Raw genomic sequence first — 575,880 nt, 5'->3', positions numbered from 1 at the left:
GAAAGTGCAGGCACCGCTGTATCTTCTCCTATTGGTAAGGAAGATGGCTCTCGGTATCAAAGTTAACGTGATCTGTTTCGTGGGTCAGAAGGCATGCACGCGCGCAATTAAGTTTCTTTGTGTTGCTTCACTCCGCACTGGTGTCAGTTGCCTCCGCCATTGAGCTGTCTTGTAGCTTTTGTAAGCCACCTCTGTGCCTTCACTGCTAGTAGGGTAGTAGATACAGACAACCTCAAATCTAAGACCAGCATGTGATGTCAGTGAGTTGAAAGCATGAGCGTGTTCAGCCATTCATTATCATTAATTTGTTTGTGGTTGTTGTTGTTGTCGTTATCATGTTCGTGGAACCGTTATTGTAAACGTCTTTCGATCTACTAGGACTTTTCCTTATAATTCTTGGTACAGAATGCACCTATGTCCTCTTCTCACGACGTTTGACATTTCTTTTGATAGTACCTTCGCACACGTCAATCGTGGTACAGGTCCCGACAAAAGTTTACGGAACACTGGAGTGATGTATATAGTCATCTGAGCGACAGGGTTGCCGCAAACAGGATCACATAGACTTACAAACAGGTGACCGGGTACTCGAAGCACCTCTCAGCAGGGGCGGATTTAAGGGCCTGTCATGGGGGGGGGGGGCGGTCTTAAGGAAATTTCGTGCTTTGCGGCGCAGCATCGTCCAGGAGATAGGTTTTATACATAGGGAACACGACTGTATGGGGGGGGGGCGACAGCCCCCCCTTAAATCCGCCCCTGCCTCTCAGTAAGTGTGTCCACTCCCGTTCGCAGCCAGGGTGTCGCTGAGATCAAGAAATACGTCGCGCTGGTGTTCCGTAAGCTTTTGTTGGGATCTGTACAAGTCGTCAATTACATCATATCGCTATCTATGACGAACGAGTATAATTATTATTACAATATAATTCAATGTTATGTGCGAAGAGAGGTAATTGAAGCGCGCCAGTAAGATACACAATGTTCATCTTTACATGTCAGCCTATTGCTTCCGTGGCGCTCCCTTTCTAAGCTCGCTCTTAGCGTCCCCTCCAACATCAACTCCACGTGGTACGACAGCAAATCCCAACATTGTCTCCAAATTCTTGCCATTCTCAATATAACGACATCCCGGAAATTCCTGCAACCCAGTTCCAAATTATGCAGCGATACATTGATTCAAATGCAACATATGCATAGGCTTGCACTCGTACTGTTAAAACGCCGCACTGAACTGTAAGGACCAGCTCCCGTGGCATAGCGGTTAAGATTATCGCTTTCCACGCCGAGACTGGGAGGTGACACGGATTCGAATCCTGTCACCGGTTGTGCTGTCTGAGGTTTTCCCTGGGTTTTCCGAAGACTTTCCAGACGAATGTCGGCAGAGTTCCCCCTGAAGTCGGCCCAGGACGCATACTAACCCCCCTGTCCCCCATTCCTTCCTGCTGTTCTCTCTCCATCTGTCCACGTCTGTACGCCGCTCATAGCCACAGTTGCTTCGCGGCGCTAACACGGAACCAAAAATAAAGAACTAAGGGCAAGAGAGAAGATTGCACACTCTTTTTATTTTAACCGAGGCTGCTGTAAAGCGTACTTTCCCTCATTAAGGGGACGTACTGCTGCGAAGCCAAGCTCGTTTAGACTGTGCTTCGGTGAACATGAGCGTTCTTGCCGTCTGCCTGGAAGTCATGACATAACTTTGGTCCTGCTCGTCTCCTACGAACTCTATAGCCTCCGGGAATGTCATTCACGCTCTCGATAGTCTTGGGGCAGGACAAACTAGGCTTTGCGAGGATATGCGAGTACTCATAAAGAATGCCGTTGTCTCGTTCAAACCGTCCTAACGGGGGTCAGCTTCCGAACTTCGGGTCCGGGAGCGCATGCGAGATGTTGCCGGGTCGGTTCTTCAGTGAAAGATTTATGAGTGTCTTCCCTCGCTTGACTTGTGTGACGTTAATTAGTGCGGGGCACGACGTCCCATACCAACCTAGGAAAGGTTTAAATACTACAGAATAGAGCACTGCGTAATGTGCTAAATCTGCCTCACAGGAGCCACGTTTCATCTATTTATTCTAATTGTAAGGCCATAATGTGTACTGAACTCTACAGGTACTGTTTACTTCGGTTTTACGTCCACGACAAGAAAGTTGGTAACTCAATAGTGGAAGGATTTTTTTTTATCTTTTCCCGTTTGCAAGACCGATGCAACGCCTATGCTTTTAGAACAATATATCCTTGGTCTCTACCCAAGTGTATAGGACAAACTTCAGGTTTTCACTGCCTCTCACATCAACTCCCAAAATTACCGAATGAAATGGCACAAAGCACCGTAAATATTAATGACGTAAGCTCATCCAGAGTCAAAGAACTATTTTTGTGTTAATACACGTAGGCTTATGTTGGTTACTTCGTCAGTTTTTACAGAGTGTTGCTGCATCGATTTTTGACTCTATCGTTCGCTGCTTGCTGTATACGTATATTGTTGTGTATGTTTATGGGGGCTGAAGCCTTGTCAAACTACTGACGTTTTGCCTCATGCCTTCCCCACACTCACAGTGCAAATAAAATTGCAATATATACGTACATAAACTCAGCCACGCCGAAGCCCGCCGAAGCCACGCATAAATCATGCGGAGCACATTGCTCAAACATATCCCCAACGTCACTGGCATTATGCGAAATTGAATGGGCAAGGCATATGAATCCTTCATTGTGGAAAGCAACGGTTCTGAGGCTGGAACACACAAACAGACAAACAAAACACAAGCTAGAATGCCTCAGGACATGAACAGTAGAAATATGGCAATCGTCGAAAAATCCTACTGCTGTCTCGGTTTTTGTCTTTTTTTTTTTTTTCACGACTGCCATATTTCTACAATCCTTCATTTACTCATTTTCTATGGTCACGGAGCACAAGATAAAAAAAGAAAAAGATGGAAGCATGAATCATGCACTTGAAAAACACCGTACTGTCACGATTTCAGTTGATGTTCTGAGGCTGAAACACATAGAAAGGACAAATACATACAAAGCCTCATGTGCCTCGGAAATTAGCGATGAATGAAGGAAGTCACCGAAAAGCTGTCCTACAGCTATCTTACAGCTGGCTAAAAAGTCCTACAGCTGGCTAACCTTTTCAGTGACTTCCTTCTTTCACCGTAATGTCAGTTACTTAGTAAACCGCACGTTCATTAATCCAGTTAAAGCTTTCAGGTTTTCGTTTCATTCATTCACGAGTGTAAACGTTATTTCATTGCTTGTCGAAATATCATCAACTTGGACTTGTTGCTCGATTCGTTGAACGCACTTTTACTTTATAATCGTAGAAGCTAAAGTACAACATTGACGCTAAGTTCATGCACATGTTGCATCCTTTCCCCAAAAAATGTGCGCAGCAATGCAGGAATTCGCGACTTTCATCGTTGACGTGTTGCGAAACGGAGAGGCGGCTACTCCGTGCTCCGTTGAGTACTGTCACCAAGAAGCCATTCAACCTGGCTGCAACTAGAGACTTTCGTCAGAAGCTTGTCCAACACCTTCGGTTGTCTTCAAATGTTTATGAAGCTTCCGGTGACTACCCGTTTACTCCAGAAGCTCTAATGTCATGCTCTATTGTTTTTCAGTGGCCCTTGGTATTTCTTTCCGTGTTTTGAATCAGCCCATGTCATAGGCACGATTTATTTATTGTTGTTTCGGTATTTTCCTTTTTTGTTTTTGTTTATTGCATTCTCGTTTTTTTGGCCGGCATAGCATCCCAATCAGGACACATCAATTGTTCCGTCATCGACCCTGCGCCTAGCTCATTTCACTTCATCCTGCTTCCCACCGGTGAAAAACCCCACGTCATATAGTCATCATTTATCTGTTGTTGTTGTATTAGAAGCCCCCCTCCCCCACTTCGGTGTACGCCCGTGTTGCCTCTAGGCTGTATGCAGACACACCTGAATCCATCTTGAAGTACAGCGTTTGATTATAAATGATACGTCCTCATGCGATACATTAGCCTTCGTCACGCAGGGTCTCTCACTCTCTTGCGATAGCTTACACACTGTCCGACGCTCTCATTTGTGGCCTGATTGATGACTAGTATGGATCGTGTATCGATTGTGCCACACAGAGGGAGTCTGCTATTAACTATGGACATGATGTGCACAGCCTTCCCATATTGATGTGTGACAGTCACCTCCTAGTTAGAAGGTAATATAGTCCGCACTGAAAATAAAAGCAAGCAAACAAACAAAAACCACGTGCTTTTCACGATGTAATTTCCACTTTTCGCAGGTACATAATGTACGCCACCATATTCTCATTTCCACCAAATGAACGGACGGAATAGGAAATTAGGCTATCTCGCTAAACGACCAATCCTGCATATGTTACACATCTCTTATCATTCAGTCACCAGTTGGCATGCATCGCACCACAATACCCGTGGCGGTCAAAGTTCGGAATGTGAGCGCCAAACTGTTCAGTCAGCCTCATCGCCATTGTCATAAGCAAGCAGTGGCGCCGCTATAGTCTATAAGCTCGCGCCACGTGCTGATGTACGTTCATACAGGGTGTTCAAAATTAAGCTTTCACGAGCGCTACGTATACGCTACGCAAACACAGCGATGACAGGAAACCGGAAGATAACTTTACGCTACTTGTGTAAGAAACAGGTGCTGCCAATTATGTAGCGCCTGTTTCTTACTCAAGGAACAGAAAAAGTAGCACCAGTTTTCTTTTGTTCGCCTATTTATAAAGTGCTAGTGAAAGCTTAATTTTGAACGCCCTGCATATTCTTCATCTAAATTAACGTCGTCGCCTATGGACGTTCGATCCTGGTATTAGCTGATTCGGCCTTTCAACACCCAAATTGTTAGGTAATAGTTGCTTTATCATTTCATTCAATGTATGTATCATCCTATATTCTTCAAAAAAGGGTGTACGGTAACTCCTTTTTGGGGAGTGCACCCTTGGCACTCTTCAAAATGAGTCTCCTCACTCCCTTCAGTGACTGAGGAAACTCATTTTTGAGAGTAATTGTACTCTCCAAAAGGGAGTGATATACGTGTTTATTACTTGAAAGAAATAGTCTTGCAACACGTGGACATTTGAGATGGGGTAAACGATGGAGTGCTAATTTTAGACAGCTGTGCCCCTACAGTACACGTGTTTTTCTGTTTTGTTTTTTTATGAAAGAGTGTTGAGTGTTGAGTAAACCGTCTGTGTGTTTTCCAAATGCCGTACTCTTCAATCTCTTGAGTTAGGCAGATAGCCAGGGGTATGGGATCCGTCATCGACGCTACCTCCACCTCCTTCGGTCTACCTTGCCTCACAGGAAATGAACGATTACCTCAAAGTCAGTGTATGCCACTTTGTTAAGATCACGTCTTCGATCCAACCACGCACAGTGGAAGCAATGTCGTACCGATGATAAACAAGCGAGCGTAATGATCATCCTGCTCCGACCACGATTACCGCGTGATTTTGTTTCCTGCTGTTTGGCGCATGCTTCGAGAGCCCCGAAGAAATTTAGGGTGAATTATCGCGCGCGTTCTTTCCGTAGAGTCATAAAAGAAGCCACTAAACCCTCCCCCCGCGCCGGTCTATTAGCTCCAGACCCCGTAGGCATGTAATGAGATGGTTGCCGTCACAATTCTTCTTCCGCACAACAGGAGAGTAAAGTATGGCGCCTCCCCTCCGCTCTGGAATTCATTTAGCGAGCTTAGACGTTAACACCTCGACGTGCTGCTTGGTAGCAAGGTCTCATTGACCTTTCTCCCCCCACATCCTCCCTTTCACTCCTGAGTTTAACCATCGTGATTGGCCCCTCCACATCCGTGACCTGCATTTTCTTTTCTTTTTATTTATTTATGGGTTACTCTTTCTTTTTTTTTCTTTTTTTGCTTCAGAAAGGAAGGCCTTCATGTGAATCCCAACTGTCTGAGGTATCGTCGTCTTGTTTTATGGGTTAGCAGTTTCTAATCAGCAGCAACAATATATATTTGTCGTTGTTGATTATATTTATGATGTTTATGATGATGATGATTATTATTATTATGATGATGATAAACTGTAGACACACGCCACCGAGTTGATTGTATATCAAGTGGTTGCTGGTGGCGTACACACTACAGAACCCCATGAAACATAACTTCACTGCAACACTGCAACTAAAACACACACACACACACAGCAGAAGAAGAAACAGAAAAGGGAGTGCTACACTTTGAGCGTGTCATCTTTCCGTAAAGCTCACCCACTCTAATCAATGTAAAGCGTACCATTTCGCTTTCGCGAAAAGCGTGCCTTATGGATATCCCAACTCCGGAAGATGTCTCTCCCGGGACGTGAGGTGTCTTTCCTGTTGTTCGTGTTGACGGCCAGGATAACGGAGAAAGTTCCATAAATATAGAAGCAGCGGTGAGGATTGCATTAAGCCTTTAATGGAGCATGGACAGGGTGATTGTGGAAGGATCTGTCTGATATAGTACTTCGCAGAAAGCAATAAAGGCTGTGCTTTTCGTGCGCAGACATTGAGCGTACTTTAGTGCAGCTCAAAACCTCGCACATGGTTTGGCTAGGTTTGGGTTCGTAGAAGATAAAATAAATGTTTGTGGCGTACCATGTTGCACTTTTGTCGAGCCCAACAGCCAGAATAACACTGGAATCCTAAAAGAGCTGTAATGACAGCATGAGCGGTGATAAGGCATAGAAATTCATATTGTGGAATGAAACGTTTTGAAGCGGTGTGACAGTTTCAAAGAAATTGCGATATAGAGTATGTATATGCCTCAGTACGTCATTTGCGTGTAGGATATATGTGCATGGTGATTTGAAATGCCATCATCGAAGTAAAGAGAAAGTACGTCTAGATAGACGGTAATTATGAGCTCGCTTGCCTTTGTGTTTTTCTACCTTTTTTTTTCCACTAGCAACAATGGTACGAGGTATTAAAAATGTATGTGTTAATTAAGAATTTTTGGCTTCGAAATGTGGTAGGATGTAATAATAGATAAGGCGTATATAATATTCAAATTAGATCCCGGAACTGTGGACGTCGTGTACATTGTCTGAAATACAAAAGAGACATTTGTGAATGAAGTCTGACGAAAGCAAAGACGTTGATTAAAGCTTTTATTACTTAGGCACGTGTGCATATGTTTAATCAGAGTAATCGGGCAAAATTATACGACACATCTGTGCATGACTGTGATGCATGCATGCGTTGCGTGTCGGATAACCTTTTAGTATTGTGCTTGAGTAGCAGAGGATAATGACGGGTACACATTTTTCGTTTTCTTCTCTCTGGAATAGCCCCTCGGATATAGCTATTTCTTCTTTACCGCATAGCACGCTACTAGACAACCATAATCCCGATTGGTATCGTCCCCTCCCCTTGATTTGTTGAAAATACGATGCACACGTCTCTTTGTGGCACTTATGCAAGTACATTAACTGTCACAAAAAAGGCATACTCCCCGCGATGTCCACGAATCAGAAGTGATAGTGGCCTCATTCTCTGCAGTGGTCAGCATTTAGCTTGTTGTGTGGCAAAGTCCCCTTTTAGGAATGTGGTTCCACCCTCTCAGTATCCTAAGAGTCGTCCAGCAAAGTACCTCGATTGCCTCAGTAACAAACCGCAGAGAACATTCAAACGTTGAAACTGCACGTGATCTCGAGATATCGGCGTTGATCAGCCACGCTCGTTTCATTGTATCGGACTCTATAAAAACGGACCTTCACCGTGCAATACCAACGCCACCCATACCCAGGAGGCCTGCTTATTGCCTCGTCTCCCTCCTCCGCTACGTGGACATATAAAGTCAGAATTCGTCTGCTGCTGCGATTCGCCGTTCTACGAATTCAAGAACTCGCAAATGATTGCAGCTAACTTGGAACCTGTAAACACGAATCTGTATATAAAAAGTGCAACACGCTTTCTAGAAAATCAGTCTCGAGAAAGATGTGGGACCGGTTTGCGCTTTATTTTAAAGATTTCTCATTTAATACGCGGGGACATTGAATCACTACTCGCAGACGACGGTGACTCGTGTCCATGGCTACGACCGCTAAACGCACGTTCGTGATTGGTTACCGCCGCTGAAAACACGATCCTGATTGGCTGACTCTTAGTTGTTACGTCACGTCAACGAGTAAGCAGGTTTTCTCGATCTAGGTGGTGTTGGCCATACGCTCCTATAGCCGGCAATCGTCCCGAATAAAATAATGTTATCTCTTCTGATTTCATTCGCCCATTTGTGGCACTTTAGTTTTGTGTTAATTATTAGTTTATCACCAAAAGCTACACGCTCTGTACTAATAGGAGTAGGTGATAGCGTATCATCATGTCAAATGGTTTATTACGTGAAGTTCTGTGGCGAAGTTTTTAGTGTGCAGATGTGTCGAAATCGCGCAACGTTGGAAAAAGCAATAAATCCAGCGTATAGTACTGTTCTGTCGCGGTGCAGATTTTGAGAATTTTTTATAACCGCCTTCGGATCCGAAAAAAAAAAAAGGAAATAAAAGAGGGCGTCGAGTGTCTTTAGTGCCACTTAATCTTTTATTGGGCGCCAAAGCTATTTCAACTTCCGTAAAGCGTTGCGGCGGTGCACACGCGCGACTGACCTTGACCTTGTTGTTTCCTTCTGTCTGTGCTTATTTGTTTGCTTTCCTTTCGTCTTTAGACGCCGCTGCACCGCTATATGCCCTCTTAAAACAGTGGGGGTGGCGATGTTGCAAGCACGTTGCCCTCACAGCTGTGGACATCGTCACGGCTATAGCTGACATGTGAAACGATGGTGATAAAAGAAGATGAGGGTGCGAAGTAAGCAGGGTCGAAACAAAAAGAGTTGAAATAAAACAAAAACAAATAAAATGAAAACAATACGAACACACACGAAAAAAAAAAACTTTGCCCGTTTTCAACAAATCAGGGGAGAGAGCTATGTTATTTGATACTAATAATTTGTTGGGAGCGCGTTATGCGACGAAGTTCTTCTTTAAAGAAGCGTGGAAGTGACTCCCAAAATATTTTTGTTTGTTTTTCGTTGCGGCGTGTTCTGCAACGAATAAAATGAGCTCCTGCGAAAGAACGGTGAGCGCAGGTGACCCACAGAGCACGTGCAAGGCTCTGTTCCCTCTCCTCGTGCAAAGAGCGCGTCGCCGAACGAGAGAGGACGTCGTGATGTATTGTGGGCCCCGGGGCTGTTTTTGGAAATTCGATGGCGCAGTGACGATACACCTCACAGCGAAAATATTTAGCATTGTGACTCCTGGTGGATAGCTTCACGGGTGAGGCAGTATTTCGACCCATGTTAAATGTCACCTCCATGCTCCTTTAATGTGCGGTATAAAAAGTATGCCATGTTGTAGCATTTTCGAAATGGTCTGCAAAATTTTTCGCTATACAACAACACATTTTACGAACATCAGTCTCTACCAACGTGCCTGCAATAATGATACATGTAAGGTCCGACGATAAATACTGATGATGTGCACTGTATTCTATACTTCGGGACAATGCCAACTCCGCCAACAGATCTAAAGACCAGGGGTTGAAGACGAGGTAATTGGAACGTAACCATAGTTAGCAAGCAGCCAACATAAACAAAGACAAAAAGGAAACCTACAGAAGGCTGTGATTGGCTTAGGTCGGCGCAGGACACCTCCGAGTCAGAACGTAGTGCGCCCGCATGCTTTAAACTTGCTTCTATACTAATCATGCTAACGCTCCTCATAGTCAACGAACTTAGAGTACATCAGCGGAAAACACGTAAAATATATGAGCTAACATAACATGTAAATCGAGCTCCCCGTCCGCCATCCGTCCGCATTCTCCTCGTATGGCCCGATGTTCGGACTACATTCTCCGCCTGCGGAGGGATACATCTGTGATATTAGCCCTTATGTTGTCTCAGAGTATAGCAATGACGCCATCCTGATACATAATCCCGCAAGCCCTTCCCAGCGGACCGAAACAAAACTTCCAACTAATGCATCGCTGATTTATTCGGAACTCAGAATCGGTTTCGGATTTTGGCCTCGTAGTGCCCAGGCCGCATGACATCCAGTCAACGTATTGCACCTGCTCCACGTTGTTACTCGGATCTCGCCCAAACAAGCGCAAGCCCATGTATCAACATTATCGAAATGCCGAGATTGATAGTCCGTGAATTGATCTGAGCTTGAGATAAAACAGTGCCTCCTACGTGCCTCGGCGAATTTAAGTTCGCACAAATCAATTTTGGGACACATCCGCGGTAAATCGCAGATATGAAAGTTTCTGTAGCAAACATATTCCTCTCGACAGCTTTTTTGTTATTCCGTGTTAGCGCCGCGAAGCAACTGTGGCGTACAGACGTGGACAGATGGAGAGGGGACAGCAGGAAGGAGTAGGGGATAGGGTATAGTGTGCGTCTTGGGCCGACTTCAGTGGGAACTGTGCCGACATTCGTCTGGGACATTCTGCCGGAAAACGCAGGAAAAACCTCAGACACCATAGCTGGTATTAGGATTCGAACCTACCACCTCCCGGTGTTCAGTGGGACCTTGGCTACCATCAACGAGTGGGCCATGCCGCTGGTACCTTCGACGGCTATCTCCTATTCTGAGTGATTAGGTATTAACTATTCCCAGTACAATTTTTAAAAGACTGACAATATACGCTAGCCAGTTGCAGTAGTTGATCTTAAGGTCAAGGAGACCCTGCCCACACGAAAGGTCGTGCGTGCAGTTGCTACACTCCGAGCTCAGCGAATAAACGGGATTCGAACTGCCTGCCACGATCCGTTGTTATTGTAGCAGGTACATCGAAACGCGCGATCCAACCATGCAGGAAAGCGCGTGCATCAGTCTCCGCTGCGATGTCGGCGATTAGGATTGCTCCAGGCCATCTTGAAAAACGGTCGACGCAGGTGAGGACATAGGAATGTCCGCGCGACGGAGGAAGCGGTCCCACGAGGTCAATATGGACATGTGAAAAGCGTATGTCCGACAGGGCCCCGACATACTTCCCGAACAGTACTCTCCGCATGCCTCAACGAGCTAGACTCCCGCCCCCTCTCTCTCACAAAATTGCTTGGTCCCTGGCCACATCCAGCCCACCAACGCTCTGCCCTCAATGCTCTCTTTATCTTTCTGGACACCACAGGACTTCGATCCTTATTGTGAAGGGGCTCATTATTTCCTTCCCCGCATCACCACCAGCAATGGGGTAGAGTATCGCCCCCTGGCGATGAAACTCCCCAGCCATCATCCTGTAATAAAGTTGTTGTTGTTGTTGTTGTTGTTGTAAGAACATGAGAAGCCGGTCGCCTTATTCGTTCGAAGTGGCTGACATCACGCGGCTGATTTTTTGTTTGCCATGTTGATTGATTGATTTGTAAAAGAAAACGATAAGACATGTTCCTTTATCGTATCGTTTTCGCAGCATGTTACCGATCTACTAGGAATCTGTATTAGCACGCTGCGCGGCGCACGTGGCGAATGAAACCGTGGGCGCCCGCCACGTGGAGTGTTTTTCAGCGTCGCTGTCTCCTTTGAAGAGGAGACAAGGCTCAACACACCCTAGGAAGAGTCATGACGCGTACATATTCATACATGCGTAATGCATACATATAAAATGAATCCTGTCGTCTCCTATACGAAAGGATATCAAAATACTTTAGATGGAAACTCTCGTGCTTTTCTTTGCTTTTCAGTCATGTTAAACAATTCCATTTTCCCGTGCCCTTGACAGTAGTAAACAGACCCGTCTGTATTTGTATCTCTTACTTATGCAAAATACGTCGCGGCTGACAAGGTTACTTTTCCATATTCTTTGCTACCGAGCTTTGCATCATGCAAATAAGCTCGTACGCGGCGCGCCATGATTTTACTCCTCCGAGTAACAACACTTTCTTTTGCTGCAAAGCAGTCACCAAAAGCAGCATTCAGCCGTAACTTGCGTCTGGTTTTCACACTGCGCGGACGAAAATAAGCAGCGTCGTCGTGACACTCGCAGGATAAAGGGATTTACACTGTAGTTCCTGCTCGGCGCGGAGAAATGCAGGCGCTTTCGGTGTACGATTCTGATCCGCATTGAAGTGATCGGGGCTTGTCGGTTAACATTGACCATGCCCCGTCTGAACCTGGGTAACGTCGTGAAATATTTCGTACGGTTCGTATCGAACTTAATCAGTGGAGTAAGGCTTGGGGAGCGTAACGGATAACGAAGCAGTATAATGAGAAACGAGAAAGAAGGCGCGATGTCTGGAACGTGTCAAAGTTGGGTAAACATGAAATATGCTTTCCTGCCAGCGAGAAAGTATATTGCGCTTTGTATTGTACGATTTAGTGTGCTGCTGTGTTGTTGCATCAGTGGAATTGCTGCGCTCGATCGTATGCTCTGGTTTTTCCCTCTCACAATACAACCTGACAGGTGCTATGTTGTTTCTATTGTAGAGTTTGTATGGTACTGTAGCACGAGTCTTTCATTTTTGTTGTCACGAATGTCCAGTGTTGCTTACATGTTGCGACATCTTCCGTTGTTTATGCGGCGTCACAAGTGAGGTAGAGAGTTTCTTTCATCCTCGCGCCCTTAGATCTCGGTCTCATTAGGAGCTACGTCTCTTCTCTCGTGAAGCCCCTCGTGATGCAGAGCGGGTGGAGCCATTTAGTTGGACGTTCTTGCGTCGGGGTGAAATCGCCAAACATGAATGGCAAGCCGTGTAAGTGGAATGTTTTTGACTTGCTTGGTCAATGCATCGGCTCTCTCATTTTCAGATATGCCCTTCTGTGATGGTACCCACTGCTATTTCCTATGCTACTGATGCTAACTGGTAGTGTAAGCTTCCGCATGAAGAATTTTTAAAAAATCGTGGCAACTGCACGCACTGTACTACACCAGCAGGGCAAACGAGCTAAAGTTGCAGGTGGAGGACGAGCTACTCATATCACTCCTTACAAGGAACAATGAATAGATCATACGAGGCCTTTACAGTCGCCATGAAGATGCAGGATCTAGACTGTATGGTCGATGTGGGCTTAAAGAAAAAGAAATCCACATTGCCTTCCTAAAGCAGAATGAAACTACGGGGCAGGCGTCCGTCCCGAAGAATAGCAGTCTGCTTCCGGCGCGCGACCCAGAAGACGGATCTCTTTTTTATTTTTTTTTTATTTTTCATTTTAATTTTTTGGTGAATCAGTCAAGATGTGTCATGCGTATCGGCAGGTTGTGTCGAGTTGTTTAAAGGTTTCGCCACGAACCAGGCAGACCAATCACTCGATGTCTTTTGTGAATTTGCCTTCTGCCTAGATGACGTTGCAGTGAAGTGTGCGTTTGTGGAATGCGACATCAAGACGATCAGAAGTGTTATGTTAAATTTCGACCAAAATACGCTTCCTTTCTCGGAGCGGGAGAGCATCTGCGAGAAGGTATAATCTTCAGTTGGAAGTAGCCTAACCTCCTACGCACGTCTACAACACACGGGTCATCCTCGTGAAGAAATTGGATTTTGCTAGTGGACTATATAGCGAATAAACTTATTAATTGTACGGATAAGAATCGATTGATTAGTATTTGAATATTATCGATAATATTAATCACTGTTAATTATTCATAATTATCGACTAATTAAAATAATTCGACGAAATTATTCCTCCGATATATCGAAATAATAAATACATTGTGGATGCACGAATGACGCCATTGTGTCGGAGTATGAACGCAGTACTCCAACAGACATTGGTCTTCCAAATATTAGGCTAAACGTTCCTAATATTAGGCTAAATGTTCCTAAACGTTCCTTTAACGCAGAGTGAATTCTATGAATTGTAAGTGAAGCCAGACAAAGCCCATATAGTTCAGTCTCTCGGTGGAGGTTTCCTGTAAAGCGTGCTTTGCCTGCAGTATGGATGTGTATGTAGGAGAAGCAACCAAGCAATATGTCCCTCTTCAGTTCTCTTGACGAGCAGCCGTAATGTTTATGGGCAGTTGCAATGGAATTCGGTTAGCAGGACCTTTCGGGTTTGTTGGTGTTCACACTTCGGGAAGGGAATAATCATTGCAATTCGCGACGAAGAAGCCAGAACATGCAGGGACGGAACATCTCTTACTTTAGTAATCACAAGCTCTCTCTCTGCACCATCAGCTCCAACACATCCGGATTTGATACAGCTGACACGTATTTCAAGGAGCCATCCCGTGGTGGTATCTCTTACCTCTTCTCAGTCGCAAGACTAGTTTGCCATCCAACCCACGCAGAGGAACGTTAGCTAGAGTGTGCAAAAATAAAGTAATTTAATTCCATGCCCATTGGCTTTGTCTTTCACAATCGAATCGGATGTTTAGCACGGTTGAATGCAGTCTGCATACGCCGATTTCGCCGCGATTACCGAAATACCCTGCATTTGCTTTGTGCATTTGTATGTGTTGTTGTGTGTGTTCCTAATGCGCGATAGGGCAGTGTACCGCCTCAACCTACCGCGGTGAATCGTCCACCTCATCATCATCCAATGTATGTGTATGTGTGCGTTTTATGTGTTGGACTGTGGAAAGGTCTACGGGCAAGTTCACGTGGACAGAAACTTCGGAAGGTGAGAGCATCTCAACGGGTGTAGTTGACCTCCAATTGAAGTTCATTATTCGGCGCCAGAAGTGTTCTGTCTGATGCGTTCGTTATTCGTCTAGCTGAGTCATTTTCGTCATTACTCCGATAATATCTGTGTGCAAGCTTTCCTCATCCGCCATGATATTTCTACACAAAACGCACTTTGTCAGAGCCAGATTGACTAGAACGATGTTCGAAGTGTTTTAGGTATATTAGATTAGATTGGAGGAGGAATTAATGGTTTCGAATAAGCCTCCTTTGACATCAAAAGGGTGTGACAGTGACAGAGGCGCCCGATAGCATTCGAGATGCTCCCCTACATGAAGCGAAAGCTCATGCTTAATCGTCGTAAAGCAAGTCTGAATCGTATCCATGGAATCCGCGATCGGAATGGATAGCCGAGGTTCACCATTATTGTCGGACAAGTCTTCTGCGCTGCGGGCGCCGAATCAAAAAAGAAGAAGAAGAAAAAGTGACGTCCTTGGTTTGTCAGTACGTCCATTATTGATGATGATGGTGACGGGAAGAAGAAAAAAATGGGGACGTCATGATTACTGAGGAAAATTTCATGATTCCGTCCTTCTTGGCGTCATTCCAAAGACTCGGTACCTTGTCCCGAAACCAATTTGCCTTCCAATGAGGCGTGCAACGCAAAACACCCTCTCTCTTTCGCCACTACGAGCTACACACTGATTCGGCTGTCCTTACTTAGCCGTGACAGCGAGAGGCAGCGCATGGATGGCTCTGCCCACAACATGCTTCGTTGATTCCGAGTGGCGTCACTGTATCATTGCTCGGCTTCACGTCTCATCTTGGATGGCGGATCAAAGTTTCTTTTTTTTCGCCAGAATTGTGCTGTTTTTCCTAACGTTTCAGTGTTCGCACGTACTGAAAATGACGTCAGAATTGATGTTTTACGTCTATGTAACCCATGCAGCAACGTACGATAGGATGAGGTAAAGGGGTAGCAGAGGCAGTCGGATGTACTTTGCCGCAGTGTGGTGCAGCGGGTAATGACGCCGAAAGGAGCATGTTCGACTGACCATGCGAATTTCGCTTCCATGCAGTCAGTCATGCACCGTCAAGGTATTGGAGGAATATGCCGTCGTGTTGCACTTGTAAGAAAGTTCCGTGCGAGCGTCAGCTGGGCCGAGAGTTCCCTCTAGGGTTGAGGAGGCGAAGGCGCATTTGTTTCGCTGTTGTTTGCCTGCTCGCGGAAGCCGGCGCTCGCCGTTAAAGTTTCCCTTGGTCGTGCTTGATCCGCTGCCAATTTATCTAGGCGTCAGGCTGTGTGGCGAAGACCGAAGATTCGTAAAGGGAGCAAATTCGTTGCCCTTTTGTTGCCCTTTTCGCCTCGCAGTTCGTCTGCGACAACACTAGTAACTGTGCATGAAACATTGTTTTGAAACTCATAACAAATGCGGATGGTCATCGATCATGATGTGAGGCAACTGAAATAAACGAGTAATGGGATCGTGGAAGCCGTTGGAGATCGTACACCATATACATACATATATTTTTTTTTGTTCGGTGGAAGAAAAATAAAAATAAGAAATAAAGAAAACGATAAATAATAACATTAAAGAAAACTAAGCCTTTTATCTAGTGGTACGGGATATATTTTTGTACAGTTTTTTGCATTTCAGTTTATCTATTCTCTTATTTGAGTAACTGCATAATTAAGATCTTTCCTTAAGGGCGCCATAGACTAAGGTGCTTCATCATTACCTTGTGTTCAGATGTAAAAAGGAAAAAGTCGCTTCAAAGCACAGACGACTCAAAAATCACGTTGAAGGCAGAACATCTCGGAGCGGTTCATTTATCCTTACTTGTGATTGCTCCGATGTCGATCCTAACATTTCCCAACAACTACAACAACAACAAATAAATCGTGACTATGACTTGGGGCGATTCACCACTGGAGAGCAGTACACTACCCCATTACGCACAAAACATTAGGTGCGAGATATGAGAATTAAGCTAAAGTTATGTGCAGGTACAACAAAGGAAGGTGAAGAAAAAGAAAACGCACATGAAAGAAGCACCAATGGTCATGGCGATACGGAGTAGGACTCTACAGCGTCTGGAGCAAACCGGTAGACAAGAGGGGCTCCAAGAACATCAGAAGCCATCGACGGTGTAACATTTGCAAAGGTATCGCACAACCTCAGAGAATACGTAGAACAGGTACAAAATCCCAGCTAACACGTGCACCCTGTCGTATTCGCCACCACTGCACTCGTTTTCGCCACCACCCGATGCAAGGCGATCGCCTTCTTGCGGAATTCTTGCGCTCCACGCTGTCATGCCGAAGAAAATATAGAACTTAGAACTCTCTTAAGGTGCTCCTCCATCCATTATCATCCCCTCATCAGTTCCCAATGTGCAATATGGCAGTGTACCACCGCAGTAGCGGTGAATCGTCCACCCCATCATCATCCAATGTATGTGTGTAGATGGGTAGAAATCCAGCGAACCCGTAGAATGTAGGAAGGAAGTTGCCTCAGGACAGAAGCCGCCGATATTTCGAACAGAGACTGTTCTTCTTCTGGGCACCGTCCTCATCATTGGCATGGTATTTAAAGGGTTAGGTGTGACGTGTTTAAAGGTTCATGCGAATTGTGGGTCAACAGCCCGGAGGGAAGAAAGGTTCCGTACGGGCTTTTACGGCCGGAGTGAATGGCTGCTTTGTTAGAGTGTGGAGGGGATTATGTGAACGTAGTGATCTAGGCTACAGACCGGTTACAGAAAAATGGAAGGTTCACGAACACGTGGACGAAACGGGACAACAGGCAAGAATTGGCAAGCATAGCGAAAGATAAGGGGGTTAGTGGTTACGTGGGGAAAATTCCAGAACCAGCAAAGTTTTTATTTTTTATTTTTTTTAAATATTTGTAATGCAAAGTTGTGGCATGCAATAAAGAAAGTAGAAAGCAGTGGCCATGCAGAACATAACAGATGATAATGGAGGTAGAAGGGAAAAGCATATTTTATTTGTGAAGTGTAAGTGTAAGTGTGAAGTTTTGTATGTTTTCGCCACAATAATATCGCCGCATTCCATAATTCGCCGGCTCTTTGGCTGGAGGAGCCCACGAGAGTCAACACCTTCTTGGGTTCATTGATCCAATGATGAACTAAGGAGGGAAGAATGTGCCCTCTTTTCATCTTTTTATATTTCTTTTTCCTGTCTGTGGGGTTCATCCATTTAGAGGTTCTTGGAGTAGCAGAATTCTGGGAGTAGCAGAATTTGTCGCGTGACGAATTCAATTTCTTCTTTTTTTTTTAAATTCAAACTCGACTCAAACTCAATCTGCCCTTCATGGGTTGCCCCTTAAGGTTGCGCGTAGCCATCACATTCGTTTAAAACGCGCCAGCTTGACGCTCAAATCTGCTACTGCTTGCAATGTTGAAGCTGCCATACTGCGCTTCCTCATCAACTATAACTGGTACGTCTCAAAATAACGTCTACCAAAATAGTGGTGTGGCAGCAACGTTTCTGAACTTCATAAATCACACAAGTCTCAACCTGTGAGTACTTACGTGGCCAGTCAACAGCAAGCGTACAGTGACCAACAGCACATCTACTTTCTTCATACAGGAATACATACATTTCTTCGTACATGAAGGAATAGCAAGCCGACCGTAGTCTCGCTAATCTTTCATATCAAAGAACATATTCCCTTCTTCCCTCCGACTTTCCCTCTTTCTCTTCTTCTTTAATCCATCTCATCCTTCCTTCGCCGTTTCTTAGTTTATCCTTTTCCTAAATCTTTTCTTTTCTTTCTTTTTTCATTTTACTCTCCTTTCGTTTATTTTTCTTTTTTCTTTGCGGAATAGCATGCCGACGTCCCGTTTGGCTGACCTTTCCTCCCTTTCTTTTTTCTTTGTTCTAAAAATATATCCCCTCCCCCTCCTTCGACTGCGAACATTACGTAAACGAGAAACAAAAATCGCGAAAAGAAACAGGAAAACATGAGCAGTTGCAGATGACGGCATTCTGTAGATTCGTGAGTCGCCATTAAAAGGAAATCATAATCCTATAAATAAATAAACCGCTGGGTCTTCTCTCATTTCCGGAGCGTTGTGACCAACCGTTCTTCGCGTGGCTGGGAGGCAAGGTACATTGTAACATATATTTTTAGAAACATTGTAGAAGCTGCGTTTTCGCAGGCGGCCCTATATCGACCGGAGCAATGCAGTCGTATCGCACACCTGGAAGTTTAATGGGAGAAACTCTCTCTTCTTTTCGGTTCCCCTCCGCGTGCCTTCTTCAACGCGCTAAGGAGACGCCGGGAAGCGGCGCAGGAGCATAATAAAACTGAATAAAGAAGTAGGTCTGGTCGTGTTTATCGTACGGCGTGTTGCAATCAGGATATTGCACGGTTAGATACAGTAGAAAGTTGAAGTTGCAGCAAATAGCGGAATAGGGAACTGCGGGCCTAACAAAGTGTGGACTATTATCAAAAGTCAAATCTGCCGCCTTCGGCGCTGAAACAATACTGCCTGTCCATGTTAGAGAACAACCAACCAAGAATTGCTATGTTCACCGATGGCTCCACGACGAAATCCGGATCTGCAGCGGCATACGTGGTGCTGCAGCACTCCAAGGAGGGCATAGTTCGGTTATCCCATAGGGCCTGTTCCACGACAGCGGAACTGGTAGCTATACACCTTGCCGTGAGATACATAGCCATGCACGCGCGACCTGCGCACTGGATTGTTTACAGCGACTCAAAAGCTGGTCTGGAGGCCATGTTGGCTTTCTTGGGGAACAGTTGGACAGCTTCAACGGTGAAGGAGATCCTAACGGAATACAAGAGATGTACGGACCTGGGACATGACGTTATCTTCCAATGGATCCTGGGGCACATTGGCATCCGCGGTAACGAAACTGAAGACGAGATAGCTGGAATTGCACACCTGGCTTCCACCAAGTACGTCGTGATGTATACAGGGTCGGACATCAAACTTCTACTAAGGTCCATGACAGGCGACATGTGCAAACGCAAATGGCTACAAGGTGATGGTGGGTCATCTCTTCTCAGAAGAATAGACCCGGAACTAAAATTCAGCATCCCTCCCTCGACTGCCAGAAGTATCGAAACATTTCTACATTGTGTGCGCTTGAACGTCCCGTATGGGCGGCATTTCCTGCATATGGTGGGCAAGGCGGATTCCCCGGACTGCCCAGTGTGTGGGATGGAAGAAAATACTGAACATATTTTTATAGAGTGCAAAAGACATCAGTCCCAACGCAAGACATTGCTGGCCGCACTAACTCGTCTGGACAACAGAGCTTTCTCCATAGAGAAGGTCTTGGGGACTTGGGACGACAACCAGAGAGACGCCGCACTCAAGGCTCTCGTAGGCTTCATCTCAAGTCGTTCTCTTGATGCTGAGTACTAATTCATCTGTACGTGACGCCCTGGGTCCTGTGTGCCGCGATCCTCTGACGGGCATGTGCCCGTGAACAGTGCGCCGTACAGCCTAGCCTAGTCACCTCTCTTTCCTTGTTGTTGTTTTTCATTGCTTTTTCTCAAGGTAGCAGAACTTGTCAGGTGACAAGTTCAACCTCTCCGTATTATTTCTAGTCCGTCCAACTCCAACTCCAAAGTGTGGACTGAGACTGTGTAACAAATCTTAATCGCGATGTTCGCCGTTATTTAAACGAGCCATAGTGTTGTACTCTATTGCCCACAAGTCAAGTGTGCTATCACTTTAAAAACAGAACTTCACCGCATAGCACGCACATCACGAATTTAGCCTGATGCATTTACATACGAACGGTAGATTGTACATATATCTAGCAGTTTGTACATACTTGTAACGGTAGTTTGCTCTGTAGATTTTCCTGGATTTTCTGCAAGACACCGGTCTCCTTTATGTTTTTTAATCCTGATGTGCGTCCATGCTACCGTCTCTCCCCCTTCGTCCCCTCATTGTCATTTTTCATCTCATGCAGACCCGTTGGCATTGGGGTAGTGGGCCACAAACCAGGTGACGAATTTCCCCATTCATGATCACCACTGTATTTGTTGTTGTTGTTGCCCGTAGGGGGGGGGGGATATGTTTAATGCTGATAGAAAAAGAAAGACGGAAAAATAAGAAGGGGCCCGTAGGACATTTACGTTGTTATAGTGTTAGTGAAAACAAAGTTTAATTGGGTCAGTTACTTGAGTAATTAGATAATTATGTTAATAAAATATTCCGAGAAGCACGCTCAGGGCGATCCCTCATTTATGAATTATATCTTTCGCTTTTCCGGTTTATTGAAAATGGGAGAAGTACACACTTTTGTGGCAATTTGCCTACAAGAAGGCGTACACCGCGTTCTCTCGAAAAGTCAGAAGCGATAATATCTCCATATCTCAGTCAATCAATCAGAAGCGATAACTGCACGATGTGGTATCAAAATGTTCTGGGACCAGCACTGTATAAAACGTTTTGCGTACTTTAGGTAAGTGTGACCACTATCTCCCTCAAAGAAGAACCCTTCTGCAGCGACACACCGCTCCCAGCGCTTTTTCCAATTTCGGAAAGCTCCATGGAAGTCCCGTTCTCCAAGCGTGCCTAGCCCCTTCTGATATTCTCGTTAGCTGTCGTCTACTGTCTCAAGACGGTGGCCCTTCAGCTTGACTTTCTGTCTTATGTCGACTCCATCATGTCCTTTGGGATGCTTCAAGAATGAGGCCACAGGGTCATTCTTGCCAAAAACCACAACATCCCACCCAAGCAACAAAGAGCAGCTATTACTGAGAGTAAAATGCATACAGAGCTTCGACTTATATGATGATGCGGGCCATCTGTCTCATTGCCTTTTCGAAGGTACAAAACACATGGCAAACCGAAACGGGTGTCCCAGCTAAAACATTTTTTTTACATATATTATCGAATTTTCAGAGTCATGCCGTCATCACTCATGATTTCTGCCGGAAGCGCGGTACGTAGACTTTTTGTTATGCAACAAAAAGTCTTGTACAGTTAACGTAACTGCATATAAGTCCCCCACGCACATAAAGAGACGATGATGAGATGGGGCTGATGCTGCCCCAGTGCCATTTGTAGATAGTGAGAGATGATGATGGAGATGAGGACTCAGGTAATCAAAGCAGGGTGAAGAGGCCTGTTGATGACAGGAAATCCCAAAGGTGACGGAGACCCAGAAAGGCGTATAACCTCCCGCTTTCAACAAATCAGGAGAAAGGACGATCTCGTTCGAAATGAGGAATGACCACGAGCGTGCTATGCGGTGAAGATGTGTTTTAGGGGTGCACTGTGCCTAATGACAGCAGTGCGGATCCAGTGCAAAATCGTGCCAGTTTCACGGTCGCACGTCGATACCACAGTTCTTAAATTGACCATGCCACGACCAAGGAGTTAATGCCTTCTCTGTTAATTGTTTGTGATCATTATTATTTCTTGCCAACCGCAATTCAATTGCGATACATATGCGACGACAACAGCGATTACATTTCCTCTCCTTGCAGCGGTACACACACACACACGCACGCGCGCGCACACACACACACACACACACACGCACGCACATCCATCCATACACACACATACGTACGTACGTACGTACATACATACATACATACGACTGCATACATCTATAAATACACACACACACATACATAATCAACAGAAGACACACAGAATTTGTTGTGCAAAACTTGACGTCTCCATCAGCCCATACATTTCGACCTATCCAGCCAACTTTTCCCTTTGCTTCGTTTGGCTTGAAATCCACGAGCAACCTGACGTGTGCAGATATGAGAAAGCTCACTCGACAGGATGTTTTTGTCACACACAAGACACACTGTCCTAATTCTCTTTTGTGGCAACTCTTATCAGCTTCCTTCACTACGTAGACGACGAGAGTCTTACGAGGCGGCAGTATAAATGGCGCGGTACATCCTAAGAGGGAAAAGTAAAAGGTCAACTCTCACGCCCACATATTGCCTGTCACAGCATCACACTCAATCACCATTGAAGTGAGCGTCTCCTCTAATGCAGTCTGTTTAATAATATGTTCACTATTCATCAACCCTTCCATTCCAGCGAATGCGCTATATTCGCGTCCTATTCGCAGTCTGCTGCCTATAGTCCTCTCTTCTGAAAGAGATAGAACACTCTTCACGTCAAAGTACCGGAACATTTCTCACATCTTCTTCCTCATACCTCCTCCCGGCGAATCAGATTAATTCGCCTGTGAAGTACACAGCACAGCGGGGGACAGAATCCTGTAACCGAAACAACAAAAGAAATAAAAGGTTCTGGGAACGCATTTTTTCCCCAACTCCTAAGAAAGATTGTGTTGTAGATTTTGACGCTGATGTATGCTCGCATAATTGAGTTTTCTAAGGCGGCAGTTCTGGAGGAAGAAAAGCAAATAAGAACCAAAATGTTTTGAGGCCTTCAGAAATATTTAATATATTTCCTAGGGATTTCCTAAGCGTGGTATTTGTTTGTGATATTTGGAGCTTTGTGTTGTTATGAGAATGGGCGCGATATACATGTAGCGACGATGTATGTGAAGGAATTTGAGAGCGAAAATGATGAAGACAAAAACAAGGCTTGCCAGTTTCTAGATTTCTTCCGCGGATCTGCGGATATCGAGAGCCATGCATGGCCATTGTGCGATGCTTGAATGAAGATGCTTTCAGAGGCTGCTTTGAACGTGCACGCACAATCGGTGTCTTATGCGAAAAATAATTACTTTTAGTTGATCGGGGGCAACACAACAAAAAGCGAACGACAAAGGAAGCTGTCACATCCACGCTGAGGATCGCGATGTCAGCCGCATCAAAAGGACTCTCGCGATTGGCTTATTGCATATTCGAAAACCAGCTCCCGTGACGTAGCAATGTGATGTAATGTGATGCAGTGTGATGTAACGTGATGTGATGTGATGTGATGTCATGTCACGTCATGTGAGAAGCTCTAAATATTGCGTATTCTCCGCATCACTACATATCACATATGATCATTGCATTAAAGTTTGTTGAAAAAAAAAGCATCCATGGCATAGCGATTAGGATGATCGCTTTCCACGCCGAGACTGCGAGGTGAAGCGGGTTCGAATCCCGGACGAATGTCGGCACAGTTCCTCCTGAAGTCGGCCCAGGACGCATACTAATCCCCTGTCCCCAACTCCTTCCTGTGTCCTCTCTGCATCTATCCACATCTGTACGCTCATAGCCGTATTTGCTTCGCGCCGCTAACACGAAATTAAAAAAAAATCGAAAATTTTATCGTGAATGTCTTTGGATGCGCTGAGACATGTTTCGTTTCGAGGTAATCAGTGATAAGCGATTAAGAATTGATTGATTGAAAATTAATTGAAGAATTGTTGTGTAATTGCTGTTTGTGTTTCGTGCACATCTGTACTGTAAGGTGAGGCTAGGATGAGGAATTAATCTGCATCCGAACACCAATTTCATATAAGCACTTCTATTTTTAAACAAATGCCATAGGAGCGTTCTAGGGGCGTTCTTCAGGCCGGTAAATATGATAGGAGGAGACTAAGTCTAACACAAAACTATACCGAGAAATTATACTGTCACAATCGTCTCGTCTTGCGACAACCTGAAAAAATGACCCGTATCAGTTCGTCCTTGCAATGGAAGCAAGCTAAGTGAAATTCAGGATCCCCATGGAGTGAAATCTTGATGAAGCCATTCTCCTCGTGCGGTGCACTGGTCCTTTGCAAACAAGACACTGCCAGTATGTGGTGACGCAAGTGGCTCGGTTTTCTTGGCGTTTTTGCTTTGCTTCGTCCTCAGACATCGCCTTGCAAAACTTGTTTGTTTCTCGTATGTCCTGAACAGTAAGCGAAAACGAACTAGCTCTGGAGCAAGCATAAAGCTACTTAATGGTTGACTTACGGCATTCCGAATGAAATACTGTCGCGTTATGCCCCGTGTATCTCTTTACCTAATAAAATAAAAATGAAAAACTCATAAACAGCAAATCCGGAGAGCCTCTATTTTGTATAAATATTTCTAGGTATATTAACAAATAGAATGCAAACTTACTTTGACATAGAACTACAGGAATTCGCGCCTCTTTGACGAGTCTTCACCTTCACCTGTCTTCTCTTCGCTCTCACCATTTATTCTCCCCCCCAAATATTAATCTCTTTGAAGTGGGGCAGGGTTCTGTGGCAATCACGGGAAAACATCCCATGTCATCATCACTTTTCTCATTTATTGTTGTTGTTCGCCTTCTAGGCATGAAGATACAATTTTTTTTTTCATTCAACGCATGCGTTAATGTTTCATTACTTCAACGCATACCAGTGCACGCCAGTTCCCAAGTCAAATAAAGTGGAAACGTAGACGCATCTGTCAGTAAAGTGTGAAGCTCATCATGCAGTACCTCCGTGAGACAGATGGCACCAAACAAAAATTGCTGTGTTTTGCCCAGTGACCAACTTGCCCTACTTTACTCCATCTTCACATAAACATATTATTCAAAGCTTCGCTCAGGATGCATGTCGCGGAAATATATCTTAATATCTATAAAATATCTTAATAATTTCTGTGTTTGTGGACGGAGAAGTGGCGAGGATGGTTTGAGGAGGCAAACCTGACCATCTGTAAATGTACTTTGTGAACTGCGGTTTTATCGTCGAATTCAAACGAAGTACTTATACTGTATGTGTGCTATCTCGCGATCAGTAATTCTGCCATTGCGATATCAGATTTCTCCGGTTAATTTAGCCAGTAGCTGTTGTGTTGGCCTGTATAGCCCACGCAACGCACTAGAGAGATAAGGCTGCCGGAACGGAGCGTGTCGCTCTAAGGTATATAAGACCTCTTGAGTTCTATATTCGGCGTCTTGCTAAAACTACTACTGTTAAGTAACACCCTTAACGAACTCTGCGGGCAGGATGCAACATTAGAGTAGTTAATAATCTACAGCCGTTGTACATTCCACCTACCTTCCTCATAATCTCCTCCTGAAACAACCTCCCGACAATCTCCGACGTTGCTTCCCCGCATATATTTATAGCCGGATACGACCTTCCCCCCTCCCTCCCCCTTCCTTCTACCAAAACGAGACAAAAACTCAACCCTGTGATATTTTTAACCACCGGCGCAGCATATTTTATTAGCTACCTCCTGCCGCGATCTTACACCATAACGATTCTTTCAAATTAGTTGCCTGATTACCAAGACCCTGAAGTTGTCAGTCGCAGCTGGCGGAACCGGCATTAAAAATGCTCTGCGAATACCCGATATCGCGTGTGTACCGTGCTACCTTTTACGACTCCCGTGGTAATTAAGGCCCTGTGCTGTTCACTTCTTGTACTTTGCCTTCGAAGGACAAAGGCTAATGTGTCCCACGGTGTCGTAAACAGCATTTGGGCCCAGATACTTATTGCAGCCTTTGAAGTGAGATTTTTGAGCCTGCCTTGAAGATAGGGGAGCGAGTATATTATTATTATTATTATTATTATTATTATTATTATTATTATTATTATTATTATTATTATTATTATTATTATTATTATTATTATTATTATTATTATTATTATTATTATTATTATTATTATTATTATTATTATTATTATTATTATTATTATTATTATTATTATTATTATTATTATTATTATTATTATTATTATTATTATTATTATTATTATTATTATTATTATTATTATTATTATTATTATTATTATTATTATTATTATTATTATTATTATTATTATTATTATTATTATTATTATTATTATTATTATTATTATTATTATTATTATTATTATTATTATTATTATTATTATTATTATTATTATTATTATTATTTTTTTTTTTCTTTCGTTTCTGAGTGGCAGATGCTGTATCGTAAAGGTGCACGGTGCCTTTTCTTCTCCTTACTTTCCTCCTTCAGGTGTTCCTCAAGGCTCAATTTTGGGGCCGCTTCTTTTCAATGTCTTTATTAATGACTTAGCTGGGCATATTCGTCATTCTCATGTTCTTCAGTACGCCGATGACGTGAAAATATTTAAAGTTATCCACGACCCAAATGACGTTCATAAGCTACAAACTGACGTTTCCTCTGTGGTTGAATGGTGCTCTAAAAATGGGATGACTATTAATCCATTGAAGACGAAACATGTGACTTACTCAAGAAAAACTAACATAATATGCAATACATACATGTGTTCTGATGCCATCAAGCGTGTCGATGTACTGAAGGATTTGGGGGTCGTTTTCGACTCCCAGCTGCGTTTTCATGATCATGTCTCTTACGTTCGGTCTTCAGCTCTCAAAATTCTTGGCTTGCTCACATATACATGCAAAATCTTTTCCACACACTCTGTATTTCTTCACCTGTATCGTTCCTTAATTTTACCGCGACTAGAATACGCGTCTTCAGTGTGGAACTCTCTTTCCTGCACTGACTCGTCACGGATTGAATCTGTCCAGAAGAAATTTCTACACATTGTACATAGCGTATTCTTAAGAAAAAGCCCTCACTTTAGAATGTATGTGTATACTGAGATAATGTCATTTCTTAACCTCCAACCACTCTCAACGCGACGCCGTTTTCATGATATTATGCTCTGTTATAAGATCTTACACAGTTTTCTCGATACACCATCTCTATTACATCAGCTTCATATCGCCGTACCTGTCAATGTAACCCGACACACGAATATATTGTACTTATCCCATCATCTGCCTGCAAATCCGATCGTACGTATTCAACAAATGACAAACGTAATTCACCCCTCCGTTGATATCTTTACCTCCCATTCAAACGTTTTTAAAACTCTCCTCTTGCGTTCACTCACTAACACATGAAGTTGTACAGTTTTTTCCCCTTTTAGTACTATGTACTGTATATCTCCATGTCTGTATTATATGTATCACTGTGAATGTCTTCCCGTTGCGCTCCTCTTCCTGAATATGTTATGTTATGTTTCGCCTAATCTGTATATGTATGTATATATATATGTGTGTATATATTTGTAATTACTACATTGTCTGCGTGCGCCAACACCAAGGCTTCGGCTGTTCTTGGGCACATTAATAAAGTTATTATTATTATTATTATTATTATTATTATTATTATTATTATTATTATTATTATTATTATTATTATTATTATTATTATTATTATTATTATTATTATTATTATTATTTATTTCCACGATATTCTGTAGAATGCTAAAAATGGCGTTGTTCCTGAAGGGGTATTAGAATATAGCTGGTATCCAGACAAAATCTATTTTATCTCAAATTTCGTCAGTCGGCCCAGGACGCAAACTAAACCCTTGTCCCCCACTCCTTCCTGCTGTCCTCTCTCCATCTGGCCACGTCTGTACGCCTCTCATAGCCACAGTTGCTTCGCGGCGCTAACACGAAATGAAAGAATCAAAGAAAGATCAATGTTTGTCCGCCGGCGTCAACTAAATGTCCCTTCATAGATGGCGCCTCACTAGAATTCTTGTGTGACGCTTGCATTAATTTGTATCTTATTGAATCTTGCTTTATTGTTTGTTCACAAGCTGAGCTTCGAGGGTGATTCAAGTGAAACTCGTATGAATAAATATCGAAGGCTCAACAGAGCGGCATGGTAGCGTGGTACGATGACCCATGAAGTGTTGTGCAGCTAGAGCCACCTAGTAGATCTGGAAGATTACACACTTGGAAGATTACACGCTTGTCATTTCGAAACCATCAGTTCACAGTAACGGGGTAACAGGACTCCATCGCCTTAGCGCGCGAAGAAAGATGAGATACGTAAATACGACGCCTTCGGAAATTGACTAGTAACGAGCAGCGAACGGTATTTGCGAAGAAACTAGAAGAAAATGAAAGGCCCTGACTTCCCAGATAACATGTGCTTCGTGCATTACGGCGCAATGCACTCGATTTGTTGGGCGATCGATACGTCTGTTCCTTCCGGCATGTCATGGTCGAGTGCTACTCCTTGCACTCAGACTGAAAGGGACTCGTTCAGGTTGCAATTTGAAGCGAAATCGCTTGTTCCCAAATCGCTTTCGAATCGGAGGAAAATAAAGTAGTATGTGAAGTCTGTGGTGGCTCTAACATCTCAACGAAAGGAAGAAGAGAAATCGGGGGGTGGCAGTGGCGCGGGTGTGCTCGAGGTCAGATACTTGGAGAAGGCGGCTCTTCTCAGGGACAGCAGTGGAACAGTCGTATCGACTCAAGCTTGCCTCCTTCAACGCTCTCCCCTCCTCTGGATCGTAGTCATGGCACTGGGTCCAGCACCAACAGACTTCGCGTTTGGCAGTACCGTTCAAGGACCCGGTTGCAACCCACTGCAGCAGCCCAGAGGAGCTGTCCGGCTATTGGGTTTCATCCAGCGGAGCCCACTGTACCTGAGGGACAACAACGCGGCCACCGCAGGAGACGCCGACCGGCGGAATGGCCGAGAGGGTTAAGGCGTCTCGCTCGTTGGTGGTAGCCAAGGTCGTGCTGAACACTGGGAGGTGGTGGGTTCGAATCCTACCACCGGCTGTGCTGTCTGAGGTTTTCCCTGGGTTTTCCCAAGACTTTCCCGACGAATGTCGGCACAGTTCCCCCTGAAGTCGGCCCAGGACGCATACTAACCTCCGTGGCCCCCACTCCTTCCTGCTGTACTCTCTCGATCTGTCCACATCTGTACGCACTCATAGCCACAGTTGCTTCGCGGCGCTAACACGGAATTAAAAAAGCAAGGGACGCCATTAAAACGTATGGTTTCACTTTCCGTTCTGTACGTTTCATGCCCACTTCTTGTAGCCTCACACGCCGGTACATCACAAAGACAAACTATAGTGCGGAAGTCAGTACAGGTACCGACGAAATAGAAGGGCTGACAGATATATCTGGCGTTCTCGTCATCTCTTTGCAAAGAATACACTCCATATGGTGCTTCAAAGTTCCAAGGATACTTTACCAGGCACTTTTTATGCGCAATTTTATTTATGTTTGAGATGCTTTATAGAGTTCATAAGACGATGATAACTTCAAGGTCACGCTGAAGAAAATGACGTGGTTGGTCTGAATGGCTGCCGTCGGCTGTGCTGTCTGACGTTTTGACCAGCTCCCGTGGCTCAGTGGTTAGCGTGCTGGCCATGTCACGTCGAGACTGGGAGGTACCCGGGTTCGAATCCCGGTGCCGGCTGTGTTGTCTGGGGTTTTTCCAGGGTTTTCCTCAGACGCTTTCAGACATATGTCGGCACAGTTCCCTTAGAAGTCGGCCCAGGACGCACATTCCCCAGGGCGTCAGTCGTGACGTTGCCCACCTCTGTGAGGCCGACAACGGCGAGCCCTTTCATCACCACCACCTGACGTTTTCCCTCTTTCCCGTCAGAATTTCATGACTGATGTCGCCACTGTGCCCCCTGAAGTTGTCCTGGAGCAAGTCCTAACGCCCATGTCCTCTCACGTCGGCGCACTGGTCATGGCCACAAATGACGCGAACACAAGAATATATGAAATAATTTTGAAGTATTTTGAACCATACAATAGTGGTCAAACCACCCTGTGATCGTGTAGCTATTGTGTTGCGAGCCGTCTTCTTAGCAAGACATTTTGGGCTCCCTGAAAAAGTCAGCTGTAACACTAGAGCCTGGTAACGGCTTGCTTGGCCAAGCACTCATTGAGTGCATTGAGTGCATCGTCATCATGTATTTCTCTCTCTCTCTCTCTCATTGAGTGCATACCTTCAAGTGACCTACAACTGCCTGAATCGCAGTGAAAGTTTGCCGATGATTTTAAGTGAAAAAAGCATATTCTACGTATGTGAATCTTATGAGCATTGATCAAAGATCTGTTTGTGTGTTTCAGCCTCAGAACACCTACTTTCCATCAAGGAATCTTAGTCAGCTCTCAAAGCCATCGCCACAGCGCGGAGGGCTGGATTGATATAGCTCTGCCTTTAGAGCGTTGCATTAGAAGGGAAACAGTATCATTCTTGCAGAAGTCATGAGAATAGGAGTACGGTTAAACTTGCCTAGATTGGAATTGGTCTGTCTCCGCAACGTTATTTGCATTGCGTTCTTTCTTGCCCTTCCACCTCCCTGCCTGATGCAATTCAAGTCATGTTATTCGTATACCGCATGCGTTTAATCTAACTTTCCCTGAGAGCAGTGTTGACATTTTTCAGTCCTTGCATAAGGTTAAGTGGGGTTTGGGGAGGTTTCTGGTTGAACAGGCTGATGGTGGGCGTAGCATTATATCATCATCGTGTAACATTTCAGTTTATGTTGCGTCATGCGTGTCTATTGTTATTGTCTTATTTAATGTTGTTAGTGTACCGGCGAGAAGGGTATCTTTGTTGGTGTGCACTTTCAAATAGGTAAATAAATAAACTGTTCTTTTGGGGAAAATTTTGCTTTTTAAAAGTTGCCAACTTGCCATACTAGTCTAATAAGGAAGCCGCATCCTAAAATGAACCCTAACGTTCCTAAATTAAAGGTCTACAGAAAAGCCCGTTTTTTCTTTCTTTCTTCTTTTCTTTCTTTTTTTCTCACCAGGTCCACGCTTCATTAGTCCTCGGCACCTTAAGGTACAGCCTACCAGTGTTAGGCGGTTATTGTATCCAGCACCTGCTTGTCAGTGGTAGCTCCAAAGTCGTGCTGAAGACTGGGAAGTGGTGGGTTCGAACCCTATACCACCGACTGCGTTGTCTGAGGTTCCCTCTGGGTTTTCCGGCAGATTTTCCAGATGGATGTCGGCACAGTTCTCACACTAACCCTCCTTCCCCCACTCCTTCCAGCTGTCCTCTCCCCACCTGTACGCCGCTCATGGCCACTGTTGCTTCGCGGCGCTAACACTGAATCGAAAAAAGGAAATCATTATTGCGCGTTGCTTTGCTCGCCGAAAAAAAAAAAAAAGAACGCGCAATTTCTTGTCGTTTAGCGCGGAATTCGATTATTTCTACCTCCGAGGTCTAGGAACCGTGGTTATCATTCTTGGTCCATCGGAAGGTTGAGGAGATTGATATTGATTGTTGATCGCACTTACTGTTACGACTCGAACGGAATGGGAGAGCTGTCGGCTAAGCTATGTCGGAAAGGTATGTGGTGTGAAAGCCATGTCGGCTATAAGGAAAGTCGGATATCTTAGGTTTCGTCGTTGTCAACACGTGAACTGTAGCCGCTCAGGAATTTTTGGGCGCACAAATCATGCACTTGTTAAACGTTTCCCACACTCTCATTTCTTTAGGCGCGAGACAGACGATGTCTAGTGTGAACATCTCTGTGAACACAAACACAGTGCCTCCAAATGTCCAAGGATAGCCAAAGTGCAGTAATTCATAAAAATCCCTTTTTGGTATTAGCATACTTCAATGTATTGGTATTTTCCGAAAGCCGAGGCGAATAATTGCGTATTCGATTCGAATTCCGAAATGAATAGAAACCTCTACATGTTTTTTTTTATCATTTACGGATTTAATTTAAAAAAAAACTGTGAGAGCAGCACTGATGTCATTTTTGTAGGCGGTTTTGCGGCAGGCGGACATCCTGTGAGAAAGCGCATGCAACTACTGGACGACTAATTCCATAAAATTTATTAACTTTTTGATTAGATAAGATAATTTCGGGAAAATGCGAAGCAGCAGATTCGCATATTATTTGAATCTATCCTCTTATTGAAAAAAGAAAACGAAAAACCTGAAAGGAACATGCACTTTGAGATATTCGCAGCTCCAACTACCTGTAGAGGCGCTCGCGTCGTCTTCAAGATGGCGGATAATAATGCTAGCGTGATGGTTTGTCTGCGCAGTGTGGCGACATGTTGCACGTGCCGCAGGGTAGGACTGCAGATAACTTGGACCACCTGGGGTTCTTTTGACGTGCACCGGAAATCGCCGACACACGGTGCTGGAAGCAATGTTAAGATTATGTGATGTGATGTTGAAGTTGAATGAAGGGCTATGGTGTGATGTGATGTTGAGGTTGAATGAAGGGCTATGATGTGATGTGTGTGTGTTTCTTTTTCTTTCTTTTTTTTTTTTTTTTGCCGGATTGCCGTTCAAGGATTGCCGGATTCAAGGATTGCCGTTGAATGAATGTACAAATAACGGCACTGGCTTCGTTGTTTTCGTTCACGCCGCTCCTGGGGTAGTATCTTTTTCTCCTCTTCTTCTCGGCATTGAATGTTCTTCTCCGCAGTATTTATGCACAGCGGAACCGAGCAGTGCTTGTTGCTGTTTGAATTCTCTAAGCCGGGAAACTCCATCGCATACGATGGGAAGTCGCGGCATAGTCTCGGGTACCCGCGAAACATATCTGCCGGTTGTTGTCACCATCATTCATTGAGTGCTTCTACTGGGGTCCGCTAGGTGGCGAGCAGCCAGTTGCAGCGGCGAATAAACCGTCGTATTTCGGTGCAAACAAGACAAAACCTGAACTACGCACTTCTCGAGAGCAGAAACGACATGACCTCCGGCTTATCCGGGCCGGAAAACAGTGGTGACTGCTGCTGCTGCTGCTGGTACTGAAAGAGCTCCCCGTTGTCGGCCCCAGTGAGGTGGGCAACGTCACGACTAAAGCCCTGGGACAATGTGCGTCCTGGGCCGACTTCTAAGGGAACTCGGCCTCACTCACGTCTCATCTCGGATTCACGTATCTCTCACCATCAGATCAGCGCCTACTCCAATCGGCTCCCTCCCTACCAAACACGTGGCCCTCCGATGCGAACGCCCTTCTTTTTGCGCTCGAGAAGTGCGTGGTTTCGGTTTCGGCCCATTTGCATAGCAAAATTTAGCGATTTATATCACAAAGTACGTGCCCGTTTTAGGATATTTGAAAAAGAGGATGGATTTAAATAATGACTGGCTCCAATTCTGCCATTTTGGCATTTAACCAAAAGCATCTTACTAATAAGTTAATTAATGAATTTTAAGCAATCAGTCGTCCAGTTGTTACATATGCTTTCCGACAGGGTGACCGCCTACGCATACCCCCCCCCCCCCCCACACACACACACACACTCCCTTTGTGAAAACCTCATCTAGGTAACTCTCATAGGTGTATTATAAAAATTCTGTAAAGGATTTAAAAAAAAAAAACGCCTTGTATATTCCAGTTACGAATCGAATCGCATGTCTCTTTCGAACCGGATATATTCGCATATAGTGCAGAATGTGCACGCGTAGGACCGAAAACGACACGAGTAGTGCTTGGGATTCCCGACCTTTTTGTTTTCTTATTTATTTTTTGTTTATTTGTTTATTTCCGGAATTTGGGAATTTTTGCTAACGAATCCCGGAATCCCTGACGAGGCTCGTGATTCAGATACAACAGAGACAGCGCGCTTACACAGCCATCAAATCAATATAATAACAACAACAACAATAAATGAAGAAGTGATGATGACATGGGATGTTTCCCCGTGGTAGCCACAGGACACTACCCCATTTCACAGTGGTTAATGTGAGAGGATGAATTATGGTGAGAATGAGGCAACGACAGGTCGGAGTTCTGTTTAGAGCTCTTCAAGGAGTCCAGTGGCCTGCATGAAAACAAAAAGGGAGCGAAGAGCCCGGCACTGATGTTCAGGGGAGCTCCATGGGCCAAGTACTTTGGACAAGCTGAATGGTCTATGGTCGAGGAGTTCAAGTTGGCGTCGAAGTACCCGGCGTTCACACGTGTACCGCTCACAGTCCTCCATGATATGGGGGATCGTAGCTGGGGTGCGGCAAGCGAGGCACAGCGCCGTGTTACTGTAACCCAGCTTAGCACGGAACACAGGGGTGAAGGCGACGTTGAGTCGTAGACGCCGCAGGAGTGTCGTAAAGCTGCGAGGGAAGCCACCTGGCATCCTAAATGATAATGACGGGTCCACTGCATGGAGGAGCGACCATTGAGTGATGTCATGCAGCCATTACTGGCGGGCCAAGGGTGACACCAACGCAGACAAGTAGGAGCGCCTATCCCCGTTGGAGAGGATAATGGGCAGGGCTCTGGAGATACGGTGGGCCGCAGCAGTAAAGCAGTCAATATAATAATTTATACAGGGTGTCCCAGAAAACGTGTCATTGAATTATAATAAAAAAACTACGCCACCTAGAATCACGCGGTCAACAGCATTTGTTCTTATTAGGTTTTTGCCACCTCCTAATGTGAATGTCATGTACTCCAAGTTTAATTATGTAAGTACTTGCGAACTGAACTCGGAAATTTGCCAAGTAAAGGTCACGTTTTTACCCCACCAATATGAAGAGCGTGCCGAGTTCACTCAAATTCATGATAATTCGCAGTGATATTCACGAGCTATCCCATCGGAAAAAATAGCCGAATATCATGCTTTGCGGAGCACCGAACCATAGCGCGCGATGACTTTTTGAGCGCAACCGCTCTCAGTGCGACGAAAGGAGGTTCCGAAGCCAGCCCACAGAGTGATAGTAGAAAAAGTAACAGTTCCTAAAATTGGGAGAGGGAAAGCATTATCTCAGCGAAAGTCGGACGTGATAAGCCGTTCCTGTTTTATCTCTTTCCGCGATGTCGGGGAGGGCTGGGTTTCCAACCTACTTTCGTCGGACTGACAAAGATTGCGCTGAAAAATTCACCGTGCGCTATTCTGTGCGACCTCCGTAGAGCATGATGTTCGGCTATTTTTTCCGATGGGATAGCTCCTGAATATCCCTGTCAATTATCATTAATTTGAGTAAATTAGACACGCTCTTCACATTGGTGGGGTAAAAAAGTGACCTTTACTAGGTAAATTTCCGACTTAAGCCCGCAAAAATTTACTTAATTAAACTTACGTTACACGACAGTCACATAAGGAGGTGGCAAAAACCCAGTAAGAACAAATACCATTGACCGCATAACTCTAGGTGGTGTAGTTTTTTTATTATAATTCAATGACACGTTTTCTGGGACGCTATAACGCCAGAGGCGCTGTATATATATATATATATATATATATATATATATACACGTGGGTGCTTACTGCTGAAGGGCTGTATATATATTATATATATACAGCCCTTCAGCAGAAACTCTGGCGTTTCCAGCATGCGTTTTCCGTGTGTATCCTCAGCGCTCCGTCTCTATACGCCAATCGGAACATTCGTCATAACTTAATCCTTGCATTCTGCTTTAACATGCGACACTTTTTACAGAGAAACAGATAATGCCATTTTTATGTCCGCCTTAAATAAGAGACTTTGCTTTATTCGAAGTCGGCGCGTGTAGCGCCCATCGATTTGTTTCATACTGGCACCAAGGACAAAGCCGTGCTTACAACAACTCGACTTTAAAAAATGGATCATTACCTTTGCAGCAAACGGAAGTGAATGTCCCTGCTGCTTAATATTGAAGAAAAGACTGGCTTTCGAATCTCCAGATGGTTTATTTATCGAGCGAGTTGTTCGTGTTCAGTTGAAGCAGGTTTGTGTGGAGACACTTCTAGAGGCTCCAAGAGTTTTCGGTGTTTCGCCACATGTTCGGTACGCAAGGACTAAAACCACAGGCTGGTTCGATCGCCTGATTTCTGCGAGGAGTCGCTAAACGTCGCTTGTCCGCTCATCGTAGAAATTCAAATGAGTCCAATTAAGCATTTTTTAAAAATTATTGTTGCGTTGTTGTTCATGAGCACGGCACCACAAAGTCCGTTCGACGCCGCCGACACCGCTCGAAAGAGTAGAGCCGCGCACGGAGCGCCAGCACGTGTGCAGTACACAGCACAAACCGAAGCTTGTTCACCGGCACCGCGCCAGGAAGCAAGTAGGCGTACAATGTAGCAGTTGTAGATCATTCACACGAGTGCTGGAACTTAGACAACATCTAATTATATAACACAAGCCTTTCGTTGCGGCTATGCCAACAGTGGGTTCTCAGCATTCCCCTCCGGTCTAGAAATCCCATGATTCTTTCGGTAAAAAATTTCGGTATTTGAAGAAATGAGAAAAAGCCGGGATTCCGGGATACGGTATATGTCCCAAATGTATCCCAACACTAGACACAAGAGAAGCCCATGATAGGCAAGCCAGGACGATGGGCAAGAAGCAACACAACACGAAGGCTCAAACAACAATGGCTCAAACAACAAGGCTCATTTGAGCCTTCGTGTTGTGTTGTTTACGTGTTCTTGCCCATCGCTCAGGCTTGCCTATCGCAGAGTTTATCCACCACGTAGCCTGCACCTACGCCATTCTATCTACGCAAGAGAAGGTACCAAGGGCGTACCGAGATGGGGGACAAGGGAGGTCGTGACCCATCTGGCGCTTCAAGGTCACTTGTGGTCAAGGTCATCTCTGTGTACTATTTATTCATAGTCCTTCATGATCTTTATCAGATGTCATAATAATATAAATATCTGAACCTCTGGACACCAGCACAATCCGCAACGTCCGGCTCCAGGAAAAGAAGTGAGGAGGGTGTACGCTTTGCCCTCCCCCAGGAAGTAACTTGCCCCCCCTCCCTCTAGAAAAAAAAAAAAAGAAATCCTGAGAACGCCCATGGAAGGTACACAACAAACTGAGCGCTGCTTCAAATGAAGATCCACATCACACGTCATACACCCATCTACGACACCTTGCACCGGTCGCAGCACAGTGAATCTCTCTCGCTGGGCGAGTCTTCCTTTAAACGTTGCAACGAGGACGCGTTTCCTTCACTCTGCGAGAGAACGCTCTGTGTTTCACGTGTTTTGTGGCTCATTCGTTTTCTGGTCTCACGTCTCGCGCAGCAGTTGTACTAGAGTGCAGTGAATGTTCTCTGCGGAGCTATGCAAGAAACCATCCGTGCCGTTTCTGCCAGATGCGGTAGCAAGCCTTGCGAATTCTTTCGACGAAGCGATGGCGTTTCCAAGTGTATTGAGTGCGGTAGTACTTTTAAAGGGGGCTAAAGTGCAAGAGTTTCTCCTCGCGAAATGAAAGGCGCCGTTACCTTAACACGAACACAAAAGGAACGGGATTCATTCGTTACGTATGAGAAAAAAAAGCCTGCAATTGATGCTTTCCCTCTCCTTCTTAAGAAGGCCGACAATGCGGAGAGTGCGCTCATTGGTCTCCGCAAACTATTTGTCGAATCATCGCAGGAGATCATTCGAGGAGTGGTGCTCTTTTAAGACGCTGTCGAATGCCACCACTACACTTCTGAATCACCTGAAGAGGCATTTGGCCACTGTTCGCTTTCGCTGCTCCTGCACCTGTATTCAGTTCGACTACATGACTATTCGCTTCGATAGCATATTCGATTCGTGTTTCAGTTCTAAAGTGGCTATTCGCACAGCCGCGCTACGCACACACACAGAACAAATGACATTATCGTCAAATGCCATTCGGGTCCCAAATGGCATTATCCACGAAGGTCGTGCGTGCCACATGTAATGAGTAGGGCCAGGATTTTTAGGCATTTGCCTAAAAATACCTATAAATGCCTAAATTGAACATTTTCATGGATAAATGCCTTTTCCAAGTTTCGTGCCTAGAATTGCCTATTCGAGGCAATTTGGGTCCGGAACTTCTTACTTCCATGTTATATATCACGGCAGAACGGGAGGTTTTGGCCCCTTCCAACACACATTAATTCTCGTCGCAACCTTGACGACTATATAGGGCAACCATCGCGTCACAAGGCCTGAAAAATACGTTGACCCCTCCGATCCTACAACGTGTCCGCTCTGCGCTCCAAAACCTGGAAGAGAAAGGCTCCAGAGCCACCACGAAGATGGAGGCACTCATTCAAAAGAATCGGGCCCTTTCCACACTGCTGAAGATTGGAGAGATCCTAAATGGCGGGGACACACCTATACCACATCAAGACCTCATCCCGTACGAGATTTCATGTTTCAAGTTTGCACCTGTGACGTCATGTGACGTGGACAGAAGCTTCTCCCGCTATAAGGCCCTATTTAGAGCAAACACATCAAGTTTCAAGAACTTGAGAACGACTTTCATTGTGCCATGCTACGAGAATAGTGGAGAAATGAGTCAATAGAAGCTTACAATGTTATTGTGCCTATATTTGCCTATTTCGCTGTTTTTAGGGCCTAAATGCCTGCCTATTTCGCACTTTTTTAGTGCCTAAAAATCCTGGCCCTAGTAATGAGCTAGAGGGCGGACTAACAGGGGGCGCTCTTGACTGCATAGCACGCTGTATGCCAATGAGCATCGCAGGTGATATGGCTCTGTCTCTCGATAAGCTTAGACAGGGGGGCCCAAACCATTTGTGTACCAACTTTCCTTGCAATCAGAAGATAAAGTGATATTATTCTGAAATTTGGTTGGCCTAGGGAGTTTTATGCGATAAGGAGCGTTCCTTGTTAGTGCTGAAAATCCGCTCTCTAGTAATGACATTAAAGATTAAGCCCCATGATGCCAATGCCGCTCTCTTAGTAGTCAACTAAAATTTATGCTCGCTTAAAAACTTAAAGGTCACCGAACATGTCGCAAGAGAATGTAATAACCTGATATTTAATAATACGTAGTAACTTTACATGCGGATAAGCTGTAATATGCCTTACTAACATGATCACGTAAAAACTATTTGCCTACTGGCACTCGCACTCAATTCAAAACAAACAATATGGTATCTGTTGCATCGAGCCTATCGTCAGTATACTCGCCAAAGAATGCTCGTTTAATGTTATAGTTGACGAGGCAATTAAACATAGAAGGACTAAACGCAACACAAGCGTCAACTGCTGTCATTCAGTTTGAGTTGAGTTGATAAGAAAAGAAAGAAAAAAAACGGAGAAAGAGGCACTCACTACGAGAGCCGGCTACTCCAGATCACTTAGAAAAACAAAAATGGCTAACTACAATAAGAACAATGAGTCATTCAATTTCTTTTCTTTAATTGCCATCATTCAATATACGAGGGGTGTTCAAGTCAAACCGGGACTTTGTCTCCTGAGTGTACAAATGGCTCGCGATACTTCTTTTTCATCATTTTCACACGCGACAGGCCTCCGCGTTCACCATGTGGTGGTCCAAAGTATGTGCAAAACAGAAGGCACGTGCTGGACAAGATGGTCGACAACGAGGTGAGCGCGCACACCGAACAGCGAATTGTCATGAAGTTTCCCGTGAATGAAGGCGTAAAGTCATCTGAAATTCACAGAAGACTCCAGGCTCAGTATGACCACGATACACTTAGCCGCAGCAAAGCGTTTGAGTGGTGCAAACGGTTCCGAGACGGCCGTACATCAGTGCAGGACGATCCCGGCCGGAGCGGCTCAGAGCCCAGTGTCAGAGTTCCTGAGAACATCCAACTTGTGGAGCGCCTGATCCCCAAGGACCGACGAATAGCATGTCTTGAACTGGCTCGAAAGACGGACCTTTCTGTGGGAACGTTGTACACTATCATTCATGAACACCTTTAGTTTCGGAAAGTTGGTGCCCGTTCGGTCCCGAGGCAGCTCTCCGTGTTTGACCAGCAGAGAAGACTGGAAATATCCCAAGAGCTAAGGTACCGTTTCGACACTGAAGGACAGCCGTTCTTTGATCGGATCATCACGTGCGATGAAACGTGGGTGCACAATTTCACTCCTGAGTCTAAACGCGCACCAAAACAGTGGAAGCATCCGGGCTCGCCAGCTCCCAAGAAGTTCCGAAGCACCCCGTCTGCGGGTAAGGTCATGGCCACGGTTTTCTGGGACAAGGCTGGGGTTGTTAATGTTGATTTTCTGTCCAGTGGTACCACCATCAATAGTGCATATTACTGCCAGGTTCTCAGGGATGTGCATAAGGCGCTGAAATAAAAGCGGCCGGGCCTCATCACCAAAGGAGTCCTCCTCCTACAGGACAATGCACGCCCGCACACCGCGCAGCTCACGACACGCACCTTACAGGAACTTGGCTGGGAGTTGCTGCCACATCCCCCTTACAATCCAGACCTCTCCCCCAGCGATTTCCACCTCTTCGGGCCACTGAAGGCGTTCCTTGGGTCCGCCACTTCAGCTGCGACGACGAGGTTAAAAATGCAGTCCGATCATGGCTGCTACGCGCCGGTAAAGATTTCTACGCTGCTGGCATCCAAGCCTTCGTGAAACGCTGGGACAAGTGCATTATTGTAGCTGGAGATTACGTTGAAAAATAAAACGAATTTCTTGCCTGTAAGTTCATTTTACTTTTGCGAAAAATGAAAAGTCCCGGTTTGACTTGAACATCCCTCGCACTCGTGTAACCACGAAGTACGAAACAATCGTGTGCCCCACGGTACAAAGTTTTTAATTTTATTTTATTTATTTATTTATGGATACTATTAGCCCCCTCCAGGAGGCTCAAGTAGGAGTAGTACAAAAAGAGAAAAAGCAAAGGAATCGTGCGAACAACAAGCATATACGTCACAAATGGACTACAAGTGGCTCTGAATTATTTTTAGTGAATCTGAATCATTCTGAATCATTCTGATTTTTTTAAATCATAAGTAGGTTTACGGAATCCACGAACACATAATCACCTCTGGTAAACATTCTAATCATCGATCGTACGCGGAAAGTAAGATAATCTGTAAGAATCATTTTTGCATACATAAGGTTTAATGCAGAACCTATGGGTTATAGATTCATAGTATTTATAGCATTATTAAACTTTTTTAGTTTTATTAGTAGTAAGTAGTTTTATGCAAGAATAAAACTTACTCTGCGCAGACCATGGGAGCGAGATTATGCATTTCATCGGCTAATGAGTTGTGGCGATCTCATTAAGCAGAAACTGTCGTTCGGACATGTCATTTTTCGTGTCCCTGAGGAAGGGGTATAACTTGTCGATTGCATGGAGTTTGTGTTCAGAAATTTTCAGAGTTTTCATATGCAGGGACTTGCACCACACATTTAATATATTATCCGGTCTCTGTACCGTATTAGGGGAAACCCTATACTGAAGCAGACGGCCTCAAAGTGCGCAAAGCACATAGAGACAGAGCATTTCGCGAAACGTCATTCCTGTGGCTTCCACTATGCATTTCACGTGCTTCCAAGTAGTTTTAACGTTACATTTGGCCCGATAGGTCTTATTGGAGCAAAATATCTACGATTCTATAAATAGAATACCTTGACGCAATTTTGTCGAAAGGTGATTGCCTGGAATGATATCGTAGGAAATGTTTACTGACTCGAGGCGTAGTCTTAACAAGACACTTCTGCTTACCAAAATACAGGGTATACGAAACCTATTCCCTCCAACATAAGCTTCTCCTGCTCGGTTACAGCGTTACGAGAGTTCTTGGGAACGCTTTAAACTTCACCGCGAACGTGACCGAAAGTTTACGTATGGAAATGTATGGCTGCGTTTACATGGATGCGACAGAAGCGTATCGTATCGCCTTATCGCAACAAATGCTTTCGGACAGTACCATATCAAGTTATCAACCAATCCAGTGGTCTGGATGGGTGCCAGGAGATGCGATAACCCGATACGATGCGCTTCTCTCGCATTCATGTAACTGCGGCTACTCGATGCGAGATCGACCTATAGGGGGTGACGCCGTCACCTTTCTAGCATCGACAACACGCCGGCCGATGTTCGGAGTTGATGGTTCTTTTCCGTAATTCTAGTGTATATTCCCCCGGAAGATCACCTGTTCAGCGATGGTACGATACTGTTCGGTTCCCCAATGCTCCACCTACTGCACTGAACGCGTAATAAACGTGTAAAAGCAGACAACGCGAGGAAGCTATCCACACTACGGTAGTTCATTGTTTCTCCGCGGCGCGCCGACACCGTTCGATCTCGGAGCGGATGGACCAGACGCATGAAAGAGATATAAGCGTCCTCATGAGGACCCTGTAAGACTGTAATATATTTATGTAATCTTCGCACCAGTTCCTGAGGCGGCAATGAGGCAAAGGACAGCATTGATGGCTGACAACAGTCCCACATCATCGTCATCATTTTTCTACCTGTTTGTGCGTGTGTGAGGCACGCAAAAATCATTATCGATCAAATGCGTTTTCCCCATACAGGTGCACCTCGTTGTAACCAGACATGTGCACAGTTACGTTTTTGTAATTATGTGCTGCACCGCGAAGCAGCTATGGCTATGGGGGGGGCGCACAGACATAAATAGATGAAAAGAGGACAGCAGCAAGGAGTGCGAGGCTGTGTGTGTGGGGGGGGGGGGTAGGGTGCGCCCTGCGCCGACTTTTATTTTTAATTTTTAATTTAATTAATTATTTTATTCCCTGTTACGCCGCGAAGCAACTGTGGCTATGAGCTGCGCACAGAGAGGACAGCGGGAAGAAGTGGGTGACAGGGGGGTATAGTATGCGTCCTGGGCCGACTTTAGGGGGAACTGTGCCGGCATTCGTCTGGAGAATCTGCCGGAGAACCGATGGAAAATCCCAGACAGCACAGCCCGTGCGGGGATTCGAACACGCGTTGCCTCCCAGTCTCGGCGTCAAAAACGGCCGTCCTAACCACTATGCCACGGGAGCTGATGCCCACTTCAAGGGGAAGTGTGCCGATATCCGTCTGGAAACTGTGTCCGAAAACCCAGAGAAGACGTCAGACAGCACGATGTGCGGAAGAACTCGAACCCACCACCTCCCCGTCGTCAGCACGACCTTGGAGCTACCACCAACCAGCGAGTGCTGTATCCACAGGGCCATAAAGCTGGTGCTTTCTTAATTTCCACAACATTCTCGTTTAATGAACACAACAACTACATGAATGCTGAGGTGTTCCACCGCAGCAATTGCGATACCATAGCTCAGTGCACGTGGGTTAATATATGAATGGGGTGGCGATGAAAAAGATTAAACATACACACAAGGGCGCACACACACATGACAGAACACATAGCAAATGAGAAACTATACATATAAGGGGACGTCGTAACTGTCGATGTTAACAGTTCATGCAGTTGGTCACATGTGATGTATAGTGCGATGACGTCAAAGGAGATCAAGCAGGCTGGTAGACGTCAAAAAGTTATAAAATAGTAATGTAGCAGCAGCGTCATAATCATCACCAGCACCGCCATCGGTTACGCGCAGCACTGCGCGTGACCCGAGCTTTCGTTTTCGGTTCATCGCCATTAACCGTCATTAAACCCATCAACCTCAGTAGAGCCTGGTCGCCTCATTTCTCGCTCTACAACTGGTGACCCGGACGTGATGTCTTAGCGTTCCACCATCATGAACGGTGACCAGCACTCCACCAGCTCTTCGCCTCCCAGCCGGCCACCGCCACCGCTTGAGGCTTCTGTGGCACCGCTCCGCCTGCCGCCTTTCTCCATCTCCGACCCTCAGCTGTGGTCCTTTGCTGGCCTTCCATCTCCAGGAGCCGTTGCCGCCCTGGCCCCCCGCACCTCCCCTCCACCGGTGGACGTTGCAATCAATGCCATCAGCACGTCGCTCCAGCAACTCCAGACTACGGTGGCGGCCCTGGTGAACCGGGTGGACGCCATTCCCCCGCAGCGACCACGTTCCCCTCGGCGCCCGTTTTGCCGTCGCTGCTCGCCATCCCGTCACCGGTCTCCTTCGCCCTCTCAGCACCACTTCTGCTGGTATCATCGAAAATTCGGCGATGCCGCAAGGAACTGCCAGGCCCCTTGCTCGTGGCCGGGAAACGCTCCCCCCAACCATTAACGGCTGGCATGGCTGGGGGCGACAACAGCCGGCTCTTCCTGATCACGGACCGCGTGTCCGGCTGTCGCTTCCTGGTGGATACCGGGGCTGACGTGAGCGTCGTTCCACCAACCCCCGCAGAAAAACGACACCGACAACCAGACTTGGCTTTGCAGGCCGTCAACAAGTCCACCATCTCAACTTACGGTCAACGCTCCGTCACCCTTGACCTCGGCCTGCGCAGAGTATTTCGTTGGGTTTTTACCATCGCCGACCTCCCCTTCGCAATCCTTGGCGCCGACTTCCTCCACCATTTCGACCTTCTTGTGGATATTAGACGCCAGCGCCTCGTCGACAACACTACTTCTTTGCACGTTTATGGAGCCCCAGCGCATATAGCCGCCATTAGTCCCACCATTCGGCTACCGTTGCCCACTGCTTTCGCCGACATTGTCACGGAGTTCCCCGCTGTCCTGCGCCAATCGCACGCCTCTTGCCCACCTCGCCACAGCGTCACTCACCACATCGTGACACGGGGCCCCCCTGTCTTCGCTCGCCCCAGACGGCTGGCTCCGGAGCGCCTCGTCATTGCCAAGAGGGAATTTGAGCACATGCTCGAACTGGGGATCATTCGGCCTTCCTCCAGCCCGTGGTCTTCCGCTCTCCACATGGTGCCCAAAGCAACACCTGGTGATTGGCGCCCATGTGGGGACTACCGTGCACTCAACATCGTCACGGTACCGGACAGATACCCGCTTCCCCATATTCAGGACTTCACCGCGAATCTTGACGGAGCGACCATCTTCTCCAAGATAGACCTCATCAAAGCCTATCACCAAATTCCCGTCCATCCCCCTGACATCCCGAAGACTGCTATAACCACCCCTTTTGGCCTCTTTGAATACGTGCGGATGCCCTTTGGCCTGCGTAATGCTGCGCAGACATTCCAACGATTCATCAACGAAGTGCTCCGCGGCCTGGACTTCGCATTCGCATACATGGATGACATCCTCGTCGCAAGTCCATCTCCGGAGGCTCATCGCGCCCATCTGCGCGCCCTGTTCTCGCGCCTGGAGGACTACGGAGTCTCCATCAATGCCGCGAAGTGCGAGTTTGGCGTTACCACCCTTACCTTCCTGGGACACACCATCACCCCGCAAGGCATCCGGCCACTCGCATCCAAGGTCCAGGCCATCCGAGACTTTCCTGCCCCCACTTCTCGCAAAGGACTTCGTTCATTCCTTGGCCTCGTGACTTTCTACCGACGTTTTGTGCCTCGCTGTGCTGCCTTGCTCCAGCCTCTCTACGCAGCTCTCGGCGCTGACCATCCGAAAGAGGCCCGTGCTGCCCCTCTGGAGTGGACACCGGCAGCAGAAGACGCGTTCGAAGAGGTCAAGCAGACCCTGGCAGATGCTGTGCTGCTCCACCATCCTCGTCCTGACGCCGAGACAGCGTTGTTCGTCGACGCCTCCACCGCTGCTGTCGGCGCAGTCTTGCAGCAGCGTCAGGATGGCCACTGGAAACCTCTCGGTTTCTTTTCCCAACGCCTCTCGCCAGCAGAAACACGCTACAGCACCTTCGGGCGTGAGCTCCTCGCCGCCTACCTGGCATGCAGACACTACCGCCATTTTCTCGAGGGCCGCCCGTTTGTGCTGTACACCGACCACAAGCCTCTCATGTTCGCCCTGCGATCGGCCTCCCTCAACCACTCGCCTCGTGAAACCCGCCACATGTGCTACCTCTTGGAGTTCACGACCGATGTGCGACACGTCGCAGGCGAAGACAATGCCGCTGCCGACGCACTCTCGCGGCCGGACGTCAATGCTCTCCATCCGCCCCCCGCGGTCGATTTGGACGGCATCGCCCAGGCGCAACAGGCTGATCAAGAGCTCGCCGCCCTTCGTTCATCCCCCGCCTCATCCACCACTTTTCGGGAGATCTCGCTCCCCGGTTCGACGGCAAGTCTATTGTGCGACACCTCTACTGGTACCCCGCGCCCTTTCGTTCCCCTGGCCTTCCGCCGGCATGTTTTCAACGCCCTCCACTCGCTGTCCCACCCTGGCGTGCGCGGCACGCAAAAGATCGTCGCAGAGCGCTACATATGGCCTCGCATGAATGCCGATGTCCGTGACTGGGCGCGGGCCTGCATGGCCTGCCAGCGGTCCAAAATCTACCGCCACACCATCTCGCCTCCATCGCGGTTCCTTCCGCCAGATGCACGTTTCGACCAGGTCCACATCGACTTGGTCGGCCCGCTTCCTCCGGCCAAAGGCTACCGCTACCTGCTCTCGTGCATCGACCGCTTTACCCGCTGGCCGGAGGTAACGCCGATCCCTGACATCACGGCAGAGACGGTGGCCCACGCATTCCTCTTCTCCTGGGTTTCCCGATTCGGCGTCCCGTCCACTGTAACCACGGACAGAGGACGCCAGTTTGAATCGGCCCTCTTCCGTCACCTGTGCAGCGCCCTCGGAACCCATCACATCCGATCCACGGCCTACCATCCGGCTGCCAACGGCCTGGTCGAGCGCCTTCATCGGCAGCTCAAGGCGTCCCTCCGCGCCACTGACCACGGCGACACAACCTGGCCCGAGCGTCTACCCTTCGTCCTGCTTGGCCTTCGCGCCGCGATCCGCCAGGATGACTGCAGCGCGGCCCACATGGTCTACGGCTGCCCGCTCCGCCTTCCCGGAGCATTCTTCACCCCATCGGCCCCGCTCGTGCACGACCCTTCCTCCTACATCGACCGTCTCCGCCAGCTCTTCCGGGACCTCAAGCCCACGCCTACCCGCTCCGCTCCCGCAACACGCGTGTTCGTGAGCCCCGACCTTAATCAAGCCACCCACGTCTTCGTCCGCCGGGACTCTGTGCGCTCCAGCTTGCAGCCTCCCTATGACGGCCCCTACAGGGTCATCTCGCGAGCCGCGAAGTTTTTCCGCCTCGACCTTCCACGGGGACCTGACACTGTGGCCATCGACAGGCTTAAGCCCGCATTCCTGGAGTCGGCACCTCTGGTATCGCCCGACCCGCCCTCCCTACGCCCGTGCTCAGCTCCTGTCTCCAGCATTCCTCCCCCTCCACGTCGAGTGCATTGGGCGCCGCAGCTCGCACACTACGAGCCGCCCACCGCCTCGGGTCCGGCTCCTGCACTCCTTGGCCTCGGCGCCCGACCTTTCCGCCAACCTCGGCCCTCCTCGCCAGCTTTGTCATCCGCCACGGGGGGGAGCCCTGTAGCAGCAGCGTCATAATCATCACCAGCACCGCCATCGGTTACGCGCAGCACTGCGCGTGACCCGAGCTTTCGTTTTCGGTTCATCGCCATTAACCGTCATTAAACCCATCAACCTCAGTAGAGCCTGGTCGCCTCATTTCTCGCTCTACAGTAATATAAGAGTAAATAATAATTGTAAAAATGATAATATAATAAGACTTATATAATAGTATAAAATAAGAGTAAGCATTGACGGTGCTGCATCGGGTTAGAGCATGGGCCCAAGATTGCGGCAAGGTTGAACGGCCTGCTGTGGATGCAAGTCAGTTGGGATTGAAACATAGCTCTCCGAACTGTATAGGTGACAGTCGATGAGGACGCGCTGAAGATTTGCCACCACGCCGCAGTTGGAACAGCAACTGGTTGAGGCGTTATACCCTTATCGATGTCTGAATTGATTGAACACAACGATCAGTACGAAAAGCCAATTACAAATGCTGATTTGAGCAGTGATGAACTGCAGTGTACATTACATCTTTCACATACAAACAAATATGTCGGCGATGGTTAAATATATTCAGTGCTTACGACGAGCAAGGTTCCGTATCACCACGCTCACAATGTGTACTACAAACAGTCATACTATAACTAATAATATGCAGCAACTATGGTTTCTACACATTATGCATTCCGTTTATCATGACTGGTACTCAGCCTAGTGAAATAGTACGTAACACAGTCTAGCCACAACAACAACCACATGAATTACGGTGTGATGAGGTGTTCCACCGCAACAATTGCGATACCATACCTCGGTGCATGTGGGTTGATATAGGAGTGGGATGGCGGTGAAAAACATGAGATATACACACACGCACGCACACACATGACAGAACACATAGCAAATGAGATACTCCACATGCGGGGCGGGGGCCGTCGATGATACGCGCTTTGCAGAAATATTACAACATTGAATCACAACAACGACAACCTTATTGCGAGATGATGAATGGGGAGTTTAATCGCCAGGGGCGATACTCTTTTCACATGTGCTCTTTCACACTTTCTAATCACAATAATTATTTTGTTCCGTATGCTCTCTTCCATTCTATATGTTGTCTTTTTAATATCTTCCATTCCTCGACGGCCATGAGTTTTGCGCACTACGTCGTTGTGACAAAAATATGGTAAGTTAGTGCGGCGAACGCCGTCTCCTTCAGATCACAAGTCATATTCCTCGACAGACACGAAGAGCTGTGCACATACAGAAAGAAGCAGGGGCATCGAGAAACGAGCAAGAATACTTCACTGTGAGACAAGTTTACGACCACTGCCTACGCTATATGGCTCGCCAAACGCGGCATTCACGGCGCAGCTATCAAATGGAAGAAGATTTACGTATCTGGAACTCAGCGTGCATATCCCAGCACGCTTTATAACCGCAATTATTGGCTCGTACTGCTTCTGCCCCGTGCTTGTGATGTCCTCGACCTTGATGAAGCAATCGCACTTGGGCTGCCGACTCAGCTCACATCCAATATGGCGCGGTATTGGAGAGGCTGTCGACTTGTTGTTTGATGATCGTTGCGCTGCCTGGTGGCTGTTGATGACGAAGCGTTATCCCAGCGTTCATAATTCCTTAGTTGGCGCCCGCAAGGCAAAAGTAAGCAATATATACCGCGCGCTAATATGAGATAATGAAAGTTCCGCCCGTCAGCAGATTATGGAATAGACGAACGCTCTGGAGGCCCTTCAGACAGGATTGATATTTGTTATGCGATAATAGGCGTTTTATCGTTGTACGACGCTTTGTGATTTATTTCGCACACTTTTGCGCATCCACGTATATATAGTGCGGATAAAATTAGTCTTGGTAATTGAGCGCTTAGATTCATCCATCCACTTTCATCCTTTGCGCAGAAAGAAACGGGGCAGTGCGCGGCCATAGCGGCGGTGAATGGCATTACATGAATGGCGGTGAATGAATCACATTAGGAAGTTTTAGTATAGCGTACGCTATTGCCTTTGCGTACGTAAGGAGAAGCATTCATGGATCAGAAAGAGAGCTTCGCGCAGTGCGCAGAACCACCAACGCTTTATTTTACGTACGCTAAGGTAATAGCGTACGATATACTAAAACTGTCTATTATCATCCCATGTACACAGGACGTTATTTTTTATCCTTCACTGAATGTTTATAATAAAACTATGTGAGCTACCTAGATGTGGCTTTCGCAGATGGGTTATGCGGCCTATAGCGGACGTCCTGTCGAAAAGTGCATGTAACTACTGGACGACCAATTACCTAAAATTCATTAATTAACTTATTAATTAGATGTGTTCGATTAAATGAGATAGCACCATTGGAGCCAGTTATTATTTAAATCCACCCTCTTTATTTTAAATCTTTATAATAATAGATGTAAATCGCTAAATTCTGCTATGCAAATTCAGGCTCAGGTGGGTTTTTTTTTTCTACTTTTTAAGAGGATGGACTCAAATGAAGATTGCCTCCAATTGTGCTGTCTCGCATTTTCCCTTCCCAAAGTTAGTTAACGGATTTCAAGTAACTAGTCGTAGGTTTACGCCAGTTGTTAGCGTACCACATACCGGTGCTTCACAACCTCCCTTTTTACGACTGAGCAAGCCCTACAAACCATTCTTGCAATGTATGTATTTTAAAAATCAAATCAATCTATCAATGTATAATAAGCTATGTCTTGGCGTTCCTCGAGCAACTTCCAACACGGCAGCCATGGCAGAGGCACGGGAACCACCTATACCTGTCCTCAGGATGCAAGAGTCGTTTCCCCACTTCTCTCGACTGGCAAAACGTCATCATCGCCATCCTCTGCTTCGAGCCTTGTTGCGGCGCTCCAGCTCTGCGTTCACTCAGGCTATCCAGGCACAACGGTTGATTCTCCCTAAGCACAAGCAGCACATGTACCCAGCTGTTCCAACGTGCAACCACCTGAAGTGAGGGTCAATATCGCGGGTCTACCACGCCGGAAAGATGTATCGACTCAAGTCCTCCGGCAACTTAGTCTAGGTCTAATGGAGAGGTCGGGTGGTAAAGTTCAACTTTTCACCGATGCATCTACAACGACATCTGGCTCGTCATGTGCGTTTGTCATTCCTGAGATGGGTGTCGAAGATCATCAGCACGGCTGTCACACGCCACCTCGTCTTCAGCAACTGAGCTCCAAGGGATCCATCTGGCACTAAGCTTCGTCGTTTCTCAACCCACGTGCTCTCAGTTGTCTGTGCTACAGTGGCTCAAGATGTGGCCTAGAATCATTGGTCTCTATGCTTATCACAGGGTCTCTGGCCCTAATTGTTCATGATGTGCTGCACCTATATGATGCCTCAGTATCACAGGGACATGATATCATATTACAGTGGATTCCTGGTCGCTGCGGCATAGCGGGTAACGAGACTGCGGATGCTGCTGCGCGACGAGCACTTCAACACGGTCACGTACAAACAAAGGTAATATTTCACCATAGGGGACGCAAAGAGAATGATGCGTGAACTGAGACAACAAATGTGCAACTCTTCTTGGCTGACAGGATCTGTCGATCTTCGCTGTTGTACAGGGTCGACCCCCGGCTACTCTTCCAGGTATCTCCTTCGTTTCCTCGGCAAGCAGCGTGTCTCCTGCACAGACTCCGGCTGAATGTCCCGTACAGCGGTCGGTTGCTCTACAAACTGGCCAAGTCCCCATCTCCAAACTGCAGTGAGTGCGGTTTTTGTCGAGGACACAGAGCACATCCTCCTCAGCTGCACCACGTATGCCGACAGTCGCAGGACACTAGAAATAAGTCTGGCCCGCCTGGACGCCCGGCCATTTGGCCTTGTAAAGCTCCTGGGTCCTCATCCATTCAATCACCAAGCGGCTGCATTGAAAGCGCTCCTACGTTTCCTTGAAGAACCGCATCTGATTGACATTTTGTGAGACTTTCTGGTCCCTCGTTTGTGACAAGTGTTCCCACTTGTTCGGGGTGTTTGTCTCCCGGCCCCAACTACTGGGTTTTCACCTTCTTTTTATTTATTTCGACTAACTGCGGCTGTCTGCTAAAGTGGTCTGGGGTAGCCAGTCTGACTTTGTCGTGACTTAAATCCCCATTTTCTCTTTTTCTATCACATCACATCACAGTCGTAGGTATAGTAATTAGATAATAGCATAACAGGTAATAGATTTTACTTTTACTTTTCTTCTTTTCCCCCACTCTCCTTTCCCTTCATTTGTTTTACCTTTTGTTTTCCCTCCATTGATCAGCATTTATCTTGGCAAAGACACGTTGACCCCTTATGTAAAAGCATATACTCATCTTGCCCTGTTCTGTTCCTAGTGACCCACTCTACCACTTTACTGTTTCTTCGTTTTTCTCTTTTTTTCTGGCTCTATTGTTCCACCAACGAACGCGTTTTAGAGTAGCCAGTCCTGACTGGGTCGGGACTAACATCTCCATATTTTTCTTTTATTTCCAAGTGCTATTCCAATTCTGTTTCGAGTACGCAATATACTTCCACTGTAAACATTGCTGATCATATATCATTCATTTATTCATTCACGAATATCATAGTGTGCTATTGTATATGGGATAACATATCAAACGTCACTAAACCCGCTTCAGGCTGTACAAGACACTTGCATCCGTACTGTGCTCTTCATGAAACATATATATACCCCCTTCTGAATATCCTACCAGTCAGAAAATACATAATTGCATAGACTCGAACTCATTCTCAAAAACTCCTTGAAATTCCCAGGTGTTGAACCAACTACTGTGTATTCCAGTTCTCCCACTTCTCAAGCACAAACTGGAATTCATTACCACTTCACATGAGAAACGGAAAAAAATCGCTCATTTCCTTCAAAATCGCCCTTATTCATTGCATGTAATTCGCTACATCGTTAACTAACTGTTGATCCCCGTTTGCTTCCTGTTTTTGTTCATCTTTAGCGTGATAACTTGTAAATACATTCATGTAAAATCATGTAAGTGCTCTCAACTGCTTATTTGCCAATAATCTCATACTGAGTTGCCTTGGAGTATACTTTCTCTCTGGTCAACAAGTTGAGGCACCCCCACCACACTAGTTTTTGAGTGGCCGTAAGCAGGCCCCAAGCATTTCACAAATAATGGTACCCCATTATACATTCATTCGGCTCGTGCCAGCTCAGTGACACATATAAATGCTTTCAAAGATGAGTAACCAGCGCGCCTCTCTCCACCACGCATACGTCACATGTCTACGTAGCCTTTTACCGTCCAGTCGGGGGCCCGAGCTCCGAACATGACGTTTCAAATTACCAGCCAATAAACAGGCTCCATTATCAGCTGTGAGGCAGAGTGCTCAGTGCGTTTGTGGGGAACTACATTTTGCGCTCCGTGGTTCCGAAACTGAGCGTCATGACATCTCCAACATCTTCGGCTGGCGCAATCGGACTGCTATCATACGACGCGATTCGAACCCGGGTACCTCCCAGTCACGACGTGACATGGCCAGCACACTAACCACTGTGCCACGCGAGCAGGTGAAGCGATGCCGCGTGGCTCGAACCAAAGTACCGCAGCCCAGTCGTCGGAACCATTCGGATGACGAAGATGGCTCATCGCGGAACTGTAGCGCCGGATATTCATTCGCAGTGTGCTGCGTGCTACTGCGCGGAAAACGTAGTGCGCGTGTGGCATGACATGTGTGGCTTTCCAATTCAATCAATAAGATCCTTGAAACCTTGATGCATGAAAGACGTCTCGAAACTGTTGATGATACTGCGCTCAGTGTGAGCTTGTTGAGGAAGAAGAAAGGGTTTAAGCAGGTTGCCTAGCTGTGCTCGCCCACTACGCGTTACAATTAAACGAAAGGTTTATTAGTTTCTCAAAGCTATGAAACAGCCTGGCTCGCAAATCACGGTAAATGATGTGAAGAAATAGGACGTACCCTTGTCACGAATTGGACGAGTTGGACCCGCGTAGCTGCTCGCTTTTTTGTTGCTGATTTTTCCACGGAACACGGTAAAATTTTGCCCAACATGTGTTTCTGTCAATCACGTTGCACTTAACTATGTAGTAGTTGACGTTTTTGGTATTTAGCAGTTTGCACAACGAGCACAATGCAAAAAAATAAAAAATAATAATAACGCGAACGCCAATGTGTTAGACGTGATCCGCTCTCCTACCACCGCCGACGAGCGCCCCGCAAGGTGGCACTTCGTTGAAAGAGAAACACGTTGGCTGGGTCCATTATGCTGTGTCCTGGGCGTCGTCGTCACTATTACAAGCGCTATGGTGGCTCACTATGGTGGTTCATCGTACAAGTATGGTGAGCTAGAAGCTCTAGCTCACCATAATACAAGCGAAATGCTAACATTGTTCTCGTCGTCGTCGTCGTCGTCGTCGTCGTCGTCACGAATACTGTGTTCGCTTTTCGTCATTCTGCGGACGACGCCGACGACGCGATCTCGGGAAACAAAGCACTAACAGTAACCCATCTAGTAACTGCTGTCACTGTAAAAAGAAACGAGTAGATCGATTTGTGTTTTTTGTGTTTTTTTTTTGTTTTTTCGCGTAGACGTGGTGGTGGTGGTGGTGGTGGTGGTGAAAGGGCTTGCCGTCATGGCCAAAACACCGACATACGGGCATACGAATGAAAAGGCTCGATTCTCGAATGCGCTCGAGGCTGAATGCTGTCTACGCCAACATTTGCGTGTGCTGCTGCAATACATTGTCTTTCAGAATCGATAGTTCTCATTACAGTTCTGCGTTCCACGCAAAATGCTATTTCTCCGTTGCAACGGGAAAGACACTGCATCAAAAGTGAACCCTTGATGTACTAAATAATGGCAGACTAGCCTTACTGACCTGTTTTCGAAAATATATATCCGCTAATATGGGTCGTTCTCCAATATATTAGTGCTTATCAAATGTTCCTTATTATGTTTATTTTATACGGAATATATTTACCGCAAGCCATTCGACGCAAAGAGAATGCTGCTTAAAGCGGTAAATCTAAAAAAAGAAAAAAAATCGATATTACGTCATTCGATATTTGTAGGGCTGTGCGAGTATTCGATTTTTTTTTCTTTTTTTCGAATACCGGAGCGAAAAATTATGCGTTTGATTCGAATGTCGAATCGAATATGAATATCCCCCAATATGTATATAACCCCAATGTGAGAGGGTGAAAGAGCACACTATCGCGTCTTGCGTCCTCGAAAAAGATCAAAAGAAAACAGAAAATGCAACCCAAGGTAAGGGCAGTTCCGATAGAGTCACTCGATACATTTGTTTTTGTTTTGTTTCCACAAGTTAAAGCTCACCTTCGACGCATGAGACGGCACTGTACTCCTTCACTCTCTGACATTGGTTGTGAAGGAAAGACGCGCCTCCGAAGATGCGCACTGAACAAAAAAAAAAAGGTGTTCCTTCACGAATTTTTTGCGGAGGATCTATCGAACGGATTTTTTGTTCTGAAAACGGCTCTGGTATCAGGTGACCGAATGTACCAGATGTTCTCATTGGGACAACTTCGTAGCTTTTATAATTAAAAAGTTAATTATTGAAAATTAATTAAGACATTGCCTTAGGAGTTTGCTATTACCCTCCTCAGGACTGCCGTTCAGCATATGCTATATTGCAATTGATTTCATCTCGGAATATATATATATAATTTTAAAGAATGTGTTCGCATTTAGCTGGGACACCCTGTATATCTGTGTGCACATGCTCTGTATCTAAATATATACCTCCATTTTGTGCTGTAGATGTGTTTGGTTCGCTTGGCGTACTCGCCTCGGTTTTAAACGTCACATAATATTTTATTCACTGTTAAGTATTACACCTTTCATGTGTAGCCCAACTCTATGGGGCTTCTCGGCGTCGGCCACACCGGTCAGTAAGCTGAAAGAGACTGGAAAACATTCTTGTTAAAAAAAAAAAAAAAAAAGAAACACTATTGCTGTACAAGAATAAAAATACACAGGCCTAGTCCAGTAACACACGACGGTAGGACGATTTTCGGACTGAACCAATGAGCGGTCTCAAAGCACTTCGCACAGTTCATGACACAAGTTGAAGTAGTACCCAACTCAGCTGTTGCAAAAGGGTGCTGCAAAAGCCTGCAGTGCTTCTTTAGGCACATGGTGGGAACGACGCAGCTGACTCAGAAGCGCTCCATGCGCAGCAAATGCAGTCTCGCACAAAAGATATATATTCCACGGGAGCAGATTCGAATCGTACGCTTTCAAGAGCGGTGGCGCTGACATGGCTGCTTCACGTAATCGGCCCTAATCCTTCATGCAGGTTACCGCGACGGATGCGCAGACCACTGCAAGAACTACTTCACCGGTTACGACGGAATGTTCCATTCGCCAATGCGTCTGCGTTTGCTCGTCTGATTGCTTCTGCAACGCCGCAATTGTGATCAGTCGGTGGGGTGAGAGATGATTCGCAGCGCATTTTGATAGAATGCGACCGCTTTCGCTCGAGCCGCCTAGCGCTCCGAAGATCTCAAGCTGGGCAGAAAGCACTTGGATGTCGTGAAAGTGTTGGTTGATTGGTGGTTCTGCTCCGTTCTCTATCGACAGACTGCACACCGTTCACTTGCACGTTTTCTTGAGGACATAGAGGAGGAGACATCATTTTCGCACCTTACCAGCCATGTACTTTTACACAACCGTTCTGCAGTAGCTGATCCCACGCTAAGCGGACTCTGCATTTCTATATTTTTCTCTATGCCCTGGCCTGCGGGAACCCGTAGTAAATTGACGTCGACACACCCTTAAGCGGTAACCGCATACGACGATTTCTCGACGGGAAACCGGCAAACGTTCTCTCCGGCACGACAACTCGACGGAGAAACGGCGACTCTAAATAAGAAAAGAGAAGAAAACACAATTTCAGCGCAAAGCACGCTTTTAGCAAATGAGCGTTCCGAATTACACAGCATGATTTTTTTTTCATTCGTTACATGTTTTTTTTATAAAGAAGCTGTAAGAGTAGCAAAGATACCATGCTTTCACACATCAAGCGACTAATTAGCTAAAATTCATTTAGCTTATTAATTATATGTTTTCTAGGAAATGCGAGACAGCAGAATTTGAGCAAGTCGTCATTCAAATGCGGCGCTCTCGTTGAGCACCCTGAGAAGCGGACGTACCCTGACATATAAATTGGCAAATTTTGCTATGCAAATGAGCCGAAACCAGAACTATACGCACTCCTCGAGCGCAGAAAAAAGCGACAGGCATTCCACGTGACAGCGCCACGTGCTTTGAAGCCATGGAGCTAATTGGAGTAGGCGCTAAGTTGTTGGCCAGATAGATCGCTCTCTGGCCCAGATAAGGTGAATGTTGTATAATTTCTGCGCTCGAGAAGTGCGTAGTCCTGATTTCGGCTCATTTGCATAGCGAAATTTGGCAATTTATACCTCAATGTACGTTCGCTTCTCAGGGCGTTTAATAAGGTCGATGGATTTGAATAATGACTCGCTCCAATTCTGCCATCTCATATTTCCCAGAAAACATCCAATTAATTAGTTAAATAATAAATTTATCTAATTAGTCAACCAGTACTTGCATAGGTTGCATACGCTATATCCTATCGGATGTCCGCATCCGCCTGCCAGAGCAATCAGCGCTGCTCTCACAGCATTTTTAATCAAAAGTCTGGCGTCTGTAGCGAATAAAGAAATCACCCTTGTATACATCTCCTTCCTGGATATATTATATTGCGATTATTATGCATAACTATAAGATAAATACAGGAAAAAATTACAGGTTCGGATTCACAAGCCCTTTTGTGACACTTTTCCATTTATGTCGTTAGTGAAACGAAGGTGCACGCGTATATACGGTCCGCCGTATGGGGGGGGGGAGGGGGGTTGGCTGGTGAAGTTCTGTTTTTAGTTAGGTACGCGAACACAAATTGAATTGAATTGCATAGACGATTTTACAAAGATGCGCGCGCCACCAAGCGTGCGGCGCAAAGCAGCATGGGAATTTTGAGCGACACTGTGCTCCGTCGTCTGCTTCGATTATGGTTTACACCAGGTTGCATGCTGCTGCGCACACCGGGAATGTTGTTGTTCTTCTTCTACCTCCGCCTTTGATCGTCTCGTAATGCTCGAAGGTGCTATAAGTTCCCATGAGCCCTTGCATGCCATAGCTTGCACTTCTAGAAAGAAGCTTCCACTTCAGTGAGTAAGTATGAATGAAATTATGTTTCCCGAGCATTTGAAAGGTTTCCAGGGGAGGGAATTGGTAAGATATGCGGGGTGGTTTAAATGTGAAGCACAGTGGTGTTGGCACTCCTCGAGAGTATACGATGGGATGCTGCACTTCAGTGCGATAGCAATGTGGCAATGTTTTAGAACTTGTCTCAGTTGTTGACTCAAGGGTAGAAATAGGCAAGATACGAATAACAAGTGGGGTAACAAGCGGGATAAATTGTTAGGGAAAGTTTAGGAAGATGAGTACACAATCTTCTGTGGCTCATCTCATAGAGTCAACAATACAAAGCTCGTGAAATGAAGCTGGCATGAATGCCCCCGTAATGTGTTAGGCTTTTCGCCCCCTCAAAGCTTGGACTAGCATGGATTCGAAGTGTCGCTGCCCGTGTAGGCCTTTTGGTCGTCACAATACAGAATATTCACCACACCAGTGGGATTCTGCACTGCCTTCGGGGCTACTGCGAGGAACATATGAAGAGGAACAACATCAAATACATGAAGCGTCGAACGAAAGAAATTCGCCACTGAAGTTGTGGCTCACTACCGCGGAGCATCACTGATCGAGAGGAAGCGAATAATGTCACGTCGCGAATTGTAGCTCGACGTCTACCTTTCTGAAGCGGTGACGTCAAAAAAAGAAAAAAACTAATCACGCGGAGTTCCTAAGCTTCTTACGAGAAGGGCCCTTCTCATTTTACGGGTCTGAACTCGTCATGCCGTGCTTTTCGGGAAGCACACCTACGACAGCACAAGAAAAAGAAGTTAAGAGAAACAGGACACCTCCATCAACGTGCCCTGTTCGAATCCGAATAGTTCCCGAACATAGTACGCCACGTGACTTCCGTACGAAAAGCTTTCATTGTGCCCATCCTGAAATACAGCGCTAACAGAAGTGCGTTGACACTGAAGTGAACTCTGATACGGATACTGTGCATATCTGTGTGCACTCAAGTAGAATGTTACGCGCGGGAAAATTAAGTCGCTGGAGTCGGTGACGTGCAGACTGTGCGCAAATATCCTAGCAAAGTATAGAAAGATAGCAGACAGACAAATGATCAAACAGTCGTGGAGCTGACAGTCGGAGTTTATGCGGTGTGTACGATGACAAGAGACTGTGATTGCGTGCGTGGTCTGTGTGAGTTCGGGCAGGCATAATGCACTCCAGTGTCTTCGACGCTTTTCTGTATGTTATTGTATGTTATTCTGCCGTTCCCCGTCTTTAGCTGAGGTATTAGACAGACAGAAAATTTTCCACATAAGTACAATGTGACTAGAAAAGGTGGGGAAACACGGAAACACGGGGCTCTGGTGCTGCGGTATTAGTTAGAAAAGGCGGTCGATTCTCGGTGTTACCATCTTTTGACTGTGAAAGTCTTTCGTGCAGGCTTTTCACTGCGGGAGGAACCTTGTTCATATGTGTTCTTTGTAGGCTTTCCGGTGCTGAACTTGTACTATTATAGACGTTGTCTCATTTTATGAATCTACATGTTGCGAAAAACCACAGGATAATTTTATGTGGGGATTTTAATTTAGGTGTTATTGATTGATTTCTCCATTCATTATCATTAATTTATTTGTTGTTGTTGTTGTTGTGATTGATTGGAACAGTTTCAGCTGTCGATTATCTACAGTAAGTTCTAGTGCTGAATTATTATTCGATATGATGTATTGGTTTAATCCAAGACATGTACACTCTAAATCGTTTCACACCTTTAAAGGTGTAAAATAGGTGTATTAACAACGATCACCACCCCTCTCACACCCTACAACTTTGTTTTGGAAGTTCCTGAGGGTGTAACAATGGTGTACTACGCCTTCAGATGAAATATGGTGATAAGTGTGTCGCCTGGCTGTATAAAGAGAGTATGTTTATTTTCGTTCATTTGAACAAAAGTAAATATATACAACAACAGGGAACGGGAAGTTACATTACAAAAGTGCATGGTGTGGATTTACAACACGTCTACCATCTGATAATGTATGCAGATTTAGAAGATCTGTTGAGATAATGCTTAAATTTCTTAAAACACGTTGCTCCTCATTGCAAGACAGAACAAATACATGATAGTGCTCATCATACTCAACTGCAGTTAATGTTTGTATGAGAAAAATGGTATCAGTGTTAATAACATACAGGGTGTTTCAAAAAACGTGTCATTCGGACTTCATAAAAAAAGGGGGCGACGGAAAAATACGGCGTAAACGGCATTTGTGTGGCAACGGAATTTGCCATCTTGCAAAAATATTTTCAGTTGATTTTAATTAAAATAAATTGAATTTCTTTAATTGAACTCCAAAATTTCCCAAGTCAACCTAGCGTTTTCTTTTCTACAGAATTAGAGAGGCCGTAGCGAACTTAGTCAGATACACCAAGAAATCCGCTCGATATTGCAAATGGCACTGCCCGAAAAAATCCCCAATTTGAGGCTTCAGAGTTTCGGGTATTCAACGGCGCACCAAATCAGTCGCAAAGATGCGCAGAGAGCAGCACATGCTCCTGCCCCCATGAAAGATAGAAGGTCGAAAAAAAGAGGGCGGGAAAAAAGAGGCGGAATCACTTTTGTTTGCCGCTTATCAACGTATGGTGCAATGTCAACCGCCTTGTTATCGGCACGTCTTGTGCTGCACGACGGTTCGCGATAAATTGTACTAGCTTCGTGAGGGCAGGAGCATGTCAGGCTCTCCGCGCGTCTTTGCGACTGATTTTGTGCGCCGTTGAATACCCGAAACTCTGAAGCCTCAATTTCGGGACTTTTTTGGGGCAGTGCCATTTGCAATATCGAGCGAATTTCTTGGTGGATCTGAGTAAGTTCGCTACGCGCTCTCTAATTCCGAAAAAAAAAACAAAAAAAAAACGCTAGGTTGACGTGGGAAATTTTGGAGTTCAATTAAAGAAATTCAATTTCTTTTAATTAAAATCAAATGAAAATATTTTTGAAAGGTGGCAAATTCAGTTGCCATACAAATGCCGTTTACCCCGTATTTTTCCGTCGCCCCGTTTTTTTTTATGAAGTCCGAATGACACGTTTTTTGAAACACCCTGTATATGCCTGCAATTTCAACGAACACGGGTAAGTCCTCCTCGGAAAGTTCTTTTGCAACAATACAGCCAACAGCAAATGTGTTATCATTATCAACTGCATTTTTCACATAGACTATAGATTCTGCGTGAATATCACGGTCATGAATGTAACTGAATTGCTTCTGGGGCATGTTGAAGTAGTATCTCCTTGGAACCATCAGTAGATGTGGCATTTCTGATGAAGGGCTGCGACCACACATACATTTGATCAAATTGATGTCTTCTTGCTAATGAAAGGGTTATGTTCTAAAAATTTCGAGTGTTTCTAGCAACATCTTTAAAACGCTAGTGTTTCCCTTCGAAACGCGTACACCATAGAGCTAGGAGAGGACCAAGCATCCTGATGAGTCGCTGATAATGAACAATGTAATGGATTTTACAGGGGTTAGATATTTGTGGGTACCACATTGCAAAGCCTTGAAGAAACGAATAAATGCAACGTTCTAAGTAGTGAACATGCATATAGGGGAGGTGCCTGCTCATGAGAAGGTCTACAATTCCACGAAAAGCTATATACAGCTGCCATGCTTCATTGCCATTCACAGCTGCCATGCCATACATTATTGTCTGTTTGTCGTCTGTGCATGTTTACACACATATTGAATCACCTTGGTGTGCATACATATATGGACCTCAATGTGATTATATGCAATATGCTGGTAATTGTGAATACACAGTTATCAGCATATTGCCACGAACCCAGCAGTTTTATTCAGCGTGACACCCTTTACACCCCAATTGGCATGAGGGTGTTAAAATACACCTTAAAAGGTGTGCGCCATGAACATTTTGATTTACACCCTTTAAGGTGTAAAACGATTTAGAGTGTAGTTAACGAGCCTAGTAGAGTAACTACTGAGAAGAAATGATGATGATATGGGGCTGATGCCGGCCAGCAGGCTGGGCGCTGCCCCAGTGCCAATTGTAGATAATGAAGGATGATGGTGGAGATGGCAATTCACGTGACCAAAGCATGGTGGAGAGGCCGGTTGATGAAAGAAACTTCCTAAAGCGACGGAGACTTTGATACATATGAGCAGGGGGGGGGGGGGATATGTTTAATAGTGAAAAGGAGAACGGAAATGTCAGCCAGGCTATTGCCAGCTTGCTATTCCGAGAGAGAAAAGAACTGCGAATAAACAAAAGAAATAAAAGAAAGGAAAAGATGACAGAAAAACTGGCACGCAGTGCAGTGCAGCACAGGCACGAAGGAAAGTTCGAAGAACGTCCAGTCAGAGGGCAGACGCAAGGCCAGAGTCATTTAAGAAGCGGAGCAGGGCTGTGGTGATGGCCCACTGAGTAGGCCGAGGGACGGGACCGAGGAGGGTGGCCATGGACAGTGTGTTGTAGCCCAGCTGTATGAGCAGGGCTGGACAAGGTGCCCAGCATCTTGCCGAGGGCAAAAGGGCAGTGGTCGATTGCATGCATCCTGTGCTGCAAGACCTCGCGTTCCCGCTGGTAGACGGGGTAGTCCATAAGTAGATGGCGTAGATCAGCGCGCACAGTGCATGTGGTACAAAGGTATGACGGCGCGCGGCCAAGGCGCTGCCTCATAACTGGGGTAAACGCAACGTTCAGCCACATGCGGTGAAGAAGGGATGCGTAGTGTCGCGGAAGGCCAGGAGGAAGTGCCAGCGAGAGGGACGGTTCCATGGCGTGGAGCAGAGAGTAGGATGTCACTACTACTGGCAAATTATCGCTGCTTGACTTGGTATTTGTAAGTCATCAGTTATCTGCTGTTAAATGCACTGTAACCGATGGTATTTCGGATCACACTGTTGTGCCAATTACTTGTGAAATGCAGATAAACCATCATTATGAAAGATAACTTATTATCAGTTTTTATTTTGCTAATATTGATGATGTTAGTATTTAGATAATCTGTCTTATGAATATGACCGTCTCCGTGTAATTCTTGTCAATTGATAGTAATACACTGTCGATGGCATTTACTGATATAGTGAATTTCTGCATGCCGGTGTACGTTCCGACAAAGGAAGCTACATAATTCAGAGCAAGTTATTCAACTTCGTAAGCAATTGAGGGGAAAATACGCATGAACCGTATCTCGTTTTATAACCAGTCGTTAAAAACATTCGTGGAATCGCCACGTCAATTTTGGCGTCGCTTTCACTGCCTAAGAAGGGAATCCATACGGCAGATGATTTCAATACCTTTTTTTTTTTTCTTCTGTGTTCTCTCATGATGATGGTGCAGTAAATTCTTTTCGTAGCTACGAATATATACCTCCCATTACTAACATCACATTTACTTCTGATGGTTCCCTTTCCTTATTGCTTGAACATGACCCAAACCTTTCACTTGTAGTCCAAGACGTCAGCGCCGCGCACACCGAAGCTCTTGACAAAGGTCACGACATCCGGCTGCAGTGGATACCGGGTCACGTGGGCGTCTGCGGCAACGAAGTAGCCGACCGTCCTGCACTGAACGCTCACCAGCGCGCGCTCACACATAAGGTCTATTTCACACTCTCCGACGCGCAACGTACTCTTCTGCGAACCCGACTGGTAAAACGTGATTGGTTGAACTTAAGGGTACCGACGTCACTGCTCCACAGGATTGATCCTCACCTCACATATCGAATACCCTAAAGGACGTCCAGACCACTGGAATCCTTACTCCACCGATTTCGGATGAACATTCCCCATGGCCGCGCGTTTCTACACCGTATCGGGATAGCTCCGTCACCAGACTGCATCCAATGCATAGTGCCAGAGGACACTGAACACATATACTGCTCAGCTGCGAGCGATTCGCAGCAAGTCGTGAAGCTCACAGAGATACCTTGGTCAGACACGACAACGACCCTCTTGACCTCAAGAAGGCACTCGGTGACTGGCCGGCAGCACATCGACATCGTAGATTGAGAAGTTACCCGTCAAAAAGAACTCGTTACAAGTTACCGTGTGCAAAATGTAACTAAGTTAATAACGAAGTTCTTCAGCCTGAAATGTAACTGGCAGTTACTGAGTTACTTGAAAAAAAGAACGAGTTACTTCCAAGTTACTTCGGACACAAAATAGCATTACACAGGTGCAGCGCGCGTGAGCAGTTGAGTTAGACCTTGAGTTGGCCGCGGAGGAGTGCAACACGCTTAGATCGTTTTCGTTTATGTCCAACAACAGACCTCTCCCTGTTTGTAAACAACTGACGTCATAGTGTTCGACAGCGCCACAAATTTGGTAGAATTGAACTATACTCGAAGCTAGAGGTGAAGGTCGCGCCCGAAAGTCACGGTCTTGAGGGGATTACGATATGGCTCCTTAAAAGGACGCGACCATCGGTCCTGCTTTTCTTTCAATGGGAGGCAGCGAACAAGTGCCTGTTCGTGGAACCCAGCCCTCTCCTTCCTATTTGTTTCGGTTTCAGTCTGTCTACCAATGTCATGATGACGTTTCTCTGGTAGAGGTCTATTCGAACTCTTTGCATCTTACTCCCTGTGGGCACACAATGGCTTCATTTCAATCGTAGCGGTTCATACTTCCTGAATAAAATACTGTCATTGATTGAATATCACGTTTTATGGCAAAAAAAAATGCCATGAAGGAACCGGAGAGAAAGCAAGAAAATATGTGGACGTGAGTGAAAAGGGAGTTAAAAGTAACTTGGAACTTAAGTTACTTTGGCAAAGTTACCTGAAAAAGGAACGAGTTCCCCTTAAAGTTACCACGGCGCAAAAGTACCGAGTTAAGTTACAAGTTACCAAAAAAAGGAACTTAGTTACAGTAACCAGTTACTTGTAACGAGTTACCTCGAACTCTGATCGACATGTTTCCCACTCTGCGATCTCCTGATCTCCTTCTTTAGGACTTTTGTGGAACAAACATCCTTTTAGACTCCTTGGTAGCCAGACCTCGCTACCATAAGCGTACTGGAGCATTTCTCAATTCGGTGCTCCATTCACTGCTGCAAGGAGCTTCTGCTTTCGTTTCCCCGTTTCTCAAACACTCTGTCGTGACTGTGCTACCGTTACCGCGGGCTCCCTTCGCACCGAGGGCGCAAATGATAACGACTTCACCGGAAGCCCACGCACTTGCACTTCCGTCGTAAGGATTTCATTTCATTTCATTTAGTTTATTTATTTCGTTCATACGTAACATGAACGCCGAGTGTCCGGCAAAAAGCAGCCTAGCTACTTGACTAAGGCCGGGCACCCGGTTGCAGTGCAGCAGTTGCAATAAACTAAGAAAGAAAAACATATAAGGAACAGAATGTTGTACACATCAGGTCATCCATAATACATTGGCGTCAACAACTTCAAAAACAGAGACTAAACGAAACAGGTCATGAAGGGCAACAAGTAACAACCAGTAACGATCGACTTGAGCGTGCCATTGATTTATACATTGGGTTCAGGGGTATCCTTCCAGAGAAAATGGTTTATTAGTTGCTTACGAGTTATGTGTTGTGTAAACAGATCCATGCCAGCATCCAAGAAGTCGTTTAACAAACGCGGGAGCGTCACTGTGAGCGACTGTAGGCCATATGATGTGCGAGAAAAAGGTACCATCCATTTGTTTGGGTCACGGAAAGGGTAGGCGTGCCTCCTTTCATTCAAATTTGCGAGACCCAGGAAGTATGTATTATTGTACTTAACAGCTTTTAAAAAAGATTTACTAAGTAGGAACAAATGTAACTCTTTGATTGGGATCATGGCATACCGCCTGAAAAGTTCTCTAGTATGAGCATCAAAGCTAACGTTTGCGATCATTCGAACTGCTTTTTTCTGCAGCCTGGATAAGGAGTGGATGTTTGTTTCTGTGGTGTTACCCCAAACTAAATGGCAATAGGTGACATGAGACATGACAATGGAGTTATAAATGTAAATCTTTGCGGATGTTGGAAGTAGGTAGCGATATTTTGTTAAAATACCTATACCTCTCGACATTTTATTCTGGATGTGTGTAATATGTTCGTTCCGCGTTAATGTGTCACAAAATGTTACTCCTAGAATTTTTGTGGATTTTGACAAACCTATAATGTCATTATTTATTCGTAAGTCCAGCGCTACACTGCAGCTGGGAACCTTATTTTTGGGTCGAAACAAAACCGCCCTTGTCTTATTTGTGTTTATAATCATGCCGTTATTCTTGGACCATAGTGCAAGTGCAGAGAGAACATTATTTGCTAGAGTGTTGAGTTGGGCAATGTCTTGGTGTGTGAGCAAAAGACTGACATCGTCTGCGTATATTATGTATTGAATATGTGGAGTTATGTCAACAATGTCGTTGATATATGTGCAGAAAAGCATAGGCCCCAAGATGCTTCCCTGTGGAACTCCCACTTTCAGTCCGCACATCTCTGATGGACAATTGTTAATAACAACAAATTGCTTACGGTTGGTTAAGTATGATTCTAATAGGAGGTTAGCTTGCCCTCTAATGCCATAGTGTTCCAATTTGCTAAGAAGTATTAAGTGATTGACGAGGTCAAAGGCTTTAGAATAATCTACGAATATTCCCAATGAGTATAACCTCATTTCGAAGTTTCGTATCAGGCTTTCTTTTAGTGTCAATAATGCAGTTTCGGCTGATCAGTTTTCTCGGAATCCATGTTGCGATTCCACTATGCATGAATGCTTATTTAAGAACGATGTGATTCTTTTGCGCATGATATGTTCAAGCGGCTTAGAAAAAACTGGTAGTATGGATACTGGCCTATAGTTGGATAATTGATTACTGTCACCCTTCTTGTAGATTACAGTGACCTTAGCGATTTTCATGCGCTCGGGAAATGTCCCAGTGGTTAAGGCCAAATTATATATATGCGCTAGCAATGGAGCGATAATATCAATAACACATTTTATCGGTTTAACCTGTAAACCATCGCAATCGAGAGATTTGCTATTCCTCAAGTTTAAGACGATCGTGGCTATCTCCTTGTCGACTGCGGGTGTGAGGAATATCGATTCCGTGACATTGTCACGAGAGAGGTAATATGGAGGTGGTAGGTCAGTAGCATCAGACGATGCAAGATTGCAGAAAAAGTTATTGAACTGATTTGGAAGGTCATCGTCTGAGATGCCACTGACACTAACATTATCCGTCACAACAGTCGGATTTAAAATGCGCCGTAACTTTTTCCATACAGTGGCCGCGTCGCAACTCCTCGAGAAAAGGTCCCGATAGTAGCTTGCCTTTGCTTGTTTAGTGGCACGGTTGACACTATTGCGGAACCTTTTATAGATATCAAAGACTTCAGAGTCTTTTGTTTCGATAAATTTTTTGTAGAGTCTGTTTTTCTTTCGCAACATACGTAGTAGTGCAGGCGTAATCCAAGGTTTACGTGCACGTGACGGATGTTTGACACGGTGCATCGGGAAGCTACTAACATAGATAGGATGAAGAAGAGCCATAAAGTTGTTATACGCCTCGTTTGCAGATGTTGAGGTGAGTACGGCGTGCCAGTCAGTATTACTCAGTTGCGACCTGAACTCGTTTATTTCCTCATCGCCCATCTTTTGGACTGTATGATACCGCAATTTCCTTTGTAGGTGTGTACTTTGCTTGACTAACATGAATGTCGGCATGTGATCACTTGCATCACTAGAGATAACACCGGCAGTGATTGCCTCACAGGGTCGATTTGTTATCATCAAATCAAGGAGCGTTGACGAAGTATCAGTGACGCGTGTAGGATGTGTGATAACATTGTAACATCCATACGATTGCAGTAAATTCGTGAAATCGCATGCTTGATTGTTATTGTTAAGCATATCGAGGTTGAAGTCACCACATACATAGATATTGTACATATTTTCGGTACACGTCCTTAAAATTTTTTCCATGGCAGTGAATAGCAACGTAATACCGGTAGTCGGGGGTCGGTAGACCACTACAAAAATATCATTTTGGCATTTGACTGCGAGCATTTCAATGTCATTACAAGAGCTGAGCTCACAAAGCGTTTCACACGTCAGCGTATCTCTGACCAATAATGCCACACCACCACCTCTCCTGTTAGTACGATTTTTAAAGAAGTGTTTATAACCAACAGGAATAAACATATTAATGTCATCGTTATCTGTGTACCACGTCTCAGTTAACATAACAATATCAAAAGCATGTTGAAGGCTATTAAACAAAGTATGTAAGTCGTCAATTTTAGACCTGGCACTTTGCGTATTCAGATGAAGAATCGACATTTTGTCGTGTTTTACGATATTGTTACAAAACTCTTCTGGTGTGTAGAGCATTGCAAGTCCAGAACAGCAACATGTGGAGCCTAGCATATTTGTGCCAAGTCAGTTTCGGAAGACAAACGAAGCACTGGCTGTCCATCTTCTTTTTTCGCAAACACTTTACCATTCTTAACTCAAACGTATTTGTAGTTATGTTCTCTTGCAAGCGTTCGTGCTCTCCAAAACAACTGCCTATTTGCCGCTGTTAAGTTCTCGTTAAGAAAAACAGTTCGCGGGATTCTGCCTTCGGTCTTAGCTACGTTTAGAGCACTTTTATTGGACAGCCATATTTCCTTTGTCCTCCGGTTTATAAAACGCACAATTATTACAGGCAACGCTTCCCTACGGGCAAGCAGGCGGTGTGGCGGATTGGCGTCGCGCAAGCTGAACAATGCGCAATCCGGAGGTCAGTGACCGCAACGACCATTGCTTCTATGGCAATGGAAGGCATGGCAATGGAAGGGATTAATTTGCGTATCTTCTCGTTGCTTCATCGTTAGTATATCCCCTATGGTGCAGGATAGACGACGGCCCCCGTCTTCACACTATCATGTACACGTGTAATCTGTGTACTACAAAAGACGATGTATTTTTAGTCTGTCTGTGTCTCTATCCTAAGCCTAATTTACGTTGTCTGAGATGAGTGGACGCACGAAAGAAGCTTATAACGGTACACGTATCGTTAGTGCGCGAGGACGCATGCGCACTCCACGTGGACTAATGAGAGAGGATGTGTAAACCCGGTTACGCCTGCGCTTATTGAGCTTAGCAGTAATGGCTCTCTATTCTTCGTGGGCGTCTCTGGTGTCCGCTAACGAATACCCAAGGGTTCCGTAATTAGGCACAGCGCTGAACAATCGATATTAAGGCAGATGTGTGTTAGCTTGCTCGTCCGAAACAGTTAACCCATCATCCCAAGTGGCATCAGTTTGCAGAAACGTGTAACATTTCTCTTGTTTAACTCATTCAGCACTGTTTACGTCTGAGGGGAGATGCGTAAATGGCATGGGTGGAACACTCTGGTGTGAGCGAACACGGGTGGTTGCGAAAGTACGTTTTCAATATTTGCACAATAATCTAAATCTTCCAGGTTTTGATTTGACGTCTTGCAATCCCCTACCGGTATTTTAATTTACCAAATCCCATATCACATACCTACTACATAGTACAGTCATAGTTATCACAATCATTATCATGCCTATTATACATATATACCGTTTACTATACTGCACCTGACCCTATTACTGGATGATCTGTTTCTTGTACCCTTCGAGAAGGTATGCAAGTTTTTGTTGAAGTTAGTGAGTGTCTATAAGTATTATATAATTTTAATTCTCTTGATTCAATTATTATCCCATGTTTATTTTGCTCATTCACGTTTTGCCTGCTTTAAATCATCGAAGCCAGTGTAGCTGTTGTGCCATTACACACCAAATCATTATCATCACCAGGAGAAGCAACAACAGTATCGTCATCATCATCATCTTTCCTTACTACTTGCTTTCTTCTCTGCGTCATCACAGCAAAGTGTGGTCCTGCCCTTCCAGAACCAACATCATCCTTTTATAACGATTACCTTGATGATAATGGTTCTGAATAACGATTATGGTGTATCTTCGTCAGACTTCTGCCATGACTTCGAGCACTATGATCAGTTTTCAGTCATGAGAATTTTTTTCTGAACTGAATTTGTTCGCGTTTGTTATCATGTTGCTTAATCAACACGCTCTACATCTTCTCGCGCTTCCGTCGCAAAATGTCGGCCACCTTGAGTTCTTCGTCAAGTACATAATGAGCACAAAATGGGCTCCGCCTCCCGTTTCCAACAAATCAGGGACGAGAACGTTGTCATTCGGGATGGTGGTTGCCCAGGAGCGTGCTATGAGGTGGAACTCATTTTTAAGAGTGTAATGCAAGCAACCTGCACTCTTAAAAATGAACTCCACCGCATAGCACGCTCCTAGCCAAACATAATCTCGAATGATATCTTTATCTGTTGTATTTGTTGAAAACGGGAGGTGTACGCCTTTTTGGTGACAATTGTGAACAGCATAAGTGTCACAAAAGGGGCGTACGCCCCCCGTTTTCAACAAATCAAGGCAGATAACGATATCATTCGAGATGATGGTTGGCTAGGAGCGTGCTATGCGGCGGAGTTCATTTCTAAGAGTGTGGAAGACAACGGCGACTGACCTGCCCCCTTCAGTTTCCTTCGCCCTGCTTCGTCTGATAACAGCAAGGTCCACAATGCCACAGTTCTCTCAAACAATACTGATCAGGCGGGTCATCGTTTTCTTCCGTCACTTCCGGAAAACCACTTCCGTCACTTCCGGAGAACCGAGAGCGATCAACAGTTTGCGCACGTCGAAACCATGTTTCTCATTAATAATAATTGGGTGTTTACGTCGCGAGACAACTGAGCCATGTTTCTCAACTAGTACCATTGTGGTTAGGCAATGCATTTTGCAATAGAATATCTGTGTGTGTCGGCGGGGGGGGGGGGGGGGTAAATCCAACGTGCGCTTTTTGTTTCTGTCGAAAAAACGTTTCGTTGACTTTTCGTAACTCGGATTTCAATTCAGGAAGCTCAGTTTTATGAGAGTGAAAATTGATGAAAGTCCTTATAAGTCGGTAAAAGGTTCCTACAATATCAAGGCCATTCACCGCCTAATTTGACCTACAGGCTTCTTTCCTTTGCCAGAATTATGGGCAACTGGAACACCACCACACCGCAAAAAGAAGCATTCCAAGCACTGTGCAACTTGTTCAAGTACACAAGGATTGCACAGCAATACTGAACGTGTGCACTAATCGACAAACCACACACGCACATACCCTTTTTTTTTCTTTATCACATCACCATCACGACATCTGCTATTCCTCTACCTCCTCGACCTCTACTACGGCCTCCCACGATGTCTACCCCTCAACATCTAAATCCAATGTCCACAGCATATACCTGTAACCAGAGAACTCTCTCCATGAGTGCCAACCACTTTTTTTTTCTCCTCTCTATCTCCCTTTTCCCTTCAGGCTTCTACCCTATACTAAAAAAAATTCAGCCCCAGACCCCTTCTGCGTGTCGCAGAGCTCCATGAGCTCACTTCATCTCTATACTATCTATCTTCATACAAGTAGATTTTCAAATATATTTGTGTGACGGGTTAGGCGAGAGACCCTGTATACAGTATACTGCAAAAATCAAAAAGCTCAAACCACTCAGAGGTGCACGACGTAGCGAATTCAGCTGGTCGCTGTACCGCAGAAAACATTGCACTGCCTCCAGTGTGTATGTCAGACGTCCGCCTCAATCCAACGCGCGTCTCGTTTCGTTGGTCCTTGTGTTCCCTCTTCGTTCGTTTCTATAGGCTGAACCCACACTGATACACTACACCGCGCTGGCGCAGCCCGAAAACGACCAGCTGAATTCACTATAAATTTTACCCTTTCCTTCGTCCTTTCCCCCCATTTTCTCTTCCTTCATTCCTTCTTTCTTCCTGCAACTCGCTGTCGCGCGTCGCACTCTCGTCGCTTCCCGCCCATATCTACTCCCATCCTTTTATTTATCTCTTAACCTTGCGCGACATCAATTTCGTTTCCGCCTTTATCAACTTTAACCCTTGATTTCCTTCTTGGCCTTCTATCCAACGAACACGCGAAGGGCCCATCGCGTGGCTTCGCCAGCCAAGTGCTGTTCCACGTCGCTGTTCTTGCCGCGTAGCTCATTCGGCATTCACGGCGTGGCGTGTCCAATTTTAAGACGCCGGTTACCTCAGCCACTCGCATAAAAAGCGCCCTTCCTTTCTCTCGAAATATTCGGCACTGTGGCTACTTTGCAATCACCCCTGGAGAATCACCACGTTTCTACTAAACTTTGCTTTGTGCTCAGGGAGGGACGTGGAGGAGAAGACGTGTTCTTTGTGTGCCCTTTGTTCATTTTTCGTTTTATCGCGTTGTAACCGTACCACGAATCCAATTTCGTAGAAACACTGTTCGAGGCGGTTTCGGGGCTTTATCGTTTGGAAGGAATATTAGATGCAGTGTGTGGGAGGTCAGAAGCCACTTCTTTGCGTTGAAGCAGCGTAGTCCTTAGACTTAAACGTTGATCGCATTTATATTATACAATATAAAGCAAAATGAAAAATGAGTAGTATCGATTATCAGTAGAATATGACGAAGGAAGTTCAGACGACCACAAAGTAATATAAGACAATGAATAAGTGAGTCTGAGCCGGACGTTTGCAGGAAAGTGAAACGGTAGTGATTTATTACGAGGGGAATACTTAATTAAGTGTCTTTAAGGGTACAATATGTTTAAAATGACAATGAAGTGGGAGGAAGCTCCTCCTCTTTCGTGTGGACTAAAAGTAATGGTTCTCAAATCGTAGTTTTTATTGCTTCTGCGTATCACGTCATAATCGAGTAAGGGTAAGGGCAAGGGCCCGTAACCTAGCGGATGTGGTAAATGCGTTCTGGTAAATTCCGAAAGTATTCAGTATACGTATTCTACGCATGTGCATTATAAGAATTACATAAGAATGCCGTAATAAATCTTATATATCCATATTTTGTTTGTCTGTTATCATAATGTTCATCGAGAACACTGGTATATGAATCGTAGACAAATATTGATACAGATAAAATGGTTAAAAAGCAAGCGATCTGGTGGCTAAGATCCATGACGAAAACCCGAGACTGGGAAAAAGACGAAAAACAGACGACACAACACAAAGTCTCAAAGTGTGAGACTTTGTGTTGTGTCGTCTGTTTTTCGTCTTTTTCCCAGTCTCGGGTTTTCGTCATGGAAATATTGATACCAGTAAAAAATTTATCAAGCTGTCGTATCTCATATTTTTAGGTACACGTCAGGAACTGGTTATCTGCCGTGATCTCTGTGAAAGCCCCCTCACATTCTGGTGAGTAATTCTTTAAATCCGTCTACATATATTCCCCGTGGCAGTGTATTCTCTCCTAACAACAACAACTATACGACGACAACAATAAATGAGTGAAGGAAAAGTGACGCTCTGCAACGAGAAACGAAAACACTTTACGGCGACAATTTACGAAGTATATTGCACTAGGCTGACGCGAGGCAAAGATGTCGTTAATGAATCCTATGTTTTGAGCTGCCCTCCTAGCGTTTGCATGAGGACACGCAGTGCCCTTGATGCTACGCGCCTTGAATCGGGGGCCGCATTGTCATGGCTCATTACTGGAGCGCGGATTTCCATGCAAATACATGTTTTTGTTTTCTCGATATGATTTCGTATCTGGACGAGGGAAAACACTTTTGGTCGTGCGTTGGGATCGAGTAGAAGGGTTCTATGGTGCATATCAATTCATGTTTGTTTTATGGCACATACCGTTGTTCCGTATAGTGCATATTTTTGCATATTTCCAGATATCCAGGTGCGAGAGCTTTTAACATAGGTTTTGGTAACATCTGGAAGGTTTTGGGTCCTCCTCCGTGACAATTTCGGCCAGAATAGAATACTTTCGGTGTTTCGGTGTGCTGTGGTGTGGTGTTCACTCCTCGCCCTGGCTGCTCCACTGCGCGAAGTACTACCCGCAAATGTTCGTGACGTTTTCTTACGGGGGCGCTCAAGGCTTGCGCCTTCGCGGATGACATCTGAGTGAATTCACTTATGCTGTTCAACACTTATGCTGTGCATAATTGTCACAGAATAGGCGTACGCCTCCCGTTTTCAACAAATCAGGGCAGATAACGATATCATTAAAGACGATGGTTGGCCACGAGCGTGCTATGCGGTGAAGTTCATTGTTAAGAGTGCATATTTCGAAGATTTTTTGGTGCATAGCTGCATGCATATTTGGGGTGTTTTTAGTGCATATTTATCCGCGCTCTTCTCATTAGGTGTCGGAGTACCCAATGCGGGAGTAAATGAAGTCACGTCTGAGCACTTCGTGCGTTACATCTCCGTTAAGTGAAACGTTAAACTCGTTGATTGATCACAGTATTTTAGTATAATATTCAATAATATTATAAAATTCATATTAAAAAGTATAAGAATATTTCAGATTGATCTCAGTATAAATGTCCTAGTGTGGCTCGAATTCGCGCTATGCACTCTAAGAAAAAAGGGGTGTGAAAAGGTGGTAACTTCTATAGTTACCACCTAGGTCAACATAGCGTCTGATAAAGGGTGTAAAAGGGTGGTAAACGCAAATATCATTTATCCACATTGCCACAAAGAGGTGTACGCGGTTGGCGGACAACGTGCTATGCGGTGAAGTTCTGTTTTAAGAGTGAGGTAGCAGGTAGAACTTTGCAACCTTTTAGGCACAATATATGCGACAACTACTACCTCTTAACCTACCTACCTACTACCTACTACTACCTACTACTACCTATTTCTCCTTTTTTTTTTTTTCTAATCAACTCAACTCAACTCCTAAAAGGTGTAACTGCTCCACCCTTTTTTCTAAAAGTGTTGGTCGCAATGGCTCTCTGTTGAAACTAGTCCTTGATCACAGTGTTCTCGCGACGTAAAGCGACGAATAGTTTAACCGTTAGTTTAATAGTTTAATAACCGAGTACTTTTTAACCCAATAGTTTAACCTCTCATTATATCTGTGCTACGCGGTTTCTAAACCCATTAGGGTGACACAGCGACAACGCAATAATAAAGTAGAATGTTGTCATGATGGATTACTTGTTAGAAAGGAAATATTGATGCAGTTATATATAATTGTATCTACTAATGAGGGATATGACCTGCTATGCCGATGTCATTATACAAGCAGTTATTGGTTACTTATTTCTTGTTACTTCTACTCTCAAGTGTAGTTATTCGCTGTCCCCTGAAGATGTAGTGTACGCACGTGCATGTAAGACTACGTGCTGTTCAAGTGATACTTTATACAAGGGCCGGTATACCGCGGTATTAAGTATAAAATAAATAAAACCACATGAGAGGAAATAATATGAAAGAGGACCTGGTTATTCAGTTTACCAGCCTCATAATTCGTAAGCGTTCGCTCAGCTCCGTACACTCTCAAAACATAATTTCAGCACATAGTACGCTCAGAACTAAGCTGAGGGAGAAGAACGAAAGGACACACCCGGCGGGATTAATATTAAGTCCGCCGCTAAATCGCTTAATGCGTTTTTAATAGAAGACCCTCAGTGAGGAGAATTTAATTTTAAAGAACGTAACTGGGTTATTCCTTAGTATTTCCCAGTTTTATTCATTTAGGCGCCATTACCAAACACAGGACTGATTACCAGTTATGATTAGCCCCCTGTACATGGAAAAGGAAAAGAAAAACATGACGCGGCAGCCTGTTGGCCCTATACGGAGACACCATCAAGTTTATAGCAGCATAAAAATGTGACGTTGTGTTTGCACCAAGAAACTGAGATGAATAGAGGAACTGCTGAAGAGCATGAACATTGGGCAATTTCTTGTTCGTGCCGGTAATACTCAAGCGAGCTGCTCGCTAGGTTGAATTCTGCACGCCGCTCGTTTAACGAGCCTGACTGCATGTGGGGGGTGACGTTCAATAATTGAAACAAAAAGAAATGAGGTCTGCCTGCTCAGCCAAGGCAGCAAGTTTCGCTCCTAAAGACAAAAACAAAACGAAAGAAAAAGAGACCCAAACCCAAACAGACAAACCAAAACCTCATAGCTGTATGGATGTTGGAACGATACGCAAACTTGAGAAAATAGTCAATGCAGTGTTTTTGCCATTCATGTTGAATGAAGAAAGCATAGAGAGAGAGAGAGAGAAATACATGCTGACGATGATATGGGGATGACTTCCGCTCATTGAGCAGAATGCTACCCCATTGCTACTGGGGGAAAATGAGAGGATGGTGATGAGGATGATGCTGACGACGCTGACAGGGTTTTAGAGAGAGTCGATCAGGCCGGTAGTTTGCAGGAATTTGATGAAGGGTCGTAAGACGGACATCTGCTTTCGTGTGTCCCATGGTCCCAAAATGAGCCTGAGGTCAAGGGGTCGGCTGTCAATCCGCGCAAGGTCGTTTGCCAACAAGTGACGCTCCCTCCTATAAGTGGCACATGCGATGATTACATGGTCCGCGGTCGCTGGCACACCACACTCTGGGCACAAGGGACTACTGGCACACCCTATCTGGTAACGGTAGTACGGTGAAAAGGCAACATTCAGCCGTAAGCGATGTAGGAGGGACTTAATCACGCGCGGTAGAGATGTCGGTAAGCGACACGAGAATGTTGGGTCTACAATTCCCAGTATGGTACTGGCCGGGACGTCCCGACGCCATTTTCGACGGATGAGGAGGCAGCCCAGTCACGAAGAAGGGACCGTCTGTCCCCCCTTGGGAGAACAATCGGGACACACTTGCACTGGTGGTGAGCGGCCGCTGCGGCAGCGTCGGCAACGTGATTGCCAGAGATTCCGCAATGACCCGGAATCCATTGAAAAGCGATGGTGTGGCCGTGGGCAGTTATGGACTTCAGTAGGCGTAGAATGTTTATCACAAGTGTGGCCAGTGAGCCGCGGAGACCTGAGGTTTTCAGGCATCGAAGAGCTGACTTGGAGTCCGTACAGACTACCCATCGCCGTGGATCGCAGGTGGCCGCATATTGTAAAAACAGCAGGATTCCGTACAGCTCGGAAAGCATAGAGATGTATGTGCTACTGCCTTTTTTTGTGTGTGCCTTCTGGGAAAATGCATAAATTATACACGGTGCATGCCCTTCACATCAAATATACGAGCAATTAATAGAAAGCAGAAAAATACATAGAAACTGCAATTACTTATGCTACAAAGCAGGGCGCAACGTTTAAACTAGGATTTACACAGTTCGGCTTCTTAATTCAGAGACCAAAATGTTAACTAATATTCTGTGCTGAACAACAACAACGCGAAAAAGAGACGTGCTCTCACGCCCACGCACGCATTCCCCAGAAATATACAACAGCGTATGTCCATCCTTTTGTCCCGTTTCCCTAAACAACGCAGCGCTGCGTAGGTCAGCGCTGCACGCACTATGAACCTCGTTGTCCCCTCAGGTCAGTAACATGAAGCTTTTCCGCCGCCAACAAGATCTCCGAGAGAATCGGAAATCGGGAGCGCACTTTACGCGTAATCTCCGTATAAGGGCTCGGGATAGACTTCTTCTCCTTTCTACTTCAGAAGATTCCCGAAACGTCACTTAAGATGCGCATTCGCTGTTAGGGCCCTCAGGTAGACGTTGAAGACAGCGGGGTTATCGCCCGCACAGACAAAGAGGAAAACGGGAACGCATGCTCGTAGTCGTCCTTTTTGGGCTACGCATATACATACAGGGTGTCCCAGAAAACGTGTCATTGTATTATAATAAAAAAACTACGCCACCTAGAATCATGCGGTCCACAGCATTTGTTCTTATTAGGTTTTTGCCACCCCCTAATGTGTGTGTCATGTACTCCAAGTTTAATTATGTAAATATTTGCGAACTGAACTCGGAAATTTGCCAAGTAAAGGTCACTTTTTTACCCCACCAATATGAAGAGCGTGCCGAATTCACTCAAATTCATTATAATTGATAGTGATATTCACGAGCTATCCCATCGGAAAAAATAGCTGAATATCATGCTTTTCGGGGCACCGGACCATAACGCGCGATTACTTTTTGAGCGCAATCGCTCTCAGTGCGACGAAAGGAGGTTCCGAGGCCAGCCCACAGAGTGATAGTAGAAAAAGAAACAGTTCCTAAAATTGAGAGAGGGGTAGCATTATCCCAGCGAAAGTCGGACGTGATAAGCCGTGCCTGTTTTATCTCTTTCTGCGATGTCGGGGAGGGCTGGGTTTCCAACCTCCTTTCGTCGGACTGACAAAGATTGCGCTGAAAAATTCATCGTGCGCTATTCTGTGCGACCTCCGTAGAGCATGATGTTCGGCTCTTTTTCCGATGGGATAGCTCCTGAATATCCCTGTCAATTATCATTAATTTGACTAAATTAGACACGCTCTTCACATTGGTGGGGTAAAAGAGTGACCTTTACTTGGCAAATTTCCGACTTAAGGTCGCAAAAATTTACATAATTAAACTTGCGTTACACGACATTCACATGAGGAGGTGGCAAAAACCCAGTAAGAACAAATGCCATTGACCGCATGACCCTAGGTGGTGTAGTGTTTTTATTATAATTCAATGACTCGTTTTCTGGGACACCCTGTATATTCAAAGGAAATGTCTTTACGTGTACCACAATAAGAGCGGTTTCTGCTTACACGGCAGGAAGTGGCACGGGTGACTTGCACACTAAACCGGCGATCTAACAATATATATTCTCACAGGCTGACAGTGCAAGGCAACGCTACTGTTGTAAACAACATCCTTTAAAGGGACGCTGTCGCATCCGTTCCAGTCGATTTCGAAACCATAGTGTCACTGTATTCCTCCTGGACCATTGACCAAGGTATCGAAAATCAGATACGAAATAGCGGCACTAGTTGTTGTTTGGTACAGTGCAGACATTTATCTTATAGCGGCTGAGGAAAACCCCCAGGACCAGGGAAAGCCCAGGGAAAACACCCAGACAGCACAGCCGGCGCCTTGATTCGAACCCGGATCACCTCCCAGTCTCAGCGTGGAACATGCGAGAAGATGGCTGAAGGCACGTGGACGCGGAATAGCAAATCAGCTCAAGTACTTCATCTCCGGCTCCATCTCATGGAAACATGATCAGTGTAGGTACAAGGGTCGTTCAAGGGTGACCGAGAGTTTTATTTCTTTAAATAGAACGCAAAATTCGGGAAGCACCAAACTACGTCAATTTTTCAAAGTATTCAAGAAAGTGTAAGCTTCTATGTGAAAAACGGGAGTTTCGATAGACAATGAAATGTGAGTAGTGAGAATAAATAGCCGGATATTGACCTTTACAGCGAATAACGCAGGTCTAGATATTTCCCAAAGGAACGCTATACCCTCAAATACAACATGTTGCTTTCATGACACACCTTTTAGCTCTTTCGCGGAGACTACTACGGACATACGTACGTTCAAATGCAACCTCTCAGACAAACCATACATGGACGCTATATGCATCATCCTTTTGCGTTTTCATCATCTCATCATCAGATTGAACTTTCTGTATTAAGTGTACTGGGGTAGCCAGTTTGACTTCGTCGAAACTTACATCCCCATTTTTTTCTTTATTCACATCACATCACATCACATCACATGAGCACGCGGAAGAGCTTGTTGAGGCGTGCCAGTTTATCAGCTCCGATAGGATTGCGAAATGCTAAAAGAGGCCGAGACGAAGTGCTGTGAACATCACACACCGCGATGGCGGGCCAGTGGCGGGTGGGATGCGGTGCCGGCTGTTGTGCAGTGAGCGACCAAGGCTCACAGAAGTACTTACTTCGACGGAAAGTACCAGAAAATCTACTTCACGTAAAGTAGAAAGCATTATTCAGCAGAATTACTCGGAAGCAAAGTTAAAGTACCCAAAGAAGTACTTCAAGTTCTGCCCATCACCGGTAGTTGAATATCTTGCCCAGCCGTTTCGCTCCCTGATGACTCTGTCAGAACCTTCTGGTTTGTGTCCTGCCGAACACGGAAGCCACAGAGTATAGACAAAACTTCCTGATTGCGTTTTATCGTATCTCCAAATTCTCCATGGCCATCATCTCTATCTCGCTGACACTCCCTTGTGACGTATGCCTTACGTCACTGTAACACAGAAACCAGTCGTGAACGTGTGGTTGGTTTTTCTTGTTTATACTACATTGATAAGAAACGACATTCTGTTGAACGAAATTTTGCGTATCGCACCTCCACATATCTCATTGTGGAATACAAGGCTACTCTCGAAACCAGTCAACGGCTCTATGTAGACTGCCCCGCTATGCATTGTTGAACGTTCGCCGAGACTGGGAGGTGACACGGGTTCGAACCCTGTCACCGGCTGTGCTGTCTGAGGTTTTCCCTGGGTTTTCCGAAGACGTTCCAGACGAATGTCGGCACGGTTCCCCCTGAAGTCGGCCCAGGACGCATACTAACCCATCTGTCGCCCACTCCTTCCTGCTGTCGTCTCTCCATCTGTCCACACCTGTACGCCACTCATAGCCAGAGTTGCTTCCCGGCGCTAACATGAAATTTAAAAAAAAATGTTGAACATTTGGATCTTACTTTGCTAGAATACATTTCGCTGAGTTTGGCTACGATCAAATACAATGTACGCCTAATACCAGCGGTTGTCATACGTCAAACCACGCACGCATCGTCCTAAAGCAGATAAGTACTGCTTTGGAGTTAGACCGGTAAGACTCTACACCAGCATATTCACCTACAACCCACGCGCAGATGCCAAAATGTACGAGAATGCACACGTATTACGAAGTTGTAAAATATATAATTTATCGGTATACGCAATCTGTTTTTGAATCGTAAAACATGGCATGTCGAAGGTTCCCCACCTGTAGCGTAACATTAACTGCACTCTTTGAATGTCATGCAAGTCTGAACTTGTGACGGATCACTTCGGGTTCAGGCAAGTTGTTACACGCGAAGGCAACGTTATTTTGATATTAGGTTGTTCCTCCTCGGGTTATTTTGATCCCCCTCGGCGTGGATTATGACAGATTAGTGCGGAACTTGACGTTGTGACATGAGTAGCGACGCTATTAGAGCCGCGTGGGTTGCTATAAGGGTAACGCGGGTCGGGTTGCATATAGAAGGCTTTAAGAAAAGATGGAGAAGTAAGATATTATTATTATATTATATCATCCATAGCTTCTCATCCATAGCTTATCTTACTTCCTATATTCCTTACAAATATTTAAGGAATATAGGAAGTAAGATAAGCTGTGGTTGAGAAGTAGCGGAGGCATTGCTGAATGATGAGTTCGTAGGGGAGAAAATAATGTTATGCAACCGAGAAATGCAGCAACAAAATGCCCAGCAAGCGAAGAACATAAGATGGTAACTGATTATTATCGTTGGGCATTGACAGTTACCTTGCACTCTTAAAAATGAGGGGGGGGGGGGGGTAATGGCAGGATCAGCTCGCCGTTGTTGGCCACACAGAAGTGGGCAACGTCACGACTGACGCCCTGGGTGAATGTGCGTCCTGGGCCGACTTCTAAGGGAACTCTTACAAATTAACTTCGTCGCATAGCACGCTCCAAGCCAACCATCATCTCGAATGACGTCGTTCTTTCCCCTGATTTGTCGGCAACTGGAGGCGTACGCCTTTTTTGTGACGCTTATGCAGTTCATGACTGTCACAAAAATGGCGCACGCATCCCGCTTTCAACAGCTCATGGTTTTCTCACTCTAAAAATTGAACTTCACCGCATAGCACGCTCTGCGCCAACCATTGCCACGTATGATAGGGTTTTCGCTCCTGATTCGAAGACAGAGGGGGGCGTACGCCTTTTTGTGTCAATTTGGATATATGATAATTGACACAAAAAGGCGTACGCCTCCCTCTCTCATCGAATCAGAGGCGAGAATCCTATCATTCGTCGCAATGGTTGGCGCAGGGCGTGCTATGCGGTGAAGTTCAGTTTTTAGAGTGCAGGGGACACAACGATGTCATTCGGGATGATGGTTGGCTAGGAGCGTGCTATGCGGTGAAGTTCTGTTGTAAGAGTGTGCTTGTGCGTTGTTGGCTACCCGGGAAGAACCGTCGTCTGAAAAGAGGGCTACACCACCTAACACGGTCAAGGCCGTTCATTACGGAGATTACGGAATGAAAGGAGCGTACACCCCTTTTGCGACAATTAACGTAACTGCATAAGTGTCACAAGGTGACACAAAAAGGCGTACGCCACCCGTTTTCAACAAATCAGGGGAGACAGCGATGTCATCCGGAATGATGGTTGGCTAAGAGAGAGTATATTGTGAAGTTACTCTCTAAGAGTGTTATACCAGGTGGCTCAGTTAAATCCCCGGGCTAAATAATTCGGGAACGGGTGCACCAATCGAATAAGTTTTTTTTTTTTTTTACAAGTATCTGTCCAATACCACCTACAAGCGACACACGTGAATGAGTGGGAGGCGCTCATTATTTAAATAAAAATTCATTGCGTGAAAAACATAACTTCTAAAGCAGGGCACCGTTGGCATTAAAATGGGCACTACCCCTTCTGGGACCTTCAATAGACATCTTTTAGAGAAAACTCCGCCAGCGAAGCGGGTCATTGGTTGCACTAATTAATTGGTTTCGGTTTACATATTGTGTTCGCGGCTGGTCGTGGTGAAGCGCGAAATGACGCTCCTCCACTCCCTTATCCACCAATGAATTACGTGTTCTTGAACTTACTTCGCAACGGAGAGTTCTGAAGAAAAAGTAGCAGCGCCAAACGGGTTTCGCCAGTCCCCCACCCCGTTTATCTGAGTGATATGCGCCCTTTCTCTGTTATGATCGCACGGACGAGTTAATCACGCACAGTCAATCACATCGTACCTTGATATCACATGCTTTTGATGTTTTCTTCAGCTCTCCCCTTTGCGAAGTGAGCTCATGAACACGTAATTAGCTGGTGGATAAGGGAGTGGAAGAGCGTTATTTCGCGCTTCACCAGTACGAGCCGCGACAACAACATGTAAACCGAAACCAATTAATTACTGCAACCAATGACCCGCTTCGCCGGCGGAGTTTTCTCTAAAAGGTGTCCACTGAAGGTCCCAAAAGGGGTAGTGCCCGTTTTAATGCCAACGGTGCCCTGCTTTAGAAGTTATGTTTTTCACGAAACTCATTTGAATTTTTATTTAAATAATGGGCGCCTCCCGCTCATTCACACAGTGCGTCGCTTGGAGGTGGTATTGGACAGATACTAAATGAACACTCATTGAAAAAAAAAAGAAAGTAACGTAAAAAAGAAAGTTCTTCGATTGGTGCACCCGTTCCCGAATTATTTAGCCCGGGGATTCAACTGAGACACCCTAACCCTCACCGGTGCACCTTATAGCTGTAAGGTACTCGGACGCTAATTGATTTTTACTGTTTCTTTAATGCTATTTATTTCATGTGTTTGATTATTTCTGTTTGTGCTTCCCGTGACATCCCGGCTCCCGCAAGAAACGGTTCCATTTTTATCAGTTTGCAACTTCCTGTCAAAATGACGTAAGGGAAGTTGCAATGTCACGTGGATTTACGCTTCCGGTCCGAAGTTCTGCTGGAGTCTTATAGAGTAAGTGCGATTTTCAACCTAAAAATAAGCTAAGGTTCCGGGCGTAAATGCACTAATTCTGCGGAAAAGGGACATATAATGTATCGCGTACCCCTGGATCCCTCGCCTTTGGAAAAATGTTGTCAACGTAAACGAAAATTGAACTAAAGGGTGTAGGCATTTGTCACCAAATGCCGTGCTGTGTACTTATCACGTTGAATTGTGCATGGCTGTGATAAGATTATCAACTCATAATATGAATAGAATATTACTAAAGCCACAGCTTCTTCCCAGACTAAAAGAAAACGATTACATGCGTACTATCGTCAGAGTGCCGAAGATTGCAGCGTAAAATACTGCCTGCACATTTTGTTGTGCCATATCTGAAATGTTGTCTGTTATCTTTGTTATTTGAAGCGTCAAATTGACCGCATTGTAAGAGAACATTTCCCGCAGCAAAAGATTGCGATTTTGAAGCGCACGCCGAACGAAACCGAAACATGCACGATGTGTTACGAAATATTATGTTTGTCGCAAGAAACGTACGTGCGAAGTATTTGTTACAGTATCTTACTTCTTTGGGGTGCAGGCATTCCCAGGAAAACTCATCTTGGTTGTCTTTTAAGCCAGATGGTATAAGTTTTGCTTTGCTCCAATTGAGCGCAATTTCGGACCAGAAGTTCGAAGACCCAGCATGCGTAGCGCCACTTCTCAACTTGAAAACCACCCATTGCAATCGCTCGCGATCGTTACTCCAGTGCCGAGTAGCAGTGTGGTCTTGCTAAAACTTCAGGTTCGAGAATGAGAGAAGTGGAAGGAGAAGGGAAGGTCGTATGACCTCCTTCGCGAGGCGAGGCGAATTTGAACACGCGTAAACATAGGAAAAGACGTGTCGTGTCATTCACTATATAAGCCACCTAGTGGTGATGGCCGGAAGACTGGAAAAGAAAAAAAAAAAAAGAGAGAAGAAGAAGAAGAAAAGGCAGAGCTTCATTACATAACATAGTCCCAGTGTTCCATCCTTCATATCATAATATTGGCTTACGCGGTATTGTGACACGATGTAACTCTACGTCAGCGCCTACGGTGGTACATCCCGCTCTCGCTACAGGTCTCTATCATCTCTATATAACCGTATCATTCTGTGCACTTGTTGGAGTTATGTTTTTTATCATGAGGATGTTATCTCTATGGGGTTTTCGAGTTTCCGTACCTTCCGGGGAATGCCGAAAAACACTCACCGGATGTGTTTTTGCATATTCGGCATATTAAAAAAAAACTAATGCGTACCCTTAAGTTGTGAACTGTATTCCGAATGCATGCCCTTAGCTTTCGAACTCTATGCCGAACAGTATCGGTACTGCTGGAAAGTGTCGTGGACAGGTTTGGTTCCCTGTCTAAAAGGGCAGAAAAGGGCAACGCCAATTTATCGTTTCTTGTGGGTAAAGGATAACCCATCTGAAAACAGACAGACAGAGAGACTGTGTGTTTCGTCTTCCAAACGATTGGCTACGTAGCTCCAATCAGAGGCCCCTTTGCGTTCCATTCTAGTTATGCCCTTTTCTTCCTAATTAACCCATATTCACTGTTCCGACTGACTGGTCAGTTCCCTGATTTGACATGTTGGATGGTTCAGCACAAGACGAGCGATTCGATATGGCTGACAAGTGCCTGAATAACAACAACAACAACAGCAACAATAAATGAAGGAGAAGTGATGATGACATGGGATGTTTTCCCGTGGTAGCCACAGGACCCTAAAAGACGCTGAAGACTAATATAGAAAGGTAGAAAACCACACGGTTAGGAAATGTTTAGGGAAGAGCCTCAGAATGACTAATTAGGAAGACTAATATAGCATGCTGCACGGTACTCATTTACTTATGAAAATACCTCAAAGACTCGTGCAGGCGTTACCATTTCTTGTTGCCGTGTTTCTGTGATGCAGTATAAGCATAAGTTCTCGATAGCTAAGCTAATGGCTCTAAGCTATTAAGCCTGATAGCTGTAAGCTAATATGTATAACATCCGGATTCAGGCATTTATGTTTGAGTATAAATATCACCGCCTAAAAATCCGCTTTTTCCGGATGGCATAGTTGCCGATAAACACCCGATGTTTCGAAAAACTAAATGCCCCAAAACCAGAAACACAAGAGATATCAGTCATGCCTACACAACTCGCTAAACGCGATTAAACACTGACTATACACTATATACACTATAATACACACTGACTATAACACTACTATACTATAAATCTTATAACATGGTCACTCTGTTCATACATGTTGCGATTGCAAATCGAACATGTTATCGTCTACGTCAAAGAGGTAGTGACACCGCATGTTAACAACCTGATTATAAAAACCTATTCATTTCATCGCCGTGAACAAATTGTGATTAATGCCAAATTAATGAGTTCAGGATAGCATTCCCCGGTACCTACGCACGAGGATGCAACCTCAGGGCTTCATCAGTGCGACGTGTGTTAAATTTACATATCATCAGAATATATATTCGCCCGGCAGGATTACCACGGATTGGAGGCCCGTTTATGAAGCGCTCTGTGTAGATTCTGCGGGGTATTTATTATTCTGCAGGAAAGAGACAAAACGTGCGAGTGGCACCGTTTAGGATCTGCGTGGTAAGCACATGCAGGATAGAGTGTGAGCGGAAGGCGTAGATGCATAAAATACTGTTCGGCAAACAACAACAATCACAACAAAAACTAAATAAAAGCGCGTGTTGCCGTCAATAAATTTTCGTGTAACAAAAAAGTCTTCCGTGGGGGATGTGTTTATTAAAAAAGAAAAGGAAAGGTCAGACAGGCAAAGAGGGACATTCCAAAGAAAAACAGAGACAGAAAAAGAAAAACGGAAAAGAAGAAAGAAAAAGGGGAAGAGTGAAATAAAAAGAGACCCCATAACAACGGAAAAGAAAAAAAAGTACGTGACAAAGTCACATAATAACGCTATAACAACGTGACAAAGTCATGAGACAATCGATGTTCTGAGGCTGGAACACACAGAAAGGACAAATACATACAAAGCCTGAAGCCTTGAGGCTTTGTCAGAGCAGCCTCAGCCTCAGAACATGAATTGTCTCATGCTCAACTGATGCCGCTCGCGTTGATCCCGTCGTATGAATGTGTGTATGAGTGAGAAAAATGTAAGAGTGAAAGGGGGATGAGTGAGAGAGAGTGATTGGTTTGTCTCTTCACATGACGCACCATTGGAAGTCGCTGGGGAGGTGTGTTAGGTTAGCTCAACTGGTAGAGCCCTGGACCGGTAATCCAGAAGATGTGGGTTCGAGTCTTACAGCTGGCTAACCTTTTGAGTGACTTCCATCTTTCACGTTTCATCGTGACAAAGTCATGTGCAGTTCATGAGTCCTGAGGCTTGAGGAAACGGAGGAGAGCGGTAGTGACAGCCCACTGGTTGGGCTTCAGGACGGGGTCAAGGAGATGGGTCATACGATGAGACGTGACATACTTTCCGGAATCCATCCAAGTGGTACATGGCAGCCTTGCTCGTTTTCCTGTACCCAAGTTTGTTTACTTTGGCCGTCGACCCTCTCCTGTGGGTCATCGACACGGACGCTCATAATTATGGAATGCCCCTTCCAATATCCGGAACATAGAAGGTTTCTGCTTACGCAGATGACATCATGGTCCTACTGCGTGATTCTGGCATGAAGTGATGTGGAGGTCCCCATGGAACATTCAACCCACGCGGGATCGCCTTCAGACGTGGAACAGCACCTCGACGGACAGATGCCCGTACTGAGCTTATGTAGTGCAAGGAGATGGGTAGAGTGCTGTTTAGTAATAGTTCATACATCATGAGATTATGTAGAGACGAGCTGCCACGTGCATTTTGGATGTCAGATTTCACGAATTTTGTGGCAACTAGTTTGGCACTCGGCAATATACGAACATCGTCTGCCCTGCGGCCTTCCATTGTCGAAATTCGTGCCGCCGCATCAGTGTACTTGTAACGGCGCGTGGGGCACAAATTCTAGGGGCAGCACGCTTCAAAGCTGTGTCACAGTGCCAACTCAACATCCATTTGTCGTTACTGATACGTAGACTGCGGGTGAGCGAGATTTATACCCCTGTCACACGGACAGTCTTCAATGATCATTGAAGCCAATGGCCATTGAACGTACGCGTAGCGCCACCTAACGTGTAATGTGTCAACCTAACAGGGAGCATTGGATGTAATGCTCTTTTGAGAAGTTGACAGGTTAGACGCTTGGTGGCGCTACGCGTATGTTCAATGGCCATTGGCTTCAATGATCATTGAAGACTGCCCGTATCTAGATCACACTTGTTTTAAGGTTACCGGCGACGGTGACACGACCACCCTTCCATTAACATTCACGGTGTACATATATTAGCATCGCTGGTGGGCCTCCATAAATGTGTATATATATATATATATAACATCCACCATGTGTACACAGCCATAGTCATGCACCTTGCTTGAGGATGTGTAGGTAGTATCTTGCGAATTTTCTCATCGCGACAAGTAATGCCCAAAATGAATTGTAAGTAGTGTTGATGGACATTTAATAAATTCCCTAAAACAAAAGGCGTACCCTTGATATTTTCAACACAACCGAAAGCCTATCCGAAAGACGCAGGATTAATAGACTCAAATTGTTTTTTTACTGTATACAACAATTGCCTAACACTGGAGAAAGAGAAATATTCTCCATTTCCCCCATTTCCACATTATTTCCCGATTTTTTCCTTTATCACATCACCATCACCATGAAAAACATCGCAAACCGACTGGTCATGTTCTATCAGGTTAAAGCTGTGACTTAACCTGAGCACTGTCCACTTAACCTAAGCACTGCCCTGTTCCGTCGATGCCTTCAAGTATTCCTTCGTCCCTCGTGGAACAGACTACCCAACTCAATCGTGCCATTGGAGTGCGCAAACCAATTTGTGGAACAATTACCCGATCTTAAACCTTGTTAAAATACATGTTATTGTTCCACAGGGACCTGTATAGGTTCGCAGTATTGTAAATATAAAGAAAAATGAGGAGAGAGAACAATATCGTTCTGGGGGGGGAATGACTGTTGGTTCTGAACGTGTTATGAGGTGAAGTTCTCTTTTTAGACTGTACATTGCGTTAGCATATGTCACGTTACGTCACTTTCACATTCCCTCTTTTCGTGAAACAGGTGGAAGGGCAGTTAACAGGTGCAAGCAGTGATTATGGAATTTGTTATTTTTTAATTTTTTGTGGTTCCTGAACGCCCGATATAAATGTGACCTACGCGGATTTCAATATTCCTTTACCCTCACATTTTTTGTAATTTTATTTTTTAGATGAGAGCTTGATGACAGACTGTCATAAGTATCATACAAGCGAACTTTGAAGTTGTGAGCTAACTTCATGTAGTTTTTCTCAGCTGCATTAGCACCCATGAAGCAGCGCTATTCCTGGAAGACGGATATGACCGGATGATATAAATGTTAACATTTTATAGGGGGGAGGGGGAAACTGACTGGCATTGTATCAGATGTATACCGTAAAGATACTACCCTCTGAAAAATAAGCAGGAGATTTGAAGGGTCTCTTCCTGGTTCGCGTACGTAGTAACGTAGTGCGTACGTAGTAACAAAATCTCCAATCACAGCAACTACAGACTGATAACCCCTTCTGCTTTCATTGTTCCTGTAACAACTTTCGCAGCACTTAAAGCTTTTATCGGAACACTTTGTCGGCTTCCATTGTTCGCTTCAAATTGCGCAAGAAAGACGTCTTTTGTGTTAAGAGGTTCGTTGCGCTTGTACACACGTTACTAGCATAGTAAGTATCCTCTTACGAAAACTTCTGAGAGAACAGAAAGCAGAGTTACAAGGACACTGCTTAATTGCTTGTCGTTTGCGACGTAATTTTTCGCGGTCTCAACTGCAGCCTCGACGAACAAACAAGGAAGTTAATGCTACGTAGCATGAACGCTATAATACGATCGCTTTGTCAACAATCCTTACAGCTGTCACACAATTTGTGAAATTAATTAGAATGTGTCAGATGAATATTCAAACTTGGCAAAAACAACATAAAAGTACTTCAGGTCAGATAAATACAATCAGATAAAAACACCCGGAAAAGTGCACGACTTCGAACGCTTCCGATTTCATCCCTAGGCTTAAATACGAGCCTGGAAGAAGTGCAAACACGAACGGTAATCCGTGGAACTTAAATAGTCATCGAAGCTTAGAGGGTCGTACAAGCGACGCATTACATCATGAACAAAAGTTTGGCAGGACTGAACGCGCAATCCAAATTGAGATTTATTTTTTAAACGCACACATTCTCGCTAGTGTACAGATCACTAATTGAATCATATATTACCTATGCGAACAGCTTTTACGAAAACGTTGAATTACGAGACCTTCTCTCTATCCCTTTTTCATAAAAGTGTCGTGTATTTTTCTTTATCACATCACCATCACCATCTCTCACGACGACGACGACTAGTTCAATTTTTCCTCTCTTTCTTTTCTTACAAACAAGCTCTCTCGATTTTTTTTTTGTAGTCTGTAAACTTACTGAAATCACACTTTGCGTCCTTATATTCAATATCTTTTGCGGTTATCTATATACATATACGCGATTTGCACATTTTTCAATATTCCTCCCCCATGTATTTTACGGAGAGACCAATGTGCGTTGCAAGTTTCCGTTCCGGGGACGAGCTATGCATTGACGTAGGCACTTGAGCGATGAAGGCAAAAATGTACATAGTCCAGTCTGGTAGTAGTGAAAACACAATAAGTCCAGGAAATGAAGCACTCTGTGGAATTAAACTTTCACAAGCTTTCGTGCAGAACCTGCACTTCATCAGGTGAAAACACAAACCTGATGAAGTGCAGATCCTGCACGACAGCTTGTGATTATAGAAGTTTTAATTCCATGGATTGCTTCATTCCCTGGACTTAATGTGTTTTCATTGACGAAGACACTCAAACGTGCGGTTAATATATGTTGCTGCGATAAATATATGTCGCGCCTGTTAAATAGACTAAAGTATTTCTTAACATCACGACAACGCCCGTATTTAAAACACCTACAAGTAGTAACCACACACATTGTTGGTTCCCGTTTTTTGTGACTCACGTGACTCGCAATCGTATCTTAATGTTAGGGGATATTGTGCACTTAGCCACAAACTTCATAAGGTTGGCTTCTCCACGCTTTGGGGTTTTAATCAGTGAAGCACCCTTTACAGGATAGGAAGTTATGCAGCCATTGTCCGTCACGCAAGAGTGTTAGAAAATCATGTTTGTGGAATGTAAAAATATAAAGTACACCGCATAACAGCACTCAACTCTGTTGAACTTTGTTTAAAACACGTAGTCGTTCGTGGGACATGTCTCAGGCTCTCAGTGCCTCTCAACATTAGAGGTGATGTCGTTTTGGTATTGATAAGAGAAAGTAATAGATAAACATTGCCAAAGTTTGGCAAGATACATTTTGATATGTAATTGGATAATAGAGGTTCAATATGTACTTGGAGAATTTACAACGATTTCATATCGAAATTCTTGCGTCGTGACACACCCCTTAGCTGCCATAAAAAATAACGAGTACTCATGCAAACATAAATGAGTCTAACACTGACAACATGGACCAAGTGACACCTTTCCAAGACTCGCATAGAAACTTCTTGGGCTCCTGAAACAGACTGTCAACTACAGCATAACATCGCGACTGACAAATTATAGCCAAAATTTCCAGGTGAACTGTACTCACCATTTTGAAGGGTGCTCTTCAGTAACAGAGTGTCCCTTTCCACTTCAAAACAATGGCACGCGGTTACGAATATTCATCGAGAAAGACACCAGTCCCATGCTGGCGCTTGGGCCGTTGCCAGCGCTCGACTGAACCCGAGCCCTCGTAGTCACAAACTCATCTCGCGCGCGGTCATTGCGCACCGCGTGGGCGCGCTGCAGTCGGGCTTACCATTTCTTTTTTCATTCTTCCTGCGTCTGTTTTGAAGGTACGTTGCCGTGCGACATATTCGGAGGTCGTTTTGGGGCGAAAGGTCTTTTGTGTAAGGGATGGCCAGGAAGCGCGTGGGCGACTATTCCTTTTAGGCTTCTGCTTCTTTTTCTTTCCGTTAACGTTTGTTGTTCTCACCGCATGCAATATAAAGTTAGACATAATTAAATTTCCGGCTCTGTTACGGTCATTGGGATAAGCTTTATCGACCAAAATAGTCGCGTGATCGTTGTAACTTTCGGCTTGTGTCTGAATGTAAAAAAGAATCGGAGGCACTTTGAAACGGCTCATACTGAAGCATTCCTAAAATGTGTCTAACCTAACCTAAAAAGTTTGTCCTTCGATAATGGTAATTAATACCTGGAAATGATACGTGTAGTTTTCAGCCAGACACAGCGCAGAAATACATCATCTGTCACAGTGCATGTCTCAAGGCAAGGCTGCTGGACAGGAATGCTTGTGCATAAAGCAACGACGCACCGACGATGTAGCACGCCGTTATTCTTGTTGCTGCGACGGTTGCGCGTTAACCTTGTCAACTTCCTGCAGCGCGACTTGTTTGCGTTGGCACAGGTCACCTTCGAACGGCTGTGGTATTCACATTCTTCTGTTCGTGTCGTTGATGGACGTGTCATCTTGGCAGGCGCTCCTCCCTGACTGTACGTGTTGTACCTCATGAAGTGTTTTGTTGGAAAATCACCGAATGTTTTGCTGACTGCGTGACTTTATTGTACGTACTGTACCTTTCTGTTGCTATTTTGTTGAACATGCTTGGGTGGATGTCCTGCTGTTGTACATACTGTACCTTCCTGCCGTTGTTTTTATTCTAAACACTTGTCTGAAAGTTTCGCTGTTATATTTTTGCTGGCGGAGAGGTTGCATGTCCTGAACTGTATAGTCTGATTCGTACTTGTTTTGTGTTCTCTTTGTCACCCGTGTGTGCATGTTAATACCACGTCAATTTTCCTCAAACACTGTAACGTTGTAGTGGATGAATAAATGCAACACAAGTCTCGCAAAGCCCAGCTACATACTTCAATCGAATGGGGGCAGTTGAAGAAAATGCACCAGGAGTTGGTTTCACTCCGTGGGATTCGAACCGTATTCCTAGCGTTACTTGGCACGAATTGAAGAGAGGGTTCCTAGCATTGTGTAATTGGTAGCAACTCTGACTCAGAGGGTGTGGGTTCGAATCCCACTGCTGATGCCTTTCTTCCAACTGCCATCCTTCCTGCAATTGAAGGAATGAAGGAATTGAGCAAAGTAGAAGGACGAACCCAAACCAGCAAAATGAAACGTTAATTCCGCAAGAAGCACTGCAGGTATGGCCAAGGAGAATCATAACAGAAGGCGCGAGACTGACCGACGGCTAGTATAATACAGCTTTAATAGCCAGCCGTCGGTCAATCTGGCGCCTTCTCTAGTGAATCTCCTTCCCTTTACCTAGAGTGCTTCTCCCTCTCAAGCAAGGGGGATAGGGTTCCGCCTCAGCTGCGAAACATCCCACTACATCATTACTTATTTGTTCTGTTGTTGTGGAATAAACGTTTAATTTTGCGGGTTTCAGTTCCTCCCTTCGTGTCTCCTGTGTTCGTGTCTCCACCTCATCCTCGAGGAAATATTACCTACAAGTTCATTACGCCAGCTCGCTTGCTTCTTACTCTTTTGCTCAACGAATAAAGTAGCCCCGAATTATTGATTATCTGGGTTGGGTTTATCAGACGCAGCCTCAAACCACTTCCCTTCCGTTTAAATCGTTTAACGCATTTTTTTTTTTTCGTTGCGCAACGTAGCCTAAAATAGAAATCGCTTCCACTAAATGGGATCCCGTACAGAGGTATCTTTCAGAAGTTTTCGAGGTTATCCGGAACAGAGCAGTCCGATGCACATCAGACGATTATTCATTTTGCGCTTCTGCAGCACCGTCGTTGCATTGTATTTCTATATCCGAAGTCGTGTTTTCACGTATTGATCATCATAGAAATGTCACGCGCTCTTTCATAATACTAACTTGTTTCCTGAACCTTCTTTTACTTCTCTCTCTGCCACCGATTGCAATGGTCTTCCGACTGGCTTTGCAACCATTAATCATCAAGTTCACTTTGAAAGCAGTTGATAGTATCTTAGCTGTGTTGTTACTTTCTTTTTGTAGTTTCGACTTTGGTACGGCTTGTTATTATCACTCGTACATGTATGTATGATCTTTTATAGATGTTTGCAGTTGGCGTACTGACAGCTGCACTTTGTGATAATTGCAGTCCCGCCCCCCACTCAGACTGACTCTTGGGGAGTTGGATGGGGAGGGGGGGTATCGTTTATCGAAATAAAGGGTATTGTGAAATAAAAAGGAAATTGTGACTGTCGGCCTTAGAAAGAGAGATGCGTCGCAGGTTCCATTCTGCAATATCAGTGTCACAGAATCAGCGCTGTGGGTGCTCTTACAAAATGCATTTGGTGCATTCACTTGGGTACAAGATTCTTAGTCTGCTAAGCGATCACGTCTTTGGTTACTCTGCCTCAATTATGCAATATTCAAACATTTAGATTTGACTCAAAAACACACAACACTGCGCGCTCATGGTTTACAGGAAAGCTATTTGTCTGATAGCTCATGAAGGAGATGCATCGAGCACAGAGATACACACCTTGCATATGTCATAGAACGAGATCCCCATTCATTATCATTAATTTATCTGTTGTTGTTCTCGAAGGAGATTATATGCGGTACATGGGATTTGCTGTCTCACGTAGTTGCTCTCACGCCTGCCACTATAATAGACAGGAGAAAATGTGGTCACACGTAAGAGCAAGATATGCGTCAGTCTTTTACGCAAAATTTCCATTGAAGATGCTACAGGTCTAGAGAAGAAATAATGTCTTATCTTAACGGGTCCTACTATCGTTTATTATGGGCTTTTTTCTTTCTTTCTCTCTCTCTTTTTTTTTTTAGGGTACTGCAATCTTCAGTTCACAATCAGAGATACACCCTGTTTTATTCTAGTATCGACGTGCGATACCTATAGTCTACTCGCTTCCTCGCTATTTTCTTCAAAGTTTTCTGCCGTTTGCATGCGCGCGCCTTCAGGGGCTCCTAACCTAGATGTTTGACGTGATCAGAGTGTCGTTTATTATTCATTGATGTTCTTACGGCGCATTCCTTATGCTGCAGTGTCACAACTTCGCCGGCTGGCGCTCGCTTGTGCCTCTATCTGACCAGCGAAATTTACCGCCCTTGAACTGGAACGCGTCGCCCGCAGAGAGGGTGAAATATTAAGGCTTAAATGTTACCCCTTTCTGTTTGCGAGCCGCAGGTAACCTTTCCCTTTGTGTTCCGCTTAAAATATGCAGAACGGTTTCCTTTCCATTACTGTCTCGCTGCCAGCGTTCTTTCTTGATATATGCAAGGACATGAATAAAATGGAAAGACGCCGGGTAGTATATCCACATCCGTAACAACAATGATTAAAACAAAGAGAGCAAAGAAGCCTCTTTCTTTCTTTACCTTGTTTTCCCGCAAGCTTTTCCTATTTCTTCCATGCAGTATTGAAAGGAACGAGGAAGTTACATTCGACACGGCTCGAAACCTTGTTTCGTTCATCGAGCAATTCATCAGGACGCTGTGCACAGTGCGCTGCGAATGCAACTAGGTCACCTGTCTGCGCAACTCCACGATTTCCCTCTTTCCCCTATTTCCCATAAAGCGACCTCATTGGTTCCTCTCCCAAATAAGGGCGAGGCACACCCGGTTTCTTCTGTGAACCCATGCCGGTCTACGAGTATACCCTTATTGCTGTCCTGTGAGTGGACAGACACTTTGTCACGTGGTTTCACCACACATTGCCCTTTCCCCTACGCAGAGACAATCGTCGTAGCTTCGCACAATCTCCTAGAGTGATGTCACCAGATCTGCGAGTGAGAGTAAGCCGCTTCGGGCACGTCACGAGTCACCTGACGGACCTTCCCTCAGGATTGCAAACAGTCGTGAAGTGACTTCCTTGTTTACTTACGCGTTCCGTGGAGAGCAGTGTGCACTCTTAAAAATTAACTTCACCACATAGCACTCTCCTAGCCAACCATCATTCCGAATGACAACATTCTCGCCCTAGATTTCTTGAAAACAGGAGGCGGAGCGTATTTGGTGCCATTATGCACGACACAGAATAGGCTCCGCCTCCCGTTTTCAACAAATCAGGGGCGAGAACGTTGTCATTCGGGATGATGGTTGGCTAGGAGCGTGCTATGTGGTGAAGTTCATGTTTCGCTGCGCTCGAAGCAGCTCGAGTCACTGGCCGCCTTCTAGGATACCTATGTGACTTTCTGTCCAACAGAACGTTTGACGACTCCGTCCGCGGGTGTATCAGCTCTGTGAGGAAGTTTGAGCGAGGGGTCCCACAGGGCAGTGTTCTATCACCTATACTGTTCAACCTGATCATGGCAGGGATTCACCGAGGAATTCGCCCTACACCGTACGCCCTTCATCTCACCATCTACGCGGACGACATCTGCCTCCGCATTGCTGATACACACACTCTTAAAAATGAACTTCACCGCATAGCACGCTCTTAGCCAACCATTATCTCTAATGATATCGCTATGTGCCCTGATTTGTTCAAAGCGGTAGGCGTACGCCTTTTCTGTGACACTTATGCGGTTCATAATTGTCACAAAAATGGCGTACGCCTCCCGTTTTCAACAAATCGGGGCAGATAACGATATCATTCGAGATTATGGTTGGCTAAGAGCGTGCTATGCGGTGAAGTTCATTTTTAAGAGTGCAGCTGATATTGCCTTGAACGGGCTCAGTGCAGCGCTGCTTGCGAGAGGGCTGGAAGCATCACCAGAGAAGTCAAAATGCATGGTCTGCATTCCCCGTGGAAAGTACGTGGGCAAAGACTTCCCCAGCCTCAGCATTAACAACACTCCCATCCCAAGATGCGCGTCATGTAAATATCTTGGTGTCACCATCGATAGCACATTACGCTGGTCTAAGCAAGTAAACGAGACTATCTGCAAGGGGAAGAAAACGCTCAACCTGCTACGCAGAATCAGCGGTAAATCATGGGGCTGCAATGCGCGGTCATTGCTCACCCTTCACAAAGCCCTGATCTTGTCACGCATTCTCTACGTGGCGCCATACGTAGACCTCGCGCCTACACAATGGCAGGCCCTTGAGCGCCTTCATCGCGCTGGCATAAGAACTGCGCTTGGTCTCCCATCGTTCTCTGGCGTCACCCAAACGTACCTGGAAGCTAAGGAAAAGCCTGTTAGTGTCCACTCTGAGCTCAAAGGACTCCAGTTTCTGGATGATGCATCAACATCCATCAGCAAACATTCCCTCTTCACCGACCTCGAACAGAGGACACACACATCCCTAGGACGCCTGGCTAGTGCCACCAGCTCTCTAGCCAACAAGGGCGCTCTTCCTCGGCTCCCAGCTAGTCCACCTACGCCGCCGTGGCGGGAGTTCGTGCCCGTAACAACGCTTCACATCCCGTGTCTACGGAAGAAGAGCGAGTCCAGCCCCCTAGTGGCCAGGATGGCGGCTGAGAACCTGATCAGCGACGTTTATCACACACATACTCTGGTGTTCACGGATGGCTCCATTGACCACCGTTCCCAAAGTGCTACCAGTGCGTACTACATCCCGTCAATAAACAAGGCCTGGCAAGGGAAATGAGTTCGCTACCCAATCTCATCTACGACGGCCGAGCTCCTGGCCTTGCTACACGCAGCTGCTGCGGTTCAAGTCACCGGAATACCTAAGGCCGTCTTGCTTACGGACTCCAGAAGTGCCCTCAACAACGTGATAAACCCCATGTGTGGTAGCATTCTGGCCCGATGTATAAGGAGATCGTGTGCCCAGCATAAGCTAACCGGAGGTGAGCTTACGCTCCAATGGATCCCATCTCATGTCGGCATCAGAGGCAACGAACGAGCGGACCAGCTAGCTTCCTCAGCACAGAACAGCTGCAGCCCATCCTTAGCAGTCCCGGCCGACACTGACAGGCTCATGGTCGTCAAACAGCTAGTTGAGGTGCGTCACCCTGGCATACAGGACATCATGCAGAATCACCGACCCTCTCTTCCCACGAAAGATCTTCCCCGTGGTATGCAGACAATGCTCCATCGATTACGCACAGGATCTGCGTTCACGAACTCGCAACTGTGCAAGATCGGCTCCAGGGAGGACTCCAGTTGCGGACACTGTAATCATCCGGAGACAATTGCGCATATCCTGACAGAATGCCGTGCATACCATGCCATGCGGGAAACCCATCTTCCCCACGCCAGGCCTGGTATACTGACGGACGTCCTCTTCCCCGAAGGTTCTTGTGCGGAACGACTTTCAAAAACTCGCGGCCTCGTGCGCTTTCTCCAAGCAACGGGCCTAGCGGAGAGACCACTCTAGTGCACCTCTCACCTACAGTGTGCTTCCGTCCCATCAGTACCGGTCATCCTGCTTCTACATCACTTTGAAGTCCTCAACTCCCCTTTCTCCCACCTTCTTTTCCTTTTTTTGGCTATAGTCGTGACGATGCCCACTTGAGTGCGGCCAACAACGGCAAGCTACCTCGACCCCCCCCCCCCCTCATTTCTAAGAGTGTATAGGGTTTCTCCAGGGTGTGCAGATCACAGCCCTGTCGCGCGCGAGCCTGCACTCTTAAAAATGAATTTCACCACATAGCACGCTACTAGCCAACCATCACCCCGAATGACAACGTTCTCGCCCCTGATTTGTTGAAAACGGGAGGAGCAGCCTATTTTGTTCCGTGCATAATGTGCACAAAATAGGCTCCTCCTCCCGTTTTCAACAAATCTAGGGCGAGAACGTTGTCATTCGGGGTGATGGTTTTATAAACTACAATCATCAATTACAAGGTACAGTCACTACAAGACGCAATTGTCGAGATGATGGAGGTACTCACTCAGAGCCCCCCGAAAGACTCTCAAAACAGAGCTTCGATGTATAACACGCCAAAGGTGCACCGAATGTGTGATTCTCTTCCCTCATTTGAGAAGGGTATTGAAAGAAGAACCACTAACATCAACACAAAACGTCACAAAGTGGCGTACGCTTCTGATTTTGAACAGTTCACCAGAAACAGCGGTATCAATCAAAATGATCCCACTCGGGAGCACGTTTGCGCATGTAATGTTGGTGTGACATACCTTTTCGACGTGCTCAATTTGAGGAGCGACAGAGGATCCAAATGACATTCTGAGTGTGATCGTCTGCAGACAAGGCGGTAGACGCTGCGAAGAGCCCTGAACATTATAGACAACAGACCGTTTGGCGTATAGTGAAGGGTGAGTATTTGAGCCATCATAGCAGCGTAAGACGCAGGCTGCACGTCGAGTGCTTGCAGCCTTCTTGCGTTAACTTCCACGTGGCCGTACAGGCCTCTGAGTCCCTGAACGCGTACCGCTGACTTTACAAAGGGTAAATTACGTATCTTTCATAGAAGATCTAGTATGAAGCTGTCGTCGGTAATCCTGTAACAGCAGACGCTGCGATTCCGGTCAAGGGAAGCCGCAGATAATGAAATTTATGGGAGACACTAAGATGTAGGATTGTCGATAGTCATCAATTTAAACTACTCCCGAAACGATGACCAAGTTTCCTTCAAATTGAGCTATATCTTGAGGACTGGGAGCTTTGGACCCTTTGGTTCCGATTCCGAACGCCTGCTCGTGACGTTTGCGTTCTGGTCCAAAGCTTGCGGTGTCCCAGTGTCAATCACAGCTCGCATTCCGTCATAATGCGCTTGCAAACCCGATATCATCCGAACTCTGAACTAGCTTGATCCTGTGAAATGAACTCTTCGTTCTGTGCGTCGATTCTATCAAGTTCTATATTACCCCTCTTCTCGAGTCGATCCTTGAGGGACTTGACAGGCTCCACAGTAATGTTCCGAGTCTCTAAAAGCGAAACTTGCCTCTCGAATCATCTTCGTATTCTGGACTCTTCTTGGCGCTCGCTGCGCCTTTGGTTTTTTTTTTTTTTTTTTTATTCCTCTATCCTGATCAAGATGAAAGCATTTTAAAGTAGTATGCCTCCTTCGACGATAAATCGATAAAGCCCTCACTTGTAGTTGCCGGGTTTCGGTATCATTAAATTGTTAAGAATTAGGAAACCCTCGAGGATAGATGCAACATAAACGTTCACTGGAATGAAAATGCGTGAACGTGAGGTCCATACTGAGATTAGCGCCGCGAAGCAACTCTGGCCATGTGCGGCGTACAGACGCGGACAGATGGAGACAGGACAGGCAGGAAGGAGTGGGGGACAGGAGGGTTAGTATGCGTCCTGGGCCGACCTGAGGGGGAGCTGTGCTGACATTCATCTGGAAAGTCTTCGGAAACCTCAGGGAAAACCATAGGCAGGGGTAGGATTCGAAACCGCTACATCCCAGTTTTCAACACGACCTTGTCTGCCACCTGGTGGAGGTATGTCCAACAAAGGTGTCGGAAGGACGGCCTGCATTCCATCGACAAACGCCTCAACGTGAACTCATATTATTTCTTACCATCCTAGACGAGGATACCTTAATTTAGGATTTTTAGTCGTAGAGGAATCGCTTTGGAGTCCTACGCTACGTTGGGTCTGCATCTCCGTTTTTATTTTTATCGTATTTTTTTTACAGTCATCATCATCATCCTCTTGTTCATCACGGTGTCTGGCAAGAAGCGTTTTGTGTGGTGACGTTGCGTTTCCTACACTCTTAGCAATGAACTTCGCCGCATAGCAAGCTCTTGGCCAACCATCATGTCGAATGATACCGTTATCTGCCCTGATTTGTTGAAAACGGAAGGCATACGTGTTTTTTGTGTCAATTATGAACAGCATAAGTGTCACAAAAAAGACATACTACTCCCGTTTTCAACAAATCAGGGCAGATAACGATATCATTCGAGATGATGGTTGGCTAAGAGCGTGCTCTGCGGTGAAGTTCATTTTTTAGAATGAAGAGTGTAGCGATACCTCTAATGCCCTACAACGCGATATTCTGTGCAAAAACTATGGACGCTAACTATAGCGATGATTATTGTCTACTCTCTTATTTGTTCTATCTTTATCTCAACAGCAGTCCTCCATAGTTTCATCAATTCATTTCTTCCAGCTCTAGAACCACCAGCAAATGAGCAAATGCGTAGCGTTCGTCATTTGAATAGATAGTGGTTTTTGTCACAACGCGCGATGTGGGGTTGTATACACTACGATCCCTACCCTGTTCCTGTCACGCCCGCTTTCTGCAATCTGCGTCAGCATATACATCAATAGTGGAAGCGCTCGTTAGAAAGATATAAGAGCAAAGGCGGTGCTGCATCAGAATAAGACAACATCTGCTCAGCCTCCCACGTTTTTCTCGACAACACTTTTGGTAAGAGTGTTCGCTTTCTCTGACAACGTATTTGCTGGCAATGAAATATAGGAGCATGAGCGCGATACCGAAACCTTTCACAGCTTGTATCCCACTGCAGTGTATCCCACTCTTTGTACATTCTCACCAACTGTGATTCTTTAATCGAAATATGCATCTGTCTCTGATTACTTACTGCAAGAGAAAAGAGAGCTCCGCCTATTCACGTACGCGGAATAATAATAAAACGCGGAATAAATAATAAACCGAATATGCAGTTTACTATACAGGGTGTCTCAGTTAAATCCCCGGGCTAAATAATTCGCGAACGGGTGCACCAATCGAAGAACGTTCTTTTTTACAAGTATCTGTCGGATACCACCTACAGGCTGCGCACCGTGTGAATGAGTGGGAGGCGCTCATTATTAAAATAAAAATGCAAATGAGTTTCGTAAAAAAGCGTAACTTCTGAAGCAGGGCGCTGTCGGCATTAAAATGGGTACTACCCCTTTTGAGACCTTCAATGGACACCTTTTAGAGAAAAATCTGCCACCGAAGCGGGTCATTTGTTGCAGTAATTAATTGGTTTCGGTTTACGTATTTTTGTTGCGGCTGGTCGCGGCGCAGCGCAAAAGGACGCTCTTTCACTCCCTTATCCATCAATAAATTACGTCCTTACATTAATGAATTCCACCAATGAATTACACCTATGAAATACGCCCTTTTGCGCTTCGCCGCGACCAGCCGCGACAAAATTACGTAAACCGAAACCAATTAATTACTGCAACAAATGACCCGCTTCGGTGGCAGATTTTTCTCTAAAAGGTGTCCACTGAAGGTCCCAAAAGGGATAGTACCCATTTTAATGCCGACAGCGCCCTGCTTTAGAAGATACGCTTTTTGACGAAACTGATTTGCATTTTTATTTTAATAATGAGCGCCTCCCACTCATTCACACGGTGTGCAGCTTGTGGGTGGTATCGGACAGATACTTGTAAAAAAGAAAGTTCGTGGATTGGTGCACCCGTTCGCGAATTATTTAGCCCGGGGATTTAACTGAAACACCCGGTATACTGAACATTGTCAAACAAGCAGTGTCGGTGCATGGGCTCAATCACTGGGGCGCGGACTGTTGCTCCCCACGGAACCACTGAAGCCGGACAATTGTTCACCACCTTTCCACCTATATCGCGATTTTATTTCGCATTTTTATGTGATGTGATTTTATTTTGCCTTTATGGCGCCCATATACTTGCCTTTTTTTTTTTCGAACGTCGTTTGCTCGAAAGCCGTTTGATCGAACGCGGGACATTTGGTCGAACACCATTTGATCGAAACGGCAGCGGTCGTTTGATCGATTATTTTATTGGTTCGCTTGGAGCGTTGATGAAACATAAAAGAAAAAGAAAACAGCAAAAGAAAGCTTCAGTTCTAAATGCTGTTATCCTAAGGAACATTTCACTCTGTGTAATCCGCTTGCTTATAAACACATTCGTCACCCTAATTCACTTTTTCGCATCCAGAAGGCGATCCGATGGCCTGGGTTGTTCACCCTGTCCCATTCGACAGCTAGATAGGTTCTTGCTATCTGACAGATAGTGACTCAATATGGAATACATGCCTTTCACCCCTAGTCCCCCAACACTTTGTCAAATAATAACTGATGTCACTTGTCAAATAATCAACATGTTTTGGCAAATAAATAAATAAATAAATGATATTTTGAATGATTTATTCGCGTCGAACGTGGACAAATTTTAAAAATGTATTATTAATGTTTGTAGTTAACTGACCATTGGTTTCGAGAAAGAACAGTTTTAGTTTATTTACTACATCACCATTACTTATTTGTTGTGGTTTAGTTTATTTACTTTGCGCCTGCGTGCAAGTGAATCTAAATTTGGCTCTTCCAACATACATGTAATTGAAGAAGTCCTTAGAAACCGAGACAATATAAGCCGGGGAGCAGATCTTTGTACTTTGTCTTTTTCTTTTTTTTTTTTTCATGGCGTGGATGTGTAGGTATCTCAGACTGCAGATGCATACTCTAAACAAGGTTGAAGCAGGGTTTTATATGGCTTTTAATATAATAGCTTTATTTTATACCATGGCGAAATTTCCTTCTTAGCATTCCCAGACTTTGAGTGCCCTTTCGCGTACATATCACTGTCCCATTTCGGATCGTTCCCTTTAAATTTGTCGCCAGCAATAAAAAGAGTGCCCAGAAGAAGCACAGACTATTGGCTCCTCCCAACTTGAGGCCATTTTCTTCAATATGTGTCCTACTGGTTCCCGGGATACTTCCTCATTGTTCTATTCAATTCAATTCGATTCAATTCAATAGTATTTTCCTTTCGGATGGGAGAGAGTAAAAAGCCAGAAGGCTGTGCTGTTCGTGGATGTCAAAGGTCTGCAAATAACCAGTGGTCTCCCCTCTTTAGCTGAAAAAAAAAGCAAGAAACAAACAAAAAGCAGAGGACACTGATTGCCTGCTCCGTATGCTCGACTCACAAGTTACAGAAAAAGTGTGATGCCCCAGCGGGAGCCCGTAACCCATTCCATAGGATTTCACACCACTTCACCTTGGATAACCCAAATGTTACGTAAACTTCAAACTGACATATTAAGTGGCCTTGGTAGCCGCCATTCTTTCCCCCTCTCTCACCCTAAGTCCTTCTTCCAAATGCGGAAGAGGAGGACCCGGCCCTTGTGGTCGCCCGCCTTTCGGTGCATATGAGCATTCGGGTGTTCTGGACGTTTGGTGTTTATGAGCAGGTTCTCCCCTCCTGCTCATTTGCACCAAACGCTCAAAACCACCAACTTTTTTTCGGTGCTTATGAGCGTTTGGAGGTTTTGAGCGCTTGGAGGTTATGAGCATTTGGTGCATATGAGGCACAACCATTTTACAAGTACTTAAGGGCATCAGACAATGTTTCTAACCAATCTGGCAGCTCTAAACATCGCATAAGGCACAGCTTAAGTTGAGATATTTCTATCTTAAAGTATTTCATAGGAGGCATTAACGGTTCTTCGTTCTTGCCAGCCATACGAAGTCCTGTCAGCCTCGGCCATGCGGCTGGCGGAGGTATATCCAACAAGGGTGTTGGGAGGACGGCCTGCATTCCAGCGGCAAACACCTCAACGTGAACTCATATTATTTCTTAACATCCTAGACAAGGATAGGAAGGAGTTGCCTCAGGACAGAAGCCGCCGATATTTCGAACAGAGACTGTTCTTCTTCTGGGCACCGTCCTCATCATTGGCATGGTATTTAAAGGGTTAGGTGTGACGTGTTTAAAGGTTCATGCGAATTGTGGGTCAACAGCCCGGAGGGAAGAAAGGTTCCGTTCGGGGTTTTACGGCCGGAGTGAATGGCTGCTTTGTTAGACTGTGGAGGGGATTATGTGAACATAGTGATCTAGGCTACAGACCGGTTACAGAAAAATGGAAGGTTCACGAACACGTGGACGAAACGGGACAACAGGCAAGAATTGGCAAGCATAGCGAAAGATAAGGGGGTTAGTGATTACGTGGGGAAAAATTCCAGAACCAGCAACGTTTTTTTAATATATATATATATATATATATATATATATATATATATATTTGTAACGCAAAGTTGTGGCATGCAATAAAGAAAGTAGAAAGCAGTGGCCATGCAGAACATAACAGATGATAATGAAGGTAGAAGGGAAAAGCATATTTTATTTGTGAAGTGTTTCTAGGGTGCCTTGTGATTTGTTGATACCGAACGGGTGAAGAGCGTTGAACTTGTATATGAGATAAGACTCCCTATCACGTCTGTCACGTGTGGATCTAAACCCGGTTTCTAGAATATATAGTTTAATGTTGTCAAAATTGTGACCAGGAATGTTAAAGTGTTCGGCGACTGCTTTGGGGAGTTTGTTGGACGTGTCGGTTCTGTGTCCGGTAAGGCGGTTGTTCATTTGTTGGCCGGTTTCACCAATGTATTGCATAGAGCAGTCGCCGCATTCAATGCAGTATATGACATTGGAGCTTGTGCATGTGAATGCGTGGTTAACGGTGTGGGTGTAATTGCTCGCAGTGCTTTTGATGGAGTTAGCGTGTTGAACGTGCTTGCATGTTTTGCAGCGCGGGAGGTTGCAGGGTCGTGTTCCCGTGTACGGGGTGCTTGTTTTGCTGATTTTGGCATTGACCAAGGAGTCTGCCAGGTTTTTTGCGCGTCGGTATGTCACCTGTATGGGATTTGTGAATATATTGCTAAGTCGGTCACTGCTTTGGAGGAGGGGCTCGTGCTTCTGTAGAATGGCTTTGATGTTTGGAAGTGCGTTGGAATATCTTGTGATGAAGCTTATTTGGCACGCGTCAGGATTTTTTCGGTTTTCCAGAACCTCGTCTCGATCGAGTGTGAGTGCCTTGCGACGGAATTCGGTTAGGAGGGAGTCTGGATAGTCCCTTTGGGCAAGTGTACTGCAGAGTTCGTCAAGCTTCTCAGCGTAGTCTGTGTCGTTTGAACAAACTCTGCGTAGTCTTACACTCTGCCCATTAGGAATTCCAACCTTACAGTGACGCGGGTGGTGACTCTTGAAGTGAAGGTATTGTTGTTTGTCAGTTGGCTTTTTGTACAGGGTTGTGATGAGGTTGCCGTTGTCTAGTGATATTGTGGTGTCGAGGAAGTTAATTAAGTGAGTTGACTGTTGTGATGTGAACTTTCTGTTGCTATGCGCGGTGTTCAGTAGATCTATGAACTTTTGAAGTTCATGTTCCCCGTGTTCCCATATTATCAGTATATCATCGATGTATCGAAGGTACACCGTGGGTTTCAATGAGAGGGCGCTGAGAACTTTGTTTTCTAAGAACCCCATGAAGATATTTGCGTATGTGGGTGCAACAGGTGTGCCCATACTTGTACCGTGTACTTGTAGGTAGTGTTCGCCATTGAACTCGAAGTAGTTCAGTTTAAGGACCAAGTCCATTAGAGCGAGTATGGTTTCCGTGTCTTTTCTGGTGTTTGTTGTAGAAAGGGTATTGCAGAGGGCTGTGATTCCGTCGTTGTGTGGGATGTTAGTATACAGTGATGTCACATCCAGCGTGGCTAGTATTGTGTCCCTACCAAATGTACGAGTGTTGTTTATATCTCTGATTATTCTGAGGAGGTGGGGTGTGTCTTGTACATGCGATGGCAGTGTTGTCGGAATATGGTTTAAATAGTGGTCCAGGAATTTCGAGAGTCTTTCTGTTGGTGTGTTGTTATTAGATACAATTGGTCTGCCGGGGATGTCAGCCGTATAGAGCTCGTTGGCGTGTACCTTGTGGATTTTGGGCAGTAAATAGAAACGACCTGCGCCTGTGTTTGATGGGGTGAGATATCTGAGGTCATCACGTGTGATGAGCTTTCGTTCGTGGAGGTCCTGTATGGTATGGGTTATTAGCGCCGTGTACTCCTTTGTTGGGTCATGGTCCAGTTTGAGGTAGTGTTGCGTATTGTTGAGTTGCCTATGAGCTTCAGAAATATATTTATCTGTGGGCCAGATGACGATACTCCCACCCTTATCTGCGGGCTTGATAATGATATCATCTCTGTCAGCTAGCGCTTTGATGATGTCACGCTGTGTTTTAGTGAGGTTGTGACCACGCGAGCTTTGGGAAATACCGCGAAGGATGTCGTTGCTTACTTGTTTAATGTACAGGTCTAATGCGGGTTCTCGGCCGTGATTTGGTGTCCAGGTTGATGGTAGTCGGAGGTCGTTGTTGTTTTCTTGTGTTGTATGAGCGAAGAATTCTCTAAGGCGTAGCCGTCTCGCAAAGTCTGATATGTCTTTGTGGATTTCGTATTCGTTAACAGAATTGAGTGTAGGGCAGAATGTTAACCCCCTAGAGAGGACTTGTAGTTCGTCGCTGGTTAGTGAGCGTGATATATCTATTACGGTGCTTGCGTCAGCGTTTTCTCGGGGTGACTCAGCGATGTTGCGGAGAGTTGTGGTTGTGGTGCTGGAAAATATTTGTTCGGCTGCTGCGTGTGTCGTGTTAGTGGGTCCGGTATCCGTGTCGTTGTTGGAATTAGGTTTTCCGAGTTTTGAGTGTTCCTTGTTAGCTAGCTCGCGGTTGAGTTGTTGAATGTGTAGTTCGAGAGTGTTTGCCTCCGCGTCGGTGAGACTGATATTGTTCATATGGGCCTGGATCGTAGCGAGTTGCGCCTGGCACTGTTTCTTTAATATTTCTAGAAACGTACGGGCTGTGTTGTTAAGGGCTGATGCCCACTCTAGCTCTAGTTCAGGTGTCAGTTTTCCTAATGCAGGAACTGTTTTAGGGGTGAGGCCTTTAGGTACTCTGTTGTGAGCCAGGTGGTGGGTGTAGATCCGTAGATGATGTAGGTATCGGCTACGTTTCTCCATGAGTTTTCGCATTCGTAGAAAGTTCGTTGACTGCATGGTAGGCTGGTGATTAGATAGTCAACGGTGTTTTCTGCGTGATGTGCGCGTGCGTCGTGTCTGTGGGGTCGGTGGCTGTGGGGTCAGTGGCTGTGGAGACTCGCTGTGTTCCTCGATGTCATCTGTCTGTGTTTGCGTGCTTGTGGTTTTCCGTGTCACAGTTTGCGTGAACTTTGTGTGTGTGCGGGTTGTGTTCGGAGTGTTGTCGTTTGCCGCGTGTGTATGCGTGGGTGCAGTGGTCGTTGTGGTCCCCTTTGATGCCATCGTGTGTTCTGGCGTGTTTGCGGTGCTGGCACTTAAAGTGTAAGCTGGTTGAGGATGTTGTGTTTGAGCGTTTGTCAGTGCAGGACAAGGATAGGACGCGCAAGGACGACGCAAGGACGACGCACGCACGCACTATAGACATCTAAGGCGAACTTGCTGCTGACAACCACGATTCATTTCAACCGACAAGTCCGTTAGAGGTACCTCTCCCCCGAGCCCCCGACAGAAACGCTGTTTGTTCTATTGGTTTCTTTCAAGGCTTGATTCCAAGCAAAGTACAATACGAGATAGGAAAGCGCAAGGACTTGCAAGCTGTGCTAGTGTACTTAGTGTGTGTCTGCTAACCTGTACTAAGTGTAATCTGCGTACCAGGAACAACCTCAGTCGCATCCCTGCAAAAACCGCACGAAACAAGGAATACAGTGGGTTAATGAGCTATGCAGCACATTATTATTTGTTATTTACAGAAAAAGATAAAAGGTGAAGGTCAGCCATGCAGCACACCAGCTTCCATTCGCTAAAAAATAAAAAAAGGAGATAAGAAAGGAAAACAGAACATAAACAAAAATAAAAATTAATAAATAACAATAAATAAATAAATAAAAAAGAAACCCAGCTCACAGGGAGCCTAGGAGACCCGTATCCCGCAGAAAGCGTAGCACCGTCTTTGTGATACTCCACTGGCTAGCTCGCTGCACGGGGCAAATGAGTGTTGCGATTATAGGCTATTCCACTGTCCTTCGGAGCTTAGAAAATAATCATTATTGCACTAATGTATTTGCACGTTGTACGCTCTCTAAGTGCGTAAATTTGTCAGCGTAAGCGGCTTTCGAAACGGAAAGCGGTATTCCCCGCACATACTCTCCTTATGAGGCAGAGCACGCTTTACAGAATCAATTAGGCAACTTTTCGGTCGGATTGTACGTGCGCATGTTCCATTTGTCGACAATATTTTCCCTGATCTTACTTCGTACTATTTCTTCCTGCCCATGTTGTACCTTTAACAATTGCATTCTAATTCCATCAAATCATTCACCAGATTTTGGTCTTGTTTCCATTGGAACTGTGCGAAAAATCGAGCTCTCAATAGGATTTTACATAGCAACTTAAGCGATTAAATGCCCCATCCAATCGTTAATTATATATTTATCGTTGTCATTGATGTTACACAGTCACGCTTAAGGCAAAAAGAATGGCCTCGTGCCAAATGAACGGTCCGAGAAGAGAGTGGAAAAGACACTTATGTCAATTGCCAGAGAAGATTAGGATTCATACGGAACTTCGTAGCCGAAGGCTTGGGCTATTGTAATGATTTCCAGGAGGGCAAGAAAGGCGTTGCCATAAATAGTGATTTATACCCGACACCGAACATCTGAGCAGAATATAGATACAGAGTGGTCGTAGGCATTAAATGATTCGTGAGATGTCCTGCCTTCGAGATTGGGGGAAAATACAGGCCCAACCAAAGGTGCGCCGTGAGTCTTTCCTAATGAAGAAACAGGACGGACTAGACACACGGAGATGCTGACATGCAGATACACTCTCAAGATGCGTCAAATAGCTTTGGCTTGTGTGGCCCTACGTTAAAAAAAAAAAAAAGAAAGAAGGAAGGAAAGAAAAAAGCGATTACGTTCATCTAAATGTCACCCGAAACTGTTCATGCCATTTTTAGCCCTTCTTTCAGAGAAAGTTCCGCAACTTCAATTTGCACCTGCGGTAATATGTTTTATTGTCACGCGTAATGTCGATGAATCGGGAAGAGTTGGTACTAGAGTATGTCGTTTGTGAGAGTGATTAGGCTGCCATGTTTTTTTGCTCATTTATGTTTTCTTTATTTTTTAATTTTTTTCTTCTTTTTTCATCCCGGTATGTTTGCCGAAGTTAGAGAGCCTCACGATACTTGAGAGACTCCTAATATGTAGCAGTAAAGGCAGTCCTTCTTTTCGCAATCAACGTTCATGTTACGAATTATTCCTTTGCTGTGTTTGAGGTAATTAGAGCACAACAGCGCGGCGGGATAAATAGCTCAACTACATTTTCTCCTTTCAGCATAATGTAAGGAAATCGATACGCGAAGTCACATCGCGAGAGACGAGGGAACTTTTCTGATGTCTTCCGTGCGAGTCATCAATATATTTTACATCGGCGTTAAGAGAACTCTTATTTACTAACACGTAGCTTAAAAAGGCAGCAATAAGTACGAAAATTGTAGCCTATAATGCTTGCTTACAGTCTGAGATTGAATGTGCAGCAGCAGCAGCAGTAGGTTAGAGCAGCCGATGAGCTCTGACGACTATGTTAGCGTACCATCGTATCCACTGTGACAATGGACATGCTTCAGGGCAGGGCATAAATTGCACGTATGTGTCACACATGCGGGTTAGGCAAACACCGTTCCTGCTACTGTGGAGTCTTCCATTCATGACACACCAGATAGCGGCTTTTCAGAAGGCTCACATGCGACTTTTCAGTCACACCAAGAGGATGGTCACTTGATCATGACTTTTTTCATGCAGTGAGTGTTCTTCTTAAACTACTAGATAGTAGATACCCATTCATAACACTTTGACCTGCCGACATATGCACGAAAACACAAAGCATTTTGATAGACTCTTCTCCGGGTAAATAATATTTTAATGTAACTGCTAACGCTGCCTTGCTTCTGGGGGATGCGAACATATTTTCTGAAATCTCTCTCAGTCGATGTTGACCGTGTTCCGATTTCACACAGTTCTTGATTACGGTGCACGACTCAAAATGAGAAAATTTGTCTGTTTGAGTCTATTTTGGCGAATCCAATTCATGCTCTGCAGTTATTATACGAGAAGTTGGTATCTAATTAGGGTACAAATGTTACACATCCCTCTTAATCCTCTCATTTTTGTCGGAGAAACTCATTTCTCTACCTTGTCCTTCGGATTTTCCTCCCACGCAGCAACGCAATATATTTTTCCGCCTACGCTCTGGCTACCCACATCCCAAGCCGCTCAGAATACAAAATGGCACCAGCTGGAAAAATACATTAATACAAGAGACAGCACATAGGCTCGACTTATTTGCGGCACGGATAAGGAGGCATATTAATGCGCACCTTGTCATCTGTTTTCTTCGAGCTGCACAAATTGACGTCACAGAATAAAATGTCTACGCTTATTGCGGCATGTAGCTGCGGAAAGCAACAGTATAATCTGGGAATCAGTGAATCCAGGAAGATAGCGGAAGAGCGAGTCAATGAAGCTGACGATTGGCAAATGCATGGTTTCATTCTGGCATGACAGCTTCCCACGTGCTAAATGAAAGAGAAGGGGTATATATTTGTTATTAAAAAAATAAGGGAAAGGTTAGCCTGCGCTACGGCAGTTTTCAATTCCCAGCAAAGAAAGAAAAAAAAAGAGAGAGAGAAGCTCACAGCCATAGCCTCCTATATACTGATCATGCCTGCCCGCTGACCGCGAAACGGTCGTTCACCGCACTACGTGGGGGCGCCAGTTTCTCAGGATACACGGGCTCCTTCATAAAGCAGAGCTGCGACAACTTCGTCGGTAACTCAGACGTGACACGTTGCCGTTGATCGCACTCTCCCAGTTCCCTCCGTCGCCAACCTGGTCAACTTGACGCTTTGCGCATCGCTTCTACCGCGGAAGAGCAGCCGCGCAAGTGTGGTTTAGAGGCCTTTCTGGGCCGCCACAGCTGCGCTGTGCTTTCAAGCGTATTTGCAGTTCCCTTTTAAGCGTGTAGGCCAGGTTTGACATAAATGTTTCGAGGTTTTGGACTGCCACTCAGCTGTAGCATGTCAAAGCCATTAAATTATTTCGCTCCTGGTGTATGATAATTCAGCAATCACTTATCAGAAATTGCAGCTTACTGCACATTCGGGTGTGGAGAATTCTCTACGGCTTTCCACCAAGGCGGTTGAAGCTATGTGAACTCTGAAACAGACCGCCAACGCAGTTGCGCTCTGGCTTTTTTTTTTTTTCGTCTTTTGAATTGTTTATATTGCTTCATGAAACTTTTCCAACTCTCCCTTCCAACTGTTTATTTTTGTGGCTTGTACAGACATGTAAGTATATATATGGGACGCTGGGAAAACCATGACTTGGGTGTTCCACCCAGGGTCACCCGTACGCACCCTGTCTGGGCTGTCAGCACAGCCAGAGCGAAGGAAACTCCTGCAACTATGGCATTGCTTCCAACGTCTTGACGTGTGACAGTAGCTGGGCCCTTCGCCTACTTTGTGGCAGTATCCATCGTGCCAACTGCTCATGTCTCAAGTGCATTGGCGCGTTATTCCACGTCCGTGCGCGTTAATCCGCGGAACGGACAGGGCGTAGCCTCACGGCACAGTGCTTGTAAGCATTTACAGTGCGTGCTGTGCTTTGCGCAGAGACGACTGCCCCTCACGCGAAACTCTGCGCCAAAAGCAAAAACGATGGAGAGATAAAGAGAGAGATTAGATGTGAGGCAGTAGTCGAACACCCGAAAAAGGTCCGTCATCTGCATATGGAAGCGAAGGTAGATTAAGATGACATACGAGGCAGGCGAGATGGTGGTCGGACTCCACACAAACAGACAAACAAGCCTTAATTTGGGCACATCAGAAATCATCGAGTTCAAGCAAAACCCGCATTCTTTCCCAATTTCCCGAATTCAAGCTCGATTTTAATTCTTGTTGTTGTCGTCGAATACTTTAGTTGAGTTGGAAGGAACGTTGGTTGAATTGCGGCCGTTTTCTTGTTGTACGCGCTTAAGTTGAAACCCCTAGTCATTGTATTGCAATCATCCTAGAGATCGTACTGTAGTTATCCCCATCCCACCCCATCTCCCACGTCCTTAAGTCCATCATATCAATTTCATGTTTACTTCACATGTTGTCGTAGCACACTTTACTTTAAAATAAAAGTTTGTTTGTGCAAGCCGTGTCCCCGTTACGTCTGCTTTGCCACGAGTGGTCACCGGCCATCCCAAACGTTTTCGGGTGTCTCTAGGACTGGGAGAAGCACACAAATGTAATGAGAATAGCACGGGAGGTTACAGACATAATTGAACGTGTGGCAGGCAATCCCATGTATCAGAAACCCGTATCTAATGAGACTGCGTGAGAGAACTGATGTTCTGAGGCTGGAACAACATAGAAAGGACAAATATATACAACGCCTCAAATTGCTCAGTGACTTTCATCTTTCATCGTTAATGAGCGTACCTTTAGACATTCTTGCGCGGTTACCTAAAAACAACGGTTTTTAGGCGCGAGACACACGTGGCGCACATTTAAACGCAGAGTAGCAGACGACAAAGCGCTCACGCATTACATCACATAACAGCAAGCGCCGTTCTCCAGGGAGCACACAAATCGGTATGACTAAATATGAAAGTCAATGAAAAGGTTAGCCAGCTGTAGGACTCGAACCCACATCTTTTGGATTACCGGTAATCCAGAAGATGTGGGTTCGAGTCCTACAGCTGGCTAACCTTTTCAGTGACTTTCATATTTCATCGTTAATTTCTTAGGCAACTTGAGGCCTTGTATGTGATTGTCCCTTCTATGTTGTTCCAGCCTCAGAACATAAGTTCTCTCACATCGGTATGACCATCACGATCCTTGGAAACTGGTGCCACCAAAGTGAACGGCCCCTCCGCATGCGTTTCGCGCTCAGCGGGCAGGCATAATCAGTATATAGGAGGCTATGTCACAGCATAAGGTGATGCGTACCAGGGTTAGGGCAAAAATAAACACCAGCTCGCATGGCTCAGTGGTTGGCGTGCTGGCCATGTCACGTCGAGACTGAAAGGTACCCGGGTTCGAATCCTAGGTTTTCCTCTCCAATTCCAAATTCTTCTTCACTCTAGATGACCAGTGCTATCTAGATGGCATAACCGTGGATGAACCCCAATGGCAGTGGTATAAACTCCAAGTGCCAAGTGCGGTGAAGGTCGGTGTTGACGATAATTCCCAGCGGTTACCAGAAGCAGGGGGCTGAAGATGTCAATGTCACTTCTCCCAGAGGGCTGCAAGGCTGGTTGGCATCCTGGCCAGTGCAGTACTTACTATGAGATATGTCGACACACCTGTTGGAAGACTTCAACGTGGTTGTGCATCAGTGGCGGAGTGCAAGCGACCAGTTTGCACGTGAAACCCTTGTAACCTAAATACCCAACGACCATGGAAAGTGGTGGAATATTTGAGAGTTTTGAGCCAGCAGGAGGAAATGTCACCTGTGATAACGGCCAGTAATTTTGGTATGGCCCAAATCTCAGCAAGTATTCTTTTTTTTTTTTTTTCAGTCAGGAAGTTGTTGCGTTCTTCATGGAAGCTGGGACCTGCACGGAGATGAGAACGAACTTCAGGTAAGGGAACCACGGAAGGAACTGCACAGGCGGCGTCCAGGCACATTTTGGTATCGTCTGCTAGAAGTGGTCTTGATAGGTCTGCGCTAACGACAAAGCAAGCCACGCGTAAAAAGACGAAAGTAACATCAGGGGCCGGTCACTGGTGTTCTTAAGTGTCAGAAAGTCTTCAACGACTTTGTCTTTGCAGAGATCCTGTGATATGTCGCCCAGAGAAACCGTGCGACCCACTGTCCGTGAACGACTGTTCTTGCTGTTACGCTGGAGGCCCGCTGTAGCAGTCGAGTCGAGTCGAGTCAGTGAGTGAGAGTGAGTGAGTTCATAATGTAAAGAAGTTGTAGTTCTCCTATTACTCCATATTCACTATCCTACAACTGGTGACCCTATACAATGTGCAGAATGACAAGTAGTACTGCCTGGAACAAAGAAGGGGGGGGGGTAATGACAGAACTGCCTGAACAAAGGCTGGGGTACAAGTTATTGGCGAACCTCCGTCTGCATAGCACCAGCGGCGTTTTGTCCATGAAGCGGCATTTTGGCTAGGGATCGACCAGAACAGATGTTCGCGGTAAGATGTGGGGAGCCGAGGTGAATGTCGACGACTAGACATGAAGCAGACATGACTAGACATGAAGCAGAAGAAAGCACCAGCTTGTTCGTGGCACCAACAGAAACATGAATGAATACGTTTCGGGAGTGCGTGCTAAATCTCTCAATAAGTTTTGTTTCTTTCTCACAATATTCCGAGTCGATATGTGGCAGAGATTTATGGTCCTCTATTGTAGCAGTACTGCAGTCTAGTCTAGATGCCACGCAATCGAAACGCCCATGTTTGTCCCGTACATTTGTCTCAGAACTCATTTATTCCAACACCGTGGCCGCACGCAATGGTACCGACTGTTTCACACACTCAAAATCGATTGTCCGTCCGCAAGTCAGGCGAGACGAAATGACCCCAGGTTGTCATACGGCGCCTTTCCTGGGCTACATCATTATATTTTTATAGAAAGGAAGAGAGCAGATTAAGCTTGCATGGATAATACCAGAGTCATCGTATGAGGGAAGGTGTAAAGCACATATTAATGCATGCACGTCATGCAGGGTATCGTATTGGACCCAGAGAGAGAGAAAGAGCCCGTTCCACTTGGTTGATTCGAGTTCCAGCAGAGATGGGCCCGTGCATAAACGTATCGTTCCTATCAATGCTTTCAATTAACAGCCACATCTCTGGCCCATGTCACCGGATGCATCCGTCCGCAACAATCTGTCCAGACCGCACTCCATCCACGTTGGGCGTTGTGAACTTGTAACCAACGAACACGGTAAAGTTTCCTTCACAGAATAACCCGATAAGCGATTGCCCGCGTTTGCTTGCGTGTACGAAATTCGTGAACTCATCAATGGCACTTCTCGTCGTCTTTTTTTTTTTTTTTTTTTGCTTTCCTCTTTCCTCTTATCTGCACATGTCTGTCCGACATTCGATCTCGCTTGTCTCTCTCCCTCTCTCGGTCTCGATCCCCAACGTCTTTGTTTCTGTTTGCACTAGGAACTCCGTCACAGCTCAAATAACGCACTCGCCGACCCTCTAGTCCGAAGGGTCAACGACCACAAAAGACTTTCTGGAGACTGTGAACTGCACTCTTCTTGTAACGTCTAATTTAAAATAAGATTGATGCTGGCGCAATTTCACTCTCCGCCCTATTCAAACTGCTGAAATAATGTGCTCGCAGATACTATCGAGCGCGGCACTGGTAGATTCATCATTTATTACCCTATAGACCAGTTTGACAAAGCAGCAAGACAGTTCGTCCTGTTATCTAGTATGGCCTCGAAAAGAATTTGAGCGTTCTATCGGCATATCAAAATGGATGAATGACATAAAATCGTCGTACGGATCGGTTAATTTGCGCTGCGTGCGTCTCATGGATCATAAATCTTCAATAATTAATCACATACTCACAGTAAAGCTTACGTAAGCGTGAATTGAGAAACCGGAAACTGAACGACACCTCTTTATGCTCCTCTGCCTGATTAAGTTTTGTGGTCTGCTGAGCTTATTTATTATCCATTATGAAATAAAATCGTGCTACCTTCTACGTCATTTTCAGATTCCCCCCCCCCCCTACTACTCATCTCACGCTAATCTGGGGCAATGTTTATACTATGTTACCTGTTCATAAAAACAAATGAAATATCGCGTTTGTACAAAAAATCATCATCCAATGTATGTGTGTGTGTGTGTGTGTACAAAAAATGTTAATGACGTAAAAGTTTTTCTCAAACATCAATCTATTCATTCACCGCCTGAACGCTGTCAGGCGTGTTCACCTGTATAGGGCTTGAAAAAATATGTGATAAAAGGTGTTTGTTAGAAATAAAGTGAATTGTAGTAGCCGGCTTTCTCACGTACGAGATAACGTACCCGCTCTATATTTCTTCTCCGCTATTCTGAACTACAGCGGATCAATGTTAACAAGACCACTTAGTATTGAAGGTAAGCGGCGTTAATCTTATTTCTTTGAGTTTTATCTACAAAGCGATCTCTATTGTAGGATAATTCAACAATTCGTAGCTTTACGTTGCGAGACAACAATCATAATCATGAGAGATCCATTATACAAGGCGCTCCAAACAGTTTTCAGTTAGTACAATATTTCTGTCACATCAACAAGTCTATCAAAAACAAACAGACGAATAAACGGAAAGCATTTCGTTCATGGTAAAGCACTATTTACTATTTATTATTTTTGCGTAATTACCTTTCCTTAGCATGCAGCAAGCAGCAATTTTTTTTTCAGGGGACATCCCTTTTCTCGCCAGTGCAACGGAGTAGCCGGAATCTGCATGTTTCTTTTTCGTGTTTCTTTTTTTTTTTTTTTGTAGTTGAGTTGAGTTTGAATGTGAAAAAAGGGGAAGAAATTGAATTCGTCACCTGACGAATTCTGCTACTCCCATAAAGAGCCCCTAAATGGATGAATCCCAGAGAAAGGAAAAAGAAGAATGAAAAGATAAAAAGATAAAAACATTACCCCTCCCGGTCACCGAACCGTATGTGCACATGCGTAGCTGCATCCCCCAGAAGTGAAAGGAATTGCGAGAAACTATAACAGGAACGAGGAACTCGACGACACATGCCTAGAACATGGCCCCAAAATACAGATTCGATATCACTGCTCACTATGAAGTTGACAAGTGATGATAACGCTGCATCTCTCTTCTTGGGTTCCCATACACCGAGCACTTTGACTAAATCGAAGCTTCTTCTGTCCAAGCAGTCTAGAGCAGACTTCAATGTAGCTCTTTGGGATGCATACCTTGTGCAGTGCACAAGATGTGCTCCGTATTTTCCACAGATACACACACTGGACAGTTTGCTGAACTAGCCCTGCCGATTTTATGGAGAAACTGTTGACCATACGGAAGGTTAAGGCGAAACCGATGCAAAAGTGTTTGTTTAGGTCGCGGTATGCTGGACGTAATACAGAATTTCAGCTCCGGGTCTATCTGGTGAAGCAAGGATGAACATCTGTCGACTTGTAACCATTGCCTTCTGCACATGTCGTCTGTCAGCAATTTTAAAAGATGTTTCACATCTGACCTGTAATATGTCGCCGGGTGTTCCGTTGACGATAGGTGCGCTATATCTGCTATCTCATCTGCAGCTTCATTACCCCGTATGCCAATATGTCCAGGAATCCACTGAATCAGTATGTCGTGGCCAGCATCTACTGCTTTCTTGTGTTCGATGAGAATGTCCTGTACTATTGGCGCCATACAGCCACTTCCCAAGAATGATGTTATGACTTGGAGACCGGCCTTTGAGTCCCAATATATGGCCCATCGCTCAGGCACCTGGCGTCCGGCCACATACTGCGTTGCCAGCTGCATGGCTACCAACTCAGCTGTTGTCGACGATGTTCTGTGGGACAGCCTTGCCATTCCTTCTCTGCTGTGCTGTGGTACAAGAAATGCCGATGCAGACCCAGACGTTGACGTCGACCCATCCGTGGAAATTGCGACCCTAGCACGATGGCTCTCCATCATAGACAGACAGTACTGTCTCAGCACTGGAGATGGTAGTACAGCCTTTTGGTGATACACACCAGGAACAGTCAATGCAATACGAGTTCTAATGTCTCTAACTTCTAGTGTTTGGCTTCCACGTTAGTGGTGCCAATTTTTCTCCATATTTTTCTCCATTTTTGTCATTCACTCACTCACTCTAGTGTCCACGGAGCATAGACCGCAGTTAGTGTCAACTGTGCTTTTAGTAAAGCACTACGATATGGAGCGATCTCTCTTTTATCAATTTCGAATTTCGACGTGCCGCCTTCCTTGCACGGGGGAATATGTTTATTAAGAAAAAAAGAAAGGAAACGGGGGTGTTTGTGATGCCGCGTGCATAGACTGTTGATTGTCGTCGTCTTCGTTGTAAAATCTCAAAGAAATAGAAGAAGCTCGCATCATCATTCATAACTTAATTGCTGTTGTTGCTGTAGAACCGCTATTCGTTTACGGATAAAGTTAAGCAAAGAGCGAAAAGCAATGTTCCCCAGTCGGGAATTCGAATTTTGCGGTACCTATATATCCGTCAAACGACTCACTTCGCACGGTGTATTTTGATAGGCAGGTGAACTGCTTGGTTTATCAAAAACCGTTTTAAAAGAGTGTGTGCTTATTTTCAGTTACATTCTTTGAGACTCTATCCCATTTCCTCGCCTTATAAAGCATTATCGATTGTTGTATAGCGGCGAATAAAGAACGTGAACCCATATCATGTCGAGCCACGCGTAGCATATCAAAAAGGATCTCTCACATCATGAAGAGTCTTCAGCGCCGTCCGGATGTTCAGAATGCGAATACACGTTCACGCAGCCTACTTCCTCATCGTGCGCTCTGTCCTCCTATACTATTCTGCGGCCCCGTATTTGGAGAGGTATACTATGCAAAAACCATGCTTATGGTGTTCGTGCAGTGAGCATTGAGAAGGGCTCGGCCAAGCGTAAAAGGCATTTTCTTCCCGCATAAAGAAGATTTAGTTGTGTTATGGTGAATGTATGCAGAGATGGGTGTGTGTGTGTATGAATTGTGTGTGGGAGAGCGACCGCGTGCAGGTCAGAGAGTTTTGAAAGTATGGATCCGGGGGTTAGAAAGTTATGCACGAGGTCGGAAGTGCATATCCCTATTCTTTGTGCGGTGTCTAAGATTGGTAGCTGGAGGTCCGGAGGTGCTGCAGGCAGGTCTGAGAAAGGACATACCCGGGAAAAACTACGAACGAAACGAAGGATCGATACCGGACAAAACGGGTGTTTTACCAAGACATACGGCGCTATGAAACCGTGCAGACCTATAGATATAGTCAATCTAGATCGCCTGCGTCGGCACGTATTCAATATTGGTCCGGTTTGAAAAAGACGCAAAATATGGCCAGGAGCGAAATTCTACGCACTACTCGAACACACTTGTGGAGCGGAGGGTCTCGCTGCATAACCAGGTATGGTTATACTAATAGCAATATGAAGAACCCAAAGCAGTGCGACACAACAAGCATGTGATTTCTCGATCACGATTTCAATTGCAAAGTCACTACGTTGTTACAGGAAATAGGTACGCATCATTACGCCCGTTGACATCATAAGTTACTTTATTTAGGTGCACTTGTACTTTGTGAGGTGTCTATAAAACAATTCATCTACTTGATTCGATGACAACGATAATGTCCTCCATCTCTGTTTCCTTTCTCCTGTGACTTACTCCAGCAACAAGGCGTTAGGAGAAAAAAGAGGCTCCTTTATTTCCAATCTCAGCCGCAACGAAAGACGTCGGAGATAATTCTGACCAGAAATAGCCGAAACCCAACTCTCCTCCACGTGCCTGCGCAGCCAACAAGAAAGATATCTAAATGACTTGGTCAGAAAGCGCCTTAGGGAGAATACAACAGCCTACTCATTTTCTCGTTAGTCGTCAACGTTTTCTTTTTCTCCGAAGACCGCGTTTCCCAGGTTCTTTCAATGGTCTTGGTTCTGTGATTGTGATTCGTAGAATAACTGAACATTGTACGATTTTTTTCCCTCTCTTTCTCTCAATTGGCAGAAACTGCTGTACTGCAATTCCGAACTGACATGAGGTTGTTTGTGCTTCTTGCCTGTAGGAAAACATCGCGTTGATATCTTTTTATGTAGGTTTCGAAATAAGTAAGGTTCAACATTACCTTGAGCACATGAAGGTGAAACTCTTCATAAAACCCTCCATCGTCATCATCTATTTGTTGTTATTGTTGAACACATAAGAGTCCGGTACTTGTGTAAGCAATGGTGATCTCAGCAACATGGTGTGAATGACCTCGAGGGCGTTTACGTATCGGTACTTCAAGCGTTGTTATTCAATAAAACTTCATTAAAAATGAAGTGAGTGTCAGCACTGCATGTACGCAAAAGTATATCGTTCACTTACAAAGGAAGAGGAGAATAACAACAAAGAGTGGGCACACGCTTTTATGGCGTTTTCCGTTGTTGTTGTTTTTCTTTGTATGTGTTAGCGCCGCGAAGAAACTGTGAACGCCGTGCAGATATGGGCATATGAAGAGAGGACAACACGAAGGAGTGGGGTACAGGAGTGTGGGGGTTAGTATGCGTCTTGGGCCGACTTCACGGGGAACTGTGCCGACATTCGTCTGGGAAGTCTTCGGAAAACCAGGGAACCTTCGGAAAACCAAACTCTGTACTTCCTCGTCATCATCCAAAGTATGTGTATATGTGTGTGTACTCTGTACCTGAAAATCTGGGCCATCTGAAACAACGAGAACACACAATTTTCGCATCTGGCCATCTTAGCATACGACGTCAAGTCAAAGGCAATAATCTCCTTATGACACTTTTATTGCCTGTTTGTTCAAATAATAATAGCGATGAGAAGTCTCTTAGCTGTATCGCGTGCTTCCCAATAAGTCGACAATCAATCCATCGAAATATTTTATTTAATGTAATGAACACACAAAGTCAAATGTGGGACTGCGAGGGCAGGCCTGTGATGCAGTCCCAAATAAATACAGAAGGTTTCAAAACAGGGATAACATAAAATAGCACGTCTCGTGGGGATAATTTAACAACTACCTCTGTGTCAAAAAGGCAGAAGAGTAAAAGGGGAAGAAGTCTGCCCAGGACGCATATTAACACTCCCTGTTTCCCACTCCTCCCTGCTGTCCTCTCTCCAGCTGTCCACGTCTGTACGCCACCCATAGCCGCAGTTGCTTCGTGGCAGTTACACTGAATCAAAACAGTAGAAGAGAATGAAGAAAAGCTAAATACCAAACCTAGGCTCATTTATACCAAGGAACTCAAGCAAATGAGTGAAGAAGAAAAAATGAAAACACTCAGCAACACTACAAGCGTGACATACAAAAGAATTTCAATTGCTTTCTGAATAAGAACGTGTTATTCAGCTTCCCCGTTTCCACCGGCAACCAATTTCATATCTGAGATCCAATAAAAGCTAAGCTCCTGTTTACCATAGTTTGTGCGCGGCAACGATGTCCTAAAATACATATAGTCTCTTCTAAGGGAATATGTGGAACTAAAGTGGATAAAATGAGGAACATTTAAATTATACACGACACGATGGACAAAGAGGCTGACCTTGTACGAAGTTAGAGTAAATACGTCCATAGTAGCGAGATAGTAGATAGACGATAGAGATAGTAGATAGACGTAGATAGTAGCGAAAATCTAATGGGCTTGCTCTCGCAGTCCTCTTGAAACCATGTATCTTGTACTTTCTTCCAAAATTAAACAAACTGAAACTGAAACTAATATGTGACGTATCTGGTTGAATATTTAGTACTGTATGTTTGAGCTCTGCACGGGCCCGGACCTTCCTGTTTTTATGCGGCCCGGCCCGGCCCGGGGATTCAGCGAAGTGAGCCCAGCCTAGCATTCCAGCCGTGACTTGCGCGTTTCTAGCTCTTATCAAACAAATTTATAAGTAAATTTATATGAAGAGAAGACAAGGCCACAAACATACAAGAACTGGCGGTTTAACACCTTAACAGCACGAGACCAAATTAAATCCAGAACGTACGCGGGTAAGCGCGTTATCGTTACACTACTTTTTTTCTTTTTTTTTTTTTTTGTGGAGGTAGAGGATGTTGTCAACAAACTCCTTCTCCTAATCCCTACCCCTCTCACCAAGCCCTGCGAACGTGATTGTGAAACATGTGAGGAGTCAGGAGCAGTGTGAAGTGGCTTTGATAACGTTCTAGAGGGTTGAATCATACGCATAATGCAGTGTCCTTTGCTTGTTTTTGCAAATATATGCACAGGAATGACGCAAGCACGTGATGATATGAACTGATTGTCCTCCACTATGTGGAATTAGCTGCGTGACCCGGCCGAGTCAGTCTCTCCGAAACATGTTTGTCGGCCGTGCCCGTGCAGGACTCTACTGTGCGTTGAGCGCGCTTTTGTAGGATTAAAAGCGGATAAGAGTAGTACGGTAGGTGTGCGCATACACCTCCAGACCATCGCTGATATGTGAATGTATCAGTGCATAGTACAGCTTAAGAAGGGAATTGGTCGGAAGAAGGCGTTTTGTTTTAGCCAGGGCATGCAGCCCAGGTAGTAACTCGAAGTAGCCAACTGAAGTGTTCATCCAACGTAACACTTAAGAATTTTATAGATGAAATGATGCAAACCAAACAGTTAAGTGACTTATATTTAAAGATTGTTGACAAGGGTGAAACACAACATAGTTTGATGTAGTATAATTTGAAACTAACCTATTCTGCGACAGCCAGAGCGATAGTTTGCTGAGGACAAGGTTAGCTTCATGGAAGAACAACCAGCTCCCGTGGCATAGTGGTTAAGATGATCGCTTTCCACGCCGAGACTGGGAGGTGACATGGGTTCGAATCCTGTCGCCTGTGGTGAGGTTTTCCCTGGGTTTTCCGAAGACTTTCCAGAATGTCGGCACAGTTCTCCTTGAAGTCGGCCCCGGACGCATACTGTCCCCTACTCCTTCATGCTGTCCTCTCTCCATCTGTCCACATCTGTACGCCGCTCATAGCCACAGTTGCTTCGCGGTGCTAACATGGAATTAGAAGAACATGGAACAAGCTGAGAAAGGCTTGTTATTCACAATGACATCATTTTGTGCTGCCTCAAACACACTTCTCCTCCGGGCTTTGGTATGCGCGGATTTAGCGACAGAGTACGGTGGGAACTTGACTCTATAAAAAAATAAAACAATAAAAGTTATACAAACTTCCTTTCGACGAAATAAAGCTAGAACGGCGACAGGAAGCCTTTCGACGTCGTCTAGACGCGCAGCGTGGCAGACCACGGGAAGCATGGAAATCCTCTCTCCATACTTTGAAAGGCTCACCTCTCCCAAATAGGGGTTGAATTTGCTTCCGCATGGCAACTACGTTTTCATGTCTTGAATGTCGTTGTTGTTGTTTGAGTGCACCTTTTTAGTGACAAGGTTCTTGATGAACAAAGGCAACATAGCGCGCGTGCTGGTGTATAGGACACATTTTACACGGGTTGATGAAGGAATGGTACAGACGAGACTCGAGAGTACCAGATCTCAAAACTGTCGTCTGCTATGTTTTGTCTTTCCTCTTCCGTCGTCAGACGCAGTCATGCGTCAGAGTTGTTGACAATATACTTCTCCCAAGATATCCTATTCCGCGGGCGGAAGGCATAACCGTTAGGAAAATAACATTCCCTATTTTCAAACGCTCAAGCTAACTCCCTTCGTACGCTTATCACGGCTTCCTAAAACACTTTAGACTTGGTTTGTGGGTCGTTTCGTTAAGCCTTTAGTTAAGCTCTCTTATCTCTGTCAAGGCAAGTGCTGCATAATGCATATGCTGAGCTACTTTCCTGACGCACCTCTAGATTTAGTTGCAAAGAATATAAAATGAAGGCTTTGGCTTCATGTCGAGAAATCAAGTTCACTTACGATACGAAAACAGAAAGGAGCTCAAAGTAATTAGGACGCGGGTTTTATATGCCCTCTCCAGCCCTATTTCTTCAACCACGCACAAAAGAGGGATTGACTTACAGCCTGCCATGTTACACCTTGTACAGCTTCAATCTGGAATAGTAGCGGGTCTTTCCGGATAGCCACCTCAAAAATACATATATCATGTAGAAGATATATTCTTTGCGATTAGAATTATCGTTTCAGAGGCGTGGCCCACCACATCATCATCCCATTTATGTGTGTGTGTCAGAGGCATCTCTATGCTGTGTGAGATCACGAAGGTGAACGAGGCATGAAATGCGATTTTTTATCATCTTCCCCGTAGGAAAGTTTCTAAGGCTCACGTCGAACACATATAGCCTCATTAAGCACTAGAAAGCAGCAGCCGGTCAGTATATATTTCAGGTAAATTGATCAATTCCTCGCAACGCTATACAATTTGAACAATAGGTTGGGAATATACAGCACACCGAATCGAGGTCGCGGTACGTCCGTCAAAATTGAACCTTTTGAAGGTTTTGTAAGCGGGTGTATAACCTGGAGTCTACTGGATTACACACCAGTGTTGTGGTGTATTCCTTGTATATGGATTCTCGTAATATAACACTTGGATATACACTCCTCGTATACACTATGAGACTGTTGAATTTTGGAAACTGACTGTTCTGACGCCGAAACACACACATTGACAAACACAACTCAAGATGCCTAGGAACATGTTACATCGCTATATGGCAGTTGTCGGGAACGCCAAACGGTAAACAGTTACGGCACTGTTTACCATATGGCTGTTTATTGTTGATTGTTTAACATGTATTTTGCACCTGGTGTCGTCCCACATGTGTTAAATCCTCCTCTCTCCCGGGCTTTTCCGACGACAGCGATATTTCGATCTTTCATGGTCAGTTTTGTTTCGTTCGTTGTTCATATTAATAATATTATGCACGCGTGGGTGTACATGACCGTGTATTTACATATAGGATCAGCTGATCCCAGTTCCCCTCTCATTTTTCTCTTACCTTTCAATCCAAAGACAGCAACTGCAACATCGAACGTGACATCAGCACCTCATCTCTGTTTGTTACTCATTTCGATCTCACTAATGACCCTGCGAACGGAAAAAACAAATGTCAAAATCTGAAAGCAGCCAATGCCGGAATCATGCTCAGGCTAGACAACTCTGTTCTGCTGGATGACCCGTGCTGCATGCCGACAACACTGGGTGTGAAATCGAGCGAGGAAACTAGGTCTGTACTTGCGAGTGCGACTACTATGCTGCTCTCGGTAGAAGGTAAACGTGCTCGGAATACTTCCGGAGTGCTCACTAAATTTTTCACAGCCTTACGCTCCGCGAAAGCAATCGACTTTTCATGCTGCTCCGGCCTCTTGATTTTCGCTCAATTCCTAAGGGGAGAAGTTTCCAGAAGATAAGTAAGTAAGGGTCAGTATTGAATGTGTGAGTCTCAGGCTTGATTCCTTGAGGACGAAGGTCGAAGATAGGTTGGAAAAGGAGAGAGATGGAGAGAGGGAGAGATAGGAGAAGTGAAAGCAAGTGTAGAAAAGGGGTGGTGCAATGATCGACACGAAATATAAGCATGTCCGCAAGTAAGATGAGCTATCGATCTATTCAGCGTTTCGACGACGTGGGTGTTGCCCCCCGTATAGTCGTCGTGGAATTTTCGGAGAAAACGTATGATCTGCAGAGATTATCGACGTTCGAATGAATCGAGAAAAGCCCGTAATTTGACGTGTTTTCCGCGAGCGAACATGCAAGCGGCTTTCTTCGAAGGACAGAGAGGAACGGCGAGAGAGAGAGTTATAGGCTTGAGTGGGTTGTGGGTCGCGGTATGGGGGTGGGGGCGTATAAACGAAATTCTTCGTTGTTGCTGTCGGTTCTCATGTTCATGCACTAGCAGAAAGTACAGAGGAAGGCACTTTTCATACCTTGCTTTGTCCCCGTCTGAGACTTCTACTGCGGCAGTAGGCTTTTGAGAGGCGAAAAGTTCTTACAGTAACCGTGCATTCACATGACCGTGATATCACCACGGAATATTCTAGTGGGGGAAAGAGCAAAATAGCTGCTCACGTGGTACAAGACGTTCAGCCACGTGTTATGTTGAGCATTTGCACGGTGCCTGAACATCAGGACCGAGTGCTGAACTGCCCGCTTAGCAGACAACACGGTCTGCGTCTTTCTCTGTCGTCTGCTACAGAATGTCTGATGGCAGCGATGCAGGGTTAGGAGTGGAACCAGGGAAGGATAACGGACGTATTTTGGTTGCCGTTTCCATTTTCGTTACTGCTATATTTTCGTTTCCGTTATCCGTTTGTGATACCGGCCTTTCAATTTCGTTTCCGTTACGTTTCCGTTACTGTTTCCGGTAATGGAACGGTTACAGAGCTGCGGGAGGACGGCCCTTCCGGCTCTCTCAGCACCCTGTTTTGCCCAAGTGCTGCTTCGATGTCACGCGTACACACTACACAAGTAATTTTACGTCGTTGGGATGCGCACATCTTGCAAGATAAAAAAAGAATGTAGGAACATGTCTTCAGCCTTCAGTCACTCGGAGTCCAGCAACTCCAGATGGGCGTAACCTTCATCCAATGTCGCATTTATAAGTGGACGCTCTCGGTAGTAAATAATACTGCCATGGCCACGGTGAAATGAAAAAAAAAAAAGTACAAAATCAGTAACTAAAAATCGTAGGCTGTCACCCTCGTGCTATAGTGGAGTATAGTCATGTGTTGATGTCATGAAGTTATGAGGACTGGGACGAGGTAAGCGACGGATGCACCCTCGTGATCCAATATTGCGCTTTCTTTCCATGCTCTCGTGTAGTATTTAGAGCATTACACGGAATGGAGTCATCAAAATACAAAAACAAAATATGAAAAGTCACTCAAATATCATCGCACAACAGGAATAGCCATTACCCGAATTCAATACCGGACTACAAATTCGTTTCCGTTTCTGTTTCCGGTAATGGAGGACCATGGTATGTGTTTCCGTTTCTGTTATAGTTACCATCTCCAATTTCGGTAATATACCGTTTCTGTTTCCGTTACCGTTACCGTTACTCTTTCCTGGCTGCAAACGCCACCTACAAACGTAAGGCTTGCTTAATGCCTCCTCTCACTCCTTCACCACGTGGACATACAAGTTCGGGATCCAGCCAATCACCGCAGACGATTTCAAACACAGGCTTTCTGTGGCTACAAGTGGATGCAGATGCGGCTCGCGGCGGCTCGTCTGCATAGCTACTGCCGCCGAAGCACAGTCGTGATTGGCGTTGGAGAATTCCGGGGAAGTCTGGGGAGGTTCGGGAAGTAACTGACAAAGGAACTTTCTGAGAAAGATTTCCGTCTTATGTCATCATCAGACCAAGTCTCTTCGAACATGATTTGACTTAAAAGAGTTTTGCTGCCCCGATTTTCTACTGCACTTTATCTCTCACTATAACTGCCACCACTTGCGATTGCCACAATTTTCAGAGGAAGACACCACTCTATAGTACGCCGACGTTAAAAGTTTCCCTGGAGAGGCCCATTGCGAATGATACGCCACGTTTCGCTAAAAGCAGACGCATGACCCCAGGAGTACTTTACCTGACAAGCAGATCTCAAAAAGCGAGTTAAAAGCATCTAAATATATCTCCTACGGTTGCATCACTGCCTCAGAGAGAGTCCACGAATATTGGCATGCAACATGAAAGCGTTGATGCGCATGAAAGCCAGACGGAAATATATACTCGTCTCTATACCAAATGCTGTACGGTGGTTTCTCAATAGTCGGCTTTAGCTTACAGTTTTCTGCGCTTTCAGAAACTGATGCAACATGCTAAGGTGTCATGAAAGTTGTAACGAACGTAGCTGTTGCTGAACAGTTTCGGCATCGCTATACTATAAAAGCTCGCCAGTAGGGAAGCTGTCAAACTACATACAGCTGTCTATGAGAGGTGAAAGTTGTCTCGTAGGCGTTCTGATGTAAATGAGGATTGTGGGAGCAAGAATTCGGTGGCGTTATAGCGGTAAATGCGAGAGAAATGCGTTAGCATTAAGCGCCTTTTCCGATCCATACTTGACTTCCGGGTATCTACTTCCAGTCTAAACCAAACTTCCATTTATCCACTTCTGGTCTAAACCCGACTTCCGGTTGTCCACTTCCCGTCTATACTTGACATCTGGTATCCACTTCCGGTACAACTCGACTTCCGGTTCTCCACTTCCGGTCTAACCTTACTTCCGGTTGTCCACATCGTCTATACTTGACTTCCTGTTCGATATCTTGAGTTAGTATATGTAAGCCCATTCAATTAACCTTTAATTAGCCTCAGTTACTTTCAGCTACGTGGGTTACATGAGGTAATCTAGAATTTCATTTAATTCCCTTTAATTACATTTACTTGCTTCAATTATTCTCTTGTTGTCGATGTGCCAAAAGGAACCCGGATCTCATCATCTCAATTACTCTCAATTCCCCTTTAACTGTCGTTAATTACCTTCAGTTACGTTTAATTACCTCCGGTACCGTGCGGTAATCTTTATTTTCTTTTAATATTTCTCTTAATTACATCTACATCTTAACTCATTGCCTTTAAACTCAAGTTACTTGCCTTTAATTACCTCTATTTACCTTCAATCACTCTTACCTCTTACTCTTAATTATTTCGACTACTTCAATTTCAAATCATTTACCTCCATTTACATTTACCCTCTTATATCCCCTTTACATGTCTACTTACTCATACAGGGACACACACACACATACATACAGCTTTTTCCATTTTGACACTACTAATGCTAACGTATTAAAAGTAACTACTGGAACATGCAGATCTCCTATCGCCGCGCTTTTCATGAAAACAGTCAGTCAAGTATTTTTCTGAGGGATTACAAGTGGTTGATTGGTTCGTATGGAGATGTTGGCCTAACTCTACACTGGGCCGGCTACTCCAACAGATTCTAGAACAGATTCAAGAAGACCACAGAGTGGCACGCATGTCGATATGCAGCCGGCCAGTCACCTAGTACTTTCTTCAAGTCAAGAGGGCTGTTGTCGTGTCTGCCCAATACATCCCGGAGAACGTCACCACTTGTTGCGAACCGCTCGTAGCTGAGCAGTATGTGCTCAGTGTCCTCTGCCTCCGCATTGAATACATTCTCTATTACAGGTAAGGATACTGGGGTTTCGCTGTGTCCAGAACATTGATAACTCCGAACAAAAATAAAATAAAATATTTGTCTCGTTCTCTTGAGCATCCATATCATTTAAGCTCGCACATAAAGAAAATTCAAATTGCGTTCACAGTTGATTAGAAACCGAAACTTGTTTGCTAATTTGAACAGTGTATCACGAATGATGATGATGGTGGTGGTGGTGATAATGGTAGCGTAAAAGAAAAGAATGGCGGTGGCGGTTGTGGTGGTGAAAGGACTCGCCGTTGTCGGCCTCACACAGGTGGGCAACATCACGACTAACGCCCTTGGGGAATGTGCGTCCTGGGCCGACTTTAAAGAGAATTGTGCCGACATATATCTGAAAAGCCGACTGAGGAAAACCCAGGAAAGCCCCAGACAGCACAACGGGCATCGGGATTCGAACCCGGGTACCTCCCAGGTTCGAATCCCAGTGCCGACTGTGCTGTCTGTTTTTTTTTTTTTTTTTTTTTTCGGCTGTGCTGTCTGAGAAAAGAATGGCCGTGTCCCTCGCGTCAGTTCCAATACCCGATGTTCCAATGTCCTACAGACTTTATTCTCCGCCGTCCTACCCCGCGGCCCGTGCAGCACGTCGTCACACATATATATAGGCTGACTCACCTTACGTGTAAATCTACTGCAATTATTATCTCTCTCACACGCTTCGTCTCTTTTCCGAATGCGAGGCCACTGCCACTTTTCTAAGGCTGCGACATAAGTGTATGCTGTTTTTGCCCCCGACTTTCGCGCTTCGTCCTGTCTTTTTTAGGTTCAACGCTGTGAAGAGAAAAAAAGCAGAGTCGGGATTGGCAGAAGGTACAGCTTATGAATAAAATTAGGCAAGAACGAAATACGCGCAGAATGTCATTCTGCTTTGTGAAGCCTACTATTCCTGGAACACATGGATGGATGATAAATGAGAGAAAGCAAACAGAAGCGCGAGATTTTTAATGAGGTGTGAGAGAGAAGAGGAAAGGGGAGAAAAGAAGAAAAAAAGTAGAGACGTGCGTACTAGGAAGATGACGGACTAATCCAGTTTTCTTGATCAAAGACTATGAGGTCCAAAAATAGCTACTTAATCTTCAGAGAGCACCTCTGTGTGCACATCTTGGATTGTCTTTCCCCTCCTTGACTGCTATTGTTGCTTCCCCAGCTAAAGTCGACATTCTATAAGAAAAATTACGTGAAGTACGCAGCAGCGTCATGGTTAAGCCGTCAGAAGAGAGTAAGCAAGTTTAGATCACATCGAACTACATAAATTCAAAGGGATTGCGACACTTCCCACCCGACTTATCTTGCCTCAATGAGAAAGAGGGCTGTTTACGCCTAAGCGAATGCCTTCTGCGTTAACAACGTTCGAATGCCGAAAGCTTTGCATTTTACCTTTTTCTTACTCCAATTTTTTGAAGTGGCGACCAAAGTCTGTGAGAAAGGCAATTCGATAGAGCAGAGTGCAACATCACACTAAGAAGCTGGGAATGTACTTTTTGAGGTACGACACAATATGGTTTTTTTTTTTTATTCTTATTTTTTCTGGTCAGCGCTATTGGCACTGGTGGTCAGACGCATGGCCGACCAATAAAGCAAGCAAGGACAGCCAGAGGGAACTGTGCATGTGTCCGTTAACAAAATACGTCCGTCCACATGTCACATAACACGTTCGACATGTCAAGGTACATTCGAGTGCAAAAACTTCTCCTCGCGAAATGAAAGGTGCCGTTACCTTGAGACCAACACAAAAAGAACGGGACTCCTTCGGGTGATTTATGAGGCGAAAAAAACCGGAATGCACACTTTCCCTCTCCTTGTCACGAGGCTGGACAATGCGGAGAGGGCTCGGATTGGCCGCGTCAAACGATATCCCGCGACGATTGGAAAAATCGTTTGAGGAGACCAGTGAGTTGCGTCCACTTTTTGTTTTTCTATATCATCATCTTTAGTACGTTGTCGGAAATCCTTTCTCATCCCGTCGTTATGCATGCAGCTGTTGTTGTTGTTTCTACTAAGAAGGGGAGGTAGCAACATGCAAGTGCTGAATTAATATAGCTTTACCGAGAACTGCATACCCACTGTGGCGGCTTATTTGGTCCTGCCACGTACGACGACAACGAAGACGTGCCTCTGCTGCAGCGCGCCACTGCGCACACCAGCCAAACTGGTTGGCATGCGCAGTGGCGCGCAGCAGCACCGTCGTAGCGTGAGGACACGAACATCTGCCCGCAAAGGCATTCCATCATCGCCCGTCAAGACTCGTATAGAGGAACACCATCTCCTCTACATTTGGTGACCCAAACCAACGCCTCAGGAGGCGTTGCCCAAACCAACAAGAACACGCCACCTGACGCCGTCGAGACCGTTCCAGCGCTCCGGCATTCTCCTTCCGTTCCATCCTGTGCGGTCTGCTCCACAACATCATCTCGTCAGCAAAGACCATCGACAAGAACAGAAATACCATCGGTGCACAGTGCCCTGGCAGCATCCTTCCAGTTGCTGAACGAAGTGAGCCACCACGCAAGTTCTCTCCACCGAGGTCCTACACTGCGACGTTCGCCGTTCCCTGGTGTTCTTCCCCTGCCAGCGGCGGCACTAGAGCGTCTACGCTCTCGTCGTCACGTAACGTCTCGGCATTTGGGCCAGGCAACAGCCCCTCACCCCCACCCCCGTGCAGGCCCGACGAACACGGCCACACTCATCACCAAGCGACGTGCATCGCCATCTTCACTGCACCCGCTTCCTTGAGCCGGCGGACACCGCCACCCTCCTCAGAACTCCTCACAGCACGCTTGCGCACCCTGCCAGCCTCACCCCTATCCCCATGAAGAATGTCAGCGGCAACAGCAACAGACGTCATGAGCCCGAACTTCCCTATGCAACGCGACTTCAGTCAACCTCCCTCCATCTGCAAAGTCATCAACAGCCCCAGACGCTCTTGCACTGATGTCGCTGTGTCCAGGCAGGGGAGCGGCGTCCTAGTGTGCGGCGGCCTATACCTTCTCCTGCCACAGACGACGACGATGAAGACGTGTCTCTGCTACAGCGCGCCACTGCGTCTGCCAGCCAGTTCTACCGGCATCGTCCTACCGTAAGGTCATGAACATCTGCCCGCTAGAATCGCCGGTCAGGACCCATTTAGGGGAACACCATTTCCTCTTCACCACCATAGACCACCATAAGCACACAACCATAAACCAGTCACACCTCAACCATAAATACACAAATTTATTCAGAGCTCAACGTGGCTTTCTTGTACAATCCAGATACCACAGACATGTCTTACATGTCTGACATCCTTCTTGGAGTGTAACCTCACGGGGAATGTCGAAACATTGAGCCAAGTACGGTCGAAGCAAGTGATAAGAAGAATAAAACGCTGAAACTACTGTTTATTACCGTACAATCTTCCATGCAGTGGACTGCATTTCGTTATGTACAAACAAATACGAAAACGATAATGCGGTTCCCGGTGGGGCACGTCTCCTCAGGCACTACTCAGCATTCACCGATCTCTTCACAACCCCGCGGTAGCTCATCGCATTCCCCAGCTTCATAACCTCCCTGTTGCCACAGAGAAAGTGTTAGATCCCATCCAAGCAAAGGGCATTAAACACTGTCTTGGCCTTGCTCGAGCGATGTCAAACGCTTTAGTCATTGCAGAAGCACTGGAACCACAACTCTCGGGATGCAAGAACGATCGGCCACCACGTGCGGTTGGCAATGCGCCACCATCGCCATCATCAGCTTCGAGCCATTGAGACGTCACCACTCTTTTTTTACACGAGCTACCCACACACAACGTGGTCTTATTCCGAAGCACAAGCCACATGCATGCCTCTACAGCCTCCTGACGTAAGAATTAATGTGCCTGGACTTCCGGGAAAGGAGGATATACCAACGCATGTTCTTCGCCAGTTCACTAAATAGCACCTCAAGCAGAATACAGATTTTCATGGATGCATCTACGACGTCATCCGGCTCCTCGTGTGCGTTTGTTATCCCGGAAGCGAATATCGAAAGAGCGGTGCGGCTGTCTCACGTCACCTCTGCTTCGGCCGCTGAACTTCAAGGAGTCCTCTTGGCGCTAAGTTTTACCCACTCGCGATCTTCAGTTGCTCGCTGGATCATCTATAGCGACTCAAAATGTGAGATACAGACTCTGGCTTCCATGTTGTAGATCTCTGGTACCAGCAGCCCAAGATGTCTTGCACACATACCATGCGGCAGTTTTAAAAGGTCATGACATCCAAATGTTGTGGATCTCCAGTCACTGTGGCATTGCAGGCAACGAGGCTGTTGACGCGCCTGCACTCCGGGCTCTTCAACTCAGGCACGTCCAACGGATGTCCATATATTTCACCAAGGGTGACGCGGGGTGAATGCTGAATGAGCTAACAACGTGCAGCACCTCCTAGCTAACAGGATCTGCTCGGGATTCGCTTCTGTACCAGGTCGATTCAGAGTTACGCTTTCGAGTACCGCCTTCCTTCACGCGACATACGACGAGTGTCCTACATAGGCTACGGCTCAATGTACTGTACAGCGCACATCTTCTCTTCGAACTGGGAAAGCGAGACTCTCCGAACTGTAGTGAGTGGTGCGTTGTAGAGGACATAGAACACATCCTTCTCAGTTATCGAAAATCCGTTGTTGCTCGAAGGGTATTATAGAGGAGAGCCTCTCTCGTGGACTTTCGAGCCTTCGACATCGCGAAACTGATAGGTCCTCCGTCCTCCGATATGAAGCTGAGGGCACTTGAAGATTTTATACATACAACTGGGATTATAGACATTCTATGACTCGCTGAATGTGTGCTGTGTGTGCCCCCAGCGATTCCGACATTTTACACTCACTTGGTCGAAACTTTCGGACTACATGTCGAACTCTATCATAATCTCTGTTCATCTCGGTTCATCATCTCTCATCTGTTTGTACTTTCTGTGTGTAAGCGACCTGGTGTAGCCAGTTCGACTTCATCGAAACTCACATCACCATTTTTTTTCCTTATCACATCATTATCACCATCACCACTGCATGAAAGCTTGTGCGCTAATAAACAGTAGTTTCAGTGTCTTTATCTCTTATCACTAGTGTAACCTCACCTAAGATCAACAACACCCCCTTTATTGTAAGATGATGAATGGGTAGTTTCATCGCAGGGGCGGTACTCTACCCCACTGCTGGTGGTGATGTGGGGAATGAAATAATGAGCCCCTTCACAATGAGGATCGAAGTCCCATGGTGTCCAAAAATGTCAAAAGAGCTTTGAGGGCAGAGCGTTGGTGGGCTGGATTTGACCAGGGACCAAGCAATTTTGAGAGAGAGAGAGAGAGAGAGAGGTGGGGCAATAGTTTAGCTGATTAAGAGACCCATAGAGTGCTGTTCGGGAAGCTTAGTAGTGTGGGCAATTAAGAAGAATGTGCACACCTAAGATCGGCATCTGAAGTGATATCCAAACAGTGCATCCAACATCTCTCGACAATTTATTACCTCGCGCGAACGCCTTATTCGCGGCAGTTACATCGAAATATCAGTTATATCCAGTTATCAATATCCAGTTATATCGAAAATATTTAAAAACAAAACACAAAACATACTTTCACAGCCATGGGAGGCATTACACATACAATACAATGAATAGCAAGAGTCATTCCGAAGCAGATGCTGTCAGCTTCCACATATGCTGTCGAGCATTCTGTTAGTCTCCATGTCGTCTAAGCTCCCATTTGTATATCTATATCCTGCGCTCGTTCTCCGCTGGGCTTACAGAGCGTTTAGTAGAGGAATATTGCACAAGTAATCGCTCTATCCAAAGCTATTGAAAGTATCGATTGATTAGCCTAGACATTACGGCATTTTTACAGACACGGGTAACTGCTAGAAGCATCCATCACTGCTTTCTTCTGCCTGGACACGAATATCCTTCCATGAGATCCTGGATGCGGTGGTATTGCAGGAAATGAGGCGGCGGACGCTGCTACTGCCGCTGGCCACGGTAATGATTTATGTGGCGGTTCCCCAATTACTCATACTGACGCGAAGTTGCACTTACGGTGGCAGACAAATTGTCTAGGCAGATAAATTGTTGCCATAGACCCCGCAAGGCAGTTTTTAAATCACCCCTCGTGGTGTGAGCAGGTCATGAGCATTTTTATTCCACCGTACTAAACGTTACTAATACCTTGCGGACACAGAGAAGGTGATAGTCCACCCACTACGCTGCCCTACGGTACCGCTAGCGTTTCTCCATTTGCAAGGTTACAGCAAGTCTTCTATGTTTGACAGAGCTACTTGGTCCTTGGGTGAGCTTATCATTACAGCATTTGACCATAGAAAAACTCCTGGACATTTCCTCTTGAATATACAGAAATGACCTCTCGCCCATAACCATGCCATATCATGTCAATGCTAGTGGGGTGTATTTGGTTGTAGAACACATGGCTGGAGGCACGCGCTTTCGCTTTGGAAGCGCCTGGCTCACAACCTATGAATACGCCAGGTCCTAATTTCTTGTGACCAACCTCTTTGCATAATCCTTTTCAGGTGTCTTCCCCTTTCCACGGGGACCTCATTGATTTCGATTGCATTTTCCGAGCCTCATTATTGCTAGTACAGCATTTCAAAAACACACGACGTATGTGAGGAATTTATCTACTTTCGCCGAAGTGGAAAGTTATGCGTGGCATTTCATATTTCGCCTTTCAGTCGCGCACTCTGCATTCTTCCTCCCGGACAATAGCGTCGCGAAAAAGAATTAGCAATTTTCATTTCGATCTATTTATGTTCCATATAGGCAAAATGTCACCCACTGCGCTTGCGCTTCTTTATTTCTCTCCTTTGTTTCGTGATGTCTCTCTCTTTTTTTTTTTTTTTTTTGTACGGCACGCTTAGAGCTGTTGCTGCCGCCCATATGTTTTCCTTTCTTTGGGCCAGCTTCATTACAGTCTGTAATCAAGCTCCTTGGTGCAAGTGGCACTCATCGGAGATACCTTCACGAACCTATTTTGGAAAGGACATTCCTGCGAGGCCGTTCGGCTCTTTTGACCTAACCAGTATACCCGACCGGAAATCGTTGGAAGGGAAGGGGGCAGGAAGGATTGAATGTTGGCAAGTTTTAGTACGAAGAATGCATTTCCCCGAGTTTGGGGAGCAGAAGCACTCTCGTTAGAGTTTTAGTACAGCTTGAAACAAAAGTTTACGGAGCACGGCATTGGCGTATTTCTTCATCGGAGCGGGTTCCTGCGAGCTATGAAGAGATCAAATAAGAAACGGGTGACCAGCTGTCCTATCCATCTCTCAGTATATGTATGCCCGCTCCTCTTTGCTGCTAGTGTGGCGCTCCGATGGAAAAATGCGACGCCCCGGTGTTCCGTGAACTTTTGACCCAAGCTGTACATTGGAAACACACTACGAAAACAATACAATAAAGGAAGTTATTGGGGATGTGCCAATCTAATCCGCGAATCCTCGACAGGGATCCGAGATTCGGGAATCCGAATCCCAGTGCCCAAAACGGCGAATCAAATCTTTCGAATCCACCAACCACGTTTGTTTGTTTCTTTTAAAAATTGGCGCCTCCGGAGTCCGCCGAAAGCCTCGTTGACCACACGGGTGTTTTCTTGTTTGTTTGTTTGTTTACATTGCTCTAGACGGAAAGAGTTCAGGCAGCAACTGTTACATTACAAGTTTAAAAGTGAATATTCTTTTTTTTTTTTTAATGGTTGCTTAGTTTTATGGAAATAATGCAGACGCGAGAACTTGTGTATTTCTTGTAGTCGTTGAACAACATGTTAAATAAGTTACGTTTCAGAAGAATTATACGGGTATATTTTCTCCTGAAACTGCACTATGATTTAATTTGTTTTTCATTCAACAAATGTATCATATTCTGCCTCAAAACACTTTTCAGTAGAAGTTTTTTTTTTTCAGCCTTTTAAAACTCTTTTTAAAGAAAGGATTCGAAAGATTCGAGATTGGTAAGATTCGTGGATTCGGATCCGGATTCGTAAAATTCTGGATTCGTCCCATCTCTAGAAGTTACCAAATCCAAGTTTAGCAGTGTGATGCCAACAGGCTCAAAGAAGCAGGACGATTAGCTTATCATAGCTTATCATGTTTTCGGAACCGTTATCACGAAGACCTTCCGATGTACTAAAACTGACTACTGACAGCCTGAAACTGACGATTTCTCTCCGAGTCCGTGCACTCTTCTTGCTCAATCACAGTTGCCAATAGACCTCTCCCTGTTTGTAAACAAATGACGTCATAGTGTTCGACAGCGCCACTAATTTGGTAGAGTTGAACTACGCTCGAAGCTAGGGGGCGAACAACGCTGCGCCCGGAAGCCACAGTCTTGAGGGGATTACGATGGTCCCTGAAAGGGGGCGCGACCCGTGGAACCCAGCCCTCTCCTTCATCGGTCTCAGTCTGTCTACCAACGTTATGATGACGTTACTCGGGTAGAGGTCTATTTACAATAGAAGTTAGTAAACCTTTATTTTCGCATTGCATCAACAATTGTAGTTAGGATTCCCTCAAACGGGTGGTGGTAGTTGTGGTGGAATGGTGGTCAGGTGCAGCCGCAAGTCCGTCGCGGAGTCGCAAGAAGACAGGCTTGGCCGCCCATGCGTGGAGACTATACACGATCTTTATATGATAGCACTCTCAATCCAAAGACCGCTCAACCAATATGGCAGTTCCCTATGTACATGTTCATCTTCCCACTTGGACCACTTGGAGGGCACTGGCCAGCCGTGCCGTGCTTCTATGTGCGTTAGAAACGCTGTTTAGTCTTGTGCGGCTTCTCCATACAGTTGGACTCGCAGAACGCATCAGTGCTCAGGTCCGGGGCCGAACGAGCACCAAGCAACAGTAGTTGCGTGGCTTCGAAGCTTCACTTTGTTACACCCCCGTCACTCCGGTGGTGGTGGTGGTGGTGGTGGTGGTGGTGGTGGTGGTGGTGGTGGTGGTGGTGGTGGTGAAAGGGCTTGCCGTTGTTGGCCTCACAGAGGTGGGCAACGTCACGACTAACATCCTTGGGGAATGTGCGTCCTGGGCCGACTTCTAAGGAGTTCTGTACCGTGTCACGTGGTTTGATGAGCCAGGGATCTCCCAACGCGCCGACGACACCGGGGAAGAGCTGTGTTGTCACCCGACCAATGAGCAGACCAAGTCACACAATCGTTTTTGGAAACACACACATTTACGCATAAGCAATTAACAAAGAAACAATCAGCTATAGACAGTTACTTTAACCACTAGTTGAACACGAGAGAGGAGGTTGTCTGACAGTACTATAGTTCGCATTACATAAGGGCGACATACAAAGAATAAGAACAAAGCAAACTTGCGGTCAAAAAATGTCCAATCGCCGGTAAGTGAGGTCCCTCGTAGAGATGAGATGCGCAGTAGGGAAGAAGAATCTTGAAGAAAAGTCTGATTGTACTTGATGAGGATGGAGATGGAGCTTGAGCCAGGAGAACACTATTGCACAGATTGATTGAAGAATACACCAGCCCAATACTGGTGGCACAGCATCGAGGCGCCCGATACTCCACGTGAAAAGAGTGCGACTTCTTCGTGAGCTAGCCCGATACCAACAAAGCGCATTATTCTGTCCCGCTTCGGGACTAGAACACCCCCCTCCATAAATCTGCCGTCAGTGTCAAACACTAGCAAGCGCACAACATTCCCGAGTATCACTGCGTGTCCAGTTACGGAGGCCCGAAGTGTGGACCAGACACCATATAGGGGAATAGTTATTGGAATCACATGTGTGCGAATGGCTGCTAACAGAGCGCCAGCCATTCGCGCAGTTTCTTGCCCGTGTTACTGTGCCGGACAGATGTTTTTTAAGCAACAGGGAAACAGAACTGCAATATACTCGTGTGGGGTGCTGCTTTTGTTCGAGGACTGTGACAAACCGACATGCCGACATGCTAAGGCAACTGGGCCAACTCTCTGAAAGCGTTTGAGGAAAACCCAGGAAAACCCCCAGACACCACAGCCGGACCCGGAATTTGAACCTGGATACCTCCCAGTCTCGACGTGACATGGCCAGCACGCTAACCACTGAGCCACGCGAGCTGTCACTCGAGCACCTCAAAGGCCTTCGAACACACTGTTTTTCGGTTTAACTGCCAATTCCATGCTGCCACGCGGCGTTCCACAATGGCCGTCAGAACTCTGCCAGTAGAGTGAATGGAGTAGCGCGGAGCTGGCTTCGAGGCTCTCCGGAAGTGTTGTACGTAATGCCGTTACAGTAATCGATACTTTTTTCGGTATCGGAGTGCGGATCGCGGTACTTTTTTAAATCGGTATCGGAAAAGTATTTCCGTTACAAATTTATAATAATGTGATCTCCGTATCGTTACCGATACCGATACGTTTTTAGTGCCCCATCCTTTCTTCACCGACCATATTTCTTAATATTATGCATTGTCACAGGTCTGCCTAGTGCTCGACAAGGAGCCCGTGGACACGCCTACGTGCTCCGTAACGGGAATTATACCAAATAGAGGTCAAGTCCTTGATAGTGCGCTCTGGATTCCACTGCTAAGCTGCCGTGTAGTACTGAGTCACCGGACTTTGAGAACCAGCTATTGGTAAAAGTCAAGCGAAGTGTCCGAGCTACATAATAAATAAGCTGTCTTTTTACTGCAAAGCTTTATTCTCCCCATTTGCTATTATTCAAATTGCGTGTTCACGTAAGCGAGATTTCCATGTTGCGTGATCTTCGTAGTTCCAACGAAAGTATCGGGCAAAGTATCGCGGTCACTTTTTTTACTAACGGTAGCTGTACCCCGTTACTTGAAAAAAGAAGTATCGATATCGGTATTTCGATACTTTTTACTCGAGTAAAGAGTATCGGTATCGCGATACCGCATATCGGTATTTTTCGTATTTTGCTCTCAGGGACCCTCGAAATGCGTAGACGAACACTTTCAGGCACTGCGTCTTCCTACCATGCGATGTAAACAAGAGGTCATCTAATATTACGCTTTTTAAATCATACACTGTACAAACTAAAATACATTTATACTGCGTTACATAAACTTTTATAATGCTGACTGTTTTTGTTGTTTTGTTACTTTCACGTCCGCTGCACCCTTGCATCAAAGAGAGCAAAAGAGAGGCGAGATGACATGCAATGGCCATCGTACAGTGCTGGACAAAAGTTTGCAGAACATGCTCCGTCGCATTTCTTCCTCAGAGTGATTCGCTAGCTGCCCATGGAACCGTACGGACTTACAGACATGTGCGTGGCCTGTTTACAAAGCTGTACGGTAAGCCTGTTCAGTAAACTTTTGTCCAGCACTGTACATTTGGGTATGTCCACAGAATCATCAGGTATCCTCCTTTGTGTGCCGTCATGGTAAACAGGTCAGGTTTCTCACCGTTTTGCTTTCTGTTGTCCCGGCAATCACATCCCCGCACGGAAGTCGGACCAAACTCAGGCTATACTGTCCAACACAGACCAACAAAAAAAAAGGAAAAAGAAAAACAGAAACGCGTTGGCGTACGTCGCTCCACCAACTTCCTTCCTGCCCTTTGTCCTGCCAAGATGTGCGAACTGGAGAAGCTCCAGCTTTATTTACGTAAGTAAGAGCTGCTGGGCGGTGCGGCTGGTCTGCACTCAGGGAGTCATGTTACTGTCTGACTGATGTTCCACAAAATATTGCGTGCTCCATCGTGGAGGTGACGTATTTTCTTTCAGAACGAAAGCAAAAGAGGAAGGGAAGTCAAATATCGATAATAATATCGATACCGCAGACTGTCGCCAACCTGGGTCAAAACGGAAGTAAGAAGACCAGAAAAGCAGATGGCACGCGCGCCTCCACCATTTTGCAACTCTTTTCACGTTGCCCTCCAGTTGAGAGATATGAATGCGGTTCACGATTGGCTTTGAGGCCATGGTGCCACCGAATTTTTTTTTTTAATTTGTAGCATTTTTTTTTAATTAGTGGCATCTTTGTCAGTGTAGTACATACATATACAGGGTGTTTCACCTAAGGTGATAAAAAATTCTAACTGGTGACGTACTCGCCGGAGGATTGTCGGACTTTCGGCATTTACTTTCTGGAAACTTTTGCCACCATTGAGGAAGGCTTTGGACAATTTTTGATTGCGGGAAATTTATTTTTTTCAATTGAACTTTGAAAATTGCCGAGCGAACCTCACTTTTTTTTTTTACAGAAATATGAAGTCCTCCACGGATAACCGCAGACCCAACAAAAAACTATGCACAGTATCGCAACAGAAATAGTCTAAAAAAATTAGTAAAAAGTCCGGTTTAGCCCCGGTTTAGTCCGGTTTAGCCCCGCCTGCTTGATTGTCACAAAGAAGAGCGCACGGAAGATGCGGGGAGAGGAGGAAGCGTTCCCGCCTGTTGTTCTACCTTTCTTTCCCCCGCTTTGAACTTGATGCTGGTGAAGACCGTCTTATCACAAAGAAAACAAAATAACCGTCTTCACAAAGAAGGCAAAAAAAAAAAAAACGAAGGGTTTTGAGCTCAATAACCACAAAGTACTGTTTTTTCCTCACAGAACAGTTACAATGGTGTTACCATTCTAGAGAAGACGTTTGTTACAGAATGCCGACAACAGCATGTCAACAACAACAACAGCAACAACTAAATCATGACTATGGCCTGGGGTGATTCACCGCTTGAGAGCAGTACCCTACCCCATTACACAAGAAGCATGAGATGTGAAATATGAAAATCAAGTTATGTGCAAGTCCAACTCGAACTCCCGTCGTCTGGTTGCGCAACGCTATACGTCGCACAAAAGGAAGAAGCACATGAAAGAAGCGCCAATGGTCCTTGAGATGCAGGGGTGGATCCTACAGCGTCTGGAGCAAGCTGGTAGCCAAGAGGAACTCCAAGAACATCAGAAGTTCTCGACGGTGTGGGACATGGCTCTGACATGGGCCAATAATTGCATGTCAACAGCATGTCAAGATGCAAGCAATTCAAGCGAACACCACTTTTCAGACGAATTTTTCTCTTTTCAACGGTGAAGACCCTCCTCTTCTCCTACTCCGCTGCGACCTTTGACCGCTTGGTAAATGCCGGTAGATGACCCCGCATATATATCCTCTCTATTCTTGTAGAAGCCAGACGGTCCTTTAACGGAGCTCATAAGGTGCACAACCCTTTTATTCATCTTGATGTCTTTGCTTCCTTCCGCGTGTTTTCGTTATTTCGGCGGTGGCGGTGTTATCATCTAACACACCAGTTCAACGACTTGCAGCCTTAGCTTTACACCCGTTGCCATCGAGAAGCCGCTATTATCTTGCTTTTGCGGGCCTATACTTTTGAGCCCCCCCTTTCACGAGGCATAGATATTTTACGTGCTTCTTCGGGTAAACTCTAAAGCCCTTCCGTTAAATTTATGGCGTCCCTGTGGTCTATTTCCTGCTATGGCTTGTATGCTTCTAATTTTTCTTCGCCCTCCCTTCCTGCCATAAGGCACCAAATATCCTTCGACAAAGGCTGCCATTGGTCGAGCTTAAGACCGCGGAAAGCACGATGCTCGTCCCGATAAATTGCAATGCCGACGAGTGGGTGGTTCAGAATAGAAACCCCAAGAACAGTGCTTTGGACGGCTTGTTGCTCTGGCCGTCTGTTGCTCTCAAGTAGTAATTCTTGTTTTGCAATGTCATATCTGGAGGGATGGGGTAGCATAAGGGAAGATTAAACCAAAATTTATGTAGCAGCTTAGGACGGTGCGTTAGGTTTCATCATTCCCTCTGTAATGGGATCTCAAAAAGAATAATATCTTTCTCTCTTGTGTTGATAAGAACGCTATCCCTTTTTCAATTACACATCGGCTCACTCGTCTTGTTTTATTTTGATAATCAATATTTGGAATTGCTGTCGGTGATTTGTTTTTGTTTTTTGTTTTTTTTTTGTTTTTTGTACATACTACGAGTACGAGGCCCGAAATACAGGAGATTCCCGAACGCCTGCAGATGAATGAGGTTGGAAAGCATCACTGCTAATAAAATTTCACGTCATACAGGGTCTACCTATTGATTTATCTAGAAGTCATTCCCTTGCCTCAGGGGTTTTGCGTCTTGAATTGATGCTACCGAAATCGGATGAATCGTAAAGATGCTACTATACATGATGCCGGGAACTGCGACGCATAACCGAAATACAGATGCGCAAGGTATGGGGCACTGAGGCTCGTGGAAGCTTATGGAGGTGTACCACAGAAAGTATCGTTTCGCATTTCGGAATATTGACAAACGGGTATTCTTTCTGTTGCGTTGGTTTCGTTATACGCCAAAAGTCGGGTGGTCTTTTTCTGTGTAGGTAGAGCCAAAACCTTTTCTGCAAGCTCTCCTATGTCTGCGATTTCCTGAGGTTCTCATGCATATCACACGGTTCAGTGTGTTAGTGTAGCGTATGCTGCAGAAGGTCGCATTATGCAAGTAGGATGTCGCAATATCTGAAAGCGCTTGGGACATGTGAAGCCCATACGTCTCAATAGTGTGTATCTTCGCATGAAAGGAGACAAATAGAAGAGTCTTCACGTGACTGCCCGAGTAAGGAACTCGTGAAACATAGGGTCGTTGTTTGGGTATACAACTGCTTAGTCTCTTTTTTTCTTCTTCTTATTTTGAGTTCAACCAAATAGGGCACGGTCTTCACAAACGGAGAAAGGAGGAAGATAGAGGAATGCGCAGTCCCTTCACCTACTTGCATAGCATATTGTTGTAGGGGGGGGGGATATGTTTATTATATAAAAAATAGGAGGGAAAGGTTAGCCTGTGCTACGGCGGCTTGCTATTCCCAGGAAAGAAAGGAAAAAGAAAGATGTTCTCTCACACACACACACACACACAAATAGAGATACGATGATGAGATGGGGCTGATGCCGGCCAGCAGGCTGGGCGCTGCCCCAGTGCCGCTTGTACGTGATGAGAGATGATGATGGATATGATAAGGGGTCCGGTAGTCAAAGCAGGGTGGAGAGGCCTGTTGATGACAAGAAGTCCCAGAGGTGACGCAGACCTTGGCGTGTATGAGCTGGACTGGACCATGGGGGGGGGGATATGTTTATTAAGAAAAAAAGAAAGGAAAGGTCCAGGACCATGGGCCCAGCACCTTGCCTATGGTAAAGGGGCGATGATCGATCGCATGCAGTTCATGCTGCAAGATCGCACGCTCCCGCTGGTAGTCCGGGCAGTCCATAAGTAGGTGGTGCAGGTCTGCACGCACACTGCATGCTGCACAAAGGTCCGAGGGCGCACGGCCAAGACGCTGAAGATGTTCTCAAAGGGGCAGTCCTCTAGTGCATTTTCGGTATTAGAAAAAGGCTGGCAAATAAGAATAGCCTCATCGACCTGATGAGATATCGCAAATCAATTTCGAGCACATCTGACAGGTCGCTCTCAGTACGGCAGAGTCCGGAGTTCGCTCAGAGTGGATGATAAAAAACGGGCTGTCCAAAATTGCTCGACAGCTCATGGTGCAATCGCCTACAAGAGTGACTGGCTGGACACACTGTTTCAGACGACAAAAGTACTGTAAATGAGATTACTCATCCTTATCGAGTCTGAACTAGAAGGAATGCAAGAGAGCCTCCTGTCAGTCACCAGCATGCAGGCCCAAAAGGCAGTTTTGATCAAGCTCCAGTAACTTCTGGCCCTGAGGTCACTCTCTTTGGGAGAATTCGGAGTTAATAAGGAATAGAAAGGGCCTTGTTTGTACACACACACACACATAAAGATGATGAGATGGGGCTGATGCCGGCCAGCAGGCTGGGCGCTGCCCCAGTGCCAATTGTAGATAGTGAGAGATGATGATGGAGATGAGAGTCACTCAGAGTCCTAATTTCTTGGAAGTCGGTACATGACAAGTTCAAAACGCCGCAGCCACAAACACAGACAAAAGGCACACACAAGGCAGGACAAACTGCAACTCATGACTAACTTTATTCTTCTATCCACACACTCTTAAATACCAGAGCAGCTACACGTCCCCAACCCGTCCGACCTGGAGATGAGGATTCATCTGAGGCCTGTTGTTGATGACAGGAAATCCCAAGGGTGACGGAGACCTTGATGCATATGAAGGCTACTGGACCATGGGCACAGCACCTTGCCTATGGTAAAAGGGCGGTGGTCGATTGCATGCATTAATTCCGTGCTGCAAGATCTCGCCCATCTCTCTGTACCCAAAGGTCTGCGGCATACAAGAAAAATTAATGATAACGTTCACCGGTGACGCTCCTTAGGTCAGAGTTACGACCTCTGAGTAAGTATTACACCGTTTCTAGAGTAATTGAGGTATGTAGTCTTGAATGTGTCTTGACCTTCGCTCGCATCCCTGATGCTTCCACTGGGGAAGTTGTGCTTTCGTTTCTGGTTCCAGAGTGTGCGTGCTTTTTCTATCCCTCTGTTTTTGCATTTTAGGTTCTCCTCGCCTCTTTTTGCACGTGACCACTTCGTATGTTCTATACAGATGTCAGCTCGTTATCACTTTTGTACCTGGCGAAATGCAGACTACTGAAAGAACGCTTGTGCGTTAATAAGCAATAGTTTCAATGTCTTTATATCACCTTCTAGAGTTCTATTTATAATACATAAAAATGTATTATAGTAGTAGAATACAAAATTTTACTATTACTGCACACCCCTGGTAAGGTGTAATACCCACTTCCTTGCTATAATGCCTTACCGCGCTGCAGGGTACTGGAAATAAATAAACAAACTCCGAACTCCAAATCTCTGTCGCTTCCGTTTAGCCGCACCAATTACGGTATGCAAGCTACTTCGTATTTGCTTTCAGATTTTCTAAATTCCTGCAGATATCTGTTCGAACCACTCTCATCATTTCACTTCTATAAAAAGACCTTAATGAAACTGCTACTCACTACCGATTGACTCTGATACTGTTGTTTTCTTTTTTGTTTCTTGTCTATCTACATTGTCATGTTGTCGGTTACTTGTTTTCTGCACGTTGTTATTGTATTTACCGACTTGACTGTCGTATCGGGTCAGGCACCTCGTCAGGGACTCTTCCCTTTTGTGCCTGACCTCCATTTGGAGGAGAAATGAAATAAATAAATACAAATAGAAAATGCAAATACTCATGAGCATGGCGAAGACTAGGGACTGCTAGTAAACCGTCGACAGCGTGGCCTTCGAAGTGCCGCATCCACCGCGTCCAATCGACTGATTGTATGCTGCGATTGGTTCCCTACAGGTACGATGCCCTCGCGATGACGCTGTCGCGTTGCCCCAGGGCGTCAGATGTGACGTTGCCATCATCTGTGAGGCCGACAACGCCGAACCCTTTCTCCACCACCACCACGTTGACGCTGTCGCGTTGTCTATGGTTTTTTCCTGGGTTTTCCTCAGACGCTTTCAGACATTCGGCACAGTTCCCTTAGAAGTCGTCCCAGGACGCAAATTTCCCTCAGAACTTCGGTCGTGACGTTGTGCACCTCTGTGATGCCGACAACGGAGGCCATCACCACCATGTTGACGCTACCAGCGGTCCACTCATCAGTCGTAACGTAATCAAACGTCTTGCGAGAAGTACCATCGTGTTCCTCAACTGCAATATCTAACTAGATATAAGCAAAGACGAAGATGACTTGGCTCAAAAACGTCGAAGAAGGAATTATTCAGATGAGCCACATATCAAAGAAGAAGAAGTACTTGGATCTGACCTGGCCTTAGTCCCTACCATTACTGCACAGGCATAGACATAGACAAACATCTTTCGTCCCTTCTGTCCTGGCCAATCTCCCTTAGTGGCTCACGGCCATCATCTCATTGGTAGAAGAAGAAGAAGTAGTAGTAGTACTGTGAGCGCGCTCGAATGTAAACGACGTGGAATGTTGTCTCGGGTGCCCCGTCCATGGAAAAGGCCTAGGCAACCTAAACCAGGCTTTCTTCTTTCTGTTAGCCTCGAGAGTAGACAACAGCACGGTAAACGTTTCCTTGGAGGTTGAAGTGCATGCCTATCCAACGGAAACTCGTGGGACTCTGCGCCCCACGCAAGACTACTGAGGTCAAAGGCCCGTATTATCCCGTTGAAGATCAAAGAAGTACGCATGACAGGTGGTGCATACTTGACGTCGGGTGTGTATACCTGAGTTCTGGGTATGGACCACCTTGCAGGCCGAGAGAAACAAGACAAGACTTCTCTCGTTTTGCCTCACGTCTTTGTATTTCTTTTTTTTTTTTTTTTGCTTCCTGCTCTGTTCTCTTATCCTGTGGAAATGCTGTGCGGATCGATCCTTTTTTTCGTGACACCTTCTCCGCAACCAACATCTTCATCCATGACACCACTTTCTTCAGGAACACAACACACGGGCCTCATTCGTTCGAAACAGTGTCGACAACCGAATTACTTCCCCCGATGGCTACAGCCCATACTATCTACACCATTCCCTGATGCGCTGTCCCAATGCTCCATTACGGCACTCGTGTAAGGACCTGAACGAAACCAGCAGAAGAGAAAAGGAACAAGCTGAGGACCCCAGGGTCTTGTGGCGAACGGAAACAGCATGAACAGTGGCCATCATCAACAGTTATCCCTTCGGCATCGTTTTACGTTTTGTGTCGCCAGTGCATGGGCACAAAAGGACGAGACGGATACGAAGAGCACTGAACTCACAAACAAAATTTTAATCCGCAAGGCGCACGCTTATGTACAACACTGCTGGCACGACCCGATCGCTTTTAAAATGGACGACCAAAGAGCCCGGCTTTTATCGCCTTTTAAGAAACAAAGAGCGTCACAGACCTTCAACCAAGACTGTTCGAAGAAATCTATCTTCGCTTACGACGAGGGATGACGGCACCGTCGGAAAATTGTTTTATTTGTTTTTGCGCCAGTCTGCAGAACACGCTAGCAAACGAAAAAAACGTTATTTTCATGCGCACGGATCTGGAAAAATGCAATACATTTGTTGAACTTGTTGATTGTAATCCATTCCGAAACTGTTACTGTAGGGGATGACGAAATTTTTGCCCAGATATCGCGACCGTGCGTGCCGAGAGATGGGGTATTGTTGCATCGCCCATAGACTTCCACGTATTGGAAACTTGACGAACTTTAATTCGCCAAAAATCAGTGGATCGCTGCAGGTCTTCAAAAATGTATCATTCCCTAGATATTCGCTAATGTATCATTCGCTAGAATGGCATGGGGTGAACGAAACAAAGACAGACAAATGCATCTAACAACAACCGTCTGCTTTTATGCACTTCCCCTCCAAACAATCTCGCCCTTACCAAATTCGGTTGTCTTGTTGCCATGTAACTGACTGCGCAGAAAACCAATCTGAGAGGTGCGCCGATGGCGAACTATCACGCTTGTTCATATAGAGTGAACCCTCGTTAATATGACCAGCGCCATTCCCGTGGATTTTGGTCATGGATTGAATTGTCATACTAACCAGAAACATACCCTCTGGACAGACCGCTACGTAGAACAAAATAATAAGAATAGTATTTATCTTTACCAAGGGTTTTGCGGGAGGTAAAACCAAAAAGCTACGACACTGTAGCTTGGCGGGGTCTGACCCCCTCAAAGTTCACATGCAGCGAAGGATTATGTTCAGTTATAATACATCAACGGGATTACAAATGAAAAATTTAGCACACTTAAATTTGTCCCGAACAATAGCGTACACTAAGATAACAGTAACTAATTGACTTTAACATGACACTAAAATATAAGACAAATGAAACAGTAATAAACACATAAATGTTTAATGTACATAACGAAATACATACATACCCCAGTCAACGTAAAATGATCTTATTAACCTGTGTGAAAGTGATTCAATAAAAATGTTATTTTGTAAATGTGTATAAACAAGAAGTGGTACTTTGTGTGAAAGCAGCTGTAGACCATAGTTGGTTCTTGAACGCGGAATATTTGTAAAGTTCGTTCCTACGAAGAGAATACGAAATCGGCCTGGCTGTGAGTTGGGCTAAATTTAGAAAAAATATTGTTGTTTTGTTTAATTGATGCACTGTAAGTAACTCTAAAACGATAATTGTACAAGTTAGTTATTTTGTTCGAAACCTTGACGGGCGGTCAATTCAAGCTCTTCTTCATGTGTATAATACGTCTTGACAACAAGGATTTTTACCACATACATGGAAGGAGGCATTGGTTGTTCCCATCCTGAAACCAGGCAAGCCCCCAAATGCCCTATCCTCCTTTCGCCCTGTGAGCCTGACAAGCTGTATGGGGAAACTGATGGAGAGAATGGTTTTGCATCGCCTCGACTGGTGGCTCGAAAACCAACGTCCGTTCCCTCACGAAATGGCTGGATTTCGTCGCCACCGAAGCTCCATGGATCTAGTTCTCGACCTAGTCTCTACAGTTCAACATGCTCGTGCCCATCGACGGATCGTCCGATCGGTTTTCCTCTACATCAAGCGCGCATACGATACCGTCTCGCACATTTGTGTGCTGCACGCCTTGCGCTCGTTTGGAGTATCTGGTCGGCTCTTCATCTGGCTCCAAGACTTCCTTACGGACTGAACTGTCGCTGTCCGTACGTCCCAAGGCCAAAGCCCCCAGCATCCTGTTCCTCAAGGAGTCACCCAAGGAAGCATTCTCAGCCCGACACTCTTTAACGTTGTGATGGCCGGCCTACAATCAGTAATTCCTCGCAAAGTGTCGTTTTCCGTGTATGCAGATGACGTCGCCCTTTGGACAGTAGGAAAATCACGCCCAGCTCTCCTGCGCCGCCTGCAGCTCGCTTTAAACAATATCCATACGTACCTCAAGCACCTTCGGATGGACCTTTCACCCGAAAAGTGTGCCGAGCTCCCTTTCACGCGTAAAGCTATGGCCAATTTCCCTCTCATGCTTGGTACAAAGAAGCTTGAACCGGTACGCCTTCACCGCTTCCTCGGCGTGGTAATCGACTCGGACTTGCGCTGGGCTCGGCACATTAAACACCTTGAAACTGAAGTGCAACGATGGCTCCCCACAATTCAACATCTTTCTGGCTCAGGATGGGGCTGTGATCAGCGTTCCCTGCTCGCGGTTCACGCGGCATTGGTGAGGGCGACTGTGCTTTACAGCCTTCCTATTCTGCACAGGATATCAACAACTTCATTAAATACACTTCTGTCCCTGTTTGCTTGAAGCCTTCGTCGATGCCTCGGAGTTCCAGAATGGCTGAAACACGGCAAGTACTGGCTGAAGCTGGTGAGCTCCCGATTGAGGTTCTCCGTGAACGGGAAACGGCTCGGCACTACCTCCATTTGCGTGCTCACATTCCCCGCCACCCGCTCCTCAGGAAAATTTGATACCACCCTGAAAGCGACTTCTATCGAGTAGCGCAGAGGACACGCCAGACTCTCACTGGCTTCATAACTAAGGACACTATACCGCCGGAAGCTCCCTGGTCTCTACCGGTACCGCCCACTTTTGTACGCCTCCCAAACCTTCTGGAAAGAAGATATCATGTCCCCCCTCAAGTCCTCCGAGCCCATTTTCATGCTCTGGTAGACGCGAAGTTTTCTATGTTTACGGCAGCATATACTGATGGCGCATCCCGAAACAACAAGTCCGCCTCAGCATTCGCCATACCATCCGAAGGCGTAGTGCACGGAACACGCCTTTCACATCCAACAACCTCCAGAGCTGCGGAACTCTATGCCATCCTTTTCTTTCTACAACACATCGCTGATTTTACACCCCTGGAATGGGCAGCAATTGAAAATTCCGGCATACGAGGCCCATCACACAGATGTGTTAATGGTTTACCACACTATCTACGCAGCAAGCCACAAGCTAGTTCTCCAGTGGGTTCCAGCCCATTGTGGTGTCGTGGGGAACGAGCAGGCCGACAGCGCCGCAGAAGCAGCACTCTCGTATCGGAAACGGACCAGTATTGTTCTGCTGAGAGGAGACCGCCGTTCAATTCTGCGACGCCTAGTGACACCCCTGGCTTCCCGCCAACGGACAATCGACATTCTTCCACCCTCTATGTTGAGCAGAGTTTATACAACGCTCGCTTTCCGCATGCCACGAAACACCTCTCGTCAAGATGCTGCATTAATCCACCGAATGCGCCTCGATGTGGCCTTTACACCTCAGTGGCGTTACCGCTTGAGACAAGTTGACTCTCCCACCTGCTGCCACTGTGGTGCTCTTGAGGATCTGGAGCATATTCTTCTTCATTGCCCTCACTACCAACCTTCCCGAACCAGACTCTCCGAGTCTCTTCGTCGGCTGGACTCTCGTCCTTTCTCCCTGTCGAAATTGCTTGGTCCCTGGCCCAATCCAGCCCAGCAACGCTCTGCGCTCAAAGCTCTTCTGACATTTCTGGACACCATCGGACTTCGATCGTTATTGTGAAGGGGCTCGTTATTTTATTCCCCCCATTCCCACCAGCAATGGGGTAAAGTATCGCCTGTGCCGATGAAGCTCCCCACTCTCCAAGGTCAAAAATAAAGTCGTTGTTGTTGACCACCTTCACGGAACAAGTCTATATATGAGCAAATGGGATTTGTGATCCAAAACGACGTCACCCACCCAACGACGCGCAACGGCACCTGCATAGATTTCATGATGACCAGACCGAACATGGTCTCGGTTCACCACATCAACATCATCAGCAATCATTACTCAGACTCTAAAGCCATCATAGCTACTGTGCAAATAGAGTGGTGCCGGTGTATCGTACACATCTCGTAGGCATTTGAGGCGGTTTGTCCTCCCTTCTTACAATGAGGATCGTACGCACTGCCGTGCAAGAAGTAGAGAAACCAGTTTGAAACGTGCCGAAAAATGTACACAGTGTCTTTAATAACCTTTTCGTAAACATATCACAGACATTTTGCAAACGAATTTGCAGACCGTCACGGAATGCGTTGCGACATCTAGCGGCAATTTCAAGCGTTTCGGCAGCGTCAGCAGAAGTCACAACAGCTGCCGCGGAAAATCGCAACACCTTCGTCGCAAAATTTTTCTCGGTGGCATTTTCTCAATTCTCCGTTGCAATGTAACGGTCGTTGCGAACACTCGCTGGTCAGAGAGCGAAAAATACTGGTCTAAGAAATTGTTCTTCCGAGTAAGAAGTTTCTCGGCGCGCTCTGCGACAATACGCGTTTCTCCTTCAATTGATTCTTCAAATGCGCCACCGAAACTTTCACTCTGAGGAAACCACTTTCGACTTCTGCTTCTCCTTCTGCATCTTTTCCTCGTATGCGTTTGTCTCCGACTTGTCACCTTCAAACTGTGCACTAAGAGCACTTTGCAAACCCCACGGGTCTCCGCTACTTATTTCTTCACCCATCAGACGTAACCTCCGTTTTCTATTCCTTTTTTTTTTTTTAGCGCAATCCGGGTCACTTTACTACGAGTAACTTGTTACAGTTTTGTTTTCTTACACTTTGTCCGCACTAATATATACAAGATTTAAAATTTGGATAGATTTACACAGAGTCAGAGATTTAGTCAGTCGACCTATGCGGTAGGAGAGCGGATAATTTCGACCAACTATGGTGCTTAATATCAAACGTATTCAGTTACATTTACAGAGTGATGGCCATATATTTTTGGGTACCTGAACGTGTCATCGAACGTCGTTTAATCGCATCGTTTCCTATTTGGTCAGGAGCATTTAATTCGTTATACAGATGACTCCAGTTATCTCATAAAAACTTAAATCAAACGGCTGGGTTAGGTCAGATACATCAATAAATATGTAAGGGATACTTGAAGATACAGACACAAATGCTATATTTACCGTCACCCGCACGGAACATATTATTGCGATGGCGCATCTTGAACTAATGCAAAGGTGACCCGGCACTTAGAACTATGCTCCTATACTCTAGAAGGTGAAATTCTGAGTAACGCCCATTACATTTTTGTGCTTAATTAGTAAAAGGCGCACAACGCTGCAGTAACTGTGAATAATACAGGTGCATGGCGCCAATATGAAGCTTCTCTAACTATTGCTACTACATTACGCTCGTTTATATAAGCCACACCGAGCCCGTCCCGCACGTCACGTCTTTTAAAGCTGCATCGTATCTCTTTGCTATGCAGTTGTTATCAAGCGGTACAAGCCTTTTGCTTTTCTCTGTGACAGCCAACGGTGGGCCAAGGCCCTCACGATTTTTGCCATCACCTGAGTTTTCGTCTCAGATGTTTTTTCTCACCTCAACCTCATTTTTTCTCTCAAGATTCTTTCCTTACATCACCTCAACATTTTCCAGAGCAATTTTAATGCGTCAGCGTTAGAGTCCTCGCTACGCAAGACTCCCGGCGTGGCCTGTCTGTAGCCACGGCGCGTCGCGCATGCGCGTTCAGTGAAGAGGGAAGGAGGAAAGGTGAGAGCGCGACGCGACGCCGGCGCGTTGCGCTCTCACCTTCCCTCCTTCCCTCTTCGCCTCGCGACGCCGGCAGTCCTCCTCAGGTGACCGAGGATGCGGCTGTAGAGTATGTACCACTACGCCAATCTACAACGTTGCAAGCTGATTGGGCCTAGACTGTGTGCGCGCTCCGATTGGTCGACAATGTTTTGAAATCGCATTTTCTACGCGCGCATGTGCGTGCAGCGTCCCGGCGGCCGTTTCAACAGTTTCCGCATAGTTTCGAAATAGCTCGCATCGGCCGGCACGGCGTCCGTCGTCTTGTGTTCCATGTTTCGGAGATATCAATCGGCAGAACAGTTTGTGATTCTACGCGTGTTGTGCTGTTCCTGGACACGACTATTATCCCACGTACAGTCTATCAACTACGGAACTGGAATGCTTCGTGGGTTGGAGCGGTTGGAGAATGAAGAACGCGTTCGGGCGCCGTTGGATTTTGAGGACTGACAACAAAGACAGGATTACGATTACGTGCCACACAAGTGCCTTCCGCTCTACAAGCAACGAAAGAAGATGCTCATCATAAAATCGGCCGGCACGGCGTCCTCTTGTGTTCCGTGTTTCAATGATGTCAATCGGCAGAACAGTTTGTAGAAGTGTTCGCTGCTTTATTCATTCGTCGATGTGATTCAACGTGTGTTGTGCTGTTCCTGGACACGACTACTATCCCACGAACAGTCTATCAACTCCGGAACTGGAATGCTTCGTGAGTTGGAGCGGTTGGAGGGTGAAGAACACGCTCGGGCCGTGTCGGATTTCGAGGGCTGTGTTCGTTTTGCTTCAAGTTCGAACTTAGTTACAGTGCGTCAACAACGCAGTGGACTTTGTATTCACAGTCCACCCATGTATCAGATCTTTGAATCAGTGCTTTGTGTCAAATAAATATTTCTTTTAGCCAAAAGAAGCCTCAGTTATTTTGAATATCGGGTAACGGCGGTAGGCGTGAAATCCGGTAGAAGTCGATGGTAGCCAGAACCGGCCGAAAGCTCAGTCAAAGTTAAAACTCCTGATTGGCCGACAGGCATTGCATAATTTCTACAACGTTGCACTCTCATTGGTCGTGTGCCTAGTGTTGTGTGCATTATCTCAAACTATGGGCTCTATGGGGAGCTGTTGGAGCCTGACGCCGGCGCGTTGGCAGTGCAGCTGTGGTGGTGGACAGGTTCAGACGTGTCTGTGTGGGGGCGACATGGGTTCTGAAAGCTGTGCGAAGAAGCGGCTGCGAGACGGCGCCGCCAAGCTCAATCGGAGAGAGCCCGAAAGGCTCGTTTTGCTGCGGATGCTGTCTTGCGTTAGGGATGCGTAGGGTCGTGTGAAGGGTCATTGAATGCTTTTGTAGCGTTGTGAAGGGAGTTCCCAAAGGGTTTTCAAGTTTTAATGCTAACGCATTCAACGCGAATCCACCAATGGATCGACCATGAAGTTTCCTTGCCTCACCTCATTTTCTCTTCGGAAAACTTTCCTCACCTCACCTCAACCTTTCTAAAATATATTCACCTAATCTCATTTCAACCTATTTTATTTTATTTTTTATTTATTAGTTTCACGTGCCCGCCAACAGCGTGAGCCTACATAGAGGTGCACTATCTGTCTGATAATTCTTAGCCATATTTAATAGCCAGGCATACATTCTGATGTTGCCCTTAATTTCTTCTCCAATAATTCTTGCACTATGAGTAATTGTGTGAAATTGTAGCCTACAGCCTAATGACAAGATGACAATAACCTTACACTTTTCGCAATGCAAACGAGATACATGTGCCCTGCATGACGATCCGGCGCCGACTGAGTCGTCGTTTTGACTTTTGACTTCCAAACTTGTCTGGGCGTCGAACGCTGCCGCACCCCTTAACCTTGTATTCTCCGAGTGGCAGTGTTCGAGTCGCTTGGATTTCCAGGACACCACCAACAACAACAACTTTATTAGGAGATGATGGATTGGGAGTTTCATCGCCGGGGGCAATACTCTACCCCATTGCTTGTGGTGATGCGGGGAATAAAATGATAAGCCCCTTCACAATGAGGATCGAAGTCCTATGGCATCCAGAAAGGTGACGCATTTTCTGTGGCCATACGGCATGAAAACAATTGCGATATTTCTATAATTTTGGCGACGGCACGCGTAGACTGCAGGAGTCGTCAGAGGCTGAACCCGTAACTTTAAACAGACGCTTAGGGACAACTATTATGCGATGACAGCTAAAACATTTGTTTTAGTGGTTTTCCCCAAGCAATGAATCAATATGAATTTTTATAACAAAATCCACGAGGGTCGAGCGTCACCTCTGGGACGTTTCGCATGGAATGACCCCCCTGGTTTTCTGCTGCGGCAAATTCAAAGATCTGTTGCACTGACTCGTAAATTCCGCGATTTTCCGCGGCAAGCAGTCAACGGCTGCTTGAAATGGGAAGCATATTCTTGGATAATGTGGGGACAAAAACATTTTATGAAATTACAGATTGAAAGCAGTGTTGTGGCTCAGCATTACATACATGATATCTTGATTTCTCCTCTGACAAGGACAAATGTCTGTCACCTGCAATAATTTTATACCTGCTGAAAGATCTTTCAGCATCTACAGAGTTCATAGGAACTTTATAGAAACATTACATGAAGGAGCTTACAATATATGCCCGGTGGAAGTTACGGGACACCCTCTTTGTTTCTGGGCTGTAGGCATTATTTAAGAGTGTTTAATAGTCTCCCAGACATCAAATCAAAATCCCCCGCTGCCACAGCTAAACTGTACACGGGAAGGACGCCGCCCCTTCCTCAGTCGAAGTATGCACAACAAACTTGGGCTAACGTTGTCTGAAGCTAACCTACAATCTGTCTGTGCTGGTGTGCAGCAGGGGCAGCTTCGTAAAGCAGGCTTCACCTCATGCACGGAAGCTTCAGGTGAAGCCCACTTTCGAGAGGTGTCGTTCGTATTCGGCGAATAGTCGGACATTCGGAAATCCGAATATTGGGTATTCGATTCGCGAGTGAAACCTTTCGAGTGGCTGATATTTGGTTCGAATTCGATAAGTCGAATATCCGGACACCCCTAAAAATAAGGGATTTCGTGAAATTCCGTGCCACAGAAAGGATTCCGCGATGAATTCCGAGCGGAATCGCGGAAAACCCGGGGCCTTACCTATCACACACCAAAAACGTCTAAAGTATCCACTCATGTAGAATCAGTGAGCTTCTAGACTATGGGCATTGCATAATGAAAAGCAAAAGAATCACAACAGTACACCTTGCCTTGTCATCATAATTTTATTCTCTGTTTTTGAACTCAGTGACAGCATAAGGCAAGATAGATAACTAATTTGAACTATGTCCAATCCACAGACTAGCTGTGTCTCAATCACAACTTCAAATGACTAGGAGGCGTTTAGCTGCAGCTAGGATATGGTTTGCACGGTGCAGAACTATTTTGCATATGTACAATTATTTACAACTTCTATAAAAGCATGTAAGATAAATGGAACAACATTTGTTCAACGTATGCATATTCTAAGGTGGTCTACAGAACATTGTAGGTTGTCACAGATCTGACAGCTGTCTCACATTTCTGCACAAATGTATATACAGTAGAATCTGATGATTTTCACGCTTCCATGTTTACTGAAATGCTACCAGCTAGGCTACATCAGCGTGAATCCTGGTGCAATGAGAGTAACACATTACAACAATGGCTGCCTACAGCACACACATGTCCACGAGTCCGTTTTTGTAAGATTAAAAATACTAGCGTGTCCTGCCATGGCTAGCGCACTAGAATAAATCGATATTTCCTGGTTAATGTCGTAAAACGTTGAAACAGCGTTTATTCAGCATGCAAAAACTGGGGGCAACAGTGGCTACGTCTAAATATATGTCTTGCGTCATTGTAATTGAGCTACTTGACTGCACCATGTAATATTGAATGCACAGCTAGTGTAACATTAATCTAGCAGGTGGGAAAAGAAGATGCCCAGTTAATAAGAGGCAAAGTTCACATTGGAGATGCATCGATATTATGAACAGAAGACTGTTCTTCTGCTGGGTGCAGCAGATGAACAGGCTTCCGTTGAAACCATCGGCAGATCTCGACCTCCGGTATCCCTTCTCCGTAGATCAAACTTAACGTTGGCTATGGGGCTTGACATTCTAATACATATAAGTATGTATTTTTAAAATGAGGGTAAAGACAATATACTCTACAGTTGCAGACTGTTCTGTACATACTTTGCATCTTGGCTGCACAAGTTGCTCACTAAAAAATTTGCTATATACAAGAAATGCATTGTGGCCTACCTTGCAGTGCCTACATACCGATTTAAAAAAAAAAAAAAACGCGTTGAAATCTACAATATTTGGCAACAGGTGCTCAGGATTGCCACTCAAAAAACAAAACTTAGATCCAGATTCTTGGTGGCAAAGCAGAGCCCTGACATTAGCAGAAAACTATGTGCATACCTCTCACTGAAAGGCAGCAAGGCTAGAGTATGATAGTATTATATTGCAATGAAATCCAGGCATCACACACACAAAAAACAAAAACAATGAGAGATGAAAAGGAAAAGAAAATTTGGTTGCTTGTGAGGCTGTCTAGATATGCTGTTTCCTTTGTTTCTAAAAGCACATGGTTGTGCTAGGTTTCGAGCAACCACAGAATGCAAAACACGGTGACGGGCAGAAATAACACGACGAAGTGCAATTAAAACCTGGAACCACATTTACTTTGGCCGAATCCCTTCCTAATATTTTAAAAACAACCTCAATGGAGAGAGAAAATGAAACATGTAAGCCTGCACTCCTCTGCAACAAAAATTCACTCACAACCTTTGAGGGAATAACTCCAAAAAATCAATTCATTCCAACAAACCATGATTTGATAAGCTCACTAACTTCCCTATCTGCGCAGGCATCCTTCGAGAATACTGAAGAGTCACTCAGTCCTCCGAGTTTGGTGCGACATGCCCGCGTAGATAGACATCGTCGTAGAGGTGCCCAAAAAGTTCATCATCCTGGCGACGTATCGCCTGTCGGACGTTGCGGATGAATTCTCGCTTAGACATTTTGTTCTTGATGTGTGGACTGCTGAGGTCCACGGAAAGCATGATAAGGGAGAAGCACAGAATGTAGACCATATCTGAAAGGGAAGATTTCTCAATGGCTATGTGTAACGCAGACAGGGTGTGAAATGCAGACACGAAAATGCATTGTTTTTGTCGCATGTATTAGAGACCGACACGGGCCACTATTTCTCGGCAGGGCCTGACCCAGTCCGGTCCCAGTGAGTGAGAGAATGACCAGGCCTGTCCATGGCACACCCGCTAGGAGGCGCCGAAAAAAAACACTATGGAATATCCAGGGACACCGTCCAAGCGTACGCAGCCCAATACGCAATAACCTTTATTGGTTGTTTAAAGATTATTGCGCAGGAAGAGGATGTCATTTACACTTTTCAATATTCGCAGCGCTGAAAATGGTCCATACTCCAGAGGTGGACTTTAGTTATTCCAAAAACAAGGGGCACACCAGCACCCCAGCAAATAAAAATCGTTAAAACGTTTAAAATATTGTTACGCTCTGGACTGCTACGCCCATCACTTTAACAAATAACAAACAACTGATTGTCAAGCTTTTTCATTCCTAATGATGGGTCCCTTACATTTCCCAAAACGTTGTGTTTTTTAACTGTTTCTAAACTGTTTTATTTGTTGTGCTGCTGGTAATAAAGAATATTCACAATACATAAAACAATCCAGGCCTGGAGCAGGCTGAACAGGCCATGGGTGGCCACAACCCGGCCCGCGGGTCTCGGGCTAGCTAGGACAGTGTGAATCTCTAACATGTATGACGCTGTCGATAGAACAACAATTAAAAAAAGCAGGAAAAAAAAAGAGAGGAAGACCAAGTTATCATTTTTGAAGAAGTCAGCATTAATATATACATGCTTGTGTTTTAGGATTAAACCATGGGGTAAACCCAGCAAAACCCGTTTAAAACTTCCAGATAATTCTAGCTGACATACAGGTCCCATCAAGGTCCGAAGTTTCTCAGAAGTAGCGCCAACTTTCCAAGTGCTTGCAAAGACTTTCGAAACACAAGAGAAAGGCAAAAACGTGGTGCAGAGAAATTGTCAGGATGAGTTGCGGGTTGAGCCATCCAATGAAGACGACAGCTGCTGGGGCTCTGCTCTTTACGATGAGTGTGAGCCCCGGCAACACAGTCCTGTGATCGCAATGGGGGCGATCAAATGTCCGGGACGGTCCAATACCAAGGCTGTCCGAGGGTGGGCCTTTGCAGACGGTCAAGTTTCACTCGCGGGTGCTAAACAGCATCCCGTTTGCACAACCTCACGACAAGGTTTGCGGAACCGCGGTTGAGAAACACTGATCTATACCAACCAGCCCTAATGTTGCTTCGTCCATTCAAACGAGATCGCCCAGCCGCAGCCGACCGTGCTTGAGCACGGAAGCCATCATGCTGCTGGTGCACCACAGACAACTTTACTTAAAATCAGCGTTATGAAGCCTAGTTATTACTTATCAGTAGAGCAGTGTGAATAGCAAAATTTTGAATTCCAACAAAAATACGAATATCTGACTGACACTGGGAATCGAATTCAAATTGTTTGTTCTACCTTCAAATCTAATTCGAATATTACCAAAAAGCACATTTCGAATATTTTCAATACGCATCTCACTTCGGAAAAAATTTTTAACTTTGTGCCCGTTGGGGAACTGCTGCTCTGGATGGGGGAGCTTACAGCTTTTCTGCTCGGAATAAAATATCATAATAAGAATGTGTGTATCTCAGCTACACACACTACCTTGCTGGGTGTGCATCCTTTGGTTTAATTCTTTGCATTTGTACTTTCTGTATTTTTTACAAACTTCAGATAGTATCCCTCTGTTACTGTATGCAACTCCGTAAGTAGTGAATGTACATTTATTGGCACCTATAGTACCCAAGCAGCACAACATCTTGACCCAATATTGGACCAATATTGGGCCGAGATCGGGCTGCTTGGGTACGCACTGTACAGTGGGACCTGCAATGATTGAATGCTAACGTAAGCACAGAAAACCTTCCAGTCACTCGTGAGAGTGTGTTTCGTGTGGACCACTATATGAACATATTGTGACCACAACTACAAGTTGTCACGCTAAAAAAGCTAGTCCCTGTACGTGTCGGCTGATTGAAGCTCTCTGCGAACGAACAGTGTTTGCAGACACGAAGTAGAGCTGACCACTCGACTACGATGTGGCTAACGCATGTCCGATGTGAAAGGGAGGCTTTCCATGCCTTCAAAAACCTTCTGTAGCTCTTCTTGTAGTTTCTTCCTTCACTTCGATATAGTAATGAATATGCATATCGATGAGTAATCACGCGTGAATACTGTTCAGATGGCATAAACTACCATATTTACTTGCTCATAGAACACACCACTAACCTGAGTGCGCACTTCTTCCCCCCGCATATAGAACGCTCATAGGCTTTAGTGGCATGGCCGGCCCGTATTGCACAAATGAGGCAACGTAGCAAGCGCCTGCACGACAGGACTGAAGTAGAGAATGAGGAGGCGTAGAGGAGAAGCAAAGCCACAGTTGATCACAATCAGGTGGACACACTGAATATGAGGAGGAGAGGGAGAGCGATCTGTGGCTGCGCGATTGAATTTTGTCCACCAACGTGCTCGGAGTTGTCAGTTCTGGTTTCAACCAGCGATGGTCGGACCGGTGAGACATGAGAGCTACACGTGCAGGTTAAAAGCTCTATGTAAATCAGCCATGCCAAGCAACATGGAAATCGTGACACTGCCCGGCGTTTTTCAGTGAAAGAAGCACAGGTGCGCTACTGGAGCAAACAGAACGAGTGCCTTGTGTCTGCAACGAAGACCCGCTGGCGTTCCAGGGGCCGAAGTGCGGAATGTTTCCGAAAATCTGGAGCGCTGTTCTGATCTATGTGCACGAGCTTAGACAGAGGGCCCTGGCAGTGTTGTGTGAAATGGCATTGGGGCATGATATAAGTCCTGAGAATATCACGAAGAGTCTCAACGTGACTGGAATCTCGTCCGCTCTTAATGGTAGCACAGGCTAGAGCTCTGCGAATACGTATTCGAAATTTCGAATATGAATCAGATATCTGATGCTATTCGAATGCTATTCGCAACCTAATTTCAGTATTCGAAATTTCCGAATATTTTTTCGAATAGTACAGGTCTCGACAAAAGTTTACGGAACACTGGAGTGGTGCATATGGTCATCTGAGCGACACGGTTGCGGCAAACAGGATCAGATAGACTTACAAACAGGTGATTGGGTACTCGACGCACCTCTCAGTAGGTGTGTCCACTCCCGTTCGCCGCTAGGGTGTCGCTGAGATCATGAAATACGTCGCTCTGGTGTTCCGTAAACTTTTGTCGGGATCTGTACTGATAGCAGAATCTCAGTGAAATAGGGGAAGTCAAGTCCGCTATGAAATGTGGTGAAATAGTACTGAAGCGGGGTATCGCCATCACCATTCTGCAAGTGGACTTCGCCTCATTGCATCAAAGAGTTAGGTGAAGCCCGCTTCACGTTACCGCTATCATTTTTTTTTGGCACCGTTCTGCAAGTCGGCTTCATATCATTACACTCGAGTGTTAGGTGAAGCCCGTTTTACACTGCTTACAGTATGCTGGCACTAAAGTCTACAACTTCTGTGACCACACGGTCGACACGGTACTCTGGATACTGCATGTTCCAGTAAATGTACTCCCAACTTTCAGAGTTTTGTTTAGTAACAGCTTGTCTCACGAAAACAGCTTGCCAATGCATCAAGCCCTCATTCAGAGTGACTCCCTTTGGTTCGAACTCCACTTTATTTGAACAAATCTTCAGTCCCTCCGAGTTCGAATGCACCGTACTAAGCTACCAGAAGGTCCTCTGAAGCCATACTAACAAATTGCAGGTTCCATTGAACGGGATAAATTGAGCACCACTCTTATAACTAGAGCCTGAAGTTTTAGGGTTTTACCCGATTCTTCCTGAATTTGCACCCCAAATTGAAGGCTCACTCTTTAGGGCGAAACCCGATTTTAACCCGGCAAATTCCCCTCACTGGGATGTCTGTAGGAATGCACTCACTTACTTGTTTGGCAGCAAATGCAGTTACATCACCATTTGTACCAAACCACTAGAGTTAGTTTGAGTAACTGAGCCCGATTTCTCCCCAAATTTAGCATACTGGAAGTTTTTCCGCCTGAATTCGCATGAATTTAGTGCACATGTTTATTTACCCGATTTTTACCCCCCGAATTTAGAAAAAAATATTTCCCGAAAACTTCAGGCTCTACTCATAACCCATCATCGCACATCATCACATGATAGCCACGTTGCCACATCATGGTCGCTCAATGTGAACATCACGAGCTTGTCTCTGTCGTCTGCTGTTTTTTTGTGCTCATCCCATTTTGAAAAATCGACCCGTACCAACACGCCCGTCTTTCAATTCTCAGTCGTGAGACCATAGCTCATCATGGGTGATTTTGCCAACCTATAACGTGCAATCCCGTTAATTGAAAATCTCTTAATTCGAACTGACACTCGGGTCCGGGCAAAGCCATGTGTATTTCATTTGTATGTTTGTTTGTATTTGTATGTTTGTATGTTGTGTTTCAAGCCATTTGTATTTGGGAAAACGCGCAGTAATTCAAACATATGAACATGCGCAATGGTTTATTTAAACAAGATTGCCCAGCAGCGCCCGACTACGTATCAGCTTGAAAGTGCTGGCCATGCGAAAGCTGGCGCGCTGCACGCGTGCCACGGGACACCTTTACTTATTAAATGTTAAGTTTGCCTATTACTTATAAGTAGAGCCTGAAGTTTCCAGGAAAAATTTTTCTTCTTCTAAATTTGGGGGAGGGGGGTAAAAATCGGGTAAATAAACATACGATCTAAATTCATGCAAAGTCGGGTGGCAAAAAACTTTCAGTATGCTAAATTCGGGAAGAAATCGGGCTCAGTTACTCAAACTAACTGTACTGGGTTGGTACACATGGTGATGCAACTGCCTTTGCTGCCAAACCAGTTTGTGTGGAATCCCACAGACGTCTCAGTGAGGGCAATTTGCCGGGTAAACGTCGGGCTTCACCCTAAAGGAGAAACCTTCGATTCGGGGTGCAAACTCGGGGAAGAATCGGGTCGAGCCCCAAAACTTCAGGCTCTACTTATTAGTCCACTTCTCATAAAACTGATACTTCTGCCAGATGAAAGAGGAGCAAGGAATGCATCCCTGTAACGGTGTGCGCAAACGTGACTGGCACAGAACGATGCCGCTTGCTCGTCGTCTGCAAAGCAAGCAAGCAAACCTCGCTGTTTTGAGAAGACCAAGACCCCTCCTCTGTTGACTACACAGCCAAGAAAAAGTAAGAAAAAGAAAGAGGTTCTTGAATTAAGTTGGCGATATTCATGTTTGCAGTTTTCGCGGTTGGGTTGGACGACGTTTATAAAGTCGCAGCTAAACTAAATGAACGCAAGCTCGTGGAAGATTATTTTTTGCCCCGAGCTGTTTTGATACTAACCTGAAATAGATATTCTGGAAAGAATAAGTCACCCGCATTTCCATTACACATAACCGCGAACGTGAGGCAAGGCCTAGCGAGCCGCGACGATGCGCTGCCAAAAGCATCAACCCCCCATTCAGAGGGGGCTCACTTTAGTTCAAAGTCTGCTCTATCCGAATAAGTTTTCAGTCCCTTTCGAGTTCGAATTAATGGGATTGCACTGTAGTTTGCTTTCCTGCGCAACATTTTTATTTATTTATTTTTACTTCCAACACCGTTAGTCCCAAGGAACTGACCTCTTGTGTGATTCAAAATAAAATGGCATGTACGTTGCTCAACTGCTTGTGATACGTTTGAATGTCTTGACGAATATGTCATAGCCACAATAAGGAATGAATACCTGAGTTGAGCCCCAAGTGCGGATTGCAGTTGCAAAAACGTAACGAAAATTTCTCCAAGAGAGCTCTGAGGTAGTTGTTCTGCGTGTTCGGTGCCTGCAGGCTCCTGAAGAATCGCCGCAACGCTTGGGGCAGGAACTGGTTCTCATAGTTCTGCAACTCAATCAGATGGTCGAGCACTTGGCGCCTCCGAGGATCACTGGAACAATTAGAATTAGAATGGTCACAACATATACATAGGCCCTCGTGATTTCATGTTTTATGTTTTTCTCTTCTTTTCTAAATCGGGAGGGTAAAAATCGGGTATTATTTCGGGAACTGTAAAACGGGGCAAAATCGGATGGAAAGCAGAAAAAAAAAAGCGCTTCCCACATTTCAGATTTCCGAGCAGATGTGTTGAGTGCGCAGCACTCGGTGCTCTACAGGGCCTGTATTGTCAGCTGTATTTGCACTTTGGCAAATTTGTTTTTAGGACTCGTCGGGCCTCGCCGTAAGTGACAGCAATGCAAATCCGGGCGGGGGTGATCCGAGACGAAAGCACGGTGCTATAGTCACATAAATTTTGAAAATTTTGAAATAAAAAGCGGCTGGCAGACTTTTAAATGATAATGATGAGTTATTGCTCCTCTTTTTTTAGAAGGATGGAAGGACTAAAAAAAAAAACATATGTCGGGAGTAGAAACTAGGACTGGAAGCCCCGTGATGTAGTCCAGCCCGTTTATTACGATCTTCGATAGAACGATAACTCCGATATTGCGATCGAATTATTGGTTCCCGTCAGCTCTCCCATTGAACTACAAGTAAACAAAACATCGATATAACGATCGCCGCGAAAGCGCTTGATCGCATATAGCGATCGGAATTCTCCCGGCGGACGGTAAAACGCGTAAAAATTAGAAAGCAAGATTGCACCATTTCCCTGAAAACAAATTACATTGGCATGTTCAAGAGCCTTCGCCTCCGTGCCCGCTAAAGTGAGAACGCAGTGCGTTTATCCGCGCATGACTGCCGGGGATTAGATGCGTGCGTTGCAAGGCACGCGACTTCGAAAGAGCTCGCGAGAAGTAGAGGAGGTTGTTCCCTCTCCACATCGTTCTCTGTCTTCAAGCTTTTTCTCTTCTTTTGCTGCGTGCTTTCTACGGCGCCCGCGGTTCGGAGAGGCTTTTTGATGAGGAATGACGCGTGGCTCGACAGTTACATGCGCTCTACGGGTTTCGTACTGGTGCAAAACCGCGTTGTGAAGTACCGCGGCTTCGAAAACGTGTATTGGCAGACAGTTGCGTGTCACCACCCAAATACGGATTATCCGTGGCGAAGGCGCATTCTGATGGACCTCGCAGTCCCGATCGTGAGAATGATGATGGCTACGGCATTGGCTGACGAGCAATGGATGAGGTCGTCGATCTCAAAAGGTGCGGCGCCTCACACGATATCGGCGGTTATGTTATCAAAAGCTTCCGACGCACAGCTGCGTCAATTTAAAGCTAGATAAAATGCTTCTGTGCTCCTAACAAACGCGCATGTTCAGCGGCGATCTACTTCGTTTACGCGAACCCGAGCGGCAATTTCTCGAAAGCTCGTTTCTAACGATACTCTGATATAACAATCAGATTTCGCGTTCCCGTCAATATCGTTATAAACGGGCTCGACTGTATATTCACACAAAAAGTATGGCACCAGCACACAATCCTGGTGCACAAGACAGCTCTCAATCTTGTGGATCAGAAAACTTGTTCACTAGACTGCCAGTTGGTGTGTCAAGTCAGGCACCCAATGGTGGGGCACAAAGCCTTCTTTTAACTTTCTTTCTTTGTGCAGCTGCAATCTGCGCCGTCTGTCCTGCGTCTCGACTGGTCGTCTTCACTAGCAGATGATTCTCAGCAGCCAAAAAGTAGTGCTGACTAACTACATGTCACCATACAGCAAGAGTAGCATGGATGAGAACACTGCCGCTGCGCGCATTCTTGTAACCATTTTTTCTCGGGAAATTCGCACTTCGCAAATGAAATATTTTGCGTGATGGTTCCTGAAGGTAGTATGTTCATATCACACGGTACAAAAATACAGTCAACCTCCTTTATAATCAAGTTCAGGGGACCACAGAAAAAATTTGTTCTAAAGGTAAATTCATTAAAGAAGATGCGCATCTTACTGGAGCAGTACAAGGTCGCAGCATTATGAAATGACTACACCAGTTAGCAAAAGCATTCTAAAAAGCACTGTTGAAAGAACCTTGTTTGTCCCCAAACGTGAAATTCACCTACGTTACGACCTGTAATTTCTACGTAAGCGCAACTGTTCTCTGCAGAGTTACCTCACAATTTCATGTCTTTCGACTTTCAAAGGTATTTGTACTTTTAATAAAGATCATTAGTTACGTTTCCTCGACATTTTCTCTGTAAATGTTATGACAGTCACGGTGAGTCAGGCGTACGCTGCCGTACTTGGCAAGCACATTTATTTCGGCATGAAAAAAATCTGTCAGCTTTCTTTGAATAAGTGACATTCAGTGACAGCAATTTGCTGGGTAAAAATCACCCTAATTTCACCCTAATGAGGCAACCCTCAATTTGGGGTGCAAATTAGGGGAAGAATCGGGTTACAACCTAAAAAGTTGGGCCCTACTCGTCAATGCACGTTGCTCTGCCTTTTGTACAGAATGTACGTGACGTTATATTAGGTGCGGCCAGCACTGGCAAAAAGTGGGTTTTACAGGTCGCTCTTTGTGGTTGGGTCAATGCACCCTGAACAACAGGGTCGCGCGTTCGCTGCTTCCGATTGGAACACGTGCACGTTGACCCCGAGAAGGGGAAATCTTATCAGATCCAGCTTTCTAGAAGGGTGGGGCACAGCGTGGGGTGCGTCATGCAGTACCGCAAGAAGGCGTTAGTGGTTCCACCGTGCGGCATCGTTCAAAGGGTTCATAACATGATGGAGGGGGAAAAAAAATCGCTTCGCTATTCCATTATATTCGTTCAAAAGGAATGCGGTGTAAATGTAAAAAAAAAAAAAATACATTGACTCAATGCCTGTTTGGACAGGATCGTGGAAAAACTTCGTTGTAGTGGTATTTTCGTTAGAGAGGCATTCAGTGTAAAGGAGTTAGACTGTATACGTTCCAAGCGCCTGCCATGCTACTTTAAATTCTATTCACGTTGTTTCAACATGACACTTCACCGTGATGACTGATATTAGACTTGCTGCTGTCTGTGTGGGTACTACTAATCAACAAATCACACTACTGGGCTACAAATCACAACTGCCTGCTGAGGAAAGCATTGCATGCACAAAAGTTGCAATCAAGTCTTCACCTTTTCTCTAAGTATATCCGCATTTGGCGAGAATTGAGGAGGTTGGTGTGATGAAGAAACCTTGCAATTTCAGTGGAGACATCCTTTACAAGGCCTTGCTTGATGAAATATTGCATTCCCTGTATTGCAACAACCAACATGGAAAACTATGAGTGAGCATAAATACGGTCATTGTATCATTCTGTTTTGTTTTTCTCTTTTTAAACTAATTTCTCAACTTTGTGTTGAAAGTGGTCTGTATTGTGTGTATGACAACAGGGGACACAGTTTTGTTCTTTATCTTTGTTTTACGTGTGAAATTAATTCCAACATTTAATAAAAAAACAAGAGCTAATCAAAAGTGTGGCTGATGCTAAGCACCACAACAGTGTTCTAAAGGTGTTCCTGAAAGTATTCTGCATTGTTTGTGCGACAACAGGAGACACCGTTTCACATTTTATCTATGTTTTGCACGTGAAATTAGTCATGACAGTTAATAAAAAAATGCTCCTTCAGACTGATCAAACGTGGGGCTGAAACTTTACACAACTAAGGTGATGGACTGGATACACAAAGGGGATATACATTTTCATCTAAACTGTGTGACCTCATTCCTTTTTCTGTGTGATGGATTCCCTGTACGCTGATATGTAGCACACATCAATCGAACTGTCAACGGGTACACATACTACACACACACACCGTAATTAGAATTGTACACTGGGACTGTTCAGACGCCCTTTACCTCCCATCCTGAGAGTTCACAAAAGAACTCACCAGCTCTGCATCAGCATTAAATGTCACTGTGCCCTCATCCAGCTGGAGGTACAAACGCCTGTATGAGAAACCAGGTACCTTTGGTTCTTTGTAGATGCTAGTGTAGCGCCACTGATTGACACACAGACTGAAATCATTCAAAGTTTTACAATTATTGTGCTGCCAAATGATACATAACAGAGTATGTGTGCATGAGTGAAAGGCAATATTGCATAACGAGATCTAACATTGTCTAATGAGATCTTCATATAATATTCTATCTTTGAGAGTGTTAAGATTCCATTGGATGAGCATGCTCAACATTCTAGATATGGATGCAGCATTGTAAGAGCAATTTCTTCGTAGGAATGCATACGTCCACAGAGAACTTGTGTTACCTGTGCCATAATACTTCATCTTGGGCTAGCCCCGACCAAACACAGGATGCAAGACACAGATCAGTTGCATTTAAATGAGAAAGCACTGCCAGGCTCAGCTCTGGCGGCCAACTCGCAAGGTCTGGAAACCCTGCAAGGAAGTGAACTCGAGTCAAATTAAAAGATTCGATGACTAAAAGAAATATAAACAGCTCATATAATTGCAATACGTTTCAAAATCATGTTCAAAGTCTCCACACAAGGTATACTGAAAGGAATTACCTTCAGGGTGCCCATCTTCGTTCCTCTCTGCATTTTCCGATATCTTTTTGAGCACCTGTCCCATCTACGATGAGTATTACCTAAAATGTTCGTGCACTTTGTATAAATCTCGACGACTTGCAATTCATATTCATGCCAACTGCACCGAAATCATCTGCTCCCTTTATTTTACAGATTTTACATCCACGAAATCAGGTAGACACTCGTTGATTTAAACAACGTTGCATGGTTTTGGGAAGATCGGAATAAAACTAGGTTTGTGCTGCGCAAGCTGCAGCTTCATCAGCAAAATACTGTTCTAATCTGGTCCAAAACACACGCACTAACTGTAGCTCTAGCAGTAAAATACATGCTGTAATTCTAACTGGTGCATTCTCTTACCGATTTTCACGCGAACAGCGATGTTCCAGGTGAATTTCTCATTTGCATGTCGTTTCTGTGGCTGCAAATATGAAGAAATACAATTCTATCTCCACTTCTCGCTGACAATTTTGAAACCCATCGCAGTTTCTTCAGCTTGCACACGAGATGCCGCTGCCATCAGCCGCATGGATTGTGTTCCTTGTAAGTATTCCCAGCTGTTACTTTTATTTTTGACAATATTTGTTCAAGAAGTAAGTAATATGAATTTGCAGCATTGTACGGCCGGCACCAAACATATGACGTCACATCGACGTCAGTGCGGGCATTTTAAAGGGCAGCTGAGGCCTCTGAGACGCTTCATATTTCACCCACGCGGGTTGTTTATATTAGCGGTTACTGCGCTAATCGTGGAACCAACGATCCATGGCTACCGGTGACATAAGGAACAACCTCAAAATACTCAGCGCTGAAATCAGGAGTGTCAAAACGCCGCCAAACATCGTTAATCTCGATGGGTAAGCTGATAGTAGGCGTCGGCAGTGCACATATGATACTACGATAGCGTTCATTTTTGTTGCCAGCCGTTCATTTTAAAACTAAGCATATGGGTTACTGTTGTTCGCCTTCAACTGAAGACTGAACGTCAACATATTCTATTTAAAATACACCCAGTATGGACCCAGTATGGAATCTCAAACTGTTGTGCTGTGGTGTTATTTTGGGAACATGGAGCTCGACGGTGAGTCGACGCCGGGAAGTGATTGTTACGTCGTTTGTGCAATGCTTCTCAGAAAGCAGAGAAGTAAGACAGAACTAGTAGACTTAAGTTTGTGTCGTTAAGGCACATACATTTATGTCTGTGTTCTCGCAAGTTGTCAGTGGTGTTTCATGTTTGCGCCTTTTTGCAGAATGCTTACTGGAGGTGTGGACACCTACCTTCCGATATACGACTACGTTTTCCAATGGTACAGCTCGAAAATTGCGTCGGAGATTTTACAGAAAGACCTAAAGTTGCCCCCATATGACCACGACAAGGCAAAGTTTATAGAAACAATGTACAGAATTCTGAGGGAGCTTTTCCAGTGGAGGCCACCGTTAAGCAGCACACAGTTTTTAAGCACAGGCTTTGCAGAGAAGAAAGTGAGTTGTCCCTTTATATTGAACTGCAGTTAAAACTCACTTGGTTTAATTCTCCATTTTGTTATTCTGTAGATAATAATGTGTGCAGACATCATCAAATTAGTTAAGGAATACAATGCAGCTCTCCAAAAGGGATCTGGTCATGCTTGCTCTGCCAAGCCCAAGGTGGCAAGACCATCGGTAAGTAATCTCCTCCGAGGTTGTGTGCTTTTCTTGAATTTTTTGCATTATAAATGTGTTGGTGAAAGGCTTTTCATTGTATGTTGAGTAGCATACAGTATGACTTGCTGCTCTTTCAATCAAAGCATGTGCATGTGTTGTGACAATTTGCAGCCAAAGCCGGCACAGACCCGTCCTCCACACGTACGGCAGGTTTCGGAGAACAGTCGGGACAAAACTTCAACTTGTACGTAATGTATAAATTTTGAACATTATATATTAGCCATGTGGGTGAGATACGTTATTTTTGGGAAACGCACTACAACAACACATTTGTTTTTGCTCAGCGGCTGTTGCCCCGTCTTCCAAAGCTGCTCTCAGTGGAAAGGTGAGGACAATGTGTCGCATCATAAATTTTGTACCCATCAAATTTAATTAGTATTTCTATATGGATACATAAGTATATAGAGTGCTGTTGTCATCCCCTTGCTCTGGCTCAATAAGACCTTCTTTCTTTCAATGCCTAACTGAAGAGCCGGCTCAATGTGAGCAGCTACTTTTTGCTATCAAAGGGCAATGGGAAATGTAATGTTATGCCTGCGCTTAACTCTTTGCAGCTGCACGCTTGAGAATTTCTTGACAGTTTTTGTCCAGGACTCACCCTCAAATTGTAAAGTTTTTGCCATTGATTACAAAATCTTTAGATTATAGTTACACTCATAAAATGTGAAGCTTTGCAGAGTCAGTTTACGAGATGTTTTTTACAAGGTGCATCCAAAACGTATGTTCCATTTGGAAATATTGGTGTTGTCCATATATTTCCATATATTTCTTCATATTTAAAATATTTAAGGCACTGGAGTGGCCCACAACCTCTGTTAGTTACTGCTGTGAGAGTTCTCGTAATGTTTGTGAGAAGAGATGACAAAACTGTTTCCATTGTGGCCGTTGTCTTATATACAATGAAAAAGGAGACGAAAACTAGGAAGGCTATGTGAAGGAGGGGATGATATGCCCACCATATTTTAGTTTTGTAATGGGCATCGTCATTCTACAACGAGGGAATACAAAAATTGGTCCGCCGCTATGATAAGTGTTTCGGTAATGGTGGCATCTGCATCGAAATGTAATTTAAGACGTGTGAGGTGAAAATTACACACTTTGAAATCAAGATTTTGTGTTTCTTTAATAGCCAATCAGAGCTTACTTTCTGGATAACCCTGGTATGTGCAGGCTGTACTGCTGTAAAGTTCCATTTAGTAAGAAACTACCAATAAAGTAAATTGTTTAAGTACAAGTGTTCCCTTTGCAGATTGATGCTCTGCTGCTTCACCTGACAGAGGTTCAGAACAGTGTTAAGGCACTGAAGGAGCAGATGCTGATTGTCATGAATCAGACAGAATCCATGTTAGACAAGGTGCTACCCGTGGTTACTGAGATTGTTGATGAGCTCAACAGGAGGGAGGAAGGAGAAAGACAGAGAGCTCTCGCTGAATTGCAAGACAAGGAGTGCCCTAATGATGGAAACTCTGAGACCACACCACCTCAGAAAGAAGGTTGGCTCAGCTTCATTAATCCTTCCATTTGTATTGGAGCAACAGTGCCTCGTATATGCTGATGCTTTTATGTACAGGGTGTCCCACAAAACGTGTCGCTGAATTATAATTAAACTACACCACCTAGAGTCATGCGGTCAACGGGATTTGTTCTTACTAGATTTTTGCTCCCTCCTGATGTGAATGTCGTGTAAGTTTAATTACGTAAATTTTTGCGAGCTTAAGTCGGAAATTTGCCAACTAAATGTCAGTTTTTTACCCCACCAATGTGAAGAACGTGTCTAATTTGCTCAAATTAATGATAATTGACAGGGATATTCAGGAGCTATCTCATCGGAAAAAAATAGCCGAACATCATGCTTTACGGAGCTCCCACAGGATAGCGTGCCATGAATTTTTCAGCGCAAGCTTTGTCAGTCCGACGAAAGGAGGTTCGAAACCCAACCCGCCCCGGCATTGCAGAAAGAGATAACGCAGGCATGGCTTATCGCGTACGACTTTCGCCGGGATAATGCTTTCCCTCTCCCAATTTCAGGAACTCTTACTTTTTCTACTATCACTCTCTGGGCTGACTTTGGAACCTCCTTTGATCGGACTGAGAGCGATTGCACTCAAAAAGTCATCACGCGTTATGGTCCAGTGCTCCGAAATGCACAATGTTCAGCTGTTTTTTCCAGTGGGATAGCTCGTGAATATCACTGTCAGTTACCATGACTTTAAGTAGATTCGGCAGGCTCTTCATATTGGTAAGGTAAAAAAGTGACCTTTACTTGGCAAATTTCTGAGTTCAGATTGCAAATATTTACGTAATTAAACTTACGATACATGACACTCACATCAGGAAGTGGCAAAAACGTACTAAGAACAAATGCCATTGACCGCATGATTCTAGGTGGCATAGTTTTTTTTATTATATTCAATTACACGCTTTCTGGGACACCCTGTATATGACTGTACTTTATAAATGTAGTGCTCTGTGCAAGGAACTTCTCTAATCACCATTCATGCTGTTCTAATCTACACATTTCAGAAACCGACCAAGTACATTAACACAAGTCATCATTCTAGCCTGAGGTTTTAGGGTTTAACCCGATTCTTCCCCCGAATTTGCACCCTGAATTGAAGATTTCCTCTTTAGGGTGAAACCCAATTTTAACCCAGCAAATTGCCCTCTCTGAGATATCTGTAGGAATGCACACTAACTTGTTTGGCAGCAAATGCAGTTACATCACTGTTTGTACCGAAGCAGTACAGTTAGTTTGAGGAAATGCACCAGATTTCTCCCCGAATTTAGCATAATGCAAGTTTTTTCACCCGAATTCGCATGAATTTAGAGCACATGTTTGCTTACCTGATTTTTACCCCCCGAAGTTTAGAAAAAAAATGTTTCCCAAAAATTTCAGGAACTAGTCATCATGTGTTGTGTCTGTCCACCCCACCTTAAGCTCAGGTACATGAACTTGCATAGGTGTTATGCTTGCCTTTTACTTTGTTAAGGCAATATAATTAAATAATAATAAGGCAATAATTTTACCAATTTTAAATGATGCAGTCTTTTTGCTAAAACTCAATATCAGCATAGATAAAACACTTTTATTGTATAGAACAAAAACGTGTGTGGAATTTGGATTGAACATACGTTTGAAAGTTGCATTGCTTTGACATACCGTAACCTTTTCAGAAACACAAACTAGGGAACTTGAGCAAGCTGTGACGAAGGAACTCGTCCTTGAAAGCTGAACTGCCCTCCAGTCTGCTCTTCCTAGGTCCAGTGCTATCTTGGAATGTGCCTCTCCTTATCTTTACAACTGTTTGAAATGTGTTTGCAGAGTATGTGACAAGATATATATATTTCATGCGCCAACCAAATATTTCTGCATGCTCAGTTTTACGTCCTGCACTGCATTTATGTCCACGTTGCAGTGTATACCTCATTAACCGTGTTTTTAATGTATACAAGACTATTTACGATGTTGTGCACCGTTGCAGGCATTAAAAAGTGTGTGGTTTCATCCCGCCGCTGTGTTTGCATCACAAGGATTTTTCCAGGAGAACGCTGTGCTCCTGGCAAAGCTGTCTAACATCATAGCGTCACCTCGTCAGATCACTACGCTCTGGCCTTTTTTTCTGTTTTAAATAGTCACAGCAACAGGTATGCTTCACAGTTTCTGATGACACAGAAAAGTGGGACAAAGCTGACAAGTGAACAGGGAAAAAACAGCTCGAAAAACTGGACGGAGGGAAGGCATACATACATACACACAATGAGCGCTGCATGAAAGTGTGAGGCACAGGAGCGAAAAGATCATTAGAGCCTGAAGTTTTCGGGAAATATTTTTTTCTAAATTTGGGGGTAAAAATCTGGTAAATAAACATGTGCACTAAATTCATGCGAATTCAGGTGGAAAAACTTCCAGTATGCTAAATTCGGGGAGAAATCGGACTTAGTTACTCAAACTAACTGTAGTGGTTTGGTACAAATGGTGATGTAATTGCATTTGCTGCCAAACAAGTAAGTTAGTGCATTCCTGCAGACATCCCAGTGAGGGGAATCGGGTATTCGGAAAATCGGGTTTCGCCCTAAAGAGTGAGCCTTCAATTCGGGGAAGAATCGGGTAAAACCCTAAAACTTCAGGCTCTAAAGATCATCAGTCTCCTCACAGTGATAGTGTGAGGAGAGTAGGAGTGATAGGAGAGGAGTGTGAGGTACAGTTTTGCTTTTTGCAATGTACATTGTCTCGGTGGACCTTTGAGTGGTTCCCCAACACTTCTAGAGGTGGGGAGCTGTAGTGAACCTTCTAGTGTATACTATGAAGGTACACTTAGTTTGCTGCCTCTAGCATTCCTAGGTACCATGAGCAATGTTCTGATGTAGCTCCATTGCTGCATAATATTCATGGTCTCTCAGAAATGTATTATGTGGAAGTAGGACATGTTAAAGGAGTTGCTCAAACCCCAAATTCTAAGATATATTGTTTGAACCATCAATAATTTTAGTCATGATCATCCACTGGTCCATCCAGAGCGGCTTCTGGACGTAGTCTGGCAAGTCCAGGATACGTCTGTGGTGGGCCGAGTCTAAGACAGCATGCTACGTACACCGCCTAATCGATTGGAGCATGTGATGATGACAGAAATTGAGGGAGTGTCAAGCCATCTGGATCCCTCCCCCAGATATGTCGTTGCCCGTAGTACATGTGCTATACCTAAGACCCCTTGTTTTCCACGATTCCACAAAATTTCACAGAATTTTGAGTCTATTGTTCAACATGAAATTTCGAGGAATCCCTTATTTTGCTCGAAATTTTGCAGCGAGTTGCACAGAATTTCACAGAAATTCGATTGGGTCGAAGGCTTTTGTTTGATTTGCGCACACTTTTGGATGATGGTCCGCTGACGTGATGGACGATACTGTCACTCCAACTACACAAGGAGGAAAGAAACGCTGGACAAACCTTGCAGCATAACATGACAAAGTTGGTGAACATAGCGTGGTTTCGGTTCTCAAGTGCGACTAGCAGTGTCTTCCGGCAGTGTCTCAACGTATTTCACTGGTATATGAGCAGTAGTGGGTTGACATTTTGCTGGTTGCGCAGTATTTGGGTGCTTCTTTTGAGCTTGGGTAATGCAGTGATAATGTCAATATCGGCTCTACCGAGAGCCTGTATGACCGGCATACAAAAATTTTGAAATTTTTTTGTCGTCTGAATATTCTAACGAACTACCCCCAACTTATCCGACTTTTTTTAGGAAGAAAAAGTGCGCAAATTATGCGAGTAAATAGGGTAATTGTGTTTTGTGACGGAATGAGGGTGCTTGCTCTGAATTTAGCGTCTATTGCGATCAAGTATTTGTCAATTCCTACGAACTTTGCAGATGCTGAAAGATCTTTCAGCAGGTACAAAAGGATTGTAGACGACAGACGGCATTCGCTGTCAGAGAACACAAGATATCATGTAATGCTGAGTTGTTCCCACATTATCCAAGAAAATAGTGTTTCCTGCTTCAAGCAGCCATTGACTCCTTGGCGCAGAAGATCGCGGAATTTACAAGTCGGTGCCGCCGAATTTTGAATTTGCTGCAGCAGAAAACCAGGAGGCCTTAACTTGAGGCTACGTTTCGCAGACATGTTGCCAGCCCATAGGTTTTTATGGAGGAATCTGTGTACACTTCCCCCAAAGCAAGGAACCACTGGAGCTCCCAACTTAACCTGCCTCATTACACCAGAGGCTGGAAGTGCATGCACACTTGGATAGAACCACACTAGGTGGGGACAGTCTTCTTACTCTTACTTTCTGATGTGGTGACATTACAGTTCATTCAGATATTTCTGTCACTTCATGGCTGTGCTGTCTGGTGTTTTCCCGCAGACTTTCTAGACGAACGTTGGCCCAGTTCCACCTGAAGTCGGCCCAGGATGCGTACTAACCCCCATCCTGTTCCCCACTCCTTCCCACTGTCCTCTCTCTATCTGTCCACGTCAGCACGCTGCTCGTAGCCACGCTTCGTGGTGCTAACACAGAATTTTAAGAGAGACCTGGTTGGAGCACAGTATCAATGCATAGAGTTGACAAACTCGCCAAGAGGTTTTAAAACTTTACTGGCACCTGGGCATAAAGCAACAGGTTTCGATATATCTCGAAACCTCTTTATTCCTTCCAGAAGAACATGTTACTTCCTGCCTGCCCAGATGACATTCCTGTGTCAACAGGCACATAGTATTGGATACAAATCAAGGCATGGCTGTGGTGAGGTATTTTCAGCATAAAGTCCATGCACCCCATGCACAAAGATGTGTCGTCAAAATCACACCACCACCATCACATATCCAGAGAAGTGAGCAATTGTCCTGCACACACATGTGCACTCACAACATTCACTGAGTATGAAGCCACTGTGGCACCCCAAAGTATATCTTGGAACACTGGGTTTCAGCCCAGGACTTACGCTGCACTTCGCCGTGCAATGTTTTTGATGTTTGACAACTTCTCGCAGATCTTGTTGTAGAATGGAACTGATTCCACGAGCCTTCCATTTTTTTCATAGACGTTCGGGGTGTAGATAAGATAGTCCGTAACGTCTCCAAAGATGGTCGGCATAACTGTGAGAAGGTACATGCAGACCCACATGGTATAGCCAATGCACTTGTATGATGCCTGAGGATGCTTGATGCATGTCGCTGTTTCCATGGTATCGACGACTTCAGATACGTTGTCACGTGCGAACGTGTCGAACACGAATCTGGACCTTTCAGCCATGGCGTACATGTAAGACTTGCCATAGTCCTTGGTGATGTCTTCAGGAATTTGTTCACACTTTTTGATTATGTCAGCAGGCGTTGGTATGATTGGAGTCCTGGAAATTAATTCAGTACAGTTAAGCACACCTGTTTCCGACTCCGAAAATAAGCCACAGCGACATTGAAAAATTGGAAGCAAGTGTTACTATGGCCTTGAACAGTCTGGTCAAAGCCTCAGACGGTTTAGGTAGTCGTATGGTACCCTCGCACATTAGCCAGTGCATAGGGGCAAGGGACCGACCTTTCATATTGCGTAGAACGGTGCGCAATTTATCAAACAATCGCGCAAAACATTTTTGCAGAGCGAACTATCATGGCGCACTTTTTTCTATGACAGCGCTACAAGTATCGAGCGTAGCGAAAGGCTCAAATCAGGGACAGAGATAGAGGGGGCACTGTGAAGTCTGAAGGGGTGAAGAAGAATGAGCATGTCACCTTGTGATGTCAGCTGTGTACTAAGTTTCGCACGCGTGGACTTCGAACGTCTGCTGCGCACGTGCCTGATGCACTGGGATCGTACTACCCTTGCGGATGGGTCACATTCCGGCGCCCTCCTCACGGCACGGCTACACAGTCCAAGTATTTTTCTTTGTATGATTACGACAGGCCTTGGGGCCCCGCGTGCCCCTCAAGTGGTCCGGGCTCCGGGGCGCCATCCCCGGCTGTCCCACCCTCTCGCCGGCTCTGCTTGTAGGGAACCACCAAGGGTCTGCAAAGAACTGGGTCTGTCCCACCATTGTGCCACTATAAACAAATTTGTTTTGTGTATTCTCTGGCGGCCGCATGTGAACTGAGATTTAGGTGGATGTTGTTTTCAGTTGCCCGCTTCAGTCTCCTGTGTTCCGGCGTGGATCTTTGCCAAATAATGAAACCACAACACTGCTGCTGATAAGCGCAGTACCCGATAGTGTTCACTAGCATCTTTTGATGGGCCAGGGATCAAGGCAGAACGTTTAGAGCAGTCGGTCGCTTACGCAAAAATTAAAAATGTAAAAATTTGAGAATACACCAGCAAGAAAGACTATTCGAAGCGTGTGCCTTGCCGAGTACAACTTACTTGTGGTAAGTAGGTTCCACCATCGACACTGTGACATCCCATTTGGCCAGTTCCCTTCTGAGTCCATCTCCTAGCGAAATCACTGCGTGCTTTGTCATGCTGTAAGCGTTGATCCACGTTGACGTACCCCTTCCTACATAGCAAAACCACAGCCGTCATGCAGACATGTCGTGTGGTGCAGCCACATATATAGCCTTTGGTCAAAGGGACGGTTCGCTGATCAGTTTGTAATTCCTTGATTTACCGAATCGCTGCTTCATTTTTCGCCGACTTAGGATATAGTTATGAATGTATTCTCGTATTACAATGCATTGGAGTCCACACGGTTCAAAATTTCCGAGGAGAGAGATGTATACGCCACGTCAGCGTGACCACATTGTGACGACACGAAGGCGTTCCCTTATCACCAGGCTTCGGGAGCTCCTGGTGCCTGCTGCGGAAAATGATTTGCGAGGAAGAGGTGCGGGAAAGTACACTGACACGTGATCATCCTGGCGATGACGTCACGGACAGGTAACGTGAGCTAATGAGATTACCCTGCTTGCCCCTTCCCGCAGGATCTGGGTACGTATAACCCTGGAAGTACGTCGGTTTCGAGCGAAGAAGGGCGGGAGTTGCTTGCTCCTGCCAGACATATCTAGTATTTCAATTACGTTAGAGAGCGAACTTTCCCTTTAACGTTCGTCTTTGTCAGCTCCTCACCTGCGTAACTGGCCATAAGGACCACTCTTCCCTTAGACTCCCTCAATAGAGGCAAGAATGTCTGAACGGTGCGCACACAGCCGAAGACATTCACTTCGAACAGCTTTCTGATGTCCTTCATGGGCATCCACTCCAGTTCCATGGACAGGAATATGCCGGCGTTTGCCACAACAGCCCACAGTCCTGATCGACAAGAAGAGAGAAAGCACAAATGAGACGCAGAGAAAAGAGAGCGGACAGTCGCAAATTATCACTTGAGGATGATAACGTACTATAAGGAGCTTCGTAGATGGGTAGAAATCCAGCGAACCGGTAGAATGTAGGAAGGGAGTTGCCTCAGGACAGAAGGCTTCTGTCCTGAGGCAACTCCCTTCCTATAAGGAGCTTCGTTGTACATCGGATATGCTCATGGTTCCGAAAACACAGTCACTCGCGTGATTCATTTCAACAACACTGGTGGCGTCTCCGCCAGTGAAACGACGCGGGAGAGGTCACGTGCTTACGTGAACCAATGGTGACGGCAGTAGCTCTCGTTCCTCAGACGTCATAGCTTGGTGCGTGACAGTGGATCTCTATCTCAGCATGATACGTAGAAAAGAAATTCTTTTTTTTCCTCGATAGGGTTGCCAGATGGCAAAAGCTATACCTAACGAATATTGTACCCCACGTAACCAAATGGAGCCAACTATAAGCAAGGCTCTCTAGCCAAAAGGTATGCAACACTTCACAATGAGCGTTTCCTCACCTCCCCTTCAACAACAGCTTTACTTACCAATATCTTTTTTTTTTTTTTTTTTTACGAACATTAGTGTGCACAAGGACCAAGTTGTCAAGGATAACGATACGTAACTGCGAGAAAAAATAGCAGTGATACACAGACCGTACAACACGTCACCGGAAAAGTTGTGTTATCCCGTACTGTTCGTCTGTGTGTTGCGCCCATTCGTCTCTCCAAAACTCAGGGATACGTTGACAACGTCACGAAAAATAAAGCGTTGAATATGTTAAAGGACAGAACTACCATGTTGAATAAAATGTAAATACGTACTGTTGTCTCCCAGGTTCTTCTTCACATAAGCAAGCGTGCTTTCGAAATGCTCCTCCTTGGTCACATCCAGTGTGACTACGTGCAACCTACTGGAACAATTCCTCCTGAGACTCTTGGCACCTTCCCCATCGGGAAACAGGCATCCAGCAAAGACCTGGAACCCTTGCTTGTCGAGCCGAACGCTCAAGTCGTGGCCAAATCCCGTATCACAGCCAGTAATCAGGACGGCGCGACCCTCGGGCTGCACACGCGCGTTCGGTAACCTGGCGCTGATGAAACGTCCCATGATTGTGGCAAGCAGTGCCAGACCTAAGGCACCGGTGACGTAAGAAAGAAGTCCCCATAAGGCGGGAAGGAAGTAGATGATGCTGCCTAGGATAAGCCAGGGCCCTGCAGTGTAGGCTGCGAGCTCCCATCCCATTGAGTGCTGAAACGAAGAAGGGTTTTCGTATCTGAGTGATGAGGGTGGCGATGAGTAACGTGTCATATCACATCGCCGTCACATCACTTTCATGATATGGCACTCAATATTAGTAGAAATAAAGTGCAAAAATTTCTCCCCGAGGAATGAAAGGTACAGTTACGTTGACACCATCACAAAAGGAACAGAATTCATTGGCTGCGTCGTTCGTGGTTTATGAGGGCGAGAGAGAAACTTATGCTTTCCCTCTTCCTTCCCTTTAGGGGGGTTAGATCACTTAGCACGAAGCTGTGAAGGATAAATGTAAAAAAGGGTTACGTTCATCGATATGAACCTGAGTTCCAAGTTTTACAGCAGTGAGGTCACTAGACTCGTAGTAAATATCCAAGGCGAATACGGAAGCTCATCCACCTCTCGCATCGCGGAAGGCACAATAAAGCGAGGCGACCGCGGGCGAGGTCACGTGCTTTCGAGAACCAGTGGGAAAGGCCGAAAACTCGCCAACTACGAGACGTAGAAGAATAATTCATTTCTTTTTGTTTCTCAAAACTGTGGCGTGTGGCACAACGCGTAAATGTGATGAACAACAACAATCAAAGTATCTGTATTACATCACTGATTACGCTATCTCATTGTATTTCCGCAAGAAGCAGAAGAACTATACGGACAGCGGACCCTTCCCTCAACTTTGTCTTCACGCTTCGCGTCTCATGTTTGCGGAAAGTCTCTCAGACGTCCCGCTCTCAGTGGCTTACTTGATTTCTTTTGGCGTCGAAAACGTTTCGAGTAGATGTGTCCAGATAGGAAAAAAAAAAGAAAAGAAAAGAAAACAATTGGCTACGCTACTTGATATAGCAGGAAATTTATACGCGAACTCCCTCTCCCGGAACGCACTTCCTCCTCACGAAACAGATGGTCCTTCTTGTGTGCCACAGCAGGAATGACAAATCACGCTGCGCTAACAGATAGTCGGAGAAAATAACGTCCTCTGTGTTTGTGTTTTCCTGTTTTCGAAATGCTGCGTTTGGTTTTGTCATGCAACGCAGTCCATACGAACGAGCACATTCCAATGATCATTGCAGCTAACGGCCATTGAACATCTCGAGCACCATTGACAATACGCCGCCGCCTGCCACAACCACACTATAGTCAGTGACAACATATGTCATACACTTGACCCCGCCCCCACAGAAGAATCGCTCCGCGCGCTCGAATGTAGTGCGGCGCGGCCAAGTGGGGACTAGGGGGAGAGAGAGAGCCGGCACTACATCGCGAAGCGGAGGCGTCGTGCAAAGGCTGGTAGCCAATCGTAGGAGTCTTCCACGTGTGAGTGGGCGGTCCCAACTGTAGGACTTAGGTTGTCATTGACTATAGTCAATGGGAATTGAAATGGCCGTGTATTGTGGCCGTGTAGCAGCATCCAATCACAGTCATTTCAATAGGCTTCTCCCTGTTTGTAAACAAGTGACGTCATAGTGTTCGACAGCGCCACCAATTTGGTGGTAGAGTTGAACTACGCTCGAAGCTAGAGGCGAACAAGGTCGCGCCCGAAAGCCACGGTCTTGAGGGGATTACGATGGTCCCTGACAGGGACGCGACCTTCGGTCCTATACTTTTCTTTCAATAGGAGGCGCCGAACAAGTGCCCATTCGTGGAACCCAGCACTCCACTTCCGATTTGTTTCGGTTTCAGTCTTGTCTACCAGCGCCATGATGATGCTTCTCTGGTAAAGGACTATTACTGTCTGTTTGAATGCCCGTGTGACAGTATGTGATTAGTATTCTAGTTGTCCATGTGACGCTCGTGACAGAGTGACGCAGGTGCCAACTATAAAAACCAAATAGCTCCAGACACCACACAGTTATGAAGAAGAAAAAAAAGAAATTGTCCATGAGGACCTCCTGTACGAGCGACCTCACGGCGATCAGGTCGCGAACACTTGTGTGCCGACCTCGAACAGAACCAGCTGGAACACTAGAGACATCATCGTGTACATATACCATGGCGCCTGTGTAAACAGTAGCCTGTGAGCGGCTTTCCATGCAGGAAGAAGGGCAACTCGTGGGGGACTGCGAGAGCAATGGAAGAAGCACATTCAGTGTTCATTTTCACTCTCTCCCTCTCTCTTTTTTCTATTGTGCTAACGCAGAGGAAGTGCCTTCCTGAAGTAACATGCGTTACTTAGAAAATAAAGCTTTATATTAGTGGCAAGCGTACGGTATACTTGTCGATATCGATTAATTCATTTTATTATTGGTTGCGCGCACGAATTCGTAGTTTATTCTTCCTCTAAGAGTGTAGGGACTACGGTAACTGATTATGTAGCCATACTTTTTTCCAGGGCTTTCCACGAACAGGGAAAACAAGAAAAGACCGTACCGGTTTGTTGGTTTAAAGAAAAAAAAAATGTATGGAGATGGAGGTCCCTACTATACTAGCCTGTATTGCAGTAGTCAGTGCAGCGTGTCAATGACAGAATGAAGCTTCATTAATGTTATCACATTCGCTCCGTTTTCTAATGGAACTCAGCTCAGTAAAACTTCATCGTATACTGCAAAGAAAACTTTGCAAAGCTACTGACGTTCCAGGACATTGACTGCTGTTAAATGACGCGTTTTTAATTGAGTTAAACTTCATTCCCATTTAGTAGAAACGCTGTAGGGTCTCTTCTCTGTTTTTGTTTTTTTGCGCCTTTTTCTTGTTCTTCTTGGCTGACATGCACGCCTAAGTGCCGAGTCCTTTAAGCGCCGGCCGCGGACCAGCCGGACTCAAGTTTACATTGACATGTCTGTCGTTACATGTGTCTCAGAAGCTTTGCTTCAAAGTCCTGAGGAGCGAAAATTATGAGTGTGGTTCAGTAGTTCGCCCTGATTTGCGCAGCTCCTTCGTGGTCAGTTGCGGATTGGGCAAAGTGCCACGTGTCACATCTATTGGGAATACGCGGCGCAATTTGGCATATGCGCAACACGATATTACTATCCCTTATTCAATAATTATAGCGTTGCGCGGTTAGAAAAAGAAACACCCGAAGAACTACTCATTGTTGGCTCAATAACAAAAACATGAACGCAGTCACGGTCAAGAGGGCCCGACATCTTTAAGGGTAAGTCGCAGATTCAATTGATGATTTCCCACAAGCTTCGCGCTGGTGGAGTGTCAAGGTTGCGCATTGTGTCTGTAATGTTTGGCATAAGTTTTATGGCCTCACTGGGTTGCGATATTCGTGTTCCTAAACGAATGCTACGCGGCATCGCCGCAGGCAGGAACGTATCGAGTCTACTGGACTGCATCGCTGGCGAGACCATAAATCGTCGAGACGAAAAGGTAAACTTCGCTCAGGTTTACGTAAGAGGTCCATAAAAACTAAGGTGTAAACAACACGGCTATTATAATAAGACGACCGCATTGTTAGCTGCGAGAGCTGAAGGTAATTGTCTTCTGGATTAACCGGCTGTGGCTATATACGACTATAAATATACATGCATATAGGCATAGACGAAATGTTATGGTCGTAGTGGTGGTGTTGTTGTTCCCGATCTGTTTCAAGCTTAGTACAGTGACATGCTCCTCGGAGGGGGGGGGGGGGGATCGTGCGTCCTGGGGCAACCTCATAGGTAATTGCAGACATCGGGAGCTGTATCTTGGGGCAGTCCATGGGAGACCCAGAGAAAACACTCTGGTAGCACAATTGGTGCCGGTTCCGCTGTCTGTATTTCTTCCCTTTATTGTCCGTCTCCCATCTACAAGATGGCGGTGGCTCCAGGAAAAAAGCTACATTTCTGTAGCTTGAGAACACCTGAGGTCTGCGATATCACATGGCAGTGATGGCGAGAAACACATGTTTTACAGCAATGTGGTATATCAAAGAGGACAAAAAAGGAAAGGCACTTTTTAACACAGCTAGATTTTGCTAATTTGCTAGACTCCCCCCCCCCCCCCCCCCCAGCGCGATATCTCACGGTGGTAAATGAGTGTTGCTTCGTCCCTTCGACCCCTCTCTTACCTCCCCCTCCTCCTCTAACGCTCTTTTATACCATTGCTCTGTCTGCACATGCTGTGGACATGTTCTAAGAGTAAAACATTCGCTGTGCTGTCTTCAAAAGAACGCCCGACTAACTCTGCATATTGGACCCGTCGATCACAGGATCAAGACTTGAGACTCCTCTTCTTCAATATTATACACGTGGATATCAACGAAAGAGTTTCCACCCACATGATACAAGCTACCATGGGTAAGTTTACCTTGGGCAGGTACGTTTTGGTAATTGAGTATCGCCTCGCATGGATTGCAGAGCAGTCAAGTTCGAGAGCAGAGGAATCCTGGTTCCCACAATTTAGGTATATATTTCACGCCAGAAGCAGATATAGTCGGCAAAAAGGTTTTGCCTGCAATATTGGTATTCTCGAAATTTCACTTAGGGAACGATCGATTAATACTTATGATGATGATGGGTTGTGCCGACGCCATACCTAGAGTAAACAAAGCCCTGACGTAGTCATTAAAGTAGCACAGAAGTCATTTCTAACACCCTCTTTTCTTTCTATAAAACTGTTAAGCAGGCCAGTAAAACGTACCATGAGAAGTAAGTCATAATTATCGCAGAAACTGAATATATAGTACGTCGCAAAAAGCGACTGTGGGCAACCGTGGTGGAGAGCAGTACCAGCTATAGAGTCACTAAATAAGCTTCGCTTCAGAGTATCGACACTGAGGTCCAAGAGAGAGCAAAAGCGCCATCTTGTTTCCGCAAGACACCCATCCCATTTGAGGATCAAAGACGGCTAACATAATGCTCACTGTGGGATAGAGAAGCGTGTATGATTGTTGTGCTATGATCCGTGTATTGTGAACCAGAGCGTTCCGAGGATGTCAAGGTGAGCTCAAGGCCGTCAACTGCTGCTTGCAAACGAAAATAGCATTTCAACCGCGCACGATAGATGGCACCGTGCGCTAAAGTGCGCATGCGTGTGGGCAGCGTGGCGCGGAAACAAGATGGCGCATGCTCGCTCTTGGAACTCAGTGTCGATACTCTGAAGCGTAGCTTATTTAATGACTCTAGTACCGGTCTGTGACCCTGCGCTGACGCTCTACCGTCCGGGCTTGCTGGTTCAGAGTGGAGTCACTAAATAGGGAGCAGAGTAACGACACTGAGCCACGCCGGCGAGCGAGGCTTCCATCTTGGGTCCAGCGCGGTTGCGTCGCCTAGCCATGGGACGCCAATCTCCCCCTTCTCCGCCGGAGAACAGCGTGGACTTGAGCCAGCTCGCAATAGAGGAATCCGGTTCTGAATGGAGGAGACTCAACGTGGACGGCGCGATCTTGGAAGGGGAGACCACGTGACACGATCGGGCCAATGGAGGACACCGAACGGCGGCTCCGGCACGGAAAAGGAATGCGATACTCTGTACCCCTATTTAGTGACTCTAGTTCGGAGTATCGTCTGCTAGTCAGCTGTTCAGGGCTCTGAAGAAGTATTAGCGCAGGGAAACTCACGCGGGACAATGAAATATTCCATGCCCACGGTCACCCTTTCAATTCCTAACCCTCCCTCCGAGGTAAATGGTTTACCGAGTACAAAATCAGAAAGACATGAGGCAAAAAAAAAAAAAGACAGGCGCTGACCTCGACTGACCGCGCAGACGTTATAACATATATGTCGTCCCTCTCCTCATTGTTACACCCCGGGGTGGGGGTGGGGTGGAGCGAGTCGAGAGTGAATAAGCGCGGCTGTGTTTGTGTTCGTTTTTTTTTGTTCCTCTGAAAAAAATATGAACTGCATGTATCAAACCCTTTTGTGCTGTCCAGCAAATTGACGCGTATACTTTCATCAGATGTCTTAAACTGAAAATATTTTGGATGACCCTCTGTGCTCCTTTAATGGTTCACCGGTCATGATTGTGCTTCAGCAGCCGCATAGACAGCCACTGACAGTCACGAGAAGCCTGTGTTTGAGACCGTCTCCGGTGTTTGGCCGAAGCAGACGACATCCTGGCTTTATATGTCCACGTGACGGAGGAGTGAGAGGAGACATCAAGCAGGCCTTCTGTGTATAGGTGGCGTTGGTTGTACGTCAGATGGTATTGATGACGTCGATTGGTCACTGCACTCATGTGACGTGGTAAATTGAGAGTATCCGAAGTCGAATTCTGGTTGCGTGGCCAACCACGGAGAGCAGTTTTTCATCTTCACCACCACCAGCACCACCGAATTCTGGAACCAGCTCCGATACTATTTGGATGTTTTCTTTGGCCCTTCTTCAGGGCCTCTAAGGCACACGCCTGCAGAGTTCCCCATGATCCACAGTTCCCTCGGCGAGTTCACATACGAAACTTTCGCCAAATCGTAGTGTAACTACGGTAATTCAGTCCTCGTTCAGAGCATAGGTGACCCTGTAAATTCATATTACATACGAGTTTGTTCCCTTCAATTGACTTCCGCCTCGTCTATTCAGTACTTGGCGTCCTCGACCAACGATGATCTGTAACCTTGTTCTGAAACAATATTATGTCTGCATAACGACCTTGTGCTTGATGACATGTCCAAAGACTTCAATCATCCCCTCTTATGTACGAACGTTCGAGTGTGTACAGAGCAGTGGAAATCTTAGTGTCGTCGCAAATAATTATTGATTGATTAGACGGCAGTATGAGGGTGTTAGCAATGTATATGTATTAGAATATCATGAAAGCAAAATTGCGTTCCGGCCTACAAGCCTCGTTAACACTTTCATGCGTGAGACGTAATTATATACTTGTCAGCCAGCGAAGAGCGGTGGCACAAAACATGTCACTGGCAAAGACATGCCTGTGTAAACGTTGTAATGTACATGTACCTTTCGCCACAAATGTAACACAGCAGCTGCCAATCGCACATCAACAAATGACAATATATATAGTGTGATTAGGTTTAGAGGGCCTACGGAAAGTGTACGTAATCTGTCGTCCATTCAGCACGTTACACAGGTTTTGGGTAGATCGCTTTGGGAAAAGGTGGAATGAGTGTTAGCTTGGACAGCGACGCAGGGATATTCGAAGTAGAAAAACATAGGTCCGGTGAACGTACAGTGGATTGAAGCAAACGTGTCAGGCTTGGAGCCACCCATATTACGAACCGAGACTGTTCAGGTCGGGAGCTGCCTAGGGGTCTTGCCTCACTTGCTGTCTTTTAGTTATACTTGGCATTATCTTACGCTACATTTGCACGCGCTATATTACTTTCGCTCGAACCGTGAAATTAAAGTGCAGAAATTGTTCCCAATTTGCGATTTTTACAGTATGGTGACTGCGTCGCTTCGACTAACAAGGAGTACACGGAGAAACGGAAACTTAAATCCTTCTCTGAAGCAACAAGGTCGCACAAGATAGATGTCTTGCAGGACCGAAGATCCAGTTGAAAGGTTGCAGAATGCTTATTATTTCGTCTCAATATACCACGTAAACATTACTGGTTTCCGCACGCGCAGAAGGTGGCTGCACCGTGCAATCCATGTCTCAGCACCGTAAAAGAGAGCCTCAATGGTGGCCTGGAACTGTTTATTTAACGTACTTTCTTCTGAAATAGCAAATGTTCAGCGGCGTTTCGTTTCTCTTTATTACAGTCACTATTTAGTATTTAGGGTGTATAGTATACTTGTCCTACGTACATACTATACACGAAGATATATTGCGCAAACTATAGATTCCAACTGTGACATTTCGTAGAGACAGGAGAGGTTGTCCCTTTTTGTATGAGGTCATTCGTGCCATTTTTGAATGTTCAGTTTTACTATATATATCGTCCATCAATTGCCACGTATTGCAGAGTATCGCCCCCTGCGATCCCATTATCCTGAAATAAAGTTGTTGTTGTTGTTGCCACGTACCAGCTCCCGTGGCGTAGTGTGGTTAAGATTTCCACCCCTTCCTGCTGTCCTCTCTCCATCTATCCACGTCTGTACGCCGCTCACAGCCGCAAACACGGGACTAAAAAAAAACTTGACATGTACCCTCGCGTACTTTGAAATGTTTCTCTTGAACAAGAGAGAAACTGATGTTCTGAGGCTGGAACACATAGAAGGGACAGATACAAACAAAGCCTCAAATTGCCTAAGAAATCAACGATGAAAGATCCAGAAGATGTGGGTTCGATCCCTACAGCTGGCTAACCTTTTCAGTGACTTTCATCTTTCATCATGTTTCTCTTGTTCCTTATGTTCATTCTGCTCACCAGCTGTGCCCAATGAATCGATCACTGTTAACGATGAATACTCTCTCGCAGAACTGCGATGTTGACATTTTCGCATCTTTCTTGGATTTCTCAAAACGTCTTTTCCAGTTTCCTTTCATTAGCTTTGTCAACATGTGAGTAGTTTGACAGTATCATGTCTTGTAGTGTTCTAGCTGTGTATTCTATGGTTTTTTTTACTAACATTTGTGTTCATCTACGGGTGCACTATTCAGTAGACTACACTTCGTTGTTTATAGGCACCAACGCAAAAACAAACAAACAAAGGAAACAGAAAGAAAAAAAAAATGTCCTGGAGGTTGAAGTGAATGGAATTGCCTCGTTTGCCTCGAGATTAGCACACTTAAGGAGCACACGCTGTGATCAGCCTTGATTCCATTCAGTGTGAAGATACTTATCGGCTCCAGGTAAATATCTGTCTGTACATGCTTTCACACCAAGGTTGTCTCTCTTGTATTCCTTACCACGGAACGCTTTAAGCACTCTTCGCGTTCCATTGGGATGTCTAGGTCCCAAAATGGCGTAATGTTGTAATCGTTAAATAAACATTTCTTTGTCGCGACCAGCTTTACACTTTGTTTTTGAAGACTTCTGTCGCCACGAACAAAAAAGCAACGGGGAACCAGGTATGCTCTGTTATCCGTGTATTCGCACGAGCGACATCCTCACGGAATATTCTAGTGGAAGAGAAAGCGAAAACACTCCTTACAGAGCCGAAGTTCCGTCCCGTGTTATGTTGAGCATTCACACGGTGAGAATATCGGGAGTGGCGTTCTGCGCTCTTAGCAGACGACGCTTCGCAGACGACACCGTCAGCGTGTTTTCATGTCGTCTGCTACGGAATATCTTGTGGCTGTGTAGCAGGATATATTCCCCACGGTTAGCAGCATACGTGAAGACACGACGTTGAGCGCTCGCGCTCACGTGACAGCATAAAGACATGGCACTTTTCGCATCTTCCGCTTCTGGAGGGATGTCGCTCGTGTGAATACACTGTATATTTCTTTACGGAACCACTGTTCATACGCTGTCGCCTTGAATAATCTGTTGGAGCCAGCTCCAGAAACATAATCTCACACAACTAAAGCATATATCATGTAACTCAAATGACTGGCACTAGTGTACGTAATTCTTTTGTGTTACATACGTATTATGAAGCTTTTCACCTGTGGCACACTGCAATTGCACGGGTGCTGGAGCATGTTCAATTACCTACGGTTGTGTTTATGGGCTTGCTATCGATCGAGCAAACGCAAAAATGGAAACGTGTGTACCGATTGTACCGTAGTCGTTGTAGAGCTACATGAAATAAAGAGGATGCTTGAGAATCGCTACACGAGCCATATTCAAGAAGTTCAGTTCTGGTTCCGCCTGACTATCCCGCAAATATATCGATCAGTATTTGACGAACGAATAATATTTAATATAGAATATAAATGCACATCCTTGGTACATCCTTGGCACATCGTTGGTACAGAACTCACATAGAGAGTCTGCAGACATACCCAGTAGCGCACACAAGACCCCGCTTCCGCGACTAACGCAATCGCGGCTTTTTCTTCGAGATGCAGCACGCAAACACTTACCAGTCTTCTATTCATGGTTTATCCGCTAGCGCTTCCGGCGTCAGGCGGGCAGAATGTCGGGGACCGCTTCCCAGAGGAAAGTAGAACAAGAGCCGCACTGATTTGAGCAGTCTTCCCACTACGATCGGTGGCAGCGGATTGAAAAGCTGCGCGTGGCGTGGCTGGCTGCACTTTCACTGCTTTCACTCTCGTTCCCTCTCACATATAAGCTGCTCCAAGGGCGGTTTGCGTAGCCACGTTGCCCCGAAGGCTTCCTCAAGGCAGGGAGTACGTCTTGTTTCCCGTTCTTACAGCAGGATTGGTCAAATAACTTGTTACTTCACCGTTTCTTTACTCTTCTTTGTTGACGGTGTTGTGTTGTGTGTAGCTTTTTGCTCAATGATGATTCTGTAATGTATCTGTTAAGTGGTGTAGAGGAGATGGCGTCCCTCCGCATGCTCTCCTGATCGGCGATGATCCAATGTCACCGTGGGTCGGATGTGCTGCGGTGCCTCTCATGCCGCGCCCTAACTCCAGGACTTCCAGTAGATAGAATTGAAGCTTCTTCAAATGGCGCGTGTTCGTAAGGGGATCGGGGTTCTTATTTAATGCGCCTACATCCATCTGTTCTGCTGATGTCAAGGATTGGTGTCTCGAGCTAATTCTGTTTCCACCTACACGCATTTGAACACCACCATTCCGCCGGTGAGGATAATCTTTCGCGTGCCTTTAGGCAACACGGTGCTACTTTTATCGCTCACGGACACACATAATTGATCGCCTCCCAGGACACGCTGTAGATGCGGCCCTGTATGCAAGGATTTATGCAACACCATTTGCATGTGGGCCATATAGGTCTCGGTTACCCATGTCGTGCTCAGATATTGGAGCGTTTGAGAACGGGTACCCAAGGCGCTTTGAAGGACCCCGAAGAGACAAGGAGTCGGCATTGGGGTGGGGGGCGGGGGACAAACATCGTTTAGCATGTCGGCATGCTCATGACGCCGCTTGGGTAAGCTGCCCTAAAACTCTATTTTTCTCATTCACACGAACACCCTGGCTGTGTAGATGTCTTCATAATGGAACGCTATGAGTTTTTTTTAAAGTTTCGTATTAGCGCCGCGAAGCAACTGTGGCAGTGAGCGGCGTACAGGCGTGGACAGATAGGGAGACAGGACAGCATGGAGGAGTGAGGGGGCATGGGGGGTTAGAATATGTCCTGGACCGACTTCATGGGGAACTGTGCCAACATTCGTCCGAAAAGTATGCCCGAAAGTCCGGGGAAAACCTCAGACAGCACGTCCAGTACGGGGATTCGAACCCACCTCCCAGTCTCAGTCTCGTCGTGGTATATGTTTAATAGAAAGAAAGGTGGAAATGTCAGCCAGGCTGATGCGTGGCCAGGCGTGCAAAGCGATCATGCTAACCTCTATGCGACGGGAGCTGGTGGACCGCTATGAAGAGGTTCGGACTGACAACGGATATCGTATAGGAAACGTTGTCTTGTATGCTTCCGATCTACTAACATTTAGTTATCTTAAGGACGGCACAGGGTACAAACAACGATAACAGGCCAAAGTCATCCCCACGATATCTATATTGAGAATCGGTGCTACTCATTGCGTATACATTCATGCTTGTGAAAATTCCTTTCTCCATACCAAATACATACAAATAATAATAATAATAATAATAATAGTTCTTGAAGGTTAGGTTTGCATATGGTTTGCACAGGTCACTTCTTTTGCTTGTTCAATGCAAGATGCTATCAAGCAGCTGGGCTGTTTTATCTAAGGCAATCGACAAGGTCAGTAAGAGATGGGAAAGATAAAAGCGGGAGAAAACCGTTCTGTACTTCTCCCCGGCGAGGGTGCAGCGATGTTGACTGTTTTATGGCAGATATGCAGGTGATCAACAATTATGTTTTTCCTGGACTTTTCTTGCCTCGCTCCAGAAACCACACAGCGGGCACAAAGTGGAGCGAATATCACTGAAAATCTCGCCTTGGAACAGGAGCAGTGAACAAGACCGTGAGTCATATATCTTTGTGTAAAAATGTTCGATAGGGTTTGCTTTGCTTCAGGAATAACGCAGACATTTCCCTACAGAGAGGAAATCAAGTATAAACGCACATCAATATTCTCCTGAACAATACATCGACAGCTGGGAGTGGGTGTAGGAAAAGTTTTTCCGGACATTGTTGGAAATTCGTTTCCTCCTTCCAATTGCACAACGAAGGCTGTGCTGAAGACCGGGAGGTGGTGGGTTCGAAACCCACCATCGGCTGTGCTGTCTGAAGTTTTCCCTGAGTGTTCCGAAAACTTTCTAGACGAATGTCGGCACAGTTCCCCCTGAAGTCGGCCCAGGACGCATACTACTCCCCCTGTCCCCCACTCCTTTCTGCTGTCCTCTCTCCATCTGTCCACATATGTACCTCGCTCATAGCCACAGTTGCTTCGCGGTGGTAACACGGAATAAAAAAGAATTCCACACAACTGACACGTGACGTGTTTCTCGTTGTGTCCGCTAGGAGGTTCCTGATGCCGTTGCGTTCTAGAGGAAGCAGGAGGTAGAATACGGGCTGCGACATCACCAAACTCGTCCAGTGAACTTCGATGAGTATTTCTGTCAGTGTGTAATCATTGTGATGTGATGGTTACATAATGTGAGAGGCGCTGTTTTAAGCAAAGTTTTCCCTCTCTTCTTTCCGCAGATATACAGGGTATTTTTTAAATCATCTACAGTCCTTTTTTATAAAAAAAAACCTATAAGAGCAGCATAGATGTCGTTTTTGTAGTTTGTAGGCTTTAGGCGGGCATTCTTTCGAATAGAGTATGTAACTGCAAGATGACTAATTATATAATATTCATTAATTAACTCTTTATTTATTTGTACACTCAAGGCATTATACATAGGCGAGGGGAAGTCAGTAGACGTGATAGTACATGCACAAAATAAAAGTAGGAACAACAACAACAACAACAAAATCCCTTTGTTACATGATAGTCACAAAATTTTTATTATTGTTATTATTTTTTTTGAAATCGTGATGGATGTGTAATAGATCTAATAGAACCGCAGGGGTGATTCCATTCGAGTGATGTTTTAGTTCAAAGTGATGTTCCTGTGTGTTAGTCGTACAAAAAGGAACTTGTGCGGGATCTTTGGCCTTGAAGAAATGTACTGCGGTCCGGAAATTAGAGAGTTGCGGATGATGATGTTATGGTAATTGTCACAGTCCTCGAACAAAGGCAGCACCCCACACGAGTATATTGCAGTTCTGTTTCCCCGGTTGCTTAAAAAAAACATCTGTCCTGCACAGCAACACGGGCAAGAAACTGCGCGAATGGCCTGCGCTCTGTTAGCAGCCATTCGCACACGTGGGATTCCAAGAACTATTCCCCTATATGGTGTCTGGTCCACACTTCGGGCCTCTGTAACTGGACCCGCAGTGTTGCACGGGAATGTTGTGCGCTTCCTTAGTGTTTGACACCCTGTTATACCCTGTTATACCCTGTTTAAACCATGTGTAAGGTACAGATCACTGATTCTACACGGCAGCTGAGGGTATAAAAAAGTACTTCTATGTTACGTTTATACCTTCAGCGTTTTGTATACCTTTTCTTCCGCAATATCTGGGATCACATTAATTTGTGACGGCGACTATATCATCTCAGTTAAACAATAAGTTAATTTAAAAACATAGTCAGTAATACAGTAGCATTCTAATTATATTGGGTAGTGACATCTGGAAGCCAATTATTTGACCCCAAAATAAATAAACTTACACGCCCTCACTTCTTAAGTTGCTTCTCGCGCGAAGGATGGTCTCCACCATGTGTAGCCGCGGTGTACTATACTATATGTATCTGTTCTCCAGCAAATGCCAACTGCTCCTGGAAATATTGTTCCTAATATTTGTTGGTGCTGCTTCTTGGTTTCCAATTTAATGCTAATTGTTACTTAATTTCTTTCCTCTCCGATTGACATCCATGCTTTGTGAGTTTGTGCGCGAGTGTCTCCAGGTATTTTCTTTTTTGTTATCGTTTCTTTGGTCCTGTTTTTTTTTCTTTTCAATATTTGTGGAAAGCTGCGCTGGGAAGCCGTCACTCGGATATGACGCTGAAACAAATAGAATATTACCGCTTTCTTCAATTATACCACAAAGCCCTTAAAAATATAGCCTCTAGGAGGTATATCTTTATACCTTGAGGTGCAAATAATATGCCTTCAGGGAGGTATAAAGATAGTATACCTTGAGGAAGGTATAGCGTTTATACCTCAAAAGGTACACGCCCTGGGACAAGCCGTTTTTCTAAGACATTTTTCTAACAGTGTAGTGGACGACAGGAAGTCCATGAAGAGGTGAAGAACCGGACGATGGAGCACAGGATCTTCATAGGAGCCAATGAGTGCAGCTAAGTTGGGTGGTCTCTTGCTGATACGAGCAGGCTCATCACACCCGCCTTTGCGGGCCGTATAGAGTGCACTGACAATATGGCGTATACGCAGGCCAGCTGGTGGATGAACTCCATAATGTAAAAGCATGAGTCTGGGCCCAGGCTCAGGCTTTTACATTATGGAGGCCGTATAGAGTGCACATTCCATAAGAATGTGGTGGGTGTTCGCCAAGACACCGCAGGTGGAGCAGAGGCCTGTGTCATCACAGCATCCGATCACTACGAAAAAGCGAGAGATGGGAGAGGTTGAGAATGGATTTGGTCGAGATGACACTGCTGTACGGGCGCTGCTGCCGAGGATGAAGCGTGCTGAAAGAAAGAAGTCACCGAAAAAATTACGCAGCTATAGGACTCGAACCCAGATCTTCTGGATTGCCGGTCAAGGTCACTACCAGACATGTACAAGATACTCAACAATGTATTCAAGATAAGATAATATATACTGAGGTTAGAATGTAATTAAGATAGAGTATAGATACATTAAAATTAAAGTAATTAAGATAGAGTACAAAATACTTCAAGAAGTATTTGAAATACAATTAAGATACTCGAGTACATCTCGCAAATAAGACAGTCTTGCGTTTTAAGCGTACACTTTATTTGCCCGCAGTAGCAATTGCATTTCAAAATCGTCGTCTGACACCCTTGCCCTCTTTCCCTGCAAAACATTGCCTGCAATATTGAACAGACGTTCCACAGGTGCACTGGACGGCACTGTTTATCCTTGAACGCAAAAAGTCATCGGTCACTGGTCTATGCGGCAGGTCGCCGCTATGTGACATGAATCACCTAAACCCCGTGAACTACGCAAGCCGCTGCTGGGCGATAGGAGTCATCTAAACACAAGTCCCAAACAGATGACAAAGTGATACCACATAATTCCACTAAGTATATGTGACCCAGAAAAAAAGCAAGCTTCTAGCAGGTCCCTGCTCGGCGAGGTCAGAATTCAGTCAGAATTCGAGTCACCGCGTCAGGGCACACATAATGAAACCCTCACTCGCCAAGGATTAGTACACACCGGGCACGATCTCTAAATGGAGACTTCGAAGAAGGGCCAATGTCCGGGTCAAGTCCAAGAGACTCAGGAAATTTCCACTGAACAAGCAAGCCAATGGAAAGACGAGACACAGAAAGTTTGAGAGGGAGATCCAAAATATGTAATTAGAGTATTGAGTAGAAAGTACCATAAAATGCATTTTAAATAGTGTACAATCACAAGACAAGAAGTACTGAGTAGAGTACCAAAATACCGCAAATTGTATTTAAAATACAGTATTTTAATTACAATACTCCAAATACGTACAAGTCTGGTCTCTACCAATTGAGCCAATTGAACCGATTGAGATTGTGTGTTGCGTTTCCCTTCCTTCTGTGTTCCAGCCTCAGAACACCAATTTCCATCATGAAGCGAGGTGAACGGTTTCGTTAGGCCTCAACCTGAGCAATGAGTGACTCCTGTCCCGACTCCCACACTGCAACATACCCTAGTTTGGGACACACTATATGGTGTGCTGTACAACGTTAGTGTCAGAGCTGGAGGAGCAAATCCGAAATTACGTTTTATGTACGCTATAGTGCATGAAGCTGTGCTAGTAATGTATTCAGTGTGCGGTATCCAGGAAATATTATATGCTGTCTTACATGTTATATGTACCGTATTTTCCTGTGTATAACGCGCACCCCTAAAAACGGGCCGAATTTGAAAAATGTTCGATGTACAACGCGCACCGGTCCATAACGCGCACCGCAATGGTGCTACAAGCTTCTGTACTGCCACAAGTATACACAATAAACCAAAGCGGTGTGTCATATATGCATATGCTATATTTGAAGCACATTTAGTCAAATCCGTTAAACGCCGATGCAGCATCGTCGGTGTCATTCTATACTTCATTCTCCTCTCTGCTTTCCGTTTCGCATCCTTTCTCAATTACGCCATTCTCCTGAAATGAAATCAAGATTATTGGCCGCTGAATAGTATCCTTAGGGAGCATCATTAACGTTTTTGAAGTCCAGTGCCCTTTAGCCGGTTTTGTCAACTGACCCTAAGAGATATGAAAGAAAACCACAGCATACTCTGGAAGAGGCTAGAATTTGTACGTCACCGACCTGAAGAGGAACTCTGCAGGAAAATATTTCCGCGTATACCGCGCACCGTTAGATAACGCGCGCAGAACGCCGTCAGAACGCTTTTTCACTGTATAACGCGCGCGTTACACGCCGGAAAATACGGTATGTTGTTATCAAGACTAATATGTTGTGACACCTTAAGTTTAGTGTTAGTGTATGAGGGACATACATATGTCGTTTCTGCGGCGTGATTGTCGTTAAAAGCCCTGAAACGAGTGCGTGCCGTGAAACATCCATCGCCGGACTTCGCTATGCAGATGAGCCGAAACCATAACCGCGCATCAGCTCGCGTGGAGTAGTGGTTATCCTCTTCCACGCCGAGACACGGAGGCGCCGCGAGTTCGCATCCTCGCACCGGCAGTGCTGTCTGGGGTTTTCCCTGGGTTTTCCGGCAGGCTTTCCAGACGAATGTCAGCACAGTTCACCCAGAAGTCGGCCCAGGACGCAAATTAACCCCCTCTCCTCCACTCGTTCCTGCTGTCCTCTCCGCATCTGTCCACGTCTGTACGCCACTGATAGTCATAGTTGCTTCGCCGCGAACTAAAAAAGAAGAAAAAGAAAAAAAAGCTCAAGAGCGCCTGACCTTCGCCGACAGAAGCGTATCTGGGCCTCAAAGCGGCCTTATTCCTTAATTTTCTTCCTTTATTTATTTCTTATTCCTTCCTATTACTTACTTTCTTTAATTATTTTGTATTTATTGATTTCTGATTTATTAATTTTATTTATTTATTTATTTCCGGAATAGCAAGCCGAAGTCCCGTTTGGCTGACCTTCCCCCTTTTTTTTTCCTTTTCGTCTAATAAATAATTCCCTCTCCCCTCAAAGCAGTTGATCTGGCGAGGAGCAGATCAGCACCTATTCCGATCATATCCATCGTTCCAATGTATGTGTCTCTCTGACGTGGAATGACCGCTGCCCTCGCTCCGTTCCCGATCGGTACGGTTTCGGTTTCGGCCTATTCGCATAGCAAAATAGACCTCTACACGAGAAACGTCATCATGCTATCCATATTGTGAAGGGGCTCATTATTTTATTCCCCGCCTCACCACCAGCAATGGAGTACAGTATCGCCCCTGGCGACGAAACTCCCCATTCATCATCTCTCAATAAAGTTGTTGTTGTTGTTGTCATCATGACGTTGGTAAACAGACTGAAATAATAATTTCACCACACAGACTGAAACCGAAACAAAGTGGAAGGGGAGGGCTGGGTTCCACGAATGCGCACTTGTTCGCTGCCTCTTATTGAAACACCAGCTCCGGTGGCGCAGCGGTAACGCGCGCGCTTGGAGACTGGGAGGTCCGCGGTTCGAATCCGCGGGCCGGCTGTGCCGTCTGGGGTTTTTCCTGGGTTTCCCTCAGATGTGTAATAGGCGTATGCCGGCACAGTTCCCCTGAAGTCGGCCCATGGACGCAGCTATCCTCCCCCCGAGCGGATTCCGCTCGGTCTTCCACTTCACCCTTTCCTCTCCTCCTCTCCACCACCTTTCCCTTCCCGAGAAACATGCCGCCTAATCAGGCAGGCAACCCTCTCGGGTTCCTCCCAACGACACTCCTCCTCCTCCTCTTATTGAAAGAAAAGTAGGACCGAAGGTAGTTCGACTCTACCAAATTGGTGGTGCTGTCGAACACTATGACGTCATTTGTTTACAAACAGAAAGAGGCTAGAGTCACTAAATAATCTTCGCTTCAGAGTATCGACACTGAGGTCCAATGGAGAGCAGGAGGGCATCTTGCTTCCGCACCTCACTGGTATCGACCCCATTTGAGGATCAAAGACTGCTAACATAATGCTCCCTGTATGATAGAGAACCGTGTATGATTGTTGTGCGATAATCCGTGTATTGTCAACCAGAGCGTCCCGAGGTTGTCACGGTGAGCTCAAGGCCGAAAACTGCTGCTTGCAAACGAAAGGAACATTTCACCCGCGCACGATAGATAGCATCGTGCGCTAAAGTGCGCAGTGCGCGTGCGCGTGGGTAGCGTGGCGCGGAAACAAGATGGCGTATGCTCGCTCTTGGAACTCAGTGTCGATACTCTGAAGCGTAGCTTATTTAGTGACTCTAGGAGAGGCCTATTCGACGATGGACATTCCAACGGACGTGCACGCTTCAGGGTAAAAATAAATAACTAAAAATAATAAAAAACTAATGGAATGGCTTTCAACGAGGATTATCTCCCGTTCGGCTATCTCGCTGTTGCCCGAAATTTCCTAATTAAAGACTCTATTAAAGTTGATTAATTTTAAGCAATTGGGTATCCACTAGGCTGTACGGGAAGGGATGTCTGCCTTGCCGTATAACTGAACTTGGGGTGGGGGTGTGGGGAGGTGTGCTTATTGAAAAGAGAAGGAGAGGAGAAGTTAGTCAGGCACAGGCAGACTTGCTATTCCGTACAAAAAAGAAAAAAACAAGAGGAAAGAAAGAAAGAGAGAGAGAGAGAGGCTGAACTTAAAAAACCAAAAATAAATAAATAAAGTGACCCTAGAGGTCCACCTTCAAGAGATGGAGGCATGAAGGAAGCGCAAGAGGGTAGTCGTAACCTCACCCCTGTTGTGCAGTACTGGGTCGAGCGGAGTAGCCAAAGAGAAAGAAGTTGGGGTAATCAAGTTGTCGTAAGAGACATTGGAGGACGAGTCGTTGAGGAAGATATCGATTGCAAGATAAAAGAGAGTGCTGAATGTTGGCTTTCACGCAACAAGTTGTGCAGTTGTGGGAGTGGCACATTTTATATAGGAGTGAGGGTGTGCGTGCAACATCCATTCGAAGGCGACGGAGAAGTGTTTCTTATGCTGGTCAGGCAATAATATAGTTCTGCAGGTGGTGAGTGAGTCGTAAGAATGGGTCATACGAGTTAGTGTCCGTTCGGAACTGTCGGCTATTACGGACACAATACGGAATACGGACACAGCGCCAACGGCGGATGTGCAGCGGACAGGCAGAGGTCGTTAGGGCTCTCCACAGATGTCTATGCACAGAGGACAACGCTTAAAAATCCTCACGTCGAAACGCAGTTCTTCTCGTATACCGCCCATGACGCACTTACCAGAAGACATTGTTGGGCATTGAACCACAATGAGTTACATCTACAGTAGTGATAACACACATTTGCCATCAATCCGCACTTTAGGAATTTCTTACACATCATCCGGCTTTTCCTTCAGGAGCTACTTTAGTGTAATCAACGCTTTCTCGAATCCTCCAATGTCCCTGTCCTGGAACATCTTTCTCTTGTCTCTCCCTTGTTTATTTTTCACCGGCATCGCGTTAGTCCCGGACGTACACTGTCACCTGGAGCTCGTCAATCAAATTCCATTCATCCATCAATAAGACTGACAAGTGTGAAGGCTGTTCGGTACGCTTTCACTCTGTGGGTTCCTCAACCCTCATCCTTCAGCTACTCCCCAGCGCGAGACGAGGTTTGTTTACTGTTATCTACAGCTTAATCTGCGAGGTGGAAAAGAAAAGAGAATTTCCTGACCTAACAAGCAGTACTCTTGTTCGTAGTGTCCTCAGGACAGCGTTGATTTGCACGTTTGATCAGGAAGAGGGAGCGTACAGAATCTTGGGCAGTGATCTCGATTTATCTCCAGTGCCATTGATTTGCGTAAAAGATAATGCACTTTGATATCGTGTGCGTCTACGTTATTTACTTCCTGTCTGATTGAACTTGTTTACGCCAGCCTGTGCACTATGTAGCTTTCATGGGTGCCGTTACCAAAGATGACCTGGCTGTTGCTGCCACTGTCTTCAAGCCTTGCATCGCATGCACCAGTGATGGGGAAGTACGAAGCACCCAGTTCTTTGACCTCAGGGTCGTTGCAAGCAACGACATTACACGGGAGATAGGCATGCTTGGCAATAGAAACATGCTGGTACAAGTCACATTACAAAGTTTCAATTCAGAAAGGAACAAAAATGTATATGCGCACTTATGCGTACACATGTATTTTTCAACATTGAAAATAAACATCAGCGGCATGGCCGAGTGCATAAAAACGACCGCTCCGTGTAGCCGTGGTCGTACTGAAGACTTGGAAGTTGTCGGTTCGAATCCTAGCACCGGCTGTGCTGTCTGAGGTTTTCCCTGGGTTTTCTGGCAGATTTTCTCCAGACGAATATCGGCACAGTACTCACACTGTCCCCAACTCCTTCCTGCTATCCTCTCTCCATCTGTCCACATCTGTACACTCCTCATAGCCACAGCGACTTCGCGCCGCTAAACATAATTTTTAAAAATTCAGAGGTTTTTTAAATTGCACGGTCAAGTATCGTGGTAATGTCTACGGAATGTAGGGTACAAAATTCTGTGCAATTCTGAGGCCTTGTACTTTGGTTGAAGTGCATTTCAAGTTCCGTGCCCTGTACTGTTTGTTTAAGTCCTTTATTTTTGGTACTTTCTCGTCATGTACTCGAGGAAACAACTTGTAATATGCGAAAGGCTTGTCTTCTCCTAGCATTCCCAGAGTAGATATTGTATTTTCATTGCCGTGGTCGGACGCTGCCCACCAGATGCAAGGTCTTCGTCTTCTTGCGGAGTTCTTGCGTTCCACCGGCCTGGCAACGGATCTCTGAAAGTGCTCCCCCCATCATCATCATCCCCTCAACCATTCCCAATGTGCAATAGGGCAGTGTACCGCCACAGCGGAGTTGAATCGCCCACCTCATCATCATCTAATGTGTGTGTGCGTGTGTTCATTGCCTTAAATAAATGATTGATTGACTGATTGGAAGAAAGGACGTGAAACACTAAGGCATTTGTGCTTTGTTTAGAAAGCAATTTACTCGTAAGCCTATTAATAGTAAAAATATTGTGTTTGGAAAAGCGAAAACAAAAAGGATCGGTTAAGTCACTGACTGGTAGTGAGAACTGTAGCTTTGGGAATGCGAAAATACACATATGTACAGTGGCAAGGATGTGCAGTGACGTGTGTTTGCATCTTTTCGTGCTCAGAACAGATAGATTTCATCCTTTCGCATATTTTCCCAGCCTTGGCGGCTGCCATGTACGACGATTATCCTATATATTTTGCAGCGTAGAATTTGAAGTTAATTACGACGACACGAACGACAACTGGGAAAGAGAACGCAAAGCGGAAAGTAGAGGATTGTGTGGAACAACTGCTTTATTTTGATGATGATGTAGTTCGAGTGTTTCATCGCTGCAGGAGATACTCGATCTACTCCTTACCTGTGCACTCTTACGCTTTAGGTATTTTACATTCTTACGTAAGAACGCTGTTGCAAACAACAAAGACACAGAAAGAAACGTTTTCTTCCTGTTTTTTTTTTCTTTCTTGTATAGCTCCTTCTTTTAGGATCCGTGTTGCGTGCGAGAAGGCGGTATAGGAAATGCCTCAAAATGTAGGCACCATTAAGTTATCTCTCTTGGCCCTGAAAGCAGTCTTCCTGGTGTATATTGTAACAAGAGATCAGAGTCAGAATACTGCGGGTTGGGCAGATGTAGTCATGAATCAGGAACGTCTTGCATTAGCGCAGCTGACTACCAGTCGTGTTCAACCAAAGAATCGCATTGCCCATGCATCTTTTTATCCCTACGTTAAGCCACCAAAAGACAATATAATTGTACTTGAAACGTTTTCTTATAATTTTTGCTGCCGATATTTACGTCCCACAATAACAATGTTCAGTATAATAAGAATACCGGATAATAATGGTACTTGGTCAGTTCAGTGCTGGGCTGTTGAACCAGGATGGTGCCTTTAAACTCGTCCCTCTATGGAGGCCACGTGTTCAAATCAAGGACGGCGCGCATGGTTCCTTGCAGATGCACCTTCAAATGGTCCTTAAATTAATTACAGTACACACGTGACACTCTGTTAGAGCAAGTCTGACATGAACATTTGCTATTTATTGTACTTGGCAGCAAGCTGTTTATACTTGACAATAGGACAAGATGGCTTCGAGCGTCTGCACGTGATACACGCATCCATCTCTTTGTGTCCAAAATGGACGAGTCATGATCGCGGGAGTACTACCCTATAGCTGTACATATGGTTCCTTTCCGGTTAGCTGGTTTGTGGTTAGCTTTCTATAGCTGTGGTTCCAACTTCCTTGGTATAGGTATGGTTCCAACTTCCTACCTGCATAACATTATGAGTTACAACCTTTCTTTCATTTGGCATCCAGAAGCTGGACGAAGGGATTTGAAGTGGGACAGAAAGAATAATTTGGAATCAACACATCGGTGGTTTCAAAAGGCGAGACAATATTTAACAGTTGCCGTGTCAAACACTACGCACTGGTTGAGTAGAGGCACTGGTTGGTTGTGGAGGCGGCTCGTTGAGGCGATCCGGCCGTAGACGGCGAAGAGTAGCCAGTGCGGCTTCGAGCGATTGTGTGTCGCGTTGTCTCGTGTTTTCCTGTGCCACCTGGTGCCGGTGTAGATCACCCTTGAAGTAACTATGCGGCGGTGCCGCACCTGGTACCCCTCACGTCACTCTATTTCCGGGGACTCGTCCAGCGTGTCGTCGGCTTCCGTGTGCTCTACCTCCCGACATTCGGTAGCCACGTGGACGGTTGTCGACACACCGTCTGGTCAACCAGTCTTGTGGACGTCACGGGCACCTTCAACGAGACAACACGTCCTTTGCGCGGCGGCGACCCGGCGAGGATCCCACCGCGGTTCCAGTTCAGAACCCATGAGGTGCGGCACCCGGCGAACCTTCCAGTGCCACTTTCAGAAGAGGAGGGGTGTCTCCTTATCCCCACCTGCCAGGTCCCGGGAATCCACCGCACCACCCACCTCAAGGGTGCGCTACACCGGCTCAGGGTGACCGAGGAAAGCACGAGACAACGCGACGCACAGTCGCTCGAAACCACACTGGCTACGCTTCGCCGTCTATGGCCGGATCTCCTCGAGGAGCCGCCTCCACAGGTCGCAGATCCCGGCGATTTCGTCATCGACATGCCGGACGATTTTTGAGAGTGGGGGAATATGTGGCAACGAGCAGCAAAACGTCGAGGACGACGACGAGGCTCGGGCGCGAGCGGAAAACGAAAAAGGAGGATGGCTCAGGGCCATCGCCTCCTCCTCTGAAGAAGAAGAATGGTTCGCTAGGCCGAGGTCTTTTCAGCACAAGGAAGCATGGGAAGAAGATCTTGGGGTTGCTCACCATAGTTGCTGTAACCTACTTGGTGGACTTATTTGGTGGCTTACTTTGGAGAAGTGATAAAGTTCTGGTTGTTACGTTTCTCCGATTCATGTTTCTCTTCTTTATGATCATGACTCATGAGCAAAGACTTGGGAAATCGTAAGTGGGAGGTTTTCCCCACAACTTTGATAAACAGCCGAATACATCCTGATGGTCTAAGGAGAAATTGACTTTTCGAACATGGATGTGGTCGACAGTACTGCCTCCGGCTTCGTTGTGCAGTCGTCGGAATTAGGACCGAGAAACACAGGCCTGTCTTGTCTTATGGAGCATATATCTCGTTCAGCATGACCATTTGTGTTGCCTGGTCTTTCTCAGTTGGTCTATCTCTACTGAGCTGTCTTTGGATACGATGGGAGGTCGCAGTAACCTCGTCGTTGTGATTCTAATTTTCTCCGTGAGAGGAAGTGAAATATATCTACAACTGGTCTGTTTCCTCTCTCGTTTGGTCCAATATGCAAATGAAATATGCAGATGACCTCGTCGTTGCAAATCAGCTCTATATCACGTTGTAACGACCGCCATACCCAGCGTCATCGTTACCTCAAGCACTGCCAGCACTACCTGTATGGTCATCATCGAGGCACGAGGGGCTCGGCAACAAAACCGATCTGCTCGCGACACGGACGTTATTTCTCGTCTTGCATCACTGGACTCTTGAGTCCTGGCCTGTGGCCTTCGGCCGTTGCCTCGTGCCGTATTCTATCTTCACTAACGTTTTTGACACTTGCAGTCTCTTGCATACTCATGACCAACCGGAACCAGGGGTGCAACAATGTTCAGTGCATATATCACACAATTAGTCAAATTTTATACACATTATTAGCGTGTTCTATTTTACAGTACACTCTCAGGAAAAAGGGTTCCCAGCAATTGTTTTTGAACCATTTTCCCCCTTGGAAACGACGTTGCACGTTTTCATGACAGAAAGGGTGCTTCGGTAGGTTCAATAACCGGTTAACTTAAAAGGGGTGCTGCATGCCAATAAGTAATCCTCACGCAATAGAGAGGGTTGCGAAACGAATCACCCAGACCCAAAATGGTACTTCTTGTTAGAGGGTTCCACATATTGCCCCTCAAAATGGCGGTTCGCGTACCGCTCACAGGCGACTAGCCACCGACTTTATACACTCACGTAATGCTTTCGCAAGCGAAGCTTCGATTTTAGAATTTTTGATTGAGCGAAATAGAAAGGGAAACGTTTCAAATCGAAAAATCGAACTACTCTCTAACAACTACTCTACTATAGTTGATAGCGGCGCAAACGGCAGGACAGCTACAACAACTACAACAGAGTTATATAACGTTACTTTACTTAACTTATAATGGTCGTCCGACTACAGGTTAAACCAGAGACAAAACTTTTAAATATCAATATCTGAAACGGAATATCAACATAGGTTGATTCAAATATCGCTTAAAATATCGGTACTTGCGAGTAGTTACTACCGAGCGGTTACTACCGAGTAGTCTGCGACTAACATCTCCATCTTTTCGTTTGCCAACCAACCAGTCATCGCTATTCCTGTATAACCGATTAACAACAACAACAACTTTGTTTTATGATCATGATTGGGGAGTTTCTTCGCCGTGGGCAATACTCTACTCCAGAGCCGTCACGAGACGAGTTTGCGCCCAGTGCAGGGTAAACGTGAAGCACCCCCTCTCTTTCTCACTGCCGTCAGAAGCTCTGTAAACAAAGAAAACAATACGCTTATTTGCTCTGCTGAGATCGTAAATTCAAATTTTCTTCATTCCCGCTTCATACTGTCCAACCAATCTGCCAGGGCGTGCAATTCGGCGCCCTCTCTGGCGAGGGCACCCGGGGCGGCTGCTCCTCTCGCCCCCCCCCCCCCCCCCCACTCATCGCTACTGCTCTGCTCTACCCCATTGCTGGTGAAATGCCTCACAGTCGCCTCACAGTGATCCCACGTTGTCCCAGTCCCACGTTGTCCAAAAAGGTCGTAAGTGCTTTGAGGGCAGAGCGTTGATGGTCTGGATTTGGACATGGACCAAGCACTTTTGACAAAGAGAGGGGATGATAGTCCCGATGATTAAGAGACCAGGAGAGTGCCGTTAGAGAAGGTAGATAGTGTGGGCAATGAAGGAAGATGTGCTCGAGATCTTCCAGATCACCGCAGTGAAGGCATCTGGGAGAGTCCAAATTGTCTTAAGGGGTAACGCCACTGACCTGTAAAAGCCACATTGAGTCGCATCCGATGGATCAATGACTTGACGAGAGGTGTTTCGTGGCATCCGGAAAGCGAGCGTGAGGTCAATTCTTGCAAGCACAGATGGGGGGAGAAAGTCATTTGTCCATTGGTGGGGTGCCAGTAGACGTCGAAAAATGAAAGGACGATCTCTTCTCAGCAGTGCTATGCTCGTCCGTCTCCGCAAGTCATCCGGCCGCATCTTACGCAAGTCATGTTTGAGCTGTACCCTGAAATACAACTTCACTGCATAACACAATCAGAACCAACTGTCATTCAATACGATATCGTTCTCTTTCCCGATTGGTTGAAAATTGAAAGCGCACGCCTTCGTATATCAGTCGACACATACTTATCCAAATTAGTACAATAAAGGTTTACACTTCCTACTTTCAAAAAATCATGTAAGAGAGCCATATCATTGTGATTGACGATTTGATCTGAGGTTGTTACGCGGTGAAGTTATTTTTTTTAGAGATTGGGACTTCCCCAGGTTCGAATCCCGGTGCCAGCTGTGCCGTTTGGGGTTTTTCCTGAGTTTTCCTCAAACACTTTCAGACGTATGTCGGCACAGTTCCCTTAGAAGTCGGCCCAGGACGCACATTCCCCAAGGGCGTTAATCATGACGTTGCCCACCCCTGTGCGGCTGACAACGTCGGACCCCTTCACCACGACCATCACCACCACCACCACCTGTTTTTAGAGTGTGCGATAACGTTTATATATAACAACAAGGAAGTTCCATGAATGTGTGGTCGTTATTTCGTGACCTCTTCCCCTGTTGCTCACTGAATTGCCGGGCCCTTTCGCCAACACCAGCAGACATTCAAGTTCGCTTCTCCTATTGCGTAACACCGTGTCAGGAACAGGAAGTTTCCTCCTTTGTGTAACAGCTTCGATTATTGGGAGTGACAACAGATGAAGGAAAAGATGGCGGGGAGCTAAAAGCGGCGAAACATGATTTATCGATGGGACTAAAATTGTTCTCTTATTATAATACTGTTCATTAACTATCGCCGTATCCGTTTCTTGATGCCTTTGATCTACACGATGTAAAGTGTGCTAGTGCCTTAACTAATCTGATATCCAATTTCCCACTACGTAGCATTTTACCCTTCAGTACAGCGGAATACTGCTAAAGTCGCTATCAGAGATACAGTTTTTTTTTTTTATCACGTTTGCTTTCACATACAACGCTTTAGATGCTAATCGCACGCCATTTTGTCCTCCAATGTCTAACAGCGATAAGACGTCCACGCACAGTCGTGAGGGTCAGCAACCGTTTCACCGTATGTGGCCTTCAATCCACCATAGTTTATTTTGCTATTTCTGAATAATTTCGAACAAAAAAAAGTTCAGATGTTATCTGGTCGCGTTTGTGACGCGACAAATGGCGGTGGATGTAACGGTCGGTGTAGACGTGATTGGAAATAATCGGTCTTTAAAGGTTTCATTCATTGGCGCTAATACTACAAACGCGTTTATGAATTCGGTATTTCAGAACGCAAGAAATAAGCTGCTGATGTAACTGGGACTTCCGCATTTTTGCGAAAGTTTTCTGCCCTTTATGTTTATTGAAGAGCAAACGGCTTAAACGTGTTCTTCTATAGTACAGGATGCCCTCACTATAAGTTGTCTAGCCGACGTAATATGATAAGGTTTCGATAATTCCGTAAGCAACGACAATATTGTACGACAGTTAAAGGATGACTTGCAAGAGCGACACACGGAGAAGGATAACATTTGAATTAGAAGTGCGTGGTTTTTGTGACAATTTAAGGCTTAATAGAGGATCAAAAATAACAAAAATAACAAAGACGGTTAAGAGCATCAACTGTTTACTATATACATTAAAAACAAAACTTTCGTGCAGTAGGCTGCACTTCTTCGGGTTTGAGGACCTGTTACAAGTGGTGAAGCATATATCAAAAAACCAAATCACATGGTACAAGAGAAAAGGGTAAGGGTAAAGAGAACTACAAACGCAATACAAATATCAACAAAAATGAAAAACAAAACGCAGTCAGTAGGAGGTGGCTGGACAAGGTCAGACAGACATACAGACGAGTCGGAGTTGTACGTGGAGGAAACATCAATGAATAGGCTTTTCTCTTGTACCATGTGACTTGGTTTTTTTTATATATGTTTCACCACTTGTAACAGGTCCTCAAACCTGAAGAAGTGCAGCCTATTGCACGAAAGTTTTGTTTTTAATTTATATATAGTAAACAGTTGATGCTCTTAACCGTCTTTGTTATTTTTGATTCTGCATCTCCGGAAACTTGTACATTGTTTTTCTTCACGTTCTACGATGCTTAATAAAGGCGTAGACACGACCGAATGGGATGGAATAGTGTGAGTGGATAAAAGAATGTATGGAGATTGTGGTTCCACTCAAATGTGAACATGAATATGACACGTACCATCGCTAACATCAAGCCATGCAGAGCTACGCGGAGCGTTTAGAGGAACGCTGATACTATCGCTCTCACTTAGTCTTACTTGTTGAATTATTCATAAGAGATCTAAGAATGTATAGCGAAAAGCACGCGAAGCGCATATTAGAAAGCAGAGCTAGACGAAGAAATTACAGCAACATACACATGTTTACTATAACGAATCATCTCGTAAATTATGCCATCATGCCAACGCATTTAAATGGGGTAGCCTTATAGGGCCATCTCTATAGTGAACGATTTTTGGCAAGTCTCGTATTAACGTGTTATTGGATTTTTATGGAATGCGTTTTGATGTGAACTTCTTTATGCATTGCTGCGGTCACAGGTGCAGCTCAGCGTGCTGCAAACAGAAAAACTGACTATAGCGCACTATCAAACTGACGATCACGTTTTTTATGTCTGTGTGTGTGTTTGCCTGTGCCGAGGATCACGTGGTGTCACGTGGCCCTATCAAGCTATCGCTTATCGCTTTAAAAAATACACGTTCGGTGCCATAGTTTTTATTCACATCCTTTCCTGTTTTGTGCGGAGAAGAGAGAAAGCAGAAAACAAAATCTCCACTGTACTACCCGCAGCCTTCCTGCAGTACTCTCAACTTAAACGCAGCACCACTTCGTGTATTCTTTTTTTTTCTTTTTTTTAAATGTCTTCAACCTGATACGAGTCGCGCTACGAAACTTGCAGAAACACAGAGACAAATACGGACAGTGAAAATAATAAAAGAGAAGCACAGACAATGCACTTCGTCCAGACGCTATTATTAGACATCTACCAAAATGGGTATTGCGGTTCTGCGGTTACGAGGAAATGAATGCCGTACGGAAAGTTTCCTTCAGTGAAGCTTATATGGGAGCTCCGAGTGGTTTCCTATCCGTGCACCCGGAAACGGCGAAAACCGTCTTTTAGATGCGGTTTTCGTCACACGGCATCCAAGTGGAGCTGTTATTAACTATTCCTTTTTTTTTTATCTATCTTTTTTTGTGTGGCTGTTTATTCGGGTTCGCAAGGCATAATGATTCGTTCGTACTAGTCTGAAGATAGGCATGATCGGTGTGTAGGAGGCGTATATAGTAATTCAAGCGCCGTGGCTATAACTTCCTGCGAAATGGTTTGACGGAAGAGCGGTTGCTCAGCACATGCACGTTATTCTTCACATTGTTTTTCTGTATTTTTAAGAAAAATCTGGTGTGCATGTTTGACTAGAGGATGTGCGAGAGTTTATGTATTTCTACCACGACCTACTAGATTATAGCGACCATGTCATAATTGTCAAACTGAATGAGGAGCCCGTCAGCACGATCCGGCCCGCGAGATCTGCATCAGGACTGGACGATGGAAATTTGAATTTTAAACGCGCAGGAACGGACGCACGAATAGAGCCCTGCACGGGCCCGACCCGGGCTTGTTATTGGCTGTGTGCCCCGGGCCGGGCCGAGCTGGGCCGACGAAATACGCCGGCACCGGGGGCCGGGCCGGGCGCGGGTCGTTAAAATAGGCCACCACTGCGAGCCGGCCCGGGCCGACAAACAGGTTTCCGAGTGTCAGGCTCGGCTGGGTTACGCAGCTAATTCCACACAATGGAGGTCTGTTAGTTCATATCATCACGCACTTGCGTCATTCCTGTGCATATCTTTGCAAAGATAAGCAAATGACACTGCATTATGCGTATGATTGGACCCTCTAGAACATTCTCAAAGCCACTTCACATTGCTCCTCACGCATTTCACAATCACGTTGAAATCACGTGAAAGGTGTCATTCTGTGGAATGGTTGGCGTCCAGCGTGCTATGTGGTGGAGCTTTGTTAATAAGAGCGTGGGGTAGAGTATCACCTCTGGCGATGAAACTCCCCATTCATCATCTTAACATAAAGTTGTTGTTATTCCACAACGATGCCGACATTACAATGTTTCCGGTATTTCGTGCCCGGATACGGTTATCGAACTCAAAATATATAAAAGAGCACTTCTAATGAAACTGGGACCATTCCGACGTTTCCTCTATACGTGTAAAGACAAATGACAATCCGTAGCTTTACGTTGCCAGGGAACTACATGATCGCCAGAGACGCCGCAGTGGTTGCTCTGGGAATTAATTTTGCCCACCTGAGGGTTCTCTCGCGTGCGCCGAAAGCTCAGCAGACGTCATTTAACGTCACTCGCGGAAGACGGGCGGGAGCTTTCGGGCTATGTGAGCTCCAGGTAAGTGGAACGTGGCTGTACTTTGCCTGTTCTGTTACATGCGGAAAGCTAGTTCCCAAGGCTGTTGGAGCAGCTTGACGAGGGACAGTGAATCCAGCTACAACAATGCAGCAGCGACGTTGTCCCTCTGCCTCAGGAGCCTCTATGGTCACAGGTCTACACATCTCGACATACATTGCTTGCTAACGGGGGTGACGCTGATATAGGAACTTGAAAAGTAAAACGTTGAAAAATGCATCTCTTAAAAATCCGTCCTCTCTGATTGGTGGACGGCCGAAGCTTTCAAAGTCCGCGTCGCAGAATAGCACGCTTTTCGCGTGGATCAGTGGTTAGCGTGCTGGCCATGTCACGTAGCGACCGCGAGGTACCCGGGTTCGAATCCCGGCTGTGTTATCTGGGGTTTTTCCTGGGTTTTCCTCAGACGCTTTCAGACGTAGTTTCAGTCCCCCTAGAAGTCGGCCCAAGACGCACATCCCCGACGGCGTCAGTCGTGATGTTGCCGACCTCTGTGAAGCCGAAAACGGCGAGTCCTTTCACCACCACCACCACCCTCTTCCCCCCTCGGAATGAGCATTCATCTGAGAACGGGAAGTACGTCAGTACGCTATACCGGAAGTACGTTTGTCGGCACATTATATCTATTCTTCGTATGTTATATTTCTATTCTAAAGAAGAAAAGTAACGAAGTGGACTAGGGTGCCTCAACTAGCCTCTAGAACCGATCTTCTCGTGACGTAACGTGACTGCAAACAGAGGGTCGTCTATAGACGTCCCTCTTCTCGCCCGCCACAGCAAAATATAACCTCGAACCGGTCTTCTCGTGACTTTACGTGTTTGTAAACAGAGGGCCGTCTATTCACAGCACAACGCTCGACACAGGAACGTGCGTGTTATTCATGTATTCATATCGCGTGCCCTCTGTGGCACACGGTACGAGCAGATACTAAAATAATCTGAGAAGGAAGTCGTTAGACGCAGACACGTGTAGTTCTTTACTTTCTTTCTTCTATCCTCTTCGAAAACAGAAGCAGGTAAGACTGACATTGAGGAGTACTTTGAAAACGTGCTCTTATATGTACGTCCTGAAAGTTGGCAGACACCCAACAGGTTATACGCGGTTTGCAAATGTGCTGGACGACAGTGAGTGCGGATTGCATTATCTATCTCTTGAGTATTATCTGACCTTCAAAAATCAATGGTACAGACGAATTTGGATACTGCCGGCATCACTGCCTGGACTGTTATGCAAAACACTGGAGTGCACTTTCATACTTCGGATCAATATGTAGATATCACCCATGTCGTAGTCATTTACAACAACAACAAATATATCGTGACTATGACATGAGGTGATTCACCGCTGGAGAGCTGTACACTACCCCATTACACGCAAAACATTGGATGTGGGATGTGAGAATGAAGTTATGTGGTGGTGGTGGTGCTGGTGACGAAAACCGGCTTGCCGTTGTTTAAGTTATGTACAAGCACAACAACTGAGCTGTCCTCCACTGGCTGCGCTACGCCAATGTTGGCATACAGGGTGTGTAGTTTAGCTGCACCAAATTTTCAAAAAAAGAAGAATTGCACTGGGATACTTTTTTCTCATTAGCTTACCCGACTTGGCGGCCATTAGGAATAAGGTTGCTTGTGCAGTGAGGTGGCTAATAAACAGATTTTAATGGAAGTCTTAATTATATGCTTTCAGGGAAATGTGAGATAGCAGAATTGGAGGCAGTCATTATTTAAAAGGACTCCGTTTCTTTAAAGTGATGAAACGCGCCGACACATTGAGATATCCATTGGCAAATGTTGCTATGCAAATGAGCCGAAACCGAAACGAAGCGCGTCTCAGCCGCGAGGAAAGTAGTGTTCATTTCACATCGGGGGGCCACGTGCTCTGGAGAGACGAAGCTGATTGGAGTAGGCGCTTATAGGGCCCGGATGAGCTCCCGGAGGTGAAACCAGCTCGCGCGGCTCAGTGGTTAGCGTGCTGGCCGGCCTTGTCACGTCGAGACTGGGGGGTAGCCGGGTTCGAATCCCGGTGCCGGCTGTGCTGTCTGGGGTTTTCCCTGGGTTTTCCTCAGACGCTTTCAGACATATGTCGGCACAGTTCCGTTAGAAGTCAGCCCAAGACACACATATTCCCCAGGGCGCCAGCCGTGACGTTGCCCACCTCTGTGAGGCCGACAACGGCGAGCCATTTCACCACCACCACCACCACGCGGAGACGAAGTTCGAGTATTGTCACGCACTCCTGACGTGCGTGATATCGGTTACGCCTCATTTGCATACCAAAACTTGGTAATACGTATCTCTAGCGTGCGTGCGCGTTTCAAGATTTTAAGGAGACAGAGTGGCTTTAAATAATGACTGCCTCCAATCCTGTTTTCTCACATTTCCACGAATGCAATTCATTTTTTTTTTAATTTGGTGTAGCTATAAAAAACAAAAAAAAACAGAAAATACACCCTGTATACCTGCATGCAGAGGTTGGGCGGTGGCGTTCCTGTAAAGTACCGCCTCGATGGATCACTTCGTAGCGTGTCCGCCTACTGATCCCAAGGTGGTGGATTCGACTCCAGTCGAGGACCCCAGCAACTTGGTGGCCTGGTACAAGTTGCTTAGACACGCCATTACCATTATGCCCCTACAGTATTTAACACCTTACCTGCTGATTTCGCTGATGTATCATCTATTACTTCGCCTCAGCGGCGGTGAATCGCTCACCCCATCATCATCCAATGTACGTGTGTGTGCGTGTGTGTGTGTGTGTCTGTATACTTCGTTAGAACAGACTCTTAATTCAATGTTGTATGAGTGATGTTCTTATAACACTTTGGCTCTTGCTTGCTCTCTGTTACTTAATATTAACGCCTACTTAATATTGATGCCTAACTGCTATGATTGACGTTTAATTCAGAGTTCAGTAATGATACTCTCCACATCTGCTCCAGGCACTCTCGAATTGTTATGTCTGTTTATACAGAATTTTTGCATTTGTGTTTCAGCTAATCATCAGTAATCTGCACCAGTGCCTCAATAGTGTTAGCATTGTAATTGATGTACTTCTTGCTTGTTCGTGTAAATATTTCCGCCTCGTGTACTCTCCGCCTCCACCAACGAGCTCGACTCTCGTCCCCTCTCCCTCACCAAATTGCTTGGCCCCTTGCCGCATCCAGCTCACCAACGCTCTGTCCTCAAGGGTCTCTTCGCCTTTTTGGACGCCACAGGACTTCGATCCTCATTCTAACGGGACCCATTCCTTCATTCCCTACTTCACCTCCAGCAATGGGGTAGAGTATCGCCCCCGGCGATGAAACTCCCCACCCATTATCCTGAAATAAAGTTGTTGTTGTTGTTTCTTTCCCATAGACTGCCGTGGGGGGGGGGGGAATTTATTGGCAGAAACAGAAAAGAAAAGGCAAAGGAAAGATAAAAGTGGAAAGGTCAGCCAGGCAGCACGCCGGCTTGCTATTGCGTAGCAAAATTAAAAAAAAAATTAAAAACTAAAAACCGGCTCACAGGGAGCCCAGGTGGCCGGAATCACGCAGAAAGCGGTGCACCGCCTTTGTGACACTCCACTGGCTAGCTCGCTGCACGGGACCAAGGAGTGTTCCGAGGGAAACGTCCGTGCAGCCAAGCTCTGAGAGGCGTTGCCAGAGCACGGCCCGATGATGATGAAGGTGACGCCGACAGTGGAGGAGGTGATGGGGGATGTCGTCTTCTACGGCGCAGCAGTGGCAAGTGGAAGATGGGACGCGGCCCATTTTGAACAGGAGTGAGCGGGTGAGGGCAACGGGGGTGTGACTGCCAGGCTCTGCTCACAATCTTACCAGCTTAGGCGGGCCACTACTTTTGTGTTATGTGCTTGTTGAAATAAAAATATTTTTTAAAATGTTTTTATTCGTGTAAAGTGGGTCATGAAAATGTCTACCTGGACGCCTACTGTTGGGTCAGCACTTTGGCCCCTGCCTCGAGCTAAACTCTAGACTTCCACGAAATTTTCTTTGTAAAAAAATCATAATTAGGCGTGATAAATGAAAGTAACGAAAATTTAACATAGAAACACGGAATAAGAATAAGGACTAATGGTCCAGGTTTAAAGAAATAACGGTAAGGAACAATCATAGCAAAATAACATAAAGGAATTGTAGAAACAGCCGTTCCTTGCTGGATTTGTTTCCAGGTTTTGAAGACAGATCGTGTCTCAAGCTTCCCACTTTCCATAAACATACTGCAATTCCTAGGTTAGTGTACATACTAGCCCCGTCCTCGGCTGCCCTGTTTTAGTTCTTTGATCCTAGGTCCTGGGGCTGTTCTATTTTACATACATACATACATACATACATACATACATACATACATACATACATACATACATACATACATACATACATACATACATACATACATACATACATACATACATACATACATACATACATACATACATACATACATACATACATACATACATGATGATGATGATGATGATGAGATGGGGCTGATGCCGGCGAGCAGGCTGGGCGCTGCCCCAGTCCCAGTTGTAGAGAATGACAGATGATGGTGGAGATGGCAGTTCTGGTGATCAAAGCATGGTGGAGAGGCCGGTTGATGACAGAAACTCCCAAAAGTGACGGAGACCTTGACACATATGAGCGGGACTGGACCAGGGGCCCACAGCCTTGCCGAGGGTAAAAGGGCGGTGGTCGACTACATGCATCCTGTGTTGCAAGAGCTCGCGTTCCCGCTACTAGACGGGGCAGTCCATAAGTAGATAGTATATATAGGTCAGCGCGCACAGCGTACGTGGCACAAAGGTCTGACGGCGCGCGGCCAAGGCCAAGGATCTGCTTTCTGCACGACACTTGCCGTTTCCTATAGTTATAACTTATGTTGGCATAAGAACCACCATGTAAAATATAATGCCCATCCCTCTATCGGATGCTTATTATGTGCAACTTGTGTGTTGTTGGAGCGTCTTTTTGATGTGATATGGCGGAATGAAGAGACTGTTAGGTTGAGCTTCTGCTTGCCATTACTTATTTCTCGCTAACATCGCTGTTATCAGCCGCGGTCGTCAAGCATGGTCGTCAGAAACATGCCCCGAACGATGAAAAATAATTTGTTCTTCAGCAGGTTAAAGCCTTATATCACATCGTCGTTTCTTTGTTCGTTAGTGATCGTGATGCTACACTGAAAGAAGTGGACGGTCTTAAAAATCAAGCTTTCAAAATAAACAAGTAAAGATGTATCTTGTAGATATCCACGACATCAACAGTAGGAAAAATGAACTTCACGAAGTCTACACTGCGAAATATATCTTGCAGTCCATCCTTTCTGATTGGTGGGCAGCCGAAGCTTTCAACATCCGCGTCGGAAAATAGTACGCACTTTACTCTTGAAATGAGCATTCATATGAGAATGAGAATTTCGCTGTACCGGAAGTAGGTTGTCACCTGGTCCGGACTTGGTCACCTATGCTGCGCTCCGTAACCTGAATGACACCTGCCTTCTGGTCCTCTTAGAGATCTACAATAAATCATGGAGGGATGGACAAGTCCCTGCTCAGTGGAAGGAGGCCCTAGTGGTTCCCATACTGAAACCTGGAAAACACCCCTTGGACCTGGCGTCTTTTCGGCCTGTCAGCCTTACCAGCTGCCTAGGGAAAGTTCTGGAGCGCATGGTGCTGCACAGGCTCGAGTGGTGGCTTGAGAGGAGATGTGTTTTCCCCCAGGAAATGTCAGGCTTCCGTAGGCATCGTAGTTCAATGGATTCGGTGATGGATTTGGTCTCTACTGTTGAGGAAGCGAAAGCCCGGAGGCAAATCGTGATGGCTGTCTTCCTGGACGTCAAGCGGGCGTATGACACCGTAAGTCACCCCGGTGTTCTGCATGCGTTACTTCGGTCGCAAGTGCCTGGGAAAGCGCTTGCATGGCTTTCCGACTTCCTGAGCCAAAGGCAAATTTTTGTCAGAACAGGCGAGGGTGACACAGAAAAGACTGCTGTTCCGCAGGGTGTCCCGCAAGGAAGTGTCCTAAGCCCGTTACTATTCAATATCGTCATGGTTGATCTCAAAGAATGTCTACCAAGGAAAGTAAATCTCTCCATATATGCGGACGATGTGTGTATCTGGACTGTTGGAAAATCCCGGCCGGCAATTCAACATCGGTTGCAAAGAGCACTGGATGCCATCAACAACTTCTTCTTGAACGCTGGGATGGATATCTCCACCGAAAAAAGCGCTGTCCTTCCGTTTACTCGAAGAGAGATGCGGAGGTTGCAACTGCGGATTGGGGATTGCCCCCTCATACAAGTCAAGTTTCACAGGTTCCTGGGTGTTATCCTGGACCGCAACCTGTCGTGGCGAAGGCACATTGACTTCATCATCTCAAAGGCTCAGCGCTGGGGGAATGTGATTCGCCACTTTGCCGGCGTGCGCTGGGGCTGCACTGAGCGGGATCTTCTTGTGCTCCACAAAACTCTGGTTCGCGGCTCCCTGCTATACAGCTTGCCCGTATTGCACGGTATATCAGCCACGTCTGAGCACAAGCTTCGGTGTACACTGGCACGCAGCCTGCGGACGTGCCTTGGTGTCCCGCGCAGCGCTGAGACACGGATGGTGATCGCCGACGCCGGGGAAATACCCATCGATGTCCTCCGCCGAAGAGAAACCATCCGACACTACCTACGGTTGCTCGCTCACCACCGGCGTCATCCTCTGGTTCAAAAGCTACGTAGGCGGAAGAACAGTAAACTCTCGCTATGTGTTGCAGCAACATCTGGAAACATCCCTGACTTCACTGTTGCCCCGACCGCCCCTTCAGTGGCACCATGGACACTGCCGAGCCCATCCCTCTCGACACACATCCCTGGCCTCCTGGGGCCGAAGAGCCAGATCCCCGTTTCGGTTCTCAAGCAGTCTACTTTGGAAACGATGGATACAAACTACAGAGGCCGCACGGCTGTGTTCACAGATGGTTCGTCTACGTCGGATAGCTCCTCCGCTGCCTTTGTCATACCGGAGGAGTCACTATCATGTGGGTTCCGCCTGTCACATCGCACTTCGTCGACCTCTGCGGAGCTGTATGCCATCTTGTTATCTCTAAAGTCTGTCTCAAAGTACCCTCCCCGTTCCTGGGTGATATACACCGACTCAAAATCAGCCCTGCAATGTGTAGGAACCATGGGCATCCGCGGCTCGTTGGCCCCGGTGGTTGTTAGTATCCTGACGGCGCTCAGGGTTCTCGGCGAACAGGGACACCGGGTGACCCTACAGTGGGTCCCCGGTCACACCGGCATTCAGGGCAACGAAGAGGCAGATTTGGCGGCTGCTGCGGCCCACCGTATCTCCAGAGCCCTGCCCATTATCCTCTCCAACGGGGATAGGCGCTCCTACTTGTCTGCGTTGGTGTCACCCTTGGCCCGCCAGCAATGGCTGCATGACATCACTCAATGGTCGCTCCTCCATGCAGTGGACCCGTCATTATCATTTAGGATGCCAGGTGGCTTCCCTCGCAGCTTTACGACACTCCTGCGGCGTCTACGACTCAACGTCGCCTTCACCCCTGCGTTCCGTGCTAAGCTGGGTTACACTAACACGGCGCTGTGCCTAGCTTGCCGCACCCCAGCTACGATCCCCCATATCATCGAGGACTGTGAGCGGTACACGTGTGAACGCCAGGTACTTCGACGCCAACTTGAACTCCTCGACCATAGACCATTCAGCTTGTCCAAAGTACTTGGCCCATGGAGCTCCCCTGAACATCAGTGCCGGGCTCTTCGCTCCCTTTTCGTTTTCATGCAGACCACTGGACTCCTTGAAGAGCTCTAAACAGAACTCCGACCTGTCGTTGCTTCATTCTCACCATAATTCATCCTCTCATATTAACCACTGTGAAATGGGGTAGTGTCCTGTGGCTACCACGGGGAAACATCCCATGTCATCATCACTTCTTCATTTATTGTTGTTGTTGTTGTCTGCATATTCTCTGTAAGTGCGTGCTTCGTATGTTTATATGTCTACTCCGAAGAAGAAAAGTAAATAAGTGGACGGATTCGAAGAGCCAGCTATAGCTTGAACAGCCACATGGCCGTCTATGCATCCACCGCTTCTACGTTCGCTCAGGGGTGTGCGGTCCGCACCGAGTGACGCGACGGAAGGGGGTGGAGAGGGGGAAGGGGGTGACGCTCTGCACCAGTACCGCCGCTTCATCCCTTTCTCTACGGTGCGATGACGTTCATAAACAACGTGATGAGCCCTCTGCGAGCACCTGAATTTTTTTGCCCGTGGTGTAATATTGTTATTTATCGTGTATCGCCTAGTACGGAGAGGGATCCATTAATTCGGGGGGGGGGGGGGGGGGGTGTAAAGAGCTTCCGCACCGTGTGACGCGCATCCCGCGCTACGTATTGCGTCTGCTACGTACTAGCCATGGCCAATGCCATGACTACGTTCTCAGAAAGTACTTCTTGTATATATAGGAACAGCCTTGTTCACAGCTCAACGCAGGCACGTGCGCGTCATTCCTTTATTCATATGCGTCGTCTTGTGCACTTTCAAACCGGATCCAAATTCAAGCAGGAACGTTTTCAAACAGGCGCCTTGTACCTTTGTCGTGCCCGACCTTGCTTCCATTCAATAGTCATGCAGAACCACGGTCAGGTACCTCGTTATTGTGTCCGAACCACGTTAGCGAACACAAACGACAAGATCCTGCTTACAGCACTAGGGAACTACTTGCAAATGATTGCGTCGAGTGCTGACGGAAGTCGCGTGATATTTTGATTACGGGAGAGAAGAACCTTTCTTATGTCCACTATGCTCACATTACTATGGGGCAGTTGCCATTGTTTTAGCTACATCAGCAGGACCTGAGTACAGTGCTGGACAAAGGTTTACGGGACATGCTCGGGCGCATTCCTTCCTCAGGGTGACAGGCTAGCAGTGAATGGGACAGCACGGACTTACAGACGTGTGCCTAAGTGACACAGTCACCTGTTTGCAAGTCCTTACAGTACCATTCCCTGCTAGCGTGCCACTCCGAGGAAGGAATGCACAAGAGCATGTTCCGTAAGCTTTTGTCCAGCACTCTGCAACTGGATCTGGGTAGGGCTTTCAACGAGAATAGACCTCTCAAATCTTAAAGAGCGTTTATCAAAAGATATGCAGTTGCACTATGAGAAAACAAGGGAAGTCTAAGAAAGACCTGCAAGACAGCCCTAGCGCGAGAGTGGTCCAAAGAACCTCAGGTGGTCGAAACAATCCACGACCCTACGCTGTGACACGTGAAGCATGTCGCCACGGTAGGCTGGCACACCTTACGTGTAAATCTACTCCAATTACTTATTTACGACTGTGGTCCGCATGGATAGAGCGCTCCGCGACTGCACTCGAATATGCAACCACCGCCGCACTACAATCCCGTCACTACGTGTGTCGGTTACCCTATGCTCACGAGAAGCCATTATGCACTGGATTTTCCTCACACTCTGGAACCAGCGGCAATGACAGAGCCGGATGTCTAGCAAATGCAGCGCCCGATGCAGTCCCTTAACTCACTGTCACTCAGCTGTAGTCCCGCCTTACCAGCTCCTTACAACAACAAGACATGTAATCGAATATACGTTATGATGTGCTCCACAGCTACCGATGTGCATTTCAACCAGTTATGAAACAGTTTCCTTGTTGCTTTCCGAGGAGTGCTCTTTGACTTATGGGACGCATACATGTACCTACACACGCTGGATTTTTTTTCTATTGTTAGCGCCGCGAAGCAACTGTGGCTATGAACGTACTGGTGTGGACAGATTGAGAGAGGACAGCAGGAAGAAGAGGGTAACAGGGGAGTTAGTATGCGTTCTGGACCGACTTCAGGGTGAGCTCTGCCGACATTCGTCCGGGAAGTCTTCGGAAAGCCCAGGGAAAACATCAGACAGCAGAGCCGGTGGATGGATTCGAACCCACCACCTCCCAGTCTTCAGCACGACCTTGGCTACCAGCAACGAGCGGGACGCCTTATAACCCGCTCGTGCATGAGCTGTTAAATGTTCTTATGCGAAGTTCTCTGTTTACGCGTACTACGTAAGTGTTGTTCACGAATTCCCTGCTTTTGTCCAAGCCGTGACATAATACACTAATCTAAAAAATCAATTAAAAAAATCTATAATAGCATATATGCCGGCTTAAATTAATGTTTGACATTCACAGTGGTGACACTGGCCTCCATGCAATTATGTTTCTTCGTTCACCTGTTTTCATGTAATCGAGGGTTGATCACTCCAAAAAGATAGAGCCGTACCGGTTTGACACATCTGTCTTTAAACAGTCCTTCTTCTGTGAGACAATCCCACTATGGAATTTACTCCCGCGTGAAGTTGTGTCTGCCAAAACGGCTCTGTCTTTTTATCTAAATTGAGATCCATGCGGGATTAGTGTGTTCTCTTCATTCTGTCCACGATTTCTGTATTCCTTTTTTTTTTCGTCCCCATTCCCCTGCTCTAATGCCCCCCGGCGCTGCAGGGTATTTTGCAATAAATAAATAAACAGACAAATATATAAAAACAGTAGTGCGCGCTCGTACATGGACATCTTAGTGCAAAAGAAAAAAAAAAAGAAAAGAAAAACAGAAGGCGGAAGGGAGAACAAAGCAGAAAAGAGAAGAACGATGAAAGTTTGCGCGTTGCGACAAGCCCTAAATTGCTCCTAAATTGCTCTCTTGCAGACTTGCGTCTAACTAACTGTGAACCACGAAACGCGATGATGTTAGGATCGATGAAGATGTGACGTGGGGTATGGTCACTAGCAAAGCACTTCGGCAAAAGAAGGCTTTCACGATCATCGGTTGCCCGTTTGCTCGCATAGCACCGATCTCAAGGCCGCAGGTTGACTTCGTCGGCCGATGACTCAAGCCGTCTTCGTTCAGATGCATCACGCACGCAGTGCATAGGTTTAACGACTTCCCGTTGAGTGGTTAACGGTTCCACGGGGAGGTGTTCGAGGAAGATGAGACTTTGGAAAGGGCCTTATACTTGACAGAATGGCGTAAACATCTTGCTGGTTTGAGCCTTCGCGTTTGTGTTTGTTTACGTGTCTTGCCCATCGCTCAGGCTTGCCTATCATGGCCTTATACTTCCGTATCAATATAGTTCCCACCAACTAAGCATTCTTCAACATTAACAACAAAGAAGAAAATTTCGTGGTCTGATAAGGTATTGTAAAATTGTAAAATAGCATAGTCTGAACAGCCGCTCCTATGCCCGAGCAAGTATGTCATTTGCCTAAGAACCTGTCCGAGTTGTACTGCAATTATGCAAATTCCTCTGAGGTGCCCTAATTGCATATAAATAAGAGCAAGAACAGCAGGGAGTTATACTGACAAGGCTTTATAACGTTGTTTACGATTGTGATTTCCGTGTCGCAGTCCTTATTGTCCGACTATTTTCTTCCTACCGACGTCAGTTATCGTTTTTAATTTTTTAATTCTTCTGCTACTTATGCCGGCCAATGTTACTATGTGCGTTAAGCATTCGCTGAATATCAACAGGTCATGCGATGTGTTGAATCATGCCCCTTTGAAAGTGTCATAGCACCTTACGCAGATATCTGTACGCTTGTCACGCGTCCTAACCAATCTCTTACCTTATCAAGTTGAGCGCTAAGCTAGCACTTTATCGGCTCCACCACAACGTACGCCCAAAGCCACCGGAAGTGGGCGAAACCTTTTCAAAGGGCGTCGGTTGATTTGCTGTTGTTCTTGGGAACGGTCGGACGTCCAGTAGTTGCGTGGGAGGCCGCAGGTATTTAACTATTTCTTTTGAGTGGTTTCTAACCTTGACTGCAGTTGGGAGCCTTCGACTATCCTCTGGTGCGGCTGGTGGTGTGGGAACCACTACAAATTCGGATAAGTTACATATTGTAATAAGTTGCGGATGCTGCGTGTGTAGAGGGGGGCGTTCGGAAAATTGCCGTAAAAATGCCTCTATAGCCTGATTCAGCTGTACACTGAGCAACCAAAGGTATCACGTAAGTAAAGCACACATGGCACCGTACTACAAATAATACTCAAATATGGTTACGGCCAAGCCGATTGTAGTGGCAGCCACGGTAGCGGGAAATATACTCAACTTCTGTGAAGCAGTATTACATTGCGCCGGCATTTCAGGTCAGTTTCGTGGTCACACAGTAAATTTTTTTACATCTTTCACCTAAACACCAACGTCTATTCTGCAGGCTCAACTGACAGGTATAATAACAGTGTTGAACCAGGTGTTTGCAAAATAACCACTTTTAAAATACGGTTTGAAATGGAATATTGCGTGCAGAAATTGTTTTTTTTTAATAATGTGCCCTTATTTGCAGTGCTGTTTGTTCTAGAATCCACTATTCACACTAACACCACAAGGTGTGTGCCAGAAACGGTCATTTAAAGACGAAAGGTGTAAAATGTTAGTTTGTGCAGTTCAGAAGGAAAACAAAAGGGCCACTTACATAGGCCAGTGGCACAGCCGGAGTATTATAATACATTTCCGGAGGTGCTCTATGGTTACTTTACATGGGGGAAGGGGATCTAACCCACGTGTCCCTCTCCCAAATGCACTACCAAAGGTGCGAATTCGGGGGGAAGGTGTTGAACCCCCTCAGGCTGCGCCACTCACATAGGCTAACTCACCCTACGTGCGTATCTGCTCCAAATTATGACTAAGAGTTTCCTTACGGATACACATGTGTGCCTCTCTCTGCCAGATCTTGTACATCTGTATGATCGAAATATACATAATAAGTAGTTGCTACTTTCGCGCAGTTTCATCACCACCACCACCACCACAACCGCTACTTTCGCGCGGCGTGTGGCTCGTCAGTGGGTGACATGACTCTGAAAAAAGGCAATAGAATGATGGCGGCGGCTATGCTCGGGGTCACAGCCATTGGGTTTTAACTATACGGACATGCTACCCGTCATGGTTGAAGTCATTTGACTCGTTTGTACGTCGATGACCTTGGTGATGTAATGTCCTTGTTAGCACGAACTGTCTTCTTTTTCTTTCGCTGTCTATAGCTGCGTTTAAATGAAGGCGTCTATAAACTGATCTAAATTCACTTAGAGGAGCAATGAGGTGACGTCTAACATGGCTCGTAACACTGTCTCATTCCTCAAGCTGTCCACCAGCAAAATACTGCAGATCATCATCATCATCAAATTGTCAGCTGTTCATCGTCAAATCATCAACAGGCAAAATATTTTTGCTCAGCGGTGTATCACAACTTCGCAATCAAATTGCGACCGCGGACGATCGACACGATCCTCGCGTGACGTAGGGAAGTCCCCGTGCCTTTTTTCCTTTGTTTCTTTCATACCAGCCGGCGCGCCGCTTATACGGCAGTTTCCTGGAGAGCAGCCAACTTGCTTGACGTCACCCGATCGCCATTACATCAGTGTGGGGGTGTCATAGCCGCGCCCACTGATATGCGCCGAAACCAACGTATAGACGACCTGAGCTCCTACGTCATTGATTACGTAACCCCGCCGCGCAAAGCATGCTGGTGGGCACAATCAGCTTTATCAGCCTATCAGGCGACGCATTTCTCCCGCTTCTTGCCCACCACAGCAAATTATAACCTCGGACCGGTCTTGTCGTGGCGTCACATGTTTTTGTAAACAGAGAGTCGTCTATACGTGCTTGAGCTGTGCCGCTCTACGTCACTAGTCACGTGCCCGGGGACCACGTTACGTCACGGCGTCTTGTTCTCCGATATGGTCCTTTCACAAGCGGAAGATTTTTTAAAGGTGTGCCGAACAGAAGGTGTCACGCGTGCTCTGTAGGTCACCAGCACTCGCCGTTCTTTCGCAGGAGCTCATTTTATTAGTTGCAGAACACGCCACAGCAAAAATAAAAAATAAATAAACGAGTCACCTCAGTGCTCCTTTAAAAGATAAGTCTACACAGTACATACAAGTCGCTCGGATTGGGTAGTTGAGACGACAAATGTCGACTGAGCTCCGCCATGTAAACCGCGTCAGTCGACATATTAAGTCACTTCCCGTACGTCACTGCCGATGCATAGCCCTCCCTCGCCTGAGAACAGAATAGGTGGACGATGGCCAGAGACGGCGGACGAAGAAGAAGAAGAAGAATTGATTATGAAAAGAATGGCGTGGCGGTTGGGGGGGGGGGTCTATTTATTTTGACAGGAGAAGTTAGCCAGAAAGGACGGCTTGCTATTCCGTGTTAAATAATTCCTTAGTGGCGTGGCGGAAGGCTGCAAAAGTACTTGAGAAGTAAAAGAATCCACGCGATGACAACGTTGTGTGTAACGAATCTAAATTTCAAAGTTATAATTCAAAGACGAGGGTGACACTTCAGTCGAGGATCTGTCGACGGAATCCTGCAGAGCTCTATGGCGCCTTAGTCGACAGTCGTGTAAACCGAGTCGACTGGGCGGGCCTTCAGTCGACATATCCGTCCATGTAACCGCAGTCTATATAAAGTCCAGAACGTTCTGCATCTTTGAGTGGCCCCATTTTACTTTCCTTAGACTCTGCAATTTTCCGTAGGACACGTTTTGTTCCATTTTGATCGTATTTTCGTCTCATGTATACCGACATTGTCAGAAAATTCCCACTTCAGTAAAATACGGGTTTTCTGGATGACTTTCAAACGCGAAATTTTTCCAACTGTGGTATAAACGTACGGTTAGAGCTCATCTGGACGAATCTCTTGACAAGGCATCTGTTTTGCTGCTAGACGCGGTACGTGTACTCGCGCGGTGATTGTTGGACGACTGACGACCCCCCCCCCCCCCATACACACACACACACACACACCATTGTTGATGATGCGTACACCATCACATGAAACTGTTGATCACAATCAACAATTTTTATACACACATTGTATACACAAATACACAGGCCTGCCAGACCTGCCTAAATCTGTTACCTAAACAACGCCGGCTGACTCATTGCGATGCCTTGAATAGGAGCTTTTTAAATTTCTTCCGATTTGGTGACGCGACTCCATCGGTCATGATACCCCATACGTACCGCAAAGAAAGACTTATCGTTTTACGTCGACAGCACAGTTCATTTAGGCACGCACAACAGAACAAATCTGACTTTCAGCAAGATAGTACGACAATTCGACATGCGTGATGGTCAGCTACGCCGGAATAAACGAAACGAGTTATCCCCCATCAACAGTAGAAATAAGCAATCAAGAAACAACCCGAAGCCAAGACTTTCAGCGCTTCCTTCTGCCTCGTAAATAGTATACTATCAGTCTTATATCAGTTAGCTTCTTTGCTTGCCCACGTAACCGTTGTGCCGTGACATGAGCTGCCTTTATGATGTGCTGCGGTACTTCACGCTTCGTAAAGCCGTTGCGTATTCAACAAACGGCATCGTGCATGCGATATTTGGGGCGTTCGCATGTTTGCTTGGGTTGTGGTATTCTTGTTTGTTGTTTGTTGTCAGCCGTGATGATTTAGCATCGTCTTTCACGGTTGCTTAAGTTTATGATGATATACGGCGTAGTATCGGTTTACATAATTCGCGGATTAGAAACCCTTGCGCGTGCTCCTGCTGAGCATGGAATACGTTTTCCTCGTAATCGTTTCTTCCTCTCTTCCTTCGGTATCGCGTGTGTAGTGCGCATATATAGATAACGACGAGGGACCATTGCATGTTTGCAACGTGGACTGCATAGTAAACAGAATTGTTTCCTCACAATGCACCCTGCGAGTCCCACAAGGAAAATCATGTTCGATTGAAAAGAGAAACGATATATTAAAGAGCCAATGAAAACGATTCTTTTCTTTTTCTTTTTGTTGTTGTTAGCGGCAAATTTGTACAGGGTTTTCATGCTTACTCGCATGAAACACGCTATCCTTAGGATATCCCCCGAAACGTTCACACTTGAGTGGCAACTACGCAGATTCTCGGAGTCGGCATGGCCCTCCACCGGGCAGAGTTCCGAGAGGGCCCAAGCCCCCCAAGCCCCTACGCAATCGGTGACTATGTAACAATACCAACTTTTCCTTACCGACCTTCACGATCTAAAAAGCGCGAGCTTAGGAGAGAACAATTATTGAGGGCGTGTAACTGGAACTTCGAAACTGAAACCATCCAGTCGAGTGAAACGATGATCGTTACTAAGCGCGTTCTTTTTTGGGTCAAACACTACTCAGGGTCTCCGTATCAACTGAAGGTCCCTGACACGTTCTGTTTGGCACTCGCTGGCCTTGGTGCATACTCAACCGATGTATATCGACTGCTAGACTAAAAGCAAAGATAATGCGGTATTCTTTTGAAGCGTCAGTATATGGTAAGCAGTTTCTCTATATGCTGATCAAACAGTGCATATCGAACGTAGTTATATCATTCAAGTATAAATGCATTCCGTAAATGCAAACATATGCACGTGTCTAGGCTGCAGCAAGATGTCAGCCATTGCTACAGCATTAACCACATCCAGCTCCAGTCCGTATAACCACATACAAATATTTAGGAGTGTTACTAACGGCTGACCTTTCTTGGAAATCCCACATTGAATATGTTTCTAACAACGCCCACCTCACCCTCGGATATACTAGAAGAAAATTTTCCATGGCTCCTGTAGATCTAAAGTTAACACTATATAAGACTCTAGTTCGTCCCAAACTTGAATATGCATCATCTGTCGGGGACCCAACTCACTCCACATTAGTCCTTCAACTTGAGAGCATTCAAAACCGCGCGGCTCGTTTTATCCTAACTTCAACAGAACAGCGAGTGTTACATCTATGAACGCTTCATTATCACTTGAACCTCTATCACTACGTCGGAAACGGTGGCGCCTCACTCTTTTTCGCGCCATTTATTTTCACAATACAATACTATGAGAACATTTGCTCACTACATGCTGATTTATCTAATCGCGTATCGATCATCAACGTAAGGTGGGAACACCGCTCTGCATATTTATTATCTAACTTTTTTGTACCCCGAACAAGTTTGGACTGGAACCACCTTCCGTCTTCAGCGATACCTATTAATCCAACCAATTTTAAACTGTGTATAGCTAATTTTATATAACCACTCCCCTCTGTAGTGCTTGGCCCTAAGGGTATAAATAAATAAAGTGACAGCATGAACCAATACTCGCAAAACCGTGAATATGGCTCACGAGGACTTGTTAGGTGTCTGCTGTACCGCCCTTGAAATTGCCTGGCTGCACGTTTACCTTCTGGGAGGCTGCATAGCGATGATCGCGAAAGTCCCGTCAAAAACGGTGAAATCTGGCGCCAATTCAATAGGAAACTGCGTCGCGTTGAAGGTATGTATACCTCTAACAAAATATGACAGCATTCGTACACGTTTTTCTTGATTATAATAATAATACAAATACATAATGCTTATCGGCGGTCGACATAATGCGTATAATGTACTTACATGTACTGACGCTGCTGGCTATTTTGTTCTCGTAACTTTCGTAATTCCTATTTATTTTTTAATTCGAAAAACTGGTTTTGCACATCGCACTACAAGAGGTAGCCCGTTTTAACAATCCTCTCTGTCTCTCTTCATTGAACTGATATTTCCGTGCATAATAAATTCAAATTGTGCAATCCAGGCTTGGGGTGTATAATGACGTTTATCTGCTTTTCCTTGATCACAAGTCGATTTTGCGTTGCACAAGCAATAAAAAATTATCCAAAGTTAACTGATAAAAAACGCGTATCTCTGCGATGTAACTCTTCTGTGCTCTCCATTGCTGATGAACGCTCCGAATCGCTCAGCAAGTATGATAAGTCGACGAACGCAACGTAAGAGACGTAAGAGAAACGTAAGAGACGTTGAGTTGAACTTCATTTCATTTTTAAAAAAAATTTAATTTTATTTTATTCTATGTTAGCGCCGCGAAGCAGCTGTGGCTATGAGCGGCGTACAGACGTGGACAGATGGAGAGAGGACAGCAGGAAGGAGTGGGGGACAGGGGGTGGTGGCGAAATTAATTGTGAGCAAACGGAAAAGTAAAGGGTGATATCAGTGAACCATGTAACAGACATGGGTGCAACAGACATGTAACAGATATGGTTCACTAATGTCACCCCTCACCTTCTCCTTGATGCATAAGGCATGCCGCACATACGGTTAAGTGACAGCACTACGTTGAGATCATCCACCTCTAGATAAAAAACACACACACATACAGATAATTTAAGATCGTCAATTCGTCGTCAAAGATGATGTCAGCCTGGTCTTACATCAATATGCGGATATCTTTGAGCATTATATCTTGGAGTTTAATATTGCCAGACACGGCAACAACAACAGTAGCAGCAAACACGAAAATTTTCGAGAAAGAATTCAATATCTCTTCCCCCCCTTTTTTAATATTCAAATTCAAACTGAACTTTCCAGAAGGAAAATCCAGCAGCCCGGTGACGTAGACGCAAAAGCTTGGAGTTGGGAACCGTGAGTATGCCGAACAGAAAACGGTGTATTTGGGCTGTGTCCTGGCTAATTGGGATACATGAACAGTACACCGTTGCTCGACATATGTTGGGCAATGAGAGAACACAGTAGCGGAAAAATATTTGCTTTACTTTTATTTGGTTCATGTTGCAACGCTAGTATCGCTCTACTTTTGAATGCAGTAGCGGTATTCCATTATTTAGGTCTCGCAGCCATTACAACTCTGTGGACTACACATTGTTTTTGAAACTCTTTCAACTTAATCTTTCGCCTCCACAGCAATCTCGTTCTAACCGACGTCAAGCGTGCCAAACAATGATGCAGAAATATTGCTGTTGAACTTTGTTGAACCATTTTGCATCTGTACTTATAGGTTTCCACCGTAAGGGTGACGAGCATCTTTTCATACGTGCTATTGCGTGTACTATTAACCCTGATTACTGTGACTGGCTACTGTGATCTTTCACTCACTTTGGACGTGGCCCACCAAAAACCAAAGACTCATCATTCCTGCGCACAATGACCCAGGTGAGTTCGAAAAAATATCACTCTCTTTTGATGACCGAAGACGTCTTCTCGTCTAATGGCCGAATGAATGTAATCAATTTGCCAACCCTGTTTAGTGCTTCGACTTCGTCGCTTCCGGAGCTATGTACAGCTCCCGTCAACCTTAATAATAACAATGAAAACAGAAAATCTAATTTCCGAGCGCGATAACAGCAAACCTGGGGGCACTGGAGGAATGCTAAGTTAACAAAATCCTTGCGTTAAACGAACAGAATAATTTTGTTGAATTAAGATTTCCTCATGTCCCCAAGGGTTGCTGTAATCGCGCTCGGGAACAAGACCATATTTTTTTCCCAGCGTTATTATTAAGGTTGACGTGAACTGTACTAAAGAACTTTATTTCAGAATGGGTGATACAATTGAGGAGTCGTTCGCTTGTCAATAGAGTATTAGGAAAACATAGAAGTGTCACGATAACGTTTCCGAACAGATGATAAGCCAGTTGCGTGGAGTCGGTGACATCCCGTTGCTGATATCTGGTTGACTGATAGGATAATGAGTCGGAATCGGAGGGCGCTTCCGATATCCCAAAACTCCCTACTGATACATGAACGATCACGATAAAGAATTTACGTGGAATGGCATAACTTGTATGTGTGTGTGTGTGTGTGGCATGAAGGCGACTTATTAAAAAGATGACTTGATAGCAACAGATATTACAATGCTCATATAATAGCATCAGACGCGTAAATTAAACTGTGATCCTAAAGGCGAACAGTGCGATCACTGCTTATAACGTTTCATAATGTACTTGAAGGTCCTCACAGCACGTGCTTCCACACGTTGTTTTTCTCCTACCCCGTAAGCCACGAATAAACCTTGAGTTGCTGAAAATCCCCCGAAACGGTATTTTTTCTTCGAATGTCCTAAAAAGTTAGGATTCAATGATTCGGGGGAGTATAAGCAGTTTAAAAGAGAAACTCATCTTTACGTAAGGTAAAGCCAGACTTGTACGTAACGCGTTACCCTTACTAGTAATCAGTGAGCAAGTATCAGTTGCATCACAAGCATCATTTGTGAGCAAGTAATGTTTCAAGTAGTTTGATTACGATTTTGAGTAATCGATTACTTTTCGACTAAGGCTCCATTTAGAGACAAAGCCAATCCTCGGGCTCCATACCCGTCCTTTCTTATCTCCTCTTCTGTTAGGCGGAAGTCATTGTAATATCATTCCGCACCAGGCATTTTCGGTGCCAGGGGACGCCCTTTAGTCTCCTCCTACCGCGACCTACTGTACGGAAATTCCAAGTTGGAATGGAGCGCGGCTGATCCCTTCTATTATTAAGGCATTGGGGGTCAACGCTTTGGAAGAGATGCGCAGAGAGTCAGGATAAAAGGAAAGCATAAGCATGGGCCACGTAGAAGGGACGAAATACAACGGTTCTAACGTAGTGGTCCGCGCCTAGGCTTCCGTGGATTCCGTCCACCGGCTCGCCTAAGTTTATGCAGGTTGTTCACAACAGGTAACATTTCATTACGTCCAAAGTCTCACTACGATCGAAGTTTCATTGCGCCCAATAATCCTTTAAGACCTCATGTGTCCCATTTCAACGAACATCTCAGTTCGGCCAAAAGTGTCTCATTACGACCAAAAAGAAAGAAGTATCCGCCATATTAGCAACAGAGCACAACTCTCAGACAGAGAGGTCACAGAATACAGTTTGCGTAGTTGCTAATGTCCTTCTTGTTTGACACTGTCATGTCGACGAGTTCTCCTGATTTATCAGCATGACCCCGGCTTTCGGAGATTTTCATGGTGATGGGAGAGAAAATACCAATTTATTGCCTAATGATGCGTGTTCTAATTCTGTTCAAAGGCAGCGAACTCTAATAAAAAAAAATTAAAAACATTACGCACTCAGTAGCTCAGTCGGTAACGTGCTGGCCTGATAAGCTCAAGATGGCGGGTTCGAGCCCAGCCGCGGACGATAGCAATATGGGGGAGGTAAACACCGTGTGTCGGTGATCTCCGGCGCATATCAAAAGAGTCCCAGCTAGTGAAAATTATCTGGAATCCCAGCATGCCGCCACACAAATGGGTTGACACACACCTTTACGTGTAAATCTACTCCAATTACCTCAGAAAACACCTCAAGGCATATGCAGTGTGATGGTATATTGGCAAACGACCTATTAATGTCAGAAGGAACGGTCAGCGCAACGCGTGGCTTTTATTTTTGCTGTTAATTCCTTTTTAGTCGTACAAGTTGTGACGCAAAAAGAAAAAGAAAATTGCCGCAAGAGTAATAGTAACGGTAATCAATTCCTATTTTCGAGTAGCGTGTACAACTCTGGGTCAAGGTTTTACCAGGAATAAAACTCGCACCCCCTGGCTGCCATTTCCTATTATTATCATTTTTCATTTTCCGTCACAGAGCAAATATATGAGCACATGGATATTAAATTAAGCATGTACACTGGCGCTGCGATCTTCTTCGACTGCGAAATTCCACATAAGTCATTCGTCTTCATTTTAACTCGAACGCAAATTTAACTCGTCGCAGTGGCGCAAAATGTCCCAACCCGTGGTCCCAACAAATAGGGAGAAATAACGATGACGATTGCGTTTGTCGCATAATGAGCGTGGGTACAACAGAAAGACCCGCTCCAGCAATGTAATTCTGGTTCACGTTCGACTGTTTCTTGCGCACGATAGCGCCTCGTTGCCGAAGATCGAACTATAGCAGATGGAAATCATGAGACTTGGACAGGTCCTGCCATCTGTGAACAATCGCTAGAGTTTTGATGTAGAGCGTGCTTTTCTGCTTTTCGCTTTTGTAGCTCGGAGCATGTTTTTCGTTTTTCTTTTTCTTCTTTTTCTTTCTTCTGTCGTAAACGTTCCCGATTTTACATAACCGACGAGAGTGCTGGTTCCGCAAAATGACACGTAGCCGCAAAGGAGCAGGGAAATGACACTCAACGCGGCTCGAAATTGTAGTGTTTCATTCATCAAGCAGACCACCACGCACAATGTTTTCGATATGCGCTGCATTATCGCCGCTGCGCAATCAAACTTACAAAAGTACTCTGAGGCAGAAGCTACGGGACGGCCCGATCTCCTTCCGTGACGTCATCATACCCTGCGTGACATCAGGTGTGCCAGTGGAACAGCCGTAAGCTCTCATTGGCCACCGAATTCGTGCACTGCTGTTATTGCTATGGCGCTTCGGCTGTCCCGGGCTACGTGACATGACCTAATTGGCGCTCCCATCGTGACTGCGAACGTCATGAGCGATGGTGGTGGTGCTGGTGCTGGTGAAAAGGCTCGCCGTTGTCGGCCTCATGAAGCGACATCGCCTCCTCTCTTTCACTTACATACTCTTTGCAGGACTGGAGGGTATTTATCAGAGTTCGAGGTAACTCGTTACAAGTAACTCGTTACTGTAACTAAGTTCCTTTTTTTGGTAACTTGTAACTTAACTCGGTTCTTTTGCGCTGTGGTAACCTTCAGAGGAACTCGATCCTTTTTCAGGTAGCTTTAGTGTAGCCATCAAATTACTGTGTGCTGAGGACCGCTCGTGTATTTCGTTCATAATAAATTTTCCCTTAACAAACAAACTAACTTTGCTAAAGTCACTTAAGTGAAGTTCCAGTTACTTTTAATCGCTTTTCACTCGCGTCCACATATTTTCTTGCTTTCTCTCCGGTTCCTTCAGGGAATTTTTTGACATAAAACGTGATATTCAATCAGTGACAGTATTTTATTCAGGAAGTAAGAACCGCTGCCACTGGAATGAAGCTGAACCATTGTGCGCCACGCAGGGAGTAAGATGCAAAGCGTTCGAATAGACCTCTACCAGAGAAACGTCATCATGACATTGGTAGACAGACTGAAACCGAAACAAATCGGAAGGAGAGGGCTGGGTTCCACGAACGGGCACTTGTTCGCTGCCTCCCATTGAATGAAAAGCAGGACCGAGGGTCGCGTCCCTTTAAGGGACCATATCTTAATCCCCTCAAGACCGCGGCTTTCGGGCGCGACCATCTTCACCTCTAGCTTCGAGCTTAGTTCAACTATACCAAATTTGTGCCACTGTCGAACACTATGACGTCATTTGTTTACAAACAGGGAGACGTCTATTGTTGGACATAAACGAAAACGATCTAAGCGTGTTGCACTCCTCCGCAGGCAACTCAAGGTCTAACTCAACTGCTCACGCGCGCTGCACCTGCGTAATGCTATTTTGTGTCGGAAGCAACTTGGAAGTAACTGGTTCTTTTTTTTTAAGTAACTCAGTAACTGCGAGTTACATTTCAGGCTGAAGAACTTCAATATTAACTTAGTTACATTTTGAACACTGTAACTTAACTTGTAACGAGTTCTTCTTGACAGGTAACTTCTCAATCTATGATATTTATAGAGTGTTCAGATAAGATACCTTCCCTTGCACGCTACAGGTCAGTTGGGCTCAGGACACGTTCTCAAAAACTCATGTTTTTGTTGCACAACACTGGGAAGCAAAAAAAGAAAAAATAGGAAGCGAGAGAGAGATAGAGAGCGAAACAAAACAAAAACAAAAATGTGCATGGTAATTTCACTGGGCATTTACTACCATCGAAGCCGACGGACCGCTGTCTGCAGATTTTCTGCTCCTTCCTTTTTATTGTGATAGCATTATTAGGCTACCTCCTCGGAAATTTTTGTGGTCTGCGCCGAAAACTCAGCTCGGACAATAGATGGCGCCACGGGAACCGTGGGTGCAGAAGCGTTTATCGAAGTGCATTCGAGGTGACTCCTCCCCTTCTTCCGTGCAGAGGGTCGTTTGAGAACCCGCTTGCGGCTGCTTGCCGGCACCCCATATAGTTTGCGACCGTGAGACGAGGAGTGCCTACCAAAGCATAGCACCGGGCGTGTTCGCAAAAGGTGAGGCTATCACGAGGCAGCTGCGGGCGTTGGAACGCTACGTTTTATTACATCTTGCAAGCGAAACTGCCAAGGTGGGAAAGCGACGTCTTGCTTCGTCGTGGCGTGGGCCTGCCGACATGAACAAACTCGCTCTCGGACCATGTTCATCGCCGTTCTGTATGCGTTGCAGTAAATCCGGTTAGGACTGCCGTCATCTCCACATGTTTCATGTTGAAGTTTCAGATCATTAAAATCAATGGTCCTCGAAATCACGGCAAAGAATTTAGTTTGATTTTACGCATTATTCACTCAAGATGCCTGCCACCGACAACGGCGCGACAACCGACATTAAGATCCTTTGTTAACTTGACACGCTGAAATGTACTGATTCTGTTTGCAGGGGGACTGAACACGCTTACTGCATGGATTATATATACATAAGCCATCACTATACACATATGCTAAGCCTGCGCAACGAACAAACAAGATCGGCTTGAATAAAAAGTTATCCTCTAATTCAGGTCAGCGGGTTTTCTTTCTTTCCTCATTTAATCCAGAGTAATCAATTTTACACATGTTTTGAGTAAATTGCCTGTCCCATGGTGCACTTCTTGTTTTACACCACAATGCTGAGTGTTTCCAAAACGCCCTGTGTTTTCTAGAGAAAACTCTCTTACGACTGGTGCTTTTCTTAAAAAAAAAAAACTCTTCCAATGGATGTATTCTATTTAAAACACCCTTTTGGAATGGGGTGCTTCGCAACCAAAGAAACTCCCAGAAATATAGTGCAATGCTAGCTCCCGCAGCAGCATGCTGAGCCATGCAGCACCAACGTTCTTGCGTCTATGGCAGCCTCCACCCACCCTGACAAAGGCATGCCGTGGGTGAAGAAGCCATGTTTTATATTTTGTTTGCTTATTATTCCGAGGGCTACATACGATATTAATGTATAAAAGAGTATGGTGCAAGAGTAATAGCGCATCATTGTAAGTTTGTTGTGGCGCACATGAGTGTGTTCGTGTCAAAAGGTTTACGCTGTCTACAGATGCGCTTGTCTCTTTTGCTGCTTACTGCACATCAGTTTGAGAAGTATGTAGAAATGGTCAATTCTGTCCACTGACACTACATAAAGGTGCGTACTTTCATCAAGTGATACTTTTTATCAGTGATGGCCACTAACTACTTCTACAGTAGTTTAACTATAACTAGTAACTACTTCGCGATGGAGTAGTTTAACTAGTAGTTCAACTACTTTTCAGGGGAGTAGTTAAAACTACTTCTTCAACTACTGCAATGTAGTTGAACTACATCTGTAACTACTTAACGTTGTCCATCAACACCAATCCCTTGTAGTGTTCTTGGACACCTAAATATGAATCACACGGAATGATAAACTTTGGTTCAAGCCACCGCTACGACAGTCAAATACAAAGCTTGCAACGGGATTCTTTCTGTGCCTAAGTTGCAGAATTATTTCACAGCAAATGAGGCTTCAGGAGACAAGCATTAAAAGTGAAGATTTAGTACACATGCATGACACAATTGCTCTGCACCTCCCTTCTCATCAAACAAGTAGCTCAAGGTAAAAGTCGGAAGCACAATCGTACCGTAAAGCTTGCGGCAAAATCGGAAGTAGTTTGCGCCTTCAGTAACCTAACTACTGTAGTTAACTACTTAAAATAGTAGCTTAACTAGTAGTTGCCACTACATTTCTGCAAGTAGTTGATAACTACTTTTTAACTACAATCTGGTAGTTTAACTAGTAGTTTAACTACATGTAGTTAACTACTGGCCATCACTGCTTTTTATTTTCCTCACATATCCCCAATTACAGAATATCCTACAGTCCCATTTCTTCCATGTTTACTTTAGTTTTGGATTGCTAATAATAATAATAATAATAATAATAATAATAATAAAGATATTTCCAGTTTAAATGTGGTGTAGAACGGTGCACAAGACGTGAACACCCTTTTCAGCACCTCGCTATACACCGACAGTGGAGTAAGATGTGTTGTATTTTGATCGCACATTTAGTAACGTTGTCTTTAACCTTTTGCTTCAGAACGAGGGTGGAAAGGCGAGGTAATTGGTAACGGTACACATTGAAAAAGGAATTGCAGCGAGGGACAAGCACGTGAACCACACGAACCAACTGCCGATTTCAACTAGCAGAATTCTACTTGGCACACAGGCTTAAATACAAACAAGATGGTAAAGAAAAATGAGATACAAGGAAAGCGAAAAGAAGAAGAAGAAGAAAAAAAAAACGTATCGCAAAGGAAGAGGGCAACAGAATCTACAATCTACAGGGTGAATTTAGCAAAAGTTGCACATTTTGATCGCGTCGTAAAAATAACTACAAAATGACGTTTCTGGCGCTTCAAACTTCGCAGACTGATAGTCATTCGCCTGAAGTTTCATCCTTTTTTTTTTAAATGCTCTTACTTTGTAGAAAAAAAGTCAGAAGCAAAGCAAATTCTCATGCATTTCCTTCGGTCCGTACCGCCAGCAAACCGCCATTTTTTCCTGTGTCTGCTTCACGTTCACATCACCACGTATAGGTGGCGCTGCCTCGAAGCCCTGCATTTGGTCCATCTGGTTGTTGTTCCATAGTTTTTGCTTTGTCTCCAGGCAGCGCCACCTATAAGTGGTGACTTGAACGTGAAGCATACAGAAGAAAAAAAAAAAAAAAAAAAGGCGGCTTGCGGGCAGTATAGGCTATAGGAAATGCATGGGGTGAGAATTTGCTTTGCTTCGAACTTTTTATTCTACAAAGTCATAGCATTTGCAAAAAATAACTTTAGGCGAATGACTATCAGTCTGCAAAGTTTGAAACGCCGGAAACGTCATTTTCTATTTTTACGACGCGATCAAAATGTGTAACCTTTGCTAAATCCACCCTGTAGATACTCAACACAAGCTAGTTGTGATCGCGGCACGTCCCAAGATACTCCGTTTCGACAGATAACAGAGCCAAAGAAAGTGCCAACAACGAGCCAAAAAGAAGCCAACAACATCAAAAGCTCACTGTGTGAGCACACCTTCTTTGGCTCTCTTATCTACCGGAACGCAGTATCTTGGGACGTGTCCGGATTACAACGAGCTTGTGTTGCGTATCTAGATTCTGTTGCCCTCTTCCTTTGTGATAAGATTGTTTTTCCTTTTCGCTTTCCTAGTATCTAGCTTTTGCTTACCAGCTTGTTTGTATTTAAGCCTGTACGCCAAGTAACCTTCTGCTAGTTGAGAGTCAGCAGTTAGTTCGTGTGGTTCCTGTCCCTTGCTGCTATTCCTTTTTCAATATGTACTTTTACTTCAGCTTACGGAATAACAAGAAAGCGTGTTTCTATAAAAAAAACACACTTTTTGTAGAGGTTGAAGGTGTAATTTTTTCTACTGTGTTGCGTAATAACTGATTGCAGTTCTGCTTGTACCTTTCACCCATATCTGCAAACCATTACCTATGGGCACCTACCTATGGGCGTCGGTCATTATTTTATGGGCACCTAATCAAAAATAAATTATTATTATTATTACTTTAAGATTATTTCCGCATTTCCTTAGCAGTTCAACGATTGCTATAGCTTATTTACTCCTTGTTGCATCAATAGGGAAACCGCTACTTTTTTGTACATTGTCCCTATTTCCTGTTCTTTAGCTGGAACTGTGACGTGGAACAGCTGGTCGCACCCGCGTGACCTACGTTTCAATATTTTTCTTCATCCGTCCGTCCGCCCGGCTCTGAGCGCAGGGGTCACCCTTTGTATGTATTACGTAAAGTCTTCCACATCAGAACGTACGCTCCAAACATATCGGGACCTTATGGGAAATATACCAGTCAGTGCCTGTTTCAAGACATTAGCCTTTGGTACTGTCTGTGCAACAATTGATCGAGAGGATAGATAAGGTCCATTAAGCATTGTCTGTTCAACCTAAGGCCGGACTCACACGACCTCTTCACACGACCGTTCGTCGTGCGTGTGTTTCAAAAACGGAACCTAAGGGCATATTCGATCCCCATTCGTTCCAATGGGTCCGTTTTGCCTCCGTTAAAAACACGGACGCGAAAAACGTTCGTGTGAATCCGGCCTTAACATAAAGAACAACAGCCGCCATCAACAAAACTTTTAATGATAGCAACAACGATAAATCCGCAATGATTAAAAAAAAGATCTTTATCTCGATGATTATAGTCCCTACGACTCCTTTTTGCCGTACGTTTGCTTGCTGAAGAAGTCGCAGAATCGCTTTTCGACAGTCAATATATCCATGAGATGTCTTCGGGACCAAGTATGGAACTCTTCGGGAAGCCAAGAAACTAACTTGGCCGCAATTATGTTTCCCACTCGGTCGCAAGCGTACCTGTCGCGAGGGTACCGCGAACGAATAGCGTGCTCGAAGCACGCTACCACGGGACTCAGGTCTTCCACGCACATGTACGTGAAGTTGCGAACCAGCTCCGCTGCTTCTTCTATTGATGCCCTTCCGTAGGCTTCCTTGGTGTCCTCTGGAAGATTTTGCCAGATGCTTTCGATCTCTGTGGTTGTCCTCGGTGGCATGTTTGTCCTGGAATTCGAAAAGGAAGAAGGACACCGTTTTAAAGTGGTACTGCTTCCTGCTAACACTTGCACGAGAAAAATGTTACGTTGAAAAGTTTCTCAGGAACATTATGTCGTCCATAGTTGTCCAAGCAAAAATAGCGGTTGAAGGCACAACAATGCAAGGAATGGCACACTTCGACGCCATTTTGTATTCGCTTCGCGCTCTCGGTTATGGCTCCCCCTTGGGAACACCGGCAGAAACACTAATGCAGAGGCGAGCCGTTTTAGACGCATTCTATCCGCGCGTATTTGAAGACATTAACAAGGATGCCGCGCGGATCCGCGAGGATACCATAACGCCGTAGTCTTAGGAAAATGGTTGCTTCAGAGTTCAAAGGAGCACACACGTTGAGTTTGAAGCGCGTTTCTACGCTGCCTTTTGAATGACACTGCAAGGTTTTCCTTTCTGTTATTTCCAGTAATCGCGTTCCGACTTATGACCAGGAGTGACCCCCATAACTAGGTCACTTCAGGGAACGAAAATCCCCTACTTCACCCATCTTTCATCACTCCTGTCACTTGTGCACTCTGGTTTGTCACCAAAACGCTCGACTGAACTATCTAAACAGAGCAAGAACTTCTCCACGATTGATATTCAAAGCAAGTGCTTTCTGTGGAACTGTTCAATAATGTCCATAACCCGATAACTTCCTAAGCCATAAGTCCTGGGTTCTTTTTGGGGGTGGGGTGGGTGGGGGGCATTTCCGTCCGAAAACGGAAACATTGAAACCTGCACATGATATCTGTCCTTTGCAAGGCTGTTACACATAAATAACGTATTTTGCGTCAGTAGTTTTGCCTCTGTCGAATAAAGCCTCTGGCGACAGACTACACGAAAGCATAACTAATCGTGTGACGAATTCAAACCCCCCTTTTTTTTTCTGTAGCACTCAAACTCAACTCCAACCTGGTAAGAATCTGAAATCAGTCTAAAGCAATCACTCGTCTGCGTACAAATTGTTCTGCTCTATAAGTTCCCTCGAAATTGAATCGTGGTGATGTAATGCGATCACCTCCACATAATCCAACTGTTGATCCTTTTAGACGCTGCAGAAGCGGTTACGAGGATTTCAGTCAAATATAGGAAGAAAAAAAATCTTTCCGGGAACAGCACCGTAAATATATAGGATGTCACGTTATTTCTGGCGAGACATGTTTCACAAACTTCTTTCGGCGCACATCCAAATAAAACGTGTCTAAAAAACGTTGTAGGATGAACGTCAAACACAGTAATATCGCCCTGGGACAATTCTTCTTAGTATCGATTATGTTCATTCATTGCGCGCGCACTTTTGGCTGTTTTTCCAGAGATAGTCGAGTTGAGTTGATAAGAAGAGAGAGAGAGAGAGAGAAAAAAAGCAGAAATAGGCACTCATAACGAGAGGCGGCTGCTCCAGATCACTTAGGAAAACAAAAATAGCAAACTACAATAAAACCAATGAGTGACACAAACACTGAGTCAGTCATTCATTCACATACACTGTCAGTAACACTGTGTCCACCAACTTGAAGTATGCGCAAAATCGCAACAAATGCCTGCATGACGTGGAACTGATGGTTGGGTGTGGTGGTGGTGGTGATGAAAGGGCTCACCGTTGTCGGCCTGACATAGTGGGGCAACGTCACGACTGACGACCTGGGGAATATGCGTCCTGGACCGACTTCTAAGGGAACTGTGCCGACATATGTCTGAAAGCGTCTGGGTTGGGTTCCAATGGCCCAGACGCGTCTGCCATCCAGCTGAGCTAAATAAGCTTGTAGAGATAGCCTGTGCTGCTGATACCGTGGACAGGAAATTGTATCGAACTTGTACTACAAAAGTTTACTTGGTCATATTAAATATGACCATAAGATATGTTCAGTTTCCTCGACAGTCCTACAGGTGCCACAGTTAGGTGAATCTGCCTTTCCAAGATTGAGAAGAAGACGTCGGCTGTTGGGCATGTTGATGCGGAGCCGGTGGTAAAGTGACGCAAACTGCCTAGGGGACGATGTCGGGAAAGTAGAAGCAAGCTCCGGCTCAACGCGGTTAGCGGCGAGGCGCGAGCCCCGCCAGAGAGACATATGCTTGAGAGTCAACCTTTATCGTTGCACAAATATTGTTCACGGGGCAACGTGGATTCATTTCTCTACGGGATCTCGTTGTACAAACATGTGTTTCATAACTACCAAGACGTCTTCAATCGGCGGTGCTTCTTATGTCAGCTCCTATTTGCATAATGGTGTTCCACTGGGAACACTCTTTTCAACTAATTTAGATGTAGCGTCTTCGTTTGTGCCTTCCTACTCTAAAACAAAAAATATGTAAATTGCTGAGAAGTTACGTACCTAGACTGCTATTACTCCCCATATTAGTCCCCAGGCCCTGAAATTTACCCTCAACAGCTCTGCATATAGTTCCCAAGCGTCTCATAACGTACCGTGCACTTATCCGCTCTCGGGACTAATAGCGGTGGTTATGCGTCTAGTTCACAAAACCGCTAAAATTAATCAATTTTCTCTTACAGACTAGTTGTTATCTCTTCTGTGATTATGGTTAACACTGGTTTTCTACCTCGTACAGACTTTCTTTTCTCTGCGTCTTTTTTTTTCTTTTTTCGACTCCCCTTGGAGTTGGAGATGGAATTAATGTCACTAAAGCAGCTGTCGCACGCTGTCTAAGATCCCTCGGCCATTCTCAGAGGAGCCCATCTCGACTCCCCTTGTTGTTGTGCGGGCCCTTTGTCCTTCGTAATGTTCCGCTACCTTACTTCTGCCTCGTTCACTGGGAACAAATTATCAGCCTTTCCCCTCCCCGCTTCCTTTATCGCTGTCGTCCTGACAGGCGGTGTCGCTGTCGTCCTGTCTGTAGACCTTGTCCATCTGCAATGCTTCCCGCGCATCATATGACAATCACTTAGTGCTTTAATTGCGTCTTTATTTGGACCCTCAATCTGACTGTCACGGTAGCGATGAGACCCAACATAGGCAAATAATAAGTAAGAATGGAGCAAAGGCGCTTCGGCAGTGTGTCTCTCCCACGTTCCTACAAGCGTTTACGGATGGCATACCGGCCTCGGTAGGTCATCCATTAAACAGCACTAAGGTGACCGCCCAATTTTTTTTTTTCATTTTTCGGTGCAGGGTGTTTTCTAACAAATAAAATGGGTTCCCTCGGAAGAACGATAAGGGCAGGTGACATACAGAGCGAGCGCGAGGGCTCTGTTCTGCACACCTTTGAAAAATCCTTCTCCTCGTGAACAGAGCGCATTGCCAAACGAGAGGATGTCGTGACGTATGCTATTCCCCTCACGTGACGAGTGACGTACAGCGGCACAGCGGCACAGCTCAAGCATGTATAAGCAGCGCGTGAGCTGAGAAGAAGTCCTGAGCAAAAAAGGCTCGGGGCATTCTCCCCGTCACTCGAGGATCGTGCTGTCCGTCCGCGGCTGCTTTCTCCGACCGTTTTTTGTAAATTCGATTGCGCGGCTATAATACATCTGACAGCGAAAATATTTTGCATGGTGACTCCTGGTGGACAGCTTGACAGTCGAGGCAGGATTTCGAGCGATGTTAAACATCACCTCATTGCTCCTTTAACAACGAAACAGGACTCCCTGCAACGAAACTGAAAAAAAAAAAGAAGAAGAAGAAGAAAGAAAAGAACGTGCTGGACGTGTGCATTAGACAATGAACACCTCCCCGTCAATCCCTTTCTTTCGAATTCGACATATTTCCCGAGATTTCAGTATTTCCCTGTGGCTATGGGCTGCGCTGCCGAGTGCCAGGGGAGGAGCATATTACGGGATGGGGCCGTCGGCTCGCGTTCCATTTCGTGACGGTTCGGCTCAATCCCGGAAAACTGCGGAAAACGGACCGCCCTCTTCACGTCACATTTTCCCATGCATTTTCCCTACTTGCGTGGATCTCGTTGTTTTCAGATGCCTGCAATAAATCATGCCGCTCGAGCTTCGGGAAACTATAACGCGCAAACCTTGATAAAGTTCGAAATACACTACCGTTTGCAATAGGAATCAACGAATCGATGCTTGTACAGTGAACTATCGCTTTAAATATGTAGGACAACTATGACGCCTGATGAGTGCATTTCAGCGGACATGTATAAAGAAAAAAACAAAACAAAAGAAACAATCGTGCTGAACAGTTTGGGTTATTTTGAACTACTATATGTTACAAGACCCTTCCGCTGGCACGCGTCCTAGATGCCATGCTGACAGTGTATCGCAGTTGCCACTTCATACAGATCTTCTATGACTTGCTATTCAGTACCTTGCGATTGCACCAAGCAACAACAACAACAAAAAAAAAAAAAAAGAAAGAAAGAAAGAAAATAATTAGCGACAAAACGAAGACGGGTGTCTCGTGGAATGCCGTAGGAATTTTGTGACCTCGAATGTGTATCGCGACAAATTATATCTAGCACACAAATCGTCACTGTGGACACTTGAGTTGTAACTGTGAGACGCGCATGACAGGATACTTGAAATTCTCATTAACTTCCACACGTATTCATCGTGGGAGCCCCACCTTGACTGTACACAGTGTACATAGTGTACGTCGTATAATTTTCTCTTTGTACTTTCACACTGTGACATGGTATAGCCTACAGACTATATAACTGATGAAATTTAGATGTATATAGTGTGCATAGTTGTATAGTAGTTATATAGTTGCATAGTGTGCACATATTGCCTGTATTTTGCGTGCCGATAGTCCTTTAGTGTAGCCATCAAATTACTGTGTGCTGAGGACCGCTTGTGTATTTTGTTCATAATAAATTTTCCCTTAACAACAACAACTTCTACGAGTGCTTGATTAAAATGTAAGGCGAATGAACGTTCGTGTTTGGAATGCTGACACGGCCTAAAACTGCGGAGTCGTAGGCCGCCATAATGACTTCTGAATGTACCAGCTTCTAGGGTGTTTGGGCCCAGATGGTCATTTTTCCCACTCTCGAAAATCATCCGCGGCGAGCGACTGATGCGTTATGCGCGTGAGGGCTATTAAGTGGCGTCTCTGTCGCAGCATACTCAGGGCCGCTAAACGCCGCCGTGTTTTTCTGAAAGAGACAAAGGATGCTCGGCCAGGAGCCCTTCCTTCTTTGATTAATTACATGGACGTGCATCCCCTCACCTGCCCCACTATCCGCATTCGCATTAATAACCGCGCTGCTTGAAATACTCGCACATATGCGCGAATATCCAGTACGTCCGCACCTTCGTGGTCATTGCATTCGAAGGAAAAGACTCGCTTGATGCAAATGTTACTCGATAAACGCTATTTCGTCCGAGTATATACAGTTCGTTTGGGGTATTATGTCATCTCATGCATAGTTGCCCAATAATTGCAGTTTACGCAACGGATGACGTACTTCGGCACGACATTTTTAATTCACTACGTACTCGCAGTTACGGCTGCATCTAGGGAACTCGGCACCATCACTGGGGTAGAGTATCGCCCCTGGCGATGAAACTTCCCGCTCATCGTCTCAGAATAAAGTCGTTGTTGCCGTGGAATTCTGGCAGAGACACTATTCGCTGCGTGATCGACCTATAGGGGGTGACCGTGTCAGCTTTCTAGTGTGGATAACACGTGGGCCGATGTTCGGAGTTGATGGTTCTTTTCCGCAATTCTTGTGCATATTGCCCGGAAGATCACTTGTGCCGTGATGGTACGATACTGTTCGGTTCACCAATGCTCCACCTACTACACTGAATGCGGAATAAGCGTGTAAAAGCTGACGACGCGTCCGCACTACGGTAGTTCTCCGTTCTCCGCAGCGCGCCGACACCGTTCGATCTCGGAGCGATATTCGCTTCCGCTTGCCGATATAGTGACAGTCGTAGAGCGGATGGTCGCTTGCTCCGCGTGCGCGTCATGTTCTACCCTAATTTTATCCGCGTGAATTTCGAAACGTTCGATTTCCCTCCGTAGGTCTAGATGGCGGGCGTTCAGACTTTCTAGACGAATGTCAGCACAGTTCCCCCTGAAGTCGGCCCAGGACGCATACTAAACCCCTGTCCCTCAATCCTTCCTGCTGGTTTCTCCGCATCTGTCCACGTCTGTATGTCACTCATAGCCACATTTGCTTCGCGGCGCTAACACACATTCGCTCGTATTCATGGACTCTCCCTTCCTCGTTCCGGAGAATGGAAGGTAGCTGCCTATGCAGACGACGTGACTGTCTTTTTCCGGGATGCCAGTTCTGTCGCCGAGGTGCTACGTGCCTACGAATCTTACGCAGCGCTATCTGGTGGGCAATTAAACTATCAAAAGTCTAAGCTCATGCTTCTTGGGAGCTCAGTACCATACGTGTCCTTCCCTCTACAACGAACTACAATACTGAATATTTTTGGGGTATTATTTGACAGGCGTGGCCCTGCAGCTCAGACAGAACTGGACCAGTACTCTTGACGAACTAACGGCGAAATGTGAAAACGCAATGTGCTATGATCTTTCATATCGTGAGAGAACATATCTTGTCCATAGTATACTGTCCGGCCGCTTGTAGCATCTCAGCCACGATTGCATTGCTCCCCATGCAGTTGGGACCAGCATACACATATGCATCTTGTCCTCCTTTTAGGAGAAACTGAGAGGACAGATTTCCCGCGCAGTACACTCCTTGCCCGACTCTGCAGGCAGGTTTAACCTGCCGGATTTTGGACTCAATGCCACCTTGTGGTTGCGAGGAAGACACTCCTGCGAAAGCGTTACTGCAATATTGGGCAGGGCCGCTTGCAGGACGTTCTTGCTATAGCTCCCATCCGTCGGTCACCGCGTCCACGGTCCGTCCGTCGGTCCGTCCGTCGGTGTCGCCAGCAGCGCCCTACCGTTTCCAAGCAACTGTTCATGCGTATCATTGGAAGCTGACAGCTGTCGTTCCCGCCTCGACCCACACGTCCTGTTCTCCTTTTGTGATGGCAAAATTAATTTTGTAGAGTGCAACGAGAGACAGCTACCGAAGGCGGGTTAACCAGGCGTCGGACACCTTCTTGCGTGTGGCTGGGACACTCCGTGACGTTCTGTGGTCCTTTGCTTGGGCCATACAGCCTACACGTGATCGCCAATGTTTATGGGGCATCACCTCAACCGACACGTGGCCCTACTACAACCAGCGCGAGTCTAACAGGAATGTTGATGTTGACGTTAACAATAAATAAATAAATAAATAAATAAATAATAGGGGGAGATTGAATTCGTCACACGACCAATTCGGCTACTCCCAGTGGCTACTACAGTGCACGAGGATGTGCTCAGTGTCGTCCACGGTTGCACAAAGTGCATAGGCATGTCTAACAGGCATGTCTTATTCGACTGCCATGTGGCTCGTACGTTTGGGAATCTGTTCAGGCGTTTTACACACATATGTTGCCCAGCGCAGTTTAATCAACGACTGCCACACCGTCTCACTGTTCTACTGACGGCATGCGGCGCGGAAGTGCCGTGGGCGGCTCGTTGCAGAGCTGTGACACGGCGTCAGCGGAGCACACCTCTTTTTCTTTTGGTGAGAAACGTGCGCGTCCTTCTCATCAACGAACTCCAACACGAGGTGTTTGTCTTCGGAGAGGACGAGTTCCTGCACAGGTGGCGATTTCATCATTTCCTTGTTGTGAACATTGGAACTGTATAAGCATCATCGGTTCGCCTCCATGAATTTCATCCCGTTCATTACCATCTCATCTTCCATATCTAAATGTTCCCCGGAATGACTGCAGTAGATTGCACATAATATGTGTGTGTGTGGGGGGGCGCATATACGAGTGCCTGTCGTATAAGTAAGTGTCGTCATGATGATTAGTAAATTATCCTACAACAAACACACACAAAAAGATCCATGATGTCACACGCATTGACCTCTACCCGAGAAACGTCATCGTGACGTTGGTAGACAGACTGAAATCGGAACGGGACGGCTGGCTTCCACGAATGGGCACTTGTTCGCCTCTTATTCAAAGAAAAGTGGGAACGAAGGCCGCGCCCCTTTCAGGGGCCGTCGTAATCCCCTCAAAGCAATGGCTTTCGGGCGCTACCTTGTTCGCCCCTAGCTTCGAACGTAGTTCAACTCTACCAAATTGGTGGCGCTGTAGAACACTATGACGTCATTTGTTTACAAACAGGGAGAGGTCTATACCACGCGGATATGCGCACGTTTCTATAGCGACACAATCTCGATTTGCCCTTTGGCATGCGCTGCGCCATGTTATGGGCGCTACGATCTATCATATTAGCGTGCTTCAAGTTGTCTTTTTTTTTTTTTTTATAGCTGGTCAAGCAGCTCTATTCTCACGCATTCGACGCAACGCTGCCTCGTTATAGGCATACGTAGAATGAGGCACTGTACCTGTACATGTTCGGTTCTATGGAAACCACGTGAACACCAAAACGATCCAGCTCTGCGCGTAGCCCTTCCACCAGAGATACAACGGCAGCCTTGGTCATAGAGTATGGCACAAGAAATGGCGTCGATACTCTTCCTGTAAATAAACGAAAGTGCTTTATTACTATGCAATCCAGTATCACATCTCTTAATATCTCTTAATATGTTGCCGTGGCGTCCTAGATTTTGAAATGTTTTTGTTTTCTCATTGTGCGATTTCAAGCAGAGACATATAGACTTTCAAGAGCGGTAACTCTTTCACCTACAGAGACGTTTAAACAAGCAAATCCAAGGGGGGCAGAGATGGAAAACTCAGTGTCCTGGCAATGCCCTTTAAAAACAGAACGTTACCGCTCAGCGCGGTCTGCGCCAACCATGCAGTCATTGCCTATTTGTGACAACTAACGAATATCTAGACTGTCACAGAAAGGCGTACGATTCCCATTTTCAACAAATCAGGAAAGAGGACGATATCATTCTGAAATGTGGTTGGTTCTGAGCATGTCATGCGGTGGTAGAATGTAATGTATAATGTTGCGAACAGCTGTTAGAAACTAAGTCCACATTAAAAAAAAAAAAAAAAGAAATCTATCGAACAGGAACAATCAGCGTGATCCAGACACACAACAACAACAACAATTATATTTTGACGATGAAGTGGGGAGGCACAGACATACAAGATTGTTTATTGCTATAGTAATTTTACACGTGTGATATAGCTGAAGCTGCCCATGCGCCATTAAACCCCAACTCTCTCCCTCTCGCTCTGACGGTTGTTTATCGAGCTCTAAAATCGCGGCACTCGACACACTATTTAACGTGTGCGCAATACCTCACTGCAATTTTTACGATGCCAGCAGAGCAGAGGCAAACTTGGCAGGCAGTAAAACCTGAAACCTGATCAGTTTGCGGCCCTTTGCCGCCGTTCCGTGATGCTGGTGCATCTTCCTAACTCGAAATAACTGAACAGAACTACTACAAGATGCGCAAAGTACTTGTTGTTACAGACGGTGCGACGAAGAAACAAATTTTATGGCTTTATAATGCATGGAAATAATAATATAACAAAAAGAAAGAAACGGCAGAAGGACACCGAAACCGCTAATCGAAAACAGAACTGCGCATCGCAGTTTGCTTCTGCTGCAATGAGTTGGAGATATCGCATGCAAAGTTCCCGTTCTTCACGACCTTTCGAATCCTCGGTTGGTATACCATGACATGTAATTGCATGGAGTTCGCTCTCGCCCCCCCCTCTCTCTCTCCCTTTCTCTCTCAAAATTGCCTTGTCCCTGGCCAAATCCAACCCACCAACGCTCTGACCTCAAAACTTTTTTTGACCTTTTTGGACACCATAGGACTACGATGAAGGGGCTCATTATTTCATTCCCCACATCACCACCAGCAATGGGGTAGAGTATCGCCCCTGGCGATGAAACTCCCCATTCATCATCTCACAATAAAGTTGTTGTTGTTTGTCCTTGTTGATAGTTGGCCACATTTAAGAAAAGCCTTAGTGAGTGCATGTGTTATGCTCCTCAAAATGTTGTGTCACTATAATGTAATGTAAACGCTACTACGGTGAAGCCTGTCACACATTGCAGTTGAAGTTTGCACTACCGGACAGGGCCTACTTTTTGAACTACTCGGTGTACTCGGGCCATGGCACTACGAAGTCAGGCATCGGGCGACCGGCTCCGGTTCGGTTTTGATCCAGGTCCAGTTTTTCTTTTTTTCTTTTTTTGCATATGGCTGTATACCTTAGCTAACTGAGCAATTTTCCACACACACAGAGTAAGAGACAGTTAGTGCTTCTTTCTTCGCAAATTGTGCCCTATGTATGCCGCAAGGTTTCATATCCCTCGATATATCACGGTTGATGGTCTGATTCAAAGTGTTTCCATGCATGTACACGAATTATGTACCTGGCATCCTTAGAACAGAGCGTGAAATGCAGTCTCCACTCTGTGACATTCATTTACTCCCGAAAAGGACTATTTTTGTTGCAATGCATTTATTCACCAAAAGGAGCAAAATTACTCCTCTTTTTTTTAGAGTGTAGCGATGACCCATCAACCATGAACCGTTTTCTTCGTTTCATAACCATATTTGACTTCTACACTTCTTTATGCTGCCATCGCATCATCATCCCCAGTTCCCCACCAACCCCTGGTGATGTGCGCTATTAAGCACCTTTTAGCGGTCCAAGTGAAGCTGAGCTCCACAAATTCCATATTATTTTTAACCCAATCCACTCCTCTTTCCTCCACTCTTGGAGTTGGACGGACTAAAAATAATACGGAGACTGGATTGGAGGACTGGACCGGCAATCCTCCACTCTTCTTTAGACGCTGCCAACGAATTTTCCTCCTCCATGAGTGCCGCTACTGCAACCTGCGTGACGTCGCAATCGTGTTTATCTTGCATAACTGCAATCGATGTTGTGAAAAAACATCTGTTGGTCCAGGTTCCTCGAAGTCCTTCGTTCTCCCACGTTTTCGTTATTTTTCCTTCTTTTTTCTTTTTCGTGATGTTCTTAGGAGTAGTTCGTGCTGGCGTTTTGCTTTCGTTTCCACTCCGACTTGCTGTTTCTGACGCGCTAACCTTTCTATGTTTATGTTCGGGATTAGTCTCCGAACGCTTCAGTTTGCTCCTGCTGTCAAGAGCTAGCTCCGCCTTTAGTCTTGGCGTGCCTTTCCACCGGATGAAGCCACTAAAAGAGGGCCACGAAACGGACGACGAGAATGAAAAAGAGTCAATTACGAAAGCATGTAATGGGAATGGTTTGTCGTTGGAATTCCGGAAGGCGGTCTGATACTGGCGTGCGTTGTGGCAAGGCTGTTCAAATTACTGGGCTGTGTAATGCTGCTCGTGTCATTTGACATCATAATAGTTTGTCGCCAAATGATGTTTTGCACGAAAAGAGTGCTTTGTGGCCAGTGTTGCATTATGTTGCCCAATTTAGTTTCGCTATACATCATTGTGCAAAACACACGTCATATCCACTCGTGTTTCCAGGTTATCAAGAGGGATGCCGCCTTTTGTCATGAGATATAGGAGCCAGATCGGGCCACGGAGCCAGGCCAGAAAACGCTATCGGGAAGCGGAGGAAGAATAGCATGTGAAGCCACCTTTAATCTCAAAAGTAGAAAAGAGAGAGGCAGGATTCTGTGATAACCTTCACATTGCGTAGGAAGATTGATTGTTTTCTCATTTCTATTTTTGACGAAAGATGGCGCCACATCTGTCGTAGTGGTTTCTTTCTCCGGTTCCCGAAAGCGCTTTCTGGCCCGACTCCGACCGGCTCCCTGCCACCCAGTGCCGCATCCGGGAAGGGGGGGGGGGGGCTGTTGGGCTCTTAGTCACGACCCCCAAGACGTAAGTTTATACATTGGATTTCCCTCTCTCCCCTCCCCCACTGCGAGCTTCGACAAAAAAAAAAAAAAAAAAAAAACACTGGACCAAGGGTCTGAATCCGCCCCTTCTGCCACCCCACCACGCCACAGCCGACCGATCGACCGTATGCAGCGCGCCGGTTCCCGGAAACACCCTGGTGTTTGTTTGGTTAGGATCGTTCGTGTTGCTGTACACAGGTACAAGACATGGAAGCAAGAGAAAGTTCTACCACTGCCAAATTCGTTCCAAATTCCTTCGATTGAACTTGGGAAAAGTTCTTCATGAAATTCATTCTATGATAAAATACCTGCAAAATGTCGCCATTACTGCCGATCATCTGGTAGCCGGCACGAGAAACAAATCACTGGTCATGCCGTCGATATCCTCACGGCGGTTCTTGCTTTCAACGAGTCTCAGAGGATGCTATTGTCCTTATATGTTTCCGAAGCCAGGTGCGCCCAACAGCGCCAGATAGCCTTTGATAGTGTTCTACATCAGTTCGTCGACAGGCAGCGGAAGCCCCTCGCTTTTTTAGCTCTCTTCCACACGGACACGGTACAGTGTTTTCATCCGCGAGCTTCTGGCAGCTTATCCTCCGTACGCCATTTTTGCTACTTTCACTACTTTTTAGAAGGACGAGTCCTTCAGAGAACCCAGACAACTCGCATTCATAAGCGAATTTACAGTCGACATGCGCAACGTGAAGGGTGCCGAAAACCCAGTTTGCCGAGGCACATTCAAGAATGGAAGTCAGCGCTCCTTTCTAAAGCCCAAACATTAAGTATATGTTAAAATTGTTGGGGTGCAGAACTCAGACGAAGAGCTGCGTCAACTTCGACGTTCTTCCACCGTGCTTTCCTTTGGCGAGTTACCACTGTCAGGATCCTGCCTCAAGTTAATCTATGACACCTAAACAGGGTGACGAAGACCTTTCTTTTCAGCGCAAATCAGATGGCTCGTTTTCGAAAGCCTTCCGGACTTCCGGGAAAGCTTGTCACGTCACGGTCCCTATAGCCTTCCATGAAAGATGATGTGACGGCATGGATCTACAGTCGTCTCGTTTTTGTCTCGTCTGCCAACGTGTTGAAGTGCAACGGCACACTATAGAAGGCACCCTTAGCTGCCTTTCGGCTGCGGGATGTCTGATTCTCTCTTGTTCATGTCGTCCACTACCTGCTTTACGTGGTCGTTGACACAACTTGCGTCGAACGGTTCTCAGGATGGCGCGAAGTATGCAGTACATATAGTTCACATCACAGCGGAGACTGGTGTGAGACTGTCTCTTCATGAATGGGTAGCCTGCTTCGGCGTTTCTGCCAAAAGTACAGATCGTGACAGGCAGTTTGAATTTGATTTGTTCACGGACATTTTCTTGCTACTTGGAGCTCACCGAAGCCGACAACACAACAACAACAATAAATGATGACGATGAGATGGCACCGAAGCCGAACTACGAGGGGTGTTCAAGTCAAACCGGGACTTTCTGTCTCCTGAGTGTACAAATGGCTCGCGCTACTTCTTTTTCGTCATTTTCACACGCGACAGGCCTCCGCGTTCACCACGTGGTGGTCCAAAGTTTGTGCAAAACAGAAGACACGTGCTGGACAAGATTGCCGACAACGAGGTGAGCGCGCACGTCGAACAGCGAATTGTCATGAAGTTTCTCGTGAATGAAGGTGTAAAGTCATCTGCAATTCACAGAAGACTTCAGGCACAGTATGGCCACGATACACTTAGCCGCAGCAAAGTGTTTTAGTGCTGCAAACGGTTCCGAGACGGCCATACATCAGTGCAGGACGATTGGAAGCATCCGGGCTTGCCAGCTCCCAAGAAGTTCCGAAGCACCCCGTCTGCGGGTAAGGTCATGGCCACGGTTTTCGGGGACAAGGCTGGCGTTGTTCACGTTGATTTTCTACCCAGTGGTACCACCATCAATAGTGCATATTACTGCCAGGTTCTCAGGGATGTGCATAAGGCGCTGCAGCAAAAGCGGTGTTGCCTTACCACCAAAGGAGTCCTCCTCCTACAGGACAATGCACGCCCGCATACCGCGCATCTCACGACACACACCTTACAGGAACTTGGCTGGGAGTTGCTGCCACATCCCCCCTACAGGCCAGACCTCGCCCCCAGCGATTTCCATCTCTTCGGGCCACTGAAGGCGTTCCTTGGGGGCCGCCACTTCAGCTGCGACGACGAGGTCAAGCATGCGGTCCGCTCATAGCTGCTACGCGCCGGTAAGGATTTCTACGCTGCTCGCATCCAAGCCATCGTGAAACGCTGGGACAAGTGCATTAGTGCAGCTGGAGATTACGTTGAAAAATAAACCTAATTTCTCGCCTGTAAGTTCATCTTACTTTTGCGAGAAATGAGAAGTCCCGGTTTGACTTGAACACCCCTCGTACATTACCATCCGCAAGGAAATTGATTTGAGCGCTTCCATTGTCACCTGAATACTGCTCTTTGCTCAGGACCACACGTCATGGTCTGAAGCAGGGGCGGATCCAGGATTTTTCTGAGGTTGGGGTCCAGCCATGAACAGCACACGAGATACGCGATCTAGGGTCAATTAAACACTGCATTCATGCAAGATCTCCATACATCATGCGCACTGGTTTAGGGTACATGACTACCGCTGTCGTATGACTTCCTCTCGCTCGTAGCTCCCCATGACTTGACACACCCACCTATCCTACTCACAACCTCTGTGCGACAGTATCACATGTACGTCCAGCACAAGCTGGAGGACAGCCTCCACACTGTTAGAAGAAAAGGTATATAAAAGGTATAAAAAAGGTATAAATAAGATCTAGAGTACGACATTTACACCTCATCACCATTGTCTATACCCTGTTTAAACCTTGTGTAAGGTATAGATGTCTGATTCCATACCTTCCGCGGCAGCTGAGGGTATAAAAAAGTACTTCTATGTTACGATTATACCTTCAGCGTTTTGTATACCTTTTCTTCCGCAACATCTGGGATCACATTAATTTGTGACGGCGACTATATCATCTCAGTTAAACAATAAGTTGATTTAAAAACATAGTAAGTAATACAGTAGCATTCTAATTATATTGGGTAGTGACATCTGGAATCCAATTGTTTGATCCCAAAATAAATAAATTTAAACGCCCTCACTTCTTAAGTTGCTTCCCGGGCGAAGGATGGTCTCCACCATGTGTAGCCGCGTTGTGTTGTACATATGTATCTGTTCTCCAGCAAATGCTAACTGCTCCTGGAAATATTTTTCCTAATATTTGTTGGTGTTGCTTCTTGGTTTCCAATTTAATGCTAATTGTTACTTAATTTCTTTCCTCTCCGATTCACATCCATGCTTTGTGAGTTTGTGCGCGAGAGTCTCCAGGTATTTTTTTTTTTTTTTGTTATCGTTCCTTTCGTCCTTTTTTTTTTTCAATATTTGTGGAAAGCTGCGCTGGGAAGCCGCTACTCGGATATGACGCTGAAACACATGGAATATCACCGTTTTCTTCAATTATACCCAAAAGGTCTTCAACATATACCCTCAAGGAGGTATATCTTTATACCCTGAGGTGCAAATAATATACTTTCAGGGAGGTATAAAGATAGTATACCTTGAGGGAGGTATAGCGTTTATACCTCAAAAGGTATGCGCCCTAGGACAAGCCGTTTATACCCCAAAAGGTATAAACACACCACCTTCAGCTCCGGATCCACGCATACTTTTAATCCCTGGGATTCCGTGAGGAAGCCACCGTGACCCCCACTTTTGATGGTCCATACCATATCATTACACGCCACCAAAAATGGTACAGACTGTGCGTACCGAACTTGAAGATCTTGTTGGCAAGATACCTTGTGAGCCCACTGTATAAGTCAACTATACTAGAGTGTATTCGAGGACAGATTACCTGCAAAGCTTGTAGTAACGACCACTCTTCCCTTGCTTTCCCGCACGAGTGGCGTGAAGACTTGAACGGTACGTATAACACCAAAAACGTTGACGTCAAATACTCTTTGGACGTCCGTCAACGGTGACCATTCTAGATATCCGTGAACAGCAATCCCAGCATTGGCAACCACGGCCCATAACTCTGTAAAAGAAAGCAAAGAGCGCGTCGAATACTTTTCTTCGCGTGTACTGGCTTGCAAATATGGATGCAAGCTCAAATTAGTGCCTTCAAAGGAGGCTGCCTTCTAGAGGAACTCACATGTCAAGTGAAGCCCTGCATGACTGAGTTCACGTTTCGGGGTTACAGAGTCAATACAAAGACTACACAATGTGTATTCGCTTGCCTTATACAAAGGCTTTCTCAGGGCTGCATTTTTCACGCCACAATTATCAAAGAGATACGTTTAGATTTCTGGAACAGTTCTCTATGCTAGCGGCTTCGCTGGCGCTTAGCAAAAATCGCATTCAGACAAATGGCAGGTATGGATATGTATATATATCGATTGGTTGTATATAAAAGGAGCCTTTATGTTTCGAATCCTTTTATATTTCGACATTACCCCCCCCCCCCTTTCTATATTTCTCCGTATGTGTGTTGTGCGTGCATATTAGCGACAGGAGATTATTATGTAGTGGATGGAGGAACATATTGATATTGACCAGGCTCGCACGGGGGCTACAGAGGCGACACTTTCCGTCGTATTCTCGCTCCGCGCTCAGGAACACTAGAGCCACGTGCATTTCAAGGGCTCCTCTCAATGGCTTTGGCAGGCACGCTCTCAGTGCACGTGCAGGTATAGCCGCCATAGGCTACTGAGAAGCGCACCAGGCTTTACGGATCCCTGAGGGTGGAGCTGGAATACGGTGGGTTGTTTCTACCATCAAGCGGTCCTTCCTTGCAGAACTTTCGTATTGTCCTAGCTACACGTCATAAACATTTTGAGGGTACACGACGTCACGTATATTGGTGCTGGTCACCCGTCCACTACTAGAAACAACCTGCCTAATGAACGTAGCGTTTGCGGGAGTGGGAGGTGATGCGGGTTCGAATCCCCGCACCGGGTGTGCTGTCTGGGGCTTTCGCTGGGTTTTCCGGTAGGCTTTCCAGACGAATGTCCTTCAGTTCCCCCTGAAGTCGGCCCGGGACGCATGCTAACCCCTCCTAATAATACTAATACTCCTTCCTGCTGTCCCCTCTCCATCTGTCCACATCTGTAAAGCCGCTCATAGCCACAGTTGCTTCGCGGCGCTAACACGACATTAAAAAAAACGTTAACCTATAAATAATAATATAAATATAATAGTAGTAGTAGCGCTATGAGGTGCAAGAAACAAAAAAAATTTCGTCATTTTTTTCCGTCAATTCATTCATTACATTATTTCCGTCAATTAACTATATAACAATTTCAATTCTGTGCGAGTTCTACTCACTGTGTTCCCCTAGTGTGGACTCGACGCTTTGCCGAGCGTTTTTGATGCTCTCGATGTCGGTGACGTCCAGACCAATAACGTGGATGTTGTTCGAGGCGGAGCTCCGTAATTTTTGGGCTCCTGGGCCGTCGGGGAACTGACAGCAGGCGTAGACCTTGTGACCCAGTGTGTCGAGGCGTTTTGCGAGGGCGTGACCAAAACCGCTGTCGCACCCTACCAGGAGAACAAATTGATGAACAAACGTTCATTTGTCTGACCTCCAGACTCGGGGATATGCTGCCAGCGTCATATTAATGCGATTTAACAGAGGTATGCGATAGAAGGTTGAGAAAACAAAGCGAAAAGAGGAGTAAAAGGTTGGTTTGGATGAGAAAATAAACTAAAAAATGGAAAGGTGGATTTCCTCATTCTACGAGTTCAGCTACTCCCATGCTAGTACTCCCCCCTGTGCAGAAAAAGTTGGTCAAAGAAGTTAGCTTTGCGATGTACCCCCACAACTACATCTCACCGCGACCACGAGAATGCAATAAAAAAATTAGAAAGCAGAGCCTTGCACACACACAGAAAAAGGTGCAACGATGCCAATGTTAATAATTGGTGCGGTTGTTTATTCGTGCAAATACTGTAGTTCCACCTCGCAACTCCTCACAAGACCGTTGGATGGCTTCAATGGCTGACGAATGTTTCTGAATAAAAACGGTATGGTTTTCATTTTTGTGTCCTTTGATATCTACACAGAACAGATAAATAAGAGATATAAAAGTGGCACCAAGCAGAGGCTAAGTAACATATTTATGCTTCATGATACCCGTCTGCAACCCATGTAGCCCTCATGTAAGGTGTACAACACTGAGGGCTATACCTCTGCGGCGGCAGTGGGCATAACAAGGAACTTGCTCGTGAACAATGTATTTCACCAGGCCGTCGTAGGTACGTTAGACAAATAACCCTAAACGAAAATGACTGTCATTGAACGTGAACAGGAAGACAATATCTGTATAGTCGCGAAAGCCGGTACCAGTGCAACGTGCATACCTGTGATAAGGACAGCTTGGCGATCCGCCGATGGAGTCGTAGGATCGCTCAGAAATTTCAGCAGCAACGTCTTGCAGAGGAAAGTCAGAAACCACGAGATGGGTAACATCCATAGCCACCGAGGAAGACATGCCGACAACAACTCTGGTGCTGGCAACACTGCGGTGAGCAGTACTGTGACTCCAAACACAGCTGTGGTTACCTTCAAGGCACGGTCTGTGTAACTCATCGTAACCTGCATGAAGAAGTGACAAGAGTATAGAGCATGTATGTTTCGCAAAAGCTCATTATGGGGAGATACGCGCGCGCGCACACACACACAGACAGACAGACAGGCACAGGCACAGACAGACAGACGACGAAGAAAAGGAAAAAGAAGAAAGAGAAATGGAAGGGAAAGGGGAAGAGAATGGGTTCTCATGGTTGTAAGTTCCCATGTACTGGCATAATCGGAAGTCCGTTGTATATTTTTGTTACGTAAATTTACGTGTTTCCGATCGTTTACGTGCAAATTGTGTATGGCATGGAATAGTCCTTTTCCACATACGCGTCGTATCCAAGCGGCTCTCCAGTGAACCACGCTTGCCACGCGCCAAAACAAATCCCCGTGGGTAGCACAAAGGGCCAAAACCGGTCCGGAGTGAGACTGGCGAGCTCGCGCCGTTCGTGCGGTCTCCCCACTGATGGTCCCAACTTCTGTCGTCTCCATACTGTGCCCTCTCGTGAAGACGGAGATAACCCTGTCCGGCGCCTCAAGGTCAGGCGCATGCGCTTAGGTCGTTGTGAAAAAGGTCCATTGAGAACGGAGCATAGCGTGTCCGAGAGCATATAGAGCCAGAAAATCTGCAGAGCAACCTTCGGCGTCTACGGCTCCTGCACTAATTTCGTCCGAAACGTTCTCAAACACACTTGATCGCCAAGCAAAGACATGTCAGCGTCGTCTGGCAGAGGTTCTTCAGCTGCTTCAGAACTGTGAACTAGTGCTGTAGCTGTTCAGAATACTTTATTGACAAAATTCCTTATTACCTAAATAAGTAATTGGCCTCTACACTTTGCTTTTCACTAACAACATAACAATGAAAATAACTATCGTTACAAGTATGTATAAACTACTAAAGATATGTACAATCTACCACTCTGAAGAGGGGGGGGGTACGCATGTCCACTGAAAATTAGGTTCTGATTGATTTACACTATTTACATAGTCTGCATTCCTTGTTAGAAAATGAGGTTCCTCAGAGCAACGCGCCCATACTTCACACATATGTACCGATTGGGCCACTCTCGCAGGAACTCCGGCTCCCCTACCGAAAAGAGACGGTGCTCCAGATAGTCACAGAGCAAACACATAACACGAGTACTGTAAAACCCTTTAATTTCGCGACACGTACTTTTCGCGAATCGGGTGCGGGGCACAAATTCTAAATGCTGCACAAATGCTAAAGTTCGAGACCGAGCTGAGTTTGAGACCGTGTTTGTGTTTGTCTGTCATCGTCCTCTACCTCGTCTCGGGTTCTCAAGTCATGGATCGTCACCACCAGCTCACTTGCTACCTAACTTTCCTTTGGTTCCCTCACTTTGCTATACGCCTTAAATTTCCTTTACTATGTTTAATTAAGGGTGTAGTGCGTACACTTGTGCTGTAATGCTGCTCCAATAAAGGTTCAGGCTATATCACTGTTCCGGAAGTGTCAACTTTCGCTCCAAATCTGCGCATGCCCTTAAATTTCGTGATTTGTTCAATTCGCGAAATTTGTGAGGCGCGCGAACAATAAGTGTTACAGTAAATCTCGGATGCGTTGCCCGAATACGGCGATTTCGAGCTACAGCCCTACACTGGAACTTCCAGAGTACATGTGACGCAATTATTATAATTACATGGTCAAAATTACTACGGGTGCTCACTGACACGTTACGCCATACAGCTAAGCGGCGGCGTACTAAAGTCCTACAGTTTGCCTGACAAAGCTTAAGCTGCAGCTTATAAGTCCAAGTCATCAACTCGTTAACACAATTAAGGTAACGACAGTTACCGAAGTAAATCCTACGCCCAAAACCACGCGGACAGTGATGTCCCAGCAGAAGTCGCCAGGGGGGGGAGGGGGGGTACCGAGCTTCCAAAAAAAGGGGAGGGGGTTATATGTATAACGCATGTTTCTGGGTACGAACGTTGGTGGCCGAGCTGTATTGGGCAATCTCAGAAATTTCAGGAGGGGGTGTTGCAAAAAATCAAGGAGGATGTACACCCCCTTGGGAGGGTTTAGGGATGCGGATCCCTCCAGCGTAGAGAACCCCACCGCTCCCCCAAGTTTTAGCATCTCGTGAAATAGTGATATCATTTACGTGGACAACTGCAAGAACAACAACAGATATATGGGTGACAATACTATACAGGGTGTTTGCTCTAACGTGGCCAGGACCGACCGCTGCGGCGTCGCTCATGATCTCAGTTGTCTCGCGACATAAACCCCCAATTATTATTATTATTATTATTATCAATTATTATCTAACGTGTCCAGAAATTTCATTTAAAGCGAGTGACATAGAAGAGAAACAAACGCTACTTTTCAGCTACGTGACTAAGAAACAGGTGCTACTAGTGAAGCAGTACCTGTTTCTTACTCAAGTAGCAGAAAAGTACCACTTGCTTTTCTTTTATCGCTCGCTTTAAATATAATTTCTGGACACGTTAGAGCAAACACCCTGTATAAGAGTGCTACCTACGACGGTAAATAGAGATTACGTCACTCCCTAAACGCGCTACTATTTCAGTTTCATGTCGGTAGGCAGCGATATGTGCTAGATGCCTTTGCGAGCATCACAAGCAGCGTAGCATCGCTATCTGTTAATTAATCGGCGAAAATTTGTTTTGCTAGGGTTGCATATTGTACAATGGCATCGCACAATACAGGGAGTTTTACGTGACTTCAACGAGGCTTAAAAGAGAGGCGGATGACGAAACCAACTTTTACGAGACCAAAGATTGCATTTAGTGCCACAAAAACATGTATCGACCAGCTGGAGGACTGCATCAAAATGACGCCCAGAACCGATAATGGGGTTCTGGACGGATTCCGCCTCGACTCAGGCTTTTAGGGTGTAGCAACAATGACTCTGAAGTCAAAAACAGTCAAAACTCCACCGACGAGGAGGCAAAAGATTACAGAATGGCCAAACTCGCGCTATAAACAACTCCGGGTTATGCCGGAGCCCTGGATTATGTAGACCCCGGATAGACCCCGCTATGGACATACCTGCGAATAATACAGTGGAAGGGCACCAGCTGCTTTCTCTCAAAGAGACGTAAGCAAACGATAGCAGTCAGAAAGAAGCGTGTGCTACAAAGCATGTCGGAAATGAAACAAGAGATCGTGCACAATGCGAAAGCAAACAACATACATTGGCTGACCGTTACGGCTTAGGCAACTGGCCAGACTAAGCCCGGTATTGTGCGACTGCCCGTACCAAGGTTAGAGGCGCGAGCGTCATGCCGATCAGAAAAACGATAACCTTATCATTAGATGATTGTCAGGAATAATGGTGGAGGTGACCTTAGGGATATTATGATTATGAACATAGATATACTATGAGGATGTTTTGTAGAGACACGTGGCTTGGAAGCAGTGTTGTACTCGCTACCGAAACGAAGTAACGGAATCCTGCTATAGCTACAAAAAAAGAAAAAGAAGTGGCGCAAATTAATGTGAAAAAATAGCGTGATACTGCTACCAAATAAAAATAACGTACATACTATGTCGCTTCTTTTCCGCAACCGTCCAAGCAACAATTTACCGTAGGCATCCCCCCGTTGTACGCATCTCGTTGCCGAATCTGTCTAAAGACGGTGCAATATTTATGTTCTCCCACATAGCCAGCATGCAGCAAAAAGGATATCACTACTTACAGGCAAGGTATATTATTGCACATTGATCTTGACCTTGAGATGATGCGCATTTAAGACAGAATTTAATGCACAAAGCCCATATGTGCATTTAATAATTTTCCCGTGAGAATGTTTCGAACACAAGACTGATTTTCTACAACAACAACAACATAGATGAATGGATGATGATGATGATGTTCACATGAAAGGATGACGAGGGAAGGAAATCCCTAGAGTTCTTGATGATTTTCTGCAATAACAATATTTTATCCGCGATATCCGCGAGTCCCAACTTCCAACTTTTTCTTCTGCTTACTGACGACGGATTGATCAGTTTTCGTTGTGGTCAAATGGCGCAACTGCCATCATAAATGACCACTCATCGAGTCATCACCAGCTCGCGTTGCTCAGTGGTTAGCGTGCTGGCCATGTCACCTCGAGACTGGGAGGTACCCGTGTTCGAATCCCGGTGCTGTCTGTGCTGTCTGGGGTTTTTCCTGGGTTTTCCCGAGATGATTTCGGACATATGTCGGCACAGTTCCCTTAGAAGTCAGCCCAGGACGCACATTCCCCCAGGGCGTCAGTCGTGACGTTGCCCACCTCTGTGAGGCCAACAACGGCGAGCCCTTCACCAGCACCACCAGCACCATCGAGTCATCACTAACTAAGCAGCAACAAGGAGGTATAAAGTTGAAACGGAAGGCGTAATGTTTGCTCATGCTTCATTACTCTTGTTGCCTGCCCCTCCATTCTTCCAGCAACACGGGGGCGTCCTATACAAAGCGTTGATTGTACGGCAATACACACACGCAGGCACATTAGATGGTGATGATGAGGTTGGTGATTAACCGCCGTTGTGGCGGTACACTGCCCCGTTGCTCTTCGGGAACGGATGAGGGGATGATGATGGGAGGAGTACATTTAAGCATCCGTCGCCAGACCAGTGGAGCGCAAGAATTCCGCAAGAACACGAAGGCCTTGTATCTGGTGTGCAGCGTTTGCTTGACCACGGTCCGATAATCTTGGCAAGGTTGAACGGCCGTTGGTCAATGCGTTGCATACTAATTCCCGTGAGTGCACGTTCTTGGTTGTGTGGCCCACAAGTCAGGATGACGTGGCAGAGGTCGCGTTCACTCCACAGGTGGGGCAGAAGGAAGAAGAGGTGAAGGCGAGACGGTGTTTAAAGACGGTGGAAGAATGCAGTAAAAGGGCGCTGTAGTAGCGGAGGAACTTCAAGAGAAAGCGAGGGTTTTACAGCAGAGAGAAGGGAGTGGGCTCCTTCGTGTTGCCATTGGGACTGCATGTTGGGACCGGTGAGGGTCGAAAGGAGGAACGTATCTGCGGTCGCCAGAAGACAGCAGTATCGGGAAAAGAGCTGCGTGGGCGCTCACAGCGTCTCTGTTTGCTTCCTCATTGTCGCTGATGCCGACATAGCCGGGGACCAACAGCATCGCGACAGCGTGCCCTGCAGCTGTCGCTTTCTTGTAAAGTTGCAGGACCTCAAAGACGACAGGACTTGAGGGAGCCGCGTATCCCCAAGTTGGCCACACACTAAAGCTCGGGTCTTGAGTCTGCAAAGACGACCCAGGACTGACCAGGGCTAGCTGGTATGTTTGCATAGCGGAGAGCATGGCGTAGAGCTCGGAACACATAGTGATGTCCTGTGCGAAAGATGGTAACCACAGGAGACTGACTGAGGGAATGACAAAGGCTGAGGACGAACCCTCCCGAATAGATAACCTGTCAGTGAAAACCGATCGTGTACCTATCAGTCATCATGCCCAAGTAAGCTGCTTGGCGATGCACGGGGCTACATCCCGTTTTCTTCCGTGCAGACCAGTGACGGATAGGCTGATGACCAGGAGGCTTTGGAGTGGAGGGACCAAGGAGCGGAGAAAGAGTCCGCCGCTACCCATATTGGTAGGGGAAGTACTTATTCCGTTACCAAATTAAAATGTAGCGGGATCGCTGCCCCGCTAGCGAAAAGAGTGTCGGTAGCGCCGCTATGTACAGCTCTCGTCAACCTTAAAAATAACACTGAAAAAAAAATATGGTCTCGTTTCCAAGCGCGATTACAGAAACCCTTGGAGCCACAAGGAAATGTTGATAGAACAAAATTATTGTGTTAGTTTAAGGCAATGATTTTGTTCACTTAATATTCCCTCCAGTGCCCCCAGGGTGGCTGCTATAGCGCTCAGAAATGATACTGAATTTTTTCGAGTGTTATTATTAAGGTTGACGGGAGCTGTACAACACTGCTCGTAAGTCTGCAGCTTCGGATGTTAATCGAGCACGAATTCTTCTGCTGGATTCTACATGCGTTATTAGGGCGACAGTACGGGGGGGGGGGGGGGGCTATTTATGTTGGCAGAAAAGGTTAACCAGAAAGGACAGCTTGCTATTCCTCAGTAAATAATTCCTTGACGGCTGGCTATCCATAGGTGAGTTTTAGTGCATCGTACGCTGTAGCCTTTGCGTGCGTAAGGCATAGCGTTGGTGGTCCAGCGCACGCGCAAAACAGAGAGAGCTTCGCGCAGTGCTCTGACCCACCACGCTAACCCTTACGTACACAAAGACAATAGCGCACGATACCCTAAAACTCACCATTACGTGAGCCTTAACCAACTTGTAACCAACCAGCTACACTGAACACACTCACTTTCAAACAACTCTGTGCTGCCTGAGGATTAGGGGGGTTGTAGAGTAATGCATATAAACAGCCACACAATGTGGTGAACTTGGCGGTAGTGGCGCAAGACATACTGTAGTAGAAGGGCTGAGCACTGATAAGATCGGTTGTAGGAACACGGGAACGGCTGTACGGCTACGACTTGGCTACGACTTGTATTTTCTGTGTGTAAGCGTCCTTGGGTAACCAGGTCGACTTCGTCGAGACTCACGTCCCCATTTTTTCCTTTATCACATCGTCATCACGGCTCACGTGTTATGATGCAGGCGCGCTCGAAACTATCATAGAGCGCGTATACGTATAGGCGTAGACATAGCAAACATATGTATTATGTATTAAAAAAGTGCAAATTGACAGAAGGAAGTGCTCCCTTTCATTGCGCCTTTAGTGCATTTCATGTGCGATATCTTATCACGTGGACCACTCTCTTACGGGAGTAAGCAAGGCGCATTATTATTCGTGCGGACCTCTCTTACTGAATTGAAAACCGCGAACTCCCTCGAGAAGAACAATTATGTCTTTGGTCTTTGGTAATCTTTATTTAGTCTATGTTGCAAAAATGTACACCAAGCGGGACTGTGAGGGCAAGCCCTGTAGCAGACATGTACAAGATACTCAAAAATGTATTTAAGATAAGATAATAAATACTGACGTTAGAATGTAATTAAGATAGAGTATAAATACATGAAAATTAAAGTAATTAAGATAAAGTACAAAATACTTCAAAAAGTATTTGAAATACAATTAAGATACTGTTTATCCATGTGACATGAATCACCTAAACCCCGCGTACTATGCAAGCCGTCCCTGTGTGATAGGAGTCATCTCCCAAGTCCCAAAAAGGTGACAAAGAGATGCCCCATAACTCCACTAAGTATATGTGACCCAGAACAAAGCAAACTTCTAGCAGGTCCCCGCTCGGCGAGGTCAGAATTCGGCGTCACGGCGTCAGGGCACACATAATAGAACCCTCACTCGACAAGGAGTAGTACACACGGGGCAACATCTCTAAATGGAGACCTCCAAGAAGGGCCAATGTCCGGGTCAAGTCCGAGGGACTCAGGAAATTTCCACTGAACAAGCAAGATAATGGAAAGACAAGACACAGAAAGTTTGAGAGGGAGATCCAAAATATGTAATCAGAGTATTGAGTAGAAAATACCATAAAATGTATTTTAAATAGAGTACAAATACACAAAACAAAAAGCACTGAGTAGAGTACCAAAATACCGCAAACTGTATTTAAAATACAGTATTTTAAATACAATACTCCAAATACGTACAAGTCTGCCCTGTAGTACAGTCCCAACACAGTTCAAGAACAGCTAAAAGATACAGTTTAGTTGTGATTAAGATAGTGTTAAATCGATATGCGATTTTTAAAAAAAAGTAAAAAAAAGTACATGGGGAGTTTTTACCCGACAACTAACACACTGATAAGTTACTGAAGAACCAAGGAACACACGGGGAGTTACCGGACAATAAACATACTGGTAAGTAAGTTATTGAGCAGCCTTATCGACCATAGAAGCCTTATACAGTTGTTGAGAAAACAATTTTAACCAAAACATCATATGTTATCATTTAATTCATCACATGGTTACATCTACAGTGATGATGGGGCATTATGCTGGGATTGTAAGAAACTGCGTAACTGATACTTAAAGTAGGGAAAAGATGTTAGGGACCGTATATGAGACGGCAATGAATTCCAGACATTGGATCCGAAATAACTCATTGAATAAATCCCGTAATTCGTTCGAGGTTGAGATACATGTAGCATACCAGGTTCGCACCGCAGCGAATAAGGTTTTTGTAGATGTGTGATTGAAATAAGATGATCTGAGATCATGCCGTTGCATAATCTGTAGATTAGGATGGCAACTTTGTATTTCAGTAAATTGTATATGCTCTGGGGGCTTAATCGCTTTATCCTCGTTACGGTCGATATAAACTAACGAGTGGCGGTAAATTCAAAAAGGCGGGTGGGAAATTCAAAAAGGTGGGCACGTGACACATTGCGCATGACGTGTACCACGGCCTTCACGTATCGCTCAAAGAGCGCCGTGCACGTGTTTTATCACGTGCCCACCTTTTTAAATTTCCCGCCCGCCTTTTTGAATTTCCCGCCACTTGTTAGCTTGTAACGACCGTAACGACGATGAAGCGATTAAGCGCCCAGAGCATATACAATTTACTGAAATACAAAGTTGCCATCCTAATCTACAGATTATGCAACGGCAGACAGACATTGGAATGCAAATGAGATACTATTGCGGGGAAGGGATGTGCGAGCATCATTATGCGCATTGCTCATTTCTGAGCGTGGAGTAGAGGAAGCAGGCTGGATGAATAAGTGAGCCCATAAACTTCCAGGGCATAAGAAATATGCGATTGGACTAGAGCATGAAAAACCATTAGGAGACAAGTGACTGGGATCAGGTATCGAATTCTTGAAAGAGCATAGAGCCCGCTGGTGACCTTGGAACGCAAAAACTGGATATGGTTAGTCCACGATAAATGTTCATCCAAGATACCCCCAAGAATTTCATGGATGTCGTTCTTGACACGGAACGCCCACAAAAATGCAATGTGTATTGGCTTAGGTAAAGTAATTTTTGGCGTGGGCGAAAGATTACATATGAAGTCTTATCGATGTTAGGAACGAGTTTGTTAGCTGTCAACTATGCGGAAAACTTAGTTAAAACGTTATCAGCCTTCACGAACAGCCCTGCAATAGTGGGGTCTTCAACAAAAATATTGGTGTCGTCGGCATATAAGAAACACTTCTCAGACAGACAGAGATGAAGGTCGTTGATATACATAAGAAAAAGGAAGGGACCCAAAATTGACCCCTGAGGAACGCCAGTTGATAAAGCCTTAATAGAAGAATCGTGGCCCGAGACATGAACATACTGCATTCTATTTTGCAAGTAGCTCTCAAGCAAAGTGAGCGGAAGCCCTCGAATTCCATACCTGTATGCCTTTTGTAGAAGTATTAGAACTATTAGAAGTATTATTATTTTGAAGAAGTAAGCCGAACTGGAGCGGATGTATTTTCTTAAAGAATCTTTCTAGTGGGTTAAGTATTAAGTTTTCAAACACCTTGCTGATCGCAGGAACTATCGATATGGGACGATAATTTCCTACATCCACTCTGGTTCCTTTTTTATGGACAGGTACAACCTTCGCCAGTTTAAGTTCGTCAGGGAATTCCATGTTCCATATGGTTGACGCAGGATGTTATTTACTGATTAATTATTATTATATTATTTATGTATTTTTGTGAGGCGTGTGACGTCCTTTATCTCGCATCACTCTAGTTGTAGACACTGTGCATATTTTAGAGGACAGCTCTTAGGCGTCCGTTCCTGCGTTGAGCGGCGTCGGCGTTGTAACCGGCGGAGCGAACGAGGAGCGAAGCGAAGAGTGAAAGTACGAGGAGAGCATGAGGAGGAAAGCAGCCGCGAAGCGTACGGCGAGAGTGAAGAGGGCGCGAGGAGGAAAGCGAAGAAGGAGGGCACGCTTGGGAAGCCGGAACGGGCATCTGGTTGCTGTTCGGTGAGCTTGGCTCCTGGAATCGCTCCCGGAAACTTGCGACTGGAATCGTGGCGGCCGCTAGATCGCACGCATGCAGAAGTCGTATACTCCTATGCCAAGTTTCATCCGCAAAAGTCGGTATACGTGGCCCTGTGTCGCGCTACAGACATAACCGGGCTGTACATCACCAACGTGTACAACGACTTCTCAATGACTTCACGAACTGGGATACGAGTGTTGCCTGAAGAAAGTACTATGTGTAGAAAATAAAAACAGTGATGTCTAACTGAACCTCAACAGCGCGCACTAAAGTTTCGCATTACCGATTATCGTAATCGTCCAGTGAGTTTTTTTTTTTTTCCTTTAAATTCGGATGAGATGTGAAAGCTTCATTTTGCTGTGTGATTTCTCCGATCCACCCCTCTCGAACAACAACAACAACAACCTTATTGCGAGATGATGAATGGGGAGCACCCCTCTCGAATGACATATCCCGCTAGCTCGAGAAACTTTGTTTTTAGCTTTCTGGGCGGGAAAGACGCAGTGCGTAGTGCAAAATTAGGCAGAAACTACTAACTGCACAGGTGGGCGTGTAGTTCCGGTTTCCTGATAGAATTCACAGCTAAGGACATTCTAGCGTAGTGAAAAGCTCTGACAAAAGCTACGTGAAGGGAAGTGCCTCATGACGAGAGCCGCCGATATTTCACCCTAAGGCACTTTCTTCCTGAGGCACTTCCCTTCACATGCATTTCCTTACGGGTTCACCGGATTTTCTGCCTTTCTCTGACAAAAGCTATACGTGAAGGGAAGTTTCTCAGGACGAGAGCCGCCGGTATTTCGCCCTGAGGCACTTTCGTCCTGAGGCACTCAGGTAGTCCTGAGGCATTTCCCCTCACATGCATTTCCTTACGGGTTCGCCGGATTTTCTACCCTTCTCTGACGAAAGCTAGGTCGCTAGTGAACAGATCACACGAGCCGTATTCAGTAGGGAGGAGTCCAATATCGTTGAATATGGCCTTAGCGTCCCGCATTTCCAACATCCCACATAGGACAGTACAAGGGACGAACGTATGATGAAACAGTAAAGAATTACTATGCATTGATAGGTATCGTTAATCACTTTGACGAGGAGAAATAAAAAGAACTAGACTTTTTTCAGATTTCTGTTATTGTAGGCAAACATCGAAATAAGTCTGGAGCGAAGTGCAATTACTTACAAATCAGTCTCTCAGCCTTCTCTCTACCGTTGTTTTTCTCAATCAAGTGTATTAGGTCTGCCACACGGATGTCACATGGTTAATAGACAGTTCGACATCGCTAAGCTGGTACGCGTTTGGGAACTGAAAGCGAAGGACACGGCAACGGCAGTAAAAGGTAAATACGTATTGTGTTGCATTACGGCAGCGTGGTAGTCGTCCAATTTTTAACTGAGGAGGAAACGACATGTAGGATAGCGCGCGAAACACGGTAAATTCAATTTACCAAAGCCACAATGAAAATCAGCAATGCGCCACGCAGTGAAACTTCCGAATCATATCTCGATCCTGATGCCGTGGCGCCGGAGGAAGATGGCTTCTCATCTGCCACGAAAAATTCGCCTGAAACACCCCAATTTAGAGTACTACTGCTAAGCACCGGGGGGTGAAAAGGAATACGAAAATGGGAAACGGGTATGGTACAGCTATGAAGGCCGCTGCGAGGGGTTCTACAATGCCTGATCACCAAAGGCCTCTGAGACACGCCATCTGCAGGTGATCGGAGCCGATTGTTGCTGTGTTAGAATGCACAATATATCGCACAACGCGGTGCTACCAAAAAATAAATAAAAATAAAGGAAAGAAAAAGAGAGGACACTTGCAGAGTTCGACATCGATGCACACTTGCGTTGAACAGCTTGTAAACACACTACTCTTAGCTAATCTTTGTTATTATAGCAAGCTTTGACAAGTCGTTTTCGCTTACACGAAACGACTGATTCGAGTGTCGCGCACGCGTATTACGAATCGGTGAGCGAGTCACAGAGCGCGGTTTTGTACGAACGATCCACTCGCGCTGAGTCGTTTCGTTGTATTCGGCCAGCACGACCTATTGACATCGCGAAGCAAGATGGCGTCTGTTTGCAGCATGGGGTCGGACTCGGTCGAGGGAACGTTACCAAAAATCAGCTGCCATCCGTTGGTCATGGAAGGCGTTGCCTTCTGTTGCCTGCCTCATTCTGCTAAACTTGACTTGCTCGTTTTCCTAAATTCGTCGCTTGTTATCTAAATTCCGCATACTAAGTGCGTATCTCATATATGTTTGTTAAACAAATAAGCAGTGAATATTTTCCATTACATCACTTGCTTGTGTGCTGTCGTTCGTACGTCACTTTATTGTTACAGAAACACGACAGACGAGAGCATGGAATGGCGGGTGGTTTCGGTTTTGCATATTTCCGGCTCCCGTTGGTTCGCAGGGCAGCGTGAAGATGACTGTGAACTGTGTGTCCTGTGTCTATTAATCTTTGGATTACTGTTTTCCTTGGAAATGTCATGCCTATACTCCTTACGATTTATTTATTTCGCTCGCACAGCACACTCGTAGAAAAGCTGCTTGAACACGTCATAGGCAGTAAACATGTTCATCCGGATGAAAGCAAAAGGTTGCTGGTGGCGTGGACGATCTCACAGATAGATATGATTCGCCTTCGATATAATAACGTTTACGCTATGATACCGGTAGCACTACTCAATCCTACACGCACCCAAAAGGGTCGTACGTACGTATGCAACGCAATTACACAGCGTGCCTCGCTTCCTTCGCTGGACGTCGTTTCCTCCATCGGCCCGTTTCGCCGCTCCGTTATCCCACATGAGTCATGTGACATGACTGCACAGTAGGGATGGAGCGATATTCTTATCAATATTTTATGTATGTGAGATTATCGATACTTTTACAATAAGGAAATATATCAATAAAAATGGCGATATTCCCATCGATATAAATATCGATATTACATCGATATATAGCTATCGATACACATGCTGAAATATCCGTAATTTGGTGGCTTCTGCGCTGCCTCTTGATTTGATTTTGCTTTGGCGGTAAAGTAGGTTGCGATTGGGGAGACGGTTATAGAACAGGATCCCGATGTTTCATGTAAAGATGTGCTGCACGTTAGAGGCATATTAGTGTTGTTGTTGCAGAATTTTTGAACCCTGTCGAGTTCGAGTTGAAGGCAGTAACCACCAAGGTCTGGTATATTAGACACGTGCTCTTTTCTTCTCTTTTTTTCTTTTTGCGTTTGATTAGGTACGTTCAGTCATTTTCGAACGACTGTGTCTGGTATGTCGAGGGAAATATAAGATAGATTTAGCCAGGTAGCCAAGGCGAAAAAAAAAAAGACACAAATCTGACTCGGCAGCACTGTCATATCTGTGACTCCAGCGACCCTGAGTGCTGGCAGTAGATCGCACGATCGTAAACAGAAATATTTACGGCGTGCGCATGGTTTTTGTGTGTACTAATAGTTTGCTCATGTTTTCAATATAGGAAAGACTATCTGTTGCCTCACTCGTACACATACACGAAATCATCTACTTCCGTATCCTGCTCCCCTGCGCATGTGTAACAGTACGCTTGTTTATCCGTGCATCCCTGTATCCGTGTCGTGTGTCAGTGCATTGCAATACGGAGTTCGTACACCTTTTGGGTTAAACAGGAAGCGACGTTCACATTTCGGAACTGTAGACCAAGATTAACACGTGTGAACAGACGAATGCAATCCCCTGTTGCCGGCCCCGCGAAAAAAAGCTTTCGTCATGGCGAGATCGGCCATGATGGCGTGAAGGTCAGAAGGAATCAGCTGTGCACCAACGATGTCATGCTTTTTGCAACGGACCCATTATGGCCACTCATTGAAGAAATACAAACGGCTAATCACTACATTTACCTCTAGGCGTCATCGCGATACCCTTCCCTTTGTAGTTGTCAAAACCTGTGATAACTGTATGTATTTCTAATTTATATATGTCATTAAACCTGATATAATTTATTTTTCCCTGTTCTCGTCTGGTATTGTTGCCCGGGGGGGGGGGGATATGTTTATTAAGAAAAAAGAAAGGAAAGGTCAGCCAGACGGAGGTCGGCTTGCTATTAAAAAAAAATGGAAATGGTGATTAGTATGGTTCGGTCAAGGGAATAAAACGCAAACAAAGTGCGCGAATGTAAACCCGCCATGGCTAATTATGCACTGCTTATTATTCATACTATTGACGTCATATCTGACGTCATTTATTTACAATCTTAGCAGTCCGCGCAACGGATGGATGGCGCTGACGGTCTCTATCGTGGCGTCATTCTGAAGACGCAGGGGACTATGGGAGTTTCGCTGGCTGTCTACATATACCTTGGGAAATACTTTAGATAACGCTTTATAGAAACAAAACCAATTGTTTATTCTTAAGTCGTCTCTCAGGAATCCGGCCTGTTGGCATTCCTTTGAGCCGACCGGTGTTGCGATCGATAATTTCAAGGCCAGTTAGTACAGATAAATTGTTTAAAATGAAAATGTAAAGGTGCGGCGAAGTGAAACTTGTAGAGAGGCAAAATGGCGTAGATGCAGGTGGATATGCTATAGCTGGTGGATGTGTGGGAAACTATCCCAACTAGAGATAAAAGACACGTCCGGCCAATGAGCCCAAAAACAAAAATGTTTTATTCTGCACGGCCTCGCGCTGAGGCGCGATGCGTGGGCGGCGCCAGCTGACCGGCTTCCTCGTCGGCAGTCACCACAGCTGCCCCCCCTCTCCGTGTGCTGACGGTACGGGAAGGTTAGCATCGCTTCAGATGAGAGGGCGCATGGGGTACGTAGTCATTCCAGGTGATGTGCTTCACCTGTACGGGCGTAGGAGGTGCTGGAAAGGCTTGTCCGGAGAGGGAGGAAACGGGAGGAGCGTTGTCAATGAAGGCAGGCTTTAGCCTGTCGATGGAGACTGATTGAGGCTGGCCGTGGACATCGATGACAAAAGTCTTGGGGGAACGGCGCAAAACCTTGCAAGGCTCGGAATACGGAATCTCGAGTGCGCGACGAAGGTGATCCGTCCGGAAGAAGACGTGGGACTTTGAGGACAATTCCGACGGGACGAAGGGAGGTGATGATGGTACCGCTCGTGTCGGAGTAGACTGAAGCGTAGCAAAAGCTTGTGTGAGGCGGGCGAGGTAAGCAGGCTGGTCCGTGCAGGGGACGGATGAAGGTACAAAGACGTCGACGGGCAGGCGGAGCGGGGTTCCATATACCAGCTCCGCCGGGACGGGAGGTGATCCGACCAGCTCGCACGGTCACCGTGGGCCATTATGGCTTGCTTGACGTGACGATGGAAACGCTTCACCAGGCCGTTGCACGCCGGGTGGTAGGCGGAAGTGCGAATGCGCTCGGGAGGCGCAGGAAAGCTGCGAAGAGGTGGCTCTCAAACTGTGGTCCCCTGTCTGTGACGACTTCCTCTGGGACGCCGAAGAGCGAAATCCAGGTGGACAGGAACGTGTGCGCAAAGGTCTCGGCGGACGAGTAGTTCATGGGAGAGGCTTCTTGCCAACGCCTGTATCTGTCGACGCAGGTCAATAGGTAACACCCTGTGATGAGAGTAGAGGCCGGCAATGTCAAGATGGACCGTGTTGAACCTGGCGCTGGGAGGCAGAAAGGTGGCGAGAGGAGACACGGTGTGCCTATGGCGTTTGCTGAGCTGGCAAGGAATGCAAGTGCGCACCTAACGACGGATGTCCTTGCGCGCTCCGGACAAAAGCAGCCTTCCGCAAGGCAGCGGGAATTACTGGATGAGGCTCGGCATTGGTAGGGTCGCACAGAACGAACCTCGTGCAGCCAGGCAAGGGCAAATGCTGAAGCTTGAGGCTGGTTGAATGACCATTACGAAAGTGAGCGACTCGGAGTCTTCAGATTGTGCTTGAGCGATGGCGTCGGCGCTGAGGACTGTCGCTCCGGTCACAGCGTGAACACGACTCAAAGCGTCCGCTACAGCAATGCTGGGCTCTTTAACATGGCGGATGTCAGGGGTGAATTCAGAAATATAAGCGAGGGCTGTACTTTGTGCTAGCGGATGAGAAAGCGCCGACGAGTGGCTTACGGTCGGTGAAAATGGTGAAGCTTCTACCCACCAAGAAATGACAGAAGTGACACACTGCAGTGTACCTCGCGAGGAGTTCCTTCCCGAAGGCACTATACTTTGAATCCGTGGGACTGAGCTCGCGTGAGAAGAACGCGAGCGGTACATGGACACCGTCGGTCTGTTGCTGTAGAGCCGCGCCAATGGCGTTATCCGAAGCGTCAGCAACGAGGGGCGTGGGAGCGTCGTGCCGTGGATGACTAAGCATTGTAGCCGAAGCTAAGGTGTCTTTGCCGGAGTTGAAGGCAGCTCGCAGGTCGTCGTTCCAGGGCAAAGGTGCCGTGGGAGAGGAAGCTCGTTTGGTCTTCAGCAATTCTTCGAGGGGTCGAAGTAGTACCGCGCAGCACTGGACGAAACGTCTATAAAAGTTGACCAGCCCAAGGAAACGACGTAGCTGGCGGACAGAGGTTGGCAGAGGAAACTCCTCGATAGCTCGCACATTTTGGGGAAGGGGGAATATTCCGTCGGCGGAGATCTGATGCCCGAGGAACTCCACCGAAAGCTTGCCGAATTCGCACTTCTGGGCGTGGATGACGATGCCGTGCTGTTGTAATCGTGCGAAAACCTGGCGGAGGTGTTGGGCGTGCTCCTCCTCGGTTCCACTGGCCACGATGATATCGTCCAGGTAGGCAAAAGCAAACGGCAAACCTCGCTAGATGGAGTCGACGAATCTTTGGAACGTCTGCGCGGCATTGTTCAAGCCGAAAGGCATCCTGAGAAATTCGAACAGCCCGAAAGGCGTCGTTATGGCAGTCTTGGGAACGCCTTCGGCAGTCATCGGAATTTGGTGGTCGACTTTACTGAAGAGCCGGGCACCAGCCAAATTCTTGGTGAAATCCTGACTATTGAGTAAGGGATATCGATCCGGCTTGGTGAGCACATTGAGTGCCCTGTAGTCCCCACAAGGTCTCCAATCACCAGTTTTCTTAGGGACCATGTGCAAAGGGGAGGCCCAGTCACTTTGAGAAGGTCTCGCAACACCAATAGCAAGCGTGTGTTGGAACTCAGCTTGGGCGATGTTGAATTTTTCAGGCGCAAGCCGACGTGGTCGAAAGTGTACGGGGGGACCGGCTGTTTGAATGTTGTGAACCACATCGTGATTTACTGGCTGGATCCAATCCGGAGGCTTCGTCAAAGACTGGAATTCGTTGAGGACAGCGGCAAAAGGCGACTGGAGCGAGGAGATGGTGACGGCTGGAGGAGACTGACGGACAATAGAGGGATGTCCAGGAGTACGCAAGGTTGTCTTTGGGTTCACGATGGCTTTGCGGCAGGGATCGACGACCAAACCAAAGTGGTGGAGAAAAGAAGGAGTAAAGAAGGCAGCTACCGCTGCTGCAGGTTCATGGGGATGCGCGTGCCGCCGTTAGCAATCTCCGGGGCGGTTTCCCGGCCAGGCGCAAGGTGATTGGCACCCTCGAGCTCTTGCGCCGAATTGCCAGTGGAACCAACAGAACTGCGTCGGGTTCTCTTCAGGCGCCGGCGAGGAACGACGGGCTCCGCGGGGGGGTTCTTGCCTGACGACGGCGACGCGCGACGCTCGGCTGCACATGTGGCAAAACGGATGCCAGCAGGGACGTTACGTTCCGCACGTCGTCCTGCAGCTCTTGAATGGCGGTACGACGGCCGCTGTTGATCGTCCGCTGGTGCAGAGGGGAGTGGGCGTGGGGCAGGGCCGGCGGACGGCGTGTGAGCTTCGGGAAGCTGGACCGTTGAGATAGCCGGAACTGCCACCTCCATGATCTTATCGGCATGTTCCGCAAGTTGGGAAGGGTGCTGACTGTTGCGAGTAGCATCTGCACAGCTGGTGGGAGTCGCTGCAAGAGGAGCTCCTTGAGCAAGGGTTCATCGAAGCTGGCGGCACGCTCGCCGAGAAGGCGCTGCATGTGACGCAAGAATTGTGATGGGCGCCTATCCCCAAGGTCCTCTGCGGATAAGAGTTGCTGAAGCCGTTTGCGTTCTGAGGCGGTAGTTCGTTCTGTGATGGCCGCCTTCAGCGTATCGTACGGCATATGAGGGGTTGTCCCACAGAGGATGTCAGCGACTTCTGTAGTAATGTCTGGGGGTAGCACCGAGACGACATGAGAGTACCTCGTAGCTTGTGAAGTTATACCAGCCAGATGGATTTGGAACTCTGCTTGTGAAAACCAAACGTTTGGGTTGGCATTCCAGAAGGGCGGGAGCCGTACTGCTATGTGTCCAACGCTGGGGCGAGAGGCAGGGTCGTTGCGGTCTCCCGTATCGTTGTGGGCCCCAGCCGGAGGCACAGCGTGTTCCATTGTCCACCAGTGTGGGAAACTATCCCTAGCTAGAGATAAAAGAGACACGTCCGGCCAGCGAGCCCAAAAACGAAAGAATGATTTATTCTGCACGGCCTCGCGCTGAGGCGCGATGCGTGGGCGGCGCCAGCTGACCGGTTTCGTCGTCGGCAGTCACCACAGATGAACTCCACAATGTAAAAGTCTGAGTCTGGTGACACAGAGTGACGCTGAGTCGTGTGCTGTGCGTCGTCCCTCTGTGTGCCCAGACTCAGGCTTCTAGATCAAAGGGGGTATTGTAGAGAGGCTGCGGTTTTCAAGTAAGATAAAACCCTCGAACATATTTTACCTGATAGCGTCTTCATCAAGTGCCTCAGCGGTAATACGCATGGAAGATGATAAAACAAGGACAACTTTTTTTCAGTTCAAGTAATGGCGTGATAGCTTTTCAAATATCGACATTTCTTTCAAACTTCCGATATATTCATATATATATAAGGGAAAAAAATAGCAGGAGCTCTTTGGCTGCACGTATAGCATATGTTTGTAATTCAAACGTCGTCGTGCCAGTACTGGACAGCTGTTTCGGCCTTGTTGGGCCATCATCAGCAGTACGCAGGCAGGCAACGTTTGAGCGGATGGCGTCAGACTTAGGACACCCTGACGGGAGGCATCACGTGCCACGTGACCTTCTGGCGCCATCCGCTCAAACGTTGCCTGCCTGCGTACTGCTGATGATGGCCCAACAAGGCCGAAACAGCTGTCCAGTATTGGCACGGCGACGTTTGAATTACAAACATATGCTATACGTGCAGCCAAAGAGCTCCTGCTATTTCTTTCCCTTATACACTTGACTGGCTTTGCACTGGGCTTTCAGAGGTGTCTTAGGACACCCTGACGGGAGGCATCACGTGCCACGTGACCTTCTGACGACATCCGCTCAAACGTTGCCTGCCTGCGTACTGCTGATGATGGCCCAACAAGGCCGAAACAGCTGTCCAGTACTGGCACGGCTACGTTTGAAATACAAACATATGCTATACGTGCAGCCAAAGAGCTCCTGCTATTTTTTTCCCTTATACACTTGACTGGCTTTGCACTGGCCTTTCAGAGGTGTCTTAGGACACCCTGACGGGAGGCATAACGTGCCACGTGACCTTCTGACGCCATCCGCTCAAACGCTGCCTGCCTGCGGACTGCTGATGATGGCCCAACAAGGCCGAAACAGCTCTCCAGTACTGGCACGGCGACGTTTGAATTACAAACATATATATATATATCTATATATATATCGATATAAATATCGATATTTTAATCGATTGTATCGATTTTTTTTACGATGTTGATATTTATCGATATCGAAAGTTTCGATATTATTGCATCACTACTGTGCACCGTGTTCGTATTAAACAGAGTAGCTCCGCTGTAGTTAGTGAGTAGAAATTTGTCCACTAACACTGTCCATGACCAACGGATGGCTGCGCCGTGGCGGTCACACTCAGGAATAGGAGGACATAGGGCGCGCCAAGTCCGTTCTCAATAGAGTCCTCCTGTATTAACTCTATGGTTTGCAGTAGCGGAGTGGCAGTGGGAACTGCCAGATGTTAACTGCTGCCGACGATGTACGTCCTCTGCGGTAAGTTGTTGGACTTGACGACGTATTCATTAGAGCATTTCACGTGCGTCAGCGACCAGCTGTAGCGCCAGGACATTTGAGAAAGTTTGTGTGTATATTGCCACGAATCATCATCGAGAAACCTCCAGGGGCAGGCACGACACGGTACATCTCATCCCGGCGCATGCTGAAGAACAAGCAAGAAGCTTCCAGACACATCGCCTGCTCTCTGGCAAACGCACGTGCTGTTTCTAGACTTTTCGGCGCGACGCCTAAATTCCTGTGCGCTCCAAGCTGGAGCATTCATTCTTTGGACTCAGTTGTGTTCAGAGAGCTATCACTCTTGTGTTTTTGCTACCAAGTAGTCTAATAAACCGTTCGCTGTTTATTCGACGACTCGCCGGCCCATTTCGCTTCGTGACAATATGCAAGGCACATTAGAGCTCCTGATTCATCAGCGTGACGCCGCGTCTCCTGTGCCGGCGTCTGCTTGACAGCACGTTGACAACACGGCCCAACCACTCCACTACAGGCTCCACTACAGCCTTCCGCAAAGGGATAGTCTGAAAACGAAAGTCTGTGATACATCACATTTACGGCAAGAAAATATGTTGAATGATCCACCACGATCCGGTTTCTGCTCAAACCCATCTCGGACACCTTTGAGGATGAACGATTCTTCCGATTTGCTAAAGGTCTCTGTAGTTCGCTTCCCATTAGCTTTTCCAATCAGTAGGATCGGTTGTTTCGTTCCGGCACAAACGATTCGCTAGAACTCCCTATTGTTTATTGTACCACACCACTGATTATGGTCATCAGACTGCTTCACCTCGTGAACACTGATACATACGGCGAGATGTTTGCGAACCACGATGTAAAAAGACACGCTCTCGCAACCTTTTGTCTGCTGACAACCGAATGAAGCACCGCGGAACTCAATTTCCTCGCTCGACAAGCTCGTTCCTTTGCTTCCCAACACGAAACTCGAAAGAATCCCCTGCTCCGAAATAAAATTCTGTTCCCCGGATCAATAGCTTCAACGGAAGAGGCCCTCGCGCGTTGCCTTCGCTGGCTAATAAGAAAGTTCGACGCTCGAAGAGGCGACGGATGCTTCCGACCAACATGACAGTTGCTGCCCAAAATTATTTGATTATTTGTATCGGGTTGCAAGTGATTGTTCCAAGTGTAGCCCGGATCGCAATATGTCGAGAATGAGATGCGTTGCAAAAACGAAAGCGAGACAAAAAGACACTGGAAGACGGGCACAAAAAAAAAAAAGAAAAGAAAAAAGAAAATAAAAAGGGTCCTTGTCATCTCGGTCCTTCCGTTCTTGAAGTAAACTTCAGGAGAACTGTGAAAACTTTGGTGAAGATAGTGATGCTGAGAAAAACAATTTGCTGGTCTGTCTGTTTGGTTCTTTAGCTTTTGTGTTTAGACTCGGACAACCGCGTTTCGCAGCATTTCTTTGGAAAGTCTCTTTTTTGTTAAGCCTTGCAACTGCGTCCTACAAGGGAAATGCACTCCCCGTATTAACTAGAAATGCTGGTATGCCGGGATTATCATTCATGCAACTCAAAACGAAGTAGAGCAAGTGTTCCTAACTTGCAGCATTCATTGCCGGGCAATGCACGATGATGTGATAGATCACGAAGCGGATGTCCCGCCTGGCTAATGAACGTATTTAAGATAAATTCCCCCCTGCAATTTTAGCTACGAACAGCGTTCCTGCTAGTAATTGATTTCTACGTGTTACCGTTGATAACGCATCAACCTGGGGGGGGGGGGGGAGTATCAATCATCAGTCATCATCAGTCGATGTCGGCTAGCGAGTTTTAATAGTTCCGAAAATGTTAACGATAATTATTGTGAAGACACGATAAGTTAGTCACCTTTGAAGCGGCTGAGATTACATCCAGGGTGTGCTGCTGCAACAACGACATAGACAAACAGTTAAGGACCCGACAAGCAGCCACTTCCAACTGATTTACTACACAGCAAAATATACATCTTTATACATCCGCCGACGTCATCACTCCCCCAACAGCACCGAATATCCTCTGGATGTACGAATAATGTCCAAACGTTTCGTACGTCCGATGGATATTCTGAGGATATCCATCGGACGTACGAATCCGTTTGGACATTATTCGTACCTCAAGAGAATATTCCGTGTTGTTGGGGTCCCAAATTGGAACTGATCAGATTAAATTTCTTCCATTTTTTCCCCTTCTACCTGTCTTCATCATCATCCTTTCTTGGTGGTCTAAATTATCCGCAGTCCTACCCTGCGGCACGTGCAACATGTCGCCACACTGCGCAGACAAACCTTACGTGTAACATCACGGTACCATCATTATTGATTAGAACAGATCCACTGAGATTACACTGCTGAGCTTAGATTTGACAGTCTTCTTTATCACATCGTTTTCGTTGAGTGCATCCGCTAACTAAAATCCATATAGTAGACGTTTAGTAGAAGTAAAGGAACTATTCTGTTTCATGTTGCTCCCGACGAGCAAACAAATAAAATAAAATAAAAATAAATCAGAATAGTGAAGCACAAAAATCGAATTTCGTAATAAGTACCTTTTATAAGTACGTTACAGTACCTTTGTAAAGGCAGCCCGCTTATTAAATGCACATTTCAGCATGTCCATCGTGCTTTTATTGTAGATGTGACCCCCTCTCCTTTTGTTAGACATAAACGAAAACGATCTAAGCGCATTGCACTCCTCCGCATGCAACTCAAGGTCTAACTCAACTAGCTGGTCACGCGCGCTGCACCTGCGTAATGCTATTTTATGCCCGAAGTAACCTGGAAGTAACTCGTTCTTTTTTTTTTTTTGAGTAACTCAGTAACTGCGCGTTACATTTCATGCTAAAGAACTTCGTTATTAACTTAGTTACATTTTGCACACGGTAACTGAACTTGTAACGAGTTCTTTTTGACGGGTAACTTCTCAATCTATGCAGAATACCTGATGCTCTATCCCGGCAAATTATGGAGTTTTGTTGTCCTGGAGATTTTTGTGTTGTGAAGATGACGACAGGCGCTGCTTGAGCAGATTCCTCTCATGGGCTGTATGCCACTCAATAATGTAGCACTTTTCCTAATTAATGATGGCGATGATAGATACAGGCTTTCCCTTGACAGTCTATACAATACATAGGGGGGGGGGAGGATTCGGAGGGCTCGGGTGACTGCCCACTGTCTGGAGTGCCGGACAGGTCCCAGCAGCGTCGCCAGGGAAAGTTCCCTGTGGCCTAGGGAAGTGAGATTTGTGGCGAGGACAGCTCGGGGGCCGGCGTACCGCTTGCAGTGCAACAATACATGGCGTATGTCGGCGACTGCAGCACAGCAGGGACACATCGGGGACGTCCGTCTATCCATCTTAGAGAGGAGCAGCGGGGTCAGGGCAACATCGAGGCGTAGGCGATGGAGGATCGACTCCTCCTGTCGCGACAGCCTCTGGGAGAGGGTGAGTTCCATCCTCGGGTCGATGGAGTGGAGGAATGTGTTTGCCGCTACAGCGTTTGAGCTAAACGCGAGGGTGCTGCGAGACGTCTGGCGGCGGATCTGTATCAGGCAGGCCGATGGAGTGAGAGGAATGGTGGTGGTCATTGTGGTGGCAGCTGCCCCGTGCGCGCCTCTCGCCGCAGCGTCAGCGCGGGTATTTCCCGGCAGGCTAGGGGTATGCCCCCTATCATGGATCCGGGACTTCCTCACAGGCCGCTGCCTCTTTGTCCGCACTGCTGACGGAGATACCACCTTGTATCCCGTTCACCGAGGCGTCCCGCAGGGAAGCGTACTCAGCCCCCTCCTGTTCAACATCATTATGGCCTCCCTCCCTGCACAGCTGCCCAGCCACACCCACATCACAATCTATGCAGATGACATTTGTATTTGGACCTCTGCTCTTCGTCGTGATGTGATTCAACGCCGTCTACAACGCTCCTTGAACACAATCTCCAACTATCTTGCCGACCGCGGCCTAGCCATCTCACCCGCCAAAACTGTCGCCATGGCCTTTTCGCGGAGATCGTTCCACAAATACCCACTCTTCATCGACGGTTCGCCCTTAACCTTTGTGAAAACCTGCCGTTATCTGGGCTTCACAATCGACCAAGGCCTCACATGGTCATCTCACGTGAAGGCGCTTGCCACGAAAGCCTCCAGCCAGGTCAATGTCCTCAAACGTATCGCATGTGCGTCCTGGGGCCCGTGTTGCCAGGACCTCCACCGAGTTCATACGGCTCTTGTTTTGGGCACACTGCGATACAGCCTCCCGATCCTTCATGACCTCAGCTGCACACGAGAGCAGGAGCTCCTGAACCTCCAAGCCCGCAGTCTCCGTGTTTGCCTTGGTGTCCCTCGAACAACGGAGACATATTCCGTACTCGCCGAAGCTCATGAGCACCCTATACCCATTCTGCGGGACGCAGCCACCCTTCGCGTCTACGCCCGCTGCCTGACGCAACCCTCTCATCCTCTTCGCCGCATTGCTGTGAGCTGCCCTGCATCCGCTTTTGCCAAAGCAGTTGCCCGCTTACGAGACTGTCTCCCGTCCTCGACACCTGCCACTACCTTTGCGCCAGCAATGTGGACCTTAAAACGGCCTCCCATTCACGCCACTATACCAGACTTTCCCCGAAAACAGGCAATCAGCCCTGTGGTAGCCCAACAACTTGCTTTTGGCCCATCTCACCTCTTCCCATCCCCATTGCCGACAAATCTTCACCGATGCTTCCGTAATGTCTGACGCAGCGGGCGTGGCCTTTTACGTTGCCGATACAGACCATGAACAGGTCTACAAACTGCCCTACCCCATGTCGTCCACCGAGGCTGAACTGTTCGCCATTCTTACTGCCCTAGAATATATAACTGACTTGCCACCTGGGAAATGGGTCGTCCTCACAGACAGCAAGGCGTCTCTCCTCCGCTTGATGTCGGCCCGCTCCAACCTCATACAGGGTATACCCAGCTTGATCATTCAGAGGTATAACGGACTCCGTGCCAATGGTCATGCTTTGTCCCTTCAGTGGGTGCCCGGTCATGTGGGCCTGACCGGTAACACACGCGCAGACGCGGCTGCTAGACGAGCCGCCGCAGCTGTTACCCCTGCCACTGCACGTCCACCACTTACACTTTCGGCTTGCCATTTAGCTATTCGCCGCCGGTGTGCAACCCGTGCCCAAGCATTTAGATCACAAGCCGTCGCCTACAACAGTCACGTGCAGTCCATCGATCCCTCGGTTAGCTTTTTCATTGCGTGTCGCTGCAGTCGTCAGGACGAATCATTGCTGCACCGCCTCCGTCTCAACGTTGCCCGCACCCCATTGCTCCTGTACAAAATGGGCCAATCCAGCTCCCCCTTGTGTTCCAGCTGTGGCGAGGTGGGCGACATTGCTCATTGTCTTCTGCACTGCCAGCAGCACATCCCGCAACGGCAAGCCCTCCATCGCCGTCTAATACAGCTGGGCTACAACACACTGTCCATGGCCACCCTCCTCGGTCCCGTCCCTCGGCCTACTCAGTGGGCCATCACCACAGCCCTGCTCCGCTTCTTAAATGACTCTGGCCTTGCGTCTGCCCTCTGACTGGACGTTCTTCGAACTTTCCTTCGTGCTTGTGCTGCACTGCACTGCGTGCCAGTTTTTCTGTCATCTTTTCCTTTCTTTTATTTCTTTTGTTTCACAGTTCCTTTCTCTTTTCTCTCTCGGAATAGCAAGCTGGCAATGGCCTGGCTGACATTTCCGTTTTCCTTTTCACTATTAAACATATCCCCCCCCCCCCCGGCAGGCTGATGTGGCTGAGGACCCATTGAAGCCACACGCTGTGGCCGGATACGGTGAGACGGCTGTATGTCGCGAGGGCTAGGGAGCAGATATCTGCGACGATCTTGGAGCAAGGAAGCAAGGACAATACATAGGCATTTGTATGCTGATTACCAAGACGATGTATGCTCAAATATGTTACCGGTGTGAAGCATGAAAACCATGGAAAACCTGTAAAAACATGTAATCGCTGGCGGATCCAGGATTTCTTTTCTTTATTGTTATTTTTATTTTTTTAGGTGGGAGGGGGTCCAATGTCGGATGATAACCCAGGAACTTTCCAGGCACCGACCACGTGGTGTGTACATAAGTGCTGTATACTATTTTACGTGGTAATGTCTCCAAACTGTGTTAAAGGTACTGTAAAGGAGTAGACAAGCCTGATATGCCGGTGATGTGACTAGAGACGTTGTTGCTTCTAAATACCATATGCGGAACCGTACGACCGACAACGCTCTATAAATATTTTTAATTTGCCATGAAAGCTGCGGCGTAGTGGAGCGGTGCGACGCCTGGTGTCAAACAACCCCCTGTACAGCGGGCAAAACTGAAAATTGGTATTACACAGTATGACATCGGAACTTCGTTATTTTAGTAACCATATTATCAGTTTTCCTGTTTACCTATGCATTCTGAAATCCCTGTTAACAGTATAACCTGTTAACCCCTGTTTTTGCGAAGTAACCCAGTGCTGGCCGCTGTTCGATGGGGGCTCTCCCTACTTCTCTCCTGCGCCTGGGCGCTCCTTTTGTTCGCGGCCTCTTTCGAACGAACAAACTCTCTCTGTGAACCTCTGTGAACAAACAAGTCCCGACGCTGTCTGGCTTCGTGAACGTCTGACACATTTTTTTCAATGGCTCAGCATTTCATTTCAGTTCGCTTATCCGTTCATCCTCAGATGTGGATCGTTGTGTGGATTGCAGGGGCGGATTTTATGGTGGATTGTGGTGGATCGTTATGTCGGGCCCAGTGTTATACGCATGCAATGTGGTTGCTGCCGTATCTGTCAGAAGTACGGATTAATTTCGAATACCTAGTACAGTTTTGCCCGTAATCTTTAATTGTAATTTTCTAATTAACTGCACCGTCGATTGGAATGAAACTTGCACAGTTTTTGTCCTGATGGCTTGGACTATCGAATAGCCACACTAAATGACATTTGATCGGTGCTGCTTTACAGTACCTTTAAACAGCGTTAAAACGTCAGCTAGTTGGCATGTCATTATTAACTACAATCTTTAAAAACTGGGCTTTTTACCGATTTTCGAGGAAGTTACGCTCAATCTTATGAGTGTATTATGTGTCCTAGCTGAGCAGAAAAGCGGCCTGTAATACCAGGACCCTCGCCATGCAAGGAACTCACGGATATCGCCCGGCACACTGCACTTCCGCTATACGTCCGCAGGGCTTTACGGAGCTTTACGGCCTGCAGTGTATAGAGAGCATGGGTGCGTGAGGTACATTAGCTTCAATTGTCACGGACATCATCAGCGACGTTCAGCGTCTGTGTGACGTACGTAGGTCATGCCATCACTTTTCAGTTGATATCAGGTCACCGTGGACTAAGCGGAAACGTAGAAGCTTACAGAGTGGCTGCTGCTGCCAGACAATGCCAGGCGGCGATACCGAATATGTTGACCCGTGGTGACAGGAGGGCATTCTTGTCGGCTATGATACAACCAATGGCGGCGCAACAATATCTCCGGGACATTACAGACACGTCTTTGTTACATGGGTGACTTTCCCCCTCTGCCTCCTTTGGCCTCTCAAGACGCCCCTCACACAGCAACGATCCCCATCGCCACGCCCACCCCAATAACGATGTCTGAAGCCGTCAGCAGTCAGGCAACTTATACACCGAAAGTCCGCCGAGAGCCTCCGGCCCAAACAACGGCCCACGACTCTGTCGATATGCAGATGGTGGTGGCTAAGCTGCTCTTTGCAGCTCTGAGGGTCATCATCACTGCATGCCCCGAGTGCAAAGCGCTCCCGGAAGTCCGATCGGTCTTGCACTTAGAGAAACTAATTGCCCTCACTCCTGAGCATCCGACACGTGGCCGGAGGCCCGGCCGAATCCAGCTACCGTTCTTTCTCATGCCGCATGGCAGTACAATATCAAACAAACACGATTTTCTAATGGAACGCGAGAAGCCTTCAGACGAAGCTCTCAGAGCTCCGCCAGTTCGCGTGAAGGCATAATTTCTCAGTAATGTGTATTTTCGAATGTGGGATTCGGGACGACTTTCGCCTATCCAACTACATCACCTTCGTGTCGCAGCCCAACAACCCTAGAAGCCGAGCGGCCATTTTCGTCCGATCAGGCATACCGACTGTGAAGAGGTCCCTTATAGAAACAAGTGGAGGGGAGTATGTCTGCTGCTCAGTGCGGATGGGCGCGCTTGACTTCACTGTGATTTCCCTATACTTGCCTCCAGTGACCCCATATGACGTGAATAACCTCAAGAGCATTCTGGACGGCCTGACACCACCGTTTGTGTTGTGCGGGGACTTTAACGCCCACCACGTCAGCTGGGGGAGCGCACGCTCGGACTCACGGGGAGAACGACTCGCTGTGCTCTTCGAGGAGATGGACCTCCACCTCCTCAATGATGGCTCGCCGACATTTGTACAGTCCCCGCTGATATCATCATGCTTGGACCTCACAGCAGTGTCTGGCTCGATTGCACAACGCTTCACCTGGCAGGTCGACGCTGACTCCCTTGGAAGCGATCACCTTCCACTGCTAATCAACGTCCGCGGCGCGCCAGGGGCTCAGCTGACGCGCACGGTCACAAAGACTAACTGGAGCAACTATAGGACTGCCTTCGAGTCTAGTTCCGCTGATCTTAGGGACGCTAGTCACCACGACTTCTGCCGTGCGGTGGTCGGCGCCACTCGCAGTGCCACAAGCGTCTTCCAACTTCCCGTGAAATTTGCCGCCGTCGATATAGAGTACGCTAAGTTGCGTGCGGTACGCCGAAGGGCTGAAAGACGCGCCCGCCGCTCCCGTCTCCCCGCCCACAACCAAGAGGCCAAACGAATACAGAAAGCGGTTCAGAGGCACCTCTACAAACTGGCTAGGGACCATTGGAGGAGCTTCGCTTCGTCCCTATCTCCGCGCACACCGCTATCCCGAGTCTGGACGGTGCTAAAAGGGCTAGCCGAGCCGGTTACCCACCGCAACGCGTTCCGTTCACTGTCTTTGGCCACGGGTCGCTCAGAGATGCAGCTCGTCTAGGAATATTGCGGCAGACTAACATCGTTGCCTACCGACGGTTTAACGTCTGCTCGAGACATACCTGTGGCCGATGTCTCACCGGCGGAACCTTCGCTCGATCATCTGTTCTCGCTTCCTGAGCTGGAATCAGCCTTGAGACATTCATCACTACATACCTCCCCAGGCGCTGACCAGATCACCTACAAGGTCCTACATAATCTTCCCTTGCGCGGACGCCATCTTCTTCTGCAAATCTACAATGCTTCGTGGCGCACAGGGACGGTGCCTCCAGACTGGAAGTCAGCAATGGTTGTCCCTATCCTAAAACCCGGTAAATCGCCTCATGATATTGACTCCTTCAGGCCGATCGCCCTTACCAGCTGTTTGTCGAAGACTATGGAGCGCATGATTCATTCACGGCTAAGCTGTTTTTTTGAAAGCATGCGATACTTCCCGGAGGTCATGGCTGGATTCCGGCAGGGCAGGTCATCCATCGACAGCGTGATCGATATCGTCCCTAGTGTCCAGCAAGCGCGGTCTGAAGGGCAGCTCAGCAGTTTTCTTAGACGTCATGAAAGCATACGATAGCGTCTTCCACAGTGCCGTCGTCGCAACCCTGCAAGGGTCTGGTGCAGGCGCCCGAGCCGTCTCCTGGGTCCGGGACTTCCTATCTGATCGCACCCTCTTTGTGCGCACTGCTCAGGGCGACACAGTTCCCTTCCCTGTAAGCCGCGGGGTGCCGCAGGGCAGTGTGTTGAGTCCATTGCTGTTCAACCTTGTCATCGCCTCACTCCCCGCACACCTACCTGCCAACGCCAAGATCACAATTTACGCCGACGATGTCTGCATTTGGACTTCAGGCAACCGGAAAGACGCGATTCAGCGGCGCCTGCAGCAAGCCCTCGGCGTCATTGAGATATATCTCGCCGACAGAGGCCTACGTGTCTCCTCAAGCAAAACAGTCGCCATGACGTTCACCAATCGCTCATTTAAAAACTACCCACTCTACGTCGCGGGAACGCCACTTGATTTCGTCCCCCGCTACAAATATCTCGGGGTCATCGTAGACAAACGGCTGTCATGGTTCCAGCACATCAAGGCCCTCTCTACCAGGACGAAGAAATTCGTGAACGTGCTACGGCGCATCTCTGGAGCGTCGTGGGGTCCCTTGTGCAACGACCTCCGACACGTCCATAACGCACTTGTGCTGGGGCTGCTACGGTACCACTTCCCAGCGCTCCACGGGATCAGTAGGACGGGTGAGCGGGACCTCCTCAACGCCCAAGCGCGCGGCCTCCGGGTATGCCTTGGACTGCTACGCACGGCTGAAACTTACACCGTACTTGCGGAGGCGCAAGAGACGCCCGTGCATATTCTACGCGACAGAGAGAGCTCCGCATCTTTGCGCACTTCCTCACGCAGCACCCTTGCCACTATCTGCTGTCCATTGAGGATGCCCACCCCGCATCGGCCTTTGGCGGCGCCGTCCGCCGGCTTAAGGCTATCCTCCCGGATCGCTCCTCAGGTGTATCCTACGCCCCTCCTTTATGAGCCCTCGCCAAGCCCCAGGTATTGACAAGCGTCCCTGGCATAGGACGAAAGAGGGAGACGCCGTTAGCCATTGCGCGCCAGCTCGTCCTCGAATACCTATCGGCGCAGCATCAACAGCGTCAAGCGATCTATACTGACGGATCCGTAACACTTGATGGGGCCATTGCAGCCATCTACGTCCCGCAAGGTAACATCGAGCAAGTTTTCAGGCTATCCCATACCACCTCCTCCACCGAAGCCGAGCTCTTTGCAATCCACGCGGCCCTCAGGCACATCACAACATCGCCCCCAGGAACCTGGACGATCCTGTCGGACAGCAAGGCGGCACTGGAGACACTCGACTCACACTGCACCAAAACAACCGACGACCTACACACAATGGCAATGTCCCTAGCCAACACCGCTCTTGCTTCCGGGCACAATATATGTCTGCAGTCGATACCCAGCCACATTGGCCTAGGCGGGAACGATCGAGCAGATGCTGCGGCCAGACGTGCACACAAACAACCCGACGCCGCGGCGCGTATACCGCGCACCCCTTCGGCTTGCCGCATCCAAATCCGCCGCTGGGCCGCTCAAGAGGCGCGGTGCTCCATTCGAGAATCCGCCCGTTTCAACGACTTCCTTCGCTCCATCGACCCGGCGGTGGAGTTCTCCCCACCACGAAGTCTCAAACGGCCACAAGAGACACTCCTCCACCGACTGCGCCTCAACTTGTTATACACGCCACCGGTCCAGCGCATGATGGGGAGGCAGATCTCGGCCGTCTGCGACGTTTGCGAAGTGGTTGCGGACACATCGCACCTCCTGCTGACCTGCCCCAAGTACACCAACCATCGCGCTGCCCTTTTCCGCTGCCTCGAACGTTTCGGGCACAACCAACTGACGCTGGCCACACTTCTTGGCCCTGCGCCTCAGCACCAACTTAAAATTTCTCTGACGCCATGACAGCGGAGACACGTGTTGCCTGTCTGGAACCAGAACATCTTGTGTATATGTATATGCCCTCTTTTTGATCTACAAGTCGGTATATCAAAAACATTCCGCGTAGGAACTGAAACTTTATTTCAACGTGTATCATTGATACTGTTGAAATGTTTGTACTTTATGCTAGACGTCAAGCATCCTTTAGTTCATGGATGCAGTCACTTAGGCTTACAAGACTAACGTCTATATCCATCTGTCGAGATATTCCATGTGCCACTCGTGCCGCGAGCGCGTTCGAACATTCGTAATACATTAACCATTTTATTTACCGCTCAGCGTTCTGAAACACTGGCTTCCATTTGAATAGTGGCTCACGTACTAACATTACCCTGCAATTGTAGATGCTGTTGACATTCACAAAACTCCGGTGGCATTTATACTTGACAAGTGCTGCGTCCGTGTGCAAGACAAGAAGTCGTAGGAACCGCTTGAAGCAATTTCAATATATATATATTTTTTTTGTACAACAATGTTTCATTTAACCTGTTGTTGAGAAGTTTGCTCCCAAGTGAAGAACACAGAACTCGGCTTCACTTGAACGGATTTTTTTATTTTTTTTTTGCAGGCACCGTAAATGCGTTTGCACAGGACTGTGGGACGACGGATCGAAATGTTAAGACGAAAACATGAGTGCCGCAATGTCTTCATGTGATTGCATTATTTTTCCTTTTCGTACAAAACAGCCACGCAGCCACAGCTACGAGCGAAAACAGAATCATTCGCGAGTCTGATCAGGATACGTTTTATACACAGTGGCATATGCAGTGGAACCTATTTATACGGGGTTAGGATATTGCGAAATTCGAAACGGGATTGCGAAATTGGATACCTAGGAGGCAACTATTACACAGGATCGAGTAAGGCGAAATGAATGCATGAAGTGCATGAAACCCTAGTTTAATAAGTTTTCCTGCAGCAGACACATTTGTATCACTCACATCTCAACTCTAAGAAGTGCAAAAAGAAGACTACGTGAGCTCCCTCTTGATGAGGACTGCGATATCCATTTTATTTTTCCATGCACTAAACCAAGCCAAGACTACATAACGAATGCGTACACAGCGAAGACAGAAAGAATTGCGACTGTGCTCATTTGAATCGTTCCTGATTACAACTGTAATTTGTTCTTTTTAGTAACTAATTTGTTAATGGAGATCCGTTGTGCGTTGGTTGGCACGATTCAGGAATCGTGTGTGCGGTTCCCAAAAACTCTTTCGGTATAGTATAGAGTGAACACTTGCTGACTTTTCCTCTTCTTTCTCCTAATAAACATAGACCCCCCCCCCCCCGCTACCTATGCGTGGGTTTCCGCTGAAATTAGGTACACGGGACACAAAAATAGATAAAATGCATATTTTATCCTCACACTGATAAGGTGATAATCTGACTCGGTAGATCTGATGATCTCCACCGTCTATGCTTGGCTCTCCTGATCGCGATCTGTGACGAGCCGTTCTGGAATTTCCCGCGCGTACAAATAACACCTAAAGTGATGTGCGAACCACACCCAGCTAGGCATTCACGCTCTGTCACTCCACACTTCTACTCTAGCTCGCTGAATTGAATGCTCGCAAATGCTACTGGATGTCCAACGCCATCAGCGCGTCATTATCAGCGCATCATCATCAGTGTGTCATCGCAGCGGGGGCGCTGCGCGTAACCACGCAGCGCACCCGGAATGGACGGGATTTCTTATCAGGCTCTGAAAAACAAGGGTGAAGAAGCTAGGACCCGGCTTCTCGGCTACTTAAATGCAATCTGGGAATCCGGTGACATTCCGGACTTATGGAAGCACTCAGTCGTGGTTCGCATCCTTAAACGTGAGAAGCCTAAATTCCAGTTGTCCTCGTACCGTCCGGTACCGCTCACCTGGTATTTCACAAAGCTTATGGAACGGATCGTACAATCTCGGTTACAGTGGTTCCTCGAATCAAACCATGTGTTACTGAGCTGCATGACAGAGGGGAATATGTTTATTAAAGATAAAGAAAGGGGGAAAGGTCAGACAGGCCAAGGTCGACTTGCTTTAGAAAGGGTCTTAGTGCAGCCGACTCTGTCCTCGAGTTTTCATCGGCAGCGGACAGCGCCAAGAAGCGTATGCTCGCAATGCTTGCGGTGTTTGTGGACGTTCGTCAAGCTTTCGATAACGTCACCGGCGCGGTTCCTGCCAACTGTCTCCACGTTACAGGCGTCACTGGAAGGGCCCTCCGCTTTGTGGTCATCTTGTTCACTGGCTGAACTGCACAGGTGCGGATAGGTCAAGTCCTGAGCTCTCCTCGTTCTGTGGGCGGGTTACCACAGGGCAGTGTCTTGAGTCCCACGCTGTTCAACGTCGTACTGGCTGCTCTGCCGATGTCCCTCCCAAAGGCCCGTTCACGGATCTTTCTATCAATGTATGCTGATGATATAGCACTCTGGTGCATGGGCTGTAAGATGGGACAAATGAAAACTCAAATGGAGGCTGCTCTAGAGGCGACAGCGGACTACATCGAAAACGCTGGCCTGTCTATCTCGACGGAGAAATCCAAAGCCATGATCATGAACAGAAGACGCCGCAGGAAAATCGAGATCAAACTTCGCAACCACACCATCCCTCATGTCAAGACGTATCGCTTCTTGGGCGTCACCAGAGGTGGGCGTTTGTCCTCACCTCACCTCACCTCAAAATTTTCTTACAATTTTTCCTCACCTCACCTCACCTCAGTTTTCTATTGAAAAATGTTTTTCACCTCACCTCACCTCAAATTTTTTGAAAAATTTTCCTCACCTCACCCCAATTTGTTCTTGAAATTTTTTCCTCCCCTCACCTCACCTAAAAAATTTTTCCGAAATTTTCCTCACCTCACCTCACCTCAATTTTTTAAAGCTATTTGTGTATTCGATGTGAAGATTGTGTATTCGATGCGCGTTGGGTTTGAGTGACTACCAATGTAAATGCATATACCTCAAGCGTGAGTGCATACAGGGTGCGGCACGAAACGTGTCATTTGTCCATTATAAGAAAACGACTTAACGGAAAAATATGGGTAAACAACTTCCTTCTGGGCATTTAGTTTGTCACCAAATACAAATAGTTTCACCAATTTGCCATTGAAATACATTTTCGAAATTGAACTCATTAAATTGCTTAGTCAATGTAACGTTCTTTTTTTTTTCTTCTTGCTGGAGGATTTGGCCTAGTCAATCACAGAAAATGCTTCGTGGAACGATTGTTATACCGATAAAAGTTGCGCGGAAATTGAGGTTCAATTGCGGGTATGCGAATGGCGCGCAAAGTCGGGCATCGGAAGCGGCGAGAGTGGGGACCCCGCCCAGATGAGAGACAGAAGCTGCGGAAAGAAGGAAAGATGTCCCGTGTACGCGCGGGAAAAGTTTTCATAAAGTGTGCGTTCATAAATTTTTCCTCGCCTCACCTCAAAAAAATTTCCCATAGTTTTCCTCACCTCACCTAAAAAATTGAATATTTCCTCACCTCACCTCAAATTTTTTAAAAAAGATTATCCTCACCTCACCTCACCTCAAAATTTTTTTGAAGATTTTCCTCACCTCACCTCAATTTTTTTTTAAATTTTTCCTCACCTCATCTCACCTCAAACTTCACCAGAAAAATTGGCCCTCACCTCACCTCACCTAAAATATTGTGAGGTGAGGGTGAGGAAACCTTCACCCTCACACGCCCTCGTGAGGGTGCCCACCTCTGGGCGTCACCATTGACGAGAAGCTCAGTTGGAGTCCGCAGCTCACGACAATTCAGTCGACCATCGGAGCCTTCCAAAATGTACTCAAACGACTCCGTAGTACCGACTGGGGATGCTCCTCCAAGGCGTTGTGCACGCTACATAATTATCTTGTCCTTTCCCCCATACGCCTCGCCGCCACCAACAAGGCTAGCTCAGCTCGAGGCAGCTCACCGTATGGGCCTGAGAAACGCTCTGGCTCTCCCGCAGCAATCATCCAGCGAACTTGTCTACGGTGAAGCAGGGTCAATGCCCGTTCGTCTTTTTGCTACTGAACGTTTGTTGCAACAGTATGACAGGCTACACAGGTCACACGCTGGGAAGATCACCCGCAGGATACGCCGCCACCGCGGATCTCGCTTCAGGAAACTGGGGAGGTACACCTACAAGATGGTTGTTGGCCCTAGGCCGAGCTCCAGAGCGGAAGAGCCATCGTTTCTTCGACAGGGACCGCAGTGCTCTTGCTCTCTTCGGGGTCTCAGAAAGAAGTCACATGACCCAAGCATTGCGGCCAAGGCGCTTGTACAAGAAGTCATCCTGGAAAAGAACGAGGGTGCGCTGGAAATCTACACCGACGGGTCCACCAATCCCGTTACCGGAAGTAGTACGGCAGCGTTCTGGTGCCCTGCACTCGAGCACTCGTGGGGCGGTCGCATCGACACTCAAGTGTCTTCCATCTTAGCCGAGCTCGTCGCCATTAAGCAGGCCTTGGAATTTTTACTCAACGTCGCAGAGAAGAGTGCTATTGTGCTTACAGACTCCAAGTGCTCTCTTCAGCGGATATGTAACCGCCGCATCGACGACCCCATAGCACATACCATATGGAAACAACTCAAGAACAACGGTATTGCCGTGGGTTTTCAGTGGGTTCCTTCCCATGCAGGAAAATCCGGCAACGAAACAGCTGACCGGATCGCCAACAGCTACCACATGCTTCCTCCTGAGGTCCCTGCACCTCTGGACCCACAACATAATAGGAAGCAGTTCTCTGCGTACGTCCGACAAATCTGTCTCACTGCTTATCCGGAAGTGCGGCATTTCTCCCAACCATGCCCCGTAAAGGATCTCAACCGGATGCGATCTACCTTTCTCCACAGACTCTGATGCAAGTCCGTTATGACACCCGCCTTTCGTTACAAACTGGGCTTCGCGTCATCGCCACGCTGTGAGACTTGTTTCTGTTTTGGTGACCTGGCGCACATCATCATGGACTGTGCAGAGTCTCAAGGAGCCAGAGACACCTTGATCTTGGATTTCAGTGCCTTATCGCTTCCCTGTGGATCTCTAGACGAGATTTTGTACCCGCAGGTTCCCACCCACATCCGTAGAAACGCGCGAGACGCGGTCCTAGCTTTCGCTTCCTCTGTGGGACTGTCGTGAACGCTTCCCTTCTCTCTCCCTCCCTTCTTACTAATTCCTTTATCTCTATGTTTCTAATTTCTCATTCCTGGGTAGTTTCATTTATAATCGAATGATGCCCGCCGGTCACATTTTTTATTTCTCTCGAAAAAAATATATGTTATCCCACCCACAAAGAGATGCAAAAGGTGCCTGACCGCAGGTCTCTGCGATATTTTCTTCTCCGTCCACGGCGCTTAGAAGCAACCGGCTTGATTTCGCGGCTTAAATTTTTTCCAACTTTGTGGCCTTGTATCTCTTGAACGAGATGTCCCATTTCAACGAACTTTTTTCTTCTGAGAGAGTGGATGGTGCACGTTCCACCGTATGCTATTAAATTTATATTGTCAAGAGAAAAGTATACAAAAAAAATTCCAAAAACGCAACAGAGAACCGTTTTACCGCAGGTTTGGAATGTCATGGTCGCAGCGCTGGATCTCCGACTGTGATGTTCTTCGCATGAGCAGAAATATCATTCTTTGCTCTTTCGTTTGACGTCAAATACATTGCTTTATCTTCAGCCATTATCCCGTAACAACGCCGTGAACACGGAAGGGTAGGGGAAAATTCTCATTTTCGCGGCAGTTTTTACCCAAAAAGGACATCTTGAAATTTTCCAATATTCCCTAATTTCCTAACATAGAGCTATGTTAGTACGAAATATTGGAAAATTTCAAGATGTCCTTTTTGGGTAAAAACTGCCGCGACAATGAGAATTTTCCCCTACCCTTCCGTGTTCACGGCGTTGTTACGGGATAATGGCTGAAGATAAAGCAACGTGTTTGACGTCAAACGAAAGAGCAAAGAATGATATTTCTGCTCATGCGAAGAACATCACAGTCGGAGACCCAGCGCTGCGACCATGACATTCCAAACCTGCGGTAAAACGGTTCTCTGTTGCGTTTTTGGAATTTTTTTTTGTATACTTTTCTCTTGACAATATAAATTTAATAGCACACGGTGGAACGTGCACCATCCACTCTCTCAGAAGAAAAAATTTCGCTGAAATGGGACATCTCGTTCAAGAGATACAAGGTCACAAAGTTGGAAAAAATTTAAGCCGCGAAATCGCGCCGGTTGATTTGAAGCGCTGTGGACGGAGAAGAAAATATCGCAGAGACCTGCGGTCAGGCACCTTTTGCATCTCTTTGTGGGTGGGATAACATATATTTTTTTCGAGAGAAATAAAAAATGTGACCGGCGGGCATCATTCGATTATAAATGAAACTACCCTCCTTTTAATTTCTGACCCTCTATCCTTTCTCTTTTACTCCCCCTTCTCCCCTTCCCCTTTAACAAAGGAGTGAAACTTGCCGCCTTGTCTGAGCAGGCAGACCTCACTCCTCTTCCTTATAACATCACACCACCACCACCACCACCACCACCACCAATGACCTTCTCAAATCGGGGTATCATAATACAGGCGCTTCTGTCAATTTCTTTTTCAGTACGGACAATGCTTCCTACCCACTCTGACGCCCGTCTAAAAATTCGGGGGGGGGGGTATACGTTTATTCACACAAAAGAAGATGTTTTTGCTTGGCCAGGGCTGTAACTGATTTTTGCAACGCCTGAAAAGTCATATTTAAGTGTCGACGAAAATAATAACCTGCAAGTCCCAAGGATTCCCTCATGTGCTTCGCGTTAGTTGGCTTCGGAAAACCTCGCGCAATCTAAAAAAATGTCTGTGTTTACTCCTTTTACAGATACGATGGGCCCGGCTGTAAGAACTTTGGTTTTAGTTGGATCCCCGCGGCGTCTATAAGCGTTCTAAGACAGCCCAAATATCTCCCTGGTAATCTTCGAAATCCTTGCTGCGGAATATGGCATCATCCAAAGGCTATTTTCCCAGCAGTATAGTCAGTATGACATCGGCGGTGTGCTGCCATGCTGGCATAGGCTACCGGAGTGTTCGCAATGCACGTCGGCATTCGCCTCCACCCTATCAATCGCCGTTGCCTAGTTAGGCAACGGCGATTTGGGTTTTGCATTCCCTTTGTATGTGCCCGAATCCCACTGCTTGGTCGATGACAGTGAAGTAACGTGACGACTCGAGCTGCGAAACTGCCTCCTCAATATTTGGTAGCGGACACGGGTAAGATCGTACGATAGAATTCAACTTTTGGTAATCGATTACAAATCTGTAACTTCCATCGTGTTTTTATATTAATAAAGCGCCCCCTTTCCATCTCTTCTCGGAGCCTGTAGGGAACCTTGTTTGAGGAAATTTATTAGACGACTCATACTATATAGAGCACACTACGAGTACTAATACGAACCTTGGAACCTTGTATACGAACAACAATGGTATACTGGTGCATCGATTCCTGTTTCAATGCGGTTTTTTACGATGAAGGAATGCCCCAAATCAAAATTGGAGGCCATAAAGAGATTCGAGTAATCGCGAAGGTCTAACTTATCTGCTTTGGGGGCAAAGGGGGGGGGAGATAATTCGAATTCGATGCTAATTTGCCGTTTGCGTTGTGCCTAGTCACCAAGAAGGGGTGACCGTATCCAGGTAAAATAGTTTGAGGCGAATGTACTGGTACCGACGTTCTTCTTTCAGGGAGTACCAAAGTGTCCTTCAAAGGATTAGCAATGTTGAATGGAACTGTCCGTCAGTTCTGCACGTTTACAAGACGATTACTTCCATTTAAACTGCAGAACAACTCGTTCGCCGTTCGCCCCATTGACGCCGGGACGCCCTTTCGTCTCCAAGTACGATACCAAAGCGGGCGCACTGCGACAGCTGTGGGACTCGGTCCTCTGTCACAAGCCTAACAGCCACACCGGAGAGAGGTACAGGATTTTCATTTAGGTAATTAATGTGCATAAAAAATCGTGTTAAAATAAATCTACTTGTCTGAACAATATGGAGTCACGCTACTTATCTCGGAGGAGCTTTTGCCACTCCGGAACAGACTTTCATCGCTTTTCAACACTTTTCAACAATTTTGAACGCTTTCAGTTTCAGTTCTAAGTCGAGAGAAATTGAATCTTCTGAATTCAGGACTTCGAAATTTGCCACGGCAACTCCACGCTTTCTTGCAGAAACAGAAATCGCATGTCGGACTTATCCCACCCTATTACAAAATACATTCCCTATACTGCAATGGTAATACATGAAAAAAAAAAGCATAAAAACAAAGGAATAACTGTCGTTCCGAGACGCACAAATTGTCGTCCCCGGGCAAATCACGGGGAGCAAAAAGCTCCCCGGAGTTGTCGACCCAGTAATTTCCAGTCAAGCACAGCTTTTCGTACGATTTCTTTACACGTTCGGTGAGGCGCAATGTATAGGGTATCCAACAGGGGAACTCACTCCGCAGTATTCGCTGCTCTCCCATTCTCAACACGTTCTCAGTGAACAACAGGTCGATGCCCTAGCGATCTAAAAAGGTCAGTTCCCATGATCATCCCAAACACTTCATGAGGAAGTGCACTTCTGCCGAAACTAATGTAACTCTGGTGAGGGAAATAATTTTCGCCATGGGCAAGGTACGCGGCTCCCGTAATGCCTATGGAATCCCCTATTACACCAAGAAATCTTTTTGAAGACGGTCCTTTATATACTGAACTGTGCTACCCATCCTCTCCTTGTACATGTAAATTCGAAGACATCCTCAAGCAAAAAAGGGGACCTCGTATTCTATAGTAGGGCAAGACTGATCAAAAATTTAATATTTGGAGGTATCTTAACGTAAGCTTTCCTTACATATACAACGTCGAATTCACTTCCCCAATTAGTGCAAAGAAACTCTCTTTCGTGTTTCTCGGTAAGCTCTTTGTCCTCTTCTGATTCATAATTTCAAATATATATATATATATATATATATATATATATATATATATATATATATACAAAATAAACGAGGCGTGCATAAGAGAAGCAGGAGTATTAAGTGAAAAAAAAAGTATTTATTGTGAATTGAACTAGTTACTTAAAAAGCGCTAAGGGAAATTTACATGTAAATTTCCCTTGGCGTTTTCTAAGTAGCTAGTTTAATTCATAATAAATACCTTCTTTTTTTTTTTTTTTTTCACTTAATACACCTACTTCTCATATCCACGTCTCGGTTGTTTTGTATTTATATCATTTCGTGCCCATCCGACTTTTCATCTCTTATCGTATATATATATATATATCTATTTATATAGATTATAAAAAAGATATAAGAATACAAACTTAAGGCAATATGACAGGCATGATGGTGATGTGGTAAAGAAAAAAATGGCACGAAACAACTTCGCGCTTGAAAGATACGTATACGAAGTACAGAAAAGATCAAACATAAGTATCACTAACTCGAATAAACCGTACTTAATCACGTCAGATACCTGAGTCCGCGTGTAGTTACACACAGCTAACATGTCGGACATGGTTCGCGTATTTTGGCAAATAGATGGCAGAGCGCACTTACCGTTCTGATAAGCAGTAACACGATCGTTGTAAAAACGAGTCACCACCGACGCATCCTCCCTCTGCTCCGTGTGCGATGTGGAGTGATTAAAGCGACGGACCATCTGTGACTTGACCGCGGGAGAGACGGTGCGTCGGCTCTCGCCGTGATAGCCTTCGGAGCACGCCATTAATACTGCCGTTCGTTGAAATCACTCTCATCCAAGGACGCCTTTTACACCCATCTAACGTCCGCGTCAATAACGCGTTGTACCCTGCGGGACACATGCAAATTAGGTTATAAAAATAACTTTCTGGGGATCGGTTTGTTGTTCCCATTCTGAAATATGGCCGAAGGAACGTTACTGCAGGAATGTTACGAAGGCCACACCGTCTTGTCAGCAGTGTTCGCGTAATGGAGCGGTACAGTGGGGTACAGAAAATCGCATCTACTCTGTTGTAGAGGAACTTGGTAGCGGAACAACATAAAGCGAAACGACGGACTGAAAAAGTATTTCGCTTTATTTTCTGTTGTATGGCAGCTTCACTCAGAGACGCAGTACGCAAGATATAAATACAGTGAACAAGCGCGACATAAGTGAACATTAATGAAGTCAGCGAATATTACGCGATTCCGCTAATTTTCGAAAGAACCCGCAAAACTTCATTGTTTCGTATTCTCCAAGACGAAGTGACTTCACTCTGACGTGAGCTCTGGCGTGTGTCTCCTGACAACGCCGCGCGTCGTCTGCTCTCTGCTCTCCTCCATAATTGGAAGAACGCCGGCAGCTGTGATGAGGAGGCGGAAGCCGAACCATCGAGGAGCAATGTTGCAGGAAGCTTGGCAGATTTCGCCACCCTATCATGTAGCACTTCTCACTTTTAAAAATCAATTTTATGATATTTCCGCGCGCGTCACTCAGAGAAACAATATCTTTGGAGAATACAATGTGAGAGTGAGACGCACATATTGCAATGACATAGTCCGTTGTGGTCCGTTGTGGCACTTAATGGCACTAACCGTGTATTCACACGAGCGACATCTTCACGGAAGATTCTAGTGGAAGAAAAAGCGAAAACATTGCTCACGGAGCCGAAGTTCCGTCCCGTGTTATGTTGAGCATTCACACGGTGCTGGAATGTCGGAAGTGGCGTACTGCGCACTTAGCAAACGACATTAGCAGACGACACTTAGCAGACGACACAGTCAGCGTCTTTTCCTGTCGTCTGCTACGGAATATCTTGTGGCTGCGTCGCAGGATATTCCACACGCTTAGCAGTGTACGTGAAGACACACTGTTGAGCGCTCGCGCTCACGAGACAGCAGAAAACTATGATGTTTTTCGCATCTTCCGCTTTAACATTCTGGGTGAGTGTCGCTCGCGTGAATACACGCTAACAGGTGGAAAACGTGAAAGTAACGTCACTAAGCTCAGTCATGTACAGGGTGTGTGCAGAAAAACATGACCCGCATTTTTACATGTAACTCGTTGTCTACTTAGCCGAGGAACTTCCGGTGGCGCACGACGGCGTATTTATGCGTGCGAAAGCTACAAAAAAATCCTGGAAGCCATACTCAATGTAAAAAAATAAACAAAGAGCGAAAACATGGGCTTCCATGCATTAGAATAGGGCGGTCATGACACTGCATGGTAGTGTATTTCGGTCTCATAAGAGTTATGTGCAGGCACCGCTAGGGGCACTGCCGATGAGCATCCATGTGGGACATCGTTTCGATTTATGCACCGATAGCTCCCCTAGCGGTACTTGAACACAACTCTCCTACGTGCACCATGTTGCCCTTTCACATACACCCTGTTGCCCACCATGTTGCCCTATTCTGATGCACGGAAGCCGACGTTTTCGTTGTTCCGTTTATTTTTTTAAGCTGGGTATGTCTTCCACAATTTTTCTACAGATTTCGCACGCATAAATGCGCCATCGTGCGCCACCGGAAGTTCGTTAGTTAGGCAGGCAACAAGCTATGTGCCAAAATGCGGGTCATGTTTTTCTGCACACACCCTGTAGTTATTAAAGGTTAGCTTTCCGAATAGACGCCACTTTCTCAATTTTATAATTCGTAAGCGATAAGAAAAAGAAAGACACGTTAGATCATGATGGGCATTTGCCCATTAGTACTACACAACCTTGGTGGGAAACCGTTGCGCGTTGGCAGAGCTTATTTAATCTCTGCCAACGCGCAACCGTTTCCAACTAAGGTTGTGTAGTACTAATTGGCGGTGTTAAAGGGGCACTAAAATGCGAAAACGAGTTCACTTCAAATTACACTATACGCTATGTTAATTTCGTACTTGTTATCAGAATTCGAAACTTTGCTTCCGTTACGAAGCTACAATCAAAATTATACCGAACTCTTTCTTGCTTCGGCGTCAAGCAGTGAACGACGCTTCACTCGTGCATGGGTGTTTTTAGTCCATGCTGCGCGTGCACGCGCGTGCCACGCCATGGAGCAGTCCCTGTGATGAACATAGTGCGCGTTGCGAAGCGGACAGCCGTCGCTGTCCGAAGGAAGTGAAGATAAATATTATCAGTGGAACATTGGCGATAACTGTTGTGGGCTACAATTCAGTGAATCGGCATTGAAAAATGCAGCACTGCGCATCATGCCGCGCATATACGGAACGCGCATATATCGGACCCGTTCAAAACCCACACGCCCAAAATAGGTATGCGCACACTTCTCCTGCTGTCTCATTGGATGCCGCCAATGTTTGTTTCCTGAGAATCCATTCGTTGCCACCAAAGAAGGTTCTGTTTTCATTGCGTTTTTCTTGTAAACGGTAGCGTTGCGTGAACTAATTTTTTTTAAATTGTACTAATTAAAACACAGACTTTCATTTGAGAGCAAGTTGTTTTTGCATTTTAGTGCCCCTTTAATGCTCGTAAATTTTAAAACCAGCGGCGGCGGATAAAAGCGTCCGGTTGGTTGCCCAAGGTCGTGCTGTAGACTGAGAGGTGGTGGGTTCGGATACCTACCACCGGCTGTGCTGTCTTAGTTTTTTCCCTCAGTTTTCCGGAAATCTTTCCAGATGAATATCAGCAGAGTTCCCCTGAGGTCGGTCCAGGACGCAGTCTAACTAGTGATGCAGAAATGTCGAAACTTTCGATATGGATAAATAGGAACATCGTAAAAAAATAATCGATAGGATCAATTAAAATATCGATATGTATATATATATATCGATATTTTTTCGATATATCGGTACTTTGGAAATAAATATATATATATATATATATATATATATATATATATATTGACATTTGAAAAGCTATCACGCAATTACTTGAACAAGTGGAGAAGGTTGCCCTTGTTTTATCATCTTCCATGCGTATTACCACTGAGGCACGTGATGAGGACGCTATCAGGTAAAGTATGTTCGTGTGTTTTGTCTTAATGCGAAACCGTAGCCTGTCTACAAGTCTTACTTCCACAGTACCTTTACATTTTCATTTCAAATAATTCATTTGTACTATCTGACCTCGAAACTATCGATTGCGACACCGCTGGATTCGAAGGATTGCCAAGGACTGGATTCCTGAGAGACATGTTACGAATTAAACAATTGGTTTGTCGACTTTGTTTCTAGAAACGTCTCTAATACATCAGAGCTTATCGTTTACGATCCTCGACTCAAACTCGACGTGGTTTACAAATTGTGCAACATCAACATATTGATATGCCCCTAACGTGCATCACACCTTTACATGAAATGCCGGCGTCCTGTTGTTCAACCGTCTCCCCATCCCCAACACTTTCACATCACCAAAGCAAAACCAAATCAAGAGGGAGAGAGGAATGAAATCTGTCGTTTGGTTAATAAACTCGTTGACTGACTTCTTTTTTTTTTTTTTTTTTTCACATACTGTTCGCGCGCAGAAGCCGCCAAATTACTATTATTTCGATACGCGTGTCGATATCTACATCGATGTAATATCGATATTTATATCGATACTTATATCAGTGTGAATATCGACATTTTAAAAGCATCGATCAAATTGCATACATAAAATATCGATGATATCGATGAGAATATCGATACCGTTCCATTTCTAACTCTAACCCGCCCTGCCCGCTCCACGGATGATCGCTTTCCACGCCGAGACTGGGAGGTGACACGGGTTCGAATCCTGTCACCGGCTGTACTGTCTGAGGTTTTCCCTGGATTTTCCGAAGACTTTCCAGACGAATGTCAGCATAGTTCCCCTGAAGTCGGCCCAGGACGCATACTAACCCCCTGTACCCCACTCCTTCCTACTGTCCTCTCTCCAGCTGTCCACGTATCTACACCGCTCATAGCAACAGTTGCTTCGCGGCGCAAACACACAATAAAAAAAATCACTGTCGTGTGTCCCTCCTCGCGCCGCCCCCCTTTTTTGCCGCGCGAGTTCAATTTTTTATCATCATGGAGCTTATCTACTAGGTTACCCGCGTTTATGCCGCTTTATGTGACACTAATTAGCGTAAAGGAATGCGATGTTTTACGTTCCGTGTTAAGCGAAGTTTGAGCGTGGGAGGCAAGAACTCTCCCAAAATCAAGGCTCTTGGCATTTTTTTTTTTTTTTTTTTTGTAATCCCTCATCCTTTGTAATGAAAATTATATGAACTTCATCCGAAGTCTATTTCGTTGGAAAAACAGGTTGCATTATTAAGTTATTCGTGCACTAAAAACCAACGTTTTCTTAGTCATGAAATTTCTATGCACATCGTCGGTTTCCATACCAAAAGCTGCTATAGAGCTGGGCCCACTGAAGAGTTGCGCCTGCCTCGTCTCGTACACCCGGAAACGCGTGTATGCGACTGATACGGTAATGTTTGGCACCGCTTCACAATTTACTTGGCCAAATTGCTCTTCCGAGAACAGGGGAGGAACATGTTCAATGATTAGGGGGAAAAAAAGAAGAAAAAACAATATCCACGTTAAATAAACGAGTCATGATTCGCACTGTCTGTGCAGCTAAGGAAGCTTCAGCGATATCAACATCCTGATGACGTAGGCCAGGCACACGAATGGGAGCGCAGCACGCGCGATTGTCTCCGAGTTAGTCTGCCTCGCGTTCGCATCGCTACTTTCTACCGTTGGCAATACAACGGCCTTAGCGTTAACAAAGCGTTAGTCGTGACGTTGGTCACCTCTGTGAGGACGACAGCGACGAGCTGTTTCGTGAGCACCACCACCACCATTTAACGCGTTTTCATCGAGAAAAATGCATGAAGAAGTAAACCTTTTCCACATGTTCACTTAAATAGCTGAAATTGGACATCGAACACGAAGCGAAGAAGGATGCGTTCGTGAAATTCATCTGGCTATTTTCAACTCAACCCTATCTTATTGTGGTCAGATTGATGCGCTAGCTGTTATTACCAGGCCAGTCGTTTTCCCACGCAGACTGTAAGAACAGAACCTGACCGTCGTGACAACGCCCGGAAAACGGCATTCAGGATGACATCGTTTTCAACTCCTCATTCATCCTCTCAAAATACAGTTGTTCAACATCGCTCTTGTTTCTGATTCATTCGCTTTGCAGTTTTGCTGTTTGCCAGTAGAAATTCGATTACGCTGCCGGTCACGGGTAGAATGTGGGTGTACCCGCACGGAGACTGTGGTTTAGCGCGGATACGCCAGCATCACGCACCGCAGGTTGCGGGTTCGTGCGCGAAACTATCTTATCCGGGTCCCTCGCGTATCTCAACAGAGGAAAGAAACAAAACCGAAACTGAAGTTGTCTCGACGTTTGGGTCACTTCGCTAAAGAAGTCATTCTCTACACCGACTTTCGCTAAAGCGAACGCGTCGCCATTTTCCCTAAAACGTTATTCTCTGAGACGTGGCTTTCTAAGAAGAAGCCTCTAAAACGAGGTTCGCTAAACGGATTGGCAGCAACGCCAATACTAGACGACGATTGGAGCAGCACTGCCAATGTCCATGCAAGATTGGGTCAAGATGTTGTACACTGCTTGAGAAGTACATGGTGCCGGTTAAATGCAAAGTACAATTATGGGCAGCACGCTGCAAAGCCCTGGCACAGCGTCGATACAACATCCCTTTGTTCTTGCTGACACGCAGGTTACGGGTGAGCGTCACAAATATTTTGCAGCAAGCCGTATTCACACTAAGAGAAGACGGTTTGCGGCATTGGTGGCGCGACAGTCCTCTCATTCACACTCAGGACACACATGTTGGCATCGCTGGTGTGCCTTCCTAAGTGTATATATAAAACCTCCTTCATATGTACACGGCCATACTCATGCACCTTGCTCAAGTATGCGTACTGTACATAGCATCTTGTGCATATATTCTCATCGCGGTAAATAGTGCCCGCATTCAGTGGTAAATGATGTTGATAGACCAAAAATAAATTTACTCAAACAGCAAATGCAATTATTTGTCATCAATGTGAGCTTTACAAGCTTTGCAATCTCAAGTTTTACAGCAAAAAGAGCAATAGACGAGTAAAAAATCGGGAATACCGAAACTCATCCGGCTCTTACAATTATTGCAGGCGTTTCCGCCAGTGCGGCAGCGCAAGACAGGTCAAGTGCCTATACGACTACTAATGGGATTGGCCTTGATCGTCTGACGTCAGTGCTTTATATCTCGCAAAGCACGACACGTAGCAAAATGATTATTTGTTCTTCGACAACCTGGCGTGCTGTGGAATGCATAAGGTAACGAACGCACCAGCGACCTGTGAGGCCGTGGAAGCCGCGTGTCATCAAGTTAGTCATATAGCATTGAACGCATTGTCGACGGCAACAACGAAGCATTAAAATGCCAACGGAGGATTTCATTCACACAACGCTCAAATACAAGAAGTCATGCTGATAAAAGTTTCACCCGCTGTTTTGGGTTGCTTCGTTATACCACGCAGTTCCAAACCACTTCTTGCCTGTAATACGACATTGAAAGCGGGGCGTAGGCGATGTTCCTGCGATGCCTCGCTGCACAGAGAGAGAGCGGAAATTTCGAGCTTCCCCCTTGTTACAACCTTTCCCTTTATTCACGGCGTCGTACACTTTGAGTTGTGTCTCCAACACAAAAGAAAACTACCGACCACGCAACAACATGAATGAACGGAAGTCTTTTGTTTCACCTCAGTAATGGCTGGCTGTAGGCAGCTGAGTCCGACACAAATTTTGCTATGCGACGAGAGATGATGAGACAGGCTATGAATTGTTTTCCTATAAATCTCCCTCTTAGTAAACATAATTTTGTATCGTTAATTGTTGTTCTTTGTTCTGTGGTATATATCTCTGCCATATTTATGTGTCGCTTGGGCTATCGCGTTTCAAAAGAATTATCTTTGGCTTTTCCCGTTGTCTTCGACGTGCTGCGATGAATAAATAAATGAGGATGCTAATTGGGCTAGTTCTTGCAGGCTAAGACGGCAGTCACTTGCATGCACAAAATGGAGTCCCGCAGACGGCAGACCGCTATAGGGTATGAGGAAAGCCGGAAATAAAGTATTGGAAACAGAGCTTGCAAATCACGCTTACTTGCATGTAATTGCTATAAGGTCCAGGAAGGAAGCACGCGGATGTATGAGTACGGTCGACAGCTCGAACTGCTGTGACCACTGCAGCTCGACATAAGTACCAACGTTGTCACTGCTATCGCTGTTATGAGCTTTTGGAGTACGATTAATGCGTTTATTCTTGTTGTAGGAAAATTTAATACGGCGTGGAACGGTCAGTACATGGTCAGCGCCTCGAGAACAATATTTACAATCTATGAGGCTAGGAGGGGCGATATATGCATTGCTACGCTTCATGAAACAAGAGATGAGTGGGAAGAGGTGGGATATGCACTATTTACACTCGTTGGAGCATGAGACGAGTGATGGGAAATGAAAGAGAGGTACTGTTCATGGAGGGACACGTTGGACAGATACGGAGCCCCCTTGCACCAAAAGCGAAGAGTGGAACCGCCACCGCTGTAGAAATTCGTCGCCGCCGAGTGCAAAGAGCTCTCGTTGTAAGCTATTAGTCACAAGAATGTGCAGTTGTCGAACCAGCAGGAAAATGGGGTGTTCCGCCGCCGTTGAGCGACAGCCTTGCAACGGGCCTTCCACGACACTGCAGCGCCACACGCGCTGACTAGCACACTCAGCCTGTTTTTGCGCCTTTGGTCACACCGCACGGGACAGAGCACATTCGTGCAACGCATAACCAAGGTCCAGAAGATGTGGGAAATGCGGCACTCGAATAACACATCGTAGTTCGTTTCTGCCCGGCCGCATTACGGGCAGGCCTCAGTTGACGGGATGTCCCACGCATGCAGCCGGTCGCGTGTGAGGAGTATCCGCCAGGCAAAGGACCAAATGATGTCACGTAGTTGACCAGGAGGCCACGGGCCGACGAACGATGTCTAAATGACGCCTGAAGCGTAGTCCACCCGCTTTCTAAGGCTCTCAGTGGTTTCGGCAGAGTCCAGCAAAACTAGTTTGGCCATCGCTGAAGGCGAAGTGGATAGCAAACTGGAAGCAGCGGGGAGCAGAGACGAGACCTTCTGATAGTAAGCCCGAACCGCCGCATGAAATCGGTGAGGAGTTGCACGGTGGCCTTGTTGGAGAGCGTCCACCAGAGGCCGAGCAAGACTTTAGTTGGAGTGTCCGCTGCGTCGAGAATTCGCAGTGTGGTGCTGAGCGCAATGCCCCGGTTCATCAGCCAACATCGGGCAGGTTGACTCCGCCAGCAGACTCCGGGAACGAAAGCATGGTGCGTGAAACTGGTCCCCTTCGCTTCTTCCAGAAGAAGGACGAGATGCATGAATGAATGCGTGTCAGCAGCGTGTGGGGCGATCGAAACATGGCTGAGATGCCACACACGCCCGAGCAGAACACTACGCACCAGATAGGACCGCTCGCGATACAATAGTTCATGATGGTTTGCAGACTCACATTTCACTTGCACCTCTTCGAGGGCCGCTGACCAGTTGTCAGCGGTTGGCCCGCGGGTGTTAAACACCACACCAAGGATCTTAAGCGATGAGGCGCACACGAACGGCAATGATATATACTGCGCTGGACTACCGAGTGGCATACACTTCATCTTCTGATAATTCAACGTCCCTCCAGAGACAGCCGCGTTTATTCTACATAGTTCTCTAACCTCGTTTCCACACGTCACGTGCATTGGCAGTGGAGTGTACACTTATGATTGACCACTGATTTAGACTGTTGGCAGGCAAGGCTATATTTGCAACCAGACTTGTACGTATTTTAAGTACTGCATTTAAAATACTGTGTTTTAAATACTTTTTTCCGTATTTAGTACCTTACAAGTTACTTTTTCCGATGAGTATTTTGTAGTCTATCTAAAATACTTTCTCTGTATTTTATAGCTGAGTACTTTAGTTACTCTGTCAATCCGCACCGCTGCTAGCTTCTAGCAGCCTTTCACAGTTTCATCTTTTTTTTTCTTGTTCATTTTGTCTTTGAGTGATATACGAACACCGTCCGATAGGGTTCAGTTAGGTAGTGTGTCTTTCGGGCCGTCTGCATTGTCAGGTTACAACATGGGGCCTACCAAGCAGCGGCCTCTACGTCCTTAAGTACCTTTTGAAGTATATGGCACTCCATTTTAAATACTCTTGTTTTCAAGTATTTTGAGCTGTATTTTAATTACAATCGGCTATCAGTATTTGGTAGGGATGTGCCAACCGAATCCGCGAATCCTCGAATTTTGCGCAGGGATTCGAGATACGGGAATCGGAATCCCAGTGCCCAAATCTGCGAATCGAATCTTTCGAATACACCAACCACGTTTGTTTGTTTCTTTTAAAAATTGGCGCCGCCGGAGTCACCGAAAGCCCGATTGGCAGGTAAATGTTTTCTTGTTTGCTTGTTTACATTGCTCTGGACTGACATTAGAAGTTCAAAAGTAACATGGTTTTGCTTTTGATTTTTCTTAGTTTAGTGGAAAGAATTCATGGCTCGAGAGTTTTGTATGCACTGTAGTCGATGAACAACATGTTAAGTAAATTACATTTAAGAAGCTTTAAGAAGATTTATGGGTATGTTTCCTCCTCAAAGTGAGCAATGATTAAATTTGTCTTTCAATAAACAAAGATATGAAATTCTACTTCAAAACTCTCCTCAGTAGAAGTGCTTTTTCCCCTGGCTCTTTCAACTCTTTAAGGATTCGAAAGATTCGAGATTCGTAAGATTCGTGGTTTCGCAGGACCTTCCTTGGATTCGGATTCGGATTCGGAAAATTGATTCGTCCCATCTCTAGTATTTGGTATCTTATTCTAAATCCCCCTCCCCCATTTGTGCGGTATTTTGTACAATAGCATCTTCATCATGTCATCATCATCTTCATCGCAACTTATATCTCAGTCCTTCGTCTACGAAGGAATGTCGCTCTTATAGAAAGTGTAAACACTGCCCGGCACGAAGGCAGAGAATAAAATCGATAAAAATGACCTGGTCGTGGTGATTCATAACGGATTACTCGAGATCTTGACATATCGCCTTATTGGCTATGCGCACAACAACAGTGAGCCGGAAAACGTAATGATATGTTTACAATTCTATGAAAGGCGGTAGCAGACCAGGAGTGCACGTGGCCCTGCGAGATTACCATAACCGGTCCCAGCCTGAGTGCGCTACCTATACAGTTACTTGTTGTTCGTTGTCTGGATCTGTATTCTATACAAGGGGTGTTCAAGTCAAACCGGGACTTTCAGTCTCCTGAGTCTACGAATGGCTCGCGCTACTTCTTTTTCGTCATTTTCACACGCGACAGGCCTCCGCGTTCACCACGTAGTGGTTCAAAGTTTGTGCAAAATAGAAGACACGTGCTGGACAAGATGGCCGACAACGAGGTGAGCGCGCACATCGAACAGCGAATTGTCATGAAGTTTCTCGTGAATGAAGGCGTAAAGTCACCTGAAATTCACAGAAGACTTCAGGCTCAGTATGGCCACGATACACTTAGCCGCAGCAAAGCGTTTGAGTGGTGCAAACGGTTCCGAGGCGGCCGTACATCAGTGCAGGACGATCCCGGCCGCGGTGGCTCAGAGCCCAGTGTCAGAGTTCCTGAGAACATCTAACTTGTGGAGCGCCTGATCCTGAAGGACCGACGGATAACATATCTCGAACTGGCTCGAAAGACGGACCTTTCTGTGGGAACGTTGAACACTATCACTCATGAACACCTCCAGTTTCGGAAAGTTAGTGCCCGTTGGGTCCCGAGGCAGCTCTCCGTGTTTGACCGGCAGAGAAGACTGGAAATCTCCCAAGAGCTAAGGTACCGTTTCGACACTGAAGGAGCGCCGTTCCTTGATCGGATCATCACGTGCGATGAAACGTGGGTGCACCATTTCACTCCTGAGTCTAAACGCGCATCAAAACAGTGGAAGCATCCGGGCTCGCCAGCTCCCAAGAAGTTCCGAAGCACCCCGTCTGCGGGTAACGTCATGGCCACGGTTTTCTGGGACAAGGCTGGCGTTGTTCATGTAGATTTTCTGCCCAGTGGTACCACCATCAATAGTGCATATTGCTGCCAGGTGCTCATGGATGTGCATAAGGCGCTAAAGCAAAAGCGACCGGGCCTCATCACCAAAGGAGTCCTCCTCCTACAGGACAATGCACGCCCGCATACCGCGCATCTCACGACACGCACCTTACAGGAACTTGTTTGGGAGTTGCTGCCACATCCCCCTTACAGTCCAGACCTCGCCCCCAGCGATTTCCATCTCTTCGGGCCACTGAAGGCTTTCCTTGGGGGCCGCCACTTCAGCTGCGACGACGAGGTCAAGAATGAGGTCCGATCACGGCTGCTACGCGCCAGTAAGGATTTCTACGCTGCTGGCATTCAAGCCCTCGTGAAACGGTGGGACAAGTGCATTAGTGCAGCTGGAGATTACTTGAAATATAACTAATTTCTCGCCTGTAAGTTCATTTTACTTTTGCGAAAAATGAAAAGTCCCGGTTTGACTTGAACACCCCTTGTATTTAGAAAAAGAGAGAAAATATCTTTTCGTTTTAACAGTGGCTCAGTTACTTTTTTCGATAATGTAAAATTTGCATACATACGTTCATGTTCTCTACCGTGTCGGCTGCACGCGTTTGTTCCGACCATCCTCTACACCTCTTCCGTGTTAACGTTCGACGTCCAGGAGGGCTTCGTCGTTTTCGAATTATTCTGTATTTCTTTCTGTGTGACAGATATGTCATATTTGCACTCCCCACAATTGGAGCTGGCACCTTTGGCCATGAAAAATACCGGCCGAGAGGTGAGACCAAGAGGGAGAGGAGGAATGGTAAAGTAATGGGAGAGGGTATTAATGGAAGTAATGGGGAATGGAAGTAATGGGGGAGGGAAGTAATGGGGGAATTATAGAAGAGAGAGATTTATTTTGGTTTATTTACCTAGTTATTTACATACACTCAAGGCCCAAAGGGGAAAGTCGAGGTGAGTGGCGGTGTTACAGGCAAAATAAAAAATAAATAAATAAAAATCAAGATAAATGGGTAGTGGGCGCTACAATTGTAGTGCAAATCATGATACTTAAACATCAAACATAATCAAACAGTAACCGATAAAAAGCATAAATTGTGATGTGATGTGATAGAAAAAGAAAAAAAAATGGCAAAAAAAGCATAACTTATAAACATCGTGGTCATAGGTTGTAAGCATAGTATGATGGTTACAGGGCACAAGCATGAACAAGAAGTACGAGAGGGTCGAGGATCAAAAGGAAAACAATGAGAGAGATGCGGGCACAGACTGAAATAATAAAAAAATCCAAACACTTCTTGAATTCCTAATGTCGGATGTAGAGGTAAGAGATCCGGGCAGGCGATTCCACTCAAGTGATGTGCGTGGCATAAACGATAAGTAAAATGACTTAGATGAGCAGAGAGGGATTGCTACCTTCTGCTTATGATCAGTACCGGGCGAAATGTATGAAGGTTGCGCGATGAGGGACTGTTTTAGTGATTCATTATGGTAAAATAGTTTGTGAAATAAACTGAGGCGATTGACTTTACGACGCAATGACAAATGAGGTAAACCTAGGGTTAGTCTCATAGAGGACACACTGGCTGTACTGTTATAGTTGTCGAGGTTGAAACGAGCAGCTTTATTCTGTACTGACTCCAATAACCCTATGAGACTGTCAAGGTCAAGATTCCACACGGACGCAGCATATTCTAATTTAGGAAGAACGAGATATTTAAACAAGGCGGTCTTCACGTGAAAGGGCACAGAGGAGAAGTTACGACGGATCTAGTGATATATTCAATGTGGGCATTCCATGACAGATTAGAAGAAATACAACGAGGTATCTACAGTGCGTTACAGACTCGAGAGGTAAGTTGTTAATGGAATAGACACAGCTAGTTTTAATCGTGCGGGAGAATATCATATGCTGACATTTAGACAAGTTAAGTTGCATTTGACATGATTTGCACCGGGAGGCAAAGTTCTTTAAGTCAGTATGGAGCAAGAATTAGTAGTAATTTCTCTATAAATTACAGTCGTCTCTGTAAAGTCGTACCGAAGAAGTCAGGACAGTCGGAACATCGTTAATATAAATTAAAAAGAGGAGGTGGCCGGGAACGGAATTAAATTGGATTCGGTATCATTTACACATACATACGAGGTGTAGCTATTAAACAACGGGACTGGAGCGAAAAAGTGTATTTATTACAAAAATATTCGAACTCAACTGGTGTCCCCTTCAACATACTCCCCTCCCCTATCTATACAACATCCGACAAGAGTTTGCCATTGTTGGAAACAATGCTGGAAGTCATCAGGTGCTAGCCCCTTCAATAGCGGTCTGGCCTTCAGGTCGTCCACAGTTTGGAAATGTGTTCCCTTCAATGCGGATTTCACCTTCGGAAACAGAAAAAAGTCACAAGGAGCTAAATCCGGCGAGTAAGGAGGGTGGCCCAGCACAGGGATCTTCTTATCGGTCAGAAACTGCTTCACCGACAGAGCGTTGTGAGCTGGAGCATTGAGGTTTCTTGGGACGAGTTTGGCGCAGACCTTGCGCATGTTCAACTGTTCGTGCAAAATTTGTCGTACGGTTTCTTTGTCAACATTCACCATTTCTGCTACTTATCATCTGAATGCTCATGCGGCGATCGTTGCGAACAATTGCAGTAATTTTCTCAACATTTTCTGTTGTTGTTGCTGTGACGGGCCGACCCAGTCTTTCATCATCTTCAACGTTTTCCCGTCCCAACGAGGGACGTTTTCCCGTCCCTCGGCAAACCGTTTATGCCACTCAACCACTCGCGTACGTGACATCGCATTATCTCCGTACACCTCTTGCAACAGCTTCCAGCACTCGCTCGGAGATCTCTTCAGTTTCGCTAGAAATTTCAGGTCTATCCGCTGCTCCACTTTGGCATTCGCCATGTTTCCGGCAACACGATTCTATACCCCTCCCTGCAACGGACTCCAGCAGATAGACAACGAGCGACAACAAAACTTGCCTTGTCGGGGCTCGTCGTGAAGGTTCAAGGTTCAAGGTTACTAAACTGCGCGTGCGTTTCCCGCTCCGCAAGGTACACTTCCTACCAGATGCCCTGTCGTGTTATTTAATAGCCACACCTCATACGGTGAAAGCGGTTTAGATAAGAAGCAGTGAATCCAAGATAAAATGTCGATACCCAGCCCAAGCAGCACAATGTACTGAAAGTTGGGTGCAATAGGGGTGGACGGGTAGGTAGAAGGCCTTGAACAGACTCCCGAAACTAAAGATCATTGATAGGACACCATACCGCCCAACAACTGCCACAAACTGCTATCCCCTCGGCGCGCAGAGTCGCATTGTGACACAGAACAAAACTAGTTTGGTTTCATAATGTAAAACCCCGAGACTATGGAACACGAAAAGACAGACACAAACACGAAACATGAAACTGTCCTTTCGTGTTCCCTAGTCTCGGGGTTTTACATTATGCATCATCTTCACCAGCTCGCTTGCTTCCTAGCCGTTTTTTCATAGTTTGGTTTAGTTCGCTGGTCGTTGTCCGCAATGTTTACTTCATTCATGATTTCCACAGCAAAATACGGGTGCAGCTCAGCGATTCATGCGAAAAGCAGCAACTTCTCCACAAGTGTACGCAGGGTCGGCCGGGTGTACCTGGTTGGGCTAGTCCCGAGTTTCACCGCTGTGCGGCGTCGATTTGGCGAAAAACGCGAATTGCACTCGACTTTCAGTAGATTGTGCTGCTTGGGCAGGCTTTTTTTCTGAGGCAGGAGCTTAATGGGATGCCTTATCAAAGGCCTTGGGAAAATCTATGAGTATGCAATCCGTGTGAAATCCACGTTCGCGTGTTAGGTGAAGGTCATGAACGAAAGCGACGAACTATGTTTCACACGAGTAATGTTTCCTGAAACCATGTTGATATAGAGAAGAAACATTCTCAGAAAAAAAAAAGGGGGGGAGAGAAAAAACGGCACACTGTCGACGTCGTCGTTCCCCTTCTCCAGTCGTTCACTTTTCGTTCAACTGTGCTAATGCCAGCACATTCGCAGATGCGAATAGATAATATGATCGAGTACTTTACTGGGAAATACTTGTTAGGGAGATGGGACGATAATTGTTAGCACAGTGTTTATTACCAGGCACAGCAAGATGGGAAGGATAGTTGTGTCGACGGCGAAGAATAGTTCGAAAAAACATCGTTAAAGAAGCGCAACATTGTGGATCAATTATGGTGTCATCAGGAGTATGTAGAAGAACATGAGATGGTTCTTTTTTGTTCACAATATTCCAGGACCCTTTTGGGTTTTGCCTTAAACGTTGTTCATGATTACATACAGATGTCTCGCAACGTAAAGCCCCGAATTATTAATATTATGCACGTAATGTAATTACGTAAAAATCACCGGCCGCGTGCTGTTTGACTGCGGCAGCATACGAATATCATGTGCCCAGTGCCCTTCCATCGTCGACAGTCGTGCCACCGGATGTGGGGCACAAGTTCTTTCGGCAGCCCGCTGCAAAGCTGTGGCACAGCGTCGGCGCAACATCCCTATGTTCCTGCTGGTGCGAAAATTGCGAGTTAGCGTCAACACCATTCATCACCATTAATTTATCTGTTGATCGTGCAGCAAAACTTCTTCGCACTATATCAGGGGAGGGCTTCCGGCGTCGATGGCGCGATCGCGCTTCCATTCATATTCAGGATGCCTATCTTATTAGTATCGTTGGCGCGCCTCCAAAAATGTATAAAGATCCCCATCATATGTGTACATAGCCGCAGCGGTGCTGTCATGTGTATATAATTACATTCGTGTAGTCATGTACATAGTCAGGGTCATGTAATCGTATATTCATCGTAGCTTGTACATCGCAATGAATGCTAAATAGTGTAGTAGTGTTCTAGTGTTAGACGTTGAACAAATTTTCTCAAACAGAAAGGCGTTTTGCAGCCTTTAAAGCATGCGAGTATGAACTGGCTGCATTTTTATGGACATCCCATCGAGATGGGCTGGGTGATTCTGAAATGCCTGAAAAATATGACGCTTGCTGCTACGTAAACACCCAAGGCTTCTGTTAAACCGTGTCTCTACTCTGTACTGTATGACGACACTTTGAACGTGACTGGCGAGGAGATCAGCAAGCTTGTCTCGAAGCAGACAGCAGTTCTCATTTACGGTGCGTAAGGAGAAATCAACTAAATATTCGTTGAAGATATCCGATTCGCTGTGTTTGAGAATTGTTGTGTCCGTCCCAATCCCCTCCGTGTCTCTGGTTCCTCCTTCTTCAAGTATGCACCAGCTTGTCAGCGTCCTCTCTCTTTTATCAGTAAATATTCGTTGATGAAAATGGAAAGGTCACGATTCATTGAAGACAGGTCGGCGTTTCTGTAGCCACGAATAAGTTTCGAGCGGCTTACAGACCAATTCATCGGAGAAGATATATTGAAATGAAGAATCGATTGATCACTCAGTCCATCTAGATGAGTTAAATTACTGACTACATCAGGAGAATTTGTGAAAATTAGGGCTAGGACAGACTAACAAATTGGTGTAATCAGCGTAGGATTAAACGCAAGTTGTGACAAATTGAAGTTATTACACAAATCCAGAAAGGGAGGATGGATGGCTTTAGATGAGCCTCTCTGTGATGGCCAGTCTATATTAGGGTAATTAAAATCGCCCAGCAGAAAAATCGGGGAACTGGGATAGCGGGACACAATAAGGTTAAGAGGATCATACAAATTATCTAAGAATTCCGGTCCGTTAGAAGGAGGACGATGACAAATTCCAAGTAGTAGCCGTTTCTAAGTGAGTTTACAGACACCCATAACATTTCCAGTGGTGTCTGGATGTTGATAAGGAACGAGTGGAAAGCGCTGGACACCGCGATGAGTATACACCACCTCCCTTTCTTTGACCCCTATCCGCGCGATAGACATTGCATGTTTTGTGACAATGGAACTTTGCTTTATTTTGTATGTAGGCTGACGACCAGGTCTCGTCAAGAAATGCTGCCAGTTCATCGCGAATCATTGTGAATATTTGTATAAAATACTAAACTGTTTTTGTTAACTGAGTAAGCAGTATTATTGTGTGACAGCTATGCATTAACACTTGCGATAGAGGCAGAAGAATCACAAAATGATGCAGTACCAGCCACGGCGGAAGCGTTGTGTGTTGCACGACAGGTGGAAATACTGTTAATAACTGTTGCACGGCGGGTAAACGGTTGCTGAAGTTCAAGAACGGACATTTTCGAAAAATCAAAGGAGAGAACCTACCCATTTGCATGCAGTTTATACTTGATACTGAGCGGGACGTTGAGCATTTTCCCGTTCCCAACTAACTTTCTCCATCTGAGCGAAGAAGTTCGCGTGCATGACCGCCGCTCTATCCCCGAGCTCCGCAATTCCAGTGGCTCAAGGCCAGGTTACCAAAGATTCCGTCTCTGTACCCTGCTCTAGTATTCTCCCTACTGCAATGCCCGCGCCTACTGATTACAGAATCCTTCTGCCACGTTTTCCTCCATCTCTGGACTTCAGCCAGATGTAGTTCCGTATCGGAACCGCTGGATTTTTTTAAAGAAAAACGAACAAAAACAAAAATCAAACGCTTTTACGTGAAAGAACAAGTAATTAGTAACGAAATTGAACAGGAATGACCCTCGTATATTGCGTAAAACGTACAAAAATTAAATTTTATCGCCGGTTTCTCGATGGCGATCCGCCATCTTGGCTGAGGACCTTACTGACCTAACCCGAGGCACAGTGTCAACGCCCGCACCGCCTAGTGAGTGCCTGGGGGGGGGCCTAGCCCCCCCAATCTGTAGAACCTAACTTACCCTAACCTCACTAAAGTGAGGTGATTTAGCCCATTACAACGACCCTACCTTTCGCAAGACGGCAAGTTTCGAATCCGTTCGGCTTTGCATTCCCGTGTTTCTCCTGCGCTAAAAGTGAATCAGATGGGGTTGTTTATATGCATATCAAAAAACTTCTAGTCCACAGAATTTTATAATTCTTACATTTTTAGATCCTCTTTATGATCCTCTTCCACTTCTATGCAATATTTACTTTCCTAACCGTTTCACTAATTTTTAAAAACGAGTGGTCCCGATACGGAACTACATCCCTTCAGCCTGTGCACAGTATTACACTGTGACGTGACCTGGAGGCCGTACACAGTGGCGGACTTGAAGGCCGCCCTTCGTCCACTCCTCCAGTTTACCGTCGTGGCAGACCTTGGGCAATTCCAATATAACCACGTGTGGCTCCTGGAATTTAAGACCGCCGCAGCGAAGTCTACCTTCATGTCCAACAGATCGGTGTCTGTGAGGGGAAAGACATGCCTGGTGCTCGAGGCCTCGAACCCCGTCCTTACCCTGCGACTGAACTGGGTGCCCTCCGTCATCACCGATAAGGTTATCCGAGCTGCCTTTGTCAACTACGGCAACGTGGAGGAAGCAAGTAAAGTCACCTGGTCAGATCCAGAGCTTGGCCATGTCGGCTCCATCTCTCGCTCTGTCAATATCCGTTTGAAGAGGGACATCACGCCCACGGATATCCCGCATCTTATGTTCATTAGAGGCTGTCAAGTGTTGCTGTTGTGCAAAGACAGACCCCAACTGTGCCTTCGATGTAAAGGCTTGGGTCATATTCGCCGTGACTGCCGTACTCCACAGTGCCCCAGCTGCAGGCGCTTCGGTCATGAGGCTGCTCGCTGTCCCCGGGCCTATATGCTGCTGCGGTGACAGCTTCCTCTACTGTGGAGGATCCTAACATGGATCTCCGAGGGGTTTGTGACCCCGGCTTGCCCGCGCTTCTACCCAATGACCCCGGACCACCAGATTTGAGAGCTCCTGCAGCTGAAGCTGCTCTGGACGCTGCAGCCTCTACTCCCGGTATTAATGTCGAAGCTGCGCTTGCAATGCCCGACGCTGACGGGGACGGAGCTGATGACCCTGGCTCTCTTACCTGGGCGGATACCATGGATTACCATGAGCATTCCTCTAAGCGGAAGCCCACGTCGCCAGCGGGTGCCTCCGTCATGGTACTCAGGACTGATTCCTCCAGCGCTATCTCTGAACGTTCGAGCGCTACACTGCTCAATGTGTACCAGGTGCCTGGCATGGAAGAACCCTCGTCGGAAGGTGGAAGTTCTCTGACCCATTGGACTACGGTCGTCCCTCGGCGAAGCCGCAGGCAGTCATAGCTCTTAATCGCCACACATGCTTTGCCACGATGTCACCCCCTAACGACGCCCTACAATGACATCAACACATGACTATACTCCACCATAGCACGAGGATGACAGCCTACTATTGAGTTACTTATTCTGTACTTTGTTCTTTTTTTTTTCGTCTGCTTATGAATGCGACATTGAATGAAGGTTACGCCCATCTGGACTCCGAGTGACTGAAGACTGAAGACATGTTCCTACATTTTTTTCTTTTAAATGTTGCAAATTGTGTGCATCCCAACGACGAAAAATTACTTGTGTAGTGTGCGTGACACCGAAGGCACTTGGGCACAACAGGGTGCTGACAGAGCCGGAAGGGCTGTCCTCTCGCAACTCCGTAACAACCGTTCCATTACCGGAAACAGTAACGGAAACGTAACGGAAACGAAATTTAAGGACCGGTATCAGAGACAGATAACGGAAACGATAATATAGCAGTAACGAAAATAGAAACGGCAATCAAAATACGTCCGTTATCCTTCCCTGACAAACTCAAACTCAACTCCTTTTATGAATGCGTGTCGCTCTACGTGTTACGCTTTCACATAGCGTGTTACGCATTGCAATACATGCATAGCACGTGCGCTGAGCTTTACATGTTGTGTATCTTGCCAGCTACTCGGGTTATTCCACTGGCTCCCTAAATATGCCAGGGAAAGAAATCTAGTGAACACTTGAAGAAAAAAAATACTAACGAAGTAGGGAAGTCACGTCCAATCAGCGTGCATGTCCTGTACTCTCTTTATGTCCTGTTATCCTATGTTAATTAATTTATTTGATCTATCCGTACACTGTCACGCCACGCCACGACCTGCATGTGTGCTGAACACCAAAGACACTATGCCAGCGTGTATTTGCAAGTACGTGTACCACAAGCAATATTATCCGTGAAGACACGTTAATTGTATGTCACGCACTTACTAAACAATTTACTCTCGTCTATCCAACACGTATATTACGCTGACATCTGCAAGTTATTTGATATCACGTTTTCAATATCTCAGTGCCTAGATCATCCCTGCCACGCGCAACGAATGAAGCATATAAGTAAGAAGAAAACTCTAACGGAACGCTTCACAAATTCGCACCCAAGTGTTAGAAAGTAATAACCGCCTATCCATGTTCCTCTGGCAGTGATGAGCTATTGTCCCAGAAGCAACAGGAACATGCGGGCTTTAATTAAGATCTAATTCCACTTCATTTACAGCTCTGCCACCCCAGTACACCCACATAAACTGTTAAAGCTGTCTTCCTTGTTGAGTTTCAGCACCGGATCAATATGGAGAGTGGGTGGCGGTAATTCTAAGGATAGTTTATTTGCCCTCAACGTTGATGAACGTCGAAGCCGAGTTATATTCGATGTTGTATTAGGACACTTCTACTGACCTGGAAAATCACAGCCTCGCCCTTGAATATGAGCGCATAGTGCCACATGAAACGGATTCACGAGCAAATAAATAAATTGTTCGTGCACCGTTTCGAATAAGTCTAGCCACATTTAAAGGGATTTAAAGGGAAGAGATTCCCGGGAACTTTGAGTTCTCGGCGCAGAATGGTTCCCAAGAATGACTTCTGTCTGGAACGTATCAGGTGTCTGCCATATCGCATTCCACACGGGAGCAGTTGGTACGCAAAAATAGCGGCCACCAGACCCACGCTCCAGAAGCGCCTGACGTCATTTGCATCATTTACTCAAAGCCAGTGCGCCGATGAGGAAGATCACGTCCTTCTGACGTCACGTCTTAATATGTATGCTGTCGCGCCGGGAGGGATCGATCGCAGCACTGGCCTCTTCTCTCTTTTTTTTTTTTTTGTCCAGGTTTTTATTTAGTATCTTCGTTTCTCTAACCAGGTGTTGGGCTCGTAGTCGGCAGGGTAAATGTATTAGTACCAGTGGCATGCATTAGTACAAGTACATATCTATTGTTCTACACCGCATCTTGTATATACCACTGACTTATTAAAGTCAGCGTGAAAAAAAAAAAAAAAAGGACAAGGAAAAAAAAAAGCAGTGGCATTGCCGGGTGGGTTAATGCGCCCGCTCGTTCGTAGTAGGCAAGGCCGTGCTGAGCATCGGGAGGTGGTAGGTTCGAATCCTACCGCCCGCTGTGTTGTCTGAGGTTTACACTTTGTTTCCCAGCAGACTTTCCAGACGAATGTCGGCAATGTTCCGCCAGAAGTCGCCCCAGGACGCACACTAACCCCCCCCCCCTCCTTCCTGCTACCGTATCTCTATCTGTCAACGTCTGTAAGCCGCTCATAGCCGCAGTTACTTCGCGGCGCTAACATGGAATTAAAAAAAAAAGGAATTCTTTAGTGCTCAGGAATGCATTCAAGATGGTTGGTGAGGTTTTGAGGGTCTCTTCCAGGTTCCTTTAAAGCCGACAACGACGACAACGATGGCCACGCGCGTGGAGCACCCGCTTCTCAGTTCCACCGGCGCGGCCATGGAAATAGGCCCCCGTCATCGCCTCTCCGTGGCATACCATCATCGCCGGTCGGGACTCATGTAAAGGAACACCACCTCCCCTACACACTGACTCCACTGACTATAGACCCCTATTTAGCATCGTTCATCAGCTCATCATCAGGACACATCTCATTCTGCCCATTGTGCCTTGGGGTAGTGGGCCGCACCTTATGTGACGAATTTTCCCATTCATTATCATTAATTTATTTGCTGTTGTTCTTGTTTTCATTCACAAACGCATCGCACTATAAGCATGTCTTCTTCACCGTATGCGGCTGAATGTTGCATTTACCCCAGTTATGAGGCAGCGGCTTGACCGTGCGCCATCGGACCTTTGTGCATCATGCAATGTGCGCGCTGACCTGCACCACCTACTTATGGACTGCCCTGTCTACCAGCGGGAGTGCGAGATCTTGCAGTACAGATTGCATGCAATTGACCACCGCCCCTTTACCATAGGCAAGGTGCTGGACCCCTGGTCCAGTAGCGTTCATATATGCACCAAAGTCTCCGTCACCTTTGGGATTTCCTGTGATCAACAGGCCTCTCCACCCTGCTTTGATCACCTGAATCCTCATCTCCATCGTCATCTCCCACCATCTACAAATGCCACAGGGGCAGCGCCCAGCCTGCTGGTCGGCATCAGCCCCAATCTCATCATCGTCTCTTTATATATGTGTGTGTGTGTGTTCATTCACAAAGTTTTCATTCCATATAAGTACCAGACCGTCGAACATTAGATTACCAGTGTGCCTAGTCTTCCTCCAATGCCGAATACCGTAGATCTTTGTTTCAATATCTGCCTTTTATTTGTTTTTATTTTACTTTGCTTTGTGTGTGTGTGTTTGTGTGTGTGTGTACCAACAAATGGGCTGAAGAACTGAATTTCCGAACAACATCCATTTGTAACCCTAAAGTTCACATTGAAGAACTTCCCGGTTTATCTTTCTCGGTTTAAACTTTCCGTTGCCCTCGAAGGGATAAGGCGTCTCAGATGAGGATCTTCTCTTTCTCTGTCTTTCTGGTAATATTTCGCAATCATACACTGACAACCCATAAATCCCCCGCGCTCCTTCCACTGGGTTTGCAGGCTTTACGGGTATGTTGCCGCTTTTCGCGTCGCTTTTGACACGTGGTGGCACAAAGTCGAGTGAAGTAGCTTTTTGCATGGCTGAAATGGCTGTGGTCAGTGTTGCCAGGATGTTTGCCACCGTGCACCCCGTTGGTAGAGCCGGTAATGAAAGGTATATTTTTGCGTCACGGAAGACGCTTCGTCTCGTTCTTGTATTTCATGCGGATATTTCATTAATATATTTCCCCTTACTGCAGAAGGCGACGTATGTAAATAATGATCAAAGGAACACCGGTGATTTAAGTAATTTAAGTGCTGAGCTGAAGTAGAGAGTATATAGTGCCACTTTTATAGCGGCAATAGCAGAATGTCAGGAGATCGCCGTGTCCGTGGCACAAAACCAACTGTGAAATATATATACACCCACACCACACAAACGCTCTCACGCACTCGCACGCACACACACACACGCTCACACACGCTCGCTCGCACGACATGCGCGCTAACACGCGCACTCGCAGGCTCACACGCTCCATGAGTGTGAAAAGTCTGAGTCTGGGCTTGTTGGCAATGCTTGATTATTAACCCACTCTGGGCCAATGACTCCTACAGGAATCATAATTTTCGTAATCATAATCAATTTCGTCTATCAAGCCTCGCGAACGAAACCGAAACTATTGTTCTCCGTGGCCAAAGCTCACGGAAGAATATTACTTCATAATCCCACGCATAGACGGCACTAGAGCGTAGTCTTCGTCTTCCTCGGAGCTGATTGGGTCAGCGAAGCGCGCACTTTTTTTTTTTTTGCATGTGCCCTCGACGGCACCAGCTCCCGTGGCTCAGTGGTTAGCGTGCTGGCCATGTCACGTCGAGACTGGGAGGTATCCGGGTTCGAATCCCGGTGCCGGCTGTGCTGTCTGGGGTTTTTCCTGCGTTTTCCTCAGACGCTTTCAGACATATGTCGGCACAGTTCCCTTAGAAGTCGGCCCAGGACGCGCATTCCCCCAGGGCGTGAGTCGTGACGTTGCCCACATACGTGAGGCCGACAACGGCAAGCCCTATCACCACCACCACCACCAGCCCTCGACGGCCGAAATATCTCTGATTAGGACAGGTAAGAGTGATTTTTGTGTGCAATAAAATTTAGGGTTTTGGCCATAAGACTGGAGTAGCAGGGAATACAGTGTGCCTCAATTAGTCGGGTCGTCTGCTTTATGGATGGTACCATCTTTTTTGGCAAATGACTCCCACAGGAATCATATGTCAATGCGCTATAATGAACAGAGCAAAACTTTTGAAACTTTTGTTATGTGTTCCTTATGTCCTGGGAAGCCCAGAAACAAAATTCTGAATTTTTTCCTCGCTGTAAAAAAAAATCGGCCCAGAATGGGTTAAAAGCGGTGAAAACCTTCACAGTGCAGTCCTAAAAACAGCCGAAACGAATGGCACGAACACAACACACAGCACTGAACTTTCAACAAAGGGTCTATTGACACAACCATATACAGCCTGCGGTGATTTTCCGTTGTCGACAACACAGGTTATAAGGCAACAATATCCAATCTAGTACTTATATAGAGTAAAACGAGTAAGGAAACGAGCGGCTTTGCAGATGGGTTTGTAGTTCGGTCAAATTTGTAATCCACGGTAAAAGCGTTAAATCTCAGTGCAGAGAACATAAAAAAAGATGACAAAGCAGCAGTGCAATGCATACCCTTATACCCGTGTCACACGGGCAGAAAAAAAATGGCATTAGTGTGTTATGTCAGTTGGGTCCCGAATTCCATTTCCTGCGATAGTCGCGCTACAGGTCAGATTCGAATGACGTTAAAAGCCATGACTTCGATGCCGGTCTCCCACTGGCTGCGTAAGATATGAGGTACCTGAAGAACGTAAACGCGTTCAAAGCGATCGAACAACAGCAACAACAAATAAGTTAATGATAATCAATGGGGAAATTCGCCACTGAGGTGTCCTGTGATGATGGGATGTGTCCTTGGATGAGGTGATGAACGATGCTAAACAGGGTCGATAGTCAGTGGAGTCGGTAAGACATCAGAACGGTGGGCAAAACCACAACACACAAAAACACACACACAGCACACAGGTACGCAGGCAGATGATAGGGTAGAGAGGAGGCCAGTGTCCCGGAGAAAAATCTTGAAATACTCAAGAGCTTGGCGATGGTCAATCTGGTTAGACCAAGGGCCGAGAATGGTTGCCAAGGTGAATGGTGCGGCCGTGATCGACTGCATGCGACACTGTAGGGGAGCTGCTCTTTGGGAGGTGTAAAGATGGAAGTCGAGGAGCACATGCTTGGTATCCGCCAAAACAGCACAGCGAGAGCAGAGCATCGAGTCGGAGCGGCCGATCAGATGCTTGAAATGGGGGGGGGGGGGGCGCGTCCCGAGACCATTGCGCATGTGCGGGAGGCCTCACCACATCATTTAGGAAGGTTCGCCTGTCGCCTTTGGGGAGGGTAATCCGCACGCTTGATCGGGAATGATACGCAGCTGCTGCAGCCTCGTACAGCCTCTTCATTGCCGCGGATGCCGCAGTGGGCAGGAACCCACTGGAAGTATATAGAGTGCCCGCTGATCTCAAGACGGCTTAGTTCCTCCAGTATGTCCACCACCACAGGCGCAAGGGATCCACGAATACCCATGTTCGCTATACACTAAAGAGCTGCCTTGGAGTCGCAGTATATCACCCAGCTGCTGAGTGCTGATAGCGGCGGATGCAATGTGCTTGAGGAAGAACAAAATGGCATGCAACTCTGCAGACGTGGATGAGGTGCGGTGCGAGAGATGGTATGCGTGGCACGAGGACATAGTCGGGTCGGGATTGTAAAGGCAGCAGTGGAGCTGTGAAGGGTAACGGGACTGCATCATGTCTAGCGCAAGTTGTTTCAACACGGGTGCTGCAACGTGATCACTCTTGCTCTTGAGCCCAGGAATGGTAGTAGAGATCGAAGGTATCGAAAACACCCACGGAGGGGACCTGGGACGACTGATCTTCCAACAAAAGCCAGTAGCAAGGGCGTTACAGCAGCGATGCAGTGAGAAATGTTGCTCTGCCTCCGCCTTTTGAGCTTCGAAACCAAGGGGTGATGAAGGTTTTCCGCGACGAGGCGTAGATAATGGCGCACAGTTTCTCTGAGATGTAGGACCTCTACTGGCAGCTCGCGGGCCTCTGCCACCACCATGCGCGTTTCAGCGGCGCGGGGCACACCGAGGCAGATCCTCAAGCTTTTGGCCAAAATACACCGAAGCCTCTGTTCAGATGTTCGATCGAAAGCGAAGCGATCGAAAATACCCATAATATCCCGCAAAATGGGAAAACTTGTTTTATTTCAAAATCGATATGGTCTAGTACTATGTCGGAAAACTGTTGTCATCTTGCTAGTCATGTGGGCGTCTATACGCCAAAAGCAAATATGCAAAAAAGCAATCGTTAACAACGTATGGTAGTATGGTATGGTGGTATGGCATGGTGTTGTATGGTAGTGTTTCGGGTGTGTTGTTACCGTCAATAAATTTTCCTATTACAACAACGGGACGCATTTTACCAAAAATAATTATTGTGTTCGTTTAATTTATAAAATAATTGCGGGATGCACAGCACAGAGTTGCTTTATGGAAGTTTTAAATTGCTCTTGTGCTCAGTGGGGTAGAGTCCTCTGGCTACCATGGGGAAACATCCCATGTCATCATCACTTCTCCTTCATTTATTGTTGTTGTTGTGCGCAGACAATGAGATCGAGGGTACCAATTTCGTGAGCGAATGAGTTGTGGCGGTGTCTACGCGGAAACTGTCATTCAGACGAATGTCATTAAATATCTCCGTATAGCACGGCACGAATGACATTAAGACTTAACTCATCACGTACCTAATGTGTTTTTTCGTGCCCGTCTGGCAGGGGCATTACATACAAACCACCACCAGGATCCTCAAAACGCAATTTGGCTTTTGGTTTTTTGTCTGTCTGGCTTCCTCGAACAATAGAGCTCCCTGACCTCTACACCTTTCCACAATTTCTGTTTTCTCGAACAAAGGAACACATCTCGGGCAAGTTTCTAACTGCTCCTGTAATTTACCTTGAAGATTATCTTGTCTGTTATTCTCGGCTAACCTGGTGTTTGCGTAACTATAGTAGTTATACCACTGTACAGTTTGGTACAAAAGTCTACGGAACATGGCACGGGCGTATGTCTTCATCAGAGCGGGCCCCTGCTGGCTTTCGGGAAGAGGCCGAATAGGAAACGGCAGACCGGCTATACATGCTCTCCATCTCTCAGTATGTGTGTCCGCCCTTGACTGCTGCTAAGGTGTCGCTCCAATGGAGAAATGCGACAACCTGGTGTTCCGTAAACTTTTGTCCCGAGCTGTACGCTTTACCACAAGAGAAAGCAATTTTTTATTCCGTGTTAGCGCCGCGAAGCAACTGTGGCCAGCAATTTTATAAACAAAATGTATATCGATTAGTATGCCTGATCTTACATCCGAAGTTCCCCTCACGGTAGTCATCAACTTTCTTGGGTAAATAACGTCCCTTAAAAAAAAAAAAAAAATTTATACCCATATTTTTCTGCGAATTTTTTAGACGTTGGGGCACATTATATACATATGGAATGTCTGCACCGTTTTTATATCCTTGGTGTTTTTTTGTTTTTGTTTGAATCACTGAATACCCTAACGCATATATCCTAGATGTACGAGTCACGATAACCGGCGCTTTTGAATCTATTGATCTGCTTGGAAAAGCTTTCCTTCACCTTGTGTTCGCGAGAGCTATGCAAAGCGTTTTTATAGCTCCCATTAAAGTAGCTGACTTCACAGTTTTTTGAGTGGTTTGATATATACGGTAGAATAGGTTCTTTGGACTTTTGTGTATATTCCTATATATGCGTTCTATATATGTGTGTGTGGTTCTACGTGTCTATACCGTATATGTATTCGTCGCCTTCGTTTCGTCTATTAGGACTGTACTGTAAAGATTTTTACTGCTTTTAGTCATGACACACCCTCACACATACACGCGCGCACTCTCGCACACACATACACACACGCTTTGACGCACGCACAAATACACGTGCGCGCACATACATACACAAAGATACGCACAAACACACGCTCACAGACACACGATCGCACGCACACTCGCACGCTCTGACATACGCGCGCACAAATAAACGCACACACAGGCACACAAACACGCTCGCACACACATGATCACACAGAAAAACACACATGCTGGTACAAAGGCACACGCACGCACACAGACGCACGCACCCTATTACGCACGCTCAAACACACACAGACACACACACTCGCGCGCTCAAACAAACAAATTGTTTTATTTCAGCTGCCGCTGAAAATGGCAACACCTTCCGCGTTTCAAATTGGAATTATTATTTTTTTTTATTGACAGCGCCACAGTGCGAAATAAGTTTAATTTATGTTTAACAGTCCCTTGACTTCTTGACACAAGATCGTCAGTTTAACCTCCCGACATACACTCTACGTACAAATCCGCGACGGCACCGGACTACTGACCCCACTGAGTAACTGCTTCAGTTAGTGTGACGTATTGTCAAGGTTGTCAAGGTGTTGTCAAGTTGTGCACTTGTGGTTTGCATGTAGAACCGGTTTCTCCGACCCTTTCTATATGCGCTTTGTATTCCATGGGATACGGTCCGGGGAGGCAAAGGTTCCCAAGCTTTGTAAACCTCGCCCAACCTGACTAGAACACCTAGAGATCGTCGAACCGCGAGCAGGTTCGTCTTCCACCGCACGGTTTTGCGCAAGGTCGTGACATTACTACAACGTTTGCATTGAGCACCGAAGCAAAGGATGCGATTTTTGTGACCTCCCGGCAGCTTGGAAGAAGAGGGTTAAAACTTGGGCTGGTTGGTGATTCATAGTTCAAATGGATAAAGCCCTCAGTGCAGGGAAAGACGAGGACTGTTTTTGTCGTCTGCTTTTGTGTTCCGTCCTCGTCTTTCCTTTCACTGAGGGTTTTATCCTTTTAACTTGCAGAAAGAGTTGAGGACGGATATGTCTTCGGTCTGAAATGACAGTAAGAGACCAGGAAGAGTACGATTAATCGGTGTGAGGGAAGAGAAGATGCCGTCGCGTGGGAGACAAATTGCGCTCTGGCACAAAACAAATGGTGGCACATGCTCCTGGTAACGAGACACCAGCCGCTTGATGAGATGACAGAATAACTTTCGTCACTTTCTCCTTACAGTAAAAGAAAATCTAAGCGATCGCATTTAACGCGTGTCATCGTCAGGGTTACTAATAGTACTTGCCTGAGCGCGTGGGTTCGATTCCCACTGCTTGTGCCTTTTCTTCAACTGCCAATCATTCAATCGTAAGCGCCAGGATGTCGCCGAAGGAGAAAATGGCGGCGCTTTCGTGTTCCATATGTTTTGTTCCGCACGTGGCATATCGTCTCTATAGGTAATATCGTACTTGAGGATTCCTCGTTGGAGACTGGAGTGAGAGCTAGTTTACCTAGGCCTTAAACGCGAAAGCAATCGAGGCCGGGAGCGGCATGCTGCGGAATCATTTCCAAGGAAACGTATTTGCGGTCAAGTAATATTAAATGGGTGCCATTATTACAGCTTCCGTAAAGCGCGCTTCAAAGCATACTGAAGAAAAAAAGTTAGAGCTGTACGTTTATTCGCGATTCCAGCGAAGCCGTGGCCACCTGGCGACGATTTCGGAAAGCTGCGAGTGGAGGTCCAGCAGCGGGTCCGGGCAGGGAAGCGGTACGACGATACACGTTTCTCTTGCTTATGAACAGAATGCCGGCAGCAAAGAATGTATCGACATCGAAGAGAGGAATGTTGCACTACTAATTTATTCTCAGCCTGTTGAAAATGCCCCACGCTTTCTTTTAATTGTTTCCCTAATCAAGAAGAACGGAACGGAGGTCCCATGTGTCGACCGAGTTTCCGGACCAACTCTGTTACCACGATACTATCTTAATATTAATCTTAGTAATACCGAACGAGAAACCCGCATTTCTTTGTCGGGTTGATATATATGCATTTTCAGACCTCAGGCAATGTAGACAATATCACCGTACTATTGCGGCGTAGACAAGCATCCACTATGGATGTTCTCTGGGATTGAAAGCTTCTCTCTAGTGCCGCACACGTATCAACGAATGACTCGCAAAGATAAAAATATCACACAAAGTTTCACGTAAATACAAAGAGCGGTAGAGAAAACGAATACTTCACTTTGCTAGAGCGTCTCTTCCAGCGCTCAGATGTTCACCGCACAGCATAATATGCATGTCATATAGTTGCACATGTATGGTGTAAAGTGAAGACAATGTGTCAGATATACGCGTGTACGTCAAGGGTTTTCAAAATATGTATTGTTCACGTATACCTTTGACATACAGTCACAGAGTTCTGAAAACATCAGGGTCAGAGCTAACGTCATATGAGCACGCTATCTTCACCACACGAAACAAAGAAAAGAAGTGTCATTTTGAGCTGTTGCAAATGCCCATGTGAACGTTAACTTGTGCATTACAATTTTATGATTATTTCTCTATGTTACGAGAAAAAGTATCGATTAATAGAGACACCAACCAACACCTTCCAACGGAGCTGTTGTTCCCTTGATTGCAACACTCACACGTAAATACGAGGGACTATCGGAGGAGAAACTCAAACGTGGTATTGCTTGCAGACTAGTAATCCACATTCGAAAACACATGAAATGTCACTCTTCTTGGAAACATATCCCTGCTTTGCCTTCTTAAATTCTAAAATGCCTCCTTTGTTCACTCGACTCCCGACGTTTGTAAACAAACTTCGAGGACGGGAACTTTTTGCGTACTTCTCTTAGTTGAACTGCACAGTATGAGATGACCAGATGATAAAGTTAAGTACCTTTTTCATGAAACATGCCCATTTGTGGGTATTAAAAACTGAAGCAGATGAACATAATTAGGCCGACACCTTGCCGACTACGCTTGCTTCGCTCGGGAGACCTCCTTTCGTCCGCCATCTTGGAAGTTGGAAAAACGAAAGCGTGGACAACGTCTTGTATCCAAGCGAGCGAGGTTGAGCTGCTCTTCGCTGTGGTCAACAAGGCCTCTAATGATCACAGCCGGAGATGAATATGCGATAGAAATTGATGAGTCGATGAGTCCGAGGAACTCTCGGAGCTTGCGCGAAGAAGTCGACTGCGGGAAGTCTGGAATGGCCGCACGCGAGCTGGCAGAGGTGTGATGCCGGAGCTGGTGGCGTGGTGGCCAAGGATGACCAACTCCTCGACACCGAACTTGCTGTTGGGGGCGTTGACGAAGATGCCGTGGTAGTTGAGGCGAGTGAAGAGCACACGAAGGTGATCAGCATGCTCCTCCGGGGTGGAGCTTGCAATGAGCAGGTCGTCAATGTAAGCGAAGACAAACGGGAGACCTCGAATGACTGAGTCGATGAAGGGCTGGATTGTTCGCGCCGTGTAACAAGAGGGACGAAACTAGACACTGTAACATTCCTTGGGATTGAAGGATGACAGCGGGCGAATATGAAGGAACATGACAAGTCTCATAACCACACTGTTAAAAAAGACCGTAAATTTACGGAAAAGCGCAAACGGAACCAGAGCTTCTCTTTTTCATTGCTGCTCCAATTCCGTAGCGGCACATGAACCGTTGCTATCCCGTCGTCTTTTCCAGGAATGAGTAGAGCAATATCGCTGAAAATGAAATATTTTGTTCAGACCACGTCACGATTATACTAGCAGAAATATGGAAGACGATACATGTCTTCAGCGAAGCACATATTTACAGTTTTTTAACGATCCAACACTGATATCGCGACATTCGGGCGTAACTTATTGCTCGGATGAATGTGGCAGGCTCAAGGACGCCGGCGTCTCGCCGTCAGCGAGTGTGCAGCGCGGAGCTATACAGCATTGTCACCTGAGCCGCTAACTGGAAGCCCGCGAAATTCTTTCCTCGTAGACGCATGAGACGCTCCGTGAAGTTTTAAGTGTTTAGAAGTGCATCTAGTGTTTGGTCTTTGGCCGACTGTACCCCCGCAAAGCAAAGGTGAGTTGAAACTCTGTTTCGTTGTTCCACTACTATACCAAGTCAAATAAGCACCACTTGTATGCATGGTTGAAAAAATTGTTTCGTTGCAGACGCGTTTCATCAACGGTGTGCAACAGCAGGAGAGCAGTGTCTGTGTGTGTCACTGTGTGTGGATCATGAGTAGAAACGTAAAGAGTTGCCTAACCTTTAGTTATTCAGGGGGAGGCTACTGAAATAATTTGTGTTTTGCTGTGATCTCGAACTAAAAATTGATAAATGTTGTGACTCTATTTTCCCCCTTGGAGCTGGAGTAAACAGAATTCCTCTGTTGTGGAAGGTTCACCTGAAGGTGTCCCAATCTCCAAAGTGGATATCATTCCGATATGGCCTGTTATACTTTCCATTGAAATCTGTTGCATTTGCACTATAGGAAGGCCTCCTGTCTGCAAAATTGCAATCCTCTACAGTTTACAATTCATCAAAGAGGTCACATTTCACAGTCTTTCCAGACAAATGTACCTTTACTAGTCAAAGCGGCGTCAAAATTTTCACCAGTAACAGTTTCCTGCTCGCACAGCTGAAGGCTGTACATAAATGGATCCCTTTTTTGCACTCTCTTGGTAGGTGGTCTACGGGTGCACTTTGTTCCTGCAGAAATTTTCATCTCGTCGAGCTCTTTTCGACCATCTGCTATCACATGAAGATTTTGCAAGTGGTGTTCCTTGCACCATAGAGGGACCTAATGCTGCTTCTAAGAACTATAGAACCAATTCCTCCAGATGTCATCCTGACGAAATGCCAACACATTCAACACAAAAAGTATTGTCTCAAAAGTTTTGCTCTCTGACTTCTTGCAGCCTGCAGTGTGGACAGTGAGGAAGCACATATTGCACGCTGAAAACATCACCTCATTACAGATGCATCGTGCACTGTGAGTTGACAGTCCCTTCTTGTGTGCTTCGACAGTCACTATCCATGGGACTCAACATACAACAGGACACTACCTTGTGGTCTCCAGAGACGAGTACAACCTGTGCTATGGGAAACTGGTACACATCTTTGTGGAAACTGGCCCGGAGGTGATGCCAATTTTTCTTTTTCGCATAACGCCATCAACCTTCCTACTAGACCTCATGCTATACCATCTTGAATCTCAGGTACAAGTGAATATTGTTGTGTCGACCCTCAGAATTAATGGACAGTCATCCATATTCAGCTTATGAAGTAATAAACTCTATTGTTGTCTCCCCCTGAATACCACTGCTCAACCATGATTATGGAGGTATACATAGTCTGTTTAACCAAATTTTTGCCAAATATATACAATACTTCTGGTTTCGCTTACTAACTTCTAGTTTTCTGACACAGAAAGTTCCATATGAGAGGTACATATATTTCCCTATGCGTGCTACAGTGATTGCTACATATGTGTGTGGTTTTCAAAGCTTGCTCAATGCTGCTGCTTTTTCTCTTTCTTTTTTTTACTTGGCGTTTCTGAAGATCAGGAGTAGAGATCACAAAACGAAAAACTTGGTGTCAGTAACATGTCTTGAGGAGCTAATCAGAGTTGCTGTGGGTCATCGAATTTGTCAGGAAGGCGACATACAGGTATGCCACTTTTGTTATAACGTTTATAATGCTCGTATGAGCTTCAATTGCATTGTTGTTCTAAAAATCTTTGTAACACCAGTTATTTGTTTCTAGGTGTATTTAGTGGATGAGTTATCACTTCGGTGTATGGTTGCTGGTGCTGAGAAATGCCTCGATGACATTTTCATTGTTAAAAATGTACTATGGAAACAAGGTATAGTGCATACATCTCCAGATGCCACTTTGCCCTCTTGCTTGGGGCTTTAAGTGCCATTTTTTGTTTTGCTTTCCTGTTTAGATCAGTCAACATGTGTGAGTGCACCTTCACCAATCCCACAAATGCCTCTGCTCTCACGAATTTATTACCCTTGGGAGAGCCTCAGCAAGACAGTACTTGATGCATTGGAAGCAGACAATGTACTGCTTCCCTCTCAACGACAGGAAGTGGCACACATGGCAGCGTCATGGCCCTGCATATCCATTGAAGGTGGGAGGCACTCCTGATATTTATTCACAGGTATATTTGCTGTTTGCATGGCTTACCTGGATAGAGTACAGCAGATATAAAAAAAATGTTGTGACATGCATTGAAATGTTGTAGGAGAGCATATCACATACAGGTAAAATATAGCATTTTGAAACTCACGTCACGTAGTAGTAGTATCTGCGGGCCTGTCTCGCAAGAACCCTCCTTATATTATACTACATATTTACTCGGCTGGTACGATACATACTGCAGTAAATACAGCAGGCGATGTAACACATACGTATAGCAGAGGCCATATCAACTGCTAACCTTTCAGAGACATTCATATGCTTCACATATGGTGATGTCTCTGCCATGCTGAACTATGCTGATAAGCATGTTTCACGGATGAAAAAAAAACCTATCTATGTGCTCAGAAATTTGTTGTGCCACTTGCAGTGGTGGACGTGTAGTGTTCTTCATAAACTTATATGGAATAGTTGGTAGAGAAATGCAGTGTTTGTCCTGATCATTACACCATGTGAAACTAAGAATATTTCATGCAATTATTTTGAATACTCATAATGAAATTTTATTAACTGGTTGTGATTTTAGGCACCTGGTTGGTATCATTGAGAACGAAGGGAGGCAGCAGGCAAAAATCAAGAGGGCTACATACATAAATGCGTGAGGCAGTGAAGGCAGCAGATGAACATAGCAAGAAGTGGGAACATGTAAGTTGTAAATGCTTCCTACGAGCATATTACATTTCTTTATTAATCAAATAATTTAATTTGTCGTGGAAGTATTATGACTAAGGAGGCTCAGTAATACTTTCTTTTCTTTTCAGCTCATGTGATACATAGCGGTCAAATGTTCCGCCACCAAAGTCATGCACAAGTTATTTGTAGTCTTTCCAGTAATTTCCAAAATAAAGGGTTATTATTGAAAAGCTATCCTCTCTGGACACACAAAACATGAGAATTGAACAATTAACAATGAAACAAAATCTCTGGACATCTCACATTGATCATAAGGACTGTAAAGGAAAACAACAGGAAACCAGCTAGCATCATGGCCGACAGCATTTATCTCTGTTTTAAAGCGGAATCATCGTTTCATTACTGGACAGCGCCCCGTCATTATAATTAGTGAATTGCTGCCGTAATGAAGAGGCACATCACGAGTACAGTTTCCTATACTTTCTGATATATAGCAGTACCTTGCCCAAACGGCACTTCGGTGATGATGTACTATTTACTGAGTGGTAGCCGTTGGCAGTTCACAACAGACTCAACACCGTTTTTCTCAGTTACGGATGCATTCCTGTACATTCGCCGTCTACCATCAGAGCCGTAACGGAAGACTACGGACACTTGGCTGGCATCAACGGATAGCAGCATTCGTTCCCGTTTTGAAACAGAATATTTTCTTACAGTGCAGCAAAGAAGGATTTTATTCCACAGAGGTATACAGGGTGTCCCAGAAAACGTGACATTGAATTATAATAATAATAAACAACGCCACCTAGAATGATGCGGCCAGCGCATTGTTCTTACGCGGAGACTACGGGCCTGGATGTTGAGTTGTTCCTGTTGTTGGGTTCGACTGAGGGCATGCAAAATGAGTAAACTCTACCGCAATGTCCCCAACACCAGGGCCCGAAGGACACGGTAGAGGTCACAGCATGATGGGCCCCAGGATGCACCAGCAATACGCCTGAGTACATTTACCAAACAGTTTGCCTTGGTAGCAAGCAGCTTTACATAGATCCTTCCTCAGGCATTTGTCCGATTCCTGGTCTACCCTACAGTGGCAACTCGACATTCCAACTATGTCCTCTTTGGGAAATGTAGACCCAACGCTGTCATACTGGCTGCCTGCAAAGCTTCCTCGTCCTCTGAAGTCACTCATCCACAGGCTACGTCTGAATGTGGCCTTCACTCCGTCCTATCGATACCAGCTAGGCTGTGAGGCTAGCCCTATGTGCAACGAGTGTGGTGTACTTGCCAACGTAGAACACATACTCCTCCGCTGCCGGACCTATATCAACGAGAGGCGTACACTGCAGTCACAGCTTGCCACCCTTGGCTGCCGCCCCTTCAACTTGTCGACCATCCCCGGCCCTTGGGACACCGCGGCCGACTCCAGGGCGGCCTTACGTCACGTGGTTGACTTCTTTGAGGCGACAGGCCTAAAGGGGGACCCCAGCAGCGCCCTCGGACATTCCCACCATCACGACCACGTCCAGCATCGTCATCGCCAGTTCGATCATTCCCGTCATCTCTCATCGTCATCACTCATCATTGTCACCACTCATCATTGTCACCACTCATATTAGACCCCTAACTATGGGGTAGCGTTCCACTCCTAGAGTGGAAAACCTCCCCACTTCATCATCGCAATATATATGTTGTTGTTACATGGTGGGGGACTACGTCAGACCACACGGTCAGTTGTAATACCCAGGTATCGACAGGTCGTGACAAAGGTCAGGGGTGAGCCCTAATTGAAAAGCGGGGACTTATTGAATGATCTTCGTGAGAATGCTATGGCTACAGTCTTGCTAGGTGAGACAACCACGCTTCGGTCAAGGAGGTATCCTGAAATTATGTTTAATGAACCTTGTAGTCGGCGTTCGATCGTGTCACGCGAACGGCGAAAGTTCAGATACAGATGTCGTCAGCATATGTTGTAATGTGAGTGTGATTAGGAAGCTGCGCAGGAAGAGCAGCCATAATGATATTGAATAAGAGGGGATTGAGGACGCCCCCTTGTGGAACACCACGATGCACCCTCAAAATTGTGAAAACCCCAGCGATATCACAGACAACTACAAGCGCCACCTAACAAATTGGGAAAAACAGACGAGAACCGCTGTGCACACGCTAGCACCAAAGCCAGCCCGGTCAGCGATCCAGGACCGTCCTGGACCCTATCAACCAGCGTCAGCCGACTAGCCAACAGACCGGGAGACCCTGCGAACAGCAAAGCCAACCCCCAGCGAGAGCGACCGGGAAGTAGCACACGGGAAACCACCTAGCGGACACTACCCTGCCTGGAACGCCTGGAGCCAAGTACTTTGTGTCTTTGTGTTGTTTGTTTTCCTTTTATTTAATTTGCTCTTTTCATTTCTTTTTACTTTTCGCCTGTGAAACCTCAAGGTGCCTGCCCTATGTCGAAAGGGATTAGGCGAACCTGAACCTAAACCTGCACGCGGAACGTCGCAGCATCTCCATCAGCGGTGGTGCACCGTGGATTTCACCACACCGAGTATGGAAGTTCAATATGCACCGCAATTCAATTTTTTTTTTTTTTTCATAACGAATTTCACAGGAGGTTGAGACAGTTCGGGGTTCACGTCAATCCAATGTCATTGTTGCCGAAGATCAAATTTCTCAGTGTTTAATGTGGAATTCCACCCCTATCACACCAGCAATCATTGTGTTTTATGATATTGTATTTTACTGTGATATCCATCTCCGGAATGCCAAATGAAAATGCATCTCCGAAAGGTGAAACTGTTATGCAACACATATAACAAACGCGGCATTGAAACCGATACCTAATCTACAGCACGACGCTTTCTCATCCGCCATACAGATGACGTTAGCAATGATGAGGACGGCCAAATAGAGTCAATGCTTTTCTCCGGAGACGCGCAATTGGCCTAAATATGTGTAAAAAAAAAAGAAAAGAAAACCTAGGAATAAATGTCTCACTACACGTTGCAGTCGGGGAAAAAGAAAAAGCTTGCTGAAGCCTGTTCGTTCGGAGCACGTATCCTATGAAATGTATCGGCCTGCTGGTGTAACGCCCACGAATGAGGGGAACGAAGGAAACTAATGTATTGGTGTAATATATGCTTTTTTTCTTTCAAACAAACAAACGCTTTTTCAACATTCCTCGCCGTCTGGACCTTGTTCTCCAAATTCGTATTGATCCCGGCGATTAAATCCGATTTGAAAATAATGACAGCTCAAGACGCGATTCCGTCGGTATTTCATTGCTACAGATTTCATTCCGAATAAGGTGGTTTCTTTGTAGCGCAGGGCTCTGCTACTTTCCGCGTTTCAAGCACGGGATAATTTGTGATTACTAGGAAAATGAGGTTTTGGATTTTCTCGAGAATAGTGTTCGGACGCCGCAAGCACCGCAATGAAGTCGCGTTGAGTAGCCGCACCGCTGCGGCTACGGCTGCGGCTACATTCAACAAAGTTCGATGTTTCGGAACGGAAAGCATGGAAACCTGCGTCCTGTATGGATGGGCTATTCTTGCTGTGCTTCCAAATGTGTCGAAATACGTTCCGACGTGTCGTACACACATTTCTCACTCCAACGGCTGGACGAACGCCAACAAAAGGCTTTAGTCAATTCTTCGGCTTTTGCGCCGAATTGTTGCGGTGAATCACATCCCATAATCATTCATGTAGTTGTTGCTGTTGTTGTTGGCTTTTGCGCGCTTACTTGTGTGACATGGTGCGTGCGGAAAAGGTCATGTGGCAAAGGCTGCGCGCGGGTTTCGAATTGAAACTTCTACTTTTTATTACAAACAAGTCACGAAATGTGACAAAGAATTTCTTGTACACTTTTATATCGTCTTTTAAAATACCAAAGTCGCTTCCAACTTTCGGAGTACCGGTAGAGGTGCACTGTAAAGGGACACCGGCATTCCCCGAACACCCCGTTATTCTTTCTGTCAAACGAAAACGAGAAAATAATACTGTCGTAGTCCCTTTAAGACGTTACTAAGAAACTGTTGACCTGTACGACATGCGTTTCTGTAGGTCATATAGGGTTCCGGGTTTTCGGACTTATCCGGAAAAATCCGAAAAACGTACGCCGACAAAAATTACAGCAAATCGGATCTATCCGGAAAGACAAAGCTTCTGAAGGTTCCAGTAATCCAGAGCTCCGAGATAAAAGGCACGCCCAAATGACCGGTTGACTGCGGGGTTCGTTGTCTTTTGTGTCGAGGGCGCCTCACGTGGCGGATTACAAGCCCCACGACAAGGAAGTGAGGATCTCTTGCCTCATAACAGTAAGCGCTTCTGCGAGGCACCTTCTGAGTCTTTTTGTGAATCGTTTGTGATTTAAAAAAAAAAAAATTGTGAATCGTTTTCTTCGAATTTCAGATGTTAGCTCAGCGATAAAAGATGAAAGACGAAATGCAATAATGAACTCCGAAAATCACTCCCGAAATATGCCCAAGAAGAAACCTCGTAAACCCGGTACTGTCGTCATAGCATATGTCCTTATACAGGGTGTTTTCTTCTTGTCCATTACAGAATTTTTATAAATAAAGCCATGAGAGCAGCATAGATGTCGTTTTTGCAGTTGTGTTCTACTGCCAGGCTGACATCTTCTCGAAGAAAGTGTGCAACTACAAGATGACTGATTGCATAAAATTCATTAATGAACACTTTAAATAGGGGATTTCGTGCAAAAGCGGGAGATCAGAATGAGAGACCATCATAGTCGAAAGCCGTTCCACGTTTCAGAAATCCAGAAACACGCACGTGCGTGAACATATCCATCCCCGACTTTTGATATGCAAATGAGCCGAAACCAAATCCCCGGAGACAGCCCCCTCATTTCACGTCAGAGGACCATGTGATTTGGAGCGATGGAGATCACGCAGGGTTGCGGAGTTGCCACTCCGGAGTTGGAATGATTCCGGAACCATTCCAGATTTAGCAGAACCCGGATTGGAAATGGAATGGAATGGGAATAGCGGAAACTGTCCTAAGAATGGGAATGGAATGGTCCGGGTGCCCCGGTGGCAGTTTTGGTTTCAACGTGCTGGTTTCTGCCCTCGCACCCTTTGCACCGCACCTGCACACGGTCAAGAGTGAAATAACCTTGACTTTGTGCTTTTGCCGAGCTTAGTAATGTCAATCTCCTGTAGCACTGCTGGACTTGCCAGTATGGCAACCGGTCCTTTTCTTTTATTGAGGGGGGGGGGATATGTTTATTGAGAAAAAAAAAAACAAGGAAAGGTTAGTCAGGCAAAGGCCGACTTGCTATTCCTTTCGTAAAGAGGAACGGAAAAGGAAAGGGGACGAAAAGAAAGGAAGAAAACGAAAAAAGGAAAGAAGGCGGCAAGAAAGAAAACGAAAAAAAAACGAAAGAAAGAAAGCGAAAAAAAAGGGAGAAAACGAAATAAAGGAAAGAAAACGAAAAAATAGAGAGAAAATGAAAAAAAAGAAAGAAAAGAAAAAAGAAGGAAACGAAAAGAAAAGGGAAAGAAAGAAGGGAAGGGAAAGGGAAATTGAGGGAATTAACGAAATGGAATTGGGTTGCCAAACCATTCCAGGAGTGGGAACTGACCATACCTTTTCATTCTGAGGAATTGAAAGGAATGGAATTATCGCAAATCTCCATTCCTCCGAATGGAATAGGAACGGAATGGGAGGCCTCATTCCGCAGCTCTGATGGAGATGATAGGAGTAGGCGCCGACCTGGGGGCCAGATAAAACTCGTTCCTCCCGCCCAGATAAGTGTCCGTCGGCGAAGATGATGCGCTTCTCAGGCGCGCTTTTTTCAGTTTCGCGGCTCATTCGCATATCAAAATTCGGGGATGCATATTTTAACGCAGGTGCGTGTATCGGAATCTTTGAAACGTGGAATGGCTTTCAACTAGGATAGCCTTTCATTGTGCCATCCCGCTTTTGCCCGATATCCCCTAATTAAAGAGTTAATTAATGAATTTTAGGTAATTAGTCATCTTGAAGTTGCATACCTTGTTCGAGAGAGTGTTAGCCTGGCCGTAGAATTCAACTGCAAAAACGAAATCAATGCTGCCGTGATGGCCTTTTTTAATAATAGTTCTGTAACGGATACAAAATAACAGCAACAATATAGGGAAACGGGAAGGCATCGTTCCTGATTATGTAAGCAACGAAAGCTGTAGGTTACGTTTTTTGTTTTGTTTTTGTTTGTGTGTTTGTGTGTGTGTGTGTGTTTTCTCGCCGGAATCATCAAGGTATTCATGGAATACGAAATGTAGTAGCAGCCACTGCTGAGGACAGTTACATAAAAGTGCAATGTCTGGTGACTCGTGTGTCAAACAAATTGTCAAAACCCTCACTGGCAAAAGCGGGAGACAAAGAAAGAGAAATACAGTATGCAGAAATGACAAAAAGTTAAATGTCGCGCAACCTGCTGTGGCTTCTACATGCAGGAGAAGGACTTCAATTCTATCAAGGCTTTCATGAAGGTCTCTTGAAAGGTTTAAACGTCTGATAGAGTGCTCAGGTTTTTCGGGTCAATTTCTTCGGAACGTTTCAATGGGAGGACTAAATTATATACAAAAAAGGAGACGGAAAGGCTTCATACAACATTCGTTCTGTGCACAGCAACTCAACGGCGGAGACAACGACAAAACATAGAGACGGATAGGGAACGTTGAACATTCAAATTTTAATGACACTCAGTGAAAGCAAAGCACGGAAAGGCTGTTCACATACATCCAGTCATCGCAAGCCTCAGCCAATGAGCGCCTTGCGTTATGTCCCCGCTCTCCAAGCGAAGCTGGCCTCACGGCGCATGCCCTGAACGCGACCTTGTAATTGGCTCCCCGCTTGCGCGTTGGTGCGTGCGTCGGAAAAAGTCCAGCTCGGGCGAACTCCTTGAGTTTTGCTGCGGAAGGTCCCGCACGCGTCTGTTGCCACGGTAACCAACGTTCACCCGCAATGAAGCACAGCAGTGTGAACCATGCTTAAAGACTGATTCACATTACAGCGTTTACGGTTGCGTACAGAGTCTTACGTGTAACCTTCATTCCATCCGGAAGAATGTTCCGTTGCAATGCTTCGCTGTCAGTGGACGTAACACGCAAGTAGCGCAACCGGAAACGCAGCAGTGTGCTGAATGCCTTCTTAAGGTCCCTGTCCGTCTCTATGTTTTTCCGTCGTCTTCGCTGTCGTCGTGTGCCAACCAGCCCCGTCTGCCTCTTGCTACAACTCACTTGCTTCTTTAGTGAACAGTGTTATTTCTTGAATAAGGGCTGCTAAATTAGGCGGCCTAGCTCCGTGCTCAATGTAACTTAAGCATGGTTCACACTAGTGCGTTTTCATGCGTGCGTACGGCTGCGTACGGTGGTTACCGTGGCAACAGGTGCGAACGAGACCTTACGCAGTCGAACGCAAGGAGTTCGTCTGAGCTCAACTTTTTCCAACGCACGCTTCAACCCGCAAGGAGTGAACCAATCACGAAGCCGCGTTCTGGACATGCGCGCTTCTATCCTGCTGATGTTCTCTGTTTCAACATGGCTGCAGTAAACATGGATGTGTGTGTGGAGCGAGTGGAGAATCCACAAAAAGATACGCATGGCTTGCGCGACACAACATTTCGGACACACGAGCTCATCTGCATCGAGGTGGAGAAGCGCCCGTGGCTCTATGACAACTCCCGGAGTGATTATAAAGATACAATCAAGCGCGATAACTCTTGGGAGTCCATCGGTCATGCGTTGTCAATGCCAGGTAAGTAGGCTTCTGCTTTGTTTTGTGTGTGCGTGTGTGTTTATACAATACAATTTCGCTTGTTATTCCTTGCAGCGTGCGACTGTCAGAAATTATGGAGAGGGATCCGTGACCGGTACGCCCGGGAACTGAGAGCCTCGGAAGCCAAGCGGAGCGGCATGGGCGCAGGGGAGGTTTACCAATCGAGTTGGCCACTGTTTAGGAGCCTCGAATTTTTAAAAGAATTTATCAGACCGCGCAGGTAAGGAATCAATCAATGTATTGTGCAGCTGGGCAATGTTGTATATGTACGGTATGTATCGTGTATATCACATGCGTTGCGGAAGGGCATGTACGTCGTGAAAAGATTTCGAAAGCAGAAGTGGACAACATATTTGTTGCGGTGGTTAAAACTGCAAACGGGCAAAGTGATCTTATACAGCTACCGTTATCCTTTCCTTTCTGTTGAGTTATTGGCTTGCTGTATTACGGAGACAAGAATTGCTCAATCCATGCTGTGTAAAGTATTTTCATTTACCTTACTGCTCATGCGTTATTATGCAACTGCCATAATAAAACGTGGACATTGCCATGGCATTACACATCAGAAACAAGTGAGCACAACGAAATTAAAGATTAATCTCATATCATCTGAATTCAAAACCCTCAATTCTGCTCCCCAAATGCTAGCATGATATTACTATGCTCACAGGTAATTAATCCACCTTATTCTGCTTTCAGGACCAAGAAGCTCCCTGCTCCTTGTTCCTCCACATCAGCTGTGTCCAGGCAGCAACCACCGCCTGCCCCTCACCCAAATGGGGACAACAACAACAACAAATAAGTTAATGATAATGAATGGGGAAATTCGCCACTTAAGGTGCGGCCCACTACCCCAAGGCACAATGGGGCAGGATGTGATGTGGGGGAGTTGTGCATACACCGTCAAGAGACAATGAAGTGTCTAGTGAGTATACGTAATGCATAGGAAAGTTATGATGGCCATGCCATGCCAGGCAGCAGCAAAGGCTAATGCTGTTACTGTCGACAACAGTGTAGTTTGTCACCTGTCTTTCATCTACATTAATTTCATTTGGTTTTGAATAGAAATAATAAGTTGCTGTGTTGGTGGTAACCTTTCCCTCCCCCTTCTTTATGCCATTAAATATATCCGCCCCAAGACTTTCAAATTCATTTGTTTTGAAAATGATCATAGCACTTGGAAATAAATGAAGATATATTTCGGTCTGATGCTATGCGAGAAGGAAGGTCATTCCAGTTTGATACCATCAGCTGGTGTGGAGAGTAGAGGAATTTTTTGGTTCGCGTAGGTAGAGCAAGTACTTTGTACTGGTGATCAAGTCGTGGAAATAACTTGTGAGGGGGTTGGCAGTAACTGGGGTGGGGAAGGGGGTGATCATAATATAACTTATGAAAGAACGCCAGGCCTGATACCTTTCGTCTGGTAATCAAATCGTCGTCTGCATACAACCTGATTGTTGATTGAACAGAGTCAGGTAAATCGTTGATGTACATCAAAAACAGGATAGGACCCAATACAGAGCCTTGAGGGACTCCGGACTTCTTACTTCTCTACTTATTTCATAAGTAACATAAATAGTGCATTCACATCATCTGAATTATTGTGTGTCCCTTTTTCTCAAAGGAAAGCTTATGCATATGCCATGAAAGCTGTGCTTGTCATAGCAAGCACATAATGCGCTGTAATTGCAGGGCTGTTGCTCTCTTGTGTGGAGAGCCACACGGACAGCAACATTGAAGAGGAGGGCAGCACGCCTGAGGCTTGTTCAAGCCAGGTATGTAGACCGCTATTGTAGTATTACAGTGTTGTAAGGTGCGTCAAGTTTTTTCAGATACCTTTTGTGTAGCTTAAAGCCCTAGGACAGATTTTGTCTTCCGAACGTACAAAATATTTGGGAAAGGCGAACCAGTGACAAAACAAAAAGGACAAGAAAATGAGCTGTCTGGACCAGCCAGCTTTGCGTACATTTAATCGTAGCAGTCAAATGTAATTAACCTGTGGAAAGCATGAGCAAACATTATGCCTTTCATTTGGTATTTTTACCACATGGTAGCTAGCCACTGGTGACTCGGTGAGAGTTCACTTATGATGGCAGTTGTACCAGTTGACCACAAGGAGAACTGCTCAATCTATCAGTAATAAGCAAGGGAAAAGCCTGAAGTTGGGATTCATGGATACCTTAAACAAAACACAATTATAAGCTCAATATCAAATAATATGCCTTGTCTTTCAGTATGTTGAATAAATACTGCAGTCTTTAGACACGCAACGACATGCCTACGATAATGTGTTGCCTAGAGAGGGGTATGGTAGCGATGGCATAGTATTTACGTTTCTTTTATTTGGTAGGGGTATTGCGTTACTTCTTCAAGTTTGTAATGACGCTAGTGTTGCCCTACTTTTTGTGGAGTAGCGGCTAGCGGTATTGCGTTACTATGTTTTGGTAGTACCACACTGCAGCAAATTAATACTGTATTCTCAGATCCTAACTACAGCAGCAACAATACAATGAGGGATGGTGGAATGAAGTGTGAAGTGTGGTGAACTAAAGCCTACACTACATAGCTAAGTAGCTTTGTATTTAACGTCTTCACACTTATTGGTCACAGGACAGTATGGATGGCCCATTTCTGCCATATGAGACGTTTTCTCAGCTACGCAGCCAAGAGCTGCAAAGCTTGGAGATGACACCCCCAGCCGCAAGACCAGAACCGAAGAAAAGGAAAGCATCTGAGGAAAGCCTCGCTTCGATATTGACACAGGCAACGGAAAATATGCAACTTGGGGGACGGTGCACCAGACCTCATTTGGACATGGATGACGAAGAAACTTTATTTTTATTAAGTCTTCGGAACAGACTACGGTCCTTGGAAGTGAAAAAAAAAGCGTCTAGCATACATGCAAATGCAGAATGTCTTGTTCAGTCTTGAATTTGATGAATGAGCGAATTAAATCATTTATGTTGCTTCACTTGTTCATAGCCAGTTGCAGTCTCAGTCAACACGTGAGCCCCTCAGCACTACTCTATACTGCCATGACAGTTCACCAGATGCAGAGCAGAAATACTGTGCAAGTATGTCACGGACCCCTTTTGCAGATCTCGAATGCATATTGGACCCGACTCTCTGCATGTCCCTCAATGCATCACCACTAGTCACACTCTGTCGCCATTGTCCCATGTGCACGCTGCCAGACACATCTTCATAGTCTGAATACCCTGGAGGGCAGTACACATGCCTTCCTTCTGTTTCGTCACAGGTCCTTAGATAGTTGTTCAGACAGACAGTGGCATACACAATAGCATTCACTGTCTCGAGGGAAGCATTGATGGGCTGTCGGTAAATTCTCCAGCGGCTCGAGAGAATCTCGAAAGCATTTTCAATAATCCTTCTTGCTCTGGAAAGTCTGTAATTGAACACTTTGCAAGTGAGTGGTAAGTGTCTCCCAGGGTATGGCCGCATTAGGTTCTTCATTAGCGGGAATGCCTCATCGCCTAGTAGGACACAAGGCATGCTTACAGATGTTCCCGAAAGGCACTGTGGGTCAGGCAGTTTCTCACAGTCGTTCAACAGATCACATATATAGCTGTTGCGGAAGATGCTTCCATCACTTCTCGACCCACACTCTCCCACATCAACCATAGTGAATTTGTATGTTGCGTCACAGGTTGCAAGAAGAACAATGCTGTGTGTGCCTTTGTAGTTATAGTACACAGAGCCACATTTTGCAGGGGCTTGGATTACTACATGTTTGCCTCACCTCAGTGTTAAACAGAGTCTTTCAGCCGGCGATATTGATTGCCGGAACGATGTATTCTGTCTCTCGATCAGAGGACCAACGAGTGACAGCAAGTGGTCGAACCTCGAATGAAAACCAGCATATAAGTATCGTATCCAACGAAATGCAAGTCCGAAAAGAAATGTGTGCGCGCTAATAACCATACCTCTCTTTCGACATCCGGAAATAGTCAAAGAAGTCTTGACCGTCACCTTGGCGCATGTCTCGCACGAGGTGGTGAAATTCACCAAACTGATGCCGCGGCACCAGCAGATCTCTGACCCAGACCCGTCTTCGTCCGCGCTGCTCCAAAAGCAATGCTGCTGAGGCAAACTGTGCAACGAGTGCCCAGTCAACTACATCGGCATGCTCTAAATATGCCGTGACACATTCAAGAGCCTTGTTTGATAGGCTTTCATTGGAGTCCTCGCTTTCTGTCACATCGCACTGAGACGCGGCTCCCAAGCATTCCGCCATTTTTGCTTGTCACAAACGGATGTGACGCAAGGCGCTCATTGGCCAACGCTTTCTGTGCCCGCATGTATGTGAACAGTCTAGCGGAATGGTCTGTACGTACGTGTACGCACGCAGCCGTACGTACGCATTGAAACGCAATAGTGTGAACCCTGCTTTAACGTTGTTGCGCAGGGTGCATAGCTGTCTCTGAACTCTCAACGGAACTGCTCGTATGAATATGAGACTCCGCACACATGTGAATAAAAGCCAGGGGTACCTGTACGCAGTGGCGTCACTAGGGTGGTGCGGGGGGTGCGGTCCGCACCGGGTGAAGCGACGGAAGGGGTGACGCGCCGCACCAATACTGCCGCTTCCTCCCGTTCTCTGCGGCACGGTGACTGCAAAAACAACATGAGGAGCTTTCTGTGAGGCACTTTTTTTTTCTGAGTGTGGTGTAATATGTTTATTTATCGTGAACCGCCTGGTACGGAAACGTATCCGTTAATGGGGGCATGGGGTGGGGTGGGGTGGGGTGGGGGGTGACGCAAAGAGCTCCCGCACCGGGTGACGCGTACCCTAGCGACGCCACTGACCAAATGTTACCGCTCTGCAGTAGAAGGTATACACAGTAGGCATTGTTAACCACCTGAACATGGTACGCGTTAGCGTCAGGAGCAGCAAAAACAACGGTATTTTGGTATTGTTGAACGAGCTCCAGACACTTTTTTTTTTTTTTTTGCGTTACAACGTGATTTTAGGGCAGGACGACTGGAATATATGCCTCGAAACTTTATGAACTGTTGCAAAAAATTGACAGTTGGTGTCATGTTTACGTACACTGCTTACACTGTACATATCATCAGGTGAATGTAATAGATTTTCTTTATATATATGTTTACGTATTTCCTCTCCTTCCTTTCAGTCCATTTCCTCCCGGTGTGCTTATACGAATCTCGCTTATGTCTTGCAATAGAAAACAGAATATTTATTAGACAGCATATACACATTTATATGCTTTTATACATACATATTTATGTACTTTTAGCAGTATCTGGCGTGCATAGTTTTCCTACATACACGCTAGGAGAGTCACAATGAATGAAAGTAAGGAGTGTGTCCGGTGAAGAAAGGGTGGGGACATATCGATAACGACGAAGTTCCGAGATCGCTTACCATAAATTTGTAACGAAAATACTTTTCCGGTACCGACTGAAAAAAAAACAACAAAAAAAAAACATCACGATCCGCACTTGGATACCGAAAAACGTATCGATTGCGGTAACTGCGTTTCGCGCAGCACTGACTTTTCCTGAAGTACATTTCAAGCTGGGTCAAATGCTCAGTTTTTTTTCGTTTTTTTTTTCAACATCAACATCTGTATGGGTGTTTTTTTTTCTTCCTGGGATGTCTTCAGATGCTTTAAGACAAATGTCGGCACAGCTGCCTGTAAAGTTGGCCCAGGACGCTCGACTCCACTCCATAAAATCGTGGCACAGCCGTTTACCGTAAATTCCGCTGTCCCGCTGTCGGTGTCATTGACAGTACTTTTTTTGTATGTGTGCAAAATATCTTAATGTTGTGGTTGTTTGTAACCATTAATCTCGGAAACCCAGCTCAAACGCTGCATGAATATAGTGTACACAACAATACAATATATTTTGTTTGATTTTGTTAGGCACCTGGGTTTAGGATGCAAGTTATGCGGAACAATAATAACCCTAGATTTGACATTCCGCATGATGTCAACAATTATGGTGATGATAAGTTGATAAGGTGATAATTAAATTATAAAAAAAATATGGAGAAACTGAATTCGGCACCCGACCACTTCTGCAACTGCAAAAAAGAAGGAACAAATAGAAATAAAATAGAAAAAATAGAAAGAAGAGAAACGCGTCGTAACATGAGCTTCACAGATAAAGTATCGGTAGCAGCTTGCTTGCACAGCAAATGTTTCTACCTGGTCTCCGCTTCCGTTTCATCCTGAATATCACGTAAATGATACAGGATTGCGAGCATGCTGACATTTGAACCTCCGAAACACCACCGAAATTTCCCAAGGATCCGTAACACGCGAATCCCTGCGATGACACGCTCGCCGCGCCGCAGATCAAGCGGAAAAAAAGTGTCACTCCGTCTTCCACAGTACAGTGACAACATCAATCCCTACCGGCTCTGCGCCTTTTCCTATACCGTTCGTTTTGCCTTTTATTGATTTGTCACTTCTACTCACTTACAGCGCGGCTTTAATATCTCTTTCTACCATCTGGAAAACAAGCGGATTTCACAAAAATATCGATCCGCATTTCGTGCTTGTTGATGCCGCCGCGAGGAGGCGCTCCTACGATACCTTCTCGCCCTCTAATAGGTGGCCTTCCCTCTCGTTTGGTGACGCAGTTCGACGATCCCCGGGATTCAAACCGTGCGTTTCGGATTCCAGGTGAGAAGCAGACGCACGCTGTACCGCTGTCAAGTACCCCAGGAGAGGTACCCCAGGAGGACCTGTGTTGGGTTTTCGTGGATGCACATTCCATGTTCTGCTATCTGCCACGTGATAGACGACGCCATTGGGTGGAACCGTTAGGGTGATGAGCTTTGAAGGTGAGTTTCGGTGAATGCCTTAAACGTCGTGTGAATGAAACAGTGACGTTATCGTTTGCAAATTGCTTTGGACACCGTCGTACCTCGCCGGCTGAGAGGAGGAACTTGTTCTTTACGTTGATGGCGTTTTCACGTTGGCGTGTGATATCCGTGTGAAATAACATTCGTGATCAACGTAGCCGCTGTTTTCCTCGAGACTACTGACTTAACGTTCGTACATCGTTCATCAGTGCATAATATAGCGTTCTTGAAACACTGGCGATGCGGAGAACAGCAGGCTTTTCACTTCATTCAACTTTAACCACCCTTCTCTGGATCGCGCGGCTGACGTACAAGAGATGTTTCAAAATTACTCTTTGAGACAAAATCTCCGTAATTGACAACGACGACAAGATAATAGGCATTGCCGTGTAGCAGAAAGAGTAACAGTTCCTGTACAGAAGTAGTAGCTCGCCTGTACAGTAGAGACACTGTACAGAAATGTATTTCGCGAATGCCCGTGCAGCGCCGGCAATCGGAAAGGACCTTCACTCCTTCCGGCGCTATGGAACTTGCAGACTATAGAAATCTCCAACGGAGCGCAGTACGTTTCATCAGGAAAGTTCTTGGGCGGAGTAGTCTCCACAGGATGTTCACATAGATGAAAACTTCACGTTAACGTTACGATTATTCAGGAAGGACTTGCCGAATGAATCTGCGAAGTCATTTTACGTTATTACTATGGCCAGTCTGGATGTCAGTGACAGGCAGACAGTGTATGCACTGACTAACTGCAATTTTAGAAAGCTCTTTTGACTATTCAAGAGTGGGACGTCTGCGATAGTAGCGCTCAGTGAGTTTTGACATGATATCTGTAACTGACATTCCTTGGGGGGAGGGGAGATGTGGACGACACGTTGAGCGTAGTGCCAGTCGCGAACAATGCGATGTCTGAGCGGCAGGCGAAAAAACCACGGACGACGCATGTGTTAAGTGCGATAACAAGTCTGGTATGTTAAATCCGTTCACATGCCTCGTTGTGATAATAATAATAATTATTATTATTATTATTATTCTTTTATTCCTCGTCCTCCTCGCGTTGTTCCGTCATGTTTCAAACTAACCAACACGCTCTGCATGTTCTTGCACTTCTGTCTTTATTAATACCACCAGTTTCGTCAAGTATGTAATTGTCCCGTGGAGGTGGGATACTTCACTTGAACAGTAACAAGACTAAGAACGCTGGGAGGTGATGACTGCTCAAAGCTACCTGCAGTGCCGGCGTCAACGGGGAGCAGGGGGGGGGGCAATTGCCCCCCGCCCCTGAGCCCGCCCTAAGGAGTGGCAAAAGGACACCTTTCGGGCAGAAAGGAGCCCCTTTAGGACAACGGAAGAGAGAAAGAAAATCGAGGTTGCAGGTGGGAGGGAGCACAATTTCCGACTTGTCTCCCCCCGGAAGCGAAAATTAGAAGCCGGCCCTGGTTGCCTCACTAACGGTTTTAAGGCAAAGCAACAAGCGCGGAGTCCCCTTACCACAGTTAAGAATCCACACGTTCAAAATCCCAAATCTGCACACTAATGCTGGCACCGACCACAACACGCGGGGGAACTGTAGTGAGACAAACTTGAACCTTGGTCTCACTACAGCACCAAAAAAGGTATCTCGTTACCATAAACTAACCAACGTCGCTTCGTTTTATGTTGCTCCAGCGCGTCCGCCCTACTAAGCCTAACCGCCGCTAAAATGTGCATTTCATTCGCTAAACAACTCCGATGAACATCGAAAACACGCGAAGCTGGCACGTTGCTTGTTGATATCCTATACCTTGAAATACGGTCATTCTCAGACCTCGCAGGTATAACCGTTGATTTTGAAATTTGTGATTTTGGTATTGTCGGTTTTGAAAGCTGGCATTTTGAGCGCTGGGATATAGTCGCATACCGACCGGGGGTCCAGGACTGAGTGCAAGCCCTGTGAAACGTAATAACGGGCCCACGCCAGCCACGCGAGCCTGGCTGGTCACCGTCTTGTCTCCTATGACGATGGTGAACGTACTGCGGTTACATAAACCGGGATGTCGCAATATTCATTATAGAAAGTGAAGTTTTTACACTGTTTCAACAGAAGATAATATATTGAAAACGATGATAAATTACTCTCCGGGCAGTTCCCTCTATCTTGTGCAGGTGTCTGTCGCGCTAACAGCACGATACGATAATGCACTTCAGGAAGTGAGGCGGAATGCAAAAGAAGGATATTAGAGGAGAAAAATAGTTTGTCACTTTCAGAAATTGTTGTTGCCCGGTACGTTGTTGAGTACGCACATTTTCCGTTCTGCCTCACGCAGCTGCGCGACAAATATGTTCGACTCAGTGGAATAGGTTCATTATTGCGGGAAACTGATCGTACTTGTTTCTTGGAGAGAAATAGCAAACCCTATGGCAGGTTAAACAATTTTCTTCGGGTCAGTTTCCGTCTAAACATCCGTGTAATTTAGCGAGCTCACATAATATATTGGAAGCGGTACCGCACCGCTGCGGTGAAACACCCCATCTCATCGTCAGTATCCAGTTGTTGCCGTTGTTAGAGGTCGCTGTAATTAGTGGTGATTGCGTGAAACTAGAAACTTTCCAATTACGACTTCCCATATATTCTTGGGGTATACGATTACAGCTGTACGAACAATGGTTTTATAATTGAAATTGAACGACCTTTCGTACTTCTCTTTTCGTTTTCCTGTCCAGGACCTGTCTGGATTCGTGACAGGCCACAAAAGATAATGCGGGCTTCTATATCACAATTTTCTCAGGTTACGCAAGCCCAGGAATCTCGCCACTACATTTTTCGAGCAGAAGCAAAGCATATGCATGTGATGAAGGAGACAACAGGGTGACTCGCATAACACATGCTATACTGCTTTAAGGACCGAATTTCTGGGTTTTTCGGCTTTTTTCCAACGTCGAAAGAGTATCGCGGTGTCGAATGAATCAGGACACGTCCATAATTATTTCAGGCGAGTAGCTTAGTGCGGTAATGGTACAGCGCTTTCTCTGCTCGTAGTCCTCGTAGGCATTGCGAATGACTGAATAGAATATTTATTTCACTTGTCTACGAAATGTTCAAAATATCACAAAGCCAGCCTGACTGCTGAAAAATCTCAGACTAGTGTGCCACACGGTCGCCGTCCTTTAAAAACAAAACGATGTCATTTACCTTCTCCAATTCCAGTATACAAAAAACTTCCTTTCGAATGACTTCCTTTCGAAGAGACGCAGTGAAGGAAATTTTGTGAATTCCGTTCCTTTGAAAAATTGATCTTTTTCGGATCACAAGACCCTTGACCCTGGGTCGGCATCCCCGTGTCCCGACCCCTCAACTTCAGCCGCGGACGCACGTGTTGATAAGTTGATAAGTAAATTTACAGGAAACAGATAAATTGAATTCGGCACCCAACCAATTCCGCAACTAAAAAATAATACAAAATTAAAAAATAGAAAGAAAAAAGAACGAATAGAAACGCGTCGTAACACACGCACCCACCAAAACGAAGGATTGGGGTCACAAAATCATATACAAACCGAGCGCACGTGCGCAACATCACGACAGCGCAATATATCATAAACAAACATAGAGTACAGTGGCAACAATCACAACATCACACACCGACAGTGCGCATAACCTAATAAACGGATTCCAAAGAACAGCGTGCAATACGGTTCACACGTGCAGTCAGATCTGCATCCCTCATGGAGGGCCAGACACCTAACACCTTTCAAAAGGGTCTACGTGTCTTGTTGGGGCTTTCACTGTCCCAGTGCAAATAGCCTTTGATGCCAAATGAGGCACAGTGGCGAGTCTTAGGAGGAACCATTACGGGGCTCTGTTTGGCAGCTGCGTCATTTTGCGGTGCACGAGGTAGCTCTGGCGGCGATTGTTTCGCGATAAGCGCAGTCTTTTGTAGGGACTTCAGTGTAGGACCTCTTGGAATTGGGGTAGGCTCCCATGTCATCATCACCTTTCCTTCATTAATTTCTTTTGTTGTTGTTGTTGTTATTGTTGTTCAGAGCGCTGTGCCACCTGAAGCTTGGCGAACGCGATCTCGAACTGTGGTGAAAGGCTGTCGATGAGCCTACATACAATGTTCGACTCACCAAGGCAATGGTTCTCTTGCTGCATGCACACCTTTTGCCGTTCACCAAAGTGTTATCCCCCCGCCTCCATATTAACTCCGAAGCAATACACGCGTAAAAAAATGAGGTAATTTATTGTGTATTCCAAGCTTCTTGAAAGTATCGTTTATGGCGAGCAACATTACCGCTAGATGGCCCTTCCAGTATCGTGCCCCCCCCCCCAGGAGCCATCATGACATACAGTCGAGGCGTTGCTGGTTCTCTGTACTGTGACGCACATGGATGTTTGTTAGGTAACATATGTTACATGACACCCATGACATGACACATGACACATGTGTAACATATGTTACATGGTGTCATTCTCCCTCCCCCAGGGGGAATTCTCCACCGCTTGAGAATCCCTGCAGTAGGCCTAAACGCCTTCTCATCCTTTTTATTCGTTGTATAATTCCTTGTGCAATTCCTTGTATTCGTCGTATTCCTTGAATTGCCACTGGCTTCCTTAGTGGCGTAGTGTAGGCATTTTGTGTATTTAGTTTGTGCTACATTATATTGAAATTGTAATTGTATCGAACTTGTACTACACAAGTTTACTTGGTTATATTAAATATCCTGATCATAATATTCAATTTATTTTCTTTCCGTAGAAAAAGGGGGTGAAAATAGACCAGGAAGCATCTTCATGCAGTATATTGATTTTTTTTTTTTTTTACACTGGCTTACATAATAGAGCAACACAACAAAAACGATAGGACATTTCGACACCTATACAGGCGTCCTCATCAGCATGAACACAAAGAAATGTTGTCATAAATGTAAACGTTGTAAAACATTTCGTTCTGTTCATGCTGATGAGGACGCCTGTATTGGTGTCGAAACGTCCTATTGTTTTTGTTTCGTCTCTCTGTTATGTAAGCCAGTGTAAAAGATCAATATATTGAAAAAAAAAAGGAGGCACAGAAAAAACAAAACAAAACAAGAATTCTTTCAAGGATTGCCCCCTTCCCGTGTAGACAGTGAATGAACGATTGGAATGCCAGCGCAACACGAAACGTCGCTGGCATAAAGCATGGTCTAAGCAGGTTTCGTCAGCATCGAGCACGTTCGAGATACAAGACCTGAGCGCCAGTTTTTCCAAGTGCTCGTAGAAGAAATAATAATAATAATAATAATAATAATTCGGTGGCTTTACGTTGCGAGACAACTGTGCGTAGAGGAAACGAATCTTCTCATCTTCCGTCCATCCTAACGACTTTCCGAGGGCAAAGCCTCAGCTTTTTGTCGACTGCGACGTTGTAGGGTGATCCACTGAATCCGGTGATGAGAAGTGCTTCCTTTGATATGGTGAGGATCATGATGAAACGACGGTGGCTGCGATGAGCGGAACGGGGTAATACTGTCAACCCCTTGTGACGAAGCCGAAAACAGACGACACGAGTTTACTGCGTCGCGTTCAAAAAGCAACTGATACTCCTCTTCTGTGTTCGGTGTATGTGGGGACTTCACTTTATGAAACCCTTCGTGGTCTCGTTACGTATGGTGCAAGAGGGCGTCGCAATCGACTGCTGGAGGAGAACTCGAATGTTGCTCTCCTTTCTCCTGTGCGTACATTACGTTTTGATCACCGAACGCTCGTTAGAAGTTACCACGTTCGCCTGCACAGCACATTAAATGAATCACATGTATACATAAAAATGCGGTAAAAAAGGAAAAAAACGTCTGTGGATTTTGCCATTGTCTTGGCGCATTATGATCCTCTGTTGTTGTAGCATCATCAGGAAATCACGATTATCATCATTATCATCATCCAATCATGGTTAGTAATATAAGTTAGAAAAGCAACTAAGTTACCGCTGCAGTTTGCCTGCCAAAATAGTAGCTGAGGTACGGTTATTTTTTGAAATATATAACTAGTTACAGCTACAGGTACCATGTATTAAAGTAACTTAGTTTACATTTTAAAAAGCCGAATAAATGTAACTAAAAGTTTTCGTACTTTTCAAGCATTAGTTATACCGTATTATAAACAGAGGATTTCCTATGGGCTAACCTTTCCCTCCTATTTTTTTATATAATAAACATATTCCCCCCTATGGGCCAATCTATAAGATAATGGGAGATAATCCAAGGTCATCTTGACTGCGTATGCGATGACAAAATTCATGTTGTTCTTGGTTGGGAAAAACGGCAGGGCATCTGAAGCCTCGACAAAATGACGCTAGAGAACTGACGCGTGGAAAATATTGCAATAGTGCCTGAGTAACTTAGTTACATTTACATTTCACAGTTAATTTTAGCAAAAGCGGTAACTAGTTACTACAAAAAAGTAGCTATTACTGTTACCTCACAAGACTGTCATCATCATCATCATCACCACCACCACAGGATGTGTTTTCTACTTTTTTCTCATTTGGGTTATACTTCTGGGGGATTCTGCAATCGTTAGCACGGGTTGCTTGTCTTCCATTCTATGTTCTCTTCGCTTACATATTTTTACTTGTTTCCCTCTTTCTTTCCACAGGAACGTTATCAGGTCGTTTCGAATACTCAAGTAGTACCCAAATACCGGAGTAACCATGCAGTTTGGATCCCCATGGAAATCAGGGGTCGTCCCGCGTACCCAAGCAGTGTTTTGCGCAATGCCTTTGTTATTTGCGGCCCCAGAGCGGTTGGGTACCCCATTGTAAAACTCTCTATCGTTATCGTCCTGTGGTTTTAATGCGGCATATATAAACCGCGATCTCAAACGTCTAACCTACGCTCCTATCTAACACACAGCTGTTTTCTTTTATAATGTTTTCTTTTTTCAAATTGTCATCATTCTTCACGTGTACTGAACGGAAATTACATTACATACGAGATTCGCCAAAGCGAAGTGTCCAGAGGGAATGGAAAATCCACTTTCATCCCATTACAAACGAACTCATTTCCAAATGGACACATTGCGACTCTTGTACCCACTTTCACCGTATGTGACTTGATTCTTGCCGAACTTCTTTCGACCATAGTGAATGTTTGCTGTCTTTGTTTATTACCGTGCGCGGAGCGCAGTGTCCGCTATTGTGTTCATGCGCAAACCGTAGCTGGTTCGCCGCTTTTTGTTAACACAATACAGCATGGGACGTATGCCGAGAAAAAGTAAAAACACCGTGGCAGGTTGAAACCAGGCTTGTACAAGATAGTCACAAAAGGTAGTTAAGTTAAGTTATTGAGTACCGGGCAAAAAAGTAACTGAATAGAACGTCCAATCTCGAAAGTATTTAAGATAGAGTATAAAATACTCTTGAAAGTAACTCGTTACTTTCAAGATCCTTTGGCGTCACAGTTGGAAGTCGCTGTCAAAGGAATCGAAAAGCGTGAAGTTGAAAATTGCATTAGCAAAAAGCTTTACAAGCTGGCAGGAACAATTGCTTCTTAAAATTGCTATCCGATTGCGCGCACCCTGTTAACAAAAAATTAATACGTACCCCCCACCCCCCACCCCCGCGCGATACTATCGTCTTTCTCCTCGCCTTTACTTTAACTCTAACTGTAATAGAGCGTTATAATAACTAATAGAGCGCTTATTTTCACGCAAATTCGTTTCTTTTTGTTTTTTGATATATGAATTCGTACCTGAACGATGAAAAAACACTTTTAGTCGTGGCTTGGGATCGATTCAAATGGCTCTATGGTGCTCTTGTTATGACATATTCCGAATGAAAATGCCATATGTCCAGGTTACCAGGTGCGAGAACTTTCTTCTTTTTTTTTCTTTTCTTTTCATTAAGGTTCAAGCTGGCTTCGCGAAAGTTTTGGTTCATCTTTCGCGAGAATCTCGGTCACAATAGAATACTTTCGATGCTTCGGTGGGATGCGGTGTTTAGCCTCCTCCACCCTGGCTGCTCCAGTGCGAAATGCAACCCGCAAATGTTCGAGATCTTTTCTTACAGCGGCGCTCAATGCTTGCGCCTTCGCATATGACATCGCAGTGCGTTCGCTGGTCGTGTATGGCCCGTGTGCCACACTTCGCCTTCGGCACTTTATTGACAGTTACGAAGACGGGCGGCGTTCGAATTTTAGTCTGCACTGTGGTGCAGTGCCGAAAGCAAAGCCTTCAGCTGCATGAGTTATATATGTGTCGCAAGCCTTCTTTGTTGTGCGCTCCTGAACAAAGTCTACTTTATTTTACCGTGTAATCCCCAATACAGCGCGCAAATATTGTCAAACATGCATTAGATCCATTGCCTGCATACCAGCAATGATGAAGAACATTGCATATATTCACAGTCATAACTTCATATTTCGGTGTTCAGATTTTTTGTGTTTACTGATATTCATATTTCGTGAGCTTTTAGTGAGTATTTATCCGCGTTCTAGTTATTAATATTTTATTATTTATATATCCTGCCTGTTAGGTGTCCCAATAATTTACCCGTATACCGTTTATGACAACACACCGCCTCATGCATGCTCCCAAACCCGAGGTGCTGCACGCTACCCCTTTCCAAGAGTGACGTGGATATCCCGAATATCTCCCGAGTCTTCCCACGCGTTCTGAGGAGTGAACAACCCTTACGAGAAACAAACGAAGCACCCCGATCTCACAAGGCCTACGCTTCGGTTGTCAAGTCTTCAGCGCCTCCACCTCCTGCAGTACCTGGCCCTCGCACGTCCGATGCCGATCGACCCCAAGTATCTGGGCCTTTTTTAGGAAGCTCCACCCGGCTGCCCAAGGGACAGGACGCCCACTTTGACGCTATCCTCCCCATGCTCTTCGCTGCGCTGCGCGCCATCGTTCACCAGTTTCCTGCGTCTGCCTGGTCTGTCACCAGTTCAAGTTGTGCTTGCTCTGGAGCCACTGCTCAACAGTGGTCTTCGTGCCCCTGCCACCCATAATGAATAATGGCATGCAGCACTCGACGTCAGTGCGCTACGAAACCACGGCCATCTTCCAGTGCAATTCCAGAGGGCTACGGTCGAAGATATCGGACTTCGCCAGTTTGCATGGCGTCATAAATTCCCTGTCATGTGAATCGCAGAATGTGGACTCTCGCCTGACTTTCGACTGTCTAATTATGTTACTCACCTTTCGGAGCCCCATGGTTCACGAAGCCACGCTGCCATTTTCGTTCGTTTTGACACTCCGGTCATTCAGCGCGACGTGCAGGCGCAAGGTTTCGGCGAGTACGCCTGCTGCTCAGTTCGCCTGGGCTCCTTGGATGTCACAGTCGTATCTCTATACCTCCCGCCGGCAGTCAACTACAATGTCGATGATTTGGCTGCGCTCCTCGCCAGCCTTCCCCCGCCTTTCGAGCTGTGCGGCGATTTCAACGCTCATCATGCCATCTGGGGTAGTATGTACCCACAGCGATGCAAGAGGAGAGCGGCTCGCAAGCCTCTTTGCAGACCACAGTCTTTGTGTCCTCAACGACGGCTCACCCACGTTTGTCTACAGTGCGTTCCTCTCGTCGTTCCTGGACATCACTGTCACTTCAGCGTGCTTAGCGCTGCGGCTGGTCTGGCGCGTGGATGCGGACACACTCGGTAGCGCCCATCTCCCCGTTTTGATCGGCGTCAGGGGCATTCGCCAACTCGCAACGTCCCATGCTGTCAGGCGAACGGACTGGCAACAGTACAAGGCGGCCATCGACTCGGTCCCACTAAGCGGCACGCTGGAAGACGAGCGCATTTTCCGGGACACTGTGACCAACGCTGTACAGGCGGCTACGGCGGCTTTCCGCATACTTGCGCAGTTCTTCAGGAGTACGCCCAACTCTCCTCGGTCGGCCAACGTATCTGCCTTCAGTGGGTACCCGGGCATACAGGGCTACACGGAAACACATGTGCTGACGCGGCTGCGAGACGCGCCGCGCTTGATGCGGCCACGCCGGTGCCCCTACTACCGCTCCCGGTGTCTGCGTGTCGCCTGCTTATACGGCGTCTCGGTGGCGACGGCACCCGCCAGTTTGTTGTAGACGCTATCCGACCTAATGCGTTCCTGCAGTCCACCGACCCCTCACTGGAGTTTGTCATCGGCTGCCGCTGTACCTGCGAGGAGGAGACCCTTCTACATCGTCTCCGGCTGAACGTTGCCATCACCCGTTCACTCCTGTTCAAAACGGGCCGCGTCTCATCTCCCACTTGCCCCTGCTGGGCTGTAGAAGACAATATCTCTCATCAGCTCCTCACCGTCACCACCATCATCGGGCCGTGCTCTGGCAACACCTCTCAGAGCTTGGGTGCACGAACGGACGGACAGACGTTTCTCTCGCAACACTCCTTGGCCCTGTGCAGCAAGCTAACCAGTGGAGAGTCACAAAAGCGGTGGTCCGCTTTCTGCGTGACACGGGTCTCCTGGGCTCCCGGTGAGCCCTGGGTTTCTCTCTCGACCCAGTGGGCAGTCACCACTGCGCTCCTCCGCTTTCTCCACGCTTCGAACCCTGTCAACGCCTTGTGATTGTGTGTGACTTTTCAGTTTTAATTTTGTGTTCTTCCTTTCGTTTCCTTATCTCCTTTGTTTCTTTTTCTCCTTTTATTTTCTTCTTTTCCTTTTCTTTTTTCTTTTGCTTTTATTTCCATTTCCTTTCTTGTTTTTCTTCTCTTCCTTTTTCTTTACTCCCGCTTTCTCCTTTGTCTTCCCTTTTCTTTTCTGATTTTCCTTTTCTTTTCGTCCCCTCATTTTTTCCTTCTTCCCTCCTTTTCCTTTTTTTGTTTGGAATAGCAAGCCGACCTTCGTCTGGCTGACCTTTCCTTTCTTTTTCTTAATAAACATAGACCCCCCCCCCCCTCGAATATGTCGTGCGCTAAAGCATATGTACAGCCCAAAACGCATTGTCGAGACACAAAGTGAACCTTTCGCTCGACCCCTGTGTCACGCATAGACAAGTATCTTCAAGGTAACTTAAAAAATGAGCAGAAGTTATTGAACAGAGTATTTAAGTTAGATTACAAACTGCTGACCTTCGAAAGTATTTGCGAGATATCAAGTTACTCACAAAAGTATTTAAGATTACTCACGTTACTTTACAAGTCTGGTTGAAACTAAGGTATCTTATCTCTGACATCGGAGCATTTTTATTATTATTGTAATCAGGTAATCCAGTAACGCAATTAATATTGTAATATTAATATTGCAACGTATTATTATTATAATTAAAGTAAAAATAAAGCAAAAATTGCTTAGAGGTCGACCCAGGGCATTGACACTCATTTTCGAGTAAACTGTTTTAATTCTAAATGGCAGCCTGATTTGTATTGTTGACTCTATGAGATATGGGGGAGGTAGGGTTCGTTTATCTAAAGAAATTAAAAAAAATAAGAAAGAGGGGGCGGTCTGCCTGCCGAGACTGGCGGCAAGTTGTCACAGAGAAAGAAATATATGGGAAAGATATGGGCCACAGAAGATTCGATTTATTGCTTATCGCCTAGAGTGGATAGGTCGTCCTCTTGACAAGAAAAACTAATGGGTTCATATAAATATGCTGTGCAAAATCTCATATCAATATGCTGTTGCTACGGGGACGGCGAATAAGCACGTCCTTGTCATTTTTCTCTGTTCACTGGCAGCTCTCCAGAGGAGCAGAAACATATATTTTCATATACAGAAGTGCTAAGTTTATTCGCAAAGCTTTCGCTGGCACCCCCACGTGTAATTATTTCTTCGGATCCCTGGAGCCTAGAAAAAAAAATAAATAAAAAGAGAGTAGGCAGCTGTCGTTCTGCGCTACATCATGCCAACGCCGGTTCGGCATTTTGGCTAGTTTCTTTTCATATCTGTACTGTATGGGGGCGTTACACCGCTTTGTATAACGGCTAGTATTGATCCGTCATCTGTTCGGTGAGAATTAAGACACAACTGCCGTCTCGAATTCATTTCAATCTTCTCTCCTACACCTGGGATATGCACAAAATTGCTATACCTTCGTCATATAGCCTGTATCTTCTTCTGCTTCTTCTAAAGCCGGTATCTCTTTGTGCGCGTGCCTTTCTGTCTTTCTCGTCCCATTTCTTTTTCTTAATCCCTGTCGCAGAACGTTTTCGACTTGCAGGAATTAATTTGTGACCTAACTGATCCTCCAGTCCATTTTTCTTTCGCCTAAGGTTTCTGTTATACATTGACATCTATATCTTCGCTTGTGCCTTGAGCCTTTTTGTTCTTTCTAAATTCTCCATTTGCAGTAAGTACCGGAGAAGATTTCTTTGCGTCTTGACATTGTATTCTTTCATGAAAGAATTCTAAAAGCTCTGGTGCAATGTCTGTCTTCTAAGGCGTGCAGTTCCTTTACGGTCGAATTATACTGTTCCTTATTAACAAGGAGGGGGAGGATATATTCATCAGAACAAAGGACAAAAAGGGAGGAAAGGTCAGCCAAACTGCATGTCGGCTTGCTATTCCGAAAAAAAAAAGAACAAAAGAAAAATAAATAAAGGTAAAATAATAATACTAAAAAAAGAAATTGGAAATAAAGGATAAAGTAACAAACGGTGAAAGCAAGGGTATTTGCAATTGTTTAGCGCTGCCGTCATTGAAGTGTGTCCTACTGGGAACAGTTCGAACTCATTTTACTTTCTACACAACAGACCCTTACGCTTGGCCTGGTAACATAATGATGATGTTATCGGCGTAGATAAGAGGAAACATTGGACTCTGCTGTAATGGGTCCACTTGTAATTTGTACTGAGCGAATCTACGACGTGATTTGGTGTTGAAGATAAGATCTAAAGGGCAGAGGTACGAAAAAGAACAAGGGAATATAAGGGGCTGATATATGGCTGACCATCGTTTTCTAAATTAAATCCTATTGCTTCAGTGCTCGTGTGCACGCTAAAAATAAAATAAACCTTGTGAATGTTTTTTCTCTTACTTCCAAAATCCTCAAAAACGACTTTTTGTACGCGTGAATATTACAACGTGCATGTGTCGGAAAAGGCGAGGAAGTGGAGTATGACGCTGGAGCGGTGTTTATAAAATGCTCTAGGTTAAAGAATTGCCTGCAGGGTTCCGGTGTTTCGGATTTATCCGAGGAAATCCGAAAAACGTAGACCGGTAAAATTTGAAGCAATTCGAATTTATCCGAAAAACTCGACATTTGTGGGCTCCAGTAATCGAGAACTGAGCAAGAAACGCCATGTCTTGACGACGGGTTGACTGGTTGGATCGTTTAAACCTTTGGTGACGACATTACCTCGCATCGCGGATTACCAACCCCTGCGACAAGGAAGGGTGGCTCTGTTAAACCAAATCTACCGCGCAGGTGTCTTATATTTTAGAAAAAAAAATACCATGCAAAGTTTACTCTCGGATCCGTTTCAACGACTTGTGTTAGTATTCCCATCTCAAGCGGCACAGATCCGTGTTGCAAAACTGTGTGGATTCCTGGTAAACAATCGCTAGCCAATTTTAAGGCAGTCCCAGAAATTCTTAAGAGGCGCCCAGCAGGCTCTTACAGACGGGTCCTGAGGTATAATCAGAATTTCAAAGGATATAGCACAGCAAACCCTCGGCTTTTTCTCAGGCAACCCTAGAAGCTCTAAATGCAACCCCAGATGCTACGGTGGTAACCCAAGACGTTATTGGGGTAACCCCAGGAGCTCTTGAGGTAACCTCAGAACGACCGGGGGTTACCTCAGCATTACCCCAAGTAGTCCTGGGGTAACCTTAAAGACCCCAGGATTTTTTGGGGTAACCTCAGGATTTTCTGGGGTTACCCCAGACGTTTTTTCAATAGGGTTTGGCGAAACATTCGCGCGAAGCATCCGTGTAATGAGGTGAACTCCACCCTTGTCTAGAAGTAATTCGCCATTGATTCACTGAATAGTGTACCTTATTTAGTGATTTCGACATGAGGACATTTTGAGTCCATTTCAGCCATTTTCCAGGACTGTTTGGAAAACGTCCAGCGCCTAGGGTTTTTCTTTTTTCTGCGAATCACGTGCTTCCTCTCAAAGTAGACAAGGAACCACAGATGGCATGCAAATTGTCTTCATGAAAGGGCAGCTTGATGTTGCAACACTAATAGCATGATCGGACGCAAGCGAAAGCTGCCTAACGATTATGTAGAGCAGGGGTGCCGAACTTATTCGTGTCCGCGGGCCGTATCCATGTAGGAACTACGCGGGCCGCACACCACGGCTGTGGGGTAGGTAGCCTGCTTAAAACGACGTAAAACATATTACTTAGCGTTGCTCAATTACAGGATCAGCAATCCTTCTTGTTTGCTGTGTCATGAGGTAATTTGGCACCTCTTTGGTTTTTGACTATGGCACCTCTTGGTTTTTAACTATTGCGTCAACATCGTGTGAAAGTGATTTGCGCAAGTGCAATCTTAAGGACTGCATTGGGGTGTTCGTTTGCTAGTTGTGAGCGTAAGTTTACCTTATTCAGATCCTTGATCAGATATCTTCAGATACTTTCGTCCAAAGAATAAAACGAAGTCGCACCAACTTCAGCGAACTTGTTCTTATCGGTGCGTCGCACTCACAGCAGGTCAATCAGTTCCATTTGTTAGTCATCACGAACGCTGTCAACAACTGCGAAAAACGGCGACCCAAAACAGGCTCCGTTTCAAGTCTCCTGCACTCGAAGAATATTTGCTCGACTTTACTCGGGAGATCACCAAAGCCTGCGACTGAACCGGTCCGTTGCTGGTGGCATTGAAGGCACCAATTTTACAAATCGGTCATCTAGGAATTGCTAAGAAATTTGGTACGTATGTACAAGTAATATACGTAAATCAAGTAGAGGGCGCGTCACACTGCTGCGCACGGCCAAGATTTTTGACTGCACGACAACCGGAAGTTTAGTGTCCTGTCAACTCCCGACACGATGTCTTTGTGCGACAAAACGAGTCACATGCATCAGGCACAGGGACAGGTTTTTAGAGAGTCATCAGCGAAGGCGACGAAAGTAACTAAGAGACAGACGGGGAACGTCGAACTTTCAACTTTTTCTCATAGGATTAAAGGTTGAAAGTTCGACGTTTCCTGACTGTCCTTGTGTTACTTTTGTCGTCTTCGCTGTTGTCATGTGCCAACCGGTTCAGCTCGTCACTTAGTTAGACAGCCATCGGCTGTTACAGGCCACTGGCAGCAGTGTTTTATCACTCATTAACGTAAGATAAACTGCACGAGCTAGTGTAGAGCCCAATGATATAGCGCCACGGCCTTTCATGAAGCGTGGGCCGGAAATTTTTCTATTATCATTATTATTCTAATTATTATTTCTTGCTGAGGATGAGATTTCTTTTCTAGATTTCATGCTGTTCTCTCAACGCTGATACGTACCACTAAGAAAATTCCGAGAAATTACATGGCAAAATGCGGAAAGGAAATGGACATTGAAAAATAAGTGCGACGGAGCTTACTTTTTGAAGACACAAGGCTTAAATGATGGTTCTTATAAAGTAATTCCCGAGAAAAGTGACTGCAGTTACGCAGTAGCTGCGCTTAAGTTATTAGGTGTTGTTATGAAGCTATTTTTGTGACTTACTCAACACGTTACTAACCCCCGCAGCACGTTTTGTATATACAGTTTTTGTTCGTGATGAAGTTTTGATGAAGGTGTAATGGAGTTTGGGATGTAATGAAGTTTGAACCCGCAATTTTATGCCAGGAAAACAGAATGAAACGTGATTCTAATTAATTACTTTATAATTTTAAATTTCCGCTTCCTTCAAAAGAGTTTCTGTCCCCGACCAAAGCCATCTGCGCTTCGAGCTATATGTTATCTGGTTATACAGTTAGTACACGCGCTGATTACAATATACTTTGCATCAGGTTTGCTCCAGGTGTTTAATTAATCTTAAAGTGAACTTCTTAAAGTTGTTGTCGCTTTCATTAAGTGCCTGGCTATTTATCAAAGCCCCGCCATGTGCAGCTGTATTTTCGTCATCTCTGTTTTTATTAGTTAGGTGGGCATGCCAGCATCATAATATGACTGCACCTTATACGTGCAGCGTAAAAGCAATAGATAATCGCCTGGACGTAAATACAACGCTGAAGATCTAATTGTCTGCGGAAAACCCCAGCCTTGGATACGTTTGTGGGGCTGTATTTAGCTGGATCTATTTAACGAACTATTTAATTGCGCGGAGGGTTGTGTCTTGGGGCAGCATTTCTCTGCTTCAGGGCTCACTGCATTAATCGTGGACGGCACTGGTTCCCTAACTTTGCTGCACTGCGACCCGTCAGAGCTACAAGATATCGCCCCCCCCCCCCGATTTCGCGATGCCACAGGCTTTTCGATTTCAGCGCACGAACAATAATACACAAAACCGACGCTGAAATTTAATTTGACAGCTGGTATCGTTTCAAGTAGTAAGGCTAGACACAATCGCAGACAGAAATATAGGCACATGGCAGTAGGGATGACTGTTCCTATTCATTAAAGTGAGATTGCTTTGTAGACCTTGTAAGACCTTGTGGTCCGCTACCGCGAGCAGAGCATAGCCTGAGCAGCATAGTTTCTGAGCTGATTCGCGACCCCCTGCGGAATCTATCACGACCACCCTGCGGGTTGCGACCCGCAGTTTGGGAAACACTGGTGTACGGCACGAAACGTTTCACAGCTGCAATGCGAATCAGCAGGTACGTTAATTTATTTTGTTCCGGCAAGAAATTAACCTGTCGTATAGCTGTCGGGAAGGTGTGTTACTGGGAAGATGTACCGTCAAAGCAAATGACGGGCTGATGCACATGTGTAAGGGATGAAATGGGGATGTGCGAATACCGAAGCATATAGCTGTGTATTCGATCCGAATTCCGAGCGAAATATAGAACCCTATATTTAAATATAGAATCGATGTTTCTTCCAAAGCGAATAAGCGAATACTATATTGGAATGGTTCCGCAGAGGTAATGCCGAAAACAGCACAAAGACAGGGCATAATACAAAGGCAGTGCTACTTCTTATTCTTATCGGTGTGTGGCGTGCCCAAAGGGGTCGTTTAAGGTTGGCCGAGACTTTTACTTCTATAAATACAATGGAAAATTCGGGAAGCACCAAATTACATGCGTCAGGTTTCCAAAGCACTCACCGTGCGCATCTCGACACCACTGGAAGCGGGCTGCTGTCGTAGCCACTGCAGGACATCTTTCTGGAGGGCTTCATCTGTGTGGAACGTCTCCCCTCCCGGATTGTCCCGGAGTCTCCCTTTAAGGGGCATTGGGCAAAAAGTCCCAGCGCATTTTGACCAGGGTTGCTACCGTCAAATTCACCTTGTGAGACAGGGCATTGTCACGAAGAAGAACGACCCTTCCGGACAACTACCCATAGGCCTTTTCTTGCGTTTTGCACGGCACCCTTTATCGACGCGGAGTAGTACGGCCATTAATCGTGGCCCCTTGTTCAACGAAGTCCACATGAATGACACTCCGCATGTCCCAGAAGACAGTTCCCATGGACTTCCCAGCAGAGGGCTGTATCTTGCTTTACTTTGGCGGCGGAGAAGCCTTATCAGGCCCCCACATCTCCCCGTCTTCGCGGCTCTAAAAACATTTTCCCGCGTCATAACCACGTGGTAGTACTACGTCAGGCACTGGTCAGGCATCATCGTTGATACCCATTGGCCGAAGGGCACCGCCGGCTCCGCGATCGGTTGGCAAAGTTTCGAAATAGCATTCTTTCGCGGGCAGTCGGTCTTGCGGGCAGTTACGAGAGAGGAGAGAAGAGTGGCAAGCGTCTCGATGATGTCGGTTGACAGCACCGTATTGTTCAAAGAGAAGAGTGTTGTCGGATGTGTTCGTGTGTTAAAGTGACTCTGTGCGTGTCGTGATGTTTCCCGACACAAGCATCCTACAAACAGTCTCTCCAGTTCAGAACTGGAATGCAGGGGTGAGCTGAACTTTGAGGAACACTTTTGTGCGCCGTCGCCCCGTTGCATTTTCAAATGCAGTGACAACGGACAACGGTTATTTCCGTGTGTATTATCCCCCCCCCCTTTGAAAGCTCGGCACCCCCCACCCCCAGCAGTGAATTTCTGGGAAAATCACTGGTGTCGGTGCGACACAAGCATTTCCCGTTTCGTTGTTACATTTGACGCACTGCAAGCAACGGAAGATGCTCACTGTGCATACCATACTATGCGGGAAACTCACCTTCGCCACGCCAGGCCTGGCATACTGACGGACGTCCTCTTCCCCGAAGGTTCTTATGCAGAACGACTTTCACAAACTCGCGGCCTCGTGCGCTTTCTTCAAGAAACGGGCCTCGCTGAAAGACCACTCTAGCGCACCTCTCACCTACAGTGTGTCTTCGTCCCATCAGTATCGGTCATCCTGCCTATGCCTCACTTTGAAATCGACAACTCCCCTCTGCCCCCCCCCCTTTTTTTTTTGGCTATAGTCGTGACGATGCCCACTGGAATGCGACCAACAACGGCAAGATACCTCGACCCCCCCCCCCCCCCTCACCGTGAAATCGCATGCACTCATGTGAGCGTCGCTCGCTTCTAGGAAACAGCAACTTTATTACAGGATGATGGCTGGGGTGTCTCATCGCCTGGGGCGATACTCTACCCCATTGCTGGTGGTGATGTAATAAATAAATGATGAATGGGAATGAAATAATGAGCCCCTTCACAAATGAGTGTTTTGCGAGCTCGAACTTTGTCTGATTGGAGTCAACGAACGCAACGCTTTGGGCTCTGTATACGCACGGTGAATTTTTGCAGCACACCTTTGAGTGAATACGATGTACCAAATAAACGTGTATTTTGTCCACAATTTGCGTTAGTTGTTTTCGAATAGGGAATAACGAGCGTCAGGCATGAAAACCAGTAAAGGTAAAAGCTGATGGTAGCCAGGACCGGCCGAAAGGCAAGCCAAACTTCGAGGCTCCTGATTGGCCGAATGGTAGGCGCAACAGTTCATTTTAATTGGTTGCGCATGCCCAGTATTGCCTGAATTATCTCAAACTATAGTCTGTATGGGGAGGTGTGGGAGCCTGGCCTTATGTCGCCGTTCCATGCTGCTTCTTTTTCTCTCTGGGGTGAAATGATGCATCCAGATTTCATCACATATGGCGATTTATTGCAAAAATTCGCCCCTCTCGGATTGAAATCAGTTCAGGGGCTGCTCAGAAACTGCCATGCGCGCTCCCTTCTGGTCACACTCGTAAGTGAGGTGTCGGAAAAACCGTGTCGGCATATTTACGGAGGACTTTTGAGACTCTGGGACTGTTGAATGAAACGTGAAATCCAACAAGCGTGAAAAACTTTTCACTGTATTTCACAGTATATTGCGATGCGAACCCCAAGCAGACGGCCTCGGAGACAATCGCCTGCGCTGCATTCCCACTCGTGTGCCTGGCTTACGTCATCACGGTGTTAGCTGCAGAGGGAGTGCAAATCTTTAAAAATCGATCATTTAATATGTAAGCTGTTTTCGGAAGAGAAACCTAGCCAAGGTAACCATGAAGCGGCGACGAACATTATACCGTATCGGTCTCATGCATACTGATACGAGAATGAGGAAAACGTTCGAGGAGAACGGCACGGACACTTCGACTTCTTCAAGATAGAACTAACTGAGGTTTAGGGGATCGGGACCTTGTAATTAGGGAGTTTTAGTTGGCCACTTCTGCTGCTCCGATAACTTTCCGACTCAGCTTTCCGCAAAGTGCGCATGCGTAAGGTGAGTCGGAGATCTTTATTGGCTACGAAAATTATCGGAATCCCACTCAATCCGAATTTATCGGACTTCTTTCGTGCGTGCTTTCCGTCTCCCACTCAGCTGGAGCATGCGCAGTTTTCACTTGCCAACAAGACGGCTGACAACCAGAGAAACAATATCGTGCGAACTGTGAATATACTGAGAACGATTTTGGTCTGCAACTTCCTGAAGTCATGGCTGGGCGACAACCAAGAGGACAGTCGCGGACGTTATAAAGGAAGGACATCTGTCTGTTGACGAGGCGTAGGGTACTTAAAGCAGTGTGTGACTTCCCCCGACTGGACGCCTAAGCTTAAGTAAAGATACGCAGACGATTTTTGAGAAAAGCTGTCGCTGGCGCAGAAATGCGCAGAGAAACATTTAGCAACATTACATCTTCCACAGGCATTGAGACAAATGCTTGTAACACGCGTTTCATGCGCATAATGTAACTGGAACCTAACTTATGATGCGAGTGCTCGCAGATGGCTTCGTGCTTGATTTTCCGCATCGATGGGGTCGTTCTTGGTGACTTTTCGTCTGTAAACTGAAACTGCGGACGAGCGCTTTACGAATCATTCCGACCGACTCGTGATGAGTTGTATCTGTTTTTCGGAGATCGTATCGATCGGCGTGTTATCGTAGTGGGAACTTAAACTCCCTAATGCGTACGTTCCCAGATGCGATAGCCCCTTTAAAAGAACATGCCAGCAATGTAAACAACAGACCCACGTCTTCTGACTTATACAAACAGGTCGCCCACTGTAATTGTCGGCCTTTTTTTTTTTTTTTTTCATCAATCTTCTCCGATTATTTCTTACCACTGTTCGTACACTTCTCGTACGCTGTTTGAGTCGCCGGCCATAATCTATACCAGAAGATATCTCAGTAAACCTTCCTTTGTTATCAGTCCGACTTTAGCCGACCTCGTTAACCCGACTTGACCATCTCCTTTTTGGTCCGTATCTCCCCTCCCCCTGCTACTCTCGTCGTTGTGACCTCTGTCTCCCTCTCCCCTTTTTTAACTGGCATTACTGGTTCGAGTCTCTTCTCCCCTACTGTCCGTGTCCTTTTCCCCAAACTCAGGGTAATGTCTTCAACAATTAGTCTACACCAGCTAGATTTGTGCCCTGCTACTTTGTTCTAAGTTAACGTACGTTTATACACCGTTGTTTATAATACTTTCCATTCCTCATTCAAAATATCGATTATTTAGGAATCCCTCGATTTTATAAATGATTTTCTCGAAATCTTTGTGGTTCATAAGTGAGGGTGACACATGGACGGTGCTTTCAACTGGAAATTAGGAGCCTAAGGACTAAGGAGATAATACAGGAACCGATATGTCCTATCTATTCTGGCTGACATTTCCTGTGAAAATAAATAGATCCCCCCCCCCCCCCCCTTATCCAGGAATATTATCTTCTTTTCAATCAAATGCAATGAAGGAAGGCAATTACGAGGGGTGTTCAAGTCAAACCGGGACCTTCTGTTTCCTGAGTGAACAAATGACTCGCGCTACTTCTTTTTCGTCATTTTCACACTCGACAGGCTTCCGCGTTCACCACGTGGTGGTCCACAGTTTGTGCAAAACAGAAGACGCGTGCTGGACAAGATGGCCGACAATGAGGTGAGCGCGCACATCGAACAACGAATTGTCACGAAGTTTCTCGTGAATGAAGGCGTAAAGTCATCTGAAATTCACAGAAGACTTCAGGCTCACTATGGCCACGATACACTTAGCCGCAGCAAAGCGTTTGAGTGGTCCAAACGGTTCCGAGACGGCCGTACATCAGTGCAGGACGATCTCGGCCGGGGCGGCTCAGAGCCCAGTGTCAGAATTCCTGAGAACATCCAACTTGTGGAGCGCCTGATCCTCAAGGACCGAAGAATAACATGTCTCGAGCTGGCTCGAAAGACGGACCTTTCTGTGGGAACGTTGAACACTACCATTCATGAACACCTCCAGTTTCGGAAAGTTGGGTCAAGAGGCAGCTCTCCGTGTTTGACCGGCAGAGAAGACTGGAAATCTCCCAAGAGCTAAGGTACTGTTTCGACACTGAAGGACAGCCGTCCCTTGATCGGATCATCACGTGCGATCAAACGTGGGTGCACCATTTCACTCCCGAGTCTATACGCGCATCAAAACAGTGGAAACATCCGGGCTCGCCAGCTCCCAAGAAGTTCCGAAGCACCCCGTCTGCGGGTAAGGTCATGGCCACGGTTTTCTGGGACAAGGCTGGCGTTGTTCATGTTGATTTTCTGCCCAGTGGTACCACCATCAAGGGGGGGGGGGGTAACGGGGGTGCCACCATCAAGAGTCTATATTACTGCCAGGTTCTCAGGGATGTGCATAAGGCGCTGAAGCAAAAGCGGCCAGGCCTCATCACCAAAGGAGTCCTCCTGCTAGAGGACAATGCACGCACGCATCCCCCGCATCTCACGACACGTACCTTATAGTAACTTGGCTGGGAGTTGCTGCCACATCCCCCTTACAGTCCAGACCTCGCCCCCAGCGACTTCCATAACTTCGGACCACTGAAGGCCTTCCTTGGGGGCCGCCACTTCGGCTGCGACGACGACGTCAAGAATGCGGTCCGATCATTGCTGCTACGCGCCCATTAAGGATTTCTACGCTGCTGGCATCCAAGCCCTCGTGAAACGCATTAGTGCAGCTGGAGATTACGTTGAGAAATAAAACTAATTTCTGGCCTGTAAGTTCATTTTACTTTTGTGAAAAATGAAAAGTCCCGGTTTGACTTGAACCCCCCCCCCCCCTCTCTCACTCTCTCTGAAAATTGCTTGGTCCCTGGTCAAATCCAGCCCACCAACGCTGTGCCCTCAAAGCTCTTTTGACATTTTTGGACACCATAGGACTTCGAACCTTATTGTGAAGGGGCCATTATTTCATTCCCCACATCACCATCAGCTATGAGGTAGAGTATTGCCCCTTGCGATGACACTTCCCATTCATCATCTTAAAAATAAAGTTGTTGTTGTTGTTGTACAAATTATTATTTTATTTTTTGCTTGCACCAAACCAACTCACAAATTTTCGGATTTTCTATGCTGCCCTAAATCACTGTTTTCTGGCCCTTCCCACATTTGCAGTTCCATTAATCGATTCCTGATTTGCAGGGCGCGTGTTTGCAAGGAAACATACATTACCGCAACAATTCGCGAAATCATTAAAAGCGCATCTTACCTTTCGGAAAGCCACGGAAATGACCGGACTTCGAATGGAAGTACGACGCGTTGCAAAAAGAGCGAGCCCGTTATTTGTGTTCGACCAACTATAGGTATCAACACTGCAATCGGGCCTGGCGGCGCGACAGGAGGAAGCTACACTTTTTTATTTTTTTTTGTCTGGAGTCGGAAAGCGCGTAGAAGGAGAGAAAGAAACGAGGAAAACAGCAGCCGACGAGGCCATTCGCGAAATTTGTGCTAACGACCGTCCGATGCTCTCTTGGATCGGGTCCCTCTCGTCAGTGGTCGATAAAATGGGTGCATTATATTTCGGAAGAGCCCCAAGGTAAAAAGGAATCCATGAAATGAGTCATACCGAGATATATTACGTTATAGAATGCGATTTCCGATGAGAGATATATGGTAGAGGGGTAGGGTACCGCAACACCGCGGTGAAACACCCTATCTCATTGTCATCATCTATTGCTGTTGTTGTTGTATAGCCAGAAAAAAAAATGGGAGTGGTTCTGTGCGAACGTTACGTGGGGAGGAGGATTTCATTCCCGTCTTCGCTTTCCCAAGTGCGCTATACACTCTAAACTCGGAGCTTCACCGCATGGCACGCTCCTAGCCAACCATCATCCAGAACGAACGATATCACTGGGAAAGAAAGAACGATATCACTAGGAATAATGGTTGGCCAGGAGCGTGCTTTGTGGTGAAGATCGGGGAGGGGCGTCACCACTATATCACCACCACCATCGGGGAGGGGCGATCGCCCTGAAAACCCACCATGGCTACGCCACTCGCAGAGTGCTTAAATATTTTCTGTCAGACTCCCATGAGCAGGTGGAGACTTGTTCTCAAAGTGAACTCTGTGCTCAACAACTTCTGTAGAAATCACAAACTCCTGGACGGATGGTGATCGGCAAGATCGTGCAAGAAAAGAAAAAGAAAAATAATAATGAAAAATAGATTTATATAATATTTTATTGCGTTTCTTTTTATTAGGTTTCCCATAAACAGCACATGACACGATCTCCCGTGGTATATTTATATGTGTGTGTATATACGTAGTTTATCTCTACTTTTTAAGTCTCTAAAGGGACTTGTATATAGTTGTAGATAATTGATCTTCATCAGTACAATGGACACCATCAACAATTGTTGTTATATGTGTATTCTGTATTGAATTATGTTTTGTGTTTGTGGCTACATGACTCAATGAAAAGTTGTGTAAAAAAAAAATCTCCCGTGGCATGATGATCGCTTTCCACGCCGATACCGGGACCGTGTCGCGGGTTCGAATCCCCTCACCGGCTGTGCTGTCTGGGGTTTTCCCTGGGTTTTCTGTCATACTTTCCACACGAATGGCGGCACAGTACCCCTGAAGCCGGCCAAGGAAGCATATTAAGCCCCCCCCCCCCCCTCACTTTCGCACTCCTTCCTGCTGTCCCCTCTGCATCTGTACGCCGCTCGCGGCGCAAACAAGGAATTAAAAACAAAACGCACATAACACACCTAAATGGTGCAGCGAAAACACCCACTAGTGCACAGGGTAGTCCACCGACTAAACAAAACAAAAACAAAACAATTTTTTTCTTTTTTACACAGAGCTAGTTAACATTGATCTAAAAGTGTTAGGAGAAACGAAAATATTTACATCCGCGTCAGCCAACTGATTATATAATCTCTGTATACGGTTCATAGGATTAACGCAGGAGCTCTCAGATAATTTAAAAATCATAGGGTGTCTAAAGCGGGAGCATAAAAAGCGAGGCATTCAACCAAACGTGGACAGTCCGAACTTGCGAGTAGAGCACATGAGAAGTATTTTTGGGGGGTTGAGGGGAGGGGGTGAGAATTTATGTTAAGAGTAGCAGAACAAGCCGGAAGACGAGTTCAATTTCTCCCCCTTTTTTTTCCCTTCCAAACAAACGAACAAACAAAGAATGATCCACGCACACATTTGAAATCAAATGTAAGGTCACGCTTCTTACGCCTCTGAGTTAAGGTTTCAGTCTTACACCGATTAAGAATTATTATATTCATAATAACACCTTTTCGCCCTAAGTACCTGTCAAAATATATGCGGATGAACCTGCGTCGTACACTTTCAATATGAGAGGAGAGAACGGCACAGATACATTTCCATACCACTGTGCAATACTCCAATCTTGAAACAACATTAGAAAGATAATCTAATAAAGCAGTGCGGAAATCTAGAGCCCCGAGTGAGCTTTTTTTTTAATTAGCATCATTAAACGTAAGTAAATTAAGGATATAGAGAATAGTAGGCTAAAACGTTAAGGAAGATGGGCTCACAAATTATGTGACTCATCTAGTCAGTCAAAAATACAGAAACATGCCGACGAGTGATTCTAGTTAACCTTGTATACCAGTATACTAGTTAACCAGACTTGGTTCTAAAAGTATAAAACCAAGTCACCTTGGTTTTGTACTTTTAAACTGTGTAACTGTTCCGCAAGTTCTCCTAGACGCTTTCGGCAAAGGGAAACAACGAAGCACGAACCACGTTTAAAGGAAACAGTATAATGTTTTTCGCTGCCTCTCTTGTGAGTCTCAAATCCATTTATCTGAAAATAGCTTTCCGTGTATATTTGCATTGGATATGTCATCTTGTTGACACTGGCAACGAGCGAGAAGAAAAAAAGGTGCCTTGCGTCAGAAAACAAATAAAGAAGCGACGCATATTAAACGCAAATAAACAAAACTTCCGGACTAAGTTCGCGGTTTGCCTTGGAAACTTCTGAAGAAAGAGAAAAAGGAAAAAAAAAAAAAAATCAGCTACATAGTGTTTGTACACTTTCTAAAAAAATAAAGTATGTAAAAACGTAACATTTTGTTCGGATGATGTATTCTGGAAGGCATCTGTAAAATAACCAAGAAATATAGCTTTTAAAAAAAGAAGAGAGAGAGAAAGACAAAGAAAGAGAGAGAGAGAACATGGTTGGCAGACATAGGCATCGGGACACCGTTTGCATTGGTATTTTATGTTCGAACATTACGCCAAATAAAAACGAAGAAAACATATTGTTGCCGCAGAGGAAATAGTAGAGAATGTGTTTTCACATACTATCGTTACATCGAGAGAATGCAGGCGGTGAAAATATATTTTGCCCAAGAAGCTGAAGATAAGTGCATGTCTGTATCCTCATTGCTGTTTCACTCGGGCTATAAAATATACTTTAAGGGCTTCGTAAAGGACGAACGAAGTATTTCGCCCTCGTTCATGCTGAGTTAAAGGTGTTGTCCTTCACCTTCTTCCTTTTCTAAGAAAACGTATTCCCGTCTAGTTCAACGCCGCGGTCGGCTATCACCGGCTTGAAGATGTTAGGGAACTCCTTCCCTCAGTATATGTGCGCGCAATGTCGTCAAAGGACTAAGAGCTATCCACTTAGCGTGGCATTGCTGGCAGAAGCGTTGTTAAGACCGCATCCAAGAATCAACGGCGGTGCCGCTTGCGTTGGAAGCATTTTGCCGTTGCTGGCTTCACCGATGTGGGCATCGTCACGACTGTAGCTGCAGATGAGATGGTGATGAAAAGAACATGAGAGAGTGAAGTAGGCAGGCTCGGTGACTGTTCCGTACTCCAACTGGAAAAGCGAGTTGGACCTGAGTCACTATAGAGGCCTCTAAGGCTGCCTCGTTTAAGCAAAGAAGATGTACTAAATGCTGGGTCCTCATGCATCTTGCGGTGAGCGAGCCACCCAGAAAAGCGTGCGAATGACATTTCTAACTCTGCTCTCGGACGAGAGTCGCTAGCTGACAAAAACACGGAAGAGTGCGCCGTGAAGCCGCAGTGACTTATTGCAGAAACTCTTACTTGCTCGTAGTTCCAACTTGCGAGTGCCAGTGATCTGTCAAGGGACAGGGAAGGGTGTGATGGAACAAAACAACAAAACAACGTGCATTCAAAATGTGACCTGTCCATTGTATCTCGTTACCGCCAGAACCTCATTACGTCTAAATGTCTCATTCGACCCGGAAGGTCTAATTGCGCCCAAACGACCCCGCACGTCCAAATTCGAAATTAGATGTGGAGTGTTTCGTAACGGATTCTATTGCGGTACTTGAATTGCGTGGGTGAACTTTTCCGGAACCATTAGCATATGCTGCAAAAGAACATTATGCTTATGAAAGAACAAGAAATATATAAAGTTGCTTCTCCAAGTACGATGGATCTCCCTGTCGATCTGAATTACAAGGTGCATGAACGTATGCGTACACTAAGGTTGATCAAAATGCGGATGTATGCCCAAGATAACAGTATGCATCAGCGTGTCGTATTCGTTAAGGGTCAGGGATCTCAAGCATCCGGTCCGTAATCGGCTATTATTCTCCGGTTCGAGGGTATTGATTTGATTTTATCTTAATTAAAAAAAAATAAAATCGAAATTTTGGCTTCACTAGTGTGAGGCAAATCCGGCTTTCCGAGCAGGGCTGTAAGACTGCAACATTAGCCAGGAAAAGAGGGGGAAAGGAAAAGGAGGAAAAAGAAGTGAAAACGTAAGGAAAAAAGAATCAGAAACCTGGTGGCCAGGGCTTTTTATTTTTATTTTTTATGTATGTATGTAAGTCACTGTAATACGTACCGCCATTGTGCTCTTTGGTCGCCTTTCATTTTTACTAATGTGCAATAAACATTATACGAGTGCTGCGACGCGTTCGCGCGTGCAAGCCATGAACATAAATCTCACGCGCAGCGAGTTTAATGGGTATAATGCAGCCAATCGAGCGAGGGAGGTCATTAAGCGCGGACAGTTTTCATTATCATTTTGGCGAAGTCTTGTGCAGACTTGCACATGTGCAGGTTTGTGTCAGGTGATAAAACAGCGGGAACCATAGAAAAGCCTCGTGGGCGAATTGTGAATAGGACGCTTGAAAGCCTTCAGGAGGAGGAATTCGTTCGTTTAAAGGGTGTGCTGAGTATTTCCTTAGACGGCTGTTACAAAAATATAGAGAAGTGCCGAAGTGCTGAGATACAGAAGCTCGCAGTGCGAAATGTAGTTTCTCACCTGCATTCCGTTCCTTCAGTGTTTGCTTGTTTAACGTCTCTTGTGTAAGGACGACTCGCCACTTGATTACGAACGGGAGGAACTGAGCACCGAATAACACGACAGCCCGAGCACAGCAGGTGAGATTGAGCTAAATGTCTCTACAGGACACTCTAGTACACGGCGGTGCTACTAATAGCGCGGCTATTATATTCGCTACTCTTTTTCGGTAGCGGAATAGCTGTCGCACCCTCCAACGGTTGGCAAGCTAATGCCCACGGTTTTAGAGACCACGAGGCGATAGACGTCTAATAGTGGAACATTACATGGCCAAAATGACTCACTGCGAACAGTCGAACTGCTTGAAAATCTCTTGAAGCCTGCAACCAGGTCAAAGCGTCGTTCTTTGTTCAGCTGTGGTGTAGTGTTGCTGCTGCACGACAGTGCGCCCCCCTCCCCATCCAACGCAGCACGTGCCACAGCGGAGATGATCACAGGTGTGTGTATCGAGTGTGTTCTGCATCCGCCGTACTCACCGGACCTCACACCGAGTGATCGTCAGCTGTTCGCGTCCTTCACAGTGGCTCTCGGCGGAATCAGGTTCGATACAGACAATAGTGAGCGTTAGTATATACTATGGATGGATATAGCGGTCGTACGCTGCCGCCTTTGCGTACGTAAGGGAAAACGTGGTGGTCCTGTGCAATGCGCAAAGCTCTGTTTATGCATTGCGCGTGCGCAGAACCACCAACGCTATCCCTTACGTACGCAAAGGTGATAGCGTACGATATACTAAAACTCACTAATGACCTGAAAGTGCGGTGCATGCCTTTGGAGTTTGGAGTCAGTCAACAAGGCTTTTTTTTCTCTCTCTCTCTCACTTCCGCGGCATCCATGCATTGGTAAAGCAATGGCGCACATGTGACGAAAGCGGAAGGGACTATATACCGGGTGTCACAGTTAAATCCCCGGGAATCACACACGTAACATGAAAAACGGTTAGGAGCAACTCATATTTATTCGAACAAGAACTTTCGTGCAAGAGACTGAACTTCTTCAGGTTACACAACTAAGTGCGACACGAGTATATATACCAAGTGAACAGATACAATAAAACAGGTTTCCAGAACTAAGTAAACACAAAACAACCAGACAGTAATACAATGTATGTACAATTGTATTACTGTCTGGTTGTTTTCTGTTTACTTAGTTCTGGAAACCTGTTTTATTGTATCTGTTCACTTGGTATATATACTCGTGTCGCACTTAGTTGTGTAACCTGAAGAAGTGCAGTCTCTTGCACGAAAGTTCTTGTTCGAATAAATATTAGTTGCTCCTAACCGTTTTTCATGTTACGTGTGTGATTCCCTCTTCGCGGGCTCCTTGACAGTGTTTTATTTTTTTCCCCTTTTCGATTAAATCCCCGGGCTAAATAATTCGCGAACGGGTGCACCAATCGACGAACTTTCTTTGTTACAAGTATCTGTCCGATACCACCTACAAGCTGTGCACCGTGTGAATGAGAGGGAGGCGCTCATTACATAAATAAAAATTCAAATGAGTTCAGTGGACATCTTTTAGAGTAAAATCTGCCACCGAAGCGGACCATTTGTTGCAGTAATTAATTGGTCTCGGTTTACATATTTTGTCGCGGCTGGTCGCGGTGAAGCGCAAAAGGACGTAATTCATTGGTGTAATTAATTGGTGTAAAGACATACTTCGTTGGTGGATAAGGGAGTGGAAGAGAGTCCTTTTGCGCTTATCCGCGACTAGCCTCGACAAAGATATGTAAACCGAAACCAATTAAGTACTGTAACAAATGACCCGCTTAGGTGGCAGATTTTTCTCTAAATGGTGTCCACTGAAGGTCCCAAAAGGGGTAGTACCCATTTTAATGCCGACAGCGCCCTGCTTTAGAGTTATGTTTTTTTTACGAAACTCATTTGAATTTTTATTTAAATCAGGAGCGCCTCGCACTCATTCAAACAGTGTGTCGCTTGTAGGTGGTATTGGACAGATACTTGTAACAAAGAAAGTTCGTCGATTGGTGCACCCGTTCTCGAATTATTTAGCCCGGGATTTAACTGAGACACCCTGTATATGTAGCAAAGTGACGAACTGCGTTTTGTGATGTCTCTAATATTATGCAGATCAAAAAAAAAATTTACTTTTTTGGTAGTTCATTACGTTGCTCTGCCTCGTGCATATTCCTGCATGAAAGATACAGCATCGGGGTTATCGATAACCTTAAGTGGACGTTCCAATAGAGGCTGCACCATACACAATGCAGCATTGCGAGTGAAGTTTGTTTCGATGCATCTTATCCCGCAAACTATAGCTTTAGTTGTGCCACGTGCCGTGCCAGAACGATTCTCACGCTGCAGACGAGGAAGCAGCCGACACGTTCAAGAGACGCATAAGCTATCGTCTGCGTATCGCCGACTGAGATTTGCCCTACGACAGGAAAAGGTTCTCAGCGTACGCATAAAATTGATCAGCTGGACGATACTCATTTCCGTGTGTGCCATCACGAAACGGCGAGCTCATCAATCCTTTTCGACCTGGCGCGATATCTGTCTCAGGTGCGTGTCAACAAAAAACAGGACGTTGTTTGTGATGCTTTGAATGGTGTTTATATACAGGGTGTCTTTTTTTTTTCGATACAGATTTTTCATAAAAAAGCTAAGGGCTATCGACATCATGTTTTCACTTCTATCATCTCTGGGCCGGCGGACGTTCTTGGCCATCTGTTGCTCAACCGTTGAATGACGAATTACCTAAAAATCGCTAATTAACTTTTTAATTATAAAAGCTACGAGCTAAGCCCCCCCCCCCCCTCTGTTTTAAGAGTGGCATACTGAAGCGTATCTTCCCTCTGTTTCCTATCTTCCGTTAGCCCCGTTACAGTGAACTAGAAGAGGCATACTGCAGGGAACGGAGGGGACTGCTCCTAGGGACGGCTGCCAGAGCAAGTGGCGAAAGCTGCGGTGGCGCTGCTATCGCCCCTTGTCGCGAGCGTGCTTTGCCAACGCCACCTAGATAGAGAAGGCCTGCTTATTGCCTCCTCTCCCTCCTTCGTTACGTGGACATGTATAGTCAGAATTCGTCTGCTATTGTGATTCGCCGTTCTGCGAATTCAAGAACTCGGAAATGATTGCTCCTAACTTGGAACCTGTACACATGAATCTGTAGACAAAAAGTGCAACACGCTTTACAGAAACTCAGTCATGAAGAAGATATGAGACCATTTTGAGCTTGATTTGGAAGTTTTCCCGTTTGGTACGCGAGGACGTTCCATCACTGCTCGCAGACGACGGTCGTTCGCCTCCATGGCTATGACCGCCGAAAGCTCGTTCGTGATTGGCTACCGCCGTTGAAAACACCATCCTGATTGGCTAACTAGTTATTACGTCACGTCGACGCGCAAGCAGGCTTTCTCTATCTAGGTGGTGTTGACTTTGCAAAGCGTGTCGTCTGCGTCTCAACAATTTTGCGAACAGATATCTTTCTTCTCTGCTGTTCTTTTTAGAACAATTATTCATAATTGTTTTTAATTATAATTGCAATAATAATTGTATCCTTATACTGCGCTTCGTCCTTACTAACTCTAATGCGTCTCCGTAGTCATCGATTGCAGCGCCGCCGCTGGCTGTCGACGCCGCGATAGTCACGCGGAGAGCGCGGTCGTTACACTGTACCCCCGTGTATGGTGGACTAGAATGCCCCGTGTGTGAACCAGGCGGATGAACACGTAATTGGCAGCCGGATAGCCGAGCGAAAAAGCCAATTGGAACACTTCACAGCGCAAGAAATATATGAAACGAAAGCAACTAATTGTTTGAAAAAGTGAGTGTCGACGCGGCTTGTGTTCCTGGAATATTTTCCGCTCAAGGTTCCTGCTGGTAAGGAAGAAGTTCCGAAAGCGGCGGAAGTAAAATGTAGAAGTTAGGATTGTTATGAGCGTGTGAATATGAGCCGTATCACTGCCAAGTCCGTGATCGATGTCTCAAGGATGATCACCAAAAAGGAAGCTTTTCGATAGCATCAGCCCTTTCCGAGTTTTTCAGTTGCGCGGGGGGGGGGGGGGGGTATATTTATTAGAAGAAAAATGAAAAGGGGGAAGGAATGTTCAGCCAAACGGAGTGTCGGCTTGCTATTCCGCAAGTAAGTACCTCAGAAAATAAATTTCGAAATAGAAATAAATAAAAAGAAACATGAAAGCCGTAAAACAAACAAACAATACAGATGACACTGATGTGCATGAGGATGAGATGTGACGGTGTGGCACTGACGAGTGAGACGACACAAGACTTGAGGTCACAGGCTGTGCATCAGGCTGATCAGCTGGGGAATTTTTGTGAAACGCCCGGTATACCAGCCTTATGCAAGTTCATTCACTGACAGCAGAACGCTGGTAAGAGATTGTGAATGGTGCTGCTGCTTTCTGCAACCCTTTGCAGTCCTTTCCCCCTGCAATCTTTTCTGCAACACCAGTTTTTGAGTCACGGACGTTTTAACGATTGTATATTTGAACCAACTGACTGCCGTAGTACCGCTGTTTGTGTAAGTCAATGTGGTTCCAAGCCTTTGAAATGTCCCCAAATACATTTAGCGTAATTGCCTATACTAAGCCCAATTGAATAATTCCTCGACATAAAAGTGTAGCGTCGTCGTCGATGAAACTTTTCCTTAATGGAAAGAGTTAAGCGACGGAGATGTAGAACTTTTTTTCTTTATCGTCGTCAAGGGGCGGTTCAGTCGCTTTTGAACCTTTCCAGAACAGCGGGCGAACCATTTGAGACACTGCGCAGAGAACGGCTAGACGTAGCGGCAGGTTAAAGATTGTACCATTAACGGAGGAACTACGAGAAAGTGGAAAGAGAAAGAACTTCTTTTACTAACTCTGTTGATAAATTGTTCGTTCCTTAAAAATCCTTGCGTGCAATCGATAAAAGTATTTCCGCGTAGAGATAGATAGATGCAAAAAAAAAAAAAAAAAAAGATTCGGCCTTCCATGGCGCTTTTCCTGAAACTCTGTCATCGTTACCAGATCTTTTTATTTTTTGACCATGGGTAATTGACGGTTATTTACGAATCAATTCACCGCCTCAAAAGTTTGTTGCTCCAATTACGCTAGAAGCGCAGCAAATGCGTTCCATTCCCTATTGATGGACCAGCCGTGTACTCTGTCTCTCCAGAGTGATTAAGGTAATACAGCTGGCAAATGCGTGTTACAAGCAGATGGCCTCCAAGACGTAAGGTTACTCGCAAGAGAATTGTGAACAAACGTGTCGTTACGAATGCGTTGGATTCGGTAGAGTCCAAACGTGTAAAGATGCACGAAAAAGTTTCATGCGTCCAATTACGACTGGAGATTGACACCTACACTCTTAGAAATGAACTTCACCGCATATCACGCTCCTAGCCAACCATCATCTCGAATGATATCGTTATCTGCCCTGATTTGCTGAAAACGGGAGGCGTACGCCATTCTTGTGACAATTATGAACAGCATAAGTGTCACAAAAAAGGCGTACGCCTACCGTTTTGAACAAATCAGGGCACACGGCGATATCATTCGAGTAGTTGGTTGGCTAGGAGCGTGCTATGCGGTGAAGTTCATTTTTAAGAGTGTATACACTCCCCTTTCCATCTCAAGGGTAATGTTATCGAACAGAGTTGCGGAATGGGGTCACCCATTCCATTCAAATTCCATTCCGAGGAATGGAGATTTGGGATAGTTCCATCCGTTTCAATTCCCCGGAATGAAAAGGTACGGTCAATTCCCACTCGACGATTGCACAGGCAAATCCATTCCGTTCCTTTAATTCCATAGGAGACTGGCGTTACCGAGAATGGAAAAAGCACAAATACAAGGTTGTTTCGCTCTTGACTGTGTGCAGGTGCGGTGCATGTGTGCAACGGGTGCGAGTGCAGAAACCAGCGGGTTGAAACCAAGACTACCACCGGGGCACGTACAGGGTGTCCCAGAAAACGTGTCATTGAATTATAATAAAAAAAAAACTGCATCACCTAGAGTCATGCGGTCAACCGCATTTGTTCTTACTAGGTTTTTGCTACCCCCTCATGTGAATGTCGTGTAACGTAAGTTTAATTATGTAAATTTTTGCGAGCTTAAGTCGGAAATTTGCCTAGTAAAGGTCACATTTTTACCCCACCAATGTGAAGAGCGTGTCTAATTTAGTCAAATTAATGATAATTGACAGGGATATTCAGGAGCTATCCCATCGGAAAAAATACCCTGTAGACCGTTCCATTCCCCTATGAAGATCCTGTGCTCCATCGTCGGGTTCTTACCCTGTTCATGGACTTCCTGTCCTCCACTGGATTGCTCCAGACGTTTTAATTCTTTCTCGTATTTTCATATTTCCTTCATGATCTTCATGTAATGTTCCATGTGCAGTAGGGTAGAAGAGCGCACCACCGCGGCGAAATACCCCACATCATCGTCATCATCTATTGTTGTTGTCCATTCCAGTTCCATTCCTGCGAAAAAATGCCAAAATTCCATTCCCGTTCGGTTCCTAGGAACGTCTTCGCAATTCCATTCCAATTCCATTCCGGACTGTGATAAATCTGGATTGATTCTGGAGTAATTCCAACTCTGGAGTGGCAACTGCGCAACACTGGTATCGAACGATTACAAAGTGCCGTTCGACGAAAGGCTCTTGCACGTTTTCGGAGTTTATTTTTGAACATATTCGGAGAGTGTATCTTCGGAGTTTATTAGTTCCTGAGAAATCGGAGTTTTTCCTCGTTTATTTTTTTACCTCGAATTCGAAAACAACAACAACGGGAGCTGTGAAATGACATAACCACAAGCGGAGTCAGAAGGTGCATTGCAGAAGCGCGTACTGTTGGCAGAACTTGCAGAGAACCACCGATTAAGCACCTCATCCCATTAACCAGCGGGCTGAACCCAAGTAGCGAATTCATGCAGTTGTTGTTGTTGCAGAGAACGACATATCTGTTTTACCTGAATGTCTCGAAATCCGGATATTCCTTGAACTAACATATTCGCAAGGCAGTTTTCGCTTGTGTTGCCTATGGTACGCGGGACGACGCACAGGGTGGTTACCACGGCAACCCGCACACGTTGGAACGCAATGGGCTCGTTGGCTGCCCAGGGGGCGCCCTCGCTCACTGCTATCAGTGCCACCTGTGGATACGGCATTAAGGATAAGGCATTCCCAGCATTTATTTCAGACATTTTGCAGTTTCCTGCAGTTATTTCATCAGGCATTATACACAGTCACTGAGATAGGCTGAGCACAAGACACAATTCACGCGATTCGCTCGCTGGTGGTAGCCAAGGCCGTGCTGAAGACTCGGAGGTGGTGGGTTCGAATCCTACCACCGGCTGTGCGATCTGACGTGTTCCCTGCGTTTTCTGAAGACTTTCCAAACGAATGTGGGCACGGTTCCCCCTGAAGTCGACCCAGGACACATACAACTCCCTTGCATCCCACTCCTTCGTGCTGTCCTCCGTCCATCTGTCCACATCTGTACGCTGCTCATTACCACTGTTGCTTTGCGGCGCTAACATGAAATTTAAAAAAAATGATTCTTCACGATGACCGTGGAATCGCCAACATCGTCATCTACGCTTGAATATACTGGAATACGTTTCCTGCGGAAGAAAGCCAGCGCCAGTCACCACCACCACAAACCAAACGAGGCCAAACTCTTGCCGGTCCCTGTAGTGTGAACCAGACCTTACTGAGCGCGTTCCAAGAGCTACCTACCATTTCAAGAAGACAGCCTCCATGTGCACTGTGACGAGGAAGAGCAACATGAATCGCACAAAAAGCGAAAGGGGAACCTAAGCGCTTGACATTTGTCAGGCAAACTTCAGAAACGGCCGAAATCGGCTTACGCGCCGTCGTTAGCGTCCCCGGCTTAGCGCCGTTTTCAGACAAGGGCAATCTTGGGATCCTCTCCTTGCGCCACTGCTGCGAAACATGTGGAGCAGATGACCGAACTGTCTACAAGCTCTGTCGCGGATACACCTGCCCAGACGGATATTCGTACCTCAGAGCACTTTGCTAGACTTTCACGTGTTCGCGGACGCAAGCCCACAAGCTTACGGGGCCGTAGATTACGCCCGCAGCCGAGCAAACAATGGCGACATCAAGGTCTCCCTGCTCATCACCAGAGGTCGCGTTGCTCTTCTAAAACCTAGGGTGCCTGAATAGCTCCCTCTGTGCAGAGGGAGCTAGTATTCAGTATAAGGCCACAGCCCGTCGCAGCGCGAACAAGAGAAATAAGACGCCTCACAAGCACACAACAATGGAGTCATTGCAGCGGTACAGACAATCCCGCGGAACTCTTGACCAGAGGAATACCTGCCAAGGACGTCCTCGAGAGCAACCTGTGGTGGAAGGGACCACAATGGCCGTGAGAAGAATTCGACTTGTAAGCTATTGATGCTTTCGACGATGGTCCCGCCGAGACAAAACAGTAGATCTGTAGCCCTTATGTAGACCTGCTGTGCAGTATCTGCAGAACACATCGACCCTGTCTTTCGATTAGCCGACTACAGCTCCATGAAACGCCCTTTACGCGTGACCGCTAATATACTTAGGTACATGCACAACCTTCGGCACCCACAATCAAGGACAACCGGACCGTTTTTAACAGAGGAATTCAGTGCAGCCGAACGCGTCTGGACACGACACACGCAAGCAGAAGCATTCTCCGAAGAAGTCGCAGGGCAAGCCTTAGGGTAGGAGCTACGCTGTCCTTTCCTTGACATCGAGGACCTGGCCATCTAGTGTTCGCCACCAGCCTCGACGTCAGCCTCCTCGCCAGGGATTGACATTTTAGTGGGGGAGCTGACAACCATTGGTGGCTCGTCTCCGGCAGGATATCTCGTCTCACAGATGACCTCACTGCTGTGGGAACAGCATTTGGCTGGGTCATACAAGGTTCAGCTGCGATGCACCATAGTCTCCGACACACGGCAACTGCATTACTCCTGTGCTGCGGAGACGCAGATGCGCCATGCGATGCGGAAGAGAATGGATGTGGTTTGCCCCTCCAAATGACGCACCTTGGAAGTCGTTGGGGAGGCGTGTTAGCTTAGCTCAATTGGTAGAGCACTGGACTGGCAATCCAGAAGGTGTGGATTCGAGTCCTGCAGCTGGCTAACCTTTTCAGTGACTTCCTTCATTCATGCTCTTTTCATTCTGGAAGAGATGTCGAGGCTGGACACACTGGGCGTCACAAGCCCATACTCCACTCCAAACAAACAAACAAACAAACAAACAAACAAACAAACAAACAAACAAACAAACAAACAAACAAACAAACAAACAAACAAACAAACAAACAAACAAACAAACAAACAAACAAACAAACAAACAAACAAACAAACAAACAAACAAACAAACAAACAAACAAACAAACAAACAAACAAACAAACAAACAAACAAACAAACAAACAAACAAACAAACAAACAAACAAACAAACAAACAAACAAACAAACAAACAAACAAACAAACAAACAAACAAACAAACAAACAAACAAACAAACAAACAAACAAACAAACAAACAAACAAACAAACAAACAAACAAACAAACAAACAAACAAACAAACAAACAAACAAACAAACAAACAAACAAACAAACAAACAAACAAACAAACAAACAAACAAACAAACAAACAAACAAACAAACAAACAAACAAACAAACAAACAAACAAACAAACAAACAAACAAACAAACAAACAAACAAACAAACAAACAAACAAACAAACAAACAAACAAACAAACAAACAAACAAACAAACAAACAAACAAACAAACAAACAAACAAACAAACAAACAAACAAACAAACAAACAAACAAACAAACAAACAAACAAACAAACAAACAAACAAACAAACAAACAAACAAACAAACAAACAAACAAACAAACAAACAAACAAACAAACAAACAAACAAACAAACAAACAAACAAACAAACAAACAAACAAACAAACAAACAAACAAACAAACAAACAAACAAACAAACAAACAAACAAACAAACAAACAAACAAACAAACAAACAAACAAACAAACAAACAAACAAACAAACAAACAAACAAACAAACAAACAAACAAACAAACAAACAAACAAACAAACAAACAAACAAACAAACAAACAAACAAACAAACAAACAAACAAACAAACAAACAAACAAACAAACAAACAAACAAACAAACAAACAAACAAACAAACAAACAAACAAACAAACAAACAAACAAACAAACAAACAAACAAACAAACAAACAAACAAACAAACAAACAAACAAACAAACAAACAAACAAACAAACAAACAAACAAACAAACAAACAAACAAACAAACAAACAAACAAACAAACAAACAAACAAACAAACAAACAAACAAACAAACAAACAAACAAACAAACAAACAAACAAACAAACAAACAAACAAACAAACAAACAAACAAACAAACAAACAAACAAACAAACAAACAAACAAACAAACAAACAAACAAACAAACAAACAAACAAACAAACAAACAAACAAACAAACAAACAAACAAACAAACAAACAAACAAACAAACAAACAAACAAACAAACAAACAAACAAACAAACAAACAAACAAACAAACAAACAAACAAACAAACAAACAAACAAACAAACAAACAAACAAACAAACAAACAAACAAACAAACAAACAAAGGGCAGGATACCGATCTCCATACTTTCAAAGCTGGTATCGCAAGCTGAACGATCGCTACGAGAAAGCCGTCCTTTCTGGCTGACTTTTCCTGTGAAAATAAATAGACCCCCCCCCCCAATAAGTCTGCGGCTGGGAAACGGTTCAGAGCTCAGCTCCGACGGTTTAACAGTACCCCACAAGTACGACGCCACTATAAGGGAATGGTTTGTGGACGGCCATGTCGAACCCATCAGGAGCCCCAGTCCCGCACGAAACTTGTACTACCGCGCCGTTGTACGCAGTGAAGCTGTGACAACTAACGTACGAATCCTGTGTGACACGTCGTCGCATATCCCTGGACAGCCTTCGTTGAACGATGTTTTGGCAAGAGGTCAAAACATAAGCAGCGACATCTGCTGCAACGAACCCCTTCAACCAGGGCATGCCTTTTAGTGCTGAGCTCTATATTACTGGAACCCTTAAAAGCCAAGTTTTCCGGACAAATCCCAATAAACCTCTACCCGAGAAACGTCATCATGACGATGGTAGACACACCGAAACCAAAACAGATCGGAAGGGGAGAGCTGGGTTCCACGAATGGGCAATTGTTCCCTGCCTCCTATTGAAAGAAAAGTAGGACCGAAGGTCGCGTCCTTTTCAGAGACCATCGTAATCCCCTCAAGACCGTGGCTTTCGGGCCCGACCTTGTTCGCCACTATAGGGACCGTGCGACACCGACAGGGGGCGCGCTGCTCCGTCGCGACAGCGCCGCCAGTGGCGGTCTTGGACGTATCCGACGTGATACCACGCCGCCCGTTCTATGCATTCTCAAGTGGAACCGTAGCTTGCGTAGCGACCTCCGTAATTAGAAGGGCTAATTTTCGAAGTGCAAATAATGTGGAACCTTTCTGGGGTGCGAACGAAGAGAATGGAGACAAACTGCACAGAAGCAACCACCGTATTTATAATGCATCTAACAGTACGGAAGGAGAATAGCCACTCGCGTCTGCCCGGTCAAAACACCTGTAAGTGATACGTCGAGAAGATGGTTATTTGACTCCTCACAAAATGGCTTGCTAGCGAAGGCTATATACGTGTATTCCTCTGACTCCAGCCATTTGTAATATCATGTTTTTGACTGAGTCTTGTATTCCTTTTGTCGTCTTTGCACACACATAGCTTCGTCACTGAAATTTACATCGTGCGTCCGTTTTATCCATACAAATAAACACGTGGGGTGACAACTTATTGCCTGAACTTGTACTGCAGTTTTTCCAGTATCTTCAGATACAATAACTCTAAAGAGATCCTCAAAGAAGAAAGTATATGAGTTTTTACCTCGGCTGCCGCCGTAAGCTTGCGGGACGACAGCTGTGAAATGGTCGGTGAGTAAATATTAAACCTTTCCACAAATCAACGTCAACTGCCCCTGTCATGGCTGAAGCAAAGGAGCCTTCGCTGATCTTTATGCGGACGGCACAATCTCTTGGGCACTACATGAGGCTCTCCACTCGCCACTACCGTCACACATTAGTGCGCGACATTCTTCGACGACCAGCATCCGGGTACTGCCAAGCCGTTTTAGCTCACCGCAGCCTCATTCCAAAGCATAAAAAACTGGTTCTACCCGCAGTCCCTCCATGGGCCCTTCAGGCACCATCTGTGCATGTCAATGTCCCTGGCTTGACTTCCAGAAAATCGGCTACAACAATTGTTCTTCGCCAACTCACCCTGAGTCTGCTTCATCGCGATGAAGGCAGAATTAAAATCTTTACTGATGGCTCATCGACACAGACCGGCTCTACCTGTGCATTCGTAATCCCTGAGCTGTCGATTGAACGAAGCGCTAAGCTGTCGCACCCGACGTCGGCTGCTGTGGCCGAGCTGCATTCCATTCTTATGGCGCTTTCCTTCATTGTGTCCCGTCAACCACCGATGCACTGGACCATATACAGTGACTCCAAAACCGCCCTCCAAGCTCTGCAGTGCACCCTGGGCTCGAGCTCCCTCGCTCCACTGGTGTGTGACGTCCTCAGGGAGTATTCATGTGCTGTCACACAGACACATAACATCACCTTGCAGTGGATCCCAGGTCATTGTGGCGTCCCTGGGAATGAGGCTGCCGACCTACTTGCGAGACGGGCTCATGTGGCACGAGGCGTACCGACGCACCGTACGTATTTCACCCAAGCGGACGCGAAGCAAGCAATTGGTGCTCTCATGGGACGTCTGTGCAGTGAACACTGGCGCAGAAGTGTCCCTTCTACGTCGTTCCTGCGCAGGGTGGACCCAGATCTCCGTTTTTATATGCCGTCAGCGCTTCCTCGACCCATCACGTCGCTCATCTACAGGCTTCGCCTCAACGTGCCATACAGTGGACGACTTTTGTTTAAGCTCGGCATGGTCCCGTCCCCCAACTGCAGTCTGTGTGATGTAGTTGAGGACGTGGATCATATACTCCAAGACTGCCCGAGGTACAGTGCACACCGATGTACCCTTGTGTCGTCCCTGTCTCGCCTGGATAATCGGCCATACTCCACCGAAAAGGTTCTTGGGTGCTGGCCAGCAAATCAGCTCATACCTGCCATGCGCGCCCTTGTGCAATTTCTCCTCTCGACGGACCTGTTTGACACATTGTGACACTCTTTGTTTTTAGTGCCTTGAGACTTCGCTTTTGGTGACAAGCTCGGTGATGATGTTCTCATTTATTCTTTCAAAGCGTTTCAAAGCGTCGAGGTTAGTGTAGTTTCCCTTTCTTTTATTAATAACGCGTCCTGGAGTAGCCAGTCCCGAGTGGCTCGAGACTACCATCTCCATTTTTTTCTTTTTCTTTCTTTTAAAATCAATCAAACCTTTTGGACAACGTAGAACTTCTGTTCTCACTGTGAGACTCGTCATACCGGGAGCAATATCGGCTCTGGGCACTGGCGATGAAACACCTCAATCATCTCGAAATAGGTTGCCGTTTGTTCGGTGCATTTGACGGTGATACTGTATCCAGCGGCGTTTCACCGTCACGAAAGTGGCAACTGTAAATCATTGATCACTTTGCAGGTCCTCATTCAGTTTCATTGAAACTAGAACAAAAGAAATAGAATATATTCGCTCATGTTGTGCACACCTCATGCAATGGCCGAACGCGCGTCACAAACGCTATTCGCTGCGAGTCTAGTGACCTCGGTGGTATTGGAAGCGTAGAAATCACGAGAAATGAAGCATCTGGTCCCTAATGAAGAGTTCTTTTAGGTGCTGGCACAGGTAGCGATGCTGTGGCAAGAAAAGATACCCGCACTTCACATGTAAACAAAGCTGGCTACCCGGCGGCTATCACGCAAGGTACTTTCTCCGGAGGCCGCATCGCGGCGCCACCAGTTTGTCGCACAGTCCCTATAGCTTTGAACGTAGTTCAACTCTACCAAACTCGTGGCGCTGTCGGACATTATGACGTCATTTGTTACAGGTAGAGGTCTATTGCTTTGAATTTTACCGGTGTCTGTTTTTCTGACTTTTTCATAAAGCCCGAAAACATAAGCTCTTTTTCATAGTTTCCTGCTAGGTGACATACATGAATAATATGGTGGAAGCAGTGAAAGTAAGCACTTTTTCAATTTCGGCCTGGATAATCGTCCATACTCCACCGAAAAGGTTCTTGGGTGCTGGCCAGCAAATCAGCTCATACCTGCCATGCGCGCCCTTTTCTCGTCTCGACGGACCTCTTTGACACATTGTGACGCTCTTTGTTTTTAGTGCCTTGAGACTTCGCTTTTGGTGTCAAGCTAGGTGATGATGTTCACATTTATTCTTTCAAAGCGTTTCAAAGCGTCGAGGTTAGTGTAGTTTCCCTTTCTCGTCCTGGAGTAGCCAGTCCCGAGTGGCTCGAGACTACCATCTCCATTTTTTCTTTTAAATCAATCAATATATCAATCAATCAATTTCGAGTCTCAACTAATATGACAAAGAACCAGGACAAAAAACTGGCGGACAGATTAATGGGGGTGTTTCATTCTATGTTGTTCCTAATAATCAAACAAATACGTCCCGCCTGAAGAAGTGCAGTCTCTTGCACGAAAGTTCTTGTTCGAATAAATATTAGTTGCTCCTAACCGTTTTTCATGTTACGTGTGTGATTCCCTCTTCGCGGGCTCCTTGACAGTGTTTTATTTTTTTCCCCTTTTCGACATTAGAAGTGACGTAAATACTTTGCTTATATAGTGAATTCGACTAATTCCAGTAAGGGTCGAGTACCCAGTGAAGTGAGTCGTTCCCAGCAGAAGCCCTCGTAGACGCACCAAGACAGCTGGTGAGAAGTTCAATAGAAACCATGGTTGTTGCCTCGTAGACGAGTAGAGGACCTCCCGTCCTAACGAGACTGGAAGCAAAGCACAAGGTGGTTTACAGTAAAATTACCGGTGCCCACGACGACCCAGTGGTCGGCTCCACTGCCGTCACTCTCACTGTCTATCCCTTGCCTTAAGGGCAAAAGAAACCAAGTGCTAACGTCAGCAGTGAAACAGCTGGCAGCGAATATGATGCATAACAGATATGCTGGTCGTACTGCAGTTTTCACTGATGGATCGATCAGCCGGAAATGCTCATTGTCTGCTTGTATCATCCCAACGGACGCTCTGTCGTACGGATACCGTCTCCCCCACCTTACATCATCGACGGCTTGGGTATAGCCTAGAAGGCTCTTAGCTTCCGGCTGGGTTGTCTACACGGATTCAAAGGCTACTCTGCGATGCATAACCAACATGGGTCCCCTACATCAGTCGTAACAGACATCCTCGATCGAACTCAGCATCTGAGCGACGAAGGTCACCGTATATCCCTGCATGTGGGGCCCCGGGTCACTGTACTTTGAACGTGAATGAAGAGACAGACAGAGTGGCAACGGCTGCCCATCACTCCCGGAAAACGCGCCAATTGTGCTGTCGAGAGGAGACAAAACGTCACGTCTGTCTGAGATAATCCATCCATTGGCTCTGGAGCAATTTTGTCGGGACGTCACTGACGGGTCCCTCGTATTCGGTGGATCCATCTTTTTTTGTTCCAGACCATTTGCCACGCTAATTTACCTCCCTGCTGCACAGACTTCACCTCAATGTAGCCGTCACTCCACAATTCAACTACATGGTCGGACACCGTGATACCAGCTTATGCTTCGACTATGGCGTCGTGGCGAACATTGAGCATGTCCTCATGCAATGTGAGCTCTACGACACGGAGCGGCCGCGCTGCTCCGCGCTCGGTTGAGTACTGTCCACAGGAAGCCATTCAAACTGGCTGCAACTGTAGGCCCTTGTCAGAACCGTCGAGGTCTTCAAATGTATGGAGTTATGGTGACTACCGGTGTGCTTCAGACGTTCTTGTGTCATTCTCTATGTTAGAGTGAATGTGCTCCCTTGTGTGTTTCTCCCCTTTTGTTTTTCGCTTCATCCTCATTTGTTTTGGGCATAGCACAGACAACCGAGAACACCTCCATTGTTGTGTTGACAACATGTACTTAACACAACAGTGGAGGTGTTCTCGAAGGTGTTAACAACCTGTACTTATATTATAGTGAAGCCAAAATCTCCATTTTATTTTTTCTTAAAACCAACCAACCAGTACTTAGCTCATTTCATTCCATCCTCACATTTCACAGCTAATGGATACACATGCAATGGGTAGGGTACTGCTCTCCAGCGGTGAAACACCCATGTCTTAGTCGCATCAGTTATTTGTTGGTGCTGTTGCCCTAACTGATATGTTTACCACACATTGGCATGTCCAGTATGCACTAAGAAACAGGAGTAAATTGAGTAGCAATTATACCTTCCGGTCTCATAGATCGCAACTTGATTACACCTCTTTTTAGTCGCTTTAGTTCTGAAATATACTCTACCATACAGCAAATAATCTCTAAACGTGACATAAACTTAGTAATGATTGTGGCACATCATCCAGTCTCGAAAAAAAAAATTAAAATTATTCATTTTGTTTTATGGACTCATCTTTTTGATTTATTGATTTTAAAAGAAAAAAATGGAGATGGTAGTCTCGAGCCACTCATCTTTTTAATTCTTTCATTCAGGATCCTTCCTTGTAATGGGCATGACTGCGTACGGGAAACAAACCTAGTCAGAGTTGGAGACGCAGCTGAAGAAACGCTCTACTTACGAAATTCGGCGATTTGTAGTCATCAGATCATCAGTCAGATCTTCCGTGTCTCGGGTTTCACTGTTGTGATTATAGTCACTGATCTGTCAGCTCGTCGAATCAAGTGGCAACACTGTCGTCATTTGAGAGCAACAGATTTTAAACCCTCCTGCAACTGCGTTGCAACTGCCGACGAGGACGCCGACGACCGTGATTATCATACGCTCTGCACAGAACATCAGTTTTGCGTCTATGCATTTCCTACGCCCCAGAGACGTATATTAAAAGAGAGTCGGGCCATTACTGAGTCATGCCACTGCCTGAAGCTCCACCCACTTTTTCAGCTTTCTGACGTCTTGAAATATGTGGCACTATCAATCAACCTATCCTCAATATTTCTCCCCCGTCCAACATGGGCCGCGCCATTTTCGGTGGCAAGTTCATTGGATGGGATTGAAATGGATACCTCTTGCTACCTGCAGAACTAGTGGATTTTTTGGTGCAAATTTGATGAACGCCACCTAGGCTGCGCAAGGCACGTTGGGAATTGTCGTCTGCTTCCGTCTTTGTACTGCTGCCGGCAGAACCACCTGCTGTTACACATCCTGTCGTCGGTACGATTTTTTAACTTATCTACGTGAATAGTTGGAATAAAAAAGGCAAGGATGTTTATATCCATAAGATTCAGTAATCAAATTCGAAATTGTACAGCACAGTGCCGTTTTTGTTATGATTTCGTTGAGATCGCCGTGTTCACTAGGCCTACCACCGACGAGAAAACGTATTATTTTCGGTTAGATATCGATCGAGGAGCATCAGTTGAAACTGAATTCTGACAACGCATATGAGGATGTACATTTGCAGCGTAAAGTCAGAGTAGTCTGTGAAAATTTTTTGTCTCGAAATCCCCGCTTCACTGTGTTTGTTTTCGTCGCCATTTTGGGTGGCAGTAAGGTGCCATGGGGACCCCTTGCAAAAAAGCAAACCAATCAGAGGTGCGAAACTGTGATTGACAGACCGAGCCACTTGTTGTGACTCCTCCCAATGGCCAGACTCCCTTTTAATACACTGCTCTGCTACGCTCTAGCCCTGTCGTTCCCGTCTGCCGTCATCAATGCGCACCTACTCACTGTTACATAGGGGGATCACTCTCCCTCTTCTCACATAATTGGCGACCCAAACATGCTGAAGTGGTGTAGGAGCGGCACCGAGTACCAGCTCCCGTGGCCTATATAGTGGCTATACGATGATGGCTTTCCACGCCGAGGCTGGGAGGTGAACCGGGGTTCGAATACGGGCGCCGGCTGTGCTGCTGTCTGGGTGTTTTCTCTGGGTTTTCCTCAAACCGGGGTTGGAGGGGTCTTTAAGACTAATGACGGCATAGTTCCCTTGATGTCTGTCGAGCACGCACTATGCCTTCTGCACGACAGTAGTGACAATAGCGTGGCAGACTACGGTGAACAGTTCCATGATCACCATCACTGAGTGAAACCGAGTGTTAAGTGTTAAGTTAAGTGAGTGTGTTCGTAGTGTGTACGAACGCATCTACGAACACACCTTACTGCGAGTGTGTTCGTAGTAAGGTGGCTATATCGCGTGTCTCCTGTACATCGCAACATGAAACGAGATTCGCGTTGAATGTGCAGGCATCACTTTACTGTCGAGTACGACTTGAGTGATTGTAAATCACTCGGGAACCGACAGGTTTGCTTACGGACAAAAACAGTCGCTGATACATAAATCTTCAATATTTGACGCCTCACGGGGATTTATCGACCATGTGAAGGTGTTGAAGGCCCTTAAGGTGTTTTTGCAATCGATATTCCGGGCCGTCGTATAAGCTGTTATAGGCTTTAAGGTTCCTGTAAACAGAACGAAGTGTTCGAAGGCCCTAAAGTACCTGCAGTGAAAATTGTACCATTTAGATTGCCACATCCTACATTGCTCTTCTGTGTACCTAGTGTTAGTACGGGACAACTTTTCATTCCGACCCAGATAAGGCGAAGGTCGCTTCACCTCTGTGCTCGAAAAGTGCGTAATTCTTGTTTCGGCTCATTTGCACAGCGAAATTCAACGATGGATACTTCAACACACGTGCGCGTTCAAGGGTGAAACATGGAATGGCTTTGAACGAGGAATATCTCTCGTTCTGCTACATCGCTTTTGCGCGAAATCCCCTAATGACCGGGTTAACTAATACATTTTAGGTACTTAGTTACCTTGTAGTTACATACTTTCTTCAAGGAATGTTCGCATGGCCGTATAACTCAACTGCGGTGTTGTGCACGCTACCAAAACAGAGTAACGCAATACCGCTACCCGCTACTCCACAAAAAAGTACCGCAATACTATCGTCGTTAACAGCTTGAAAAAGTAACGCGATACCGCTAACGCTACCAATTAAAGGTAACGTAAACACTTACTATGCCGCTACTTTTTTGCTACAATACGCTTCTCTAGGCAACGCATTATCTTATGGACACCTCTCCGCCGAATGTGTCTAAAGACGGTGCAGTATTTACGCAGCATGAAGCATGTCGTTACTTACAGCCAAGATATACTATTTGACACTGAGCTTATGATATCGTTTTGTTCGAGATACCGGCGAATTCCAACTTCAAACTTTTTCGTCAGCTTATACTCCCATTGGATTGAGTAGTTCTCCTTGTGGTCAACTGGCGCAACTGGCATCATAAGCGAACTCTAATGGAGCAATCAATAACTAACTACTATGTGGTAAAAAGATCAAACGAAAGGTACAGTGCTTGCTCATGCTTTCGCCAGGAACAACGCCTCCAAGAGAATAGAGAGCCTTCTAAGTGCATACTGCACTGAGAGGGCTCTCATACTGCACCAAAGCTTAGGTCTCGTAGGAATTATGATTTACTGTTGTTGCTTACCCCTGCTTCCATTCTTCGAGCCACACGATATGGTTTCTCTTACAAAGCGTTTGATTATGCTACGTTTAACTATGTTTAATTGCAGCGAATAGACCACTTTCAGTACGCTGTTCCTAGGAGTATAAGTTCCTGAGGAAAAGTCTACCTGTGTGATATGATATCCATAAAGCAGCATGTAATGTTGTAAAAAGATGTAATTCTTCTCTAAACATGTCAAACGATGTGAACAACCAATTGCTTTAAAGTTAGTCGCTTATGTACCGCCACCAAGCTAGTATGCATGCCAGCAGAGTGGTGGTGGTGGTGGTGTAACTGCTTGCCGTAGTCGGCCTCGCAAGGCGGGCAACGTCACGACTAATGCAGGTCCATAAAAAAAAAGAAACCGGGAAAGACGGGAAAAACGGGAAAAAAAAAGAAAACGGGAAAGACGGGGGAAAAAAAGAAAACGGGAAAGACGCTTCACAAGTGGCCCTTTCGCCGAGTACTCAACACCTTAGTCAAGCATCCCCACAGTGATTTTTATTTTCATTTTCATTTTCTGGTGTTCTACCGCTCATCGCTCAACGCTGCTCACCGCTCATCGCTCAACCCCTGATTGGACTTCACTGCAAATTCGAATCTACAGTCCTGTCTTGCCAGTAGAGCATTCGCAATATCACAGTCCCTTGATGCCCAATGAAGTTTACAAAAACAGTCGGAGAAAGCAGCCACGGACGGCCGACACGATCCCCACGCGGGCCAGGTGGCGAATTCCAAGTTGCTCGTGCGCGAACCAAGTTTGCTTGTGCGCACTTGCATGCTTTTTCTGTGGTTTCCTATAGGTTTTGTAGCTTTCCTTGGCGCCATACCGCTTGAAACACCACGCAGAACCCGCTGATGAAACTACCTACTGCTGGATCCGTGGCCGCTTGGGCCCGAAATGGCGCTGTGCAAACTTCGCTGCAACAGCCCTATACCCGCTTGAGCTGCGTCGCTTCGTGTCACGAGTCACGTGCCAAGGGAATAGTTATCGTCGCTTTCGAAGAGTGGATGATTTTTTAAAGGTGCGCGGAAAGAGGCCTGCCGCGGTTACCTGCACCGGTCGTTGTTCGTGAGACAAGTTAAAAGTTGCAGGACAACCCCGTCCACAACCACGAATCTGATATCGTTGGCCATCGGCGCGCGCGGTTGCATTACAGCTCCAACCAAAAATATATTACGCGCGCTACCATTACGCTTCCCCGTTGCACACTGATCATGCTTCGAAATGAAGTGTTGCTGACGACGTACGTGGAGAAGGAGTGCCTGTTTATTTAAAAACCGCATTAAATACTCGCGGAAAGAAAACACGTGACTTAGCTTCTACGTATCGGAGACCCCACAGTCATTGCTCGGACTACATTCTCCGCTCGCGGAGGTATATGCCTGAGTGTCCCCATTTCGAGAGCAAAGGGGATGACTCAAACCAAGTGCTTCTGCAAGTTACAATTACCGTGACAACGACGACGTACCCGCAGGCCGACGGCATGCGTGACGTACGCATGAGACAAGCGCAGGTTTCGTCGTCTGCTATTACGGCACGTTTCGACAAATTCCTCGAAAATGAGTTGGTTATTCCGAATGAAACTTTGACGGTTCTACGTGTACAGTACGTGAAGCTAGTTTTGGCTAAGTTTCGGAATCGCCCGGCTGTACGAGACCGTCCCTTTAAGACTTTGCAGATGAGTGCCAGCGCGCCTAGCGTTTGGTCACAAATAAATATGACGAAGGAAAACAAGGCTGGGGGTGTATAGAGTCTCGAAGCGGGAGAAGAATAACGTGATGTGCAATTTATACCGCGTGTAATATCCACAAGCCTGTTCACTTTTGTCGCGTGTTGCAAAAATAGAATAATCGGGCAATGAGGCAATCTGTTCGTGTCATTCGCGACAGTGACGCGACATTTGTTCTCCCATGTCTTTCCCCATCTCGTTATACGAAGTCCATGAATAACGGAAATGGAGAACAGAGCCACCATGCACCGCGATACGACGAATAACATATTTATTTGGCTCCTTTTATTAGTTACCCACGGTTGATTTCTCGCACTCGGATTGTTTTCATGCCATCCACACTGCGCAATACATGAAATGAAATCCGGGGGAAATCAACATATCGAGCAGCTGTTGCATGGGTAATGGGGGCGTGCTGCTCGGATATGTTTTAAAATATTTAGGGCGAAACCCACGCATTCCGTAAACTGCCAGAGGACGAGTCTTAAAAATTTACGCGGTCCGCTCCGCCATTTATGTGTGTATGTAGTATTCCTGAAAGCTTTCGCTGGTAACTGGAACGGCGTGCAGGCATGAATAATGCATTCCCTTGCGTTATTCCTCGCTGTGCAAACCCGTGCGAGGACTATGTGATATCACGTGGTACCGCGTTTGTGATCGCGCTTAGTCTTTTTTTTTTTTACCTGTATGTTTTTTTTTTCGTTGTTTTTTTTGCCTCACTATTGTGGAGGAATGCGGGCAGATTTAATCCGGAGGATTTGGGAATCACTGAGGAACGTGTGTTTTATCTGTTGTCTGTCGCGTATAGACCTGCAGTATTTTATTATCGCAAGGGTCAATAGCACGTGTGACATTGATTAGCATAAAATATACGAGTGGAAACGCATTTAATCCGCTTTATGCATTTGAGTACAGAAACGCGTTTATATATACAGCGTGCCATGCAACAACACTGGTCCCTTTTCCATTCGTTCGATAGCATCTTTGCTGAACACAGTCCCGAACGAAAGCTTAAGAGAGAGAGAGAGAGAGAGACCGCAACAGACTCGAGCGCGTTCCCCGTCGATTGAGAACTGTTCAAGAAGTTCCATTGTATCACCAGTGGCGGCGGCATGCTGACGATGCAACTTGCAAAGCGTTCCTGGAAAGGAGCACGGCACATGTCATACATAACAGCATTACGTAACGATACCGACTCATGACGACAGTAAACGGGAAAGCCGGTGAATGATGTACATATACTGCACTGCAATGTTAACGTTGTGGAAAGCAAGTCAGAAGCAACTGCGAGTTCAGCAAGATCAGCCTGCCTGTCTGGAGCAAATCTATCCAGGGAGCATACAAGAAGCTGTTGGAATGTTGTTCGACGGGGCATGACACGTATATCATTGAAAAGCGGAATGGCTCACAGACTTTCGCTTAAGGCCTGTTTCGAATATAATATTTTAGGGATGGGCCAATCAAATCTGCGAATCCTCGAATCCCAGGCAGGGATTCGAGATTCAGGAATCCGAATCCCAGTGCGCAAAGCGGCGAATCGAATCTAAGGAATCCACCGACGACGTTTGTTTGTTTCGTTTTCAAATTGGCGTCTCCGGAGTACGCCGAAAGCCACATTGACTGACGGGTGTGTTCTTGTTTGTTTGCTTACATTGGTATAGACTAGGCAGGAACTGTTACATTACAAGTTTAAAAGCGACACGGTTTTGTTTTTGATTGTTGCTTAGTTTTATGGAAATAATTCAGCTGATGCATTTCTTGTAGACGTTGAACCACATGTGAAATAAATTACGTTTAAGAAGAATTATACGGGTATATTTTCTCCTGAAACTGCACTATTATTTAGTAGCTTTTTCATTGAACAAATGTACCATATTCTGCTTCAAAACCACTTTTCAGTAGAGGTTTTCTCTTTTTTTTTTCTGGCTTTTTAAACTCTTTTGAAAGAAAGGATTCGTAAGATTCGTGGATTCTCAGAACCTTCCTCGGATTCGGATCCGGATTCAGATTCGTAAAATTCTGGATTCGTCCCATCTCTAGAATATTTATTACACTTGTTTTTAGAAATGTGCATATTTATACTATGACGTCCGATGACGTATAGTCGAGTGGCGTGACGTGGCGTAATGCAACCGGTCTGCTACGGCACACCACGTTACAATTATTGTGCTTCGGTTTATACCACGTCGTGAACCAGCCCATCTGAGCGATGTGCTTTTCCTTGAGCACGTGCATCACCATAGCGATGTCCGTGCATAGCGAACCGCGCGAGAGATTCTGCTATAGCTTGTGCCGGAGAGCGCTTTTGCCCAACGTCAAGATTTCAGTATAATCTACACCTGACCTGCGCGAAGCACGCCTACCGCCGCCAGAGCACGCTGGCCCACGCCGTACGTTCTCTTGCGTCCACCTCCCACGTACCTTTTTCTTAGTGGTTGTGTTGCAATATTAAGACGTTTCTTGATATGGACCCGTTAATAATCGGAGATTACTTTTCTGTATTATAATTTTCCACGGCAAGATAGATGTTGTAATTCTTGCTTTGACAGACTCTGCCTTTTGTAGTCAGGTTTTTGTCAGTACGTTTTACAGCCATCACGCAGTAACAATATCCTTGATCACTTGTATTTCTGTCAGTGTTGAATTTAACTTTTTTTTTTTGATCGGGGAGATTATGATGGTACATGACGAAGAGTCACATATATTTTTAGAGGGCTCATGGCTCAAAGTCGATGGACGGCATGTGGATGGGCTTTAAAGATGAATTGCTAAAAGCAATCAATTTGCATATGCCTCATAAGAAATTCCAACGTAGCCGCTCTGATCGGAAGCAGTGGATGGATCGTTCTCCGAGGTCATTCATCAGGTCACGAAGGCGGGCTTATCTTCGTTATCGGCGATGCGCAAGAAATCTCGAAGTGGACGAGCTTCTGTTTCCCCAGAGAAGGATGTAGCAAAATTCTTGGATATCTGTTTAGAGTGACCTCTGTCGTAATGCCAATGTTGTTACAAGTAGGGCTGTGCAAATCTTGTGCTTTATGTATAGCACGGGATCGCTAGTGTTCCTCAAACAGGTTAAGGTGCGCGGATTGTCTGTCGTATGTTTGGCCTGTACTGGAATACGAATGCACGCGTCTGGGATCCAACACAAGTCTGCAAATCCACTCATAATAGCCATGACGGACATCAGTCACCAACGCATCATGGAGTACGATGTGATCTTGAGTGATGGCTTATGATGCTGATGCTGATTTTGAAGCGGAAGCTTGAGGAGCTTCGGCCAGAGACGAAATAGCGGTAGCTTCCGACCTGGGACTTTTGCTTGTGCAGACACACAAGGTCGACTGCCCCACGCATATAACTCAGCTGCAACGAGCAAAGACAGACTGCGGCATATATAGTGACATGATACACACAGAAGGCACACACCGTCGTCACTGTGCACTAATGGTACCCATGTTTACTTAACCATGCTCGTGGCAAACATCGTTCATAGGGCTTCCCACAATCTCGTCGCGCGCGATAGATATATGGTGTTTACGCCCCCTGGTAAACCACGTCGTATTTCTTTCCCAACTTAATGGATACGTATAAAGGGCAACGTCCAGGACGACTGTGGGCAGGAATCCTTAATATATCGTGCTTCGTTTTTGTTATTTTTCTTTACACCAGCGCCGTCTTTCGACTTCGTTCCAGATGTTTTCTGGTGGTGCTTTCATTTCATTCAGCGACATACGTCGAGAAACTCACGTACACACCGTAGCTATAAAAGTAGAATGTCTTAAAGCTTCACGTGATCAACAACCGTTTACATTTACACATAGATTGAGAAGTTACCCGTCAAAAAGAACTCGTTACGAGTTAAGTTACCGCGTGAAAAATGTAACTAAGTTAATGACGAAGTTCTTCAGCCTGAAATGTAACTTGCAGTTAGGGAGTTACTTAAAAAAAGAACGAGTTACTTCCGTTACTTCGGACACAAAATAGCACTACACAGGTGCAGCGCGCGTGAACAGTTGCGTCCGACCTTGAGTTGCCTGCGGAGGAGTGCAATACGCGTAGATCGTTTTCGTTTATGTCCATCAATTCGAACGCTTTGCATCTTAGTCTATGTGGGCGCACAATGGTTCAGCTTCGTTTCAATGGCATCAGTTCTTACTTCCTGAATAGAATGCTGCCATTGATTGAATATCATGTTCTGTGGCATGAAATGCCATGAAAGAACCGGAGAGGAAAGCAAGAAAATAAGTGGGCGTGAGTGAAAAGCGAATTAAAAGTAACTTGGAACTTAGCTTAAGTTACTTTGGAAAAGTTTCCTGGAAAAGAAACGAGTTCCTCTAAAAGTTACCATGGCGCAAAAGTACCGAGTTAAGTGACAAGTTAAAAAAAAAAAAGGAACTTGTACAGTAACGAGTTACCTCGAACTATGGGTTTACGATCACGGTAGTGTTCCTTTCTAAACTACGTAACCGCGAGCGTACAGACATCTTGACACATATGCTACGTAATTTGATGCATAGTTACCCGTAAGTACGAATATGGATACAAATGAGACCGGTAAGAAAACATGTTATTCAAGGAGAAAGAGAGACGTTTCTGTAATGGGGGTGGGGGTGGGGGGTTGACTGCACATTAGGCTGTTTTAGCGGACCGTGGGTAAAATCAACGCGTAATTACTGGAACCATTTGCGAGCGTTGTGTGATTCAGAATGCTATCCGTTCACTGGTTGTGGTAGATATGGTGCTTCGAAGAGCACATTGTGAAAAGTAACTGTTCTGAGGCTGGAACGCACAAATAGACGAACAGAAGCCTCAAAGTACCTAAGAACATGACGTACATCAATCTTTCACGTTACAAACTGTAAACGCAAGTTAGTGAGAGTCTACGTATACTGCAAACGTAAGAGATATTAAACGCATCAAATATGACCAGCGGCATGGCCGAGCGAGTTAAAGGCTTCCCGCTCGTTGGTGGTAGCCAAGGTCGTGCTGAAGACTGGGAGGTGGTGGGTTCGAATCCTACCACCGGCTGCGCTGTCTGAGGTTTTCCCTGGGTTTCTTGAAGACTTTTGAGACGAATGACTGCACAGTTCCCCCTGAAGTCGGCCCAGGACGCATGTTAACTCCCCTATCCTCCCCCCCTCTTCCTACTGGCCTCTATCCATGTGTCCCTGTCTGTGCACCGCTCATAGTTACAGTTGCTTCGCGGCGCTGACACGGAATAACGAAAATCAAATATGACACGCTATTATTTTAATTCAACCTATATAATTTGCATTAAAATAACAGAGTTTCTGTGTTTGTAAATATTTACATGGGTTCCCTATTCGCTTTCGGTTCACGATACCCGGTGATCTTCCTGAATCTCCTGTGCTTGCGCCAGTTCGTAATGAACTAGTAATGGGCGAGGAACCTCATATCCTGTTTGCCTTGCTTCCATTAATGACACTGCACATAATGACGCATAACGTTCAAGGATTCGGAACGTCACCCACCGAAGAGCAGGTGAATTCAATTCGCACGGAACGTGAGGTGTCATCAGCTTCTGCTTCAGTAAACTCACTCCATTTGCTATACAGACGTTGTCGAAGTTTACGGAGAAGTGTAATGTCCCAGAGAGAGAGAGAGGGAGAGAGCTTGGGTGCTGCTGACTGCGATGCAGTTGGCCGTATAGTTCTCAACAACGCTTAATTGAGTTAACAATTAATGCCGATAGGGAGCCTTCGACCTTTTTTCAGGCTGTCGACATTTACGCCCCTGAAAGAGCCAGCACCTTATATGGCCAACTCTCATGAAAGTTAATGAGTATAAGTACCTCGGAGTTAGAATAACATCAAACTTAAAATGGGGGACGGGATATGTTTAACCTTGTTAGAAAGAAAAAAAAAAAAACAAAGAAGGGAAATGTTAGCCATGATGTGGGCTCGCTATTCCCAAAAGCAAACACAAACAAACAAAAAGGAAGATGATGCAGCAGAGAGAGAGAGAGAAATACATGATGGCGATGATATGGGGATGCAGCAGAGAATGAAATACTCACACGGAATATATGTATTTGCAGTTCTGAGTTTCGGAAACTTTGCGCTCTGGGAAGTAAATAACAAGCACGGCCTAGCGTTAAAGGGAGGGGGGGGGGGGGTTGTCGAGGTAGCATGCCGTTGTTGGTCGCACTCAAGTGGGCATCGTCACGACTGCAGCCAAAACGTCAGACCAGCATAAAAAACGTCATTTTGCCCAATCCTGGTTACGCTGCAACATCGAAAAACAAAAGAAAGAAAATGAAATAAGAAAGCGTGACGGCTATCTTTGGACTGCTGAGCGCGGCTCCCTATACAGCACGTTCTGAAGAGGTGGTGGCGAAAAGCTTCATAAAGTGCTGTGCTAGCAATGCTTTAACGGAACCGAGGACGACCTGTTGGGGGTGATTTTCGATGAACTATTGATGTCCGAGTTATACAAGGGACCCGGGCACAAACTAATGGACACGCATTTTCCTTTTATGTTTTGCTATATCTTTGTACAATAAGTCCTTTCGCGTTCACCCTCCCATGCAGCGTACGCGTGGATATTTTCCCATTAGTTTTATTTATTAAAAGTAATGGGCACTCTGTCGACAGTGCCACTGTCGACAGAGCGAAACAGCTGTCCTTGGCTGGGATTGCACGATCAAATTGTAAACACACACACACATATATATATATATATATATATATATGTTTATATATAAGTTCAAAAAAAGACGCGGAAACAGATTTTAGGGAAGTTAAAAACACTAGTTTATTACATGGGGAGACGTTAAAAAGTAAAATGGGCAAGGGGTCGACGAAACGTCGACCCCTTGCCCATTTTACTCACCCTACTTTACCTCACCCTATGTTTATATATTATATATATATATATTATATATTATATATATTTATATATATATATAATATATATATATATATATAATTTCTTTAGCGGGAACGACCTATAATCCGATTTATATGGTACATAGGTTGAATTGTACATGGAGTCCCTCGATAGAGTTGTGCGATGTTTGTGGAGCATGTCTAATATAAATATATATAAATAATATCTAATAATGTCTAATAATAATCTAATAATTTCTAAATATAAATCTAAAAAAAAGGTGGCATAGAATGTCAATTTCAAAAATAATTATGTCTAAATGTAAATAGGCGTTCGAACCCGCTGTATTTTCCCATTCTCCCCTTTACGTCCTTGCTTTTCACGAATGCACTGAAACGTTTCTCATACAGCTCTCTATTCGAATAGAGCGGATCTTTCTCTATATATTTTATGCTGTTACGGACATATGTTATTCGTATTTCATGATCTCGAGGTGAGGCCCGCAGCGATCCATAAATTTACGTAAATGGAGAGGAATACATATTTTGTTATAGTCGTAAATCTCAGCAAGATAACAAGGGCCCTCAAACTCTTTTCAGCCAGGTGGGCCTGAAAAGGGACCTGAGAAGTCGCACTTGACATGCACATTAAAAATTCATCATTTCCCGCCATATTTGGTGGGTACTGAACAACGCAACCCTTCAATTCAAGTCAATTTCACTTTCATTTTTATGGAGACCATGAACAAGAGGTAGGACGCACAAGATGTCTTCCATAGCGAACGAAACAATCAATGATAAGTGTTGTCCGTATTGGTGAGTGGTATGCGCGGATATATGAAGGGAGCGAGGGTGACGTATGCCTTTTTGTGGCAATTATCATATAACCAAATTGTCTCCATTGTCTCTTCGAATTATTAACCATAACTTCGAAGCGTTAACCATATCGTCCTTGGCAATGGTTGTCGCACAGCGTGCTATGCGGTGAAGTTTTGTTGTTAGAGTGCACCAAAAGAACGATATCGGGGCAGGGCGGGAGGGGGGTTGAATCCCGAACACCCTCCCCCATCTGGCTGTACGCCACTGTCCCTGGTGGAAATACGTGGAAAAAGAATGCCAGGCAAGGTCAAGAAATGCCAGGCATGCTCCAGATGTTCGCAAAAATTATCCCAGGTCCTTCACTCAAATCGTGAAAAGATTTCCATAAAAGGTGGGGAGAACGGAATCCTCCGATTCAGTGGCACCACGTGTGACTCGTGGAAACGACCTGTCAAGGTGGCACGGAAGCATATTTGTCAGTACTAATGGATTACATCGTTAGTTATGGTGAGCGGGTCTCTTCATCGTGTTGATTTGTTGGCATGGGGTTGCCATCTTTCGCCGTGAAAAATAGCGGGTGAGTGAGCGAGACCATCCGAGAGAGGAAGAGCAGAGGATTGGGCGATAGAGACAGAGAGAGAGAGAGAGAGCGATAAATTCAGGGAGAGAATATGATAGATGAAGGAGAAGTGTATCGGGAGAGCCGGCGCTCATCGAGAAGGGACCACGAATTACAGTGTGTACAAAGAAAACAAATCTTGGAAACAAGGAAGAAATGCAACTTTCAGTAACTTATTTTTAGGGACATAATTCGCATACTTCTCCCACTAAACGCGCTCTCTGTTAAAATACCGGCAAAACGCAGCTGTTACTGAGTTGAATTAAACATACCCCCCCCCCTCTCCGCAGCCGGCAACGAATAACCGCCCGCGCCGGTTGAATACCGGAAGGGTAGCCACGCTAGGTTGAAAATCATTAGAACAGCCTAGCGTTGCTATTTGCTAGAATGTAATGTTTACCCTTCACCTCCTCTGACATTGCTTTCTCTTAGATTTCTTGCCATCTTGTTTCAGTTTTGTTCTTTTTCTTTTTTGTACGCAGGGAAGATTGAAAACGGCTTATCACGTTTAAGCGTATTAATGAGTAGATAAAATAGTTTACTCTCGATAATCGACACGTCTTATTGATTGATTGAGCTTTTATTTTTGGTCTGCCAACGACTAAGATATAGCCTAACGGTCGGTGCACCATACAGCATTAGAAACAACAACATCGGTAGTAGCACAGTACAAGAAAAATGAACGCAAGATGAAAAAAAAAAGCATGCATTTTATAAATTAGCAACGCAATACACGGCTGCACTTATTTTTTTAAATTCTTAAAATTAGAGAGGGTATCAATATCAGGACGGTCAATAGCACTAAAGGACAATTGCATACGGGATATTGGAATCATGGGATGTATTTCATGGGGATAGAGCAAAGAAGTAGCGAAAGCAAACGAAGTAAGAAAAAAAGAGTGAAAGAGTAAGTAAAAGAAAACCAGTAACGAAAGCAAATAGTAGACACTAGATGTGGGCAGCTAAAAGAAACATTGATCAATTTATGTAAAAACAAATCATCTTGACCCTGTCAAAAATAAACGTAATTAACCCGCGAAGAAACCGTCAGCGGCGAATTATGCCAGATGCCCACAGATTGGATTGGATTGGAAATGAAAGAAAAGTACGGAGTTGTTAGTCCCGATCCAGTCAGGACTGGCTACTCCAAAACGCGTTTGTGGGTGGAACAGTGGAGCCAGAAAAGAGATAAAACGAACAAAGACACAGGGAAGCGGTACAGTGGGTCAAGCAGAAGAAGGCATAAAGGAAAAAGAGGGAAAGGAAAGGAAAAAGGGAGAGGTTAGGCACCGAGAAACACTCACTGGTTCATAATGTCCACAGAAATTCGACAAAGACAGCAGACTTCCGTCTATTTTTGGCTGCATGGCTGCATCCGATACTCTGCGGGTCCGGCATCCCTGAACGCACTTTCACGCCTGTAATCTAATGCTACCGAGTTGCACACCACGGCTACGGCCACTCACCGAGCTATGATTCGACTCATATTTGTCTGTCCTGCTACAACCCTATACCTCCACCTAATGGAAAAGATGGGTCTCATTCTGGCCGGTATCCCGTTGCTTCTAAGAAGGTGCGGTCCAGAGAGTACTGTCCTATACGACGCCTTATCGTCCTGACAAATCACCTTCGGAGGTAATCACCTCCTCTTTACCTCCTCGGATGGTCCGCGACGTGCACAGAACGAAGGAATAAAGCTGCGTGCTCTAATAACCTCCCTTGCTACTTCTCCGCAGTGCAACTCGTCGTCACTTATTCGCACTTAAAGGGACTATGAAACGATTTTTTTCTTCGTTTCGTTCGAAAGAAGACATTTTTCTGAGTCTAGAACCGAAATTTTACTTTCGTCACGCGAGCGGATTTCTCGGGAGCGAATTTAAACGGAGCGGCGAAGGGAGGACAGCTAGCGCCGCGCCGTGGCGAGCTGCCGAGCAGAGACACAACGGGCAACTTGGCGCGACCACGGCCGGCTCAGCAACACGTCATCGTGACGTCTTGCCGAGCCGAGGAATCCTGCCAGGAGCATGCGCCGTAGGATCCCGCGTATGCGTTCATCGGGAGTGGAAATCTCCATGACAGCAGCTTTCGCGTGATCGGCAGATTTCGGCAGTGGCGGCAGCCACAGCGCGAGCTCGCGGCATTACTTGCCATTGTGCAACACCGGTGACGTAACGGGGAACCGAAGTGCGGTCCGTACAGTTACACCATCGGCAGGGAAATATGCGCGGGAGAGGAGGAACGCGGAAGAGACATTTCCAGCGCGCGCTCCTCGCAGAGTGGAGCGATTTCGTCCGGAAAAATTTGTGGCATATTAGTTTCTCTGCGGGAAGAACAGTTTCCATCGAAAAAAAGCATGGGGGTTCGGGAAATTTCATAGTCCCTTTAACGGTCGCAACGGGACGTCCACCGAGGATGGAGGCACGTGGCGCGACCATCTCCCACGTGCCTGCATTACAGGCATCTTGCAACCTGCACCGGATTGGCGCTCGACCTTGGATTGAGCCTATAAAATGTTGCCCTGCGTTAGTCGTGACGTTGCCCGCCTTGCGAGGCCGACTACGGCAAGCAGTTACACCACCACCACCACCACCACCACCACCGTTGCCCTGGTGTGAGTTTTATTCCACGAGAGCGTATTGGTGTTCGGGTATAGGAGTTTGCTCTCGTAATGCGCTTATCGACCTTCTGTGTATCTAAGACGTTAGATTAGGACTACTTCGCCGACTCGTGTACTCGATCAGTTGCGTTGTGAGAGTGCTTTCGCACATCATGGAGGCTATTTGATCTATCTGCCTTCATATCGATTTGAGAGTGACAGCTCAGGAAAAGGCAGGCGAGTGCTGTAGCAGTAGGAGCTGAAACCACCTTTTTACTTGTCTTTTTTTTTTCTCTCACTCTGTGGCAACTTGCCGCCCGTCTCGGCAGGCAGACCGCCCTCTCTTTATTTTTTATTTTTTTAGACAAACGATACCCCCCCCCCCCCCCCCCCCCTGCTTAGGCGTATCGCACGCAGAGGAACTGTGGCAGAAGCCGTGGAGAATGAGTTTAACGCAAAAAAAAAAAAAGAAAGCTTTAATCAATTTCATAAGCTTTATGTAGAACAACGAAGCCAGGCAGTTGATGACTCTTCGCTTCTCTTTGATTCATGCAGATAGTGGTGATGTGGTTTTGCCAAAGCTATTGCGTCCTGGGAATGGTGAGGGTCGAAACGAGGTATAAAGCGGTCCGCGGATCCAACTGAGGCAATATCATGGGGACAAGAGAAGTGTGCTGATGGAGCCCTAACGCGTTTCGATGTGCCGCTCCGTCTCCACTGATGCCGATATTTTTAGGGAGCAGAGCTTTACGAGCGGAATTATCATCCAGCACGGAAAATTTGAGGCACATGCCGTTGACTTAAGAGCTTCTAATGCTGCTTCGCGCAGTCGGCTTAGGGAAGCTATCTATGTAGGGACCGGTGATATCTCATATACCTCGACATAACAGTCCCACAGGTGCATCCCAGCCAGCGGAGGATGTAGTCCGCACATTGAGAGTGAGAATTAAGGTGGCAGGCGCCATGCAGACGGCGGAGCAGATTCACATATTCACATGTTTTGTTAGTGCGAACATTTTACGTGTTTGAAAAGCCATGCAAATGGGTTCTAAGTAAGGGTGTGCGAATCCGAATATTTTAAGTCGAATCGAATACCGAATCGAATGGGGGGAAAATTGCGATTACCGAATCGAATATCGAATATTTGTGCAAAATTTAAAATTGTGACTTTCGCACTAAAAGTTTTCATTTTGTAGCCCATGGCTTTAGTGTAATTTTTCTGGCATTAACTGTCACAGACATGCAATTCTTCTGTTTAAAGCTCCTACTCTTTAATTTTATATGAGAGTGCTTTCTGCTTTTCAGGTGAGCCTACACCTACTGGAGTACTGAAGTGGTTACCTTCATTTCAAAACACAACAACATCGGTAGTAGAACAGTAGAAGAAAAATGAACGCAAGATGAAAAAAAAAAGCATGCATTTTATAAATTAGCAACGCAATACACGGCTGCACTTATTTTTCAAATTCTTAAAATTAGAGAGGATATCAATATCAGGACGGTCAATAGCATTAAAGGACAACTGCATACGGGATGTTGGAATCATAGGATGTATTTCAGGGGGATAAAGCAAAGAAGTAGCGAAAGCAAACGCGACGCAACGCAACGCGAACGCAAACGCAACGCGAAAGCAAAATTTTATGTCAGGCAGTAGCATGTTATATGGATGAGGCTGTAATTATTTCAGATAACCACAGGCCATTTGTGAAACAAACGAATTGGCATCCTGCCTCAGCTTTGCCCATCAACATCCTTTAGTTTCTTTGCACTCCGTCCTAGGAAGTTGCACTACTGAAATTTTAGATGTAAAGGACATCTTTAAGACACCCTTCTTGTTCATGGGCTGTAGTCATTATTCAAGAGTCTTAATCTTAAACTAAACACCGTCCGGCCTGTGTTGATCCTGCAGCAAGGGCAATTTCGTAAAGGAGGCTTCACCTCATGCACGGAAGCATCAGGTGAAGCCCACTTTCGGGTTGTGTCGTTCATATTCGTCGAATAGTCGAATATTCGAAAAATCGAATAGTTCGAGCGTTTGATATTCGATTCGATTCGAGAATTCGAATATTCGCACACCCCTAGTTCTAAGTAAACGCCGTCTCCAAGGATAGTTTGCGCAACATGATCAACGTATAAGCAACAGTTTGTGGGATGCGGCGCACTACGCTGTGAGTCGGAGGCGTCATGCACCCGCCTAAACCAATCACAGACGTCTTTAGATTTGTGGGCGGAGTTGACCTGTAGGAGTTACAGTGGTTGAGAAACCAAATGCAACCCACTATACACACTATAGCTCGTGCACCATTCGCAGGTCAAACAAGATTCTGCTTTCGTGACGGTGACTATCTTCAACTGTATAATCACATTCAGGATGAGGACCTCGACGGCACATTGTTAGAGAATTGTGCTACGACAGTAGTGAAGAAACTCACACATATGGTTCACAGTGGGATTGAGAATTTGTTCCCAGACACACTTCTCGCTGCTCGAAATAGCCGCCATGGTTCTCTAAGGAACTAAGATACCAGATGAGACGGAAACTGCACTATCATCGACTTTTTAAGAAAACCCACCGTTCTGGTATGATAAATTTAGACGTGTCAGAGCTTTAGGCCTGCTCTCTCGCGACAGGGCTGTTCATCTGAGAGCAATCGAAAATACCTTGTTTCGGAGGCCCAGCGACTTCTGGAAATATGTGAATCAACAAAGGAAGTCCGCCCGTCACACAAATGTATTGCGTTCCAATGGCCAGCTCTTGTATAACCGCGCGAAGTGGCTAATGTGTTCGCAGATTACTTTGCTTCTTGCTTCTCCTCCGATACTAGAGAACCAGTAAATCTTGTAAAAAGTGACGATTTCTTGCCATGTACACCTGTTGAGGAGCACGAGGTGCTGTCTGCGATTCGCAAGCTGAAACCTAAGTGCACTGCCGGATCAGACAGCATGCCCGATTTCATTCGGAAGGGTTGTGTAGACTTGCTTGTTCGTCCACTATGTTACATATTTAACCTCTCTCTGTCGTGGAAGCATTCTGTTGTTGTCCCAGTACTAAAAAGTGGGGATTGCAGTAGCGTTACTAATTATCGTTCAGTGTCCATACCTAATACATTTGCCAAGGTATTTGAAATGGTACCTCATAATCGTTTGGCACCGTACTTCAGTCCAAAAATTAGTGAATGTCAGCATGCCTTCATGAAAGGCAAATCCGTCGAGTCGAATTTATGCACCTTTATGCACGGGGTTACACCTTCACTCGGAAATCGTGAGCAGATGGACACTGTTTATTTTGATTGGACAAAAGCTTTCGATAAAGTCAACCACCCTATGCTACTGGAAAAGTTAGCGGGACACGGTCTGTCACCCACCTATTGTAACTGGTTCAATAGCTATCTATCTAGTCGCACAAACATTGTACGTGTGTCTGCTGGCCTCTCTGATCCTTTCATGTCGTTATCTGGAGTCCCGCAGGGCAGTAATCTAGGTCCTTTGTTATTTTTAGTTTTTATTAACGATATTGTGTTATCATTGCAGTATTGCAACATTCCAGTACGCTTTTGTTTGCCGATGATATTAAGTTATTCCGCAACGTGGGATGATTGCGTGCTATTACAATCGGACGGTGGTTCAGTGGTGTGCCAGGAACTGCCTTGTTCTAAATAGTGGTAAAACGAAAATTATATCTTTCACTAGAAAACAAAAAAACTTTGTTTTATAACTATTTAGTCAATGACAGTGTTTCTGAACGTGTAAATGCAACTCGTGACCTGGGTGTGATATTTGACCGTCGTTTGTTTTTTCGCGAGCATGTCAGTGTTATCTGCAACACTGCAGTGTCTACTCTTGGATTTATCACCCGACTTACAAAGGAATTTCGTGACCCCGTATGTGTTGTTTCATTGTGCACAGCGCTCGTTCGCAGTAGACTAGAAATCGCTTCAGTTGTGTGGAATTCATTGAACATGACTATAATTTTAAAAAATTGAGAGAGTGCGAAAGAAATTCATGGGTATATTGTATGATAGATACTTCAGGAATGTTTTTTATTATAAGTATGATAGTATTCTCCGCAAGATTAATATGTGTTCATTATCAGCGAGGAGGACGTTTTGTGATTTCTGCTACCTTCACAAGCTTATCCATGGGAAAATCAATAGTCCAGGTCTTTTGGGTGACATTTATTTACATGTGGTGCATAAGCCCACACGTTCTGCAATATTATTCTACCCTTCTGTCTATCATAGACATTGTCCACTGAGCCGTTTACAGCGCGAGTTCAATGATTTTGCTCGTGACACTGATGTTGATGTTTTTCAAAATCTGCACGTGATGAAACATGATCTAATTTGCGACTTATCCGGTTTCTGACGGTTGTTTGTAAGTGTTATCTGTTTTTACTCATTTCGTTTATTTCCTTCTTTCGCTCAGTTGAAGCGCACTACTCACAAGGATTTTTTTTCCCCGTTGGTGGGCACAAATAAATAAGTAAATAAATATAAAATAAATAAATACTCAGTGTCGACTTAAGTCCTACAATTGGGACCGCCCACTCATACGTGGAAGGCTCCTGAGACTGGCTAGCAACCTTTGCACGACGCCCCCGCTTCGCGATGTAGTGCCGGCTCTTTCACTCCCCCAATCCCCACTTGGCCGCGCCGCACTACATTCGCGCGCGCGGAGCGATTCTTGTGTGGGGGTGGGGTCAAGTGTATGAGTTATGTTGTCACTAACTATAAATGCATGGTTTAATACGTTGTAGTCCATGGAGCTGACACGCAAAGTTCCACATGCCTTACTTGAACGATTTTTTTTACTGTTGGATTGCTAAACCAGCATCTCATTTTTTCTTTTTTTTGCCACCGTCGACAGTGGCGCTGAACAGCGCTGAGACGGCAGACAAACATGAAGTGACGTTTTAGGCGTGCGCGCTTGCCCGAAGTTTCTGGCGGTCACCGTTCCGCTGCCGGTCCGGCAGCCGTCTCCCTCTTTACAACAGCTTACGCCGTCATGGAAATGGAAAAATATATTCCTTTCCGCTTCCTTCTCCAACATGAGACGTCGTTCCAAAAATGGTTGAGGAGGTCAAGAGGTGAGAGCGATGGAGGAGGTCGCTCAGCGCGCGACCTTTGGATTGCAATAACTCAGTAACGCGGGATCGCAGAGGCTTAGCGTTTTCATGTCCATGTTCAGTACGTACACGTGGATCAATACTTACCAAGTGAATTCTTCAAAAGTTTAGAAATGGCATGTAGTATTACTAGTCCCACGTGCTACAGACAGGTAATCCTTCAGTTTTAATTGTTTTCGTATTATAATACAAATACAAGTCAATTCCGAGAATAAGTATATATACTGTTATACGTAATACAATCATCAAGAAGTGCCACAGTGGTAGTGTTCTAAAGCAACGCACCCGTGTTCATGTTTCTTGCATATTCAGCCACACAGGACACACTGCGTGATACCGGCGCAAGCCGCTGTCGAAACAAAGCGAACTCGCACGAGCAAACGAAAGCGTTAGTTTACCTCATTAATTCCATCTTTCCACTATTATTCGAAGCGTTCCTACCATTCCACGCACATAGTTTGCTTGGTAACTGCACCTAATGACACAGACCGTTAGGCACAACATGAGCTTCGTGCCTCCAGGTAAGAAGAAATGCGTCCACGCTTGACCCGCGTAATTACTTTTCGCAGGTCCCATTAGTTGAAGCACACCGGTCTGGTAATAAAATGAGAACCACTAGGACTGCCTAGGACCAGGAAATAATCTCGCTATGGGCTTAGCTCGTCGTCGCCTTTGAGGTAACATAATTATACAGACAGCATTGCTTCTTTTATTTGTACAGACGCTTCTCGGGTGTGTGTTCAACTGCTCGGATTCGTTAAAATGAGATTTGCCGTCGTCACTTTGAATAATCGTATTTCATTTTAAATCGAATTTTCGCCATCGTTGCTGCTTTTATCCCCCAAGTTAACGGGGAGCGACACCCTGCAGCCTGTGTGGGATTCCCCATACATCTTTAAAATCAAGTAGTGCCACGTGGAATTGCTCAGTTTGCGTGGTGTGTAACGTTGTCCCGCAGATGTCGCTGATTTCTAGTGCATAATGAGGCTAGGTTTTCGGTTTGGGCCTTACAAGCTTTACTACGGCGCTCGAAAGACGTCCAAAAAAGCGCATTCACATCTACACAGAATTCGTCTCCCGTGCATGGTTCGAGACACAATTAAGGATGGAGGGTGCAGGACCACCTTAACAGCTTGTTTTGTTTGTTTGCATGATTAAGGCTCGGTACCAGACGTACATCTGTAACAAAAATACCCAGAACGGCACGCACAACGAAGATTACGTTTCAAAGGAGGTATACGTGGTCTCGGAACAACACATCGAATTGCAGGCAGACAAATAGTACTCCTTATTGCGTAGGGAACGGTTTGCATTAAATCATAGGGCTCTCACGCAAAGTGCATACCACGTGTTCTTAACTGCCTTTAGTGAAGTACGAGAGACATAATAAGTATCCGTAATTAGAAGGCACGCTCATGGATATAAATGGGAGTTTTACGATTCTTATATGCCGTTGGAGTGCTTTTGAGTAACTTCATTCTCATATTTCACATCTAATGTTTCGCGTGCAATGGCGTAGTGTAGTGCTCTCCAGTGGTGAATCACCTCATGTCATAGTCAGGATTTATTTGTTGTTGTTGTTGTTTCGAGTACGTAGTTAATTATCCTGTTATGAGAAGCGTTTTATTACAGGGCCTAACGATGACGATAAAGACGATATAACATAAATACTCGGCAAATTAGCACCTCGAAGTACACAGCTTTTTCGAAGTACAGGGGCAACCCTTTTGGGTATATGCTTCAACCAGCTCGTGTTCCAACTGCGGCATGGTGGCAAGCATTCAACACGTCCTCATCGACTGCCCTCTATACAGTTCGGAGAGCAATGCTCCAGTCCCAACTGACCCGTATAAACAACAAGCCGCTTTGCCTTGCCGCAATCTTGGGTCCTTGTTCTAACCCTGTGCAGCACCGTTAATGCCTGCACTCATTCTATCTGTTCTTGACATCTAGTAGCCTGCTTAAACTCCTCTGACCTCAGAGCCATGCATGCCATGAGTGCGGAGACGTGATCTTCACAGCACTACATCTCCGGTGGCCGACCTGACGAACTACTATCCCCATCAGTTATGATGACGCACCTGCGTGTGTGATGTCTCATTTGCGTGTGTCATGTGTGTGTGTGCGAGTGTGTGAGCTTCATCTTTTTTCAGCGTCATCCCGGTTCTATATTAACCCACATGCACTGAGGTATGGTACAGCAATGGTTGCAGTGAATCACCTCATCCCATCAACATTCATGTAGTAGTTGTTGTTATTGGCAGCCCTATTACGGATAACCTATACTGAACTCGATAATGATCCACCGGATAGGTAAGCTTGAAATGGGTATATCCTTAAAAGTATGTGCACGAAGGTCGTAAACAAAATCACTTGTATAAGATTGTTGTAAAACTTGAGCACCGTTTAACAGAACGGTAGTTAGTGTGTTACATAGATTGGAGAAAGACGCAAAATTAAATAACTAAGACTGGGAACGCTTTAGCACAAATTAAAGGCGTCACCCTCTCCTCCGCAAAGGGGGGGGGGGTATCGTTTATCTAAAGAAATAAAAAAAATAAGAAAGAGAGTGCGGTCTGCCTGCCGAGACGGGCGGCAAGTTGCCACAGAGAAAGAAAAAAAAAAAGGAAAAAGGCAAGAAAAAAGAAAACACGGGACACAGCAACTAGACACACGAGACATGGAGCTGTTACGTTCATTGCAAAGTTCCGCAAGGGATACACACAAGTGAAACGCAACACACACCGGAAATGGAAAGAAATAATAGAAAAAGAAAAGAAAATGTGCTGTGAAATATTCCACGCAGTTGTGGACTATGGTAAAGGCAACGGGGGCGTTCAAGTTCATGGGGCAACAATGCACGAAACAAATCATTATCAGAACTAGTGAGGCCGTTCATTCTCCTTTTCCTTCTGTCTTTTTTTTTTAACGTTTTTTTTAAACATTTCAGGATAAATCGTAGGGCATATGCACACATATTAGTGTTGCCACTTCTTTTGGAGAAACCAGCACCTGGAGCTGAAGCGCCCAGCGTTAGAGCACGTTTGAAGTACCGAAAAGTCGGTTGAAAAAAATTGCTAGTTGTCGCCAAATTTCAAACAGATACCGAATAAGCAAAAATTATGGTGACTGAGCTTCAACTGGTGATTGTGATATCCAATATTCACGTAGCGGAACAATAAGCAGTGCAAACGTGGCGCGTAACGGAAATGATGATGATAATTGATAGTTGGTTGGTTCGATGGTGATCACTTTCGCCGCTGCAAGCACCAATAGCGTTCTGCACAATGGGGCCATTCGTTGAGCATTTTTGTTTTGAGCGTGCACTACAAAGGTCGTAGCAATTCTGAAACGAGTTAAAGTGGCATCGCACTGCATTACATTGCATGGCGTATGTTACAATTGCACTGCGATCGCTGATTTGAAACTTTCACAACAACAACAAATAAGTTAATCCATGAATGGGGAAATTCGCCACGTAAGGTGCGGCCCACTACCAAGGCAAGGCACAATGGGGTAGGATGAGATGTGTCCTGATGATGAGGTGATGAACGATAGCTAAAGAGGGTCGATAGTCAGTGGAGTCAGTAAGACATCAGAACGGTAGGCGAAACCACAGCACACAAAAACACACACACAGCACACAGGTACGCAGGCAGATCATAGGGTAGAGAGGAGACCAGTGTCCCGGAGAAAAATCTTGAAATACTCAAGAGCTTGGGGATGGTCAATCTGGTTAGACCAAAGGCCGAGAATGGTTGCCAATGTGAATGGTGCGGCCGTGATCGACAGCAGGCGACACTGTAGAGCTGCTCTTTGGGAGTTGTAAAGATGGCAGTCGAGGAGCACATGCTTGGTATCCGCCAAAACAGCACAGCGAGAGCAGAGCATCGAGTCGGAGCGGCCGATCAGACGCTTGAAATGGGGGGTGAATGCAACCCCAAGACGAAGCCTGTGTATCAGCGACGCAAAATGGCGAGGCACACGAGAAGGCATGGTGAAGCCAAAGTCAGGGTCCACTTCACGCATCAGAACTCTTGATGGAACGTCCCGAGACCATTGCGCATGTGCGAGAGGCCTCACCACATCATTTAGGAAGGTGCGCCTGTCGCCTTTGGGGAGGGTAATCCGCACGCTTGATCGAGAATGATACGCAGCTGCTGCAGCCTCGTCAGCTTCTTCAACACACACACACACACACAAACAACCAAACTTTCACATGGCAACTCGAGTAATGCAAAAGCCGAAGTTTGCAGCTCATTCCGGCTCATATACTTTTCCATCTTACATTTGTGATATTTCTCGCATGTTACCGCTTCCTTGTGCCTACGCTCGTTAGCTGTCGCCGAACGCCTTTTCAAGTGTGTGTCAAGCAAGCGCCACCCATAACGTCTCTGGTCGTCATTCAAAACCATATCCGGGTACTCCGCTCCAACTATTGCTCCACTTTATTTATTTATTTACCCTTAGGGCTCGTAGACATTACAGAGGGCAGAGAGTGTTCATAGTGAACACAATACGAATTAATGACAAAAAGAGCAGAACAAAGATAACGTAGGTATACAAGGGTACGAAGTATAGTCACATCGAATTTCACGGAGAACGTAACATTAATTATTGTTACATGGCATTCAGTGGTGTAACTAAAGCAAAGTTAATTCGAGTTAAATCGATGGTTAAATCTAAAGGTGGTTCCACTCCTCAGAAGTACGATGAATGAATGATAAAAACAAGTTTTTGTTTGACATAACATTACTCTAACCTTGTGCTGAATAGTTAATAACTTTACAGCCACTTTTAGTTTTCTTGTCTCATTTTGTCTATTGTGGCCTGCCACGACCAATTTCGCCACGGAGTCTTTAATAGCACAGAAGTCATTTTTAACACCCAGTTTTCTTCTCATAAAACTGTTAAGTAGGCCAGTAAGATGCATCATTGAAAGTAATTTACACCACAGAGTCATAATTATCCCAGAAATTGAATTTAAAATACGCCGCAAAAAGCGACCGTGCGCAACGGTGGTGAAGAGCCGTACCAGCCTGTGATCTGCCTGGAACCTCGCGTGACGCTATAAGGAGAACGCTCGCTGATTGGCCTAGAGAAATGTTCTCTGCTACTCCGCTGTCGTCTGCTACTCGGCTGTTCGGGGTTCTGATAAAGCCTTTCCCCTCGCTCGGTAATGCTTCGGCCGCTCCTTCTATCCCCAATTCTCCGGGAAAACTGGCAAAACAGGTTTACGGCGGCAAAGGGACAATGCGCTGATCCCCACTGACCGGCAAACCAGAACGAGTCTCCTTATGCCGTCATCGGTGACGTGCCATCATACCTCCTCATCCTCGTTATAGCTGGAGTGGCGAGTTAAGGGTGAAGGCGCGGAGCTATGTTTATGTGAGTTTTTTTCTGGGAAACAAATTGCACACATCAAAACCTTTCGCGCTATTCGGTATAATGACACACACACACTTTCATCAGATGTCTTAACCTGAAATTTTTTTGGATGGCCCTCTGTACTCCTTTAAGTACATTTAAAGACCGCGTCCTCGATCTGAAAGATATGCCATGTGTTCGTACAGGATATTACTTGTGCCCAGTAGGCTGCCCGAAACCGGTAGGAGTAGCAAGCCGGCTTGTCTAGGCTGACCTCTCCTTAAATTTCCCATAATGAAAGAAAGAAAGAAAGACAGGTCTTATTCACACTTCCGCTTCAGATTTTTCACCGAGGGGAAAAAGAAGTGCGCATGCGCGTATACTCCCGTTCACTTGATTGGTCCGTTAAGAAGACGAACAATACACGGACAGATAACTCTGTCGTGTGAATGTGGCAAAGAGGGGCAAAAGTACCACCAAGCTATGCAAAGCTCGCACAGCATTATAATGCTCCAGAGCTTCCGTTCGCCTTATGTTCATCCAGAAGACAATGAGCTGTTAGTGCAACGTAAGGCAAACGTTTCTCGTGCATTAAGATCATCCCCTCGTGCTCAAAATGGTCCTGGGCTGCTGGACTGAATTAATGGCTAATTAAGACTGAGGAATGCTAGAAGGTGTTTGCGTGGAGCACGAAAGCATGGCGTGCACAGAGCACGTGCAACCGTGCGACGAGAATAAAGACAGGCATGCAGAGGAGCTTCTTTGTGCTAGACAATGACAAAAAATTCGAGGGACGAATGGTGTGATACAACGCTGCGGTGAAGGGGGAATGATGGTGCCATTATTCCCTTTCGAATAATGCATCGAACTGAACACCAGCTCGCGTGACCGTTTTCCATGGAGCGAAACGGTCGTCTTGCTTTATACTCTGTACACCTGATTGTGCACCGATAGTGCTAGTATATAACAGTGGGTGTTGTTGGTTGGTTGTCCGGTTGCTTTGCACGTGTTGAATAAATTTTCCCATAACATACCGCACACGCGAATGCATGGTTCTTCGTTTAATAACTTTCTGGTCGCGTACCAGTTGCCTTGTTGGTCTCGATCGTTGATGGTGATGTTGGCGAAAAAACAAATAATTGGGAGAGGTTGAATTCGTCACACGACTAATTGGGCTACTCAGATAAACAGACCCCCCCTCCCCCCAAGAGCTGTAACGTTAATCCTTCTGCATTCCTAATGAGCCTAAAAGAACCGTCGACGTTTCGACGGTGCCACTATGGAAACGTCGAGCGTTCTTGTAAAAGTATCATAGTATATTATAACCTTTGTGTTAAATTACCCACTAAATAAACTAGTTTTTGTTAACTCTCCTGTAATCTGTTGTCCACGTGTTATTATTTTACTTTGATCCAACTTTGCAGCCATCAGATAAAGCAAGCTTTTCAACCTATATATATATATATAGTATGTAATACCCTACTACTTCCAATTATTATTATATAAAGACATCGTCGCTTCTCAGTTTGTTAGTGGTGTATAATCTTAACTGACATCATAACCCGATATCTGCGGGAATATGTGTTGAATCTTAGGTGCTATAGATGTGCAGGTACGCTTTTAGTGGAAGTTTGAATTGAAATACAGACGTCGAGAAGTACAAAGTTCGTCCTCGGGATGGGGACCTGAAGAGACTATTGGTTTTTTCGTAGAATATAGGGTGAAGAATATTGAGTGAGCATAGTCTAAGTTCGGCAACTTTATAGACATCTAAAATAGAAGAAAGAAAAATGTTTGAATACGAACTTCACGCTATCAGAAAATGTTAACAAAATAATTTTTCTTAACTCACGTTTCTGTAAAAGATGTATTGGATGCAAAACTGTTGGTTATGTTAGTCCGTAACTGTCCGGGCTGCCGTCTCAGTTTCAGGGCATGCGCAGTACCACAGTTGACGTTGTAGTTTCACTGCATTAATAAAGTATTTTTGATTTATTGATTGATTAAGTCTGAAGATACGGGGTTTAGTCCGTTGTGGCACCTCGAAGAACACTAATAGACGCCTTTGGGCTGTACATCCACAAGAAGGGTAGGAAAAATATCCAGAACAGCGGCAATATTCTAATCTAATCTAATATATTCCAACTCAAACTCAACGGACCGGCCTCGGTGGCTCAGTCGGTAGCGTGTTCGCCTTCTGATCCCGAGATCGCGGGTTTGAACCCGGCTGAGGACGCCAGCAACTTAGTGGCAGGGTACAAGTTGCTTAGACACGCCGTCTTCCGCGAGGGATGTTAAATACGGGGTGCCGTGTGATGAGCTTTCATCGCACGTTAAAGAACCCTCAGGTGGGCAAAAGTAATCCACAGACCGACCGCTGTAGCATCGCTCATGATCTCAGTTGTCTCGCGACGTAAACACCCAATTATTAAAAAAAAAAATATCAAACTCAACGGCCTGTATCTTGCAAAAACCGGACGACATGTGGAAGAGTATTACTCGACAGTTATGAAATAGGCATTATCACTATACTCTTCTAGTTTAATTACTTCTCCTTTTCAACTTCCGGCCTTGAAGAAGACTGAAAAACCAATATAGGACGCAGAATCAACATGATATTCCGCGTTGCTTTTGAATGCGTCATCTCCTTGAGGCCTCATGCGCTCAGGGCTTTATTGACAGTACTTGTTCAAGTCGCTGTGACTTTACTTAAGAAATCGCTAGGTTGCATGGATCGTCAATATTGCTTCTCTATAGAATCTTTCGCTAGGGTTCGGCAAACACTTTGCCAGTACCCTCGTGCAATGTACACAACCTTGTCGTGCGAAATAACAGGTTTCTGAATTTATCTTTTCAAACGGCCTTAAGGGAATATAATATAGGGCTGTATACGCATGCCGTCACAGTGCACAACACTCTATGGAAATTGCTGGCTCTAAGTTACATGAAATACCAAGTGTGCGAAGAAGTTGCAGTGTGTGTAGCCAATATGCGTGCACAAAGTTGACCGATATGAGTAAACCCGTCAACGCTTATTTTCTCTAAAGTCGGTATATTAGTCGGAAAGGGTTTTGTTCTTTGCGACCCTAAAATTTTACAGCTCCGAGCATCTGTTAAATGCCGGGCGCGCCCGGTGCATAATGCACGGCGGTAAACTTAATGTAACGCATTTGTACGTTTTTTTAAACAAAGAAGATATATGCCAGGCCGTTATGGAAGTCTAGACCGGTTTGGACGCGATAAGCCTTATAAAGGATGCGCAGAGGCAGTAATTTTTAAAGGGTGCAAGTATGAGAAATTTTCGCAGCTTTTGTATTGGCGAAAGCCCTATAAAGAAACTGTAAACGATTTTACGCGGGGTGACATATTTTCAGAGCTGTTTTTGCGTTAGGATCCACGTTTTATGACTCAAAACTTTCGTAGCAAATGGGATGAGAGAGAGAGAAAAACAAAGAGAGACAAAAAGTCCCGTTTAGGAATTTCAGCGATTTTGAAGAGTTCGAGGCGCTAGCGTTCTCGTTCGTCTCCAGATGGCAAACTCGCAAGTATTTCGCATGTATTTGTAAGATACCAAGTTCCTTCCAAAAGTATATTGATGACAGAGTAACCTGAGTAGAGTATTTGAGTTACGTGACACGATGATTGCCCATCTGCACACCACACTCTTAGAAAAAGAGGCTTAGTACTTATAATGTATTAGTCCAAACAGGTTGAATTGGTGGTAATATTACAACCTGTTTTATCAGGGTGTAACATTACCACCTTAAGGGAGAATATCGTACCTTGTGGATAGGTGGTATAACTGCCACTCCTAGGTGCTACACCCTGGAAGTTATCATCATCGACGGATCACCAAGGGAAAGACGCAAACAAAAATTAACAGCTCTTACAAACATGCAAACTTCGCGCGCAGCACTACACGCGCAATGCACTGAAAGGTCATGCAGACTCCCGCCGTATAATCACAAACGTGGGAGCCATTTGCCGGAGAACAGATACTATTAATAGGCTGCGACTTCGCAAATTCTAAGATCCTCTTCGTCTGACAAGCGAATTTGCAAGTGAGGGTTCGGAGATTTACTCATTGTAGTAACGGAAAGTCTGCCGCCACAAGTGACAACATTTCAGATTAAAATACAACCGTGCTGCTGACTGTGTTTTCTACTTAAATTACTCCTCAAATACGATGATACCGTATCTTCGAGAAATTATCGTTGTGGCATGTACAAACTTGTGTATCCTGGGCAGTGAATGATCTGGGTTACCACCCTGCGTATGTTGTCAAAGGAAAGATTTGGATATATGATAATTGCCTTTACCGCCCTTTTACACTCTTTATCAGGCGCTATGTTGACCTAGGTGGCAACTATAGAAGTTTCCACCTTTTCACTTACCACCTTACCCTTACCACCTTACCCTTTCTTCTTAGAGTGTGGCTTTTCCGTATAACTGCAGGGTGCATGATACTGTTGCCTTGCTCGCCGCCCCCTTAGCTCCAGCCCCGTGGGGAGAATGGATCGTTCCAGAATTTACTGCATAATTCCATCCACTAGGCGACGATTGGCGAAATTTAGGCGAAGTTTAAAATTATTCCGCCGTGGCGATGGAGCAAACGGGGCATATATTCGGTCCGCAAAACTGACCTCGACATTCAGGCCTCACTCAGTCTGCAGTTCTCCGCATTGAGGCGCCTTATCGCCTGCGCGTGGCGCTGGTAAGTGGAGTCTTTCGAAATTGGCCTTTGATTCGCTACTCGCTCTCACGGGGCTCCGACAGCACTTTACCAGTCCCTACATTTGCCTCACTGAGAAAAGTCGAGCTGCCATTAAAAGCGCGTAGACAATTCCCGTCTCGTGCGATCTTTTCCAGATCGGGGTCATTTTCGACTGGTTAGGATTTAGGAGTCTTTCAGGCACTTAACCTAACTAGTAGGAGAAATATCGTTCGGTGCTTCGTATAATTCCATCAGCCACGCGGAGGCTGGAGAGAGCGCTGGGATGGAGCGAGGGCTGTAACGGTGATAGAAAAGACGGCTACTCGAATGGAGCGAAAATTCGTTGTCGAAACTAAGTGGTGTGGGGTAAGGGAAGGAGCGAAACAGAATTAGAAGCGGACAAAGGGCTTGCAATGAAACATAAGCCGGTTAAGGATTTGGACAGGCAGCAGTGCCTTCAATGTGACTGAAGAAGAGTGAGCGCCGAAACGTCGATGTACCAATGGACAGTCTGGGAAGACGGTCTTTCTGGGAAGACCCTCGTCTGTTTCAAACTTTTTCGAACAGCTCGACGTACATAAATGCCTGTATTAGTCAAAAGTAAATGGGTCGCAGGCAGCAAGGAAATAGAGAAGCAACAAACAAGTGTTTCTCGTTCATCGATATGTGTGTATGTGCGAGTGCGTTCAATAAGTCCTAAGCCAAGGAATATGGCATGCAGCGACGTTGCATAAGTATTGATTCATTCTTTCATGTCATAAATCGCGTAGCATTCTACTCTCATTCGATTTTTCGTCGCGCAGCGTTGGACTGCAATGTCCGAGAAAAACAGCACCAACGAGCAATAGGGAAGGGATAGCAGCGGCCAGTATTCATGAACGCACTCGAAACACCATGTTCCGGGAATCTGCACTTTCGCATAGAACTGCCAAAAGATGCGCAACGTAGAATGGTAGGCAATAGTGGGAAACTGTTTCACGGGCACGTCGTTAACTCGAATGCACCACAGAAAAGATGTGTCGCAAAGTAGAATCAAGAATAATAGCCGTTATGCCAGACCGTTATTGATACAGACACGGTACACACGCAGAACCAGTCTGTCAAGGTACAGATAATGAGGTCTGTGGAAACGGTCTTCCATACGAATGCTCGTGTCTGCCGAACATCAGTTCACGCTGCATGGGTACCGAAAATGCTGCTGCCTTAAATCCCTGCCTAAACTCTGAATTTATTCCTCTTCCATTGTGAAATTGGATACAAAGCGCCTGCTTGCTGATACATTTTGCGTCATCTCATCAAACCCCACGTGACATGCGCCCACGCCAGCAGAGCAAACTATGGTAAAGCTCCTGAGGCAATATGAAAGCGGCTGTATAACATGTAGGCCCCTATATCACACAGACCGGAAGGTAGCTTATGTTCGAGCATGGACGGGGTTCAATAGTTCGGAGCACCTCGAAGCTTAATATAGAACCGTACGCTGTCATCAGAATCATTACCTGGAACGAAGAGCTCACTATGCCTAATGGTGCCCGCCTCAGGCACGAAGGCGGTAATCACTATGCGATGTAGTTATATGCGAGATGTACGTGCAAGTTGCTTCGGGGGGCCCGAGTTTATGCGGGCCAATGTTCAGATACTCAAACTAATTTGTATGGAAGAGGGCCGATACGAACGTATGCTTTGCGTTGCGATGCCTCGCACCCTATAGACGTGGTCTTTTCAGTATTTGTTTGAACTTGCGTGTTAGTCAGTTCTTAGCATGGAAGTGGTTCTGTTTTCGTGAAATTAAAAATAGTTATGTTTCGTTTCCAACAGGAGGAATCCACACCCATTCTGTCATAGACCAATAACGGACGAAAGAAAACGTTTATAAACTATTATTTACCTCTTCTTATTGAGGGTTGGCTTGAAGTTAGAAGTTGATAATGTTGACTAATACTACCGGGCAGTGCACTGATTATTACATTGCAATGCTGCCACCCATGAGCGTTTGAAAAGGGGCTGCTTCATGTTTGCAATTCGAACGACGCAAGCTCAAATGCACGTCTATATATGTGTTCCACGTATCATGGACTTCCGTTTGAAGGATACGATGGGTTTCGCCAAAATGTTTCGGCAATAATACATCGGTCTGTACCTTTTCGGTTCGTTGTCATGTAAGGACTCTTGCGTGAGGTTGTATTGTTATAATGCTGAGCATCACTCGCCGTTCCAGCGGCATCCAGCATATTACACGTATTCATTCACATGTATTATTCGATATATTCGACATACCCAGTGGCAGGAGATGTCTGTAGCATGCACGTATTGTAAAGAGCTGCTGTGGCAGTAGTTGTTGCACATGTACCATACACTGTTAACTTTTTCACACCTTTAAAGGTGTGCGCTATGCACATTCAATCTGGTTGCGTAACATTGCATCTCCAGAATGATATTTTACAAAATTCGGAAAGCATTACTAAAGATCAAGCGTCAGTGCAAGTCTTGGTTTCATTATGTCTTGGATATCGTAGGTACGAGCTAATGCATATATGCATCGCTATCGATAATCGAGCACGCGCAAGTGTCTACAATAATGTTGAACAATGTTGAGATGTTGCAAGACTGAATTTTTGGAGGATAGACAACACTCGAGTAAAGAAAATTTGTGCGAAACCGTGCTCCATTATGATGTTACCAAAATTACACCTAAAAAGGCGTGCGCCATGCACGCTATTACACCTTTAAAGGTGTGAAAAGATTTAGAGTGTATCTCTGTCACACGGCCATTCCAATGATAATTGAAACCTTTGATAGCAGCCAAGGAACATCTCGAGCACCATTGATAATACGACGCTGCCACACGACCAGATTCAATGTCCCATTGATACGTTGCACGTCGGATGGCACTGCACGCGTCCGTCCGTCCGTCCGTCCATCTAAATAAGTCTTAAGTCAGGTCCGCACTATTGCGTTTCAATGCGTCCGTCAGCGTTGCGTCAGACTGCGAAGCGACGCAACTCCCTTCGAAAGCGACAGACGCGTAGTTTCGTCATGGTGGTGGTGGTGTGATGTTATAAGGAAGAGAAGGAAGGAGGGAAGAGGAGTGAGGTGTGCCTGCTCAGACAAGGCGGCAAGTTTCACTCCTTTGTGAAAGGGGAAGGGGAGAAGGGGAGGGGGTAAAAGAGAAAGGATAGAGGCTCAGAAATTAACCGTGTATTCACACGAGCGACATTTGTCCGTGTACTCCACGAGAAGATGCGAAACACGTCACCGCCTTCTGTTGTTGCGCGGGCGCCCAACGTCATGTCTCCTGGTATACTGGTAACCTTGGGGAATATGCTGCGGCGCCGCTACAAGATGTTCCTCCTTGGAAGTGGTGGCAGACGACAGAAAAAGATGGCGTCGCAAGACGGTGGGATCAACGACGCAGTTAGTTTTGATCTGCTCGCAGTGATCGAAGCTTATCCCTGTCTGTGGAAGCTGGATCATCCAGACTATAGGAACGTGGCACTGAAAAATGAAATCTGGCGAACTCTAGCTACCCAGCTACAGGCAAACCACGACGGCAAGATCACTGCAGATAAGTACATTGCTTGGTCATATGCTTTTTGATGGTCCTGAGGGCGTCATTTTTCTGTTTTACCGTTTAATTTTGCTCGCTAGTATTACACCGAGGAAGTCGTAAATGTTTGACGATACGTGGTTGCGTTCTTTTACATATCCTAAAGAAAGTGTTCACCATCAAGAAGAAGCAATACCACTATGAAAAACGGAGAAGGCTTGTCATAGAAAGCGGCCAGCCTCCAAAGTATATTGGGAAGTGGAGATTCTTCTCTGCTCTTATGTTCCTCGACACACGATGTCCTGCAGTGCAAGACAACTCAGTCTTGAGGATGGGGCTCCATCGCGTAAGTCCTGAGAGTACAATGCCTCGTATCGTTGTTCCTATACTCTCGTTTTATACGTCTGCGCTCACCTGCATTTGTGCCAACCTTAATTTTCACGTGACTCTTCAATGTTGATCTCCGATGGAGGGCGACGTAAGAAAGTAAATACGATAAGCACCTACGCTTTTTTCCGAAAATTCCAGGTCGAGTCCCGTACAACAAATGCCAGCGAAGTTCTTCTATCAATTGCAAATCCATCGCCAGAGCACTCACCCAGCAGGGACAGCTCTCACACAGAGATAGAACCAGATGTGCAGCAAACACCAACAGCGAGCGCTGCAGCAGTGCCCACAATATGGGGCCGCATTAGGCATTCGCAACAGAGGGCACAAAATAACAGTCCATCTGACAGGCTAGTGCCATATTTTTCTTCGTTATTCATCAGTACCTAAGTGTGTGAGTGCTTTAGCAAACATTGTTTTGTAGAGACATCTAATCCAAACTCTTCAGTAGCTTAAATTTGACTTAGTGGACAGAGTGACCACCACGCATTCCCATTTTGTGTGGAACATTTTGCATCCTTTACCATCTCTCACATACACTAAATCTTCATAGTATATCGACTCACGTCACTCCGGACGCCCCCCCCCCCCCCAATTCTTCCTGCTGTTCCCAATCTGTCCATTTCTGTACACTGCTCATAGCCACAGGTGCTTTGCTGCGCTAGCATGTATATATGTATATATAAAAAAAATGTCCAAACACATTGGGTGAAAGCACGCAGGGGGGGGGGGGGGGGGATATGGTTCGTATGACCGATAATTGTTGTAAGTACGCAGAATAGGCCCAGCGCGTCCAGGGTATGGTAACATAGGTAGCTAAATATACATGCATGTATATGCTTTGTGTTTTCTTGCTACTGCATAAAACAGTCAACGCAGGTTGCACACATTCCTGTTCGAGCAACAAAGTACACAAGACGTGAACCACCAATCTTGACCGCCCAGGTATCATTCAAAAATACATTTGCGTTCACAACAAATATATTACACCGGCTCACATAACAAAATAAACGCAAAAATATAAGGACATTTCGACGCCTATACGGGCGTCCTCATCAGCTCGGATACACACGAGAATTCTTGTGTGTATCCGAGCTGATGAGGACGCCCGTATAGGTGTCGAAACGTCCTTCTATTTTCGCTTTTATTTGTTTTATGTGAGCCGGTGTAATATATCGGTTGTGCATATGTCTCCTTGCTTTTGGTCTGTTTTCAAGATTTCTGTTGTTTGTGTTATTGTTCTTAGCAACCCTCTCCTGGGGTCACGTCAATAAAGCAGAGCAGTGCACAATTTCTTGGTGTCATTTATTTGTGTGCATTGATTATTCAACTGACTAAAAATGTCAGAACAAACATTGAATGTGCTACATTAGACATTGTATGCAGTAATCAGTGGGTTATCAAGTATCTCAAGCACGGGGATTGCTGCTAAAAATTTGATGGGGTGGGGACATTATTACAGTTGCACTGCAAGAACTTAATGTACACTTTACCGACATGTGCCTAAGGCTGAAGCTGAATGGGCCACTACTGTAGGGGCACACAGGTAAAAAGTTTGGGGCTGTATGGGGTATCTGGATGATCCACTGTCGCTAATTTTGCTCAGGCAGTCTTCCGTGGCGACTGAAATAGTCCTTGAGCGTGTCCCTTCCATGTGCAGCCATCAGTGAGTGGCTTGCCCGTATTGGTTCAAGATCACTCATGGGACCAGACAGTGGATTCTGCTCCGTGACCCCGCTCTCCTCTGCATGCTGCCGTAGGTAGTTGTGGAGTATGCATGTTGTCTCTGAAAGTAGTTTGACGTGTCTTGGTTCCGCGTAAATTGTACTGGGATAGATACGGAAGCGGTTCGCAAGTATGCCGAATGCACTTTCTACTACATTTCTGGCCCGTGAAAGTCCCTTATTAAACGCGTCCTCTTCGGGGGAGAGATGACTTCCAGGGTAAGTCTTCATTATGTTCTCACTGAGAGGGAAAGCGTTGTCACCAAGAAACACTGGCGGTACTAGCAATGAGCTGTTTGGTAGCTGTATAGATTTTGGTAGCCCTAGTTTACCAGTTGGCAACAGAGTTTGTAGAGGTGTACGAGACCAGATATCACCATCACTTGAAGAGCCTGGGGCAGTTGCATCGACATACATAAACTTGTACCTGGCATCTACGACTGTAAACAGTACAATGCTGTGTGTCTTCTTATAATTGAAAAACACTGAACCCACTGAACCGGACTTCTTCGGCTTAACAATCTTTACATGCTTACAGTCCATTGCTCCTATACAGTTGGGAAATCGCGAATTCATGCTGAAGTCCTGATATTTCTGATTCCATGTTGCTTCTGTGTTTGGCAGTTCTACAAGACCAGATAGGTGTTTACAGATTGCAGTACATGTACACCATATCATGTTGTTAGTAGTGCTGTGGCCCATTCTTGCCTAAAAGCTCAGTGACTTTTGGCTGTCTCCTGTGGGGAGAAATGGAGCACATTGTAAGTACTGTTGCAATGTCATATGTTGTGATATTGGTGGGCATCCTTCTACGCTGAATAAATAAACTTTCTTTTGTACTTTTGTGTGAAGCTGTAGCTGCATGCACTTCCAAATATCCTTTATTTTTTAATGGGGCTGTATATCGTCGTTACAATAAGAGGGTATAGGGAAGAGTGCAGTATGCTATACAACAAGCACTGCCATGAATGGATGGCTAATGTGATGTGTAATCTGCATCCCCCCCCCCCCTTTCTCCCAGTTAAAGAGTTCCGCTTTAGTACATGGATGCGGACCCCTTTTCGTTTGCCGTGACATTCGCAGTAAGCGCATTTTTTGATAATGTGAATTGACTACACAAAACATTGTCTTATTGTTTGCCACTTTCGTTGGGGAATGGTGCGCTAGTCGGAATAGACAAAGCAGATATAGTACCTGTAGCGAGATATCTTAGTGTTACACTAAGTTTGTCGTTCGGTAAAATTGCGCTTCGCATGACTGTGTCCTGCTTCTGGAGATCTGGCCGTACAATATGTAATAGCTCTTCAAACGAACCGGTGTCCATACGTAACACGCAGCGATATGCGTTTGGATCGGTCAGCTCTAGCTCGGGAATAAGTTGTTGTTGTATCCCCCTGTGTTTGCGGTACAACCAGTCCCTTGTCCACGTTTTCTTTTTCTTTGAGCTATAGTTGTCATCTAGATCATCAATAAGTAGCGCAAGACATAGCAGTTTCCTTTTCGTACTGTTCATTACTTCGCCAACAGTGGTTGTGTCATTCACAGCGCTTGAAGCGTTTGGAGCGTCGTCTGCTCGCTTGTCGTCTGCTCACGTATCGTCCGCTAGGTGGCAGTACTGGCAGTACCGCCACTCTCAAAATTCTACCGCCGTGTGAATGCTCAACGCAAGACGCTGAGAACTTCTGCGCCGTAAAAAGTTTTTTTTTTTTTTTGCTTTTGCTTCCACTAGAATATTCCACTGACATGTCGCTCGAGTGAATACACGGTTTTTTGGACGGAGCGACGCAAGAAATCCGGTCGTTGCCCCGGTAACCGTGCCTCCGCGCGCTCTTATCTTTTTTTTACTTAACTTCACGTCTTCTTCTTCTTCTCTTAACTGGGTGTTGCTGGAGCTATGTGGTGACTTCATATATCGACTGCAGCTCAATTACTTGTAGATGGTATAGGCGGTGATACCCACAGAAAAGTCTTTAACATGCGTCACTCTTGAGTGAATGACACGTGGCACTTTTGGTTTTGGGTCTCATGTTTTTGGGTCCAGACTTAGAAGTGGTCTGCGATACCACTTTCTTTAAGAAAAACGAAGAGGGCTTTCTCCGCTTTCTTTTGCAATTTAGAGCAGGGCCTTCTACCTAGCAGCTTACAAAAACTGAAGGAGCGCGAGTCGAGCTTGCTTGGGGCACTTTCCAGTCTTTCTCGGTGCTGTTTGAAGGCTGGGCATTGAATGATCACGTGGAGCGTATCTTCCCGTGTCTTACATGTTGCGCGTAGTGGCGATGCTGATCTCCCCATTCGGTAAAGAGACGCCTGAGTGTAGAGTTTCCCCAGCATCGTTCATCCTGCCTATGCGTCACTTTGAAATCATCAACTCTCTTCTACCCTTTCTTTTTCTCTTCTTTTGGCTAAAGTGGTGACGATGCCCACTTGTGTGCGGCCAACAATGGCAAGCCACTTGGACCCCCCGCTGCCCCAGGCGAATTCTGTGGACGGCTGTTTGGACCTATGTTGATTTCCAGGGATAATACCATTTAGATTTGGATCGATGTGGGATAGGTAGTCGGACAGTCTGAGGTTCCTTTCCCACTGTTGTACCGATCGTTATGCTGTCCGTTGTCGGGGGGGGGGGGGTATATATAAGTTTAATAAACAGGAGGTGGCGTCCACGCAAGGAGAGGTCAGGCAGACCTATGTCGGCTTGCTACGCTCTGGTGGAGCAAAAAAAAAAAAAAAACACCGGCCGGTTTCTTTGCAGTGGGGGCGAGTGCCCAGGGCCGCGGTTCTCAGTTCACAACGTAACACTTAGTTGGGTGTCCTGTAGGTATTGCAGGAGAGCCCGTGTAACGGCTCCCTGCTGTTGGCGTGCGACGGGGCCGAGAAGCACGGCCAGTGAGAGCGAGCCGTGTCCCAGGCGTTGGAGGCGATTGGCGAGGACAGCGCGGGCTGCAGAGTACTCCGAGCAGGTTAGTAGGAGGTGCTCAACGTCTGCTACTGCGCCACAGGTAGCGCAGCTAGCTGAGCGACGCTTTCCGACCCTGCACAGGTATTGCGGTGTATATGCGACGTATATGTCGGATATATGGTTTAAGGTCAGCTTTTTTGAAAGGAATTCCACTAAGGGCTCTCTTGGCGAGCGCGTCTCTGGCTGTTTCGTCCGCAGCCTCGTACCCTTGGATTCCCCAGTGTGGAAGGTTACACTGTGTCCTGCTTGATTGACGTCGGTGGCAGTAGTATACGAGGCGTGTGTCACTCCCTAGACTGATCATGTGGAGGGAGGACAAGGAATCGCTGCAGATGATCAATTTTTTTGTGTGTAGATTTTCTGATATGGCGCAGGGCTTTGAAGATCCCATGCAATTCGGCCATAGTCGATTATGTGCCATGGGAGATCCGGTATCCTTTCCTGACGTCTTCGACAACAAAAGCACTTGCCGATTTTCCCTCCGAGCAGGAACCATCAGTATATATCATTGTCTGGGCTGGAAACTTTTCTTATAGATATGTCAGGGCCAAGGTTCGGAGCACCGATGTGTTTGTATCAGCCTTCTTATTGATTCCTGGACTGGTCACGTGTACTCTAGGTTCGTGCAAGAGCCAAGGAGGTCGGTTTTGCTTCATGGTGTGTATCCTTTTCTTTGGGAGACTTCTCAGTAGTTACTTTACGGTCAGTGCTGCGCTGTTCCTGTGCCACTTTTTGTTGCCACTTGTGCCACTTTTCCCACTTGCCACTTTTTTGATGAGCTCGTGATCGGAGTGCCGTGTGATGAGTCGAACAAGATGTCTTTCCAGCTCTTGGCTCCTAAGTACTACCGCAGGAGGCTCCCGGATTTCTGCGAGAACAAGAGACGTTCTGGTTGCTCTTGGCACTCCAAGGCTAATCCTAAGGCCCCTGCCTAGGATTGCATCCAGTTGTCTTTCCCGATATGCAGTAATATTTTGTGGGTGTGGAATGCTATGTGACAGTGATTGGCGTACCAGTGCCTGATGAAAGTTCTTGATCATGCCCGTGTTGCACCACCTTGCACCTGCCATAATCTTCATAATGTTGGTATAGGTTTTGGTCTTCTGCTGGAGTTTTCGAAGTTTCTGTGTAGGACGATTGCCAAGAATCTGTGGTTGGATGTTCTCTTGATTGCCTCACCCCCTACTGTTAAGCTGAAGTCCTTGAGTTTTTTTCTTGGTGAAGGCTAGGAGCACAGTTTTTTTTTTTTGGGGGGGGGGGAGGGAAGGTCCATAGCGCTGACTATTAAAGAGTTTTAGTATATCGTACGCTGTCGTCTTTGCGTACGGAAAGGATAGCGTACGATGTACTAAAACTCTTTAATAGTGAGTTTTAGTATACTGTACGCCATCGCCTTTGCGTACGTAAGGTATAGCGCTGGTGGTTCTGCGCACGTGCAATAAATAAACAGAGCTTTGAGCATTGCGCAGAACCGCCACGCTATCCTTTACGTACGCAAAGGCGGCAGCGTACGATATACTCGAACTCACTATTATCGAACCATACGTCACTAACGGATGACAGTTAGGGCGATTGCAAGACCCTCAATCAGATAATCGTAAATTAAAACATGGCGTCCCTCAGGGCTATTTACTCGGGCCGTTGCTATTTACTGGACACATCAATGATATTATCATATCCCATACGCTTAAGATAATTATGTATGCTGACGACGACACAAATATTTTCTTTTCCGGTAAAGATATACTCACTCTCCAAACCGATGCCAATAGTTATGTGGCTCATCTTAGTAAATGGTTAGTAAATCTCGTTAAATGTGAATAAAACAAAATACATAATATTCAGCACGAAGAATACTTCTTTGACTGGTCACATGCGGTTGCATTAATAATGTAGAAATAGCAAATGTAGAAAATCACACGTTTTTAGGTATATGGTTTAATGGACACCGCTCCTGGCCAGTTCATATCACTAACATGAACACAATTTATCACGTATCACAGGGATGATTAATAATAACAGGAATATCCTACCAAAAATGGTTAAAAGCTCGTCTGTATTACAGTTTAATATACCCTAGGCTCTCCTCTTGTAACTTAGACTGGTGAACGACTGCTAAAACAAACTAAGTAAGCTATAGCGCTGATACAGAAACGAGCGCTTCGACAAATCTAGAATTATAACTTCCGCATGTCTGCAACGCCCGTGCTACACAAACATAACATCTTGTCCACACATAAAATCTATTATTTGGAACTAGAGATCTCTATATATGTACATAAGAAAGGTTTGAACAACTTAGGCATTACATTCAACCAGAAGAATTAATCCTTACGAAATGTTGGAAGATATACCATCAGCCGCATACCAGAACATGATACAGTCACTTTATAAGTAACTGTAGGACACCCTATTATGAACATCCGCACTCTATTATGGATATGTAGACACGCTGTGGTACAGAAAAGTCCACGTACTGTATTGCTAGCCTCTTAAACCGTATTGTACCTGACTTGGATTTCGCAGAAAGGTCTTTACGGGTGAAACAATACAAAGATAAACTGCTGCAGTATGACTCTGTTGGGGTACGGTTATTTCTGTGTTTCAGAGTCTGTTCAGTGCTAATTATTAGGAGTGTGCGAATCCGAATATTTGAAGTCGAGCCGAATATCGAATCGAATGGGGAAAAGATGCAGAATACCGAATCGAATATCGAATATTCGTTAGAATTTTACGATACGTGCCTTTTGCACTAAAGGTTTGCAATTCGTACATTAGTGTAATTTTTCTCCCATTAACTGTCACAAGCGAGACATCTAAACCTTCTGTTGGAAGCCCCTGCTCTTTAATTCTATATGATAGTGTTCCCGATTTTTCAGCTGAGTCTACACTTACTGGGGCAATTATCTTGATTTCAAAATATGATGCCATGCAGTGGCACGTTACACAGATGAGGCTGTGATAGCTTCTGAACATCCACAGGTCACTTGCGAAAGAAACGAATTGGCGTCCTGCCTCGGCTTTGCCATGAACGTCCTTTAGCTTCTTCGCTTTAGTGCAGTGCTTATCAAAGCACGGGTCATGAGCCTTTTTCTGGGGGTTATGGGGGGGTCCACGCATGCATGCGATATGCCTTGAGCCACGCAGACCAACGTATTGATTTGCTTGTATCAAGAAGCAAATACATCCGTCTCATTAACATACATCATTAACTCAATCCTTGTTTTAAAAAAACACATTTCCTCGTTCCTCTACACATTAATAAGCATTATTGGTAGCTCTCTCTGTGGTTAATGTTTTTTTAAATAAATTACAATGTAAATGTATCTGCGTCATTAAAAAAATTAAATTTTCGGAAGGCTTATAAAGGTGGTGTCATGGTAGGCTTGGTACTACTCAAAAGGTTCGCGTACTGGAAAAGGTTGAGAAACACTGCTTTGGTGTATATGTTTCGCGTGAGGATGTTGGATTGCTGAAATTTTGAATGTTAGGCATGCCAAAATTCCCCGCCGGCACCGCTAAGCGCACGTGGGAGTGACGCCGCCCCTTCCACAGGCGAAGTATGCACAATTAACTTGTGCTAACGTTATCTCACGCTGAACAACAACGGCCCGCCTGTGTGGTGTTGGTCCTGCAGCACAAGCGATTTCGTAAAGCAAACTTCACATCATGCAGGGAAGCATCAGGTGAAGCCCACTTTCGGGGTGGTGTCATTCATGCTGGTGGAATAGTCGAATATTGGGAAAACCGAATATTCGATATTCGATTCCCGAATCGAATATTTCGAGTGATTGATATTCGATTGGAATCCGGGAACTCGAATATTCTTACTAATTATTCTTTACTGCTTCTTTTACAATGTGTATTGTTAGATTCGTTTGTATTGCTTAGTTTGAATGAATGAATGATATACTTTATTTCCACGTCAAAACGTGGTGGGACCTGTGAAAAAAGTCGCAGTGACGACTTGTCGGCTCACAGCTCCCGTACAAAAATAGCATTAATTAATCACCGCAAAAAGCATCCGTGGCATGTGGACTAAACGCATACAGTATGAATGCCTTTCTTTTACGCTGTTTGAGGATCAATAAAGGATTCGTTCAAGATACATGGTACGTAACATATATGCAACACTTCGTTCAACGTATCTGGTTCTACAGCGGGGGATATGCCAAAAACTCTGGGCACGATGATGATAAAGTTAACTATCCTCTTTAAGGTCAATTTTATGAGCAGTTCGGTAGTAGCACAAAAGTTTATATACATTGTGGATATTGATCAAAGATTGCCGTTCAAACAGACCAGTTATGGTGTGGTTATGTGGTAAACAATGCAAAATTCGAAGGAATTTCTTTTGCAGCACAAGTAACTTATCTAAATTAGACTTTGTGGTTGTTCCCCACACCAAGGAGCAATAGTTAAAATGTGAATAGATTAATGAGTAGTAAAGTAGGATGATGACTTGTCTGGTTATGTGCGTACGGTATCTATACACAAATGCAAGGATTCGCGATGCGTTGGAATGTACGTCATTAACGTGTAAAGACCGACGTCCTTACTGGGAACAATTTTGCCAGACGCGCGCCCAATGACGTCATACTTCTCAAAACCGTAGAAATTGATAAAAATCGGTCGTAGTGCCGTTCCGCCATCCTCTCTGTGGTAAATCAGACTTTAGAAGGAGTGCTGAAACTCCCACCAAAAGTTCAATTCAAATTATTTACGGGCTTTGTTCATTTCGTAGCGTGTGTTATAACTCAAAATATCAATTCAGTTAGAAAGTTACAATCGAAAGCGTACCGACTTCTTTCATGTCTCGGCGCCTCCCCGCGACCATCACTTCCCTTCGCGCATCGGAGTGCGAACGGCCACTCGTGGCATTATTCGATAGACGATCCTCGACTCTGCTCCGGTATGTGTGGGTAAAAGAGCGTTCCTCTATTTTAGAAGTCATTGTTGTCAAGGGAGCTCCTGCGATACATCTTGAAAAGCATGGAGGATTTCCTCCGCTCGGGGAGCGCTTCGAGTCGTGGTCGGTTCATTAAGGCCGTTACCGGTCTTGAGAAGAAGCGAGAGTGGTTGAGTGCGAGTCGAGGATGGTTGATGATACGGCCGTTAGAGCCCTGATGTTGCACCGTCGGTTGCGCGTGCCCTACTGTGCAAAGTGCTTCCGTTTTAAAGAAATGGTGCGATATACAATGGAAAATCGTGTCGGTCACTGGCAGCTGCCGTAGACATGTACGGATAGTCCGCTGCCGCTAAGAACATCTCTAGTTTGTGTTACCAGTGGCAATTAAAAGGTACCTCAAACCAGTAGAGGTGCAAAGGATGTATCTATTCGATAGCCTGAGACCCTAGTACTCTTGCGTCACAATTTTTGTCTCATTTGCGCCCATAGTTTTTTTTATAAAATTAAAATTGAAGTATACGGACGACACTGTGTCGAAGTAGACACAAAAGTGCGCATTGTCCATCAAGAACGGCAGGAAAACTACGTTGCATGCGGACGACACTGAGTCTAAAACGAAAGCAGTTGGCTACGTGTCGGCTACGTAGCCATCAGGACCAGCAAATCAGTCGGGAACATAGATCACTGTTGCTCGGCGAATTGGGGGTCACCAGACGTCACCACTTCAATTTTGCTAGCAAGTTCGAAATATTAATCGTTCTCTGTCAAGTTTTTAACTTGTTGCGCTTGGTTTACAAGCAACGAGCTATTAAACTACGTCGTCAACATAACCTGCCTGTCTGCTTCTTTACGTAACCTTTAAAGTGCAGCAGTTAGCATGAGGCGGAGTACTTGTGCAAAACTCAGACGGACTACTTTCGAAACGCATGGATATACACAACAGGCTTGCGAGCGCTAATTCTGATTCCTGATTAGCTGTCACCGTTTTTGCTTCTTCAGTATCCCATCGTCCGACGGCAACAATGGCGTTTTTCGTGGATGTTTCGATGGCGCTTTCGTGACCAACAGCAGAGCTAAATAGATTTTTTTTTTCAGCGTGGTTATTGAAACTCCTACTTTCATCTGAGAACAATTTATTTTTGCTGTTTAGGGTTCCTTTAATTATGATCGCTGCAGGCCCTGTTATCCTCCTGTGTGTCTCGTAGTCCCGTTTCCTGTCTTCGTGTTTCCTGTTCCTTGTTGGCGTAATGAAGTGCTATACATTGTATAAGTCTGGTGTGTTTTCTTTTTCAATTAATTTATTGTTCCCACAGTGTAGTTGTCTGTATTGTTCCCACCAGCAAAAGGCTACCAATGTAGTTTATGTCTTTCTTAACTCCAGACTCAACGATACGTTATCCCTACGTAGCAGTGCATCATGTCATTGTGCTCTTAGCTCATCGTTAATCATGCAAGATAAAGAAACTTCCAAGCAAGTGCGATATTTTTTAAGAAAAGACGTCGGCACGTTCTTGTCTGCTTCAGGGAATTAATGATTGCTAAGACCTCAGTTCCATTCTTGAGGTTTAAGTTATTGTTGTATGATGTTCTCGATTTTGATTATATGCTTTTTTTTTTTTTTTCTTCTCGCACCCGGATCTCAGGTGAGTGCCTTGTGGTACTAGTACTAGTGCTGTGGTGAGGTGTGGTTTCCATAGGTTTATCCGATTGTGAGTGTCCTAAGGTAGTATCTTGTAGTATCTACCTGAGTAATAAACAACATCCTGTCCAGGAACCGCGACTCTCCCTTTGTTAGCCAAAGGTTGTTCAATCCTTAGGAATTACGAAAAAATGTAGTATAACTATGACCCCTTTTACTCGACGAACGTGTCTGGTTCTTCTGAAACGCTTTAGTGGGGGACTTCCAGAACCCTTCAGGGGTGGAAACATCAATGAGCGTCTCTGTATTCTAGAGTCGTATCGCGAAGCTTCACCTAGGACCATATCGGAACTTCAATTTCGCATAAGTTATTCCCGTTGTTGGATACGTCAGGAGACGTGCTTCGCATACGTAGATGTCGCCCGCCTTAACGCAGCAGTTTAATCCCCTCGCTTTTTCCGCGTTGCATTCACCGCTCTTGTGCTTTTGACACGTATGGATGGGGGCATGCATAAATGCGCTCGAAAGACGACCAGTACTCGGGCTTCTCTCTCTTTATTTCCCATTTCTCTCTGCACAGTGCATGCGATACAATGTGAATGCTTCGCTTGCACACAGAGACTAAGAAGCTTTTGCTTCGGGATACGAAGGTACGAAGTCCTGTCGTGTCATGTCACAGAAGTGGACCAGCGACGCAAGTGTCCAAGCCGCTAGCATGGCACCAATAATAATGATGGCCAAGTGGCCTGTCATCAAACGTTGACATCTGTACCGCGGCATTTCGAGGATAGGGAATGTTGTTGCTGGTTTTTTTTTTTTTTTTTTTTCTGATGTGGCTTTTTCAGGCCCGACTGGGATTGGAATGAGTTCAGAATGGTAGAAGTTGAGCGGGGTAAGAGTTGAGTATGGTGTGAGTTGTCCTGGTACCTGCAGTCTTGGTTCGAGCATGGATCTGCTCCGTCAGTTACCCTTACGATGCTTCTATATTGAAAACGACAGCAACGTTACAACGACACGGTTGCAAAAGCAACAGCGAGAAGGAAACCGGAAGAGGCGGGCCACCGTTGTCTTCTGCGGCTTCTTGCATTCACTTTTGACGAAGAACTAAAGGCGGGATCCCATAACACGCGACGGGGGACACGCGGCAGATTCTGTCGAGGTCGCGGGTGCAGATGCCCGATCCATTTGCGTGGCGGCAGCAGCTAGCGGTAGAACTACACTTACGAGAACGACAACAAATACACTCATGATGTTGAATGGGGAAATTCGCTACCTGGGTTGTGGCCCACTCCCCCAATGCCGACGGGACAGCATTTACGGGAGAAAAATGCGTAAACTCTAAGTATGCGGCACATACCACTCTCCAATATAGTAAAATTTCCATTGAGCCGCCGCAGGAAAATAAACACAAAGATAAATTTACGCTCCGGTACTTTTGTTAGGATATGTGTGTGTGTGTGTCATCACTCATCATCCTTGTCACTCATATTAGAACCCCTAGATATGGGGCAGCGTTCCACTCCTAAAGTGAAAGACCTCCCCACTTCATCGTCGGAATATAATTGTTGTTGTGGTGGTGGTGGCGCTGTAGTTGTATCTGTTACCACACAAATGTGCAAGAGATTTTGGTCGCACGTGATAACACTGGATTCATACGACTGCTTTCCACCTATACAAGCTCGAAATTTCATTTTGATAGAGTCGACTTACCACCCACACACACACACACACACACACACACATAAATGGGATGATGATGTGGTGGGTCATTCTCCGACTTGCCACCCACGCTACGTCGTTGCCCCCAAATCTCTGTGCTTTATCATTCGCTCCAGTTACATAACGCCAAGTCTAGAACATTTGGGCACACGCTGGGCAACTGTCTCTGGCGACAACAGGCGGCCGATATCGACGGGAAGTTGATGCAAGATTTCGTAGCCGCAATATAGACTTCTTGTCTCTTGTGTCCGGGCACCGTCGCCGCCGAATTTCTCGCTTGTCAAGTGTAGCTTTCGCTTGCAGCGTGTCATGAGATCCGCGTCGCAGTAACCGCACTTCTCAAGCAACCATACTCCCACGTGTTCTGCAGCCGCTACCAATGAAGTCGGCAGCATATTTCGTGGTGGGCTTTGGTAAATCCGCAATGCGCTCTTTGATTCTGGCAAGAGCACGTCACCAATTATATTGACACATTTCAGAGTTGAACTCAGGAAAACAAATTTATTTTAAGTATAATTTTATACGTTACTTACGGTACGTGGCAAACGTACGTCGAAGATGAATGCCGTCGACCCCACAACTTCCAGACCAGTAGGTTCTTCAAAACACATTTGTGACACCCTCTGCGAAACGCTCTGCGCATAGTATCCATACCAAATAACGAAAAAGTGAGTTCTAGGCACGGGTTTACAGGAAAGTAAAATATTAGTACTTTATTAAAACGCAAGGAAGGAACGATAAATTGCATGTCTAAGGGCAAAGAACATGTCAAGTGTTAAAGGTCGTCTACTCGACTTTTCGAATTAGGCCCCTTGCTGGACGACGTCTCGACCGCTGGAAGGTAATGATCAGATGATGAAGAGATGACGGTAAGGGTGTGTTAGATCGATCGAAGTATGGATGTATGGCCCTCAAGTCCAAGTCTAAGCATTGTTCAGGCTACAAAAATTCCAAAATCTTGACTGAACACCTCAAAAAGGTTTCCAAGCTAACCACGTCTCGAGAAAGAATCTTTTTTTTTTAAATTCCGTGTTAGCTCCGCGAAGCGACTGTTGCTATGAGCGGCGTACAGACGTGGACAGATGGAGAGAGGACAGCAGGAAGGAGCGGGGGATGGTATGCGTCCTGGGCCGACTTCAAGGGGAACTGTGCCGACATCAGTCTGGAAAGTCTGCTGGAAAACCCAGAGAAACCCCCAATGATTCCGACAGAAAGCAAGTACACACACACTGTGATGTCACAGAACCCGCAAACCCGCAACACGCAAACAGTCGAACAGCAAAATCCACAAAACACACATAGGCTCAAAACTTGCTGTCTGCCATATATGTCCCGGAAAAATTTCACTATGGCGGGGAACGCCCGGTGTCTGACTCGGTGATTCCAAGGCCCAAGTACTTTTGAAACGCTGAGCGGACGGCCGTCCACTGCTGCCAGCTCCGACTGTAGAAGGCGACGAGGTCCAGTGTATTGTACGCAGGACATAAAAATGTGTTCTACATCTTCCACAACACCGGACATGGAGCAGTTTGGGGAGGCTGCTTTTCCGATCATGTGTAGAAAGCTACGGCTGTATGGGACCTTCAGACGAAACCGGTGGATTAGGGTCTCCATGGACCGAGGAAGCGAGGCTTGGACCACGAACGAAAAGTCTGGGTCTATGCTGGTCAGTGGCGGCCTTCCAGAATCACTGTGCCACAGGTCTCTGCTTAGTCCCTTCGTCAAAGTAGACAACATTAAGCGGGTGTCCGAGGGAATACACCTTATCAACCGGACCGGACTGATGTGCCCGGGAAGCCGCTGCATCCGCCGCGTCATTCCCAGGTATGCAGGAATGGTCAGGGATCAACTGAAGGATGATGTTGTGTCCTTGTACTACACACGCGTTGTAAGTCTTAATGGCGTCGTGTACGATTGAAGCAAAACCTGCTGATCCGCCCGGTGATTGTAATGCTCGCAATCCTGCCTGTGAATCACTGTAAACAACCCATGATTTGGGGTTTTCATGTGCTTCTATAAATTGCATCTCCATGATCATCCCATGGAGCTCTGCGGCCGTGGACGAAGTGCGATGAGACAATCGTGCGCAGCCCTCAACGCAGAGGGACGACATATGCACACGTGGATCCCGACTCATTTGTAGACGCATCATTTGTAAACGCATGAAAATGCACACTCTGCACGCTTTGACTGTGCATTACCTGAAGAGTTTGCTGACGCACAGCACTTGATGGCACGAACTTTCTTCCCGTGAGACCCGGTACTTTCGCGAACACACGAGGCTGTAGGAAAGTCCAGGGAGGGCTGGAGTGCACTGGCAAAGGCTTATGCCGGGAGACATAAGTGCGGCACGGCATAATAGCTTGATGGAACCTCGAAAAACTTCGTGTTGAAATAGCTCTTAGGAGCGTGTGCCGGCGAAATCTCGTTGTTAGTCGAACGTAATGGAGAAGCGATTCTACCATCCGTAGCACAGGAAGTGGGGGCTGTCTCGACTCGGCAACAACAGCTGCACTGGACGCTGCTCTGGGAACTCCAAGGCAGATCTTGATGCTCTTTGCCAACGCACGTGTTAGAATCATTTCCGACGACGGCGATAGATCATGAAGAACTTGGAGGTGGAACGTACCAATGCAGTATGTAGGGTAAGCATTTCATTCATTATTTATTGGTGGGAGTTACAGATAGAACAAGATCGTGCAAACATAGTGTTACTGGAGCACTCGCAGCAAGTGCTTCGGAAATGCTGCATGCAAAACGTGTAACATTGCAACAATATGTTTGTTTCGATGTTGCTGCAATGTTTCAGACGTTGCCTAGAGGTAACATTTCTAAGCTGCGACGTTTCCTCAATGTACCATGTGCAACATTGCTCTCGCAAGAGAATCACACTGTTAGCTCTACGCATCCTTCAAAATACAGCAGACACATTGATATAATGATAGTGTTGCAACGCCAAGATTAGGTCACTGATGCACTGTTTTGTGAGCAATGCTATTACAACATTGCATTAAAATTGATTGCCAAATACTACATCAGCAATGTAACTGCGACATTTCTTTAGTGTAGCACACGCGCATTCCTTCGGAAACACAATCACACGTATCTTTTGAAATACGGCAAAAACATTGAAATAAAGCTATTGCACAAACGTTGAATTTACGTCGCTGATTAAGCATTTTGGAAGAAATGCAATTGCAACATAGCATTCACATCGCTTGCAAAACATTGCATCAACAATGTAAACGCCACATTACCTGAGTGTAACATATTCAACATTGCTTCAGTAACATCATCGCAATGTTAGCTTTACGCAATCTTTGAGACATAGCATGAACATCGAAGCAGGTATATTGCTACAACGACGAATGTGGGCATGAAACATCGCTGCAACACTTCAACGTCGAGCTAACATTGATGCAGCACATTTGCAACATCTTGTGCTGTCTGGGCATATACGCCTTCATAGTGTAACTTATTTAACATGTTGTTCATCGACTACTGGAAATATATAAACTCAGGAGTTTGAATTCCCAAGAAACAGTCAAAGCAAAACCGTGTTACTTTTAAACTTCTAATATCAGAGCTTTATGTTGTGGTTTTGGCGCGCCCCGGGGGCCGCCGGCCAAGCAGGCTTGCAGACGCCGATTTTAAAAATAAACAAACAAACGTGGTTGGTGGATTCGGAAGATTCGATTCGCAGTTTTGGGCAATGGGATTCGGATTCGCGAATCTCGAATCCCTGCCTAGGATTCGAGGATTCGCGGATTCGGTTGGTACATCCCTCGTTATATCTTACAAAAGGAACGAGTGACTTCTTGTTCCCCTTTATACTCGAAAAACACAAGAGCTTCTATCTGGTTGGCAGATGGTTCTTTCCGTAAGAAACGTAACACCCTCGAAACCCTTTCGTTTAGCGCTGTCCATTTTAGCTCACCACAGTTCCTCGGATGACAGTGCTCCATATCAACATATAGCACGTTAGTCACCGCTACAATATCCATTTGCATTTCATAATCGTGATCTGAGTGATAGAGGTGCATAATGCCGAACGGGTGGCGCCTGTGTTTGCGCTTCCCATGGTGTGCCGTATAGCAGCGGCGCATCTTCTCTGACGTTTCACCTCTATTACAGTAGAAGAAATCCTCGGTCCATTTGCCCTGCTGGGGAATGAAACTGAAAGGGTATTCGTTTCATCGCATGAGGGTTCAATAAGGTTGAGTTCGTGTAGCCGGCGGGCGTGACGGTCGCTGGTGCGGAACAAGAGGCTCTCTTAGTACGAGGCCGCGATATCTGGGAGAGAGCGACGTGCAATCGAAAGCATGAACAACTGCTATTGTAGCGGAGCTGATGATGTACAGCTGTGTGCCGCTCTTTAGTGTTTGCGCTCTAATACTGTTCCAGGAAAATGAGTCCATCAGCATTGCGCACGAAGATCTTGAAGAGACATACACGGCTTGAAAATGCCTCCCAGTGCGCACCAGTGCCGAGCTCTTAGCTCCATTATTTGCTTTCGTGCAAGCCACTGGCCTCCTCGAAGAGCTCTAAACAGAACTCCGACTTGTCTTCGCCTTCTCGCTCACCATTAATTCAACCTCTCATATTAGCTTCTGTGAAATGGGGTAGGGTCCAGTGGCTACCACGGGGAAACATCCCATGTCACCATCACTCCTCCATCATTTGTTGTTGTTATTGTTGTTGAAAATGCCGAGTAAATTTGTCGTGCTCTGAACATAATTTTGATTTTATCATAAATAATTTATTTTTATTTCACTTCACTCGATGTACATTGCAATAAGGGAGTCTGGCTCAAAAGGTCTGAACCTGAGTAGGCCCACGTAGTTTTACAGTGTGCTAGTGTAGGTAGCCGGGTACCAAACATTCATTGGTGTAACAACACACATTCACATATATACATGCGCTCAATAAACGTTTTTTTTTTATGAGGGAGTAAACAGGTAAGCCTCACGTTAATATATCTGACTGGCCAAGTTAGTTTTATTAACTGGTATGCGGCAGGTAGTGAAGCAGTGAGTGCTTGAAATTGGCTAACTGCCGAAGCAATTGTTGGTTGTTCTTCAGTTGTGGTTGGTTCTTGTCAGAGGAAAAAAATGTATTATTATTAGCGAACGGACAAGGCTAAAACCGGCAGCTTAATAAAGAGGGATGCTGTCAAATATAGAAAGGTGTACTTGACAAAAGTTGCAGATTTGAAGTATTCACAGTTTTGACCTTTCATTACATGAATCAGGGGGTAGGCGTCCTGAGGTAGCCAGTTCTACTTTGTCGCGGCTCACATCCCCCCCTTTTTTTTCTTCATGACATCACCGTCACTCTGACATGTCATGAGTTGTCAGGTGTTCCGTGCCCTGTCCCCCAGTTTTCAATAAGAGAGCATATATACATTACTGTTAATACAGTTCTTGCATAGGGTGCTTTGCATTATTTTTGCTTTGTATACTCTTTTTCAAATAACCCTTTCCTTCCCATGCAGTGTAGCTTTTGTAGCTCATACCGTCGTCATGCATGTAGTTGTTGTCGTAGCTTTTGTACAGGTAGTTCCGCGCCTCTTGCTCATACGCGTTCAGAGTTTGACAATTACGTATATTTCTCAGAATTTTCATTCAGAATTTTCAGAATTTGAGAAGTTGATGGATGTTGAAAGGAGCACTAAGGTGACCCCAATTATTTTTTAATTTTTTGGCCGCGGCGTATTTTGGAACGAATAAAATGAGCTCCTGCGAAAGAACGATGAACAGCTTTCCCTTAAAAAGCGTTCATCAAACAGTGCGTTGTGATGTTATCTATCCCCTTGGCAGGGCCGGACATGTGACTCATGACATAGCTCGGCGCGAGTTGAGCGACAATACACCGCACACAGAAAATCTTTTGCATGGTGCCTCCTGACGGACAGCTTGTGGAGTGAAACGAGATTTCGAGCTGCTTTCAATGTAACCTCATTACCCCTTTAAACGTGTACCTTTCTTTTACCGCGTGATATGAATTAATTACCTTCATGAACTGTCGCGCAACATTAAAGAAACGTAGCAATACTAAATAAAAACATCAATTTCTACTAGCATACAGATAACGTTACTTCGTGCATCTCGTGCTTCACATTTGATACGCGCGCCATACTACTGTGGCGCTCTGCTCTGTGCACATGCTCCCTGCACGATACCTGGAGCACGAGCTCCATTGGAATAAACACTCTTGACGTCGACCGGCTCCCCGTGTGGCTGTGGGATAAGTCCCCATCGATCGCCTCAAGCCGGTCTTTGTCGAAGTCCCCAACTATACGGCTTATGTCGCAGACGTCCTCGCCTCCGCACACGCTTCGATATTCAAAGAAAACAAGTGACATGGAGTGATCATGAGTGTCCCATACAGCGCTCACGGCCCTGTCCCCACCCATCATCTTTCTTCTTACACCACTGCTCTCCCCCAAGACTCAGGACTACTTCTAGGGGTGGGGTGGGGGGGTAGTTGTGGCGCTCTGCTCTGTGCCCATGCTACCTGTTCGATACCTGGAGCACGAGCGCCATTGGAACAAACATTATTGAAGTGAACCAGCGCCTGCTGTGGCTCCGTCTTCTTCTCGGCTGCGTTAATTGCTACCACGCTACCGTCGTATAAAGTCAATTTACAGCTACTTGCCACCTGACTCTTCGCGTGCGGGTGTCTTTTGGGGACTGCGCTTCTGGGACAAAGTTTGCCTTGCGCAGGGCGCACGAATAGATTAGGTTAGAGTTATACCCCAACGCACTGCCGCACACAATCTGGATCGGTCCTTGTACTACACACGCGGTGTAAGTCTTAATGGCGTCGTGTGCGATTGAAGCAAGACTTGCTGATCCGCCCGGTGATTGTAATGCTCGCAATCCGGTGTGTGAATCACTGTAAACAACCTATGATTTGGGGTCTTCACGTGCTTCTATAAACTGCATCGCCATGATCATCCCATGGAGCTCTGCGGCCGTGGACGAAGTGCGATGAGACAATCGTGCGCGGCCCTCAATGCAGAGCTCAGGGACGACATATGCACACGTGGATCCTGACTCATTTGTAGACGCATCCGTGAAAATGCACACTCTGTCCCTTTGACTGTGCATTACCTGAAGAGTTTGCTGACGCACAACACTTGACGGCACGAACTTCCTTCCCGTGAGACCCGGTACTTTCGCGAACACCCAAGGCTGTAGCAAAGTCCAGGGAGGGCTGGAGTGCAATGGGACTTATGCCGGGGGACATAAGTGCGGCACGGCATAATAGCTTGATGGAACCTCGAAAAACTTCGTGTCGAAATAGCTCTTGGGAGCGGGTGCCGGCGAAATCTGGCGTTGAACTTGTTGTTAGAATTGATCAACAAGAGATGGCGTGAAGCGAAATGTTATTTGAGCTATTTCGGCGTTTTGCCCCTGTTGTTTTCTTCGTGCGGTCCGCTGCCAACGCCGCCATCTTGCCAGACCGGAACCGGCAGTGCGATAGCGAGAAGACGAGAGTGAAAGGAAGCCACTGCGCCTGCGCCAACCCTCCTTGAAGTGTGCAATCCATGGAGGAAAGAAGAAAAAGAGGCGCCCTAACGGTTTTTGGACAGAAGAGAGAAGTGTGGGGCAAGTGACGTAAGGATAAGAGATGCGCTGTACCTTCTTTGGAGCCATGCGGGAGTAACGTTACCTGAGTAACCTAATGAGGTCGGTTTGCACGCGCCACTTTGGAGGCGACATTTGCGCGCTACCACCACACCTCTCCATGTATTCCGAAACTATGCGTTGGGGGCTCCCATAGAGATGTATGTAACCAAAACCGGAAAGCCAAGCGGTGATGTCACTGGAGTGGCCCCTAACCTCGGCTTCACTTCTCGGCGCAATAGGGCTCCTCCTCTCTTTCGTTCCTCCATGGTGTAATCGCAGGGGTCACATAAATCCGCCATCTTTGTAACTACCCTCAAGCGGGTGCTTTTTTGCAAAACCGCCTCCTTGCCCTGGTCGCATGTAATAGAAAACGTCATTTTGAGGTCATGTGACTTTCTTTACATGTCATTTTGCCGCTTACCGACATATTTCCGTCGTCATAAAGCCAAGAGATGAACATATTTTGCCAGCGTAAACTATGCTGTGCTTCTTCCGCAGCATGGTGGCCCATTTCTCTTCAGTTTAAGTCGTTTAAGTACATCGCATCGGCTCAGTAAGTCTCAACGCGCGGTCGTCATCACATCTTTGGAAGTCGTCAACAGTACGAGGGCTTATGTGCAAAACTGCGAGTTTATTGCGAGATTATCGGATAAAAATAATTAGCGTGGTCGAAAGACATTCGAAACGTCGCGCAGAAACAACAACCACATTGTTTACAAACGGTTTGGCCGCCAATCACGGGCGCCGCCATTTCTAAGGTCACGTGTGCCTTGACGTTTGCTGTGACGTGCGTCCAGGACATGTTCAGGGTGCATTGCGTTCCCCCAGCCCGCTTTCGTCTACGGAGCAATACATTGTATGCCACCCCTGTGTGTGTAATCATGTTTGCGAACGGGCGAAAAGTGTTTGCGTTGTTGATCTCTGTCGCCTAAACTCGCTTTGTCCGCACTTGAGGGCGATCACAATGGCTGCCTAATCAGGACTGTACGCGATGTGGATCCTGCATCAGTGCGTTTTGGGTTTACAAAAGAAAAATATGGAGATGATGGCTCCTACAAAACACAGGTGCCGGCCACCCCAAATGACTTAAAAATATAAATTAATACATCTAATAAGATAGAGGCGCTACAATGCCCGCAAGAAATGTGATTAAAGGAGCTGTCGCACGTTGTCAAAGATACCACGGCCATTCTCCGAGGAGCTTCACTATGTCTATAGAGGACGGTGGTCCAGTCTTTCCAAGGTAGCCCTAAGGTCATTACGTTGGACACTATTTGGAGCAGTTAATTAATATGTGTTCAGTGTTCTCCACTTCGGCACACGTTAGGCAGTTCGGCGAGTTCACCTCTCCCATCTTGAACAATAGGGCACGGCTGAAAGGGACGTCGGGTCGAAGGCGGTGCACCAATGATTCAATGGCACGCGGCGTGCGGTTCGGAAGACAGAAGCTTAGATTCGGGTCGACACAGGCTAGCAGGCTGGACTCCGCGTCAACCAACCATGTGCGTCAGGAGGCGTCGTCACGTATGCTACCAAGCATTCTCTTTGTGTCACACCCCGTAAGGTATACGATGTTGCCCAATGCAGGCAGTTACCTGGTCATTCATGCACGCCGTCGATTGAGTTACGTTAATATGCAAATAAGCCACATAATTAGAAGATACTAACAAGGTTACAGCACTTCCAAACGTGCTTTCCAGCGCACTCCCTGTGAAATGCCACCGAAGACAGAAGAGAATGCACATAGCCGGACTAGTAATGCGCATACGTTTCGACAGTTTCATGCTTTAAAAAAACAGTAGCTGAAGGCGTACATGCCTTTCGTACTGTTTACAAAGTGTGGTGTGATATGTCAAGTTATACCTACGCGTATGCCCATGGTACCCATCACCATAAATAAAAGAAGCAGCAGAGCATGGCGTTCATCGTAAGAGAGTATCGGAGTTCGTGGTACCATCGTTCAATAGCGCATATATCTTATTCATAACACATAAAGCATGTCTCCGAGCACAACATTCGTTATTTGTTTATAATCTCAAGCACGATTTTCTTTATAAAGTGCCATTGTCGGTACAGTTGTCACGGTTTCTTTCTTCTTCTTTTGTGCGGGTGTGGAATAGCAAGCAGACATGTCGTTTGGTTGACCTTTCCTCGCCATTTTTCTTCTAATAAATATATCCCCCGCCCCAGTTACAATAACAACGCTACCATAATTATCGAGCTGGTTAACTGACAGCTTCCACTGCAAAAGGTGCTGGCAAGGTTCATTACACTTTTGATACTATATTATTAACGGATGTGATAAAAGAGAACGCAAAAGTATCTGTCGCGTCCGTTAATAATGTATCTTTATAACCAACACGCTCTTCCCATCCTATCATTATTGGTACTGATCTTGTTTGAATAATTACGACGGAAATCGTTGCTTCATTGCCCTTCAATGTCCTCGATGGAGCCTCTCCGGACGTTGCTATGACTTTCGCCGACGCGGAAACTTAAAGCGCGCAACACCAAGCAGGTTTACTCTCATACGGCTTTAAACTTTACAATTGTCTGCCGTTGCAATAGAGCTGAAACTTCGAATGAACGTTGCACGCACACCCTCACTCCTGTAAAAAAAGCGCCACACGAACTCACCCAATTGCACAACTTGTGGCGTGGAAGCCGACATTGAGCACTATCTATTATACTGCAACCGCTGCTATATACTGCTATCTCTCTCAACGAGTCGTCCTCCTACGCCACTTGCGACAACTTGGCTACCCCAACTCTTTGGCTGCCCTGCTCGGCCCAGTCCTGCACAATCAGGGTGCGGTTACGACTGACCTCTTGAGTTTTCTTGATACCTCCGGCCACTTGAAAAGCATCTAAGGCTCTCTTTAGTGTGTGCGTGCTTTTTTCCCCTCTTTTTTTTTAAGGAATAGCAAGTCGGCCTACGCCTACCTAATCTATCCTCCCTTTCTTTGTTCAATAAACGTATCCCCCCCCCCCCACGAGACATATCTAACGGGGTATGGTGGTGACAACCTCAGCACTTAAAAAGAACCTGTAGGCTATGTGCGTCGCGGCGAGCGCGCGGATTTCTTCAGAGGGATTGATACAACAACAACAACAACTTTATTTCGAGATGATGGATGGGGAGTTGCATCGCCAGGGGCGGTACTCAACCCCGTTGCTGGTGGTGCTGCGGGGAATGAAATAATGACCCCCTTATGGTTGTGCAATCCAAATCTGGTGGTTGCTGGTGATTTTAACTGCAATATTTGACGGACAAAGTAGCGGAAACAGACATCAGTACAGTACATTACTACAGTATATGGGTGTGTATTGCCATGAAGTTGGGAAGTATTCGGACTGTATCCTGCATACTGGAGAACAACAAACGGGATCGGTGTGCGTAGCCGCCAGACCATGCGAACGATCCATATCTCTGGAAGGGTCGCTTCGGAGGCTGGTAGTTCCTATAGCTCGGCGTCAAAAAAGGCCTGTGGAAGGCAACCACCTGTGAGAGCACTATAGGATGCAGTACAGTAGGAGAACATCAGTTAGTTCTTCGATTAAGCTTTGCGAAGGATTGAGCTTTCTTTTTTTTTTTTTTTGGCGGGGGGGGGGGGAGGGGCTGTTCCTTTCCGCGCACGCCATTAGCCGTACCTACCAGTGCATATAGTACAATACTCAGGGTGCGCATGGCCGCCTGGACTGTTTTTATCTCATCCCTGGGCTTGTAGCGTGCGTCACCAACAGTGATATTCATCCGTTGGCAGACTCGTCCGATCGTGTGAGTGTGCGTCTTTGTCTCACTGGGTTTAGGGGCTTTTGGTTTTGCAGAGGGTTTGTTGGGGGTCTAGTGTCGCGCTGGGGGTAACACAAAAGAAAATCTTGAAGCCCGTTGTGCAAATGGGCTATTTACGCTAAAACGGCAGGAACGAAAAAGCTTGGAGCCACGAAACTTGCGGCAAGGGAAAGTCTGCAGGAATAAAAGCGCCTTCGACAAGTGCTATCTGTTTAGCGCCATCATCGTTCGTCAATACGCCCGGGTAAACGAACGGGCCATACGATCGAGATTGAGGATTGTTAAGGAGGCCAGCCTTTCTATGATTGTGTTATCTAGGTCAGTTTGTAGGCGTACAGCCAATAGAGCACTGTCAGGGAAAGCGCATTGCCCTCGCCTGTTGTTTGGCCATTACCGCGGCAGACCTGCCACGCCATTGAGCGCGAGTAGATGCAGCCGACGGTTTGATTCTGGAGCACCCTGATAGAGCCCGACCATCACTCCGTGATTGTTTTTCAGCACTGTATGACTCCGTGCGATTCGTGGACGTCGAAAGTTCAGCGTTTCGGCCTGACCCAAGGCCAGTTCGGGCTCAACACAGCTCCGTTCTCTGGGAACCAATATACCGCCGCCGTAAAAGCTCTTCGCACTGGAAAGCCTCCCGGCTTAGATTGCCTCCCAGCAGAGTTTTAGAAATATTTTTCGCGAACACTTCGAGGGCTTCTTACAGCTCTTTCCAGCCTGTTTGCCGGGGCGCCCCCTCTTCCCGTCCATGAGGAGGAACCTGTTGTGCAAACACACTTCCAAAATGAGTTTTGTCCAGTGCACTTCGTGTTTTCTCCCATGTCTTCGCTCACACTTAAAGAGCTGTTACCTTATGTTCCTACCCCAAATGCCGCTCTACAGTCATCTGTAATAAATGCCGACTGCAGAATTGTGGCAAAGTCGATTCTGCACTGTATTCATGGCGTAGTGATTCCTGCTTTTCAGGCTAGCACTGTCCATAGCAAGTCACACTTCATACGCTTCACACTGACACGTCACACTTCACATTCCGTGACGTCCTTTTCGCATGGAAGCGAGGAAAATGCCGGACCAATCTGGGTCATAAAACAGCTTCAGTACTGATCACGACTTACGGGACGACTGCGAAAAAGCGCATTTATATAGGCAAAGCAGTCTGCGAAAAAGTCAGTGTAATTAAGTAATTCATGAGTCCACATTCACGGAGACATATCTACACACACGGTGAGCGCATTTTCGTGATATGTCTATCTCCTTGGAGCATGTTGTCTCTTATACTGAGCAGCGTCCGAAGTTAGGTCTCAAGCACAGCGACTATAAATCGCGAAGCATTTCTAGAATCCCTGAGTTTTCGTTCAGCGCGAGCTACCGCTTGTCGTCTTGCAAGCTGGACGTATCTCTGACTGGTGGCGTTACGTCACAAGACAACTTGGACTAGTTGGTCTGTGGATGAATCTTGGCCCCCAGGCTGTTCTTGACGTAGGGTTCTCACATACAGTATTTAAAGAGACAGTCTAGATCTGCCTGATTTTGAGATTGAGTTCATTCGACTTTAAGTTACCATGTTAAATTAAAAGGTACCAGTTTAAATACCATGCGCAAAATTTCGCCCAGCACAGTGACGTAGTCCTTGTTTTTCTTTGTTTGTTTTTTATATTATAAAAACCAGAGAAACCACGCGTGCACCTTTTGTTTCCGCCCTGCAGTGACGTCAGCAGGAACTACCGCCTCTTGCGTATGGGCTTATGTTACACAGGGTGTGCAACCGAGATAGCTGTGGTTAAGGACTGCTTTTAGATATTATAAAACGTAATCCGAGAGTTTTTTTCTCGACCAGGTGTCGTGAGCGCTTGGTACAATAGAAATCGGAAGCTCGTAATAATCATGACACGGTAACGAAAGTACTGATTATAAAATTCAATTTGTGGGTAATGGACTGCAAGTACAATTTCAATATTTTTGTACAGTAACTGTTGAATGAATTGATTTGGTTTGAAGAAAAAAATAAAATGGGGATTTTGGCTTCCCTAGTGTGAGGCCCGCAACTCCACATCACTTGCACCAGTTACTTTGGTGGAAAACTCCCGCAATTATGATAATGATGATGATGTCAATGAAGAAGAGGAGGAGGATGGTGATGATGATTAGTGATGGCGGTGACTCGATACAAAACAATTTCAAACGCACACTGAGTTGCGCAAACACGCAACACGCAAACAGTCGAACTGCAAAACCCACACTCACTAAACACTCATAGGCTCAAAACTTGTTGCTGTTGACTGTTGAGATAAGTAACTGTTAGGATAAGTGACGGATAAGGTAGTATGTGTGAACGCATAAATAAGTAAATAATTGGGAGTCGATGGGGGGGATTTTGTGAACGCTTTTTTTTCTTCTTCTTACCATTGGTTTGGATGTATTGTGTTCAACCTATGGAGACTCCTTTACACGTCTGTATTCTCGTTTTAACGCCCCTCTTTGAAATAGCACGCCAACGACCCGGAATACAACGTGCCTATAAGTAAAACCTATCATAACACCAGGTTGCTGCGATGTCCCGGACTCCCGGTGTATGTTGAGCTAGAAAGCCTTCTTCTAGGCTACCATACCCGGTGTAAGAACCCGTAACCTTAGAGGATCAGTAGGCGGACGCACTCAACTCGAGTATACCAATGTCTATTGGAGTTTTCGATAAAAAAAAATCATCCTGTTGCCGTGTATTCACGTGAGCGACATTCTCCAGAATACCCGGGCGGATGATGCACAAAACGTCATAGTTTTCTGTTGTCACGTGAGCGCGCAACGTCAACGTCACCTAGATATAGAAGGCCTGCTTATTGCCTCCTCTCCCTCCTTCGCTACGTGGACACATATAGTCAGAATTCGTCTGCTACTGCAATTCGCCGTTCTGCGAGTTCAAGAACCGGCCAATGATTGCAGCTTACTTGGAACCTGCAGGCCTGAATATTTAGACAAAAAGTGCAACACGCTTTCCAGAAAGTCAGTTTCGAGAAAGATTCGGGCCGGTTTGCGCTATATGTATTTCCAAGTTTTCCCATTTAGTACGCGAGAGCGTTCAAACACCACTCGCAGACGACGGTGGTTCGTCTTCATGGCCACGACCGGTGAAGGCACGTTTGTGATTGGCTGCCGCCGTTGAAAACAGGATCCTGATTGGCTGACTATTAGTTGTTACATCACGTCGACGACTAAGCAGGCTTTCTCTATCTGGTCTGGTTATATCACACGTCTGGTTATATACAGTTCCCTGCACTACAACCGACCGTGAGGGTCCACTACCTTCAGAAAGTCCTGAAAGTCCTATTTCTGCGGTCCGGCAACAACATATTCCTTAGCAGACGGCAGGGCCGATGGTGTCGTCTGCTATGCGCATGCTCAGCGTAACGGAGCGTCCGCCACGTGAGTAGTTTTTTTTTTTTTGCTTTTTCTTTTTCTAGAATATTCCGCGGGGACGTCACTCGTGTGAATAGTCTTTTCTTCCCCTATTTTGTCGTGTATTCAATATCGGGGGCACACATTAGCGTCAGAAAGCACGTCAGCCATTAACCTTCGCACTAGATGTTACCTCCTCTAATGCACTACCAGCAACAGCACCTGTTTGCTTCACTAAAACTACAAATATCCTCCCATCACACGTGCAAAAGGGCAGGTCCTGAGCAACTTCTCTCTCTATCTCTCTCTCTATGCACTCCGTGACAACACGAATCTGTTTCTGCGACCGACGTCGAATGCATCGGGAGTTTGGAATAGTGTTACAACAGCGCGGGTCATGCCTCGAGCTTCGAGAGACTTTGGAAACACGACCTGAATATTACATGATGCACGACCGTCTTTCGCGCCACCGCGTGCGGCTGCAGCTGCTCCGCGCTCCCTGGTTGGCCGTCGTCTGTTGCTGGCTCATTGCGTATTTATATTTCGCTGTGCGGAACAACTACAAATGCGTTGTCTCTATGCAGACACTTTATGCAATTACTCACATCGTCGTGTACATTGTTCGGTAATCATGTCTGGTACAGGAAGTGCAGTTTGATGGTTCATGTTGTGTCTTATGATGAAGCACCTGTCAAAAATTCAGTTGTAGTTTTTTTTTGTCATAAGTTGACATTTTCATTTTTTCAAGTTTCATGAGAGGCACAAGAGAGAACATGAAGTAGAGAACAGAACTTCCTGTTTTGTCTTGTACCTTCCCTCAAACTCAAGGAAATGTTACGTTGATCGAATCTACACAGACTGATTGCATTCTGCCTCTGTGTTTCCGGGTTTTAGTGTCCGTTTTTTAGCTTTTGGGGCTTAAGAACGACACATTCGTCTGCCTTGGATAATATAAAGCGGAACATCGAGAAAAGAAACAGACGTAACAGTGTCGTTTCATTGATGAAATTAACCAGGGAGCGGTTATGGTGACGGCAGATTGTGAAGAGAAACGGCAAATTATACCGAAATTGCAGCTGGTAATGTTATCGGAAACATCTACCGTGTTTCTCCATTGCCGGAAACAGAAACGGAAACGACAATAATCGGCTGCATTGCATCCGGGAAATGGCTATTACTGTTACGCGATTACATGTTTTGATTCCCCCCCCCCCCTCTGAGGGCTCTATTCCCATAAGAAGGTATGCTTCTGCATTATTTCTTTTTAAATCCCAGGAGACGCGCGGGTCTCACCGGAGCGTAACTACTTATGTGGTGTATGCACGTGACTTCAAACAACCACTTAGGCAAAGGGGGCAACTGTCTACTGTCTGTCTGTCTGTCTCTATGGAACGCATTGACAAGCGGCCGTTCAACCTAGCGAAGATCCTCGGTCCGTGGTCGAACGCTGCCCACCAGACGCAGGGCCTTCGTCTTCTGGCGGAGTACTTGTGCTCCACCGGTCTGGCGACGGCTCTTTGAAAGCCCCATCATCATCCCTTCATCCTCCCCCAACGCGAAATAGGGCAGTGTACCGCCTCAGCGGCGGTGAATCGCCCACCCCATCACCATCCAATGTGTGTGTGTGTGTCTACTCGCAGCTTAATAAGAGCCCTTCCGTTGCTGGAAACAGTAACTGAGACGAATTGAGAAGCTGGCATCAGAAACGGAAACCGGAGACGGAAGCGGTAACGAAAGTACACCATTTACTTTCCTGAAATTAACCAACCTGTGGCTTGCACACAAACAGACACTCACAAACGCAAAGTCTCCAACGCCTATGAACGTTTTCTGAACGTATGAATTTTTTTTCTTTATCACATCACATCACATAATGGGTGCACTCCAGCACTTCAGAGGAAGTTACCCATTAGGACCCTCTACAAGGTGGACCTAATTCCCATTGCCATTTTCCCATGTATTTCTTCCTATTCGGCGCGTCAAACGTCGGCAGCAGCCATATGCTGCCCCATCGTTTTGAGCATAAAAAACACCGCATCCCAATTTGGGTCGATGTAGAGCTTGTCTCCATACATTGTGCTCCGAAGCCGACTCGGGTTGTAATGTGCTCCGAATCCAATCAAAGTCAAATGTGAACCGCAGCCGCAGTAGCCAGAACGGCGATAACTTCCACAATGGGTTTGAACTGTTTGTAATGAAGGATTTAAACTTTCCACAGGAACAGTAAAAGGCACGCCACACGAATCGACGTCGTCTTAAGTAGTTTTACGGATAAGTTTTTATTCACAACGTTCACTTAGGTGTCACAGATGAAAAACAATCGCCGCCTATTTACACGAGGGTGGCACGCCTCTGCCGCCGAGACGGCTCATTTTAGAAACTTTTGTTTGTTAGAAACGCTGGAAAGCTCCGCCGGGCAACTCTGGGACACAATATGGCTGCTTCCGTCATTTACCGGTGGTTTGCGATAAGCTTCCGGCCCTCTTCAGCGCCGCAAATGCGCGTCACCCAAAACGCTATAGCTATGCTTCCGCTCATATGCTCACACGTGTTTCCGTTTCGACAAGCGCCGGGAACGTTTTTTTTTCCTCGTTCGCGGGGAGTTCATTGAAGCAGAAGGAACTTCCACCGTACCAAGTGCAGATCCAAAGTTACGGAAGTGCATCGACGAGCACTCCATGTCAGTTGCCATCAGAACGCGTGAAAGCTGGCAGAACTACGTCACTGCACTTCACTTTCGGTCCTTTTAAATCCGTGACTTCGTTTTTGGGATGGAGTCACAGAGTTGGCCTCGAGTTACGCATTCCGGAAGTGCGTTTTGTTATTTAGCGGCTAAAGTCATGACTCTTCTCACTCTGGAGTAGCTACTTAACGCGCCCCTCGAAATGAAGGGGGGTTGGGAGGTGGGAATTCGTATTGATAATTCTTGACAATAATAATTCGACGCTTTACGTTATGGCCACAATTTTTCCCACCTGAGGGTTCTTTAAAGTGCGCCGAAATTTCAGCACACGGTATTTAACCTCGCTCGCTGAGGACGACTTGTCTAAACGACTTTTACCCTGCCACCAAGTTGCTGGCGTCCTCCACCGGGATCGATTTTTTATTTCAGTCCAAACCTCTCACGTATTCAGCGCATTGCTCCTCTGTCAACCCGTCCAAGCCCGGCAAGCCCGCCATCGCCGTCTAATACAGCTGGGCTGCAACACATTGTCCATGGCCAGCCTCCTCGGTCCCGTCCCTCGGCCTACTGAGTGGGCCATCACCACAGCCCTGCTCCGCTTCTTGAAAGAAAACTGCTTGCCTGTTTTTCTTTCATTTTTTTTCCCTTTCCTTTTCCTTTCCTTTATTTCTTTTGTTTATTCTCAGTTCCTTTCTTCTTCTTTCTTGTTATTTATTTTTCAGTTTCTTTTTTAGAATAGCAAGCGCGCAATAGCCTGGCTGACATTTCCGTTTTTTTTTTCACTCTATTAAAGTGACAGTCCGGTCGAAAACATAGGTCTGGAAAACACCGCCTTATGATTTCTAATACTCCTCACAACAACTGTGCAAAATATTTCAGAAGAAATCGTATCGCACGATTTATAATCGACATTTTTCTATGCCGCAGTTGGTCCCGAGTAAAGGCCGCAGCGAACTCTCGCGTGACGTGCATAAGAGCAATGCCGCACGTGACTTGCGCATGCCTGTTTGCGCGATAGTTGATTGTTGCGTGCTAGCATTTGTCCATTATGATGTTTTTGAGAAGCAATCACTCGTTATGTAGACTAAAATGCAGAGTAGCGTCAATGTAAACACAGGTATCACGACGTAGCCTTCTGTTCAGTACACTCATAGACAAAAACACCTCTCTGCATTCCCAGCAACGGCGCAGTCCTCCGCTCCACTTTGTCCATTGGGGACGTCATACTCACGTGACGGCTGACGTACATAGAGGATCCTTGGGGCAAGGAATATGCGAGGGTGAAAAACGAAACCGGATGTCTTCAGAGGAGTCTTTTTTATTCGATATCTCGAAAACCACGCCGTTTTGTGAGCTGAAACTTTCCACCCAGCCTGTAAGCTTCCGTGACAGTTGGAAAAAATCAACTTCCGGTTTTCCCGGACTGTCCCTTTTAACATATCCCCCCCGTCCGATATAGTCTATACGGCTGTGCGAAAAATCGTTTTTAAACCTAAGCGAATATAACTGCACGAAGCGAGCAGTTATTTATATTTCAGCACGCATGCAGATATATGCGCGTAGAGATACTTGTATGAAGCACTCACGTTGTCGTACACGTATTTCTCCTCTTGTAGCGTTTCCTGGATTGAACGTGCAGCTTCGAAACTATTCGAGTATATTTGATTTCAACAAGACATTCCTTCGATTCAGAATTCGAATCTAGAATTAGGATTCTGCATTCGATTCTGAATTCGAATGTCATATAAAACTATTCGCTGCGGGATTCTAAAAGTTCGAATAATATGCAATCTCCAATAGTGTCGTAATTTCACTAAGACTGCAGACTGGTTAAAGTGCCCACTACAGACCAGGCTTGTACGTACAAGATACTCACAGAAAAAGTATATTTATAAGTTAAGTTACTGAGTACCGGGCCAAAAAAAAAAAGCAACTGAGTGGAGTACTAAGTACCCAATATTGAAAAGTATTTACGATAGAGCATTAAATACTCTTCAACGTAACTCGTTACTTTCAAGATACTTTGACGTCACAGATGGAATTCGCTATCAAAGGAGCACGAAGAACGTGAAGTTGAAAATGGCGTTACCAAAAAGCTTTATTAGCTCGCAGGAACAACTGCTTTTCAAAATTACTATCGAATAGCCTGCCCATTTTTTCTTTCTCAACACGTTATACCCCCAACACTGAACAGGCGCTCTACGGATGCCAACAAATCCTCTACAGAAACGACAGGATTTACTGTCGTTTTTCTACTCATCGGTGCTTTAACCTCATAAAGAGCTATAATATTTTACGTGCCCTCTCACGCTACGACTTTCGGCACGGATCTTCTATCCTGCCTGATGGGGGGCCTCGCATACCCTTTAGAATAACACACGGCCTCATGCATGCTCCCAAAACCGAGGCGCTTGACGCTACCCCTTCCCAAACAACAAATAAGTAATGATGATGTGACGTGCATGTTCCGAATACATATCTCAGACGCTATATCATATCTACAGCAGAAAGCGCATTGCTGCACAAAAGAAAATCGTTCGCTCAACCTCTGTGCCACGCACAGAGAAGTTCCTTCAAAGTAACTTGGAACATGAGCAGAAGTTGTTGGAAAGAGTATCTAACACTAAAACAAAAGCACTGAAGACGATCGTACATTCATTGTGGTACAAGCTCACGTACCAAAGGTACCTGAAGCCGCTGACGCCGCGGCGAAACGTGCCCATGCATTAGAGCCGGTTGGTGGAATATCTCGACATCCGCCTGCCAACGGCAGCTACGCCGCTTCCTTACTGTCAACACGAAGCTGTCTGACAAGGACGCTACCAGGACGAACCCATTCTTGAGGTCCATTGACCCAACCAAGGAGTACACTATCTGCAGTCGTGTCTCAAGGAGGGAAGAATATGTCATACATCGGCTCCGCCTCAACGTCGCCCGCGCTCCGTCACTGCTGTTCAAAATAGACCAGCAAGGCACACCCTTATGTTCTACCTGCAACGTTGAGGCACACATTGGACATCTTCTTCTCGACTGCCGCCGTTCCAAATTCTTCCGCGACAAGCTCAAATCTGGCCTGACCTGCCTCGGATACTCCATGTCTCTCGCAACACTACTTAGCACACGGAGCAGTGGTGTAACCGCGACGCTTCTCCACTACCTGCGTTATACCGGTCTCCTCAGCAGCCTGTGAAATCCTGTGTGGGACGGCGGAAGACCTCTGACCTCTGACCCCATATCCGGCTTACTCTTAACTACCCCAGGGATATGCACTAAGGAATTATTTAACATGAATAGCAAGCCGTCCATTCTGGCTGACTTTTCCTGTCAAAATAAATAGATCCCCCCGAGGAACTGCAGCCTCGTGCACGAACGATTGTACCATAATAAATCTACGATCGTCGTCGGTGCTTTTGCTTTGTATTCAACTACGGTCTTGACTGTCCTTCTATGTCTTTGTGAAAAAAAGTATTTAAGTTAGATTCCTAAATATTGACCCAGAGATCAAGGAAGAGATCGAGGAACAGATCAAGTTAGTCGAAAAAGTATTTAAGATACGTAACTTAATTACTCTACACGAGTTACTGTACGATTCTGCTCCTATTATTTCGTGTTTTAAATCAACCTCTCTCCAAACTCTCTGTACGCAAAATATAAATATAGAAATAAGTATAAATATAAATACCGTCAGTGACCATTTTGCGCTTGCTTATATAGCTTCGTTCATTAGTTAGCTATGTAGTTTCGGATTCTCCAAGAGCAGGTGTCGTCATCGAGACCGCGTCGGCATCTGTTACCTAGCAACAACGCGAGCGTCTCTGCTCTTCGCGCAACGTTGGAAATCTGCCAGTAGCTGTGGTAAGGAGACTGTAAACCGCCCTTCGGAGAGCAATGTCGCAAGACGCATTATTGCTGATTATGGCGCATTTGCAGCCTTATGACGTCACACTTATCGAAATTAAAATTTGTTTACGACTTCTGCTTCACATAGAGGAACCGAATTTCGGTTGAACACAGTGGGAAAGACGTGCACTGCGGAAATATTCTGAAGACACAAGTTCACTCCGTTATGGTGCCTTAAGGTTCCCGTAGTCGTGTTACGAATCATTGCTATACTGGAAGTACAGCTCCTGGAAACCTTTTTCGCGTACGCCGTAACAAAAGGCTACAAGTCCTCTTCCAGTGTCCCTAACCACGTGTTCTAATGTCAGCCAAAGCCGAAGACTGGCCTGAATGCAATTAATTATACTGGGACGAGTAGAAGCCCTCTTCCCCAACGGCGAATGTGAGTTGTTTTCCCAGTTCATTATATGAACTCGCTAGAGGAAACAAATAAGGTAGCAATTTCTTGGTCTGCGTTGGTGCCCAATGTCTCCTTTACCTTGCTCATTTTGGGTTTATATGAACAAGTCATTCTAGCTCCGCTGGCCTCTTTTTCTTTTGCTTTATTGTTTCCTCGTTCTAACCTCATTTGTTTCTCCGTATGAGGATTTAGTGTTACTGCAGTAGTATTGTGGTACGGCGCCCTGTTTGATTAATAGTGTTTCATGCAGTTGTTCGTACGTAACCGCGTACAGGCTGAAATACCCCACCGCTTTCGTTATGACGCAGTCCGTATGTAGTCCCGACCGGATACAAATGCGCCCGTAGTTCCGGGCAGCAGACAAGATATGAGAGCAGCCGAGGAAACGCCTCATTATAGCCGAGGAGGATATTTATTGTGTATGCAGTCCCATATATAGGTGATACGCCGCCGTTTGTGTTAGGACGAAACAAAACGTGGAAATGTTGCATTTCTCGCACTTATATGTTTTTGACTGCCTTTTTCATTTTACTTTGGTGGGTATGTTTTTTTTTTAATTACGTGTTAGCGCCGCGAAGCAACTGTGGCTATGAGCGGGGTACAGACGTGGACAGATGGAGAGAGGACAGCAGGAAGGAGTAGGGGACAGAGGGGTTAGTATGCGTCCTGGGTCGACTTCAGGGGGAACTGTGCCGACATTCGTCTGGAAAGTATTCGGAAAACCCAGGGAAAACTCAGACAGCACAGGCGGTGACAGGATTCGAACCCGTGGCTCCTGTCGGCGTGGAAAGCGGCCACCCTAATCACTATGCCACGGGAGCTGGTTTTAGTGGGTATGTCACTTCGCAAGTATAGTTCTGTATCTGGGACAAACCGTCCCCGTTTTAATACGCATGCGTAGGCTGTTAAGTTCTTGAAAACCAAAGGCACTATTATGGATTGCGAACGGTACGTGTATCTAAAACAAACTGACGGTTCATAGAAGGGTAGAGAATCCAGCGAACAGGTAAGGAAATGTGAAGGGAGGTGCCTCAGGATGAGAGCCGCCGTGATTTCGAACAGAGAGTTTTCTTCTTCTGAGCACCGTCCTCATCAAGGGTTAGGGATGACGTGTTAAGGGTTTATTGTAATTGTAGGTGAACAACCCTGTGGATAGGAAAAAATGCGCACTTCATCCTTTTTCATCGTTCATTACTTTTAATCCGTTATCATTAGAACCCCCATGTCGGAAAACTTTGACCGTCGACGAGTCTCTGTCTCTAGGCCACGACATTGGATTGGATTGGATTGGTAATTGGAATCCTGGCGAAACAGCTCTAAAGTTCGCGAACCGTACCTCCTCTAGGTCTATGGTGACGGATACGGTACGTTGTTAGCTAATTCTAACGCATATCTACCGCATAAATTGTATTGACCGTCCTCATCAATTTTTCATATTCATATTCAACTTCATATTTTTGTAAACGGCTCTGGTTCAAAGATGCATTCGTTCACGCAATCCCCTTCCGCATTAGTGAAGGAGCTATCTTTTCCTGTATTTCCACATAATTTTCTGCGTCTCTGCTGCTTTTATCATCCTTTCGTTTGTTTGCTTTTGGGAATAGCAAGCCTACGTCATGGCTAACCTTTCTCTTGTGTTTCCTCTTTTCTTTATCAACCTACCTTCCGCAACCTTTCCTTTATTTTTCTTAATAAACATAACCTTTCCTTTATTTTTCCCCCTTTCCGCACCACAACAAAGCCCCCACGGACGCATATTTTTCACTTCCTCATCCCCCCCCCCCCACTGTTTTTTTTTCTTTTTCTATCACATCACGTCACTTCTTCCGTAAAAGATTGGGTGGATTTTGTCTACCCGCCGAGCTGTTGGCCTACAATACCCATGAACCCTTGACACGTAATTCCTAACACTTTAAACATCATGCCGATGACGAGGACAGTACCCAGAAGAAGAACAATATCTGTTCGAAATATCGGCGGCTCTCGTGCTGAGGCACTTCCCTTGACGGCTCCTAAGTTCACCAGAAGAAAATTTCTGTTAGTCTTTACAATAGTGCTTAAGTACCTTTTCCGCGAAACATTTCGATTCGATTGTTTGCGCTACCAACCTTTCAGGGCCACACTCACAGAGTTTCTAAATCATCTACGCTCCTGCCCTCTAACTACGACAATATAAGTTGGTCCATGGTCCAATACAACCCACCACCGATCTGCCGTAAAAATGACACAAATCTTTCTCGACAGTCTAGGGATTCGGTCTTCACCGTGAGGCTCATCGTTGTATTTTGACCAAATTCCAGGAGGCAATGGGGTACAGAATATCGCCTGTGGTGATGGAGCACCCCGATCATGATCGTAGCAATAAAGTTGTTGTTGCCGTCGTCCATTGCGAACCTACACAAATTGTAGTAGGTGGACTTATACTTACTAATCATGTACTGCAGGAACTGATCATTACATTGGCTTACAGAAATTAAGAAGAAGCCTTCACATCATACAGATGCTACCTTCAGTAATGTAAGCGCTAATCGAATACGAAAGAAAGTTAACGAGCAAAAACCTGTCGCCCACAAAAAGGAGACCGTGTGTGGCAGGCCAGCCGAGAACCACGCGAGTCATGTTCTAGAGCGGGTAGAGCGCCGGAGAACGTCGGTCTCCAGAGCAAGTCAATTACCACGGCAAATTAAATAGATATAAAGAGGAAAACGAGTGTGATATCACCCTATTGAGATGTGCGAAGATCAGAAATGAATTTAAAAAAAAAGAAAAAAAAGAAAACTATTGCAACGGATATGACGTACGCCATAGAGTTAAAAATTGCGGAGATACGTGTGTGTTTTAGACTGCCACATATTTGCGAGCCCTGCCATATTATCAACTATCAAAGCTCGAAAATACAGGTCTTGAAACATTAGCCATAAATACAAATAAAGCCGCAAAACAAATCTGCAATCGAGTACAAAGACAAACTCACTGCAGAAAAGCACAAAGTGCGAGTTCTAGCTACACTTCACAAGCAGGCACTGTGGCAAGGCGACAGCTTCTCTGACATCAATGTGCATGTGCCGGTTGTTGTCATGACAGTATGCGGAAGGGAAGAAAGGTTCGAACGCATTTGTGATGTTATATATGATTTTAGTTGCTATGAATGTGAGAGTTCTAGTCAAACTGTATTTGTGCGCAAGCCTGAATAATGAGTTCCAGTCTTCTTTCTTTCCAATCTCAATAAACCTTCACTTGATAGTGGTGCTTCGCCCTGTTCCTCTGTCTCGGTCCTTGTTTTGTTTCGCCATCAAGAGTGAACCAGTAGTACCAACGAGCCCAGTTCCTTATTGTGATCAAAGGGGAAAAAACAGCACGCACGAGCCGGCAAGTAATGCGTTCCCATATTTCGAAATACTTCTCGCAGTGTGATACGATGAATGTCTGAAGTATTGCACACGTTTTGAAGTATAATGAGCTGTTCTTTCCTAATGGTGTCTCTTCCACCCTTTGTTTGCTTTGATCTTCTATGCGATTTCTGCTTGCGAAACTTCCCTTCTGCCATCATTACGGACAAGTGACAATTTTTTTGTATGTCTTTTAATGAGGGCGAATTCCGCGTTCTCCGTGTGCACTTTGGGACGAATTCGGAGTATGTTTCTCGGTGTTTATTTTTGCAAGAGAAATCAACGTTTCTCGTTAATGTTTGACCGTCAAGTCCGTTTGTGTGCATACAATCGGCGGGTTGTAAAGTGGACATCATCCGTCGAATTTAATTCATAGAAAATCAGCGTGCTTTTGTTTATGAGGACAGCGGACAACCACGGTGTAGGTCTGTACGTCGCTTTACAGAAACACGTGACATCACGTGACAATGCCATCACTACGTGATCGCCATACCGTGTTTGCGATATACGTACACGCTGAAATTGTATAAATATCACGAAAAAAAATATAATGAAAAAATTTTTTTTTCACGAAACAAAAAACGTTTTAAGTAAAAACATAATAGGGCTGCTTGTAAAAGGGTTTTGCCGAAAATTTATCGCCAAGGTTAACCGCGTTTGGCACAATGCCCAAGGATGCCTGCTTTTTCTATAGTGCGGAGGACAGTCGAATATAAAATTGCAACTCAGCAGATCTTGTAGAAACAGCACGGATACTTGACTAAGTCTTCCTCAGAAATAACTGAGCGCTCCTACGCCGAGCATCTGAAATACTTTTTCAATTTTTACAATTTGTGCATTTAAGGCTGCAAACATAAAGGCATGAAGGAACAGCTAGATGATAAGTGTGCAAGCGAGCTGACGGGCGTTCGATGAAGGCAACATTCCCTTCAGTTTGAGGAACGAAGAAAATACAGCAGACAGACACTAGCACGACGAAACTCAAACCAGTAATGAGGGTTTATTTCACAAACGAAAAGGTCAACATAGAAGGGAAGCGTAGATCACTTGGTTGGCCCCTTAACCCACACCTAAGCGTTCTAGGCCTCCCTCACTCTGTTCACCTTTTTCGTTTGGGAAATAAACCCTGATTGCTAGTTTGAGTCTCGTCTTGTTAGTGTCTGTATTCTGTATTTTCTTCGTTCCTCAAACACCAAGAAACGTTGCCTTCATCAAGGCATATCGCGAGAGTAAAGGCCAGTTTGTCAGCTCGTGGCTACCAGAGCGATAGAGGGCGCGCACCTTCTGTCATGGTACCAACACGTTAGCGGTATAGGAACAAAACGTCGCACCAACTTTATCAAGTGTGCCATTACTCTTGAAGGATAAGACAAAATAAATCAAGCGTTAATAATACGGGGCGGGGATGGAAAGTATTAGCTGACACACCTTACGAGTTTGCTCCAATTGCCCTTACTGTAATCAGTGCACTCCCCCGGCTGTTTGAGGCGTCTGAGGACAAAGATATATCTGTCGTACACGTGTGCGTATGGAATATTCATTTCCACGTGCACTCACTGCTCTTGTAACAAAATCTGGCAGCCGAAATAGTTGTCTGCATACGATTATCGGATTTTTTCGATTTGAACCCAAAACACGAAAACACGAAAAGTTACGTGCAGATGCATGTAAGCAGAGCTTCCTACACTCTTTAATAACTTTAATACTGAAATGTTTGTCTTGGACGGGAAGATGCGTAGACGAAAAGACTGACTTCCTGCTCTCTTACCTACTCGTATACTCGGGTAAAAAAAAAAAGTCAATATATTATTCCGATCTGATGCTTGTCCGGTTGCATAGCAGAGATTCAGTGATCGTCGTTCAGTAGGGTATTTGAAGAACTCGTGTTTATTCAACCAAACAAACAGAGCGCAATCAGACGAATGACCCAAGCGGACAGACAACAAGCTTCGTCGTCGCCACTTCGTGTACACTTTCAACGTTGTTCACAATAACCTCTACAGTGGAGGACATGCAATACATTTCTACCTCACCGTTCAATTCATAAGCTGCCCATATAACCATCTGGTGGACGACGCACTCTTGTACTTCGCCTTGAAGATACCGTAATGCAGCAGACAGACAAGTTATGCTGGCTTTTGCAGCTTGTTGCTTGTGAACCCAGCACTAGGATGTTATACATGTGATAGGAAACGTTAAATATTATTTTATATGCTCGTAAAATTTCGGTAAAACGTCTCGGGACGATGTTTGGTGGGAAATAATTCCCAATTTGTCAAGCAACAATGATCTATGTTCCCAACTGGCTTGCTGCGCATGATGACTACGTAGCCGGTACGTAGCCGACTTCCTCTATTTTAGACACATTGTTATACGCATGCACTGTGGTTTTGCCGCCGTACTTCACGAGCAATACGCAGTTGGTAGCAACTTCGACACGGCGTTGCCCGAAATTTTCAATTTTAATTTTGTAAAAAGAACTTTGCGACGAAAGAGCACTGAGTGCTCAGCTGTCGAATAAATACATTTTCTGATGTTGCAGCTCTACTGCTGTTTAGAATACTCTATTAACATAATTATCTAATTACACAAGTAACTGCCCAGATTACACTTTACTGCTTTACTGTACCTAGGGACGGTCGCATCCGGATACCTACCTATGAAACCGATGCCATGGCATCGGTTTCATAGGTTATAGGAAAATTGGCCGAGTAGTTGGATGGCCGATGACGAGCATAGTGCACTATGCTCGTCATCGGCCATCCAACTACTCGGGTTATTTTTCTATGACCTATGAAACCGATGCCATGGCATCGGTTTCATAGGTTATAGGAAAATTAGCCGGGTAGTAGTCGTTAGTAGCCTAATTACACAAGTAACTGCCCAGATTACACTTTACTGCTTTACTGTACCTAGGGACGGTCGCATCCGGATACCTACCTATGAAACCGATGCCATGGCATCGGTTTCATAGGTTATAGGAAAATTGGCCGAGTAGTTGGATGGCCGATGACGAGCATAGTGCACTATGCTCGTCATCGGCCATCCAACTACTCGGCTAATTTTCTCGTCCGAGAAGTACTCAGATATTTTTAAAAATACGAATTCTAAAGATCAGCGCTGCTTCCGCTGCCGCAGCAGCTGCGGCAGCGTGACGTAACTCTCTAAACGGAGGAGTGAGAGGGCGGCACTCAGAGGAGGAAGGGCATCGCCCAGACGCTCCGTAACTCTATGAGACGCCCGCACCACCGCGGCCTTCGTTTTTTTCAAGGTCGCGCCCTTATTGGTTCTTTGGGAGTGACGTTTTCCAGAGAGAGAATTCCGGCTTACTCTCAACATCCGGCGTCTGCTCTTGTCACGTATTCCATCAGATAACAGTCAAACTTTCGCCACTATTTCCCGTGATATTTTCGATATCGTGGTCGGTGGTCCACGAGGAATAAGATGACACTGTAGTTTCGAAATCGACTGGAACGGATGCTATCGACCCTTAAACTGCTGCGCAGATGATGTTGGTTCTACAAGTGTCTGCACTGCCTGGCACGAGTTCTCAGTGGGGTTGTCACCGGGTCGGTGGTTTGTTGCTCGTGCTGGCTGCCGGTTGAAAGGGATTCTCATAGAGAAGTTTCGGCAAGTTCCCCGAGCCCGTCGATGGGATTTGGGACGGGCCCGATTCCGCTGTGATAGTGGTAGTACTTTCCCTTCTTGCCCCCTTAAAGGTCTTGCTTTCTGTCTGCAATGTGACATCAACAATCCAAATAGTTCACATTTTTTGGATACACCAACCACAGTTGTAATCTGATAGCCGCCGCTGCACTATAGTTTGGCAGGATCAAAAAGTGATAATAGTGGTTGATGATAGGTCATGATTTCTAGTTCTCCGCCTATCAAATACTCTTCAAGATTCTTGATACCGAAAACAATTTCCAAAGCCTCCTTTTCTAGGTGGGCGTAATTGCGCTCACTCTAATGTTCTCCAGTCTCAAAGTGCTCCAGTTCTCCAGTGCGTGAAGGAAAACTCAGGACTCCTTCTATGTCCTTCTCAGTTTTGAGGTAACAGCCCCGAGATGATAGGCAGACGGGTCACAAGCAAGCCGAATATAAATTTTTAGGATCGAAAGGAGCTGGCACATTATTGCTGCATAATAAAGATTTATATTCCCGGAATGCTTTGCGACATTTTGAATTCCATTTTCGCAGCACGCACGCAACAGATCCTGCATTACGGAACGCTGGCCGCGCTTCGTCTTTCAACACAATTGTACGTACATTTGACGTTCATTTATTAATACATTTCACAAGATTAACATAGCGGGCATTTTTTGTTGCCCTTTACACCAATTTTATTTTTTAAAAACCTATGTAAGCAGCATAGGTGTCGTTTTTGCAGTTGAATTTTAACGACCAAGCGGGCATCCTGTCGACGAGAGTATATATGACTACAAAGTTACTAATCACCTAAAATTCATTAATTATCCATTTAATTTGGGAATTTCGGGCATAATAATCTATATAAATAATATAAAACATATACGAGGGGTGTTGAAGTCAAACCGGGACTTTCTGTCTCCTGAGTTTACAAATGGCTCGCGCTACTTCTTTTTCGTCATTTTCACACGCGGCAGGCCTCCGCGTTCACCACGTGGTGGTTTTATGTTTCGAGCAAAGCAGAAGACACGTGCTGGACAAGATGGCCGACAACGAGGTGAGCGCACACATCGAACAGCGAATAGTCATGATGTTTCTCGTGAATGAAGGCATAAAGTCACCTGAAATTCACAGAAGACTTCAGGCTCAGTATGGCCACGATACACTTAGCCGCAGCAAAGCATTTGAGTGGTGCAAACTGTCCCGAGACGGCCGTACATCACTGCAGGAGGATCCCTGCCGGGGCGGCTCAGAGCCCAGTGTCAGAGTTCCTGAGAGCATCGAAGTTGTGGAGCGCCTGATCCTCAAGGACCGACGGATAACATGTCTCGATATCAATAGTGCATATAGTGCGATCAATAGTGCATATTACTGCCAGGGTCTCAGGGATGTGCGTATGGCGCTGAAGCAAAAGCGTCCGGGCCTCATCACCAAAGGAGTCCTCCTCCTACAGGACAATGCACGCCCGCATATCGTGCACCTCACGACACGCACCTTACAGGAACTTCGCTGGAAGTTTCTGCCACATCCCCCTTACAGTCCAGACCTCGCCCCCAGCGATTTCCATCTTGGGCCGCTGAAGGCGTTCCTTGGGGGCCGCCACTTCAGCTGCGACGACGAGGCCAAGAATGCGATCCGATCATGGCTGCTACACGCCGGTAAGGATTTATACGCTGCTGGCATCCAAGCCCTCGTGAAACGCTGGGACAAGTGCACTAGTGCAGCTGGAGATTACGTTGAAAAATAAAACTAATTTCTCGCCTGTAAGTTCATTTTACTTTTGCGAAAAATGAAAAGTCCCGGTTTGACTTGGAACGCCCCTCGTATATATATAAAGCATATAAAATCATTCAGTGCTTTCACACATCAAGCATCATGGAACAGCTGGTCGCACCAGTGCGACCTACGTTTTCATTCGTTTTCTTTCTACTTCTATTCTGTTCTATTCTAATTGTGATATGCATATGAGCCGAAACCGCGGCGACTAGGACCGCAGGGGAGCACAGCGCTCTTTCCACGCCAGAGGGCCATGTGCTTTGGAAGGATGGAGATTATTGGAGTAGGCCCTGATCTGCTGACCAGATTAGCCGCTTTGCGCTTTGGCGAAAGTGATAACGCTCCTGGGGCGCCCTGTTTTGATTTCGGCTCCTTTTTATTACAGTTGACAGTACACACATATAAAGGTCCCATTGTTAACAGTATTACACGTGAATCCTTTGATAGTGCCGCTCAGCAACAGCATGGTGATATCTCATTAGAGTGACATTTGCACTCATAATGATTGCCCAATCAATTCTTATCCTTCCAACCAATGCCGCGGAATAATTGTGGCATGCGAGACACGTCACAGCCCTGGACTAGCACCACCGGCAAAAAGTACGTTTCCAGCAAAAATTCGAGCTTCACGCATACTAGACCCCGCGTAGTGGAACAATGCTGCTGTTTGCGTGCCCAGCGGTATTTCGCCTCTCGTAGACGTCGAACGCTGCTTGTCTGTGGGCTGAATTCCTTGAGGTGTCCTACATTTTCCATCCTTTTGCACAGCTTTTTTCTATGTTGCGTCGTACATCTACCGTCTCGTCGCCACTGTTGCGTTTTAGAAGTCGGGTGGTCGACGTTCGGGGACTCTGGCAAAATGTACTTGAAGAACTAGCGCTGTCGAACGAAGGACGCCCACGCGTACACAGAACCGTAGTCTTCACCGTCGTCGGTTTGTGTACACTTCCAACACCGTTTAGAATACATCGAACAACAGCGCGCACCATATACTGTAGGGTTCTTCAGTTTCGTGTTTTATGATTTTTCAAACTTGAGGGGGAGGGGGGGTTTGGGTGCTATTTACACACGACAATTTGGGGAGAAATCGTGTGCTACGATCTCTCTTTGATATGTCATCGGGAAATTTTCGGGTTAAACGAAAAGCATATGAAACAAGCCACTGCCGTGACACTGGGACGAGAAACAAGAATCTTTATATTTCCACTCGGAACTGTGGCGGTGAATGACCGCGGTATTCAAACACTTGTCGGACGCTACGGTGAATTCCGCACGAAGCAAATGGGAATAAAGTTCAGTCCAAACAGGAGAGCCATGCACCTGGAAATATCGCATAGTTACGTGTAACTTGCCTTTTATCGATTTTACTAGACGTCGACGGGATTGTGCAATATCTGTTCACCGGCGCGTTCCCTGCGGGGGGTGGTGTCTAAAAATGGGTTGTCTGGCCGCAGAAGATGCGTCCGAGCTTTCCGAAACCTGTAATAACGGTTGGCGGGTCGTCCTCCCCTTTATGAAAAAGTTTATTGCTACTACATATTAAATGTCTATTCACAGTTGATATACAATTGAACATAGATCACTGCGAAGAATTCTCATTAGTAATTTTATGCTGATATTTTGCAGTTACAGAGCCAAACATAAATGAAATAGTGAAAGAAATTGCCAGAAGTAGATTACGAGTGAGAAAGTGCTATGCGTGCTCTTAGTTGTCAATAGCTGTACGAAAGACTCGATCAATGAGCGGAAGACATCCCCGTATCATCGTCATCATGTATCTCTCTCTCTCTCGATAAAGGGTCTACAAGCGCTGTATGGTCTTCCTGTAGAAAGTCTTTTTGGAATTGGCCACTGATTTCTTATCGATCCCTTGTCTTGGTAAATTTATAAATAAATGGTTGTCGAACCTCTGAGTTGAGTTCAGTTGATAAGAAAAGAAAAAAATAGAGAAATAGGCACTCATTACGAGAGCCGGCTACTTCGTTTGGCTGACCTTCCCTACGTGTTTTTTCCTTTCGTCTAATAAATATATCCGCACTCTCCCGGCCACTCCAGATCACTTAGAAGAACAAAAATGGCTGCATACAATAAACCCAATGAGTGGCAGTCAGTCACACTGTGGAACCTCTAGAGGTCATCGACACGAAGGCTGTTCGGGGTTCTGATAAAGCCTTTCTCCTTGCTCAGTAATGCTTCGGCCGCTCCTCCTATCCCCAATTCTCCGGCAAAACTGGCAAAACAGGTTTACGACGGCAAAGGGACAAGGCGCTGACCCCCACTGACCGGCAAACCAGAACGAGTCTCCTTATGCCGTCATCGGTGACGTGCCATCATACCTCCTCATCCTCGTTATAGCTGGAGTGGCGAGTTAAGGGTGAAGGCGCGGAGCTATGTTTATGTGAGTTTTTTTTTCTGGGAAACAAATTGCACACATCAAAACCTTTCGCGCTACTCGGTATAATGACACACACACTTTCATCAGATGTCTTAATCTGAAATTTTTTTGGATGGCCCTCTGTACTCCTTTAACTGAACTTGCATTAAGAAACAAAGCCAGTAGAAGGGTTGAAATCGAGACACACTGAGAAGGGTTTCAAGTCACAGCTTTTGCCTTCCCTTACAACTAAACTTGCCGAGCCGTTCTTTAAAGGGGCACTAAAATGCAAAAACAACGTTGACTTCAAATTACGTTACACGCTATGTTAATTTCGTACTTGTTATCATAATTCAAAACTTTGATTCCGTTACGGAGCTACGATCGAAATTGTACCGGACTCTTTCTTGCTTCGGCGCTAAGCAGTCAACGTCGTTTCAGCTCGTGCATCGGTGTTTTTAGCCCATGCTGCGCACGCACGTACGCATGTGCCACGCCAAGAAGCAGTCTCTGTGAAAAACATAGTGCGTGTTGCTATGCGTACAAGGCGTCGCTATCCGAAGGATCTGGAGATAAATGTTGTCAGTGGAACATTCACGAGAACTGTTGTGGGCTACAATTCAGTAAATCGGTATTGAAAAATGCAGTACTGCGCATCATGCCGCGCATATACGGGACACTACGACCGGGCCCGTCCCAGATCTACACGGCAACGAGAGCTATGTGCGCGCTTCTCCTGCTGTCTCATTGGATGCCGCCAATCTTTGCCGCCACAGGCGGCTCTGTTCTCATTGCGTTTTTCTTCTAAACGGTAGCGCTGTGTGAACTAATTTTACTTGGACTATACTAATTGAAACATGGATTTTCATTTGAGGGCAAGTTGTTTTTGCATTTTAGTGCCCCTTTAACTAAGTGTCATCATTCAGCTCGGAAGCTGACACCGTGTACGTTGGAAAGCAGAATTGCTGTTTCTGCGCGGCATGCGTATAACATTCTGCAGCGCAATCCCTTATAAAATTAACGGCTGTTCTTCTTTTAGCATCATATGTGTTTCCTATGTACAGTGCTGGACAAAAGTTTACAGAATACCGCTCCGGCGCATTCCGTCCTCAGAGCGACACGCTATAGCAGTGAATGGGACCACACGGACTTACAGACATGTGCCTAGGTGACCCAGCCACGTGTTTGAAGGTCCGTCCGGTACCATTCGCTGCTAGCGTGTCACTCTGTCAAACTTTTGTCCAGCATTGTACTGTGTCGCCTTCATATTGCCTTGCGTGGCATACAGGTTCAACGGGGGAACAATAATCATTTCACAACGCAGACTCAATATACAATTTATTGACCCTGTCATATAAAAGCTCATTAAGAAATCAGTGTTCCATTCACAACAGACTTTCTACAAGAAGCTCATACAGGGTCTATAAACTTCATATTAATTGTAGGAAAGCTTTGTGTGATGGTATGGGGGGGGGGGGGGGGTAGAGGCCTGAAAACAATTTGGTTATAGATTTTCCAGGATAAGGGCTCAATAAGAAATCAGTGGCCAATTCGCAACACACTTTCTACGGAAGTTCTCTTTATCGAATTCCTTCGTACAGCTATTGGCGAACGTCAATAGACATTCTATATAGTAGCAATGCACTTTTTTATACTGAGAAGGCCGTTTCAGTTAGGCTTCGGCTGGAGTTTCTCCTCCTGCCTAGAGCCACGGCAACTTCCCGTCGTGCAGCAACGCTAATTAATAGCACCCCGTAGGCCACGAGTTTCCACTGCAAGCCTCGCCTGCTTCCTTTACTTGCACCGAAATGGATCTAGCAGGCTCAGCGGGTATCTACACGGTCTGGAACACTAACGGAGTGCCTGCTGCGGAATCTCTTGGGTCCCTGTCCAGCCCTGGCAAAACCTGACTCAAGTGCTTCCTCCAACGGCGTGCTGGCGCACATCAGCCAGCTTTTCTACCAGGATGGCGCCAGCCTCTTTGAGCATATCTGCGAGGGAGGCACTGGCGGATAATGAGTGCACCTTCTCTCTCTCTTCTACGAGCGGTTCAGGCCCCCGATACGCATGCGCACGTGCTGAAATCAGCCGAAATCCTGAGCCCGGTAACCACACCGGACTCAAAAGCCGCCCTCCAGACAATTTCCTACGACTATTAAGAACGTCTGTCTTAAAAATTCTTCGAATTCTAAAGGAACTAAATAAGGAAGTAGAACAGTAGAATAGCGGTGGGTATACCATCATACAGGGGCATATCTGCAAATGAGAGAGAGAGAGAGAGAGAGAGAGCAGCTACTGCACTGGCGAAGCAATTCTCTGCGAAACTCGTCCAACTGCCTGCAATTCCAAGCGTGGAATGTTATTAACCATCCTGTACGGCGCTTTCACCCCAACGCAAGATCGTTCAAAGGAAGCAGCTTCTCCCGCCTGCGTCACGAGGGGCTTCACTGTTGAGAAGAAACGTCGCTCTTAATGAGATTGAGAGCTGGAAGTACCAAGACAAAGGTGGCCCTCTATACCTCAGAGAACGAAGTAATCATGCGCTGTGCAGTCCTCGCGGCGTCAAAGAAAATCTTCAACACGTCCTGCGTCATTATAGAAAATATAAACACCAGAGGAGACGCTTCCTAGCAAGCGTGAAGGACATGTGCCACCCAGCTCTGTTACTAAATTGGCGAACTTCGCATAACTGTCGACATCTAGGAAGGCAGAGTGTTTTGCTGGACTTGAAGAAGGTGACCTCATAGGAACCTTAGAAACAAGGCTGAAGCTTTACCCGCATAACAAACTAAGATGATCGGGACAAGTGTTGCGATCCGACGTATTCCGAAATCCCGAAAATTTCTCGAAAAAATGCGGGGATTTCGGCACATATTACAAGCCTCCCGTTTTTGCAGTCCCGACGCAACAACAACAACAAATAAATCGTGACTGAGTCCCGAAGCAGAACTGTGCACAATTACCAGTCGTTTGTTTAGTTTCTAGCACTTGTTTGAATAATGTATAATTCTTTATCCTTAACTGCCTCTTAAGCACCCTAATAGCGCACGCATATTTCCTTCCTCCTGCGGTGCAGTGTGCGGGCTGGAATTGTTGACAGCTGTGACACACACGCCGAAGCTCCGTGCCCTCCTTTGCACTTTCAAGGTGAGTGACACAAAAAAGAAAGAGAGAAGAGAGAGAGAGAAAGCAGAAAATACTGTTGATCGGGGAGCTCAGTTTAATTTAAACAATGAACAGACCCAGCGTCTGGTTTTACTTTTTGCATGCTGAAGATGGACTGCGCACTAAGTGCAGCAGGTCGCGCAAAGTGCTGACAACTCAGAAGTCTCCACAAACATCTCTTTCGGCACAACGTGAACCAGTCGCCCTCCCCCTTTCGCTTGGCAAAGACATACTCACTCAAGTGAAGTGTCATACATTCCTTGGTGTTATCTTGGACGGCAATCTCTCATGGAGCGCCCATATCAGGTACCTGGAAGCGTAAGTTCAACGTTGGACCAATGTCACTTCCCACTTCGCTGACACTGCATGGGGGATCGATCAGAAATCGCTGCTATCCATTCATGGAGCATATATTCACGGAAACCATCTCTACAGCCTACCGGATTTATATTGCATCTCACGAACTTCGAAACAGAGACTTCGGCGTCTCTTGGCCAGAAACTTGAGAGTCTGCTTCGTAATAGCGTGCGCCGTTGAAGCACGCATGGTGGGGGCAGATACCTGAGAGCCGACAGTGGAGGTCTTACGTCTCGGGGGAAGTGTTCGCCATTATCTGCGCCTCCTCACTGAACGCCACCGTTAACCGTTGGTCCTGAAGCTCCAAAGGCGGAGGCAGAGCAGCATTTCTCGCTGTACCTCTGCTGTAAAGACGTTGCCGCCTGTCTTTGTTGGTAGATCCATGGTCCCCAGGGAATTGTTGAGGCCTTCAATTTCCACGACCACTCCCTGGGCTCACGAACAAAGATGATCACGTTGCAGCGCCCTTGTTGAAACAACTTGCGCTAGCAATGATGCAGTGCCGATACCCTACGCAGACTGCAGTCTTCAGGGATGGATCCATCAACTTTTAATGCTCCACTGCTGCCTTTACTATTCCGGTTGCGTCATTGTGCCACGCATACCGTCTATCGTACCACACATCCCCCCCCCCCCCCCCACACACACACATAAATGGATGATGATGGGTTGGGATGATTCCCCACGTCTGCAGGGTTGCATGCCATTTTGTTTTCCCTCGAGCACATCTACCCGCCGATAACCGTAGTTGGGGGTATACTGTGATACCAAGGCAGCCATTCAACGTATGGCGAACACGGGTGTTCGTGGATCGCTGGATGCGCCTGTAGTTATGAAGGTAAGCCGCCTTCAGGTGAGCGGGCACTCTGTTTATGTCCAATGGACTCCTGCACACTGCGGCACCCACGGAATTGAAGAAGCCGACGGGGCTGCGGCAGGACTCGAACCTAGACACTCCTGATTTCCGGTCAGACGGACACGAACAGGTGTTTCATCATGTCAAGTTTTGCTTGACATGATGCCAACTTGCTCTGCACCCTCTAGAGGGATGCTACACCTACACCACGACATCAGGACTTTCTCCTGAGTTAGAGTGCCTCAAGTATACACGAGGGGGACGGACAACCAATCACGCCCTTCCCATTCTCCCTTACATCTTTCTGACTCACTTACTCATTCAGACACGAGGCAGGGCGACATCTTGTGTGAGCGACGTAAACAACGAGAATTAGCCGAGGCAGGCTACAAATTTGGACGAGACAAACAGGTAAGCCTCAACTGCACAGAATTAATGCAACAATAATTAAAAAAAAGAAACTCAGGAAAAAGGTCGTCTGTCCGGGAGGGCAGCGGCCTTGGTCTTACATAATCATTTTCTTGCTTTCCATTTTACTCAACAGAGGAGCTACATGTGAAAGCGAAAACATTGGAGGAAATAGATTTCTTTCCATCCAGAACCTATTGAGGGCGGCTTAGAGGATGGAAGTATCTGTAGCCCCCAGTAACTACAGGCGTGCGGTGCTTGTTTACAGAAAGGCTTACGATACATCGGAAGCGATAGAGGCACCAGGACGCTCCTGTTCTCAATACAAGCAGAGATCTTTCTGTCGAAGACGAGACCCAAGCTTTAGCTGTATAGCCGTATCATGCAAGTCCCAGTGAGCTCGCTCCACAAAAACGATGCATTGAGAAACGCCCACGTAATGTTGAAATAAACGGGAGGGGGTTTATGTACAGTTTGTAGACAGATGTTCAAATATTTATTTGTGATTAAATTTTTATATTTTATGTTTACAAAAAGTGGGCTTTTGTCAACATTGTGAAATCTGGGTGTCGGATAGGGAGTATTTTCACAGTGCATGCACCGGAAGCAACGTCTCTCGCACACTGGTCTCTCTGTCATACAGTTAGTCCAACGTCTCCGTCTCCCATTATGCAACATTTATCTTTGTCGTAATATGTATTGTGGACTGGACTGCGCTGAACGAGGTACTGCTTATGACATACTTGTCTGAAATCGACAGCTCATGGTCTATCCTATCTGAAGTCTCCAGATGTTGCAACGTTATTCCAGACTAATAGAATCCTGTGCCATACGACCCTTTAGACACAATATTGGTGGAGGTGGTGACGGTGACGGTGGTGGTAGTGACGAGATCAGCTTGCCCCTTCGAAGGCGATAAAACTCAATGCGGGCTATTCAACCATTGACTGAAGATGTGAGGCAAGTGTGTCGCAAGCAGTACCTCATATCAGGTACGCCAAAGAGATCAATTCGTGATCTGTGCGAATACCCAACACTACGGGAAAATGCCGTTTGACATGCGCGACTCTGTCTTTGACCTTTTAGCGATGAAAAGCCCTTATCATCACAACCCAAATGAAGTTAATATTAACTATAATTGTTATTAACTTCGTTATGGCTTAGAAGGTTCAGCTCGCGGTGTCCCCTAGGCACGTGCCTGTCCAAAGCGTGCGATAATCAAAATATGTATTTACTAATTCGCGTTACAGAAAATTCTATGAGGAAATAATGAATTTTATTTTATTGTTATCCAGCCCTACTGATCTGGTTGTAAAGTACGGCTCTTAATGTAGCCTACGCAGAATTGTATCTCACGTGCTGTTGAGTTAATCGGCTAACTTCGGATTATAGTGCTTAAGCCCATCGGCGTTCTTTATTATACTTTACTGGGCTATTAAATGGTGCAACGCCCTTCCCTCTCTGTCTCTCTTAGTCTCTCTCTCTATCTCCTTGCTTTCGACTAGAAGCAAGAAATCCGTGATCTCCTGTAAATTTTTTAATATAGTTTCTGCGTATGCGCTGGAAGTCTATGTGCTTCCTTAAGTTGCTGCGTAATGACATTAATATGAAAATCTCGTTGCTCTCTTTCCTTCTCTCTAAATGACTTTGGACACGTCCCAGTTCATGTTACCCAAGAATTACGCGCGCGAAACTAAGTGACGTTTGAGAAAACGGAACGTCAGTGATTCTTAAAGTTCAATCATTAATACTGCATGGCATGAGGAAGTTTTCTTCTTTCTTCCTTCCTTCATTTTCCTCGATTTAAAAATGAGAAGAGGTAATCAGAGATTACCATTTACCAGAGATTACGCATTTTTCTCCACGTTATTCCGTTTTCTTATACTTCATTGATTCATCTAAATTAATTCATCCATCCATCGTTGTTTTTTTCTCTGCCTCGTTTACCCTCAAGTGTGTGGTGATATCTCGCTCAGTTGGCTTATGGGGGGAATATGTTTAATGCAAAGTTAAAAAAAAAGAGAAGGGAAAGGTTAGCCACGGTGTGGGCTAGCTATTCCCTACAGCTTTCAAGCAAACAAAAGAAGACACAAACAGCTGGAATACAGAGCATTATGAAAAAAAAAAAAACCCCAGAGGAAAGACCTGCTTCACTAATCGTTGGGCATAGGACGCATCAGAGAATGTCCAGGAGTTTAGATTCCCGAAGGAATCGTGTCAGCGCAGACGTGACTTCAGCGTGCTGGGTAGGGCCAAGTAGCACCGCGAGGGAAAGCTCTCGGTAGCCAAGATGAGCAAGGCGGCGCCGGAGACCCGATCGGTGATCTTCGTACCGCCGGCAGGCAATGAGGATGTGTGGCACATCGGCTTGTACGTTGTACGTTGGGCAAAGAGGTGATGGGTGCTGATTCATCTTAAATAGGAGGACAAGAGTTCGTGCCACATTCAGCCGCAGCCGATGAAGCAACGATTCCTCGATGCGCGGGATGCGGCCAGGCACAGCATATGTCATTACAGGGTCAATGGATTTAAGGAAGGCATTGGTTCGTATAGCTTCTTGCTGAAAGAGCTGTGTGCGGTTGGCAGTGAAGCGGCGGATTTTCAGCTGGCACATAGAGTGCGCAAGGGGAAAGACAGTTGGTTGTTCAGTGTCGTGGGCTTGCCGAGCAAGAGCGTCAGCACGATCATTGCCTGAAATTCCGACATGGCTCGGAATCCATTGGAACACCACTTCGTGTCCCAGTGATACAAGTTCAGTGAGGCTTATGCTTCAATATGCATGTATCGTGTAAACACCGGCCATATATCATGTATGGGTCCTGAGTGCTTCCTTATAGCTTTCAGGGCGGAAGGGGGATATATTTATTAGACGAAAAAGAGAAAAAAAAAACGGGGGAAAGGACAGCCAAACGGGACGTCGGCTTGCTATTCCTGAAATAAATAAATAAATAAAATTAAGAAATAAGAAATAAATAAACAGAAAAGAAAATAATTAAAGAAAGAAAGAAATAAGAAGGAATAAGAAATAAATAAAATGAAAAGGAATTAGGAAATAAAGGATAAACTAACAAAGGATGAAAGAAGGATGAGGTAGATTAAAGACAAAGATGACAAAAAAAGATGACTAACAAACGGTGAGGTTAATGCGTTGAGGGTGAGAGTGGGGCACAGAAGAATGGAGATTGCACGACTGAGTTCACAGGGTTTCAGGGTTTGGAACTAGATGTGTGCTGAGTGTTATGCAAGAGTGCTAGAAATACAATGCTATAACGTTACACTATCGTGCTGTACAGGGTGCGTCACGATAAACTGACCGAAACGTTCTTAAATTTGTGGATAATTTTTCCTTCGGAGGACGTCCTGCATACCGTTGCTCCCGATATGGCCTACTTAAATGTAATATTGTGTCAGTAATTAGTGCAATTTTTAATTGTCGTTCATAGTGAATATGCTTAATTAGTGAAAACAGGATGATGATTTAATTGCAAAGTTGTTACAAAGAGAATTGGAATCAGCGGCCTCATGCAAAACAGAACTTCGCACAACGCTTGAAGATTTTGCATTTTCGTATGTTTTACTGGAGCACAGAAGCTTGCGGATTACAGACCTCAAGGTTGTGCTCTGCAACTCTGCAATTAAACCATAAACCTATTTTCACAAATTAGGACAGTAATTAAGAAAGTTAATTGAAATCTGTTCTAATTACTGACAAAATATCACCTGTAGCTACGCCATATCGGAAATGGTTATACCCATCAACTCTTTCGGAGGAAAAATCATCCACGAAGTTAAGAAATTTTGGTCCGTTTCTCGTAACGCACCCTGTATATCATTGCACGTATTATAGATTAAATATGGCAGTCCTCGAAAAAGTCAGACAGCCGCGGGCTTTGAACCACGCGACTCCCATATTTCAACTTCGTGTTCTAAGGCATTGAGGCTTGTACTGTGTTTGTCTGTGTGTGTGTGTTCCAGCCTCAGAAGAGTAAATTAAGGATATAGGGAATGGTAGGCTAAAACGATAAGGAAGATGGGCTCACTAATTTTGTGACTCATCTAATCAGTCAACAATACAACAGTTACTTTCCAACATATTATAGACAGGGGGAAAGTAATGCTGCGGTGGTGTAATGGTGTTGTCGACAAGCAGTAAACAATATAGTATATTTAAATATTTCCGAAAAAATATTTCCATACTCAGGTGGTCCTTTCAGAAGCCACAGGTGTCTGGTGACGTTTGTATATGTCCAGTCGGGCGCTAAAATTTCAGGTTGAAGCTTTCTCTAACTTTTGCGGTATTCATTATGCACGTTTCTTCGACTGTGTTCTTCTTGGTGAGGATGCACGTGCGATTAATGCCGCGCGCTGTCATGCTTGATAATAGGCACTCCTTATTAGTAAGCATTGACGTAGCCCTCCCTTCTATCTCCGTCCCTGTTCGCGCTTCCCTACGTGACCAATTAGCTAGCTGGGTTTGGAGTGGGGGGGGGGGGGGTGTTTTGCAGTTGGTGGTTCTGTATTGAGTAAACTCCCAGTTGTAAGCCGGCGCTCGTTGTCGTGCGCCGTCTCATTGATATGCACAGATAATTATGTTCGTTTAATGTTTTACCTCGTGTTCCACATCCTATGTCCTGTCCAAATCCCGCAGTCTTTTTTTTTTAAAGATATATTTTTGCGCCACGTGTTCCAGGTACGCTAACTTTTATTTCACTTTTGTGAGCAGGAAATTGCGAACGCTTTTGCATTGATAACTTACGCGTGTGCATTGCCTCGCATTCTAAAATGTCACACTCCCTCAAATAACACGCTGCCCCTCTATTATTGCAATTTTGTCCTCCTGATATCCAATTCCTAGCACACTACAGAGCACGCCCACCCGTAATGGTGGATGAAACAGGACACTTTTTGTGCGGGAAGTTCCCAGTACTCAGAGTAGCGTATCGTTATCAAGCTTTGTTCGTTCTAGCTTCATTCGTTTTTACTTTACTTTAGTAAGTTTATCTCTTTCGTCGCTCACCGGTCCTATTTCAGCAGTGTCGAAGTTGTAGACCGTACATGTAAAATCATTTTAGGTTATAACTTCGCACCAGAGCCACACCTCAACGTGGAATTATCGCTTTTAAGAATAGAATGGTCCATCGGTCCAGTAGTAGTTGGCACGGAGAAAAGTTATCAGTAATCCTTAAAACATAATTCTCACTCCAGATGTAACTTCGACGTTGTCAAAGGTGTTGTGGGTTAGAGACATCGATAAGATATTCAGGGTATTCCTCAGGCAGGCCCTCCATCAGGCGCCTGTCGTGGCTAACCTCTCCAAAAACCTATACTAAACAAACAAATAACTTTCTGGACCAACTCGGTCCAACCTTGCAGTTGGTGGCAGTCTGCCGACACCACTAACTATGACCAACTTGGTGGGAATCGGTCGCCGAGCGAAAACTTCAGAAGTTGGTCGTGCATCGGCCAATCACTGAGTGAAGCATTGAGTCTTGAGACTCGGAGAAAACCGAGGAGAGCGGCAGTAACAGCCCACTGGTTGGGGTGCAGTGAACTGCCTTGCAGCGTCTGAGGAAGCCCTCTACTAAGCCAATACGCTATGCAAGTGGGTCAGCTATCTGCGCAGCTCCCCAGTTTTCCTCTTTTTCCTATTACCCGTGGGCCGACTTCATTGGACCCTCTAACAGGTACGTGGGCAACATTTCAAGGTGAAGCGCACGTAGTCCCTTCTGTGTTCCCACGCTGATGTACAAGGCCCCCTTATTACTGCCTTGTTAGTGGACGCACACATCACGTCACGTGGCTTCTCCAAACTGCCCTCTCCCCTTCGCAGAGACGAACTGTCACATTGCGCTCTTTCTTGGAAGCAGTTGACGTCACATTGCTTACTTTACCGTAGCGTTTTCCTCGTCTGATGTACTAAAGCTCCCTTGTGGTGGGCAGGTACGTGGCTCTGCAGCCTATGGAACAGCGGAGCGACCACTAAGAAAAACCGTGTATTCACACTAGCGACATCCTCAGAGGAAGGTTCTAGTGGAAGAATAAAAAATAAAAACTGCTCACGGAGCCGAAGTTCCGCTCCGTGTTACGTTGAGCATTCACACGGAACCGGAATATAGGGAGTAGCGTATTGCGCACTTAGCAGACGACACCGTCAGCATTTTTTCCTGTCGTCCGCTACGGAATAATTATGACCTGTGTTGTCAATGCGCCATTAAAATTCCAATCATCATCATCAGCAGCTACGGAATAACTTGTGGCTGGATATTCCCCACGGTTAGCAGTGCACGTGAAGACACGACGTTGAGCGTTCGCGTTCACGTGACAGCAGAAGGCCGTGACGTTTTTCGCATCTTCCGCTGGAGTATTCTGGGGAATGTCGCTCGGTAAAGTGCATAAACTTCTCCTGGCGTAATAAAAGATGTCCCTACACTAACAGCAATAGGAACTGGTAACAACAACTTTATTTATGATGATGAATGGGGAGTTTCATCGCCAGGAGCAATACTCTACCCCATTGCTGGTGGTGACGTTGAGAATGAAATAATGATTAAACCTATGTACCCACTTCACAATGCTAGTAGTATACTTAAAAAATCGTACAGTTGTAACGGGAGAAGCTGGATGACACTATTTCTGTTTGGATCAATACTGGTCGAGGACTTCTTTTCAATTGTGCTCTGCCGTCCTTCAGCATTTCGTTCTTCGTCATCAGTCACCTGCCAGCAACATGCCGCTCCATTCCGCACTGTGCTTACTGGCTTTGTATCGAGTCTGACAAAGCCGACAGACCTGGACTGCCTTATTCAAGGAAGTTCGATAATGTAAGTATATGTGTTATATTGGTTTCACATATCCCCACCACATATTGAGTGTGTATATCGCTGTACTTTTGATGCTATAGCATATCTAGTGTACATTATTATAGAACACCTAGTGTGGAAAACTCGACACCAGCCACACAATGCCAACAATTGTTTCTGCCTTTCCGACTGTTTATTTTTATTATAATATATTTTAGTATGATCGTCTGATTTTTAATAGTCACAATTTTTCCATGGTTTTGGCGCACTATAGCTTGAGTTGGTTATGCGCCATTAAAATTGGATCATCATCATCATCTTTCACTGCCATTATTCAATTGAAGTGCCATGTTTCATTTGGATACAATGATATGGCCAGAGATATTTTTTGCTTTCGTTCTGGAGTTGCTCATTTCAGAAGAATCGTCACTGTGAAGTCTGACTAAAACCAAACACTTTTCTTTCAGAGCATCCCTTATGCACCTGCATTTCAATTAAGATATGTCTTACAAGAATGACAGACAACTCAACAGCGATGAACATTTGAAGTTGGAAGTGCTGGAACACAGATGCGTTAATCTGTGTGAAAGATGATTTGACAGGGCGTAGGTCACAAGCTAATTTCTGTCTGCCGAAGAGGTGTCAACTATGCTCCTTCTATCTACTAACGAGCACCACTTTTTAGGGTTCCTTCTAAACTAATGGAGCACATCATATACCATCACGTTGTTAACCATGTTGAGTCTATCAATTTCTTTTGTTAAATTCCAGCATGGCTTTAGAAAAGGGTATTTAGGCAAAACTAACATAATTCGGTGACAGCATTTTAAACTGTCTCGATTTCTGGGTCCACGTAGATGCAGTATTTTTTTATTTTGTAAGGGCTTCTGACACTGTGCTTTATGCTCGCGTGTTGGCCAAACTAGCCTCATTAAAATTTGATCCTGCTACCATTAATTGGATATGCAGTTTCTTGACTAACCGCAACCGTGCTCCCAACAATTCGTGAGGAGAACCTATCATATCGCCACCACGCAGCGTTTGTCACGTTACATTTGCATCACATTTTAATCTAGTGTGAAGCAAGGCCTTTAGGTGATCGGTCTTGTATAATTACACGCCCCTCCGTTATGTAGCACCACACGGTTGTTCAAGCTATGACAGATAACTAAATATATTACCAAGTAAATTGTTTACAAGGCTCATTACCCCATTTCACCACATTACTGCAAGCAATTGTTAGAGTAGTGGCCCAGGGTATGAAGCTCGCCACTAATCATTATTCAAAGAAAGTTCATAATGCTGCACGTTCATAATGTAGAATCTTTTACTGAAAACACCGACTTAACGCAACGATTGAGAACAAAGAGAGTGAACGTTTCATCGCCTATCCGGGTGGCATCATCGCTATAACAGAGAACAGTCAAAAACAACCTTGAAGGAGTCAAATCAGTGGTGTGCATTCCTTTCATCCAAGGTGTTTCATACTCCATTTGAAGGGCACTCTGCCAAGTGCATAGACTGTGATGCCACCTACATTGGCGAGACAGACAAAAGATATGGGACAATTAAGACTAAAAGAGCACACAAGGGTCGTTGCCAAGGCTTCTAATGTTACTCAAACCAGGACCGAATTAGTCTACCTTTGTTGGCCTAAGGAACATGTATTTAATTTTGATGGTGCGGTAACCTTTGCGCGTGACTAGCGATGTGGCCCTAGAAAATCCTGGTTTATCATACGTGATGCATCAGCCCAGCCTATAATACAAACTGTGACCCCCTATCGGATGTGTATGATGCCCTCTTAGATACGTAGGCTGGTGTGCTCGTCTTTGGTCTCTGTTGTACTTGTAGAGGAGTATAGTCTTCCTCTACATGAGTCCCGACCGACGACGATGGTATGCCACGGAGAGGCGATGACGGTGGCCTATCTCCATGGCCGCGCCGGTGGAACTGAGACCGGTGCTCAGGCGTGTGGCCATCTTCGTCGTTGTCCACCGCCCGCTACAGTGCTCCCCCCTCAGACGTGGAGCGGCGACAACAAAGATCGATGAATCACGTCGACACAGGAGGGAGAAGCAAGAGCGACCGTGGATGACGCGCACTGCTGGACATGTCCATGGCACGGCACAGCGCACGTGGCAGGAAGAGGTCGATGAGGGACGAAGTCGTTGAAGTCGTGGACGTGCGTTGAAGTGTGTCTGGGGTACCGCAGCCGGCACGGGAGCGAGAGCTCGTATGGTCCCAGGAAGTGAGGCTGCGTTAGCCGTGTTGACTGCCGAGACGCCGGCTGAAGTAGTGCCGTGGCGTCGGCTGCCGTGACTGCCGAAACCGGCAGGGGAGCACGTTGCTCAGTTGTCGCGGCCGGCAGCGGATGCGAGTCGAGATGTGGAAATGAAGCGGTGGGTCGTCAGTGTGCCGGAAGCCATGGACAGCGCAGGTCGGTCCTTGGAAGCCGTGATGCGATGGTCGGTGGGCGGATGCGATGATCAGTGAGCGGTCGGGTCGTTGCGGGTCGGTCGGTCGATCGGTGCGGGTCGGTGGGTCGGTCAGTGTGGACAGAAGCGGTCGACGTGTCGGGCGGGAGGCGAAGGCCGTTCGGGATGTGATCGTGATGGGCCGAATGATGATTGTGGCTTCCAGGTATAGCGTGTCGTGGTAGTGCTCGTGGATGGTGTGGTCAGAAATTTGGGATGGTGAAGGGCCTAATTGCGCCGAACTTGACGTTGATCGTTCGGGTCACCAAATGTAGAGGAGGATAGTCTTCCTCTACATGAGTCCCGACCGGCGACGATGGTATGCCACGGAGAGGCGATGACGGTAGCCTATCTCCATGGCCGAGCCGGTGGAACTGAGGCCGGTGCTCCAGGCGCGTGGCCATCTTAGTCGTTGTCCACGGCCCGCTACATACTGATGATGCCACCCCGATAGGCGGCAAAACGTTTACGCTCGGTTTTAATCGTTGTGTTAAGCGGTGTTTGCAGTAAAGGATGTTGCATTATGAGGTCGTCACCCGGCATTTGGAATACATTTTAAAATAAAGTTGTTGTTTTACAAAGCTCATTACATTGTAGAAATCATTCTTAGTGCCTATTGTTTAGGGGATACCATTCTTGCAGTCACATGAAGCGCTGAAGGGCCAATTTCGAAAGTAAAGGCAATCTGATTTATGTTCTTGCCGACATGGCACAGCGTATGCACGAGGTAGCTCCATTTCAGGAGCCTGAGAACACTCAAAGCAATTAGTGTGCTAGCATTAGATATTGTGTGCAGCATTACATATTTGCTTTTGCTAGGGCAACTAAGAAGGGTGGATAGAAAGATAGTTGCAACCTGTTTCCACAGAAGACACTCAGATTCATTAGCAATTTCCTGCAAGAGAGCTAAGGCTTTTCCAGATTACTAGAACACGGCTACCTGGTTGTAGATAACAAGAACTCATACACCAGATGTCAGTGTTACACACACCCTGATTTCCATCACAACAGTTAAAAGGTGTGATCCCCTAAACCTGCACAAAATTCCTGGAGTGTCTTCACTGGGCACTGTGGCTTTTCCTCTCATAGGGTGCTCTCCATGAACCTGACTCCCAGTTCTGGATGCACTGCCTGAGGTAACTTCCGCATGCTTTCCCGACATGAATGGTCGCAACTTCTATGAGCAGTGTTGTGTTACTGATAGCAATATGAAATGCTATGCCTTGACAGGTTATGATATCCTTGATATCCTTCTTGAGACCGTAGAGAGATGTTCCTTGCTCCCTTTATTCCAAACCGCACTATCAGACGCAAGCCCACTTGCTCGGCAGGCCCATGACACTGAGCAACCAACTGTCTTTCCCCTTGCGCATTCTATGTGCCAGCTGAAAATCCGCCGCTTCAATGCCAACCGCACACAGCTCTTTCAGCAAGAAGCTATACGAACGAATGCCCTCCCTAAATTCATTGACCCTATGCTGTGCCTGGTCGCATCCCGCGCATCGAGGAATCGTTGCTTCATCGGCTGCGGCCGAATGTGGCACGAACTCCTCTCCTCCTATTTAAGATGAATCAGCACCCATCACCTCTTTGCCCAACGTGCAACGTAGAAGCCGACGTGCCACACATCCTCATTGCCTGCCGGCGGTACGAAGATCACCGATCGAGTCTCCGGCGCCGCCTTGCTAATCTAGGCTACCGAGAGCTTTCCCTCGCGATGCTACTTGGCCCTACCCAGCACGCTGAAGTCACGTCTGCGCTGACATGATTCCTTCGGGAATCTAAACTCCTGGGCATTCTCTGATACGTCCTATGCGCAACGATTAGTGAAGGAGCTGTTTCTTCTGTATTTTTTCATAATTTTCTGTATCCCAGCTGTTTGTATCTTCTTTTGTTTGCTTGAAAGCCTTAGGGAATAGCAAGCCCACATCGTGGCTAAACTTTCACTTCTCTTTTTTTTTTTTACTTTTCATTAAACATACCCCCCCCCCCCATTTGCCACCAAGCCGATTAGTATTGTCTCACAGTCAAGGGAATCAATCATTGAGGCTCAGAAAAGCTGTTTTTTATGGGGAGCTGATCCAGGACTGAGACATGAGTAGCCCCGAGAAAGCACCAGGGTTTCTTTGAATTTTATATGTGTCAGCTTTTAATTTCCTCCTGTCCCCCTTTTTTATGTAGTACCTGATTACTTTAGCCTTGTTCAGCTTTGGAGACTGAGGACGTGGAGATTATGTAAGAAGTGGAATTTGGCTGTAGGCACAATGAGGCAAAGTCTGACAACATACCTTCTGAGAATGTTTATGTATCATTCACACAAAGAGAGGATAGGTATTACAACAGATGTCACATCTTTTTCTGGTTTTGATATTTATTTATTCATGGATATACCTCAAAGGGCCCTTGCGGCATTACATGAGGGAGGACATCAACATGGGTCACTTAGCAAATACAGAAGTTACAGGGAACATGTATATTTGAAAGACAGACTCTGCTTTTCATTTGTTCATCAGTCTTGCTCAAGAAATTGTTCAGTGTAGCAACGGTACACAATGTAACGAAAGGAGTGGTCATCTATCGTTCCCCAACACTCATTAAAAAGGACTAGTGTTGTGTTTCAACATAACATATTGAACTCATAAACCATGCATCATCCTGAGAGCTATAAGTCATCCTAGATAGAGATGCTGAATTATTTTAAATGCGATAGACGAGCTGTGCGAAGAGGTACCTCCAGTTAGGATGTTGGGTACTTGAAGCCTGTGGCAGTTTCTCTGTGGAAGGCTCGCCAGTTCCTGTTCACTGCACAGGCTGGGATGACTATGCTCTTGTTTTTCCCAAGCTTGTGGTAAAAACACCTTGCAAATTGGCGATACGCAGTATATCCATATCGTCTACGCAGGTGTACATAAAATATAGCTTAGGCAAATAGGCAACCGGTCACAGTACAGGGTGTGTGTCGTGGCAATTCCACATGTACTTGAGAGCGACTGAAATTTATCTGCACACACCCTGTATATTACTACACATGCTGTATTTTTTTAGAAACCAACATTTTTTACTTTTCTGTAAATCGAAAGAAAGATCACTCAATATAGCTAAGAGCCTACGCTAAAAACCTAAGCACAGGGCAATACATAAAAAGGTGACTTAAGACACAGCACACTGACAATTACCCCACAGTTGTCTATATTGCTTTTCTCCAATTCACAGTTCTCTATTATGTCGTCTTTTATGTGCTACGCCCTGTACTGGAGTTTTTAGAGACTTTAATGCAGGGCTAAACCAATTTTTAGCGCCCAAATTTTACCATCGTTCGACAGGGCCACATGTGACTCACTTGTGTATATGGTCGCTCATAGGATCGCGCTGCAATTCAAACTATGCCACCTTCAGGACAGTCGTATTGAAGCACAGAAGTTGGAAATATTCGCGGGTTGTAATGCACTCATATAGCTGTCATTCAGCTGCGCTTTCGAGCTCCTTACAGCACAAGCATTCGATCTCCTTCGGCATTTATGACACACCAGCCGCACCGGCACCTTAAACAGCAAGTACGCATTAAATATGAGGACACGAAATTTCAGAGTACGTTTACATGTTCGATCACAGTTTGCGTTCAAAAGCTCGTCGCTTACCTGTCTGTCGAAGACAGGCGACTGATTCTGTTTCCTTAATCTGTGACCGATGTTCGTAGAGCTCTGACTTCGGCTCGCATTTGCGGCATCGGCGACGTTTCGAAAGCGAGGCTCCCGAACTGTTCAGCACAGTGAATTTCCTTCTTGGTAGCAGAAAGGTAAAAAAAAAAAAAAGTTCCGGGATGGAAGTCTTCGCATTTCTTGCTTCGACGTGCATATTGAAGATCGCTTTCCGGATGCCGCCGCTTTCACAAACTCACTAACAACAGAACTTCCGGTCTGGGCGCCCAATGAAACATGAACCATATGTTTTCGTCACGCACACGGAAATTGGCGGATATCCACTACAAATAGGCTAGATTTCGGCGCCGATTGCGCGAGTTGAGGAGGAAAAGCCAAGCTGGTTTTCAGCTCCCCGTTTGGCAAACTTTGCCGCCGCGCACAGCCAAAATATTTCGCGTGTGGCTTGGAGGCATATTATACCTTCGTAATAGATGCAAATGAAATATTTGTTGAACTTCTGGTCAGAGTCCCTTTAACGCCTGTGCTGACTTTCCACTTGTTCAAGCAGCTATGTGTAGGTTCGTTCCTGATACGCCGCGTTGCCACATTAGACTTACAATATTTGAAAACATTCACTGTATGAAGCTATAGGTACAGCTTGGGACAAAAGTTTACGGAACACGGCGTTGGCGTATTTCTACATCGGAGCGGCCCCGTCATACCTGCCAGGAATAGCTTAAATAAGAAACAGGTGACCAGCTGTTCTCTCCATCGTTTAGTATGTGTGTTTGCTCCCGCTTGCTGCTAGGGTGCTGCTCAAGAGGAGAAATGTCACATCCCGCTGTTCCGTAAACTTTTGTCCCAAGCTGTACCCTCCCTCCCAAGTACTGACCGAGCCCAATGCTGCTTAGCTTCGGTACTCTATAGGTACCCCGATGGATGATCACACTCATAGCTCAAAAACCCAACCTTGGATTATATAAGGCCTTCCCACGCGTCTATTCTATCAGCATCCGTCGCCCCCCACAGACATTGCATGTCATCTTCAATAATGACCCTCACATAGCGATGTTGCCTACTGGTCCAGAACCACCACAGGAGGCCTCATAAGAGACACAGCAGGCCCACACAAGTATGAATGACTATTTTGGGAGGCACTGGAGAGTGTGTAGTTGCGTAACATCCGTCCCATGGAACAACGGAATCGTTTCATAAAAGTGATCACGCTGGAGGCCTTCAGGGAGGATTCCTGTGAATGTCGGTGATCCGCCCATATATTGCGGTCACATGCTAGAGCGTGAAAATTGATTGAGCTCACCCACCACAGTCTACGAATCGCGGTAAACAGATTTGCATGCGGTTTCGTAACCAACCCGAAGCCCGGATGTGTTGCAATTCGGCCTTTTTCTTACATACGTGCTACAGGGACTCCTTTTAGATGACGTTGGTATCGCACACGTGCATGCGATGTGCATGTGAACTGCGCTGACTCGGGAAGTTAGGGTGCCTCAATACTAGCTCCCTCTGCATAGGGTGAAGACAACCGCGTCGCCTGCTACGAATTTTCGCCATCTTGACGCCCACGCGCAGCTCGCGATGGGCTCACAAAAGTGTAGCTAAGCTACGTACTACATTTTAGAGTTGAGTAAATACATAGCAGAGGAGGTTTGAAGGGGTAGGTAAAATCGAGACACAACATTCATGCGTAAGCGTTGGCGTCAACATGGCGGCTTTGCGGCATTCGCTTCTACAAAGGGTGACTCCAACCTATACACAGAGGTAGCCAGTATTGAAGCATCCTATACGGCATGGAGGAAGGAAACACAAAAGCGGCCCTTCCAACTTTTTTCCACTGGGACTGGCGTGCCAGCCTTCGCATTGCATTGTGGGATGCTCCTGTCTACCACGTGGCCGTTCACATGACCCAAAGAGCATGCGAGCTCCCAAAGCAGACGGCGCGAGTCGTGGTTGTCTTACAGTCAGGGGCGGTCCCAGCGAAGTACTTTAAGGGGGGAGGGGGGGCGTCTGCGAGCCTTTAGCCAGTCGCTATCCATTCGGGTGCGAGGGGGGGAGGGGTTCTGGACACGGGCTCAACCTTTTCTCGCATGAAATCTGGAGGAAGAGACGAAAAATTGACCAGGCTAAGCTTTGGGGGGGGGGGGGGGGGCGACCGCCCGCCCACCCTTTGGGACCGCCACTGCCCGCCCACCCTTTGGGACCGCCACTGCTTACAGTTCAGATATCTGCATTGTGATAACGCGCGCGTGCAGTTTTATTTCTGTGTGTTCGGAGGTTTACTCTTCTATTACCAAGACCACTCACGGTCTGCAGCACAAGCACACAGGACTAGAAACATCATGCGTGGCAGTGAGTGTGACGACGTGGCTGTACGTTTTGTGTGTATGTTGCAGAACATGTTGTATGAACATGTATGTTGTAAAGAACACCATTGATCAAACTCAAGGGGTCATGCTCTTCTTCTTAGGTTGAGCGCACCTTGGTTAACGCTGTCTGCCTTGGTGGTCCGTGCCTTGGAATACCACCGAACGGTCGCAGGGCAGTTTTGCTTGCAGTACTGCTCCTTAAAAGATGCTTTGTCTTTCTCTTTCATCGTCATTGCGTCTGCGAACCAGACTTTAAAACTCCTTTAAAACTTTCAAGGATTGGCCCATATCTTCCAGTCTCTTCAACAGAAGTGTTACAGCAGAACAGTTTTTGTCACGTGACAGCAAGTCACGTGGCACGCACTATATAAGCAGATACTACCGAGGACTAGATTCTTGGCTAAGACAACAACAACAATTTTATTTTGGTGGTGATGATGATTGGCTAAGAAACGAAATGTAGAAATGACTAACCTGTAATACATTATGATATGAAAGGACAACACACACAGACGATGATGAGATGGGGCTGATGCCCAAGTGCCATTTATAGATAGTGCGAGATGATGATGGAGATGAGGATTCAGAGGATCAAAGCCGGGTGGAGAGGCCTGTTGATAACAGGAAATCCCAAAGGTGACGGAGACCTTGGTGCATATGAACGCTACTGGACCATGGGCCCAGCACCTTGCCTATGGTAAAGGGGGGGGGGGGGTCGATTGCGTGCATTCCGTGTTGCGAGATCTCGCGATCCCGCTGGTAGACAGGGCAGTCCATAAGTAGGTGGTGCAGGTCAGCACGCACACTGCATGATGCACAAAGGTCCGATGGCGCACGGCCAAGGCGCTGCTTCATAACTGGGGTAAATGCGACATTCAGCAGCGTAAAAATAAATGAACTCCCGCATAAACAACAAGGGGATGAGACAGGTCATTCTGCCATACTATCATCAATTGTAATAATGGAAAATAACCGGACACCTCCTCTGAGCGTTAAAGGAACATCGATAACGGAGTCAATTCTCTTCCCTTCCGCACTAACACATATACGATCCTTGCACAGCAACAATCATCGTATTTATGCAAACCGGAAGAGGACCCTTCTTCCTATAAATCCCCGTCGGTACGTCTTGCCTTCCAGCATCGGACACTCAGCCTCGTACGTGTTTACCTTCCACTGCACATATCGTGTGTACCCTTCCTTCGCCCCTCCCCCCCTTCCTTTTTTCCTTTTTTTTTCTTTTCTTTTTTTTTTGCTTTCGTATTCCGCCAGGCACTAACACTATTTTCTCATCTTCGGAGCGGCGGTAGTCGCTCCACCTCTTTGCGGAAATAGCTCTGTTGACATGCTTGCGTTGTTGGCTGAGACTTTTCGAAGAGTGAGGTGGACTCGTCTTGTGTGTGTGTGTGTTGTCGCAGCAATTGCTTGCAATGTGTGCTCTGTATCCTAGTACGCTGGCTCCCACCAGGCTCTAACCACATTTCGCTTTTGACTCGTATGAGCATTGGTTTATAATAAATGAAGTGCAAGTCCCCGAAGAAACGTCTTTAGTGATGGTGCTGTGTTTCCTTGTGTGCTTTCAGTGTAAGCAGTCTTTCTATGTAGTCTCTTGCTTGATTACATTTCCTGTTTGTTGCAATGACTCTCCCAGTCGCTTTGGTATATTGTACGCCGAGCATTACGTAGAATGGAGGTTGTGCCAGTTGAATTAAAGAACGCCACGAGACAGTGACCCGGATATCATTTACGAACCTCTTTCAAGGACGAACTATGGATTTCAAAGGTTGGAAGCAAACATGCCACGTCTCTTAAACTACCTTCATGGGCATAATATTAATATTGAAACGATCTCTTTCAGAGAACTTAACCACTTTCTGTTTCACAATGTTATAATGCTGTAGTAACTATACTTATGTTGATGTTGGTTATGTTTGTTTAACATATTGTTTCTTTGATACCTTATTTGCCGGTATAGTAGTGCCATTAAGAATACGCGTCAGATTCTACATTTTTAGCTTGTTAACATTGCTGCCATTTTTTTCTTTTTTTTCAGTTTATATGCATTACAGTGTATTTATTGGTTGTACAACTTTTTTGTGTACGTGATTAAATCAGCTCGCTGCTGTCTCTGTGGTAGCCGAGGCGTTCTTCAAGCTCTGTAGCTTTTAGCTTCGACTTCCATCATCTATATGATGGAAACAAATAAAATCAAATAAATAAAAAATCTCTAAACAAAGATCTCGTTATGTCGTATCGTATCGTTTTGAGAGGTGCGATCCGCTTGCCAGAGATGGCGGCAAGGTGCCCCCTTAGAAAAAGAAAGAGAAAGAAGAAGGAGGGGGGGGGGTATGTTTAGTATATAAAAAAATAGGAGGGAAAGGTTAGCCTGCGCTACAGCGGCTTGCTATTCCTAGCAAAGGAAGGAGAATACGAAAGACAAACAAAAAGAAAAACAAACAAACAAAAAGGAAAACAAACACGAAATTGATGGAGGGACTGAAAGCATGGGAGGAAATGAAACACGCATGATGCACAACAAACACAGGGAGGTCCCGCGCAGGGCAGTATACAACGTCCAAATGGCTTTCATGTTGGGACACGGTGGCGGTTTTCTATAACTGAAAGTACACTTACTCATATTCTTATCAGCTACTTTCCTTCGGGAGTCTAAACTCCTGGGCATTCTCTGATACGTCCTACGCGCAACGATTAGTGAAGGAGCTTAGATGGGTAGAAATCCAGCGAACCGGTAGAGATGTAGGAAGGGAGTTGCCTCAGGACAGAAGCCGCCGATATTTCGAACAGAGACTGTTCTTCTTCTGAGCTGTTTCTTCTGTATTTTTTCATAATTTTCTGTATCCTATAGCTGTTTGTATCTTCTTTTGTTTGCTTGAAAGCTTTAGGGAATAGCAACCCCACATCGCGGCTAACCTTTCCCTTCTCTTTTTTTACTTTGCATTAAACATACCCCCCCCCCTCCCTAGGCGTCAGAATTAAGCAACCAACTCCAATCAGAGCAACTGCAGCGATGAACTACAATAGGCGTCGCCAGACGTTATGTACCTGTGTGAGCAGTGAACAGAACAGGCAGGGCTCATATGCTGCCTTCTTACGCGAAATGCTGCGTGTTTGTTGCAAACGCCTGGTATAGGTCGTGTTTTGTTACATTTTTGGATTCGAAACAACTGCTTGTGACGTGGAACTGGGGGTATCAATAGTCAGGGATTCAGCGGGGACAGCTTGCGATGGTAAACACGAATGTCGACGACAAAATGTTGCTCCAGCGCCGCCACCAGGGACAGTGCTTCCGCAGTATGGGCGTCAGTCTGCTCCGCGAAGCATCAATCTGCAGTCTTCTGTTGCGTTTAGTTAGTTTAGTCTGGATGAAGAGAAAAAAATACGGATTTGTTAGTCCCAGCGGGGTAAAGACATGGCTATTTCGATGCTTGTCGCCTGGGAAAAAATATACATGGACAACAAAAAAACAATATCGACCAAGTCTGACGCAACCCAGTAGACCAATAGACGAAACGGCAGAGGGCTAATATTGAAACAGTTGTGACGCACAATGAAATGAAAAGAGAGTGCTAGAGAGACAAGTAAATGTAAGATTTACTTTGCTATTGTTTGGTATTGACATTGATATGTTGTCCTCAAGGTTTGAATAAACGAATCCCTCCTGGTTCCTCCGGCGAACAAAAGGGCTATGATATAAAAAAGAAACAAAAAATGTGCTGCCCTCTATATAAATTGTGCTTTAGGCTGCTGTACTTTATTTATATTTGTTTATTTCACTGTACATGCTTTACTTTACTTTTGTACATGCTTTCTGAGTCTGCTCCAGAACAGGTGAATAGACAAAGTGGGATGATGACGATGTTGATGTTGAGCCTGAAATAAAAGGGAGAGACTGAATTCATCAAACGACGAATTATATGAGTAGTCGGTATAAACCTGGATTGGATTGGATTGGAAAAAGAAAGAAAAACGTAATCCTTACTATTCCAGTAGAAACATGTGAATTTGTACGTGGACAGCGTGCAAGATAGGGACGATGGGCACATAACCCAGACGCTGTTAATATCCGACGTTACTAGAGCAATCTAGGGAGGCGATTTAGACCCCAGTCATACTGCATGAGCCGCTCGACGATTGCTTGGATTAGGGTTATGCTGGCGGTTGGAACCGAGGTATGTCGTACAGTGTGAGATTATATACGCAGTAAGATTGGACGAATGAGGCTGTGATCCTTAGAGATTGTCCTTCAGGGGATGAATCTGCACCCTCGTTCCCGTGTATTCTGCGCAATGTTTTCAGTGCGAACTTGGAACTCTTGGTCCTGTCGGCTGCATGAAGCATTTGAGCTCTGCTCTTGTATAGAGTTCATTTCAGCGTTTGGTTGTAAGAAAATGTTCTTAACGTGATATTTTATTAAGACAGCGGTGCTGTCAAGCTGGTACCGATTTTATTTGATTTTAAATTACGGTGTAGCTACGTTTTCATCGTCAGATAAAGGCGATGACGTGGAGCAACCCTGCAAAACAGCGTTCGGGAACTTTCACACCGTATAAAGTCGTTGATCTCCTGCACGAAAGAACATAAAGATCCGGAAGTTGCCTTGCGTGCCTCCGAAGTCAAGCTTGCCTACACTCTTAGAACACACAACACCCTGCTTGCTCACCATGATTCTGAATGAGTTCGCTCCCACCCCTAATTTGTTGAAAATGGAATGGGTCCGCCTCGTCGGCTTTGCACACATTTGCAAAGTACCCAATACAGGCGGTTCGATCCTATTTTCAACAGACTGGACGGTAAGGAGACCGAACGGCATCACTGACGATGACGGCTGGCTCCTAACGGCGCTACGTTGAGAAGTTCTGTTTTAGCAGTGTAGGCTGCTGTCTCACATTACCTCCATATTACTTCAATTAAACTGACCAATTTTGATGAAGGGGTCTTGTTTACGACTGGCCGCGATTTTAACCGTTAGACTTTGCTGAAACACGCTGACAAAATTTGCTAAACGAAACTTACAATTGGTGAGGTTGTAACACAGATATGTGCGTGGTTCATTGCGTCATACACTCACTGTACTGCCCGCCAGGGTAACTGAGGAGAAAAAAAAATCGTGTCGTAAGTGGCGAGGTAGAAATCCTCGAACGAACTTCGACGTGGTGCTCTGATTGACAGAATGGGAGCGACAGCACCGGCAATTTCAATTGGTTCTCGTAAGCACGTGGCCTCTCCCAGGGCCGGTGAAGATATCTGCTCTGACAAGAGCATGTATGTTCTCGCGGTGCATATTCTACACACGTCCACTACCCATTTTGCTGTAAAACTTTGAATGCAGTCAACGAAAATAACCGTCTTCGATATTTATCTGGCGTTGGCGCGAAGCGTAGCGATCAATCGCTTTAAATTAACAATTTCGCGGCTCCAGGCTTTTTACAACTCATAAAATTTTTGTTGCGATGTGTTGTTGTCGCCTACTCTGGGCTGTTCTATGGAATTTATTCACTGACGTCACCGCCCTAGAGGGCACTAGCTTCCGAAAGGGGAGACCGCCGCCATGATTGCAGGGCCTACGAAGTTTGTTTGCGGTTTTCGTACCCTGCCATATGTTGTGATGTGATGTGATAGAAGAAGAAGAAAATAAAAGGCATTTAAGTCACGGGGGGAGGGATATGTTAGGGAGGAAGTCACGGCAAAATCAGACTGGTTACCCCAGACCACTTAGCCGCAGTTAGTTGAAATAAAGAAAAAAAGGGAGGAGAAACAGTAGCTGGGGGGCGGGAGACGAACATCCCGTACTAGTGGGAACACTTGCCACAAACGAGGGATCAGAAAGTGTCACAAAATGTCAATAACATACGTTTCTTGAAGGAAACGTAGGAGCGCTTTCAATGGAGCAGCTTGATGATTGAATGACTGAAGACCCAGGAGCTTTACAAGGTTAAATAACCGGGCGTCCAGGCGAGCCAGACTTGCTTCTAGTGCCCTGCGACTGTCGGCATACTTGGAGTACCTGATGAGGATGTACTCTGTGTCATCAACAACATTGCACTCACTGCCGCTTGGAGATGGTAACTTGGCCAGTTTGTAGAGCACCCGACCGCTGTGCCGGACATTCAGCCGGAGCCTATGCAGGAGACACGATGCTTGCCGAGGAAACGACTGAGGTAACTGGAAGCGTAGCTCGGGGTCGACCCTGTACAGCAGCAAAGATCGAGAAGTTCCTGTAAGCCAAGAAGAGTTGCACATTTGTTGTCTCAGTTCACGTATCATCCTCTTTGCGTCCCTATGGTAAAATAAATGGCCCTTATTTGTACGTGACCGTGTTGAAGTGCTCGGTGCGCAGCAGCATCCACAGCCTCGTTACCGCCTATGCCGCAGTAACCAGGAATCCACTGTAATATGATATCATACCCTTGTGAGACTGCGGCATCATATAGGTGCAGCACATCACGAAAAATTAGGGCCATATGTTGTGTAGTAGACTTTTAGCGCTGAAAGCATTGAAGCCACTAGGATGTGGTACAAAATGATGTTCACATAGTACAATAACTTATATGAACACTAAATGAACGGCGAGTACGATTAGGGTAAAGGTCTGGACAGTGACGACCTCAAGACCTGCATCATGGCGTCAAATCCGCTAGCGACTATGGGGCGCTCCCCTGACATTGAGGTCATGTAAATAAATCCTATACTGCTCTAAATCAAGCAACCCAAGAAAAAGTTGCTGACGCCAAGATTCGAACCTGGACCATATGATTTCTTGTTGTTTATGTCGTATGCACTATACTGCGGCTTTTTTCGGCATTATTCGGCTTTTTCCAAACTCTCGAGGCCTGTCTTCGTCATCAGCAAAATATAGTGTTGCTGTTCTCGATAGGGATTGCTGCAATTATGTACGTCTTCTCGGTGAAGCATGGACCTTCTGCATTCGTTCACATATACGTCGACGCGCCTGATCCTGCTGAAGGGAACATAAGGAAGAACTTATTTTTATCGATCTCCTTTTGTCTTCAACTCTGGAAGGCATCGTAGCGAGCACTCGAAGTCTATATCGATGGATCTCTCTCCTTTTGGTTCGCTTGCTCGGAGATTGTGTTTCAAGCATATATAGCGAGGAACGGCTCAGGCGCACCAAGATTTCTCTCGCCTGAAAAGGGTAACGCGCTTATTTTGGCTCACTTTTCCCCCATTGGCAAACAGAGTTCCTCCTTTGCTACGAACGCTGCCGCCATTTCTTACTGTTAAGTTGGTTCTTCATTTATACGACGGCGACGAAGATTACAGCGTCCGCATTTATATCACAATAGGAAGAGTGCAAATATTATACGCGATGGAGACAATTGGCACTAATCTGAAACGGAGAAAGGTCGAGGAGCAGACAGTGGAGTGATAAGGTATTTCGCTGTCTGTTCGGCCCCAAGCTTACGACTTGTCATCGATTGTGCCACATCACCATATTTTTCTTTTTTGCGATCAGTCTATTGTGTCGTGGAATTTTTTTTCTTTTCGTATATGTGTGTGCGTCGTCCTCTGTTTTCGCAACGGGAAGTTCGCCATGTTTAATTTGCGATGCTGACGTACACCACTTCGCGTTAAAACAGAGGGGGGAGGGGGTAATGGCAGGATTGGCTCGCTGTTGTTGGCCAAACAGAAGTGGGCGTCGTCACGACTATAGCAAAAAAAAAAAAAAAAGGAAAAGGATGGAGGATAGAGGATGAAGGGTGGAAATGCGTAGAGGGTGCATGAGATCGTCGGGGCGTGCAAAGTGTTAAAGGGGTCGTTGAGCAAGACCCGCCTTCTGCAGAAAGAGAAAGAATGTTTCTTCCTTGAGCGGAACGTTTGGCAGAAGAACCACCGGGGTACAGGATGTCCGCTAGCGTGCCTGAGCTGGACTGCTGGAGTGAGGGAGATGGGTTTCGCGCGCAGAATGGTATGCTCGGCAAACTAGCACGATGTGCACGATCGTTTCAGGTTGTTGAGAGAGACCGCAGCAGGCGTCACCCCTAGAGCCGATCTTGAATACATGCCTTTCTGCACCGGTTCCGGTTTGTTGCCAAAACAACATCCGATTTCGCAGCAAACACGCTCTGCGCCAACCACATGCCGACTGATACTGTTATCGCTTCTGATTTGAGGAGAGAGAGGGCCGTTTACGCCTTATGGCAATTCAAATTGCCACAAGGAGGCGTACGCCTCCCATTCAACAAATCAGGAAAGTGAAAGCTATCATTCTGCATGGTGGCTGGTTCAGAGTGTCGTTAGTCGCGGAAGGACCGGAAGTCTTCTTCGCACCGGAAGTTGTGACACGAGCTTGTTTATGTTTACCCGAGAATGTCATGTATAGTTAATGGTATATCAGCTGGCGTCCTCGGCATACCTGGGCTGCAACAATAGTTTACCAACTCCGGACGACACCGACAGGCAAATGACCGTTCAGCAGCTTGTTGAACTGCGCCACCCTGGCACGTGGGACATCATGCACCATCATCGCCCCTTTCTTCCCATGAAAAACATTCCTCGAGGCATACAGACTTCCTTTGGCTCCCTGTTTTTCCTTTGGCTCCCATATAGGCTCCGCACTGGATCTGCGTTGACGTTCAAACGGAACTTCACCACATAGCACGGTGAACGCCAACCATTGCACGGAACGATACCGTTATCATTCCTGATTTGGGGAAAAGGGCGGGCCGTACGCCTTCTTGTGACAATTTAACGTGCTGGCCACGTCACGTCGAGACTGGGAGGTTCCCGGCTTCGAATCCGGGTGCCGGCTGTGCTGTCTGGGGTTTTTCCTGGATTTTCCTCAGTCGCCGTCAGACATGTGTCGGCACAGTTGCCTTAGAAGTCGGCCCAAGACGCACATTCCACCCAGAGCGTTACTCGTGACGTTGTCAACCTTTGTGAGGCCGACAACGGCGAGCTCTTTCGCAACCAACATCACCTTGTGACGATTATCAACAACAATTTTGCTTTATAAAGACGAGGGAGTTATGTGACGACTGACATAACTGCATAAGTGTTACAAGAAGGCGTACGCCTCCCTTTTTAAACATAAGCAGGGGAGAGAATGATGTCATTGAGGATGGTGGCTGGTAAGAGCGTGCTGTGCGGTGAAGTTCTGTTTTAAGAGTGATAACACGATAACACATCAAAGCGTTGAAGTTGGAAGGAACGCCCCAAAGGAACGCCCCCTCCCCCGTCACCTTCAACAAATCATGGAAGGGGAGGACGTCATTCGGGTGGGGTCGTACACTCTTAGAAATGAACTTCACCGCATAGCACGCTTCTAGCCAACCATCATCTCGAATGATATCGTTATCTGCCCCGATTTGTTGAAAACAGGAGGCGTACGCCTTTTTTGAGACAATTATGAACAGCATAAGTGTCACAAAAAAGGCGTACGCATCCCGTTTTCAACAAATCAGGGCAGGTAACGATGTCATTCGAGATGATGGTTGGCTAGGAGCTGCTATACGGTGAAGTTCATTTTTAAGAGTGTAGAATGGCGGTGCACTCTTAAAACAGAGTCTGGGTGGGGGTGGGGGGTTAATGTCGAAATTGGCTCGCCGTTGTTGAATGGGCATCGTCACGACTTTGCTCTCCCCGACGAACTCACGCACCCTCTACGCATCTCCACCCTTCATCTTCCATCCGTCTTTTTTTTTTTTTTTTCCTTTGGCTATAGTCGTGACCACGTCCAATTCTGTGTGGCCAATAACGGCGAGTGGATCCTGCTATTACTTTCACCCCCCCCCCCCCATAATCAGAAAGGGATGAAGGGCGAAGGTTTGGGGGTGAAGTTATGGCAGCGTTCACACGGGGCAACTTTTTCTAGCAACTCGGACCAACGTCTTATGAGCAACTTCGAGGCCGCGTTCACACGTAGCAATTCGCTCCGCCCATACGCAACCCTACAGCAATCGGAGAATGTGGGTTCGAATCGAACTGATGGTGTCTTTCCTTTAACTGTTGTTTATCAAATCCTAGTCAGTTTATTACGCCAAAAGATCATCGTTATCTTCAAAAAATGCCTATTGATATGTTTGCGTCACGTTATAGTAAAAATTGAAAGAGATTTCTCAGCAGCACCTGCAGGATTTGAACCCAATGAACGCACGAACGGAATCGCATCACGCCATTGAGTCACGTGACAATGCTCCCCTCGCTGATTGGCCGGTGCAAGGGCAACTTCTTAAGATTTGGGTTAAGAAGACCAGCTCGCGTGGCTCTGTGGTTAGCGTGCTGTCTGGGGCTCGAATCCCGGTGCCGGCTGTGCTGTCTGGGGTTTTTCCTGGGTTTTCCTCGACGCTCTCAGACATATGTTGGTACAGTTCCCTTAGAAGTCGGCCCAGGACGCACATTTCCCCAACCTACATGAAAAAGGCATAGCCACATTCACAGCACTATACGTATACCGTGTTTCATGGGTGTACATCATTCAAAATACCACAGCAAGAAAGTAAAAAAAAAGGGGGGAACGGCGTATCCCTGTCAATTGAAGAAAATCTCCTATACTTCCAGTGAGTAACTTAGATTTGAACGGCTCTATCTTTTTCCTTTGCTATTTTCAATTCTCGTCGCAAATTACTTTGCGCTTAGAATAGTACACTGAAAGAGAACTTCACCACATAGCACGCTCCTGGCCAACCATCATTACCATTTATATGTGTCCCACTCCTGACTTCTCTAAGAATGGAGGCATATGCCTTTCTATGACGCAAAAACATGTGTACAACACGCTCTTTTCCCGTGCCGCTCGTGCTATCCTGTACAGTGATTGGCAGTGTTCTTTATTGTTTCCTAATATGTACACACATGACTTAATATACGGTCAGGGGTCCCTTGCAAGCTCGTGTGGGACTCCATATTGATATCCATGTTAATGAGCAAGTAGCTGTACATAGTAACACAATTAATTAATTAACAATTAATTTCGCCTTCGGACCGTACTTCGCGCTATGTACCATGATTAGCAGCTGAGATTCCGAAGCAGGCATGCGGTTTTACCTAGTCGCTAATTAAGCATATCCTTTCATCCAGCGATAGCCAATAAATATCATACCGACAAACGAACGAGAAACGATCTTGCCGTCGCGAATCCATTCACGCCACCCACAATGCCACTGCGCAGAAACCCTCGAACCGCCCTCCCTCATCACCATCGAGTTATGGCACCATTACGTGTAATACCGGAATCCCCTGTTCCTCGAGTGGCATACTACACCGCAACGAGGCTCTAAAATTAGCCCTCATCATCTCGTCCGCGCTCTATGTGGCGTCACCCCCCCACCTCTCTCATTCTCCCCAAGTGTCCTCCATCTTCCCCACAAAAGGACACCTCTTGCCCCGCTTTCCCACTTTCTCGCTGTTATGGGGGACGCGTAAGAAAGATCCATGACAGCGACACCCTCTCCCGTAACGCGATCCGTTATGGCACCGCCTTCGGCCCAGGGATCGCGTCATTTTAAGTAATTACGGTTTCAAGTGCCCTTCCCATTGCTGCGAGCATACAGGGAAGGGAACTGTAGAGCGAATTAAGTAGCAGACGATAAAACAAGGAAAACGGGAAATTTTACGCGTGAGTGCCTCTCCTAGTTACGCTCCCTTTCCTCTCCCTTCCCTTTTTTTTTTCGCCGCTCACGTTCATTTTTTTTTCCTTATGTTTTTTGCTCTTGTCTTTTTCTTGTGCGTTGTCCTTTCGCCAGAAACGATAATCAGAATATGCATATTGCTTTCCTTTTTACTCTGTCTTCGACGTTCATGGGCGCTGTACATTAGCCTCCGCAGAAGAAAGAAGAAGAAAGAGAAAAAGAGGTGCAGTTTGGAACACATCGCCCGTAGGGGACTACGGTACCGGTGGTAATATAGAGCGAACGCAACCTCTCAATATAACAAATTGTCTATTTTGTCCCCCGGTCGTTCCTCCGCCCTTGGGGCACTATACATGGTATTCCTAAGGGTTTCGGGAGGAAAAGGTGTATGAACACACGAATTAACGTCGCTTCCTAACAGCAGCGGCATCATGTGGGTTAAACCGTCATACTCCCCCTCCCCTCCCCGTACCGTTGCTCACAAGTGCGTCACAAACTGTAGACACTAATAAAACTGATTTAGGTACGGAATTACAACGTATAGGCACGTGGTAGCAATAATTGGAAGCAGATTTGTTATTATGTTATTTATTATTATGCAAGGTGTTGGCGACTATATTTACAACATTTACACGTAAGCATACGCAAGTACGTGGTAAATCATTTGGACAGCATGCTGGTCAACTGTCTCGTGTTCAAAACGCACTTACATTCAAGGGCTTGCCGTACACTCTCCCACTGAACTCTAGCACTATTTAACTCGTGTAACGTAGTTGGAAATCCTATCCTGCCATTCGAAACGAAATCTTTCTTTCTTCCTTCGTTCCAGAGGCAGTTATTGAAAGGTGGCTGTATTCGCTCTGATAAATATTTTAACGTGATTTCTTTTACTTTGGCTGCTTTAACTCTACACCGAATCGTGACACCAAAAACGTAACATGAAGTTTCTTATGCGTCAACATGCGTCGAAACGATCGGAAAGACGCAAACTGTACGTCAAAACAGGTATTCTACTTTATTAATTTGTGTTCCATTTAGGCATACGCCTTTCTATGACGCAAAAAAAAAAGTGTTCAACGCGCTCTTTTCTCGTGTCGCTAGCACTATTATCCTGTACAGTGGTTGGTAACTTTCTTTATTGTTTCTTAATATGTACGCACGTAACTTGATATACAGTCAGGGGTCCCTAGAAAGCTCTTGTGGGACTCCATATTGATATCGATGTTAATGAGCAAGTACCTGTACATAGTAACACAATTAAATGCAGATCATTTAAAAGATTGAGAATTTCACGCGCGCTATTTGGCGAACTTTCGAATGGCGAACAAATCAAAATGTTAAAATATCACTTGCCTTCCCAGTGGAGTCAAACTCTAGTTGCGTTTTCGCGAAACTCGGCGAAGGTGTTTCTGAATCTCGCGGGAGAATAACGCTGCACTGGTCTGGTGGGTAGTTGTGGCTACCCCATCTACTCACAACTTGGACTCTTCCTCTCGACTGGCAAGCTGAGTGACCAAGCTGTAGCCATCGATGTTGCGAAGCTGTTCATCTTCAGTTGTATTTGCTCGCAGACAGAAACCAATGATCAAGAAGTGTTTGACAACGCGGCGACGAGGCAATCAACTCGAATAGGCGATTTGAGATATTGCCCTTGTGCTCCGCACGGGGGCCCTCCGTCGCCCAAGTCACACGCATCGCGCAATGCGTCGTGGGAAATGGTTTACATTCGTGCTCGTCTGCCTGTTGCTCGAAGGTGCGGGAGGTGAAGGAGAGAGAAACCCGAAACCGTTTGCGCTCTTCTTCTTTTCTCTGACTCATGAAAACTAAATCCCAAGGTGCAGCGGGGCTTTCGCAACACGGCGCTCTCTGGTGGGCCATCCATGCAATTTCTGAAATCGTCTATTCGGCGAACGAAGGCTGATCTCATTGACGTATATGTGCTCAGTGTCAGCGCCGCGAAGCAACTGTGACTATGAGCGCCGTACAGACGTTGACAGATGGAAAGAGGACAGCATGAAGCAATGGAGTATAGGGGGACAGCTGTATGTGTCATGGGTCGATTTTCAGAGGGGGATGTACCGGCAGCACTTTAACTGAACATTGACGTTGAACTGTGCTCGTTGCACTTCTTCTAACGTCCTGCTTCGCGAGTGGAAACTTTGGATGCAAAATACGACCTTCTTGTTCAACACCGCGAAAGTGTTTTTGTGTTTGTAGGTGAGGTAGGCACGATAGGAGTGCAAAAAAAAACAACAAAAACGACATTTTGCTCAAAACCCGATTTTCAGTGATGGTCAAGCACAGGGTGCATCGCCAAAGGAGAATCGCATTCTGCACGTGACGCGTATTTGCGCCTCAGTAGCCGAAATGGGACTTCCTGGCACGTATATTAGGCGAACTGAGACCCCGTGCGAATCCGGGGGAGGGAACATGACGAAGGATTGGCAGAAAACCAGAGAAGAAGCATAAGGCAAAATGAGAATGGGCGAAGTGGGAAGATGAAAGAACTGATGTTCTGAGGCTGGAACAACATAGAAGGGACAAATACATACAAGGCCTCAAGTTACCTAAGAAATTAACGATGAAAGATGAAAGTCACTGAAAAGGTTAGCCAGCTGTAGGACTCCCACAGGTGGTGGTGGTGGTGGTGGTGGTGGTGGTGGTGACAGGGCTTGCCGTTGTCGGCCTCACGTATGTGGGCAATAGGACTCCCACATCTTCTGGATTGCCGGTCCAGGGCTCTACCAATTGAGCTAAGCTAACACTTTTTTTTCTTTTCCACTTTTTATTAACAAAACACACAAGTACACACAAGTACAGGTACGTCACACGGTTGTAACGCCGAGGGCCATTACAAAACGTCTAAAGAGAAAACTGAATACCTTTAGAATTTGTACATAACGATTTTACAAGTACGTACGGGCATCAGACAATGTTTCTAACCAATCTGGCAGCTCTAAACATCGCATAAGACACAGCTTAAGTATTTCATAGGAGACATTAACGGTTCTTCGTTCCTGTCTGCCATACGAAGTTTCCACAGACAGTACAAGGCTATAAGCATGACAATATCGTACCTGACTGTTTCCCTCGGGTGTAATGGGAGAAACCGTATGGTGTGTTGGTTAAGCCGAAGTCGAGTTTTGAAAACTTTATACTGGAGATCGTCCCAGAAAAACTGGGCTTCTGTGCAGTCTAAGAAACGGTGATCATGCGTTTCAGGAACTTTGCAGAATCTGCAGTCTGCAGACCAGGGCACGTATATGCCCTTCTGCGCGAGCCATGCCTTGACAGGTAGTGTTGACGTATGAAGTTTGTAAAAGGATATCTTTAGCTAAGCTAACACGCCTTCTCAGCGACTTCCAGGGTGCGCCATCTGAAGGGACAAACCAGCCACTCTCTCCAGCCACGCACGAAGACCAGCTCAAGTGGCTCAGTGGTTAGCGTGCTGGCCATGTCACGTCGATGCTGGGAGGTGCCTGGCTTCGAATCCGGGTGCCGGCTGGGTTTTTTCCTGGGTTGTCGGGTGCCCGTCATCTGGGGTTTTTCCTGGGTTTTCCTCAAGCACTTTCAGACATATGTCGGCACAGAACGCACATTTCTCCAGGGCGTCAGTCGTGACGTTGCCCACATCTGTGAGGCCGACAACAGCGAAACCTTTCACCAGCACAGAATAAGGACAGATACACTTATGAGCAGGTCAACCAGAAAACTTTCTTCTCAGGAGACCCACAACACTAAATCACGAAAACGTGCTTTCCTGTCCCCGTCTATAATAATCTTCTTCCACACTCCTTTACGGTTAGCGTGCACCTTTTCTATATTGTGTCTCGATTATTTGTTGGAGAGATGTTGCCGTTAACCTTACCGCTACAGCAAGCGTGTGCGGTGGGTTTCTATTTATAGGGAGTTAATTCTCTTGAGTCTTTCTCCCAGAGGAACTGGGCTCTCTCTGCCTCTTTACATTGGGGCAGTGATACGTAGAGAAAACACACCTGCGCCACGCTGCGGTCAGTGCTTCCGCTGTGTTGTGGCTCAGGGGGTGCATTTTCTGTGCGCATGCGTAATACGGTTACCACGATAGCGCAGCACAATCAATGATTGTATGCACGGAGAAGGAATTGCTGCTCGCGCTAAGGAGAACACTGGCGGACACTATTTCACGTCACGAATGAATGAATATCACGTTACTCAACCGAAGCACTAAGCGTAGCACTATACCTGCACAACACTATTAGTCGAACAACTGTATGCAGTAAGGGGACAAGTCCACTTATCCCGGTTTGTGTATTTTTGTTGCGATGACATCTACATACCAGTATGACCCGCTACAGGAGGGTAAGAAATGGGTAATGCAGATGTGTCAATGGGACGGACAGTCAGATCACGCCTTTTTCTACGGGGGGGGGGGGGGGGAGGCGGTATGTGAGCGTTATCACAATTCTTTTAGCTTTTCTTCGTGAGCACCGCACTTGCGTATGCTTTCTTTTATACTTTTTACAGCAACCTTGCAAAGGTTGCACCTACAGGGGATGCAGAATTCTCATTAGCTGAGTTGGAAAAAGCGACAAGGTCCAAGCTAGTTGGAAGTTCTTGTCTGAATGGAGAACACACATCACAACATCACTCAACACAGCACGGACGATATATGGTCTGATTATGGCAACCAATTAGGCTCATTTGCATAAAAGAAGACAGGTAGAATCCACGGAGTAGCTTATTTTGTGATGCATACGTTTGACTGCCGACATTCATCTTCTTCTCATGTCTTCATGTCTTCTTCTTCTTCGTGTGGATTTGTCGGGAAACTCTAGAACCTTGTACCCCGTGGGGCGTTCTCGGGTCCCGAAAAAAATGGTCCCCGGTTGCCGTGGGCGGAAATAATGGTCCAGCGGGGTTCCGCGCGCCCAAAAATACAGCAGTCGTACTGGAAAGTCGATGTAACGGATCCTAGCCGACCAAATGCTATCATTCGCCCTCCTGATTTGTTAAAATTGGGAGACATAGGTTTTTTTTAATTAACATTGATGTTAATGAACAATAAAAGCTGCACACCATTCAATGAGGAACATAAAAGCGATTACATTCGCTGCACCGGTTGTACTGAGCTCAATGCGTCTGTTCCTCCTGTTCCTCTCGCTCTTTTTTTGTGCAGTACAGACAATGCGATGTCTTGCAGATATGTCGGGAAAATGGTACCCGCATTCTTTTGTAACAGGACGGATTACAGAGGAGTAAGCAAAGTAGCACGTTACCTTCTGTATTCGTACCAATAAAATAAAACACACATAAACGCTTTACACTGAGCTCATAGCCTGGCGCCGACCTCACACTCTCTGTACGAGGGGGGGGGGGGGGGGGGTCGTTGGGTGCAGTTCCCAATTCAACCTGGATGCTAGTGTTTTCCTATTGTTGGTCACACAGGTTTTACAGCTGTTTTGTCATACTTTCTATGTCGATGAACCGTATCTCTAGCAGAAGCGGAGTTGTAAAGCCAATGAAACAACGAATGAGAGGGCGACAACTTTTATTGTCCATAAACATAACCACTGAAAAGATGCAGGGGACAACTGCAAAGCGTCGTGTCTCCTTTGTTTTGTTTTTTTTTGTTTTTGTTTTTTTACATTCAAGCACGCGTGTCTGACCACCAGTAGAAAAGAGAAAAGTACGTACTAGCATCCAGCGAACGATATTGCTAGCGATCTAGTGCAGCAAATGATGTCGCTTTTATGTTACTCATTGAATGTCGTGCAGATTTTATTATCTATTAACAGATGAAAAAGGTCTGTGCCTAATTTTTCAACAAATGGGAAGAGCGAATGGTAAAACTCGGTCGGCTGTGATGTGTTTCATGAGTTACCCCATCCACACCCCTGTATTTTTGGGCGCACAGGAGCCTGGGGGACCATTTTTCTGCCTACACAACAAGAGACCTTTTTTTTTTCATACCCAGCATTATCATACGTTTTTGTGCACCCAACGACGCAACAGTTTGTGCGGTACGGCATTACCTTTAGCAGCAATTCAGGAGCGGCGTCACCGAAGCAAGGTGACGATTGAAAGCGTACGAATAGCCCTCGAAAACGGAGCGGACACACAACAAGTTCCTATGGCTGCCGCCCGGATTTTCCGTGGCGCGGCGGACGCTTTGCACGAAGCGTATAGCCAGCCAACTGTTGGTTGCACTGGCAAACAGCGAGTGTGCAAATTTAATAACCTGTGATGTAAAGCTACTACCCTACAAGCGACACATGCACAAAAAACAAAAACAAAAAAATAGAACGCTCTCGGAAAACCAGTCCTAATTTCACACTTTTCGCCAAACGGGCGAGGCAAATGCAGGTAACTTGGTCCCGACGGAAATCTTGTCAATGTCACGTTACTATTCTTAACGTTCTAGTAGTGTCAGCTACCCCCTAGGGGAAGTGCATCTTTTTGAAATATTCACATAAAAGAGCACACAATCACAGGCTTCCATCGACGAAAGCAAAACCCCGCGAGAAATCAAATTTTTTCTTGAAAAAGATTGAAGCCCTCTTGCACCTCTCTTTCCGAGAAACAGCGTTCGTTTATAAGCTTCATCGTTTTTTTTGTGTGTGTCTTTTGCTAAAAATTTATAAATTGATCGTATTTTGTTCATCAGAGTTCGCTTTGCCAAGTCCTCTTCGGGCTTCAAGCTTCTCTTGTATTTTCGTTCTGCAAGAGCGGCGATTCCAACAGCGTTTTACCTGCTGCTCGAATTACGTAATGCAATTCTGCTGTGCTGGTAATTCTTCGTGTTGTACTGCTGCTTTGTGTTATAAGTTATAGTGCTAGCAATATGAAAAATGACATCCTGCTTGAGATAAAGCGATCAGACAGACGTTTAATTTTGTACTGTCGACTGGTGTGGATCGATTGTAGCGCAACTACAATGCAATTATTTCAAGAGAGAGAGAGAGAGAGATACATGATGACGATGATATGGGGATGACTTCCCCTCCAAGAAGATAGCATATATGCCTAGGATTTTGTATGTTTATGATACACTGACATGCAGCGCGCTGTTCCGAAACGTCACGTATTAGTTGTCTCGCGATCGACGTAAAGCGACGAATTATTATTATCATCAAATGCCACTACCTAAGCATGATCATTCAATGTGTACATCAATGCGCGATATAGCATGGCCATCCCACGCTTTCGCCAAACATATGTCGCCATAACAAGGAAGGATACATTGCGTGTCTATCTGACGGTATTGATTACAGCTACCAATGCAATGCAAATGTTGGTACCGAAGGACTCCGGGCGAATAATGATGGCATTTCAATAGACGTCGGGAGATGCATGGAGTAGGAAGTCTACCTCTCTGTTGAGTGGATAAATCGATTCCAGAAGGGGCACAGAACACTTCGAGACTTCAGAGAACACTTCACGAACACTTCGCAAGTTGGAGACGGGCCTGTGCGTAATGCCTTGAGGACTATAGGAGAATGTCCACTCAGCGCCCTCTTTGGTTCATGCGAATCACGCGCCGAATCAGTGCTTATTAAGCGTAATCACACAATGGGAAGTGTGTTGTGGGTTACGGAACTCTATGGTGGACGTTGTAGCTCTAAAGGGCTAAATGCGCTGGGAAGAGGCGGGAAGGACATGCCATCCGCGGATATGCCGTTAGGGGATGGACACACGCACACAAACGTCCGCACAGGGTAACTTCTTTATTGCAACTGACTTTCAAGTTCCGGGAAAAAGGGAAGGAGCCGAGCACACCAACAGGAGCGGTAACCAGACATCACGCGTGGGAGCGGCACAGAAATGGGAGGGCAGCGACAGTTTCGTTAACGGGTGTGAGTCCCCCGTTACAAACGGCCCGTAAGCATATATACATAGACAAAAAAGCAACGTTAGGAATGTGTACCAGGCACGTTAGAATAACACGAGAAGAAGAAAACGAAACACAGTTTTTTCTCCAACAGACGTGATAGCTGTCCAGTCTCGCTGATTCGATGAGCGAGCGACCCTTTTGGGGAGTGAGTGCTCGTGAGGGATGCCGAAATAGCTTGCCGTGGTGTACTTGGGTGCTCGTGGGGCCCATAGAACAGCTACAGAGCCGTCCACTACTTGAACTAGTGCTATCACATGTGTTAGCAACCTTGGTGCATGCCACCACTTTAAAGAAATGGAGCTGCAGGTCCCACTGCTACACGGAGTTGAGTACGCAACTCAGTGTAGCAGTGGGACCTGCAACTCCATTTCTCAACTGCGACAAATGCAGCTCTACTATAACGTCACCTGCCCCTATTATGGGAGCTGTTGAAATCCTTAACGCTGCGACTTTGTGATTAAGAGTACCGCCTCCTACCTGTAGAGACTGTGCGACAAACTTGTGGCGCCGCTATGCTGCCTCTGGAGAAAGTACCTTGCGTGATATCCACCGGGTAGCCAGCTTTGTTTACATGTGAAGTGCGAGCGTCTTTTTTGCCACATTGGAACTGTTGCATCGCTTACTGTGCAAGCACCTTAAAGAACTCTTCACTAGAGACCAGATGTTGCATTTCTCGTGATTTTTTATGTTTCCAATACCACCAAGGGCACTAGACTCGCAGCGAATAGCGTTCGTGACGCGCTTTTGGCCCTTGCATGAGGTGTAGACAACATGAGCGAATATACAGCGTGTCCCAGAAAACGTGTCATTGAGTTATGATAATAATAATAAAAAATATAAAAAAAAACTACGCCACCTAGAATCAAGCGGTCAACTGCATTTGTTCTTATTAGGTTTTTGCCGCCTCGTGATGTGAATGCCATGTAACGTAGGTTTAGTTATGTAAATTTTTGAGAACTCAACTCAGAAATTTCCGTAAAGGGCACTTTTTCCACACCAATATGAAGAGCGTGCTGAATTTACTTAGATTCATGATAATTGATAGTGATATTCAGGAGCTATCCCATCGGAAAAATAGCCTAACATCATGGTTTTTGGAGCACCCCAGCATAACGCAAGATGACTTTTTGAGCGCAATCGCTGTCAGTCCGACGAAATGAGGTCACAAACCCAGCCCACAGAGCGCTTGTGGAAGAAAGATCCACCGGGAAAAAGATCCATCGGGAAAGAACATCCAACGGGGTCACGGATGGAAAAAGGATCCAAAGCAGATAGAAGATCCATGGATGGATCTCCTCTATGAATATTTTTGCCGCAAGGATCTTCTTTCTCGTTTGGATCTTCTTTTCCTATGGATGTTTCTTCCGTATGGATCTTCTATGTCCTTTGGATCTTTTTTTTTTCATTCTTCTTTCTCTATAGATATTTTCTCCCCCTGTGGATCTTGCTCAACTCAACTGAACTCAACCATCCTCTCGACGTGTCATTTACAGGTCTTTTGGCAGAGACAGACGCGAGTGACTGCGTCTCCTTCCGCACTGTTACATACATTATAAATACGGTGGCTGCTTCTGTGCAGTTTGTCTCCATTCTCTTCGTTCACGCCCCTGAAAGGTTCCACATTATTTGCACTTCGAAAATCAGCTCTTCTAATTACGGCAGTCGCCACGCAAACTACCGTTCCACTTGAGAATGCATAGAACGGGCGGCGTGGTATCACGTCGGATACTTCCAAGACCGCCACTGGCGGCGCTGTCGCGATGGAGCAACTAGAGCACTAGAAAAACAAGTTGTTCTCTAGTGCTCTAGGTGCAACGCGCCCCTTTCAGGCGTCGCACGGTGCCTATACTGCTACACTTCTACCAACTTCATTCTGCTTCCTTAGTCTGCTTAGTTTGCTGGCATTGCAAGTGTCAATGTACGTTCACGAGCTCAACAACAACAACAAATTAATCATGACTTTGATCTGGGGTGATGCACCACTGGAGAGCAGTACACTACCCCATTGCACGCGAAACATTAGATGTGAGATATGAGAATGAAGTTAAAGTTAAGGCGAGTTCCCACATATAGCGTTTCGCTCTATAGGGCTAGAAAATAGCGCTCGAAACCTAGCGCTGTTTTTCCGTTTTCCGTTCTCACATACAACCGAGCACATAGCGCTATCCTGCTAGGGTCACGGGATATCTCTTTGCGACGTGATGCACCGGTGCTACAGTGATTGCTTACTGTCAGCGTCGGGCATCCGCAGCATGAAGGGCGATGACACTTTCGATGCTGTGATCGCGTTACCAGACTATAGTGGCCAAATATGCATGCATTGGCAGATGAAACTCGTGGCCATTTTCACGTCGTCGTCGTCGCATTCCCGCCTTGCTGCTTCGAGTGATCGGAAGCAAAACAAACCCCAGCTTCCGCGACGTCACGGCTGAAAGAAGCTCACGATTGGCCAACGCAGACTCACCGTTCAATATAGCCCTCGAAAAGTTGACCCGGGCTCTAGTTCGATAAGAACGGTTTTATAGCGGTTCGTAGCAATGCGAGGAGGAAAATATAGCGCAATTTTCTAGTGCTATGTAGCAAAGCGCTATATGTGGGAACTGGCCTTTATGTGCAACTACAACAATTGTGATTGTTGGAGCAAGGCGAAATTTAGAAATATTGTGAGCTATTATGTCCGCATGTGGCTTGGGAGGGAAAGGTTACGTTTGGGGCAGCGAAATTTCTTCAAACAGTGGCAGTGCAAAGGCTTCAGAGTGGTGGACGGGATCATCAAGTTCCACTTGAGCGAGTAACTATGAATGAAATTATGTTTCCCGAGCATTTGAAAGCTTTCCAGGGGAGGGAATTGGTAAGATATGCGGGGCGGTTTAAATGTGAAGCACAGTGGTGTTGGCACTCCTCGAGAGTATACGATGGGATGCTGCACTTCAGTGCGATAGCAATGTGGCAATGTTTTAGAACTTGTCTCAGTTGTTGACTCAAGGATAGAAATAGGCGAGATACGAATAACAAGTGGGGTAACAAGCGGGATAAATGGTTAGGGAAAGCTTAGGAAGATGAGTACACAATCTTCTGTGGCTCATCTCATAGAGTCAACAATACAACTACAACAACTGAGCTCTCCTCCACTGGCTGCACTGCGCTGCGCCACAAAAACGGAAGGTGAAGCAAAAAAGAAAAAGAAGAAATGAAAAACGACACACATGAAAGAAGCACCAACGGTCATTGAGGTACAGAGTAGGACTCTACAGCGTCTGGGGCAATCCGGTAGACAGGAGGAGCTCCAAGAACATCAGAACACATCGTGTTGCACGTGGCTCTGACATGGGCCAAGAATTGCAGCCAGGTGGAACGTCTGTCGGGCCGGCTGGCAGTACTCAACTGAGCAAAGGTACCGCCTCTCCGTTTCGTAGAGCTCACATTCTGTTAGGACGTGCTCAATGTCCGCTACGCCGCCACATTTGGACCATAGGCTGCTGTCACAGTGTCCGATCCGGTACTTGAATTGGGGAGTGTAGGCTACGTTGAGACGAAGTCAGTTCATGTGCTGAGAGTTGTTTACGTGGAGTAGCCGGCTTCCACATTGGTGGTGCCAATTTCTTAATGTTTTTCTTTTTCACTCATTCACTCTACCATCTGTTTGTGTGTCTTGATTTCTGAGCGCGAATTGATCGGGGGCAATCGTCGCGTTTTGGGCCGTCTTCACAGGGAACTGTGAATAATAATATTTCTGTGTTAGCGCCGCGAAGCAACTGTGGCCATGAGCGGCACAGGGAACTGTGTCAACATTCCTTGTGCGTTTTTCTTTTTTTCCTTCGACACGGTGACACGATTGTATGCCCTAACTGTGCTGCGTCTTCTATTGAAAAAAAAAAAAAAAAAAAAAAACGACATCAGAGCTGCACTGATGCTGATGTTGACATAAGAGCTGCCTTGATGCTGTTTATGCCAATCTCGAAGTACCGCTGTCTCTACGTTTTCGTAAACGTTCTGCAAACATAGCCCTCTCGCGCCCGCGGCAGAGGAGTGCTCGCAAAAATCCACACAACACAGTAAATAGCAACAACACATCAATCACTTTATTCACCACCCACGGGTACGTACCTTTGAAAGCATGTCCATTCAACATTAGCACATATCCCGCTATGCAGAAAGCGTTGAACACATTGGGGCACGCGTTCGCAATGATCGAACGATACACACACACAAAAAGAAAAACAGAAATTTACCTTTCTTCCGTAAAAGGACTTGCACACCTTGTCAGGACGTGCATGAGTTTGTTTGTTTGTTTGTAACGAGAAAAAAAAAAAGAAGAGAGGAGAAATTGAACTCGTCTCGTGCATGAGTCTCATACATTGAAACAAGTGCTTGCGTCTTCCTTGCTGGTGGCTGCTTCGTCGCACGTACATAACCTGCAAGAAATACCATTTCAGGAAACATGATGACAGCCTACCCATATGGAGTAGGTATGAAGATGTATGACATACCTCTGTGAAGATGTGTGATGAAGATGTATGGCATACATATGATATACATAAAGCGTACAGTTGCTAACGGTTCCATCTTGCGTTCTGTCTCCCGATCGGCGTTCCGAATTCTTCCTACAAATTAGAAATTGAAATTCAGAATGCATGGCACAGCCGAAAATATATCACTTCACAGTTATATTAATTCACACCTTCTGGATTACCGATCCAGGGCTCTACCAATTGAGCTAAGCTAACACGCCTCTCCAGCGACTTTCGGGGTGCGTCATCTGAAGGGACGACAAACCAGCCACTCACTCTCACTCACCCTCCTTTCACTCTTACATTTCTTGCTCACTCATACACACATTCATACGACGGAAATCGACGCAAGCGGCACCTGTTGAACAAGAGAGAAACTGATGTTCTGAGGCTGGAACAACATAGAAGGGACAGATACAAACAAAGCCTCAAGTTGCCTAAGAAATCAACGATGAAAGATGAAAGTCACTGAAAAGGTTAGCCAGCTGTAGGGATCGAACCCACATCTTCTGGATTACCGTTTGTTTGTCGTGATTACCGTGGTTTGTCGTCCCTTCAGATGACGCACCCCGAAAGTCGCTGGAGAGGCGTGTTAGCTTAGCTTATATTAATTCGAACGTGAACATATTCGGCACAACTGTGAACAGAGGGCCCCGACGTTTCGGAGCCAACTTGGCTCTTTCTTCAGGGGTGACAGTAGGCCAGGGTGCAGCAGACTTTATACCCGACGGTTCATTGTTTTGGAGTTCATGTGACGTAGTGCGTTGACTTGGCTTGGCTTGGTAAAGTCCACAAGGACCGGTTCAGGTTTCCAGAGGTCGACAGGATATGTCATGACTTAACTAGGAGCCTTCTCGCGAAATCACTCTCAAAGTCGCTAAGCTGGGCATTGTCAAAGTCGATGATGTTTTCCTTTACTTGGCAGTGCTCAGCAAGCGCGCTGCGTTCCAAGTCACACTCGCGAACGTCGTTTTTGTGTTGTTGCAGTCTTTGGTTGAAGTTCTTTGTTTCCCCAATGTACGTTGCTTGGCACTCAGAACAGGGAATTGTGTAGATAGGACCTTGTGCCTTTTCTTTAGGGGGGGGGGGGGGGCGATCTTTCGACCGCGGTATCGGGTGTCCGAGCATCGACATAGGTTTGTGGGCCACGCGTATCCCTTCCTTGGCGAGCACACGTGCCAAGGCTTCGCTGATGCCTCCCAAGCACCACAATGTACTGAAAGTCGAGTGCAATAGGGGTGGACGGTATGTGTCTTATCAATGTTCTTTAGTTTCTCGAGTCTGTTCAAGGGCTTCCACCTACCCGTCCACCCCTATTGCACTCGACTTTCAGTACATTTTGCTGCTTGGGCTCTCACGGGATAGTAATGCGCTTCACTCGATGTGCAGGAGTATCTGCCGCACGTGGCCGGTCATCCCTCTTGAGACACTGGCGACGCGAAATTCTTTGAATAAAGTTTTTCTTCTAGCCGTTACTTAGCAGATCAGCCATGACTACCTTCACTTCCTTCTTTGAGACAGAATGAGACAAAGACAACCGCTGTCTTATGACACGAGGGGTGGTTGAAGTCATATGGCAGGTATCGTCCGGTGTGTTGGTTTTCTGTAGACAGTGAACTCCAGGTTGTTCTCATGCCTTGTGACGAGCACGTCGAGAAAGGGCAGGCGGTTGTCTGTTTCATGTTCAACAGTGAATTGTATGGAAGGCTCGACACTGTTGATGTGTGTCAAGAAGGCATCCACGTCTGATTTCTTGAGGATGCAGAAGCAATCGTCCACGTAGCGTAGGAATACCTTCGGGTGATTGGGTGAAGATTGCAATGCTCTTTCCTCGATGCACTCCATCACCAAGCTTGCCGCTGTGACGGAGACTGAAGTTAATTACATACCACAAAAAAGGCGAAGAGTGGGTTGGCTTCAGATCCAGGGCCGCGTGTTCACACCTTGACGTTTCAAACTTTCAAACCAGACTGACCGGTCTGATGGCGGTCGGCAGAAACGCTTCCACTAACGGGCAGTGCAATGTCAGATAGGTTGCTATAGTACGATAGCTTCAAGCGGGAACGACAGTACAAAGCCTGCAGACTTTGAGGAGCAATAACTTAACGTTCGAAATCATCCGAACTACATGCGGTGTTATTACAGGCAAAGCGCGCGCAAACGTGCTATATAGTGTGAGCCGTTGAATAAATTTTCTCAATCCACAAAACGCGCGTGCCCGCGTTGCCATGGTTGCCATGCAGCAGTCGCCGCCGCACAATGGCTCAGCGGACGAAACATGACGACGGTACCATCTCCTTGAGTTTGAGGAGTTTCGGATTTCGAGTTTCGACTTCCTGCAGCGCGTCGGTTTTGATCATGCATGTTCGTGAAGAGAGGGTGAGATCGCTTCGTGTTCGTTTGGCAGGGAAGCAAGCGGCACGCGTTTCTTGCAATTGAATTTCGCAAGTAGGGTTTGCTGTCGGACACGTTTGTAACAGCTTGCGCTCGTGCGTCGGGGACTGAACCTGCTGTTTGAAGCTTGCAACTCGAGTGTTCGCATGGGCAATTCGGTTCCCATTACATGGGCTTCTAATCCGTTACCGGTATTCTCTCTCTGATTTTTTTTGGGGGGGAATAGCAAGCCGACACCCTGTCTGGCTGACCTTTCCCTCGTTCCTCTTCTTTGTTATCATTAAACATATCCCCCCCCCCCGTTACAAGATTTAGAGTATGATAAACACCATAGCACGTGTATGTATGACACATACGAAAGGATCTTGGTGCAAGCACTTATCACTCTGTTGCAGACCCTCTCTTAAAAAAAGAAACGACACAATTGTGTCGTATTCTTTTTTATTCAAAGAAAGCGGGGTTAAATTCTACATTTTTTTCCTGTATGTGTGCGATCGCTGACATAGACAGATTCCCGATGTGCTATGAAACATACAAAGGAACCTGCTGATGCTGTTATGTGGCATCACATCTTGCTGATGTGACATCAAAGGACATGGTGTTCGCCTGGTACTAGCATCTGAACATACCTGAAGCACCTGATGCTAGTACTAAGAGCACGATGAAATCTTGATGTGACACCAGAAAGTCCTGATGATTCTTGATGTCACATCAGAAAATATTGATGTGACACGATGAACTTCTGATGTTTCTTGATGTCACATAAAGAAATTTTGATGTGACATCAGAATTTGCTAATGTTTAAATTAATTACCGCTAATTAATGGACAAGGGGCGATGAAAAAAATATTTTTGGATTTTTGGACCACACAACTGCCAAGCACGTACAGTTGGTTCCATTTGTGTAGAGCACTCCGTTTTTCTTTAGCCCCTGGCCCTTTTTCGGTGGGACACCCTGTATATCATAATGCTAGGAGGTTCCAACGAGACCGGGTGAGTAACACCGGGTGAGGCACATTTCACGTTGACATCAGTGCTAGGTCCCTGACCTAATATCATGTAGCAGCGTCAAGCACTGTTTTCTAAGGCGCACTGGTCTCCTCCACGCGCTTTAGCTGGACTCAATGCACATGTAGTGACGTTCATGCCCTCGGTGCAATGACATTACCTAGTCATGAAGGGTTCATGCCTGTTACTGCTGCAGATTTTACGCGGCGTACGAAACCTGACTCATTGACCACCTCCTCATTTTATATCACGTACTGATCATCAGCGAGCCCTGGGGTATCCAGCCACAAATGAAGCGGTGAATTTGCCCATTCATCGTCACCTCGTTTATTTGTTGTTGTCTTTAAGTTTTTTTCGATTCCACTGGAACTGTAGCCTCCAACGAATCTTCGGCACGGTTCCCTGAGAAATCTGCGCGGTGAGCACGATAGGCCCTACCGCGCAATATGCCGTCACACCGGCAGGCAGACCTTTTGGCGACAACACTGCTACAAACCAACCAACTAACCTTCTTTTGTTTACGTTTGTTTGTATTTGTTCTTTCCACACTTCACACTCCACTCCACATTTTTTCTTTCCACCCACTAATCTAACCTAACACGTGGATTATTCTACCACATATTATCATCAAAATAAAGTTGTTCTGTAACACGTCTGGAGAGCAGCGGATAACTTGATAATCGTCTCTACTTGATAATCCTCTCTGTTACGCGTTACCTTGGCGATTATTTAATTCGGTGGTAGGATTTTTCTGGTAGACTGTGAATCTCCCGTAACACGTCCGTGAGCTAAGTATACAGTGGCTAGTGATTGAATCACCAACCCCCTCCAACTATAGGTAATTTTACACTTGTATAAAACTTGGTGTGTATAGCCTGATTTTGTAAGATAGAAGCTACCATGTTGGTAACGCATTAGGTGCTCGAAAGGATTCTGATCAGATAAAGCCATTAGAAGCTAATACTCCAAGCAGCCCTCAATCGCTTCCAGCTGATTCAATAATGGTAATGGTACTGTTTATTCCACGTAAGGTTTCCCGTGCCGCAGGGTATGACTGCGTATAATTTCGACCACCTGGGGTCTTTTGACGTGCGCCGGAAATCTCCAACACACGGTGCTGGAAGCAATACTTACAGTCATCGGCCGGGATTGAACCCGTGATCTTGAGCTCATGCAAGCCAACACGTTACCGACTGGGCTTGCAAGGCAGGCAGCAGCTGATCCAAAGGATGACAAGAACGCTACATTGACCAGGATCGTTAATGTGAACATGTTGTAGGGGGGGGGGGGGGTATGTTTATTAAGAAAAAAAGAAAGGAAAGGTTAGCCAGGCAAAGAGCCGGCTTGCTATTCCGAAAAAAAAAAGGGGGAAGGGGCAAACGAAAAAGAAAAGGAAGGAAAAAGAAAAGAAAAAGAAAAAGGGGGATCGAAACAGAGGAAAGAGGAAAACAAAAAGAAAGGAAAGGGAAAGAAAACAAGAAACAAAAAGAAAGGAAAAGAAAAGAGAAACGAAAGGAAAGAAAGGAGAAACACAAAGAAAGAAAAGAGAAACGCAAAGAAAGAAAAGAGAAACAGAAAGAAAGAAAAGAGAAACAGAAAGAAAGAAAAGAGAAACAGAAAGAAAGAAAAGAGAAACAGAAAGAAAGAAAAGAGAAACAGAAAGAAAGAAAAGAGAAACAAAAAGAAAGAAGAGAATAAACACTGTTGTAGGGGTTCAGCACACAGCACGTCTTTACGAACAGGCCCTACATCAGGAACAACAACAACAACAACAACAAAAAAAGATAGCGTTGCATTTGCTGCGGTGTTTCGTTGGCCACGAGTCCGTCCATAACTAGCCGTAAGTTCCCAGTCCTGTTGAATTTGGATTGAGGCAAAATCGCCAACGTCCAATTCTTCCCCCTACTCCGTGACGACCCATCTAGCGATCTTTGTGATCATCATCAGTGAAAGTGGACATGACTGGGAGACGTACACAACCTACACGCTTTTCTCCTACAGGTTGTAGAATATTGCGTTAGACAAGGGACACTGGTTGCATGGACCAACCTTATTTATTCCCAACTCAAGACAGACTCAAGTACATAAGCGTTACACGGAGAAACACACACACACACTCGGTAATATGATCCCATACGGGGACGCTTCCCTCTCGTGTAACACGAGACGGTCACATTCCTTGAAGGGTTGGACCCTGCGCGGGAGGAGTTTCCACGAATCCGTTTTTGCTCTGTTTTTTTTTTACGTTTTAGAAACTAGAAGATTCAACAACCTCCCCCGTAATGAGCCGAGGGCTCATTAGTTAATTTCCCAGAAAAACGGTTAGGAGCAACTAATATTTATTCGAACAAGAACTTTCGTGCAAGAGACTGCACTTCTTCAGGTTCTTCACCTGAAGAAGTGCAGTCTCTTGCACGAAAGTTCTTGTTCGAATAAATATTAGTTGCTCCTAACCGTTTTTCATGTTACGTGTGTGATTCCCTCTTCGCGGGCTCCTTGACAGTGTTTTATTTTTTTCCCCTTTTCGACGTATTAATTTCCCAGCTCTAAATGATATAACATTTGTATGGCGCGTCTCAGCAAACGTCCTCCTGGGAGCATAATCGTACAAGCTCTCACTTTCCCATCTCGTCCATGATACACATCCCTTATACGGCAAGTCTTCCAGAGGTGTCTGGGCAGCCGATCTTCCTGCATCAGAACAAGCTCACCGATTTGGAGGCCACTTGACGTTGCAGGTCTGCTGATGTGTGCTGATTGTAACTCCTGCCTGTATTCCCTGCGCCATCTCCGCCAGAAACCGTCCAGTAGTTTAGTTCGGTATGCCCACTGACGTTCGAGTTCGTGCTTCGTTGACACAACTGGACTTGTTTCACGATGCGGTGGCAAGCACGTTAGTTTGCGCCCGGCTAAAAAATGCGAGGGTGAAAGAGGTTCCGGCTTCCCCGCGTCGGAATGTCAAAGGGCGGGAGTTAATGACGGCCTCTATCTCCGTGAGAACGGTCGTAAGCGCTTCGAAGTTGAGGCTACATCTTCCCAACACTTTGCGTAGGGCTACTTTAATACATCTCACCATTCGTTCCCAGAAGCCACCCCACCACGCGGCTCGCTCTACAATGTATCGCCATACGATTCGGCGGCTGGCAAAGTAAGCCTGTATTTCTTCTCCCTGCATGTTTTGAAATAACTTTGCGGTATCCTTAGACGCACGTTTAAACGTCAGCGTATTGTCCGTATGAATTGTGCTGCATATGCCTCTTCTGCTGACAAAGCGTTTAAACGCTAGCAAAAATGCACCCGCTGATAAGTCACTCACAAGTTCCAAATGAATGGCTCGCGTAACTGCACAGGTGAAGACGACAATGTAAGCCTTGTGAGTGTCACTGTCTTCACGATAAAGGAGGGGTCCGGCGAAGTCAATCCCGGTTACATCGAACGGCTCGCGCTTTGACACTCGGTCAGCGGGGCTACCGGCTCTGTCGCGGGCTTGCACTTTTCCTTTCGGCAAATTAGACAACGCCAGATTATCTTTTTCACAGCCTGGCGTTCCTTCACGATCCAATAGTCCTCCCGTAGTTGAGCTATATCGCGCACCCCTGCATGCAGCAGTCGTCTGTGTTATCTCTCAATGAGAAGGGCAGTAAATGAATGAGCTGACGGAAGAATCATAGGATGATTCGCTGTCTCCTTTATGTCGCTGAACTGGAGTCTTCCCCCAACACGGAGAATCCCATCATTGTCCAGGTATGGGGAAAAGTTGCAGATAGTGCTGTCTGGTCTGAGCGGCTCCGATGAACGCAACTTCGCAATATCTTTGGCGAATGCATCCCTTTGCACGTTAGTTATCCAACAACAACAACAACTTTATTTTGGCTTTGATGACTGGGGAGGTACACTACCCCATTGCTGGTGGGAATGTGGGGAATAAAATAACGAGTCCCGCTCACAATAACGATCGAAGTCCGATGGTGTCCAGAAATGTCAGAAGAGCTTTGAGCGCAGAGCGTTGCTGGGCTGGATTAGGCCAGGGACCAAGCAATTTCGATAGGGAGGAGGGGCGAGAGTCCAGCTGACGAAGAGACTCTGAGAGTGTGGTTCGGGAAGGTTGGTAGTGGGAGCAATCCAATAAATCTCCGCAAGCCGTTGATTCTTCGGAAGTCAGTTGTCCCGTCCATCTACGTGATCTGTTCCTGCAGTTGCTGACGAACCGTTTGACCCACGCAGTTATACGGGTCACTCGCGTTAGGGAGCTGTAGCTTTCGATGGGTAATATGGGACTTGACACTGGTTCGGTAACAACGTGGTGGATCTTCACACTTTTTCTCTCTTCAGCGGAGTTATCTTCCACGTTCGCTGGTACTGAGGGCTCAAGTAACCATTGTGACTGCGGTATCTGTAGCCATTGTGGACCATTCCACCACACTTGACTTCTCATCAGGAGGGCGTCGGGTCGCTGGCCACGCGTAAGCAAGTCCGCGGGGTTTCCTTTTCCTGTGCAGTGACTCCAATTAGCGGCATCCGTCAGCTGCTGAATCTCGGAGACGCGGTTGGCGACAAATTCCATCGGTCGGCATTACCCTTAATCCAATGCAGGGTTACAGTCGAGTCCGACCGAAGATGGATCGCCAAATCGAGAGGAGGAAGCGTTTTCATGACGTAGTTCGACAGCCGTGCGGCGACAACTGCACCCGTCAGTTCCAAACGTGGGAGTGACATTTTCCTTAAAGGGGCAACACGTGACTTGGACATGACCAATGTTACATTTACATCACCTTGTGGTGTTTCTGTCCTCAAGTACGCGACAGCGCCGTAAGCTCGTGGGCTAGCATCCGAGAAGACGTGTACAGTCTTAGTTGACTCGCCGTTATTAAGGTCTCCGGCTAGCTTCCTTGGAATCGTCACGTTCTGGAGACACGGTAGCTCGTTGCACCATTCATTCCACTCCATTGAGATATCTGATGGCAAGTCATCGTCCCAATCTGTTCCTCGTTCCCAGAGCGCTTGGAACGGTAGCTTTACACTGGTGACAACTGGCGCCAAGAATCGGAAAGGGTCGAAGATGCGTGCGCAGGATTGAAGTACGGCACGTTTGCTATTTTTCATTGTACTTGTAAACCACCATCAGTGCACTCATATCAAAGCCGAATTTATCTGTTCGAGGATTCCATGCAACTCCCAGAACCTTTCGTGGTTGCATTTCTCCCATCAACGACGTCGTTCCTCCGTTCTGACGTTCACTGATACGCTGCAGCAATTCTTCGTCGTTCGACATCCATTTTCGAAGACGCATGCGCGCTTGTGACAGAATATCGTTTGCTTCAATGCAAATGGTCTCAGCATCCTCGAGACTGTTGGCTCCCGTAACCAGATCGTCGACGTACATGTCGTTCATTAGGATCTTCGTCGTCACCGGATACTGATTTTGAAGACTTTCGAGCTAATGTTTTATGGTTGCTGCCAGCAGGAACGGGCTTGCCGTTGCCCCGAATGGAACACGGGTCATCCTCCATGTTACGATAGGTGGTAATTCCATCCCTGGCAGTGGTGTTTCTCTGTCCCGAAGGAATCGTAATGCGTCGCGGTCTTCCTCTGAGAGTGATACCTGGAGAAATGTATTTTCAATGTCTGCTAGGACGGCGATCTGATGTATCCGAAATTTGAGCAGAAGATCGATGAGACTCGGATTCAAGTTTGGCCCGGCTGACAATGTATCGTTGAGAGAAAGGCATCCTGGTGCACTAGATGACGCGTCAAAGACGATCCGTAGTTTCGTTGTCTGGCTGTCGCATCTCACCACGCTCTGATGAGGCATGTAGTACACCGGGTTTGGCGACTTGATTGCCGTTTCTGGCGCTTCTTCGGCAAAACCGTTTTCCATGTACTCTCGTATTCCCGTGTCGTATTCCTTCATAATCTGTTCATCTCTCGGAAGGCGCTTTGTGAGTGATCCGAGCCTGTTCATTGCCTTATTGTCGCGAAGCCGGGTCACTTTCTCGTTCCATGGAAACGACACTTGGTACCGTTCGTTCTCAAACTTTATGGTGTCTTCAAACTGTTTGATGATCTCATTTTCGTTGTTTACAGTTGTCTGTTCATCCTTAATGTCCATGTGTTCCAATTCCCAGAATGCTCGCAATTGGGCGGACATTTCTCGGTTTACTGCGTCAGTTACGGCTACTCTCATCACACTGGTAGATGAATGTGTTGCAGATGAGTCAATCGTTGTGGGTCCCTGCACCGTTCGCCCAAAGATGGCCTCTACGGCAACAAGAGTTTTGTCCAAACGTTTGAGGCCTCCCGTTACCATAGCCCAATAATTGTCGGCTCCAATGAGGACTCTGATTCCATCTTCGCACTGTATGCCATGATGTGAAGCATCAGCGATGACGATTTCCTGACCGTGCAGTTGATCTATCAAAATGTGGACTGGTGCTTTCATGACGTCAGAGCAGATCATCGGAACTTCTAACGCCTCGACGCGAACATCCCTCCGGTCATGCTGACTTGTGAGCCATAGCTCAACTCTTCGGCACGTACGTTGTTCTCCTGTCGTATCTTCACCAAAGGTGAAGATTGTGACATCTTCCTCGCCCAGTACCCTCAGTCCGAGACGTTTTGACAGGTCACTTCTGATGAAGGTACGTTGGCTTCCGCCATCGAGAAGTAGGCGCACTAGGGCACGTTCCCTCCTCCCTTCTGCCCAAACCTGGGCTGTCTGTAATAATATTTCACCCGAAGAGCATCCAGTACCTTGATCTATAATTCTGAGAGACTATTGTAAAGTCACCTGCGTCCTCGTTGCTTCTGCGCCTGCGCGAGCTACTGGAGTCTTCGCTCGGGTATTTTTGTTTGCCCAGTTCGGATCGCACAATGGGATAATGTGTCTGCCGGAACACTTTGCGCACTTAAGCCACTTCGAGTTTCTGCAGTCCCTGGACCTGTGGTTTGGTTTAGCACAGCGAAAGCATCGGTTGTCACGAGCGATAATAGCCTTTCGTGTATCGAGGCTGATTGGCGAATCACAGTGCTTGCTTGGTTATTGGACGCGCAGAATATACACTCAAGGCTCTCCCGTTCCATTCCAAGTGTCAAAGCAGCTGAGGGTGGATATCTCTTTTGGCGGTTATCGTTGCGTCCTCCATCACCGTGTGACGATTTTGACCCGTACTGGCTTGATTGATTGATTGAAAGAAAGAAAAAAAAATCAATCAATCATGTCAGTACGGCCGTACTGGCTTCTTTCTGTACTTTCTACTTCGTTCTTCAGAAATTTCAAAAATGCTTGTAGCTCGTCACTGCTTTGTCTTGACTGCTCGGCGTCATGTTTACGATGGTACTCGAAGTTGAGCTCTGATGGTACCGCCTTCCGCAATAGAGAAAGGAGTAAAACGCCGTAACTATCTGAGTTCACTCCCAGCGCCTCCAAGCTGCGAACACCTGCCTGGACTGCATCTAACATAGCTCGTAGCCTTTCCACGTTTTTGGCGTCTTGTACTGGTCGTATTTGTAGAAGACGTGCCATGTGCTCATCGATTATAAGTTCGGTTCTTCCGAACCTTTCACGGAGAAGCTCAACTGCGACGGCGTAGTTGTCGTTCGTTATCTGAATTCCTTCGATAGCTGTTAGTGCCTTGCCCGTAAGGTAACTCTTCAGATATTTAAATTTGTCGACACTCGATAATCCGCTGTTGTGATGAATTGCTGAATCATATTGGTTCCAGAAGCTTTGCCATGAAGTCAGTTCTCCATTAAATTTTGCAATTTCCAGTTCGGAAGCTTGACGCTGACTGTCGCTGGAGTTTGTGGCGGAATTACGTTGTTTGCGCTTGACGATACAGTTGTTCGTTCGACTCCAGTATCGCTTCTCGATATCTTGTGATTCAGTTTCGTTTTGGCAATAATGACGCGTTCTTCGTATCCTCCTGATCCTGCCAATTCATCTTCTCGAGCGTCAACATCAATAAGCACTTCGATTTCGTTATTCAGTTCCTTCAGTGAGTTCTCTTTCGATATGAGAATATTGAGACGTTCTTCGAACTCACCGACGGACGTTGTCTCCCTGACGAGAAGAGCTTCGATGTCGCTCAGAAGTTTCGTTGTAGAGGCACGCACGATACTCCGTTTGTTCTTGTCGGTCGAGCTTGCTTGGGTCCATTTCGTCGTTAGAGAGTATCCCAGGTTTACGGCACCATGTAGAATATTGCGTTAGACAAGGGACACTGGTTGCATGGACCAACCTTATTTATTTATTCCCAGCTCAAGACAGACAATCCGGCTTCTCCCACAAGTACATAAGCGTTACATGGAGAAACACACACACACACTCGGTAATATGATCCCCTACGGGGACGCTTCCCTCTCGTGTAACACGAGACGGTCACATTCCTTGGACGGTTGGACCCTGCGCGGGAGGAGTTTCCACGAATCCGTTTTGGCTCTGTTTTGTTTTACGTTTTAGAAACTAGAAATTCAACACAGGTGTTCAACCCAAAACATTACAGACGCACTTCGTCAAGGCAATCATTGAAGCAATGACCTCGTTGAAGTCAGATACCAGCAAAGAACGACACGACGAGCAAGCCCTAAAAACCATTCTTGCAAAGAGTAGTAAGCTATGTCTTGGCGTTCCTCGAGCAACTTCCAACAACACGGTAGCCATGGCAGAGGCACGGGAACTATACCTGTACGCGTTCTCAGAATGCAAGAGTCATTTCGCCACTTCTCTCTACTGGCAACGCGTCATTATCGCCATCCTCTGCTTCGAGCCATCTCGCGACGCTGTAGCTCTGCGTTCACTCATGCTGTTCAGGCACAACGGTTCGTTCTCCCTAAACACAAGCAGCACGTGTACCCAGCTGTTCCAATATGGGCCCTACAACCTCCTGAAGTGAGGGTCAATATCCCGGGTCTACCACACCGGAAAGATGTATCTACTCAAGTCACCCGGCAGCTTAGCCTAGGCTTAATGGAGAGGTCTGCTGGTAGAATACAACTCTTCACTGATATATCGACAACATCATTTGGCTCGTCATGTGCGTTCGCGGTTCCTGAGATGGGTGTCGAAAGATCAGCACGGCTGTCACACACCACCTCGTCTTCAGCGGCTGAGCTCCGCGGGATACATCTGACTCTAAGATTCATAATTTCTCAGTCCACGTGCCCTCGGTGGTCTGTGTACAGTGACTCAAGATGTGGTTTAGAGTCGTTGACCTCGATGCTCATCACAGTGTCTCTGGCCCTAATTGTTCATGATGTGCTGCAGCTATATGATGCCGCAGTCTCACAGAGGCATGACATCATATTTCAATGGATTCCTGGTGACTGCGGCATAGCCGGTAACGGGGCTGCGGTTGCTGCTGCGCACCGAGAACTCCAACACGGTCGCGTTCAAATAAAGGCTATTTACTTCACCGTAGGGGACGCAAAGAGGATGATATGTGAACTGAGGCAACAAATGCGCAACTCTTCTTGGCTGACGGGATCTGCTCGATCTTCGCTGTTGTACAGGGTCGACCCCGAGCTACTCTTCCAGGCACCTCCGTCGTTTCCTCGACAAGCAGCGTGTCTCCTGCATAGGCTCCGACTGAATGCCCCGTACAGCGGTCGGCCAAGTCACCATCTCTGAACTGCGGTAAGTGCGATGTTGTCGAGAACACAGAGCACATCGTCCTCAGGTGCTCCAAGTATGCCGACAGTCGCAGGACACCTGATGCAAGTCTGGCTCTCCTGGACGCCCGGCCATTTGACCTTGTAAAGCTCCTGGGTCCTCAGTCTTTCAATCATCAAGCGGCTGCATTGAAAACGGTCCTATAACATTTCCTTGAAGACATGCATCTGATATACTCTCGTTTGTGACAAGTGTTCCCACTGGTTCGGGATTTTTGTCTTCCCCCCCCCCTCCAACTACTGGGTTTCTCCCTTTTTTTCAGCTACCCGTGGCTAAGTGGTCTGGAGTAGCCAGTCTGACTTCGTCGTGACTTACGTCCCTTTTTTTTCTTCCACTATCACATCACATCACCAACAAAGAACGAATTACAATAATTGTTTTCGAGGAGAAACATTTATTTCGCAACAATGAAAAGGATGAAAGGGAAAGTATACATGAAAAGCTTCAAAGCCTTCCCGAATCGCACCTGGTGTCTCCACCGCAGGCAACAGCACCAGCACAAAGAAGCAAAGGATTAGACAATGTTGCTAATCACGAAGTGAAATATAGTCAGGTGCCGGTGGTGTATGCCATTACCGGACACCCTTCTTGCATCAACCAGATTGGAAGACTGAGATACTGCAGATGATGAGACGTTTCTGGATGGCAAGCGGCCATTTATTGGAGGCCACTGCTTAAACATGGAGATTTGTCGAATCGCCTCGGTAAACCTTGGAGGTTGAAGGCATATACCTATATCTACACGATAAAACTGGTAACGAGTGTGTTGGTATAAGATGAGTCTTCCAATCACGCGGGTGTCATAGGTAGCGACGACAGAGATTCGCTGGATCTAGCACGGGGAAGGATTGACTGTTGGCGATCTGATCTCTACCCAAATTTGTTAAATCTGGGTTGCAAATTATAGTACAATGGGTTATTTGACAATTAAATATCCCGCTTATAACAACGTGCTAAGATCGCAAACCTGGAATGCTTTTCATTTCATATCTTCCTGGGTTTTATCGCTTACACACTCTTAAAAATGAACTTGACCACATAGCACGCTCCTAGCCAACCATCATCCCGAATGACAACGTTCTCGCCCCCGATTTGTTGAAAACGAGAGGAGGAGCCTATTTTGTGCCGTGCATAATGGGCAAAAATAGGCTCCTCCTCCCGTTTTCAGCAAATCAGGGGCGAGAACGTTGTCATTCGGGATGATGGTTGGCTAGGAGCGTGCTATGTGGTGAAGTACATTTCTAAGAGTGCAGGCGTATAGCGAGGGGCGGGCAGTCGTCACGAAGTGCACGTGATAGGTGAAGGGCGCGTCATACGTCACATGACACACTGCATGTGACGTATAACCCCTCTTAGCAAGTGCCTTGCCCCTCATTCGATGTGCGATCGGATAATCACCGAACACGTACACTCTTAGAAATGAGGGGGGGGGGGGGGTGTCGAGGTAGCTTGCCGTTGTTGGCCGCACTCAAGTGGGCATCGTCACGACTATAGCCAAAAAAAAGGAAAAGAAGGTGGGAGAAAGGGGAGTTGAGGACTTCAAAGTGACGTAGAAGCAGGATGACCGGTACTGATGGGACGGGAGCACACTGTAGGTGAGAGGTGCACTAGAGTGGTCTCTCCGCTAGGCCCGTTGCTTGGAGAAAGCGCACGAGGCCGCGAGTTTTTGAAAGTCGTTCCGCACAAGAACCTTCGGGGAAGAGGACGTCCGTCAGTATACCAGGCCTGGCGTGGGGAAGATGGGTTTCCCGCATGGCATGGTATGCACGGCATTCTGTCAGGATATGCGCAATTGTCTCCGGATGATTACAGTGTCCGCAACTGGAATCCTCCCTGGAGCCGATCTTGCACAGTTGAGAGTTCGTGAACGCAGATCCTGTGCGTAATCGATGGAGCATTGTCTGCATACCACGGGGAAGATCTTTCGTGGGGAGAGAGGGTCGGTGATTCTGCATGATGTCCTGTATGCCAGGGTGACGCACCTCAACTAGCTGTTTGACGACCAAGAGCCTGTCAGTGTCGGCCGGGACTGCTAAGGATGGGCTGCAGCTGTTGTGTGCTGAGGAAGCTAGCTGGTCCGCTCGTTCGTTGCCTCTGATGCCGACATGAGATGGGATCCATTGGAGCGTAAGCTCACCTCCGGTTAGCCTATGCTGGGCACACGATCTCCTTATACATCGGGCCAGAATGCTACCACACATGGGGTTTATCACGTTGTTGAGGGCACTTTTGGAGTCCGTAAGCAAGACGGCCTTAGGTATTCCGGTGACTTGAACCGCAGCAGCTGCGTGTAGCAAGGCCAGGAGTTCGGCCGTCGTAGATGAGATTGGGTAGCGAACTGATTTCCCTTGCCAGGCCTTGTTTATTGACGGGATGTAGTACGCACTGGTAGCACTTTTGGAACGGTGGTCAATGGAGCCATCCGTGAACACCAGAGTATGTGTGTGATAAACGTCGCTGATCAGGTTCTCAGCCGCCATCCTGGCCACTAGGGGGCTGGACTCGCTCTTCTTCCGTAGACCCGGGATGTGAAGCGTTGTTGCGGGCACGAACTCCCGCCACGGCGGAGTAGGTGGACTAGCTGGGAGCCGAGGAAGAGCGCCCCTGTTGGCTAGAGAGCTGGTGGCACTAGCCAGGCGTCCTAGGGATGTGTGTGTCCTCTGTTCGAGGTCGGTGAAGAGGGAATGCTTGCTGATGGATGTTGATGCATCATCCAGAAACTGGAGTCCTTTGAGCTCAGAGTGGACACTAACAGGCTTTTCCTTAGCTTCCAGATACGTTTGGGTGACGCTAGAGAACGTTGGGAGACCAAGCGCAGTTCTTATGCCAGCGCGATGAAGGCGCTCAAGGGCCTGCCATTGTGTAGGCGCGAGGTCTACGTATGGCGCCACGTAGAGAATGCGTGACAAGATCAGGGCTTTGTGAAGGGTGAGCAATGACCGCGCATTGCAGCCCCATGACTTACCGCTGATTCTGCGTAGCAGGTTGAGCGTTTTCTTCCCCTTGCAAATGGTCTCGTTTACTTGCTTAGACCAGCGTAATGTGCTATCGATGGTGACACCAAGATATTTACATGACGCGCATCTTGGGATGGGAGTGTTGTTAATGCTGAGGCTTGGGAAGTCTTTGCCCACGTACTTTCCACGGGGAATGCAGACCATGCATTTTGACTTCTCTGGTGATGCTTCCAGCCCTCTCGCAAGCAGCGCTGCATTGAGCCCGTTCAAGGCAATATCAGCTGTGTCACGAACTTTCTCCTTGTCCGTTCCCACAATGCGGAGGCAGATGTCGTCCGCGTAGATGGTGAGATGAAGGGCATACGGTGTAGGGCGAATTCCTCGGTGAATCCCTGCCATGATTAGGTTGAATAGTATAGGTGATAGAACACTGCCTTGAGGGACTCCTCGCTCAAACTTCTTCACAGAGCTGATACACCCGCGGACGGAGACGTCAAACGTTCTGTTGGACAGAAAGTCACATAGGTATCCTAGAAGGCGGCCAGTGACTCGAGCTGCTTCGAGCGCAGCGAAACATGCCGAGTGCGTTACCGAGTCGTATGCCTTCTTCACGTCAATGAAGAAAGCGAGAGCAAACTCATTGGACTCTCTCGCTTGCTTCAGGCTAGTAGCCACTTCAGCGATTGCGTCAGACGCGCTCCAGCCCTTCCGGAATGCCGTAATGTGATCTGGGAAGCAACCGCCTCGCTCCAAGACCCAAGCCAGCCTTTTGTGAATCATACGCTCCAATAATTTGCCAACGCACGAGGTTAGGGCAATGGGACGGTAGGAGGACAGTTGGCTCGGTGGCCTCCCCGGCTTTAGGACGGGTATTACTCGAGCATGTTTCCAATCAGATGGGATGCATCCAGAGGTCCAGACGTTGTTATATAGTTGGAGCAGAGCGTCGAGTTGGTCGTCGCCTAGGTTCTTGAGGGCCTGGTTAGGGATCCCGTCCGGGCCAGCTGCACTGCGCCGCTTTAAGCCTTGGATGGCGTACTTCAGCTCGGACATCGTGAGGTCGTCGTCCGCCGGGGAGCCATTTGCTCCTGTGTGGCTAGGAAAAAGGCGTTGGGCACTGCCACTTGCGACGCGAGCTAGCTCGCTGGCATAGTCTTCGGCTATGTTCTTGGGCTCCCTGTTTGAGGCTACCGATAAGGTGACAAGCGGGTCGACAGGCTCGGGAAGGCTTTCGATCGCTCGCAGGGTATGCCAAACCTTCGTTGTTGGAGTGTGGGCATTGAGGGACTCGCTGAACTGTCTCCATTGGGTCCGCCTTAATTTCAAGGTATACCTTCTATGGGCAGCACAGACACGCTTGTAAGCGACCCAATCGCCCTGAAGGCCGGTTCTCAGAGCTCGTCGCTGTGCTCGTCGTCGCGCAGCACGGAGGTTGAGGTATCGGAGGTCAGGGGCAGGCATACTGGCCAGGTAGGATACTGCTTTTGAGCTATTAGCCAATGACGCCTTTACAGAGTCGAGCAAGGTATCTACCGTGGAGCCGACCAGTCCCTCCCTGAACTTCACCCAGTTGGTAATAGTCTTCGTTTTCCTGGGGCCGTTGCTGCGACTCGGGGGCGAAAGCAGGATGGGGAAATGATCTGAACCCCATGTGTCAGGCTCGGCTTCCCACTTTAGGGTGACGTCAGGAGAGACCAGAGTCAAATCGATGGCATTTAGGTAGCGCGGCGAACGCATATATGTAGGAGAGCCGGTGTTGAGCACCACGAGGTCGCTGGAGGAGAGGTAATTGACAATGGAATTACCACGTCTGCAGTTTCGTCGACCACCCCAGAGACTGTGGCTCGCATTGAAATCTCCGCACACAATTAGGGGACCTGGACAAACGAGCCGCAGAGCCTTGAGAGACTCGACGTTGGGCGGAGCATGACCCCACTGGTAGACAGATATGACTGTGACTGACTTGGAGCCGGCCCTCAGTAGACACCCTACATATTCTTCAGTTGAAGAGCAAAGGTGGGATAGGTCAATTTCAGCCTGGGCAATGGACCGTTTGACAAATAGCGATGCCCGCGGGAGACCGTCCGCATGGTGGCCTTTGGCGCTGTAGGAGACAAACGGCGGGATCTTGAATGATGGTTGGGTAAGGCTCTCTTGTATCGCTAACACATCAAAGTCCATCTTCCGTAAAAGGAGTTTGAGGTCAGCCTGTTTATGAATCAAGCTTCTGGCATTCCATTGCAGGATGCGGGGAAGGAACGCTTTCTTGTTTCTATGTTCGGTCATAGATTGTCCGCCGATCGATGTACGAAAGCTGGTGTTGTTAACGCCTGCTGCCGGGGAGGAGCAGGGGTGCTATCACAGCTTCGAGTTGGAGGACCGATTGGATTTCTGCTAGAGCAGTACACTCAGGGACTGCCGAGACGATAGCCTTCAGTGCAGCCTGCAGTGCTCTTAGAAATGAACTTCACCACATAGCACGCTCCTAGCCAACCATCATCACGAATGACAACGTTCTCGCCCCTGATTTGCTGAAAACGGGAGGAGGAGCCTATTTTGTGGCCATTATGCACGGCACAAAATAGGCTCCTCCTCTCGTTTTCAACAAATCAGGGGCGAGGACGTTGTCATTCGGGATGATGGTTGGCTAGGAGCGTGCTATGTGGTGAAGTTCATTTTTAAGAGTGTACCGCTCGTCTAGGAGCCAAATCCGTGGCAGTTGTTTTTGTACTCTTCGTTCGTGTCTGTTATGCCGGATAACTCCCTGAGCACGCCAATAGTTACTGATAACATTCATCGAGGTCCGAGGATATCCTCTCTGGTCTTCTGCGACTGCACGCAACGCCAGCGGAGCTACCGCTACAGCGTATAAAAAGATAAAGACGTACAGCGCCGTTACCTCAAATCACGGACACGCCCCAACCTAATCGAAAACCAGCATCGAGCCACCGGTAATTCTCTGCTAATCGCAGTCCAGCCCTTCCTCACGGACATCGAGCCCCGAATTTAGGTCCGCGATTGGCGCTTTCATAATGCAGGGTATACAGGAGCTGGAACACGTTCTTTCCGAGAAGTCCCAGACTTGCAACCTGGTTACACCTGACGGAAACATGCAGCGCATTCCAATCGGAGAAACTGCCAACCTAAGTCCGCATCCCTCTCTTAAATCGATCTTGCCTGGATGCGAGGGAGGGAGGGAAGGAGGAAGGGAGAGAGTAAGACATTCGCCTCCCATTTTCTGCGAACGCGGCGGTTGCACGAGCGATAACGAGAGATCGAAACAAATCAGAGACGGCCCAGACCCAGCGCTGGGCTCTTCGAATAAAGACGACGGGGGAATCATACGAAAGGCGCTGGTGCCTGTATAGTCGTAGATATCATTATTCAGAAAAATGCCTCGAGGGCGATGTTTAATAAACAGCTGCTTCGGGAAGCACGACGGGCAAATTTGTTGGTTTCTAATAATGGCCTTCTAAGGTTATACCTGCTACTTGCAATGGAAAAGAAAGTAAAATAACGTAGAATTGTTGGTAGGGCATATATGGAATGTCTGGAACGAATATGTATGTCGAAATGTTACTTCAGAGTACTTCACTGGTTGGAAGCACACCTACACGTTTTTCTACTTTCCCGGCGACGACAGATTGAAATCCCCATTTGTGATAGTTTAACCGTAAGTCCTATCGCAAAGAACCTAATAATCGTCATTAAAATAAAGTGTTGTCGCTTCAGGTTTTACAGTATACGTAAAAATAAAAATAAAAAATGTGGGATCTGTAGGACCAGTCTGTAACGCAGTCCCAATGATAAGTACACAAAATGAAATATTTGATTCACGACGTCTTGTGCGGCACAAAAACGATAACAATAATGTTGTAGATACGGAAAACGAGATGCGGCTTGTGTTGAAAAGAGGACGGGCTTTGCCCTCGAGAGTGGGAGTAGGCTCCCACAGGCTTTATTAACGGAAACCTAGAACGTTCTGCAATATGTTAAAAGTTTTAATAAAATCAATGTTAAGGCCCAACGAAACAAAACATGGCGTAATCCGCAGAAACCTAGAACATACTACAACATACTACATGTTCTACATGTCGGACAAATAAAACAATTCCAGTTCCCTCTTGAAGTGGAATGGCACTTATGTGACGCGGTTCAAGTGGCCAGGAATTCCATAAACTCGGGCTAACATAACATAATGAGTGAACACCAAAGTTCGTCTGTGGTAAGGGCAGCCGAAGGTAAGCATTATCCCTCCATAACGAATATGCTGAGTTCTGACACTGTAGCATGTAGCATGTTTCATGAATAAGTTAACCTATGTGCTAATAAACTGACTTTGCACTTAAACAGAGTGTAAACACTTATCACGGACAGCAGTAAAAAAAAAAAAAAATAGAAATAGGAGTCTTCGTGGTAAAGTGTTAACATTGTCACTGCTCTCATTGTCCGTTGTCACTGTTCTTCGTCCACACGTGAAGTGATATATTCATATGGACAGAGGAGGCGTAAAAACTATATAGCCTGCGGGAATTCTTTCCCGCTTAGGAGTTCCGAAAGCCATGCCGGGACGAGAGAAGAGACGAAACACGACAAGAGACAAACACAACAAGAAACAAGTGATGAAACACGAGCGAATCCAACAACACCATAGGGTTTACGACATGTATACGTATGACACCAAACCAGGTGCCTGTACAAAAGCCGTGAGGTCTCTCCGCTGTGCCCTGAGGAGTTCGGGTGGTGGTGTTTTTGAAAGAGCTCGCTGTTGTTGGCCTCAGAGAGGGAGGCAACGTCACAACTAACGCTCTGGGAAATGTGTGTCCTGGGCCGACTTCTAAGGGAACTGTGCCGACATATGCCTGACAGTGTCTGAGGAAAACCCAGGAAAAAACTCCAGACAGAGATTCGAACCCGGGTACCTCCCAGTCTCGACGTGACATAGCCAGCACGCTAACCACACAGCCACGCGAGCTGGTCCTCAGGAGCTCTCTCTCTCTCTCTCTCGCAGTCTAGCAGGAACTCACTCCCTCTGTTGCTGCCCAGCCAGAAGTGCCTTGCCCCGGTGCACGCGCTCGATCTGTGCTCGATCGCCGTTTTCCTTATCGACCTCGTCGTCGTCTTTTTTCACCAAAATTCAAAGTGGAAATCCCATACTTTCCCGCCCTAAGGGTAGGCTATCCCAGCTGATGATTGAGAGGCTTACAGAATGTCGTCTGGTACGTCAAGGATGACATCATTCCTGTCATCGACAGGCTGGCGTAAATGCTCTGGCTGAAATCGTGGGAGCGTTTCTACCGCTGCTTGTATGGACTGCGTCGTTGGGTACTTCAGGATTTTTGCCTCCTTCTTCTGCACGTTTTTGTTAATGAATTGTATAAAGGGGTGGGTTGTCCAATGGAATCTCTGACTGTACCAGATCGAAACGTCGGGGAGTGTCATGCACCCTGTAAATTCGTGAACGTGCACTTTCTATGATTTACGTACTACGCGATAACACGTCGTACCGACTGGTTAGCCATACTGCAACACACTACGCTAACCAGTCATATTATAATACATAAAATACGTGACGACAGTTTTTCTCTGCGTAGAGGAGAGTGTAAAGTTTGGAGAAAGCACGTGACAAATATATGTCCACTCACAAGGCAGCAATATAAGGGGGTATTCGTAGACCGTCACGCGTCCACTGAAGAAACCACGTGGGCCACGTCCTTGAAATGTTGCCGCCTTATTTGGAAGAGGGACCAATCAGGAAGCTCCACGGGCAATAGGGGAAAGAGTGAAACTGGGGAGCTGCGCGGACACCTTGCCTGCTTGCATAGCGTATGTACGCTACTAAATGCGTTTTCTCCTCGTTAGAATTCGCAGCTCGTACGCTAGCAAGCTCCCCGGTAAGCTAGTTTAAAAGAGTTAGTATAGAAGCAGTTCTGAAAGCTTGGTCAACGAAGATGTTCCCGCCGACGTGCTCCCTATTCTCGGAAAAATAACAGGGGCGTCGAGAGGCGTCTCACTGTATGCGTCGGGTTTTTCGAGAGCTCCGAACCTGTGTGCGTCCGAAAGAGATTACTTTGCGTGTTCGAGATAAGTGCATTCAGGTTAAATATAGGTGGGATTGACTAAGATGTGCTAGTTTACACGAGTGGTAGGCCTACCACTCGTCGTTGGGTGGGCGTTGTTTCAAGTGGAAAGGTTTAATAGAAGTGATGGTTTTCTGGGATTTCAGTAGGGTATACTTGGGAAGGAAGGCGGCTTAAAGGAGCAATGGGTAACCCCCATTTTTTTTTTTTTTCGGTGCAGAGTGTTCTTCAACTAATAAAGTGAGTTCCTGCGACAGAACGATGAGCGCAGTTGACTAGACAAAACGAGCGCTAGGGCTCTGTTCCGCAAACCTTCGAAGAATCATTCTCCTCGTGAAAGGAGCGATCGCAGAACGAGAGGACGTCGTGACGTATGCTACTAGCCTCACGTGACCAGCGGCGTACGGCGGCACAGGTCAAGCATGTATAAGCGACGCGTGAGCTGAGATGAAGAAGAAAAAAAAAGCTTGGGGCATTCTCCCCGTCACGCGAGGATCGTGCCGACCGTGAGCGGCTGCTTTGTCAAACTGTTTTTTTTTTTTTAATTCGATTGCGCAGCTATAAGGTATCGCAGAGCGAAAACATTTTGCCTGGTGACTCCTGGTGGACAGCCTGACAGACGATGCAGGATTTCGAGCAATGTTAAGTGTCACCGCATTGCTCTTTTAAGCTGCCAACAACGAGCGTGTTTTCCACGTTTGCACCTTTGTAATATGTTCTAGATAAAGACAAATATGGTTTATCCTAATATGGCTTATCAGGAAAGATAAATTTCGCATGAACACTGATGCAGATCGGTGCAAAGGCCTTTATGAGCCACTTTATTCGCACGATGTCACTCACAGAGAAGCACCTCGGACGCTGGCGGTCATTCTGGTCATGAGATCCTGAACGTCTAGGATGTTAACCCTCATCGTATTCGTCGTTCGTTTGGCGTTTCTAAATCCTTGTACTGTGCGAATATTATTTGTACCAATACCCTGCAATATGCATGTTTTTCACGTCATTAGCCTTCTAAATAGCATGCTTGCAAGAAACGTAAACCGTAACCGTACTCGCCAGACCTACATCATTACGGCGGTGTTGCCTTTTCGAAGCTAGTGCCCTCTATAAAGGGGTGACGTCTGTGAATAAGCTATATAAATAAGGTGTAGAGAAGTCATGTTTGCTAAGATACAGCTTTTTTTTTTAATTTGACATATATTTTGTCATAAAAAAGCCATGAGAGCAGTGCTTATGCCATCTTTTCAGGTGGGTTATACACTCTAAAAACAGAACTTCACCGCATAGCACGCTGTGGGCCAACCATTGCCACGAATGATAGGGTTATCGCTTTGGATTCGAAGAGAGAGGTGGGCGTACGCCTTTTTGTGGCAATTTGGATATATGAAAATTGCCACAAAAAGGCGTACGCCCCCGTCTCTCTCGAATCAGAAGCGATAACCCTATCATTCTTGGCAATGGTTGGCGCACAGTGTGCTATGCGGTGAAGTTATGTTTTTAGAGTGTACGGCCATGCTGACATCTGCACCCTACAAACAAAAATTCACCACATAGAACGCTGTTCGCCAGCCATTGCTACGAATGAAGAGAAGAGAGCGGGGGGGGGGGGGGCGTACGCCTGTTTGTGTCAGTTACCATATGTATCCCAATTGGCAGAAAAGGGCGTGCGCCCCGCTCTCCCCTCGAATCAGAAGCGAATCATGTCATTCGTGGCAATGGTCGGCGCACAGAGTGCTATGCGGTGAAGCTCTGTTTTTAGGGTGTGTAGGACAGTGCATGCAACTACGAGACGGCTAATCAGTTAAAATTCATTAATTAACTTACAAATTCGATGTTTCCTGTGAGATAGCAGCATTGGAGCCAGTCATTATTCAGATGCATCGTCCTCATTAAATAAATATGTCCGAAATATGTCTATCCATATGTCTCAATTTTGTTCATTCAACGCCGGCGCAGTTCACGCGCACAAAAAAAAAAAAAGAAAAAGGGAAAAACCGAAGGAAAGATAAAGGGCAACCTCCATGGAGCGAATGTACAGCGAAAAAGCTGCGAACTTCGCTCAGCGTCGGACGCCCAGCGCGAGGCGTCAAAAATGTGAGCGTCCGCCGCCGATCTGCCCATGCCAGATATTTTCGCCCAGCGTCAGCGATTCCGGAAGCGTCAACTGCAGATGAACCAATCAAAGGGCTCTTCCGCTACGAATCTACGCCAGATCGCCTGCACGAGGTCGTCTGCTCTCGTGAATCATCGTCATCGTCCTCTTCTTGCATCTGGATGCTATCGTCTGCTCGCTGTTTCGCCAACTGCATCGTTAGAACGTGAGGCATTCTCTGCCAAGAAACATGTGTTCCTTTCGCAGTAGTGAATATGGCTTTCGGTACGTTACTGGTCGCATCTTTTCAGACAGTTGTTAGATTTAGTTGCAAAATTTGTGACATTATATGCACTTTTTCGAGCAACTGATTTCACTAAGCCTTCACCTTATACCCTGGCAACAGTGACATCACAGCATGACTTCCCGACGCCGTCCGCTGGTTTTTCGCTCCATGGAGCTGGTGCCAGCGAACAACTGGCGGCGGAACGCGCGTGGCAGTCTGCCGCGCGAACTTCGTTGCAAAAATTCGCTCCATGGAGGTTGCCCTTAAAACGAGGCAGCGGTCGTGTCGCAGCAGTCGCCTTTTATGGCCGTGTTTTCTAGTTCGTATGTTCGTTGTTCTAACCAATGCTCGGTGCTTACTTCGCATTGCGAATGTATTAGCGCTCAGGAATGCATTCCATATACTACAGAGCCGATGAGTATCTCTTCATGGTCCGCTTAACATACTTGCGTAGTGCGTCCGAATATTACTACAAATTACACGCAGGGATATCAGGAAGTGGAGCCAAAATATTCACGGTTTCCGGAAAAATAAGTACTAAATTTTAGAGAGATGGCTTTTCTTTCACCAGGAACTACACTCTTAAAAATGAACTTCACCGCGCAGCACGCTCTTAGCCAACCATCATCTCGAATGATATCGTTATCAGCCCTGATTAGTTGAAAACTGGAGGCGTACGCCCTTTTTGTGACACTTATGCTGTTCATAATTGTCACAAAAAAGGCGTACGCCTCCCATTTTCAAATCAGGGCTGATTACGATGTCATTCGAGATGATGGTTGGCTAGGAGGGTGCTATACGGTGAAGTTCATTTCTAAGAGTGTATAGGCCAATCTGCCTCTTTGTTGGGTGACAGCGAAAGTGTCTTCTCAATTGCTGAATGTGTTGTCAGACGACTTCGACTGGCGTCAAGCAGCTTATTGGTACAATAATTACTTCGATGTTCACGGATGAAAAAAAAAAGCATGCATATATATATATATATGATGAAGGAAAAAAAGCCATTAAAGAAGCAAGTAAATGACACTAGACGTGTTTGAAATTCGCTGAGCGACCCCTGGTTTGCCAATTCCGAACGATGCGCAGGTATCCAGAGCTGACGAGCCGCAAACACGGCGAAACACGTGTCCTCTGGTGCTGTCACATCGTTCAATGAGTATCTGTTTCTCTGCGTGCAGCCATAGAAGCCATCTTGATCTGTAATTTTGAATTTCAAACACGTCTAGTGTCATTTACTTGTTTCTTTAATGGCTTTTTTCCCTTCATTATAATTCACTGGCTTGCACTGTGGCACTGAGGAGTGCTCAGTCACCTTCCCAGGTGTATATCCCTCGCTGAGCGACGCCTGGTGTGCCAATTCCGAACGATGCGCAGCTACCCAGAGCTGACGAGCCGAGAAACACATATCCTCTTGTGCTGTCGCATCGTTCCATGAGTATATATATATATATATATATATATATACCACGACGTGACGCCTGGCGTAATACAGTACCGGACGGCAAAAACTGTGAATGCGCAACAGCTTAGAAGGAAATGCTAAACACATAAAACCGCTGCGCACTCCCCTTTCCAGAGCACCTTCTCCCCAGTTCACGTGCGCAACGACCTTTCTTCAACTTACTTCCTCTTCAGGTGAACATCCTTTTTCTTCTTTCCTTTTGTGATCGTAAACCCTACCCAGGCAATACAACGCTGCACGAATGATAGTCGAGCACGAACGCAAGCAAACAAGGGAAAAAAAAACAAAAAAAAAAACACAAGAAAGCATGGGCAGCTTTCAGAATCTCGCTGGGTTGAACGGCAATAGATTGCCCCCGATCTAGAAAGGGCATGCCACTATAGGTTATGGCATATAAGATGCAGTAGCGGACCCTCTGTAGAATGCAAGATGGTTGTACTGTGAACGTCGAGCTGATCACGAAACTGGTTGTGAACACGTCAGCTAGTCTGACAAATGCCGTTCCGAGTATAAATTACAGGGAGCGGATGCAAAGGGACAAAATATGTTTCCAACGAAAAAAATAAATAAAGAAAGAAAAAGAAGAAGAAGAAGCAACAGAGAAGAAAAACACATTATGTGCTCAGTTCTTTAGCTTGATTTATGAAGGTCTGATTTTTATAAACGCGAAAGTGTTCCTCACGTGCGGAGATGTGACGTGTTTCCCGTTTGTAGTTGTTGTTTCAAGCGTGAAAGATGGAAAGATGGACGTGATTCATGCAAATTTAGAGCGCACTTTGACGTTGTTGTACAGGTTTCATCGTGATGTATGCTCTCAGTTCAGGATTTACGACACGGAACGCTATATTTGCGAGACAGGGTGGATTACTGTACTAGGGGCGATTGCATGCCGCTTGGAAGGCCAGGTTATGTGTCAGGCGTCAAGAAAATACATCAAATTTGCGTGCCGAAAGTATCACCTGGTGTATACACTTTCAGCCATAAACCTAACACGAAGCAGCAATCAATTACACATTGAATTTTATCTTCGTTCCTAATCTGAGAACAATACTCACCGCCAGCACCCTGTATCAATTGGGAAGAGCAAAAAAAGAAAAAAAGAGAAAAGAAAGGCTGGACCTGTCAATCAAGCTTTAGCGTCTTTCGATGGTTGCTGTTTTCTATGCTGGCCGCCATGACACCTAAATTTTTCCCAGCATGCATATGCAGGCGCATATGCATATATCATCTAATGACGAAGCGAGGACTTCGTAACCAAAATTTTCAGAAGGTGCTTTGATTTGTTTCTGTGAATTTTTCTATCCTGTAACTGTCCCCGAAATCAGCTTTACCTTCCGCATTCATTATTTACGTGAAAATGATGTATTTCGGTGCTGTCGCTAGGCCTAGTTAGATCGCCTACCCGAGAAAGTACCAAGACTGAAGGATAGCGACAAAACCACACACAAGACAACTGAAACTTCCACTACGTCGCACTTTCAACCAATTTAGTGTCAGCGCACGAGGAAACACATGTACCAATCGGCCCCATACTTCATCATAAAAAAATAGTGATAAAAACGTTACTGACGCGTAAAAGTTTTGCGTTTTGTTACTGATTTTTTTTTTTTATATACACACCTTTGCCCGTTTCTGATTCCATCTGCTTATGTTTCGCAATTACAGACTATACCGACAACCGTGTCCGTACTATAGCAAACTCTTCTGCCTGCCAATCAGTACTGCTAGCAGTCATTCCCACAGTTCTGCGACTTCCCGACATGCATCTCTCCGTCCAGACGGCTTAGAAAAAGGTGGCCGCAAAATGCATTGTTTTCTTATGTTGTCAAGGATGTCCGCTTCAATCCAACCGAATCCAATCCCGGTTCCCCAACATGGTGTCGCTCAGTACATAAGGGCGAAATATAACCTTCGATAGCCTGCAGTAATACCGAACTGTATTTCTACCGGTGATTGACCAGACACCTCAAAAAGGAAGTGGAGCTTCAGGCTGGCCCCATTATTAGTGGCTAGATTCCCCTTTTTATAGACGGCTCTGCTCACCTCAATAATGTAGGAAACCGAGAGACAAGAGATGGAACTATAACTTTGGGTGTAAATGTTTCCTGTCTTACGCATGGTACACGACGGTAATATTTTGTCTTGGAAGAGAAGGCGAACGCAACGCCATAGTATACATTCAACCCACAACAGGCACTCATCTTAATCCAGTGTGTCCAGTGTCTGTATACATGGTTAATGTGTAACACATTACTTTAATGATTATGATTGGTGTGTTCCATCACAGTATGCGATGCTCCACCAAATTTCTAGAGGTGATTTGGTGAAAATATGATGATGAGCGTTGCAGGAAGCACCAATGTCTTACATTTCCGGGAAGATGACTGTTATTGGTGGTGACTATTACCCGGGAAGGTGGCATAATGAGAACTCGAGTGCCTAGCTCCTTCGTCACTGGTTCGCGTGCTGATACAAAAACTGTAAGCTCGAAACTCGATATCAATCGTGGAAAACAAAGATAATGTCCTTCTTTATTCCTTGTTTTGGATATCGCTAGCGGTTGATTGTGCTGGATTGTGAGGGTCTGTTGTATCGACCTTCGACTGTATTCGTTTGCCTGATTCGTATTTCCCTCGGTGCGAGATCGACCTATAGGGGTCGACACTGTCACCTTTTTATGTGGAGAACACGCGGGACGGTGTTCGGAGTTGATGGTTCTTTTTCGTAATTATTGGCATATTCACCGGAAGATCACTTGTGCCGCGATGGTACGATACTGTTCGGTTCCCCAATGCTCCACCTACTTCAATGAACGCGGGATCAACGTGTAAAAGCAGACGACGCGACTACGGTAGTTCATCGTTTCTCCGCAGGGCGTCGACACAGTCCGATCTCCGAGCGATATTCGCTCGGAGCGGCTCGCTATAGTAGCTGGCGTTTCTCTGCACTTTGGTCTGTTCTGTTAGAATAGAATAGAAGTAGAAAAAAAAAAAAAGGAAAGAAAATGGAAACGTAGGTGGGGCACTGATGCGACCAGCTGTTCCATGACGCTTGATGTGTGAAAGCACTGCATAATTTAAAAGATTATTTCACCACATATGTCCTTGAGGTAGTTCGCGAGGGCACACAGCGCAGGTTCTTCGTCCTGCTGGTTCTGTTCTATTCACCGGCGCCACCATGGCTTTTTCACACCGGGTCGTTGGGATTCCGACACGTGCGGGCAGTTCGTCTAGTTTGGTACCGCCCTTCGTGCGCTGACAATTGTTTGCCTGTTTTGTACGGGCAGTGCACGGAGCAGAACACTTTTTGAATGTATTGTGAGAATTATGACGGGCAGTGAGGCTGGGGCACGAGGTAGTGAGCGCGGAACGTCTTATGAAGTCCCTCGTATTCCAAGCAGGATGACATGCGGGCTCAGAGGAGGGGTAAGGTCATAATGACAGAGCGAAGTATCATGTTGACGGCGTGGCCAATATTGGGGGGAAGTATGCGATCTTTCTCAAATATGTCCAAAATCTTGCCGGCATTGGTAGAATATTCATAACATACAGAATATTGGGAGAATATTGGGAGAATGAATAAATATCGAATCCTCTGTCTCTAGGTTGATTTGGTTTCTAGTTTTATCTCCCATAATAATAATAACTGGGAGTAGATTTAAACGTAAGGTGAGTCAGCCCGCATATATATATTCGAGGGGTGTTCAAGTCAAACCGGGACTTTCTGTCTCCTGAGTGTACAAATGGCTCGCGCTACTTCTTTTTCGGCATTTTCACACGCGACAGGCCTCCGCATTCACCACGTGGGGGTCCAAAGTTTGTGCAAAACGGAAGACACGTGCTGGACAAGATGGCCGACAACGAGGTGAGCGCGCACATCGAACAGCGAATTGTCATGAAGTTTCTCGTGAACGAAGGCGTAAAATCATCTGAAATTCACAGAAGACTTCAGGCTCAGTATGGCCACGATACACATAGCCGCAGCAAAGCGTTTGAGTGGTGCAAACGGTTCCGAGACGGCCGTACATCAGTGCAGGACGATCCCGGCCGGGGGCGGCTCAGAGCCCAGTGTCAGAGTTCCCGAGAACATTCAACTTGTGGAGCGCCTGATCCTCAAGGGCCGCCGGATAACAAGTCTCGAACTGGCTCGAAAGACGGACCTTTCTGTGGGAACGTTGAACACTATCATTCATGCTGTAGTAGTGCTGTAGAAGATCTAGAGCACATTCGTCTCCATTGCCCACACAACCAACCCCCTAACCGTACTCTCCGGATCCCTTAACGAGCAGGACTCTCGCCCCCTCTCTCTCACAAAATTGCTTGGTCCCTGGCCACATCCAGCCCACCAACGCTCTGCCCTCAAAGCTCTCTTCAACTTTCTGGATACCATAGGATTTCGATCCTTATTGTGAAGGGGCTCATTATTTCATTCCCCGCATCATCACCAGTTGTCGTCCTTCTTCTTCTCTTTTCTCCATTTTTGATTTTTTTTTTCAGTATTAGTTGGCACGATTTATTATTTCCTACTGCAAGACCATTTGTGTGTCTATTGGGAACGCTTACACGCGGCACATCGTTAACGATGAACTCTGCACTTTGAATTTTTTCTAAGCCTGTATGAAGGAATTTAAATGCAGCGATCCGACGCAGACGTTTAACAAATGTGATTTGCTCGTTATTTCAGTTCTGCGAGAACGTACCAACTGCCTGAATCAATACCCTCGTAACGTTTTCAAAGCGAGCGCATGAAAGGTGGTTTTTGAACGAGATTCTAACGAGCTCAGCCCATTTCGCTTTTCCTCCGAGCGTGCAGTCGTGAAAGAGGGAACTTTTCGTCGGCGTAGTCCACTAATCAATACGCTAGTTGGATGTGCATCCAAGGCATTACGTGTTTTCCCATATCTATTTATATCCCGTTGAAGAAAAACATGATGACGGAGGCTCGTTATGATGCTTGTTCAGCCTACACGAAGCAACTGAACATCACGAACGCAATGCACTTCTTCTGTAGCTAAACAGAAGAGTTGTCAACAGGACAACAGTGAAAGATGAAAGTCACTGAAAAGGTTAGCCAGCTGTAGGACTCGAACCCACACCTTCTGGATTGCCGGTCCAGGGCTCTACCAATTGAGCCAAGCTAACACACCTTCTCAGCAACTTTCAGGGTGCGTCATCTGAAGGGACAAAACCAGACACTCTCTCTCACTCATCCTCCTTTCACTCTTACATTTTTGCTCACTCATACACACCTTCATACGACGGGATCGACGCAGGCGGCAAGGTTGAACATGGAAGAACTGATGTTCTGAGGCTGGAACAACACAGAAGGGACAAATACATACAAAGCCTCAATTTGCCTAAGAAGGTGTGCAATCCAGAAGATGTGGGCTCGAGTCCTACAGCTGGCTAACCTTTTCAGTAACTTTCATCTTTCATCGTTAATTTCTTAGGCAAATTGAGGCTTTGTATGTATTTGTCCCTTCTATGTTGTTCCAGCCTCAGAACATCAGTTCTTTCATGTTCAACGTTGCCGCCTGCGTCGATCCCGTCGTATGAATGTGTGTATGAGTGAGCAAAAATGTAAGAGTGAAAGGAGGATGAGTGAGAGAGAGTGGCTGGTTTGTCCCTTCAGATGACGCACCCTGGAACTGGCTGAGAAGGCGTGCTAGCTTAGCTCAATTGGTAGAGTCCTGGACCGGCAATCCAGAAGATGTGGGTTCGAGTCCTACAGCTGCCCTGGTCTGCAGACTGCAGATTCTGCAAAGTTCCTGAAACGCATGATCACCTTTTCTTAGACTGCACAGAAGCCCAGTTTTTCTGGGACGAACTCCAGTATAAAGTTTTCAAAACTCGACTTCGGCTTAACCAACACACCATACGGTTTCTCCCATTACACCCGAGGGAAACAGTCAGGTACGATATTGTCATGCTTATAGCCTTGAACTGTCTGTGGAAACTTCGTATGGCTGACAGGAACGAAGAACCGTTCATGTCTCCTATGAAATACTTAAGCTGTGCCTTATGCGATGTTTAGAGCTGCCAGATTGGTTAGAAACATTGTCTGATGCCCTAACGTACTTGTAAAATCGTTATGTACAAATTCAAAAGGTATTCAGTTTTCTCTTTAGACGTTTTGTAATGGCCCTCGGCGTTGCAACCGTGTGACGTACCTGTATACTTGTGTGTACTTGTGTGTTTTGTTAATAAAAGGTGAAAAAGAAAAAAAGTGTTAGCTTAGCTCAATTGGTAGAGCCCTGGGTCGGTAATCCAGAAGATGTGGGCTCGAGTCCTACAGCTGGCTAACCTTTTCAGTGACTTTCATCTTTCATCGTTAATTTCTTAGGCAAATTGAAGCTTTGTATATATTTGTCCCTTCTGTGTTGTTACAGCCTCAGAACATCAGTTCTTTCAAGGACAACAGTGTTCGTTAATTTGTTGTGGTCCTCTGTGTCAGTGGTGGGCATAAACACATTTTTTGATTATTTGAATATAAAAACAAAATACTTTGTCGAAAGGGGTATTTAAATACTCTTCATAAATACTACATGAGTATCTAAATACAAAATATAAATACGGTATTTAAATGCCGTAACTACTACCATAAATACTGAGAGCAAGATATGTCACCTGGAATTACAGAAATAACGATGATCAGAATGGAGGAACGGATCGATGAGGAACGGTCGCGTGGTCGTGCATGTTTATTGGTTTCCCTATAGGCTTATCCGATTGTGAGCACAGTTCCCTTAGAAGTCGGCCCAGGACGCTCATTCCCCCAGGGCGCCAGTCGTGACGTTGCCCACCTCTATGAGGCCGACAAAGGCGAGCCCCTTCACCATCACCACCACCACCACCAGTGTGTTAATTGAGTTGTGTCTACCTTGTAGTATCTACCTGAGTAATAAACAACATCCTGACCATCATAACAACAAATCAGCAAGGAACAATAGCATTTATTTGTTAGATTATCATTAGTGCTCCCCCTTCGGCTAGACGTCCCTTCAGCCGTGCCCTGTTGTTCAAGATGGAGAAGGTAAACTGGCCGAACTGCCTCACGTGTGATGAAGTGGAGAACACTGAACATACACTCTTAAAAATGAGGGGGGGGGGGGGGGGGTGATGGCAGGATAGGCTCGCCGTTGTTGGCCACACAGAAGGCCCCACTTTACCCTACACTCTTAAAAATGAACTTCACCACGTAGCACGCTCCTAGCCAACCATCATCCCGAATGACAACGTTCTCGCCCAAGATTTGTCGAAATCGGGAGGAGGAGCCTATTCTGTGCCGTGCATAATGGCACAAAATAGGCTCCTCCTCCCGTTTTCAACAAATCAGGGGCGAGAACGTTGTTATTCGGGATGATGATTGGCTAGGAGCGTGCTATGTGGTGAAGTTCATTTCTAAGAGTGGAGGGTAAAGTGGGGCCATTTGAAGACGGGGCCAAGTTGAGGGCAGTTGAGATTTTTCGAGTGGCCTTTTCTTAGCAATAATTTATCTCGTCTGTGACACCAGGGTGAGCACAGTCGTTGTCTGGCCTTTAAAGTAACGTGCTGACGTTCTGCGCGTGGCTTTTTAGAAAGACGTCGGACGCTGTTTTGCAGATGTGGTCGAGGTAAGAGAGATACCTTTTTTTTTTTGTCCCATCTGTTACTTTTGCGGGCATTGTCCTGCAATTTGCTCACTTCTGCTCCTCGGCTAATAAAATATGACCTCGCCGTTATGGTGCTGTGTCACTGGCCTGTGTTTCCGTGTGCATTATACTCGTGGCTGACCGTTTCGGCTGGCCAAAACAAAAGACAAAATTTAAACGCTGCATAAATTTTTTGATGTCCCCAACTTATCCATAGGGTGGGGTAAGTTAATGAAAATATGTAGCGTGTCATTTTTGACTCGTACGAAAGAACTATCTGGTTTAGCACCACAGTAATTTGTGGATCATTTCTCAAAGGTTTGGGGATTCAGTTAACGAATTATGGTACAATTTAGGCGATTATCCTAACTCCTATTAACAAAATAGTTCAACTGTCTCCAACATGGACCACCTTACCCTATGTTAATTAACTGCTCCAGATACAGAGTTCAAAGTAACGACCTCAGAGCTGCCTTGGAAAGGCTGGACCACCGTCCTCTAAACTTAGTGAAGTTACACGGAGAATGGCCGAGGGATCTTAGACAGCGTGCGACAACTGCTTTAATCACATTTCTTGTGGGCATTGCAACGCCTCTAATTTTTGGACTTCAAGTCTAAGTGTCTTTCAACTCTTTCAAGTGCTTTGGAGTAGCCGGCTCCTGTGTTCTGTAGGAGCCACCATCTCCATATTTTTCTTTTCTAATTCCAACTCCAACTCCGTTATCATGGCGGTTTTAATATTAGAAGTTTCTCGAATACCGTGCATCTTTTAGGCATCTCATCCTGCCCCATTGTGCCTTGGGGTAGTGGGCCGCACCTTACTTGGCGAATTTCCCCATTCATTACCATTAACTTACGAAGAAGTTACGAAGAATTACGAAGCGTAGAAAACTATATTACACCTGTTACACCTGTAACTAGATACCTGCAGATAATAATTCTTACCTCCTTTAAATACGACCTGACATGAGGAAAACCCAACGTGTCACTTTGCGTGCTACAACATCAATGGATGTCGCGCATTCTTATACTGATCCATACAGATTGTGCATAACAGCTAACTCCTTGCAGTAACAACATAGACTTCGCCGTAGGAAGCTCTTTGTAGAATTAATCTCTTTTGACAAGGCGTAGGCAGCAGAAGCTTAGGTCGGATTATGTGGCACAACCGATGAGTAGCAGTCTACAAAAGCTGCTCTGCCTCTGCGCATAATAAAAGAGAACGCTCTATGGGAAACCAGCTCATTTTGCACTTGCCGTGAGTCCTGTCGAACATGCCTAACTACGGATCACCGTTACGATGAGCTAGTGCGGGGGGGTCGGTGTTGATCTGCCGGGTGTGCGAGAGGCTCTCAAATGTCATTCTGGACTCTCTGTGCGGAAACCATTGCATTATTCAGTGCCTTGTATCGCGTGATGAAAGAGGTGTCTCTTTCTGTGTTCGTGTATTATTTAAATACTGCAATGCTAAGCGCTGTAGTCGCTTACTTCTCCGGCGAAATGTGTCATGTAGTCAGACACCGGCTCTATTCTTGCACACTCTGTAGTGCTGTCCTCAAGCGCATTCTGCTTGCTACGCGTTAAAGGAGCATGGAAGACACTTGGAACATATCTTTTTACTGCGTCATACGAGCATACTACCTTCAGCAACCGTCGCGCAAAATATTTCATTTGGGAAGTTCGAATTTACTGAGAAAATTGTTTCGCAAGAGAGCGCAGCGGCTCCTCGCGTCTCGTGACGTCATGTGGCAGAGCGTTTTTCATTGGCCACCGAGAAGCATCTGCTAGCGATAGCGTCCAGTCGAGACGCGGGAAGGGCGGCGCTGAGAAAACAAAGAAATAAAAAAGAAGGCGCTCGCCTCAGTATATTGGCGAGGCATATGACGTTACAGACTGGCAGCCGAGGAGAGCAGGTTTTCTGACACGTGAGATTGAAAGCTCTCACGCGCTCCAGGATTGCGCGCTATACTCGCAGTATTTGTACAGATGTGTCCCAGGGCTTGTTATCCTAATTTCTAGTTATCCTGGAGTATTTGTTCTCGAGCCTTTTCATGCTCCTTTAATATGTGGCTACCTAGGCCCGGTTTCGTCGATAACGCCGATTAACTTCAAACCATGATCAAGAGCCGTCAATACTTTCTCAATAACATAAGCTAGTGACGCTTAGGTGCGCTAGCTAACGTTAGAGAAAGAGGGTTCAGTCTCATCGCGGATCAACTCTTAACCGGCGTTGACGAAAGTGGCCCTATGCAAATGAAATTGCGACATTTCACTGGAGACTTGCTCCCTTAATTGTTGCTACAAGCAAATTCAAGTAACAACCCATTACTGTCAACCAAGAAGCACACATTCTCTTTCTTACGTGGGACTAAGGCGCTATGACGTCCTTTTCTTACGTTCATATTCTGTTCATTCCATGGGGCGCGTTCTTGCCCGGGTACCGAGGGTAGAATACCCTCTGTGAACCCACTTAACAGTACTTTCAGACATTCCCCGGAAACTGCGCTTTCACGCGCGCCATGTATGGAACTTCCTGCTGTCTGTCTGCACACGCTATTCTGTAAATATGGCGGAGCGTCGGCGGCTTGGAACTGCGATTTCACTCGAAATTGACGACGGTGAGCTTCACCAATTCTTCATGCATCGAAGCAGGCTGTCAGACGCACAAGGCGTCGTTACCAAAGATGAAGCAGTGCAGTAGAGTGAATTATGCGTCCCATTCGATGATGGACGTCTGAGAGTAATCCTGCCTTTGGACGCTAAACGTTTCCAGAAGATAGAGGTACGGGATATGAAGTGCCCTCTACGAACGGCGTGGAGACTTTCGGGTTAGTGACAGTGCCACGCGTTCCAAGCAGGGCCATTTCATGAAATGGGATAGGTTGAAATGGGATAGGTGGGATTTGGTAGATTGTCCGCAAAAAAAATCATGAAGGAACACCATTTCTTTCTTTCTTTTTTTTTCATTGCGCATCTTCGGAGACGCGTCTTTCCTTCACGCGCGACATGAGAGGGTGAAGGTAAAGTTCCTCGATCGCTCTTTGAGAAGCAGCGGCAACCCTTGCGGCGCCGATAGACAGCGTTCGTTGGTCGGAGGCGCTCAAGTGGTATTTTTCCGCCACCTCCGCCGTGCCGCTTTGCTTTCGTCCGCCATGATCTTCCCAAATTCGCTACTCGTTCAGTTCGCGCTCTGTGCGTGTAGTTTTTGAAGACCGAACTATAGCGTTGCATTGCCTATCATAACCGATTGAAAATGACTGGCTGTTACGCCTGCAACGCGGACTTTACCTGCAGGAGTACCACTTCGAATATGTGCTTTTCTCGCACTTCTCACAAGATGCCTTGAAGAACTTCTCCACCATACGGATGAAGAATCGTGTTCTAGCTCTAAAGCAGTTTAAATCTACGTTGGCAGCAGCTACAATGTACAGTTTCTCCGTCCAAGCAAATCTGGGAGCTACGAGAAAAGTGGAGCTGCTGCTAAGTGTCCCGGAGCATCAGGACATGGCACTTGTAATGCCAGAAGATGCAGACTAACTTTCAGTGCCGACAGATGAAGGGGACTGTTTGGAACATCGCGCTGGATATGCCATTAATGTTTAAAAAAAATACCCGGTGCAAAATTTGTATCTCTGCGCTTTCGTATAGCTGCCCGAAACCAGATGCAAATCCCTTGACCTCTATGGAGGTGTACACCGCCGGTACCATGCCCCTGAACGTCCCATCACGTCAAGCAATTCGCATTTTAAAGTCTGCGGAGAAACAATTTCGTGAGTGCTCCGACATGCTTATTGCAAATTCTTGCACCGTGCACCGGCTGGTTGAAGGTGTATCGAAAGCAGGTGTGCGTGAAGTACTTCTAGCTTGCCACAATGTGTCAACAAAGTTGCTTCGGGTGTTCTTCCGTACAAGACTGCATGTTCACCTGAGATGGTAAACAGCACCTTGAGCAAGAAGACAAGCGCAGTACGCTGTGGCATACAGCAGGAGTATAGGCATGCGAAGAGCTGTCCAGAGTGTGTGACATCTATTGATGGTCGAGATTACCTATGAAGACAATCCGATCGTGACAACCTGACAACACGATGCTGAAAAAAATGCCATTTTCAGGGCCATTCCAATTAGTCAGCATGAGGCTTGCAGCTGCGTTAGTAGAAAGCCCAAATTGTGCCTGTGTGTTTTTTTCCTCATGCCTGAGGGTGGGAAAATTATAGTGGCCAGGCATACGGACATTAGTGGGAAAAGTTACAGTAAACCGGGGCATTACTTGGAACAGCTCCTTACAGGACGCTGTGCAGAAAATTAAATAAGTTTAGTGTAGTTGAGTTTGAAGTTTGTTTGGTTCTAGAAAAAAAGGAAATAGAAAAAAAAAACGAAAGAAAAGACTAAGTTTCAATACCCTAGCAGATGCATTACAGAGAGTCATTGTCGGTCATGCTTGTGCAGATGTTTTGTCTTTTTATCTTCCTAACAAGCAAACAAAGTCGTGCAGGACCGGCAAACAGCACTTGCGAGAAATAGGTGAGAAGTCTTCCTTCGCAGATGTTTTCGTTTGGTTTTCATCCAAGCGTTTCACTCCACAGCAAGATAGGTCTTCATCGTGCTGTAACACTAAGCGGCATGCTCCTACTTTTTTTTATTTGGGAGTTCGAAAACAAGCCAAGGACGTCCAGGATTCAAAACGCACGCACATACGCCAAATTTTGGTCTGCTGAAGTGAAATTCGCAGGCCGCTAGCGGGACGCTGCATCACGCGAACCGAACCGGCGTCGATACTTGGGAAGAACATGGCAGGCGGAGGAATGAAAGGGAGAAAAATAAAGAGGGCGACGGAAGGGTTGTCGCTACTTCCCAAAGAGCGAGCGATCAAGTGACTTTAGGTGAAGGAGCACAGTGCCGCCTCGTGCGTCGAAGATGAGCTTTAACTTGCGGAAACAAAACAAAAACACATGTATCTGGTGACGGTAACGGAACTGCCCTTATCTGGGTTGCATTTTCTGTTTTCTTTTAATCTTTTTCCAGGACGCAAGAGACGACAGTGTGCTCTTTCACCCTCTTACATTGGGGGTGAAGGAAAGACGGGTCTCCGAAGATGCGCAATGAAAAATATAAAGAAAAAATTGTGTTCCCTCATGAATTTTTTGCGGACGAGCTACCGAACGGATTTTTGTTCTGAAAACGGCTACGATATCAGGTGACCCAAAGCAACAGATGCTCTCATTGGGGCAGCTTCGTAGCTTTTATAATTAAAAAGTTAATTAACGATTTTTAGCAAGCGTGGCTTTCGGTACAGCTCTTTGAGATGCGTACCTAGTGCAGTGCATTATAATATGCTCACTATCCTCCACCGTTGCACAAACCGAACAATTCGATGAGTCGGCTCTTCCAACTTGATGAAGAAAATGCCGCAATCCGCCACAAGGGCAAAGCGTGATCAGCGCAGAGGCATCAGAGACTACAACTGTGCCACCACGATGCACTCCCTGGCATACTGTTGCTTCCGTGCAGTCATCGCAATGGCAATGAGAACATGAAGACGCGGATGTCTTGCTGGCGTTTCAAACAGGACATCGAAACTTCCGTTGTCAAACACTTCGTGGACACAAAAGCATAAAGGACACTGCATGATAGTGCCATATATATAACTTCGTGCGTTAACCTAGGCTGTGTATTCCGCAACACGTAACGCGAAATACTATGGGGCTCCCGAATATGTACACTGGCAAACGCGCTTCGAATCATCTTCATCATCACTCACCATCTTCTCCCCTTCAAGCAATGGGATAGGGTGCTGCCCCTGCGGCGAAACATCCCACTACATTACTTTGTTGTTGTTGTTCCATAGGCAAATCTCTGTGTGAGTAGTTACACATATTCAACGTTGGACCCACTGAAATCCAACACTGGACTATTCATTATGCGGTACATTTTATACCCAAACAAAAACAAACTCTTCTCATTATGTGAAGTCGATGAGTCCACTTCGCTTCACTGCTCTTCAGAGGTGCGGTTGTTGTGCGTCGTTCATCGTTTTGTCCTTTGTGTCCGTTTTAATTCCCAGCACTGGGGTTATTATCGCTTTTAACATGCACTTCACTTTTCCACAATATCTACATAAAATACAGTCAAACTCATGGCATGAACTCGTAAGGAAACATATAGGGGAAAAAAGAGAGAAGCTGTACCATCATTCCATGAGGCCTGAGACAAATAAGGATTAACTACACTGCGATAAGGAAAGGAATGCCACTATGGTGCATAATGCCTGGTGTGGCGTAGCTGTAACAACCATGGATGTCGTGCAGAAAAGATGTTGAACGCTTCCTCCTCTCACGCTGCCTTTGTCTTTGTCCTGAAATTATTTCATTTGCATGCCTCTGAAGCGCTGGATCACTCAATGTCAATGCCAGTCACGAAAGTGATCAAGCCAGCGGATATATATCTGCGTGTCTTTGTTTCGTGGTTCTATAAGCTCTATAAAAGTGGGTTACGTATGTGTCACACCTGTTTGCGTATGTCTCTCGCAGGTCATCGGACGCTTACCGAGGCCAACCAGACTCGTCGTAGCGCCCAACTACCTGGCCGCTCTTGATGTGGGCGGCCGAGAACTACGCGCCGGGACTGATTGCCATCAGCGAAAGTGCAGGTGACGACCCGCTGCAGAGCCGACGACCGAAATGGAGACGCCTCTGCCGATACCTGGGCGCCTTGGCCATTCTCTCGATCATCGGCGTCGGCCTGTGCGTCGTCATCGCTTTGACAGTCGCTCAGCCCGTTGGCTACGCCTCATGGGAGTACCTGCTTATTTCTAGCCCTATCGTCATCCCCGGACTGTTATCACTGTACCTCTGCACTCGCCACTGCTGTGGCCTTATCCTTAACTTTGTCTTCGCCTTCCTTGCTCTTCTTGTCGGGGGTGTCCTCATCGCAACAGGAACGCTAAATGCCATAGGAATAATGCTGATGATTGTCGGCGGTCTTATTCTGACCGTCATTCTCTCTTCCCTCGTCTACAATCGTTGCACCGGCGGTGAAGAAGATGAAGAAGGCGAGCTCGGCTCACGACAAAGGAGCTTCAGGAGGCGAGCTGGAGACCTACTCTTCGGTGACGACGTTTCACAAAGAGCTTACCCCAACTGCGCACCACTTAGACGCAGCTTCAGATTAGGATCTCAAAAGAAGAAGCTTCCTGAACCGGAAGTGCAGTTCATCGTGCCCGAGCTGCCGCCTCCGTCTTCGGGCCTGCACTCCAGAAGGGACAGTCCTGAGCTGAACCGGGGGACGTTGGGCCTCCAAGAGTTCGCAACGCTTGATGGTCATCCGCGCAGCCATCAGGGCATGAGCGTTGCCAGTACCACCGAAACCAACAGCCCGTCCGCCGCATCCAGAACTTTTGTCGCCACTGGAAGCTCGTGACGTGTGCGTCTGGAACCGGAGGAAATACTACGTTGAAGCTCCCGATCCTTTGGGGTCGTACTCATGTTATGAACGTCCTAGAAACTGCGTTGACAGCTAGACGTCAATGGTTTGCATCTATGACCTGGGGAAACCTACGACCTGGGGCGTTCAGGCGACCAACTAAGACCTGGGGCGTTCAGGCGTCCTACAGCCGCTGAGTAGAGTTGACCATGCAGATGCTTGGGGTATCTAGAAGACATGATTCCTATTAACCACACTTCTGTCGGTCAAAATGGCTGCGAAAGTTGATGTAGTGTGGAGAATAACAACAGTCACGTAACGGTGGATGAAACGTGCCCCGGGATCTTGTGCAGGAAGTGCATCATAACGGGTTGCTGCAGTGATGAAAATAATTCATCATCCCATATTGGATATATTTTCTGAAGCCGTAACTTTGAAGTCGCTTGCGATCTGTAAGAATGTGTAGGTGTGTAACTTGTCCATGCATTTGCTTCATTATATTCTGGTGAACTTCCATTAGTTTCCAAGGTCCTGGGCCATCGGAATTTGACGGCTCTAGCGATGGCCTAGTTTAACCGAGTTGTAGTCCTAGCAGTGCTATTTTTACATTGCACCTGTATTTGTACACTTAGTGTTTATATTGACAGAAGTGCTGTCAACATGTCCATGAATCAACTCTAACATGTAGTGTACCACCTAATCCATGTACCATTCGATATCCCGTGCAGTGTGCGATCCTTCTTGAAAGTATCTAAACCTCTTGTACCATTCTTCGGGCATTAATGGATTGATGGCCATAAGCCGGGGGTTCTGATCGCATATGTGACTACAGTGGCGTGGAATTCGAGAGATCGAAGTTCTCCACGTGGTGCAACAAGCAATACAGTTGCATGACATGACCTGTCTCTCCTTTTGGGTGAAGTTTACATGAAAGATGTGTAAGATATTAATGGCTACGTGAGCGACACGTGATTGACACCTGGTTAGTACTGATGTTCAAGTGATAACCTCTATCCCGCCTCAGGTGTTTGTATTTGGAGACTTTATAACTGACTGTACAGAGTGTTGGTCGCAATCAAGGGCGGCCACTCCCATCGTACGTTTGTACGTCGTCGTGAACCGCTGTATTCTTGCTGCGCCCACGGGGATTCCTGGAGCTAGTCCTCGGAGCCTAGCTAAACGCTCCTTCGAATCCTTCGAAAGGTCCTATCTGATTCTCGAAGCGCACCATAACGCATCACCTCCCTTGCTGTTCCCTCCGACCAAAAGGCCACTGGACTACCTTCAAGCATCCTTGCAGGGCATCCCTGAGGGAGGAGCGGGCACACGGCGGTATGAATACTTACAACGTCACTTGTGGTATAAGTAGAGGTGTTCGAGCTACACACCAATCGGTGTTGCGATGAACTGTCACGAAAAGTTGCACAGACATTGTTTAGAGTACGCGTAGTGCGATTCTTTTGTGACAGAAGAAGGCAGCGTCTTCAATGCTAACGTGCATTTTGGATAGTTCGCTGGCACTTTTGGAGTCAATGACAGAACGGGGAACACTGTTAGCGGCTTATGGAAAGAAGAGAAAATGAGCAACTAACTGAAGGATATGAACAAAGGCGACGTTTATAAATATCTCTAATATTAATATATTATTTATAATCGACAACGGCTTCGAGCTTTAATTACGTGCATTCAACGGTTTATAGGTGACCCCAGTAGTAATAGCAGAGACTCCAGAACTTCGCAGCGTTAGGGCATAAGATTGCCATGCTAGTTCCAAAGGAGAACATGGCACTACTCAATAAAGTATCTCGATGTACGAGAGTTGACTATTTATTTCTTCACTCGAAGGCTCTGTATAACTTATCAGCATGTGGAACAAGATACTTCTTGCTGTTCGCAGAAATAGTCCAGCGTCTTCACCTATGAAACGCACGCGTGTTTTGCTGTTGACAAGATTATGCCTTTTCCTCATAGGCTGTGTTGATGTTACCCCCCGTGCCCGTTGTTCAGATGCTGCACATAATATTAAATGACGACTTTTCTTCGTATAAATCCGACGCGTTCGCAAAGTTCAGTTATCTGATTTCAATTTCATCACCCGGCACAAAGGTGGAACGGTCTCTAAGAACGAGAAAGAACATTATACATTGTCGTACAACATATTGTCGTACATTATACGTATATATAATGCACGACATACTTCGCAAAATCTAGCGAGAATGCTTCCGGAATGTGAGCTTTGTTGTACGATGAAAATGGAGTCGTAAAAGTTACCCAATATTTTCTCTCTCGAGACGCGTACTTATACTGTTCATCTGGAAGATTGGAGTGCCCTTCTCCGACAGTTCGAGATGTAATGGGAGTTTTGTGCCATCAATGTCGTCGCATTAAACCATTTTACCGAGATTCTGCGTCGTCACGCCGTTAAAGTTGGTTACGGTGTCCCCCTTGTTGTCATCGCATATGAAACCATACGGTTCGTGGGATAGCTCTTGCAGACGTTTCAAATTGTAGTGGGCATATGGAAGCAATGTGGAACTTAGTTTAGAAGTCAAACTAAGACTGTGGTCATCCGCTATACCTTTTAGTGTTTGAAATTGAGTGGTTAGTTTACTTTATTTTCTTATTATGTATCTACCTTCCTTTATATTCGCAGACGTCAAGGTCTTGCAATTACTGGTATATTATCTGGCGTTCGAAAAGAAGTATTCGTAGGAGAGCGCACCGAAACCTATGCGAAAGTGAAGGAGCAGGTAATTCTAATTGTAATCAGGCAAGAAGGGAAAATGGCAATGAGGTAATGGTATATTTAGAAGGATAGGCGTGTGGATATCTCGACAAATGGTTTGGCGGGGTGTGTCAAGAAAATTTTGATGCCGTTGATGACGGTTGGAAATCTGCTTATTTAGAACACTTTTCATTAAATTAGAATTTGTCTACCTACTTCCTAGAACGTCATTAATTTTATCCGATATAATTATGTTCGTATTTTTTCTACCCACTCTCGATCCCTGTCATGACGTGAGGTCAGCATGTACAAAGCTTTTGTCCGTCGTGAGTTTTCATAGTATGGAATGTACAGCTTAATGACGATACAGCAATCTCAGGGGCCAAAAATACTGTGTTCGTGAAGAATACGTACCCGACGTTTTCGGAACGCAATCTGGTCATGATGTGTATGGTGACAGTAACTCTTCGCGATTGTTGACGTGTGTTCTTGCACTATAATACGCCTATCCTCGCACAGCATGTCCCGTGGCTCTACAACAATTTTATCAACGACACAAATTCAAATGAATTGAGTAATACCCTTGCCACACGGACTGTCTTCAATTATCATTGAACCAGAGCCGTTTATTAGGAGAGTTTGGCCTTTGGGTGGAGCCAGTCTCAAAGCGCGCCATTTGACGTCACACGATGGGCGGCGCCAAGACCAGTGGCACCAATTTTAATCGCTCTATCGCTTTGAAATCCCCCATTTCGCCATTTTGGAGCAGAGGCACTGTCTCGAGATCCCCGCGTGCCGCCGCGGCTCGCCTTTGATCCCGGTCAAGTGATCAAGTGGTCAAGATCTGATGTCACGGCGGCTCCCCATCTCCGGGCAGCAAAAGATCACAGAATGGCCAAACTCTCCTCATAAATGGCTATGCATTGACTATACGGGTAGCGCCACCTGGCGTGCAACGTGTCAACTTCTCAAAGAGCATTGGATCCAATGCTCTTTGATAAGTTGACACGTTACACGCGAGGTGGCGCCATACGCGCGTGTCCAATGGGCATGGGCTTCAACGATTATTGAAACTGCCCGTCAGTCAGGTGTGTAACTATACTGTGAACCTGTCAAAAGCATACCTTCTGTCTGCACGCATGTTATTGACATTGTCGTGTTTCAAACCCTGATCTGACTGTTAACGAATTTGTGCACGGACTGACGTTGCGACAAAGTGTTGATAAAACATGTGTGTAGACTCTGTCTTTTTCCTGTTTCATCATTACATCTGCATCTGAATTGCATTGCATCTGCGTTTGTGAAGTGTGTTCCGAGACCCATCTGAGCTATTTTCCCGCTGTACAGAAATATCCTATGAAACAAGATGGTATACGTCCTGCTCTTGTGCAGTGCACTCAGTCACTTGGTGGCGTGTCTTTAGTAACGCGCCTGAATTATTGGTTAATAAATTTTAATTTGTATCTGGTGGTCGTATTGCTTGACAGCTAACATACACTATCATTTAGAATGTGTTTGTTGTAACAATGTGCAAGTAATTGTGCTCAATCCTCATCGCAACAAAATTTCTGAAAAAAAAAAAAGTTTCTCATTGGGATTGAATTGGATTGGATTGTGCAGAAAAGGGAGGGGGAAGCAGTAAATGGAAAATCTCACTGTGTATTTGACACGTACGAACACACTACACACAGAAATATAGGTCCAGGAATCACCTTGAGAATCCTCGGTAACGAGACACCATCGTCAAAATGTCCGTGGTGCAAACTCTGCAAGTGCCGGTCTGCAAGTCTGCTAAAAAGGTGAGTGATTCGACGATGTGTTCCACTATTTGTCAACACTAGACCAGTTAGGGTACAGAATAATACTCTGCACACCTGAATGTTGAGGAAGGCAAAGTATTTGATTGAGCATCAAAACGCCACGCTTTATTACCAGGACAGTAGTATACGGAAGGCCGTTAAATCATGTTTACACTTTGTGGCACATATTATGTCATATACAACTCAACTTGGCTTGGCTTTTCTGTTGTCTTCTAGTATATGCTTCATCGTCTGTTTTGTTCCGAGTTTAAAAGGGGCAGCACCCTTCTGAGATGAGTGATTGCAGGTAGCAGTTGTCTGAAAAGTCGGCCGAAAACGAAACGTTAGTAGCTCTAACGTTGAACGCGGGAGTAGGAAGCAAGCTAGCTGGTGTAACGGAAGTGTAAGCAACATATTCTTTCAGCATGAGCAGGAACAGGGAAAAAAAGCGCACGTAAAGGGACAACACTCGAGCCTGACCTGCTTCAAAGGCATTATGGGTAGGAAAAACAAGGCCTCGTAGTCTATTGGAAGCATTTGCTACACAGGAGAACAGACAAGTACCTTAGCTGCATTAGTGCAGCAAGAAAGACCCATTGAAAATTTGTCTGGTGGTTTACCAGCATTCTTGATGAGCCCCAGTCCACTTCTGATGGCTTTACAAGCCGTGGTTTTCTTTATGTGCCGTTAAATCCTCGCCTCGTAATTTTGCAACTAGTACAACATGTTTGTTGAAAATCATTAGTGCTCTGAATCTTTGCTGGGAGAGGGAGGAAGAAAGTCATATTTCCACTTACCTATTAACGCACCGCAACAGTTGCACTTGCCCGACGGCCAAACCCAGGTGTGTGTGCAGTTTGACTCATAATATGCACATCGTACTGTTTGGCATTGAATGCTCTGTTGACACTCGTCTGAAAAGGACATGCAGATCCTCCATTAATTCTGCACTTTATGCAGCGCTCAGAGCCTAGGCTCCTCGATATGCACAAGGGCACTCTTTGGTTATCATGTGCCTTTTGAAATGAACCAGGAACAGAATACATTTTGTCCTGAATGCCGCAAGGTTTTTCTTTTTTAAGAACGACCCAATCAACTGGAGTTGTTAGCAACTGTGCCACGTAATTGTCAGTTTTGTGTCTCTGTGTGTGTATTAGCACCGCGAAGCAACTGTGGCTGTGAGCAGCGTACAGGCTTGGACAGATGGAGAGAGGGCGGCAGGAAGGAGTGAGGGACAGGGGTGTTAGTATACGTCCTGGGCTGACTTCAAGGGGAACTGCGGCGGCACGTACACCAACTTCTAAAGTATTGGTCTAAAAGCAGATGTTCTAACTGGGAAAGGCGGCGCTCTCAAAAGTGCTATAACAGAACGAAGTCTGTAGGGCGCTGTCCAAGACAGTGCTCGGCATATAACATGGACTGGTCACGTGATTTTTTTTTAATATCACGCGGGATTTCTTTTTTAAAGAGCGGAAAGCTACCCCAAGCGTAGAGTGTTAGAAACAACTGGAACCAAGAGCGGTTTTATAATTCACAGCATACGACATTGTACGAAACCACGTGCGTTTCGTCGCTCTTCGGTGTGAGGGTGGCACCTGCTCCCCGATTTTCTTGCGTTTACCTATGTTATCGACGCATTTCGGAAAACAGTAGCAGGAGCTTCCATCGCTGTTCTGGTGAGTACGACAAGCATATTCCGCCGGAGTGTTACAAAGAGGGGCCACTGCACAAACTTCCTGCTCGCAGATGCTCAGTCCAGGACATGCACCATCGCCGTAACAACCTTGGACTAGGGCCAACAACAAGGCTGTTAACCTGCAAGTACAGTACGTGATTGTTGAGCTAACGTCATGTTGACTGCTGTTGTAGTGCAGGTAGCTGAATGGCATGCAAACATGGCGTGGAGTAGCGAGGTCACAAACCGTAAGGCTAACGTAAGTATAATGCAAGACAAAGAGCAATGTAGAGTTAGTGCGAATGACTCGCCCGCCATTGCATTCGCATCTTACTCCATAACCCGGTGTTTTAGGGGGCCGTTGCTGACGTCACCTGTGGGGGAGTGGCCAGGGATAGTTTGACTGGAAAGTTCCCGGTGGGCTACCAGGGTTGGAGACACGTTGGTCTCACCCCCACCCCCACCCGAGAACAAAGTCTTGTGAGTCCCCCTCCCCGCGTACAGTTCTGAGCTTTTTTCCGCTAAGGTTTTTCGTCCAAGTCCGCCCGTGAACGTCACTGTGAACTTATCGTACCTACTAGGACCAATGGTAGCGTGCGTGATCCACTATCTTCCTCAATATCATCATCAGCATGTCCCCACCAAGGAGGTCCTTAAAGGGAGACTTCGCAACCAAATGGATTTCAAGTTTGTGTTACTTCTACGATCATTTATACGACCAGAACACGGTTATGCAATATTTCCTTTGAAAACGAAGCAGGAATCATAAGAATGACTTTGCGAGAGGCTGGCTCTGACCGGTCGGCGCCGATGGAAGACTTTTGTGGGCAACAGTGGTCGGCAGACGCCACCGTGCATGCACTCCTTTCTCTCCGTGCCTTGTGTTCGTTCTACTCGCATAGTTCTTCCGTTAATTAACCGTCAATGAGCGAAAAGAGAGGTGGATTGAGATGTTGCTTCAAAGCGTGTGGCAACAAGTCAATTTCGACGTTGGGTGCCACCTGTTTCTCATTTTCAAAAGACGAACAGGCCCTCTAACGTGAAATGAGCGCTGTACTCCCTGCGTCCCGGTCACCGCGGTTTCGGCTCATTTGTATATAAAAATTCGGGGATAGATATTTTAACACACGTGGGTAGTTTAGGTTTTCTTAAACCTGAGATGGCTTGAAACTAGGATGGTCTCTCAATCTGCTATCTCGCTTGCGCCCGAAATCCCCTAATTAAAAAGTTAATGAATTTTAGGTGATTAGTCCTCTTGTAATTGCACACTTTCTTTGAGAGCATGTCCGCCTGGCCGTTGAACTTTACTGCAGAAAATGACATCTGTGCTGCTCTCAAAGCTTTTTTTTAAATAAATATTCTGTAAAAGCTGAATAAAAAAACACCCTGTATATCTGTACCGACCTTGTACAGGCACATGCTCAGAAATGTTCTGCGTATTCTCGGACCCGCTGTAGCTCGTTATCGCCAGTCTCCATTGGTCATTGGTTTGTGCACTGGCCCACTGATTTCCCTGCGGAAAGCGCGACCCATTCGGCGACCCATTCCGCAGGAGTGAAGGAGGTGACGTAGGGATTCGAGTGTTCTGCAGGTTCGACCGTTCGAGTCAGGTTACAAATTGTCCAAGTTCGCTTTTTTGTCTTCCTCAAGTGACGTTATATGCGTGTTTATATGCGTTTGTCTCACCCAAGGACAAGAAGCCTACGGGACGGGCCGTTGCTGCGCTCCGAGTCCTCAGTGGGACTCGAGATCGCAACTCAGCCGCTAAAAAGCAGCCTTCACGTTTCATTGCGCCTCTGGGTTTTGGTGGACCCATTGACTCGCGCACATGTTAGACTCCTTGGTCTGTGTTTCAAGACGGGTAGGGTGGTATGCCGACCTAATCGCCGCAAACCACTGCGTCCTCCGCGCACAGCCCTCGCGCACTAGAGAATCGCGCATCACGGAACCCGCGAGCACGAGGCTGCGGAATGCTCCAGCGAATGCACGCGTGCCACCAGCAATGACCGGCGCTCCTGTGGAGGACGCCGCGTGTGTCGCGGAAAGGTGTGACGAACGTTGAGCTGGCCAGGCTATAAACTCCCGGTGACGCTCCCCGAGGGGTGCGAACACGCGGGGCAACTGCCCTTTGGTCAGACTTCAAAGTCGTGCTTGTGGGGGTACCCGTGCCGGTCGCGGCGCTCTACCGACGGTGGAAAATGCGACGCGGGTCACCAGGCCCAGCGTCGGAGCGGCGCAAGTGGATTTTCATCCTCTCGCCCCCATCTGACTCCGAAGGCCCCGGGCTACTGCGAAGCTGAATTCCACCGCCCTCCATCTTCGAGGGCCCACCCGTTTTACTGTAAGCGGTTTCACGTACTCTTGAGCTCGCTCTTCGAAGTTATTTTTTACTTTCTCTCACGGTACTTGTGAACTATCGGTCTCTCGGTCGTATTTAGCCTTAGATGGTGTTTACCACTTGTCTTAGGGCTGCACTCTCAAGCAACCCGACTCTCGAGAAGGGCTACCTCGCGAGAGCGGCGGCAGAGACGGGCCTGGCACCCACTCTGGATGAAGCCCCTGTCAGGGGGACTTGCACAGCCGCAGCTCGCTAGGAACGGCCACGTTCAGACAGACGTTATAACCGTGTGGTGAGATCTGAGCGCCCGTTAAAGGTCCCTCTAGTGGATGTTAACTAGGTCTAAGAACTGTGACATAGAGCAACAGTAGCCGTGGTCAGTAGGGCGCTGGTCTCACGCTTCTCCTAACCGAGTCCCTGCCTCCTTTAGTACGCAGAAAAAAAAAATATATTGCAGTGCAGGTGAATCCCACTTTGCAGGGAAAATGTAAACTTCCTAGAGATTAGCTACGTATATCTGACTCACCTGAGAGAATACATAATGCTCCGAGTAGAAATCGTAGAAGTAGGAGTACAGTCCAGTCTTGCTGCTCCGATCGTGTAGCTTCGAATGAGGTGATACACTCGCTTTGCTAGTGAACTCCAATGCTAATGTACTCTTTCGTGCCGCGTGGGCGAGTATTACATGTCTGTATTGAGGGAGAGAGAGTTTGTGAGGATTTGAACTCTCATATCGCACATCGAATGTAGTGAAAAAAGAGCCAATGTAGAACTGCGAAAAACACGCGTGCTCATGCAGCATTGTTATTCTCTGCGCCCATCTGCGTTGCCAAGTTCAAACGTGAACATTGAACTTGCCTTACTAACGGTTTGTTTTAGAGTGCACCTGTGTTCACTGTTCCGTAGACGACCCCGTGGCGTCATGTGTGTTCGCCTTAAAACCAGGCGATAGAGCTAGTAGCAAAAATGCAATATGATGTTCTCTGAAGAAACGCTCTTTACATGCTACGAAAACAACTTTGGTCCTTTTAGGGACAAGATCCCTCTAGGGATAAGGATAGGGATATGGATTTGCAGGGAGGTTTACACGAAGCTCAGGAACTATGTGTAGCGCTGCTGAGTAAATTTTAGGATCACTGACTAAATGGAAGAGTAATTGCAGTCTCGGGGATTACTCCCCAGTGTACTCTTTCCTTTTTCTTAATTTCTTTTTTTTTGCCTCAGAGCGTACCATGATGCGGTGTATACATCTTCTATTACAGTTTCTATATTAATATCGACATATCGATATTCAATGAAACACTGATAACATCGGTTGGGGAATATATTGTTTCTCAATGCCGCCATTCCAATGCCGATCAAATTCTAATAATTTTCTAACCTCAAAAAGTAAGTGGAGTTGGGCTTTAATGCACATGTAGTAACAAAGCTCCGCGTCAACAACAGCGTCGTGTACTATTATGTTACTTCTTGTCCGACGCTTTCTAATGGGGTGGGGGGAATATGCGTAATGCAAAGAAAAAAAAGAGAAGGGAAAGGTTAGCCATGATGTAGACTTGCTATTGCCAAAAGCTAGCTTTTTAATGGGATTGTCGGCGATCCTCCAATTTTCTCCCAAGCGTCCTCGTTTCTGTGTCTTTCAATTCGATTTGTTTCGACTACAACAAACAAACCGATTCCTTACGAAACAGTTGCGGTACTTTCCCTATAAATAGATCAAGGTCCGGGGCACTTGGCTTCACTGTAATAATGCGTTGAGGTGCAGGGAGAGCATTACTCTCCGTGTCTCTGACGGGAAATACCTCACGTGCTTTCCTTGCTTGTGTACCAAAATCGAATAAGGCTGAGCTTGACAAAAGTGCTGGAGTGTCTCGGCATAGCCTTATTGAATTTAAGAAAGGCAGACGCTTAGGGACACATCTGTATAGAGAGTCTGGAGTTAGAACGTCTGGGCGAAAACTCGCGATAAATCACTGTGCACTTCTTCCCGTTTCTTTTTAAATATCACGGGGTCAGTAGAGTTTTAAGACTGTTCCTGGTCTCTACTTCTTCGATTCTAACCTTGTAATATATAATGTATCGGGCCGGGCCACGCAGCTAATTCCACACAATGGAGGTGCATTAGTTCATATCATCATGCGCTTGCGTCATTCCTGTGCATATTTTGCAAAGACAAGCAAGGGATACTGCGTTAGGCATATGATTCGACCCTCTAGAACATTCTGAAAGCCACTTTACATTGCTCCTCACTCCTCACGTATTTCACAATCACTTGGCAAGCTTGGTGAGAGGGGTATGGACGGAGATAAGGAGTTTGTCGACAGCATCCTCTACCTCCACAAAATCTTGACAGTGTAACGATAACGCCCATGCCCGCGTACGTTCTGGATTTAATTTGGTCTGGTGCGGTGTATGTTTGTCTTCTCTCCTTATAAATTTACTGATAAATGTGTTTGATAATCGCCAGAAACGCGTACGTCGCGGCTGGAAATACTGGGCCGGGATCTACTCGCCGGGTCACCGGGCCTGGCTCTAGTCACTGGGGCACCGGGCCGGGCCGCATAAAAATATTAAGGTCCGGGCCCGGGTCAGGCCGGACCATTTTTCGATGCGCCCGGGCCTGGTCGGGCCCGGAAAAGTCGGCTCGTGCAGGGCTCTATTCCTCCATGACACCAGCCAAAGTAGAGTTGAGGAGCGTTCTCGAGGAAGCATCGCTGCTACCTCGACATTTAGGAGGAATGGGCGAGGGAATTCCTCCACCCGAGGAGCGTTTCGAGTCAAGGTCGATTTATGAAGCGCAAAACCGGCCTCGAGGAGTAGCTCGAGTCGAATTTCAAGTGGAGGCTCCTTCAGGAATTCGGCCGTAAATGTCTCAACACTTGCCAGGACTGTGTGCAAATTTCTTTGGAAAATGTTCGCGATACGCTTGATTATGTTAACCGCGATATGTTAGAAGGGTGATTAACACTCAACAGATTTTTCGACATCTTTCAAACTAATTTCATCATTACAGTGCACGTCTATTTGTATTGTTTCTGTGTAACGCATTCGCATTGCTAAAACTCCCTACTGCGTGATTTTTTTTTTAATTCCGTGTTAGCGCCTCGAAGTAACCGTACAGAGGTGGACAGATGGAGAGGGGACAGCAGGTAGGAGCTGGGGTAACAGAGGGTTTGGTGTGCGTCCTGGGCTTACTTCAGGGGGAACCGTCCCGTCACTCGTCTGGGAAATCTGCCAGAAAACCCAGGGAAACCCTTAGACAGTACAGCCGCTGGTGGATTCAAACCAAATTTTCCCTACGACCTTGGCTACCACCAACAGTGGACACTTTTACCCATTCGGCCATGCCACTGATCGCTCAATGTGGCTGCACAGCGCATCTCACATGATGTCGCCCACGTCGTTTGAACGAGTCCCATGCGCGGTTGCGCCGCACGCAAAACGTGTACGGTCACAGTGCAGGAACCACCCTTGGTCTGCTGCAATACTATCGCGTTTCGTACGCGTTTGGCAGTGCAGAGTGCAGTTATTTTTTTTATCAATTACTGGAAGGGAACTCCGAAGTAAGGAAGAGACGTACATAGCTAGGACAACAACGACCCTTCGTATACGGCTTTTCATTGTCTCGGGGCTCCCTTTCATCATGTACAACCAGCTAGCTTGCACCTCATCTCTCCTACGAGGGGCGTTCAAGTCAAACCGGAACTTTTCATTTTTCGCAAAAGTAAACTGAACTTACTGGCGAGAAATTAGTTTCATTTTTCAACGTAATCTCCAGCTGCACTAATGCACTTGTCCCAGCGTTTCACGAGGGCTTGGATGCCAGCAGCGTATAAATCCTTACCGGTGCGTAGCAGCCATGATCGGACCGCATTCTTGACCTCATCGTCGCAGCTGAAGTGGTGGCCCAGAAGGAACGCCTTCAGTGGCCTGAAGAGATGGAAATCGCTGGGGACGAGGTCTGGACTGTAAGGGGGATGTGGCAGCAACTCCCAACCAAGTTGCTTCAAGGTGCGTGTCATGAGATGCGCGGTATGCGGGCGTGCATTATCCTGTAGGAGGAGGACTCCTTTGGTGATGAGGCCCGGCCGCTTTTGCTTCGGCGCCTTATGCACATCCCTGACAACCTGGCAGTAATATGCACTATTGATCGTGCTACTACTGGACAGAAAATCAACATGAACAACGCCAACCATGTCCCAGAAGACGGTGGGGAAAAGTTGGATGTTCTCAGGAACTGTGACACTGGGTGGCAAAAGGGCAAGGGTGCAGGCCAGCTGGTACGTGGTGAAAAATTGGTACCCGAGAAAGGGGCAGGGGAGGGACGACACGACACGTTCTCAATTCCCCTATTGAGTCTCTCAATTCTCTCAATTCTCAGTTCTATTGAGAACGTGTCGTGTCGTCCCTCCTCTGTCCCTTTCTCGGGTTCCAATTTTTCTGACACTGGGCTCTGAGCCGCCCCGGCCAGGATCGTCCTGCACTGATGTACGGCCGTCTCGGAACCGTTTGCACTACTCAAACGCTTTGCTGCGGCTAAATGTATTGTGGCCATACTGAGCCTGAAGTCTTCTGTGAATTTCAGATGACTTTACGCCTTCATTCACAAGAAACTTCATGACTATTCGCTGTTCGCTGTGCGCGCTCACCTCGTCGTCTGCCATCTTGTCCAGCACGTGTCTTCTGTTTTGCACAAACTTTGGACCACCACGTGGTGAACGCGGAGGCCTGTCACGTGTGAAAATGACGAAAAAGAAGTAGCGCGATCCATTTGTACACCCAGGAGACAGAGAGTCCCGGTTTGACTTGAACACCCCTCGTATATTCCTTAATTCCATATTGGCCTCCACCATGCATGAGGGGATAATCTAGGGGCCCAATCCACACATGACGTGGCGTCACAGTGCACACTCTCGTTTGTTTAATTATCGCGGCGGCGGTTCATTCGGGAGGTTTAGAAGGACTACATTAGATTTAGCAGATTGGAACGTCTTTACGATAACCGTTCTGTAAACAGGGTACCCCAAGCACCCGATTCCTTTGCAGTGGCTGACATCATGTTGGTGGTCCTGGATTTCAAAGCTTTTACAGCGACAGCTGTTAACGGCTCAGTTCCCTGCAGCTCTTGCCCCGTATGTCGCATCGCCGAAACCCTTCTCTTCCTTGGCGCGAGATGAAGCGAAGAAGCGAGGAAAATACGCGCGATGTGGATTGGTTGTTCCGGAGAGTCACGTTCGCTGTGCCACAGATAAAAAGTGGCAACGGCGTTCGCCGGTTCACATGTCATGGCATGTGAAGAGTTGCGCACGACGTATCGGCTTCACGTCGCCCGCAGCAGTGCTGCGAGGACGGTACTGCGTGTGTATGCGGAGGTGAACAGTGGTAATATGGGCCGTCCTATAGGAAGTGTGGGAATATGGGAAGTGTACGCACGCAAGATGATCTTGCTGTGGACTACAATCGACAAGGCGAACCATGTACGTAGCGACAGACGCACTCAAAGAAACAGCTCTGTCGCTGTCGTTGATTTGATGCCCCCGTAACTTGCGTCATATCTGCCATTTTTTGTTTTGTTTCCGTGGAATGTCTCTGATATGTTGAGACTACCTAATGTGTGCTTCCTTTTGATTCCCCTGCCCACTAAGCAAATACCGCTCTCTAGCGCAGCTCGCCCTTCCCACACCTGCGCGCACCTGTCACTCCGCTTTCCACCTCTCTGGAACTGAGAGGCGAGGAGGGTTTTGGCACACGGACACGGCGATCTCCTGGAACCTTCCCGTTAACAGCAGCCGCTGTAAAAACAATTGGAGCTAAAGCGTCCCCGCTTGCAAAGCGAGCTTTGGAATGATCAAGGCAACGGATAGTAAACGCTTGCTGGCTTTCGTCGCAACTTGCCGACGTCGTTGAAGTGCAAAAAAGTGCAAAAATTTCTTTTCGCGATATGAAAGATTCCGTCATCATGACAATAATGCGAAAGCGAAGATATTTACACGTTACGCCTTTTGTAACTAAAACGTGAATGAAGGTGCCAATTTGGAGGTTCCTGCTCCCTTCCTCCGAATCGGCACAAAACATCAATGGTACGTCACCTCCAGCTCATACAATTGTCAAAGGAAATATATTGCGGGAACCACCCTTTCCCGCATTTCTTCAATCCAAAATCCTCCGTCCAATCAACACGGTACGAGGGGAGCTCCGACTTGGAGCTCCGTAACGCTCCGACTTTGAGAGGGATACACCTCGCCAGGACGCATATAATACGCATATTCTGTAGTAGCGGAAGCTTTCACCATACAAGGTAACAGGAACAGAATCAGCGCTCACACATGCAGCACACACAAAGGTCAGACACACAAATTATAGCCAACGCTCGAAAAACAAAACTATACGAAACGGAGGCTACACAGTGCACGCTTAAAAATGAACTTCACCACATAGCACGCCTCCTAGCCAACCATCATCCCGAATGACAACGTTCTCGAATTTGTTGAAAACGGGAGGCGGAGCCTATTTTGTGGCCGTTATGCACGGCATAGAATACGCTCCGCCTCCCGGTTTCAACAAATCAGGAGCGAGAACGTTGTCATTCGGGATGATGGTTGGCTAGGAGCGTGCTATGTGGTGAAGTTCATTCTCCCAGGGCGTCAGTCGTGACGTTGCCCACATACGTGAGGCCGACAACGGCAAGCCCTATCACCACCACCACCACCACCATCATTTCTAAGAGTGTGGGAACAGTTCCCCAGCATGAGAACAACATGGGAGCAATATGGATCAGATTGCAGATGTGTGCGCAACAGGGGCTAGACCAGCGTTGGGACGGTTATAAGAGTGCCGTTACGTTATTATGAAGTCCATCTCTTGTATTGTGCGCTTTACGATGTTATTCCAGACAAAAAATGCGGTTTCTCGTGAGACAATTCTTGAAAAAAAATCCATACTATGAAGTCCATCTCTTGTATTGTGCGCTTCACAATTTTATTCCAGACAAAAAATGCGGTTTCTCGTGAGACAATTCTGGAAAAAAAATCCATACGTTACCTTCATTGGCAGATGGGATATTTTGTCATTACGGCGCATCCATTCATCATTTTGACGTGAAACTTCTCATTACACACACCTGACAGTCAGCGCGCATCGCGAAATAGCGTGCATTTGTTATCCTCCCGACGTTGCATTGTGAGTGTATCCGAAACAATGAGCATCGAGTACAAGATATACCTGCTTCCAGTAACCTATGAGACCCATGAGCACGAACCCCTTTAGAGACCCTTTAAGTGAGCCTTCATGAACGCCGGCTGCGACCGTTTCCCCATGGCACATTACGTGGGTTCGGTTTTCGGCGCGGGCATTCCCGACGAGAATGGTCAGGGCTGCCGCAATTCCAACAGCCGGCGCGCGTTCGTGGCTGCGGGGGCGCAGGGTTTCGCCGCTCCCGCTGCCATACTGGGGTTTCCCTAGCTGAAAGGCCATGTTGACCGCTACTTCGTGACGGGACGGGTCTGTCAAGACGGTGTCCACTGCTGCGGCCAAGTCTTGAGGCGAATTTCCGGCGAAGGGGATAGTGGTGCCGCGAAGAGCTGCCTCCTGCTATTGTCGGAGCACTTGTTGTCAAAGGCTCTGTTGGTGAAAGGTACTGGCGCAGGTTCATCCTCGTCCTTGGCATTGTCGCGGAGGAAGTCGGGCTTCGTCTTGGGCGCCATCGCCAGCAAGAAGGTACAGCCGTCCTAAAAAAGAGGAAACAAGAAAAAGGCACAAAACAAGCGGATTGGCTGCGAAAATTGGTTGTAAACGTACCTTATAAACAGCACAAAACAAAAAGCGAAAAGGCTCTAACGCTTAATGGTCGTGCTCCCCAGGCGAGCGGAATGACGGGTCGAGACCAAGAACGTTAGACGCCAGTTTAGTGGGAATTACGGCCCACAAATCCAGTGTGGTTCTAATTCCGACCCGCGGACAATAACCGCAGCCCCGAAGAACACAAACCACAGAACAGCTAGCAAACAACAAGGCAGGACGACCGGCGCGGCGCCGAGCGCCAAACAAGGTCCATCGTGTTGGGAGAGCCGCCCTACTTAACAGCGTTAAGCCTGGAGTAAGAAGGTGTATTCTGCAATCGTGCCCGTTGTTAATCCGTGTAGATCAGCGGCTGAATTCTCCAAATAGTAAGTCTCGTGTTTACAACTACCCTGACACTTAGAATAACTTGTCAACAGCAACGTTTTATTCGTTCCTGAGAAGGTGCGGGAGCAAGAACGGCGGCAGAAATAGATCCCTGCCATAAAGCGGCAACAGCGAACTGCTAAAGTAGTCAAAGTCCTGTGACTCACGGCGATAGACGTTATTGCTGTGTGTGGGAAAGATTTACTAAACGGATTTCACATGGGTACTATACAACAAGCACAACACACACACATAACATACACACAAGATTAACGATACAGGGCGATGCAAATTGCGGCTATTAACAAATGAGAGGCAATGAATGATAAATGATCATGGATGGGGAAAAATATGGATGGTGAAAAAAATATGTACAAAATATGAATTCGCTTATGACGGGAC

The 575,880-nt window shown here is 46.1% G+C and overlaps 7 protein-coding genes and 2 long non-coding RNA genes across 9 annotated transcripts; 6 read left to right on the top strand and 3 right to left on the bottom strand.

The window, feature by feature from the left end:
• The first annotated feature begins 19,079 nt into the window (after positions 1-19,079).
• On the top strand, positions 19,080-19,976 carry LOC135395910 (uncharacterized). The gene has a single exon (XM_064626997.1). It carries the CDS (start codon positions 19,080-19,082, stop codon positions 19,974-19,976), a length of 897 nt encoding a protein of 298 aa, XP_064483067.1.
• A 136,148-nt stretch (positions 19,977-156,124) lies between these two features.
• LOC135394627 (F-box only protein 8-like) lies at positions 156,125-169,157 on the bottom strand. Its single transcript, XM_064625459.1, has 7 exons — positions 168,895-169,157; positions 168,514-168,593; positions 168,253-168,382; positions 167,876-168,002; positions 167,120-167,238; positions 163,811-164,007; positions 156,125-158,004 (listed from the first exon to the last, which is right to left on the bottom strand). Exons 2-7 carry the CDS (start codon positions 168,575-168,577, stop codon positions 157,805-157,807), a joined length of 837 nt encoding a protein of 278 aa, XP_064481529.1. The 5' UTR covers positions 168,578-168,593; positions 168,895-169,157; the 3' UTR covers positions 156,125-157,804.
• Positions 169,158-169,170: 13 nt separating this feature from the next.
• Positions 169,171-173,743, top strand: LOC135394626 (centrosomal protein of 44 kDa-like). The gene is made up of 7 exons (XM_064625458.1): positions 169,171-169,391; positions 169,785-170,016; positions 170,089-170,196; positions 170,350-170,422; positions 170,523-170,563; positions 171,488-171,731; positions 173,413-173,743. The coding sequence occupies exons 1-7, from the start codon at positions 169,300-169,302 to the stop codon at positions 173,469-173,471; spliced, it is 849 nt and encodes a 282-aa protein (XP_064481528.1). The 5' UTR covers positions 169,171-169,299; the 3' UTR covers positions 173,472-173,743.
• Positions 173,744-175,030: 1,287 nt separating this feature from the next.
• LOC135396154 (uncharacterized) lies at positions 175,031-179,705 on the top strand. Its single transcript, XR_010423334.1, has 4 exons — positions 175,031-175,783; positions 175,857-175,998; positions 179,411-179,501; positions 179,599-179,705. It is a non-coding gene; the product is annotated as an uncharacterized LOC135396154 (long non-coding RNA).
• On the bottom strand, positions 176,315-190,244 carry LOC135396153 (retinol dehydrogenase 7-like). Its single transcript, XM_064627184.1, has 5 exons — positions 190,069-190,244; positions 179,838-180,264; positions 178,790-178,972; positions 178,088-178,220; positions 176,315-177,086 (listed from the first exon to the last, which is right to left on the bottom strand). Exons 1-5 carry the CDS (start codon positions 190,081-190,083, stop codon positions 176,675-176,677), a joined length of 1,170 nt encoding a protein of 389 aa, XP_064483254.1. The 5' UTR covers positions 190,084-190,244; the 3' UTR covers positions 176,315-176,674.
• Positions 190,245-238,663: 48,419 nt separating this feature from the next.
• LOC135394624 (retinol dehydrogenase 7-like) lies at positions 238,664-371,291 on the bottom strand. Its single transcript, XM_064625455.1, has 6 exons — positions 371,251-371,291; positions 257,325-257,559; positions 256,290-256,502; positions 254,818-255,000; positions 247,496-247,628; positions 238,664-239,116 (listed from the first exon to the last, which is right to left on the bottom strand). Exons 2-6 carry the CDS (start codon positions 257,551-257,553, stop codon positions 238,747-238,749), a joined length of 1,128 nt encoding a protein of 375 aa, XP_064481525.1. The 5' UTR covers positions 257,554-257,559; positions 371,251-371,291; the 3' UTR covers positions 238,664-238,746.
• On the top strand, positions 332,915-333,949 carry LOC135396152 (uncharacterized). Its single transcript, XR_010423333.1, has 3 exons — positions 332,915-333,011; positions 333,576-333,694; positions 333,811-333,949. It is a non-coding gene; the product is annotated as an uncharacterized LOC135396152 (long non-coding RNA).
• LOC135394625 (uncharacterized) lies at positions 348,100-562,966 on the top strand. Its single transcript, XM_064625457.1, has 2 exons — positions 348,100-348,302; positions 557,887-562,966. The coding sequence occupies exon 2, from the start codon at positions 557,951-557,953 to the stop codon at positions 558,773-558,775; it is 825 nt and encodes a 274-aa protein (XP_064481527.1). The 5' UTR covers positions 348,100-348,302; positions 557,887-557,950; the 3' UTR covers positions 558,776-562,966.
• LOC135395909 (uncharacterized) lies at positions 470,595-475,718 on the top strand. The gene is made up of 2 exons (XM_064626995.1): positions 470,595-471,210; positions 475,597-475,718. Exons 1-2 carry the CDS (start codon positions 470,595-470,597, stop codon positions 475,716-475,718), a joined length of 738 nt encoding a protein of 245 aa, XP_064483065.1.
• Positions 562,967-575,880: the final 12,914 nt, after the last annotated feature.

This window comes from Ornithodoros turicata, chromosome 5 (assembly GCF_037126465.1).
Source record: "Ornithodoros turicata isolate Travis chromosome 5, ASM3712646v1, whole genome shotgun sequence".
NCBI classification, from domain to species: domain Eukaryota; kingdom Metazoa; phylum Arthropoda; class Arachnida; order Ixodida; family Argasidae; genus Ornithodoros; species Ornithodoros turicata.
The sequence above is the reverse complement of the archived record's forward strand: the minus strand, read 5'-3'. Positions and strand labels throughout refer to the sequence as shown.

Bases quoted from the DNA above. Each gene is read 5' to 3' on its own strand.
- LOC135395910 (XM_064626997.1), top strand. From the start codon at position 19,080: ATGTTAGAGAACAACCAACCAAGAATTGCTATGTTCACCGATGGCTCC.
- LOC135394627 (XM_064625459.1), bottom strand. From the start codon at position 168,577: ATGGGACAGGTGCTCAAAAAGATATCGGAAAATGCAGAGAGGAACGAA. The intron at 168,003-168,252 runs GTAACACAAGTT...GAATGATTTCAG, and splicing joins GATGAAGTATTATGGCACAG to TCTGTGTGTCAATCAGTGGC. The intron at 167,239-167,875 runs GTGAGTTCTTTT...GTTGCAATACAG, and splicing joins TTAATGCTGATGCAGAGCTG to GGAATGCAATATTTCATCAA.
- LOC135394626 (XM_064625458.1), top strand. From the start codon at position 169,300: ATGGCTACCGGTGACATAAGGAACAACCTCAAAATACTCAGCGCTGAA. The intron at 169,392-169,784 runs GTAAGCTGATAG...GCCTTTTTGCAG, and splicing joins AACATCGTTAATCTCGATGG to AATGCTTACTGGAGGTGTGG. The intron at 170,197-170,349 runs GTAAGTAATCTC...GACAATTTGCAG, and splicing joins CCAAGGTGGCAAGACCATCG to CCAAAGCCGGCACAGACCCG.
- LOC135396153 (XM_064627184.1), bottom strand. The intron at 178,221-178,789 runs GTGAGGAGCTGA...TTTGCTATGTAG, and splicing joins CCTTATGGCCAGTTACGCAG to GAAGGGGTACGTCAACGTGG. The intron at 177,087-178,087 runs GTAAGTTGTACT...ATTAATTTCCAG, and splicing joins GTGGAACCTACTTACCACAA to GACTCCAATCATACCAACGC.
- LOC135394624 (XM_064625455.1), bottom strand. From the start codon at position 257,553: ATGAGTTACACAGACCGTGCCTTGAAGGTAACCACAGCTGTGTTTGGA. The intron at 256,503-257,324 runs GTATGCACGTTG...TTCTCCTGGTAG, and splicing joins CCAAGCTGTCCTTATCACAG to GGTGCGACAGCGGTTTTGGT. The intron at 255,001-256,289 runs GTGAGTAGAACT...TTTCTTTTACAG, and splicing joins GTCCACACTAGGGGAACACA to AGTTATGGGCCGTGGTTGCC.
- LOC135395909 (XM_064626995.1), top strand. From the start codon at position 470,595: ATGGCCGACAACGAGGTGAGCGCACACATCGAACAGCGAATAGTCATG. The intron at 471,211-475,596 runs GTAAGGATTTAT...GTCCCTGTCCAG, and splicing joins ATCATGGCTGCTACACGCCG to CCCTGGCAAAACCTGACTCA.
- LOC135394625 (XM_064625457.1), top strand. From the start codon at position 557,951: ATGTGGGCGGCCGAGAACTACGCGCCGGGACTGATTGCCATCAGCGAA.